The sequence below is a fragment of the Heterodontus francisci genome, chromosome 30, assembly GCF_036365525.1.
Source record: "Heterodontus francisci isolate sHetFra1 chromosome 30, sHetFra1.hap1, whole genome shotgun sequence".
Lineage (NCBI taxonomy): Eukaryota > Metazoa > Chordata > Chondrichthyes > Heterodontiformes > Heterodontidae > Heterodontus > Heterodontus francisci.
In genome coordinates this window covers 7,859,901-8,436,616 of record NC_090400.1, presented here as the reverse complement: position 1 = coordinate 8,436,616, position 576,716 = coordinate 7,859,901, and the positions used below count along the sequence as shown (strand labels likewise).

The following is a 576,716-nucleotide window of genomic DNA, read 5'->3' as shown; positions in this document are numbered from 1 at the left end:
TTTTCTGTCCCTATTTACATGTGTGTATCACGTGTGCATGCTAGCGTGGGCGTGTTGCATATCCGTAGGCATTAACCCTATTGGAGTTCAAGTTTTAATAAAATTTCATCTTTCTTCTTTAAACCTCAGAAAACCTGTGTGAATTGGTTTCTTTGTCTTATAATTGGAAAGCTGTGAACAAGGATTCACAAAGGGGGAGCTCAAAACACAGTGTGTTTAAAATTAAACCCTGTTACAACAAGACCAGGTGATGATAGTAATAGACCCCCAGACACCTTTCTCACCTGGTCGTAACACTACATTCTCTCAGTTGAAAGAAGAACATGTATTTACATAGTACCTTTCACAACATCAGGATATCCCAAATCACTTCACGGCCAATGAAATAATTTTGAAGTCTAGTCACTGCTATAGGAAACACGGCAGCTAATTTGCACACAGCAAGGTCCTACAAACAGCAATAAGATAAACAAGTGCAAAATCTGTTTCAGTGATATTGGTTGATACATAAATTGTTGACTAAGATACTGGAATAACTTCCCTGCTCTTACTGGTGCCCAGAATAGAACATCTTTCATCACCATTGTCCATAGGACGCGAAGACAATTGGAGTAAATGAGATCTTATCTCATTTTTAGCAATAAGTTAAGACTGTGTGAGCGTGAGGCACTGAATATTTGTGATTCTTCCCCAAGTACTAGAGACCTGCAACTCGTGACGCATAGCCACAAGTGAGTTACAATGGCCTTTTGATTGAGTAGATGTCACAATTATGTTGTCATTATTCCTTGCTGGTGTAAATTATCATCCTACTGGGCAGTAAAGGCATCATTTACTTCCATGCAACCATTTAACTTGGGCTGTCTTTTAACACCTTGTATGTGACAGCAGTAAGGGAGAAAAAAACTCAGGCAACAGTTTTGAGTTGCATTACTATTTACATTAAAAATGATAATACAGTGGTCATTTTGGGCCCAATTTCATGCTATGAAATTGTTAAGATTGCAAAGTTTTACTACTTTATTGTCCTCATCATGCATTCCCTTGTCAGGGGTTTAAAGGTAGTGAAATTCCTCAATAACTTCTGTGAAATTATTGGGTTTTCATCACATTTAATCATTTATAGAACTCAGAGTCTCTTCAGAGCAGGGTAGATGCAGGAAGGATGTTCCCGATGGTGGGGGAGTCCAGAACCAGGGGTCATAATCTAAGGATACGGGGTAAACCTTTCAGGACTGAGATGAGAAATTTCTTCACTCGGAGAGTGGTGAGCCTGTGGAATTCGCTACCACAGAAAGCAGTTGAGGTCAAAACATTGTATGTTTTCAAGAAGGAGTTAGATGTAGCTCTTGGGTCTAGAGGGATCAAAGGGTATGGGGGGGCAAGTGGGAACAGGTTACTGAGTTGGATGATCAGCCATGATCATAATGAATGGCGGAGCAGGCTCGAAGGATCGAATGGCCTACTCCTGCTCCTATTTTCTATGTTTCTATGTTTTTTCACATCCAATACATTGTCCATTGCTAAAACCATAAAGTCTACATTCAAAAAACTCCTCAAAAAAATCACTTCTTCTGCACTGTTTTATTTCTCACATGATCCATCGTGAATGAAGTCCCGTGTAAATGTTAAACTGTGGGTGGCTTTGCACTCTGCATGTGCGCTCACCATCAACTCAAAACTTTCATCTTGTGAGTTGGGGCCAAGTTTAAACACAAGTCTCAGAGGGAAGAATTCAATGTATATTTCTATTAGAATATTTCTGTTGAAATAGTGAGTGATGGTTGGGTAGAGTTATGTGGAAAGGTTATATCCAATATGAGTTATATGAGGATCTGAGTTATATAAATAGTAATTAACCCAGGGTGCCTCAATTCAATTGCATGCGTTGATTCAATTTCATCAGATCAACCAGCCCAGTCCAATACCTTGTTGTACAATTCCCTAAGGCTGTGTGTGCAGCCACCAAGGATCAACTAGAAGTGGAAAATCCTGGCTGTCATTTTAAAAATTCCAAGTTAAGTCTAAACATGGATTGTAATTACCCCAAGATGCTGCAACCCTGTCAAGTCCCTTCAGAATTTTGTAAATTTCAATGCGATCACCTCTCATTCTTCTAAACTCCAGAGAGTATGGACCCAACTTATACAGCCTCCTAACTGGGCATTCACTTAGGCTCCTGTATATAGAAGCAGACTGAAACTGTGGTTGTTGAGTTAGGAGATGCATGTTTATTTTAGAAATACAGCACTAAAACAGGCCCTTCAGCCCACCAAGTCTGTGCCAACCAACAACCACCCATTTATACTAATCCTACATTCATCCCATATTCCCACCCACATCCCCACCATTCTCCTATCTACACTAGGGGCAATTTACCTATCAACCTGCAAGTCTTTGGCTGTGGGAGGAAACCGGAGCACCCGTCAGAAACCCACACGGTCACAGGGAAAACTTGCAAACTCCGCACAGGCAGTACCCAGGACTGAACCCGGGTCACTGGAGCTGTGAGGCTGGGGTGCTAACCACTGCGCCACCTGTATGTTTTTGTAAATACAAATTTGTAAGTGTTAAAGACTTGGCTCCAGTTCTATCCTTCTGTCTGGAATGGAATATTGCTCTTGCTTTTGACTCAGAAGCTTGTGGATTCAAGTCGCACTCCAGAGACTTGAGCCAATAATCTACAAGGAGTGCAGCACTGTTGGAGGTGCTGTCTTCTCTTTTAAATGAACATAAAAGACCCCATGGCATTATTCGAAGAGGAGGGTAGAGGCGTTCTTCAGTGGCCTGGCCATACGTCACTGTTACACATTCTATAATAATTTAGTAAGTTATTTTCTCACCCTGAGATTCTTTGAATTCCCACCCATCATTCTTTGGCTGAGAGCAGAAAGCTTTGTTCCCAAGTTCCACCTTACCCACTCAGCTCACAGTATATATAATGTTGTTGTATAAAAGCTTGTGTTGTTGTCCTACTTTGACTAGAAACTAGACAGCAGTTGAAAAATCTTTTGCTTTGATTCCATCACAATCAGAAAGGAGGGAATTTGATCCAATTAATTAGGATTGGTTTCAAAATGAAGCCTTTGTGGCAACCTTTCCTTCTCGAGAGAAAACAATGCAAACGACCCTAGCCGCACAGTCCTTCAATGATATGGAACTGAAAATTCATCACACGCTTGTGACATCTTAGTGAAGCGCTTTATTTTCCCACCTTCTAGCCAAATTATTTCATCTTTTTAATAAAATAAAACACTTCTTCACACGTGTTATAAACAAAATATGTGCTGGAGGTCTACCTGTGATTTTTCGATTTCTGCTAGGGGTTCACAGTGACAGTCACATTTGATTGAAATTTCTCCCTCACAAGTCGAAATAAATATCATATTGCTTGGTTTAACCCACAGCCCCACCCCTATCTTCCCTATGACTTGGCCTCTTACCAGTGGTGAGGCTGGCATTCCACTGTGTCTATTCACATGCAAAGCTTATTTGTGTGGTAGAGGTTATTATGCACCTGCTGTTAGGGGAAATTATGCATCACAGAACCGGTTAAGGTCTGCGCCTTGGCAGCAGAGCCTGAATTATTTTTCAAGCTTAAAAGTGACTCAGCTCATCAGAATGTCATTGACTCCACTTTAAGTGAACACTCCAAGATCAAGTATTTTAGCATCAAAAATAAATCTGCCTTATTCATGCCTCTGGCGTACAAATCAGATTTACTGCTAAATGTGTGTTCTTACGAAAGTGTCATCCCTGTGTTGGTTAGACACTAAAACTCGTGAAATTGGGGCAGGCAGAAATAAAATATATACACTTGATAGTGTTTTTGATTTTACAAGGGAGTTTATGGCCTTGGGATGTCAAGGCCTTGGAGAGGGAGATTTACATTGACATAGAGTTTATTTTTTGCTTCACGTGCTATATTAATACAAGGGAACGGTACACTTGTCACTTCAGGGACCTTGTAGCAACATCAAGCACTCTCAGGTCTGGTAAAGCATGGTGAGTGGTAGAGTGAATCTCTCCATAGTCTTCCCCATAGATACGCCACAGTCTCAGGCTTGGTCCCAGACTCCACCAACCCTACTGCACCCCAGAGGTTGCTAACTTAATATGGTTAGTGCTGAATTAGGAACTGCTTATGCTGTGGGCACTAGATTGAGAATCCACAACCTATTTCAGATGTAGGACCCCTTATCAACAGCAAAGGGGACTGGAGGGGTTCACTGTCGTATACTAGCTGGTATAACAGTAATAAAGTGATGGTAATCATACAATAGTTGCAGCACAGAAGGAGGCCATTTGGCCCATTATGTCTGTGATGGCTCTCTGCAAGAGTAACTCACAGGCCCCACTCTTCCATCCTTCCCCATAGCCCTGCCAATTTTTTCTCTTCAGATAATTATCCAGTTCTCTTTTAAAAGCCATGATTGAATCTGCCTCCACCACACTCGCAGGCAGTGCATTCCAGATCCTAACCAGTCGTTGCTTAAAAAGTTTTTCCTCATGTTGCATTTAGTTCTTTTGCCAATCACCTTAAATTGGTGTCCTCTGGTTCTCGACCTTTCCGCCAATGGGAACAGTTTCTCCCTATCTACTCTGTCTCGACCCCTCCTGATTTTGAACACTTCTATCAAATCTCCTCTTAATCTTCTCTTCTCCAAGGAGAACAGCCCCAGCTTCTTCAATCTACCCATGTAATGGAAGTTCTTCATCCCTGGAACTATTCTTCTAAATCTTTTCTGCACCCTCTCCAATGCCTGCACATCCTTCCTAAAATGTGGTGTCCAGAATTGGACACAATACTCCAGTTGAGGCCAAACCAGTGTTTTATAAAGGCTCACCAGAACTTCCTTGCTTTTATACTCTATGCCTCTATTTATAAAGCCCAAGATCCCAAATGCCTTATCAACCACTTTCTCAACCTGCCCTGCCACCTTCAACGATTTGTGCACACATACCCCCAGGTCCCTCTGCTCCTGCACCAATTTAGAACTGTACCCTTTAGTTTATATTGCCTCTTCTTGTTCTTCCTACTTAAATGTATCACTTCACACTTGTCTGCAGTAAATTTCATCTGTCATGTGTCTGCCCATTCTACCAGCCTGTCTATGTCCTCTTGAAGTCTATCGCTATTGTCCTCACAGTTCACAATACTTCCAGGTTTTGTGTAATCTGCAAATTTTTAAATTGTGCCCTGCACACCCAAGTCTATGTCATTAATATTAATCAAGAAAATCAAGAAATGAACACAAATGCCTCATGGTGAAAAGCTAGAAACAGTTGGTGAAATTAATTAATTTCTGTTAACCAGAGGTATTAAGGGATATGGGGCAAAGGTGGGCACACGCAGTTGGGTTACAGATTAGCTGTGATCTCATTGAATGGCAGAACAGTCTCGAGAGCTGAATGGCCCACTACTGTTTCTATGTTCCTATAACAAGTACCTCATGAATTGATCCTGGAGAAATTCTCCTGAGGATAAAATGGAATGAACCTCGAGCCTCAGAAGGGTTGAATAGATACTCCAACAATCCCACTATCAGGCCCACCACCCCACCTAGTCAGGCCAGCTCGGGTTGGGCAATAAATGCTGGCCTTGCCAGCTATGCCCACATCATGAGAGTTCATCATTTTCAAAGCCGTGGGTCAGAATGTAAAAAGGAGTGAGTTTCACGCTGTCTGGCAGAAACTTACACAGGCAGAAAAACAATGTAGGGATTGATGCAGAATTGTGAGGTCCACTGCATTAGCTATCTTCTCCTGCCACATACATAGGTGACTGGTTTGTTCCAGCCATGATCTTGTAGCGTGCTAAAGGGGATAGTATGGTTGTGATTAAACTCTACCTAAGCAGCTTGTATTGTATGTTTGTGGGTCTTTGTTTATGGAAATAGTTATTTGCCTTGGCTCAGTGGTAACAGTTTTTCCCTTGAGGCAGCAGATTTGAGCTCCACTCCAGAGGCTTAAGCGTAGAATCTAGGCTGACATTTTAGTTTAGTATTGAACAATATCTGCTAAACACCTGCTACAGATATTATGTTCCATTCCATTCAACTTATATCCTACCCTTTTACTTCCTTCCTCTCTTGAGCTGTTAGACGCACCATCTTTCAAATGAGTTGTTAAATCTTCAGTCTGGATGTAAATGATTCTGTGGCACTATTAGAAGAAGAGCAAAAGAGTTCTCCTCCTGTCCTGGCCAACATTCCTCCCTCAAGCAACACCAAAACAGATTAACTATTCATTAGTCTAATACAGCATAGGCTATGGGTCCTGATAAATCCCGGCAATAGTACTGAAGACTTGTGCTCCAGAACATTGCTGCAGGAGTTCCTCAGGGTAGTGTCCTAGGTCCAACAATTGTCAGCTGCTTTTTCAATGACCTTCTCTCCATCATAAGGTCAGAAGTGGGGATGTTCGCTGATGATTGCACAATGTTCAGTACCATTCGCGACTCCTCAGATACTGAAGCAGTCCTTGTCCATATGCCACAAGACGTGGACAACATTCAGGCTTGAGCAGATAAGTGGCAAGTAACATTCGTGCCACACCAGTGCCAGGCAATGACCATCTTCAACAGGAGAGGATCTAACCATCTCCTTTTGACATTCAATGGCATCACCATCGCTGAATCCCCCACCATCAACATACTGGGGGTTACCATTGACCAGATACTTAACTGGACCAGTCATATAAGTACTATGGCTACAAGAGCAGGTCAGAGGCTGGGAACTTTGCAGTGAGTAACTCATCTCCTGACTCATAAGAACGTACGAAATAGGACCAGGAATAGATCATATGGCCCATTGAGTCTGCTCCACCATTCAATACGATCATGGCTGGCCTTTGGCTTCAATTCCACTTTCCTGGAAGCTCCCCATATCTCTTGATTCCACGAGAGTCCAAAAATCTGCCTATCCCAGCCTTAAGTATATTCAATGATGGAGCATCCACAACCCTCTGAGGTTGGGAATTCCAAAGATTCATGACCCTATGAGTGAAGAAATTTCTCCTCATGTCAGTCCTAAATGATCAGCGCCTTATCCTGAGCCTGTTCCCCCGTGTTCTAAATTCCTCAGCCAAGTGAAACAATCTTTCAGTGTCTACCCTATCCAGCCCTTTCAGAATCTTGCATGTTTCAATGAGATCATCTCTCATTCTTCTAAACTGCAGAGAATATTGACCCAATTTACTCAGCCTCTCATGGTAGGACAACTCTCATCCCAGGGATGAGAACTTTCAGTAAACTTTCACTGTACTGCCTTCAATGCAAATATATCCTTCCTATATATTTCGAGACCAAAATTGCGCATGTGTGGTCTCACCAAAGCCCTGTACAATTGTAGCAAGACATTTTTATTCTTGTACTCCAATTCCCTTGCAATAAACTCCTCCCCAAAGCCTGTCCACTATAGTATAATGTGTGTAAACTGTTGCTGAGTAGATTGTGTATATAGACTGAAGCATCATCACAGGCTGTTAGGTTGCGAGTCTGTACCTTGTGCTGCTCAGCTTTCATGTAGATACTCTAGTAAGAAGACCCCTGTAAATAAACTCCTGTTACTTTGACAAAGAGTCTACTTTCCTCATTCAATACCAATCGCACACTGACAAGATAGTATACGGTGGAAGCAGAAGAAACAGATTTTCCAGTGTAAGAAAACAGCAACTAGAGATTGAAGACTTCGAAGAAACATGGAAAAGATGATACCATAACCAGAAAGCTTCCAGCAAGCGGCGGGGTCCAATCAGGCCTAAGCGTGGCCGAGATGGATTAGAAGATTCAACAGGTACTGTTCCGCGTTGGGTTTAACAGCATGATCGGACAAAGAACAGGTCAGTGTTTTGCTTTACGCCATGGGAGACAGTACGTATGACATTCTGACTACCCTGGGGATCGATGAAAAAGAAACCCCATACGGCAAGGTGATTAAAGCATTAGAAGGTTACTTTCAGGTCAGGAAAAATATAATCCCGGAGAGAGCCAAGTTCAACAGGCGTACCCAGAAAGTTGGTGAAGGTATCGATTTGTTTATTAATGATCTTGTATAAAGTAGCAGAAGATTGCAACTACGGGAGTCTGTGAGAGGAACTGATTTGGGACGATATAGTAGTCGGGGTCATAGACGAAGCGCAGTCAGACCAGCTTCAATCAAAAGAGGATTTGACTTTGAAAAAAGCTATTTTATTGAGCAGGCAGACAGAAGTACCAAAGAATAATCGACGACTAGTTCGGGGGGGATCGGGAGAGTCCAGCCTCAAAAATTGTGGAATCAGTTGGGTCCATTGAGAAGACAAAAGAGTAATGGCGCCAGAAAGCCCGAGAGGCGGGAAAGACACCTACAGGCAGCAACACTGAATTGCAGTAGGTGTGGCCAGGAGCAGCACCGGGGAGAAAATTGCCCAGCCCAGGACGCTGAATGTTACTCATGCAAGAGAAAGGGGCACTTTCAGCAGGTCTGTCACAGCAGAAAACAAATGCTGTAGACTGGTAAAAAGATAAAGGAAATAAAGGAGGAACAAACAATTCATACTCCCTTCCTAGAAAAAATGCTGGGGAATGAAGATTGCTGGAAGCAGAAATTTTAGTGGGTGAAAATAAAACCACATTCAAATTAGATACAGGAGCAGTTCTAGGATGGTCCCAGTGAGGAAACCAGATGGGTCTATTAGGATTTGTGTAGGATCTTACCCATCTCAATAAAGCGGCAGAGAGAGAGAGACGACAGCCTTGCCAAAAGCTCCATATTCACAAAGTTGGGCACAAATAGCAGGTTCTGGAAGTTACCTTTAGATGAGGACTTTAACTTGTTAACTACTTTTATCACGCCTTTCACCAGATTCTGTTTCAACAGATTGCCATTCGGTTGCGTGTCAGCACCAGAGATATTCCAGGGGACGGTGTCAACAATCCTAGAAGGCTTCGAGGTATTATCTGCCATATGGATGATGATCTGATTCATGGACCAAACCAAGAAGAACACGATGTAAGGGTAAGAGCTGTATTGCACAGATTACACGAGGCCGGTCTCACATTAAATGAGAAGTGTGTATTCCACAGTCGACAGTGAGGTTCCTTGGCCACATAATTGATGGATCTGGCATCAAGATAGATCCACAGAAGATGAAGATGATAAGTTAAACTGAAACCCTGTCTATCCTCTCAGGTGGATATAAAATATCCCATGCTACAATCAGAAGAGAAGCAGGGGAGTTCTCCCACGTATCCTGACCAATATCTATCTCTCAACCAACAGCACCAGGTTATTTATCTCATTGCTGTTTGTGGGAACTTGCAGCGTCCAATTTGCCTGCCAGGCGTCCTACAGTACAACAGTGACTATATTTCAAAAAGTACTTCATAAGCTGTGAAGTGCTTTGGGATCCTGAGATTATGAAAGATACAAGAAATGCAAGTTAATCCTTTAAAAGAAGTCAGTGCTGCAAGAAGAGAGAAGGAAGAATTGTGAACAGATAGCTTCAAATCAGAAGAAAGAAGTCGAGAGATCTTGAGGGGCAGAAGAGAAGGGAGGGATGACATTAGAATTTCACAGTTAAGAATGAGGACAGTTGAGATCAGTGAGGGTAGTGCAGTCTATATGGATTTTAGCAAGACATTTGATAAGGTCTCACATGGCAGACTGGTCACAAAAGTAAAAGCTAATGTGATCCAAGGCAAAGTGACACGTTGGATCCAAAATTGGCTCAGAGGCAGGAAGCAAAGGGTAATGTTCCAGTGGGGATCCACAGGGCACAGTACAAGGTCCCTTGCTTTTTGTGATATATATCAATGTAGGAGGCATAAATAAGAAGTTTGCAGATGATACAAAAATTGGCCGCGTGGTTGATAATGAAGAAGAAAACTGCAGACTGCAGGCAGATATCAATGGACTGGTCAGGTGGGTTACCACAAACAGCAAATGGAATTCAATCTGGAGAAATGTGAGGTAATGCATTTGGGGAAAACTAACAAAACAAGGGAATATCCAATAAGTGGTAGGATATTGAGAAGTGTAGAGAAACAGAGGGACCTTGGAGTGCTTGTCCACAGATCCCTGAAGGTGGCTGGACAGACAGACAAGTTAGTCAAGAAGGCATATGGAATACTTGCCTTTATTAACCAAGGCACAGAACATAAGAGGTGGGATGTAATGCCGGAACTGTATAAAACACTAGTTAGGCCACAGCTGGAGTACTGCGTGCAGTTCTGGTCACAGCACTATAGGAACAATGTGATTGCACTAGAGAAGGTACCGAGGAGATTTAGGAGGATGTTGCCTGGACTGGAGAATTATAGTTATGAGGAAAGATTAGGTAGGTGAGGGTTGTTTTCTTTGGAACAGAGGAGGCTGAGGGGAGACCTAATTGAAGTGTATAAAATTATGAGGGGGTCTCTAGATAGCGTGGATATGAAGGCTCTATTCCCCTTGGCTGAGTTGTCCATAACCGGGGGGTAGGAGGTTGAGAGGGGATTCGAGGGGAAATGTTTTCACCCAGAGGGTGGTGTGGATCTGGGACTCACTGACTGAAAAGGTGGTAGAAGAAGAAACCATCATAACAATTAAAAAGTACTTGGATATGCACATGAAGTACCATAACCTACAAGGCTACGGACCAAGAGCTGGAAAGTGGGATTAGGCTGGATGACTACCTGTCGGCAGATGTGAAGACGATGGGCCGAATGGCCTCCTTCTGTGCTGTAAATTTCTAGGATTTCTAGATCGGAAGGATAATCAGATAAAATAATAAACAGTTTGACTCCACTGTGTATCTCCTGAATATATTGTGCGATAGACTCCGATTGGCGAAAATTCGGAATCAATCACAAAAATTCACTTTGACATAAATTTACTGCTGTAAGCTTTTGGGTGATCGTAGTGATTTTATACTTGACCTTCTTAAAATAAAAGTTGTAACACAAAATAATTATAAAAACTATGCAGAAAACTGTCAAAACTTACTCATTTAATCTTCCAGGACTTACAACTTTCTCCCGCCTTAATTTAATACTTGATTTAACACACCTTTTTCAAATGGGGGCAAATGGGGTAAAGCTTGCCTGACCCTACGTTTAGATCACACTTGCTCAAAATAGGCCCCAACCATTATGTTCTCCGAAAGATTGGTGGTGTAGCCCCATTCGGATCATAGGAAATAGGAGCAGGAGTAGGCCATTTGGCCCGTTGAGCCTGCTCCGCTATTCAAACAGATCATGGCTGATCATCTACCTCTATGCCATTTTCCCCACTATCCCCATAACCCTTGATGTCATTAGTGTCCAGAAATCTATCGATTTCTGAACATGCTCAATGATTGAGCTTCCACAGCCTTCTGGGATAGAGAATTCCAAAGATTCACAACCCTCTGAGTAAAGAAATTCTCTGTCCCTCTCCACCCACCCTCTCTCTGTATCTCTCCCACTCTCTCTCTCCACCCTCGTGTCTCCAGTGTTTCCCACTCCCCACTCAGCGTTCCCTGCTCTCTGTCCCCTCTGTCTCTCTGCCACCCCCCGCCGCCCCCCCCCCCCCCGTCTCACTGTCTATCCTCTCTCTCTCTCTCACTCTATCTGTTCCCCCCTCTCCCTCTGTCTCTCCCCCTCTCTCGGGCCTCTCTCTGCCACACTCTCTCACACAATTGCAGAGAGTGGAATGCTCAGCAGATGGTTGGTCAGTTCTTTTTAAAACATCATGCTGTCAGTTTCAAAGCTGACAGCTGCTGACATTGGGAACAGCCGTTTCCCAACAGACTCGGTTTTCCGGCGGGCTTTTTAAAAAAAGTCAGAACCCGCCGGAAAACCCCAAGTCTGTTGAGAAACAACTGTTCCCAATGTCAGCTTTGAAACTGACAGCATGATGTTTTTGAAAAGTTTGCTTTGTAAGAAGAAGACAATGAGAAATTTCTAATTTCCAGCCACTGTGAGGATGAGGAACGGCCCCGGGAACAGTTTACAGCCGCGGGCCAGATGGAAACATTTGGCAGGACGGATCCTGGCCCATGGGCCGTATGTTGGACAACCCTACTTTGTACAATTGCAACAAGGCATCTTTACTCCTGTACTCAAATCACTTTGCAATGAAGATCAACAGAATTGCTTGCAGCAGCTGCATACGAGCTTGTAGTGACTCATGAACAAGGACACCCAGGTCCCTTTGGACATCAACACTTCCCAACCTCTCACCATTTAAGAAATACTCAGTCTTTCTGTTTTTTCTACCAAAGTGGATCACTTCACACTTATTCACATATTCCACCTGCCATGTTCTTGCCCATTCACTTTTCCTGTCCAAATCCCCTTGAAGCCTCCTTACATCCTCCTCACAGCTTACATTCCCACTTAGTTTTGTGTCATCACCAAATTTAGAAATATTACATTTGATCCCCACATCCAAATGATTTATATAGATTGTGAACAGCTGTGGCCCCAGCACTGATCCTTGTGGTACCCCACTAGTAACAGCCTGTCATCCTGAGAATGACCAGTTTATTCCTACTCTCTGCTTTCTGTCTGTTAAGCAATTCTCAGTATATTTGGGTATACACCTGTGGAATCCCATTGGAGTTGCATTGAACCCAATGCTACAGTTCCAATTAACTTCCTTAAATAAAGTATTTCCATATCAGGAAATGATGCCAGTCCTTTGAGAGGCAAGCACTAGATGTAGGGTTGCATGGCACCAATCTCACAATTCCCACTCATTTATCTATGATAGGAACAGAACTGTAGAGCAGGAGCAATCCCACCACACAGAGGGTTGTGAGGCTGTGGAATTCACTTCCAGGATTAGTGGTTTTGGCAGGAACTTTGTCAACATTCAGGATTAGATTGGACAGGTGGATGTGGGAACAAGGTGCAGAAATGAAATCATGGGTATTTGCTCACATGCAGAATGAACACCTGCACAGACTGGTGGGGCTGAATGGCCTGTTTTCAAGTATGTATATCTATGCACCAGTATGGATTACATTACATTCTTCCACATTACGTCCCTTCAACCATTCCTTTAATCGTCTCATTAATTTATGTACATCCTTTTGCTGCTTGGGTCTGAATCCTCAGTGCGGTGACTGTGATCCCAATAGGAAGGGGTAAACTGTAGAATTTTTTTAATGCCCTTGATCCGCATATTCAGGAGACTGTGGTGAATATGATCAATTGCAGATAAGGCCACACTCTGTTTGAACTGCAGTGCGTTTGGTAGCATCAGGCCGAACTACTTCAAGCTGCAGAAGGGAACATTTAAAAAATTAATTCTTGGGATAAATGCTTCTCTGCTAAGTCCCTCATTTATTATCCATTCCCAGCTGCCCTTGAGAAGTGAGGAGGTGGTTGGCTTTCCTTATGAACCACTGCAGTCAGTCTGGTGATGGTGCTTCCACAATGAAGGGATTTTGACCCAGCGGTGATGAAGGAACAGTGAAATATATTTCCAAGTCAGAATGGTGTGTGACTTGGAGGGAAACTTGGACCTGTTGGTGTTTCCATGCACCTGCTGCCTTTGTCTTTCCAGTTAGTGAAGGCTCCAGGTTTGGGAGGTGCTGTCGAAGAAGAACTGACCAAATTTATGCAGTGGACGTTAATCAAGGCACTCTTCAATATCATGACTGAACGGGCATCCTATCACCCTGATCTGAAACACTTCTTTCTTTCTTTGGCCTCCTTGTCTCGAGAGACAATGGGTAAGCGCCTAGAGGTGGTCAGTGGTTTGTGAAGCAGCGCATCGAGTGGCTATAAAGGCCAATTCTAGAGTGACAGACTCTTCGGCAGGTGCTGCAGATAAAATTGGTTGTCGGGGCTGTTACACAGTTGGCTCTCCCCTTGTGCTTCTGTCATTTTTCCTGCCAACTGCTAAGTCTCTTCGAGTCGCCACACTTTAGCCTCGCCTTTATGGCTGCCTGCCAGCTCTGGCGATCACTGGCAACTGACTACCACGACTTGTGATCAATGTCACAGAACGTCATGTCACGTTTGCAGATGTCTTTAAAGCGGAGACATGGACAGCCGGTGGGTCTGATACCAGTGACGAGCTCGCTGTACAATGCGTCCTTGGGGATCCTGCCATCTTTCATGCGGCTCACATGGCCAAGCCACCTCAAGCGCCGCTGGCTCAGTAGGGTGTATATGCTGGGGATGTTGGCCGCCTCGAGGACTTCTGTGTTGGAGATACGGTCCTGCCACCTGATGCCAAGTATTCTCCGGAGGCAGCGAAGATGGAATGAAGTGAGAAGTCGCTCTTGGCTAACATACATTGTCCAGGCCTCGCTGCCGTAGAGCAAGGTACTGAGAACACAGGCGTGATACACTCGGACTTTTGTGTTCCTTGTCAGTGCGCCATTTTCCCACACTCTCTTGGCCAGTCTGGACATAGCAGTGGAAGCCTTTCCCATGCACTTGTTGATTTCTGCATCGAGAGACAGGTTACTGGTAATATTTGAGCCTAGGTAGGTGAACTCTTGAACCACTTCCAGAGTGTGGTCACCGATATTGATTGATGTCCTGTCCCATGATGTTGGTTTTCTTGAAGCTGATGGTTAGGCCAAATTCGTCGCAGGCAGCCGCAAACCTGTCGATGAGTCTCTGCAGACACTCTTCAGTGTGAGATGTTAAAGCAGCATCGCCAGCAAAGAGGAGTTCCCTGATGAGGACTTTCCGTACTTTGGTCTTTGCTATTAGATGGGCAAGGTTGAACAACCTGCCCCCTGATCTTGTGTGGAGGAAAATTCCTTCTGCTGAAGACTTGAACGCATGTGAAAGCAGCAGAGAGAAGAAGATCCTGAACAGTGTAGGTGCGAGAACACAGCCCTGTTTCACGCCACTCATAAGGAAAGGGGTCTGATGAGGCGCCGCTATGCTGAATTGTGCCTTTCATATTGTCATGGAATGAGGTGATGATATTCAGTAGCTTTGGTGGACATCCGATCTATTCTAGTCGTCTGAAGAGACCACGTCTGCTGACGAGGTCAAAGGCTTTGGTGAGATCTATGAAAGCAACGTAGACTGGCATCTGTTGTTCGCGGCATTTGTGCTGTAGCTGGCGAAGGGAGAACAGCATGTCAATGGTGGATCTCTCTGCTCGATAGCCACAATGTGTCTCAGGGTAGACATGCTCAGCCAGCTTCTGGAGTCTGTTTAAAATGACTCGAGCGAAGACCTTCCCCACGATGCTGAGTGGGGAGATTCCACAGTAGTTGTTGCAGTCACCACAGTCACCCTTGTTCTTATAGAGGGTGATGATATTGGCATCGTACATGTCCTATGATACGGCTCCCTCATCCCAGCACAGGCAAAGCAGTTCGTAGAGTGCTGAAAGTATAGCAGGCTTGGTACTCTTAATTATTTCAGGGGTAATGCCGTCCTTCCCTGGGGCTTTTCCACTGGCTAGAGAATCAATGGCATCATTGAGTTCCAATTTTGTTGGCTGTACGTCCAGCTCATCCATGACTGGCAGAGACTGGGCTGCATTGAGGGCGGTCTCAGTGACAACATTTTCCCTGGAGTACAGTTCTAGGTGGTGCTCTGCCCAGCGGTCCATTTGCTTGCATTGGTCAGTGATTATGTCCCCTGATTTAGATTTGAGGGGGGCGATCTTCTTGATGGTTGGCCCAAAAGCTCTTTTAACGCCATCATACATTCCTCTGATGTTTCCGATGTCAGAGGCCAGCTGAATATGACTGCATAGGTGTTGCCAGTAGTCATTTGCGCAGCGCCTGGCTGTTCTTTGTGCAGTGCTTCTGGCTGCTTTAAGTGCTACAGATGTTAACACTTGTAGTTCAACAGTGCAATGCACTTAGCGGCTATGACAGGTTCCAGCTCTGTGAGATTGAGATTGAAACCAGTCTGCATTCTGCTTCTCACGTTTGCCAGAGGTGGTCATTGCTGAGTCAAAGATGGCGTCCCTGATGTGGGCCCACTTGATCTCTGCATCCCCTGTGGGAGTGTTTTGAAGGGCTTTTTCAAGTGAATTTAGAAACATATGTAACAGCTGTGGATGAGAGATTCTGCTCGTGCTGATGCGCGGGCCCTTCTGCTTGGAGTGATGCAGCTTCTTTGGTTTGAGTTTAACCTTGCTGCACATCAGGGAGTGGTCGGTGTCGCAGTCAGCACTGTGGAAGCTGTGTGTGATTTGAACGCTGTTTAAAGAGGCTCACCTTGTGACGATGAGGTCCAGCTGGTGCCAATGACGTGATCTTGGGTGCCTCCAAGAAACCTGGTGACAGGGTTTAGTGTGAAAGAACGAGTTGGTGATGCAGAGGTTGTGATAGGTACACAACTCAAGCAGTCTCTGTCCATTCTCATTCATCCTTCCAATGCCATAGCGCCCAAGGCAGGAGGGCCATGAGTCATGGGTCAGCCCCAACCTTGGCATTAAAGTCCCCCAGCAGGAACCGATGTTCGGTATTGGGAATGCTACTAATGATATTATGGAGTTCCTCGTAGAACTGGTCTTTAGCTTCAGGTGGGGAGCAGAGTGTTGGAGCATAGATGCTGAGTAAGTGTACTGGACCAGAGACGGTGAGCAGTCGTTTGGACAGTATGCGTTCCGAGCCATTTGAAGGTGGCTCTATCATGCTGAGCAAAGAGTTTCTGATGGCGAAGCCCACTCCATGCTGTCTTGGTTCTTCAGGATCCCTACCCTGCCAGAAGAAGGTGCAGTCTTGCTCTCTTAGAGATCCGCTCGCAGGGAGGCATGTCTCCTGAAGTGCTGCAATGTCCACATTGAGTCTACTGAGCTCGTTGTTAATGATGGCGGTCTTCCGAGAATCGTTGATTTGTGTAAGGTCTTCCGACAGGCCAGGATACATAGTTCTGACGTTGCAGCTTGCAAAACGAAGGTCTGGTACTTTCTTTCCTTTTTTTGTCGAGCTGTTTGGTGCGGTGTTGCAGTCCACTTGTTGGGCAATGACCCTGAGCTCCAAGTACCCATTGAAGCAGGTGTACTGTGGCGGGACAGAACCTTACTGACCGGGGGCTGCCCGGTTTGAGGCGGGTGGTAGCTGTCCAGTGAGATGCGATGACCTCTCCCACCGACAAAGGCAACCCTTGGCGCCCAATCTCTACACCAATTGAGCTGGACGTATAACCCGTAACTGCTGCCTTCTGTGTTGTTTTGGTCACTGTGAGGCGACTATGGAGTGACCTCTCCATGGCACATGCCTGGGCGGATGTATGGAGGTTGTGAGTTGCCCAAGCGTCAAAACCCCCCTCTCAGCATAATACTATATAACACTAAAAGTTTGTCAAGAAGCAGAAATTCAAATTATTTTTTGCTTTGATGCACAAAATCTGATTTGATATAACCCTCACAAGGATTAACAGTATATTCAAAAGATGAATTGCTCAGTTCAATATTCATCATAGTGAGTCATGAAATGAGATGAATGACTGTGCAATTTTGTCCTAACATTTGTGCAATACTTCACCTTTGAGGCTACAACTATAATTTTAACACAAAAAGCTACTTGAGCCACTTAAGAGATTTAGTGGTGCGTTCAATTAAAAGGGAAATCAATGTAATTAAACAGAGGAGTTCTAGGAATGTAGCCAGCCCTGGCATTAATACATGTTCATGATAATTTAAGATGCCAGGATAGACAGTAATTGAGACAGAGGATGGTTTTCACTGTTAACTTGGTCCTGAATTCAATATGAGCCTGGTGTGAGGGGGATTAGCACTTCCATCACACTCCCCCTCTACTTCTCAATAACTCAATTTTGCATAATCAGCTGGGAAGAGCCCATTTAAATAAATTTCATCAAACATGGAGCAAATAGAGCAAAAATATTTGACCTCTCTGCAGCTCCCACACAAATCCTTCTTGAGTGCAGTGATTGCTATTCTCAATTGGATGATGGGCAATGACTTAGTCCCACAGGTTTTGAACAGCGGAATCCAATTTCAGGGGCAAATTACCAAATCAATGCAGAGAATAAAGTACAGATGTTTTTTCTGTTTGAAGTAAATATGTTGCTGCTACTTAAGATAAGTGTCCTGCCCTGCACCATGATCTTGGGTGTAATAGACGAGTGGGTGTGAGCTAAATCCTCCTGCCTTGTAAATGTGCAGAGAGTTTCTGATTTCAGGCAGGTAGTCTGATAGAGAAGCTAAACTTCTTTGGAAGGAACCAATTGGACTGATGAACTTGCACTGCTGAAAGAAAGAACCTAGGGCATCTCAAAGCACTTTACAACCAATGGAATATATTTGACGTGTTGGCTAATGTAGGAAATGCAGCAGCCAACTGTGCAGTCTCGCCCTCAACTACATGTTCAAGCTGCTGCCGCAAGATTTGAACCCACAACCTTTATTGAGTCAAAGGCAAGCATGCTACCAAATGAAACATGGCTGACTGCAAATGAGGTAGCTGAAATATTTGCTGAGGAAAGCCTGAGTGATGTATACCAGCAACAGGAAGTAAGATTATCGGGTTGAAAAGTCAGCATTAAAACTGTACATACCCTTGCTGAAAACGTGTTCACGAACTAAGGAAAATGATGAGCTGCTTTGCTAACCGCTAAAGGTCACATCAGTAGTTGCTGATATTTAAATCAATTCCTATGCAAATGTTTGTCTTCAAGTTTTGTTTACAACATTCTCAGTTCTCCTCCTATTTATTTCACTGACCTCATGCCTATGGATAGGGTAGGACTCATTCAAATTGTTTCTATGAAAGTAGTAACAAAAATTCCCAATTTTTTCAGACATTTAAAAATCCACTTGTTTTCTTATTAGTGGAAGGTGTCAGCGGTGGCTCAGTGGTAGCACGTTTGTCTCTGAGTCTAAAGCTCTTGGTTCATATCCCACTGCAGAAACTTTGAGTACAAAATCTAGGCTGTCACTCCAGTACAGTACTGAGTGAGTGTGACACTTTTACAGGTGCTGTTTCTTTTTTATTTGTTTGTGGGATGTGGGAGTCACTGGCTAGGCCAGCATTTATTGCCCATCCCTAATTGCCCTTGAACTGAGTGACTTGCCAGGCCATTTTGAGGGCATTTAAGAGTCAACCACTTTGCTGTGGATCTGGAGTCACATGTAGGCCAGGCCAGGTAAGAACAGCAGATTTCCTTCCCAAGGAAGGACATTAGTGAACCAGATGGGTTTTTTACAACAGTGGTTTCATGGTCACCATTGGACTAGATTTAATTCCAAATTCAAATGTCACCATCTGCTCTGATAGGATTCGAACCTATGTCCCCAGAGCATTAGCCTGGGCTCTGGATTACTAGTCCAGTGACATTACCACTATGCCACCCTGCATTTATTGGATATAATGTTAAACTATCTGCATTGTCTGTCCTTTCAAGTGAAAATAAAAGACCCTATGGCAATATTTGAAGAACAGAGGAGTTCTCCCTGGTGTTCTGGCCAATATATATTTCTCAACCAATGTCACTAAGAAGACAGATTATCTGATCATTGTCATGCTGCTGTTTGTGCAGCCTCGCTGTGCACAAGTTAAGTGTCATGTTTCCTGGATTACAACAGTCACTGGTTATGATTACTTTGGGACAACCTCAGTTTGTAAAAAGCGTTATCTAAATACATAAATCTTTGAAGGTGGCAGAAAAAGTTGATAAAGCTGGTAAAAAAAAAAAGCACATGGAATCCTTGGCTTTATAAATAGAGTTATGTAGAGTACAAAAGCAGGGATTTGATGGTAAACCTTTATAAATCATTGGTTAGGCCTTAGCTGGAGTATTATGTCCAATTCTGGGCACCAAACTGTAGAAAGGCTGTCCAGGCCTAGGACAAGCTGCAGAGGAGATTTACTAGAATGGTACCAGGGATGAGGGACTTCATACGAACATACAAATATACGAATTAGGAGCAGGAGTAGACCACTCGGCCCCTTGAGCCTGCTCCACCATTCAACAAGATCATGGTTGATCTGATTGTAACCTCAACTCCACATTCCCGCTATCCCCAATAACCTTTCACCCCCTTTGCTGATCAAGAATCTATCTACCTCTGCCTTAAAAATATTCAAAGACTCTGCTTCCATCGCCTTTTGAGGAAGAAAGTTCCAAAGACTCACAACCCTCTGAGAGAAAAAATTTCTCCCCATCTCTGTCTTAAATGGGCGACCCCTTATTTTTAAACAGTGATCCCTAGTTTTAGATTCTTCCTCAAGGGGAAACATCCTTTCCACATCCACCCTGTCAAGACCCCTCAGGATCTTATATGTTTCAATCAAGTCTCCTCTGACTCTTCTAAACTCCAGCGGATACAAGCCTAGCCTGTCCAACCTTTCCTCATAAGATAACCCGCCCACTCCAGGTTTTAGTCTAGTAAACCTTCTCTGAACTGCTTCCAACACACTTGCATCCTTCTTTAAATAAGGAGGTCAATACTATACTCAATACTCCAGGTGTGGTCTCACCAATGCCCTGTATAACTGAGGCATAAACTCCCTACTTTTGTATTCAATTCTCCATGCAATAAACAATAACATTCTATTAGCTTTCCTAATTACTTGCTGCACCTGCATACTAACCTTTGCGATTCATGCACTAGGACACCCAGATCCCTCTGCATCTCAGAGATCTGCAATCTCACCATTTAGATAATTTTTTAAAATTTGTTTTTTGTACTTTTTTATTCTTCCTGCCAAAATGGACAATTTCACATTTTCCCACATTATACTCCACTTGCTAGATCTTTGCCCAATCACTTAACCTATCTATATCCTTTTGTAGCTTCCTTATGTCCTCTTCACAACTTACATTCCTGTCCATCTTTGTGTCATCAGCAGAATTAGCAACCATACCTTTGGTCCCTTCATCCAAGTCATTTATATAAATTGTATAATGTTGAGGCCCCAGCACTGATCCCTGCTGCACACATTGTTACATTATGCCAACCAGAAAATGACCCATTTATGCCTACTTCCAGTTTCCTGTTAGCTAGCCAATCTTCCATCCACGCCAAAATGTTACCCCCACACACCTCCCCCCCCCCCACCCCCGACCATGAGCTTTTATTTTCCGCAATAACCTTTGATGTGGCACCTTATCAAATGCCTTCTGGAAAATCCAGATACAGTACATCCACCGGTTCCCTTCATCCATAGCACATGTTACTTCTTCAAAGAACTCCAATAAATTAGTTGACATGATTTCCCTTTCACAAAACCATGTTGACTCTGCCTGATTACCTTGAATTTTTCTAAGTGCCCTGCTATAACGTCTTTAATAATAACTTCTAACATTTTCTCTAAGACAGATGTTACATTAACTGGCCTGTAGTTTCCTACTTTCTGTCTCCCTCCCTTTTTGAATGAAGGAGTTACATTCGCTATTTTCCAATCTAATGGCGACTTCCCCAAATCTAGGGAATTTTAGAAAATTAAAACCAATGCATCAACTATCTCACAAGCCACTTCTTTTAGGACCCAAGGATAAAGTCCATCAGGACCCGGGGACTTGTCAGCCTGCAGCTCCAACAATTTGCTCAGTACTACTTCCCTGGTGATGGTAATTTTCTTGAGTTCCTCCCTCACTTCCACTTCCTGATTTACAGCTATTTCTGAGATGTTACTTGTATCCTCTATAGTGAAGACCGATGCAAAATACCTGTTCAATTCATCTGCCATCTCCTTATTTTCCCTTATTAATTCCCCAGACTCACTTTCTATCGGACCAATGCTCACTTTGTTCACTCTTTTAAAAATATCTATAGAAGCTCTTACTATCTGTTTTATTTCTAGCTAGCTTTCTCTTGTACTCAAATTTTTCCCTCCTTATTGATCTTTTAGACATTATTTGCTATTTTTTATATTCTGTCCAATCTTCTGACCTGCCTCTCATCTTTGTGCAATTATATGCTTTTTCTTTTAAGTTTGAAATGATCTTTAACTTTTTTGAGTTAACCACAGACGGTGGGTCCTCCCCTTGGATTTTTTCTTTCTCGTTGGAATATATCTATTCTGTGTATTCTGAAATATCCCCTTAAATGTCTGCCATTGCATCTGTATTGACCTATCCCTTAACCTACTTTGCCAGTTCACTTTAACTAGCTCTGCTTTCATGCCCTCATAATTGCCCTTATTTAAGTTTAGAATACTAGTCTTGGACCCACTCTTCTCTCCCTCAAACTGAATGTAAAATTCAATCATATTATGATCACTGCTACCTAGAGGTGCCTTCACTATGAGGTTATCAATTAATCCTACCTCGTTGCACGATACCAGGTCTAGTATAGCTTGATCTCTGGTTGGCTCCAGAACACGCTGTTCTCAGAAACTATCCTGAAAGCATTCTTTGAACTCCTCATCAAGGCTACCTTTGCCCATCTGATTTTTCCAGTCTATATGTAGATTAAAATCCCCCATGATTATCACTGTACCTTTCTGACAAGCTCCCATTATTTCTTCCTTTATACCCTGTCCGACCATATGGTTACTGTTGGGGGGCCTGTACACCACTCCCACAAGTGACTTCTTGTCTTTATCATTTCTCATCTCTACCCAAACCGCTTCTACATCCTGGTTTCTTGAACTTTGATCATCCCTCTCTAATGTGCTAATACCATCATTAATTAACAGAGCCTTCCCTCCACCTTTTTCTGGCTTCCTGTCCTTCCTAAATGCATTTACCCTTCAGGTCCCAATCTACGTCATCCTGCAGCCATGTCTCTGTAATGGCTATCAGATTGTACTTATTTATTTGTATTTGCGCTCTCAGTTCATCTGTTGTGTTTCGAATGCTACCTGTATTCTGATACAGCGCCTTTAGTTTTGTCCTTTTATTATTTTTGTAACGTCTAGCCTTGACTGCTGAATTACTCTTAGATTTGTAATCTGTATCCCTTCCTGTCATGGTCTGTTTATCATTTCCCATATTAATACATTTCTCTCTTGCCTTCTCTCTACTCTTTGATTTACCACATCTTCCCAAATTTGATCCCTACTATTTAGTTTAAAACCCTCTCTACTTCTGTAGTTATGCGGCTCGCTAGAACAGCAGCTGCAGCATGGTTCAGGTGTGGACCGTTCCAACGGTACAGCCCCCACGTTCCCCAGTACTGGTGCCAGTGCCCCACAAACTGGAACCCACTTCTACCACACCAGTCTTTGAGCCACACATTCATTTCTTTCATCTTATGTGCCCATTGCCAATTTGCATGCGGCTCAGGTAATAATCTAGAGATTATTACCTTTGAGGTTCTGCTTCTTAATTTTGTGCCTAGTTCCTCATACTGACTATGCAGAACCTCCTTCCTTGTCCTGCCTATGCCATTGGTACCTACATGGACCGCGACGACTGGATCCTTCCCCTCCCAATGTAAGTTCCTCTGCAGCTCTGCGCAGATGTCCCAAACCATGGCACTGGGCTGACAACACAGCCATCTGGATTCTCGCTCTTTGCTGCACAGAACAGTGTCAATCCCCCTAACGATACTGTCCCCTACTACCTCTACATTCCTTTTTGCTCCCCCCACTTGAATGGCCTCCTGTACCATGGTGCCATGGTCAGGTTGCTCATCCACCCTGCAGCCTCGACTCTCATCCAAACAAGCTGAAAGAACCTTAAACCTGTTGAACAATTGCCAATGCTGAGGCTCCTACACTCCTGTCCTCTGGGTCCCCTTACCTGCAGCCACACTGTCCTGTCCCGGACCACTGACCAATTCAGAAGACCCTTTCCTAAGGGGTGTGACCGCGTCCTGGTACAACGTGTCCAGGTAACTTTCCACTTCGCTGATGTGTCGCAGTGTCTGCAGCTCAGCCTCCAGCTCAATGACTCTGAGCTGAAGCTCCTCGAGCCACAAACACGCTTACTGCAGACATGTTTGCCCTGGATCACACCGGCATCCGGGAGCTCCCACATGCTGCAACTGTGACACATCACCTGTCCTGAAATCCTTAATGTGTTTTAATTCACTATTTAATTATTTTATTCAATTATTTATTTTCCTTTTTTTAAAATATATTTTATTAACCTTACCACCAGTTGCTGTACTATTTTAAACTTCAGGAATATCTTAACCACTTACCAAATACTTACCAGAGAGCTAGCTTCTTTTCCTGTAGTAGAGTAAGAACCAAATCCTACAGGGTGAAAAAGTTAGAAAGGCAAAGAAGCACCTCTTTCCCCTCCTCACCCAACTCCCTCAACTCACGGAACTCACAGCACTCTGTTCATGTTGCACTCAGTTATGTGGACAGACTAAAGAAGTTGGGATAAAAACAAGAAATACTGGAACCACTCAGCAGGTCTGACAGCATCTGTGGAAAGAGAAGCAGAGTTAACGTTTCGGGTCAGTGACCTTTCTTCGGTTCCGATGAAGGGTCACTGACCCGAAACGTTTACTCTGCTTCTCTTTCCACAGATGCTGCCAGACCTGCTGAGTGGTTCCAGCATTTCTTGTTTTTATTTCAGATTTCCAGCATCTGCAGTATTTTGCTTTTACTAAAGAAGTTGGGATTGTTCTCCTTAGAGCAGGAAAGGCTAAGAGGAGATTTAAATAGAGGTGTTCAAAATTATGAGGGGATTCGACAGAATAGATAGGGAGAAACTGTTACTACTAGCATGAGGTTTGGTAACTGGAGGGTACAGATTTAAAATAATTGGCAAAAAGAAATCTCAGGAGAGATGAGGAGAATGCTTTTCACACAACGAGTTGTTGTGATTTGGAACGCACTGCCTGAGAGGGTGGTGGAAGCAGATATAATTATAATTTTCAAAAGGGAAGCACATCTCCACTTAAAGAGGAAATATTCGCAGGGCTTTGGGGAAAGAGGAGGAGAAAGGGACCAATTGGATAGCTGTTCAAAGCACTGGCACAGGCATGAAGAGATGAATAGCCTCCTTCTGTGCTGCACAATTCTATGATCTATGATTCGATAAGTACTTTTCTTTAAAAAATTGTGACCTATGTGCATTGCATTGGTTATGTAAGCATGTATATTGCTTGCTGTATATGCAATGCTCCCACGCTGACAGACAGATCATCGATCAAAGGCTATCTTCGATCACACACCAAGGCATTGTTTAATAAAAGCAAGATTGTAACTAATCCCCTGTTGATAATTTCTCAGCAACTTCTATTATTCCACCATCTTAGTGGCAGTTAAGTGACCAGCTGTACAACAATAAACATACGTTCTTCAATTTTACTGTTGCTTTATAAATAACTATCAAGGGATGAAGTGAGAGCCTGAAGGTGGACTCCATTAAAATAGTGTCGCTGAACTGTGTAAATTATATGGGTTGTTATTTAGTTTAAACTGTACCTCTTGATTGTTTTCTCCACTTTTAGCAAAGCTTAAAGTAAAAACTTTTCATTTTTTTTCTTTCTCCAAATTTACCCAGACTGCCTCATTTTTCATTACGTTACGTGTCTTCCAATCGTATTGGCACGCTTTCAATTTCTGCCTTGGATTTGGAGAAGTTGATCTTCAAAGTTGCTGCTGTTTCCTCCCATATTTACAAGGTTGAACAACGGGTGTATGTATAGAAGCCTCAGTCTCATATCTTCTCATCTAGAAAACCAGCACAAGCTGACAACAACCCCAAAAAGCTGGCGACTCATGTGTGATCCTGACATGTGAAAACAAGTCATTATACAGGCTTTAGCCTAGACTCACAGCATGCTCTTCATATGATTTGATAGGGTAGCTGAGAAACTGTTTCCTCTGGTGGGAGAATCCAAAACAAGGGGACACAATCTTAAGATTAGACCTAGGACATTTAAGAGCAAAATGAGATTGCACTTTCTCACATATTGCGTAAATGGAGTTGAGGGGTACTGAACAGTCATGATCTGATTGAATGGTGGAATAGGCTCAAGGGGTTAAATGGTTTCCTCCTGTTTCTATGACACTGTGGCCAGGTACCCAAAGTCATTACAGTAGCATGAAACGTATTGTCGTCACTCCAGATGTCGAAGCATTTGCTTTTTGAATATTTATAATTATGGAGCCTGTGGGATGTATATAAAATGCTGCATAGTGCTTTGAAATTTCTCAGGCTAGCCCAGACGTTCTGACACTCTTCACATTGTGTTGTTGCTTTGGCTGTTGTTTATCTTCGACTCGGTTAAAAGCTTTAGGTTTGCCAGTCTCAGAGTTAGACTGATGATTTCCTGTCTCTCTGCTTTCAGACTTCTTAGTAAATGATAATTCCATTTGTTTTCCAGCTCTGGATCTTTACCCTGACTTCCACTGAGTGGTAGCATTCTTACCTCATAAGTTCAAGACTTCAAGTCCCACCCCAGGATTTGAGGACATAATCTAGGCTGACGTTCCAATGCAGTACTGGGGGAGTGCTGCACTGCCTTTCAGGCGAGAAGGTAAATTGAGGTTTTGTCTTCCCTCTCAGATGGACAGAAAAGATCGCTGCTGTATGTTACTGAATGAGCTGTCAATGGTTCTCCTCAATCCTAAAGTGTCTTACCATTTTCATTATTTCCCCAACTATTGACTACTTGAGGCTGCTTTGTCAGAGAGTAGAATCAGGAGACAATGTTGTAGCTGTTAGAAGGAACTTTACTGAGCACCTGATTGTGCTTCACCTGGCATCAGGGACCAAGAAAGTTCTACTTCCCAGCGCTAACATACGCCACCTTAATAAGCGCAAAAGTCAGCAAAAGAAGAGTTGGGTTGTACATTGGGTTGTTCCACCATCAGAAAACTGAACCTACTATAAAACAATTCAAATATCTACTGCTACTAGCACTTGGGGTTTGAATTTTGGAATTAGATATTATCATACACCAAATAAATAGCAGCCACTGGTTCCTTAAAGAAGGTCACATACATATTAGAGACAAATATAGGTAAAGAAAAGGAAATAATTAAGAACTGGATGGTGGTCTATCTTCACCAAGCTGCTGTTCACGTTAGAAGGTGCACTGTCTAACTGCAAGTTCTCAGAATGTATGCTCCCATTTCACAAACCAAGTGGAAGTGTTGAGATGGTTTAAGTTTCTCAGCAGTGATCTACTTGCCTATCTGATCTCAAGGGCTTGGGAGTCCTGCATCAGGTGGGAACTGAGTCAGTTTATTTTCAGTTTGTATCTTACAATCTATCCTTTTTCTAGTAGACTTTTGCGATCTACAGAGTTAGTATTTGGTACCTTTTGCAGTGATGAAGCTGTTATTGGCTCTTAACTAGAGGGCGGATCTACTTGGAAGAATGAGTGATGCTGGTTTTACTCAGTGAATGAGGAGTGAGAATAATGAGAGACGTTCCTTTTTGTTTGTGTGACACTCTTCAGAAATAGCTTTCTTGTCTCAAAATTGATTCTATGTTCAGCTTCCTTAGGTGAATTTTTGAATAAGCAGCCATTGAGAAACCTAGAGGACTTTTCCTAAATTCAATCATTTTGTTCTGTGCTGGCCTCTGCTGCGGGATAACCTTAAGAGCAGGCCACCATAAGAAGTTTTAAGTGAAGGTCACTGGAGGAAGTGATGTCGTGTTACACATGACCAGGGAGTTGTGGGCACAGCTGACAGAGTGAGATGTGTTTGGATGTAGCTAGTGCAGTAACTGTTTGTATGTATATATATGTTCTAGTTAAATTATAATAAAAACTCATGTTTTCTTTGGATATTACTTGTAGTCCTATGAGTCTTACAATAGTTCACATATCAAAGGAACAAGTAGTATTATACATGCTGACAATGTTTGGGATATATTTTTCTGAAGATCACCAAATATTACATCATGTCAATGTCAAATTATTTTCTGAAGAACAGCAGGTTGCTTACCTGGAGTCGCTGAAGATCCTGGAGAGCAGCTGGCAGGAGACCCCATAACAGTGCAGCGAGCTAGGACCACAGACAGGACCCCAGGAGGTGTTGAAACTCTATGAGTACAGTAGGTAATTTGCCAGGAGATTGGAGCTTTCAACTAATCTGTCAGTGGGTTGAAAAATTTGAAAAGCAGTAGCTGAAGCCATTACTGTTTTAACTTTCCCTTTTTTTTTGCTTTGTGAGTGGGGCCAAAGCTGAAAAGAGAGGGAAGAACTCAACAGTGCCACTGGAGGTCCAAAGCACAGTGAGAAAGCCTGGTTGTGGCAAAGTGAAACTTGCTGTAGAGAAAGAACTGCTCTCTCTGTTTAAACAAAATGTACTTTCAATCTTAAAGGGGCAGGCCTGCAGAAAACAAATCTGTCCAAACAAGAAAAAAAGAAATGTGCCTGTGAAAAAGAAAACCTATAACAAGTCCTATATTTATAAAAAAGCAAGATCATTAAGACAACAGCTTTCAGATATCCAGGTATAGATTGGAAGACATCGGGCATAGTGTTTGAGTTTAAACAGTTTCAACAGCGAATGGAACTGTGTTTCTTGGATCAAGAAGTGAGCCACCTAGAGAAAGAAACTCTCAAAATTAGGATTGCATTGGGCAATGAGGTCCTGCAAAGGATCAATGCATCAGGATTGCCAGCTGACGAACAGAAGGACCCGAGCAAGCTATGGATATTTCTAGAGCAGCAACTCAAGGTGAAGGTAAATTTCCGAGAACATAGGCTTGCGCTTATGATGTACTGGCAAAGGCAAGATGAGTCCATTGACCAGTTTGTTGCAAAGTGCTGAAACAAAGCTCAGGAATGTGACTTAACGATATCAAATTGTCAAAATGTGTTATTGAGCTGGTAATCATGTCTACTCCAATAGAGGCCTATTAAAAAGATCTGCTAGAAAAGAAGAAAGGGCACACCGTCGCCGATGATATTGCGGTGATGGAGCGGACCAAGGCAGAGCATGACTGAAACTTGCACTTGCTAATGCTGGTTGCTCATTGTGAGGGCCTTGCGTTTAATAGCAAGAAATGCCAGGTCAACATTGGGAACATCAACTTCTTTGGGTCAATATATTCCATCACATGAATATGCCCAGACCCAGATAAGTTCGAAGATGTCAGAGCCATGCCAAGTCCTCAGGACTGGGAAGACCTGCAATGGTGTCTAGGGCTGTTCAACTTTTTTGGCCCCATGCATCTTCAATTTTTCTGAGTGAACAGCATCGCTTAGGGATCTGCTGCGTAAAGATGCACCTTAATGGTGGCAGGAAGACTACCAGCAGGTGTTTGAGTCCTTAACGCTAGCTCTGTCAAGTCGAGACAGCATGCTACCATATTACAATCCGACCAAAGAGACCATGCTTGGGGTTGACACGTCCCAGAAGGGATTCGGCACCTACATCATGCAGGAAGGGAAGCCAATCGCCTTTGCGTCGAACAGTTTGTGACAGACCAAATCCAATTACTCTAAAATCAACATTGTTAGCTCTAGCTTTTGGTATCACTAGGTTTCACACCTATTTGTTCGGAAAACATTTTACAGTGGAGACTGACCACAAGCCATTTGAAACCATATGATGCAAACTGCTCACGCGTGCTCCTCCACAGTTGCAGAGATCTTTATTGAAGGTCCAGGGCTGCGATTGTAATGTCCCATATAAACTGGGCAGCAAAATGGTCGCATTGGATATCCTGAGCAGTTTGCCTAACCCGAATAAAGGTGCAGATGTCTTGCTAGATTTGCATGTCCAAGGTGTGGATACTGAGATTGAGGATGTCCTAAAGATTGACCTCATGAGTTTTGGACCCCACAAATGTGAGTAACTAAGAGATGAGATGGCATGTGACTCTATCCTATTGTTGTTGTGGAACGTGACTGTGGAAGGATGGCCTGACACCATCTAGGAAATAACCGACTGTCTACGCTGTTTCTGGCTGTATCAAGACTAGCTCGGTATATCGCAAGGGATAATTTTTAAAGGGAAACAAGTCCTGATACCTGAAGCTCTGCATTCTGATATTCTAACCCATCAAGGGCATTTTGGAATAGAATGTACCAGACATGTTGCTGGACAGATGGTCTACTGATCAGCAATCAACAGTGATGTTGAGACGGTGGTGAATTCCTGTGAGGCATGTCAAAGTTGTCAACCAAATCAACAGGAACCCTTGATCCCACATGAAACACCTTCACGTCCATGGGCGAAGATCGGCATAGCTTTTTTCATGTTCAAGGTGATGATTCCCTCCTTGTTATGGATTACTTCAAGTTTCTGATCATCAGACAACGACGAACTACATCAGGTGCAGTTGTTTCTGATACAGTCAGTGCTCTGTTCAGCCGATTTGACGTGCCGGAAGAAATTATCTCCGATAATGGGGCGCAATATGCAGGAAGACCATTCCAAGACATGTGTGCCAGGTGGGGAGTCCGTCACATGATATTATCATTGCATTATCCAAACACCATCAAATGGCTCATTTTAAAATGTAGGCAGAAGGAACAAGATCTCAAGGTTGCAATGCTGCACCTCCGAGCTACTACATCAGACATGGGCTTACCATCACCTGCAGAGTTGATGTTTGGAAGACAGGTAAGAACTACCCTGCCCAATCATCACCTCTCTAAGTTTTCCACAGTAAAGGATATACTTCTGTTTAAACAAGGGAAGATGAAGTCATCGTTTGACAGGAAAGCAGGACATTAGCTCGATTGCAAGTTGGGCAAAAGGTCAGGGTCCTCAATCATGTGTCGGGAACTTGGTATCCTGCAGAGGTTGCTAGGATATGCAAGCAGCCCAGATTGTATGAGGTCCAGACACACAGAAGTGTGATTCTTAGATGGAACTTAAGTCAACTCAGAGAGCTATACAACAATGCTATATGTGACAATCCTGTGGCATCACAGATAGTTCAAAGACAAATTCTGAGGATGAACATACAAAGGCTACAAGCACAAGGGATGAACATGCTAACCAGAGTTCTGAGTCTCAGAGGAGTTGTCTAGATGAACTCAACTCTGGGAAGAGGTTTACAATAACAAGATCAGGACAAATAAGCAAACCTCCTCTATGTTTTAGAGTGTTAAATTTACTTACTTGTAAAGAATGTTTTGGTTTAATTGTGTACAGTTGGTCGGAACCGCAACCTCATTGTTTATTGTACATATACTTTTTCCTTTGGATAAAAGGGGGCTGTTGTGGGACGGCCTTAAGAACAGACCACCTTAAGACCAGTAGATGATGGTCACGGGAGGAGGTGCTGTCGCATCACACATGACCAGGGAGTTGGGGGTGTAGCCCGACAGAGTGAAATGTGTTTAGATGTGGCTCGTGCAGTAACTATTTGCAGATATGTGTTCTAGTTAAGTTATAATAAAACATACACATTTTCTTTGGATATTATTTGCAGTTCTTTTTTTTATTCATTCATGGGATGTGGGCGTCGCTGGCTAGGCCAGCATTTATTGCCCATCTCTAATTGCCCTTGACAAGGTGGTGATGAGCTGCCTTCTTGAACCACTGCAGTCCATTTGGGGTAGATACACCCACACAGTGCTACTAGGAAGGGTGTTCCAGGATTTAGACCTAGCAACAGTGAAGGAACAGCGATATAGTTCCAAGTCAGGATGGTGTGTGGTCCAGAGGGGAAATTGCAAGTGGTTGTGTTCCCATGCATCTGCTGCCCTTGTCCGTCTATGTGGTAGAGGCCGTGGTTTGGAAGGTGCTGTTGAAGGAGACTTGGTGAGCTGCTGCAGTGCATCTTGTAGATGGTACACACTGCTGCCACTGTGCTTCGGTGCTGAAGGGAGTGAATGTTTAAGGTGGTGGATGGGTCGCCAGTCGAGTGGGCTGCTTTGTTTTGGACGATGTCGAGCTTCTTGCATGTTGGAGCTGCACCCATCCAGGCAAGTATTCCATCACATTCCTGACTTGTGCCTTGTAGATGGTGGACAGGCACTGGGGAGACAGGAGGTGAGTTACTTGCCACAGAATTCCCAGCCTGTGACCTGCTCTTGTAGCCACAGTATTTATGTGGCTGATCCCGTTACGTTTCTGGTCAATGGTAAACCCCAGGATGTTGATAGTGGGGGATTCAGTGATGGTAATGCCATTGACCATCAAGGAGAGATGGTTAGATTCTCTTTTGTTTGAGATGGTCATTGCCTGGCACTTGTGTGGTGCGAATGTTACTTGCCACTTATCAGCCCAAACCTGGATGTTGTCCAGGTCTTGCTGCATCTGGACATTGGCTGCTTCGTTATCTGAGGAGTTGCAAATGGTGCTGAGCATTGTACAATCATCAGCGAACATCTCCACTTCTGACCTTATTGTGGAGGGAAGGTCATTGAGGAAGCAGTTGAAGATGGTTGGGCCGAGGACACAACCCTGATGAACCCCTGCGGTGATGAGATGATTGACCTCCAACAACCACAATCATCTTCCTTTGTGCTAGGTATGACTCCAACTAGCAGAGTTTTCCCCCTGATTCCTATTGATTCCAGTTTTGCTAGGCTCCTTGATGCCATACTCAGTCAAATGCTGCCTTGATGTCAAGGGCAGTCACTCTCACCTCACCTCTTGAGTTCAGCTGTTTTGTCCATGTTTAAACCAAGGCTGTAATGAGGTCTGGAGCTGAGTGGCCCTGGCAGAACCCAAACTGAGCGTCAGTGAGCAGTTTATTGCTGAGCAAGTGCCGCTTGACAGCACTTTCGATGACACCTTCCATCACTTTGATGATGATCGAGAGTAGACTGATAGGGCGGTAATTGGCCGGGTTGGATTTGTCCTGCTTTTTGTGTACAGGACGTACTTGGGCAATTTTCCACATTGCCGGGTAGATGCCACTGTTGTAGCTGTACTGGAACAGCTTGGCTAGGGGCACAGCTAATTCTGGAGCACAGGTCTTCAGTACTATTGCCAGAATATTGTCAGGGCCCATGGCTTTTGCAGTATGAGGAGAGGTTGGATAAACTCGGATTGTTTACACTGGAATGACGGAGGTGGAGGGGCGACATGACAGAGGTTTACAAAGTTATGAGCGGCATGGACAGAGTGGATAGTCAGAAGCTTTTTCCCGGGGTGGAAGAGTCAATTACTAGGGGACATAGGTTTAAGGTGTGAGGGGCAAAGTTTAGAGGGGATGTACGAGGCAAGTTTTTTTACACAGAGGGTGGTGAGTGCCTGGAACTTGCTGCCTGGGGAGGTGGTGGAAGCAAGTATGATAGCGATGTTTAAGAGGCATCTTGACAAATACATGAATAGGATGGGAATAGAGGGATATGGACCCCGGAAGTGCAGAAGGTTTTAGTTTAGGCAGGAATCAAGATCAGAGCAGGCTTGGAGGGCTGAATGGCCTGTTCCTGTGCTGTACTGTTCTTTGTTCTTTTATCCAGTACTTTCAATCGTTTCTTGATGTAATGAGGAATGAATCGGATTGGCTGAAGACTGGCATCTGTGATGCTGGGACCTCAGGAGGAGGCCAAGATGGATCATCCAGTCGGCACTTCTGGCTGAAGATGGTTGCAAATGCATCAGCATTGTCTTTTGCACTGATTTGCTGGGCTCCCCCATCATTAAGGCTGGGGATGTTTGTGGAGCCGCCTCCTCCTGTCAATTGTTTATTTGTCCACCAGCATTCACGACTGGATGTAGCAGGACTGCAGAGCTGTTCCGATGGTTGTGAGATTGTTTAGCCCTGTCTATTGCATGTTGCTTCCACTGTTTGGCATGCAAGTAGTCCTGTGTTGTAGCTTCACCAGGCTGACACCTCATTTTTAGGTATGCCTGGTGCTGCTTCTGGCATGCCCTCCTGCACTCTTCACTGAACCAGGGTTGGTCTCCTGGCTTGATGATAATGGTAGATTGGGGGATATGCCGGGCCATAAGTTTACAGATTGTGGTTGAATACAATTCTGCTGCTGCTGATGGTTCACAGCGCCTCATGATGCCCAGTTTTTAGTTGCTAGATCTGTTCGAAATCTATCCCATTTAGCACGGTGGTAGTGCTACACAACACGATGGAGGATACCCTCAGTGTGAAGACGGGTCTTTGGCTCCACAACGACTGTGCAGTGTTCACTCCTACCAGTACTGTCATGGACAGATGCATCTGCGATAGGTAGATTGATGAGGACGAGGTCAAGTATGTTTTTTCCTCTTGTTGGTTCCCTCAGCACCTGCCGCAGACCGCAGTCCTGTGAGTCTTGCAGTAATTCACATATCAAAGGGACAAGTAATATTACAGCCTCCTCTGCATTGCTTGTAGTCTGGGTGAAATTTCTGTTTTTGTTGTTTCTCTGGCCCCAGCAGACTGCTCCTGAGCTCACCTGTGACCCTTCACTAACTGAGATCTTCCCTCTCCTGCAGAAGTAATGCTGGAGTCACATCAGCAGCAGCATGAGGAGGCAGTGCAGACCTCTGAAGATGTACCCTCCCACGAGTCAAGCGGACCTTCCACAAGGGCAGATATACGGACATGTGGGGCCTCAGTTGCTGATAAAATGGATGGCACAAGGTGAGGAGCAAGTCACATGTGAGAAGGAGCAGATGATGGAGGCAGTGACAGCTCCACACAGCTGCTGAGCCTTGGGGATCGTACATGAAGCGGGTGCTTGTGGAGCAGTAAAGGGAAATGTGTGGTTATCAGTCACAGAGGCTGTGCAGTCCCTTATGCTGAAGATCGAGGAGTCCATCCATGCCATGAGTTCCACCATGTCTCTGGCATATGAGTGCATGACCTCTCATGGAGAGTAATATGCAGCAAGCCAGCAAGTGGCTGCAGGAACAGGGCACAGGCCTCCACAATATGTCTTCAACCTTGAGCAGTATTGATGGCTCGGTTACAATGATGGCTCAGTTAGGCATGGAAATGCAGCAGGGAAGTGCAGGTGGATCCTGAAAGGGCAGAGGGAGGCATGGCAGATGGAAATGGGGAACCTCGTCATGCACTGCAGGCGCCCGCTTAGCTCCTCTGACACAAACGCTGCATGCTGGTACGATGACCGATGCTGCCCTTGCACAGAGGCAGGTAGCCTATTCTGTGGCAGGGCCCTCATGGGCACCGCAACCTAGAGGATGTGCACCACGGGTATCTCATTCACCGGAGCAGAGGAGTGAGCAGGCTGCCTCCCCATCTGCTCCAGCCGCAGGGGTAGCACCATGTAGAAGTATGAGGAAGAGAATGCAGAAATGCTGTTAGTTGCACAATGGGAGTCACTTGGGTGCCTTATCTAATGTGACCGCCATATTGATTTACTTTATTTTAGTGAAACTGTTGGTACTAGCTAAATGTCCCATCTAGTTCTTATTCCTCCATTGCTCCATTCCACCGTGGCTCAAGAGCAGGTCAGAGGCTAAGAATCCTGCGGCGAGTAACTCACCTCCTGACTCCCCAAAGCCTGTTCACCATTTACAAGGCACAAGTCAGGAGTGTGATGGAATACTCTCCACTTGCCTGGATGGGTGCAGCTCCAACAACACTCAAGAAGCTCAACACCATCCAGGACAAAGCAGCCCGCTTGATTAGCACCCCATCCACATTCACTCCTTCCCCCACCGATGCACAGTGGCAGCAGTGTGTACCATCTATAAGATGCACTGCAGCAACGCACCAAGGCTCCTGAGACAGCATCATCCAAACCAGCGATCTCTACCAACTAGAAGGGCAAGGGCAGCAAATGCATGGGAACACCACCACCTACAAGTTCCCCTCCAAGTCACACACCATCCTGACTTGGAACTATATCGCCGTTCCTTCACTGTCGCTGGGTCAAAATCCTGGAACTCCCTTCCCAACAGCACTGTGGGTATACCTCCTCTACATGGACTACAGCGGTTCAAGAAGGCAGCTCACCACCACCTTCTCAAGGGCAATTAGGGATGGGCAATAAATGCTGGCCTGGCCAGCGATGCCCACATCCCATGAATGAATAAAAAAAAACATTGACCAATTGGAGTGGCATCCATGAATGTGGTGGTTCAAGACTGTTGCATTGGGAAGAGTAACAGCTTAGGAATGATTTGATCAAGGGGATCTTAACATTGTCATGGTCTTGTGAATGCAGCCACAACTGCTGCCACAGGGGCCCAGGGGCCAAGAGTGCAGTGTAGGAAGCCCTGCACTCAGACAAATCTTGCTGGATGAGGGAGTCCTTGGATTCCCTGGCATATATGTCAATGGGCGCGGGCATCAGTTGGACCTCTGCATGGCCACCCTCCGCCAGCAGCTCTTTATCTTCCTCCTCCCCCTCTGAAGATGGGGAGAGCTCACCAACCTCTTCTGCACCAGTTCCACTCCTCTCTGTGATGCCAGAGTGGAGCAAACTACCAAAACGCATGAGACCCTTGTTAGCCATATTGGAGGGCTCCCCCAGACTGGTTAAGGCACTGAAACCATATTTTGAGCAAGCCAATGGCCTGCGCAGTGGTTGCTCTGGTCATCATGGGCATTTCTCGTACATCTCTGTGCAGGAATTCTGCACTGGTGTCATCAGCCATGTCTTCAGCGGATGCCCCTTGTCACCCAGGAGCCATCTGCAGAGGCTGTCCAGTGGCCTGAACAGTTGAGGTACTTGAGACTGCCTCAGTATGAAGAAGTCATTGCAGCTGCCTGGAAACATTGCATAAACGTGCAGGATCCTTTTGCAGTGATTGCCTACCAGCTGCATGTTGAAGGAGTAGAATCCCTTCCTATTTACAAATGCGCTTGGCTGGTGTGACAGAGCCTCAGTGGCCACATGGGTGCAGTCTATCACGCCCTGCACCTGAGGGGATCCAAGGAGAGGTGAAGCCGACAGCTCTCGGCCTCCATTTTGAACCAGATGTAGCCCAATGCCTCGCATACAGGGCATTGTCACCTGAGTGATGCAATTAGGAGTGGCAGATTGTGAGATCCGCAGATCCTGGAATGATCCGGACACAAAGAAATTCAGCACCAGGGTCACCTTCAACGCTATGGGCAATGGGTAGTCATCTGCTCCTTCCGGTCTCAGGTTCTCCACCAAAAGGTCGCAGAGGTGCGTGACGACGTGCCGCGACAGCTGCAGCCTTCAGCGGCACTACTGCTCCAGGAAGCTGATCTTTGGCCTGTACACCCTGTGCAGAGGGTAACGACTTCTTCTATCACTTGGGCCTTGGCCAGACCTTCTGCTCCATCCAGTTGCAGGTGGGTGCAGAGCTCGCTGCAGCTGCTGCTCCTCTTCCAGGCGCTGCCCCCCCTTCCTGAAGCTGCTGATGTAGCTCACATTCAAGCTCCTCCTCAGAGGCCCACTCGACCTCCGAATAGATGGCACCCATGTCACTGTGGAGTATCAAAGGCACGTGCGTCTTTACCTCCATTGAGTCGGAAGATTATTCTGTCGGAGGCTTCAGCAATTTCTCTGTAACAATTTTTGTAGCAGCAAACTCACCGAGCTGCTGCTTTAATGGCAAGCCTCTTCTGATGGCTGACCTCAGCCTTGCCCCTTTCCCCCTTTATAGCCCCATGTGCCTGTCAGTTATCAGGCCTCAATGATTTCCCACAGTGCACTTGCTTCCTCTGAATTGACAAGGTATAGACACTGTGTGGGTCCCGTGTGCCACTGGTAAAGAGCCAGTGCCTTGGGAAAATGGCTCTTAATGTCAACCTTAATAAGCTCAATTGCCTTCCTGCCATTGACACGCAGGTTGTCGACATCACACCCTGCCTGTCCTCAGGAAAAGTGGCCGGAGATGGGCCCACATCAACAAACAGGACGGATGCATTTTTTTGTAATTTCTCTGGGCCCCGCACCCCTACCCACTGCCTTTATACCCGCCTTTAAGAGCATGGGAAATGTTCCCCCCAAAGTTTCAGGCCAATGACAGGGCATAATAGGAGAGAACCAGCAAAGTACTGGATGACTTATGCCCCGTTAGGCCCACATCATAATAAGATTCTTTGCTATTCTGCTGTCAGTCTTGTTTCATAACCCCTTCAGTCTTTCTGATTGCCCTTTTTGACTTCCTGTTGTCTTGATTTTCTTTTGTATTATTAGCCCTTGGTTCGTTCTGTGCCTCTTTTTAAGGCCTAATGTAACTTATATTAATTTTAATTTCTCTCTTCGCCCAAGGAACTCCAGATTTTGCTGCACTGCTGTTACTCCTTGTGGGAATATGTCTGGTCTTTACCTTAATCGCCTGCTGGTTGAATCTTTCCCATTCTTTGCACACTGTCCTATTTGTCAGTTTCTTTTTCCACTTTATCTGGGCCGGTTCTCTTTTGATCTCATTGAGGTTGGCTTACTTGCAGTCAGCTACCATTATCTTTGACTGTGCCTGCTCTTTTTTTGAACCTAATTAAAAAAAATACTTGGGTTGTGTGTCTTGCTGATAAGACTAACATTTATTACCCATCCCCTAAGTGCCCATGAGAATATGGTGGTGGCAGCCTTCTTCTTGAACCTGTGTAGTCTGTGTTTTAAAGGTGCTCCCACAGTGCTGTTGGATAGGCTTAATGCAGTGATACTGGAAAAAGGGTTGGAGGAGCAAATCAATGATGATGTAACAGGCAAGTTGGATCAGACTTATGTGCTCTGGCCATAGTTCCAAAAGCATCGCTCCCCATTAGAGAGACAGTTGGTGATGTATAGCTTGAAGGTCACCACTCAAGCATGGGACAAAGTGAGGAAGCAGATCTCCATGAACTGCCACAGCTAATATGGGGATTGAACCTGTGCTGTTGATGTTTTTCCCTGTATTATTACACTGGCTGTCTAGCCAACTGAGCTAACCAACCCCTGAACAACCTTATGTGATGCTCCTGTAAAGGTAGTTGGCCCCAATGTAGGAAACCAGAACAAGTTGGGCAACAGCAAGTTGCCTAACAGGTGACAACTCGAGAATCCCCCTGACGTGTGAAAGTAAGTAGTTACATGGTGGCTGCAGCGTAGGCTGCCGGTAATCTCAATGGGAGAGTTCTCTGACACTGGGTGCATAGCTGCGGGCATCACATATCTATGGGGCAAAAATTAGTGGTTGACAATGAACATTTACCTGGTGCATCACCAATCAATTATTTAAATAATTTATCCTGAATGAAGCAAAAACGGTTCAAGTCGATTGGTGAGTAAGAATAAGGAATGAATCAGCACTAAGTTGGTTAACTTTTAAAGAAAAACTACCAATAGCAAACCAGCAAGTAGCAGGAAATGACCAATCAAATTGCTAAAAAAAAGTTGTGATGTCAGTTTGAGCAGCCATCTTGAATTGTTCACCTACTGCTGGTAAAAGTAATAGTTATAACATAACCTTTTACTCTTTAGGTTGTGTATTCTGCATTGTAACTTTTCTCAGAAATCCCTGCTCCTGTGTTGGGACCAGGCTAGATCCTGTATTATTGGATTATGTTTGTTCTCCACGGATTGTTCTGATGATTCCATGTTTCCTGCTGATTGGTTACGGTTGATTGGAGTAAGTACGTCTGTACTTTAACTGCACTCACTACCTTTGCTGATGTTATGATGACCTGGGTCACTTCCTATTGCTCCCTCAGCAATATGACCAGTGAATGAGAAGAGGGAGAAAGACTGACCAGTATCCACAACTGGAGGGATGAGAGGTTCTTTAGGGCTTGAACTCAAAGTATTTGATAGCTGCTAAATTTGATAATTTTTGGTGATATATTACTGGGCATGCTACTGCGATAGACTGGTGAACCAAGTTCGGCGTCAGTATTTTGTTCCTTTGAAATCAGGCAGGCCACCCTGGGGCCTGAAGCTCAGCTAAGGATCACTAATAATATAAAGTTGAGTAGCAAAAATATACTACCTAGCTCCCAAAGCAGAGAGACAGTATTCAAACAGTTTTGTTGAGTCAAGATGCAAGCCTAGACCTTCCTTCCATAAAGTTTCAAACATCAATGTCAAGAAAACCCCATATGCCAAATCAGAAATATTAATTTCATTGGTTGGAAACTTACATTAGACTTTTAATGGGAAAACTCCTACAATAACTTTTAAAAAACTAGCAGCCAGGATGGCCACTGCAATTTGCATCTGAAATACCAGGAGACTGAACTGGAGACAAAAGTCTAACAAGAAGCCCAGCCAGGACAATGCTTTGGCTAACTGAATAGACTATGCAGATCATCCTCATTAGCAGGACAATCAAAGCTATCTTGAGGCATTCATAAGTGGAGACATCCCTCTGGGGGAGGGGGGTAAACACTGACAACCCCACCTAAGAGAAGTTTTGGGTTTTAGACTTAGGACCTCATTAAAAACAAAGAGGATTGACAGAACCATGTGACTGTCCATCTCTGGAAAAGCTAGAAGTTTCGCAATACTTACAGAAGACAAACAGTAACTGAGACTGCAGCAGCAGAGAAAGCTATGTGCCTCCCTTTCTTTCTCTCCCCAGAAAACATCAAGTTTGAAAACTGTCTGCGACTGTGGACCATCCAAGCCTATAGACTGCTACAGCCAGAGACCAGGGGAAGAGAGCCAACTACAATTCTGCCGACAAGAAAACCCTGAGCAAACCAGGCCAACCACAAAGTGCAGTTTGACCAGCCAAGACTTCAAGAATACAACTCCAGAGAATCATCCAGCCTAAGACTATGTATTTAACTTTTATTTATTCTGGACTTTAACCACCAAATCTATTTTTCCCTCTGTAATCTATTTGGCCGTGTGTGATTCTCGTGTGAATGTGTGTGTGAATGTGCAGTGTATTTTTTATTATTTTTAAATCAGGGTTGGAGTGTTAAGCATAATAAACTTTCCTCTTGTTTAAACTCAAGAAAACCTGGCCGATTGTTTCTTTTACGATCACCATCAAGGAAAAAGGTAAATCCCTCACTGAGGTGGTGAGCACAACCACTGTTTAAGGAAGGATTAAACGCCGTTGTGGTCAAATAAGAGGAAGGGCAAGAGGGGAGCCTGAGACCCCCACCCCCCCTCCTCACCCGGCCGTAACATCAATTTCAAGGTTTATGGAAAACACAAGAAAATAAAGCAGCAAATTGCCAGGTTACAGAAAATGTGACTTGTCCCAGCTGTGTCCTCTTCAAGAGGAAGTAAAAGGAGATCTGGAATGACATGAAAGAACTAAAACTCTTTATAGGTTTCTATTGACAATTAGTTGACCTGGTGTCAGTTCCAGCTGTCCATCTCCATGGCAACAGTCTCCATTCCTGCCTAATACACCTGTTCGTTCTCCAGGCCTTTGTCACCTCTTCTTAATCTGCTGGAGAACAGGTGTGTAATCTTATTTTAAGCACTAGGAGTCCTGTTAATATTTTGCAGAGAAGTGCTATTGTCAGGGGAAACAGTGCTCACACTGAACAAGACTTCAGAAGAGCTTCGGTGATCTTGAAAAGGCTTCTTTGTTGTGGGAGTCTGTTTGTCTTTTAAAAAAATATTTACATTTCTTTTCCGCCTTAGACAAGTGGTTCTGTCTAGATAGAGTCCTGGGTAAAGAGGTTAATTAACAGCTTTTAAAAGGGCAAGAAAAATCTTGTATTTATTTAGTGCCTTATCATGTCTCAGAACTATCCTGATGAATTACTTTGAAGTTTAGAGGCTGTCATTATGTTGGAGAATGCAGCAGCCATTTTGCATACAACAAGATCTCACAAACAACCATAAGCCACAGACTAATCAATTTTTTTTTGGTGATGATGCTTGGAAGAATGTTCAATAAGATTTCAAGAGAACCCTTATCTCCTCTTCCATTAGTACCTCAAGATTTTAAAAATGTCCACCTAAGAAGGCAGATGGAGTTCTTGGCTTAACATTTTATCTGAAAGGCGGCACCTCTGACAGTGTTGCACTCCCTTGGTACAGCACTAGAATGTCTGCCTAGATTATATGCTCAAGTCCTGGACAGGGCAGGCCACCCTACAGCTTTGTAATGTATTAGTGACAGCATCCACACACGTGAGGTCACCTTTCATATTTATGCAGAGTGAATATTGACACCAGTGTGTCAACCAATGAGTTGGAAGTGGGGACGGAGCTTGTGCCTTTAACTGACAGAATCTCTGAACTCATTGATGGAAACTACAGAAAATAGAATCTCCCAAGTATTTCTCCAGCAAAATGTCAGTGAGTGGAGGATAGTTACATAATACAAATTATGCACATAAAATCAATCCTAGTTACTTATAGCAGTGGGGTCTCCAGGCCTGATTGATGAGGGAATTAACCAACCATCTCCATTCTAGGCTGGGCTTGTGGCATCACCATATGCAGCTATATTCATGTGAATCAGAAGGTTGGGGGTTTAAGTTCCACTTCAGGAACTTGAGCACAAAATCTAAGCTGATGCTTCAGCGCAGTACTGAAGGAGTGCTGCACTGTAGCAGGTGCCGTCTTTCAGATGAGGTGTGAAACTTAGGCCCTGTCTATTCTCTGGGTAGAAGTTAAAAATCCCATGACATGAAGTAATTTATGACTTTAACCCCCTATAGGGACTAGACCAAATCAGGAATACATCCCTATGAATCTCCTTTAATTAAGTTCAAACCAGACAAATTCTTATAGACACTTATCTGGGTCCAAAGAATTGAACTAGCTTTCCCTCAAAGAAAACTAACAGAGAATATTACCATCTTTTGGATAGCCTATGTTTAATAATTATGGCTAAGTCATAAATATCCCAGATATTATAAGGGTCTGGGAAACTCACTTCAATGCATATCTCTCCACCTAAAGAGACACAGAGAGGGGGGTTCTTGCAGTTGTATACAGAATGCTACATGAGACAATTTATTAACTTTTATATATTTATTAAAAAATTTAACATGCAATACACTTTTAAGTGGATAAGTATATCACAATATCAAATATTACTAAGAGATGTAACACATAATCTTATTTCTAAGATAGAGTCCAAAAGTTTAACCTTGCTAATGTTACAGCAAAATATCTGAGAATATCCATCAAAATTTTAAGTACACTTTTACCTTAAATTCCCCGAGTAAACCATGGGGTGACAAGTATTTTTTGAGGAATTCAATACTTCTAATTTTTTTGCTTCAAATAGCCTCATGTTTATGCTGTTTCTAAGATGTTATATGACCTTTTAGCATAGAGGTGTTACCTTTCTGTGTGTGTTTTTCTTTTAAGATCCATATTTGGTAGTATCATTAACTAACATCTCCACTTAATGTTTTACTGGAATTCCCCTGCTCTTGAAGTTGTGAGCATTTATCCGGTCAAAATATTTATAATTGTATTTTATGGTCGATGGAACCCTTTTTGTTGGTCAATCTTCTTACATTTTACCAACACCATCAGTTAATTAAATTTATGGCTACCTTTTACTGAAGTCACACAGGATATTTCAATATGTGTATTTATCATCCAAGTCCTTGGCAACAGAGATGCTGAAATGGATTGCCCAACTTTAAAGTCGTTTCTGTTTCATACTCCACTGCAGCAGGGACCTTGAAATTTTTCAACTCAACCTTCTTAAAGGGGAATGCCAGTAAGTCTTGAAAACTAATCATTTATTCAATCTTTAAAAGCCCCCCTCAAATCTAAATCAGGGGACATAATCACTGACCAACGCAAACAAATGGACCGCTGGGTTGAGCACTACCTAGAACTATACTTCAGGGAGAATGCTGTCACTGAGACTGCCCTCAATGCAGCCCAGCCTCTACCAGTCATGGATGCGCTGGACATACAACCAACCAAATCGGAACTCAGTGATGCCATTGATTCTCTAGTCAGCGGAAAAGCCCCTGGGAAGGACAGCATTACCCCTGAAATAATCAAGAGTGCCAAGCCTGCTATACTCTCAGCACTACATGAACTGCTTTGCCTGTGCTGGGACGAGGGAGATGCGTGATGCCAATATCATCACCCTCTATAAAAACAAAGGTGACCGCGGTGACTGCAACAACTACCGTGGAATCTCCCTGCTCAGCATAGTGGAGAAAGTCTTTGCTCAAGTCGCGCTGAACAGGCTCCAGAAGCTGGCCGAGCGCGTCTACCCTGAGGCACAGTGTGGCTTTCGTGCAGAGAGATCGACCATTGACATGCTGTTCTCCCTTCGTCAGATACAGGAGAAATGCCGTGAACAACAGGTGCCCCTCTACATTGCTTTCATTGATCTCACCAAAGCCTTTGACCTCGTCAGCAGACGTGGTCTCTTCAGACAACTAGAAAAGATCGGATGTCCACCAAAGCTACTAAGTATCATCACCTCATTCCATGACAATATGAAAGGCACAATTCAACATGGTGGCTCCTCATCAGAGCCCTTTCCTATCCTGAGTGGCGTGAAACAGGGCTGTGTTCTCGCACCCACACTTTTTGGGATTTCCTTCTCTCTGCTGCTTTCACATGCGTCCAAGTCCTCTGAAGAAGGAATTTTCCTCCACACAAGATCAGGGGGCAGGTTGTTCAACCTTGCCCGTCTAAGAGCGAAGTCCAAAGTACGGAAAGTCCTCATCAGGGAACTCCTCTTTGCTGACGATGCTGCTTTAACATCTCACACTGAAGAGTGCCTGCAGAGTCTCATCGACAGGTTTGCGGCTGCCTGCAATGAATTTGGCCTAACCATTAGCCTCAAGAAAACAAACATCATGGGGCAGGTCGTCAGAAATGCTCCATCCATCAATGTTGGCGACCACGCTCTGGAGGTGGTTCAAGAGTTCACCTACCTAGGCTCAACTATCACCAGTAACCTGTCTCTAGATGCAGAAATCAACAAGCACATGGGTAAGGCTTCCACTGCTATGTCCAGACTGGCCAAGAAAGTGTGGGAAAATGGTGCACTGACACGGAACACAAAAGTCCGAGTGTATCAGGCCTGTGTCCTCAGTACCTTGCTCTATGGCAGCGAGGCCTGGACAACGTATGCCAGCCAAGAGCGACGTCTCAATTCATTCCATCTTCGCTGCCTCCGGAGAATACTTGGCATCAGGTGGCAGGACCGTATCTCCAACACAGAAGTCCTCGAGGCGGCCAACATCCCCAGCTTGTACACACTACTGAGTCAGCGGCGCTTGTGATGGCTTGGCCATGTGAGCCGCATGGAAGATGGCAGGATCCCCAAAGACACATTGTACAGCGAGCTCGCCACTGGTATCAGACCCACCGGCCGTCCACGTCTCCGCTTTAAAGACGTCTGCAAACGTGACATCCTGTGACATTGATCACAAGTCGTGGGAGTAAGTTGCCAGCATTCGCCAGAGCTGGCGGGCAGCCATAAAGACAGGGCTAAAATGTGGCGAGTCGAAGAGACTTAGTAGTTGGCAGGAAAAAAGACAGAGGCGCAAGGGGAGAGCCAACTGTGCAACAGCTACGACAAACAAATTTCTCTGCACACCTGTGGAAGAGCCTGTCACTCTAGAATTGGCCTTTATAGCCACTCCAGGCGCTGCTTCACAAACCACTGACCACCTCCAGGCGCGTATCCATTGTCTCTCGAGATAAGGAGGCCCAAGAGAAAGAAAAATTCAAAAAGGTATAATATATTAACTATATCTAAATGCTACCTGATTAAGCCTATTATACATATATTCCATCACAGGCATGATTCGAAAAAGAGCAGAAAATTCTCTCTGTTGTCCTTGCCGATGTTTATCACAACTAACACCTAAAAACAGGTGATCTGGTCATTATCTCATTTCTAACATATCAAGCTCCACTTGACATAAGTCACCCTTTACGCCCTGTGCACCCATCACCCAATCCTTGTTCCCTGTCACTTCCTCACCCTCCCCTAGTGAATTGCTTTTGAAATTGTAGTCCTCATTTACAAGTCCTTTCAACTCCTCGCTCCAGTCTACATCCTTTTAACCCTCCACTCTGCTAGGTCCGGATTACTTTGTATCCTCCCCACACACCCTCCGCTATGGTGTTCAGCCATCATGGCTCCTCAATCTGCAACTTACTCTTTAGCTAAGGTTATCGAGGGATATGGAGCTAAAGTGAGTAAATGGAGTTGAGATGCACGTCAGGCTTGAGGGGGTGAATGGTCTACTGCTGTTCCTATATTCCTAACTTTCTCCCTAAGTGCTGTCTGCCATCCCCATCTTCAGAAGCCTTCTCAGAATCTGTCTTTGGAATCGTGTCCTTTGTTACCTCTTGTAACTTTTCTTCCAATTCTCTGGGGACTGTAGAGTGCCCTAGGTTGGTTTGTTATGTTTAAGATGCTTCCTTCATACATGGAAGCTGCAAGTGTACCATCAGTCAGACTGGGCATTAAAATTACATTGACATTGATTCCATGATCCTTTTTAATACAAACCTCTATCAATCACCACAAACATCTGGAAACTGGATCATTGTAAATTGCCGATGTTATAAAATACAGTCAGAACACCACTAAACACTGCTGAGCTCAAAGACTATGGGAATTGGCTGCACAAAGCATAACTGGTGGAGCAGTGAGGCTTTGACTGGCAAAGACTATCAAGCATGCAACACTGACTGAAGGTAAATGGTCTTTTAATTGGTTCAAGCTCCCAGGCATATTCCATAAAAATGGAAAGAAAATCCACAACCTGTCTTGCCCTCCCTCAACCAATGGCAAATAACTTGGTACCTTGTGGATGTTGCAAATCCCAGTGTTTACACTCAAACTAATGCGTGGAAAAAAACTCCATCAACCATGGCGCTGTTCCTCATGTATTTTATAGAGTTAACACTGTTCCTGCCTTTGTGATACTGAGGTACTGTTACTCTTCATTTGAATCACATCAGTTCCTAGATGGCACAGATAGGTGACCATGTAAAGTCCTGTCATTAGCTGAGTATGATTTACACATATCATATCTGGCTTTCTGTATCTGTGTGACAATTTCCCAGGTGGGTGGGGTTTAATTTTTTTGATTGAAAACAATTTATTCTTTTTTATTCATTCATGGGATGTGGGTGTCACTGGCCAGGCCAGCATTTATTGCCCATCACTAATTGTCCTTGAGAAGGTGGTGGTGAGCTGCCTTCTTGAACCACTGCAGTCCTTGGGGTGTAGGTACACCCACAGTGCTGTTAGGAAGGGAGTTCCAGGATTTTGACCCAGCGACAGTGAAGGAACAAAAGATATATTTTGTAATTTTGTTTTGTGGCAGCTGAGTGCTTATAAAACATATTTAAAGGGAAAGCAAAAGGCTTGGAAGAGCTCCTTTAACGCTTTACAAGATGAATGTAATATTAGCGCATACTGGCTAGTGAGATCCTAGATTAGATTCTTAAACTGGGGTTGGGTGGGGGGAGGGGAAATGGGTGGACCAGTGAGTGATCATGTAACAACTGGAGCAATTAAAATATTAATCAACCAGGAATCCCAGTCCCAGTACTGGCACTGAAACTCTCAGTGTTGACTACCTTGCTCTCCTCTAAGATGTTCCATTAAACTTGCCTCTTTGACCAACCTTTTGGTCATCTGTCCTACTCTCTCCTTATGTGGCTTGTCGTTAGAATTTGCTTTAGAACACTCTTGTGAAGCACCTTAGGATGTTTTTATTATGTGAATGCAAGTTGTTGTTGTTAATATGATTCTCCCCACAATGCAAAGCCTGCACACACACATTATGTGAGCCATTGGACAAGGTACTTGAAGGGATGTCAGTCGTACCCCAGGAATGTGTTTGTAACCTCAGGAAAACTGGGAAAATTGGGGAAAATGGTGGAAAAAAGTAAAACCTTTTTACTCACACAGAAACTGTTCTGGAGCAGCCACATAAAAACCGTGGCTACAAGTGCAGGTCAGAGGCTGGGAATTCTGTGGTGAATAACCCCACCTCCTGACTCCCCAAAGCCTGTCCACCATTTACAAGGCACAAGACAGGAGTGTGATGGAATACTCTCCACTTTCCTGGATAAGTGTCGCTTCAATGACACTCAGGAAGTTTGAAACCATCAAGGACTAAGCAGCCTGCTTGATTGGCACCCCATCCATCACCTTATACACTCACTCCACCACCACCAACGCACAGTGGTAGCAGTGTGTATCATCCACAAGATGCACTGCAGCATCTCACTACGACAGGACCTTCCAAACCCACGACCTCTTTCACCTAGAAGGCAAGGACAGCAGACATGTGGGAACACCCCCACCTGCAAGTTCCCCTCCAAGCCACACACCATCCTGACTTGGAACTATATCGCCGTTCCTTCACTGTCGGTGGGTCAAAATCCTGGAACTCTCTTCCTATGAGCAGGGTGGGTGTACCTGCACCAGGTGGACTGTAGCAATTCAAGAAGGCAGCTCACCACTACCTTCTCAAGGGCAATTAAGGAAGGGCAATAAATGCTGGCCTAGCCAGCGACGCCCACATCCCATGATGCAAATTTTAAAAAGCGCAATGAGAGAAATAATATTACTATGTGACTGGTTGTGGTAAGTGAGCTCTATCAGTAATGAGGGAGATATTCTGAGCTGTATCAGCTTGAGTCTATGGTAGCACCCTTGCTTCTGAGTTTGATGATCATAGGTTCAAGACCTGCTGTAGGGCTTGATCATATAATCAAGGCTCACAACTGGGTGCAGTACAGGGAGTACTACAATATTTGAGGTGCTGTCTTTTGGATGAAATGTTAAACCAAGACTGTTGGCCTCTCGCACTCTTCCCCATGGCACTATTCATAGAGGAGCAAATGAAAAAGAAAGATGTGCATTTACACAGGGCCTTTCATGAGAACAAGTGTTTTACAGTCAGTGAAGTATTTTTGAAGGTTAGTCAATCTTGTACTGTAGGAGAGATGAGTTCTCCCAGTGTCCTCGCCAACATTGATCTTTCATTCAACACTACCAAAACAGGTTAATCAGCTCTTTATTTCATTGCTGTTTGTGGGAGCTTTCTGTGCCATGTTTCACAACGTTACAACAGTGACTACCCTTCAAAATGCTTCTTTGGCTGTAAATCGCTTTGGAACATCCTGAGGCACTATATAAATGCAAGATCTTTATCCAACATCATACTATTTAAGACATCAGAAGAAAGGGTTAAGATCAAGAGAGATATTGCAACTGAGCCAAAAAACCAAAATACACTTCCAAATCAAGACATATTAAATTTTCTTCCCTTTCCACTTGCCTGAGTTCAGATCAGCCAGCCTTACACTTTACAGCACTATGTCCGATAATGACCTTCACCTACCTGAATATCTGGGTCCAGGTCATCAAACTAAACCAGACATAGCAACGGCACAGACAGACCCAGGCAACAGGACAAGAAGGTTCATTAGTGCTGCAGGCATGCAATACAAAAGCGAGGGAATTATACTAACCCTTTATAAACACTGGTTAAATCTCAGCTGGAGTATTGTATCCAATTCTGGGCACCAGACTTTAGAAAGTATATCAAGGCCAGGGAGAGGGTGTAGAAGAGATTTGCTAGGACGGTACCAGGTTTGAGAGACTTCGGTTATGTGCGGAGACTGGAGAAGTTGGAGTTGTTCTTCTTAAAGAAGAAAAGGTTAAGAGGAGATTTGATAAAAGTGTTCAAATTTTAAATGGTTTTGCTGCAGTAAATAAGGAGAAATTGTTTCTACTGACTAGTGGGTCGGTAATCAAAGGACACAAATTTAACATTATTGGCAAAATAACCAGAGGGGTGATGAGGAGAATGTTTTTTAATATAGCAAGATCTGGAATGCACTGCCTGAAAGGGTGATGGCAACAGATTTAATAGTAATTTTCAAAAGGGAATTGGATTTATACTTGAAAAGGAAGAAATTGTAAGGCTATGGGGAAAGAGCAGGGGAGTGGAACTAATTGGATAGATCTTTCAAAGAGCTGGCACAGGCACGATGGGCTGAATGGCCTCCTTCTGTGCTATAAAATGTCTATGATTCTATGTACCAGTGGGCAGAAGAGGCAGAAGTGGAGCACAGAGTGTTGGAAATGGGTCCTTCTATAAAGGGGTATGATTCTGAATTTATTCAGCTTTACCCTCGCGCCTGGTAAGCAGTACATTTTGCTGCCCTCCACATTGGGCACCCAAGATGCATCGACACTGGAAACAGTTGTGTGCATGTATTATGCAAATTACCTGACCCTGGAAACTCGAATGGGGTTAGGCTCCCAGTTCACCAGCAAATTGTAGTTCCCGCTCTGTCATAGGTAAGTCGGAAGAGCAAGGACATGGAATTTTGTCGCTTCTCGTGTAAAAGAGGAGAAAGAAAGACTTACATTTCTATAGCGACTTTCATGACATCAGGAGGTCTTAAAGGGTAGTCACTGTTGTGATGAAGGAAACGCAGCAGCCAAGCTGCGCACAGCAAACTCTCACAAACAGCAATATCATAATGACCAGATCATCTGTTGGTTGATGGATAAATATTGGCCAAAGCAGTGGGGAGAACTCCCCTGCTCTTCGAAATAGCGCCTATGGGATCTTTTACGTCCACCTGACAGGGCGAATGGGGTCTCGGTTTTAAAGTCTCATTCCAAAAGATGGCCCCTCTGACAGTGCAGCACTCCTTCAGTGTACCTGATTCTTGTTCTGCTGTTTGGGATACTTGTGTTATCAAGGGGCTTCTTGTTTACTCAACTGATTTCTCAGAATAAGAGGCATCACCTGTTTTTGAGCAGAATATAACAGTGTTTTTTCAGGAGAGTAAATATAACAGTGATGCCTCTGACAGACAGCTGTGTTTGACAGGACTAGCTTATCTGCACACATCGCACAAAGACTGTTTCGCTTGAGAAGGGGTAAAGAGGATACTCCAGCAGGGACGGATAGTGCCTCAGAATAGATTCGCAAGCACCATTTACTGAACAAAATAAAACAGTTTTTCTGGTCGTGCATCCCATTACTGTTTGTGGGATTCGCTGTCTGCAAATTGGACTTCGCATATGCGAAGAGCAAATAGTGCACCGTGCTCACCGTGACATAGGATGTCATTTGAAGAAGAGTGGGAGATTGCTTACAGTGTCTGTCCAATATTTATCCCTCAACCAACACCAGCAAATAACTGATTATCTGTTCATGTACCTCAACACTGTGGGATCTTGCTGTGTGCAAACTGGCTGATCCATTTTTCTGCATTATAACTGAGACTACTCTTCAAAGATGCTTCATTTGTAGCAAGTGCATCAGGACATTCTGAGCTTCCCGAAGGCAGTAGAGAAATGCAAGCTCTTTCTTTTAGGATGCAATCTGATTCTATGCTAGTTAGCTGCTGCCCCTTAACACTCTATTCTCTCATAAATATGAGCTGCATTTACCTAAGTCCCAATGTTGATTCGCCAGCTGTACTGAGAAGCACATATCTCTTTGGCAGTCAGTCCAGCAAGTCAGTGTCAGTATAAAATGAAGCCTTACTGCAGTCTCTAGTGGTCCCCCGAGACCAGTCTCTAGGGCTATTTGAGGACTTCTCAAATTATATGCAATACCACTGTCCAATTTCACATGTCACTAAATATCCTGAGGTTAGGTGTTGAGTAAAAACATTGTAGAGGTGTTTCAGTGACCTCACTCCGTTCCCAGTTGGAATAAACCCACATCACAAAACTACCCATAGGGTGACACTGATTAACAATCTCACTCAGAGGCCAGAACAACAACTTGCTTCTAAACAGTACCTTTAATTTTGATAAAACATCCCAACACGCTTCACATGAAGATAATCAGACATCAATTGACACTGAGCCAAAGAAGGAGAAATTAGGAGGGGAGACCAATCTTGGTCAAAAATGTTTGTTTTAAGGGTGGTCTTAAAGAAGGAGAGAGATGTGGAGAGACCTATGGAGAGGATTACAGAACGTAGTGTAGGGAAATGGAGAAACTCATGAAGCTGAAGTACATTTTTGATGCGGAGTGGAGGAAGTTTATTGTTACAGCGTCGAAACAGATAACTGTAACAGAATGGAGGTAGTTCACTGTAATAGAATAAAGGGACTTTGTGATCAAACCTGCTGACAAGGGTGGTGCTGTTGCTGTCTGGTGCACCGACCTCTACCTTACAGAGGCTAAGTGCCAACTCTCAGACACTTCTTCTACCTCCCCCTGGACTATGACCCCACCACTGAATATCAAGCCACTGTCACAGGACTGTCACTGACCTCATCTCCTCTGGAGATCTTCCCTCTGCAGCTCCCAACCTCATAGTCCCACAACCCCGAATAGCCCGCTTCTATCTCCTTCCCAAAATCCACAAACAGCACTGTCCTGGTAGACCCATTGTTTTAGTCACTTCCTCCAAATAAAATCTGTTGCTATGGATACCTGCATGGGTCTTAATTATGCCTGTCTTTTTTGAGGTATGTTGAACATTCTTTGTTCCAGTCCTACTCGGCTTCCTTCCTTGACTCTTTTTCTGGTACATTGATGAATGTATTGGTGCCGTTTCCTGCTCTTGTCATGAACTGGAAAGCTTCATCAACCTTGTTTCCAATTTCCACCCTTATCTTCTCTTCACATAGCCCATCTCTGACACTTCCCTTCCTCGACTTCTGTACTTCCATCTCTGGGGATAGGCTGTCTACTAATATTCATTATCAGCCCACTGACTCACACAGTTACCTTGACTACACTTCCTCACACCCTGTTTCCTGTAGGGACTCCATTCCATTCTCCCAGTTTCTCCGTCTCCGACGCATCTGCTCTGATGATGCAACCTTCCACAACAGCGCTTTTGATATGTCTTCCATTTTCCTCAATCGAGGATTCCTCCCACCCCCACCCCCACTGTGATTGTCAGACCCTCAGCCTTGTCCTGCACTTCTGCCCTCAACCCTTCCCCTCCCTCCCAGAACCGCAACAGGGTTCGCCTTGTCCTCACCTTTCAGTCCACCAGCCTCCAAAGGATCATCTGCTGCCATTTCTGCCACCTCCAGCATGATGTCACCAACAAACACATCTTCCCTTCCCCTCCCCTGTCGGCATTCCGAAGGGACTGTCCCCTCCGTGACAACCTGGTCCACTCCTCCAACACCCCTGACACGTCATCCTCTTCCCACGGCACCTTCCTATGCAAACACATGCCCCTTTACCTCCTCTCCCCTAGATATCAAACACACCTGCCAGGTGAAGCAACGATTTACTTGTACTTCTTTCAATTTAGTATATTGTATTCGCTGCTCACAATGTGGTCACCTCTATACTCGGGAGACCAAACGCAGATTTAGTGACCGCTTTGTGGAACACCTCCGCTCAGTCTGCAAGCATGACCCAGAGCTTCCGGTTTCTTGCCATTTTAATTCACCACCCTGCTCTCATGCCCACATCTCTGTCCTTTGCCTGATGCAATGTTCCAGTGAAGTTCAACGCAAGCTCAAGGAACAACATCTCATTTTCCGATTCGGCACTTTACAGCCTTCTAGACTCAACACTGAGTTCAACAATGTCAGACAATGACTCTCATTTTGATTGTTCTTTTTTACCATGTGCTGACCTTAAACTTGTTTTTCACGTTTTCGCTTTTGGACAGAGATATACATTATTCTGTCATGAACACTCTCTGGACAAATGTTTTGTCTTTTGTTACGACCAGGTGAAAAAGGTGTCCAGAGTTCCCTCTCAGCTTTCACCTGGTCTTACTGCAACAGAGTTTAATTTTAAACACAACATTTTTTTTTAGCTCCCCCTTGGTGAATCCTTGTTCACTGCTTTCCGATTATGAGGCAAAGAAACCAGCACAAACAGGCTTTCTTAGGTTTAAAGAAGAAAAGTTGAAATTTATTAAACTTAAACTCTAATTCGGTTAACACCTACAGATACATGACGTGCCCACACTAGCATGCATACATGATACACACATGCAAATAGAGACAGAAAAGAGCAGAAGAAAAATAAAGTGGAAAGCTTTGAGGCAATATCTGAAGAGTTGTTGTTATGGTTCTTCGAGCTAACTTGAGTCACTAGAATCCTTGATTGTAGGTAGATCTTGCTTTTCATTGGGGCCCAGTATTCTTCTTAAACCTTGATCACTGCAGGAAACTTTTCTCTCTTGGGTTCATGTGGATTCAGAGGCTTGTGAGAAAGCGATGGGAGCAAACTGAAGGGATCTTCTCAGTCCAGGAGCAAACAGACACTCTGCCCAAACTGTTTGTACAAATTCAAAAAACTCAAGTTGCCCAGCAGGTTAGTCATGTGACCAGCTGGTTTGAACATGTCTGCTGTGTATTCGGCCATCTTAGCAGTCAACCTGGAATCTGAGCTCCCCCATCTTCAACGTCTGGTGATCAAAAGTCCATTGTGGGTTGAATGTCAGGGAATGGCTGCTTTGTCCTTCCAAACACAGTCTGTTAATATGCAAATGTCTTTCCAGCCATGGCTGATCTGTTTAACAAGTTCTTTCTTCACTCCAGAGACAATTTAAAATCAATGTTCATGACAAAATTCATGTGCCTCATTCTTGGCAGGTGGGGGCCTAGCATGACATTTACTCCAATTATTACCACTCCCTTTGCCTTTTATTCCATGACAACTTTGTCATTTAATCTCTCCTGCCATATCACATAGAAACATAGAAAATAGGAGCAGGAGTAGGCCATTCGGCCCTTTGGGCCTGCTCCGCCGTTCAAAAATGATCATGGCTGATTGTCTAATTCAATACCCTGTCCTTGCTTTTTCCCCTTATCCCTTTATCCCTTTGGCATTAAGAAATATATCTATCTCCTCCTTGAATATATTTAATGATTTGGCCTCCACTGCCTTTTGCGGTAGACAATTCCATAGGTTCACCACCCTTTGAGTGAAGAGATTTCTCCTCATCTTGGTTCTAAATGGCATACCCCATATCCTGAGACTGTGACCCCAGGTTCTGGACTCCCCAGCCATCAGGAACATCCTCCCTGCATCTAGCCTGTCTAGTCCTGTTAGAATTTTATAGGTTTCTGTGAGATCCCCTCTCATTCTTCTAAACTCTAGTGAAGAGAGGCCGAGTCGACCCAATCTCTACTCATACATCAATCCTGCCATCCCAGGAATCAGCCTAGTAAATCTTCTTTGCACTCCCTCCATGGCAAGAACATCCTTCCTCAGATAAGGAGACCAAAACTGCACACAGTACTCTCGATGTGGTCTCACCAAGGCCCTGTATAACTGCAGTAAGACATCCTTGCTTCTGTACTCAAATCCTCTTGCAATGAAGGCGAACAAACCATTTGTCTTCCTAATTGCTTGCTGCACCTGAATGCTTGCTTTCAGCGACTTGTGTACAAGGGCACCCAGGTCTCATTGCACCTCCCCCTTTCCCAATCTATCACCATTCAGAAAATAATCTGCCTTTCTGTTTTTACAACCAAAATGGGTAACCTCACATTTATCCACGTTATACTGCATCCGCCATGCATTTGCCCACTCACTCAACATGTTAAAATCACATTGGAGCCTCTTTGCATTCTCCTCACAGCTCACTTTCCCCCACCCCCAGCTTTATGTCGTCTGAAAACTTGGAAATGTTACATTTAGTTCCCTCACCCAAGTCATTAATATATATTGTGAATAGCTGGGTCCCAAGCACTGATCCCTGCGGTACCCCACTAGTCACTGCCTGCCACCTGGAAAAATACCCGTTTATTCCTACTCTGTTTCCTGTCTGTCAACCAATTCTCAATCCATGCCAGTATATTACCCCCAATCCCATGTGCTTTAATTTTGCACACTAACCTCTTATGTGGGACCTTATCAAAAGGTGTCTGAAAATCCAAATACACCACATCCACTGGTTCTCCCTTATCTATTCTACGAGTTACATCCTCAAAAAACTCCAGCAGATTTGTTAAGCATGATTTCCCTTTCATAAACCCATGCTGACGTTTCCCAATCCTGTTTATGCTTTCTAGGTGTTCTGCTATCACATCCTTTATAATAGACTCTAGCATTTTCCCCACTACTTATGTAAGGCTAACTGGTCTGTAGTTCTCTGTTTTTTCTCTCCCTCCTTTTTTAAATAGTGGGGTTACATTTGCCACCCTCCAATCTGTAGGAACTGGTCCAGTGTCTATAGAATTTTGGAAGATGACCACCAATGCATTCATTATTTCCTGGGCTACTTCCTTTAGTACTCTGGGATGTAGATTATCAGGTCCTGAGGATTTATCAGCCTTTAACCCCATTAATTTCCCTAGCACTTTTATTTACTAATACTGATTTCCTTCAGTTCCTCCCTCTCATTAGACCCTTGGTTCCCTAACATTTCTGGGAGGTTATTTGTGTTCTTCTTTGTGAAGACAGAACCAAAGTATGTGTTTAATTGTTCTGCCATTTCTTTGTTCCCCATTATAATTTCCCCCGTTTCTGACTGTGAGGGACCTACATTTGTCTTCACTAATCTTTTTCTCTTCACTTATTTATTTATATATCACAGACCTTTCCTTCTGTTCTTCTTCCTCCCTCCCCGCTTTCAATTTCTCAAAGGCCATTACATTTCTAAGCTTTGCCAGTTCTGATGAAAGGTCACAGACCTGAAACGTTAGCTCTGTTTCTCTCTCCACAGATGCTGCCAGACCTGCTGTTTATTTCTAATACTTTCTGATTTTATTTCAGAAATATCTACCTTTGGTTGTGTTAAATGGCAGGTGTTCTGTTCCCCAACATTAACCACTTAGAGCAAAAAATGTACAAAAATCTGTAATAAATATATAGTTCATATATAGGAGCGAGGTCTCCAACAATCAGTTGTTCTAAAGCTTTTTCATACCTTGGCAATAATGTCAATGACATTACATGACTTAGAAACATAGAAACATAGAAAATAGGAGCAGGAGTAGGCCATTCGGCCCTTCGAGCCTGCTCCGCCATTCATTATGATCATGGCTGATCATCCAACTCCGTAACCTGTTCCCACTTTCTCCCCATATCCTTTGATCACTTTTGCCCCAAGAGCTATATCTAACTCCTTCTTGAAAACATACAATGTTTTGGCCTCAACTGCTTTCTGTGGTAGTGAATTCCACATGCTCACCACTCTCTGGGTGAAGAAATTTCTCCTCATCTCAGTCCTGAAAAGTTTACCCCATATCCTTAGACTATGACCCCTGGTTCTGGACTCCCCCACCATTGGGAACATCCTTCCTGCATCTACCCTGTCAAGTCCTGTTAGAATTTTGTATGTTTCTATGAGATCCCCCCTCACTCTTCTGAACTCCAGTGAATATAATCCTAACCGACTCAATCTCTCCTCATACGTCAGTCCCACCAGGAATCAGTCTGGTAAACCTTCGCTGCACTCCCTCTATAGCAAGAACATCCTTCCTCAGATAAGGAGACAAAAACTGCACACAATATTTCAGGTGTGGCCTCACCAAGGCCCTGTATAATTACAGCAAGACATCCCTGCTCCTGTACTCGAATCCTCTCGCTAAGAAGGCCAACATACCATTTGCCTTTTTTACCGCCTGTTGCACCTGCATACTTACCTTCAGCGACTGGTGTATGAGAACACCCGGGTCTCGTTGCATATTCCCCTCTCTCAGTTTATAGCCGTTCAGATAATCTGCCTTCCTGTTTTTGCTACCAAAGTGGATAACCTCACATTTGTCCACATTATACTGCATCTGCCATGCATTAGCCCACTCACTTAACTTGTCCAAATCACCCTGAAGCCTCTTTGCATCTTCCTCACAACTCACCCTCCCAACCAGTTTTGTGTCATCTGCAAATTTGGAGATATTACATTTCGTTCCCTCATCTAAATCATTAATGTATATTGTGAATAGCTGGGGTCCTAGCACCGATCCCTGTGGTACCCCACTAGTCAGTTCATGTCATTCAGAAAAAGACCTGTTTATTCCTAATCTTTGTTTCCTGTCTGCCAACCAATTTTCTATCCATCGCAATACACTACCCCCAATCCCATGCACTTTAGTTTTACATGCAAATCTCTTATGTGGGACTTTGTCGAAAGCCTTCTGAAAGTCCAAATAAACCACATCCACTGGCTCCCCCTCATCAACTCTACTAGTTACATCCTCAAAGAATTCTGGTAGATTTGTCAAGCATGATTTCCTTTTCGTAAATCCATGCTGACTCTGCCGATCTACCACTGTTCTCCAAGTGCTCTGCTCTAAAATCTTTGATAATGGACTCTAGAATTTTCCCCACTACCAATGTCAGGCTGACTGATCTATAATTCCCTGCTTTCTCCCTACCTCCCTTTTTAAATAGTGGGGTTACATTAGCTACCCTCCAATCTGTAGGAACTGTTCCAGAGTCTATAGAATCTTGGAAGATGACCACCAGTGCCTCCACTATTTCTTGAGCCACTTGCTTAAGTACTCTGGGATGCAGACCATCAGGCTCTGGGGATTTATCAGCCTTCAATCCCATCAATTTCCCCAACACCATTTCTCTACTAATACTGATTTCCTACAGTTCCTCTCTCTCACTAAGCCCTGTGTTCCCCAACATTTCTGGTATGATATTTGTGTCCTCCTTTGTGAAGACAGAACCAAAGTATGCATTTAGTTGGTCAGCCATTTCTTTGTTCCCCATAATAAATTCCCCTGTTTCTGACTGTAAGGGACCTACATTTGTCTTCACCAAATTTTTTCTCTTCACATACCTATAGAAACTTTTACAGTCAGTTTTTATGTTCCCTGCAAGCTTGCTCTCATACTCTATTTTCCCCTTCTTAATTAATCCCTTGGTCCTCCTTTGCTGAATTCTAGGATTGCCAGATTTTGCTAAATTAAGGAGAATTTTATGGGCTTTTCCAGTTATTTTATTATTACACTGTCCTGGTGATAAACTAAACAGGCCAAAGGTTGGTGAAACGTGCAAATATTGTAACTTGTGCTGTCAGGAACTGTGTAATCTAGTTATGATTCAGGGCATATGAGTTTTATTTTATATACCGTTACACCCTGCCAATTATTCTTTTGTGATACAGACTGTCTGTGTCTTGTCCTGCTGAATAACTGTGCAAATAAACTAGCAGTGGCTGTGTCACAGACTTTAATCCCTCAGTGTGATGTATGCCCGCTCTTACCTGCACTACAAAACATTCCTTGCAGAAGTGAAAAAGATTGTCCCTGTAAACCCCAGACTTTATGTTAATAAATGTGAAGCGTGTGAATAATTTCAGGCTGTAATCTTACCTGGTGTCTCAGATGACTATATTAAAGCACAGGAACTTTGCTTTCAACAGTTAATGGCTTCATCTGATGCCGTCAATGAGATAATAGCATGTAAGTCCTCTCAGGTATCCAATATTCACTCTACAATTAGTAAAAGACACAAAGCACTTGTAATGCATGCTCTATTTTGAATCAGGCTAATTTTGTGAGCAAAACTCTACGATTGGGTTTGCTCATCTTGTCCATGAGACTCATCTCCTGCTCCCTTGACTCTATTCCCACTAAACTGCTGACCATTCAACTTCCCTTCCTAGCTCTCATGTTAGCCAATATTGTTAACAGTTTTCTCTCTCCTCAGGCACTGTTCCCTCTCATTCAAACATGCCATCATCACGCCACTCCTCAAAAAAAACCTACAGCCCCATCTGTCCTTGCAAATTACCACACCATCTCCAACCTGCCTTTCCTTCTCCAAAGTCCTTGAATGTGATGTTGCCTCCCAAATCCATTCCTATCTTTCCTGCAACTCTATGTTTGAATTCCTCCAATTAGGTTTCTGCCCCTGCCACAGTACCAAAACGGCTCTTATGAAGTAACAAATGTGACTGTGACAAAGATAAACTTTCCCTCTTCGTCCTACTTGACCTGTCTGCAGCCTTTGACATGGTTGACCATGCCATCCTCCTCCAACACCTCTCCACTGTCGTCCAGCTGGGTGGAACTGCACTCGCCTAGTTCCATTCTTATCTATCTAACTGTAGCCAGCGGCACAGTGGGGGCACAGTGGTTAGCAGGGTGGCACAGTGGCATAGTGGTTAGCAGGGTGGCATAGTGGTTAGCAGGGTGGCACAGTGGTGCAGCGGTTAGCACCGCAGCCTCATAGCTCCAGCGACCTGGGTTCAGTTCTGGGTACTGCCTGTGCGGAGTTTGCAAGTTCTCCCTGTGTCTGTGTGGGTTTCCGCCGGATGCTCCAGTTTCCTCCCACAGCCAAAGACTTGCAGGTTGATAGGTAAATTGGCCATTGTAAATTGCCCCTAGTGTAGGTAGGTAAGTAGTAGGAGAATTGTGGGGATGTGGTAGGTAATATGGGATTAATGTAGGATTAGTATAAATGGGTGGTTGTTGGTCGGCATAGACTCGGTGGGCCGAAGGGCCTGTTTCAGTGCTATATCAAATAAAATAAATCACTTGCAATGATTCCTCTTCCCACTCTGGCATAATTACCTCTGGTGTCCCCCAAGGATCTATCCTTGGCCCACTCTGATTTCTCATCTACATGGTGCTCCTCAGTGACATCATCTGAAAAGAAAGTGTCAGTTTCCTCAGGTACACTGATGACACCCAACTCTTCCTCATCAGCACCTCTCTCAACCCCTCCACCATCTCTAAATTGTCAGACTGCTTATCCAACATCTAGTACTGGATGAACAGAAATTTCTGCAAGTAACTATTGGGAAAACTGAAGCCATTGTCTTTGGTCCCCTTACAAACTCCATCCCTCTCCCTGACAACTGTCCAAGGCTAAAACAGACTGTTTGCAAACTTGGTGTCCTATCTGGCCCCCAAGATGAGCATCGACCACATATCCACGCCATCATTAAGACTGCCTATTTTCACCTCTGTAACATCGGCTGACTCCACCCTTGCCTCTGCTCATCTGCTGCTGAAACCCTCATCCATGCCTATGTTACCTCTAGACTTTATCATTCCAAAGCACTCCTGGCTGGCCTTCCACATTCTACCCTGGGTAAACTTCAGCTCATCCAAAACTCTTCTGCTTATCTCCTAACTCGCACCAAGTTCTGTTCACCCATCAGCCCTCTGCTCGCTGACCTACATTGGCTTCCTGTTAAGCAATGCCTTGATTTTAAAATCCTCATCATTGTTTTCAAATTCTTCCATGGTCTTGCCACTCCCTACCTCTGTAATCTCCTCCAGCCCCACAACTCTCTGAGATATCTGCGTGCCTCTAATTCTGGCCTCTTACACAGACCCTATTTCAATCACTCCACCATTGGCAGTCATGCCTCCAGCTGCCGAGGTTCTAGGCTCTGGAATTCCCTCCCTAAACCTCTCTACCTCATTCCTTCTTTAAGACATTTCTTAAACCTATTTCTTTGACCAAGCTTTTTGTCATCTGCCCTAATATCCCCTTGTAGGAACATAGGAACATCAGAGCAAGAGTAGGCCATTCAGCCCATTGAGCCTGCTCCAACATTCAATATGATCATGGCTGATCATCCACTTCAATGCCTTTTTCCCCATACTCTGTCAATCTCTGTTTTAAATATACTCAATGACTGAGCTTTCACAGCCCTCTGGGGTAGAGAATTCCAAAGATTCACAACCCTCAGAGTAAAGAAATTTCTCCTCATCTTTGTCCTAAGTGGCTTCCCCCTTATTTTGAAATTGTGTCCCCTGGTTCTAGACTCCCCAACCAGGGGAAACATCTTAGCTGCATCTAGCCTGTCTATCCCTTTAAGTATTTTGTTGGTTTCAATGAGATCACCTCTCATTCTTCGAAAGTCTAGAGAATACAGGCCCAGTTTCCACCATCTTTCTTCATAGGACAGTCCCGTCATCCCGGGAACAAGTCTGGTGAACCTCGATGCACTGCCTCTATGGCAATAATATCCTTCCTAAGGTAAGTGGACCAAAACTGCACACAGTACTCCAGGTGCTGTCTAACCAAGTCTCTATACAATTGAAGCAAGACTTGCTCAGTGTCAAATTTTGTTTGATCACACTGCTGTGAAGAGCCTTGGGATTTTTTACTATGTTAAAGGTGACGTACAAATGCATGTTTTTGTTATTGTTGACTAAATTGAGGGTGGATTCTATAATCGCAAAACAAATCCTTTTGGCCAGTTTCATTGTGATCTGTTTTTCTCTCTCTGCTGCTGCAGTGGAAAATCAATTGTATACCAAGAACTCTTTCATTTAACAGTTAATTTAAATGGGACAAAGATGTTTGTGTAAAGGTTAGTCAGTCTCTTGGAACTTATCTGTTGATGTGAGATCTGTCAACATCTTCAGAACTGATCACCACATTCCTTTCAATCTGTGATATTACAGTTATTGGAACTTGAAAGTGCTCCTTGCACTTTACATACTGACTGTGTGCATGTTTATTCAGCAGAACAACTGTTTATTGAGTTCCCAGGATTAAGACAGAGACTAGAGCAGATGAATTTTCAAAGGATCTTACAAACCCTCCAGCCATTCAGGAAATTCAAAGTTCCAGCTTCCTGTGGGGAGAATCAGTACTCTGAGCAGGACTGTTAAATAATTATCCCCAACAAATAGGAGATGGCTCAAGGGTGGTAGGAGATTAGCAACACAACTGGACACGCAGTAGTAAGAGAGGGGTTCAATAGTTTAGAGTGGCTGAAACTACGTCGTGCAGTCCAGACCTACAGTCTGTAGTTTGGGGTTAAGGTAAGGGACATATCGCACAGACTGAAAGAGTTTGTGCAAGAGGTGGGAGAGCAGCCAGTTGCCAGGGTACATGTGGGTAAAGGAAGGCGTAAAGCCCCGCAGGATGAGGTTCGGGCATTTGCAAGCTAGTTTAAGAGCAGGACTTCATGGCTGGTAATCTCAGGCTCATTTCCCCAGCCATGTGCTGGAACAGGGAAGGATAGGCCGATTAGGGCAATCAATACCTGGCTAAAGGAGCAGTTTTAGGAATAGGGATTCCTCTTTGGGCATTGCCATCAATTCTGGGATAGACGATAACCATTCCACAGGGTGCAAAGGAACTGGAAAAATCATTAAGTAAAAGAGTAACAAGGTTTTTTAAACAAGGGAGTGTTGGGTGGGTGGTGGGAACAGGTGTGTGAATGGAGTCAGGGAGAGTGTGTGATGGGTAGATAGCTACATTTCAGAGAGAAGGCAGAAATAGATGAGGATAATATTCTTGCAAGAAACAACAGCAAGAGGGATGTGGAATGGAAGAATCAAATCAAATGGACCAGTTACAAACAGGGCAAAGACTGATGAAAAGATTGGAGGAGCTTAGAGAGTATAATCATGGGAAAAGGTATAATGTTAAGAAGAAAGGTGTGAAAGTGTGGGAAATAAACCAAGGAACTAGAAGTAATTATCTTGCAGGGATATCTTGCATTACCAGGAACCTGGCTGTAATCCGAATAAGAATGGAAATGAACATCAGGATTTAATATATTTAGGAAGGTTAGCAAAGATATGAATGGAGGTGGAGTGGCAAAAATGGTTAAAGACGTGTGACTTACTGCAGAGAGTGGTGATGTAGACAAGGAAGAACAGACAGAGGCAATAGGGTTGGAGCTCAATGATTAGTTACATTATTTGGGGTGTATTACACACCTCCCAATTATTGTAGGAAAATGGACGAGGAAATCTGCAGTCAGCTTAGAATGATGAGTTGGAATAGTTAAAATATTGTTCTGGGAGATTTTAATTATGCACTGATCAATTGGGACAGTGAGGAACCAAATAGAGTAAAGGGAATGAAAATCCTCAAGTGTGTACAGAACTCCTTTACAAGGCAGGTGTTAGTTGATGTACCAGGAGAGGTGATGCTGGATGAGTAATGAAGTAGATCAGGTTGATGAACTAAATGTTGGTGAGCGCCTTGGGAATAGTGACCACACTATCATAAGATTTCAGATCCAACTACGCAGGAAAAACTCAGCACAGAAACTAGAAGACCAGACTGAATTGGAAAAGATTTTAGAAAACTAAAAAGTGAGCTAGCTGCGGTGAAGTAGAGGAGAAACTGGCACACAGTTCAACACAGCAACAGTGAGATGTTTTGAAAAAGAGAATGCAAAGGTACAGAGGAAATATATTCCACTAAAACAGAAGGAAACTGCTTGTGATTTTAGGATGTCACAGATAAATAAGTAGGTTAAAAACCAATCAGAACTGAAGAGGGCCTGTGAGGATCGTTAATAATAATAATGATGATGAAAAATCTAAAGAAGAACACAAGAGAAGAAAAGAGGTTAAGAGCAGGGATAAGGAAAGAGCCCAAGAGCAGGATAAGGAAAGCTAAGAGGGAATATGCGGGGAAAAAAATCGCTAAGTATCAAAAGGAATAGTGAAGTATTTTACAAATATATCAAAAAAAAGTGAGGTGGAACGCAGAGTCGTCATGTTGTAGATGAAGAACAAACAATACCAGAGTTGGGTAATTGTGATTAGGACTATTTGCTTGCCTGGAGGGTAAATGCTGACATGGATTGGTTGGGCTGAATGGCCTGTTCCTGTGTTATAACGTTGATGTATTTAAGAAGTACTTTGCATCAGTCTTCGCCATAGCGAAGGATATCGGGAAGTAAAATTGGTTGGGGTGTAAACAGGCAGCCAATCGGATCCCATCAGTTTCCCATCTTGCGGTTGAGGTTAAAATGAACCTCTTTGGTTTTATGTCTGGAACGGTAGCACATTGACACAAGGAAGTACCACTCAACTTGTGCAACAACTTAGTTAGGCTGCACTTGGAGTGTTGCATGCAATTTAGGGAATCCCATTATAGGAAGGAGATAAAGCAAGGGAAAGGGTCAGTGTAAATGCACTGGGATGTTACCAGGGATGAGGGATTACAGTTACAAAGGGAAACTGGAGATTTTCTTTTACTGGTGCTGAGAATATTAAGGAGTGAATGTTAAGATTATGTAGGGTTATGTTACAGTAAGTAGTGATAAGTTGTTTCTGCAGTTGGGGAGATGATAACAAGAGGGTAATCAAAAAAAAATAAAGATTAGAAACCATACTTTGCGACAAAGCATTGTTGAAATAAAGTCCATAAATTCTTTTCAAAGAAAGTTCCTCAAAAAAGGGTACGAAAGGGTATAGGTAGGAGGAGCAGGAGAGTGGAATTAAACTGGGTGACATATAGAAGGGTAAGGGAAACTGAATTTTCGAGGACCCCCGAAAGCGGGACCAGAAGTGGGGGGTTTGGGGGGGGGGGGTGGGACCTGAAAATACCGGTGCTGGACAGTGTGCCAATTTCAACACACCGATCCCGGCGATGGTAATGATCACCAAGGCGGGAAGGGCAGGTCAGGAATCCTGCTCTCCTCCTAATTGAGACCAATTAAACTATTTAAAAAGATGGTTACAAACTTATTGAAGAGGGAGGGTGGAATATTTAAAGGGTGCATTGGTTTCTGAACAGCTGAGGGGAGTTGGGTACATAGTAGGGAGCCAGTCAAGACTGTCCGAGGGCATCACCCTGCCTCAAAAGAGGGTCAGTGGGGCAAAGGAGGACTTGGCACTTGGTAAGTAGGTATCATTGGCACTGCTCAGGTAGCAGGGAGAGTGGGCACTCTTGGGCATCAAATGGGGTTGTCACCCCCCCTTGGCATTATGGGGAAGAAGAGCAGGAAGCAAGGCTGCCAATCACAATAGAATGGCCACCTGTCTAAAAGGAAGGCTGCAGCTGGCACTGGGGGTATGACTGTTAGATTTTGGACCCAGTGGCAATGAGGGGCAATATTCTACACCGGAAGGGTGGAATCCCGGGCATCAGAAGTGCACGCAGGAGGAAAGGGGGCAGGAAGACAACGGAGACCATAGCCTCAACATAGGATCTACCACTGAAGACAGAGCTACTTGAAGATCAACAAGACCCAGTGCTGCAGGAGAATACAACTCGCTAGGCAGATGGTCACTGATGTCACCAAAGATGTCACACCTTACAGCACTGGTTGCCATGCCATGCCAGTAGCTATCAAAGTCACTGTGGCCTCGAACCTCTTTGCTTCTGGCTCCTTCCAAGGATCAGCTGCGGACCTTGGTGGAATCTCACAAACGGCTGCACATACTGAATCTCACTGGTCACTGATGGCTTCTTTGTCAGAGCTGGAAAACATATTCATTCGATGACAGACATGGCCTTGCAGGGACAGAGGACATTGGGTTTTGTTTCTATTGCTGGATTCCCCCAGGTGCAGAGCATCATCGATTGCACCTATGTGGTCATCGGTGTACCAAATGACTGGCCAGTGAGATCCATCACAGGAAGGTCTTTCACTCCCTCAATGTCCAGCTGGTATGTGAACACAACAAGAGCTTCCTCCATGTCTGTCCTCGCTTTCCTGGAAGATTCCATGACTCCTTCATCCTCTGCTAGTCCAGGCTGCCTCAGATCTTCACTCCAACCCCCAAGGTGCATGGATGGATCCTAGGAGACAAGGTAAATCCCTTGAAGACATGGTTACTCACCCCACTACAGGACCCCCAGTCAGAGACACAGATGCGATACAACAAATGTCACTTGCTCAGTAGGACAACCATTGAGCAGACCATCGGGCTTCTGAAGATGTGATTCTGGTGCCTGGACTGGTCGGGTGATGCCTTCCAATACCCTCCTGCAAGGGTTTTGGTCATTGTAGTGGTCTGTTGCACTCGCCATTCCATGGCCCTCCAGATAGTAATGGACCTTGAGGAGAATGAGTTCTTAGAAGGAGACAGCTCATCGTGGAAGGAGCACCAACAGGAGACGAGAAAGGAGGAGGAAGAGGCGGTGGAGGAAGATGACGCTGAACAGAGAGGTGCCCCTGCTGGATAACAAGCTGGCCTTTCCCTGCCACCCTTTGGGAAAAGGACCTTCCTCCACTATCTCACAACCTCCAGCATTAGGTCCAGGTTGACATCGATGAAGTGAGGGGTTGCCCTGCAGCAGGTGCCAGGCCTCTGGCTCCCCTGTGACATCTTGCTTCCCTCTGGTGCAGTGGAAGGTTTTGGCACAAACCGCAGATCACTCCCTCAGGACAACCAGCAGCCTCAGCAATGGCTGCCATGGAAATCTAAATGAGTTCCACACTTCATCTGACTCACCTCCATACCATAAATGAACAGGAAATCATCTTCATCTCAACTAGGGGCTCCCCATGTGAAAATCTAAACTTTAGTTTACCCTAGGAGGTGGCTTTCTGACCTGAAAACAAAACCAGCTCCTGTCTCTGTGGTGAAAATTCAACCCGGAGAGTGAGCAAGACAGTGGGATTAGACTGGGTGGGATATTAAAGGGTATGGGGAGTGAGTGGGAGAGTGGGATTAGACTGGGTGGGATATTAAAGGGTATGGGGAGTGAGTGGGAGAGTGGGATTAGACTGGGTGGGATACTGAAAGGTATGGGGCGTGAGTGGGATTAGACTGGGTGGGATACTAAAGGGTATGGGGAGTGAGTGGGAGAGTGGGATTAGACTGGGTGGGATACTAAAGGGTATGGGGAGTGAGTGGGAGAGTGGGATCAGACTGGGTGGAATATTAAATGGCATGGGGAGTGAATGGGAGAGTGGGATAAGACTGGGTGGGATACTAAAGGGTATGGGGAGTGAGTGGGAGAGTGGGATTAGACTGGGTGGGATATTAAAGGGTATGGGGAGTGAGTGGGAGAGTGGGATTAGACTGGGTGGGATACTGAAAGGTATGGGGAGTGAGTGGGATTAGACTGGGTGGGATATTAAAGGGTATGGGGAGTGAGTGGGAGAGTGGGATTAGACTGGGTGGGATATTAAAGGGTATGGGAAGTGAGTGGGAGAGTGGGATTAGACTGGATGTGGTATTGAAGGGTATGGGGAGTGAATGGGAGAGTGGGATTAGACTGGGTGGGATATTAAAGGGTATGGGGAGTGAGTGGGAGAGTGGGATTAGACTGGGTGGGATATTAAAGGGTATGGGGAGTGAGTGAGAGAGTGGGATTAGACTGGGTGGGATACTAAAGGGTATGGGGGGAGAGTGGGATTAGACTGGATGTGGTATTGAAGGGTATGGGGAGTGAATGGGAGAGTGGGATTAGACTGGGTGGGATATTAAAGGGTATGGGGAGTGAGTGAGAGAGTGGGATTAGACTGGGTGGGATACTAAAGGGTATGGGGAGTGAGTGGGAGAGTGGGATTAGACTGGGTGGGATATTAAAGGGTATGGGGAGTGAGTGGGAGAGTGGGATTAGACTGGGTGGGATACTAAAGGGTATGGGGAGTGAGTGGGAGAGTGGGATTAGACTGGGTGGGATATTAAAGGGTATGGGGAGTGAGTGGGAGAGTGGGATTAGACTGGGTGGGATATTAAAGGGTATGGGGAGTGAGTGGGACAGTGGGATCAGACTGTGTGGGATAGTAAAGGGTATGGGGAGTGAGCGGGAGAGTGGGATCAGACTGGGTGGGATATTAAAGGGTATGGGGAGTGAGCGGGAGAGTGGGATTAGACTGGGTGGGATATTAAAGGGTATGGGGAGTGAGCGAGAGAGTGGGATTAGACTGGGTGGGATATTAAAGGGTATGGGGAGTGAGCGGGAGAGTGGGATTAGACTGGGTGGGATATTAAAGGGTATGGGGAGTGAGCGGGAGAGTGGGATTAGACTGGGTGGGATATTAAAGGGTATGGGGAGTGAGCGGGAGAGTGGGATTGGACTGGGTGGGATATTAAAGGGTATGGGGAGTGAGCGGGAGAGTGGGATTAGACTGGGTGGGATATTAAATGGTATGAGGAGTGAGCGGGAGAGTGGGATTAGACTGGGTGGGATATTAAAGGGTATGGGGAGTGAGCAGGAGAGTGGCAGTAGACTGGGTGGGATACTAAAGGGTATGAGGAATGTGTGAGTGAGTGGGATTAGACTGGGTGGGATATTAAAGGGTATGGGGAGTGAGTGAGAGTGTGGGATTAGACTGTGTGGGATATTAAAGGATATGGGGAGTGAGTGGGAGAGTGGGATTAGACTGGGTGGGATATTAAAGGGTATGGGGAGTGAGTGAGAGTGTGGGATTAGACTGTGTGGGATATTAAAGGATATGGGGAGTGAGTGGGAGAGTGGGATTAGACTGGGTGGGATATTAAAGGGTATGGGGAGTGAGTGGGAGAGTGGGATTAGACTGGGCGGGATATTAAAGGGTATGGGGAGTGAGTGGGAGAGTGGGATTAGACTGGGTGGGATATTAAAGGGTATGGGGAGTGAGTGGGCGAGTGGGATTAGACTGGGTGGCTCATGTGGATGAAAAGCTGAATGGCCTTTTTCTTGGCTGTACTATTTTATAATTCCCACCACTGGATCCAATTCAAAAGAGGAACAGCTAATGGAGGAAAATTTGAAATGAGTTAAAATTAATTGTAATTCAATTTTCTTTTAATACTCTGGCAGTCGAATTCAAGACTCTGGGTCAAAGACAAATACTCTACCTAATATAATGTATCCTCAACTAATTCCTCACTATTGGATTTTTCTACTTTCTGTTTGTTCCTCCCTTGTATTCTTGTTGACTATTGACACCAGAAAGTTACTGTGGAACAACTAACACAACAGGAAATGCAATCCATCCTGGTGGTTTAATCAGACACAGATCTGTTAGAAATAATTAGTGACAGAGAAACAATTAGTGCACTTCTCAAATTTTAATTAAGATTTTAATTATCAATGGAAGCCCCCGAAATTATTTGATAGAAAACAAGTGATTATTAGCATTTTGTGGAAAACCCTTTAATAAAAATAATTTATGTAGCTACTAAAAGGGAATCCTTTCAGGTAACAATACTTTGCCAGGAATATTCATTCATAAAAGAGATGCAGATTTTAATGAATTATGAATGAACGATCCTGCTTTGTGTATGAATGTTTCAATGATGTAGTTTAAATGATTTGCTGAATTGGCAGCTGTACAAGCTGGCACAATACTGAAAGTTACAACTTAGAGAAAAAAGAAACACTTCTGTACATTTTCAGTTTGTTTTTTCACTAAAGTTGTGTAGAATGTGGAAGTTTTGTGTTACCAAGAGCATTATAGAATCATAGAAATTTACAGCACAGAAAGAGGCCAACATGTTGTCATCCAACTTTCCGACTCTTGGTTTGTAGCCTTGTAGGTTACGGCACTTCAAGTGCATATCCAAGTTTGTCCAGACTGTCCCTCACACTGTTGGGGGGATCTTTATGGGGGTCTCAGCCGCCAGCTGGATGGCCAGCAAGAGAGCAACATTGGCTCCTTAGGGGAAGGCCTGCCATATCACGAGCCAATCAGGCATTGAGAAGCCACCAGGGGCCTTTCCCAGGATCAGGACCTCGGGGACAGGAAGTCCTGCCCGTTGAGAGCTGCCAGCCAATTAGAGGCCGGCAGCTCTTTTGCTCAGCAGTGCCTCCAGGGAGGCGGTGGCTGCTGCCGGAACTGCACCCACCAGAGGCCCAGGTTTGCGGAGCAACCCAGGCCAAGGTAAGTGATGGTAGGAGGGGTTTCGCGGGGCGGGGGCTGCGGGGCAGTGTGGTGTAATGGAGTCGGCAGCACGGGCAGGGTGTGGCTCTCAGTGGCATGCCCCTTCCCGATACTGTGTCCCTCAATCAGGCACTGAGTGCCTTTGAACAAAGGACCCCACACCCACCACCCACCCCGGGAGACCACAAGCAACCCTTCAAGGATTTGCATATTCTGCTCCCTGTGTGGTGACAGGCCCGCCTGCCACTGGACTAATACCAGTGACGGCAGGAAGAGACCCTTAATTGGGCATTAATTGCCCATTCAGGGCCTCAATTGGCGGTGGGGGCGGGAAGACCATCCACATGCCTTACTGCCACGGACCTAATTGGGGTGTAGGGTCCCACCCGCCATCACCCTACCTGATTAAATGCCCTTCCTGCCTCCAAACTCACCATGGGGACAGCATAAAAAACTGCCCATGAGGTATATCTCCAGGGAACTAGGTAGGTGATCTGCAATGATGCTGAAAGATTAAAAATGTGGAAATAATCACTGTGAAGTGATGTGAGGTACAGGATGTTGTGGTACTGTGTGTTTATCAGTGGCAATTAAAAAGCTGACGCATCAACGTTTCCGAAACAGTCGTTGGCATTTAATGATGGAGGTGGATTCAGTGATTTACTTGCTTGTACCCAGTGGGAGTGTGGGGTCTGGACAAGATCACGTTTATCCCCAGCTGTTGCTTTCTTTTGTGTTGTAATGCAGAGACAGTTTAAGGTGACTAAGCAGATTGTGTATCTGACAACCATAGGTCTTTCAAATGCTTTCAATCACTGGACAAAAGGGAAAAGGAAAGGACGTGCATTTATATAGCATCTTTCACATCCCCAAGTGCTTTACAACCAATGAAGTACTTTTGAAATGTAGGAAAGAAACATGGCAACCAACTTGTTCACATCAAGCTCCCCCACAAACAGAAATGGATAATGAGCAGATGATCTGTTTGAGGTGTTTGTTGAAGGATAAATATTGGCCAGGATATCTATCCTGCTCTTCATCAAATCTGCCTGAGAAAGTTAAATGTCTCATCCAATAGATGGCATCCCTGACAGTGCAGCATTCCCTCAATATTGCACTGGAACATCAGTCTGGATTATGCACTGATATGTCTGGAATGAGGACTGATCCTACAACTTTCTATCTCAGAGAAAAGAGAGAGAGAGACCTGAGCCAGGCTGACATCCAAGCTATTTGTATGCATTATTTTCACTGGGCTACACTGTCTGACATACCCTCCCATTTCTTGGAGCCAGTTAACTCAGTCTTAGATAGGTGGATATATTTGAACTGGTCCTGTACTGTGCCAACCTGTAATGTGCCAACCTGTACCGATGCCAATTCATCTCAATATCATCTGGGGCATAGATGTCCTCTAGTTGTGCTGGATAGAGCCCATTTATTGGGTGGAATTTTATGCTCTCCCCCGTGGCAGGTTTGGAGGCAGGGAGAGCATAAAATTGGATGGGCTGGCGGTGGGGGGGACCCCATCACCATCCTGCTTCCACTGAAATTTAGTCCAGGGTGGGAAGGTCCCGCTGCCAACTGAGGCCCTTACCTGAGTAATTCACCCCTAATTAAGGACCTCTTCCTGCCACAGCTTCAATTACCCGTGTGGCGGGTGGCCCTGTTGCTGCACAGGAAGCACGGCACGAAAAACCATGCTGGTTGCTTCCCTGCTGCAGGTTCCCAGGATCGGGAAGGAAGGCGTCGGCTGATGGCCAGCACCCTGCCCTTGCTGTGACCCCCACCTTGCGAGTGCCCTCCCGCCCTTGAGCCTGATTTCAGCGCTGCTCCTCCCTGTCTGGTTGCTGCAGCTATGGCACGTTGGTGCTGCAACTGCCGGCTTCTGATTGGCTGGCAGCTCTGCAAGGCCAGGGCTTCTAGCGGTGGGGTCCTAAATTGGACAGAAGACCCGCCGTTGTCCAGTTAAGTGCCTGATTGGCACTAGATTTGGCAGGCCTTTTGTACAACAGCCGACGCGGGGATCTTGGTATCGGTTTCCCCCGACATTGAGACCCCTGCTGCCAGCACAAAATTCCACCCACTATTTCATTAGAAATAGGAATGGAGCTGTTCCTGTAACACATCTGGACCAAAGGAAGATTGAAAGTGCAAGATCTTTTCTATACATTAAGTGAAATGCATCCCTTCACCTGTCAGCTGTGGCTCAGTGGCATCACTCTCACTTCTGTGTCAGAAGGTTATGGTTCAACTCCACCTCCAGAGGCAATGGATATATAATCCAGGCTGACATTCCCAGTGCAGTACTGAGGGAGTGCTACTCTGTCAGAGGTGCTACCTTTCAGACGTGATGTTAAACTGAGGCCCAGTCTGCCCTCTTGGGTGGGTGTAAAAGATCCCATGGCACTATTTAAAGGCCTGCAAGGGAATTCTCCCAGAGTAGTTCTGATGAAAGGACATCAACCTGCCTCGAATGGCCAGAGTTTTATGCCCCCCAAAAGAGCAGGCTGGTGGTGGGGCTCGGGGGGGGGCGGGGGGTGTGGGTGGTGGAGTGTAAAATAGAGTGGGAGGCTGGCAGGGCCCTTCGTGACTCGCTCCCGCCTCCAAAGTTTTGCAGGGTGGCGGCGAGAATCGGCCCGCCTGCCCCAGGCCAATCAAAGCCATTAAATGTCCAATTAACGGCCAATTACGGGCCTCCACCAGCCGCCACGGGTACTTTATCCTTGGTTGATGGGCGGCTGAGGCCTCAGAGAGTCTGCCCGGTGAAACTAGGTGGCCTTCTTGCGGGTTGGGTGTGGTGCCCTCCTGATAGGGCACCCTGTACCCCACGGAGGACCACCCCCAATGCTGCAACTGCCCCCTATGCACAACATGCCCCCCACCCCCCTAAACAACCCCCATTGCCTCGCCGGGGCCCGACCGCTTGTCACCAGCGAGGCCCTAAATACATACCCTTTCTCCCGGGCCGTCCTTTCTCTTCCTGCTGAAGCTGGGTATAGTCCCAGCAGTGGCCACTGCTCCCGGTGGCACTGTTGGAATTAAGATCTGTAGGCCCGCTGATTGGCTGGAAGCTCCATTAGGCAGGGCTTCCTGCCTCAATGAGGTAGAAGTCCCGCCCAAGACCAATTAAGGGCCCGGGGAGGCAAGCTCGCCACCGACTTTTCAGCCCAACAGGGGCCCCCCTGCCTAACAAAAAGTTCCGGCCATTAATTGTTTCTCTCTCCACAGATGCTGCCTGACATGGTGAGTTTTTCCAGCATTTTCTGTTATTAATGCAGATTTCCAGCATTTGCAGTATTTTCTTTTGTGTTTAAGTTCTCCCAGTATCCTGGCCAGTACGCATCCCTCAAACAACATCTAAAACATATCTGGTCAGTGTTGTCGCTGTTTATGGGAGCTTACTGTGCACAAATTGGCTTCCGTGTTTCCTAAATCACAACAGTGACGACACTTCAAAAGTAATTAATTGGCTGTAAAGCATTTGGCGATGTTCTGAGGTTATGAAAGACCACTGTATAAATGCAAATTCTGTCCTTCTAGCTCCAACCTCATTCTAAAGCAGCAGAATCTACTTTTTGTCAGGCTCTGGTGGTGTAAGTGACAACGAGTTTCAGATCCTAAACACTCACCTGTAATTATTGAACCTTTAAGCACCTTGGAATTACTTTTTGCTTCTCAACCATCCAACAGGAAGGATGAAAGTGGGCGAAGTTGTGGGATTTGATCTCATGGCAATCTAAAGTGATGCCATAGCAACCTAACTGTGAATTCACTGCTGCTGTCACAGCAATGTTTGTAGAGAGAGTTTCCAAAATATCACCTATCGACAACAATCTTGTACATCATCTTTACCCTAATCATTCCTCCAGTCAGTTTCCCACCGCCATCTTGGAAAGTTCTTTCTTGCAAGAAATGAATTTCCTGATGACTCACTGCCCTTTACTTTGCCCTAATCTAGTTGAGGGGGTCTGGAAGGGGGTGAGTAAGCAGACTGAGATATATGATTATCCCTAATTGTCATTGTGTAGATATGAAATCAACTTGAAATGACAGCTGAGCTGAACAGGAAATACTGCAGCTCAATTATGTGATATCCCAACCATTTATTATTTATAGGATTTTGTCAGAGAAACAATCATTTTCTTTCTGAGATCAGTTTTCATTCATTCTGCGGTTTTGATCTTTTAACCAACTGCACTCACAGGAGTGATCTACCTTATAGTAATAACATGGTTTAATGAAAAGTAACATCTCTCTCATCATTCATCTACCACTCTCAGGTACTTTTCTTCCTTTTCCCATTCTATTTGTTTTTCTCTTTCTAATTTTAGTTTTTTTTATTCATTTCTCTGCAGTTCAGTTTTTCTCAATTGCTCAGATTCTATCCTTCATTCTTTCTTTATTGTTTGGCTTCTCTTTTTATCTATTGCTCATTCAAGTGTTCCGCATGTAACATCCTCGAAGTCCTGCGGGAAAAGGAGATGGCGGATTCTCTCAGATGGTTCCCTGAGCCGACTGTCAAACTCATTTGGCAGAATGCCTCATTGCCATAACATTCAAACAAGCACCAAGATGTAGCTTGGCTGGTGGAGAAAAGGGCCCTCCCCGTCTAATCCTTCCTGTACGCCCTGAGTCTCACTGCCTCTGCGCCTGCCCTCAAGGAGGCTGCAGCGGAGAAGAGACTGTTGTCCACCTCCTTCTGGAATGTGCATTTGCAAAGCAGGTCTGGAAAGAGATGCAGTGGTTTTTGTCCAGGTTTATCCCGAGCAGCTCTGTTACTCAGGACTCAGTGCTCTACGGGCTGTTCCCAGGGACGCACACTGAGATAAACATCAACTACTTCTGAAGGACCATCAACTTGGTGAAAGACTCTCTTTGGTCTGCCTGAAACTTGCTGGTCTTCCAGTGCAAAGAGCAGTCGACGACCGTGTTTTGCAGACTAGCACATTGCAAGGAACATAGGAGCAGGAGCAGGCCATTCAACCCATTGAACCTGCTCTGCCATTCAATATGATCATGGCTGATCATCCACTTCAATGTCTTTTTCCCACACTATCCCCATATCCCTTTATGTCACTGGTATTTATAAATTGGTCAATCTCTACTTTAAACATACTCAATGACGGAGCTTCCACAGCCCTCTGGGGTAGAGAATTCCAAAGATTCACAACCCTCTGAGTAAAGAAATTTCTCCTCACCTCTGTCCTTAATGGCATCCCCCTTATTTTGAAATTGTGTCCCCTGGTTCTAGACTCCCCAACCAGGGGAAACATCTTACCTGCATCTACCCAGTCTACCCCTTTAAGTATTTTGAGATCACCTCTCATTCTTCGAAACTCTAGAGAATACAGGCCCAGTTTCCCCAATCTCTCTTCATAGGACAGTCCTGCCACCCTGGGAACAAGTCTGGTGAACCTTTGTTGCACTCCCTCTATGGCAATAATATCCTTCCTAAGATAATGGGACCAAAACTGTACACAGTACTCCAGGTGCGGTCTAACCAAGGTTCTATACAATTGAAGCAAGTCTTCATTACTCTTGTACTCAAATCCTCTTGCAATAAAGGCTAGCATACCATTAGCCTTCTTAATTGCTTGCAAGGTCCAGGACTATGTGCTGAGAGATGCATTAAAACTTGGGGCAGCCGCCACAAAGGCTCAATGGGGAAAGGCCACTGTCTAAGGCTCTCCCGCCATAGTATACCGAGTGACTGGAAACCATGTAAAACCCCTCGGGCTGTACGCACCAGAGAATGTTAGACACAAAATATACATTATAAATATAACCTGTAATGGGAAGTGTAGTGAGGCGGCTCATGTATGGTATTGAAAGAAACTGATCTGTGTTGCACTTTATATAATGTCAAATTTGTATGATTATGTAATGTACTTTTACAAATTTTATGAATACAGTATATTTTTTGAAAAAAAAAATCTCAAACCTGAGCCTAACCTGCCTCAAACCCGCCCACTCTGTTTTTAACGGAGGCAGATTGATGGCATTGGGCAACCAACCCACTGCCAGAAGGCAGATTGTTCATTGAAATATTCTAATGAGGCTGTGTGCCTCAGATTTTATCTCTGTTCCATCTTTAACGCTGTCCGGCCTTGTTTCCTGATCCTCGGGAAACCCAGCGGCTAAAGGGAGGTGAGGACTACTGCATAGAACACGCAAGTGCTTTTCCAGCACTGCTTGTGAGCCAGGAGGGGTGGGAGTGCTTCCCCTCAGCTCAGCTTACAAACCTGTTAACCTCCTCATTGATTGAAACCCCCTTCCCCCACCAACCCCACGATCAGATGCCCTCTCGATGTCCTCCATAGCCTGCACTCACCTCCAGGTTCCCCCATATCCTCCATGGGCCCCTACAATCATGGTCTTCCCATTTCTACCCCGCCTCCCATTGATATCCCCCAACCCCCAATCTCTCCTAACCAACCTCCCCCAATCGATGATCCACTTGACCCCTGATCTCCCTCTCTCTCTCTCTCTCCTCTCCACTCCCCAGCTGTGGCCTAGTGCTGCGGGCCAACCACCGGACAGCTAGACAGCCTCTCAATCTGGCTGGCTGTGGCAGGGAAATGGAGTCCAAAAATGGTATTCTGATACTGCTGTTAAATACGGCAGGACCTGAGGGAGACCCATTTTTCTGGGTTTCCTGACTGCAAAACTGCTGCCCAGGACCTTCCCTATCTCTTTGTTAATATCGGGGCCTATGTATCGAAGTTAGAGTATAAACAATTGGTCGAGATGACACAGGATGTGAAGGCATTAGATAGGGTGCAGAAACATATTTGAGAGTGGTTCCGGGGATGAGGGGCTTCAGTTAAGTGGATAGGCTGGAGAAGCTAGGACTGTTCTCCTTAGGGAAGAGAAGGTTGAGAGAAGATTTGATAGAGGTGTTCAAAATCATGAGGGGTCTGTTGTGTATTCACTGAATGAGGCCTTACTGTAAGCAGCCATTGTTGAACTTGTTTTATTTACACCTCCCCAACAGAGAGGGCAGCAGAGAGGCAGTATATAAAATGCTCAGCCACTTCAACATATATATCACAATCCCTCCCCACTTTAAAAAAAAACTTACACATTTAAAATATAAAATAGTACATGTATGTAATTTCCCAGAATACAATAAAAATACCTGAAATTTAACAGGTTGGGTTGCATACTGGTTGTTAATGTAATCAAAACGAAAACATATATAACCAAAATTTCTAGAGTAATTTATATGTTTCAAAAATTGTTTTTCCTTAACACCAGTATGTCTTTAATAAAAATATTATCATTTGACAAGAAGTAATGAAAATAACGACTTATTTCTTCTTCCTTCCTGCATACTTTCAATTAACCTATCTGGCTTCTTTCTCTTTCCGTTTGGGTATCTTCTTCCATTTCCATTAGCTTGACTCTGCTCTCATCTCAGACTGTGTCGACCCTGAACTTTGACTTTGACTACCTACTCCACTTAATGGTTGGGACTGTGAAATTAATTGATTAGTCTTAATCAAAGACCCTGACTCACTTTGCTCGACCTGTGCATTCTGTGACACTGGAAAACTTTCAGTTTTTTTGTGACTTGCACTTTCTTCCTGACTTTCACTTGGAACTGTAGGAATTTGGACTATAGGAGGTTTCTCATGCTCTCCCTTTGTCAGGTTTCCTCTTTCAAGTAAATGATCTACATGAAACTGACCAAGTGTCTCCAATCTTCACTAGATATGTGAATGGACCTAGTCTTTTTACAACAACTCCAAACACATACTTCTTATCACCTCAGTGGTTTCTCACCATGGCCTTCTCACCAGCACTGAACTCTCTAAGTTTCATGCCTTGTGCACCATGACTTATCTTCAGTCTATCTTTTCTCTTACTTTGTTATTGATGTTAGGCTTAAGCAAACTGAACCTTGCCCTAGGAGTGTGTTTAAAGACTAACAAGTAAGGTCAGCAACTTGTTGTAGACTGTGGGGTTATTCTGTAAGAGAACAGAAAATTGTCTAGCCTGTGTCAAAGAGATTCATGGAACTTACTGCCTAGCTTGTCGTCCAGCAAATACTTTGCAAAGACCTCTTCACAATTTATATACTTCTTCCTGCAGCACCATTCGATGCTGGGTGAAATGATGGTATTCGAGTGTGTTTGACTCCATTCTTACTCAGAAATATTTCAAACTTTTCTAATGTAAACTGTGGACCATTATCTGACACCAACACTTCTGGCAACCCATAAATTGCAAACCAACTTCTCAAAACCTCAATAGTTTTGGCACGTGTGCTATTGGGCATAGACTCAATATTTATCCACTTGCTATAGCTATCGACCAAAACAAATACTCTTTCTCTTCCAAAGAACAAAGAACAGTACAGCACAGGAACAGGCCATTCGGCCCTCTAAGCCTGCGCCGATCTTGATGCCTGCCTAAACTAAAACCTTCTGCACTTCCAGGGACCATATCCCTCTATTTCTACCCTATTCATGTATTTGTCAAGATGCCTCTTAAATGTCGCTATTGTACCTGCTTCCACCACCTCCCCCAGCAGCAAGTTCCAGGCACTCACCACCCTCTGTGTAGAAAAACTTGCCTCGCACATCCCCTCTAAACTTTGCCCCTCTCACCTTAAACCTATGTCCCCTAGTAACTGACTCTTCCACCCTGGGAAAAAGCTTCTGACTATCCACTCTGTCCATGCCGCTCATAACTTTGTAAACCTCTATCATGTCGCCCCTCCACCTCCGTCGTTCCAGTGAAAACAATCCGAGTTTATCCAACCTCTCCTCATAGCTAATGCCCTCCAGACCAGGCAACATCATGGTAAATCTCTTCTGTACCCTCTCCAAAGCCTCCACGTCCTTCTGGTAGTGTGGCAACCAGAATTGCATGCAATATTCTAAGTGTGGCCTAACTAAAGTTCTGTACAGCTGCAGCATGACTTGCCAATTTTTATACTCTATGCCCCGACCGATGAAGGCAAGCATGCCGTATGCCTTCTTGACTACCTTATCCACCTGCTTTCAGTGACCTGTGGACCTGTACGCCCAGATCTCTCTGCCTGTCAATACTCCTAAGGGTTCTGCCATTTACTGTATACTTCCCACCTGCATTAGACCTTCCAAAATGCTTTACCTCACATTTGTCCGGATTAAACTCCATCTGCCATTTCTCCGCCCAAGTCTCCAACCGATCTATATCCTGCTGTATCCTCTGATAATCCTCATCACTATCCGCAACTCCACCAACCTTTGTGTCATCCGCAAACTTACTAATCAGATCAGCTACATTTTCCTCCAAATCATTTATATATATTTATATATACTACAAAGAGCAAAGGTCCCAGCACAGATCCCTGCGGAACACCACTAGTCACATCCCTCCATTCACAAAAGCACCCTTCCACTGCTACCCTGTCTTCCATGACAGAGCCAGTTCTGTATCCATCTTGCCAGCTCACCTCTGATCCCGTGTGACTTCACCTTTTGTACCAGTCTGCCATGAGGGACCTTGTCAAAGGCTTTACTGAAGTCCATATAGATAACATCCACTGCCCTTCCTTCATCAATCATCTTCGTCACTTCCTCAGAAAACTCAATCAAGTTAGTGAGACACGACCTCCCCTTCACAAAGCCATGCTGCCTCTCGCTAATAAGTTTGTTTGTTTCCAAATGGGAGAAAATCCTGTCCCGATGAATCCTCTCTAATAATTTCCCTACCACTGACGTAAGGCTCACCGGCCTATAATTTCCTGGATTATCCTTGCTACCCTTCTTAAACAAAGGAACAACATTGGCTATTCTCCAGTCCTCTGGGACCTCACCTGTAGCCAATGAGGATGCAAAGATTTCTGTCAAGGCCCCAGCAATTTCTTCCCTTGTCTCCCTCAGTATTCTGGGGTAGATCCCATGAGGCCCTGGGGACTTATCTACCTTAATGCTTTGCAAGACACCCAACACCACCTCCTTTTTGATAATGAGATGACTGAGACTATCTACACTCCCTTCCCTAGGCTCATCATCCACCAAGTCCTTCTCTTTGATGAATACTGATGCAAAGTACTCATTTAGTACCTCGCCCATTTCCTCTGGCTCCACACATAGATTCCCTTCTCTGCCCTTGAGTGGGCCAACCCTTTCCCTAGTTACCCTCTTGCTCTTTATATATGTATAAAAAGCCTTGGGATTTTCCTTAATCCTGTTTGCCAATGACTTTTCATGACCCCTTTTAGCCTTCCTGACTCCTTGCTTAAGTTCCTTCCTACTGTCTTTATATTCCTCAAGGGATTCGTCTGTTCCTAGCCTTCCAGCCCTTACGAATGCTTCCTTTTTCTTTTTGACTAGGCTCATAATATCCCGCGTTATCCAAGGTTCTCGAAACTTGCCAAACTTATCCTTCTTCCTCACAGGAACATGCTGGTCCTGGATTCTAATCAACTGACGTTTGAAAGACTCCCACATGTCAGATGTTGATTTACCCTCAAACAGCCGCCCCCAATCTAAATTCTTCAGTTCCTGCCTAATATTGTTATAATTAGCCTTCCCCCAGTTTAGCACCTTCACTCGAGGACTACTCTTATCCTCATCCACAAGTACCTTAAAACTTATGAAATTATGGTCACTGTTCCCGAAATGCTCCCCTACTGAAACTTCGACCTCCTGGCTGGGCTCATTCCCCAATACCAGGTCCAGGATGGCCCCATCCCTAGTTGGACGATCTACGTATTGTTTCAAGAAGCCCTCCTGTATGCTCCTTACAAATTCTGCCCCATCTAAGCCCCTAGCACTAAGTGAGTCCCAGTCAATATAGGGGAAGTTAAAATCACCCACCACTACAACCCTGTTACCTTTACACCTTTCCAAAATCTGTCTACATATCTGCTCCTCTACCTCCCGCTGGCTGTTGGGAGGCCTGTAGTAAACCCCCAACATCGTGACTGCACCCTTCCTATTCCTGAGCTCTACCCATATTGCCTCGCTGCACGACCCCTCCGAGGTGTCCTCCCGCAGTACAGCTGTGATATTCTCCTTAACAAGTAATGCAACTCTCCCACCCCTTTTACATCCCCCTCTATCCCGCCTAAAGCTTCTAAATCCTGGAACATTTAGCTGCCAATCCTGTCCTTCCCTCAACCAAGTCTCTGTAATAGCAACAACATCATATTTCCAAGTACTAATCCAAGCTCTAAATTAATCTGCCTTACCTGTTATACTTCTCGCATTGAAACAAATGCACTTCAGACCACCAGTCCCGCTGTGCTCAGCAACATCTCCCTGCCTGCTCTTCCTCTTCCCCTGACTGGGCTCATTTACTAATTCCCCCTCATTTATTTCCCTTGCTGTCCTACTGCTCTGGTTCCCACCCCCCTGCCACACTAGTTTAAACCCTCCCAAGTGACGCTAGCAGACCTCGCAGCCAGGATATTTGTGCCTCTCCAGTTTAGGTGCAACCCGTCCTTCTTGTACAGGTCCCATCTGTCCCTGAAGAGATCCCAATGGACCAGATATCTGAGACCCTCCCTTCTACACCAGCTGTTCAGCCACATGTTTAGCTGCACTATCTTCCTATTTCTAGCCTCACTGGCAAGTGGCACAGGGAGTAATCCAGAGATTACAACCCGAGAGGTCCTGTCTTTTAACTTTCTACCTAACTCCCTAAACACCCCCTGCAGGACCTCATCACTCTTCCTGCCTATGTCGTTGGTACTGATGTGTACCACAACCTCTGGCTGTTCACCCTCCCCCTTCAGAATGCCCCCTGTCCGTTCAGAGACATCCTTGACCCTGGCACCAGGGAGGCAACATACCATCCTGGAGTCTCTTTCACGTCCACAGAAGCGCCTATCTGTGCCCCTGACTATAGAGTCCCCTATAACTATTGCTCTTCTGCGCTTTGTCCCTCCCTGCTGAACAACAGTGCCAGCCGTGGTGCCACTGCTCTGGCTGCTGCTGTTTTCCCCGATAGGCCATCCCCCCCCAACAGTATCCAAAACAGTATACTTGTTAGAGAGGGGGATAGCCACAGGGGATTCCTGCACTGACTGCCTGCCCCTTCTAGCGGTCACCCATCTATCTGCCTGCACTATCTTCCACTTCGAAGAAATCGGCACACACTCATCCCATGGTTTTTTTGTGTTGACCATGGAATGAAAGGAACCTTGGTTGGATTATTTCTCATTCTGAGACACTTCACAACTTTTCACCAACTCTTCAATATCTTTGTCTACCTTTGGAGACCTAAAATAGCTTCTTGCTACTGCTTTCATATCCCTATGTGCTCTTGTTGAGGTTCCTCTAACAATCTCTCCCTTTCAGACAGCGTGATAGGGAAAAACTATTCCCATTGCTGGAAGGGTCGCGAACTAGAGGACACTGATTATGGATTGAGAGCTGCTTAATGGGCAGAAAACAGAGGGGAATAAATGGGTCATTTTCGGATTGGCAGGCTGTGTCTGGTGGGCTACCACAAGGATCAGTGCTTGGGTCTCAGCTATTCACAATCTATATCAATGATTTGGATGTGGGGATTAAATGCAATATTTCCAAAGTTTGCAGATGACACCAGACTAGGTGAAAGTGTGAGTTGTGCAGAGGATGCAAAGATGCTTCAAGAAGATTTGGAGAGGCTAAGCAAGTGGGCAAAAATTTGGCAGATGGAATACAATCTGGAGAAATGTGAGGTTATTCACTTTGGTAGGAAAAACTGAAATACTGAGTATTTCTTAAATGATGAGAGGCTGGGAAGTGTTGAACTTCAAAGGGACCTGGGTGTCCTTGTTCATGAGTCACTGACAGCTAACATGCAGGTACAGCAAGCAATTAAGAAGGCAAATGGTTTGTTGGCCTTTATTACAAGAGGATTTGAATATAGGAGTAAAGATGTCTTACTGCAATTATATAGAGCCTTGGTGAGTCCGCATCTGGAGTGTTGTCTGCAGTTTTGGTCTCCTTACCTAAGGAAAGATATACTTGCCATAGAGGGAGTGCCACGAAGGTTCACCAAACTAATTCCTGGGTTGGAGGGATTGCCCTATGAGGAAAGATTAAATAAACTGGGCCTTTATTCTGAGGAGTTTAGAAGAATGAGAGGTGATTTCATTCAAACATCCAAAATTCTTACAGGGCTCGACAGGGTTGATGCAGGAAGAATATTTCCCCTGGCTCGGAAGTCTAGAACCAGGGGACACAGTTTCAGAATAAGGGGCACGCCATTTGCTACTGAGATGAGGAGAAATTTTTTCACTCAGAGGGTGGTGAATCTTTGGAATTCTCTGCCCCAGAGGGCTGTGGAAGCTCAGTCGTTGAGTATGTTCAGGACTGAGATTGATAGATTTCTACATATTCAAAACATCAAGGGTTTCAGGGATAGTACAGGAAAATGGTGTTGAAGTAGAATATCTCTCAGATTGTACACACTGCCACCTACTAACCTGTGGCAGGCATATCACCCAAATACATAGCACTACACTGACACATGTCCTGCTCTTTTGCAGGACAAGGTGGCCCACAGTTGGAGGTTGCAGGACCTAACAGGTGGGGGGCAGGTATGGCACAAGCATGTTCTCACCCCCAATGGAGGAGATGGTGCTGGAAATCATTGCGGTGGCTGTCACGGAGGCAGGGTCCAGCAGCGGGGTTGAAAACATAGAGAGTGATGGTATGTTCCTGCCTAATCCATTTTTTCATACCCCACTTCACTCTCATCCCGCAATCTGTTATGATTTACAATCTGCAGATGGTGTAACCATGCACCTCTTGCTTTCCCTGGCTTCCTCACCAACCCTGTGCCATTATCCTTTCAGATACCCAAGAACTGTGGCCTGACCAGGCAATGGTGTGAGAGGCAAGTCCTAGAGGAAAAAAGAGACAGAGATGAAGAAGAAACACCATCACTCGATGGCTCGCAGCCACCAACTCAGATACTGGCACAGCAGGTACTTTAGAGGGAAGTATAGAGGCAGGATCTGCACAGGACTTCGATGGGACGGCGTGTAGGAAAAGGCTGAAGGATGTGCACACTGAACTGCTTGGTGCATTGGCAGACCTGCCAGAAAGTCTGTTGTCACTGTTAAGGAGCATGGAAGAGTCTGGCACCAACTTGGCACAGGGCTTCCTGCAGAGCTTGGAACCCTTCCTTTCCAGTGTGGAAGTGGTGGCCAACTCCATGAGAAGCCTTGCAGACCCAGTCACGATGCAGCACCTAATGGCAATGTCTCCGCTTCCATTGCAGCACAAGCACAAGCTGCCCAATGTCTGAGTGCTGCAGTGGAAGCTCAGATAGAAGTCATGCAATATCAACTAGCTGCCACACAAACTCAGACTGCTGCCATCATGACTGCAGATCTCAGTGCTCAAAGGGGTTTGCAGGCTCTCACAGCAGTCCAGCAATCTGCCCTCCAGCAGATTACTAGGATTTCTGAGATGGCGCCCAATGGGACTGGCAGTGGCATCTTGGAGCATGAACCTGCTGCCCTCTGTCAGGATGGCACCATTCATGCTTCCACCACTGCCACTCCACCAGTGCCTTTTCTGTTTTCTCACAGCCAGCCAGCCCAGACTGCTGTCGCCCATGCTGAGATGTTGCAGTCCAAAACTGAACCCACCAGGCCTACTACTGCTGGAGGGCATCCTTCAAGACCATCTGTAGTTTCCCCCATTGAAAGTTGATAGATGGCCACCAGCCTTGCTGTCACCATTGAGGTAGCACAGTGTAGACAGGCAAAAGCATTGGCAAGACAGGCACCAAGGGAACTCACAAGGGTGAATAATTCATTTCTGTTTGTATAATTGGATGTTTTGCTGGATAAAGTTGTTAATGGAAAGGTTTTTGTGGATGGCTTTTATTATTGGGTAGTGATGAAGGGGATGCTGTGTTGGGGAGTTCCAGATGGATGTAGCAGTGAGGACTGAAGCATCGTGGTGGTCAAGGGAAGTAGTTTTATTGAAACCGGAATCTGAGCAGGCACTCTCTGACAACCTATCCAGAGCAAAGGGTCCAGGGTGCATCCTCCTCCTTCTGTGGCCTCCACATTCCTGGAGGCAAGGACTACGTCCTCCTGGTGACAATGTTATGGACGGCACAGCAGACCGCAGCCAACTTGGACACCTGCTCTGGCATGCACTGGTGGGCTCCCCCCGAGCAGTACAGGTATTGGAAGTGGTGCTTGTGGATGCCGATTGTCTTCTCCAAGATGCTCCAATCGATGGTATACTTTTGTTTGATGTTTGAGATGCCGCCCACTCCCACCTGGATAAATCCGGATGCATAAAAGTTCAATGACACTGTGACCTTTATGACCACTGGCAGCTTTGTCCTTGCCTTGGTGTCAAGCTCCAGGTCAGGTTGAAGGATGTGGCACATTTTTGTGACCACCTTTTTGAACCTGGTTTGGCTCAGGCATTGCTCCTGACTGAGGTGGAGGAAGGAAAAGTGATCTCAAAACCCATAGTGGGTAGGTTCTTCTGCGGAGAGCCCTCCTCCTCCTCCCGCTGTGCAAAGCTTCACCTCGCTGCAGCCTTTGTTGTATTTGCTGGTCATGTTGCAGATCCAGATGCACTGCAGCCACAGCCCCCATACCTCCGTCACCAAATCCTGTCTCTGCCCTGATTTTATGAAGCAGCTGTCCAAAACATCTCCAAAAATGCACCATTTTACTTCCACTATCTTTGCCTAAGCAGAAGTAATTCAAAAGCACCTCAAAAGCAAGTTGGTCCTTTAAATAATGCTAGTGGGGCTGGGGGTTTGGGGTCCCTCATGCTGCTTAACGCATGTCCAGCTGTGAGAGATCAGAACAGTGTTCAGTGCACTTGCTCAGACCAAATGAGCGTCAGATCAATTGGAATGGCTGTTGACCTCATGATAGCATCTCTTCTGACACTGACAGTCCACACACGGCACAACTGCCTTAGTACCCGTCCTAGCACGGGGTGCCATGTGGGGCTGTGCTGCAAGCAGCCGGAAGTGCGGTCGGCACCATTGTCGGCCTTTGGATCATCCATTGCACCTTCCATAGCACTGGCAGCAGTGGCACTACATAGCCCAATTTCACAGCTCCATATTTCATGATCCTCCATGTCAAAGCAGTTCTTCTATCTTCCCTCCTCCTTCCAGTGATGATCCTCAGCCTGTGTCCCATTTTGATCAATTCATCAACTAATCTTTCACCCTTATATAAAAGCAAAATACTGCGAATGCTGGAAATCTGAAATAAAAACAAGAAATGCTGGAACCACTCAGCAGGTCTGGCAGCATCTGTGAAAAGAGAAGCAGAGTTAATGTTTTGGGTCAGTGACCCTTCTTCGGAACTGACAAATATTAGAAAAGTCACAGGTTATAAGCAAGTGAGGTGGGGGTGGGTCAAGAGATAACAAAAGGAGAAGGTGTAGATTGGACAAGGTCACATATCTGACCAAAAGGTCACAGAGCAAAGGCAAACAATATGTTAATGGTGTGTTGAAAGACAAAGCATTAGTACAGAATAGGTGTTAACGGACTGAATATTGAACAGCAGCAAGTGCAAACCTGAAAAAAAACAGTGGCTAAGCAAACTGAACAAACTAAGATGAAATGAAATAAATGCAAAAAAAAGATTGTAAAAAATGTAGAAAAGAATGTAAAAAAAAAAGGAAGAAAAAATAACTAAAAATGAAAGTAAAATGGGGGGCTGTCATGCTCTGAAATTATTGAACTCAATGTTCAGTCCGGCAGGTTGTAGTGTGCCTAATCGGTAGATGAGATGTTGTTCCTCGAGCTTGCGTTGAAGTTCACTGGAACACTGCAGCAATCCCAGGACAGAGATGTGAGCATGAGAGCAGGGGGGAGTGTTGAAATGGTAAGCAACCGGAAGCTCAGGGTCCTGCTTGCGGACTGAGCGGAGATGTTCCGCAAAGCGATCACCCAGTCTGCGCTTGGTCTCCCCAATGTAGAGGAGACCACACTGTGAGCAGCGAATACAGTATACTACATTGAAAGAAGTACAAGTAAATCGCTGCTTCACCTGAAAGGAGTGTTTGGGGCCTGTGATAGTGAGGAGAGAGGAGGTAAATGGGCAGGTATTACACCTGCGATTGCAGGGGAAGGTGCCATGGGACGGGGACGAGGTGGTGGGGGTAATGGAGGAGTGGACCAGGGTGTCGTGGAGGGAACGATCCCTTCGGAATGCTGACAGGGGAAGGGAGGGGAAGATGCGACTGGTAGTGGCATCACGCTGGAGGTGGCGGAAATGGCGGAGGATGATCCTTTGGATATGGAGGCTGATGGGGTGAAAAGTGAGGACAAGGGGAACCCTGTCACGGTTCTGGGAGGGAGGGGAAGGGGTAAGGGTCGAGGTGCGGGGAATGGGCCGGACACGGTTGAGGGCCCTGTCAACCACAGTGGGGGGAAAACCTCGGTTGAGGAAAAAGGATGTCATATCAGAAGCACCGTCATGGAAGGTCTCCGACGCATCTGCTCTGATGATGCTACCTTCCATGACGGTGCTTCTGATATGACCTTTTTCCTCAACCGAGGATTCCACCCCACTGTTGTTGACAGGGCCCTCAACCATGTCCGACCCATTCCCCGTACCTCTGCCCTCAACCCTTCCCCTCCCTCCCAGAACCGTGACAGGGTTCCCCTTGTCCTAACTTTCCACCCCATCAGCCTCCATATCCAAAGGATCATCCTGCGCCATTTCCGCCACCTCCAGCGTGATGCCACTACCAGTCGCATCTTCCCCTCCCTTCACCTGTCAGCATTCCGAAGGGATCGTTCCCTCCACGACACCCTGGTCCACTCCTCCATTACCCCCACCACCTCGTCCCCGTCCCATGGCACCTTCCCCTGCAATCGCAGGTGTAATACCTGCCCATTTACCTCCTCTCTCCTCACTATCCCAGGCCCCAAACACTCCTTTCAGGTGAAGCAGCGATTTACTTGTACTTCTTTCAATGTAGTATACTGTATTCGCTGCTCACAGTGTGGTCTCCTCTACATTGGGGAGACCAAGCGCAGACTGGGTGATCGCTTTGCAGAACATCTCCGCTCAGTCCGCAAGCAGGACCCTGAGCTTCCGGTTGCTTACCATTTCAACACTCCCCCCTGCTCTCATGCTCACATCTCTGTCCTGGGATTGCTGCAGTGTTCCAGTGAACATCAATGCAAGCTCGAGGAACAGCATCTCATCTACCGATTAGGCACACTACAGCCTGCCGGACTGAACATTGAGTTCAATAATTTCAGAGCATGACAGCCCCCCATTTTACTTTCATTTTTAGTTATTTTTTCTTCCTTTTTTTAAGTCTTTTTTTTGCATTTATTTCATTTCATCTTAGTTTGTTCAGTTTGCTTACCCACTGTTTTTTTTCAGGTTTGCACTTGCTGCTGTTCAATATTCAGTCCGTTAACACCTAATCTGTACTAATGCTTTGTCTTTCAACACAACATTAACATATTGTTTGCCTTTGCTCCATGACCTTTTGGTCAGCTATGTGGCCTTGTCCAATCTAGACCTCCTTTATTATCTCTTGCCCCACTCCCACCTCACTTGCTTATAACCTGTGACTTTTCTAATATTTGTCAGTTCCGATGAAGGGTCACTGACCCGAAACGTTAACTCTGCTTCTCTTTTCACAGATGCTGCCAGACCTGCTGAGTGGTTCCAGCATTTCTTGTTTTTATTTTATAATCTTTCACCCTTAATATCTTGAAACTTTTCATCATTTTGAAAACTGCTTTTAGATCCCCTCATAACTTTCTTTGTTCCAATGAAAATGCCTAATTTTCTCAACCATTATTCATTACTACATCCTCACATTCTAGTGAATCTGTGCTGTGCCTTTTCCATGCTTGTAATATCCCTCTTAAAATGAGGTGCTCAGACAGAATGCTGCACCCCGACTGTGGCCGAACCAATGTCTTTTATCTGTGCAACATCACCTCCTTACATTTGTTCCATCCCCAAGTGTATAGAACCCAGAAGTCCATTTGCCTATCTTATGACCTTTTCTATCTTCACCTAGGAAAATAGGAACAGGGGTGGGCCATTCAGCCCTTCGACCCAGTTTTGCCCTTCAGTTAGATCATGGCTGATCTGTACCTTAACTCCATTACCCTAAATTTCATAACCCTAATATCCCTGCCTAACAAAAATCTATCAATCTCAGCACCTGACTGTCCCCTGTATAGACCAAGCTAACCTTGGACTTTCTTAGTGTTCATAAATTTCACTTTGTAGAGGGGTAACTATATGAAATCACATTCATGTTCCTCATGATTTTCGGTCCAATAAAATTAAAGGATGCAAAATTATAGGAAATGCACTCTTCTAGTTCCTGCTGTGCACACCCTGCTTGGTTAGACTCCATGCAGGGAGTGTGATTTTGTAAAATTAGCCTTTAAGATTATTCAGGTATTCACTAAACACTGCTCATTTCCCTGCACTGAAGACCCAGGAGCTTAAGAAGCAAATCATCTTTAACTCAGTGAAAGACTCACAGAGAGGAACTTGATTTCACTGGAAAGATGATTGGCAGGGGTGCTGATGACATCGGTTCTTCCTACGTTTTTATGGCATGGATAGTATTACCATTGAAATCCTCTCCCAAGTTGGTTTATGTTCGGTGGCCTCGCTGAATGAATCATTGGAAAGTTCCTCGCTGGAGTGCCAACAGTGTCAAATCTCACCCGAGTAACTAGGTCAAACATTGAGCCCCGAGCGTTAATAATTTTAAATAACTGTTGCTTTGTTCCAGTCCTATACTGTCAGCATTAATAATCAGCAGATGACCTCCAGATTTGTAATTGGAACTGCTGAATTGGTCCACTTCAACTGCCCATGTGACCTTGTATCTGAGCCAGGAAGAGCTGAGAATGCCAGAAAAGTACATATTTTTTTCTTGAAGGAAAATATTAATAAACACAGCACACACACTTAAATAAGTAAAATCCGTCATGCCAAAAACGTGGAGAGCGGTTTGAAGGCGAATCATACTCGAATCTTAATGGTGCATGTCAGGTTGGTTATTCAGCAGCAGTCTGATTAGATAACACTTGGCTTGGGCTAGGAAGAACTACGGGAGTTTTGTACGACTTTCGTACAATGACTGGAAGGGTAGACACTACATTTGGACATTCAATTAAAACTAGTTGAGGTGACTTCCTATCTCAAGCTGAGAAGAATTCCTATCAAAGTGAATGGAAATTTCTGGGCAAGGAAAGGGTTACGTCAGATAAGGATTTCTCCTAACACTGGCCTGGATTTTTCAGTAGTGATGAGGGCAAAACTGTCAGCACTCATATAGAGTCATAATGGCATAGAAGGAGGCCATTCGGCCCATCGCATCTATGCCAGCTCTCCATAGAGCAATCCAGTCAGTCCTACCCCTTCGCTTGATCCCCGTAGCCCTGCAAGTTTATTTCCTTCAAGTGTCCATCTAATTTTCTTTTGAAGCCATTGAGTGTCCCTGCTTCCACCCTCATAGGCAGAGAGTTCCAGGTCATTACCACTTGCTGAATAAAAAAGTTCCTCCTCATACCCCCCCACCACCCCCGCATCTCTTGCCCAAAAACCTAAATCCGTATCCGAGTCCTTGTACCATCAGTTAATAGGAACAGTGTTCCTTGTCTACCTTTGTCTGTCATATCTTGTACACTTCTATCAAATCTCCCCTCAATCTCATTTGATCCAAGGAGAACAACCCCAGCTTCTCCAACCTAACCTTGTAGCTAAAATCCCTCATCCCTGGAACCATTCTGGTAAATCTCCTCTACATCCTCTCAAGGACCCTCACATCCTTCCTGAAGAGTGGTGACCAGAACTGGACGCAATGCTCTAGTTGTGGCTTAACCAGAGCTTTATAAAGGTTCAGCATAACTTCCCTGCTTTTGAACTCAATACCTCTATTTATGAAGCCCAAGATCCCATATGCTTTGCTAACTACTCTCTCATTATGTCCTGTCACCTTCAAAGATCGACGTACATGAACCGCCCATGTCCCTCTGTCCTTGTGCCATTAAGTCTATATTGCCTCTCTCGATTCCTTCTGCCAAAATGCATCTCTTCACACTTCTCTACTAAATTCCATCTGCCACCTGTCTGCCCATTCTGTTGCAACAGGCGGTAAAAAAGGCAAATGGTACGTTGGCCTTCATAGCGAGAGGATTCGAGTACAGGAGCAGAGATGTCTTGCTGCAATTATACATGGCCTTGGTGAGGCCACACCTGGAATATTTTTGTCTCCTTATGTGAGGAAAAATGTTCTTGCTATAGAGGGAGTGCAGTGAAGGTTTACCAGACTGATTCCTGGGATGGCAGAACTGACGTATGAGGAGAGATTGAGTCGGTTAGGATTATATTCGCTGGAGTTCAGAAGAGTGAGGGGGGATTGCATAGAAACCTATAAAATTCTAACAGGACTTGACAGGGTATATGCAGGAAGGATGTTCCCGATGGTGGGGGAGTCCAGAACCAGGGGTCATAGTCTAAGGATATGGGCTAAACCTTTCAGGACTGAGATGAGGAGAAATTTCTTCACCCAGAGAGTGGTGAGCCTGTGGAATTTGCTACCACAGAAAGCAGTTGAGGCCAAAACATAGTATGTTTTCAAGAAGGAGTTAGATATAGCTCTTGGGTCTAAAGGGATCAAAGGGTATGGGGAGAAAGCGGGAACAGGTTACTGAGTTGGATGATCAGTCATGATCATAATGAATGGCGGAGCAGGCTCGAAGGGCCAAATGGCCTACTCCTGCTCCTACTTTCTATGTTTCTATGATTGTTAGGCCTAGGATGCTACCCTGAGGACATCGCTGCAGGAGATACTCAGGATCGTGTCCTTGGTCCAACCATCTTCAGCTGCTTCCTAATTGACCTTTGCTGTATTATAAAGTCAGAACTGGGGATAGTCACTGATGATTGCACTGTGTTCAGTTTCATTCTCAGTTCCGCAGATAATGAAGCAATCCATGTTGAAACATGGAAGATAGGAAGGGCGGCACAGTGTCGCAGTGGTTAGCACCGCAGCCTCACAGCTCCAGGGACCCGGGTTCGATTCCGGGTACTGCCTTTGTGGAGTTTGCAAGTTCTCCCTGTGTCTGCGTGGGTTTTCTCCGGGTGCTCCGGTTTCCTCCCACAAGCCAAAAGACTTGCAGGTTGATAGGTAAATTGGCCATTATAAATTGTCACTAGTATAAGTAGGTGGTAGGGAAATATAGGGACAGGTGGGGATGTTTGTTGGGAATATGGGATTAGTGTAGGATTAGTATAAAATGGGTGGTTGATGTTCGGCACAGACTCGGTGGGCCGAAGGGCCTGTTTCAGTGCTGTATCTCTAATCTAATCTAAAGGTTTGAGACAGTCTAGCAACAGTTGATTGGATCAATTGCAGTACAAAGACAGGAAGTTGCTCATGTTGAAAGGAAAATCCAGGCATAAAGAAAAAATACTGAAGGGGAACCATTGTATGAGGTCATGTGGCAAAAGGGAGCCAACAGGGGAGAACAAGAGACTTGGGCAAAACTCATTAATGTATAAATAAGCTGCAATGTTTCATTTTTAGTAATACAATACCCGAAGCATTGTCTCGTGTAATAACTGAAAGGTATCCGAATTTGAAGAGCACATGACTTTGCTTGATTGCACTTTGCTTGTCTAAATTCTCTTCATGCTGAGATTAATAAAGGTGAAACAGGAAAACTCTGGCATCTAAGTCTCATGATTAATTCAACTTGGTAAGTGATGAGTAATTCAACAGTCCATGTCCATAGGCAGCATGAACTGGACAACATCCAGACTTGGGCTGCTCAGTGACAAGTAACATGGCAAAGTGTCAAGCAATGACCATCTACAGCAACAGAGAACCTAACCATCTCCCTTGACATCCAATGGCATTACCTTCACCAAATGTCTGCAAAGAGATAGGTTAAGTGAGTGGGAAAACATTTGGCAGATGGAGTATAATGACAGCAAGAATAGAAAAGCAGAATATTATTTACATGGAGAGAGAATGCAGAATGCTGCAGTACAAAGGGATCTGAGTGCCTTGTACATGAGGCATAGAAAGTTAGCATGCAGGTACAGCAAGTAATTAGGAAGGCAAATCGAATGTTGGCCTTTATTGCAAGGGAGATGGAGTATCAAAGTAGAGAAGCCTTGCTACAATTGTACAGGGCATTGGTGAGACTGCACCGAGAGTACTGTGTACAGTTTTGGTCTCCTTACTTGAGGGATATACTTGCATTGGAAACAGTTCAGAGAAGGTTCATGAGTCTGATTCCTGGGATGAAGGGATTGTCTTATGAGGAAAGGTTGAGCAGGTTGGGTTTATACTCATTGGAGTATATTGAAATATGTAAGATTCTGAGGGGGCTTGACAGGGTAGACGCTGAGAGGATATTTCCCCTCATGGGGGAATCTAGAACTCGGAAGCACAGTTTCAGAATAATGGGTCTCCCTTTTAAGATGGAGATTTCATCTTCCAGAGGGTCGTAAATCTTTGGAATTCTCTTCCACATTGAGCAGTGAAGTCTGGGTTATTGAATATATTCAAGGCTGGGTTAGACAGATTTTTAATCTACTAAGGAGTCAAGGGTTATGTCGAGCAGGCAGGAAAGTGGAGTTAAGGCCACAATCAGATCAGATCTTATTAAATGAAGGAGCAAACTCTAGGGGCCAAATCATCTAGTCTTGCTCCTATTTCTTATGTTCTTATGTTCTTAAATACCTTCCCCTCTCCATCAACATTGTGGGGGTTGGCATTGGCCAGAAACTCCACTGAAGCCAACACATAAATGCCATGGTTACTAGAATAGGTCAGAGACTGGGTATTCTCTGGTGAGTGGCTAATGGTTGCTGTTCATGTGGTGAAAGTGCTCCCACAGTGCAGTTAGCAAGAATTCCCAGAATTTTGAAGTAACAAAAGACCATAAGTAAATAGGTAAATTAGTCATATTACAGGTCCTGCTGCCCAGACCAAAAGCAGGTGGCATGGACACACAGATGGCGGGGGGGGGAGGGGCGGGGGCAGGCGGAGTTGTGATTGTGATATTCTCAGGGCCAGCTAATTAACGGCCGCCGGTGGGGGTGGCAGCCAGTTACACAGTAGAGACGAGAGGAATTTCCAGCTCCTGAAGCATTGGTGCTATCTTTAAAAGGCAGCCAGCAGGACTTGTTTGTGTAGCAGTCCCGGAGGGGACAGTCACTGAGCCCTGGTGACTGCACCAATTGTTGACATGGCGGAAAGAAGATCAAGGGTCGTTACAAGATTCGCCAATGCCTCCCTGGAGGTACTCCTTCAGCCTGTAAGGGAGCGGACGGAAGTCCTGTTCCCTCAGGATAGCAGGAAGAGACCAGCGCACCAACCAAGCAGGCCTAGGTGGAGATAGCAGAGATGGTCGGCAACCATACCTGGCCACAGTGCCAAAAGAAGGTCAATGAGGGTTTCGGCAAGGTCAGTGCAGCGCATAGTATTAAACTTGCAGCCTTAAATGACGATGAATATGAGATTGGAGAAGGGGTTGCTCACCCAGTTAGTGGGGATACGCAGTCATCAGCATTGGCTGTCAGAGGCAAGTTAGTCTCTCTGTGCAGGATCAGGGGAGGCAGAGGTTACTCCTGCACAGCCAGGGCTGATTGGCTTCATGCAAGGGGCATGCCTATAGCACCACGATGGACCGTTAAGCTGCCACCAACATAGGCATCGTGCATCTCTTTGATGGGCGAGTAACAATGGGAACTTATGTACTTGCAGGAGAAGGCAGCCCCCCAATGCAAGGGAAAGGTCAAAAGCTGGAGGCAGTGTATCCTATACAGTCATCCTCACGCCTATGGAGGAAGAGGCATTGAGCTGGGAGGAGTGGACACAGGCAAGGCAACAGTGGATGGTGAGACATGTGTGGAGCCCTCAATGAGTGAGTGGCCTAATGAATGGGCACAAGAGAACCTCTAGCAAGCACAAATTATACTGTTCATGTGGGCACCACTGGTCACATAGAGCTCAGGATGATGAGTAGTCACAAGGACATGTTGGAAAGTGCATTGCCCTGTCATCACTCTTCTCTCTCTTGCAGGTCATGGACCTGAGTGACAGCCCTCCAACTCTAAGGGGGAGGAGGAAACCTCAGAGGGTGCACCATCACATCATTTCCCCGCACCCTCCATCAGCGCAGATACTTTCACATCGGTGGGTAGTCATAATTAGTAATGGGGTCACAATCTGGTGAGCACAGCACAGATGCTACGAGCAGCTGATGGAGGCTGTGACAGTTGAGGTCACACACACTCATAGGACTGTGGAAGGGCATGGCGATGCTCAGCTGCAAGCTGATGACATGCCTTTGGAGTCATTCACAAGGGGGTAGATGTTGGAGCCACAGCGTGAAGTGTGTGAACATCCGGCAGAGCTTGCTGAGGCTAAGTGCAGATGATGGAGGAGTCCATTCAAGCTATGATTGGAGCCATGACTCTGGCGTGTGTGCACAAGGCTTCCTTCATTGAGATTGGCAACCCCCATAGTAAGCCACATCCAGCATACCGCCCAGTGGATGCACATGGATTGCGTGCCATCGCCACTCCATGAGCTCTGTGGAACAATGACTGGCAAGAGGGGGACAAAATTCCTGGAGTCATCGCCAGATCCTCGGACTCCTCAGGTTGGCACGGAGGGCCATGTATGCCTTGAAAGGGTTAGGGTTAGGAGTAGCTGTCTGCAGCATCTGGGGCGGCTCCTCTCAGGGTGCTCCTGGTTGTGGACGGCAACTCCTCAGCCCCTCTGATGGTGACCCCAGTGCCTCGAGAAGCGGGGTCTCCTGTGCTTCTGCTGGAGGCTCCCAATATGCCAGGGATCTCAAGGCCTCACTCTACCAGAATGACCGCCATGGTCATTGAGAGCCCCAGAGCAGAATTTTTTTTTTTTTTTTTTATTTTTTATTTCCAAAATATGCTTTATTCATAAAAATCTGTAAAGATTACATTCCCAAACAGTTTAAAACAGCATCAAGTCAAAAAATACAAACAGTGCAAAGGTGATCAGTTTCCTTCAATACAATCATGAGTTGCCTCACAACCCTTCCATTTCACTGTCATGCCATATACATTTTTACATTTATAGCACACAAAATTTTCCCGATACAGTTCGAGGGGTTTCCCATGGATCCAGCCCCTCAGTTCAGCTTGGTGGGGGGACCTTACACTGTGGTCTTTCCCCATTGAACCTTTGCTGCGGCTGCCCCAAGCTTTAATGCGTCCCTCAGCACGTAGTCCTGGACCTTGGAATGTGCCAGTCTGCAACATTCGGTCGTGGACAGCTCTGCGCTGGAAGACCAGCAAGTTTCGGGCAGACTAAAGGGCGTCTTTCACCGAATTGATAGTCCTCCAGCAGCAGTTGATGTTTATCTCAGTGTGTGTCCCTGGGAACAGCCCGTAGAGCACAGACTCCTGTGTTACAGAGCTGCTTGGGATGAACCTCGACAAAAACCACTGCATCTCTTTCCACACCTGCTTTGCAAAGACACATTCCAGGAGGAGGTGGGCAACCGTCTCTTCCCCACCACAGCCACCGTGGGGGCATTGCTCGGAGGGGGCGAGACTTTGGGCGTGCATGAAGGATCTGACGGGGAGGGCCCTTCTCACCACCAGCCAAGCTACGTCTTGGTGCTTGTTTGAAAGTTCTGGTGATGAGGCATTCCGCCAAATGACTTTGACGGTCTGCTCGGGGAATCATCCGACAGGATCCACCGTCTCCTTTTCCCGTAGGGCCTTGAGGACATTCCGTGCAGACCACTGCCTGATGGACCGGTGGTCAAAGGTGTTTTCCCGCAGAAACTGCTCCACGAAGGATAGGTGGTACGGCACGGCCCAACTGCATGGAGCGTTCCGTGGCAATGTGACCAGGCCCATCCTTCGCAACACCGGGGACAGATGGAACCTCAGCACGGAGTGACACTTGGAGTTTGCGTACTGGAGATCTACACACAGCTTGATGCAGCCGCACACGAAGGTTGTCATCAGGATGAGGGCCACGTTGGGTACATTTTTCCCGCCCTTGTCCAGAGATTTGAACATCGTGTCCCTCCGGACCCGGTCCATTTTAGATCCCCAGATGAAGTGGAAAATGGCTCGGGTGACTGCCACGGCGCAGGAGTGGGGTATGGGCCAGACCTGCGCCACGTAGAGCAACAACGTGAGTGCCTCGCACCTGATGACCAGGTTCTTACCCACAATGGAGAGAGATCGCTGCTCTCACATGCCCAACTTTTGTCGTACCTTGGCTACTCGCTCCTCCCATGTTTTGGTGCACGCCCCGGCCCTTCCGAACCATATCCCCAGCACCTACAGGTAATCTGACCTGACGGTGAAGGGGACAGAGGATCGGTCAGCCCAGTTTCCAAAGAACATGGCCTCGCTCTTGCCGTGGTTAACTTTGGCTCCCGAGGCCAGTTCGAACTGGTCGCAGATGCTCATCAGTCTGCGCACGGACAGCGGATCCGAGCAGAAGATGGCGACGTCATCCATGTACAGGGAGGTTTTCACCTGAGTGCCTCCGCTGCCTGGGATTGTCACCCCTCTTATGCTCGCATCCTTCCTAATAGACTCAGCAAAGGGTTCAATACAGCAAACAAACAAGACCGGGGAGAGAGGATAGCCCTGTCTGACTCCAGATTGGATCGGGAAACTTTCCGATTCCCACCCATTGATTGTGACTGCGCTACTGATGTTTGTGTAGAGCAGTTTGATCCAATTGCGGATTCCCTCCCCAAACCCCATTTTGGAAAGCACGTCCATCATGTAGGTGTGCGATAACCTGTCAAAAGCCTTCTCCTGGTCCAGGCTGATGAGCCAGGTGTCCACCCTCCTGTCCCGTACGTAGGCGATCGTATACCTGAGTAGCGCAAGACTATCAGAGATCTTCCTGCCGGGTACAGTGCAGGTCTGATCGGGGTGAATCACCAACTCCAGAGCAGACTTGACTCAACTGGCTATGACTTTGGACAGAATCTTGTAGTCAACATTAAGCAGTGAGATGGGCCGCCAATTTCTGATTTCTGCCCTCTCCCCCTTCCGCTTGTAGATGAGGGTGATGATGCCTTTCCTCATGGATTCTGACATTTTGCAGGCCAGGAGTATACTCTCGTATACTTCCAGCAGGTCCGGGCCGACCCAGTCCCACAGGGCCGAATAGAACTCGACCGGTAAGCCGTCGCTTCTGGGAGTTTTCCTCGTCTTGAAGGACTCGACTGCCTTTGTCAGCTTGTCCAGAGTTAGCGGCTTGTCCAGTCTCTCCCTCCTGCTGTCATCTAAGACCTCTGTGAAGGACTGGGAGGCTGTGCTGTCTGTGGGCTTCACATCATACAGCCCAGCATAAAAGGATTTGCTGATCCTTAGTATGTCGGACTGCGAAGACATTACCGAGCCATCTTCTTCCTTCAGGCTGCTGATAACAGAGCTCTCTCTGTGTACCTTTTTGAAGAAGTATCGCGAGCATGTCTCATCCTGCTCGATGGAGCGGACTCTGGACCGGAAGATGATCTTGGAGGCCTCCTTGACCTCGACCCCCATTGACTGCAACCGGAGCAGATTTTGCATACTTTTCTGGAGTCGGGACATTTCCCTCTGTCTCTCTCTCGCCCTCTGAACACCTTTGTGGATGAAGAACCTCTTGATGTTCTCCTTAATCGCTTCCCACCAGTGAACTGGAGACTCAAAGAGGGGTTTCATGGTCCTCCAACCTTTGTAACCCTTTTGAGTTCCTCAACGTTCTCTGGGGTCAGCAGTGTAGCATTGAGCTTCCATGTCCCTCTGCCAACCCGCTGGTCGTCCTGTAAGTGACAGTCGGCCAGTAAGAGGCAGTGGTCGGAGAAGAACACCGGCTTAACGTCGGTGGATCCGACCGTGACAGCATGGGACACAAACAGGAAGTCAATCCTGGAACGGGCAGACCCATCCGGTCTTGACCATGTGTATCTGCGCTGCACTCCGTCTGCAGGTTTGCTGAAGACGTTGCGCAGTTTGGCATCTTTACTGTTTCTATTAGGAATCTGGACGTAGCGTCCAGTTTGCTGTTGTCACTGCCGGATCGTCCAGCCGCATTGATGATGCAGTTGAAGTCACCGCCTAGCAGAAATACCAACAGTCTGCTTCCATCTCAGCTGACAAAGCAGGGGGAGCATCACATACAAGCACCTTTGAGCACATGTAAAAGTCTACCCATCTAGGTTTCACAGGTTTACATTTTGATATTAGATGCCACCTTGCTGTGTATGTGTTTTAAATGAATTCTGAGACGGTGTGTCACTAAAACAATTTGTTACTTTTGTAAACACTACTGGATCATTAACAGTTCGCCAGCTCATGCAAAGGGTGTTATGGGTAGGGTCACACTGAATGAGGTCAATGCTGTTGCCTCATGTGATGACAGGTCCAAGGAAAGGGGAAGGACATTCAAGGAAACTACAACATGTCTACAGAAGGTGGAAGATTTATTGGATTGACTGGGTGTATAAGTAAGGCTCATGTGAAATATGCCTGTATTGGTGAGTCGCGAGACTGCCTTGCATGTATCTCATCGCACCTTGCCTGCATCCCTCGAGATCTTCATCCGATTGTGCCTGGTCATCATCCCCCTCCATATCCTCGTCCTTGGAGGAGGCATCATGCTCCAGGATGTCCTCATTGTTCAAAGCTTCACCCTTCTGTAGCAGCAGGATGTGCAGAGCACAGCACACCGCCACAACAATACGCGAGATCCTTGCAGGGGTATATTGAACGGCTCCACCAGATCTATCCAGGCATCTGAACTGCATCTTCAGAAGGCCTATGGCCTACTCGATAGTTGCTCTAGTTGTGCCGTGGCAAATGCATAAGTTGCTATTTCTTTAGTGTGTAGCCCCTATTTACCCAGTATCCATCACTGAAGGCACGTGAGGGGCTTGAAAAGGTCAGGCACCCAAGATTGCCTTAGTATGTGGGCATTGTGACAGACCTGAAGGATCCGTCTGTAGTGGTTGCAGATCAGCTGTACATTGAGCAAGTGGAAGACCTTCCTGTTGATGAAGGCTACTGCCTGGTCTGTGGGAGACCTGATGGCCACATGCATGCAGTCAATGACACACTGCACCTGGGAGAATCCAGCGATGCCCATAAATCCTATGGCCTTCACAGCCTGACTGTGAGTATCAGTGCGAAAGCTCATTACTGACTGGCCTTCTTGAATATGACATTGGTGACCATCTTGGTGCAGCAATGATCTGCAGACTGGGAGATGCCACAGATATCTCCTGAAGATCCATGGAATGATCCAGCGCCATGGTGACCTTCAACGTGATAGGCATTTCATGCCCGTCCCTTCCAGTAGGGCTCAGCTCAGCCATCATCATGGCACACAGCTCAGTGATCACCTCGCTGGGGAGGCACAATCTTCAGCGACACTGCTGATCCGACATTTGCAGCAAGTTAAGCTTTTGGCAGTAGATCCTCTCTGGTGGGTACTGCCGTCTGCATGCAAGAGGCTGGTTACTTGCCCCTCTGCACCCTCCTCTTCCCTGTCCCCTTTCAGCCTCATGATCCTGTGCCCCTCTGTATGCTGCTGCCTCACTACCTATGCCTCTAGCTCTCTCCTCTCTGATGCTCCTTTTCTCTGGAGGTCTTAAAGTCTAAGTGAATAAGGGAGATCTTAAAGTCTAAGTGAATAAGGCCCATGGCTAATAGTTGCACTCAATTATCTGGACCTCCCACCACCCTTGCTCTGTACATACAAGTGCTAAGACAGACAGGACACCCCAGCAGAATGCCCCTGCTGCGTAAGGCAACTTTGTCTTTGTTCCCGATTGCTACTGTCGCTGTCCACTGGGTCTCACCCTCCCTACCAGCCATGCAACCTTTCGCAAAGGCTACTGACTGCAGCCAACACTAACTTCCCGTGAAGCCTCCACCTTGTTATAGCTGGTGAGGCTCTGAAGTTCTGTTATTCCCACGCGACCTCGTAAAATTAGAAAAAGCGGGTAAAAATGCAGCTAACTGCCTATAAACAGGCTTTATTACCTTCCCACCACATTGCAGTATGACCTCCTCCTGCCAGCCCGGCTGCCTTTGGTAATAACCGTTCGTGTCTCCAACAGGCTGGTAAAATTCCAGCTGTAGTTCTATGAATTTTATTTAATATCTCTTTATTATGCAAATTAGAAATTTTAATTAGTGACAACAAAGTTTGGTGGAGTGTTTTCTCGCAAAGCATTTTGAGTGATACACGAGCAAACCTTTACAGCAAAATGCTTGCATAAGGTTTCCCCATCGTAAATGTTGACATCAAAGGTGTTGCAAGAAGTAACAAATGTGCACAGGGAAGATACAAGATGTTTAATATTATTTAGATATTGCAAGTTGCATCAGTGCTAAGACAGCAGGCAATTTATCAGCCTCAGACTCATTATCGATACTCTCCTAACCTTCCTCCATTTACTATTCTAAGAGCATGACTATGCAGCATACAGTACACAAACAATTACTTTATATATCTTTGCAGGGTTTTAATAAAGAACACCTCCAGACCCATCCGAGTAGCAGAAGCTTTGCTTCAGTATTCCTATTGTGTTCTTCTTCTCTATCCTCATGGTAATATGTGCCTTGTTATATTTTCCTTCAGCGGAGATATGTGGGTTTCAGACTGTGGTCATGAGTCATTGTATCATGAGTGGACCATTCAGCCCCTCAAGCCTGTTCCACCATTCAATTATAGTCATCTGGATCTCAGTTCCATTTACCCATCTTTCTTCCATATCCCTTGATACCCTTACCCAATAAAAATCTATCGATCTCAGTCTAGGAATGAACATGCCGGAGGTGTACACAGCCAGTTGCAGGATGAAAAGATAATGGTGAAGTTGGAGGATACTGTAAAATCCAGAAGCAGCAGAGGTTTGTTCTTCAGCCCAGGTGGGTGATATTCTGGCCAGGAACAGTCTGAAGCTAAAAAATCAGTGTAACCAGTGACCAGTCACTAATATACAGAAATATACAATATCACCCTATGTACAGCAGTATCACCAATATTATAGTACATATCACACCAATATTACACTATATACAATGTCACACAATATAAAATATCACATCATTATCACACGAAATACAATCACACCAATATTACACTATCCACTGCAATATCACGCTACACACAATATAACTGAAGTATCACACTATACAAATATCAAATGAATATCATACTATGTACAAAATCACATGAAAATCACAGTATATAAAATATCATGTCAATACCACACTTTATACAATATTACACCAATATCACACTATATACAGCAATATCACAAGAATTTAACAGTTTATTCAGCAATATCACACCAATATCCCACTCTATACAATATCATAACATATATAGCAATATCACACCAATATTATAGTACATATCAATATCACACACTAATACCACACTATATACAATAACACACCAATATCACACTAGGTACAGTAGCATCACACCAATATCACACTCTATGCAATATCAGTTCAATAGCACATAATACAAATATCACAACAATATTACACTATATACAGCATTATCACACTTTATAGTATATATCAATATCACACCAATACTATACTATATATAATATCACACAATATCAAAATTACACCAATATTACACTATATACAGTAATATCACACCAATATCATGCTATACAAATATGAATACACAAATATGTCACTTACATCACACTAATATCACACTAGATATAGTAATATTACACCAATACCAAACTACATACAATATCACACTATAAACAATTTCACATCAAGTTCACACTATACAGCAATATCACACTAATATCACACGATATACAATATGACACCAAGTTTGCAACATTTCCAGCAATATACAATATCACACTATGTACAGCAGTATCACCAATATTATAGTACATATCAATATCACACCAATTTTACACTATATACAATATCACACAATATAAAATGTCACATCATTATCACACGATATATGATATCACACCAATATTACACTATCCACAGCAATATCATACCAATATCACACTACATAAAATATCACACCAATATCAAGCTATATATAATATCACACCAATATCCCAATATATACTGTGTTACGACTGCAGCGGGAGCAATGCACTGTCAATTCAGTCCCGTCACTCCACAGGTCGTAGCATTTTATTCAGCTTTCACACCCAATCGGTAAACAGCCAAATTAAACACTCTAGTAACCCTTGGAATAAAACAGACCAAATCTTTAGACAACAACAAATCAACTATTTATTTAAAAACTAAACCTTAAACACTATTAAGATAAACCTCTGTCTAAAGACCTTAAAACTTCTTATTTTAACCTAACCTCCGCATTCACACACATGCACTCAAAAAAAAAACTAACAGTTGACTGGATTTAAAAGTGGAGTTTTTAAAATTAGCTGTCTCTTAAGAATAAATAAAATAAGTAAGTTTTTGTAGCTTACATTCCTGAAGGATGAGGCCTTCTAATGTGAAAAATGATCAAACGCCACTCGAAGTCTTCATGTGGATTCGATGAAAATAGTCCTTCAGTAGATAGCATTCAACTCTTCAGCTGCAGCAAGCATTAAGCAGTTCTTTGAATGAGGAGCACAGCAATACAAATAGTTTCCTGAAAAAGAAGGCTTTTCTTCTTTATTTAGGGGATTAACTTGGCTTGGAGCTCCTTGTAGAACTTTTCATGAGAGGAAATAGACAGCTTTCTTTCTCTTCATTTCGCCTTGCTGGAAAGTCTTGCAGAACTCACTGGTTTCAGCCAGTTTCTGCCAGTTTTACATACAGCCAAGTGGAAACATTACCATGTGACCACTCTCTCTCCCTCCTGCTGTTGCCCAGGGTAACCAAATTGCAGCTGCTGCACACTGTGTCTCAGGAATTCCAGAACCTTCTTTCCCTTAAAGGTGCACTGTTTTTAACAAAGTCTTAAATATACAGACTGCTTTTTAATCTGAGGAAAAAATAATTACAGATCTGTGACAACAGCAATATTACACCAATATCACAGTACCTACAATATCACACCAATAGTACACTACATATCCGTGACAAGAGCAATATCACGCCAATATGTAATGGGATCCTTTCAATTTCAATGAGAGTTCTCCCCAGAGCTAATTCAGATGAGGTTAACCAGTTCCATCCTCAACAGATGGATGTGGTAATTGACAGAACAGGAGAGGTCATCTGTCCTGTACTCAATTTTGGTTGTGGTACAAATGTGCCCATTTTCTTTTGGTTCAGTTAAACAGTTAATTTTTATTTCATAATTCCTCCAGTTCATTGTTCATTTCATCACGGTTCCTTCTGAGCATGACAACACTATAAACAGCAATATCAGACTATATACAATATCACATCAATAACACACTATAGACATCAATATCACAAGACATATATCACACCAACATCATGCTATATACCACAATATCACACCAATATCACACTATGTACAGCAATATCACACAATATACAAGATCACATTATATACAGCAATTCACTCAAATATCACACTATGTGTAGCAACATCACAGTAATATCACACTTTATTCAACATCACTCCAATATTACACTATATAAAGTTCACACAGTATCACACTATGTATAGTAATATTACATTATGTACAGTAATATCACACTATATACAGCAATATCACAGCAATGTCACACTATATGCAATATGACATGCATATCACACTATTTACAATATCATACCAATATCACCCTAAATATAATATCACACTTTTCTCTTTGGCCTCCTTGTCTCAAGAGACAATGGGTAAGCGCCTGAAAGTGGTCAGTGGTTTGTGAAGCAGCGCCTGGAGTGGCTATCAAGGCCAATTCTAGAGTGGCAGACTCTTCCACAGGTGCTGCAGATAAAATTGGTTGACAGGGCTGTTACGCAGTTGGCTCTCCCCTTGCGCTTCTGACTTTTTTCCTGCCAACTGCTAAGTCTCTTCGACTCGCCACGCTTTAGCCCCGCCTTTATGGTTGCCCGCCAGCTCTGGCGATCGCTGGCAACTGACTCCCACGACTTGTGATCAATGTCACAGGACTTCATGTTGCATTTGCAGACGTCTTTAAAGCGGAGACATGGACGGCTGATGGGTCTGATACCAGTGGCAAGCTCGCTGTACAATGTGTCCTTTGGGATCCTGTCATCTTCCATGCGGCTCACATGGCCAAGCCATCTCAGGCGCCGCTGGCTCAGTAGGGTGTATATGCTGGGGATGTTGGCCGCCTCGAGGACTTCAGTGTTGGAGATACGGTCCTGCCACCTGATGCCAAGGATTCTCCGGAGGCAGCAAAGATGGAATGAATTGAGACGTCGCTCTTGGCTGACATACGTTGTCCAGGCCTCGCTGCCGTAGAGCAAGGTACTGAGGACACAGGCTTGATACACTGGGACTTGTGTTCTGTATCAGTGCGCCATTTTCCCACACTCTCTTGGCTAGTCTGGACATAGCAGTGGAAGCCTTTCTCATGCGCTTGTTGATTTCTGCATCGAGAGACAGGTTACTGGTGATATTTGAGCCAAGGTAGGTGAACTCTTGAACCACTTCCAGAGCGTGGTCGCTAATATTGATGGAAGGAGCATTTCTGACGTCCTGTCCCATGATGCTTGTTTTCTTGAGGCTGATGGTTAGGCCAAATTCGGTGCAGGCAGCCGCAAACCTGTCGCTGAGTCTCTGCAGATACTCTTCAATATGAGATGTTAATGCAGCATTGTCAGCAAAGAGGAGTTCCCTGATGAGGACTGTCCGTACTTTGGTCTTCGCTCTTAGACGGGCAAGGTTGAACAACCTGCCACCTGACCTTATGTGGAGGAAAGTTCCTTCTTCTGAAGACTTGAACGCATGTGAGAGCAGCAGGGAGAAGAAGATCCCAAACAGTGTAGGTGCGAGAACACAGCCCTGTTTCACGCCACTCAGGATAGGAAAGAGGTCTGATGAGGTGCCGCTATGCTGAATTGTGCCTTTCATATTGTCATGGAATGAGGTGATGATACTTAGTAGCTTTGGTGGGCATCCAATCTTTTCTAGTAGTCTGAAGAGACCACGTCTGCTGACGAGGTCAAAGGCTTAGGTGAGATCAATGAAAGCAATGGAGAGGGGCATCTGTTGTTCACAGCATTTCTCCTGTAGCTGTCGAAGGGAAAACAGCATGTCAATAGTGGATCTCTCTGCTCGAAAGCCACACTGTGCCTCAGGGTAGACACGCTCAGCCAGCTTCTGGAGCCTGTTTAAAACGACTCGAGCGAAGACTTTCCCCACTATGCTGAGCAGGGAGATTCCACGGTAGTTGTTGCAGTCACCGCGGTCACCCTTGTTCTTATAGAGGGTGATGATATTGGCATCGCGCATGTTCTGTGGTACTGCTCCCTCATCCCAGCACAGGCAAAGCAGTTCGTACAGTGTTGAAAGTATTGGAGGCTTGGCACTCTTGATGATTTCAGGGGTAATGCCATCCTTCCCAGAGGCTTTTCCACTGGCTAGAGAATCAATGGCATCACTGAGTTCCGATTTTGTTGGCTGTACGTCCAGCTCATCCATGACTGGCAGAGACTGGGCTGCATTGAGGGTGGTCTCAGTGACAACATTTTCCCTGGAGTACAGTTCTAGGTAGTGTTCCACCCAGCGGTCCATTTGCTTGCGTTGGTCAGTGATTGTGTCCCCTGATTTAGATTTGAGGGGGCAATCCTCATGATGGTTGGCCCAAAAGCTCTTTTAATGCCATCATACATTCCTCTGATATTTCCGGTGTCAGAGGCCAGCTGAATATGACTGCATAGGTGCTGCCAGTAGTCATCTGCGCAATGCCTGGCTGTTCTTTGTGCAGTGCGTCTGGCTGCTTTAAGTGCTACGGATGTTAACTCGCTGGGGGCTTTCTTGTAGTTCAGCAGTGCAATGCACTTAGCGGCTATGACAGGTTCCAGCTCTTCAATGTGAGATTGAAACTACAATACATACAGCAATATCAGACCTATATCATACAGTATACAATATCACACCAATATCACACGATATACAATATCACACTAATATGGTGAGGCAATGGAGGGATTTGAAAATAAGGATGAGAATTGTGGTGGTAGAGGAAAAGGGCTTGTTGCAAGATAAGACACGGGCAGAAGAGTTTTGAATGACCTCAAGTTTATGGAGGGTAGAATGTGGAAGACCAACCAGGAATGCATTGGAATAATCAAGCCTTGAGGTAACTAAGGCATGAATCAGTAGTCATTTGGTAGTACAGAACTTGAGTATTGCTGAAAATAGAGACATGTTGTCAAAGCTTTTCGTCTTGCACTCATTAGAACAATCCACAAGAATACCAATGTAAGGGAAAACAGCAACTTTATACTGTATGAGAAGAGAGTACTGATTGGTTGGCAAGTAAACTCTGATTGGTCGAGGCGTTGCCATGGAGAATGCACCAGTTTACGGTGACTGATAGTTAACTGTCAAGCTTTGTTTGAAATTTAAACCAGGCATCTTGACTCTGATTGGTCAAGGCATTGCTGTGAGGAATGAGCCAGTGAATAGCTGTCGCTTATTTTGTTTAGTTGAGACAGGTCCAATGTTTGTACATGTTCTTCCTGTCTGCAAAGAACAGGGCCCTGTTGTGGCTTCCAGTACACGCAGTGTGGTGCATTTGCAGACAATGTTATGGAGAGGAAATGGGTGGTCTTGGTGATGGTGCAAATGTGTGGTTAGAGCCTCATTTTGGTGTCAAATATGACACCAAAGTTGCAAACAGACTGGTTTAGTACCAGACTGTTGCCAGGGAGAAGGATGGAGTTGGTAGCGAGGGAGCAGAGTTTGGATGGGGCCCAAAGCAATGGCTTCAGTCTTCCAAATTGCAGGAAATTTCTGCTCATCCAGAACTATATGTCGGATAAGCAGTCTGATAATTTACCAAACAGTGGAGGAGCTGAGAGAGGTGGCAGTGAGGTAGAGCTGGGTGTCATTAGCGTAGATGTGAAAAGTAACACTGCGCTTTTGGATTATGTTGCAAATGACAGCATGTAGTTGAAAATAGGAGGGGGCCAAGGATAGATCCATGGGGCACACCAGAAGTAATGATGTGGGAGTGGTAAAAGAAGCCTTTGCAAGTGATTCTCTGGCTACTTTTAGCTAGATAAGAATGGAACCAGGTGAGAGTAGTCCCGCACAGCTGTATGACAGGGGAAAGGCATTGGAGGAGGATGGTGTGGTCAACCCTGTCAAAGGATGCAGACAGATCGAGAAGGATGAAAAGTGATACTTTACCTTTGTCACAGTCACATATGATGCCTTTTGTGACTTTGATAAGAGCCGTTTCGATACAGTGGCAGCTGGGGAAATTTGATTGGAGGGAGTCAAACATGAATATGTTATTTGTGGTCCTGTCCCCCCAGCAACGGGAGGGTCACCATGGAATGTCACCGCCGCTGGGAGGATCGGGCCAGGGCCTCACGGCATCGAGGTCAGGGTCCATGGCGGGCCTTATCCGGAGCCATTTTCATACCCCACCCCCCACCTCACCGCCATGGAACCTGCTCCCGGGGGAGAACAAAATCCAGCTCCACATTTCTGGAGCATTAGTCTGGGCCTCTGGAATACTAGTCCACTAGTACGAACACTACGCTACGCTGTGATCAACTGTCAAAGGCTGTCGAGTCGTAGAGAAGGATGACGAGTGACAGTTACTGAGTACGTTATTTGTGACTTTGATAAGGATGTTGTGACAGGAGCAGAACCCTGATTGGAGGATTTCAAACCAATAGTATTCCAATACCCAATGTATTAAATTTAAAATCCTCACCTACAGTACTTTCTCCACAGCTTATGCTCCGTCAGCCACTTCAGTCTTACTGTTTGGAATTCTGTCCCAAAACCTTTTCTCCTCTACAAACCTCCTCAAAGCCCACCTGTTTGTTCATCCCTCATAATCTTTCCCTTCTTGGTTTTGTGTCCATTTCCTTACATATATTTGTGAGGTACCTGGGAACATTTCTCTACATTGGTGACGCTTTATAAACGAAAGTTGATCTTGTTCCTTCTCTTAACCCTCCCTAATCCTCTGACATTAGTCCCTCCCCTTCATCCGAGTTTAAATCTTTCCCCACTGCTCTATTTACCCTCTCAATGAGGATGATGGTACCTGTTTGGTTCTAGAGAAGCCCACCCCATTTGTAGAGACTCTGCAGCCCCAAAACTCATTCTGATGCCTGGAAATCAGAAACCTTCCTTCGATGCCATTGTCTAGCTCCATGTTGACTTGTCTAATCTGCTTCTGACATTGGGCCTAGTGAGTCAGGAGTCCTCAGCATCCCACCAGACATGAGGGGGAGCTTTGGGGCTGAGATTTCCACTAGGGCACTTTCAGCACTGGAAGAAGCACAGGCTGGGATTGTTGCCTTGACTCTGTTGTGACCCTGACTCATTTCTTTCCTCCAGGATTCATTAATGATATCATCAAGAGGGAGCTCGCTGATGCGTCATGACCCCTACCACAGGGTTAGAAGTAAACAGAGACACGTTTAAAGGATCTGTGCACCGCCTTGATTTTTCTTCCAATTTAAAAAAAGGAAGAACTTGTTGAGCAGAGAACACTCCAGGGAATTTTAAAGGTGCCAAAGGGAGAGAGGCATCCTCATTACTAAGCCCTTCACCACTGACATTTCTGCCTCACCGTCTATCACTATTCCTCTCTGGTGTCATTCAAAGAGTGCTGCACTGTCAGAGGTGCTGTTTTTTGAATGCGACATTAAACTGAGGCCCTGTTCTTACCTCTCAAGTGGATGTAAAAGATCCCATGGCATGATTTGAGGAGGAGCAGGGGAGTTCTCCCTGGTGTCCTGCCTAATATTTATCCCTCAACCAACATTATTAAAACGGATAACCTGATCTTTTAGCACATTGCTGTTTGTGGGATCTTGCTGTGTGCAAATTGGCTGATGTATTTCCTGTATTACAACAGTGAATACACTTTAAAAGTACTGCATTGGCTGTAAAGCATTCTGGGGTGTCCTGAGATCATGAAAGGCATTATATAAACGTATGTTGTTCCTTTTTCTGTCCTGGCAGGTCTGTGGTCTGGTAGTTGACGTAGGAGGCAGCGAAAGTGCTCTGGTTCCCTTACCCCATCACCCCGCTATCTTTCACATGGTGCAAAAGGCTAAGGTAACTGACTTCCCCACCTCCCACCTGAGTCCCTAGGGACCACCAGAAGATGTACAGTGGTAGACTCCAAAGCAACAGCAATGACTGCCTAGTGGGGGATGATTCCTGGAGGTGCTGATAGAACCAGGGATCTGCCGGTTGATTTTCCCACTCCATTACCCACTGCCAGATTTTGAGTGAATTTACAGAGGAAAATCTAGCAAACTTCCACAAACAATGATGTGATAATGACCAGATAATTTGTTTCAGTGATGTTGGTTGAAGAAAAAATATTCCAATAGAGACATGAGATCCTGTATAACTACACAAGAGGGCAGATGTTTGGTTTAAACATCTCATTCAAAAGACAGTACCACACTCAGTCCCACCCTGGATTACAGGCTCAAGTCTCTGGAGTGGGACTTGAACCTAGAACTTTCTAACTCGGAGGCAAGAGTGCTACCAGACACAGTGAAGGCTGCTGGCCATCCATGCTGAATCGACCTCCTGCTTCCTCAATTTGCCCGCTATCCCTAATTGGATGGCAATCCCAGAGCCAAGTCTTTAATTGGCCGCCCTCTGGGAGATTGAACCAGTAAATGGGTCCCAACAGCCAAAAATTTTCTACGTCTGGAAAATTCTGCCTATGGATGCAGGAAAAGGAAGTTACTGGCATTGGCAATCTGGGACATGAGGTCAAATGCAATAAAGAGCCCACTTTATCCAAAGTTATCTTGCACGGAGCAACCACTACTTGCACCAATGTGACATTTTTACTTTTCACCTTAGCTGTCCCTATAACCTCTGAAAAATGGCATTGTCCAATTAACGACAAACATGCAATATTCCTGCTATGCTGTGTGGGTGCATGGCCGTGCAGCAATGTGGAAGGACCCGTACATGCCTTGTTCTGTGACAAATACTGCAGGTGCCCAGCCATGCAAAAAAATGTAAAGGGACCGCGCACTGAAAAAAACTGGCTGTGCACAACAACTAAATATTAAAGGGAACCGGCCTAATGTGAATGCGAACCCAGATCTCAACATCCTGATCCGCTGCAGCACCATTATCACTGATAACTGTCATGGTATCATCCAGTTCCATTCTCCAGAGAAGATAACACACCATTTGATAGTCCACAGTCCAAAATATCTGCAGGAGGTGACAGTCTTTTCCTTACAAACTGGTGACACAATTGGAACAAACTGCCCTTCCTTGATGCAACGCCATAGATTCCCCACTGCCTGTCCATTGCTCTCAGCCTGCCTAGGATCAACAGCTCACCATGTGGGCAGTCACTGCTGTAAATCTGCATTCAGTCCCTCCATGGTATAGCTGGTCGGAGCTCCAATATAGCACCCCATGGTGCCTTATTTGCCATGTCTTCCTTCACTTGTTCCCCTGCCTAACAGAAATGCTGTAATTTCTATGTATCTGAAGTAAATGAAAAGATAACAAAAAAGAACTTGCAATTATATTGCACTTTTCACAACCTCAGGACCTTTCAGAGCTTTATACAACCAACAACGTATTTTTGAAGTGTGGTCACTGTTGCAATGTCGGAAATGCAACAGCCAATTTATGTACAGCAAGATCCCATAAACAGCAATGTGATAAAGACCAGATAATCTGTTTTTGGCGATGTTGGTTGAGACATAAATATTGGCCAGGACACCAGGAGAACTCCCCTGCTCTTCTTCAAAATAGTCCCATGGGATCTTTTACGAACATTTGAGAGGGCAGATGAGGCCTTGGTTTAATGTCTCATCGAAAGATGGCGCCCCCAACAGTGCAGCACTCCTTCAGTGTTGCAGTGAAATGTCAGCCTAAATAATGTGCTCAAGTCTCTGGCACGGGCCCTGAACCCACAGCCTTCTGACTCAGAGGCAGAATTGCTACCCAATGAGGCATGGCTGACAGTAAATGCATTTACATTTGCTTTAAGTTTATATGATTTAAGTCACATGTAGAATTGTTATGGGAAATTTATTTTGAATATTGCATATGTCAGGATCTACATTTGGAAATACTAAATTGTAGTTACGTAATTTTTCTGCATCAGTGATATTTGTCCGGTGGAGAATCCATCCTGGGCATCATCCAGTTTAATGTATACAGTTGACTTATCTGTGGAAACATTAGCAGAACTGGAGTCACCATTAACCCGATGGTTGTACTTTCTTTCAGTTTATTCTTCTGCTGCCTGCCAGTTAATATTTTACTTCTGCAGCAGTCAGGTCCTTAAGTGCTTTTGTCTCTGACTATAACACACTACAGCCACCTGTACATGGAAAATCCATGTGTAATTACAACAGCCTCAAATAAACATTTGCAATGCAAACTTTACCTCATGCAAAAAAATTAAAGGGTGGCTTCTGTGTAGCCATGAGACCCAAAGTAACATGCATTTGCTGTTTGAAAATGCTATCGTACCGATCCTTTCATTTAAAGCTGCATGCACCTTTGGTGAACTGCTACAGCGAATAGTTGACCACTGATTCAAAGCCTATGGAAAAGAAAGGACTTGCATTTATATCATACCTTTCACAACCTCACCACATCCCAAAGTGCTTAACAGCCATTGAAATATTCTTGAAGTGTAACAATTGATGTTATGTAGAGAAACGTGGTAGTCAATTTGTACACAGCAAGCTCCCACAAAGAGCAGTGTGATAAATAACTAGATAAAAGCCGCATTTTCGGTGCTAATGGTGCCATTTAGGGTCAAAAATAATGTCTGCAGCACACACACACACTTCTGGTTCAGGCAGCATCGAATGCAATTTTGGGTAGGTCATTAGCATGGGTGCTGGGATCACGAGCTAAATTTTACATTGGGCAGATGGGAGCTGGCCACCAATGTAAAAGTCGGTGGCGAACCTGCTTCCGCCTCGCCTGGCAATCCATCCCGCATCTTACGGGTCCCCAAGCTTTAATTGTTCCGAGGCAGGACTTCCACCCGCTTGAGGGAGGAAGTCCCGCATCATTGAGCTGCCGGCCAATCAGTGGGCCGGCAGCTCTTAGTCCCAGCAGCACCACCGGGAGCGGAGGCCACTGCTGGGACTGCAGGCCAGCTGATCGCAGAGGAAGACATGGAGCCTGGATTTAAGGTGAGTTTTGGTTGCCTCGTCGGGGGTCATTGGTTGGGCCCTGCTGAGGCAAGGGTGGTCGTTTCGGGGTAAGGGGGGTGCATATTGGGTCCTGAGGGAGACCCTCCATCGGCCACACTGTGCCCGATTGTCAGGGCCCACCCCGGGATGCTGAGAAGCCACCAGCTTTTCCCAGGCAGCTTTTCCCAGCTCCAGGACGCCCACTTGCCACATGTAAAATCCACATGGAGGCGGGCGAAGGCCCTTAAGTAGCCGTTAAGTGGCAACTTAAGGGCCTTGATTGACCTGGGGTGGGCGGCCCGTTTTTCACCTCCACCTCCGCCCTATGTAAAGGGGGGGGGGTGCGGGGGAAGCGGTTCGGGAAAGTCTCCTGGATGCTCCCGCTCCATTTTACGCCACCCCACACCCCCGCCACCATCCGGCTTGTTGGGATGGCATAAAATTCCGGCCCATGTGTCAGAATGATGCAGAGTTAGCCAGGTCATGACATTAGTCAGCGTGTAACACTGATTTAACTGTGGTATCATTTTGACTTCAATGAACCTGTGTATCCAGGCCCTCGGGATTAGACTGCTGGCAGTGACCGCGACAGCTATCTGTTCCCTCTGCCCTCTCAGTGCCTATCTGGAGGCCCCTGTGGATAGAGGACCTCTCTCCTCCTTTCCACCTCCTGCATCACGTCCTCCAATGTTGTGTTGGAGAACCATAGAGGACACGGTCGGCCACATTGTGCCATTCTACTGTCTTTCCCAGGTCAAACCCACACTTTGGGTGACTTCCATCACCTGCACTTGTCAAAATGCACCTCCCCTTTAAGAAGTATTGGTTAGCTTGAACACATATTAGCCTCTCACGATTTTGCACCTCCTGTTCAGGGATGAAGTCACTCAACAGCTCGCTTAACACCGGTTGCAAGCTGCAATCATGTAACTGAGCAGGCAGCACAAAGTGTGCGTGACATCTACCTCGGAAGCAATGGGTGGAGTTAATTGCCATCACAATCCCAACTCCCGTTTCCTGGCCTTATCAAATTTCACAGCCAAATTGTTAAAGTGACATTAATTGAGGGATAAATATTGTCAGGACACCAAGAAGTAGACCTCTGCTCTTCTTTAAATAGTCTTTTAAGCCCATCTGAGAGGGTAGACTGGGCCTCAATCTAATTTCTCAACTGAAAGACTGACTGCACAGCACTCAGGCAGTACTGGACTGAAGTGTCAGCCTTGATTTTTGTGCTCAGGTCTCTGCAGTGGAACTTGAACCTGTAGAGGATTCTCTTTCTCACTCACAGACCCTCCCCCCCCCTCCCCCCCTTCCCCCCACACTCATGTTTATGACACCAGAATTACAAATTTATGACTTGAACAGAATAACCAGTGAGACAAGTTTATTCTGATAACTCACAATCGCTTTCTTGAATTATCTACAGTCCTCAGCAATCACAAAATTACAGTTGCAACTACAGTTACATGACCCAGGACCCTGTCCTGCTACAGGCTAAACATAGGTTAAACCCCCTATTCCTAACTTAATTACCTAACTTAATACTTACAATCATCCCCTCGATTGGTCTGTTTGTAGGTCCCTCAGTGGAGTTGACCAAGTTCGACTGTCTTCCTTGACTGCCTGCAGGAACAGTAACATATCCCGATCTCCGTGTACAATTATGCATTTCTTGCTGCTGGCTGGACCATCTCGTCTCCAAATTTGGCAATGCTCCAAACCTTTAGTTCTGACTGACAACCTATGTCCTCATTCTTGATATATATTTTTTTTAAAAAAGGTCTTCTGTGAAAGACACAATCATCTATATCCTGTTAATAATCAATTTCAGGAAGGCCAGTCTTTCACACCTCTTCAATCCTTAGATTTACACAGTACTTGAGCCCATCTCCTTCCATTGTCTGGTTCTTAAGTCATTCATCCCTTCTTCTATGGTGGTTGCCAGACATATATGCTTACTGCGTCTTGGTTTTTAACTGGGCTAATCTGACTGTCTGTTTCCACAGAAACCTTGTAACTTCAGAATCTCAAACATGGAGTTTAACCCTTGTGGTCCTTCAAACCCACTGACTCAGAGGAGAGGGTGCTACCACTGAGCCATGGCTGACACATAAGTAGGCTCATTGGCCCTGGTCCTGGGGCTGCCATATTTTATGTTTGTTCTCCATAATTTGATTAAATTTGACAGCTCTGAGGTTTCTGTTTGTCGCCAGGAAAGGTCCATATGTCTCACTTTGAAGGTGACTGATGGACACTGTGCTGCAGTAATAGCAACACATTGAGGGAGAAATGAAACCTGGGCTCATAGACTATTGTGGCTGGAGGAGAACGAATGACAGAGGGGGATCAAAATGTAACGAATAAGATCTTAAGGAAGATTTTAAACTTCCACAATGGCCTTGTAGGTACAATGCCTAGATCAATGTGTATACATATTGGGAAAGGATATGATTGGGTTTGGTTGCAATGCACAGCCAAATAAGTGGCCATTTTGTGTGTAGGTTTGAGGAGTGGTTACTTGGAAAAGGCACTGAAGGGCTGTCTGGGCCTGTGGAACCAGAAAGTGTCAAGAGAAAGGGAGAAGCTAGAGAAGAGGGAGGCTACTATCAGATATCTCTGTGATTCATTAATAGGCATTCTATTATGAAGGGTCAGATGGCCTACTCAAAAGGCTGAATGGCCTACTGCTGCTCCTATTTCTTATGTTCTTTCTCTGGGGAGAGTTTGGATGGTGATTCTCTGCATAGTGAATTCCGGGGCTCAGCCGTGCCTACAACAGGCTAGATGCTTCTGAGAGAAAATAAAGGTAGGTTTCTGTCATGGAGCACTAAACAGCTTTGAGAGAAATGATCACAGGAAGCTCTGTCATACTGAAGGATATGGGCAGGAAATGTGATGATAAACTAACTTCATAAATAGAAATGAAGTACAATTATGTTCATTACCATTGTATTATGCCAGGATGGTCGAAGGCGAATGGATGGATCTTGTTTTTTTTTGGTCTAAGAGTTCCTATCTTCTTACCTTCAACTCCTGATGAAGATATTTTTTCACATTTAGATGAGTCAGCCTCTGAAGTAACTGTCTAATTGTTGTTCAGGGCTGTCAGTAGGCAGGTTGCTATAACTACCTTTTAACAGAGCAGAATATTCAATTGTTGCATGTTCCGAAGGGAGATGCGATGCCTCTACATCTCAGTCATACCTTGTTACCACATTTTATGCTTCAGAACTATGGCATTGGACCAGACATTTAAGATAGAGATCACTCAGTTTCCAGAGTGTGATACTGTTGTTAAAACCCAAATGGGACTTGTAATTTGGGGTGTAAACCAAATGGATCTGGATTGCTGACATGATTAAGGCTACTTGAGGATTCCTGGGGCTTCTTATGTCCAACCCTGTTACGTCACTTGACAATTGGGCTTCTCTGGGGGCTACCTCAGGGATTCTGTGCAAGGCCCTCCAGGCCTGGTGGGACCTGCACCTCATAGGAAAAGGTGTAGATTCTGTTTCTGGCCCTGAAGTGGGGCTTAAAATAGTAAAGAATCATCGATGCTACAGCACAGAAGGAGGCCATTCAGCCCTTTGCACCCATGCCAGCTCTTTGAAAGAGCTATCCAATTAGTTCTGCTCCCCTGCGCTTTCTCATAGCCCTGCCAATTTTCCCCGTTCAAGTATATATCCAATTCCCTTTTGAAAGTTATTATTGAATCTGCCCCCACTACTTTTTCAGGCAGTGTATTCCAGATCATAACAACTTGCTGTGAAATACAATTTCTCCTCCTCTCCCTTCTAGTTCATTTGCTATTTACCTTAAGTATGTGCCCTCCTACCATTGGAAATGATTTCACCTTATTTACTCTATGATTTTGAACACCTCTATTAAATCACTTCTTAACCTTCTCTGCTCTAAGATGAACAATCCCAGTTTCTCCAGTCTCTCCACATAACTGATGTTCTCCATCCCTGACACCATTCCAATTAATCTCTTCTGCATCCTCTCCAAAGTCTTGACATCCTTCCTAAAGTCTGGTGCCCAGAATTAAACACAATACTTCAGATTCAGCATAACCAGTGTTTTATAAATGTTTCGCATAACTTCCTTGTTTTTGTATCCTAAGCCTCTATTTATAAAGCTGAAGACCCCGAATCCTTTTTAACGGCCTTTGCCACTTGTCCTGCCACCTACGTAAAATTTGTATACATACATCCCCAGGCCTCTCTGTTCCCCCTTTAAAGTTGTACCATTTAGTTTATATTGCTTCTCCCCAATCTTCTTACCAAAATGTGTTGTATGATCACTTCAAGAGTGATGGCCCTTTAAGAACTTAGTATGCTAATGAGCTAAGTACCAAGATGTAGTCATGTGACCAGAAGCCTTAGTCCTCTGCAACTGTGAAACAGACAAAGGTTCTGTATATTGTTTGCTCTGTATTGTATATACTAGTTTAGTTGTTAACAAACCTTTAGAGAGCATTAAGGAACTAGAATCCATGTATCTCATTGTGTTACTCAAGATAACACAAAGAACACATGATATGGTGGCAGCTGTGGTGAAAAGACCAACTATAACTTGAAGACCATGGGCAAAACAGCAAATCAGTGAAGAAACTTTAAAACAAGTACCTGAAAAGAGTGAAAGAAATACTGGCCCAAACAGAGGAAAGAAGAATAAAAACTTACCGCCAGCTGTGGAAGACACAGCACTGAACGATAGGCTTCAATTAAATTCCTGTGATCGGGTGAGGTAATTGTGCCAACTGTTGAGGATTCCCGGTTTGAAAAAAAGCTGTGAAGTGATCAAAAAATTGATTTTTTAAAAGGCTCATGGGAGAGAGAAAAAAATGGTAAAACTAATTCCTCTCTCAGGCTGATCGAGGTGGGTGCCATTACAGGAGGCGTCCAAAAAAAGCGTGTGAAACCCCTGAATGCTGCAGATTCACGCAGCTAAAGCTAAAAAAAACATTAAACCAGTCAACTTTGAAGAAGATAAATAAACTCTCGCAAAGAAAAGCAAAGGGGAAGGACCTTGAACTGCCTTTCAAACAACTGTGTAAACATACCAACTGACATGCTGAGAGCAAAATAAATAGAGAACACTGTCAAACACCTGCAACCCTCTATGAAAACTGCCAGCCTAAAGAAAAGAATTTCTTAAAGGGGAAACAGCGCAGAGTTAATAGAACAAGTTCTAAAACCAGTTTCCCACCACAATAGAAAAGTCATGATAAATACAGCACTGTAGGCACACACAGAGCTGAACAAAGTTAAATATAGAGCACAAAACAAAAGAGCAACAGAAAGATGGATATCAAATTTCCCAGCATGAATGGAAGGCCATTGATATCCTATCCGAATTCAAACTGTTTAAACAAAGAATGCAGTTGTGCTTCACAGACCAAGCAGTTGTAGAACCAGAGAAACAGGCTGTGAAAATACTGATAGCAGTTGGAAATGAGGGATTATACAGAATCAATACCTCTGGCTTATCTGAAGAGGACCAGAAAGATCCTGCAAATATATGGAAAGCGCGAGAAGATCAGATTCGGGTAAGATTGAATTTTAGAATTCATTGCCTGGAATTTATGTCCTACAGGCAACAGTCACAGGAATCAGTAGATCAATTCGTCAGTAGATGCCGTAGTAAGCGCAATGAATACGACTTTTCAGAAACTGAGCTGTCGGAGTGAATAATGGAGTTGGTGATTGTCACAACACCTATTGAAGCGTTTCAAAATGACCTCGGGAAAAAAGAAAGGTTACAGCATTGGTGCGCTGCTAGAAGAAGGCAGGAAACACGAAGCCATTGTAGCTGTACAGCAGCATCTGCAAGCTGTAGATGTAGCTGACAGTATCTGCACGATAACCAGATCGCAAAAAGCAAGCAAGCTGTGTGGTAAGTGTGGTTTGTACCACTCACCACACAGCTGTCCAGCATTTCAAGACTTGTGCAAGGTGTGCGGTGAAAAGGACACTGGGCCCGCCTATACAAGAAATCTGGCTCCAAAGATGCAGCCAGAAGTCACAATAGGACACAAACAAACAGAAGACAGGCACAGCAACATGGCAACAGCAGCAAGGAGAGCGCCAGAAACCCAAGTAACAGCAAGCCGAAACACGAAGTCTACAGCGAAATAGACCCGAGACAAGGCTCAGAGTGGAGCGATTCTCAGCCAGAAGACGAGCAGGCATTTCACATTGTGAACCTGATACATTGTGTTGATGAAGTCAAAAAACTGGAAGCTTTTGCGACTATCAATATCATGTGCCCAAAGAAAGTTGGCAAGCGCACACTCAGGACTAAGATTGACATGGGACCTTGTGCAAATATCCTACCAGTCCAAATCCTGAAGGATATGTACCTGGGTCGTCGGAAATTAATCTGTCAATCGACCCTCCCAAAAAGTGCAGCGTGCACATACAAGAAAAGCATAAGCACAAGTTGGATGACATGGAACACAATGGCATCATCCATCATGTGCATCATCACACAGACTGGTGCAGCTCAATTACATGCGTACTGCAAAAGCATGGAGCAATCAGGGGATGTCTAGATCCAAGGTGTCTAAACCTCTCCACAAGATCCCAACATTGGAGGAATTGAATCCCAAGTTCACAGGAGCCAAATTCTTCTCCAAGCTGGATGCTAAACATGGTCAGTACACCTAGCTAAGGAATCTCAGGAAGTCACCACCTCAGAACACCATTTGAAAGATATTGCTTCCAGAGACTACCCTTCGGCTTATCTGTCAGTCAAGATCAGTTTCAGCAGCATATGGACAGAATTATAGAAAATGTATAAACATTGCCGATGATATTGCGGTAATGGGCAAAACCAAAGAAGAGCATGATCGTAATCTTCATTCACTGATGGCAGTAGCTCATCACAAAGGGCTTGCTTTTAACAGCAAGAAGTGCCAGGTGAATGTAAGTCAGATCAATTGCATTGGCTCCATCTATTCAGGTTGCAGAATCCGTCCTGACCCAGGCAAAGTCGAAGATCTGAGGCATATGCCTATCTCACAAGACAAGAAAGATCGACAGAGATGTCTTGGATTTTTCAACTTCTTGGCAGCATACATTCAGAATTTTTCTGACAAAGCATCATCACTGAGAGAGCTCTTAAAGAAAGGTGTACAATATGTATGACAGGAGGACCATCAGCATATGGTTGAGTCTCTCAAACAAGCATTGTCAGCAGAAACCTGGACCCTGCAGTACTATGATCTGAGGAAGTAGACAATCCTGGAAGTTGAAGCCTCACAAAGTAAGTGTGCATCCTGCTGGATGGCAAACCAATTGCATCGGATCCAAGTGTATATCCTCAGCATAATCCAATTACTCAAACATAGAGTGTGAAACACTTGTTCTGGTGTTTGGGATCACAAGGTTCCAAGTTTGAACCTACCTGTTCGGTAAGCAGTTCACCGTGGAAACCAACCACAAACCACTGGAGATGATCTGGCACAAACCATTGACAAGCGCACCACCTCGACTACTGCGACTCTTTGCGAAAGTACAGGGGTACGACTTTGATATCTGCTGGATGCCGGGTACCAAAATGGTTACCTTGGATATGCTGAGCAGATTGCCAAACCCGAACAAGAATGAGGAAGCTCCACTGGATCTACAAGTAGACAGCATGGACATCGAGGTGGAAGATGTGCTCAAAATTGATTTATTGCATTTTGGTCAGCACAAATGTGACCAACTACAATCAGAAACACCCAATGACCTGTAACTGAAGTCACTGTGGAGAGTCATCATGGAAGGCTGGCCTGACATGGTTAAAGAGGTGTCAGAAACCCTCAGATGCTTCTGGCTTTACAGAGATGAACTCGGTATCTTGAGAGGCATCACCTTCAAAGGAAAACAAGCGATTGTACCCAAAGTTCTCCAAGAGGATATCCTGTCACAACTTCACCAAGGCCATATGGGTATAGAACAAACGAGACAACTGGCACGAGACACTGTTTATTGGCCAGGGATCAACAGTGACATTGAAAGTTTAATGAGGATGTGCGAGGCATGCCAGAGCCATCAGCCACAACAATGTAAAGAACATCTACACCCTCACAAGTTTCCGTCAGTCCCTTGGTCCAAAATCGCCACTGATCTATTTTCCATGAACGGAGACGACTTTATCTTAGTTACCGATTAGTTCTCAAAATTTCCAATTGTCAAACAGGTAAAAGACACTTCAAGCACGGTCATCGCAGACACATTGAGTGCTATATTCAGTCTATTGGTTGCACCTGAAGAAATCATTTCCGACAATGTGCCACAGTTCACGGGCAGACCTTTCAGGGATATGTGTGTCAAATGGGGTGTAAACCATGTGACGCCCTCACCACATTACCCTAGATCTAACGTTCTTGCCAAGTGAATGGTTCGCACAGTTAAATCACTTATCCTGAAGTATAGGACAACTAAACAAGATTTTTGTGTTGCCATGCTACACATCAGAGCTACACCTATGGACATGGGCTTACTGTCACCAGTAGAGATCATGTTTGACAGACAAGTGAGAACGATTCCGCCAAGCTATCAAGTCCAAAATTTCTGAGATGCAGGAGACACTAATCGATAAACAAGGGAGAATGAAGGTAGTGCATGACCAACATGCAGGAGTGGAACTACCTCAGCTACATGTAGGAGAAAAGGTCAGGGTCGTATACACCACAATAGGAACATGGTTACCCACAGAGGTATCCAAAGTATGCAGTGAACCTAGGTCCTGCGAGGTTACAACATCTAACGGAGCAGTGTTGAAGAAGAACCAAAGCCAATTAAGAGAAGTGTGAAATACTCCAATTGCGCACAGCAGACTCGAAAGAGCACACTCCGATGATGAGGGTGTGATGGAACAACAGGACAACAACCAACACATTGACAACATGTCTGCAAATCCAAAACAGCCAAGGGTGAAATCCACATCCCCTGAAGGTTATACCATAACCAGATCTGGAAGAGTTGTCAAACTATATCTGGACTCTTAAGCTTCTGCACTCGTACATTTCAGAATCCCTATCCTCACACTTGTAAATTTTATAATCTCTATCCCTGTAGAACTAATTTTGATGCTATCCAATTTTATGTGTTTTTACTTATAGCATATGAGACTTATCTTTGGAAAGAAAATGGATGTTGTATGATCGCATCAAGAGTTATATCACTTTAGAACTCAGGATGCTAATGAGCTAAGTACCAGGACGTAGTCATGTGACTAGAAGCCTTAAGCACTCTGCAACTGTGACACCCTAGACAAAGGTTCTGTAAATAGTTCTGTAAATGCTCTGTATTGTATATACTAGTTTAGATGTTAATAAACATTTAGAGAGCATCAAGGAACTAGAATCCACGTATCTCATTGTGTTACTCAAGATAACGCAAAGAACACATGACAAAATGTATCACTTCACACTCCGCAGCGTTAAATGTCATCTGCCTTGTGTCTGCCCATTTCACCAGTCTGTCTCTGCCCGCCTGAAGTCTGTTGCTTTCCCCCTCATTGTTTACTACATTTCTAAGTTTTGTGTTATCTGCAAACTTTGAAATTATGTCCTGTATACCCAAGTCCAAGTCATTAATGCATATCAGATCCCAGAAGGATTGATTGCTGTTGCTACAAGGACCATACATCAACCCAATAAAGAAAGGATTATATTACTGACCATTGTCTACTACACAAACTGAACCCTTGGCTTCCCTCCCCTCCACTCCCAACTCAGCACTAAGTTCCAGCTTCCTGTCAGTTATACTCACAAAGAACTCATCGGGCTCCTGAACTGTGATCTCTGATTGCTCATGGTAGTCTCATCAAAATTATTTAGCGTTCCCAAAGTGGAGCAGTATGCTGGACCTTTATATGATTAATAGCATACGGTAAACGTAATGTTAGTATGTAACTTGTTATAAGTTGTGCATTTAATGCTTAAGTACGCAGGCTTAATATGTACATGTGCTAGTAGTCACACAGATCACCTCCACACATGCTTGTTAATGACATTAACTGTTGTCCTCATTCCACACAATGAATGAACACAGTTGTCTCGCCTTATATTCATTACAGAGAGGCCAATCCTTCATTCGCACTCCCAAACAGCTGGCCAGTATTTAGCTATTCCACAATCGTCCAACACCTAACTTCGGGGTCTTGAAACCAATAAAGAATTCAGGGGAAACAATCTTAATGGTTAGAATAAAGAACTCGCTGCCACGTGGAATTGTTGAGGTGAATCTACTTAATGAATTTAAGGGGAAGCTAGATAAGTACATCATGGAGAAAGGAATAGAAAAATATGCTGATAGTGCTAGAAGAAGTAAGGTGAGAGAAGGACACCAGCATGGATCTGTTGGGCCGAATGGCCTAATTTTATGCTGTAAATTCTATGTGTGTCCAGAGCGTAATTTAATCTAATTAAATTCTTCCGCTATCATAGCTTTGTTGACATGTCTATATGGTGTTGACTGTTCTACCTGATTTACTGACCCCTTACATGCTGCCCCACTAAAGATGGTCAGCATGAGGTCAGCGGTAGGCCACGGTGGTAGGCTGAAGTCCCAGCATCCTGGCCTGTGGCAGCTCCCGAATTTTTGTGTGAGACTCTGACATAAAATCTAGGATCGGAGTCCAATGACATGACACAAACCTTTTCATTGCTGGACTGCAATTTCACGTTACACATCGGGAATCAACTCTAACAAGCCTCTATCTAATGACTTAACATCGTAGCAAGGAGCGAGAGAGTGAGGGAGAGAAAACAAGAGAGAGAGAGAGAGGGGAGAGGGAGGGGGGAGAGAGAGAGCGGCAAAGAGAATGCAAGAGCGAGAGGGAATGAGAGAGAGCGCGCGAGTGACAGAGAGATGCTAATAAATGCACAGATGTCTATTTTGCTTTATAATATTGGGGGATTGTTATAATGCACATCTCTTTTATAATAATACAAGGCCAGGACAAAGCTGGAATAGAATCTCATGCATGGTATTTTTATATAATTCCAGAGTGAGTCGTTTTGGTTTGTTAGAGATTACATAATGAATGTTTCCATTGGAAACTGAGGTTGTGTGTGGCTTCAGGATCCAACTGACATCATACAAGGCAGGACTGGGGCTGAAGACAGTGTTTATTCTGTGGGAGTGAATGATATTTTCAGTACCCAGTGGAGTGATAATTCACATCAGTGAAAATAAAGATGATGCGTGTTGTGTGAACTATAACTAAACGGATGTTTCTTTTTCCTCACTCATGTTAGTTTAAAGATTGTGCCATGGTTCCGAGAGTATTTGCTCCTTGACACCAGATTTCACCCTTACGAAGGACCCTCTACTCCTCAAATATATCAAGGCCTGAGCTGACATTCAACAGTGCTTCGGGAAGGAGTACTAATGTTCACCTCTTTGAATTTTGTCTCTGTCACAGGACAATTAAGAATTTTGGTGATAAAAACATTACCACTTACAAGAAAATAAAACTACATTTACTGATTAAAACAGATGTTTGTATTGTACATTCTCAAAATGGCAACTGGGTTGTTTTGATATTTGCCCGTAAATCTACAGGGTGGTTTTGTAATTTGAATCTCACGGTCTATCAGCTGATAGTGTGGTCACGCCATTAACCCTGAGATTGGTGGCAGCTCCAGAAAATCTTGCATTCTTCATCCAAATATTTTTGAACTTAGAGGTTCTCTAATATTACTTTACTGCATTAATGCTTACTTATGTCTGAACTGCAAGGTGAATATCTTATTTTCACAGGTGACCTAGTCAATGTTTATCCCTCAACCATCACGAAAAACTGATGATCTGGCCAATATAACATTGCTTTTTTGGGAGCTTTCTGTGCACAAATTGCAATTTGGGATGCCCTGAGGCTGTGAAAGGTGCTATAGAAAGCCAAATAACAATAAAGTCTGCAAGAATTTTTGTTCCTGCTGTTCAACTGTGGCAGGCAGAGCTTCAGGAGAACAGTGGGAGGTGAGACTGTCAAAATTTATTACAAACAGGAAAGCATTTCCCCACCAATCTTCTGCACCACCCATTCCAAGTTCTCTATTCTCTTGTTTGAGATGGAGTTGAGACTGATTAAGTCAATCTCTGGAAACCTAAAAATACAGATCTAATGGTTGGTTATTTAAACCAATTCAGAGGTGAAACAAGTGCTTTGACCTGGTTGCATGATTGGAGTGAGCAGATTAAATGATGAGCTACAAATCAGGTGGCATTTGGCGAAAGCCTGATTTTAACTCTGTGCAAGTGATTGGGCTTCGAGTGGGTTAAAATCTCACCATCCTGAGCGCTTGGCCAGGAAACCCTTTGTGGAAGCTTGGAGCTGGGCAGCAGGATTCTCTCAGTGGCACTCGAAGGGTTAATGCAATAATGTGCCCCTGGAGACAAAATTGATTTCAAGCAAAGTGATAACAAATTGGGCACCTGTTTTTCTCCTTCCCCCACGCCAACCTACTTCTCTTTTCTCAGTATAAAGCTGATTTGCTACTTCCCGTCTTGTGCTACTGCCACTGGTCAATTTCAGAAGCCCCCAAGCATTACAAACTGGTCTCCAGATCACATCCATTGGATCACATGGAGAACTGCTCAACCGATAACTCTCCACACCTCACCCATGCTTCATGTAGCAGTGTAGACAGTGAGTGTTGGCAGGCTATTGAATAGAGGATGGTGTCACACTGAAGTCATCACCCAGTTGTATCCAGCCAGTCACAAGATCCAGATGTGCTGTCTTTGGTGCCAAGGACTCAGCACAGCCAGTCATCTCACCACTGGAAGAATATTGGTGGGGCTGCTCTAATGGTGACTTGCTAGACTCGCACTCAGAGTGAAAAGGTTTGATCTATGAAATGCCAGTTGTACTTGGCTCCATTACACTGAGGAAGCTTTGTCAGATTACACTGTGCTGCAATATAGATAAAATCACAGGGAAACTGATCCAACAGACACTAAAATTGTTTGATAACTTTCTTGCCAGGGGTAAGGCAGTGTTAGAGAAGAAAGAACTTGCACTTATATGGAGTTTTTCAAGACCTTGGTATGTCTCAAAGCACTTTACAACCAATGAAGTACTTTTGAAGTCTAAGTCACTGTTGTAATGTAGGAAACATTGTAAGTAAGGCACATCGGAAATGGGGGCTGTTGGGGCTAGTAAAAATTATTCATTGTTTGTATTGATTGTCCATTTCTAGTGCCCTGAGAAGGTGAGGGTGGGCCTTCAATTGAGTGACTTGCTCAGCCACTTTAGAATGCAGCCACAAGCCAACCACGTTCATGCAGGACTGGCGTTGCACACAGGCCAGACCGGGTAAGGATGACAGATTTCCTTCGCGAAAGGATGTTATGAACTGATTGGGTTTTTAAGACAATGTAACAGCTTGATGGTCACTTTCACTGATGCCAGCTTTCTATTTACAGTTATTTTTAAAACTGCATTAAAATTTGCAAACTGCCATGGTGGGATTTAAACCCACATTCTGTAGATAACTAATCCTGGCTTCTGGATTACTAGCCCATGCAACATTACAACAGACAGATGCAAGTAGCTAGCTCACTGTCAATGGTGAGGCACCATCTGTGTAAAATCTTCATGGGCGTGCATTTGTTTTTTTTTTATCCAGCTCCATTAATTCCGCCTCATTTTGCTATCAAGACCCCTTGCTGATTCACAGCCTCCTCCAGTCTGAAGGGGTACAAATGAGCTGCCAATTTCTCCAGTACACAGTGGCATCTCTGCTAGCAGCAGAGCTGGGAGTTTTCCAGGCTCAGTACAGGTGCGACTGGTGGATATGAATGTCAAGACTGCAGTGGGACATGAGCCAACAGCCAGCTCAGTTGCCACGCTGGGTTGTGTAGGCGTGGGTTAATAACATTAGCCCAGCAACACATACAAACTGTGCAAGGAGGTGAAGGTAAAAATACAAAGAAAATGTAATTGCTCCTCATGCAGCAGATTCCTACACTATCATTGGACTTTGAAAAACAGATTCTGCCATTGTTGGAAATAGAAGAGTGGTCTTTAGCCTCATGGCAGTATTGCTGCTTCTGGGTCAGAAGATGCAGGGTTCACTTCCCTGCTTCAGTCAGTCCCAGTGAGTGGACACCGGAGCTCCGACTCTGAATTCTGGATTGGTGTCTGGTGGGTTACCTGTGTTGGGTGGGCATGGGTGGCCCCCTCTCATTGTATGGGTTGTGGGAGCCCATAAAACCTGCCACCGTATAGGACTAAACACCCTGCTATCAGCTGTTATAAAGACAGTTATGGCCTTGGAAGGAGCGTTCACGTAATGGCTCATCAGTCTGATAATCAGCTCGCAAATCCTTCCATTACTCCAAACTGGTAACCAAGGGAAAAGCACAAAGATACAAAATGATGATGATCAGCTCCACCAGCATGTTTCAAGATGGAGGATAGGCCTGATTTCCACATGCCAGGACTGCTGAGCTTCAGGGTTTTGAACATAATGGGAGTGCAGTAGAGCCAGGGGAGACCTAGTTTACCCAGAGCCCATCTCAGCTTACCTGTCACACTGGGCTACACTGTGATGGTTCACTGTGCATGATAGCTGCTGTCACAGGAACTTCCCACTATATAGAACCCAGGAATCAAACAGAAAAGGAAGAAAGACATGTATTTATATCGCACCTTTCACGTCCCCAGGGCGTCCCAAAGTGTTTTACAATTAATAACGTGCTTCTGAAGTAAAAACAGAAAATGCTGGAAATACTCAGCAGGTCTGGTATCTGTGGCGAGAGAAGCAGAGTTAACGTTTCAGGTCTGTGACCTTGCATCGGTACTGGCAAAGGTTAGAAATGTAATAGGTTTTAAGCAAGTGAAGCAGGGGTAGTGGGGGTTGGAAGAGAACAACAGGAAAGGTGTGTGATAGGCAAAGGGCAGGAGAGATTAAATGACCAAGATGTCATGGGACAAAGGCAGATGCTGCCACACCTGCTGACTATTTCCAGCAATTGCAGTATTTTGCTGTTATTTAGGTGCTTTTGAAGTATAGTCACTGTTTTAATGTAGGAAACACAGCAGCCAATTTACACACAGTAAAGTCCCACAAATAGCAATGTGGTAAATGACTAGATAATCTGTTTTACATGTCAGTTGAGGGATAAATATTGACTAGGTCACCGGGCAAAACTCCCCTGCTTTTCTTCGAATAGGAACAGTTATGTCCACCTGAGAGGGAAAATGGAGCCTCAGTTTAACATCTCATCAAAAAGGTGGCACCTCCGACAGTGCAGCACTCCCTTGGTATTGCACTGGGAGTGTCAGCCAAGGTTATGTGCCCAAGTCTCTGGAGTTGGACTTGAATTCACAAAATACAAATAAATGGAAGGTTCCTGTAAGATGTGACCAGTAGGCCTGCATTACAGGAGTGCCGAGAGAAAACAGTGGTCCCTTTTTGCTCTCTTTTAAACTGTGCAGATATTGCCACTGTACCAATATAATTTGTGCGGCATTCTAAAATTCAGTTTTTCAATTTAGAATTAATGGAACATAAAACAGTGCAAAGTTTCTCGGAGAGATAGTCAGTAGAAGGGAAATAGACAAAGCAGTTCTGGCACTGGATAAAATGGTTGATCAAGAGTGAGGTTTTGATGAGTAACCCTGCTCAGTGTTTCCTGAGCACACTGAATGGAATATTCACACAGCCATAAAACATTCATGCTACCCATATGGTTAGGCTGGGATAAATATTATCATCCATCATTAAATGGAAATTCCACAGAGGAAAGAAATATGTTATTAATTTTAAGACTATAAAGTTTTATAATTCACACCCTGCCTTGTGGAGTTGAGGCAGCAAGGAGTATGAAGCAATAGAAAGGGGGAGAAGGGAAACATGTCAAACATCCACTCCCTTCAACTCCAGCACACCATGTCTGCAGTGTGTACTATCTACAGGATGCACTGCAGCAACTTGGCAAGATTTCGACAGCATCTACTAAAGCCATGATCTCTACCATCTAGAAGGACAAGGGCAGCAGGTTCAAGGGAATATCAAGCTCCCCTCCAAGTAACTTGGAGGGGGACTTGCAGATGGCCCCATGCATCTGCTGTCCTTCTCCTTCTACGTGGTAGAGGTTGCAGGTTTGGAAGGTTCTGTCGAAGGAGCCTTGGTGAGTTGCTGCAGTGCATCTTGTAGATGGTACACACTGCTGCCACTGTGCATTGGTGGTGAAGGGACTGAATGTTGAAGAAGGTGGATGGGTTGCTTTGTCCTGGATGGTGTCGAGCTTCTTAAGTGTTTTTGGAGCTGCACCCATCCAGGCAAGTGGTGAGTATTCCATCACACTCCTGACTTGTGCCTTTTAGATGGTGGGCAGGCACTGGGGAGATAGGGGGTGAGTTACTCGCCTCAGAATTCCCAGCCTCTGACCTGCTCTTGTAGCCACAGCATTTATGTGGCTGGTCCAGTTCAGTTTCTGGTCAATGGTAACCCCCAGGATGTTGATAGGGGGGGGGGGGAATTCAGCGATGGTAATGCCATTGAACATTAAGAGGAGATGGTTAGATTCTCTTTTGTTTGAGATGGTCATTGTCTGGCACTTGTGTTGCGCGAATATTACTTGCCACTTATCAGCCCAAGCCTGGATGTTGTCCAGGTCTTGCTGCATGTGGACATGGGCTGCTTCAGTATCTGAGGAGTTACGAATGGTGCTGACCATTGTGCAATCATCAGCAAACATCCCCACTTCTGACATTATGATGGAGGGAAGGTCATTGCTGAAGCAGCTGAAGATGGTTGGGCCGAGGACACTACCCTGAGGAACTTCTGCAGTGATATCGTGGGAATGAGATGATTGACCTCCAACAACCACAACCATCTTCCTTTGCGCTAGGTGTGACTTCAACCAGTGGAGATTTTTCCCCCTGATTCCCATTGACTCCAGTTTTGCTCGGGCTCCTTGATGCCATAATCAGTCAAATGCTGCCTTGATATCAAGGGCAGTCTCTCACACCTCTTGAATTCAGCTCTTTTGTCCATGTTTGGGCCACCGCTGTAATGAGGTCAGGAGCTGAGTGGCCCAGACAGAACCCAAACTGAGCATCACTAAGCAGGTTATTGCTGAGAAAGTGCCACTTGGTAGCACTGTTGATGACACCTTCCATCACTTTACTGATGATTGAGAGTAGACTGATGGGGTGGTAATTGGCCGGGTTGGATTTGTCCTGCTTTTTGTGTACAGGACATACTTGGGCAATTTTCCACATTGCCGGGTAGATGCCGGTGTTGTAGCTGTACTGGAACAGCATGACTATGGGCGCAGCAAGTTCTGTAGCACAAGTCTTCAGTTCTATTGCCGGAATGTTGTCAGGGCCCATAGCCTTTGCAGTATCCAGTGCCTTCAGTCGTTTCTTGATATCATGTGGAGGAGGCTGAAATGGATCATCCACTTGGCACTTCTAGCTGAAGATGGTCGCAAATGCTTCAGCCTTATCTTTCGCACTGATGTGCTGGGCTCCCCCATCATTGTGGATGGGGATATTTGTGGAGCCACCTCCTCCTGTTAGTTGTTTAATTGTTCACCATCATTCGCGACTGGATGTGGCAGGACTGCAGAGCTTAGATCTGATCTGTTCATTGTGGGATCAATTAGCCCTGTCTATTGCATGTTGCCTCCGCTGTTTGGAATGCAAGTAGTCCTGTGTTGTACCTTCACCAGGCTGACACCTCATTTTTACACATGCCTGGTGCTGCTCCTGGCATGCCCTCCTGCATTCTTCATTGAACCAGGGCTGGTCCCCTGGCTTGATGGTAATGATAGAGTGGGGGATATGCCAGGCCATGTGGTTACAGATTGTGGTTGAGTACAATTCTGCTGCTGCTGATGGTCCACAGCGCCTCATGGATGCCCAGTTTTGCATTGCTAGATCTGTTCGAAATCTATCCCATTTAGCACGGTGGTAGTGTCACACAACACGATAGAGGGTATCCTCAATGTGAAGGCAGGACTTTGTCTCCACAAGGACTGTGCAGTGGTCACTCCTACCAATACTGTCATGGACAGATGCATCTGTGACAGGTAGATTGGTGAGGACGAGGTCAAGTATGTTTTTCCCTCACCACTTGCTGCAGTCCCAGTATCGCAGCTATGATTAGGACCCGGCCAGCTCGGTCAGTAGTGAGTCACTCTTGCCGATGGACATTGAAGTCCCTCACCCAGAGTACATTTTGTGCCCTTGCTACCCTCAGTGCTTCTTACAAGTGGTTTTCAACCTGGAGAACCACCGATTCATCTGCTGAGGTAGGGGGTGGTAGGTGGTAATCAGCAGGAGGTTTGACCTGATGCCATGAGACTTCATGGGGTCCGGAGTCGATGTTGAGGACTCCCAGGGAAACTCCCTCCTGACTGTATACCACTCTGCAACCACCTCTGCTGGGTCTGTCCTGCTGGTGGGGCAGGACATACCCAGGGATGGTGATGGCAGTGTCTGCGACATTGTTTGCAAGGTATGATTCAGTGAGTATGACTATGTCAGGCTGTTGCTTGACTAGTCTGTGGGACAGTTCTCCCCAATTTTGGTATAAGCCCCCAGATGTTAGTCAGGAGAACTTTGCAGGGTTGACAGGGCTGGGTTTGCCTTTCTCGTTTGCAGTGCCTAGGTCGATGCCGGTGGTCCGTCCAGTTTCATTCCTTTTTTCAGACTTTGTCGCATTGCCTTGGACTGGCACATAGTGCTTTTTCTCAGCTTTTCTCCACCCTCCATGTTCAGGAACAGCTAACTTCACTCAGCTCAGCAGTACAATGGAAAGCGTTGAGGAGGAACACAGGCCCAGGCACAATTTTACCACTTACACCATTTCCCTGCATTTTATATTCAGGTACAATTTATGATAGTTGAGGCAACAAATTCAGGAGTGAAATCAGGAAGAAGTTTTATGTACAGCGTGTGGCTGTCGTGAAATGAATGGCTCCGTGGATCACACATTTGCCTCTGAGCCCAAAGGTGTGGGTTCAAGCCCCAGGGCGGAGAGTTGAGTATATGATCTGGACTGACACTCCAGTACAGAACAGAGGGAGTGCTGAACTGTTGAAGGTGCTGTCTTTCAGATCAGTTGTTAATCTGAGGGCCTATCTGCCATCTCAGATGTATGTGAAAGATCCCATGGACTTATTTGAAGAGAAACAGAGGAGTTCTCCTGGCCAACTTTCATCACTTCACCAACACCTTAAAATAGATTATCTGGCCATTGATCTCATTGTTGTTTGTGGAATCTTGCAGTGCACAATTTGGCAGTTGCCTATATTACAACAGTGACTATGGCCCTGATATTTACTTGGGGCCAATAAGAGTGTAGGATGTTGGGAGGGGAGGCTATTTGGATGGGAATCCCGCAAGTCCTGTAAAAGTTAACTTCGTCGATTGGTTTCCTGTCAAACAGCTACCCTGATTGACAGATTAAAAGATGGGAAAGCAGCTTGTTAATCCGGCAGGTACAGCTGACATTCGCCAGAGCTGGCGGGCAGCCATAAAGACAGGGCTAAATTGTGGCGAGTCGAAGAGACTTAGTAGTTGGCAGGAAAAAAGACAGAGGCGCAAGGGGAGAGCCAACTGTGCAACAGCCCCAACAAACAAATTTCTCTGCAGCACCTGTGGAAGAGCCTGTCACTCCAGAATTGGCCTTTATAGCCACTCCAGGCGCTGCTTCACAAACCACTGACCACCTCCAGGCGCGTATCCATTGTCTCTCGAGATAAGGAGGCCCAAAAGAAAAAGAACAGCTGACATTGTGGTGTGGGGTGGGGGTGGGGGGGTGGGGTGGGTGGTGGTATCAGACATCGCGGGGCTAAGATACATCGTGGGGCATATTGGATATCATGAGGTGGCGGGTCTGACAACGCAGAAGGGTATCGGAAATCGTGGGGGGAGTTGGATATCACAAGGGGGATTCATACATCACGGTGGGTATCAGACATCATGGAGGGTATCGTAATTGTGAGGGCATCGGACGCTGCAAGGGGAGTCGGACATTGCAGGGGGCAGGTATCACGAGATTGGGGTATCGGACATTGGGGGGAGTGGGCAGGTATTGTGAGATTGGGGTGTTGGACATTGTGAGGGGTGGAGTCAAATGATCATAGGAGTTTGTTTGTTTATTTTGGTAAGCTAGTTAAACCTAGAGGAAATACTCCTGCTCTGAACCCAAAGATCTTCTACCAGCATGCAAATAGTAAATGAGTAGTAAGAGGTGGAGTGGTGCCTATTAGGGACAAAGAGGGTAATATATTGTCATGCTAGGCCCCCACCTGCTAAGAATGAGGCACATTAATTTTGTCATGAACATTGATTTTAAATTGTTACTGGAGTGAAGAAAGGACTTGTTAGACAGATCAGTCATGGCTGGAAAAGACATTTGCATATTAACAGGTGGTGATCAGAAGGACAAAGCAGCCATTTCCTGACACATTCAACCCACAATGGACCTTGATCACCAGGTATTGTGTGTAAGAGGAGCATTCCAGAGACTGCTAAGGTGATACAATCCAAGATGTGGTCAGACCAGTTAGTCACATGACTATCCTGCTTAGCAACCTGAGTTTTTCTGAATTGTACAAACAGTTTGAACTGAGAAAGACTGTTTGCTCCTGGACAGAGAAGATCTCTCCTGTCTGCTCCTATCTGTCTCTCACAAGCCTCTGTATCCACTGAAGACACATGAACCCCAAGAGAGAAAAGTCTCCTACAGTGAACAAAGTTTAAGAAGAATACTGGGCCCCAACGAAAAGCAAGATCTACCTACAATCAAGGACGCTACAGTGAGCTTGAAGAACCGTAACAAAAACTCTTCAGATATTGCCTCAAACTTTTCCACTTTATTTCTTCTGCTCTGTTCTGTCTCTATCCACATGTGCATATTGCGTATGGAAGCTAGTGTGGGCGCATCATGTATCTGTAGGTGTTAACCGGATTAGAGTTTAAGTTTAAGTTTAATCAATTTCAACTTTTCTTCTTTAAACCTAAGAAAACCTGTTTGTGCTGGTTTCTTTGCCTTATAATTGGAAAGCGGTGAACAAGGATTCACCAAGGGGGAGCTAAAACACGATGTGTTTAAAAATTAAACCCTGTTACGGTAAGACCAGGTGAAGGCTGAGGGGGACACGTAGACACCTTTCTCACCTGGTCGTTACAATAGGCTTAGAGGCGCAGGGCAATGCTAATATACTTAATGAGTATCAGTGTTTACTAAGGTAATGGAGGCTTACAAAATATCAGTAAAAGCCGAGAGAGTAGAGGCAATGGATAGGATAAAAATGGAGAGGGGGAGGTACTAAAAAGGCTGGCTATGCTTATGGGTGTTTAGTCAGCTGGTTTGGATGGCTTGCATCTCAGGTTGCTAAAGGAAGTGGGGATAGAGATAGTGGAAGGGCTTACCATAATCTTCCAATCTTCCCTGGATACAGGGGAGGTGCCAAAGGATTGGAGAGTGGCAAATGTGACACCTTTATTCAAGAAAGGGTGTAAGGACAGTCCAAGCAACTATAGGTCTGTTAGTTTAACATCGGTGGTGGGTAAGGTTTTAGAAACAATAATCAGGGAAAATATCAATGGACACTTAGAGAGGTTTGAGTTAATTAACGATAGCCAGCATGGATTTGTTAAAGGCAAATCTAATTGAATTCTTTTATGAAGTAACAGAGAAGGTTGATGAAGGGAGTGCGGTGGATGTTGTTTATATGGATTTTAAGAACACATTTAATAAGGTACCACATAAAAGATTGGTTAAGAAAATTGAGACTCGTGGAATAGGACGGTCTTAGTCCAATTGGATAAAAAATTGACTTAAGGACAGAAACGACGAGTCGTATTAAATGGTTGCTTTTCAGACTAGAGGATGGTAGACAGTGGTGTTCCCCAAGGGTCAGTGCTGGGACCACTGCTTTTTTGCTGTATGTAAATAACTTGGATCTTGGAATACAGAGTAGAATCTCAAAATTTGCTGATGACACCAAACTTGGAGGTGAGGCAAACAGTGAGGATGATATGAACTATCTGTAACAGGCGGTCAGAATGGGCAGAGAGGTGGCAGTTGGAATTTAATACTGACAAGTGTGAGGTGATGCATTTTGGCAGAGGCAATATATACTTAATGGCATAATTCTAAAGAGTGTGCAGGACCAGAGGGACCTGGGGGTGCATGTGCATAGATCTTTGAAGGTGGCAGGACATATTGAGAAAGTGGTTAGTAAAACATATGGGATCTTAGGCTTTATAAATAGAGGCATTGAGTACAAAAGCAGGGAAGTTATGGTGAACCTTTATAAAGCTCTGGTTAGGCCACAACTGGAGTATTGTGTAATGACCTAGAACTCGCTGCCCACAAGGCTGGTGGGCGCAGAGACGATCAATGACTTCAAGAGGAAGTTGGATGGCCACCTGAGAGAAATAGACTTGCAGGACCACGGGGATCGAACCGAGGAGTGGGACTGACTGCATAGCTCTGAGGTGAGCTGGCATGGACTCGATGGGCTGAATGGCCTCCTTCTGTGCCTTAAATGACTCATATGACCCTATGCTCCCACTGGCCCTCAACCAATGGACTAAGGACATTTACCTCATGCGTCCCGTCCTTCTAACCTCCTTTCACCTGCTGGGATTCTGTTCTCCAAGTGTTAAAGTTAAGAATCCTAGTAAAATGGAGGTACACTGGCATCTTGAAAGACTTCATTGACCTATCCACCTCCTGAAAATGGATTGGTTGCCTGTGACCCCTCCACCGACCCACCTCTGTTAAAACTGGCAATGGGCAGGTGGGGTCAGGATTGAGAATTTTTTAATTTTTTACCTTTCCACCCTCCCCCAACCCAGTATTTGGGGGTTAAAATACCCCTAAAATGTTAAAAAAATAACTGTGCAGTGCGTTGAGATGCCCTTGGACTGTGAAAAACTTAGTGTAACCTTGAGTTCTTTCTTTCGAAAATCCAGAAAATCATCTGCAGAGATGAAACTCAACATATTATTAAACTGCCAGAAATATTAACTTGGTAATAAACCTGAGGCTATGCCGGCTTTGAGAGGTGATTGAGAAGATATGTTAAAATGCTGCTCGTAAATGTTTCTTACGCCTGCTGTGAGCACAGCTTTAGAATACAGACATTTCACCCGCAGCTTGCCTTCTCGAACTTTGGCTGCACCACATGAAGCTATGACACTGTCACACAGGCTGCATGGGGGCCTGGGGGCCTGCTTGTCGGCTGAAACCTTGTAGGCCAGTTCATTGTGTATGTGCATTTTCTAAACATCCTGCTACTTCAGAGCAATTTCACCTAAATTAAGCAGTTCATAGTCTCTCTGCACCTGCTTCAATCGACTGAGGGTTGATTGTTAACAAGTACATCTCTGGCGTACATCTGTCAATCATTTCTAAAATATTCCATGGACAGGAACACTTGGAATTCAAAGAAGAAGTAAATCATTCAACTGTAGGGAGCCTCACAGTTGAGTCTGAACCTGAGCGTACCCATTTTGCCATGTGATTGGGAATGCAAATTGGGTTCTTGCCTTTGATATTCTCTCAGGTTCAATGATGTTGGTCGCTTCCATACGTGGTCTGGTTGTCTTCCATTCAGTGTGCCCGTACTTCCAATAATGTAACTAAACAATGATGTGAGCCTCAGTTGTAACAAAATCTCCCCCCTTCTGATCTGAACAGGATATTTGTGTTTCATACACGTGATTCTTCAATTTCTTTTAAGAAAACAATTGGAGGCCGTAAACTGCTTCATCTCACAGTGAGGGGATAGGCAGAGCAACAGTTATAACTGGATTATTCTTTCATGAGATGTGAGCATCACTGGCAAGGCCAGCGTTTGTTACCCAACCTTATTTTCCCTTGACAACTGAATGGCTGGCTAGGCCATTTCAGAGGGCAGTTAAGAGTCAACCACATTGCTGTGGGTCTGGAGTCACATGTAGGCCAGACCAGGTAAGGACGACAGATAATAAAAACAGAAAATGCGAGAAACACTCAGCAGGTCTGGCAACATCTGTGGAGAGAGAAGCAGAGTTAACATTTCAGGTCAGTGACCCTTCATCAGACTTCCTTCCCTAAAGGAGATTAATGAACCAGATGGGTTTTTACGACAATTGATGATAGTTTCATGGCACCATTACTGAGTCTAGATTTTTATTAATTAATTGAATTTAAATTCCACCAGTTGCTGTGGTGGGATTTGAACCCACAGTCTCAGGGCATTAGCCTGGGTCTCTAGGTTACTAGTCCATTGACATTACCACTACACCGCCGTCTCCCCATTGACTTGGTTCTTCTGGCCCAGTGCACCCGCTGGGGGCTAATCTTGCAAAACTCCTCCCTGTCCTAATTACCGCCCTACATCATTTTGACAATTTCCAGTTTCCTGGCCCTAACCACCTCCCCTTCACTATGGACGTCCAATCTTTCTACTCCTCCATCCCCCACCAGGATGGTTTGAGGGCTCTCCGCTTCTTCCTTGAACAGAGGCCCAACCAGTCCCCATCCACCACCACCCTCCTCCGCCTGGCTGAACTTGTTTTCACATTGAAAACTTCTCCTTCAACTCCACTCACTTCCTTCAAGTAAAAGGTGTTGCTATGGGTACCCGTATGGGTCCTAGTTATGCCTGTCTTTTTGTGGGATATCTTGAACATTCCTTGTTCCAGTCCTACTCAGGCCCCCTCTTCCAACTCTTTTCCCCGGTACATTGATGACTGTATTGGTGCCGTTTCCTGCTCCCGCCCAGAACTAGAAAACCTTATCAACTTTGCCTCTAATTTCCACTCTTCTCTCACCTTCACATGATCCATCTCCGACACTTCCCTTCCCTTCCTTGACTTCTCTGTCTCCATCTCTGGGGATAGGTTGTCTACTAATATCCATTATAAGCCCACCGACTCCCACAGCTACCTCGACTACCCTTCTTCACACCCTACCTCCTGTAAGGACTCCATTCATTTTCCCAGTTTCTCCATCTCCGACACATCTGCTCTGATGATGCTACCTTCCATGACAGCGCTTCTAATATGTCTTCCTTTTTCCTCAACCGAGGATTCTCCCCCACTGTGGTTGACAGGGCCCTCAACCATGTCCGGCCCATTTCCCGCACCTCTACCCTCACCCATTCCCCTCCCTGCCAGAACTGCAACAGGGTTGCCCTTGTCCTCACTTTCCACCCTCCCAGCCTCCATATCCAAAGGATCATCCTCTGCCACTTCTGCCACATCCAGCATGATGCCACTACCAAACGCATCTTCCCCTACCCTCCCCTGTCAGCATTCCGAAGGGATCGTTCCCTCCGCAACACCCTGATCCACTCCTCCATTACCCCCACCACCTCGTCCCCTTCCCACGGCACCTTCCCCTGCAATTGCAGGAGGTGTAATACCTGCCCATTTACCTCCTCTCTCCTCACTATCCCAGGCCCCAAACACTCCTTTCAGGTGAAGCAGCAATTTACTTGTACTTCTTTTAATGTAGTATACTGTATTCGCTGCTCACAGTGTGGTCTCCTCTACATTGGGAGACCAAGCGCAGACTGGGTGATCGCTTTGGGAACACCTCCGCTCAGTCCATAAGCATGACCCCCAGCTTCCAGTTGCTGGCATTTCATCACCACCACCCACCCACCACCGCCTCCCACCCCCTGCTCTCATGCTCACATCTCTGTCCTGGGATTGCTGCAGTGTTCCAGTGAACATCAACGCAAGCTCGAGGAACAGCATCTCACTTACTGATTAGTCACACTACAGCCTGTGGCACTGAACATTGAGTTCAATAATTTCAGAGCATGCCGGGCCCCCCTTTTTATGTTTAGTTATTTTTTCTTTTTTTCGTTTTTCTTCTTTATTTGGTTATTTTATTTTAGATTTTTTAGTTTAGTATGTTTCTACTGTGCCTGCCCACTGTTTCTGTTTTTTTTAATGTTTGTGCTAGGAGTGCTTTGTGCTTTACAGTCTATTAACACCCTCTCTGTACTAAAGCTTTGTTTTTCAGCATACCATTAACATACCATTTGCCTTTGCTCCATGATCTTCTGGTCAGTTATTCTCTGTGACCTTGTCCTATCAACACCTTCTCTTTTATTATCTCTTGCACCCCCCCCCCCCCCCCCACCCCACTTTACTTGCTTAAAACCTTTTATATTTCTAATATCTGCCAGTTCTGAAGAAGGGTCACTGACCTGAAACGTTAACTCTGCTTCTCTCTCCACAGATGCTGCCAGACCTGCTGAATATTTCCAGCATTTCTTAGTTTTTATTACCGCTTCCACTGCTGACCCTGTGGACTCTGCCAGTGGATCAGCTCTCACCAGCCTTCTACATATCTCTCTCCAGAATGAGCATTCACTTGTTAACAAGGCCCTTATCGTCCATGAACTCTTTGTGAACGATTACATCGACAACATGGCCTTGATGGAAACCTGGCTGAGGGGTGATGACACCTTCCCCCTAAATGAAGCCTCCCCGCCTGATTACATCTTCCACTACGTGCCAAGTCCAAGAACAGATATGGTGGAAAACTGGTTTAACCATTCATCACCAGATCTGGCCGGACCACATAAAATATTATCAGGTCCTGCTCTCATCTGCTAAAACTGTTCACTATTCCAGGATCATCCTAGAATGCAAATATAGCCCTCTCCCCGTCCCCTCCATCCTCACCTGCAAAAATAAGTATGAGAAGCTCATGGACTTCTTTGTCAGTAAGATTGAGACCATTTGTTCAGCTGCCTCCACCACATCCCTCCTTTCCACTATCCCACCAGGCCAAACTTACTTTAATGCTCCCACCCGCCCTAGCCTTGAACTCATATCTATCACTAGTTTCTCTCCTCTCCCACCTCACATCGTCTCTGAGCTCATCTTGTCCATGAGACCCACCTCCCGTTCCCTTGATCCTATTCCCACTAAACTGCTGACGGCTCAACTCCCCCTCCCACTCCCCATGTTAGCTAATATTGTAAATGGTTCTCTCTCTTCAGGTGTTGTCCCTCTCTCCTTTAAATCTGCTGTCATCACCCATCTCCTCAAAATATCAACCCTTGACCCCACTGTCCTTGCAAACTACCATCCCATCTGCAACCTCCCTTTCCTCTCCAAAGTCCTTGAACTTGTTGCCTTCCAAATCCATTCCCAACTTTCCCATAACTCCATGTTTGAATTCCTCCAATCAGGTTTCTGTCTGTACCACAGAACCGAAACAACTCTTGTCAAAATCACAATTGACATCCTCTGTGACTTAACAAAGGCAAACTTTTCCTTCTCATCCTTCTCAACCTGTCTGCATCCTTTGACACGGTTGACTACACCGTCCTCCTCCATTGTCACTGTTGTCCAGCTGGGTGGGACTGCTCTCACCTGGTTCCATTCTTAACTATCTAATCATAGCCAGAGAATCACTGGCAATGGCTTCTCTTCCTGTTCCCTCTCTGTTACCTCTGGTGTCGCCGAAGGATTATCTATCGCCCCCTCCTATTTCTCATCTACATGCTACCCTTTAACGGCATCATCCAAAAACACAGTGTTTAGTTTCCACATGTACGCTGACAACACTCAGCTCTACTTCTCTCGACTCCTTCATTGTTGCTAAATTATCAGACTGGTTATTCGACATTCAGTACTGGATGAGCAGAAATTTCCTCCAGTTAAATGTTGGGAAGATTGAAGCCATTGTCATCAGTCCCTGCCACAAAATCTGTTCCCTAGCTACTGACTCCATCCCTCTCCCTGGCAACAGTCTTAGATTTAACCAATCTGTCTGCATCTTTGGTGTCACATTTGATCCTGAGATGAGCTTCCGACCATACATCCAAGCCATCACTAAGAATGCCTACATTCACTTCAAAACATCACCCGACTCTGCCCCTGTCTCAGCTCATCTGCTGCTGAAACCCTCATCCATGGCTTTATTACCTCTATTACTTCTAAACTTGACTATTCTAAAGCACTTCTGGCTGGTCTCCCACATTCTACTCTCCGTAAACTTGAGGTCATTCAAAACCCTGCTGCCCATGTCTTTGCTCGCACCAAATCCCATTCATTCATCACCCCCGAGTTCTCAGTTAAGCAATGCCTTGATTTTAAAATTCCCATCTTTGTTTTCAAATCCCTCCATGGGCTCGTATCTGACTAACTCTGTAATCTCCTCCAGCCCTACAACACTGAGTTCTCTGCACTTCTCCAATTCTGGCCTCGATTTTCATCATCCTACCATGCCTTCAACTGCCTAGGCTGTAAGCCCTGGATTTCCCCCCCTAAATCCCTCTGCCTCTCTACCTCTCTTTCCTCCTTCAAGAGGATGAATGACCTCCTTCTGTGCGGTAACCGTTCTATATGATTTGTCTAGTTTTGTGATTCTTTATAATTGGTGAATGGCAGGTTTGAAAGAAGAGTGAGTGGGGTTAACAACCCCTGATTGGACGTATTACTGGAGGTTTCATCACATGACCTCCCATCTCCAGCTATCCCACCCAGTCAAACAGCCTTTTTTCCCCCATCTATAATATATTTACAACTAATAAACAAAAGTGTTCATTGAAAATGAAAAATAAAACACAAATCCTAATGATTTCTCTCCTGGGTGGCTCACAGCAGTGCCTGGTAGATTCATCTTTAATTTCTGGGCAACGCTGGGAGATTGGAAACCCTAAAATTGAGTGACTTGTGATTGATTGCTTTTGTTTGCTGCTAATCAGTTCATTTACATTTAGCCAATCAGCTTCTTGATTTTAAGGAGCCTCCTAGTACAGTGGTTAGCACCGCAGCCTCACAGCTCCAGCGACCTGTGTTCAGTTCTGGGTACTGCCTGTGCAGAGTTTGCAAGTTCTGACTGTGTGGGTTTCTGCTGGGTGCTCCAGTTTTCTCTCACAGCCAAAGACTTGCAGGTTGATAGGTAAATTGGTTATTGTAAGTTAACACTACTGTAGGTAGGTGGTAGGGAATATGGGATTAATGTAGGATTAGTATAAATGGGTGGTTGTTGGTCAGCACAGACTCAGTGGGCCAAAGGGTTGTATCTCTCTAATCTAATCTAAAAAAAACACTGTGCATGCCCAGTCTGCAATATACATCCATTTTAATATTGAGAGGCAAAATGGCAACCAGGGAGAACACAATTTCTGATATGTACATTGCTGTAACAGGGTAGCAGAGTCACTTGAGACCTCCGGGGGGGGTGGGGTGGTGGTCGTCCCTCCCCTTTTGCCAGTTGCCCCAGGCTCAAGGTCCCATACTCAGGGTTACGAACCATGGCCAACAGTGGAACCAACGAATTTTCGGTGGTAATGGCCGAAGATCTTGAACCTCAAGGGCTAACAGCTGCTTACAGGTGGAGGATCGTTTGGGAAGTGGACTTGTCTTTCCTTTAAAGCAGACATGAGGAAAGCAACGGAAAACCACATCATGCACTTTTTCCCTCATCATATTACTCATTTCCCATGGAAGTTAAAATATAAGAGGTTCTTACAAGCAACTGTAGAGGAAAGTGCAGGACTGTGGGGTGTGGCGAAATGAGCAGAGGACCTGCCCTTGGGCAGATAACCACTACTACATTGTTATGACTGCAACATACCTGAACCACAGTGGACCAGGCAAGTACAAACATCAATGTCTCTCGCTGGCGTTTGTCTCCTTGGAGTTTTTGAACTGCCCAGCAACATCAAGCTGTCTTCATCGGAAGAAAATGCCTTTTCTTTTCCTGTAGAAATGGCAATCCTAATAGCCATGGTTGGGCTGCTCAATATAAAGGGGTAAAGACCGCCAAAATATTTTTGCATGGGGATGGATCAAAAAGGATCAGTCCAGGACTAAGAGAATTGAATTATAAGGGCAGATTGCACAGACCAGACTTGTATACTCTCGAGTATGGAAGATTGCGGGTGATCTAAGTGAGCTGTTTAAAATGATTAAAGGATTTGATAGGGTAAATAGACAGAAACTGTTTCCTCTGGTGGGAGAGTCCACAACAAGACAGCATAACCTTACCATTAGAACTATGGCTGTTCATGGGTGATATCAGGAAGCACATCCTCATACAATGTGTAGAAGAAATTGGGAATTCTTTCCCCCGAGAAGCTGCAGAAGCTAGGGGTCAATTAAAAATTTAAAGCTGAGATTGATAGATTTTTGATAGATTTAGGGTATAAATGGTTTCAGAACCAAGGTGGGTAGATGGGGGTTAAGCTACAGATCAGGCATAGTCTAGTTGAATGGCAGAACAATCTGGAGGGGCTGAATGGCCTCCTTCTGTTCGTATGTTTCAGAGCTGAACACGAGTTTTGTACCAAGCAGTTGTCTGAACAAAAATTGTTTCACAGATAAAACAGCTAAGATTCACAGAGTCAGGGCGTCTATTTTTGGCACTGAAAATGTGAGCTGAAGATTGTGACAGTTTCCTGAGGGTACTTGCAGTTTGGGATTTGAATCTCATTTGCTCACTACAAAGCAATTAGTGTAATTATTACACGGTGGAATAGATATATATTATTGTAAAAGGAGAGCAGGTAGCGAATTAATTTATCACATTTTCGCAAGGTTAAAATTTTGCTTCGGGCTTCAAATGGTACAAAATTGTTTGAGATAATTAAACCACTTTGTGTTTATGAGGTCTCAATTGAATTAGGTAAGTTGAAGAATTGTCAGTTCTGTGAGCGGGTTAGTGGTACAGCTTCAACCTGCTTCACTAAACTTATTTCATAAGCTTTTTGGGAGTGAACCTGTGGCCTAGTGATTGGTTCCTCTGAGTCAGAATCCCAATTCAGACAGTCTGGTTAGCTCCAGTTCTGAGTTCTGGCTTCTCATCCAGCGGAATATTTGCAGCTGGACCCAACGGGATTTAAATGAAATTTGACATAGGTCTGGTTTACACAAGTGGGTATGGATGGCCCCTGCTTCATCGTATGGGTTGCGGGAGCTGATAAAACCTCCAGATGTAGAGGGCTAATGCCCCCTCCCACTGAAAATCCATCGCCTGGTGTAAAGATGGTCATGACCAATGATAGGTTTGTTCATGTTCCAGCCCGCCAACTCTTATCAGCCTGTAAAAGCATAGAATCATAGAAAGTTTAAGGCACAGAAAGAGGCCACTTGGCCCATTGTGTCTGTGCCGGCCAAAAAAACAATCCACCCATTCTAATCCCACCTTCCAGCATTTGGTCCGTAGCCCTGCAGCTCATGGCACTTGAGGTGCATATCCAGACTCCTTTTGAATGAGTTGAGGGTTTCTGCCTCAACTACCCTTTCAGGTAGTGAGTTGCAGATCACCACCACCCTCTGGGTGAAAAAGTTTTTCCTAAACTCCCCTCTAATTTTTCTACCAACCTCTTTAAATCCATGCCCCCTCGTCACTGACCTCTCTGCTAAGGTGAATAGACCCTTCATCTCCACTCTATCCAGGCCCCTCAACATTTTGTGCACTTCAATCAGATCTACCCTCAGCTTTCTTTGTTCCAAGGAGAACCCCAGCCTATCCAATCTTTCCTCATAGCTGCATTTTTCCAGTCCTGGCAACATCCTCATAAATCTCCTCTGTACCTTCTCTCGTGCAATTACATCCTTTCTGTAATGAGGTGACCAGAACTGCACACAGTACTCGAGTTGTGGCCTAACCACTGAGTTATACAGTTCCAGCATAACCTCCCTGCTCTTGTATTCTATACCTTGGCTAATAAAGGAAAGGATTCCATATGCCTTCTTAACCACCTTATCGGCCTGTCCTGCTACCTTCAGGGATCTGTGGACATTCACTCCAAGGTCCCTTACTTACTCTACACTTCTCAGTATTTTCCCATTAATCGTGTATTCCTTTGCCTTGTTTGACCTCCCTAAATGCATCTCCTCACACTTCTCCAAGTTGAATTCCATTTGCCACTTTTCTGCCCATCTGACCAGACCATAAATATCTTCCTGCAGCCTACAGCTATCCTCCTCGTTATCTACCACATGCCAATCTTTGTGTCATCCACAAACTTCTTGATCATGCCCCCCGCATTTATGTCCAAATCATTAATATACACCACAAAAAGCAGGGGACCCAGTAATGAGCCCTGCAGAACGCCACTGGAAACAGCCCTCCAGTCGCTAAAACAGTTGTCAATAATTATCCTTTGTTTCCTGCCACTGAGCCAATTTTGTATCCATCTTGCTGCCTTTCCCTGGATCCCATGGGATTTTTGTTTTAACCAGTCTGCCCTGTGGGACCTTTTCAAAAGCCTTGCTAAGATCCATGTAGACCACAACATCTGCATTACACTCATCTATCTTCCTTGTTTCTTCTTCAAAAAATTCAATCAATTTGGTTAAACAAGATCTTTCCTTCACAAACCCTTAACAAATGTTCTACTGCTGCACACTATTCTTCAAGGGAAGAGTGTGAAGATACTAAAATAATGGCAGCTTATTTAACTATTGTTTCCCTCCCCCAAATAAAAATTAATGTGTGAGTGATTTTACAAAGCAGTGAGTTTGAACCTTGAAATCCAATTCTATGCTGGATCCATCTACAGCTTCATAATGCTATGGGTGTGGCCATTATTTGCTTGGAGCCAATGCAGCAACTGTGCACAAAGCTCATTGCAATCAGCAACTTAATTTAGAAAAGGAGCCTTTCCATACTTTGATGGCTGGACACCTCTTCAGACCAGGCACTACCTGTACCAAAAAAGGATAAATCCAAGTATTTTTTTAAATGGTGAAAGTCTAGGAGCAGTGGAGGCCCAAAAATGTTTCAGGAATCCAAATACACAGATCACTAAAATGTAGTGGTCAGGTACGAAGAAAGATCAGAAAAGATAATGGAATTGATAACTAGAGGGAATTTATAAAGGGGAGGCAGTTTTGCTACAGCTATACAAAACCCTAGTCAGGCCACAACTGGAGTATTGTGTACTTCATCTTCGAAAGGATGTATTAGCCTAGGAAGCAATACAGCGCAGAGTCACAAGAATGTTGCCAGGGTTCCAAGAGTTATGAGGAGATATAATGTAAACTAGACTTGTATTCCCTGGAATAAAGATGGTTAAGGGGTGATTTGATTAAGGTTTTTAAGATTTTGAAAGGAATTTATAGGCTCGGTAGAAAGAAATGTTTTACGCTGGCGGGGTGTGGTGTTGGCAAAAGGACATAACCTTAAAATCAGAGGCAGGGTCATTCAGGAGAGAAGATAGGAAACACTTCTTCACACAAAGAATGGTAGAAGTTTGGAACTCTGTCCCACAAAAAGCATTAGATGCTAACTCAATTAATCATTTTAAATCTGATATCAGTAGCGTTTTGCTAATCAAGTCTCCTAAGGTTTCTGGAGCCGTGGCTGATGATTGGAGTGATGATACAGATTAGCCATGGACTCATAGAATGCTGGAACATGCTCAAGGGACTGAATGACCTACTCCTGTTCCTATGTTCCTATGCTTTGCAGACCTGTTCCTTTTAGTTGGATCCTTGTTCCTAAATGGATTTTCCAATGTTATTGCATACCTGTGAGCAACTCGACACCATTCTAGTCCTCTAGCATCAGGGAATTTCTGCACGACCTCCTGATACTTGCTTATTTGCAGAAGTGGAGCAAGATAATGCATAGGTGAGCTTGCACCTTAGACAATCCTTGCAGTATGCTCTGATGCTGACGCCCATGTCAAGAAAACCATGGTCTCTGATCGGAATCTTGTCCGATACAAGCTGGCATTCACCAAGCACCATTCCTGACTGAAACTATCAGTGAGCTCTGCACACTCCTGCAACCAAACTTGGAGATCAGTTCCTGTGCAGTGACGACGTTGGAAGTGACCGTCATGATAACTGTTCCGATGGGTGTTTACGGGAAAGGTTCATTCCAGGGGAGTGCGGGAAATCTCGGTCGCATCGCCCATGCTCAGCGCATAGTTGTATCAAGGAGGTAATTGAGACACTGCTTCCCTGCACCATATAATTCAACAATTCCTCTGTGGCCACCATATGCAACACAATGCTGTCCTGTAAAGATTATTACAGGTAACAACAGCCCCTGGCTGAGGGTGACCCCAATCAAAGGCAGAAGAAGACATTTAACAGCAACAATGCGAGATCAAAATATGAGAAGGCATATCGGTACTACAAACCAATCATTCAACAAAACCCTAATAGACAATAAATTAACTGAACCATCCAACACAATACAGCCAAATGGATGCTAATACAATGTTGCACATTGTGCTGGGTTCCACAATGCAGTTGTTCTTCTGATTATCTGAATTTGTCACATTGACACTGCCCAGTGATTCAAAATTCATCCAGCAATGGACCACTCTGACGACGGCAGAGCCAGTTTTACTTCATTTACATGTAGTGAAGGGCTAAGATCTCAGCACAGCCATGGCCATAACAAAATGGCAACCCATGGCATCCAGATTGGATACTTCAAGGAGAAACTCCCACTCCTCCCCGGCCAACATCTCCAATGCCCAAGATGGGTCTTCGAGGCACCTGGTTCATATTTCATTGCTGACACTGGTGCCAAAGCTATCCCTGCCAAAGCAGTACAACTGAGGGCAATAAAGGGAATGAGGACCTTTGAAGGGTTACACTTCTGGAGACAAACTTATGACAATAAGAGAACTGCTTGTATGGCAAAGAACCCATGACCAGAACATTCCCAAGGTTACTGCACACTCCTGGCAGAGCAGGAGCAGCTTGGAGGAATTTCCTGGCCTGTTTTCTATTTGCTGTTTCTGTAAGGATTGTAGCCAAGGGAAGGAAGAGGAAAGTCCAGCCACACGTAGGAACACAACAGGAAAAGAAAGACCCGGCTGATTTATTGAACAGGACAGTTTGGGTTCAGGCCAGGACACTGGGAAAACTCCCCTGCTCTTGTTCAAAATAATGCTGTGAAATTTTTTATGTTCACCTGAGAGGGCAGACTTTACTATCTCATCTGAAAGATGACACTAGCGCTGCCTTAGTGCTGCACTAGAATGCCAGCCTGGATTATGTGCTCAAGTTGCTGGAGTGGGATTATGAACCCAGCACCTTCTACTTCAGTGGGGAGAGTGCTACCCACTGAGCCAGAGCTGACAGTGCCCAGGATAACAATCATTCTCCCCTTTGTCTTTTGTGAGTCACCATCTATGAGTAAAGACTTTGAAAGTCGGGCTCTATTTGCAAGTTGATAAACACAAGGATTTTTTCAGTTATATTTTCAGTGTAAAAAATTGGGAGAAAATCAGTAAGGAAAAATTAGGTGCAGAGTGGGTGCTGCATATCGTCCAAATAACAATTACTCTTAAGGAACGAAATAAGCTTCCAAAACAAACCATTGCCAAGGTATTGTCGCTCCAACAATAGACCATTGAATGCCCAAGAAAATAAACTATCTTTGGTTTGAATCCTGTTATTGTGATCTTTGAATTTTGCAGCACATAACTTGTCAGTTTTATGTTGAGTGGTGGTAGGAACATTTAACAATGGCACAGCCCATGTGGGCAGGGCACAGTGAAGGGCATTGTGTCAGGATTACTCCTGCCAACCCACCTACCCACTGTTTGGCCATGAAGCAGAATTGATTGCGGAGCAGCTGGCACCCCGGACTGTCTCTCATTAGCAGGCTTGATGGAAGGAGTATTTCACATGGAGGTAGAGGTATTGAGGGGAGGAGGGGAACCAGGGAAAAGGAAACCACAGGAAACAGGAGAGCAGCTTGGACAGTGCTGCAGATGTTCAGACATGTTCTGGATTTGCAATGGAAATGAGTTCACTTTTTAAAAATCTGTTTGAAACACCTGTTGACACTGCAGCTTTAATTTTGGGTACCACTTTGCATTGTGAAGGAATTGTGTTGAGACTTGCTTAACTGCAAAGTTCAATATGGAAATGCAACAGCATCAGCTGTGAGAAAAATGGCTCTCAGTAGAGTATCCGACTGAGTGTTTTTTTATTTGTTTCACGGGATGGAGGTGTCCCTGGCAAGGCCAGCATCTGGTGCCCATCCCTAATTGCCCTTGAGAAAGTGGTGGTGTTTCATTGACACAGGTCATCAGAGGTCGGGGGTCGTGGTGGTGGAGGGGGTCTGGAAAATGCCTCTGGGAGAGGGTCGCCATGGGCCTCGTTACCGGAAAGGCTCGGCCTGATATTGCTGACGGCGGCAAGACCTCATGGAGGCACCCCCGCCACTTGGTGATGGGAACAAAATTTAAATATTTAAATGTATATAAATAATGAATTAGTTACTTACCCGCTCCCGCCATCCATTCCAGAGCGATATTGCTGCCGGTGGCTGGCACTCCTGCACCTTCAGGAGCCAATGCGAGACACTGATGGGGAGGGGGGAGCAGGTAAGTATTTCAGTGCTGGGGGGGTGGGGAGCAGGGTCAAACTCATCCGATTAGTGTAGGGGATGTTGGGAAAGGGTAAAGTGTTATGCACTTTGGGGGCGCATGATCAGGTGCACAAGGTAAGTATTTCGGTGGGGGTGGGAGAGGGAAAGGAATGAATTATATGGTTATGGGGGGGGGTTGCTGGAGAGGGGCTAGAAACATCTATTTAATTTTTTCATATCTATTTTAAATCACTATTCCTTTAAATATTTAAATTGAAATGTCGGGCTCAAAGCCCTTTAAAAGGCTTTGGCGCCTGCACAATGTTATACAACAGGAAAAACACATAGCTGCAAGATGGTTTATTAAATAATCGATAAAGAAAGAAATAAAGCATTATAACAATAACAGACAGGAAAAGAACCTTTGGTTCATCCAGCCTGTCCCACACAATTGTGATACCTTGTACACCCCATTCCGCTCAAAACCATGTGATCTCCTGAGAGTGAGGAAAAACCAGATAAAAACGCAGGCCAAACTGGTGAAAAAATTCTGGACAATTCCCCTCTGATCCCCTGGCCACCAGAGATCAAAGCAGTCCAGAAGATCACTGATAATTCCTTGCAGTCCCTCCCTTTTTCCGCCTGTTCCAGAGGTTCACTAAGCTCTGGGAAAAGAACCACCTTCTGACATCTAACCTAGACCTGGCCTTATACAACTTAAAATTGTGACCCCTGGTCTTCTCTAACCTATTTAATTGGAATAAAGTATCAACACATACACAGTCTAATCCTTTCATCATTTTCAACCCCCATCAGATCACCCCCTACATCTTTGCTTCTCTAAAGTGTAGAGTCCCAACTCTATTAGCCTATCGTGATAACGAAGATGGTTTAGACTGAGAATTAGTGGCCCACCTCAGCACCTTTTCCAAAGCCTCAATATCACTCACCATGTGAGGAGACCAAAACTGGACACAATATTCCAACTGAGGCCCAATTACGGTCTTGTACAAGGACAAAATAGTATGCTTGCTCTTACAGTTAATTGGCCTTTGAATGCACTCCAACCTTCTACTTGCTTGAGCTATCGCTACATGACATTGCTTATGTAACTTTAGAAATCTATGCACTAGAATGCCCCGGTCTCTTTCTTTCCCCATCTGCTTCAATGTTTTTCTCTGAAGGGTCCACATGCATAACACTGCAGTTTTCCAAATGAAACATCTTTTGCCAGTCTTTTGCCCAATCTTCCAAGATCATCAAGATCCGCCTGAAGCATCATCTACAGATCTACAGTCCTAATACTGTACAGATCTTGGTATCATTGGCAAACTCGGAGATCCTGCCCCCAACACATTTAGATCATTAATAAAAATGGCAAAGAGCAATGGTCTCAACACCAATCCCTACGGGACATCACTGCTGACCATTCTCCAAATAGATCCAAATCCATTAGTCACTACTTTCTGCCTAATCCTTCCAGCAAGCTCTCAATCCAGCTCAATGTATTACCACTAATACCAGAGGCTTTGATCTTGTACACAACCTGGTCCAAAGTTGTTTGGAAGTCTAAGTAAATAATGTCTATTGGGCTTCCCTCATCCTCCCAATTGGTAACTTCTTCAAAGAATACAATCAAATTTGTAAGGTATGATCTTTTTTTGGAAACATGTCGGGTGTCTCTAATATGTCCTTACTTATCCAAGCAATCATGCATTGCACCCTTAATGGTTCCCACAAGAATTTTTCCTGGAACTGATGTCAAACTAATGGGCCTATAGTTACCCAGGTTTGCTTTGTCACCTTTTTGAAGATGAGGACTATACTCATTATAGAATCATAGTAATTTACAAACATGGAAAGAGGCCATTCATCCCACTGTGTCTGAGCTAGCAGGCAAGTAGCCATCCAGCCTAATCCCACTTTCCAGCTTTTGGTCTGTAGCCTAGTAGGTTACTGCACCTCAAGTGCCTATCCAAATACTTTTTAACTGTCATGAGGGTTTCTGCCTCTACCACCCTTTCAGGCAGTGAGTTCCAGATCCAGAAAAGATTTTCCCTCAAATCCCCCCCAAACTTCCGACCTGTTACCTTAAATCTATGCCCCCTGGTTATGGACCACTCAGCCAAGGGAAATAGGACCTTCCTATCCACTCTATCTAGACCCCTCACAATTTTATACACTTCAATTAGGTCTCCCCTCAGCCTCTTCTGTTCCAAAGAAAACAACCCTAGCTTATCTAATCTTTTCTCATAACTAAAATTCTCCAGTCCAGGCAACATCCCCATACCCTTTCTGGTGCAATCACATCTTTCCTATCATGCAGTGACCAGAGCTGTATGTAATACTCCAGCTGTGGCCTAACTAGTGTTTTATACAGTTCCAGCATAACCTACCAACTCTTATATTATATGCCTTGGCTAATAAAGGCAAGTCTCCCATATGCCTTCTTGACATCTTAACTACCGGTCCAGCCACCTTCAGGGATCTGTGGACATACACTCCAAGGTCCCTCTGCTCCTCTACACTTCTCATTATCATACCATTTATTGTGTGCTCCCTTGCCTTGTTAGCCTTCCTCAAATGCATTACATTTGCCTCCTTCTATTCTGTGGAACCATTCCAGATAGCAGTATTCTGTTAAAAATATGGGCTAGGGATTTGCACAGCATGCACCTCATCTCCCTGAGGACCCATGGGTGGATATCATCTGGCCTGACTGCTTTCTGTATTTTCATGTTCTTAATTCCGGCTAAAACAATATGTTCATCATGTTAATATTAGTTTTATTATTGCCATCATTAAATTCTAACAATTGAGCATTGTCTTCAAGAGTGAAGACAGATGTAAAGTATTTCCTCTACACGCAATGGGTCCTTCATCCTGGAACATCCTAGAATGGTCCAGTACAGTTTCTGACAGTTCTCTGACTCTTCACATAATTGAAAAATCTTTTCCCGTTACTTCCGCAAGTGTCTATGGTTCTCTTTTCTATCATCCTTTTAGCTGATCAAATGGCAGCCCTTGTTTTCTTTAGCTGTCTTTGTGCTTAACTCTGTTTAGTTGAGTATTGGATTGTTTAGTTTGTCGAAACATTTTTGTTTACATCTTATTTGTCTTTGTACATGACCATTCAGCCACCTTGGCTTTTTCTTACCATACTCCCTTCATTTGACTTTGGATACATATTTGTCTTCCACACTTTTTATCTAGTTCTTAAAACCTTTCTCTTTGTATTCTATGTCAGTCTCGTCACCACCCAGTAGTGTTAGCTAATTAACCTGTTCTAAAATCATCTGCCATTTTAGCAAAATTCTGAAATCTCATGAGTAGTAGATTTTCAGTAACTTGCATTTATATAGCACCTTTCATAACCTCAGGACGTCCCAAAGGACTTTACAACCAATGTAGTACTTTTGAAGTGTAGTCATTGTTGTAATTTTGGAAACACAGCAGCCAATTTATGATAATAAGATATGTATTTAGATACAGACACATATATAGTTACAAAGAACTATGATTAACATAATACTTACAATGATTTTTGAAAAAAATATTTTTGGTTATGTGATGAATAATTGAGGGAGTTTGTTAACTAACTTGTAATGTGCTGGGTTTATAAATCTCTCTGGCATGCACTCCAATCTGAAAAACCAGTAAAGCTGAGTATCAGCTTCAATAGTAGTTTGTGAAGCCCTTCCAAAAAGGTTAGAGCTAAAAAAGAAACACAGAATGGAGGTCTCTTGGCATGTGGACACAAGCGCTGGAAAATTCTTCAGATCTACTCCTGCTCCCTCAACATAACTTTGCTGGACGTTGGGGGTGGGGGGAAATTCCATTTGTGCACATAAAGAGGTCTCCACTGTACTTCTGGTGAAGATACGGCAGTGAGATCATTTCCAGGGATATTCCCGGGCAAGGGGTTAGATTGAAAGTGCGGTGGGACACAGGTGAGTTATAACTTAAGCTGCAGGCATTCCATAAAGGGTGAACTAGAAATTTTATACTAATGATTTAGACTGTTATGGACAGATGGTAAGGGGTGAGACAATCTCATGCTTACCCTCTTCCATGATGACCTCTCAGAGTGAAATCAATAAAGGCTCACCTCAATGCATTCAGTCTGTCGCCTCCTTTCTGTTTGGGTTCCATGCCTAGTGCCCAGCTTAACCACGCGCCAGTGCCCATGGGAGACACTACGCAAATGAGGGCTGTGTCTACATTGGCATCCACTAAGGGTGAAGCCAACAGCTCACAATTAATGCATGATAGAATAATCACTTTTACACAATGCAAGTTAATTCGACAAACAAAAGAAATTTATATGAGAAAGCAAATGTCAAATTTCAAACACCTGTGAATTCCCAAGTGTCTCTTGGTGGTTTTCTTTATACATTTGTCAGTACTTCCATGAGGTGTAAGCCCTGTGCTAACAGCTTGGCCTGGAATGATTGTGGCGGTCGTCCTCTGGCTGCCTGAGGCCTGCAGGGTCACGGCTGTCTGAGCGTTTTCTGCACAGGTGCAGGACTCTCCTCAGGCGTTGCGGCTGCTGGAACTGGGCTCGCTGGCGGAGGAGCTGAAGGGTCAGTGTCTACACTTGGAGCACACTGAGGAGAGCCCCCAGCTGTGGAGGTCAGCCTCTCCTACTCCTTTACAAAGTTCAATGGAACATCTCTGCTGACCAGAGAAGGACGAGGAGCTGATGAAGACTCTGGGGCCTCGTCCATCTCTCGCCTTGTCACTACTTTGTTGAGCTCATGGCCAAGGTGATTGTGTGCAAGTCTCTGTGTATTTGTGGGATCTGGCTCTCCATGAGGGTCGCCAGCCTCTCGATGGAGGAAGCCATGCAGTCGCACGCTTGAGACATGGCAGCACTCATGGCACGGATGGACTCCTCCATTGTCCACTCAGGGCTGCGCATTGCCTCTGGCATTTCCACCAGATGTGGTCTTACCTCTCCCTGCAACTCCATCATGCTGTGTGCTGTTGACACCAGAGGCTTGTCATCATCCTGGGGCTCAGCATGGACCTAGCCACCCACAGTCCTCCAACTGTCAGAGGCTTCGGCTGCCACAGCCTTTGTCAGCTGCTTGATCATATGTATGATGCTCTCACCAGCTTGTGACTCTGATTCTAAAGTCAAGCTGAAACCCACTGAGGTGAAAGTATCTGCACTGGTGGAAGGTGCAGGAGAGTCATGTGACAGTGCATCCTCTGACCGCAGTTCCTCCTCAGAGGTGGAATTAATTCCCCCTTCTACGAGAGTCTTCTGTGGCTGCCGACCTGCTTGAGAGAATACAAACATGTGTGGGTTAGGATGTGCAGATCTCATCATGTCAAGCATTTGTGATGTGGATCTTCAGAAGTGTACTGTATGTTGTTTGAAGTCCATCCTCACTCTCTTGCGCAGAGACCCAGTCTCACCATCAGCTATTGAGCGGCCGCCCTGGGACCTGGCTAACTCCAGTGCCTCCTCTTCAGTGTTGAGAGAGGCTGGAGATCTGGTTTTCCTCTGCCAGTCTGGAATGTCTCCCTCCTGTTATGGGCCCTCTTGTCCTGCAAGTGGAAAGAGGGAGATAGTATGGAGCAATCACCTTGGCAGGACAAAGGAGGTCATTGACCGTCTTGTGGCATTGGACCATGTTTGAGGGGCTGCTGACCTCCTCTGTGATCTCCATCCAGGCTTGCTTGGTCAGATGGGAGGACCTCTTCTTGCCATCACTGGAGAATGGGACCGCCCACTTTTCCCTTGCATCTAGGAGGAGAATCTCCAGGGAAGCATCACTAAACCATGGGGCCAATCTGTGCCTTACCTCTGCCATCCTGCGGGGTCCTTCTCCAGGGTCAGGTGGCAGGTCCAGGAGTCACTCCAACAAGGGACTCAGCAGTGAATGGCTCAAAGGCAGCAATGCAAGCAGGGCTGGCAGGGCTTTAAATACAGTGCCAGCACCTGCTCTGGAGTCCAGAGTCATCTGACACCGTAGCCAGTGTCTCATTTCCCGCCCCTATCATGTGATTGGCCGGGCCATGCGCCTCCATTATTATAATTGGTCACCCACCACGTGATCGTGGTGGGCCGGCTGCATAAGCGACTAGCAGGGACAGCACCCATTTCTGGGTCCGCTGCTAGGACCTGCGACGGGCTCACTAAATTCAGCCCACTGCGTGCAGTTCTGGTCACCACACTATGGGAAAGATGTGATTGCACTAGAGAGGGTACAGAGGAGATTTACAAGAATGTTGCCTGAACTGAGAATTTTAGTTATGAGGAAAGATTGGTTCAGCTAGGGTTGTTTCGTTTGGAACAAAGGAGGCTGAGGGGTGACCTAATTGAAGTGTATAAAATTATGAAGAGTCTATATACAGTCTAGGAAAGCCCTATTCCCCTTGGTTCCCTCTGTACCAGATTTGCAAGCCTCTCTAGATCTCTTCAATTCTGCATACGAGAGGCTCGGCCTGTCCTTGAATGTTGCGAAAACAAAACTCAGTTATAGAGAGATACAGCACTGAAACAGGCCCTTCAAGTCTGTGTCAACCATCAACCACCCATTTATTTATTTATTTAGAGATACAGCACTGAAACAGGCCCTTTGGCCCACCGAGTCTGTGCTGACCAACAACCACCCATTTATACTAACCCTGCATTAATCCCATATTCCCTACCACCTACCTACACTAGGGGCAATTTACAACAGCCAATTTACCTATCAACCTGTAAGTCTTTGGCTGTGGGAAGAAACCGGAGAACCCGGCAGAAACCCATGCGGTCACAGGGAGAACTTGCAAACTCCACACAGGCAATACCCAGAACCGAACCCAGGTCGCCGGAGCTGTGAGACTGCGGTGCTAACCACTGCACCACTGTGCCACCCCCACTTTTCAATCCATTTACCTGGTCAGCCACATATTTCACCTCCCATATATGCTGAAGGAGGGACTTTGGAATATGTTAAGCACTTTCCATACCTTGGCAGCCACCTCTCTCAAAAGGCCACCGTTGATGAGGAGATCCAACACCGGATCAGCTGTGCCAGCTCAGCCTTCTACAAACTACAGCAGAGTGTTTGACAACTTTCGCAAGTCAACAAAAGTCCTAGTGTACAGAGCAGTTGTTGTCACCACATTCCTGTACTGCAGTGAGACCTGGACTGTGTATCAGCAACACATAAGAACACTAGAGAAATTTCATCAGCAAAGCCTCCACTGCATCCTTTGGATTCAATGGGAGGACCGTCAAATAAACACTAGTGCCCTCCTTTAGGCCAGCTCCTCAAGCATTCAGGTAAAACTCCTGCTAAATCAATGTTGATGGACTGGACACGGTCTCCAGATGGCCAAAAACCATCTCTCCTGCCAGGTCCTGTTTTCTCAACTCTCAAATGGCCAGCGTTCCAGAGGAGGACAAAGAAACTGCTTCAAAGACTCTCTGAATCTCTCTCTGAAGCACAGCAGCATTGACATTATGACTGGGCGGAGCTTGCTACCAACAGTTCAAAATGGCAACAACGTGTCCATCAAGCTGCATCCTGCTTTGAGTCAAACGCCTTAATGATGAGGCAGAGCGGCAGCAAAGAAGGAAAGAGAAGGAAGCAAATCCTGCACTCCAGATCCCACTACCTCATGGGATGTCCTACCCCATGTGCCCAAAGATCTGCGGGTCGCGAACCGGCTTGTTCAGTCACCTGAAGACCCATAGCAGAAACTCACGACCTTGAGTAGACGTCATCCTCGAATCGAGGGACAGCCAACGCATACAATTATGAGGGGTCTGGATACAGTGGATAGGAAGGCCCTATTCCCCTTTGTTGAGGGGTCCATAACCCGTGGGTATAGATTTAGGGTAAGAGGTAAAAAGTTTAGAGGCGATTTGAGTAGAAAGTTTTTCACTCAGAGGGTGATGGGATCTGGAACTCACTTCCTGAAAGGGTGGTAGAGGCAGAAACCCCCATAACATTTTAAAAGTACATGGATATGCACTTGAAGTCCCATAACCTACAAGGCAATGGACCAAGAACTGGAAAGTGGGATTAGGCTGGATGGCTACTTGTTGGCCGGCATGGACACAATGGGCCGAATGGACTCCTTCAATGCTGTAAATTTCTATGATTCTATGAAACAGGACAGTAGAAGGCTATTTAGCCCATTATACCTATGCTGGCTGTTCAGAGGAGCTATCAATTAGTCCCTCCCCCCCGCTCTTCCCCACAGTCTTGCAAATTTTTCCTTTCCAATTCCAAAGTTACTATTGAAATCTGCTTCTACCACTCTTTCAGGAAACGCCTTCCAGATCGCAACAGCTCGCAGCAAAAACAAATTCTCAAGTCCCTTCTGCTTCATTTGGCAATTACCTCAAATCTGTGTCCTGTGGTGACCAAGGCTCCTGCCAGTGATAAGAGTTTGTCCCATTCTACTGTATCAAAACCCCTTGATTTTGAACACCTTTATTAAATCTCGCTTTCTAAGGAGAACCATCTCAGCTTCTCCAGTCTCTTCACATGACTGAAGTTCCACATCACTAGTACCATTCTAGTAAATCTAAATTTAATTCTTATTGAAGTTAACGCTCATTTTTATTATTTGAAATGTTGGCTATTTTAAAGATTTACTGGTAGTGAGATCTTATATAATGTGTACCTGATGTTATCTGTATTCAAACTGATGGCCGTGTTTTCATTTCGGGGTCGGGAACCCGAAGCCCGGAACATTCCGGGTCCTGCCCCTGCACCATGTCAGCAACAGTGACGCAACACAATTTTCAAAGTGTCAGTCACTAATTGCCCAGAGCTGCATTCGGTGCCCAATTAGGGTCATCGGCACGGGCAGGAGGTGGCAGCAAAGCATGGCGGGAGAATTTAAAGGCAAACGGCAGCCATGACTGGGCTTGCCACTCCCTTTGGAAATGGATGAGCAGGGGGAGAACAGGGCTAGAGGTGGTTTCGGCAGCCAACCCCAGGCCACCCCACATTTTCCTGTTGCCTCCCTTGAGGCCGATTGAGGCTGTGGTGAAGAGCTGAGCTGTACTCTTCCTTCCAGTGAGCTAGACCAAGCAGGCATGGCTAGAGGTGGCCATAGATGCCAGCAGCCTCACCTTCCTCTCCAGATTCCAAACACTCTCTCCTCACAAAATCAAGCCTCCTCAGCTCCAGCAATGTCAACTCTGTGCCATTGCATGAGCAACTGTTTAAATCTCCCCCGTTATACACTTTTTTTCAGACTGCAGTCATGAGCACTAATGGCTCCCTGCTGTGTTCCCAACAGCTCTGCTTAAATGTGTCCCAGACTCTTCATGTTCCCCACGCTTGCCATTTGCAAACTGCTCACTGTTCTTCCCCATACTCTTAATGAGATCCACAATGAGCTCAACAAGCAATCAATTAGGGGTGTGAGAGTTGCTGGCTCACCAGCCCACAATCCCATTGAAAATCTAATTGTGAATGAGCAATTTTCTGGGCCTGCCTGCACTCGAACTCGCCCCTGCGGGTGATTGAAAATTCAGCTCGCTGCAGCCATTTGCGTGTGAAAGATATCGAGATCCATTGTAAATGGGAGCAAAAAGAAAGAACTTGCATTTCTAAAGCTTCTTTCACAACCTCACGACTTCCCAAAGTACTTTACAGTCAATGAAGTAATGATGAAGTATAGTCACTGCTGTCATATTGGAAATGCAGTCGCCAATTTATGCACAGCAAGCTCCCACAAGCAGCAATGACATAATGACAAGATCATCTTTAGTTATGTCGGCTCAGAGATAAAATCTGGCCACCCAAGAGGACAGATAGGTCCTCAGTTTAACGTCTCATTCAAAAGATGGAACCTCTGACAGTGCAGCACTCCGTCCTCAGAACTTCACTCGAGCGTCAGCCGAGATTATGGGCTCAAGCCTCTGGAATGGCAAATAGGAACAGGAGGGGCCCATTTAATGCCATGAGCCTGTTCGGCTATTCAATGAGATCATGGTTGACCTGTAACCTAACTCCATAAACCCACCTTTGCTCCATTTGCCTTAATACCTTTGGCTAAAATCTATTAACCTTAGTTTCAAAATTAGCAATTGAACCCACAAACTTCTGATTCAGAGGTGAGAGTGCCATCCACTGAGCCAAGACTGACACACTAGCCAGTCTGGGAAGTTTCAAAGGAATTTCATCCACCCTTGTGCAAAGAAGGTATGGCACCAGTGTAAATGTTTGCCTCGTGCACGCTTAGGAAGGTTGCACGCAGAGAACATTTACTCATGTCGTAACACTTTATACAACAGAAGGCCGAATGCAATGGTCCACAGTTAAACCTTGCACACAGGAGTGAAAAGAATCACTGGAATCACCGTGCTAAATCTCGGCACTGGCAGGGGAGTAACCTGGATGTGGGAGGACTCCATGGGGTACTGCAGTAACTACTAACAGCTTTCTACAACTCGCAACGGGGCTTGGAGGACCGGGAATGGAATTAATTCACTCAGCCAATCGATGAACAAATGAATACGCTTTTAATCTTAGCTTGGAGAACTTTAATTTTATTATTCTTTCTTGGGGTATGGGTGTAGCTGGAAAGGTTGGCACTTATTGTTGCTCTGAGAAGGTGGTGTTGGGCCTTCTCCTTGAACTACTGCATTTTTAATTTGCAGGAGTTTGAAAAACTGAGTGGTTTGCTCGGTCACTTCAGACGACAGTTAAGAGTCAACCATGTTGGTGTGGGACTGGAGTCACATATAGGACAGATTGGGTAAGTACAGCAGGTTTCCTTCCTGAAAGGACATTAGTGAACCAGCTGGGATGTTACAACAATCTGACAGCTTCATAGGGTGGAATTATACCGGGCAGTTGGAGACGGGGTAGGGGGCAGATGGGTGAGTTGGGAAAGTTGCGGAAAAAGCAGTCGTCAGTATTCCGACATCTTTCTGCCTCCCTCCAGCTTTCCCAGAGGCAGGTTCCCAGTGAGGTCGGGAACCCCCGTGGGTGAAACACGCAGCCAATTAAGGCAATTAAAGAGCCAATAAGGAGCTATTTTACGGGTCCAATGGCTCCTTCCCAATGGACACCGTGTCAGCAACCTGGCAAGTTAAGGAAGGCAAGAATGCAGCAAGACCTGAACAATATCCAGGTCTGGGATGATAAGTGGCAAGTAACATTCATGCCACACAACAGCCAGGCAATGACAATCTCAAACAGGAGAGAGTCTAACCATCTCTCCTTGACATTCAATGGCATTACGATCGCTGAATTCCCCACTATCAACATCCTATTGCATTGACCAGAAACTGAACTGGAGTAGTCATATAAATACGAACATATGAACCTATAAACATATGAATTAGGAGCAGGAATAGGCCATTCGGCCCCTCTAGCCTGCTCTGCCATTCAATAAGTTTATGGCTGATCTGTGTGTCTCGAATTCCACACTCCCACCTACCCCCGATAATCTTTGATTCCCTTGTCTAACAAGAATATGTCTACCTCCACCTTAAAAATATTCAATGACCCCGCTTCCACCTCCTTCTGAGGCAGAGAGTTCCAGAGTCGCACAACGCTCAGAGAAAAAAATTTCTCCTCATCTCTGTCCTGAAAGGGCGACCCATAATTTTAAAACAGTGTCCCCTAGTTCTGGACTCACCCACAAGAGGAAACATCCCCTCCACATCCACCTGGTCAAGACTGTTCACGATCTTATAAACTTATATCAAGTCTCCCCTCACTCTTCTAAACTCCAGTGAAAACAAGTCCAATCTGTCCAACCTTTCCTCATAAGACAACCCGCTCATTCCAGGTATCTACTTATGATCAAAGTGGGACTGGAAATAATAAAGTACACAATAACAGTTCCCAGGGAGCAACAAGACATGGCTCTTTGAAATAAAAGTTTATCATTCCTTAGTAACATTAAAAGCTGCACCCAGGTGAATCCCTTTTTGCCAATAAGGCGGTTTTGGCATTCTCTTTCTCTTATTTCTATATGGTGCTACCCCTGTGGATGCAGCAGAGCTCGAGGCAGTCTGCTCGTATGCAGACTGAGACTTTAGTTGCCCATGGTGGGCATCCTTGGGGGTGTGGAGCCAATGAGGGCCCCTCAAAAAATTGCCCCACCTGCATCTATGCAGGGGCAGCCTCTGTCATGGGGTCAGGAGTCAGCTTTTGTGCCTCTGTACCTCTACCAACTAGAAGGACAAGGGCAGCAGATGCATGGGAGCACCATCACCTGCAAGTTCCCCTCAAAGCCACACACCATCCTGACTTGGAACTGTATCGCAGTTCCTTCACTGTTGCTGGGTCAAAATCCTGGAACTCCCTTCCTAACAGCACTGTGGGTGTACCTATACCACATGGGCTGCACTGTTTAAAGAAGATGGCTCACCGCCACCTTCTCAAGGGCAATTAGGGATGGGCAATAAATGCTGGCCTAGCCAGCGACACCCACATCCCATGAATGAATAAAAAAAAGTGGGAGGAGCTGTGATTTGGGAGTTCTTTGAGTAGAGTCCCATCTCTGTCTCTCTCTCTCTCTCTGTCTCTCTCTCTCTCTGTCTCTCTCTCTCTGTCGATGTCCCTTTAAATACTCAGCCCTCATTTGGGCTTATAGAGTCATAGAGTCATTTATGGCACAGAAGGAGGCCATTCGGCCCATCAAGTCCATGCCAGCTCTCCACGGACCTATTCAGTCAGTCCCACTGCCCTGCTCGATCCCTGTAGCCTTGCAAGTCTCTTTCCTGTGATACGAAAATGTCCTTTCTGTCGAATGATGATTTTAATCCACCGCTGGACACCTGAATTGATTTTTTTTTAAAACATATTAAAGGGGACTCAATGCTTGCAGCTACCCCAATTTGCATCACTGTACTTTCCACATTCCAATGAATTGAGATGGAGGTAGCATGTCTGCACAGAGCCATCAAGGACAATGACCTGGGGAACCTGAGTGAACCACCTATCCTGTTCCCATTAGCATGATGGGAATATTCACCTGGTAGAGACGAACCACTCAAACCTAAACACTTGAACAATGGAGCCTAAGCTGTGAGAAGGGAATTCCTAGACATGGACTAATTAAGTTGCAAGAGGGAATAAACTAGTAACTACCATGCTTGAATCACTGGGCAGCAGTCATGTGACAGACCTACCCTTCATGTGCTTAAGCTGGCATTTTCTCTGCAGTAGGAAGGCAAGCAGCTAGACACTGACAAGAGGAGACCTGAGTGGGGTCACTCCTTCCTTTCTCTCTCTTGAATCCATCTTGCAAGTTTTGAACCCTGTTTGCTGACCGTGATCACCCAGGGTGCCCAGAGGCACCCTCTTAATTGGCTGACACCCGCAAAATTCACCCAGAAGACCTGCTACTTGGAGGGTCAGATTATCAACCTGGAAATAGTCCCAATCTCCGTAAGATTCTGCCCAAAGTCACTGAGTTATAGGAAAATTGAGTTGACAGAAAAATATGACAGAAAATATTTGACATAACAGCATGACAGAATATCGTACATTATGAAGTAAAAAGGTGTGGCCCACGATCATGACTCATAGGAATTAAGTGTGACAAGAGGATGTGCATGCTAGATGCAAACCTTTTAATATATTTTCGCTATTACATGGCCAAAAAACAATTATCAATTTTAATTATACTTTTTTTAAACTGCAGCAAACTGCACATTGCAAGGAGAAATCCTCAGCGGGTTAACTTTAACCGACTGGAAGTGGTTTGCTGCATTTTCATAACTGTCATTTTCATATGTGGCATCTGAGCAGCCTTATCATGTGTGATATGTTTCCCCTGAATCATTTCCTGTACCATTGGTTTCCTTCTGAAAACATTGCCTTGTGTCTGTATACTCTACCGCTGAAGGACTTGCTGTGTGACTATGTCTGTGTGTGAGACAGTGTGTGGCTGTGTGCATCTGTGTGACTGTGTCTTTATGTATGTGTGACTGTGTGTGTGGGTGTGTGTGACTGTGTGGGTGTGTGTTTGTGTCTATGTGTGTATTAGGGTGGCCATTCATCCAGTTTTATACCGGACAGTCCGCTTTTTAGCCAGTCTGTCCACTGTCTGGTACCAGATGCCTTTATGTCTGCTATATTAGGGTTAGGATGGAAGAATCATTTAAAGAGGCATGCACCTAAAGTAATTTTGCAAAATACTGGAGTTGAAAAGATAATGATCAGCCCGGAATACACTGCGATTCAGTTTGTTGTTCTCAGCAATGTTTTTCACTTGAAATTAATCCATTACACGCACAAACACAGGTGGTCGTGGTGCAGTTTTTAGCTGTGGGCTTGTGGATGGGAGGCCCATGATGGTGTCATCCCTGTGCATGATGATGTCATCTGCATGCAAGGTGACATGGTTCCACCTGCACAGCAGCATTGCTGGTCTGACCGGTCTGGTGTCCGGTAGTCTTGGCCTCCAGCAGTGGCCACCCTAACGTGTCAGTTTATGGAGGGTGAATCTGTTACCCGCCATAATCTTCATCCAAAACTGTTGCCCATATCCTAACTCACATTAAATCCAGTTAACCCATCATCCCTGTGCTCGCTGACCTCCCGGTCTGACACATCAACCTTGTTTTCAAATCCCTCCATGCCTTTGTCTTATCTCTGTAATCTCTGGCCCTACAATCTCTGAGATTTCTGTGCTCCTCCAACTTTTGCCCCTTGCACATCTATGATTTCCATCAGTCCAGTACCAATTACCATGCTTTCAGTTGCCTGAGCCCTAAGTTCTGGAATGCCTGCCCTAAACCTCTCTGCCTCTCTACCTCTCTCTCTATCCTTAAAAGCTATTGGTCATCTGTCCTAATATCTCCTTATGTAGATTGGTGTTAAATTTGGTTTGATAAAGTTCTTGTGAAGTGCCTTGCAATATTTTATTATATTAAAGGAGCTGCATAAACACAAGTTGTGTTGATATTGTTGTGTCTGTGGGTATCTTGTGATTCTTCTGTGTATTCAAGATCATAAAAATATTATGGTGAATGCTGAACCAATGTTGTAGGTGTCTGTTTACTGAGTAGTTTATTGATTTCTGATTATTGAGCTTTGCCAAAGAAAATACAAAACAATTTGTACTACAGACAGAGTGAGTTCAATGTGAATTATCTTTTATTGTGTATTAATAATTTCACTGCCCAGGAGGGTACCTCACTGCACTGAAATAATAATCCTAACCAGATGGTTACAGATGGTCAGATCCAGGGAACACTAACACGGTTGATGAGAATTACATTTGCGATCTGGCCCTTACCAATCAGGCTGTCATTAATTCCAACCCCAATAATGCAATGGAATTATCATTATTTAATTTTCAATATAGCTGGAGAATAAAGGGCTTCTTTTAAGAAGCTCCTCTGACAAAGTAGCCCACCTGATTGGCACCCCATCTACCACTTTCAACATCCATCCCTTGACCACAAGCGCACAGTGGCAGCAGTGTGTACCATCTACAAGTTGCACTGCAGCAAGGCCCCTTTGACAGCACCTTCCAAACCTGCGACCTCTCCCACCTAGAAGGACAAGGGCAACAAATGCATGGGAATGCCACCACCTGCAAGTTCCCCTCCAAGCCACACACCATCCTGACTTGGAACTATATCGCCGTTCCTTCACTGTCTCTGGGTTACAAACCTGGTACTCCCTTCCTAACAGCACTGTGGGTGTACCTACCTCACATGGACTACAGCGGTTCAAGAAGAAGGTCATCCACCACTTCCCAAGGGCAAAGAGGGATGGGCAATAAATACTGGCCTAGCCAGCAGAGCCCTCACATTTCTTGAATGATATGTTTGAAGACTGTGGCATGTGGCCAGGACTGAGGGTTGCAATCATGGGCACTGACACTCACGTACCCAATTCACAGCTGACGCATCAGGTGCCAATGAAAACATCCTGGCATTTTGGAAGCTGTTCTGGTTGTCAGCATGAGTCTTATTAAAGCTCCAAACTGCGTTTAAAGAGGAAAATAAAAACTGTGAGTTATAAAAAGACCAAGGTCCACTTGATTCACCTTCTGGTCACAAGATGTGACAATAACGGAGTTATTGACTAATCATAGCAATCAATCTCTATTAATTAGTCTACAACAGACCCAGATATGAGGCCAGCAAAACCCCTGGTGGGAATCATGCAGGTTTAATAAGGCTATGTAGTGTCCATATTTCAGGTGCTTTTCAGACTCCTAAGGTTCCAAAATGATGGGCAGAAAAGCTACTCACACTTCTGACTGGAAGTGTGCTGACATCATATTGGGTAAGGCCAAACAAGACTTTTTTTTATCCACAGCTGAAGCAGGTATTAGACCTTTACATATGCAAATATGGGACCGAATGCCGGCTTCAGACCCCTGCAACATTGGTTTACCCTGAGGCAGCCATTGCACTCAGGGAACACCAACTTGAAGCATCGCCTAAAAATAAAACTGTAATTAGTCACTACTATCACCATCCCAATTGCTGATACTCCCAGTCCTGAGATCCAAGACTCCTGATTCTCCATCTCTCCTCCAAGGCTAGATCTCAAGCTGAAGGCCCTGATCCCAAGTTTACTTATTCACCCTGGAGGCACCAGGTTGCTGCTCTCCACGATTTTAACCTGCTCTCCTGAGCAGGCTGTTATATGATCACTTTAAGAGTGATGTCCCCTTAAGAACTCAGTATGCTAATGAGCTAAGTACCAGGATGCAGTCATGTGATTCGAAGCCATAGTCACTCTGCACTGTAACACCCTGGACAAAGGTTCTGTATATAGTTTGCTCTGTATTGTATATACTAGTTTAGCTGTTAATAAACCTTCTAGAGATCTTCAAGGAACTGGAATCCACATACCTCATTATGTTGCTTAAAATAACACAAAGAAATGGTATGGTGGCAACGTTGGTGAAGAGACAAGATATAAGCTTGAAGACCACGGGTAAAATAGCAAACAACATTTCAAAGCAATACAGAAAACAGAAGAGAAATTTTGAAGCAACAAGTGAAGAAACTTTAAAACAAGTTCCTGGAAAGAGTGAAAGAAAGCTGCATACCTTAGAAGACTGAGAAAAGATCCATAGAATGGAAGCATGGCTGAAAAGCAAGCGATCGGGTGAGTCATTGTGCTGATGATTGAGAAATCCCAGTAAAATATAAAGCCTCTGAAGAGTATTAAAAGATTCATTTTCTAAAGGCTCTGTGTGTGCGAGAGAGAAATAAAGGGGAAAACCCTGAAAAGCACATGAACTGAAAAAAACCAAAGTCCGATAGTAAAAAAAGTGCGGACCCCCCCCCCCCCACCCCCCGCCAACACAGCAGAGTCTCCATTAAAGTAGTCAAGCTGAAAATATCATTAAACCAGTCAAGTGTGAAATAGACAAATAAACCACAGCAAAAAAAAGCAAAGGGGAAAGCCCTTGAACTGCCTATCGAACTGCTGTGTACATATAGAACATAGAATATAGAACAGTACAGCACAGTACAGGCCCTTCGGCCGACGATGTTGTGCCGAACCTTTAACCTACTCTAAGATCAAACTAACTACCTACCCTTCATTCTACTATCATCCATGTACCTATCCAAGAGTCGCTTAAATGTCCCTAATGTATCTGCTTCTACTACCACCGCTGGCAGCGCATTCCACGCACCCACCACTCTCTGTGTAAAGAACCTACCTCTGACATCTCCCCAAAACCTTCCTCCAATCACCTTAAAATTATGCCCCTTGGTGATAGCCCTTTCCACCCTGGGAAAAAGTCTCTGGCTATCCACTCTATCTATGCCTCTCATCATCTTGTACCCCTCTATCAAGTCACCTCTCATCCTTCTTCGCTCCAATGAGAAAAGCCCTAGCTCCCTCAATCTTTCTTCGTAAGACATGCCCTCCAGTCCAGGCAGCATCCTGGTAAATCTCCTCTGCACCCTCTCTAAAGCTTCCACAACCTCCCTATAATGAGGCGACCAGAACTGAACACAATATTCCAAGTGTGGTCGAACCAGGGCCTTATAGAGCTGCAGCATGACCTCACGGCTCTTAAACTCAATCCCCCTGTTAATGAAAGCCAACACACCATATGCCTTCTTAACAACCCTATCAACTTGGGTGGCAACTTTGAGCGATCTATGGACATGGACCTCAAGATCCCTCTGTTCCTCCACACTACCAAGAATCCTGTCTTTAAGCCTTTATTCTGCATTCAAATTCGACCTTCCAAAATGAATCACTTCACACTTTTCCAGGTTGAACTCCATCTGCCACTTCTCAGCCCAGCTCTGCATCCTGTCAATGTCCCGTTGCAACCTACAACAGCCTTCCACACTATCCACAACTCCAGCAACCTTCGTGTCATCGGCAAACTTGCTAACCCAGCCTTCCACTTCCTCATCCAAGTCATTTATAAAAATCACAAAGAGCAGAGGTCCCAGAACAGATCCCTGCGGAACACCACTGGTCACCGAGCTCCATGCTGAATACTTTCCATCTACTACCACCCTCTGTCTTCTATGGACCAGCCAATTTTGTATCCAGACAGCCAACTTTCCCTGTATCCCATGCCTCCTCACTTTCTGAATGAGCCTACCATGGGGAACCTTATCAAACGCCTTGCTAAAATCCATATACACCACATCCACTGCTCTTTCTTCCTCAATGTGTTTTGTCACATCTTCAAAGAATTCAATGAGGCTTGTGAGGCATGACCTGCCCCTCACAAAGCCATGCTGACTGTCTCTAATCAAACCATGCTGGCCAGAGTCTGTGAGCGGGTTCCAGTTCTTGGAGATTTCCGCTTGGCAATGGTCCCCACTGCCAGTTTTTGCTTCTCAATGGTTCCAACTTCAATCTGTTCTTCTGAGTCACAAGAACGCTGTTGACCAAGAACTTTCACCATCTGAATTTGGATTTTCATTCCCTTGGGGTGGCATCTCTGAGAAGGGGCCAATACTCTCCAAACCAGAACCTCTGAGATCCCGGGACTCAATCTCAGACATCAGGGGGCAGGACACGGGGAGTGAAGTACAAATACAGATGATCAAATAGTCCATGGAATACTATGGCAGCTGTCCTTTGGGATCATAAGATAGTCACTATGACATCTTTATATCAAAAAACATTGTCACGCTCCAGTGTGGAACATGGCTCAGTGCCATACCATGCATGAAAATGGTAGTTACTTTTTTATTTATTTTATTTAGAGATACAGCACTGAAACAGGCCCTTCGGCCCACCGAGTCTGTGCCGACCAACAACCACCCATTTATACTAACCCTACAGTAATCCCATATTCCCTACCACCGATCTACACTGGGGGCAATTTACAACAGCCAATTTACCTATCACCTGCAAGTCTTTGACTGTGGGAGGAAACCGGAGCACCCGGCAAAAACCCACGCAGACACAGGGAGAACTTGCAAACTGCACACAGGCAGTACCCAGAATCGAACCCGGGTCCCTGGAGCTGTGTGGCTGCAGTGCTAACCACTGTGCCACTGACTTCATTCGCTTGAGACAATGGCTACCTCTGACTTCAAGGAGCCCTAGTAAAACTGAAGTCTAAGGTGATCAGGGGGAATACTCTCCACTAGCTGGAATCATACCTAGCACCAAAGGAAGATGGTTTTGGTTGCTGGGGCTAATCATCTCAGCCCTAGGACATTACTGCATGAATAACTTTTGAATATTTAAAACTCACTTTTTAATATTTAAAACAACTAAATGTCGTGATCTAATGTTTCACTTGCTGCAAGAAGCTTGCATTAAGAAAGGGATAGTGATGATTTTCATTTACAAGTTGGCTGAGGTGGAGAGTTCTTATACTGTTGATCAATCTGCCACACCAGGACATAAAACTCAATATGGCTATAAAACTGTTGCAACTTGGAAAGAACGCACAGTCAGTCCAGAAAACTTTATATCCAGGGAAAGTCCCTGGCGCTGCTTCCAATCGACATCCCCACAACACACTGAAAATACAGACTTTTGTTCCAGTTAGGATTCCCTGGTTGTCAACAAAAAGTTATTTATAACCCTGACGGTAATGGCCATTTCCTTCCTTCTAGCTGTGTGTGAGTTCCCAGCTCATTCCACTGAACTAAGCACTTGTCAACATCAGCAGCCAGCCCCGCACAGCTACAGGGATTCCCTTGAAATAAATTTCGGAATGCCAGTAATGAGCAGACTGCACTTGTAAAAACCGTTAACCAGATCGGGGCCGAGCTAGTTGGTGAGGCCTCCCAGTCGATATGTTATAGGCCTATATAATTTATAGGCCTGCTTTGAATAAACATGCCAGAATTGCTCTGTGGCAAGTGGTATGAAATGACCTCAACTTCAAGCCCATCTGTCATGTATCAAACTTTACCAATGAATATCAAGTGATATTCCTCAGAGCAAAACCTTCCATAACACTCAACGCATGGTCTAGTCAATATATATGTAAATCTACATCCTGACATTAGTTATTTTTGCCCAGTTGTTTTTTTTTTAAACAGCTAGTCACAGAGAATTTCATTTTCCCAGACTGAGGGTGATATTTTATGCTAGGAGAGGTGCCAGCTGCTTTTAAAGAGACTGTGTGTCCTCAGGCTCTGAAGTAGCCACAGTTTTGTTCCTTCACGCAGCAGCATTTTTGAATTTGAGCCACAATAGTTTCCACTGCATTCCCACCATCTCTTTCCCAGCCAGTAACTCACAGAACCTCACCCATGGGCTTTGCAGGAAAGGGGGAATTTCTCATCCTTGCATCATTCCCTGAAAGTGGAAGAAGTGGGCAATCTGGCTGCAGCACTTCCTCACTGGTGACCTCTGCTCCTGACCCCACCAGGTTACTGACAGTAGTTGGAGGTGACCTGATAGAGGAGGTGGTGGGAAGGAACTTAGAGGCAGCAGGCCTCAAAGAAGTGGGAAGAGTTGCTTGAGGGAGTTGACTGAATGCCAGTGAGGAAGTGCCAGAAAACAGATGGACCAGCCCCCGTTATAGAGTGGCCAATCTGAAGAGGCAATTAAACTATTTCTGAGGTCTTCTAGATCTGGGCTCATGAATGGCCTCTTTATCATTATAGTCCCACCTCTCCCCACCTCTCCCCACCCCCAGTTCGCTCATCATTCTGTATGCCTACAGGATAACAGTGCCACCACTGGCATGAGTGCTCACTACCAAAGACTGCAACTCTGCCCCCACTGGAATTGGCCTTTCGACAGAAAGGGGCTGATTGTTCCACAGTCTTCACCCGGGACTGTCAGATTTGCCCACAAATGGTTGACCAGTGCCATGTTTTTCTGGCCACCCAAGCTGCACTGCTACAGTTACTGGGGGAAAAACTGGTTAACCCCCAAAACTGGACATGGGGATCACAGTACATGATTAATCTGCACCCGTTCATTATGTTGTAGGCACAATGTTAATTTCAAGCTACCTGTCACTTTAGATGATTGGTGCACACAGCCAGCACTACCCGTAATGCTCGTCGGCTGTGCGCATTAGGAGGGACCTGATATCATGAGTGGCTGGCACAACTCAAAGGCAGTCTGCGCCAATTAAAGGGAAGGTGTATCGTGACTGCAAGAAGTGGTGGAATTCATTTGAAAACTGAAACGGTGTTCTGCTACTTTGAACAATGCCTGAGCATGCGAGCGAGTGAGCACGAGGTTTCCAGACACTGTACTGGAGGCCTTGGTGGAAGAGGCGAAAAGAAGGAGCGATGCCCTATATCTGCAGGGGGCGCAAGTGGCCTTCCAGACATGCCCAGGAAGCAGTGGGAAGACACAGTGCTGGAGGTCAATGCCAGGAATGTAGCTCCAAGAAGATGGATGCAGCGCAGGAATAAATTTAACGATCTCACACGAGTTGTCAAGGTCATCTTCAATTGGAACATCCTACCAACTGCACCACCAGCCTCATCCACGGCACAGTTCACTACATCCCCATCACCCACCTACCAATAAACTCCATGGGTGGAATTTTATGCTCTCCCCCGCAGTGGGTTTTGAGGAGGGGAGAGCATAAAATCGGGTTGGTTGTGGGGGCGGGGTGGGGGAAGGGCGGGGCGTTGCTGCCACCATCCTGCCTCTGCAGAAATTTAGTCTGGGCAGGAAGACTGCCCCAGTCGCCAATTGAGGCCCTTAACTGGGTAATTAACCCCCAATTAAGGGCCTCTTCCCAGCGCAGCTGCAATTACCCATGTGGCAGGCAGCCCTGTTGCCACTTGGGAAGCGCGGTAGGAAAAACCATGTGAGCTGCTTCCCGGCCTCAGGGTGGGGGAGGGGGGAGGTGGGGCGCTCCCTCGTTCAAAGGCTCAGTGCCTGAACCCCAGCACCGGGAAGAGGGTGAGCCCGCTGAAGGCCATCCCCTGCCCTTGCTGCTGACCCCCCTCCCCTGCGAGGCCTCTCCTGCCGTGACACTGCTCCACGGTGTCTGGTCACTGCAGTTGCAGCAGCAGCCTCCACCTCCTCGGTGGCACTGCAGCTGCCAGCCAATTAGAGGCCAGCAGCTCTCCAAGGGCGGGACTTCTGACGACGCGGTCCTAAATTCAATGGAAGGCCCGCTGCTGTCCACTTAAGTGCCTGATTTGCACTAAATTCAGCAGGCCTTCTGGAAAGGAGCTGCGCAGGGATCTTGCCGTCAGTTCCTCCTGATGTCGAGACCCCCACCGTCAGCATAAAATTCCCCCCATCAACCAGTACTCAACACTTCAATTCATAAGCATTACCTCACCCTTACACATTTAGCACTGTGCAAGCCTTGCGACCACAACTCACAGCTTGCACACACTGGCAGCTATTCAACCATGACAACCACATCACTCAAACGTATTCCAGGGCACTCACTGGCACATCATAGGAGGCAGTAGCAAAGAGGTGGAGGAGGGCAGGTGCCCCCAGCCTGTTTTAGCGCCCATGGAGGAGACATTGCTGGCCATTGTGGGAAGGAGTATCACTGAGACTGTGGCCACTGGCGGGGCTGAAGCAATAGGTGTTGAGGGTATCTGCATAGCTTTTCCTCCTCCTCTCATCCCACTTCCCCCTTTTCTCACAATCTCTTCTGAGTGAGAAGCTGCAGATGGTGTAAGCATTTCTTACTTTCTCCTCTCCCGTCACCATAACCCAACCCTTGTCCCTTTCTTCTTTCAGATACCCAAGAACTGAAACCTTCTCAGTCAGTGGAGGAAGAGGAAGAAGATAGTGAAGATGATGCATCATTCAATCTTAGACTCACAGCCACCAGTTCAGATGCTGATAGTGTGTATTTTAAAGACTAGGTTAGATGAAGGATCTGCATGTGGTGGGGCACTGGACATAAGTGCGCAGGGCAAGGCGCAAGCGTATCACGGGTGCCAACTCACTGCAGGGCGATGTCACATACACGTTCTGTGGAAGAGGAAATCGATGGGAGAGGCCACTGAAGACGGCTGATGAGTGCCCACAGCCAAATGCTTGGTGCAGTGGAAAGCCATAGAGAAGGCCTGCACTCAATGTCAAGGACTCCTCAAGGACTCTGGCACCAACTTGGCTCTTGCCTTTGCACAGAGCTTGGAGCCCATCCTTTCCAAAACTGAATGGCTGCCCACCTCTATCAGCATACCTGTGGAATACACCATGATGCAGCCTAGATGGCCAATGTCACAGCTTCCACTGCAGCATAATCGGTGCCCATCAAAGGTCTGAGTGTTCCAGTAGAAGCTCAAACTGCCAAGCTACTGGCTCTGGATACTAGTCTCATCGGGGCCTCCAGGACAGCAGTCCATCAATCTGTCAGTGACAAAGGAAAGGTAGGGAGTGTGGGACTGTTGGTGAATGGGGAGCTGTAGCTAAGGTTACTGGTATTGCTAATGAATCATTTCATAATGTAGAGCCCGGAAAGAAAGGGGCTGTCTACATTATCGCCTGCCTTTGACTTGTCACGATAGGTCAAATACAGGTCACACAGAGGACTGCTGCAGAATGGATGAATTGTGACTACTGCCAGAATAATGGGCATTCACCTGCATGATGCACTACCTGTGGTCACACAGCAACTGCACATTGAGGGAGTGGAATCTTTTTCCGTTCATGAAAATGGCTGAGTTCAGACGTGGCACATGCAAGCAATATGTGTGCAGTCACTGGCACCCTGCACCATGCTGAAGTTTGCAATCCATGCAAACCCTTGTGCTTGCTCCACTTGCTTGTTTCTATGTTTATAGAAAGGCACAGTGACCTCCCTCATGCAGCAGTGTACTGCAAACTACAGTTCAGGGAGATATTGTGCTTATATCTCCAGCAGCAGCCTGGAAGGCTGCATAAACATTAAGAGCCACGGTCACCTTGACAGCCACAGGCAATGCCTTCCTTGACCTTCTTCAGTTGTAGCTGCAGCAGTTGGCAGATTTCAATCACAAACTATTTAGAGAAGCAACGACATCTCATGCATTGTTCCTTGCTAAGGTTGACATAAGAGAATTGCTTCCAAAAGACCCTCAGCAGATATGGCCTCCGAATGGGAGCCCTTCTCCCCCTCTTTCTCCTCACTCTTCAGCAGCTTGTCCTGCCCTGTGCGGCTGCTCTTCATTCTCCGGGTCAGGCTCAATTCTAAGGGGTGGCCTTGCCTCCCATGTCTGGCAGCAAATTGTTTCAGCACAAGATTTTAATCATCAAAACAAGTACTTCAGCACTGGCCAGACCACTCCTTATAGACTATTCAAACTTTAGGCAAGGATAGGAAAGCTCCAAAAATTGCATCAGTCACTGGAAGAAATAATCTAACAACTAACCTGTAAGCACTTTGCGATCCCTTTAAATAGTGTTAGTGGTTGGGGTGGGGGGAGTCCTTCATGCCATTTAATGTTGTGTTCAGATGTGTGAAGTTAAGAGAGTGTGGAAGCTGGAGTGTGACTTTGAAAATGGCAGTGGTGGTGTCAAATCAGCATTGCACACTGATTGATGTCATAATCTGCCTGCTTTGCATGTTGCTGGCAGTGGTTAGACTCGTGTGTAAACCCCTCTGCCAAGATGGTGCCAGTGCACAACACAGTGTGTTCACATCTCGGATGCCATTTTCAAGTGTTAGGAGGCCCCGTAGTGCCTAAAAAATTGTCCGCTACAGAGCTCAATCTACCCCACAATATTAGAACCACAAAACCGGTCGAAAAAACAAGTCGCCCAATTTTAATCCCACCTTCCAGCACCTGGTCCATAGCCTTGCTGGTTACAGCACTTCAGGTGTATGTCCAGGTACCTTTTAAAAGAATTGAGGGTTTCTGCCTCCATCAGGCAGTGAATTCCAGACACTCACCACCCTCTGGGTGAAAAAGTTTTTCCTCATGTCCTCTCTAATCCTTCTACCAATCACCTTAAATCTGTATCCCTGGTAATTGACCTCTCCGCTAGGGGAAATAGGTCCTTCCTGCCTACTCTATCTTGGCCCCTCATAATTTTGTACACCTCAATTCAGTCACCCCTCAGCCTCCTCTGTTCTAAGGAAAACAACCCTAGCCTATCCAATCTTTCCTCATAGCTTCAATTTTCAAGCCCTGGTGACATTCTTGTAAATCTCCTCTGCAATCTCCCCAGAGCAACTATGTCCTTCCTGTAATGTAGTGACCAGAACTGTACACAATACTCCATCTGTGGCCGGACCAGTGTTTTATACAGTTCCATCATTACATCCCTGCTTTTGTATTCTCTACTTCGGCCAATAAAGGAAAGCATTCCACATGCCTTCTTCACCACTTTATCTACCTGTCCTGCCACCTTTAGGGATCTGTGGACATGCACTCCAAGGTCTCTCACTTCTTCTACCCATCTCAATATCCTCCCATTTATTGTGTATTCCCTTGCTTTATTTGCCCTCCCCAAGTGCATTACCTCACATGTCTCTGGATTGAATTGCATTTGCCACTTTTCCATCCACTCAACCAAAACATTGATATCATTCTGGAGTCTACAGCTATCCTCTTCACTATCAACTACACGGCCAATTTTTGTGTCATCAGCAAATTTCCCAATCATGCCTCCCACATTTAAGTCCAAATCATTAATATATACCACAAACAGCAAGAGACCCAACACTGAGCCTTGTGGAACGTCACTGGAAACAGCTTTCCATTCACAAAAACATCCATCAACTACTATCTTTTGTTTCCTGTCTCTGAGCCAATTTTGGATCCAAGCTACCACATTCCCCTGTATCCCATGGGCTTTCATCTTACTGACCAATTTTCCAATGTGGGACCTTGTCAAATGCCTTCCTAAAATCCATGTAAACCACATCCACTGCACTACTGTCATCAATCCTCCCTGTTACTTCCTCAAAAAACTCAATTAAGTTAGTAAGACATGACCTTCCCCTAACAAATCCAAGCTGACTATCCCTGATTAATCCGTGTGTTTCTAAATGGCAGCTTATCCTGTCCCTCAGAATTGATTCTAATAATTTACCCACCACCAAGGTCAGACTGACCGGTCTGTAATTATTTGGCCGATCCCTCACACCCTTTTTAAACAATGGCACAATGTTCACAGGCCTCCAATCCTCTGGTACCTCACCTGTATCTTGTGAGGATTTGATATTCTTGGACAAAATTGATTATGATTTAATTTCATCGTATTTTGTGAAGTTGTTTGTGATCTATTTTTAAGAACAAAAATTTGTGGATATTCCTTCATAAATTCAGTGCTGAATTATTAGGAAACATGAAACATAAACATTATAATAAACATAGGTTGCCTTAGTTATTTGTTTTTTTAATTCATTTCATGGGATGTGGGCGTCGCTGGCTATGCCAGCATTTATTGCCAATCCCTAATTGCCCTTGAGAAGGTGCTGGTGAGCTGGCTTCTTGAACTGCTGCAGTCCTTGGGGTGTAGGTACACCAACAGTGCTGTTAGGAAGGGAGTTCCAGGATTTTGACCCAGCGACAGTGAAGTAACGGCGATATAGTTCCAAGTCAGGATTGTGTGTGGCTTGCAGGGGAACTTGCAGGTGGTGGTGTTCTCATGCATCTGCTGCCCTTGTCCTTCTAGGTGGTAGAGGTGAGGTGAGAGTGACTGCCCTTGACATCAAGGCAGCATTTGACCAAGTATGGCATCAAGAAGCCCTAGCAAAACTGGAGTCAGTGAGAATCAGGGGGAAAACTCTCCGCTGGTTGGAGTCATACCTAGCACAAAGGAAGATGGTTGTGGTTGTTGGAGGTCAATTATCTCAGTCCCAGGCCATCACTGCAGGAGTTCCTCAGGGTAGCGTCCTCAGCCCAACCATCTTCAGCTGCTTCACCAATGACCTTCCTTGATTCCCATTGACTTCAATTTGGCTTCCTGTTCGTGTAGCTGCTAACTCTGCCCCTTTTTGCTGATTCAATTTCTTTATCTATGCTACCTCTGTACCTTTTGTCCTGCTTTTTCTCTGTTCTGCTCTGCTTCTGCCTTCCTGCCTTCTCTCTCTCTGATGCTTTTTTGTGCTTCAGACTATGTTACCCTGCCTATATTGTACTACATACTGCTTTGCAAATGTCCTGCTGCTTTGTTTTATCCTGCCTTTGTGCTGCCCTGCTCTGCCCTTCCCTGACCTGCTCTACCTTGCCCTGACCTCTCCTGCCCTGCCCAATCCTACCCTTCCTCTACCCGACCTGTCCTATCCTGCCCTTCCCTGTCCTCCAATGCCTTACCCTGCCTTGTCCTTCCCTCTCCTGACCTGTTGTGCCCTGTCTCTGCGTATCCTGTTTCATTTTCTCTTTGTGCTGATATTATTTTCTGATCATTTACCCTATTTGAAAACAAATGTCTGTTTTGTCAACTTTTAGACAGTCTGTGGAGCACAATTGGAAGGAGCAGAATAGGATCTGCAGCCAGGGGCAAGTGTGACCAGAAAAAGTAGCCTGACTGGTGAAGAGAAAGAGAGGTGACTGTGTGCCTGCTGTGAGGAGTGAGTTGAAACGAGCAATCATCTTGAGAGCTGTGTTATGTATCTGGTTTGTTTGTTGCTGAAGGTGTGCAAGGAGTTCCAGCAAAGAGCCAAGGTATTGTGGCCTTGGTTTTCTGCTTCTCTTTAAAGATTGACATTATTAGACATTTAAGGCTACTGTAGAACACCAGTCAACAGTTGATGACCCAAAGTTTGGGGATGGTGGGGGAGGGGAAAGAGTTTAGGATACAGGGCAACTTTGAAACAGAGGTGTGGTGTTGACTGTGACATGGTCAGAATCATTATCATGGAGGAGATGTTAAAATGGTGGAATATATTAATTCATCAAATCCTCAATTTGCCAGGGTTTCATGGCTCTGCCATTGAGGTTACAGTTGACGGTGATGGGTGTGGGGGGAGTGTAGGGGACCTCCCCCAAATTTCACCTTGAGTATTATTCTGCTGCCAAAATGTAAATTTGTGTCATTTTAAGGTTACGAGGTGCAATTTCTCAGATACCAATTGAGGCCCTTTAAGTAACCAATTAATAGCCTCTTAAGAGCCTCTTCCTGGCACTGCTGGCATTTAATCAGTGGCGGGGAAGCTCTCGGCTACATGACGAAGCTGCCCAGTAAAACCTGTGGCCTCCTTGTGGGCTAGATGGGGAGGGGTGCCATCCTGCTTGGACAATCTGTGGCCCACAGAGGACCCCAGTGGCAAAGGCCATCCCAGTGCCAACAATGCCTCCACCCTCACTGACCAAACCCACCCCCACCCCTCCCCAACCCTTGATGGGGCCTGCCTGACTGGCCCTGGCGAGCCCATCACTCTGCGCGTCCACTGCTGCTCCTGGTCCCGGGCCTACTGCAATCCCAGCAGTGGCCACTGCTTCTCGTGGCACTGCTGAGACTGCTGAGAGGCTGGCCCTTTGATTGGCTAGCAGCTCTTGGAAGTGGGATGCCCTGCATAAAATTCAACCCTACATTTCCGAAGTACTCCATTGTCTGTGAAGCACTTTGAGATGTCCAGCGGTCTTGAAAGTGTTATATAAATGCAAGTTCTCCACATCTCCATCTCTCTCTCCTCTTTTAACATCCTCCTTAAAACCTACCTCTTTGACCAAACTTTGAGTCGACCCACCTCGTGTCTCTTTATGTGGTTCTGTGTCGAATTTTGTCTGATCACACACCTGTGAGATGTTATGGGACATTTTGCAACATCAAAGGAGCTATATAAATGCAATTTGTTGTCGCAACGACCCATGATGCATTTCATTCTGTAAGATCTGCTCTTGGAATTCACACTTTTGTGGGTTCGAAAATATTACGCTGCCCCGTTTAGCACGTTTTGTCACTTTACCTCTGACAGATTCTCCAAGATCTGAGTGATAATTAAATGTTATTGTTTAAGCACAAAGTATAATCAGAAATCAAGTTTAATGTTACCAGGAGCAGTTTATTCAAAATTGAATTTAGGGAACAAAACCATTTTGATCTACTTCTACCCTTTCTTTCTGAGGTTTGAGAATGCTTTGTCCACTTTATTGGACTATGTTCTGCCCAACGCACAGCACAATGGTCATTACATCATATGTCTTACAACAGAGGGATAGTAATGTATTTGGTTGCTGGTGCAAACATGTTGCTATGGTTATTTTGTAACTGAAATATGTAATAATGAACATTGACTAAACTCATGTTTACTGGAAAGCTAGCCTCCAAAAAACCTTTGTGCATTTATATAGCGCTTTTAATGTACAAAACTAACTTAAGATGCTTCACCAAGGTGCAATGGGACATAAAATGGATCCTCGTAATACCTCATAGGCGTAATTAAATCTTGCATCTTACTTGCATCCATTATATCAGACCTTCCAAAGATATCACATCTCAAAGTGTCACACCTCAAACGTGTCACCCAGTCAAAAACTAACATGTCTGAAATAAAAACTTAACTGTTAGATTATCGATCAGATATTCGATCGCTTAATCGAAAATGAATCAAAAGCGAGCGAGTTCAATCCGTAACTACCAATGGGGAATAAGGAAGCTACTCCAGTCGCATCAGGTCACCTGTGTTTCCAGAAGATTCCAACATGCCTTGAACAGGGCAAACCCTCCCCTTACAAGGCAAATGGCATGACTGGGTGTTCCTACCAGCCTGGCCCGGTCTGGACTTGCTGTATCTTCGAAAGAGGACCTATTTCCTCTGGTGGGGGAATCCAGAACAAGGAGGTACAGCTGTAAACTTACAGCTAGGCTATTAAGGAATGAAATCAGAAAACATCTGTTCACACAGGGTAATGAAAATCTGGAAAATGTAACTCCTTTATTCAAAAAGGGAGGGAGACAGAAAGCAGGAGACTACAGACCAGTTAGCTTAACATCTGTCACAGGAAAAATATTAGAAACTATTATTAAAGACGTTGTAGCTGGACACTTAGAAAAATTCAAGGTAATCAGGCCGAGTCAACACGGTTTTGTGAAAAGGAAATCATGTTTAACCAATTTACTGCAGTTCTTTGAAGGAGTAACATGTGCTGTGGATAAAGGGGAACCAGTGGATGTACTGTACTAAGATTTCCAGAAAGCATTTCATAAGGTGCCACATCAAAGGTTATTGTGGAAAATAAAAGCTCATGTGTAGAGGGTAACATTTTGACATGGATAGAAGATCGGTTAGCTAAATTTTAGGCCCTACACAATTGAAGGCCATGCCTGCCAATGATGGAGTGAAGGAAATCGGGGATACGCAAGAGGCCAGAATTGGATGAGTGCAGAGATCTGACAACTGCAGGAGGGTAGAGAGATAGCGAGGGGCGAGGCCATGGAGGGATTTGAAAACAAGGGCTGACAGGGAATAGAGAGTAGACATAAATGTGTCGTTTTCTGGTTGGCAAGATGTAACAAGTAGTGTGCCACAGGGATCTGTACTGGGGCCTCAACTTTTTACAATTTATATAAATAATTTTGATGAAGGGACCGAAGGTATGGTTGCTAAATTTGCTGATGGCACAAAGATAGTTTGGGAAGTAAGTTGTGAAGAGGACATAAGGAAGCTACAAAGGGATATAGGTAGGTTGAGTGAGTGGGCTGAGATCTGGCAAATGGAGTATAATGTGGGAAAATGTGAAATTGTCCCTTTTGTTTGGAGGAATAAAAAAGAAGCATATTATCTAAATGGTGAGAGATTGCAGAGCTCTGAGATGCAGAGGGATCTGGGTGTCCTCGTGCATGAATCGCAAAAGGTTAGTATGTAGATTCAGCACGTAATTAGAAAGCTGATAGAATGTTATTGTTTTTTGCGAGGGGAATTGAATACAAAAGTAGGGAGGTTATGCTTCAGCTATACAGGGCATTGGTGAGACCACATCTCGGGTACTGTGTACAGTATTGGTCTCCTTATTTAAAGGAAGGATGTAAATGCGCTGGAGGCAGTTCAGAGAAGGTTTACTAGGCTAATACCTGGAATGGGCAGGTTGTCTTATGAGGAAAGATTGGACAGGCTAGGCTTGTATCCGCTGGAGTTTAGAAGAGTAAGAGGTAACTTGATTGAAACATACAAGATCCTGAGGGGTCTTGACAGGGTGGATGTGGAAAGGATGTTTCCCCTTGTGGGAGAATCCAGAACTAGGGGTCACTGTTTAAAAATAAGGGGTCGCCCATTTAAGACAGAGATGAGGAGAAATGTTTTCTCTCAGAGGGTCGTGAGTCTTTGGAATTCTCTTCCTCAAAAGGCAGTGGAAGCAGAGTCTTTGAATATTTTTAAGGAAGAGGTAGATAGATTCTTGATAAGCAAGGGGTTTGAAAGGTTATTGGGGGTAGGCAGGAATGTGGAGTTGAGGTTACAATCAGATCAGTCATGATCTTATTGAATGGCGGAGCAGGTTTGAGGGGCCGAGTGGCCTACTCCTGCTCCTAATTTGTATGTTCGTATGTTGGAGTTCTCTTCCACCAAAAGGCTGTAAATTCTGGCGGTCAATTGTAATTTTTAACACCAAGATTGATAGATTTTAGTTGGGTGTCTCAAGGGATAAGGTACAAAGGCGGGTAAATGGAACTGAGGTTAGGATCAGCCATGATCTAATTGCATGAAGGAACAAGCTTGAGAGGCTGAATGGCCTCCTCCTGTTCCTATATTCCCTGATGTTCCAACAGAATTTGATGCCCTGGGGATAGGGTGAGGAAAATGTGCCATTGCATGGATTCTGACAGATGTGCCTGTGCCTGCCCCTGTTTCTTACACTGTCCAATCACATCTTTGCCCTGATACATGTGGACTGTGTATGGGATGTCAGTGCTGGTAACAATGATGGAGGGAATGGCGACCATGTAATAAATAAGCCTTGGATTAGCCTGCTACAGCTGGTCGGTTTGGAATGCTTCTCATGGTACTGCTAATAAAGGTATTTGAGAATTGGATAATGAATTGATGTTTGTGAAGCAACAGAATCTAAAGTTTGAATTCTTGTCTTGCGACTATAGCTTTTGTTCAGTCAGAATGTAGCACTTTGTTATCGATATAAGAGGAGGGACCCAACAAAGAGCAACAGTTTAACTGTCCCTACCCCCTAAATGCTTGATCATCCTAGTTCACCTCCTTCTATATGTGAGCACACAGTTTGAGGGTGACAAAGAAAGGTGACAGAGAGAGAAAACCCAGGAAATGATAGACCTGTTAGTCTAACTTCTATTGTGGGGAAGTGATTGGAATATATAATTAAGCACAGACTGACCTGAGCATGTAAAGAAATTTGGTCTCATTCGAGAGATTTGTAAAGTGCAGGTCATGTCGAATGAACCTAAATTAATTTTTTAAGGAAGTAACTATGAATGTCTATGGATGTAGTTTATACAGACTTCCAGACGTCATTCATTCGGGTTCCAAATAAGAAAACGTTAGCTAAAGTTAAAGCTCATGGAACTGAAGGCAAATTATTGACCTGGTTAGGAGATTGGTTAGGCGGTAGAAGACAGAGAGCAGGGATAATGCATGTGTACTTGAACTGGAAGAAAGTGACTAGTGGTGTCCCACAATGCTGGAGCCTCAACTATTCACTATATTTATTAATGACTTAGATAATGCAATAGAGAACTGTATATCCAAGTTCACCGACCACACAAAGATTGGTGGTACAGTAAGTTGTGTCGAAGGGAGCTTAAAATTACAGAGACATTGATAGATTAAGTGAGTGGGATAAACTTTGGCAGATTGATTTCAATGCAGATAAGTGTGCAGTCATTCATTTTGGACCAGAAAAGGATAAATGGTGAAAAACTAGGAAATGTGGAAGTCCAAAGAGATTTAAAGTTCCACATACACAGATCACCAAAAGGTGGCTGTCAGATACAAAAAATAATCAAAAAGGCTCATGGAATGTTAATCTTTGAATCCAGGGGGCTAGAATGTAAAGAGGAGTACGTTTTGCTGCAGCCACACAAATCAACTACATCTGAAGTATTGTATACATTTCTGGACACTTCAGCTTAGAAAGGATTCTATTGGCTTTGGCAGGAGTGCAGCATAGATTCACCAGAATGTTACCAGGCCTCTAAAGGATAAATTATCAGGAGAGATTTCATCGGTTAGGCTTGTATTCCCTGGAATATATGAGGTTAAAGGGTGGTTTTATTAATGGTTTTATTACTTGAAAGGAATTGCTAGGGTAGATACAGTGTCATGCAGACCCCCACCTTCTAAGAATGAGGCATATTAATTTCATCATATGAACATTGATTTTAAACTGTTTCTGGAGTGAAGAAATGACTTGTTTGAAGATCACCAGACACTTGGCTGGAAGAATATTTGCATACTAAGAGACAGTGCTTGGAGAGACAAAAGAATTGCTCATTGATTCAATTAACAGAGATTGGGCTGGGCAATGGTGATCCACACCTGTCAGGTGCAAGGGACAGCACTACACCCCCACCAGCGAGAGCTTTGAAATCCACAAGCACAGGAGTGATCAAACCAGTTAGTCACATGACTAACCAGTTGGCCAACTTGGAGTTTTGAATTGTGCCAACCAGAAAAGAACAGAAGGCAGTTTGCAACTGAAGCTGGAACAAGGAAGCCTCTCTCCTGGTTGTCTCTCTCTTGCTTTCTCCCACAGAAGACACATAAACCTCAAGAGAGAAAAGACTTTGACATCGAAAAAAGTTGAAGCGTGAACTGGGCCCCAATGAATAGCAGGACTTACTGGCAACCAAAGACTCCATATTGAACTCAAAGGACTGTAATTATAATCCCGACATTGCCTCAAAATTTTCCCCTTTATTCTTTTCTACTTTTTCTGTCTATCTGTGTGTTTGTTTATTGCGTATGCATGCCAGCGTGGTCGTGTTGCATATTCGTAGTCGTTAACCAGATTAGAGTTTAAGATTAATAAACTTCTACCGTTCTTCTTTAAATCGAAGGAAACCTGTTTTATTTCTTTGCCTTACAATTGGAGCAGTGAACAAGGATTCACTGAAGGGGGAGCGAAAAACACTGTTTTAAAATTAAACGCTGTTGCGGTTAAACCAGGCAAAAACTGAGAGGGAACCCCTAGACCCCTTCTCACCTGGTTGTAACAACAGAGAACCATTTTACTTTGGCGGGGAGTCTAGGACTAAGGGAGATACCCTTAAAATCAGAGTCAGCCCATTTAGGAGGGAAGTTAGAAAACACTTCTTCACACAAAGAGTGGTGTAAGTGTGGAACTCTCTCCCACAAAAAGCGATAGATTTTTGCTAGCCAAGGATATCAAGGTGAATGGAACTAAGGTACAGATCAACCATGATCTGACTGAATGGTGGAACAGGCTCGAGGGGCTGAATGGCCTCCTCCTGTTCCTATGTTCCTACGACATCTGTTCTTGAGAACATGTCAGTATTGTTGAGTTTCTTATAACTTCTTTCGAGAACAAAATAAAGAAAATGGCCAAATCCAGCAACAACAAAAAAAGTCATAAAAATAAATGATGGAAGGGCAGCTGATGACTTTGGTGATACAAATACTTGCATTGTATTTTGGTCACTTCTCTTGTTCAAGGCACTGTTCAGCTTTGCGGGCGCATTGTGAATAAACAGAGACGCTGTATGTGATATTTATAATTACATTTGCTAGTAAAGAACGAATTGAATACACATTGTTTTACTTCCTCTTTTCTAGTGAGAATTATGTTTCTGATATATTCTTAATGGGTTTCTGCCAAGGTGGGGAAGTGCTGAACTGCAGAAGGCATTGGGGTCCTGTTCAATGTTCCCTCTCATGTCCCTTCGCTGTTCCCGGCTTAGATTAGATTTTTTTTTTAGATTAGAGATACAGCACTGAAACAGGCCCTTCGGCCCACCGAGTCTGTGCCGAACATCAACCACCCATTTATACTAATCCTACACTAATCCCATATTCCTACCAAACATCCCCACCTGTCCCTATATTTCCCTACCACCTACCTATACTAGTGACAATTTATAATGGCCAATTTACCTATCAACCTGCAAGTCTTTTGGCTTGTGGGAGGAAACCGGAGCACCCGGAGAAAACCCACGCAGACACAGGGAGAACTTGCAAACTCCATTCTGGGTACTGCCTTGTTTGTTGGGCTGTAGGGTCTCTTTAAGATTACCGTGCAGCCTCGCATGCGCGCATCTTAAAGGGACAGCTGCTTGCTCGTGGCCTTTTTGTTTCCTGGGCGGCACATTCCCGAATGCTGCAAGGCCTCCCACCTGTGCAGCTCAGTGAGAATGTTGTTCCCGGTTCTGCAAACTTGGTGTCATTTCTGTTCAAATATTCCTACATACTTGGTTGTGTACAGCAACAATTTGTTTTAAAACTTTCTTCGAATAGACATGCCCGCACTGATAGGGAGATGTTGCCTGCAGGGAGCATAGACTGAGGACCGGGTGTGACAGTCTTGTTACCCTATCAAATCCTGTTCATTCATCGCGCCTGTGCTCACTGAGCTACATTGGCACCTGGTCTGGCAACACCTCAATTTTAAAATGATCACATCCTTGTGTTCCAATCCCTCCCTGGCCTTGCCCCTCCCTATCTTTATAACCTCCTCCAGCCCTATAACCTTCCAAGATTTCTACGTTCCTCCAATTCTGAACTCTTGTGCATCCCCGATTTCTTTCAACCCACCATTGTTTGCCCATGCCTTTGGCTGCTGAGGTCCTAAGTTCTTTATTCCCTCCCCGAACTTCTCGGCCTCTCTACCTCTCACTCCTCCTTTAAGTTGCACTTAAAATCCTATTCATTTGACCAAGCTTTTTGTCACCTGTTCAAATAGTCCTTTACATGGCTCAGTGTCAAATATTGTCTGATTATGCTCCTGTGAAGTGCCTTGGGACATCTTACTATGTTAAAGGCGAGTTGTTGTTATCTGAGACACAGGCGCCCTTTAAGCCAGGGTTCCCCATTGGTCGTGCAGCATGCTATGATTATCCCTGTGATTTCTCACACTTTGTGGGCTCTGAGACTGGCAGGAGCAAACTCCTAAACAGGGTCTGTCATGGAACTTCAAAGAAGGCCAAAGACAAAGGGCTAAATTTTATTTCTAGGCTGCAAACCCCAACGTTGGGACCAGAAGCAGTTGCAGCATCCATCAGGCAATCAGCGGCTGGCTAAACGCAATTGAGCGGCGAGCAGCCAATTAAGAATCGGTTGTCATGGGACCGTCCACTGAGAGGACGGAGGAGGCAGAGGAGGTGGTAAATGCAGCATCAGGCGATGGAGTGGAAGCTCTAGGTGCCAAAGTTAAACCACCGACAGACCCTGCCTGACTGCTCAGAGCCTCAAGTGAGCCCATGCATTCAGGAGTGCCAGGCAGTGGCATAGTGGTAATGTCACTAGACTAGTAATCCACAGCCTAGTCTAATGCTCTGGGGCCATGGGTTCGAATCTCACCGTGGCAGATGGTGAAATTTGAATTCAATTGATAAATCTGGAATTAAAAGCTAGTCTAATAGTGACCATGAAACCATTGTCGATTGTTGTAAAAACCCATCTGGTTCACTAATGTCCTTTAAGAAAGGAAATCTGCTGTCCTTACCTGGTCTGGCTCCACAACCTGGTGGTTGACACTTGCACAGTGGCGCAATGGTTAGCACCGCAGCCTCACAGCTCCAGGGACCTGGGTTCAATTCTGGGTACTGCCTGTGCGGAGTTTGCAAGTTCTCCCTGTGACCGCGTGGGCTTCCGCCGGGTGCTCCGGTTTCCTCCCACAGCCAAAGACTTGCAGGTGATAGGTAAATTGGCCATTGTAAATTACCCCTAGTGTAGGTAGGTGGTAGGGAATATGGGATTACTGTAGGGTTAGTATAAATGGGTGGTTCTTGGTCGGCACAGACCCGGTGGGCCGAAGGGCCTGTTTCAGTGCTGTATCTCTAAATAAAATAAAAAAATAAAAAAAAGTGCCCTCTGAAATGGCCGAGCAAGCCACTCAGTTCAAGGGCAATTAGGGATAGGCAATAAATGCTGGCCTCTTCAGCGATGCCCACAGCCCACAAATGAATTTTTAAAAAATCAGCTTGAATGCCTGCAGGCAGAATGGCAGATGGAAGCCCCATGGTTCAGTGATACCTCCCTCCAAACTCTGCTGCAAGGGAAAGGTGGGAGATCCTCTTCCCCTGGGCTGGGAGGAGGAGACCAGCTTGTCTGACCAAGCAAGCCTGGACGGAGATAGAGGAGGAGGTCAGCAGCTGTGGGGTCAACCCAAGGACCCGGATCCAGTCTGAGAATAGGGTCAATATCCTGATGCAGTCTGCCAAGGTGAGTGTTCAATTCCAACCCTTTGTGCCCAGCTTCTGTCAGAGCGAGAGAAATTGTTTGGTGGAGAGGGAGGGACCACCCAGCCATAGCAATGGGGTTCTGGAGTCAGCAATGGGGTCTGAGGCATGGCTGCACCTCAGTTAGAGGTGCCTGTCTGTCAATGCATTCCCCTGCATAGAGTGGCTGCATGCAGGAGACAGATGTGTGCCCCTTCATGGCTCGATGGATTTTCATCATCAGAAGTCTGGGACTTTTATCCTCTGGGAAACTACCTTGTCTCTCATTGTGTCTGCAGGAGAAGACGACCCACAACAGTAAGGAGCATGCCAAGAGTGGTGGCAGAGTTCCTTATCTGCCTCTCCTTACACCAATGGAGGAGGAGGCCATGGGACTGGCAGGACAACAAGGCAACCGTGCCATAGCAGATGGTGAAACAGGGGCACCCACACAAGAGAGTGAGTATCTCCTAGCCACAAGGGTATCTCTGGTGTTAAAGAGCCATGTAGCACCTGTAACCCTGATGGCAGCAATGGAGATGTACATTTGGGGTGGTATGAATGAGAAGATGGGAAGACACTAATCCTTCTATTTCAATGATTTCACATGCAGGTCAAGTTAACCGAGAGGAGAGAAGAGCTGAAGAGACTGGGGGACATCGGCCACTGCTGAGGAGGAGGAGGCAGCCTCAGAGTGTCCACAGTCACATCATTCTCCTACACCCTCCACCAGCACAGATACTCTCACATCGGTGGGTAGTCGTGCAGCTGCAGCGAGAGGTGAGGTAACGTCTGGCAGAGATGCCATAACCAAGTGCGGATGATGGAGGAGTCCATCCAGACCTTGGGTGCTGCACTGTCTCAGTTGATTGAGCATCTGGCTTCCTCCTTTGAGAGTTTGGTGACTCTCATGGAGAACCACATCCAGCAGACCAATCAGTGGCTGCTGGAGACGCCCACTGACCTGCACACTATCACCTTGTCCATGAGCTGGATGCAGCAGTGCAAAGGGGAGCGTCTCCACCAGGTCCACAACCCCAATGCCACCCTGGTGTGGGTGCCCCACAGTGCTGGCACCTCAGCCCCCACTCCTGACAGACTTTCACTATGCCCCCTCCTCAACCCTTCCTGCCAAGTGATGCTGCCTCACCCAATGACATCCCAGTGAAGCCAACACTGAGTTCCCGCCTCCTTGTTGCCTCCTTGCACCAGGTGAGGCCCTGAAGCCCCATGGTTTCCATGCATCATCAGGAGAATTCAAAACGATGAATAAAATTGAGGTCAATTGGATTCTTAAATACCTTAATTGGCTTCTCGCCTTGTGAATGTGTTAAGCTCGCCCTCCATGACAGTCGCTGACTGGAAAATCCAGAAGGGACTTCACAATGTCAGAGTTCCTTTCTGACGTCTTCTGTCCCAATTTTATGCAGTTAACCTGCTCAGTGACACCTGATCTGAAGGCAGCAGAGGCCTTTCAAGGCAAGTAAAATAATTTATGTAACGCAAGAAAAGTCTGGACCTCTGCAGTCCAGTCCCAACCCTTCCCACCTACGAGACCCTGCTGAACCACTCCCCAACTCCTACACAATTTAACTGCCTGATGACGAGCCTTCCTATAGTGTCTCAGGGCAACCCAAACTTCCACTCTTGCCTGCTGTGCAGCTGCAGCTTTCCACTCGTCGGGCATGTAGATGATCCAGGATGTCTAGATGAGGCCTGGGGGTAAAAACAAAACAGGCCTGAAATTTATACCAGGGGTGCATGTAGCACTCACCAACCACTATCTCACCACCATCACCCCACACACCTACCTGCCTGGAATTTGCCTCTTTGACAGCCACTGTGGTATTTCAGTATTGGGGAATAAATGGAAAGGTGACTGTCCCGGGTGTGCCTCTGAGTGTGGGGCTGCACATCACAGTGTCAGAAAGGACTAGCTTCAAACTGGGGTGACACTTGGGCTTCAACAACTGGGGTGACAATAGACGTTCAACAACTGAACCTTAGGACCATGGAAATAGATAGGGAAGGGATACTACCAATTGCGATTGTGATTTCAATCGCGTGCCTGTTGATGTTGGGCGAGATTAAGGCTCGGGCTGTTTGTGATGCCCCAACAATGTTAAGAAGCAACAATCAGCAAAAACTGGATGGCAAAATCCTTCAGAAAATGAGAGATGCACAGTGGCTTAAGTTCACTTGGTTATTTTGACAAACTCAAATTATTGCTGATGGTGTCATGGGGTCACAAGATGACCACTGGCAGCACTTGTAATTTGAATAATGATATCTTGCTATTGCTGTTGTCTCACACATAATATGCAGCAAAAGTTAACAGCTGGCCTGTGGAAAATAATCCAACTGTTGGCATTGGGAAGGATGACCACTATCCCTTTGGGATCATGGGTGATGTCTTCCTGATGTGAATAGTTTCCTGTATCCTATCACTGTCTATCATTAATCCCAAATGTGTTAAGAACTGAGCATTTCCATGAATTCAGAAACCTCCAGTTTAAATGTGCAATTTGCTGCAGCAGAGTTTCCTCTTTCACAGATGTTGAAACAGAAAGCTTGTCTGTGGCTAGAAATGCCCCTGAAACTGCATGTTCTTTTTCTCAGTGTTCTCATCTCCTCTTCCTAAAGCACAGGGATTGGTGCAGTTCCATGGCATTCCCATATCTCACCCAAGTACCAAACCAGATAGCAAGTGCTAGAAATGCTGGTAATTGGGAACTTCTCTCCCCCAAAGGCTGTTAATAGAAGATCGGTTTCGAGATTGAGAGTGATAGGGTGGAATTTTATGGGGATTTGGTGGTGTGCGGGGTGACTTAATTAGGCGGGAGGTGCTTTTTCAGATTCCCGACGCAGGATTTTTTACCAAAGTTGAGTCGACATGTTTGCGACATTCCGTGGTTCCCCCTGCACAGTGGCGGATTGCAGCTCTGCATTCATTTACATGCCATCAATACTCATTACTCTACACTTAGTTACAATTAAGTCCTACCTGCCAGATTAATTGAACAGCGAGCGTTATTCCTGTGCCACGCGGCTCACGTTTGTTTCAATGTAATGTGCAACAGTCGGCTTTGTGCAGTTAAGTCTGAGGTCAGTGTTTTTCTTGAACTCATTGGCAATATGAACACGAGCATTCGAATGGATGTTTGCACCAGGCTTGGCACCAGCAAGGGTTATTCTTCTCAGTGGGTGATGGTGAAGGTATGGAGGTGCATACATGGGGGGGTAAGGGAGGTTACTTGGGGAGGAAAGGTGAATGGAAGTGCTGGGGAGGGAGGAGTGGAGTGTCCAGTAGTTGTTATTGCTGCTGAAGCTGGATGTGGGCGGCTGCGGGGACCAGTGGGGCGAATTCAGGGTACTGGCTGGCAGAGGGAACGGTCACAGTCAATGGGGACAAATGGATTCTATAGCAGGGAAGGTCAAGACTTATAGTTGGGTATTCTACAACTTCATAGGGAGGGGAATGAGACTTGGCAATAATATTCTGGGGGATTTGAGAAGGATCAAGGGTCAGAGTCGGCATGTCGATGGTAATGGGAGTAGGAACTGGGGGAGGGATGGCATGAATAAATTGATTATGACACTGTGTAACAGTGTACAGTGAGGGGGGAGATTCAATGGTAATGGAGGGAAGGGTAACGGTAAGACTGGGTGGGTCAAAGGTGATGGATGCAAGCTGGAAGGTTGTAGGAGGAGGTTGGAATGTGGGGAGACTTGCCCTAAATTGTACACGTTCCTTTTTCTCCAACAATAATGCAAACCACGTGGACACTCAAGGATTGCAAGGAGGGTGGGAGGAGGCAAAGGATTGTGGGTGTAAAGGCCTGCTCAGGTGGGGAAAAAGAACCCAACACAACTACAGCAGACCCGAGCCTGACCCGGCCCGAGTCCCTCCGAATTTGCCCCGTGCCCGACCCCGGCTCGACCCGACCCGAGCCCGACCCGACCCGACCATCCCTTCACTTACCTTCGGACTCAGAACCTCCAGGAAGTGGCAGCGCATGCGTGATGACAGTGATGTCACTTGCTCACTGCGCAGACTCAGTTTTGTCCCAGACTCCCAGCTCAGGTAAGTTTTTTAAATTTCAATACTTACCAGCAGAGCACTTACCTTGTGTGTCCGGCCCGACCCGACCCGAGCCCAACCCGGACTTGGCCCGACCCGACCCGAGCCCAAAAGACAGATCCGGAAGATGGGCCGAACCCGACCCGAACCCAACACATGTCATCAGGTCCCGTCGGGTTCAGGTCGGTAACAGTCCTTAAGCCAGTGTGTTTTCCACCTGGTGCAATTCTAAGGCACAGAAAAGCGAACTGCTTATTGCTCGATGTTTCAGCTGACTGGCAACAGAGGGCTGAATTGCAATGCTCTGCTTATTTAATGTTTACTAAAACTGCAGCAATATGGGTTTCATACACCCAATTTGTCTACTACCAAGGAAAGAAGAGCAGAGGGAGTAACTAAGGAGGGATCCTTTCCCTCAGTGCATGATGCGTGAATACCAGAAACAAGCAGAACTGGAAGGTGAAGATGCTTCAAATGATAACATCCAGGATCGGTCTTATTGAAGACGGGCACTGGCACGTCATCGCATCCTCAGGACAAGGACAAATTACCTTCAAATGTCAGAGAAGCAATATCAGAGAAGCCTAAGGATGTCATATGAAATGGTCACAGAAATTTGTAGGATGCTGCAACCATTTGGGTTTGGTGGGAATCCCATGCCAGTTTCCCTCACGGTGTCTGCTGCACTCAATTCTTTTGCTAGCAGGACCTTCCTGGGATTAATGGGTAACATATGTGGCATATCATAGTCTGCATGTGTATCAAAGAGGTGACTAATGCCCTTTATCAACGTGCCAATGATTTTGTCTATTTACCTGTAGACGAGTACAGCCAGGCAGCAAGGTCAGCGGCCTTTGGCACCATCGCTGGGTTCCTTAGAGTGCAAAGGGTGATCGACTGTACTCATGTGGCCATTCGAGCTCCCTGGGACCAGCCTGCTGCATTTGTGAATCACAAAGGCTTCCACTCTTTAAACATACAACTCATTTGCAACTACAGGAGAAGAATAATGCATGTTTCCCAGGGAGCTGTCATGACTCATACATTTTGAGGAGCTCAGCTGAAGTGGATGGATGAATCCTGGGTGACAAGGGTTACCCACTTTGTACATGGCTGATGACACCAGTATGTCATCCCCAAAGCGCAGCTGAAGAGAGGTACAACGCTGCTCACGCATCCACCAAAGACATCATCGAACACACCATTGGCATGTTGAAAATACGATTCCACTGCCTTGACCATTCTGGAGCAGCTCTTCAATTCATGCCACAGAGGGTGTCATGAATAATCATTGCCTTGCTGTGCCTTGCACAATCTTGCAATAAGACGCAGCAACATTCTGCAGGCGGAGGAACAGGAGGAACATCAGTCCTACTCAGATGAGGAAGACTATGAAGAGGGTAAGGAGGGGGACAACAATGCCATCATCGATATGAGGGCAATGGAGAGACATGCAAGGGACATCATATTTGCACATTTCAGCCAACAATAAGTCAACAATAAGCCACTTCATCAAGGAACATTGGTAGGAAAAAAACATTCTCCAAATATGTTCACATACACCTAAGGTCTTACTCATTGCTGTAAACAAAGAAGAGCTCTTCTGACCACAGCACCCGAATGTGCAGTGGAGATGTGTCTGATGGCCTGTATGCTAGCAACTTCATTATTCTCTGTTGGAAAAACTTCTGCATCAAGGCATTAACCTGCACACATAGGAAGCTACAACTTTTCAGCACTTTGATGTAATCGGCAGATCAAATCTTCTCTGGGCTGAGATAGAAATAAAAGCACACCAATGCAAGGAAAGTAAGGGTGTGACTGCAGAACCACAGATGTAAGGCATGTTGGTAGTGAAAAAAGTGAAAAATCATCAAATGACAAACAGCCATCATTGAAGACTGAAGGCTCAAATACCAATGATAAATGGACACTGGACACTTTCTCAAATGCTTTGCAAGCATCAATGCATTCCTGCCACAGGCCTCCAATAAATATCTTCCTTTTCATCTGAAGCAAAACAAATGATTTACGAGAGTGCATCAAGTATTAAAGTGAATAAAGATGTATTCTCCAAAATGTGCACAATATTTACAGCACCTGCGCCACCTTCATGCTCAAAACTCTTTCTTTTTATGTTTTTCTCCCACCATGTCTATGTACTACCCTGACATTAGTAGCTGAGGTGGAGTCAGTCTGCTCAGTCCACTTCCCTAGTGCTGTAGATGACTGTGGTGGGCGTCCTCTGGAGGAATGGGGCCTTGATGGCTCCATCCTACTGGGGGTCTGCAGTAATGGTGCGTGAGTATTCCCCGTGTGCTCGCCTGCTGGAGGTAAGGGGGACAATGTCGGGGGGAGGACGATACGCCGCTTACCCTGGGGTGTCCTGAGAGGATGGCCCCGGGGCAGCTGGCACGCTCTCCTCCTCCATCTGTGTGCACAATGGCACCCGCCTGTCTCCCGGAGGGGAAGGAGCACCTGGAGGGAGGTCCAGGTTCCTTATCCCCCTCTCGCTTAGATTCTGCTGCATGGAACCTACAGCGATGGAGAGTAGGTCAGATCGCATATGGCTCGAGTGGTCAACCAGACTCGCCACATAACTCACCAGACTCTCAACTGAAGAAGCTATATGTTCATATGCCTGGGACATGGCGGAGGTCATGTCTTGCATGGACACCTCCACGGCATGTGCAAAGCCACGCATGACCTCAGGCATCTCCAACATATTTTCCACATGGCTTTGCTGCACATCCAGCAGACTTTTCATAGCAACAAACAGAGGATCATCATGAGCGTGGGGCTGAGCAGGGGCCTGGTCCCCAGCAATCCTCCGATTGTCAGGGGACCCAGCTGGCACATGCTCCCTCACCTGCTGCATGTGTCTGTATTGTGCTTACCAGCTGGTGACCCAGACTCTAATCTTAAACCCCCTGTGGACCGTGTAGATGGATCTGCACTGGCGGAGGTGGAAGAAGAGGCAGGTGATGGTGCACCCTCTGGGGCATTAGCTTCATCTTCCTCCCCAGAGGAGGATTCCTGGGCCTCGCGATGTTCAGAGACTCAAGTGCGGGCACCTGCAGTGGAGACACAAACAGAGGAAATTTAAGCATCAGCTGAGCCTGAGTTCACACACTTTACTTTGGTTTGCACATATGGCTGCCAGACTGAAGATGACACTTCAGCCTTACACCTTGAGGATCCTGCCTCACCATCTGCGATGGCTCTGCCTCCTTCCTCTCTCGCTATTTCTGCAATCTCCTCTTCAGCCGGAGTCAGGATTCTGATGTCTGGGACACCTTCACCTGTCTTTTCCCCGCTCAATATGGGTGTGTTTATCCTGCAGGAAACAGTCCAGATTTAATGACATGTCAAAAGAGGAATCACAACCATTGTAAACATGCATCAACATCGCTCATTCAGGACTGGTTTTCGCACAACACATCCAAGTACATTAACAAAGCCAACCGTCATTGCTCATAATCAGTAAGTGCATGCCTTGTCTACCCTTTATCTTAAAGAGATGGAGCCATGGGGACAAACAATGGAACAGCTTCGCCAAGACCACATACCCTCACTAACCTGAGCAAGTTGGCACTTGTGACAGTGCACCCAGGTTCACCGCGTCACCCCACGGTTCGCCACCGCCTCTGCTACCTCCATCCAGACTGCCTTGGTTAGGCAGGAGGGTCTTTTGATTCCATCTGAAGGGAAAAGGACCTCCCGCCTTTCCCTGAAGGCTTGGAGGAGAACCCACAGGGAGGCATCACTGAACCAGGGGGCAGGACCCTGCCTGCTGGCTGACATTTTATTTGTTGTTGCGACAGTGAAAAATAAATGATGTGAGGTTGGTGCTGGGTTACAAAAAATTAAGAGAGGCAAAAGCATTTTGAATTAAGTACAAGTTTTACTTTAGTTTCCTATGCAGCGACTTACATGACAGGAAGGCTGCTGCTCCTTGAGGCTGAAAGCACAGAATGCTTCATATCCATGGTAATCATGGTGCTTGGCCTAGTGACAGCGGGTTCCTGCAAAGAAAGGCCATCCGCACCGCATAATTCCACGTGTCTCTCGTGCCTGTCGCCGCATGGTTCATTTACATATCAAATCACGCGTGAAACAGAAAAGTGGCGGAAGCGGAAGTTACGCCAACTTCTGGTACCGCCGTTGGGAATGCTGTGGGACTCATAAAATTCTGGCCATAGATTTTCATTGGGTAACGGTTCCAAAAGGTGAGTAAATGGGTTTGAGGTACAGATCAGCCTTGATTTGATTGACTGGAGAAACTGACTCAAGAGCTAATTGGCCTAATCCTGTTCCTAGTGTTCCTAAAAGCCTCTTCAATTCTATTACAAAATACTTCCAGCACAGAATCAGGCCATTCAGTTTAACAGGTCTGCACCGGCGTTTATAAGAACATAAGAAATTGGAGCAAGAGTTGGCCATGTGGCTCTTGAGCCTGCTCTACCATTCACTTAAATCATGGCAGAGCTTCTATATCAACTACACTTTTCCACCCTAGCCCTATACCCCTTCATTCCTGTAGTGCCCACGAATCTATTGGTCTCAGTGTTGAATATCTGGGGTAGAGAATTCCTAAGATTTGCAACTGTCTGAGTGAAGAAATTTGTCCTCATCATAATCCTAATGGCTGACAGCTCATCCTTAGACTATGATCCGTAGTGCTTGGCTCTCCAGCCAGGGGAAACAACTGCTCAGCATCTACCCTGTCAAGCCCTCGAAGAATTTCATCTGTTTCAACAAGATCATCTCCCATTCTTCTAAGCCCCAGAGAATATAGGCCCATTCTACTCAATTTCTTCACACAGGAGAGCCCTCTCATCCCAGGAATCAATCTAGTGAACCTTTGTTCCACTATCACTAAGGCAAGTATATCCTTCCTCAGGTAACGAGACCTTACCGAATGCCTTCCAGAAATCTAAACAATCTACATCCATTGGTTCCCCCTTATCTACCCTGCTAGACCCTCATAAAACATGAATAGATTTGTCAAATGCAATTTCCCCCTCAGAAAACCATGTTTACTCTGCCCAGTAATATTATGATTGTCTAAGTGCCTGTTATCATGTCCCTAATAATAGCATTTTCCCTACTACTGATGTCGGGTTAACTAACCTTTTGTTCCCTGTTTTTTCTCTTCTTTCTTTTTTGAATAGCGGTGTTACATTTGCTACCTTCCAATCTGCTGGGACCGTTCTAGAAACTAGGGAATTCTGGAAGATCAAAATCAATGCATCCACTAACCCAGTAGCCATTTTTTTTTAAACCTTAGGTCATAGGCCATCAGGTCCGGGTGATTTGTCAGCTTTTAGTCCCATTAATTTCTCCAGTACTTTTTCTTTACTAATGCTAATTACTTTAAGTTCCTCACTTTCATTAGACCCTTGGTTCCCCACAATTTCCAGTATGTTCTTTCCTCTACTGAAGACAGATAAAGATATTTGTTTAAAGTCTCTGCCATTTCCTTCTTCCACATTATAATTTCTCTTGTAACTGCCTCTAAGGAACTCATGTTTATGCTCCACACGAGCCTCCTACCTTACTTCATCCCATCCTATCAACATATCCTTCTATATTTTTGTCCCTCATATACTTATCTAGCTTCCCTTTAAATACATCTTTGCTATTCACCTCAACCACTCCATGTGGATTCAGGTCTTCTATCATAGAAAGTATCAGAGCCAAGCACAACCATGTCCTCATTCATGTCCATGCACTCTCCAAGTGTATAAAGATTACAAGTGGAAACACGGGCTGATTTGAAGTTCTCATAATAAAATGGAAATGTGGAAATTTGTGGAGCTTCCACTTGCTGTCCTAGTTAAGTTCAGCTAACTCAGCACACAAACCTGATGGCTTCCTGGTCTTTCTAGCACTGGGCAATCCAATTTTCCATGCATTTATTGGGGGAGGTCTCACTCAGAAGCATTTTAACAAAGCAAACTAAAAGCCTATAATTATTGTAATAGAGTTTCATACAACATCATAGAAACTGCAGCACAGAAGGCCATAGAACTCACCACATCTATGCTGTTACAAGCTTCACATTGGAGGTATCTGCTCTAACAATGTGTCATATTTTTCCTTTACAAGTGTTTATCTCAGTCCCAGGATCTAATGGAAAATGAAGAAAATTCTAGTCACAAGATTTAGTTCTAATTTTCTGCTTATCCAAGATAATTTTTTCGCCCTCCATTCCCTCACTCAGTTTAGAATTATGCTTCCACCTTAAAGAATCACCATGAGATTCTCGGTGTTTTCCCAATCTACTGCCATAACGTTAGTTGAAGAGTGGCGGAAGCTCCATTTTTATCCGTTTACGTTGTTTCTTCTGGAATTCCATCAATCTGCCGCCCAGAATTACAGCAGAAGATTGGGATAACCCCATGGAATTCCCCCTCGGTATGCTTTCCCATTGATGGTGAACTATAAGTTGATTTTCTGAGATGTGTCTCATTGGTAGTGAAAAAAGCATGTTGCCCAAAGAGGCTTGAGAATTGGGATAAAGATCCTTAGGCCCTATGTGCCTAATGTGCAAAGCCTGGTGTTCTCCAGCCTGGTGACACTACTGTCAAAGGAGGCTGTTGCTACAGGCAAGCGAGGGTGTCATTAAAGGTGTAACAAATACTTACATTAAGGTAAAAATTACTGTACAGTAGAGGATTGTCCAGAAAACCTAACAATATAAGGCCCATATAGGGTCGCTAACTGTCCGGGATTGTCCTGCAGTCTCCATGAATTAAATATGAATCTCCTGGACACTGTAGCAAGCAACCCAGGAGAAAAAACACAGGGGCATTGTTAAAAAAAATGTTTTTTTTTCATTTTCATTGAACACTTTCATTTATTAGTTCTAAAAAACTGGAGGTGAATAAAAAGGACTTTTGACTGATAGTCAAGAATCATAACAAATAATGTGTTCACTTTCCAATAGTGTGGGAAGGCGGAGGGCCATGAAGATTGACATGTTGGTTGACAAATGGTAGGAGTTTGGGGGTGGGCATTTGACAGTGGCAGGTCATGTAATGAAACCTCCTAGAATACATCCAACCAGAGGCAGGCAAACCTAGGACCATATAAAATTGCAGGTTGGGGAAGTCATTTCCTGAGCTATTTGTTCAAGATGTGTAATGTTGTTTTAAACGTGAGGCTAACCTTACCACTCTAGCTCTTTAACCACTATCAGTCTACCCCAGCCACCCCATCCCCTCTTGCTTGAAGATCTCATTCCTTATAAATACATTTGGAGTTATTTTGCAGACAGAAAAAGCAGGACCTACATTCTTTCAGAGAAAACTAGTTTCTGCCAAGCACAGAAACATTGGAAGAACATGCATTTACAGAACACCTTTCATGACCTCAGGATGTCCCAAAGTGCTCAGCAGCCAATTAAATACATTTGAATGTAGTGCATTCCTACTGTTAGAATGTAGGAAATGTGGCACACAGAAAGGTTCCACAAGCAACATTGAAACAAATGACCAGATAATCTGTATTTAGTGGTGTTGATTGAGGGCCAAATATTGACCAGGATACTGGGGACAACTTCATTGCTCTTTTGCTATGGGATATTTTATATCCACCTGAAACGGCAGATAGGACCTTGGATTAATGACTCGACCAAACAATAGGTTTTTGCACTGGGGTGTCTAGACTTGAACCCATGAACTTCTGACTCATCGATGAGAGTGCCACCACTGAGCCACAGTGCCAAAAATTGGGGTGGGGAGCAGATGGGAAAGTTCAATGCTGTAATTACTCAGAAGTGTTCTATGTGCCCACCTTCCAGATTTGCTTCTGCTTTACTCCCAGCAAGGCCACTTTGGGGTGACTGGCACTTTCGGTGAGGTTACCTCTACTTACAGTTGTTGATGTTGTACATATTTCATCTTCAGATATCTGTTTTGTGAAGAAGAACTTGCATTTATATAGCACCTTTCAAGTCCACGGTATGTCCCAAAGCACTTTGCAGGCCTTGAATTACTTTTGAAGTATAGTCACTGTTGTAATGAAGAAAACGCAGCAGCTGGCTTGCACACGGCAAGGTCTCACCAACAGCAATAAGATAAATTAGTTTTAGCAATGTTGGTTAAGAGATGAAAGATCTCTGGGAGAGTAGAAGGACTCCCCTACTCTTCTTTAAAGTACCGCTATGGGATCTTTTACACCCATCTGAACGGAAAGAGTCTCAATATACTGTCTCATCTGAAGGACAGTCTCAGTACTATACCACAGCATCAGGCTAGATTATGTCACTGAAATCTGGAATTTGGACTTGCCCCCACAACCCTCTGACTTAGATATGAGAGTGTTATCAACTGAGCCAAGATGACAATGAAGCAGCTGCTGAGCAGCTGCCTATAGAGGAGTGCACAGACTCACGCTGTTGACACATCAGACAGTATTTCCTAGATATCCCCCGGCAATAAGTTGCCTCGCGGTCTGTCACACCCTTTTACAGTCCTCAATTGCAAAATGTACATGTTGCATAGCTTTACATTTAAACATACCTAACTCGTAAGGGAATCAACCTCTATAGTTAATTTAAAAATATATATTTCGACAGGGGCTGTGTTGTTTTCAAAAAATAATTTTATCTTCTTAGCTTGTGACCTCAGGGAGAGTGTTTCCCAGTCGTCAGCCAGGATATAGAAATACTCCCAACTTGTAGGATTCATTGACTGAAACCCCTTCCTGTTCATAAAAGTCACAGCCCTGGTGAAATGGGTCTGTGTAGACACATTGGTTCCATCAACCAGGCCTGTGATTTTGGTCCCTCAGTCATCCCGAAATTGTGCAAAGCTGTTGGTGGCTTCTCATTGGCATTTAATCTTGGCAGTTGGCGCATTGTTGCAGACTGGCAAATGTGAACACTTTTCTCTCGAAAGCAGATGATAGCATCAACTCGAGTAATTCTGGTTGTGTGTCTAGATACGCTTCCTGTGTATGTCAGGTAGACTTGTTCCTTTGCATCCCTGTCAACCTGTCCTCATCTTCTCGTTTCCTGCCTATGGGAGGAAATGCCATTCCAGGGTAGTATAACTCTGGAACTCTCTCCTTGAAAAGACTGTGGATGTTAGGGGTCAACTGGAGCTTTCAAAACTGAGATCAATAGATTTTAGTTGGGGAAGGATATCAAGGGTTATTGAGCAAAGGCAGGTAAATAGAGTTGAGCTTCATAGCTCTCATGCTGTAATTGAATGGTGAAACAGAATCAAAGGGATGAATAGAAGGATATACTGATAGGGTAGGATGAAGAGGGGTAGGAGGAGGCTCATGTGGAGCATAAACACTGGGATGTGTCAGTTGGGCTGAGTGGCCTGTTTCTGTGTTATAAATTCTATGTAAATATGTAATAAAACACACCTTTAAAAAAGTTATTTCTAAACTCCAGGAAATGAGATTAATAATCTCCCCATTTTATTCTGGGTTTGAATAGTGGCATAGAATTACTGAAGGGTTACAGCACAGAAGGAGTCCATTTGGCCCATTGTGTCCATGCTGGATCTGTACAAGAGTAATCACCTAGTCCCATTACCCCACCATTTCCCCATAGCATTACAATTCTTTTTTCCTCACTAGTGGCTTTCCAATGCTGGGTCTCCAATCGTACTCAGCCATGAGTGGTGGGACACGTGCCCCTGCCCTTGGTTCCGCAGGTGATGAGTCTCTGTTCTCAGACTCACCATCAGGGGAGCCAGTGAGTAACTATGAGTCGGTTTCCCAGAAGTCATAGAGTTATAGAGTCGTACAGCATAGAAACAGGCCCCTCGACCCACCACATCCATGCCGACCATAATGTCTATCTCCACTAATCCCACCTGCCTGCATTAATTCCATATCCCTCTATGCCTTGCTCATTCATGTACCTGTCCAGATGCCTCTTAAATGTTGCTACTGTTCCTGCCTCCACCACCACCTCCTCTGGCAGCTCATTCCAGATACCCACTATTCTTTGTGTGAAAAATTTACCCCTTTGATCCCCTTTAAATCTCCTCCCTCTCACCTTAAATCTATGACGTCTAGTTTTAGTCACCCCTACCATGGGAAACAGACTCTGGATATTTACCCTATCTATGCCTCTCATAATTTTATATACCTCTATCATGTCCCCCTCAGCCTCCTTCGCTCCAGGGTAAACAGATCCAGCCTATCCAATCTCTCTTTAGAACTCAAGCCCTCCAAACCAGGCAACATCCTTATGAATCTTTTCTGCACCCTCTCTAGCTTAATCATATTTTTCCTGTAGTGCGGCGACCAGAACTGCACACAGTACTCCAAATGCAGCCTAACCAACGTTATGTACAACTGTAACATGACGTCCCAACTCTTGTACTCAATGCCTCGGCCGATGAAGGCAAGCATGCCATACGCCTTCTTCACCACCCTATCTACCTGTGTTGCCATTTTCAGGGAACTATGTACTTGCAGCCAAGGTCTCTCTGCTCAAGAACATCCCCAGAGCCCTGCCTTTCACTGTATATGTCCTGCACTGGTTTAACTTCCCAAAATGCATCACTTCACACTTGTCTGCGTTAAATACCATTTGCCACTCTCTTGCCCATTTTCCCAGTTGATCTATATCCTGTTGTAACCTTAGTCTAATGGTGCCTTGATGTCAAGGCCAGTCACTCTCACCTCACCTCTTGAGTTCAGCTCTTTTGTCCATGTTTGAACCAAGGCTGTAATGAGGTCAGGAGCTGAGTGGCCCAGGCGGAACCCAAACTGAGCAGGTTATTGCTAAGCAAGTGCCGTTTGACAGCACTGTCTGCGACACCTTCCATCACTTTACTGAGGATCAAGAGTAGACTGATGGGACCATAATTGGCTGGGTTGGATTTGTCCTGCTTTTTGTGTACAGGACATACCTAGGCAATTTTCCACATCGTCGGGTAAATGCCACTGTTGTAGCTGTACTGGAACAGTTTAGCTAGGCGCACAGCTACTTCTGGAGCACAGGTCTTCAGTACTACTGCTGGAATGTTGTCAGGGCCCATAGCCTTTGCAGTATCCAGTGCCTTCAGTCATTTCTTGATATTACATGAATTGAATCGAATTGGCTGAAGACTGGCGTCTGTGAGGCTGGGGATTTGAGGAGGAGGCTGAGATGAACCAACCAAGGGCAGCACAGTGGCGCAGTGGTTAGCACCGCAGCCTCACAGCTCCAGCGACCCGGGTTCAATTCTGGGTACTGCCTGTGTGGAGTTTGCAAGTTCTCCCTGTGTCTGCGTGGGTTTCCTCCGGGTGCTCCGGTTTCCTCCCACATGCCAAAGACTTGCAGGTTGATAGGTGAATTGGCCATTATAAATTGCCCCTAGTATAGGTAGGTGGTAGGGAAATATAGGGACAGGTGGGGATGTGGTAGGAATATGTAATTAGTGTAGGATTAGTATAAATGGGTGGTTGATGGTCAGCACAGACTCGGTGGGCCGAAGGGCCTGTTTCAGTGCTGTATCTCTAAATAAAAAAAATAAATAAATAAAAAAAATAATCCACTCAGCTCTTCTGGCTTAAGATGGATGAAAATGCTTCAGCTTTATGTTTTGAACTGATGTGCTGGGTTCCCCCTTCATTGAGGTTGGAGGTAGTTGTGGAGCCACCTCCTCCAGTTAGTTGTTTAATTATCCACCACCATTCACAATTGGATGTGGCAGGACTGCAGAGTTTAGATCTGATCGTTGGTTGTGAGATTACTTAGCTCTGTCTATTGCATGCTGCTTAAACTATTTGCCGTGCAAGTAGTCCTGGGTTGTAGCTTCACCAGGTATGCCTGGTGCTGCTCCTGGCATGCCTTCTTCATTGAACCAGGGTTGAATCCCTAGCTTGATGGTAATGGTAGAGTGGGGGATATGCAGAGCCATGAGATTACAGATTGTGGTTGAGTACAATTCTGCTGCTGATGGCCCACAGATGGCTTTATGGATGCCCAGTTTTGCATTGCTAGATCTGTTCAAAATCTATCTAATTTAGCACAGTGGTAGTGCCACACAACACAATGGAGGGTAGCCTTAATGCAAAGACAGGACTTATTCTCCAGAAGGACAGTGTGATGGTCACTCCTACCAATACTGTCATGGATAGATGCATCTGCAACAGGCAGATCGGTGAGGACAAGTATATTTTTACCTCTTGTTGGTTCCCTCACCACCTGCCGCAGACCCAGTCTAGCAGCTATGTCCTTTAGGACTCTGCCAGCTCAGTCAGTAGTGAGGCTACCGAACCACTCTTGTTGATGGACATTGAAGTCCCCCACCCAGAGTCTGTGCCCTTGCTACCTTCTGCGCTTCCTCCAATTGATGTTTAACATGGAGGAGTACTGATTCATCAACTAAGGGATGGGGGGGGGGGGAGAAAAAGGTTGCAGTAGGTGGTTTCCTTGCCCATGTTTGATCTGATGCCATGAGACTTCATGGGGTATGGAGTCTATGCAATGCCCTCCCAAAATTGTATACCACTGTGCTGCCACCTCTGTCATGTCAGTGGGACAGGACATACCCAGGGATGGTGATGTCTGGGACATTGTAAGGTATGATTCCATGAGTATGACTATGTCAGGCTGTTGCTTAACTAGTCATGAGACAGCTCTCCCAATCTTGGCACAAGCCCCAGATGTTAGTAAGGAGGACTTGGCAGGGTCGACTGGGTTGGGTTTGCCATTGTCTTTTCCAGTGTCTAGGTCGATGTCAGGTGGTCCATCCAGTTTCAACCAATGACTTTGTAGCCATTAGATACAACTGAGTGGCTTGCTAGGCCATTTCAGAGTCAACCACATTGCTGTGGGTCTGGAGTCACATGTAGGCCAGCCCAGGTAAGGACAGCAAATTTCCTTTCTTCAAGGATATTAGTGAACCAGATGGGTTTTTACAACAATTGTTTCATGGTCATCATTAGACTAGCTTTTAATTCCAGATTTATTATTTGAATTTAAATTCAATTTTTTGTCTTTGGTGAGACTCAAGCTCCACAAATACCCCAACCTCAATGATGGGGGAGCCCAGCACATCAGTTCAAAACATAAGGCATTTGCATCCATCTTAAGCCAGAAGAGCTGAGTGGATGGTTCATCTCAGCCTCCTCCTCAAGTCCCCAGCCTCACAGATGCCAGTCTTCAGCCAATTCGATTCAATCCGCGTAATATCAAGAAATGACTGAAGGCACTGGATACTGCAAAGGCTATGGGCCCTGACAACATTCCAGCAGTAGCACTGAAGACCTGTGCTCCAGAAGTAGCTGTGCGCCTAGCCAAACTGTTCCAGTATAGTTACAACACTGGCATCTAACCAGCAATGTGGAAAATTGCCCAGGTATGTCCTGTACACAAAAAGCAGGACAAATCCCCAGAACAATCCCCTGGGACTTTGGGTTACTAGTCCAGTGACAATATCACTATGCTACCATCGCCCACGAATAATACCTGGAATGGATGGGTTATCTTATGGGGAAAGGTTGAACAGGCTAAGCTTGTATCCGTTGGAGTTTTGAAGAGTAAGAGGCGACTTGATTCAAATATAAGATTCTGAGGGGTCTTGACAGGGTGGATGTGGAAATTATGTTTCCTCTTGTGGGAGTATCTGGAACTAGGGGTCACTGTTTAAAAAACGGGGGCCCCCACCTCTGATTCCCCCCTCAGAGGTGCCCGTAAAGTCCTGGCCTCTGTGTGAAGGGGTTTCTCCAGCTATCTGTTTGAAATGTCCTACAGTTAATTTTGTATTTATGGCCCTTCATTCTTGACAACAATAGCAACAACTTGCATTTATATAGCACCTTTAATGTAGGAAAATGTACCAAGGCGCATTATCAGGCAAAATCTGACCCTGAGCCACATAAGGAGATACTAGGACAGCTGACCAAAAAAATGGTCAAAGAATTAGGTTTTAAGGAGCAACTTAAAGGAGGAGAGAACAGTGGAGAGGCAGCGAGGTTTGGAGAGGAAATTCCAGAGCTTAGGGCTTAGGCAGCTGAAAGCTTGGCTGCCAATGGTGAGGTGATGGAAGTGGGGAATGTGGAAAAAGGCCAGAATTGGAGAAACACAGAGTTCTTGGAGAATTGTAGCATTGTAGGAGGTTACATAGATAGGGAGGGTGAGGAAATGGAGGGATTTGAACAGAAGGATGAGAATTTTAAAATTGAGGCTTTGCTGAACCAGAAACCAATGTATGTCAGCAAGCACAGGGGTGATGGCAGATGGCAGAATGGGATTTCGTACGAGTTAGGATACAGGAATGAGAGTTTTTTAAAAATAAGGTGGGAGGCAGGCCAGGGGAGCATAGTCAGATTTGGAAGTGGCAAAGACATAGATGAGGGTTTCAGCAGCAGATGTGTTGAGATAGGAGTGGAGATGGGTGATATTACAGATGCGCAGGTAGGCAGTCTTCGTAATGAAGAGAACACTGGGTAGGACCCTCAGTTCAGGATCAAGCAGAATGCAGAGGCTGTGAACAGTCTAGTTGAACCTCAAACAGTGGCCAGAGAGGGGAATGCAATTGACAGCAAGGGAATGGAGTTTGTGTCTATGGCCAAAGACAAATGGCTTTGGTCTTCCCAATATTTAATTGGAGGAAATTTATACTCAGCCAATATTTGATGTCAGAGAAGTAGCGTGAAAAAGATTGGGAGAAGTAGACCTGGGAGTTGTCAGCGTACATGTGGAACCTGCAGTTGTGTTTTCGGATGATGTCGCTGAGGGGAAGCATGTAGATGAGAAATAGGAGGGGCCCAAGGATAGATCCTTGGGGGACCTCAGAGGTAATGGTTTGGGAGCAGCACAAGAAGTCATTGCAGGCAATAATCTGACTACGACAGGAGAGATAAAAATGGACTAAAACCAGAAAATGCGAAAAGTGCTCAGCAGGTCTGGAAGCATCTGTGGAGTGAGAAACAGACTTAGCGTTTCAGGTTTGTGACCTTTCATCAGAACTCTTTACATACATAATGGGAACAGAAATAGTGGCACTTTGGTTAATCCTACAAAGAAACCAGAGTTTCTGTTATTCCAGGCCTTCAGATCCATAATTTGAAAGATAGCTGAATCAGCTGGATTGGAGGAGTCGCTGAGCTTGACAGCATCATTTAATTGAACCAACATGATAAATAGGGCCTTACCAAATTCACGAAAGATGCGTCACGGACTGTGAAATCTCAGGTCCTCCATGAAATCGTGGGTCATCCGTGAAATCGGCCATTTTGCAAACATCGCACATTGTGTTCATTGACACAAGGTTCACCTTGCTGAATGCTGGGTATGTTGCAAACATCAGGCATTTTAGTGATTGACACAAGGCTCACCTCACTGATTGGTAGATGAGGGAAGGCTTCCGGTGCAGTTTTGAGAGAAGCAGTCTCAAGTATTAGCAGACAAGTGAGAATGCCAGAATGAGCAAATCAAAAATGGCCACGACCATTACTGCAGCACATTGAGTGAAAGAATTTGGAAGTCAAATTCTGCATGCCAATAGTGGAATACTGTTTTGGGCAAGGGTTCAGCGTCATATAGAGTCCAAAAGCCATTCCAGCAGAAAGACAGCATCTGACACCGCCCTGCTAGAAAATGAACATGCAAAAAAACAAACAACGTTTCATCTCTTTTTAAGAAGTCGTCAGAGAGCTCAGAAAATTGTCAGATGGTTAAAATGGAACTTGTGGATGCTTTTGCAAACGCCAACATACCATTGGAAAAACTGGATCACCCAAAGCAGCAGGTATTCAGTCAATGTAACATGCAAAATGGTGGTTGATTGCCAAGTGCAAATAAACTATGACAGGTCTACCTACAGAAGGTTTTGCTACACATTGTGAGGAGATGAAGTCTCAAATTAACGCATATGAGTCTCCATGCTCACATTCAACAACTGACTTCAGTGAATAAAGAATGTGTTTATAGTCAGCTTTTTACAATAGTTTTTGAGTATATAATAAATGCCATTTGAAACCACAAACCTCCTGTGTCTTTTTTGTTTTAAATAGATAATTTTCATGGTTTGTTGTGACACCATGAAATCTACAATTTAAATACGTGAAATCGTGAAGTTCATGATTCTTAAAATGCCGTGACCGTGTAATTAGTAAAATTTGACCATGAATTTGGTAGGGCCTTAATGATAAGGCACCACTATGAACCCAAGCTGCTCCAGTAATTTAAGTCAGTTCAACATTATATTGAAATCCAGCTGCCTCCCACTGTCTGGTCCTGTCGCTCCTCCTGAACCCTGATCAAACCAGCAATTCAAACTAAAGTATGAAAAATATTTAAATAGATAATAAAAGCTCTGATTCTGCATTGGGAATAACTGCTAATCTTGGCTAAGGGAGAGTACTACTCCATTCATATGGTACAAGTTGATTACAGTTTGACCTCCAAGAGATGACACCGCTGAGGGGAGATGTGATAAATTAAAAGGAAATGACAAGGTACTAGAGTAGGGTAGCGAATTGGGTAAAAGTGTGGCAGGAAGGGACAAGAGCATACAAACTTAAGAGTGCACCAGGAAATAAGGCCACAGATTGCAAAAATAATGAAAAGACAGAGTTACAGGCTCTGTATCTTAAGGCATGCAGCATTCATAACAAAATGGATGAATTATTAGCATAGATAGAAATATATATGTATGACCTGACAATGATTACAGAGACATGATTGCAAGGTGACCAAGGCTGGGACCTGAATATTGAAGGGTATTTGACATTTTGGAAAGACAGAAAGCTAGGAAAAGGTGGTGAGGTAGCTCTGTTAATTAAGGATGACATTAGTACAGTAGCGAGAGATAACGTTAGCTTGAAAGAGAAAGATGTAGAATCAGTCTGGGTAGAGATAAGATATAGGAAAGATAAGCGGTCACTTGCGAGATTAGTTTATAGGCCCTCTAATAGTATTACACTGTAGGACAGAGTATACAGGAAGAAATAAATGGGACGTGTAAGAAAGTTACTGCAATAATCATGGATTCCTTTAATATACATGTAGATTGGGTGAATCAGATTGGCAAAGGTAGCCTGGAAAATGAGCTCATAGAGTGTATTTGGGACAATTTCTTAGAGCCGTACATTCTAGCGCCAACCGGGAGCAGGCTATTCTAGACATGGTTATGTGCAGTGAGACAGGATTAATGAATAATCTCATAGTAAAGGAGCCTCTAAGCGACAGTGATCATAACATGCTAGAATTTCACATGAACCTAAATAAAGGTAATTATAAGGGTATAAAGGCTAAAGTGAACTGGGAAACTAGGTTAAAAGGTAAGAGAGTAGAGATGCAGTGGCAGGATTTTAAGGAGATATTTAATACCTCTCAGCAAAGATTTATCCCAGTGAGAAAGAAAGACTGTTTGAGAAGCATGCATCATCTGTGGCTAAATAAGAAACAAGGTTAATGGCGAGTCAGAAGTTTGGACAGATTTTAAGAACCCACAAAGAATGACTTAAAAAAATAAAGAGGAAGAAATTAGAGTATATGAGAAAGCTAGCTAGAAATATAAAAACTGATAGTAAGTGTTTCTACAAGTATTTAAAAAGGAAAAGAGTAACTAAAACAAGAGTTGGTCCTCAAGAGAGTGAATCTGGAGAATTAATAATGGAAAACAAGGAAATGATGGACGTGTTGAACAGGTATTGCGTGTCTGTCTTCACCGTAGAAGACTTAGAAAACTTCCCAAAGATACTTGAAAATCAAGATGTGAATGGAAAGGAGGAATTTAAAACAAACACCATCACCTGGGAAAACTATTAGACCTAAAAGGTTGACTAGTCCCCAGGACCTGATGACCTGCATCCTGGGGTCTTAAAAGAAATGGCGGCAGAGATAGTAGAGCCATTGGTTATAATCTTCCAAAATTCCTTAGATTCTAGAAGGGTCCCAGCAGATTAGAAAATCACAAATGTAACACCTTTATTTAAGAAAGGAGGGAGACAGAAAGCAGGAAACTATAGGTCAGTTAGCCAAACATCTTGTGGGAGGGAAATTGCTGGAATTTATTACGAAGGAGGTTATAGCAAGATACTTAGGAAATCATAATGGGGTCAGACAGAGTCAACATGGTTTTGTGAAAGGGAAATCACGTTTATCTAATTTATTTGAGTTTTTTGAGGAAGTAACAAGCAATGTGGATGAAGGGGAACCTGTAGATGTGATGTACTTGGATTCCCAAAAGACGTTTGATAAGGTGTCACATCATGGTGTTGGGGGTAACATATTAGCATGGATAGAGGATTGGTTAGCTAACAGGAAGCAGAGAGTAAGGATAAATGGGTCTTTTTCGGGTTGGCAAGCTGTAACTAGTGGAGTGCCATAGGGATCAGTGTTGGGACTCCAACTATTTACAACTTATATCAATGACTTGGTTGAAGGGACCAAATGTATAGTAGTTAAGTTTAACAATGACACCAAGATACATAGGAAAATCTGTTGTCAAGAGGAGATAAAGAGGCTACAAAGGGATTTAGATAAGTTAAGCGAGTGGGCAAAAATTTGGCAGCTGGAGAATGATGTGGGAAAATGTGAACTTGTCCACTTTGGCAAGAAGAATAGAAAAGCGGTATAGTATTTAAATAGAGCGACATTGCAGAACTCTGCGGGACAGAGGGATCTGGGTGTCCTGGTACATGAATCACAAAAGGTTGGTATACAGGTACAGCAAGTGATTAGGAAGACAAATGGAATGTTGGTGTTTATTGCAAGGGGAATTGAATATAAATGTAGGGAAATTTTACTGCAGCTGTACAGGGCCTTAGTGAGATCAGATCTGGTGTACAGTTTTTGTCTCCTTATTTGAAAAAGGATATAATTGCATTAGAGGCAGTTCAGAGAGGTTCATTCCTGGGATAAAGGACTTATCTTATGAAGAATGGTTGAACAGGTTGGGCCTTTACCCATTGGAGTTTAGAAGAATGAGAGTTGATCTTTTTGAAACATATAAGATCCTGAGGGGACTCAATCGGGTGGATGATGTTTCCTCTTGTGAGGCAGACTAGAACTAGGCGACACAGTTTAAAAATAAGAGGTCTCCCTTTTAAGATGGAGATGAGGAGAAATTATTTCTCTCAGTAGGTTGTACTCTGTGAAATTTTCTTCCCCAGAAAGCAGTGGAGACTGGGTCATTGAATTTATTCCAGGCTGAGTTAGATAGATTTTTGACAGACAAGGGAGTCAAGAGTTATGGGGGGGCAGACAGGAAAGTGGGGTTGAGACCACAATCAGATCAGCCATGATCTTATTGAATGGCAGAGCAGGCTTGAAGGGCCGAATGGCCTACTCCTATTCCTATGCTCCTTCCTATGTTCCTACATGGAAGCTTCTATTGTGAAGTAGAGGCACTGTAGACAGATGCCCAGGAAGGTCAATCTCAGCTAGTTAAGGACAGCTTCATATATGATGCGTGAGATACTTTCTGTTCTTCTTAATGAGATTTTCAGTGGCGACCACTGTAGCCTCAAAAGTGCAAGGATACCTTTGCAGCAGAATTTCACCCTGCTCGCTTAATTTCATGATTTTCACCCTCCTCCCAGTGAGGCAAAGGTAGCAGCTTGTAAAATCAGCCCTTATATCTTAGTTAGACAGAGCCTTTGCTAAATGAATTCTGAAATAGGTTAATAAGCTCAGGACCTGGACATTTTAACAAGCTTACCACATACCCATTTTAGGTTGAGTTGTACGATAAGTGACTCCAGCAAACTAATTCCTGAAAAGTCAATTGTGTCTGTGATCCAGATTATGAAATAATGACATAGATTGGATGGGGTAGAAATTCACCTTTAGTGGTGATGTATCGGCCTCTAGTTATTTGCACACTCATTATTCCGTTTTAATTGACTTTAAAGGAGATGTGTCATGCAGCTGTTGCAATACCACTTGATTTACCTTAACACACAAGGCAAATTTCAAGAAGTTCAGACTGGTTCATTAAATATATATATTGTGACTTCTGAGGATGTGAATCGGCAGGGCATGAAACATCAGTTTCAAAGTTGGTACAAATTCTGGATCATAAGACTCCTCAGACCTTAATTGAATGTAGACTTCTGAGACACATTACATATTGTGCACCTCCAATCAAAGCTAACACTGCAATGCAGTACTGAGGGAGTGCTGCATTGTCGGAGCTCCTGTCTTTTGGATGATATGTTAAACCGAGGTTCCCATCTGCCTTCATAGATGTAGTAAAAGAGCCCATGGCACTATTTCAAAGAAGAGCAGGGTAGTTATCCCTAGTGTCCTGACCAATAGTTATCTCTCAATCAACATCTCAAAAAACATTATCTGGTCATTATCATATTGCTGTTAGTGGGAGCTTGCTGTGCGCAAATTGACTGTTGCATTTCCAATATTACAACAGTGACTACAGTTCAAAAGTACTTCATCGGCTTTAAAGCACTTTGAGATGTCTGGTGGTCGTGAAATGCAAGTCTTTCGTTTCTGTTCTCCAACCAACAACTCTTCTTTAGCCTGCTCCTAAATATAGTTGAGTGCAATGAGTCCCCAGTTAATCCTGAATACAATTAACATTGAGTCCTCTTTGTTCAATAGGAATTGTTGGTGGAACATTCCCATTTCATGGTGATAAGGAAAATTGGTTGAAATCTGCAGAACTATTCAGAGGAGTTTCTATGTGGCTAATTTTAAACTGGAAAATGATACAGAAGGTGTTGCATCATTCCTTCTGTGAGGTGATATCCATGGCTTTGTAGAAGAAGCGATTCCTGTTTACTGGGTCATGAGGCATATTTGTTGTTGAACGTGCAAATGAAAATAAAAATCCCTCTGATGAAGTTTCACATTGTTAGATTCCTTTCTCATTTTTCAAAGTGCTAAGGCAATTCAATGCCACTACCCACACATCACCTATTTATCATCTTGGGATATTTTGTCTGGTTTTGGATGCAGATGGCCTGAAAGAAAGACTTATATTTACTTTTCATGACCGCAGGACATGATAAAGCCCTTTACAGCCAATAAAAATCTTTTGAAGTGAGGTCAGTGTTAAAATATAGGAAATGCAGCAGCCAATTTGCACACAGCAAGTTCCCACAAACATAGTGTGATAACGTGCAGTTAATTTGTACTTTAGTGATGTTGGTAGAGTTGGGCAGGACGCCAGAGACAACTCCCCTTTTCTTCTTCAAGCAGTGCTGTGAGGTCTTTTACATCCACTTGAGGGGACAGATGTGGTCTTGCTTCAAAATCTCATCTGAAAGATGGCATCTCTGATAGTGGAGCACTCCCTCACTGTCACACTGGAGCATCAGCCAAGGTCATGTGCTCAAGTCTCTGCAATTCGACTCGAATCTACAACTTTCTGACTCAGAATTGAATGTGCTACCAGCTGAACCACAGTTGACACTTGAAAAGAGAAAGAGGGAGTGGAAAGAATTCAGAAAAGAACTATTAGGAAGTTCCTACATTAATCGAAGATATAATTAGAAAGTAGACGAGCTCAACTAGTTTTTCCAGTTTGATTGGATGGTAAAGTAATTGGTATGTTGTACATTATCTGATGAACACACCTTCTCTTTGTTATTCTCAGAAAAGCCTTCTACTTTTTTTTTATTTCCAAAATATACTTTATTCATAAAAATCTGTAAAAAAAAATACATTACCAAACAGTTTAAAACAGCATCAAGTCAAAAAATACAAACAGTGCAAAGGTGATCAGTTTCCTTCAATACAATCATGAGTTGCCTCACAACCCTTCCATTTCACATTTGTCGTGCCAGATACATTTTAACATTTTACAGCAGACAAAATTTTCCCGATACAGTTCGAGGGGTTTCCCATGGATCCAGCCCCTCAGTTCAGCTTGGTGGGGGGATCTTACACAGTGGTCTTTCCCCATTGAGCCTTTGCTGCGGCTGCCCCAAGCTTTAGTGCGTCCCTCAGCACGTAGTCCTGGACCTTGGAATGTGCCAGTCTGCAACATTCGGTCGTGGACAACTCTTTGCGCTGGAAGACCAGCAAGTTTTGGGCAGACCAAAGGGCGTCTTTCACCGAATTGATAGTCCTCCAGCAGCAGTTGATGTTGCTGGGAACATCCTGGGAACAGCCCGTAGAGCACAGACTCCTGTGTTACAGAGCTGCTTGAGATGAACTTCGACAAAAACTATTGCATCTCTTGAAAAGCCTTCTACTATTGTTATAAACAGACTGGGTAACTCCTGGATCTGAGCATGATACTATGTAATGGATTTCTTTTACCATTGGAAGGACCCACTCATGCTCATAGCTACTTTTGCACAATTTGTTTTATTTGAGCACTAGCAAGCTTTTTTGTGGTACTTTACTGTATTTTCCTTCTTCAGGCACAGCACTAGTGAAGACAGTAATAGAGTGTAACAAAAGGCAAGCAACCACTAGTTGTAACATTAACAATAACAAAGTGCCTTTTACACAGTAAAATGTCCCAAGGCACTTCCCAAACAAAATTTGACACTGAGCCACTTAAGGAGACAAAAGGGCAGGTGATGAAAAGCTTGTCAAAGAGATAGGTTTTAAAGATCCTCTTAAAGGAGGAGAGAGGTAACGAGGCAAAGAGGTTAGGGAGGGAATTTTAGGGTTTAGGGTCCAGGTAGCTGAGCTGTTTCAGTGAAGGGAAAAGGGATGTGGCACATTCATCAAAGTAAAGCTAAAGGTAGAAAGAAATTGGGGCAACTTTCCACAGGTTCTTCCAAACTCCCTCTGTACCTTAGGCCCCCATTCTTTAGTGTTGTGGCAGATTTCTACCAAAGAACTTCCATGTTAGGTGATCGTGTCATACATGAGGAAGAGTAAAGAGGAAGTCACTGAAGAAGATTCAACTGTTATCTTCAAAGTAAAGCACCAGAAAGCACAAGTACAGAACTCACAATGCTGAGCTAGTTTAGAAACTAGAAACCATTTTCCTTCACATTGTGTGGAACAAACTCCAAAAGGAGAGAATTTTGATTCTGGTTTATAAAGGGTAGCTGGCTGAATATCTGAAGGAAGATTGGGAGTTAGAGAGGTATTAACAATGCAAGGGAAAAGCAAGGCAGAAAATGAGACAGCCATATCTCAGTGGTTAGCACTCTCGCCTCCCCAAAGGTTATGGGTTCAGACCCCATTCTAGAGACTTGACAACATAACCTTAGCTGACACTCCATGTGCATTATTGAGGGAGTGCTGCACTGTTGTAGGTGACATCTTTCAGATGAGATGTTAAACCAACCTTTCAGATGGATCCATGGTACTACTAGGGTATTATCCTCTCAATCAACATCACTAAAGCAAGTTAGCTGTCATTATTACATTGCAGTTTGTGGGAGCTTGCTGTGTGCAAACTGATTGATTGCTGCATTTCCTCTGTTATAACAGTAGTGACACTTCAAAAATACTTCATTGGCTATAAAGCACCTGTAGCGTATTGAGAATTGCATTGTGCATTTCTCCCATTTAAGGCTACCATACACACATATACCAGCACAGAAACATAGAAAGCAGGAGTAGGCCATTCATTATGATCATGGCTGATCATCCAACTCAGTAACCTGTTCCCGCTTTCCCCCCATACCCTTTGATCCCTTTAGACCCAAGAGCTATATCTAACTCCTTCTTGAAAACATACAATGTTTTGGCCTCATCTGCCTTCTGTGGTAGCGAATTCCACAGGCTCACCACTCTCTGGGTGAAGAAATTTCTCCTCATCTCGGTCCTGAAAAGTTTACCCCGTATCCTGAGATTATGACCCCTGGTTCTGGACTCTCCCACCATCGGGAACATCCTTCCTGCATCGACCCTGTCACATCTTGTTAGAATTTTATAGGTTTCTATGAGATCCCCCCCCTCACTCTTCTGAACTCCGGCGAATATAATCCTAACCGACTCAATCTCTCCTCATACGTCAGTCCTGCCATCCCAGGAATCAGTCTGGTAAACCTTCGCTGCACTCCCTCTATAGCAAGAACATCCTTCCTCAGATAAGGAGACAAAAACTGCACACAATATTCCAGATGTGGCCTCACCATGGCCCTGTATAATTGTAGCAAGACATCCCTGCTCCTGTACTCGAATCCTCTCGCTATGAAGGCCAACATACCATTTGTCTTTTTTACCGCCTGTTGCACCTGCATTTTTTCCTTCAGCGACTGGTGTACGAGAACATCCAGGTCTCGTTGCATATTCCCCTCTCTGTTTATAGCCGTTCAGATAATAATCTGCCTTACTGTTTTTGCTACCAAAGTGGATAACCTCACATTTATCCACATTATACTGCATCTGCCATGTATTTGGCCACTCACTCAACTTGTCCAAATCACCCTGAAGCCTCTCTGCATCCTCCTCACAACTCACCCTCCCACCCAGTATTGTGTCATCTGCAAATTTGGAGATATTACATTTAGTTCCCTCATCTAAACCATGAATAGATATTGTGAATAGCTGGGGTCCTAGCATCGATCCCTGCGGTACCCCACTCATCACTGCCTGCCATTCGGAAAAAGACACATTTATCCCTACTTTCGTGTCTGCCAACCAATTTTCTATCCATCGCAATACACCACCCCCAATTCCATGCTCTTTAATTTCACACACTAATCTCTTATGTGGGACTTTGTCGAAAGCCTTCTGAAAGTCCAAATAAACCACAGCAGAGGGAGTCTGGAGGAGAATAAAGGAATCCATGTTTTAATAGCACTTGCAGCAATTCTGTTTTTTACTGACTCTGGCTGAACCTTACTGTTTCTTCTCTGGAACATTACAACACCTTGGGACATTCTGAAGTCAAAAAAGGCTCTATATAAATGTAATTTCCTTTTTCTCTTGGGTACCAATGGGGGATGTATGGGAGGTTGGGGGGAATCCATGATAGGATAATCATATGTGGAGTCTGGATGGAGTGGGATTGGTGGGCTGATGCTTTTTTTCACTCTTATGATCTTATTCTTTGTCTACAGTAGTGATGTTGAATAAGGATATTTTAAGTTGTTCCCAATTAAAATTTTCCACAAACAAATTCTCTCCAATTTATAAAAAAGTAGGTCAGTTCTAGTCCATTAGCCGAGTTTGGTCCCTAAGCAAATGAGCAAGAATTCTTTGTTCTCATTGACAACCTGATATAGATTTGAGTGAGTGACAATGAACATGGTTGAATTGCTTGGTTGCCAACTAGACCTGTAATGAGTGGCCAGTCAGTGAGGTAGGAGAGCACTACCAGTGCCTCTGAAACATTACTGCAGGATGGAGAACCAGCTTCAGGAAAGGAAAGGTGAAAAGAGGGAAAAGGTGGAATTTGTCAAAGAATGTGAGCCTCGTACCAAGCCTGGATACTGTACTCCTATAATTGTTACATATCATCATGTTATGCTAAACCTCTTTGTATCTTGCTGGAGATTGAGTGGGCCTGAAATCTTGTCCCTAGTCAAAGTGCAACTGGAGCTGACCTCTAGTTGAGGGACCAGAATATGGGGCAGAACCAGCTTGTCCCTGGATTCTGGCCTGTTTTTTTTAGTTCCAGCCATTTGCTGGGGGTGTATTGGGGCAATTCCCAGATTTCCTCAGGAATTCTGTTCTTCAGGCTCTTAAAAGGCCTCAGCGTTAGCTATTTTATACTTTATGGCCTTTAGCCTTGGTGGAATCCTACATTGTGGGCTTTTGTCCTTCAATTTGATTTCTTTATTTTCAAAAACAAGTAATGAAGGTGCACAATTTAATTGGCCTTTCACTCCAGGTATTTATCATGACATTGTACAACTCTCCTGTTGAATGCAGGGAAGTTGGTAGAATTGAAGATAATAGTCTTTGAGGATGTAACAGAATGAAGGGCCTAACGGGGGACAAAAATTGTGTCCTTGTGTATTTCATGTCATCTGATAAGAGGAGCTTATTTTACTGGCAAATTCTAGGCATGATGTATTATAAATTTGTTAGGGCCAATATCTTAATCTCTCCAAATTGTTTTCAGTGAAAATGTAATTATTTGAACAAACCATTTATTTTTCCTTTGGTTTTTGCAGCTTCCTGGTATATTCAAAGTTGTATCATATCTTTGTTAAGTGTTATCAGAGAGCGTGTGCTGATAGACTTTGTGGTACATTTTACTGTTTTGCTGGAGATTTGTTGCTGAATTTTCTACTCGCAAGGGATTAGTCCTGGGGAATAAATGATTTCTCATCTTTTTCTCCAGCACTTGCTGTTCAGGTTTCTTTAAATGTCCACTCTCTATGGTGCTCATACCTGATGGAGTCTGGCTCTGTGGGTGCTGGTGGAGGCTGGCTCTGTGGGTGCTGGTGGAGTCTGCCTCTGTGGGTGCTGGTGAAAGCTGGTTCTGTGGGTGCTGGTGGAGTCTGCCCTGTGGGTGCTGGTGGAGGCTGGCTCTGTGGGTGCTGGTGGAGTCTGGCTCTATGGGTGCTGGTGAAAGCTGGTTCTGTGGGTGCTGGTGGAGTCTGCCCTGTGGGTGCTGGTGAAAGCTGGTTCTGTGGGTGCTGGTGGAGTCTGGCTCTGTGGGTGCTGGTGGAGTCTGGCTCTGTGGGTGCTGATGGAGTCTGGCTCTATGGGTGCTGGTGAAAGCTGGTTCTGTGGGTGCTGGTGGAATCTAGCTCTACGGGTGCTGGTGGAGTCTGGTTCTGTGGGTGCTGCTGGAAGCTGGCTCTGTGGATGCTGCTGGAGTCTCACTTTGTGGGTGCTGGTGGAAGCTGGCTCTGTGGGTGCTGCTGGAAGCTGGCTCTGTGGGTGCTACTGGAAGCTGGCTCTGTGGCTGCTGCTGGAATCAGGCTCTATGGGTGCTGGTGGAAGCTGGCTCTGTGGGTGCTGCTGGAAGCTGGCTCTGTGGGTGCTGATGGAGTCTGGCTCTGTGGGTGCTGCTGGAAGCTGGCTCTGTGGGTGCTGCTGGAAGCTGGCTCTGTGGGTGCTGGTGGAAGCTGGCTCTGTGGGTGCTGGTGGCACTCTAATATCTCATCCAAGTGATTATTCTTCATGTAGGTAACACTCTCACTCCAGAGACTTGAGCACACAATACAGACTGACTCTCTCTGTGCGGTTCTGAGGGAGTGCCGCACTATCACAGGTACTGTCTTTCAAATGAGATGTTAAACCAAGGCCCCTGCTGCTCTTTCAGGTGGATGTAAAAAAAATCCTATGATATTATTTTAAGGAAGAGCATAGGTAAGTTCTCCCGGTGTCCAGGCAAAGATTTATTCCTCAAGCAATGTCACTCGAATAGAGTATTTGGTCATTATCGCATTTCTGATTAGGGGATCTCGCTGTGCACAGATTGCATGCTGTTTTTCCTACGTTACAACAGTGACTACACCTAAAAGAAAAAGTGCTTCATTGGCTGTAGAGCTCTTTATGACATTGTGAGGTCATAAAATGTACAATTTAAATGCAAGTTCTTCTTCCTTGAGTTTGACTGATGAACTTTGGTGAGATATTGGACCTTGGCAGTCAATTCTCACCCTTTTGTCATCTTGTGTCTCCAGGAAGAATGTTGCATGTTGCATGGCAAAGTAAAAGAAAGCGTTTACAAACCTATGGGCAGGCAGGCTCTGAAAAGAAGCAAGTGTAAAACCTATGAAATCGTGGAAAAGAATGAAGGAGCACTTTTTCACATTAAGGGTAGTGGGAATCTCCCAAAAAGGCTTTAAACGCTGGGACAATTGAAGCTTTCAGCCTGAGTTTGCGAGATATTTTGGGTAAGTGTATAAAGGGTTTTGGAGCCAAGGCAGGCAAGTGGAGTTGAGGTACAGATCAGCCATGATCTAATGATATACCTCTTTTGGACCAGCTGGGAGGTTGTTAGTAAAGAGGAACTAAGTGCCCCTGCTGAAAGGGGCACCACTAATATGCTGTAACAAAACCCCCAAAATCTTTAAAGGAAACTTAGCTAAACAGACTAACATGACATCCCAGGGGTGATGATGCACTCCAATTCCTCGGGTGCCCACTGGTCACGGACAGCCTGTAGCATGCAAGTGGAGACTGTGTTCTCCCTCTCCAGGGACAACTGGGCGCGAATGTAGCATGATCTACTTATATAGGGGAGCAGGCTCGAGAAGCTGAATGGCCTAATCCTGTTCCTATGTTCTGCACATCCTTATAATTAGAATCGCTGGATTGCAATCGGACATGGGAATTGTGTCCAACTTTTCTCATCTGTGATTTGGAATGCTGAAGCTTAATTGTAATGCTCAGGCTGCCAGCTTAGATGGGCTAATTCCAGGTGTTTTCAAATGTTTTTTTTTCCCAGTGTGAATGCTGCCTGGCTAGTTAAAGCAACAACAGCCTTAATGTCCCAAGGTGCTTCAGAGTTGTGGATTGTCCCAGAGCAGAGGTTGGAGGGTGGGGGGTACTAAGGGGAGACAGTCAGGGTCGCTGTTGAAGAGATTAGGTTTTGAGGAGGATGGGGAGAGATGTAGCAAGGAGGATAGGGCCTCAGGGAAGGAGCTCTCGTAAACACATGAGAACATGCTCCCTGCCATATCTTGCTTTCCCTTTTTTGGAGCTTGCAAAATTCAGGTTGGATTCAGGCTCATACTGAGAATATCTGATGTGTGATTGTGGTCTCACCCTCTAAATAAGATTCATCAACCTGGTGGAACTGAATTACCAAAATGGGTTCCAGATTTCTAAGTGCATCTAGTTAGATTAAAGTTCTTGTTGCCTGAGCTACTGTGAATTTTAATCAAGGATTTCTGTTATTTAATTAACTGGTTTGTACAAACTCCTTCCTTCATCTAAACTGGTGCTCAAGTCAGATAAAACAACAATAACTTGCATTTATCTCGCCTCTTTAACATAGTAAAAAGTCTCAAAGTATTTCACAGGAGCGTTCTTAAACAAAATTTGACACCGAACCGCATAAGGAGATATTAGGACAGGGAGGAGGTAAGTTTTAAGGAGCATCTTAAAGGAGAAGAAAGGGATAGAGAGACAGAGTTTTAGTAGGGAACTCCAGAAGTTAGGGCCTGGACAGTTGAAGGCAGGGCCGTCAGTGGTGGAGCGATTAAACTTAGAGATGCGCAAGAGGCCAGAACTGAGGGAGTGCAGATATCTCGGAGGATTGCGGGGCTGGAGGAAATTAGAGAGATAGGGAGGATGAGGCTGTGGAGGGATTTGAAAACAAAGATGAGAATTTGAAAATCAAAGCTTTGCCAGACTGGGAGCCAATGTAGGTCAGCGAGCACAGGGGATGATGTGTAGATGGGACTTGGTGTGAGATAATTACACACAGTAGATTTTGGATGTGTTCGAGTTTATGTCGGGTGGAAGATGGGAGGCAGGCCAGCCGAGCATTGGAATAGTCAAGTCTGGAGCTAACACGGATCGAAAAGGTTAAGAGTGATCCAATTCAGCCTGAGGGACTGGAGGGAGGAGTGTGGAATTAGCATCAGTGGTAATAGAGAAGAACTTGTGGTAGGGCTGAAGACGATGGCTTCAATATTCCTAATATGTAGCTGGTGCAAGTTGTAACTCATCTGGCACTTGATGTAGGAAAAGTAGCCAAATGGTGAGGAGACAGTCAAGGGTTTGAGAGAAGGGGTGGAGAAGCAGAGCTAAATGGCATCAGCGTATCTGTGCAAGTGAATGATGTCTTAGGGTTCGGTGATGTGATTGCAAGACAAAATAAGCTGGCAAGAAAAGGCTTAAAAAACATGTACAAACTGACCCCTGCCTCCGCGTGCAAAATGAAATACACCAAGTTTTACTTCCAGTCAGATAAAAAGAAAAGTCTGAAATAAAAACAGAAATAGCTGGAAATACATCGGGTCAATCAGCATCTGGAGAAAGAAAGACAGACCTTGACATTACAGCTGGGCACGTTTAGTCAGATCTGAAGATTGAGAGATAGGGAAGGTTGGAAAAACAGAAAAATTAGTGGAGGAACGAACAATGTATCAAGCACGGGGGCGGGGTTAATGTGTTAAATGACCTGTAGACCACTTAACAGTTAGACATTATAAAGTACCATCAGTGATAATGCAGACATAGAGAAAGGGCAAAATGTGGGTCGTGTGAACAGCATAGGGGAGATCCGCGCAAACAAAAACTTGGTAAAGAAGGAAAATACAGGATTCAGTCCATGAGAAAGAAACATTGCTGGCGAAACACAGTGTACCCTCTGCCAGGGCTGTAACTCCCACCCCCTCTCCCAGCTTGGCACGGTGACCAATGTCACTTTGCACCGTGCCAGCCAGACTGCAGCGAGGAGATGGGGTTTGGGAGCCCAGACAGCGACTGAAGCAAGTCCGCCTGCCACAGCTCAGCAAACATCGGGAAGTACAGGCAGAGAGAGTTTGTTACACTGAGAGCCAATCACAAGCTGGGGCAGGGAGCCAAGTGTCGATGATGTCATTGCCCTGAGAGAGGGGCGGGGCTTGTTTGAAAGTTCCGTGACATCGCTAACCTCCGCAGGGCGGGAGCCAATCAGGGCGGCCCACATGCGAACAGGTCTGGAAGGGAAGTAGTGAGGGAGGGGGCGTGGCCAGGGTAGGGGGCGTGGCCAGGGCAAGGCGAAGGGGCGGGGCCGATGGAGGGGGCCGGGCCAGTCTCGACAGTTCGCTGAGCCAAACACACCTGCGGGTGAAGGCAGACAGCAGCAGCCGGAGCGGAGCAGCAGCAGCAGCAGCAGCAGTAGCTCTAGCCTGAGATCCAGCGGGAGGCGGAGGAGCCGGAGATCACAGAGCCGCCGGGAGCAGCTCGGTAGCGGGCAGCATGGAGAAGGCACACAGCAAGACGGTAGAGGAAGTGCTCGCCTACTTCGGGGTGAATGAGAACACGGGGCTCAGCCCCGAGCAAGTGAAGCAAAGCGCCGAGCGATGGGGACCCAACGGTGAGTGAGAGACGGATGGGAGCACCCATGGGTGAGGGAAAGGAGAGGGGGCGGACTTGTGGGTAAATAAGGGAGAGGAGAAAGACCCATTGGCTAGTGAAAGGTGAGAGGGAGAGGGGGCGGATCCATTGGCGAGTGAGGAGGAGGTGCTCCCAATGGGGAGTGAGGGAGGGGAGTGGAGCACCCAATGGGGAGTGAGGGAGGGGAGTGGAGCACCCATTGGGGAGTGAGAAAATGGAGTGGAGCACCCAATGGGGAGTGGAGCACCCAATGGGGAGTGGAGCACCCAATGGGGAGTGAGGGAGGGGAGTGGAGCACCCAATGGGGAGTGAGGGAATGGAGTGGAGCACCCAATGGGGAGTGAAGGAGGGGAGTGGAGCACCCAATGGGGAGTGAGAAAATGGAGTGGAGCACCCAATGGGGAGTGAGGGAGGGGAGGGGAGCCCCCAATGGGGAGTGAGGGAGGGGAGGGGAGCACCCAATGGGGAGTGAGGGAGGGGAGGGGAGCACCCAATGGGGAGTGAGGGATTGGAGTGGAGCACCCAATGAGGAGTGAGGGAGGGGAAAGGAGCACCCAATGGGGAGGGAGTTTTGAGGGAATGGGAAGGAGTCAGACGAGGAAGGGAGTGAGATACTGAGGGGGAGCGTTGGTGTCTGAGGGAGAAAAGAACGTTGGCGTGATGAGGAATTGGAGGAGTGTGTTGAGTGGGGAGGAGTGTAAGGGTTGTGAGGGAGCAGGGGGGACACTGAGTGGGGAAGAGTGAGTGTGATCCAGGGAGGGATGGAGGGTTGGGAGCCTCAGCTGTCACTGTCCCTGCTACAGGGAGCAGGTTAATGCTGGTGAAGGTGGCAGGACATGGACTGGAGATTTGCCAGAACGGCCTGGGGGTCTCTCCTAAACCCTGAGCCGTCATTCTCCTCTGTGAGTGGCACTGCTCGGGTTGTTGGGTAACAGCCTGGCACCAACTTCACTGTAGGAATTTGTTTAGAGTTGACAGGGGCTTTACAGTATTGTGTGAGAGAGAGCTCATTGTTTTACATACAATTTTTTAAAGTATATATACAGAAACATCAGGCTTTCATCAAAATTGGTAGCATTTAGGGCTGGATGCAGAGACACTGTTACAGCGTTTTTTTATACCATTTTTGTATTGATTGAAGGACGATCAAGAAAGTAATCTGGAGGAGTGTAGGGGCGTTCTGTAGAATGACTCCGGGCCACAGATGTCTGGTTAGGCTGGGAGATCCAATAGGTCAGCTGTAGGTGACGGACACAGCACAGTGGGCAATGGAAGGACACTGATGTCGAGCGAAGACAAGGGTTTTCCTTATTTGGGCCTTTGGTGACAGATTAAATAATTTGTAACCACCCAAGGAGACTGTTTCGTCTCCTTAATAATCTACCAAATTTAATATCTAATATGGTAATTGTGTTGCAATTAATTCACCAAGATAATGAGAGGCTGTGTACGATGTGACAATTTCTCTCTATTTTGTAAAATGTTTAAAATGTTCCGTCTGATTTTTGACTCAAATTTTGCTGCATCACCAGTTACTGTTAACGTGCAGAAAATATTAAACCCAGGGATAAATGTGATATTTTAAATGTTTGCACTGCTCTCTCTGACTGGCCGCCCCAGAGTGGGGCCAGTTCCTTGGAGGTGGAAATTACAAGTCACACCAAGTAAACAGACCATTCGGCCCATTGAGTCCGTATTGACCCACATTTGATGGTCGATTGTTGGTTGATCTAGCTTCCAACTCGTAGGTATGTGGTCAGTGGCCTCTCCCCTCCTCTGCTCTCTGCATGTTCAATCCCAACCCAATACACCTTTCAGAAGAGTCCCGCAAGCAGGCGAGTTGACATTGTCAGTTCAGTTTGGGTGCCTCTGTATTGAGTAAGCGGGATATGCAAGACCCAAACTAAATACTCCAGTCACACTCGCTGGCTGCTACAGAGACCAATGTGACAGCGTCTTATCTTATTCAAACCTTTTAATCAAAAAAAAACATCGTTAAAATTTAGCAACAGCTAACAATAGTTGCCTGCCTTTAGTGCAAATAATCTTTGTTACGAGTCTTGCATTCAGCTTTGTGATTGAAAAATTCTACACAGCCTTCATTGGGATTCTCTGAAATATATGTACAATTTAGCTTCAGAGTCTAATGAGATGAGGACATCTCTACGTTGTCAATTGTAGGGTCTTGGCTTTGCTAAATGCTGCACTGTCCACATAGCCCCCTCTATCTACTGTACGCGGTTGACTGCACCTCCTTCATTTTAGCTGGATACAGGAGTGCTTTTCCTTTTATAACGCTGGCGCTGTTGATGCCGTTCATTGAATTCAATGTTTACTGTGTAGACGTTGACTTGTTGGTGCTGCAGGCTGAATCCATTGAATAGTTCGGAAACAACTTTTGAAAAGAGCAGGAATTAGGATGTGTGTTGGTGCAGTGAGGTCATCAGCCCACCAGAGGTGTGTTGGCATAATGATTCCTGACCATTCCCGTGTTAATCCTGGAGCATTTACAGTACCTGAGCTAGAGAAGAGTGTGGGGCTTTAACTGTTGCTTTACCGAGAAATCATCAGAAACTAAAGAGGACTGAGACTAAAATACATCTATTATAGTTCCTGCCTGGCTAGTTGTTTTATATGACATAAAAGGCATTGAATAAGAGAAAGGGAGAAGGCAAGACTCTTGAAATGAACCAATAAACAGAAAAATGAATCAGCAGCCGAGCGACAAAACAAAACTCTCTTTGCACTTTAACCCTTGAGGAAGTGTTTACGAAAGCCGTGTATAATCTATAAAGTATGAAGTAATCATTTAGTGTTGGGACTACGAAGTAGGAGGTGCATTCTTGAAGGAACAGCAAGCAGTGGGATTGGGGGCTCTGCATCCATGTGGAGAGGAACATATCTTACAACAATTGGTTATTCTAGATATTAAAATTTGATCAGTCCACCTAAACAACCATTTTGTCTCTCCATTCCCCTCTTGTTCCGACGTTGTAAACAGTGACTGCTCTTTAAAAATACTTCATTAGCTGTGAGGTCGTGAAATATTGAACCAAACACCAGCTGGCCATCACCTCCTTTACCTTTCCTTCACTCAGTGTTGCTGTCGCACTATCCAGGTGTTAACCCATTCTAGTACAGGAGGGGGAATCTGCTGATATTACAAAGTCAGAGTGAAGCTACACTTTGAGCTGTTTCACAGAATTGTTACATCACAGAAGGAGGCCATTCAGCCCGTCATGTCTGCGCTAGCTCTTCAAAGGAGCAATTTACCTAGTGGCCCCCCACCCCACCTTCTCCCTGTAACCCTGTGCATTCTTCCTTTTCAGACAACAATCCAATTCCCTCTTGAATACCTCAATGGAACCTGCCTCCACCACAGTCAGGCAATGCATTCCAGATCCCAAACACTCGCTTGCATGAAAATGTATTTCCTCATGTCCCCATTGCTTCTTTTGCAAATTACCTTAAATCTGTGTCCTCTTGTTCTCGATCCTTCTATCAACAGGAACAGTTTCTCTCTATCTACTCTGTCGTGACCCCTCATGATTTTGAATACCTCTGTCAAATCACCTCTCAACCTTCTCTCCTCCAAAGAGAACAGTCCCAACTTCTCCAATCTATCTATACAACAGAATTTCCTCGTCCCTGTAACAACTTTCATGAATCTTTTCTGCACACTCTCTAATGCCTTCATATCCTTCCTAAAGTGCGGTGCCCAGAACTGGACACAATACTCCAGTTCAGGCCAAACCAGTGTTTTATACAAGTTTAATGTAACTTCCTTGTTTTTGTACTTTATACCCCTATTAACAAAGCCTAGGCTGCTGTATGCTTTATTATCCTTGCTCACAACCTGTCCTACCACCTTCAATGTTTTCTGCACATATACCCCCAGGTCCCTTTGCCTCTGCACCCCCTTTAGAATTGTACCCTTTATTTTATATTGCCACTCCTCATTCCTCCTACCAAAATGAATCACTTCACACTTCCCTGCATTAAATTTCATCTGCCACTTGTCTGCCCATTCCACTAACCTTTCTATGATCTTTTGAAGTTCTACATTATCCTCCTCACAGTTCACAATGCTTCCAAGTTTTGTATCATCTGCAAATTTTGAGATTGTGCCCTGTACACCAAGGTCTAGGTCATTAATCAGGAAAAGGAAGGGCCATAATACCAATTCCTGGGGAACTCCACTACAAACCTGCTTCCAGTCTGAAAAACCCCCATTAACCACTACTCTCTGTTTTCTGTCACTCAGCCAATTTCGTATCCATGTTACTACTGTCCTTTTATTCCATGAGCTATAACTTTGCTCACAAGTCTGTTGTGAGGCACTATATCAAATGCCCTTTGGAAGCCCAAACAATAGCTGAAGCATATATTCCAATTTCTGCCCCAAAAAGCTGCCGAGACTTTTGTTTACCCACGTTTGTTCTAACTATGTAATACTGTTTATGGTATTCTGTTAATTCAATCGCTTAATCTGATCATTCAAGGACTTGTTTCCTAATATTTATGCTGCTTAATTCAAATTATTGGGCAATACTAATTTTTAGTGCAAAAAAAAAACCTACCCCGAAAATATCAGGGTGGTCTATAATGTTAAACATATATAGTGAATTTTTTAGAAATGTTTTTACTGTTGTACAGGGGTGGCAGTGTATGTGGTATAGGCATAGTGAAGGAGGTGAAGTTATCACGTAATAGCACGTTGCCTCACTTCCTGCCCCGCAGCACACCGTTGGAGGTGGATTGTGCTGAATTTATACAACATAAACTTCTCTAAGGCAAACATGGGAATCTGGAGAGAGCTTCAGAGTCAGTGTTAACCTGGGATTCAGAGTGGACAGATGGAGATAGATAGAATGTAATTGAACTGGATTGATCATTGAAATAACTAATTAATTTATTGCCCTGGCTTCCACTAATTAAATGCCAGCACCTTAAATCACAGGCCGAAAAGCTCACTGAGCTGTAAGTTGGGACCTATTGAGGCATCTTACACAGCATGAGAAAAAAACACTAAGAATAGAAGCAAATTGCTCATAATTCCGCTGCTTGGCAACAATTGAGTGTACAAAAGGGAGTTTTATCAACATTATATAATCCCACGTGTTAAAAGACCTTTTCAAAAGTACATTCTTCTGGTGACCAGCTCGCCTGATGCTACTTTCCATTTTCTGTTGCCATTAAGCTGTTCATGCTGTTTCTGCATTGCCCATTCAACAATAACTACATTTATATAGCACTTTTAATGTAGTAAAACATCTCAGTGCACTTCAGAAGAAAGTTAACAAAAATTGACACCACAGCAAAGAGGGATATTACGACAGGTCATCAAAATCTTGGTCAAAGAGGTACATTTTGAGGAAGGTCGCAAAACAGGAGAGAGAGGCGGAGAGATTCCACAGCTGCAGGCACAGCCGCCAATGGTAGGGCAAAGGAAGTAGGGGATGTGCAAGAGAGCCAAGTCAGAGGAACGCAGAGCTTTTGGAGGGTTGTAGGCCTGGAGCTGGTTGTAGAGATAGGGAAGGGTGAGGCCATAGAGGGCTTGTGATGATTGGAATTTTAAAGTTGTGATGTTATTGAGCTGGGAGACAATGTAGATCAGTGAGCACATTGGGTGTTGGGTGAATGGAACATGATGCAAGTTAGGGTATAGACACCAGATGAGCTCAAGTTATTGGAGTGGGGAAGATGGGAAACTGGCCTGGAGAGGATTGGAATTGTCATGTAGTAGATTTATACAGGAGCCTTTCGACTGCAATATTTTCCTCTTCAGAGCATCTTAAAAGTGATGACATATTCATGGAATTGTCCAGAAATTCCTCTTATGCGAGTTGGATCTAGTACAGTGAGAATCCAATTTCACAAAATATGCATGTGTTCGGTAATATATGTGCTATACTGCTGGATCTCTTTTACAAAGTTGTTTCATCAGGGATGACCAGAGCTATATGAGCAATATTCTCCTTTTCATGGATTTGTTTTTATCTCTGTTTTGGAATGTCATGCCCCATGTTCTTATAGTGAATGTCGGGGATTCTCTACCCCAGAGGGTTGTGGAGGCTAGATCACTGTTAGTATTCAAAGAGGAGATAGATAGATCTTTGAAATATTGGGGAGTTGAGGGCTATGAGGAGCTGGCATGAAAGAGGAGTTGAGGTCTGGGGCAGATCAGCCATGATCTTATTGAATGGCGGGGCAGGCTTGAGGGGCCGAATAGCCTACTCCTGCTCCTATTTCCAATGTTCTTATGTAAACCCATGAGCAAGAATTAATACAGTAAAAATTCAAAAAAATAAAATGATTACCCTGCTGGGCCCTGCAGATAGCTATTGAGTAGAAACTGTCTGCTAAGGTCCAGATGTGACCTATCAGTCTGCACACAGAGTATGTCGCACTCTCTGAGAGACAGCATCATTATTTACTATATACCATAGTGGGCAGTGTACTGAGAGAGAGCACAGATTGCAGGCTCTTTTATGCTGTCATTCAGTAATGTTCATTAAACAAATGTTATAATTCTACCAAAATTAAAAGGCAGAGTTTGCAAACAAAAAAGCCATCAATAGGTTATTTATTGTCATTTCCACATAGACAAAATTCTCCAGTTATTGATCTGTATCAGCATTAGTTTTAAGAATCGGTGTGTTTACCACACATCTGAGGTGGGGAGAATGGCTCAGTACATCACTCCCTCACTCACAAGTGGCAGGAGTCATATACTTCATCACATCACTCTATCATTCACAATAACTGAAGACATTGTCGCGTCTTTCTCCCTGGGGTAGAATGCGTGCTTCCTTCTCCTGGTCCCTGGATAACTGGCAACTTATTTTTGTTCCTGTGTACCAATAAAAACATTTCCTGCATTTTAAATATTGTTCCTTTGGATAGCAGATGGAGCGGAGTCCTCAGGACTGTGAGTATTCCAGGTGATCTTGGGAAGTGGGCAGTATATACCGGCGGGGTGGGGATCACTTTTACAATGGGGATCATTTTTACAATGGGGAGGGGGGCATTGGTGGGAGTCTCGGGAGTGTCAGTATTTAAAGGGATGGGGAACCTGGAAGTGTGTCAGTATTTACAGAGGGTGGGGTTCCCAGAACAGGCTGATGTTTACAGAGTGGTGTTCCTGGGGGAAAGGGGGGTGGTTGGTAGGGTGGGGGACTAGGGCGTGTGTTGGTATGTAGTGAGGGGGCGGAAATGCAGGAGCGTATCAGTATTTACTGGGGGTGGGGTTCTCTTGAGTATATTAGGTGCTACTCCTATAGTGCAAGATGGAGCAGACCTGTAGAACGTGGGGAAGCCTGAATTTGTGGTCTCGCATTACTTGTAAATCTGGCCACATTTGTAAATTGTTTTGCAGAAGCAAGTTAGATGCACAAAGAAACAGACGTGGCTCCTGATGGTATAAGTAATAGGGAAAAGCACAAGTGTTCCCCGGACACCAATGCACAAACTAGGATGAAGAAAGATGTGCGTACAAAGACAAATGATGAGACTCTGAGATGGAGAAAGACCTGTTAGCATATAGTCTGAGAATGCAATTAATTGCCCAGCTGACTATACTTGGACCAAGTACAGTGTGGATAATTCAGCTGGCAGCACAAGCTGTACTGTAAGTGGCAGTTCAATGATAACTGGCCTTTTGGATACTTCACTGTTGACCCACAGTATTTTCAGCTAAAACTGAAGCAAATAATGTGAGATGAGCTGGTGTTGAAAAAGTTAGTCAACTGGACAAAATGGATTTGCAAAGCTTCAATAAAAATTTGCTGCTCTTTTTCTGGTTACTTGAGGTTTCCACACTTGTCAAAAGCTAATTTTATTTCTGTTCATGATTTGCCAGTGGGATGGGTGCAATATGAATGTAATGTGCATCTAGTTTATGCAGTGCACTAGTCTGTGAGACACCTCCACAATGAGACCCATTCTAGGCTCAATTCTGAAGAACTGGACCATTCCGGATAGAATCCTGTCTCTTCTGTTTTTGATTCTTGGGTCGGCCTGCAGTTGTCTTTGGGATTCTTGGGCTAGGCAGGGCCAGAATCAGCCAGAGTTCCCATTCTTGCTCACAGTCCATTGGCCCTTGTTAATATGTATGTAAGTAAATGAAGGACTGAATGTGGCTCTGCTGTGATTCCTTCCTTGACTGACTGCCCATTGTCTAGACTTGCACAAGAAGAAAGAGTCCTTTGAGCAGAATGTAGAAAGGGCACCACTGCTGTGGAACTGAACCCCAGTAAGAGTTCAAGGGAAAAAAGAAAGACTTGCATTTATATAGCGCTTTTTGCAACCGCCGGATGTCTCAAAGTGCTTTACAGCCAATGAAGTGTAGTCATTGTAATGTAGGAAAAGCAGAAACCACTTTGCACAAAGCAAACTCCCACAAACACCATGTGACTAACCAGATAATCTGCTCTTTTGTGATGTTGATTGAGAGATAGATTTTAGATAACTCCCCTGCTCTTCTTTGAAATAGTGCCATGGGATCTTTTACATCTACTTGAGCAGGCAGATAGGGCATTAGTTTTACAGCTCATCCAAAAGGTGGCATCTCCAACAGTGCAGCACTCCCTCAGTATTGCACTGGAATGTTAGCCTTTATTTTTGTGTTCAAGCTCTGGAGTGGGACTTGAACCTGGAACCTTATGACTTAGAGACAAGTGTGCTACCAACTGAGCCATAGCTGGCACAAAAACAGAGGTGGGGAATTGGGATACCTAAAAGTAGTTTATTTAGCTACAAATTTAGGTGCAAGTGGCCACATTTTACTTGGGTATAAAAGCTTTTGTGTGTGGTACAGGTACTGTTGATAGACCTCAATACCAACGAGTGCTGGAACATCTACGCAGGAATGCTCACTGTAGAATGTTAACATTAGTTTTTAACACAAAATTTTATCCCCAATCACCCTTGGTATCAGCTCTGCTACCTTTTATTTTTTATTCTACTTTAAGGTTATGAAAGGAAAACTGTTCCACTTGCTGAAATTGGTTCTTTGAACTGTTTAAGAATTGATAATCCTCCAGGGATTTTTTTCACAGAAGTTCAATCCTGTCAAATGCTGAGTGAGTTTGCCAAAATGGGCAGTGATTATACTGGGATCAGGGTTTCTATGAACCGGGAACTGGGATCAGGATCTCTATGGCTCTATCAAGGTAGAACATTCTCAAATCCTTCTGGCCCAGCTTCTTCAAACTATTCATTCACCAAATGGGTGTCAGCCGATCCCAAAAAACTGAACAGAAGCTGTAACCTGGTCCAAGAACTGTTTTCCAGTTTTGGGCGACACTGGCTTGTGTATGTGAATGGTCGCACACTGGGTATAAAGAGGAGGATAGTTGGAAGAAAAGCAAAGAGGATTGCTACTGCAGCAAGAAAAAGTGAGAGGGTGGGTGCAGGTCTGGGAGGACTGGGCCAGCTCCACACCACTAATGTCCCACCAACACCAATAGGCTTTGCAGATACAAGCATTTTTAACACAGAATTTACAACTGTGACTTGCAGTTATTCATAATATAATCTCGGGGTGAATGTGAATGAACCAAAGTATAACATTACCTTTAGTTAATATGAAAAAAGTCCTGCATTTAAATAGAATCATAGAATAGTTACAGCACAGAAGGAGGCCAGTCAGCCCATCATGTCCCTGCCAGCTTTCTGCAAGAGCAACTCACCTAGTCCCACTCCCCTGCCTTTTCCCCATAGCCCTGCAAATTTTTTCACTTCAGATAATTATCCAATTCTCTTTTGAAAGCCACCACACTCTCAGGCAGTGCATTCCAGATCCTAACCACTCACTGTGTGTAAAAAAAAAAGTTTTTCCTCATGTTGCCTTTGTTTCTTTTGCCAATCACTTTAAATCAATGTCCTCTGATTCGCTACCCTTCCGCCAATGGGATCAGTCTCTCCCCATCTACTCTGCCCAGACCTCTCATGATTTTGAACACCTCAATGAAATCTCTTCTCAACCTTCTCTTCTCCAGCCTATCCACATCAGGAAGTTCCTCATACTTGGAACCATTCTCATGAATCTTTAATATTCTCCCTAAAGTGTATTGCCCAGAATTTAAAAATATATAGATTCTTTCGTGGGATGTGGGCATCGCTGGCAGGCAAGCATTTGTTGCCCATCCCTAATTGCCCTTGAAATGAATGGCTTGCTAGGCCATTTCAGAGGGTAGTTAAGTGACAGCCACATTGTTGTGGGTCTGGAGTCACATGTAGGCCAGACCAGGTAAGGACAGCAGATTTCCTTCCCTGAAGGACATTGGTGAACCAGATGGGTTTTTATGACAATCGATGATAGTTTCATGGCACCATTACTGAGACTAGCTTTCAGTTGGACACAATACTCCAGTTGAGGCTGAAGCAGTGTTTTAGATTCAGATTCAGCATAACCTCCTTGTTTTTGTGCTCTATGTCCCTATTTATAAAGCCCAGGATACCACATGCCTTATTAACCACTTTCTCAACGTGCCCTGCAACCTTCAATGATTTATGCACATATACTTCTAGGTCCCTCTGCTCCTGCACCCTCTTGAGAATTGTACTCTTTATTTCATATTGCCTCTCCTCGTTCTTCCTACTAAAATGAATCACTTCATACTTCTCTGCACTGAATTTCACCTGCCACTTGTCTGCCCATTCCACCAGCCTAATTCCTCTCGAAATTTATTACTATCCTTCTCACAGTTCACAATACTTCCAAGTTTTGTGTCATCTGCAAATTTTAAAATTGTGCCTTGTACACCCTAGTCCAGGTCATTAATATAGATCAAGAAAAGCAGTGGTCCTAAGACCGACCCCTGGAGAACCCCAGTATATATCTTCCTCCAGTCTGAAAAACAACCATTCATCACTACTCTGTTTCCTGTCACTCAGCCAACTTCATATCCATGCTGCCACTATCACAATCTTGGGACATCCCAAAATGCTTCACAGCCAATGAAGTACTTTAGAAGGACTGTCAACTGTTATAAAGTAGAGAAATACAGCAGCCAAATAGTGCACAGCAAACTTCCACAAACAACAATGTGACACTACCCAGATCATCTGTTTTAGTGCTGTTGATTGAGGGGTAAATATTGGCCAGAACACTGGGAAGAACTTCCCTGCTCTTTTTCAAATCGTTCCTTGGGATCTTTTACATTCATGTGAGGGGCAGATGGGGCCTCGGTTTAACATCTCATCCAAAAGATGGCCCCTCTGACTGTGCAACGGTCTGTCAGCACTCTACTGAAGCACAAGTCCAGATTTTTATGCTGAATTCTCTGAACCCACAACTGTTTGACTCTGAGATGGGGATTTAACCATTGAGCCATGGGTGACACTTATCTGGTAAAGAGATATTCCTTCACTCTCTTCGGTTCTGTTTTTAATCATGACCTTGCACACTAATGATTCACTACCATGTTTGATGTGATTTCATAGAATTGTAGAGATGACACCAGAGAGTAAGGCTATCTGGCCCAACATATCAGTGCCTGTGCTCGCTATTCAGCTAGATCAGTTTAATCCCATTTCACTGAATGTTACCAGTTTTCAGGACATCAGTGCACTTTAAGTTACCAGTTATCATCCAAGATGCTCATTTGGTTGACATTCTCTTCCTTCTGTGTGTGGAAGTGGAAGAATGATGAACCAGTGGCTAGATTGCCAATAGGTTGTTGTGTTTTTGAAACAGAAGTTTTCTCTAGTCTGCTCCCAGGTGACTGATTAACATTGAGGCTTAGGGACTATAATTGGAAGCTGGAGGAGGTGCTCATGGAAAGACATATTAGAGTCATACAATACAGAAGGAGACCATTCAGCCCATTGTGCCTGTGCTGGCTCTTTGGTAGAGCTATCCAATTAGTCCCATTCCTAAAATTCCCATAGTTAAACAAATGTTTTCCTTTCAAGTATTTATCTAATTTCCTTTTGAAAGTTATCATTGAATCTACTTTCACCATCCATGCAGGTCGTGCATTCCAGGTCATCATAACTCGCTGTTTATTTTTAAAAACATTTGCCTCATCTCTCCTCTGGTTTATTTGATAATTACCTTAGATCTGGGTCCTCTGGTGACCAACTCTCCGGTCAGTGGAAACAGTTTCTCCCTATCTACTCAATCAAAATCCCCTCATAATTTTTATTTGTTCTTGTCAACTGTTGCAGTTTTTTGCTCGTGCAGTCCCAATTGCACACCATGGTCTCAATTTAACCTGGTGTTTTCTGATTTTTACAACTGCCTCCTATCAAAATAATGGTTATGTTACTGGGCTAGTTATGCAGAGAACGTGAGTTCAAACCCAATCATGACAGTTTAAGAAGTTGAATTCAGTTTTCAAAAAGCTGGTATCAGTAAAAGTGACCGTGAAGTCCTTCAATTATTGTAGTGAACCAGTCAATTTTCTTAAATCCTTTAGGGAAAGAAACCTGTTGTCCTTATCTGGTCCGCCCTGTACGTGACTCCAGATCCACAGCAAAATGTGCTTGGCTCCTAATTCCTCTTAGAAGGGGCCGAGCAAGACACTCGGTTGCATTAAACCACTACGAGCATTTCAAAAAGAAGGCCGACCAACACCTTCTCAGGGAAACTGGGGATGGGCAATAAATGCCAGCCTTGCCAGTGATGCCCACATCCTGAGAATCAATTGTATGGTAAGAAATGTTCCTAATTCACTAAGCCGCACCACTACACCTTTTTATGCCAGCTCCCGAATCTGCTCAGTCCCACCCCTCCCTTGCACTGTTCTCCCTCCCCCTCACAACCCGAGTTAATTTCCTTTTCATTTTGTGCCCTTTCTCTTGGTCCAGATTTTGGGATGTCAAATGTTGGCAAGTATGGAAGCAGTGAGATAGGTTTTATAACAAAGAGGCTGAGGTATTAAACATCATTAGATAAGAAATAGGAGCAGGAGTAGGCCGTATGGCTCCTGGAGCCTGCCCTGCCATTCAATAAAGTCATGGCTGATCTGATCCTGGCCTTAACTTCACTTTCCTGCCTTCACCCCATAACCCTTGACACTCTTGTAGATCACAAATCTGTCTATCTCAGTCTTGAATATATTCAGTGACCCAGCCTCCACTGCTCTCTGGGAAAAGAATTCCAAAGATTCACGACCCTCAGAGAAGAAATTCCTCCTCATTTCCGTGTTAAATGGGAGACCCATTATTCTGAAACTATTCTCCCGAGTTCTAGATTCCTCACGAGGGGAAACATCCTCTCAGCATCTACCCACTCAGAAACTGATATGTTTCAATTAGATCACCTCTCATTCTTCTAAACTCCCACAAGTATAGTCCCAACCTGTCCAATCTTTCCCTCTTGCAGAATAACTTGATGAACAGAGGTTCATGTCTATCGTTCCCTCTCAATCATAATTTTATCCCTTGTCCCTGTTTCATTGGAGGGGCAGTAAAAAAGAAAAGCCTGTGTTTCCACAGCGACTGGTGGTTTAAGACTATTTTGAAAAGTAATGTCATTGGTAAATGCCGTTAATTGCTGATGACATGTTTGTTCGAGTGGATTCTGGCTTGGCACAAAGTTACATTATACTCCTTGATCTGCTCTCATCTGGAATCAACTGAGCTCTTTAACCAAAGACAATCAGCATTTTTACAGCATCTTTCAGCATCTCAAAAAGCACTTCACACAAGGAAGTACTTTTTTGAAGTGTAGTCACTGTTGTAAATTCGGGGAAAGCAGCAGCCAATTTGTGCACGGCAATATGGCACAAACAGTACTAGGATAATGACCACATGATCTGTCATACTGATGGCCGAATTACCTGTTTTTCAGTGATGTTGGCTGATGACCAGAGCACTGGGGAGAACTCCCTTGTTCATCACAATATTTATAACTTCTCATCCTCTAAGCATTGGTGCATAATTATCCTGCAATCCTCAATTCAGTCTCCTTATTGACTTTCACAGATAAATGAGTCCTTTAAATGGAATGGAAACAGAACAGTTCTCAACCTCCCCCACTCCCGCCTCAATTGAAATTTATTTTCAAAAGAATATTGACACGTTGATAATTGAACGCATCCTCTTATATTGGCCTTAACTTTACAAGTGCGGAGTGTGGGATTGAGAGCACGGGGTGGTGGTGTTGGGGGTGGGGGCGTGCTTGGTTGGGGGGGGGGGTGAGATTGGAGTAGGGAGGGGGAAGGTGGCACAAAGAGAGAGAACTGCAGTTTAACAGTGTGCCCTGTATAAGGAGACAGAGGGAACTGATGTAATTGTACGCACCGACTGACCTGCTGCATCCAGGAGTGTTGTGAATTTAAATAACCTGAAGCAGCAGATTGATGGCAAGGGAGAAAGGTTTGAGGCTGTGGTCAGGGTTTGATCAAAGAGCTGGGGGTGAGATTGCTACAGTTAATTATCACTCCATAGTACCAGTGGAATCAATAGCGTCGTGTTTCACACTGACTCTGACCCCTTCTGTCGCCACTAAGCTTATTTATCCTCTGCAGACAGGTGATCATGATGAAGGATGTGACAGTAGAGCCCGAGTGAAGCTACTGTTTAATCACCAGTAAGAATCTCTTGATTCTTGATGCTCTGAAGGTCTTTTCTAGAACCTGTGATGCTGAAAATGCCGCAGGATATTAAAATGACAGTGCTTCCTCTTGTGAACCAGAGGTCGGACAGGCATATGTTGAGTTCTGATTGTTCAATATATTCAATACACTATTCAATAGAGAATTCTCATTTATTTCCAATATTGCTGTCAGATTGGCATTGGACTACAGGGAGGGACAATTGTTTCCGTATGTCTGTCTCCCTCTTAGATTTTGCAACTGTGAGAGGGATGCTTTGAAAATTGCACAATGTGTCAAGATTAGAACATTACACATAGAGACTGATCAGCATTACTTATCGAGGTGGGGACAAAAGAGGACTGGAGTATTTAAAGTAGTAACATAACCAGGACAATTAATTCCATTTGTATGTGTATATTTTCAAATTCCTATGCATTCTTGAATTGTTTCAAAGAAACGCCCTTGTCATTGAGAAATGTAGAGGAAGTAAGGGACCTTGGAGTGAATGTCCACAGATCCCTGAAGGTGGCAGGACAGGTCGATAAGGTGGTTAAGAAGGCATATAGAATCCTTTCCTTTATTAGCCGAGGTATAGAATATAAGAGCAGGGAGGTTATTCTGGAACTGTATAACTCATTGGTTAGGCCACAACTTGAGTACTGTGTGCAGTTCTGGTCACCTCATTACAGAATGGATGTACTTGCACTAGAGAGGGTACAGAGGAGATTTACGAGGATGTTGCCAGGACTGGAAAAATGCAGCTATGAGGAAAGAATGGATAGGCTGAGGTTGTTCTCCTTGGAACAGAAAAGGCTGAGGGGAGATCTGATTGAAATTTACAAAACTTTGAAGGGGCCTGGATAGAGTGGAGGTGAAGGGTCTACTCACCTTAGCAGAGAGGTCAGTGACGAGGGGGCATGGATTAAAAGTGTTTGGTAGAAAAATTAGAGGGGAGATGAGGAAAAACTTTTTCACCCAGAGGGTGGTGGGGTCTGGAACTCACTGCCTGAAAGGGTAGTTGAGGCAGAAACCCTCAACTCATTTAGAAGGAGTCTGGATATTCACCTCAAGTGCTGTAATCTGCAGGGCTACGGACCAAATGCTGGAAAGTGGGATTAGAGTAGGTGGATTGTTTTTCGGTCGGCACAGACACGATGGGCCAAGTGGCCTCTTTCTGTGCTTTAAACTTTGCATGATTCTATTACTTACCCAAGTATATCTATCAATGTAATTAAAAATCTTGCATGTAGTCTGCACCAGTTGCCTCTCACATCTGAGACATTATGCTGACAACATATAATGTATTCATCGCACAAAAGTATTGTAATTAGCTCAATTAATCATGCCTGTTAAGTTGCCAAATATCCAGTTGACTAGGTGAATGAAAGTACCAATGAAGAATGAGTATTCAGCAGAAAGTGTTTTTTCTAAACTACCATCTGTGGAGAGAGAAACAGAGTTAATGTTTCAGGTCGATGACCTTTCATCTTCACAGATGCTGCCAGACCTGCCGAGTATTTCTAGCATTTTCTGTTTTTTTTTTCAGATTTCCAGCATCCATGGTATTTTGTTTTTGTAACTCGTTTACTGATGCCCTTTCAGGCAAGGAAACCTGCCATCCATACCTGGTCTAGCTTATAACTGACTCCAGTACCCCACCAATGTGGTTGCCTATGAAGTGACCTAGAAAACCAGCCCATTGTATTAAACTGCTATTTCAGGGCAGCTAGGGATGGGCAATAAATACTGGCCTTGCCAGCAATGTGTTCACTTTCTGAAAATTAATTAGTTTACAAAAACTGACTAAATTATTTAGATGCTCTTTTTAGTATACAATGTCCCTTCTTCACTCCGGTTAATGTAAAGTGCAGGAAATATTTCCTCATCATTGGCAGTTATAGATCCCATGTTTTGGAATTCCCTTTCTAAGCCTGTCTGCCTTTCCACCTCCTTTTACCCTTCTTGAAACCCACCTCTTCAACGGAGCTTTTGCCCTCCCTCCTAATATCTCCTTTGGCTCATTATCCGTCGTTTGATTATGCCTCCGTAAAACATTTCTTTGTAAGTATGTTTGAAGGTGCTGTTTAAATGAAAGTTGTTACAACAACATGACCAATGCACAAACTTTATATAAGAATGAAATCATGAAACTAGCCTGTAAAATGGGTTAGGAATGTTTGCAAGAAGCTTCCCCACCTAGGCCTGTCCTTCTGACTGGAGTTAGGAGCTTTAGCCAGCTTGGGCCTGGGCTGAGAATTTCCGCGATGATTTCTGTGAGAGATGCGCATCACAAGAGTCCAGTAATTGAATTCAGTCAGGCTTTTCCTTCTCTGTAACCACAGGCTGAGCTCAAGCTTTCGAAATCGTATATGCGATTAGAAGAATTGTTAATTTTTGGGTTTGGAAAGATGTTCAGTGTCACGGTTTATATTTAATCAGTGTTTTGCAGCAGTTTTATTTTGATGTCTCCTCTCTCTTGAATTGTGCTGTGTTCCAGTTCCACACACACTGTCTGTGCCCCAGCATCTTGCCAAAGTGACCATGCTTCATACATGAGCATAGGCAGTAGACATTGTCAGGCTATTTGACTGTGGGGGCATTGCAGACAAGTCCCCTGCTCTTGTCACCCTTTGTACCCACATATCTAGAAACAGGAGTAGGCCATTCAGCCCCTTGAGCCTGTCCCACCATTCAACCAGATCATTACTGATCTGTCCCTCCACTCCATTTACCCACCTTTTTATATTCACCTAACAAAAATCTGTCGATTTCAGTCTCGAAAATTCAAGGAAGAATCATTGGATGGTAGTTAGGAACCTGCCGAGTATTATTTCCTCTTCTATGGTATTGAGGTGTCTCCGTTTCAATCATTAACTGCAGTAATTTCTCCTGCTGTCTCCTAAATTTCTTACATTTAATATTGTACCTATTGTGAATCATTGGAAAGAGTCTTTCTATCTCTGTCCCATCCCTTCACCAATTGAAACGCATCTATCAGATGACCATGCAATCTCCTCCTTTCTAATGAAAACAGTGGCAATTTTTCAAGTCTTTCTTTGTATTGATATTTCTTCATACCAGGCAGTATCCTTTTGATTCTGTGTTGTACCCTCTCTATTGCCTCAATATCCTTCCGATAATGTGGAGCCCAAAACTGCATACACTGCAATCTTACTAAGGTATTATTTGGATTCACCATTACATGTTGTATTTTATCTTCTATACTACTTGTATAAAAAACAGTATTCCAGCAGCTTTTTAAAGGCCTTTTCCACTCTGTGCTGCTTTTTATGCCTTGCGTTCTTTTTCATTGAAAATATAATTACTTTTTTTAGCCTGAGTGCACCACCTCACACTGACATTGAATTCTATCAGCCACTTTTTTGCCTATTCTACCATCCCCCTTGCAGCTCCCTTTGGTCCTTTTTATTATTTCCTGTGCCTCCTATTTTAGTACTTTCTGCAAATTAGGCACCGTGGCCTCTAATCCTGTATCCAAATATACACTGAGAACAGAACACTGGGACTCAATCATTCTTAAAAGCTATCTTTAATTCCTATTGTTTCTTCCCTTCTAAACAGTTCTTAATTGAATTTGCTACCTCCTTGTTAAGTCTATGCCCCTTAATCCAGTAGTCTCCTGGTACCTTGTCAAAGGCTTCTTGAAGGTTCATGTACACCACATCCACTGCAATTTTCCCAACCTCCAGATCGGTCACTTCCTCAAAGACTCCATTTGGTTCTTCATTTCTGAAATCCATGTTGGCTGCTTCTAATTTTTTTCCCCTCTAGGGTCAGATTTGTACCAGATTAATGTGCAATTCAAATGTGTCTTAATTCAAACACAATGGGCTGAATTTTCATTTTGGAGTCTGGACCCCGAAGTCGGGAGCATTTCTGTGTCCCAAACTGTGTCAGCAGCTGACATGTGGTGCAATTTTGAAGGAGATGGGCAATAAGTGGCCAGAGGGCGAACTCTCTGTCAAATTAAGATGGCGGGCAGGCTCCCAATGCTGGAGGACTAATAGGAGGCTCTCGAGCACTGAGAGACTGGCAACCCCCTGACAGGGGTGGGCGCTGCCCATCTGGGTAAGAGAGAAAGAGAGGGTGCCTCAAGATGGAGGTGCCCTATGTCCACAGCTGCATGATTGCCATTGTGGAGGGGGAGCTCCTCCACAGGACGGCCTGTGGTTGCAGCTGTGGCCATCTCAGTATGCCACCAGTTGGCCTTAGAACATTGGTCTTAATAGGCTGTTTAATTGCCTTAATAGACTACCCACCTCTAGCAAAATGGGCTGGTGATGGGAACATGCCACTCTCCAACACCAATTTTCTGTCCTTTCTGCCTCCAGTCCCATCACCAACCCGATTCGAGAATTCTGCCCAACAATTCCAGTCAACTGGATTTGATTGACCTGAATGGAGGAACAAGTAACTTGTCTGAAAATCCATTGATTTGACTGATTCACCAGGGTGATGCAGGGATGTGAAACTATAGTTATAAGGATTGATCCAGGGCTGTGGATGGAGTGGGGCAGTGAGTGCCGTTTTGGATTGTTCTAGCAGAGAGCCCTGACAGACTCAATGGTCCAATGGGTCCTGTGCTGTAAAGCTCTATTAACAGATCCACCACACCTAGTTGATTTGGAGACTGTGATCTGGGCCAGTTACTAGTGGCAGGAAACACCCAACAGAATGGGGTCTGAGTGACATCAGCCCGGAATAAACACCTTGTAAAAGAAAGTAAAGTCATGCAAATTTGTTTGCTGGTGCAGGATATAACATTTGACACTGCAAATGGCAGATCATTAAAGAGAATGAGCTAACTGTGCTGATGAGGATAAGCTGCTGTGAAGCATTGGCCATAGGTAGCATGGAGAAACTGACAACTTTTCTTCATTAACCCCCAACATTACTAATCTTTCATAAGCTAGGTTGAAAAAGAACAGTACAAAGACCTCTGTTTTGCATTATACAAATGCAGCTAAAGTGCAACAAGACTGGCTGTGCATTACACATAGTGTTGATGGAGCAGGTTTGATTTGTGATTCATTCAGCCACCCTGCAAATACTCACATCATGTTCCATGTTAATAAAGCATTCATTCTGAGTTTTCTTGCAGAAAGCTGTCTCAAGAACCACACTAGTTACAGGAGTTACACTTTGCATATTAGTTAGAGAGCTGTCTACATAACCACTGGTTACAAGAGGTACGCATATATGAACAATAAATGCACATCTTCAGGGAACCCTCACAGATTCCGATTGCACCTACTGCTGATCTGCTTCTCATGTTTATAATGTAGTGTTTCCTGTGTATAAAATAACGGCCATTTGGGCTGAGGTGCCAAGTGGTTAACAGCCAAGTAGCTCAGGTAAAACAGCTTTGAAGAGTTACCATTTTTCAGAGTGCTAACTCGCAATTAGTTCCACAGGTGCCACTGGACCTCCAGCACCTTACCTCAGTAAATGGCCATTCTTCATGTGAGTCAACAGACTATTTGTTGGGGCATCCCAAATGAGCTTGATCTTGTCCTCATTAAAAATCCATATAAGCACTTTTTCCAGCAGGAGACACTTGTCAGATGGGGGAACCATAACTAACTTGTTCCCTACTCCTCAATGTAGCGACACTGAGGCTGATTGTACTGTTCCTGGAACATTGGTTGAGAGCTTGGTCTGTATGATCAATGGAGTTATAGCAGCCTGAAATACTGAGACTGAAATTTGTTTTAGCTTACGGATAAAAATTTAGACCAAGTATTCTTTATGAAGGGTGAAGAAGGACTGAGGTCCTGCAGACTTCAAAGGTATATTCTTTTGATATGAATCTTGAGCATGATTTCACCCCTTCTCCTCACCACCCACCAGCCGTCACAACGAGTTTGTACGTTCCTTGGAGAATCCAAATGGACACAAAGTTTCCTGGCTTGTCTCGTCTACCTTGTCTTCTTTCCCTCTCCATCTTCCTGGAGAATGGATAGAAGTGGAAGGAATGGAAACAGAAAGTGCTGGAAATACTCAGCAGGTCTGGCAGCATCTGTGCAGAGAGAAACAGAGTTAACGTTTCAGGGCAGTGACCCTTCATCAGAACTGGCAAAAGTTGGAAATGCAATAGACTTTGAGCAAATGAAAGGGGGGAGGGGGAAGAAGAACAGGGCGCGAGAGATTAAATGACAAAGCTGTCGTGCAATAAAAGGCAAAAAGAGTGGTAATAGTTGTAGTAAAAGCCAAAACATTTGTCGAGAGAGAGTGTTAACGGCAGAATAATGAACTGCTCTGTCCGAAAGCAAAATCATGGAAAACAAGTTTATTGAACTCAATGTGAATCAAGAAATGAAAGCAAGTTAAATGATGTGGGCAGAAGTAGAGACTGGGAGAGGAAGGGTGCACTACCCGACCTACTGGTTTACGTGGACATGAGAGTTCGACATAAGCAGACTTGACTGTTGTTGTGTTATAGTTTCCATACTGGGTGCAGCTTGTGAGTGACTAATTTGAGTAGACTTGGCATGGGCAGGTGGAGAGGAAGGGCCAAGCATATCCTAAAGAAAGAGAATCTCAACAGATCTGCCCACCTGGTTGAATTGTTTACACTTTTCAGGTTGTTTCTTGATCCTCCCTTCCCCAGGAGCTGATCCCTCGTAACTGTGCCGTCATTGCTGAGTTATGCTGACAGCTGTGGCTGTGTGGGTAGCACTCTCACAACTGAGTCAGAAGGCTGTAGATTCAAGTCCCATTCGAGAGATTTCAGCATGCAATCCAGGCTGCTATTTCAGTGCAGTACTGAGGGAGTGTGGCACTGTCAGAGGTGTTCTCTTTCAGATGAAAGACTCCTTGGTGAACATAAAAGATCCAATAGTGCTATTTGTAGAAGAGCAGGGGAGTTATTCCCAGTCTTTTGGCTAATATTTATCCTTCAACCAACACCTAAACGCAATATTATTTGGTTATTATTGCACTGGTGTTTGTAGCAGCTTGCTGTGTACAATTTGGCTGCCACGTTTCCTATAGTGCCTACACTGAAAAGTACTTAATTTGCTGGAAACGGCTTTGGGATGTTCTGAGTTTGTGAAATGCACCAGTCTGTCTTTTGTTCTTTATTGCATTTAACTTTTTTGATTTTTTTTTTTGTTGAGTACTTTTCTATGACAAGAAGTTCTTGATTTGCCCTTGAACGTAGTCCAAAAGACCAATCAGAGCTGGCAGACCAAAAGGCCAAGCTGATTCCTGCCTCAAGAGAGATGGGAATGGGTGGAAGGAACGATTGATATGGAGCTTGTGTACTGTGTAAGGATGGAAACAAATTCCTGAGCAAGGCAAGAGCCAAGTGCATGTTAAAGTCCTGAGTAGCACTGATACTCAAACCCTTAGGGCTGATGGTAACAGGAAAAAACAAGTAATTGGCAGATGAAATGGGATTCCCTGGCCCGGGCTTGTACAGAATCCCTATCATTGGAGTTAAAGTCAGTTAACAACTGCAGGCCCCAACATGTCCTGGGGTTCAACTCTCTTATCCATTCAATTACATTAACAAAAGGCAGCTTATTTGTACAAGTGAACACCTAGCTTGTTTTCCGTCTGACTGCATGTCCATTGTACACAATGTCCCTTCACTGCCCTGACTTGCAGAAACAGAAAAGCACAAACTTGATCCTCTTGGCTTTTAACACCATGTTAATGTTTAACATCGTACATGTGACAGGAGCTTGTAATTGAACAAAATCTTGACTCCGACCTCTGGCTGCATTTATTCTTCTTGAGCCATGAGCCCTTCTGACTTTCTGGTTGTGTCTTCCTTCATTTTCCTACTTCTCTCCCCACCTCCCTTTCTCCTCACTAATTTTCTCTGCTCCACTTCTCAGCTTCCTGAGGTATCGTTCCATAGGTGCTGGCCATTCTTCAGTACCTTTTGTGAGTAACCAATTCCTGTAAATGTTGATAGACTGTTTTTGTGTAGAGCCCAATCCCGCTCTCACCTGTTTTCCAGTGTACCAGCTCCAAAGTTCTGGTCCTAGTTTACAAATTCCTCTATGGCCTCATCCCACCCTATCTCTGTGACCCCCAGGCCTGCATCCCACCTCGTGCCCTGTGCATTTTGGGTACTGGCCTATTGTGCCTGCCATCAGCTGTACTCTTACATTCCAGAATGCACCCTTAAACATGTCTGTGTTGCTCCATCTTAGCCCCATCTCCAATATCCTCCTCACAACCTGTTCCTTTGACTTCACCCCTTAATCCTTCTTGTTAACTCATGCTTGCTGCCTTGTTTTCCTTTCTCCCTTGAAGTGATTGGGATGTTCTTCTGCTGGAGGAAAAGATTTGTGGCCATGTTCCCATCATCAGTATCTCGTGCAACATAATCCTCCACTGTAATGCATCTACCTTATCAATGGTCTTCATCAGCTTATACAATTTGTTATGTGACTGTGCAACTGTAATGGCCTCCTGCTTCTTGTTTAATGACCAACAGTTTGGAGAAATCCTTTAGAAGCATTCAGAAAACTGTGATTATGTAATCTGATTCTAAGTAGGTAAATATTGAGTAGATAGGAGGGTTAGTTACAGCACAATGTGTAAGACAGCAATCAAATGGATTCACCATGCCAGTTACATATGCTAAGCATGGAAGGAATCAGGTGTGCCAGTGCCTTTTAATATATTTAACATTGAAAGGAGTGTTAATTCACAATAATTTGCTACACATATACATCACAAATTTAGTCTTTCAGTACAGATGTTAATGTGCATCACTAACCAAATTGACTGTCCTAAGCACCAACATAAACAGCCTTCCACAGACACAAGCACACGGGCTCCTGCTTAATTTCTCCCAGGTGCGTGTGTGGGCTAGAGAGGGTATGTAAACTTGTGCTCAACAATGAAAGGGGAGCTGGTGCTGGGGAAAGCAGTGTGTTGTGTTTTGGGCATGGTGGATGAGATTTTCCAGGGGGTTCCACCCGGCTTTTGGGGCAGCAACTGAACGGCAGCAGTGGAAAATTTAAATGGAGCTCTGATCCGCAAGATCTCCGGCCCTTTAGCACTGGAATCGTTTTCCGCTACCAAATTGAAGCAGCCAGGGTAGTAACTATCTCAAACAGGAGGGAATGAAATTTAAATATTCATTGAGGAGTGCTGGTGGGAATATTATTTAAATGTCAGGGACTGTACCAGCTCCCACCGTCTCATGGATGTAATTTAAGTTCTGTACTAGTGAAGTGGGTCTTCAACATTGCTGACAGCAGTAGGTTTATGGGCATTCAATTAAAGGTTACAGTAATATTCTTCAGCTATTTCTTAAACATTTTCTTTCTTACTGACATTTAGTTTTTCATGAGCCTTTCTGCCAACAGTTGTAAATGATGAAGAATATCTTTTGCCCCTAGTACTGGCATCAGTGGGTTTCCCAAAGGGGAATCTGCTCTTGAATTTTCATGGAGAGGAGGAGGGACAATAAAAGGATTCCAGGCAGATCAGGCTCCACAATAGTTGCTCAGTGTATGCTTATGTTAGGTACCGAAATTTACTGTGGCTCATATACTCGGCTTTGACAGGCGATTAAAGTCGCTTCCGAACCGTATCAATAACGGTTGTTAACTCAGTTGGACGAATTCTAGGAGGTCTCATCACATGACCTCTCCCCTGCAATCTGCATTGCCCACATGCTCCTGCAGTTTGGAGAAATCCTTTAGAAGCATTCAGGAACTTGTGATTATGCAATCTGATTCTAAGTAGGTAAATATTGAGTAGATAGGAGGGGGCTAGTTACCTCTGACACATTAATCCTTGTGGCAATTGATCAATAATGATAGGTACAATCCCCACAATCCTTTGTGCCCTAGAAACTGCTCTATCCATCATGTGGTTTTACTAGTTGTGCCTGGGCCCTGTTGCATCCTGGGAGAATTGTGGCCCTGCAGTTTGGTGGGAGTCCAGGAGCCTCCAGGGAAATCCACGATTGTGGGTAGCCCTAATCAAGAGCAATGTCTGCAACTACAACCTTGGTCAACCAGGGAGGAATTTGGGAGATTTTCCAAGTGCTCTTTTGGATGATTCCACAGTATCGGCAGCACCCCACCCCCCGCTCCAGCCTTTTCCGAGTTCTGAACAATCCCATTCCCTTTTAGGAGAGTCAGTCCGGTCCTGACTACAACCTGAAATTTAATGGAAACTGGAACCATATGTCTGGTGCTTCCTGCTGCTGCCAATGTGTGTCTGCTGACCTAGCATTCTGAGTCGCTACCTCTGGCTGGAGAGTGTGAGGGGGGAGAAATCTGCTCTGTGACTATTGGAGCCTTCTGGGCTTTGGGTGGCTCTTGACTCTCAGTGGCCGAGTCCTGAGGTGGACCAAAATGCAGGCTGTACCTCTTGTGTCACTGCATTTGGTAGCTTGACTCTGAGTCCTTTCAGCCACCTACAGGCATCAGAGGGGTTGATGTGAGGGTCTGCATGTGCTGTCATCCTTTGGGATGGTATCACTGAGCTGGACAATGGAGGACATAAAGGAACATGGGACTGGCAAGACAAAGATTTCCGTTGCCACTCTTTTTTTTGCTTGACATGTGTTTCTATGTTCTGTAAATCCATCTAAGGGTTAAAGTTTTGCCACGCGCTATTTGTGGCATACTGATTAATGCATTTTATGTCACGTGCCTGTGTGTTATTTTAAAGTGGCTTAACGTATTTCAAATCGAGTAGCAAATCTGTGGTGTTACTCACAGTGAGTCAGGGCATATGTTGTTTGATAAAAATGGGGTGTTAATCTCAACAGTGCGATGGGGAAAGTGTTGCAGGAAGTAAATGTGACATGTGCAAGCATTGAATGCTATATGCAAGACGTTTAACAGATTAACTAGTTGGTCTCACGCAATTGCACAGGTTAGCCAAATCCATGTGCAGTCTTCAGATGAATTTAGGATAATTAGGCCATGGCATGGAGAAATAATTCTGTCCTCATTTTTGAATTTACATTGTGTCCTCAGTTTTGTATCTCTATCTTCTCCTGTTGCCATGTCCAGTGCTGCACAAGGCAACCCATTCCTTCCACTCTTTTTATACTCAGATTGCGCTCTCGATTGGATGGCCTGACCAGGATGGAAATGGCAGGGAAAACAACAAGTAAAAAGTCAACAACACAACAAAAACAAGAAATGCCGGATTCACTCAGCAGGTCTGGCAGCATCTGTGGAAAGAGAAGCAGAGTTAACGTTTCGGGTCAGTGACCCTTCTTCGGAACTGACAAATATTAGAAAAGTCACAGATTATAAACAAGTGAGGTGGGGGTTGGGCAAGAGATAACAAAGGAGAAGGTGCAGATTGGACCAGGCCACATAGCTGACCAAAAGGTCACGGAGCAAAGGCAAACAATATGTTAATGGTGTGTTGAAAGACAAAGCATTAGCACAGATTAGGTGTGAATACACTGAATATTGAACATCAGCAAGTGCAAACCTGAAGAAGAACAACCTGAAAAAAACAGTGGGTAAGCAAACTGAACAAACTAAGATGAAATGAAATAAATGCAAAAAAAGATTGTAAAAAATGTAAAAAGGAATGCAAAAAAAAAAGGAAGAAAAAATAACTAAAAATGACTAAAAATGAAAGTAAAGTGGGGGGCTGTCATGCTCTGAAATTATTGAACTCAATGTTCAGTCCGGCAGGCTGTAGTGTGCCTAATCGGTAGATGAGATGCTGTTCCTCGAGCTTGCGTTGATGTTCACTGGAACACTGCAGCAATCCCAGGACAGAGATGTGAGCATGAGAGCAGGGGGGAGTGTTGAAATGGCAAGCAACCGGAAGCTCAGGGTCCTGCTTGCGGACTGAGCGGAGATGTTCCGCAAAGCGATCACCCAGTCTGCGCTTGGTCTCCCCAATGTAGAGGAGACCACACTGTGAGCAGCGAATACAGTATACTACATTGAAAGAAGTACAAGTAAATCGCTGCTTCACCTGAAAGGAGTGTTTGGGGCCTGGGATAGTGAGGAGAGAGGAGGTAAATGGGCAGGTATTACACCTCCTGCGATTGCAGGGGAAGGTGCCCTGGGACGGGGACGAGGTGGTGGGGGTAATGGAGGAGTGGACCAGGGTGTCGCGGAGGGAACGATCCCTTCGGAATGCTGACAGGGGAAGGGAGGGGAAGATGCGACTGGTAGTGGCATCACGCTGGAGGTGGCGAAAATGGCGGAGGATGATCCTTTGGATATGGAGGCTGGTGGGATGAAAAGTGAGGACAAGGGGAACCCTGTCACGGTTCTGGGAGGGAGGGGAAGGGGTGAGGGTAGAGGTGCGGGGAATGGGTCGGACACGGTTGAGGGCCCTGTCAACCACAGTGGGGGGAAATCCTCGGTTGAGGAAAAAGGAGGTCATATCAGAAGCACCGTCATGGAAGGTAGCATCATCAGAGCAGATGCGTCGGAGACGGAGAAACTGGGAGAATGGAATGGAGTCCTTACAGGAGGTAGGGTGTGAAGAAGTGTAGTCGAGGTAGCTGTGGGAGTCAGTGGGCTTATAATAGATATTGGTAGACAACCTATCCCCAGAGATGGAGACAGAGAAGTCGAGGAAGGGAAGGGAAGTGTCAGAGATGGACCATGTAAAGGTGAGAGAAGGGTGGAAATTGGAAGCAAAGTTGATAAAGTTTTCTAGTTCGGGGCGGGAGCAGGAAACGGCACCGATACAGTCATCAATGTACCGGAAAAAAAGTAAAAAGTCCAACTGGCTAGATCAGAGAAAGAGGGAGGGACATCAGGTTGAGTTGGGCAGTTTTAATTAAGTCAATATTTGGAGGGGACTGTCTGGTAATTTCTAAAATGTGAAGTGAAAACCAAATTGCTGTCCTTCTTTAAAGTCCCCTTTTTCTACCCATAAACCCGTGGCTGTGACTATGGAGGCACTGCTTATACCAGTTTGTTTTATTCTCAATAAACCCAAACTGGTGCCTGAAACCTCCCCCCACTTCTCCAATCATGTTAGGTTTTGAATTTGTTACAAATAGCATTTTGCCAAGGTCATATCTAAAATGTTTTCTCATCCTTGCTTTTTTAGCATGGTCTAAAGTTTTAGTTAGTGGGGAGTGTTCCATTAATATTAACACAATTGAGATTGGAATTTTTTTTATTCATTCATGGGATGTGGGCGTCGTTGGCCAGGCCAGCATTTATTGCCCATATCTAATTGCCCTTGAGAAGGTGGTGGTGAGCTGCCTTCTCGAACTGCTGCAGTCCATGTGGGGTAGGTACACCCACAGTGCATTAGGAAGAGAGTTCCAGGATTTTGACCCAGCAACAGTGAAGGAACAGTGATATAATTCCAAGTCAGGATGGTATGTGGCTTGGAGGGGAACTTGAAGGTGGTGGTGCTTCCATACTTCTGCTGCCCTTGTCCTTCTAGGTGGTAGAGGTTGCAAGTTTGGAAGGTGCTGTCTAAGGAGCCTTGGTGGTTTGCTGCAATGTATCTTGTAGATGGTACACACTGTAGCCACTGTGCGTTGGTGGTGAAGGGAGTGAATGTTTGTAGATGGGGTGCTGATCAAGCGGGCTGCTTTGTCCTGGATGGTATCGAGCTTCTTGAGTGTTGTTGGAGCTGCACCCATCCAGGCAAGTGAAGAGTATTCCATCACACTCCTGACTTGTGCCTTGTAGATGGTGGACAGGCTTTGGGGAGTCAGGAGATGAGTTACTCGTAGCAGGATTCCTAGCCTCTGACCTGCTCTTGTAGCCACGGGATTTATATGGCTGTAATATGCATGTACTGAAGTGATTTGAAATTAAAACTTGCATTTCTACAGCATCTTATCAGGTGTCTTGATCATCTCTAAGCATTTCTCATACAAATAATTACTTGGACATAATTGAGACAAACATGGCAGCCATTTTGTGTGCAGCTAGATGCCTTAAACAACAGTGATGTTGAACGATCACTCACTTTATTTCTGGTGATGTTGGTTGAGGTCGAGTGTGAGCCAAGGAACCTGGAGAACAGGCTCTTGAACCTTTAACCTGAGCCACTGGAAAAGGAGGGTAGGATCTCCATCCAATGTCTCATCAAGGATGGCACTGCCAACAATGCAGGACTGCAATGAAGTGTCAGCGTAAAATGAGTCCAAACTATGAATATGGGCTTAGTCTGATATGTACGAGATCTGCATGTGTTTGTCAGTCTTTTGGAGCAATATTATAGCATGGAGTTTAACAAGAGGTGACGTTTTCTATATTTTCACATTTGACCTAGGTGATGTACATTACATGGAAAACTGATACTGTGTAATAATCTGATACTCTCTCCGCATAGCCCTGTATCAATCCCAAACTAATCTCGCTGGCCCGCTCTCTCCGCATAGCCCTGTATCAATCCCAAACTAATCCCGCTGTCCTGCTCTCTCCCCATAGCTCAGTATCAATCCCAAACTAATCCCACAGTCCCGCATTCTCCCCATAGCCCTGTATCAATCCCAAACTAATCCCACTGTCCCACTCTCTCCTCATAACCATATTGTGCTTAAATGTTTTGGTTTCATTTGCCTATGTGCAAATCTGACTGCCAAAGAAGCTACAAAAATAAATAAAGGAGATCAAAAGACAGAGGAAAGAGGAGAGAGGAATAATTCTTGATTTCCATTGGCCTTCTTTCTGGTCCATACAACTGATATAGATTGCCGATTATAGCTGTGCATAGAGCTTGTTACAGACGATCTTATGCCTGGGATTTCTTGAGTTGATAATTGTGATAAAGTGTGTCTGTGTGAGTGTCTTCTTGTCTCTTGTTTCTTTCCCACCCACCCCCTCTGTCTTGTCTCTCCCTCCATCATTTCAGTCAAGGATTTTTGACCTCGAGTGATCAAACACTTCCACCCAGGAGGAGGAAGGTTAGAAGCTGGCCTCCCTACTGGGGAATGGGATGTGGGGTGGTGAGAAGGGAGGCATTTTAATATTTGGGGAGGGGGGAGGGGACAGAGGAGGAGGATGCACTTCATTTCAATCATTTTTTGAAAACCTGTCCCATCTGCTCTCACAAAGCTTTGGCCTTGATTTGAGTCATTTCCAGACCTTAGTGTGTAAAGTAGACTTGTTTCTTTTAGAAAGCAACTTTCAGTGAGTTTGCTGCCTGTCTGTTGTTGAGCAGTATTCTCGACCCACAGCAACAAGTGCCTCTCAGGAGACACTTTAACTATAACTAACAGGAGTCAATCTCTTAATTTGTATCAGAGGATATAATCACACTGTATATCCTGCTAATTAAAGTAACAAACTGCTCACAATATATCAATGTGAACCATTGGGAGAGAGGAGAAGCCACACTATGGCCTTTTCCCTGGAAGGAAAAAAATTTGTTTTTATATGTAACATAATTGCAGGATTTAAGGGGATTGGGGATGAGGGGCTCATCAGGAATTTCTCACTGGGTAGCCAGAAATTTTATGACTAATTGCTTGCTTGTAAACTGTGAGGTCAGTGTTTGTGATGGTGTAAGGAGAAATGTATGGATCTGCGATGCTAGGTACCCATAGAGTCGTCATCGATCAAATCTGGTTAAAAACAGCCAGGCTCTTTGCACCACAGGCCCAAGGGCTACAGTGTTCCACTGGTAAATGGGCTGGTACCTCTGAAAATGCAGCATCAGCCTCTATGGGTACTAACAGTGTGTAAATAAATTGGCTCAAAAGATAACCGTTAAACCCTGAAACCACCAGTTTATCAGAATAGGTCATGATTGAGTTGAGTAGGCTGTTCTTATAAAATAATAGTCTAGCAGGGTCTCTGAATGGTGATTGGGGCTCCGTGTGCCTCCTGCTGTTGGCGATGGGGGCTCCGTGTGCCTCCTGCTGTTGGCGATGGGGGCTCCGTGTGCCTCCTGCCGTTGGAGATGGGGGCTCCGTGTGCCTCCTGCCGTTGGAGATGGGGGCTCTGTGTGCCTCCTGCCGTTGGAGATGGGGGCTCCGTGTGCCTCCTGCCGTTGGAGATGGGGGCTCCGTGTGCCTCCTGCTGTTGGAGATGGGGGCTCCGTGTGCCTCCTGCTGTTGGCAATGGGGGCTCCGTGTGCCTCCTGCTGTTGGAGATGGGGGCTCTGTGTGCCTCCTGCCGTTGGAGATGGGGGCTCTGTGTGCCTCCTGCCGTTGGAGATGGGGGCTGCGTGTGCCTCCTGCCGTTGGAGATGGGGGCTGCGTGTGCCTCCTGCCGTTGGACATGGGGGCTGCGTGTGCCTCCTGCTGTTGGACATGGGGGCTGCGTGTGCCTCCTGCTGTTGGACATGGGGGCTGCGTGTGCCTCCTGCTGTTGGCGATGGGGGCTGCGTGTGCCTCCTGCTGTTGGCGATGGGGGCTGCGTGTGCCTCCTGCTGTTGGCGATGGGGGCTCCGTGTGCCTCCTGCTGTTGGCAATGGGGGCTCCGTGTGCCTCCTGCTGTTGGCGATGGGGGCTCCGTGTGCCTCCTGCTGTTGGCGATGGGGGCTCCGTGTGCCTCCTGCTGTTGGACATGGGGGCTCCGTGTGCCTCCTGCTGTTGGCGATGAGCAATATCTGTTGCCTGAGCGACTGTGAGCTGCCAACTCTCCCAATCAGCTGATGCTGGATATTCCTGTTTGAGGAAAGTTTAAATATACTGGCGAGTTTCTGGTTGTTTCCACTGTCTGCGAGGGTTGGGTAAAGAGAGAAGGACCTGGTGAATTAGTTATTTGTATAAAGTACCTAGGGACTCTTGTCGGCTTGTGGATTCCCAGTCTCTTGTGCTGGACCATTGCCTGGTTGGTGCAAAACAAATGAACTTGGTATTCCAAATTGTGCCTACCTGCCTCTCTGAGAACATGCCATTGCAGCCAGAGTGCTGAGCTGAAACATGTTCAGGAGTGCTTCTACAAGGACTGATATGTCATTTTTGACCTGTATTTGCCTGTAAATATTTGTAAATTGTTGTTTCTGTGCCCTATCTGGCAGTGTGCTCAAGTGCTTTATTTGATTTGTCTATTAGTGAAGGAGCCACGAACAATAATGTTAACAAGAAAGGTTTGTTAAAGAATGAATATTATCTTAGTATGCGCCACAAATCATTTGTGTTTTATCTTGAAAGTCATAACAGATTAGAGTGTTGTATAAAGTGTAAAGTAGCCAAAATTTGGTCATCGGAAAATGAGGGTGGAACTTTCCTGCTATCTTCACTCCTTCACTGCCTGTTGCTGATAGAGTTCAAAGTTCCGACCTCCCCACACAACCCCCACCCTGCACCATACCCATATTTGGCTCCAGTTGTACAAGCAATGGGTACGTTTTTCACAACACTGCCAATGAATTTTGAGAAAATTGTGGTCATTCCTTTTGTCCCTATTCTTCACAAACTACGCAAGTGGGGCGGGGTGGGGAGGCTTTGCATCTGGTTGTAAATCATGTATGTTCCAGCAAAAGTCAGCTCTGCAGATTTCAAACAGGCATCAGCCAGTACAAGAGAGGAGGTTTGCAATGGAGCTGTTGCACAGCTCAGAATTCAGCCAGATGAGATCATGGTAAAATCCTTTTCAAGACGTCAGTTCTGCGCTGACACTGAAAGATGCTGGCAAAATGCGAAATTGTCTGTCCCAAGAAATCAGGGCTGTTTTATTCAATCAAAGATGCTCCGGGGTGACTTGAGAGCTATTTAAAGCATATGAAGGGACGGGACGGACCAGATGGCAATGAACTGTGTCCAGTGATTGAGGGCATGTAGAACCAGGGGATGTGGATGGCAGATTAAATGTAGGAAATTAGGGACAGGGAGAAACTTTGATGTAACATTGAGGGCTGTGAGGTTGTGGAATTCACCAGCAATGCAAGTGATTGAAGCAGTGTTTATTTAAGAATAGGTGGTTGAGGAAAGAGGGATAAAGGGATATGGGAACAGGCTAGTCACAAGAATTAGGATACTGTATGTGGAACAGTACCTGATGGGCTGAATTGCCTGTTTCCGTATTGTAATTTTTACATCAGTGAAGCTTCTTTTTTTTAAAGAAATGACTGGTCAATATGCTGCAAATTAACCATTTGTGACTGGGAATCTTAAACTTATCCCAAGCCTAGTTCCCCAAAAGTGGATAATGGAGTGCTGATCAAGTTGTTTTATAAAAATAAAAAAAAATGTGCATTTATATAGTGCCTTTCACGACCTCCAGATATCCCATCATGCTTTGCAGGCAATGAAAAATAAACATTTCTTCAAATACAGTTTGCCCTTTGTTCCAACCTGGCAGTGTGAGAGCAAGAGTGAGTTTCAGAAAATTAGCTAACTCCTTGCATTTGTTTCCCTAAATTGCACCCTGTTCCTCTGGCCTGCACTATCATCATTAAAACAGAGGATCTGGTTATTTATTATCTCACTGATGTTTGTGGAAGCTTGCTGTGCACAAATTACCTGCTGTGTTTCCGACAACAATGATTACTTTTCAAAAGTAATTTATTGGTCATAAAGCGGTTTGCAATGTCCTGGGGTCATGAAAGGCGCTATAGAAATGCAAGTTCTTTCTTTATCTTAAAGGCATAAGCCAGCAACAATGCATGCTCAGTTTTTCAGTGCTCAAAGAGTTGGGGTTCAGGCAGCATTTGTGAAGAGAACAGTTAACGGCTGGAATTTTCCCAGCCCTGTGGAGAAGGAGGGGTGCAGGTGTGGAAATTTAGAATACAGTGCATCGGGTCGGGTCCCCGACATGTTCCCGCTTCCATGTGTTTTTCCTGGAGGCGGTCTCCTAGCTGCAACAGCTACCCACCTGGCAGCAGCAGGTAGCCAGTTAAGGTATTTACAAGGGCACTTAGCCTCTATTTTTGCACTTCAGTGACATTTTACGGATGGTGTACAGGCCCCTTGCTGTTTCAGGAGACTGGCAATACATCGGAAATGGCTTCACGGCAGGATGTCACATTGCCATCATATGATTTTGCACATTCATGTGTAAAGGAGCATCCACAGCCAAATGCTTTATTCTGGAGGCGTTTTCCCTGCAGACTGATGTCCCTGACAGTTCTGGTCCTTAGTTTGGACAATTATCTGAGCGTCTCCATCTTGTGGCGCCCTCTCATTCCCTGTCTGCCTCAGCAGCACTCAGCCCTTCCAGTGGGACTGTTGGCTGGCCCTCCCTTCGGCACGTCTGATTGTGCCACCTGCCATCTCTAATTGGATGGTGAATGAGGAGGAGACCTGCTAGTTGGCAACTTCCCATAAAATTAAGCCAGTGGGCAACCAAAACGCTCAGGCTGAGGACCCGGAAATGGTCCCGATATCGGGCTCCCATTCCCTGTGGGAAAATTCAGCCCAACATTTCAGATTGATAACCTTTCTCAGAAATGGAACGGGTACAGATCAGCCATGATGGCATTGAATTGTGGAGCAGACTCGATGGGCTGAATGGCCTACTTCTGTGCCTGTGTTAGAACAGTTAACAGTTTTTAACCAAATACAGAGCCAGGAAAAGGTTGCGGGAGGGAAAAACAAAACGGGAAGGTCGGTGATGGACGGAAGGCAGGAGGCAGTGATTAAATGACATATAGGACGAAGGTGCAAGGCAAAAGGGGGCTGTAATGGGACAAGAAAGAAAGAAAAGCTGGAAGAGGTGTGAATGGTTGGTTACAGCAGAATAGTCGACAAGGCAGGAAGCATAGAAAATCTGGCAAAGAGGAGATGGCTCCCATAGCCTGGGAATGTGGTGGAGAAAGGTGGGTGGATCCTGGGGTTCAGGCTTCAGGATAGTCTGGTACTAATTTCTCTGATCAGTAAGATTCCCCATATCCTGTTGGTAGTTGGATTAGAATATCCCGTTCCACCCAATGTTTTTTCTTTGACATTGGTGCAGGATGTTGCTGCTTCATTCAGGAGCCTGCCAACCCTTTGGGAGCTGTCACCTTCTCCAATCGTAATCCTTATGCAAACAATAGCCTACAAATGACCCGGGATTCATGGGTGAACACTTTTTGATGACAACCTTCTACCTGCTGTTAAACTGGTTTAAGATGGACATCTAAATAGTGGACAGAGGTGTGCCATGCGGTGCCTTGATTATTTCACCCTGGTATCACAAGCGGTCATTCCTTACCTCCTGTCACCTCATGGCACCCATCAGGTTCGGAAGGAAGTTCTCCTTGCAGTCTGCCAGCCATGTGCCTCAATCAGAGGGTTGTCAACTCTGGGGTGGAAGTTTCATCACATGACCTCAACCATCCCACCCCCTTTGCTCCCATCATTGGCCACCCAAGATGTCAATCCGCATGGTACCACAGCCAATCAGAAACCAACAGACTTCTTTATCTAATTGGATGATTCTTAACCAGCAGTCAAACAGCTCTTTTCCCATCTGATATTTTAGTGACTGAGAAACAAAAGTGTGCAAAGAAGATGAATGAAAACACACACTTTTTTAATGCCCTAATCTCCCGTGTTGCCTGCATCAGTGTCCGGGAAATTCATCTTTAATTATTGGAAAAATCATGGCAATCCTGGAGGGTTGGCAACCCTGTTTGATCACTCATTTGGAAGTGTCCCTCCTACTGCATTACCACCTACTGCATCAGTGTGACATATCCATTACTAACACAAGCCTGAGCAAAAGTGACAAGGGCAGCTGTGCAATAGGGAGAAATGTTTACTGAGAATTGGATGAGACAGACAGAAAGAGAGGAGACTTTAATCCTTTAGTCAGCCGGACCTATCCTCCAGCTATCTGGAGTACTAACACCCCTACAGCAACACTCAACCCAGCATTGTAGTGAATCACCACTCTCCATTTGTGTGGCTGACTGATCTAACTTTGCAGTGTTTTGCAGCAAGGCAGTATGTGAGGCCTTGTACAGAGCTTTTACAGATGTATTGGCACTGTTGTATGGTGGTGCTGTGTTACGTGAACCAAAAGGCCCCAGTTTCGATGGCTGGTGTGTGCTGAGTTAGTTGATCTGTCAGGTGCTGTGCTTGGTCACAACATTACTGGGAGAAATGGGGAAAATGTTTCCCTCTGCTGATGACTACCCAGTGACCTGTTTGTGGGGGGGGGGGGGGGGGGGGAAAGAACGTCATCTGGACTGTGAATTGTAACTGTGGATGTGATGCCCCCAATGGTTGGATAGTCCATCCCAAGGCATTTCATAGCAGTGTAATCAGCAAAAATTGACATTGAAGCAAAGATGGAGACATTAGGACAGGTCAAGCTTGGTCAAAGAGGTAAAGTTTTAAGGAACATCTAAACACTGAGCGAGAGAAGCAGAGAGGTTTAGGGAGGGAATTCCAGAGGATAGGGAAACCGGAGGTATGGTTGCCATTGGTGGTGTGAAGAAAGGACAGGGGATGCACAAGAGGCCAGGTATGTGTATATCCAAACCTCTTCTGCAAAGAATCAACAGTAAATGTTCCTTCAATCAATAGAAGTAAAGGAAAATAAACGCTCAGTGCAACAAGCCAAAGTTAAGTTTTTGAAATAAAAATGGCTGAGGTTGGCATTTATCGGAATGTTTGAGCTTGTATACAGCACTGCACAAACACTAAACCAAAGTGCGTAGTGAAACAGGAGATGGGTTCGGTGATAACGGTGGAGTGAGTTCCTGTCAGCAGCTTGCTGCTTTGTGTCGGGTTTTGTTTAGACCACTCCATTGCTGTTCAGCTCGAAACTAAATAATCCTGTGTGCCTGTGATAGAAACTTTCTTGCCTCCATTGGCTTAATTTTCATTTTAAAAAATTAATGTTGCTCACTTGATTTTTAATTAGTATATGAGGAGCCACATATATACCTGGGTCTATTAACGTGTTCTCATACCAGCTTATCAGCTCAATGGCAAGTGCTGGGAACTAGCCATGTCCATGCAGGATATTCAGTCTCTCTGACTCACGTTGTATGCCTGTCATTGTGCTTGACTAGCAATATAGCAGGCAGCCATTTGTACGTACACCTCTGCCCATAGGTTATGGAACGACGTAGCATTTACAACATAGAAACAGGCCATTCAACCTAATTGGATTGTCGGTGTTTATGCTCCACATGACTCCACCTGCCTTATTTGATCTCATCAACATATCCTTCTTATTCCCTTCTCCTTCATACTCTTTTAACTTCCCCTTAAATGCATGTAGGCTATTCGCCTCAATACTCCTTGTGGTAGTGAGTTCCATATTCTCCCCACTCTCTGGGTACAGATATTTCTCCCGAATTCTGGGATCTTGGATTTACACCTCTGTGCCTTGGGTTGGTGCTCAACACTTGTGTCCAGGATTGCTAATTGGTCAGGGGTTTTATACGTCCCTTTTATTCAGGTAGCATTGCAAGGTAGTTCACAGTAAAGCCTGGCTCAGGTATAAAATTAAAACACGACCCAAGCCCAAGTCCTTGAATTTTTTTAAATACCCAACCAGACTCGAACCCGACACATGTATTTGGGTTTGGTCGGGTAGCCAGGCTTTAGATCAGTGATCGAGTACATGTGCCAGTTGTTGATGTACCCGTGTTCAATTAACATCATAAAGTTTAAACAAAACAACAAACACTAATTTCAAACAGGCGAAGGCATCGCGACCCTGAGCACTCGCGGAAAATAAAGTATCCACTTCAGGAAATCACGCAATGTAACAAACAAGCTTCTGGACTGTATCAAGTTCCGATGTCATCAACAACAAAAAATCTCCATGGAGAACTCAGGTTGGGAAGTTTAATCTCCCTATTTCCAGATAATTTTAAATCCTTGGGCCAAGTATAGAATAAAGCAAGAGCTCAGTTGATGCTTCTGTACTTACCGCAGTTACTGGTATCTTCTCCTGGACTTGATAGATTTCAGAGTGTAAGGGGTTGGGTTAATTTCACTCGGGTGCTTTATGTCAGAACCTGTAGCTGTTTCTTTCCCCTCCTTTCCCCCGCGCACCCCCGCCACCCCCCCCCCCCCCCCCCCCCCCACCACTCTTCTCACTTCTGATTTCTGTTTGTCCTGATCTCTGTCCACGTCCAGCCCGACCCGACCCGAGCCCGAATTTTGGACCCGGAAGAGAGACCCGACCCGACCCGAACCCGACACATGGTGTCGGGTCTGGTCTGATTTGGGTTGGGTAGCCACGCTTTAATTCACAGTGCTGTTGAGGTAGATGTTTGGTGCCTTGCTTTTTTTATTTGTTCGTGGGATAAAGTCATCGCTTCAAGCTAACATTTATTGCCCATCTCCAATTGCCCTTGAGAAGGTGGTGGTGAGCCGCCGCCTTGAACTACTACAGTCCATATGGTGTAGGTACACCCACAATGCTGTTAGGAAGGGAGTTCCTGGATTTTGACCCAGCGACAGTGAAGGAACGACGATACAGTTCCAAGTTAGGATGGTGTGTGGCTTGGAGGGGAACTTGCAGGTGGTGATGTTCCCATGCATCTGCTGCTCTTGTTCTTCTAGATGGTAGAGGTCACGGGTTTGGAAGGTACTTTCAAAAAAGTCTTGTCAGGTTGCTGCAGTGCATCTTGTAGATGGTACACACTGCTGCCACTGTGTGCCGATGGTGGAGGGAGTGAATGTTCAGTGTGGTGGATGGGGTGCCAATCAAGTGGGCTGCTTTGTTCTGAATGGTGTTGAGCTTCTTGAGTGTTGCTGGAATTGCACTCCTCCAGGAAAGTGGAGAGTATTCCATCACACTCTTAACTTATGACTTGTAAATGGTGGACAGGCTTTGGGAAGTCAGGAGCTGAGCTACTCACTGCAAAATTCCCAGCCTCCGACCTGCTCTTGTGGCCACAGTATCACAGTATTTAGTGCTGGTTCAGTTCAGTTTCTGGTCAATGGTAACCCCCAGGATGTTGATGGGTGGGGGATTCAGCGATGTAATACCATTGAATGTCAAGGTTGGCGAGTGGTTAGATTCTCTCTTGTTGGAGATGGACTTTGCTGGCGCTCTTAGTCATAGAGTCATAGAGCACATAGAGCATATACAGCACAGAAACAGGCCCTTCAGCCTACCGTGTCTATGCTATGGCGTTTCAAGTGCTCATCTAAATACTTCTTAAATGTTGTTCCTGCCTCTACCACCCCTTCAGGCAGTGCGTTCCAGATTCCAACCACCCTCTGGGTGAAAATTGTTTTCCTCAGATCCCCTCGAAACCTCCTGCCCCTTACCTTAAATCTATGCCCCCTGGTTATTGACCTCTCCACTAAGGGAAAAAGTTTCTTCCTATCTACCCTATCTATGCTCCTCATAATTTTATATACCTCAATCAGGTCCCCCCTCAGCTTTCTCTGCTCTAAGGAAAACAACCCTAGCCTATCCAGTCTCTCTTCATAGCTGAAATGCTCCAGCCCAGGCAACATCCTGGTGTATCTCCTCTGCACTCTCTCTAGTTCAATCACATCCTTCCAATAGTGCGGTAACCAGAACTGTACACAGTACTCCAGCTGTGGCCTAACTAGAGTTTTATACAGCATGTGTGATGTGAATGTTACTTGCTATTTATCAACCCAAGCCTGAATGTTGTCCGGGTCTTGCTGCATGCAGGCATGGGCTGCTTCATTATCTACAGAGTTGCGAATGGTACTGAACACTGCAATCATCAGTGAACATCCTCAATTCTGACTTTATGGAGGGAAGGTTATTGCTGAAGCAGCTGAAGATGGTTGGGCCGAGGACATATGTCTAAGCATCACTGCTTTGTGAGTGGAATGTAGTATGTGCTGAATAGGAATTACTTTAGAGGTTTTGTCGATGTTTTTCCATTGTTTTTAAATGGTGAGTCGGTTTTGTAAACAGTCATCACCACAGACAGGTAAATTAGAGCCTAATGAGGTGGATTTGGTCCTAACATCGAGGTAGGTGCTCAGCAAACCCTTTACAAGATAACAAGAGTTTGCTTGTCACTCTTCCATACAGAAAAACTGTCTCTTTTATTCACATTCTTACTCCTGTACATAGCCAGGACACGCAGGATTGATCAAACTATACAATTCTTTTTAAGTTATTACATTTTCTAAATACACCCATGTGTGCAGATGTTTACTTGCAATAAATGCTCCTGAGGGGAAGGCCTGTGGGGTTGGATGCTCCCGAGGGGAGACACTAGCCTTTGATGTTCAGTTGATGTATTGCGTAGGCTTCTTGCATTTCTTATAAAGCAGTCCAAGTATTCATTCGTTGAATTGCAACTCCCAACTGTTTATCCGTCATGTGTTGCACAATTTTCAGCACACTAAAGCAGAGCCCACGTAAGTCTTACTGCACCGGACCTGAGAGATAGTCCTGTCAGTCGTTCGGTCTAAACTTTCTCACTTGTTTATCCAATTACATCAATCAGTTTGAAGCATGTTTACATTGTCCTTGAATGTTTAGTGAAATAGGAAGCATTTAAATTAATGAATATTGAAACAAATTCCCATCTTCAGTGACTGTTATTCTCATCCTGGACATATTCCTCAATTAGCCTTTGAGGAGCTGCATTGCAGAACCAAACACTGTCTTTAACTGAGAAAGACCTGTCCCATTCCACACTCAACCAAGTAGACTTCCAGAGGTCTGCGCAATTTTGTTCTTTCAAAATAAACTCAAATATGTGCGGAATGAGTCGGAAATCAGCCAGGCAGCTGAATTGTGCTTGCACAGTGACTTTGTATTCACGAGCATATGAAAGAGACGGGTAGGAAAAGACCATCAGGTCCCTTGAACCTGCCCCACACGGTCGTAATGTCTGCAGTATCGTGAGAGACAGACAAAACAGATGAAAACCCCAGGGCAAAAACAAATTTGGGAAATTCCTCCACAGTTCATTTAAGTGATAGAAAACTAGTCCAGGGAACCTCATTGTCCAGGCTTGCAGTACCTGGTATTTCATACAAATTGTATAAGACCTAACCTCTGGCCCAGCCAGGAAGTGGTCCAGCTCTTTTCAAGATGTTCAGAGAGTCAGCACTCACTACAAGCTGGCAACTTTTTCGAGAGGTTTACCGTCCTCTGGGGAAAGAACCTTTTGGTATCTAACCCTGCCCTTGTGTAACTTGTTCACATGACTCCTGATTCTGTTGCTTCACTGTGCATTAAAATGGCACTTTCTTCAAAAAAAATGTTGTTTTAAGATCGAGTGTCGTAAGGTGCCTAAATCTTAAGTGTCCACTGTGGTTCAGTTGGTAGCAGTTTCACCTCTGTGGCAGAAGTTTGTGGGTTTACTTCCCACTCCAGATACTGAAGCACAAAATCTTGGCTGACAATTCCAGTGGTGTATTGAGGGCGTGCTGCACTGTTGGAGGTTCCATTTTTGGATGACAGGTTAAACTGAGGCCCCCTGTCTGCTCTCTCAGGTGGATGTAAAAGACCCCATAGCACTATATTGAAGGGCAAAATTTCCCCTGTGGTGTCCTGCCCAATATTTATCCTTCAATCAATATCACTAACACAGATTATCTGGTCGCTATCAGATTCCTGTTTGTGGGAGCTTACTGTATGCAAATTGGCTGAAACTGAACGGAGATCCTAGTGCCGTTTTACAGTAGCCTGGTTTAGATTCTGTTTAAAATAGAGGGTGCTGGGGAAATGTATTTAAAAGACTAGCTTTGGTTCACACAATTATATAAATTTTCAATAGGAGCAGTGGGTACTGATCAAGTGAAGGTGCCTCAACCACCTTTAGACTTTAACATAATTCGGTCACTAACTTGTTTAACTTATACCAAATATGGAGGTTGCCTGTCTATTATTGGTCACAGTTCTCCACTTTCAGGAGTGAACATCAGAGAACTAGATGGTTTGGAAAGCCCTGAGAGGCTCTGAGATTCACCATTGTAAACTTGAGCTCTTTCCTCAGTTACCAGCTGTTTACTGATTCACTAATTTATTCTTTTTCTCCTTCTTTTCCATGATCCATCTGAACCAGAATTGCCAGCGGAAGAAGGTAAATATTGACTTTCCCATTTGTATTTTGAATTACTCAAATCAAATTGCTTGTAAAGACCGTTGGTTTGTATCGGGCAGTTAATCCGCTTTGGAGTGCTGCTCATGAATCATGCTCTCAGGAATAGATGAATATTAACAAATTATTTTGGACAGACAGTGTAGGATTTCACAAGTATGAGCATTGTTAAAGAGGAGACAGAATTGATAATTAACATTTCCCTTCCCAGGGCCATCTATAGTACAGATTCCATGCTCAGCTTCAGCTTTATATCCCACATCTGATCCATTATCAAAGCATTTTTCAAGTTTGAACCTTCCGTCGCCCTCACTCCTGATCTTTACCAAGCCCTGAATCGAGCCCCCGTCACCATTGATGCTCGGATCAGGGCCCCCTCCCCCTCCTCATTACCAAACCCAGAATTCACCTCTTTATAACTTGGATTTCTTTAAGGTTTTTTTTATTAGTCTGCCTGCTTTCATCCTCCACAAACTACATCTGATCCAGGACACCGCTGCTTGTATTCTGACCCCACAAGTGCCTTTGTCCCCAACCTCCTTCAGATTCTTTGGCTCCTTGTGCCCCCAATGAGTTGACTTCCAAGCTTCTTGTCTTCCTCTTCATGTCTCCGTGATTTTATCTCATGCTACCCCTGTGATGCATGACCCTACATGACTCTCCCTTCCTCTGACACAGACTTAATCCTCCCTCCAACATTGGGAGTCACTCCTTCAGCGATTATGCTCCAGCCTTTTTGGACCTCCTGTTTAAAACCCTCACCTGGCTGCTCCCTCAACTGCTTTCAAAACCTCTTGAGGCGCCTTTCCTGTTGACCATTTTTTTTGTCCTCATCACCCTCTTTCTGTCTTGCACTTGGTGACCATCACCCTGCAAAGCACTATGGGATACCTCATTGTCCGAGCAGAGAGTAATAGAAAACTCTCTCGTCATTGGGACCAAACTGTTTGAACTGTGTTCTATCTCGTCACATTTTGCTGAAGATTAGTCCTGACTGTCTCATTGTAGCTTGTAGGAAGGTCTTTGAGGTAGGTGGGTCAAGGAGTGATATCAGCAGAATGGACTTCTCTTAACAAGGTAATCGCCTCTGTTCTATTAATTTAAAAGATAGCACTGAGGTGAAATGGCTAACAAGGCATTTTTTGCAGTTCCCGAGTTGAGTTAGTTTGGGGACCTCTACCTCTCTAAATCTTTGGAAAATGTACAATAAAATGAGTCTCCTATTCCAATTGTAAGTTGATTGTTGCTGGAGTAATCTCCCTGTGGAGGTTGCCCTAGGAGGGTTGGAAATGACTGAATCCTGTGGTAAGATGATGAAGAATTCCTGTCATGGGTGTGTTTAGGGGAGTCATGGGTGAAGGTTCGATGGGCCAGCATGGTTTTAGAATGTAGCACAGCCATATCTGAGTGAGTAACACATTGCCTACACAGCCTGAATAGTTCAATAGGCTGCACACAACCATGATTTAACTGGGTTGGGTTTCTGCTCTTCAGGAACTGTGAACCTGCAGATGATTAAACTGCGGATGGAGCCAAGTTCTGACATGTACCGACTAGTTCTTTCTAATGTGTTTGTACTGCGATCTACAGCTGTAACCAGCATAATCGCAAACAGAAGAAAATTCAAATTTTATTTGATTTTTTTCTTGGGATGTGGATGTCACTGGCAAGGCCAGCATTGGTTGCCCATCCGTTGTTCCCCATGAGAAGACGGTGGTGGGCCACTTACTGAACCGCTGTAGTCTGTGTAATGGTGGTGTTCCAACATTGCTGTTGGGAATTCCAGGAATTTGAAAAGGAGAAGTGACTCAACTACTCCTAATTCTCTGTCAGGACTGCCATTTGGACCAAGGCCAGTGTGAGAGAGCTGCATGCTTCCAGACCCTGCCACTTGTTTCCACGGCAACATGGGATGGAGAGAGAGATGCAATAGGCGCCTGCTCGCTCCCCTCACTGTACCTGAAGCTAGCTGGTTGGCACTTGCTGCCAGGACCTGCCAGACTTAGAAGGAACAGTGGTGGTGGTGGGTTGGCAGAGGGGGAGGTGAGGGAGAGGAGGAGGCAGAACCTTTTTAAAAGTGTCCTTTGGTGAGATAAAAACAACCAACTCCAAATGGGGCTACACTGAATAATTTAAACTTAAAAGGGAGGAACATCGATTGTCAACCTGAGCTTTTTACTTCTTTGTGCATATTTAGCCTCTAGCCTTATGTCGGTGATGAGGTTGTTAATAATTTAAGAACCAGGTAAAAATGTAGATGGAGCTTTACTGTAGGTAGTGCATTCAGAACAAGCACAGCATAACAAACCCTGAACGTGAATCAATCTATCCATTCCTCTATTTGTTCAGTATTTGACCTCAGTGCCCAGGAGAGGAGATGAGAAAACTCGAGTCATGTAGACATTGCAAAATCTGCTACAGTTATCAGATTGACAAACTCTGACACCTATTTTGTCCAAAACACTTTTATTTTAAACCAATCTGCTTTTCCTGATTTACCACCCCCCACCCCCCCCAACCCGCCAACTTCTCTCCGAATGGCACTGAACCTTTGCTGGCCTTACTGCATCTCACTCAAGCGGCCATGGTTATTCTTGTGTGAATTGTGACCGTGAATGTTTGCAGACTGTTGAACGATGTGAGGCACCACTTGCTCCTTTCGTGACCTGCACTTCACCCACAAGCCCTTCCAGCAGAGGTTGCTGGATGGCCATTTAAGAGGAGAGAGGCCTTGCCAATAGAAGTAATGTATTTATTTCCCCAAATGAATATTGACTGACTCGGTACATTCTAATGATCTTCCCGACGACCATTTCCTTCAGGGTTGCTGGGTTTGATTTTTTTAATCTGCCTTTTTACCCATTGGATAATAGGACCTGTTTTTTTGGATGCCTGTTAGTTTTCATTATTTGAAGCAAACCATATTTTTATTTTAAACATTCCAACAGTGAGTCTGTCTGTCTGTGTCTGCCACTATAAATTATGATGCCTGTGTATTTTCTAGGGAAGTCCCTGTGGGAACTTGTGCTTGAGCAGTTTGAAGAGCTCCTGGTGCGGATCCTCCTGCTGGCTGCCTGCGTCTCATTTGTAAGTAATCCTCTCATCTGTTGTGCTAAGCTGTTGAGTTTGTGGCCTGTTGAGATTCCCTTCGAATGCAGTCACTACATGTCCACAGATACTTCTGTTCCCCACAGTCAGTTTTGGTGTGATTCCGGGCTCTTTTCTCACTTGCCACCTATTTCTGTTTTATAGGCCACTTGGTTGTTGATCCAACTGTAAGCATGAGGTTGGGTTCCACCCAACCCCACTCCTCAATTGTCACTTCTGGCACATAAGGCTGTTGCTCCATTTTGCAACAAGCTGCCTGACATCTTGTCATGATTCAGTTGAAATTTCTTTTGACTCCGTGTTGAAAAAGCCACTCAGGTTCTCTGCTTGCACAGGCCCCAACACTCCTGAGTCTTTGAACTGATTTCGATTCTGAACTCAATCCTAGAATGTACTGCCTGAAAGGGAGATTGAAGCAACTTCAATAGTAACTTTCAAGAAGGAATTGGATAGATACTTGAATGGGGGAAAAGAATTACAGGGCCATTGGCACAGAGCAGGGGAATGGGACTTATTGGAAATCCCTTTCAAAGAGTTAGTATAGGCACGATAGACCAAATGGCCTCCTAGTACTGTATATTTCTATGATCCTTCCTAGCTGGCTTCCCAGACTGTTTTTATTTTGAAATCCTGTGCCTCTTGCTGGCCTGTTTGTTCTGAGATGAGCTTCTTAATCCCACACTTGGTCAAGTTATCAAGAACCCCCAGAACACTGCCGGGCTGGTACTGGTGAAACGATTGATTTATTTTATATGAAGCTTGCTAATCTGCTTAAGGATTGAATGCCCTCTTTGTGGTCCTTCCTGACTTGGTCTTTTTCAACTTTCAGCTCAATCTCCATAGTCCATTCCCTCTGTCCCTTTCATCTATTGCCGAAGTCTCTGCCAAACTCTACTGCCTCCCTGTTCTCCAGTGGCTGGAATTCAGGATATTTTCCCTAAACAAGAGGTGGGGGTGGTGAGGGATCAAGCTTGGGTAGATATATCAAATCAAGGGGTAGAGTCAAGGCAGGAGAGCAGAATAGTAATATGGGGAATGAAGGTCAGAGAATGGCAGAAAAGGACAGAGAGAAAAAACCTAAGAACATACCAACAGTCAAGACTAGATCTTACAAAGATAACAAAAAGACAAAACTAAAGGCTCTGTATCTGAATGCACGTAGCATTCATAACAAAGTTGACGAGCTGATACCACACATTGAAGTAAATAAATATGATCTGCTAGCCATTACAGAGACGAGGCTGCAGGATGTTCATATGTTCATATGACAAGGATTGGGTCCTGAATATTGAGGGATATATGACATTCAAGAAGAATAGGAAGCTGGGTAAAGGTGGAGGGGTAGCAAAAAGCTACCAGGGTCCGGAGTGTCACTGAACGGCTGCAGGGCATCCTGAAGGGGGAGGGTGATCAGGCAGAGGTCATGGTACATGTTGGTACCAATGACATAGGTAGAAAGAGGGATGAGGTCTTGCATCAAGAATTCAGGGAGTTAGGCTGTAGACTAAAAAGCAGGACCTCTCGGGTTGCAATCTCTGGATTACTCCCAGTGCCACATGCTAGCGAGTATAGAAATAGGAGAACAGCACAGATGAATGCGTGGCTTAAGAGTTGGTGTAGGAGGGAGGGTTTTTAGATTCCTGGACCACTAGGACCGTTTCTGGGGAAGGTGGGACCTGTACAAGTGGGACAGTCTACATCTGAACCAGAGGGGGACTAACATCCTTGCTGGCGGGTTTGCTACTGCTGTTGGGAGGAGTTTAAACTAATTTGGCGGGGGGGGGGGGTGTGGTGGGGGGTGGTCGCAGACTCCTAGCAGAATAGGGACACAGCTAAACACAGGAAAGCAAACAAGTCAGAGGGAATACAGTGGAAGTAAGTTTCAAGGGAGTAAGACCAGGATGGATGGCCTCTACTTTAATGCCAGGAGTATTACAGGTAAAACGGATGAGTTAAGGGCAATGATTGACACGTGGAATTGTGATATAGTAGCCATCACGGAGACATGGTTGAGGGAGGGGCAGGATTGGCAGCTCAATATCCCGGGATATAGAATCTTCAGGCGAGACAGAGGAGAGGGTAAAAGAGGAGGGGGCATTGCAATATTAGTTAAGGAGTCAGTTACTGCAGTAAGGAGAGATGATATCTTGGAGGGGGCATCAAATGAAGCTTTATGGGTAGAGTTTAGGAATAAAAAAGGGACAGCCACATTGCTAGGTGTTTATTATAGACCCCCAGATAGTCAGCGGGAAATTGAGGAGCAAATATGTGCGCAATTTGCAGAGGTGTGTAAAAATAATAATCGGGTAATTATATTAGGTGATTTCAACTTTCCCAACATTAATTGGGATAGTCATCGTGTTAAGGGCTTAAATGGAGTGGAGTTCTTAAAATGTATACAGGAGAACTTTTTAGCTCAATATGTAGAGGATCCAACAAGGGAGGGTGCAGTGCTGGACCTAATTCTGGGGAATGAAGCCGGACAGGTGGTTGATGTGTTGGTGGGAAGCATTTTGGTGACAGCGACCACAACATGGTAACATTTAAGCTTTTTATGGAGAAAGAAAGAGACAAGTTGCAAAAAAAGGTTTTGGATCTGGCCAAGGTAGACTGGAAAGAGTTACTTGTCGGGAAATCTACAGAAGAGCAGTGGGGGGCATTCAAAAAGGAAATGGGGAGGGTACAGGCCCAACATGTTCCCTCTAGGGTAATAGGTAGGAGCAACAAGCCCAGAGAACCATGAATGACCAGAAACATTCAGGGTACGATGAGAAGGAAAAGAGAGGCTTTTAGCAAACACAAGGATAGCAAATTAACGGAAGCATTAGTGGAGTACAGAAAGTGTAGGATGGAGCTTAAGAAAGCAATTAGGAGAGCAAAGAGGGGATATGAGAAAGCTCTGGCTGGTAAAAGTAGGGAAAATCCCAAGATATTCTATAAGTATATCAATGGGAAGAGGATAACCATGGAAAGAGTAGGACCCATTTGGGACCAAGGGGGAAATCTGTGGGTGGAGCCAGAGGACATTGGTAGGGTGTTGAACGAATACTTCACATCTGTCTTCACCCAAGAGAATGAGGATGTAGATATGGAACTCAGAGAGAGGGACTGTGAGGTTCTTGAGCAAATTGTCATAGGGAGTGACAAGGTATTGGAGGTTTTGGCAGGCTTAAAAGTGGACATATCTCCAGGTCTGGACGATTTGTGTCCCAGGATGCTGTGGGAGGCGAGGGTGGAGATTGCAGGGGTTCTGACCCAAATTTTTAATTCCTCTCTGGCCACAGGGGAGATGCCAGAGGACTGGAGAACAGCTAATGTGGTCCCACTATTTAAGAAAGGTTGTAGAGATAAGCCAGGGAACTACAGACCAGTGAGTCTCACGTCAGTGGTAGGGAAACTATTGAAGAAAATTCTGAAGGACAGAATCTGTCTCTACTTGGAGAGGCAAAATTTGATTCGGAATAGTCAGCATGGCTTTGTCAGAGGGAGGTCATGCTGAACAAATTTGATTGAATTTTTTGAGCATGTGACCAGGTGTGTAGATGAAGGTAGTGCAGTTGATGTAGTTTACACAGATTTCAGCAAAGCCTTTGATAAGGTCCCACATGGGAGACTTATCAAGCAAGCAAATGCATATGGGATACAGGGTAACTTGATAAGTTGGATTCAAAATTGGCTTAGCTGTAGGAGACAGAGAGTGATGACAGACAGCTGTTTTAGTGACTGGAAGCCAGTGTCCGGTGGTGTACCACAGGGATCTGTGCTGGGTCCCCTATTGTTTATCACTGAGATAAACGACATAGATGACTATGTGGGGGGATAGGATCAGTAAGTTCGCCGATGACACAAAGATTGGCTGAGTGGTTAACAGTGAGGTTGGGTGTCTTGGGTTACAGGAAGATATAGACGGGATGGTCAAATGGGCAGAAAAGTGGCAGATGGAATTTAACCCTGAAAAGTGTGAGGTGATACACTTTGGAAGGAGTAATGTGACAGGGAAGTATTCAATGAATGGCCTGACACTGGGAAGTTCCGAGGAACAAAGGGACCTTGATGTGTTTGTCCATAGATCTCTGAAGGCAGAAGGGCAGGTTAATAGGGTGGTGAAAAAGGCATATGGGACACTTGCCTTTATCAATCGAGGCATAGATTACAACAGCAAGGAGATCATGTTGGAGTTGTACAGAACTTTGGTAAGGCCTCAGCTGGAGTACTGTGTGCAATTCTGGTCGCCACATTATAGGAAAGATGTGATTGCACTGGAGGGGGTGCAGAGGCGATTCACCAGGATGTTGCCTGGGATGGAATATTTAAGCTGTGAAGAGAGGTTGGATAGGCTTGGGTTGTTTTCGTTGGAGCAGAGAAGACTGAGGGGTGACCTGATCGAGGTGTACAAGATTATGAGGGGCATGGACAGGGTGGATAGGGAACAGCTGTTCCCCTTAGTTGAAGGGTCAGTTACGAGAGGACACAAGTTTAAGGTGAGGGGCAGGAGGTTTAAGGGGGATTTGAGGAAGAACTTTTTTACCCAGAGGTTGGTGACGGCCTAGAATGCACTGCCTGGGAGGGTGGTAGAGGCGGGTTGCCTCACATCCTTTAAAAAGTACCTGGATGAGCACTTGGCACGTCATAACATTCAAGGCTATGGGCCAGGTGCTGGCAAATGGGATTAGGTAGACAGGTCAGGTGTCTTTAATGCATCGGTGCAGACTCGATGGGCCGAAGGGCCTTGTCTGCACTGGATTATTCTGTGATTCAATGTTAATCAAGGATGGCATTGGTGCAATAGTTAGAGATAACCTTGGTTCAGGAGATCAGGATGTAGGATCGGTTTGGGTGGAGATGAGGAATAGTAAGGGAAAGAAGTCACTAATGGGAGTCGTCTACACGCCCCCTAACTGTAATCACAAAGTAGGCTGAAGTATACAAGAAGAAATATTGGGTAAAATAAAAGCAAAATACTGCAGATGCTGGAAATCTGAAATAAAAACAGAAACTGGAAATACTCAGCAGGTGAGGCAGCATCTGTGGAGAGAGAAGCAGAGTTAATGTTTCAAGTCTGTGACCTTTCATCAGAACTGGCAAAGTTGAAAAGGTGAAGGGGGTGGAGGGGGGGATGGTGGAGAAGAGAACAAAAAGGGAGGTGTGTGTTAGGGCAGAGCACAGGGGCGGTTAAATAACAAAGCCAACCTGGGACAAAAGCAAAGAGTGTGTTAATGTTTGTGGTGAAAGACAAAGCATTAGTCCAGAGAGAGTGTTAATAGTGGAATAATGAGAAATATTGGTGCTGCTGATAAAGGGACAGCAATAATCATGGGTGATTTTAATCTACATATATACTGGAAAAATCAGATTGGCAATAGTAGCCTGGGTGAGGAGTTCATAGAATGCTATCGAGATAGATTCTTAGAGTAGCATGTTCTGGAACCAACCAGAGAGCAGGTTATATTAGACTTGGTATTGTGTGAATGTGATGGGATTAATTAATGAACTCAGAGTAAAGGCACCTCCAGGTAGCAGCGACCACAATATGATTGAATTTTACATCCAGTTTAAAAGAGAGAAGAGTGGGTCTAAGTCTCGTATTTTAAACTTTAATAAGGGCAACTATGTGGGCATGAAAGCTGAGCTAGCTGAAGTGAACTGGGTTACTAGGCTAGGAGATAGATCAATAGAGAAGCAGTGGCAGACATTTAAAGGCATATTTCAGAATACTCACAATAAGTATATTCCTACAATAAAGAAAAATTCTAGGGGGAGGACCCACCAACCGTGGTTAACTAATGAATTTAAAGAAAGCATCAAACTTAAGGAAAAAGCACAGAATTGTGCAAAGATGAGTGGCAGATCAGATGATTGGTCAGAATATAAAGAAGGGCAGAGAATGACTAAAAGGTTAATCAGGAGAAAGAAATTAGAGTATGAGAGGAAGCTAGCTAGAAATGTAAAAACAGAAGAATAGCAAGAGTTTCTACAGGTATTTAAAAAGGAAAAGAGTAAGTCGAGTGAATGTTGGTCCTCCTACGGAGTGTGAATGGGGAGTTACTAGTAGATAATAAGGAAATGGCGGATGAAATGAACAAATATTTTGCTTCTTTCTTCACTATAGGGGATACAAAAAACATTCCAGTAATAGCTGTAAATCAGGAGGTGGAAGGAAGAGCGGAACTTGGTGAAATTACAATCACCAGGGAAGTGTACTGAGCAAACTGATGGAGCTGCGGCCTGACAAGTCCCCAGGTCCTGATGGGCTTCATCCTAGGGTCTTAAAAGAGGTGGCTAATGAGGTAGTAGATGCGTTGGTGTTAATTTTTCAAAATTCGCTAGATTCTGGAAAGGTTCCATCAGACTGGAAAGTGGCAAATATAACCCCTCTATTGAAGAAATGGGGGGGTGGTGGGAGGCAGAAAATGGGTAACTATAGGCCAGTTAGCTTGACATCTTTTGTTGGGAAGGTGTTAGAATCGATTATTAAGAAGGCTATAGCTGGGCACTTAGAAAAACTCAAGGTAATCATTTTATTTTACTTTATTTTATTGTAGTTTGTTGCATCATTCATTTTTTTTTACCATGCGCCTACCCACTGGTTTTTTCATGTTTGTGCTTTGGGCCAGGGCTGTTCATTTTTCTGTCAATTAACACCCTCTCTGCACTAACGCTTTGTTGTTCAGCACACCATTAACATACCATTTGCCTTTGCTCCATGACCTTCTGGTCAGTTATTCTCTGTGATCCTCTGTCCTATCAACACCTTGCCTTTTGTTATCTCTTGCCCCACCCCCGCTTTATTTGCTTAAAACCTATTACATTTCGAACATTTGCCAGTTCTGCTGAAAGGTCACTGACCTGAAACATTAACTCTGCTTCTCTCTCCACAGATACTGCCAGACCTGCTGAGTATTTCCAGAATTTTTGTTTTTATTTCAGATTTCCAGCATTTGCAGTATTTTGCTTTTATTATATCAAGGTAATCGGGAATAGTTAGCATGGCTTTGTGAAAAGGAAATCATGTTTAACCAATTTATTGGAGTTCTTTGAAGGAGTAACATACGCTGTGGCTAAAGGGGAGCTCGTTGACGTACTGTACTTGGATTTCCAGAAGGCATTTGACAAGGTGCCACATAAAAGGTGCAAAATAGGAGCTCATGGTGTAGGGGGTAACATAATAGCATAGATAGAAGATTGGTTGGCTGGCAGAAAACAGAGAGTATGCATAAATGGGTCATTTTCTGATTGGCAGGATGTGATGAGTGGAGTCCTGCAGGGGTCTGTGCTGGGGCCTCAACTTTTTTACAATTTATATCAATGACTTAGATGAGGGGAGCGATGGAATGGTTGCTAAATTTACAGATAACACAAAGATAGGTAGGAAAGTATGTTGTGAAGAGGACATATAGAGGTTGCAGACAGATATAGAAAAGTTGAACAAGTGGGCAAAAATCTGGCAGATGGAGTATAATGTGGGAAAATGTGAAGTTGTTCATGTTGGCAGGAAAAATAAAAAAGCACAGAATTACTAAAATGGCGAACAACTGTAGAATTCTGACGTGCAGAGGGATCTAGGTGTTCTAGTGCATAAGTCACAAAAAGTTAGTATGCAGTTACAGCAAGTAATAAGGAAGGCTAATGGAATACTATCCTTTATTACGAGAGGAATAGAAAATAAAAGTAAGGATGTTGCGCTTCAGTTATACAGGGCATTGGTGAGACCACATCTCGAATACTGTGCGCAGTTTATTGAGGGAAGGATGTAAATGCGTTGGAGGAGGTTCAGCGGAGGTTGCCCAGATTGATACCTGGAATGAACAGGTTCTCTTATGAGGAAAGGTTGGACAGACTGGGCTTGTTTTCACTGGAGTTTAGAAGAGTGAGGGGAGACTTGATTGAAGTATATAAGATCCTGAACAGTCTTGACAGGGTGAATGTGGAGAGGATGTTTCCTCTTGTGGGTGAATCCAGAACTAGGTGATACTGTTTTAAAATTAGGGGTCACCCTTTAAGACAGAGATGAGGAGAATTTTTTTTTCTCAGAGGGTTGTGCGACTTTGGAATTCTCTGCCTCAGAAAGTGGTGGGGACATAGAATATTTTTAAGGTGGAGGTAGATAGATTCTTGTTAGGCAAGGAAATCAAAGGTTATCGGGGTCGATGGTAGTGTGGAATTCGAGACACAAACAGATCAGCCATGATCTTGTGGAATGGCGGAGCAGGCTAGAGGGGCCGAATGGCCTAATTCTGCTCCTAGTTCATATGTTCGAATGACTTCAGGTTCGTCAAAGTACCCCCTCCGCCCGATCTAAGTGATACTTCTCTCCGGGCCATATGTAGAAATACATTGAAGTTACAGCATGGAAACAGTCCATTTGGCCCAGTCAGTCCCTGTTGTTTACCCATGACAGGAGCAACCAATTGTCATCAATTTACCCACCATGTTCCTGTATCCCATAAGGAGAAACCTGTAATTAATGTGCGATATTGGTGCTATAGTGAGCTGTAGGTGGTGGATGGTGTTTTATATATTAAGGATGCATCAGCCTAACAGCTGTATTGTTGCAGTGACTGCTGCATTGTCAGAGGTTGTGTGTTTCAGATGAGATGTAAACAAAACAGTGGGATGGTCCGTCACTTACTTTCGGCACATCACAGAATGAGCTGAGGCCCCATCTGCTTACTAAGGTGGATAAAAAAAACCATGGCATTGTTTGAAGAGTTTTCCCGGTTTTTTGGCCAAAATTCCTCTCTTATCTGAAAGAACAATGATCTGATCAATTGTTTGGGAGCTTGCTGTGGATAAATGGAGGGCCTATAAACTACACTAATGGTATTACAAAAACTGATCCTTTGGGTATTTTGAGAGATCCTGAGGATCCAGGCGCTATATAAATGAATCTCTTGCATCTCAGTGTATCCACGGGAAACCGAAGTAGTGGGATGTGACTATCAACCATTTTGATTGATCGCTGATTTGACTTTGTATGCTGAATCCTTGCAAGGTCTCTTTTCACAAAAGGGTTAATGCAGCAAGTCAACTTTAAGTTAAACACAAAGGACATGATCCTAGAAAGGGCTCCTCTGGGGTTATGAGAAATTTTTCCAGAGATTCATGAGAAAGAAGGAACCCTTGTGTGACACACTTGTAGCTGGATGTGAGTTTAATTGTCTGGGTTTTTGTGTTCTCCCTCCTCCCTCATTTCCATTTGTCTTTTGAATGACAGGACTGTAGTCGGAAGCTGCATTTGATGTCATTGTGAAAGTATTAGCCTGGGTAGAGCAGCAGTGCGAAGCAGAGCTCGAACTTCCGAGCAGAGTCAATCTGTGTGTTAGGGTGTCAGAGGAATGAGCAGAACAGAGCATATCCTACAGATGGTTTCAGCTGGTTCTAAAGAGTCTCAAACCTGTAGCTGCCAGGGTGTTCGTACAATAGGAGTGTCCTCCCTTATAGTAGTTGACCCCAGCTCAATGACTTTGATGTCTGAGCAGAGGCTCATTTTGCTGGCTGTGCAATTGAAAACTCGTTTTTGCTTCAATCACTTTTCAATTTGGGTTTCTTGAAGTGGGGAATCTGCCAGTTATTTTTTATTTATTCATGGGATGTGGGCATCGCTGGCTAGGCCAGCATTTATTGCCCATCCCTAATTGCCCTTGAGAAGGTGGTGGTGAGCTGCCTTCTTGACCTGCTGCAGTCCATGTGGGGTAGGTACACCCACAGTGCTGTTAGGAAGAGAGTTCCAGGATTTTGACCCAGCGACAGTGAAGGAACGGCGATATAGTTCCAAGTCAGGATGGTGTGTGACTTGGAGGGGAACTTGCAGGTGGTGGTGTTCCCATGCATTTGCTGCCCTTGTCCTTCTGGTTGGTAGAGGTCACGGGTTTGGAAGGTGTTGTCTAAGGAGCCTTGGTGCGTTGCTGCAGCGCATCGTGTAGATGGTACACACTGCTGCCACTGTGCGTCGGTGGTGGAGGGAGTGAATGTTTGTGGATGGGGTGCCAATCAAGCGGGCTGCTTTGTCCTGGATGGTATCGAGCTTCTTGAGTGTTGTTGGAGCTGCACCCATCCAGGCAAGTGGAGAGTATTCCATCACACTCCTGACTTGTGCCTTGTAGATGATGGACAGGCTTTGGGGAGTCAGGAGGTGAGTTACTCACCGCAGGATTCCTAGCCTCTGACCTGCTCTTGTAGCCATGGTATTTATATGGCTACTCCAGTTCAGTTTCTGGTCAATGGTAGGCCCTAGGATGTTGATTGTGGGGGATTCAGTGATGGTAATGCCATTGAATGTCAAGGGGAGATGGTTAGATTCTCTCTTGTTGGAGATGATCATTGCCTGGCACTTGTGTGGCGCGAATGTTACTTGCCACTTATCAGCCCAAGCCTGGATATTGTCCAAATCTTGCTGCATTTCTACACAGTATCTGAAGAGTTGTGACTGGTGCTGAACATTGCACAATCAGCGAACGTCCCCACTTCTGACCTTATGATTGAAGGAAGGTCATTGATGAAGCAGCTGAAGATGGTTGGGCCTAAGACATTATCCTGAGGAACTCCTGCAGTGATGTCCTGGAGCTGAGATGATTGACCTCCAACAACCACAACCATCTTCCTTTGCACTAGGTATCACTCCAACCAGTGGAGAGTTTTCCCCCGATTCCCATTGACCTCAGTTTTGCTAGGGCTCCTTGATGCCATACTCGGTCAAATGCTGCCTTGATGTCAAGGGCAGTCACTCTCACCTCACTTCTTGAGTTCAGCTCTTTTGTCCATGTTTGAACCAAGGCTGTAATGAGGTCAGGAGCTGAGTGGCCCTGGCGGAACCCAAACTGAGCGTCACTGAGCAGGTTATTGCTAAGCAAGTGCCGCTTGATGGCACTGTTGATGACACAGTTGATGACCCCTTCCATCACTTTACTGATGATTGAGAGTAGGCTGATGGGGAAGTAATTGGCCGGGTTGGACTTGTCCTGCTCTTTGTGTGCAGGACATACCTGGGCAATTTTCCACATTATAGGGTAGATGCCAGTGTTGTAGCTGTGCCGGAACAGTTTGGCTAGGGCCAAGGGCTAACAGGACTGTAAACAGAACCAACTTAAACCTTCTTGGAATTCTGAGAGGGCATGGGAAGATGTGTTCATCGACCACAAAGTGTAGGCCAGAGATAGCTCACTGCTCCCTCCTCCTTGGCATCCTGAGCCAGCACACTCTCTCCCTTCTTTCCCTTGCGCCCTGCCTCCCCGCCTTCTCATGTCATTGAACGCAAATGCTGTAAAACTGGAAACTTCTATGCCAATTCTTTGCTTCACACCCAAAATTCAGTAATAAAAACAAAGTGCTGGAAATACTCAGCAGATCTGACAGCATCTGTGCAGAGAGAAACAGAGTTTTGAGTCGGGTATGACTCAAAAGAAAGGTGGAAATGTGATGGGTTTTATGCCATTGAAAGTGGGAGGGGGAGGAAGAACAAAAGGGAAGGTGTGTGATAGGATATAGGGTGGGAGAGATTAAATGCCAAAGATGTCATGGAATAAAAGGCAAAGGGAGTGGTCATAATTGTAGTAAAAGACAAAGCATTTGTCCAGAGGGAGTGTTATTGGCAGAAATGATGAATAGGTTTGTCCAAAAGCAAAAACATGAAAAACCAGTTTAAGACTGGCATATGCTTTTAAAAAAAAACAATTGAAATGGGGCCATGGTCTGAAATTGTTGAACTCAAATGTTGAGTCCAGAAGGCTGTAAAGTGCCTAATCAGAAAATGAGGTGCTGTTCCTCGAGTAAAAACAGCAAGTGCTGGAAATACTCAGCAGGTCTGGCATCATCTGTGGAGAGAGAAGCAGAGTTAACGTTCAGGTCAGTGACCCTTCATCAGAACTGGCAGAAATGAGAAAGGTAAAAGATTTTAAGCAAGTAAAGCGGGGGTGGGGCAAGAGATAACAAAAGAGAAGGTGTTGATAGGACAAGGTCACAGAATAGCTGATCAGAAGGTCATGGAGCAAAGCCAAACAATATATTAATGATGTGCTGATAGACAATGCATTAGTACAGATAGGGTGTTATTAGACTGAAAACTGAACAGCCACAAGCACAAACATGAAAAAAAACATTGGGTCGGCACAGTAGAAATGAGCTTGCGTTGAGATTCACTGGAATACAGCAGCAGGCTGAGGACTGAAATGTGGGCATGGGATCAAGGTGGTGAATTGAAATGGCAAGCAACCAGAAGTTCGGGGTCATGTTTCTGGACTGAGTGGAGGTGTTCCGCAAAGCGGTCACCCAATCTATGTTTGGTCTCCCAATCTACGTTTGGTCTCCCCAGTGTAGAGGTGTCTGCGTTGTGAGCAGCGAATACAGTATACTAAATTGAAAGAAGTACAAGTAAATCGCTGCTTCACCTGGAAGGAGTGTTTCAGGCCTTGGATAGTGAGGAGAGAGAAGGTAAAAGGGCAGGTATTGCACCTCCTGCGATTGCATGGGAAGGTGCCATGGGAAGGGGACGGTGGAGTGGACCAGGGTGTCACAGAGGGAATGGTCCCTTCAGAATGCTGCCTGGGGAGAGGAAGATGTGTTTGATGATGACATCATGCTGGAGGTGGCGGAAACGGCGGAGGACGATACTTTGGATGTAGAGGCTGGTGGGGTGGAAAGTGAGGACAAAGGGAGGGAGGGAAGGGATGAGAGCAGAAGTGTGGGAAATTGGTCAGACACAGTCAAGGGCTCTGTACTTCTTTCTATTTAGTATATAATTTATAGTACATAATTTATATGTGGTTTATTTTATTTTTATTTTACCCCAAAATCAATTACCAGCTAATTAAGCAATTAATGAATTGGCTGTACTGCACAATAAAAGCTGATGGATTGTACATTGACCATTTATCACCTGTCAACAGCTCAAGCGAACATACGAACATACAAATTAGGAGCAGGAGTAGGCCACTCGGCCCCTTGAGTCTGCTGCACCATTCAACAAGATCATGGCTGAACTGATTACCTCACATTTCCACCTACCCCCGATCACCTTTCACCCACCTGCTTATCAAGAATCTATCTACCTCTTCCTTAAAAATATTCAAAGACTCTGCTTCCACTGCCTTTTGAGGAAGAGAGTTTCAAAGACTCACGACCCTCTGAGAGAGAAAATTTCTCCTCATCTCTGTCTTAAATGGGCGACCCCTTATTTTTAAACAGTGACCCCTGGTTCTAGATTCTCCCACAAGGGGAAACATCCTGTCCACATCCACCCTGTCAAGACCCCTCAGGATCTTATATGTTTCAATCAAGTTGTCTCTTACTCTTCTAAATTCTAGCGGATACAAGCCTAGCCTTTCCTCATAAGATAGCCCACCCACTCTAGGTATCAGTCTAGTAAACCTTCTTTGAACTGCTTCCAACGCATTTACATCCTTCCTTTGTCATCAGCAAATTTAGCAACCATACCTTCGGTCCCTTCATCTAAGTCATTTATATAAATTGTAAAAAGTTGAGACCCCAGCACAGATCCCTGTGGCACACCACTTGTTACATCTTGCCAACCAGAATATGACCCATTTATGCCTACTCTCTATTCCCTGTCAGCCCTTGTTTTCAAATCCCTCCATGGCCTCGCCCCTCGCTATCTCTCTACCCTCCTGCAGTTGTCAGATCTCTGCACTCATCCAATTCTGGCCTCTTGCGTATCCCCGATTTCCTTCACTCTATCATTGGCAGGCATGGCCTTCAATTGTGTAGGGCCTAAACTTTAGAATCCCCCCCCCCGCCCCACCCCCACCCCCACCCCAAGCCTCTCTACATCTCTTGTAAGACATTCCTTCAAACCTATTTCTTTGACCAATCTCTTGGTCACCTGTCTTAATGTCTCTATGGCTGGAATTTTATGGCCCCCAAACGAGTGGGCTGGTGGCAGGGTGGGGGCCATTCCCAACCCCCTTCTGCCCCAGCTGCAATTTTATGCAAGGTGGCAGTGATGAGAAATGGCCCCCCCATCCCAGACCAATCATGGCCCTTAAGTGGACAATTAACTGGCACTTAAGGGCCTCCTCCCAATGCTGCGGGTATTTTACCCTCGGTGGCCGAATGCAGAAGCCTCAAGAACCTTCTTGCAAGGCTGGGAGGGGCCCTCTTGATCGGGCATCCTGTGCCCCATGGAGGGTCGTCCCCGAAGCCCCAACTGCTCCAACGCACAACACTTGCCCTGCCCCACTAAGCAATGCCCTTGCTTCACCGGGGCCTGGCTGATTGTCCTCGGCAAGGCCCTAAAAACTTACCTGTCTTCCGGGGTTGTCCTTCACCTTGCTTCCGATGGCTGGGTGTAGTCCCAGAAGTGGCCACCGCTCCCGTTGGTGCTGCTGGGACTAAGAGCTGCTGGCCCGCTGATTGGCCGGGAGCTCCATTAGACGGGACTTCCTGCCTCAAGGAGGTGGAAGTCCCACCCAAGACCAATTAAGGGACTGGGGAGCAATAAGTCTCAGCCTGGCTCTCCAGGCCTGGCGGAGGCAGGCTCGCCACCGACTTTTCGGCCGGTGAGCAGGGCCTCCCACCCAACGTAAAATTCTGGCTAATGTAGCTCAGTGCCAAATTTTGTTTGATAACATTCCTGTAAAGCGCCTTGGGATGTTTTCATTATATTAAAGGCACTTGATATAAATACAAGTGGTTATATTTAGTGAGAAGAAAATGGATTGGAAAAATGCAGTAGATCACTCAGTAATTTACTGAGAATAATGCCTGGTGTTACTGAAAACGTAACCTGAGTGGAAGACACAACCTCGGCTACACCGCAGTACTCTGTTATGTTGCAATCAATTTGTTGCCACTTTAACCATTGGTAGCAACAGGTTGACCCTCAGTTATTCTGAGAGTCTGGTGAATCATTCAATTTGCCAATGACCAGGGACTGAATGAATATCCTAAGACTGTATTGGGTGCTGTGGAATCCTAGAATGGTTACTGTACAGAAAGAGGCCATTTGGCCTTTCATGTTCACGCTGGCTCTCTGCAAGAGCAAGTCAGTTAGTCCTACTGCCCTGCCCTTTGCCCATAGCCCTGGCCTGGCCTCTTTGTGTTAGTTCACCATTACTTTGCCCTTGAGAAGTGAGAGATTGCCAAGGCCTTGGTTGTTGCCCATTCCTATTGTCCGAATGGCATTAACAGTCACCCATGCTGTATGGAGGTGAAAGATGGATATGTAGGGATGACAGGTTCCCTTTCTTGAAATGAACCAATTGGCAGCTTTCAAGTCCATTTTCCTTCTGGTGCCAGCTCACAAATTAACGGATTTATTGAATTCAGTTTTCGAACTTGCCAGGATAGAAATTGACCCAACGCCTTTGAGGTTTAGTTGAGTGTGGTAACCAGAGCAGCACTGTACCCAACTCACTTAACATCAGTAAATCCATTTGTTTAGTTTTCAAGTTTGAGAATTCTGTATAGCTACCCTTTAACAGAATTTACAACCCTGGGCAGTTTAAACATTCTGGGAACTTGGGATTGGGCTTGTGATGTGGTGGAAGCGAAAACAGTGCTTCTGACTTTTTTTACACATGCAAATCATCTCGCCCAGAGATGGTATCGAGCACAAAACAGGGCATAGCCTGTGTGAGGGGAGTGGGTATGGCTGAGTCCAGTCAGGCTTGGCAGTCTGCTCTGCAAGTGCATCCGTTTATTCTCACCAGTTTTTCTTTCCATAAAAGTTACAAGATGAGTTAGAAACAAGTTTAAGACAGTTGATCAAGTGGGATTAAATAATACTAAAACTACCCTATTGCTGACTTGTAATTCCATTTACACCCCGAGAATTGTCTAAATGCCTAGATTTACAAGTTGTCATCAGTGACATATCACCAGTTATACATTGTTGATGCTGTCCTGTTCCATGATTGATTGATTGTGAAGGGTGTTGGACATGAATGCCTTTTAATGACATTGATTTTTAATGAACACTTGAGACAGACAAGCCTTGGTATTTTTCAAAGGCTCGACTGTTATTACTGGTCAAACACAGTTGTCTTGTTCCTGACACAAAAACAAGAAATGCTGGAATCACTCAGCAGGTCTGGCAGCATCTGTGGAAAGAGAAGCAGAGTTAACGTTTCAGGTCAGTGACCCTTCTTCGGAACTGACAAATATTAGAAAAGTCACAGATTATAAGCAAGTGAGGTGGGGGTGGGGCAAGAGATAACAAAGGAGAAGGTGCAGATTGGACCAGGCCACATAGCTGACCAAAAGGTCACGGAGCAAAGGCAAACAATATGTTAATGGTGTGTTGAAAGACAAAGCATTAGTACAGATTAGGTCCTGACCTTGTGCCCAACTAAAACAAAGCTTGAAACACGATATTCACTGGTTCCCATGGAAACTGATGTGCGAGCTCATGACAGACCTCCTCCTTCCTTGTTATCTTTACTTTTTTTCCTCCAAATATATTTTCCTTTGTTTCGGATTCTAGAATCTCATCTTCAAGGGTCTGAAAATTAATTTTGCAATGAAGACATTTGAAAATGTTCTATTTTTCAATTAAAATTGCAACATGCAGAATTAGTAATTATCTTTTACCCTGTTCCAGAGACTCATTCTTCAGCAACACAATAGTCAGTCCTCATTCACTCTAATAATGTTTTAACTTGAAAGTCAGACTGTGCAATATTCTGAAGGCTGTTTTATTCTGCGTGGAGTGCTCCTATCTTGCAGTGCAAGGTGTCCAGTGACTTTGTGCTGGGTGAGTGAAAGCCAGAGTGCTGGTCTGCTCATTTAAATCCCTCAATCTCAGGGCTACTGAGGCAAACTGGTAGGACTCTGAAACTTGGAGGTCTGTATTGGTCAGCATCACATCAGGCAGTACATTTATCAACTTAGCTGCAGGGGAGCTTACCAAATATAGCAATGGCACTGACAATCTGCATTGATACAGTCTGCCTTGAAGTATTGTTCAAATGCATTCTAATGATTTTTAGAGCTGATGTTATCTGAGTGAACCTGGAGCTATGCAGAGGAGACAACATTTTCCTTCAGTGGGCCACTGTTGACTTTAGGGAGCTCTATTATTTTTACTTGGACAATGCAGAGTGAGGCCTGTATGAAGATGGCATTTACATTATTTGTCAAATGATCTAAAAAATAACAAATTATCTCTAAGTTGGCAGAAGATTCACTGCAAAGGTTCCTGTCCTACCTCAACTCGTCCTTTCCCACCCCACCTTGCCTCATCTCACTTCACCCCACCTCACCCCTCCTTGCGTCACCTCACTTCATCTTGCCTTGCCTCGTCGTACTCCACCTCGCCTCGCCTCACCTCATCTTGTCTCGCCTAGCCCTACCCCTGCTTGCCTCATCTCGCTTCACCTCACCTTGCCTTGCCCTACTCTGCCTCACCTCGCTCTACTCCACCCTGCCCCACCTTGCCTCACCTCACCTCCCCTTATCTCACTTCACTCCAGCTTCCCCAGTGCTCTGGCTATGTCATAATTAACAACTTTGGTAGAAAGTGAGGGTCAACAGTGCAAAGCTTTTACATGGAATTATACAGTTTCTACAACACAGAAATAGGCCATTTGGCCCAACTGTCAATGCTGGTGTTTATACCGCACATGAACCTCCTCCCACTCTTCCCATCCTGCCCTCATGTCCCTCTCTTCCTGTCTCCCTCAAGCCTCCCTTTAAATTTACCATTGCTATCTGCTTCAGTCACTCTACCTGACACTGAGTTCCACATTTTAACAATCCCTGTGTAATGAAATTCCTCCTGAACCTTTTTAAAATCGGTTAGCGGCTATCTTGCATTTACACCTCCTTGTTCTGGATTTGCCAGCCCATAAGTGAAAACAGTTTCCCCACATCCCCCGAAACTCTCGCCTCTCTTGTCAGATGGCAACCAGTTCTACGTTATCTCTCTGTCCCTCATCTGGACCAAGTTGCTGCTAATCTTCTTGTTTTGTGCTGCTGGACCCTGTCCTGGATTGGAAATAGTGGCAGGAGGAAGATCTGGGGGAAGGATATCATTTAGTAAATGAGTGATTGGGCAAAACTATGGCACTTGAATTTCAATGTGGGAGAAGTGTGCTTTGGGTCCAACAAAAGACAAACAGGAGTGTCTTCTAAATGATGAGAGACTAGGAGCTGCGGAGAATCAAGAGGATTCAGGTGTCCAACTATACACATCACTAAAAGCTAGTGCACAGGCACAGAAAGGTGAATGGAATGTTGGCTGTTATCCCAAGGTGATTGGAATGCAAACTAGAGGAAATGCTGCTTCAGTTGTATAGAGCCTTGCAGATCCCATCTCGAGCACTGGGCACCACACCTGAGGAAGGATATATTGGTGTTGGAGGGATGCAGTGCAGATTCAGCAGTGATACCAGTGCTTACAGGGTTAAGTTGTAAGGACAGGTTGCATAGATTTCAAGCCAAAAGTTGAGCACTATTACTGCTTCCCCACTGCATAGAGTTTGAGTCATTTGTGATTTGATTTTAAGACCGTTTCAGAGGAGGAGTGAATATCACACTGTGCTTTCAGCTCTGGTGCCTGATCCTGTTCAGCCAAGCTTACCGAGGCTCGGCTGTACTAGTCCTGAGGGTTGAGTGTGAAATGAGCTTGGCCAGTTCCTAATGGGCAGAGTAAATAATCCATGTTATCACGATCTCATTCGTTTGCGTGTCAGGCTCAGTTGGTAGTACTCCCACCTCTGAGTCACAGGTTGTGGGTTCATGTCGCACTCTAGAGACTTGAGCACAAAATCCAGTCCAATGCAGCAATGAGGGAGTGCTGTACCGTCGGAGGTACTGTCTTTCGCATGATGTTAAATTGAGGTCCTGTCTGCCCTCTCAAGTGGACATAAGAGATTCCACGGCACTATTTGAAGAAGAGCAGGGGAGTTCTCCCTGGTGTCCTGGATAATATTTAACCCTCAACCAACATTATCACATTGCTGTTCGTAGGATCTTGTGTGCAAATTGCTTGCTGGCAGTGACTACACTTTAAAAGGTCTTAATTGGCTGTAAAGCTCCATGGAGCGTCTTGAGGTTATGCAAGGTTCTATATAAATGCAAGTCTTTCTTTAATGTGGATCGCTAACATTATAGTTGGGGGTTTGTGGTATAGGAAAACTCACTGGTGTGGCAGGTATGCTGATCTGAGGATAGGGGCTAAGGGATATTGCGGGGAAGAGTTGTGGGGGCCTACCTGTTTAGCTGGCTGGGCAGCCCTTGTCCTAGCAATATTTGGTGACACAGCCTGACACAAAGGGAAAGCATAGTACTGCATTCCTCTGCAGTGTCATTGCTCATCTTGACGAACACAAACATCCAGCCAAAAAGACAAGTTGAACTATTTTGCATCACAAAACTCAAAGCCTTTTAGATGAGGCCCCTTTGCACAGTAAGTGCGATCATTATCTTACACATCTTCTGTTCTTAATTACTTGGACCAACTATTAGCTTCTTGAGTGTGAAGTGGATTATCACACCTTGCTTACTCTGCTCACATCCTGGCCTCACAGCTTCAGCCAAGCTATTTCTTTGAGTACAGCAAACTTGCAATCTGTTAGTTTAGTTTAGAGATACAGCACTGAAACAGGCCCTTCGGCCCACCGAGTCTGTGCCGACCATCAACCACCCATTTATACTAATGCCACACTAATCCCATATTGCTACCACATCCCCACCTGTCCCTATATTTCCCTACCACCTACCTACACTAGGGGCAATTGCTAATGGCCAATTTACCTATCAACCTGCAAGTCTTTGGCATGTGGGAGGAAACCAGAGCACCCGGAGGAAACCCACGCAAACATAGGGAGAAGTTTAGTTTAGTTTAGAGATACAGCACTGAAACAGGCCCTTCGGCCCACCGAGTCTGTGCCGACCATCAACCACCCATTTATACTAATCCTACACTAATCCCATATTCCTACCACATCCCCACCTGTCCCTATATTTCCCTACCAGCTACCTATACTAGGGGCAATTTATAATGGCCAATTTACCTACCAACCTGCAAGTCTTTTGGCTGTGGGAGGAAACCGGAGCACCCGGAGAAAACCCACGCAGACGTAGGGAGAACTTGCAAACTCCACACAGGCAGTACCCAGAATTGAACCCAGGTCGCTGGAGCTGTGAGGCTGCGGTGCTAACCACTGCGCCACTGTGCCGTGCTTGCTGTAGGATCATATGTGCATATAAATGGGTAATGGTTCCCTGTTCAAACTTTCCTGCTCAGCATTGCACTGCAGGATGACGGATGTCACTGCTCTGTTTGTCGCCTGTCTATAATTCTACTTAGTGTCTTGTAGCAACATCACCTCTTCAACAGCGTTGAACTTGCAAACTCCACACAGGCAGTACCCAGAATTGAACCCGGGTCACTGGAGCTGTGAGGCTGCAGTGCTAACCACTGCGCCACTGTGCCGTAGGTGTAGTCTTTGCTATTGGCTGCCCTCCCCCATCACCTTCCTCATTGAAGGACTGGCTGGTGCTTGCTGTAGGATCATATGTGCATATAAATGGGTAATGGTTCCCTGTTCAAACTTTCCTGCTCAGCATTGCACTGCAGGATGACGGATGTCACTGCTCTGTTTGTCGCCTGTCTATAATTCTACTTAGTGTCTTGTAGCAACATCACCTCTTCAACAGCGTTTGCACTGGAATGTTTTTTGGATAAGGAAGAGCCTCAGCAATCTGTACATCACAGGGCAAGGACCAAACACCAGCAGCCAATAGATGGTTGGTGCTTTGTCAGTATCTTTCTTTTCCTCGGATGTTCACTTGCACAATTGTGCTTTGCATGCTGTTTTTCTCTTCTTTCCCATCCAGTCTCCTCATTAAGCTCCTGACAATGTTTGCTTATATTGAGGTATGGCTACATGGGCACTGACTCATTGGCGTACAGAGAGGGAGCCACAATGTCCTCTCTCTAGCCCACAGGCGCTGCAGACATTTGTCCTGCTCTATTTCTCACCCTGCCTGAGATAGGCTAACCACACAATCTGAGATCAAACTTGGAGTTCCCTTATTCTGTCACTCTGCGGTTACTTCTGTGTCTCAGTATTTGTTGCTCTGGCTGCCATTTTCATACAGTTAGTTCCATTCACAGTCTACTGTACCACAGGGTTCATTATCAAACCTGGAATCCGATCCTCAGCTCCCCATTGAGTCTGACTTATTCAATCTAGCTGGAGGTCTTTCCATGGCTTTCATTTAACTTGTGTTTCTATGGTGTTGGGCCAAATGCAATTGGAATGGACCCAGACAAACTGGACAGTATTTTAATACAAGGCTGTTGAAGTCGGTGAACTTGATTGGATTCCACATCTCCAAGCTTTAGTGTTTAATGTCATTTGGGAGATGTTGTTCAGGCCTAGCATTCTGTTACAAAGTACTGCCTCACAGGGTGAACGATTGCTAACCCTGCTCCTATCCAGATGGTATTGGCAATCATTTGTTTAATTGATGAACACTGTGTTCATTGTCCTGTTTAAAAGATCAGTGCCTAAGTCTTTCCTTCGTGTACATAACTAATTCTTTGCAGTACATTTCTGCCCCTCTGTTTCAGCGATCTTAGATAATTTCTCCAGTTGGAGGAAGTTGCAAATTCCAAATCCATCCCGATTATTTTTTTCTCTCACGAAGTGGGTGTCACTGGCAATTATTGCCCATCCCTAGTTGCCCTTGGGAAGGTGATGGTACAGTTTTGCCTTGAACCGTTACGGTCCATGTGGTTAAGGTGCTCCCGCAATGGTGTTTGGGAGTGTTCCAGGATATTGACTGTTCACGATCTGCGTCCAAGCCAAAATGCTGTGCAACTTGGAGGGGTAGTACACGCCATTGTGTTTCTGGGATGATGCTGTTTTTGTTCTTCTTGGGATTTATATTTGAACTGACTACGTAATCTGGACTCTGCCATATCTTTGGAGAAGATTTAGTTCCACAGTTCCAGGATTTCAAGGAGGGAGGGAGTGTCTGTGGTGGGGGTGGGGTGGGGGGTGGTGGTGTTGATTCGGATTGAGATTGATATTTACCCATCTGGTGGAAACAAGGAGCTAAATTCCCACATGTCACTTACCAGGTCTGGAGCCATTGAGAGCTGATGAGCCAAGCTTTTTCCCTGCTCCTTTTAGCAGGCAGCAAAGACACCGCCCAAGGAGCTGGCTGGGTCCTTATTTGGTATGTGTGCCTGGCCCTGAAGCCATGACTGTGACCCAACTGAAATATTCGCAAGGAGGCATGAGCTGGAAACTTGCTGAAGCAGTGCGGTGGCTGGCTCAGGGCCCAGATGTGACCCAAAAGCACAAGTTTCAATGTTGAAAAAGATATACCCAGTGGGAACAGGAGAAGCAGGAGAGCTGCCACAATCTTGACCTCCATTTCCCTCTCCCAATCGTGGGACTGACCTCCCTTCTTCAGCCTCCCCTCCCCAAATTCCCTGATTGTGGCAGCCCCCTCCCTCTGCCCTGACTGGATGGCCAGCAGCTGATCCTGCAAACCTGCTGGCTTTATCAGGCAGCCTCTGGGCCAAGTGAATTAGCGCTGAGGCAGGGGTGGGATTTTGGCAGGTGATATTTAAATGAGGCTCAGATGTTACAGTCGGTGAGCGTTGAACTGAGCTGAAAACGGGCCCACAGGTGAAATTGGGGACCTTGTATGACGCTTGTTGTAAAATACTTTCCTGCCATTGGTGGTTCTGTTCAGTATTTTGCCATAATACCTTTGACTAATCTATGTGGGGCCATTTTGATATGGAAACTGTGTGTGACCAGACACTGCAGATAGAAGGAGGAATGTCAGTTTACTTGTAGAGAGAATCTGATGTTTTCTGCTGGAACTTTCACAGCTTGGAACAGTAACTTGGGCAGCAGATGACTCGTAAGCTACTGAAATAAAACCTTTTGAACTGGGATAAGATCTGTTCAGAATAGGATTTGTCAAACAAATTGATTAGCAAATTGATGAAAAGTAAGGCAGATTTCAGAGTGCTTGTCTTTGATCAGAAGTGTGTGGATTTTTTTGTTCAAGCCATGACATTTGTTTGCTTGTTAACTCAGAGCAGTTGTCGGGAGTGGGGTGGTGGGGGTTGCTGTGTTGTGAAGTGGGGGAGAAGTGGTGGAAATGGAAAACGTTTGACTAATTTTAATATGGTGTCACCCTGTGCAGTCCGTCACAGTGAAACTGGGCTTTACACAGAGGGGAAAGTCAGGGTTGGTCAGTTTTTCTTTCAGTATAGATAATGGAGAAGCCTTTGATCTCTGACAATGCAGATGGCTTGCCAGCTGTGTGACTTTGCCTATATGCAAATTGAGGCTTGAAATGAAGCAACATTCAAATCTGAGCCAAGCAGCGTCTGGAGCATCTGTGGAAAATGAGGCGGAGCAAGTTGCACAAGATCTCTCTCTCTAAATGATGCACTACTAGCTTGAGTTAACCCTCTGTTAGCCACGCTGAAATATCTAACCCTGTAACCAAGGAGTCCTCAGCCATCACCGAGATCACAAAACTTCAGACAAAGCTGTCTGTGAGTACAGAGTCACTGGTTATTATTTATTCTCAAGGGCAATTAGGGATGGGCAACAAATGCTGGCTTTGCCAGTGAGGCTCTCATCCTATGAAAGAATAGTAGAGGAAATCCTGCTTACTAAGATCCTGTAGCAGGTTGTTTTCCCCCTCTTGGCAAATTATTGAACAAAAAGCTTTTATATTCTACCTGGCTCATGCTCCACCAATGGGGAAGGGCTGAGGTTAACCTGTAGCCAGGCTTTGCCCAGTGAACTCGCAGGAGGGTCTGTGCAGTCTGGGAGTGTTGGGCACCTCTTCCTTTTTTTGTTTTCCTCCTCTCCCTGTCTGTGGGGAGCTATGGAGCCACGACTTGGTTTACCTTCTCGAGCTCATCAACAAAGGAGTATAGTAGGTGGGAGGAATTGAACCTGCAACTCTGACTATAAAGGTGGCTGTTCTGCATAATGGATCTGTGCAAAACATTGCTCACAGGTGGGTCTCCGTGCCTGGTGGGCCCAGGAGGAGACCAGCATTGAGAGTGGGGAGCTGGGTGGGAGTTTAGGGTGAGTACTGAGGTGGAGTTGGGTGCGAGGGAGGTATTTGCAAAAGGAACATTAAATTTTTTTAAGTTAGCAGGGAGTAGAGAGGGGTCACGTGTGTAACACGTCTTTAAGTCGAGTCTAAGCTTGTGGTTGCAGCTGCATCCATCCAGGCACGTGGAGAGTATTCCACAAGTCAAGAGTGTGATGGAATACCCAGGAAGATGGACACCATCCAGGACAAAGCAGCTTCCTTGATTGGCATCCCATCCATCACCTTAAACATTCACTCCCTCCACCACTGGTGCACAGTGGTAGCAGTGTGTACCATCTATAGGATGCACTGCAGCAATTCACCAAGGCTCCTTCAAGCCCGTGACCTCTGCCACCTATCTTGGCCCATGCATGCTCCTCTCTTTCTAAGAAACTGTATTTTTACATAATTAATGTTAGTGTACATGTAACTGCTAATCCAGAATACTTCAGCAACTTGGCCACTTTAGATGTTTTAATCTTTCTTCCGTATACTTTTGAAATGTAACATAAAGTCTAATCCTATTGTTACAACTCGCTGACTGGGAAATTCCACCCCATATCTGGCTCAATGGGAGTGTCAGGGTAACACTGGCCAGGTGGGTGCCAGACCAAGCGATTTGCAATCCTTTGGGTGGAATCTTACCACTTCAGTCCCTGCGCGCAAGGGCAGGACCACATTTGGGTCACGAACTGGACCTCCTGATTTAGGGGTCTTTTGGTTGCTCTTTACCAGAGTTAACCAATTAAGACAAGTGGACCAATTAGGGAGGGTGGGCAGGATGAAGCAGCTGTTTTGTCACAGGAAGGATCTCTGTTGATAGGGGGAACGTTTCAGAGAAGCTGACCAGCAGTTGGATTGCTGAAGCTGCAGTAACTGCGGGAATGGAGAGGAGACCTGGGAAGGCTGCTCCCAGGGTCTCTCACTCTTACCTGGAGGTCCTGCTGTGGGATTTGAGGGGCTGCAATGAGGTGAACTCACTCAAGGACAGGAGGAAGACGACACCCTCTCCAACCAAGCAGGTGTGGATGGAAGTGGCTGAGGAAGTCAGCAGCAGGAGTGTGGACAGTGTGCCAAGAGGATCCAGTACCTCAGGAGGGCGGGAAAGGTGAGTGGTAAAACACTCTCAGGTGCCAAGCCCCACACTCTGACTTGCCCAGTGTTCTCCTGCACAGCACTCCTCAGGACAACACACCTTGCAGCTCCACTCATTCCTCTCCCTGCAGGCACCTCACATCCCCATCCAAACAGCCAACACTCACCCTCACCCTCAGCCTATTGCACTTCCACACCCATGCCTCACAGTTATTTAGTTTTAGTTTTTAGAAATACAGCACTGAAACAGGCCCTTCGGCCCACCGAGTCTGTGCCGACCATCAACCACCCATTTATACTAATCCTACACTAATCCCATATCCCTACCACATCCCCACCTGTCCCTATATTTCCCTACCACCTACCTATACTAGGGGCAATTTATAATGGCCAATTAACCTATCAACCTGCAAGTCTTTGGCATGTGGGAGGAAACCGGAGCACCCGGAGGAAACCCACGCAGACACAGGGAGAACTTGCAAACTCCACACAGGCAGTACCCAGAATTGAACCCGGGTCGCTGGAGCTGTGAGGCTGCGGTGCTAACCACTGCGCCACTGTTATCCTCCATTACAAGCACTCGCACCTCTCTACTTTCCTTGCAGAAGCTGGCACACAATTTGGCAAGGAGAGACCGATGAGGGGTGGGCAGTGGTGGGGTAGGGAGGGGATGAAAATCCTGGGGAAAATTGATGTACAGAGAGATTTGGGTGTTCAGGTCCATTGTTCCCTGAAGGTGGCAACGCAGGTCAATAGAGTGGTCAAGAAGGCATACGGCATGCTTTCCTTCATCGGACGGGGTATTGAGTACAAGAGTTGGCAGGTCATGTTACAGTTGTATAAGACTTTGGTTCGGCCACATTTGGAATACTGTGTGCAGTTCTGGTCGCCACATTACCAAAAGGATGTAGATGCTTTGGAGAGGGTGCAGAGGAGGTTCACCAGGATGTTGCCTGGTATGGAGGGCGCTAGCTATGAAGAGAGGTTGAGCAGATTAGGATTATTTTCATTAGAAAGACGGAGGTTGAGGGGGGACCTGATTGAGGTGTACAAAATCATGAGAGGTATAGACAGGGTGGATAGCAAGAAGCTTTTTCCCAGAGTGGGGGATTCAATTACTAGGGGTCACGAGTTCAAAGTGAGAGAGGAAAAGTTTAGGGGGGATATGCGTGGAAAGTTCTTCACGCAGAGGGTGGTGGGTGCCTGGAACGCGTTGCCAGCGGAGGTGGTAGACGCGGGCACGATAGCGTCTTTTAAGATGTATCTAGACAGATACATGAATGGGCAGGAAGCAAAGAGATACAGACCCTTAGAAAATAGGCGACAGGTTTAGGATCTGGATCGGCGCAGACTTGTAGGGCCGAAGGGCCTGTTCCTGTGCTGTAATTTTCTTTGTTCTTTGTTCTTTGAACCTCCAGTGACAGTCACCTTGCTGGCCACTGGCAATGCCCGCCTGCTCCACTGGGACGGAGATCTTGTTCCAGGAGGCTGCAGATTTCAGCAGTGATCTGCCATGAGAACCTGAGCCTCCTGAGGCACTGGTGCTCAGACATGTCGAGAGAGCTGATCCTCTGCCTGTAGACTCTGTGTTGGGAGTCTTGCCTCCTCCCAGCTGGATCTCGGTGTCCATCCCCTCTGCCCGGTGGAGGGGCATGCGGTTGAGTAGAAGGCGGCTGGTCCTGCTGCAGCCTTGGGCCATGGTGTGGCTTCTGCTCTTGACCCTCAGCAGAGGTGGACGGTGGAGGTGCATAAGCTGCTCCCATGCCATGGTGAAGACTGGCAGCAGAGAAGTGCTGCTGAACATTAGTGAAGTGCTGGACAGGTGAAGCGTGTTCAAAGCAGTTGCCATCACCTGTCAAACAGTGAAAGTACTCTCTGAGAGAAGGAGTGCTTTGAACAGCAGACTCTCAATGGCCATGGCTGGAGCTCTTCAGCGTAACTGATCATAGTCTTTGCAGCCTGTCAGTTTCACTGAAGAAGATATTCCCGCTGTGCACTCACCTTTTCCAATCTGCTGGGTTCAGATACAATGTGGAATTCCTGTGCTGTTGGGAAAGAGGGAATCCATGTGCAAAATCGCTTCCAATTGACTTCTTAAGGACTTTAATTGGCTTCCTGCCTCGGCCATGGGGGTTCCATGATGCACTCCCAACCCACCCCGGGAAAGCTGGAAGGGGGTGGGATCACATCGAGATCTCGATCCGATGTCATTTTCTGCAATTTTCCTGCCCCCGAACTTGCCTTCAACGGCCTGGGAATTTTCCTGCTGGCGGGGGTCTCAACGTCGGGAGAAACAGATGCCGAGATCCTACGCACCTCTTTTCCGGAAGACCCGCCAAATCTAGTGAAAATCAAGCACTTAAGTGGACAGCGACAGGCCTTCCATAGGATCTAAGACCCCGTCGCTGGAAGTCCTGCCCTTCGAGAGCTGCTGGCCAATCAGAGACTGGCAGCTGCAGCACCACCACAGAAACGGTGGCTGCTGCTGGAGGTGACCGATCTGGAGGCCGAGGAGCATTGCTGGAGCCAGGCCTCAGGTAGATCGGGGCGGGAGGAGTCTCCTGGGGTCGGGCTCACGGGGGAGGGGGTACGGCAGCAAGCCCCGCCCCCCCTCACTTCCTGAGGCCGGGTCTCTCATTCAGCCTCTAAGTGCCTTTTAATGAAGACCCACACCCCCATCCCCTCCCCCAGAGCCAGGAAGCAGCCCACATGGTTTTTCATGCCATGCTTCCCTTTGGCGACAGGACTGCCCGCTGCACAGGTAAATGCGGCTGACGCGGGAAGAGGCCTATTATTGGCTGTTAATTACCCAGTTAAGGGCCTCAATTGGCAGCAGGGCGGGAAGGCTGTTCACAGGCCTTCCTATCTCAAACTAAGTTTCGATGAAGGTGAGATGGTGGCGGGAACCCCCCCTTTCCCACCACCACCATCGCACCTGATTTTATGCTCTCTCCGGCTCCATGGGGGATAGCATTAATTTCCACTCATTATGTCCAGTTCCCTCCTGGTACCCTCCCCCTAGCCACACCCACTCCCACCACTCCTGAAATCATCTCATCATGCCTCCCAGTTTATGAACCTTTGGAAGATTATCCACTCATCTCAGAATTCACAACATAACCAAGTAGGAAAAGGACAATTAGTGATCATGACCCGGATGGCAAAGGGGAGGAAAATAGCAATAATATACTTGCATTAGTTAGTTGTCTCTCTTTTTGAAGTATTGCTATTTTGGTAAATGTAGAGGTCATTCTGAGCAGCAAGATCCCACAAATGATGGTACACGAATGACCAGTTAATCTATTTCTGGTTGTGTTGGTTGAGAGAGGAATGTTGGCTGGGACACTAGGAGAACACCCTGCTCTTCTTTTGAATAGTGCCATGCAATCTTCTACATCCACCTTTAGGAGTCAGACAGTTTCATGTCTCTGACCGTACAGACAAACTGCCAAAAAGAGTTAATGCTGCACATAAAAAGGGTTTTGGTAACTGTACCATGGATATTAGTGTGTAAGGGTAATTGTGCACCTCTGTCTGACCTCTATGTTGGTTCTATTCTGTATATTGGTGTTAATTCCATAACTGGAAGTCTTTTTTTTTTAAACTTTCGATATTCAACAAGTGGGAGATTTGAGAGCCATGCTTGCAGCTTAGTGACTCGTGGATGAAGTGAAACTCATTGAAAGATGGATGCACATTAATACGTGTAAAACAATGACATGCTCAGTGAGTTTAGTTACAATGAGCAGTATAAGTTTTTAATTGTATTTTAAATGAGTGAGTTATGCACCCAGTTCCTTTTAATTGTACAATGTTTCTGACCTCTCTCATTAAAATTAATTGAATACACCTCCACCCCAACTAGTCTCACCGTGTCACACTTAGGCTGAGTGACGGCCTTGTGATCTCTCAGCTACTGGACTGTCAAAAATGGCAGGGTGGCACATCCCCCCTTCTCCCACCCCTCATACACACCATCAAACCAAGCTTGGTTACAAATAAATCAGTGCTGATAGAGATATTGTATGTTATCAGCATCAACAATTTGCTTGAATCTGTAGTGAAATGCTCTTTTGAACACTTCTCATTTTTAGCCAATGAGCATGCATCTGAGCTCTGTGGGATTTGGGAGAATAGAGGGCTCGATGGGGGGGTGGTTGGGGAGAATAACCTGCTTTGGCTCCTTGCTCCTTCATCCCACCCATCCCCAGAAAGAAGTTGTTACAAGCCTGGACCTGCCTTGCAGGAGGCTAGAAGATCAGGTGTAAAGTTTCTGTTCACTTCATGGAAGAGTCCTAACCCTGCCCGAATTCCTGGGGTTAGATATAGTAACATATTTTGGGTAGGCATCCATTGCTATTTTGGTTTCAACTGAGGCACACTTCCATAGAAGGAGGGGGAGAGATTGCTGAGTGATCCCTTGCTTTGGCGGGGGGAGGATATTGGCGTGGCACCTTCCTGTGGGGGGGGGGGGGGTGGGGGAGGAGTATCGGCATGGCACCTTCCCACTGTGCAAGGTCTTTGCATCATTGTCCTGTAACTTACTTACAATAGAGTGGGAATTCTGATGTCTCTGAGGTGCATATTGCAAATTTTCAACAAGTATGAATGCCGGTTTTGCTTGTGTCTTGTCTTTTGTAAATTCCTCTTCCTAATTTTACACAGAGCAGAAACAGCAGTTTAGCAGAATCAGCAGGTCATGAATGACTGTGGTATTTGAACTGACATTAGAATCTGTCCTTATCCAATAGCATCATTATTGTGACATTTTCTAGTAAAATACAATACTCAGAACTCAGTGTAACTGTTAACTTCCACCTCTTCTGTCAGGGTTCAGTTTACTCCTACTAAGGATGAAGCTGATTTTTTCATTGTATAAATTCAAGATGATGACCACCAGATGCACATTCTTAAAAGGGAACGACAGTAATGGGTAAATAAAGGGGACGGTGGACACCAACTCTAACACTAGTCCAGTAATGTTGAGAAAAACACAATACAAGGAATGATGTGCATTCTCATTTGTTTTTTTTAAATAACCTCTTATTCTGCGTCAAAAGCACAATACTGCAGGTGCTGGAAATCTGAAATAAAACAGAAAATGCTGGAAAATGTTCAACAGGTGAGACTGCATCTGTGGAGAGAGGAATGGTTAATGTTCCTGGTCGATGGCCCGTTATTGGAAACAGTTGTGATGAAGGGTCATCGACCTGAAACGTTAACTCTCTGTTTCTCTCTCCACAGATGCTGCCTGATCTGCTGAGTATTTCCAGCATTTTCTGTCTGTCTTATTTCCGTGGATTGGATGTTGTAGGATGGTGGGGATAAGGAGATCGCCTCGGGCTCTCTTTGTGAATGTGGAGCTTTTGTTTAGAATCTGCTGTTCTTTCAAATTGATTCTGGCGAGACAGGCATAATTGTCAAAGCAGTGGGTATAATACCAAAGAAATGGGTAGCGAGGGCACTCCATGAGATGTGGAGATTGCTGATTATAGTATGTTAATCCGTAGCTAACCACCAGAATTAGGGACCAGACTACACCTATAAATTGTAAAACTGGGAGAGTTGAATGTTAACTGGAGTAGTTGCAGGAATGGGGATTTGGGATTGAGTATAAAATGAACCCAGCCAGAGACTGGAAGTCTCAGCAGCCTCTCCATTCTGAGGGGGTGAAAGTGGTCTTTACCAGTAGCATGAAACAGAGTTGTAGTGAGTGGTTATAGGCTGCTAGGGAGTGGGAACAGGATGGCGGTGAGTGGGAATGGGTTGTGAGTGGGAACTGGAGCAGGCTGCTGGGGTGTGGGAATGGGGTTGTGGTGAGTAGGAACAGGAGAGGGCTGCTGGGGAGTGGGAATGGGCTGCTGGTGAAACTACAGCTTGATTTACACAGCGACTGATCTTGTTTTCTGTTGGCGAGCAACAGTTTCACCTCGAGGATTTTCAGCGCCTGGTCAGAGAAACCCTGCAGCATGAATCTGTTTTTGTATTGGTTTTGTGCCAGACCCGTGACTCCAGTTGCTAACTGCATGGCTGATGCTGATCCTGAAGTTGAACCTGCTTTATTTGGTAAGGCCCCTCAGTGCTCACAGCCCTTATTTTTGTGTTTCAGGTCCTAGCTTGGTTTGAGGATGAAGAAACCCTCACTGCTTTTGTGGAACCCTTTGTGATCCTTCTAATCCTGATTGTCAATGCTCTGGTTGGTGTGTGGCAGGTAAGAGCTGAATACTATGATAGTCAAACCCCCTTGTCTCTGGTTCCCCCCACCCGCCTTCAGTTTTGACCCCTTCTCACTAAGCAGTCGGCCCATGCTGCAGTACAGTAGTGTACCATCCAGTCAACTGCGACATCACTAGATTCTCACACACATATGCACTGTTCAGCAACAATCAGCAGCAGGAATCCTCCTGCTTCCACCCACCCCACATTGTCCCTACAATCTAGCCTGGGACCACTGAGGCCAAATGTAGCACAGTCATTGCAACCTGAGATCATCTCAGCACAGCACAATCATTATCACATCACACAGTGTGTTTACCCACAGGACAGATGATTTTGATCAAATAAACCATTTCCAAGCTGATTCGAGCAGGACAGCCAACCCCAATATCTGCAAAATGCCTCATTAATAACTCCTCTAATTTCCCACCTTTTGAAATCAGTAGTAAATGTTGAAACTAGCTGTGTTTTTAAAAAATGTATGCCTTCATGTGCTTGCATCTGCTGTTCATAGAATATTTTTTGCTGGCTTAAATCTTCTGAGTTTTAAGAAAGGCTGTGTATAAAAAGCTGAAACTTCAAATAACTTGCTCCTATTTACACATTTGGCAAAATGGTTTTCTTAATTAAATTAAATCATTTGACTTTGCTGGGAAATTTTGAAAGGATATGTGTCCCTCCCTCTCTGTCCCTGGGCTAGATCTGTCTGGCCTAGACAGATGCCTCAAATTTCCCTTCTAGGTCACTCCTGTTTGCTGAACTTCTCTTTGTGAAACGACATCACCCTGTGACGTTTCCTTCAAGGATTTAATAATGGTAAATGTAGTCTAATTGATGGCTTTTTGATTAAGGGAATCTGGTTACTGTAATACTTTCTGTTAGCAGAATCTATGTGTTTTAATTAAAATTGAGGCCTCTGAAATTGGAGATAATGCAACATAGATCTGGAGATAAGAGAATGAAAGAGAGACAGAGTTGGGATAAAAGAGATATTCTTGACTTGGCAGACAGTGACGAGTGATATTCCCAAGGGATTAATGGTGGATCCCCAACATTTCACCGTGCCAATAAATGCTTTGGATTTGGGTATCGAAGGAAGCTTATCCAAGTTTTCAATTGACTTTATACTAGGAGCTGTCGCAATTTGTAAAAAAAAAATTAAAACAGTTCAGGAAGAAATAAATATAAAGTGAATGAGCAGAATAACAGCACGTGCAGCTGAGCATAAAATGTGAGGCTGTATATTTTGGCTGAAAGAATAATGTGAATACAGTCTAAAAGGAGAGTACAGAGGGGGTGAAATTTGGGGGTTCAAGTACTTAATTCATAAAGTTACCTCACGGGTACAACAAGTCGAATTAGATGTAGAAGCAAAATACTGCGAATGCTGGAAATCTGAAATAAAAACAGAAAGGGTTGGAAACACCCAGCAGGTCTGACAGCCATTTATGGAGCGAGAAACTGAGTTATATTTCAGGTTGAATGACCTTTCATCTGAACTGGGAAAAGTTAGGGATGTAATAGGTTTAAAGCAAGTAAAAGGGGGAAGGATGGGGAAAAAGAATAAAAGGGAAGGTCTGGTATAGAGTGGAAGACAGGAATGTTAATGGGACAACTGAAGAAACAAGAGATGTATCTAGAGGACGTGTGAATGGCAGAATGATGCCGTCCAAAAGCAAAAAAAAACAAGAGTAAAACCAAAACCAGCAAATAAAAAGAAAACAAAATGGGGGCAGAGGTTATAGTCTGAAATTGTTGACCACCATGTTGAGTCCAGAAGATTTTAAAGTTCCTAAGATCAGATGTTACATAAGAGCATAAGAAATAGGAGCAGGAGTAGACCATTCAGCCCCTCGAGCCTGCTCCACCATTCAATATGATCAGGGCTGATCTTCTGCCTCAACTTCATTTTCCCACCCGCTCCCCATATCCTTTGATTCCTTAAAAGACCAAATATCTTGTCGATCGAAGCTTTAATTCTACTCAACAATGTAACAGCCACAACCCTCTGAGTTCCAAAGATTCACAACCCTTTGAGTGAAGAAATTTTTCCTCAACTCAGTCCTAAGTGATCGACCCCTTTATTACCTTGTTCTAGATTCCCATCCAGGGGAAACAACCTCTGTGCTAACCTTGTTAAGCCCTCTCCGAATCTTATATGTTTCAATGAGATCACCTCATTCTTCTAAGTTTCAGAGAGTATAGGCCCAATTTATTCAGCCTCTTACCATAGGACCATCCTCTCATCCCAGGAACCAATCTAGTGAATCTTTGCTGTACTGCCTCCAAGGCAGGTATATCCTTCTTTAGATATGGAGACCAAAACTGCACATAGTACTCCAGGTGTGTTCTTACCAAAACCCTGTACAATTGAAGCAAGACTTCCTTATTCTTGTACTCCAATCCCCTTGCAATAAAGGCCAACATGCCATTTGCTTTCTTAATTACCTGCATTTTAACTTTCTGTGTTTGTTATATACGTACACGCAAATCTCTCTGAGCATTGACATTTAGAAGATTCATACCATTTAAAAAAATATTCTGCTTTTCTACTTTTACTACCAAAGTGAATAACCTCACACTTCCCCACATTATATTCCAACTGCACCTTGTTGCCCACTCACTATCCTGTCTATATCTCTTTGCAGTCATTTTATGTTTCCACCTAGCTTGGTATCATCAGCAAACTTAGATACATTACTCTCTCTCTTTGCCTAAATCATTGGGTATAGATTGTAAATAGCTGAGGCCCCAGCGCTGATCCTTGCGGCACTCCAATAGTTAGAACTTGCCAACTTCAACTGTCCCATTTATCCCTACTCTCTGTTTCCTGTCTGTAACTAATCCTCCATCCATGCTAATATATTACCCCAACTCCACAAATCCTTATCTTGCCTATTAACCTTTTGTATGGCACCTTATCGAATGCCTTTTGGAAATCCAAGTATACTACATCTACTGGCTCCCCTTTATTTACCCTACTAGGTACATTCTCAAAAAACTCTAATCAATTTGTCAAACACGATTTCCCTTTCATAAAACCACGTTGACTCCGTCTGATCATACTGTGATTTTCTAAGTCCATTTTTAATACTTACTTTATAATAGATTCCAGGATTTTCCCAATGACTGACATCAGGCTAACTGGCCTATAGTACTGTTTGCTCTTTCCCTCCTTTCTTGAGTAATGGTGTTACATTTGTTTACTTCCAATTCACTGGAACCATCCTAGAATCTAAGTAATTATGGAAAATCATAGCTAGTGCATCCACTTTCTCTGCAGTTAACTCTTTTAGAACCCTAGGATGTAGGCCATCAGGCTGTGAGGATTTGTCAGCATTTAGTCCTGTAAGTTTTTCTCTGCTGATACTAATTACATTAAGTTCCTCGCTCTTATTAGCCCCTTGGTTACCCTCTATTTCTGGTATATAATTTGTCTCTTCTACTGTGAAGACAGACACAAAATATTTGCTCAATGTCTCTGCCATTTCCTTATTCCCCATGACAGTTTCTACTGCTCTGCTTCTAAGGGACCAATGTTTGCATTAGCTACACTCCTTTTTATATACTTATAAAAGCTCTTGCAATCTGTTTTTATGTTCCTGGCTAGTTCACTCTCATATCCTACTTTTTCCCATTTTATCAACTTTTTAGCTCTTACTTTGCTGGTTTCTAAAACTCTCCCAATCCTCAGGCTTATCACTATTCTTTGCAACATTATAAGTCTCTTCTTTTAATCTAATACTATCCTTAACTTCCCTTGTAAGCCACAGATGGATCTATCTCACTGAGTTTTTGTTTTTTAATGGAATGTATTTTTGACGAACATTTTGAATTCATTCTTTAAATGTTTCCCACTGTTTATTTACCACCATACCTTTTTATTTATTTACTGAATCAACCTTAGCAAACTCTCCCCTTATATGTATGTAGTTAGTTTAAGATTAAGGTTCTTGTTTGGGAGTGGAGTATGTCACTTTCAAACTTAATATGGAATTCAATTGTATTATGATCACTTTTACCCACAGGTTCTTTTACTATGACATATCTAATTAAGTATGCCACATTGTACAATACTAGATCTAAAGTTCGTTTTATCCCTAGTTAGTTTCGCAATGTATTATTTCAGGAAAGTGCTGGGAAAGCATTCTACAAACTCATCTTCCAGAATAACTTTGCCAATTTGATTTTTTCAGTCTAGACAAAGATTAAAATCCCCCATGATTATTTGTGACAAGCCCCAATTATTTCTTGCTTAATGCTCTGTCCAGTGGTATAACTACTGTTAGGGGGCCTATAAACTACTCCCACCAGCGTTTTCTGACCCTTGTTATACCTAATCTTCACCCACACTGATTCTACTTCCTGATCTTTTGAGCCAAGATGTTTTCTCACTACTGTCCTTCTGTCACCTTTGACTATCTGGGCTACTCCTCCTCGATTTCCATTCTGCCTATCTTTTTGAAATGCTGTATACCCTGGAATGTTATATTTATTGTATTATTCATTACAAGAAGCTTACAGTTTAGGACTAAGAATGTGTTACTGCAGTTTTACAGAGTGTGCAGCAGAAAGAAAATCTGTTTTTGGTTTGCACTACTGTAAAATCCATGATGATAGCTGGAATATTGTGATGGGAGACTGGGTACATTTGGGTTGTATGAGTCTGAGGGGACTCTCACTGACATGTTACATGTCAGTATTGGGAATGAATGGCGTAAATAGGCGCAATAGGCTAAATATACTCAACTGAGCAGTAGAAGTGCGTTAAACGCAATTAGCACTGGAGATAATTAAATACTATATAAACAATAAATAAATATATGACAGGTAATGGCAGCACAGGAAGTGTGTCGGGCCTGCAGTATGTGAGAATTGTCTGCACAGTCCCAGATCAAACGTAACTTAGTAAATGTCTCTTTCTTGAATTACTCCAGCTCAGAGTCATTGAACTGGAGAGTGAGTTAGGATAAAAAAGATTTACAAGGATGATACCAGAACTGAGAGGTTATAACTATCAGCAAAAACTGATAGAAGGAGTTCTTTTCTCCAGAAAAGAGAAGGCTGAGTGGTGACCTGAGAGAGGTCCTTCAAGTTATGAAGGGGTTCACTGGGGTAGATGTAGAGAAGATGTTCCCAGTGTCAGACAGTTCAGCGGTAGGGGCCATAAATATAAGCTCGTCACTCATAAATCCAGTAAGGAATTCAGGAGAAACTTCTTTATCCAGAGTGGTTAGAATGTGGAACTCGCGACTGTGAAGAGTTTTTGAGGAAAATAGCACTGGTGCATTTAAGAATAAGTTAGATAAGCACATGAGGGAGAAAGGAATAGAATGATATTCTGATAGGGTGAGATGAAGTAATATTGGGGGAGGCTTGTGCAGGGCATGAATTCCACCATAGACCTGTTGGGCTGAATGGCCAGTTTCTGTGTTGTAAATTCCACGTAAAAACAAATGAATTAGAAGCACAGATTCAGCTTAAAGGGCAAAGATGTCGGAGTCATTACAGAGACCTGGCTACTACCCTGGCATGACTGGGAGCTAAATATTCCAGACTATTACAACTTTAGAAAGGACAGGGAAATTGGAAAAGGAAGAGTGACAATGTTAATAAAAGACACAATTACAGCAGATAAAGGAAGGGATTGCAATAAAAGTGAGTTAGTAGTGGAAATACTGGGTAGAATTAAGCAACAGCAAATGATGCATGACTATGGGAGTTGTATCCAGACCTCCTGATAGTAGGGATATAGTGTTGTGTGTAGGGGGGGAGGGGGGGGCGGGGTTTGTATAAATATGGTGATCAGAGAAACATGTAACAAAAATAATGGGTGATTTTAATTTTCACATAGACAGTGAATTTTTACAGTGTATTTAGGCCAATTTTCTGGAACAATATGTTTTCAAACTGACAAACAGGCTGTACTAGATTTAGTGATGAGTGACAGGCAGAGTTAATTAGGGCACGCACAAGTCAGCCCCTTTAAGTCACCGCATGTGCATGCCCGCGCACCCCCCAAAAAAAGAGGGTATGTTGCCACAGACCCGTCAGTTTGACATTAATTGTAGTAAGTCACTGGAATCTAGCATCAGGAACAGACTGAGTGAGCACATGGACAAGTATGAACTGGTCTGACAGTGTGCATGAATTGGTGGAAGGTAGGCCATGTCTAACTAATCTAGTTGAACATTTTGAGGAGGTGACTAACATGATGGATTAAGGGAGTGTTTTCTTTATACACTTACCGGAAGATTGTTAGCAAAAATAAAAGGGAATGGAATTGGAGGCAATCTTGTGACATGGGTTGGTAATTGTTTGGGAGGTAGGTGACAGACAGTAGGGATGAAGGACGCATGCTCTAATTGGTTGGTTATGTCCAGCAGTGTTCTCCAGGGATCTGAACTGGGGCCTCAGTTTTTCACTATATATATATTAAGGACTTGGAAGAAGGAGTGTTGTATATCCAAATTTGCAGATGATACTAAGTTGGGAGGTTCAGTCAATTGCGCAGATGGGAGCAGAAAGCTCCAAAGAAAGACAGATGGAATAAGTGAGTGGGAAAAACTGTGGCAATCAAAGTTCAGAGCATTTTCTTAATGCTGAGAATATAGGAACTGTGGCGGAGCAAAGAGATTTAGGCATTCATGTTTCATGATCTGGGTGTTACATAAAGCAAGTAGATAGGGAGAAAAGAAATGGAATGTTGGTTTTTATTACCAGGAAGGAAATTATTCTTCAGTTGTACAGTGCCTGATTTGACCCCATTAGGAGTGCTGCATTCAGCCCTGGCCACCCATCTCTGGAAGGATATATTGGCCTTGGGGGGGGGGATAGAGTGCAGATTCACCAGAATGATACTGGGGCTTAAAGGATTAAATTATGAGCACAGGTTGCATAAACTTGGCTTGCATTCATTATCTTTTCCAGACCTCTTTAATGCAACTTGTTGTTGTATTCCCTTGAGTTTAGAAAGTTGAGGTGTTTAAAATAAAGAATTCGATAAAAAATGCTAGAAATATTTAGCAGGTCAGGCAGCAACTGTGAAAAGAGGAACAGAGTTAATGTTTCAGGTTGATGACCTTTCAGTTTAGAAGTGAAATCGGGAAGCACTTGTTCATGCAAAGGGTAACGGAAATCTGGAAGTCTTCCTCACTTCAGAAAGGCTGTGGATTCTGGTCAATTGAAATTTTCAAGCTTGAGATCAATGGATTCTTGTATGGTCAGGGTATTAAAGGATATGGTGCTAAGGTCGGTACATGGAATTGAAGTACAGATTTGCCATGACTTAAACGGATGATGCAGCAGCTTCGAGGGGCTAAATGGTCCACCACTTCTCCGAGGGCAGCAGGGTAAATACACAGCCTTGCAGAAGATGGTGTTCCACAAGGATCGGTGCTAGGAAACTGTTCACATTTCCATTAACGATTTAGACTCAGGAATTAGAAGTACAATATCTAACTTTGCAGATGACACCAGATTGGGTAGTATAGTTAATACTGAGGAGGACAAAATACAAGAAGACAGTAATAAGCCTGCAGAATGAGTGTGTAATTAGCAAATGAATTTCAACATGGATCGGTGTGAGTGGTACATTGTGGTAGGAAGAATAAGGAAGCCACATAGTCCTTGGATAATAAGAGTCTAAATGGGTTAGGGGAGCAGAGGGATCTGAGGTACAGATACACAGATTACTTAAAATAGTAACACAGGTTATTAAGGTTTTAAAAAAAGCAAACAAAGCACTGATGTTCATTTATACAGGGATAGAATTGAAAACCAGGGAGTTTATGCTAAATCTTTCTTGAATCTTGGTTAGACTGCATTTTAGAGTACTGTGTACAGCTCTAATCTCCATATTACAAAGAGGATATAGAGGCACTGGAAAAAGTGCAAAAGAAGTCTTGCAAGGATAGTAGCAGACTAAGTGGTTATATATATCAGCAAGGACTGAACAGGTTGGAGTTCCTTTCTCTAGAAAAGTGAAGGCTGAGGAGTGATCAGATAAAGCTGTTTAAAATTATGGAAATGTTTGATAGAGAAGATGTAAATATAAGATAGTTGCTAATAAAACCTGTAGAAACTTGTTTACCCAGAGAGTGGTGAGAATGTGGAACTCGTTACTACAAGGAGTAGTTGAGGTAAATAACATAGATACATTTAGGGAGAAGCTAGATAACAATATGAGGGATAGAAGGCTATGCTGACAGGGTTAAATGACGAGGGGTGGCAAGAGGCTGGTATGAAGCATAAAGACTGGCATGGACCAGTTGGGCCAACCGGCCTGTTCCTGTGCTGTAACTTCTATATAATTCAATGTAGTAGGGAATCCAGCACTAGGAGACAGAATCTTAGAATGTGAGTTATGATGGTTAGAAGTGCATCCAGGAAGGGGTTTATGAGAATATGGAACGCACTGTCCCAGTATGACATAGACGCTAAGTCAAGTGAGAAGATTAAAAGGCTGATAAATATTTACTAGGAAACAGAGAAATGGCTGCCAATTAGGATCAAAAAGGCAAAGCTACCATGGTTAACAAAAAAGTGGATCAGCCTCATACATTCAATGGCCTACTTTTACTCTTAATAAGATGGAATCTTTGAGCAAGACTGACAAAGCTCAGCATTGTTACTCATCCACCATAACATAGTTCCAAATGCATGAAGGTGCTTTTCTTTAATCCTATTGTCCCTTGCCATAAATGGTTACCTTTGCTGTGGAACTGGTTCCTTCTGTCAGTTTTCGCTTCCTCCTATGTTCTACACATTTTAAATTCCAAGTTTGGTGTCATTTAAATACGACTTGATGTTATTCTGTCTTCCATCCTGTTGTTTTCAGCTGGGATGGTCGTGAACTACAGGCCTTCGCTCTTCATCTTGGTTTTTCAATTTAAAACTATGCAAAGGTTTATGTTTAGACTTATAAATAGCACAAGTCCCTACTAAAAGCAGTGACAAGCTTCCCCCAGTCTTTACAATGCTTCTGTTGAAGTGTTCACCAATATTCTCTCTATGGTTACATTAGTATAGTGGTTATCTTATTGCACTAGCAATTCAGAGATTTGGACAGAGAACATAAGTTCAGATCCCACAATTGCAGTTTGAACATTTATATTTAGTCTTTTTTTTTATAAGCTGGGAATAAAATAAAAAAGTTGGTATTAATAAAAATGACCATCAAGCTATTGGATTGTTGTAAAAATCCACTAATGTCCTTTAGGGAAGGGAACTTGCCATTTTTGTCCAGTATATGTGTCTCCAGTCCCACACAAATATGTTTAATTCTTAACTGCCCTCTAAAATGACCTAGCAAGTCATTCAGTTTAAAGGGATCTTAGCCTTACTGGTAATGCCTACATTCTGTGAGTCAGTAATGCAAGATAGATGAGATGCTTAAATTACTCAATTAAAAAAAATAAGTTTGAAAATAGTGGTAACAAATGCCTTGCTACCATGTTGGATATTGTGGAACAGATGGTTTGTTGATCGGTGGCTTCGTTCTTGCAAGCCACATTTTTGTGAATGGGATCTGAGCAATGACCTATGGTATTTCATCCTGCTAAGTGGACAAAATCCCAGCAAGACAGGTACAGCTGCTCAGTGTGTAACGCTGCGAAGGATCGTTATACTGTGACATTACCTATCATTGAAGTCATTGTCCGTATTGAATCCGATTTACAGGAAAGGAATGCAGAGAATGCGATCGAGGCACTGAAAGAGTATGAACCCGAGATGGGCAAAGTGCACCGGATGGACAGGAAGACTGTGCAGAGAATCAAAGCCCGAGACATCGTGCCTGGAGACATTGTGGAGATTGCAGGTAAGTGAGGCCTCATTGATTGACCACCCAACCTGTGTTTTAGTGCTAGTGACCGATATGGAGCATGAGTAGTCTGTTGTAGCCATTTGACGATCCAGTCCTTTCTGGTCTAAACTGGATGATTATGTGCACATGAAGCTAAATATTTTTAATGCAACTACAATGTAGTTTGAAAGTTTAAAGGATGTTCTTTCCAAAAATTTAAAACAGCATTTTACGTGAAGAAATATCAAATTATACTTGTAGACGTGTCACTCAATACCACTGCGTGGTTCTCTCAGGGCTGTTATCTTGTCCTGTGACATATGCATCTCTTGTAGGGGATCTCCACAACCAGCGAGGATCTTTGTGGGGGTGGGGGGTTAACAGTGGTGTGGTGGCAGTGTGATGTCATGGCACTCAAACCTGTTTGTTATTTTTGTATTGGTGACAACACCCTGCACATTCACCTTGACCTGGATGTCACAACCAGTCTATCCACACAGTGCCCATATCAGCAGCCAATTTCCACATAGAAAAGCCCCACAAACAGCAATTAGACCAATGCCCAGATAATCTGCTTTAAGTGTTGGTTTAGGGATATATATTTTCCAGGACATGAGAAAATTCCCCAGTACTTCTTCCAATAGTGCTGTGGGATCTTTTAAATCCATCTGAAAGAGCAGATGGTTTAATGCCGAATTCAAAAGATGGCACCTCCCACAAGTGCAGCACTCCCTCTAGAATGTTTGTCTCTGCAGTGGGACTTGAACGCACACCTTCTGACTCAGAGGCAAGACAGCTGACACAGTTGGTCAGGATTCTCCCCACAGCCCCCTCGCCCCACAGCATCCATCAATATATCCCCTCTGAATGGAACAGTGGCTCTTCAGAATCGCCAGCAGCAGAAGACATTCACACTGGTTTTCCTGTCTATTTGTGCCATTGATGTCTGAGTTTGAAAGAGTGCCTTTCCAGATTGAGATACCGTCAAGATGCTGTTTTTTTTTCAAATCAGCGATTTGTAAAGGTTATAAAGCTTCCGCCTGTCTGAACCAAGGTTCTGCTGAAGCTGCCAAGCTTGCCTGTGAAGTGTGGACTCCACTTTAGATTTCTCATGTCAATGTATTATTACAGTGATGAAGAAAATTGGCCTCTTGTATCCAAAAGCTAGGACCTATCCTGAGCCAGGAGAGGCCTTGGATAACAAATCTTACTCATGAATTAGTGAATCAATATAACAAGAAAATGAAACAAATATATGAACAGCTATTAGCAATAGCTGGAAGCTGTCCACTTTATTGGAAGATTGTTATTCTGTTGAGGCCTAAGTTTCGTGAGTTTGAGTTATTGGAACTGGCGTATCTTGTAACTATAGTTACTTACTTTGCTTTATTTTGGTCTGTGATTATGATGATTGATTAGACAGGTCTACATTGTTTCATTATAACTGAGTGATCACTACAGCCCTTGCACATGGATTCCAATTAGTCCACCCACAATTCAAGGCTTAAAGGTCCTCCGAGCTCATTACAAAATAAAAGTACACCACTTTACCTTTACAACTGTAACCTTCTTGAACCATCCATCGACCATACTTTCAGGGTAATTAAAACAGAAAATGCTGGAATACTCAGCAGGTCAGGCAGCATCAGTGGAGAGAGAAACGGAGCTAACATTTCAGGTTGATAATCTTTCATCAAAACTGAGAAAAAGTTACCTTCAGGGTAATTCAGTCAAAAGCTGGAAAGTAGAAAGTAGATAAATCTAACTGGTACAGCTGAGTTTATCCTAGACTAACTGGTACAGCTGAGTTTATCCTAGACTAACTGGTATAGTTGGGCTTGTCATAAGAACATAAGAACTAGGAGCAGGAGTAGGCCGTCCGGCCCCTCGAGCCTGCTCTGCCATTCAATAAGATCATGGCTGATTTTTTCGTGGACTCAGATCCACTTAGCCGCTCTCTCACCGTATCCCTTAATTCCTTTATTGTTCAAAAAGATATCTACCTTAGCTTTATAAACGTTTACTGAAGAAGCGTCAACTACTTCACTGGGCAAGGAATTCCATAGATTAACAATCCTCTGGGTGAAGAAGTTTCTTCTCAGTTCAGTCCTAAATCTGCTCCCTCTAATCTTGAGGCTATGCCCTCTTGTCCTAGCTTCACCTGCCAGTGGAAACATCCTCTCTACTTGTATCTTATCTATTCCCTTCATAATTTTATATTTTTCTATAAGATCCCCCCCTCATTCTTCTGAATTCCAATGAATATAATCCCAATCTACTCAGTCTCTCCTCATAAGCCAACCCCCTCAACTCCGGAATCAACCTAGTGAACCTCCTCTGCACCCTCTCCAGTGCCAGTATATCCTTTCTCAAGTAAGGAGATCAAAACTGCACACAGTACTCCAGGTGCGGCCTCACCAGTACCTTATACAGCTGCAACATAACCTCTCTGCTTTTAAACTCAATCCCTTTAGCAATGAAGGACAAAATTCAATTTCCCTTCCTAATTACTTGCTGTACCTGCAGACCAACCTTCTGCGATTCATGCACAAGGACACCTAGGTCCCTCTGCATAGCAGCATGCTGCAACTTTTTACCATTCAAGTAATAATCCTTTTTACTGTTACTCCTACCGAAATGAATGACTTCACATTTATCAACATTGTATTCCATCTCCCGGACCTTTGCCCACTCACTCAATGTATCTATGTTCCTCTGCAAAGTTTCACAGTCATATGCACACTTTGCTCTGCCACTCATCTTAGTGTCATCTGCAAACTTTGACAACCTACACGTGGTCCCCAACTCCAAATCATCTATATAAATTGTAAATAATTGCGGTCCCAACACCGATCCCTGAGGCACACCACTAGTGACTGATTGCCAACCAGAATAGCACTCATTTATCCCCACTCTCTGCTTCCTGTTAGTCAGCCAATCCTCTATCCATGCTAATACTTTACCCCTAACGCCATGCATCCTTATCTTATGCAGCAGCCTCTTGTGCGGCACTTTGTCGAAGGCCTTTTGGAAATCCAGGTACACCACATCCACTGGGTCCCCATTGTCCACCTTGCTCGTAATGTCATCATAGAATTCCAAAAGATTTGTCAAGCATGACCTGCCCTTCATGAACCCATGCTGCGTCTGCCCAACGGGACAATTTCTATCGAGATGCCCTGCTATTTCTTCCTTGATAATAGACTCAAGCATCTTCCCCACTACAGAGGTTAAGCTAACCGGTCTATAATTCCCCATCTTTTGTCTACCTCCCTTTTTAAACAGTGGCGTCACATCTGCTGTTTTCCAATCTGCTGGGACTACCCCAGAGTCCAGTGAATTTTGGAAAATTACCGCCAGTGCACCTGCTATTTCTCCCGCCATCTCTTTTAGTACCCTGGGATGCATTCTATCAGGGCCAGGAGACTTATCAATCCTTAGCTCCATTAGCTTGCCCAACACTACCTCTTCCGTAATAATGATTGTTTCCAGGTCCTCACCTACGTTCGTCTCTTTGTCAATTACTGGCATGTTATTAATGTCCTCCACTGTGAAGACCGATACAAAATACCTGTTCAATGCCTCGGCCATTTCATCATATCCCATAACTAAATTCCCCTTCTCCTAGACTAATTGGTATAGTTTGGGTCATCCTAGTATAACTGGTACAAATTGGGGTTATCTTAGTTTTGTTGATACATTTGGGATTATCCTTGTCTAACTGGTACAGTTGGGCTATCCTGTCCTATTGTTGATGTGGTAAAGCTCAGTGGTGCAGCTGATATTGTAATTAGTACGGCTCAGGCAATGCAGTTTGCGGTTTAATTGGGGGGTGATTCAGTCTGTAGGATAACTGGTAGAATTGGGGTTATAGATGTAGTCTGTTTGTAACTATTATATTTTAGCCTATGATTTGACTTGTATAGTTGGGGTTTTTGGCCTTTATCCTTCTGTTTTGTTATTTTCTTGCTCACTGTAATTGTGTTATAGTGTGGGAAAATTGACTGCACATTAGATACAATCAATCCCATAATTATATTGCTACAGAGCACTAATTATAGAGAATGCTAAACTGTTGATTCACAAAGTAGGTATTAAAGTTAATTGGAAATTTCACTAAAGGCTTATAAAATAACAGATAATGGTTTAGAAGTATTGTAATGTCTTTGCAATCCCAATATTATGATTATACAAGTATTTTTATTCTGTCTATATGCATTCTCCTTTGATCAGTCATCATTTACAGGAATCAGCACTGCTCTAGGCTCAGTTGGCTTTTTGCAAAATTGTCCTCCCAGTCGGTGGCAAAGGGTGAGAAATGATAACTGTTCTGACAATCAAAAACTCCAAAATGCAGTGCTTTTGTTTTCATTGCTTAAGTGGATGAATCTTTGGTGAATTATTTTGGCCACATGAAGGTAATAGAGCAGTTACAGAATGGGGTGCTTATTCTTTTGGCCTGATCTGTATCAAACCCTCTTAGTTCAGATATAGTTGAGCCACGTTCAGAGAGAACCTTGGCCCAATACTGTTCTTTAAGCACAATCTTAGTCCTGCACCAGTCTGAATATTTACACCTCATATTTTATAGCTGAGCGTTGCCATGATGACAGCGTTGTAACATTTGTCCCCCTCTTTCTCTTTCTTTTGATTAGGAGCAGGAGCCCTGGAGGTAATCCCTACCCCACCCCCCCTCACCCCCTCCCATTGCACAGAGACACTGACCGAGGCCACCTGTAGTGTCCAATCCTGCTCTGCTGCTGAACTAACTGAGCATTGATTGACCTCCTGCCCAACAGGAAACCTTCTGGTCCATTCGAGGTTCTGCTACATCAGTCCGTGCTCACTGAAGTACAACAAACACATTTAGAAAACAAGACTGATCATAAAGTCATTGTTGAATGAGATGGAGTCTCAGTCCCTTGGGGAGGACGGAAAGACTTCTTCATGTTTAATCCTTTTATCCTTCTGGCCTACTGCTGGAGACAAAATATATTTTGTGAGCAATGTGCTATTTTTAGATCAGTATGATTGTCTAGATTTTAGAGGTCTGAAATGAGTGGGAGTGATGTGCTGAAATTCTGGCCTTGAGGACTTCATTACAAATGCATTAAAAAGTCAGTGGATTTAAAAAAAATTAAATCCATGGAGTAAACAGCTCAGGAACTTGGCAGGGGACGAGGAAGTAGGAAGAAAAGGGATATTTACTGGACTGGCAGCGTCTCACTTCAACCACGCCTATTTATCAAGGATTTTTGTTTAACTGCTGTGGGAAATATTGGCAGTCTACAGCATCATTGTGTTAGCTGTGTAAATTCCAAGTCTTCATTCATGTACTCTGGTCTGTTTATAGGTTTATTGGTATGCATTGTTTTGAAATGTGTGTGGCTGCTCCCAGTGGTCCTTGGAAGGGTAGCTGCAGGGGGGAAGGGTGTTTTTCTGTTTGTGGTTCTGGCAGGGAATCTCCTGCCCAAAACTGGCATAGGAAACGCAAGCTGCGTTGTGTATGTTTAACTGACCATTCGCCTAAATGGGTGAAAAGTCGTTGCCAAATGTTCATGTGAGGTTCAGGTGGACGGGCTCCCAACTGGAAATCCAGTGTTGGAAACTAACCTCTGAGCTGCCAGCGTAAGGAGTAATGCACAGAGCAACTGCTGCCTTCGCCACTGTCACTATGTTCACAGGCGCCCCTGGGCTCCTGTCCCTGTGTTCTCTTCCGTGGCAGGAAAATCCTATCTTCAATTCACCTTCCCTTGTCTGTCTTTAGTATCAGGAATGCTCTTGCTGCTGTTATCCATTCCTCGGCTGCTCACTGTTGCAGATGGCTGCTGTCTGAATGGAGATGGCAGTTTCACAATCGGCCAAGGCACAGCGATGTGACATTAGGCTAATGAGCTTACCAGAATCCTCTGACTGTTGACTGAGTGTGGAACAGGTATGTGCTGGGAGCTGCTTGCTAAACAAAGAAGGAAGAAAGTCTTGCATTTAGATAGTGCCTTTCATAACAACCGGACATCCCAAAGCACTTGACAGCCAATTAAGTACTTTAGAAGTGTAGTCATTGTTGTGATGTAGGAAATGCGGTAGCGAATTTGTGCACAGCAAGCTCCCACAAACAGCAATGTGATAATCTGTTTGTGTGATGTTGATTGAGGGATAAATATGGGCGAGTGCCATGGGATCATTCACATCCACCTGAGAGGGCAAATGGAGCCTTGGTTTACTGTCTCATTTGATAACGAGCACCTCTGACAGTGCAGCACTGGCTCCGTACTGCACTGGAGTATCAGCCTTGATTTTTGTGCTCAAGTTCTGGAGTGGGACTTAGCCCATAGCCTGTGTGAGAGGTGAGAGTGCTACCCACTGAGCCACAGCTGACACCAATTCCCATTGTTAGCCTTCAGATTGTAGCAATTGTGCAGTCTACAACTTGAAAGCCAGTCATGCCCATAGTGTTTATTTTAAAGCTTTAAAAATAATTTTATAAAGTACACAAGGATATTCAGTAGACACTCAGAAATCAGAACAATGCGAGATCTAGATGTAACATATATACATAAAAATCTTGTGGATGGTGTGCACTTCCTGTCCACAAACCTCATTTCCTGTTGTCACACTTCTCTTGTTACATTTAACATTGTAAATAACTTTGTCATGTCCTGAGGGTGTGAAAGGCACGATGGAAATGCAAGTCTTTCAGTCCAAGATGTGTAAAACAGGTAAAGTTTATCATGCATCTTGTACAATAGCTGCAGGTTGCATACAGTGTCTATGCAATCACAAGCGTAGACATAACCACATGGTACACAGACACAGCAGAATAGTACTGTGTTTGGTTAGCACAACACTCTGGGGACTCAGAGAAACATAGAAAATAGGAGCAGGAGTAGGCCATTTGGCCCTTCAAGACTGCTCCGCAATTTATTATGATCATGGCTGATTCTCCAACTCAATAACCTGTTCCCGCTTTCTCCCCATACCCTTTGATCCCTTTAGATCCAAGAGCTATATCTATCTCCTTATAGAAACATACCTTTGAGTGGTTACCTCAGGGGTGTACACAGGAGACACCCAGTGTTAAAACACAGGGAGGCTGGTACATTCCTCTCCACCTAATCACCAAGAGTGAGTCATTTTCCAGGAGTGCCTTCTTCATGTAAAACAATTGCTGCTTAGACTATAGTTATATGTACCACATGACTGACCAGTTTACAATTTTATACAGTCGGCAGCATGGCTCAGTCGGTAGCACTCTTGCCTCTGAATCAGAGGGATGTGGTTCAAACCCTGCTCCATAGACTTGAGGGAAAAAAAAAATCTAGGCTGACACTCCAGTGCAATACTGGGGGAGTGCCGCACTGTTGGAGGAGCTGTCTTTCAGATGAGCTGTTAAATTGAGGCCCCATCGACCCCCTCAAGTGGATTTTAAGATCCCATGTCCCTATTTCAAAAAGTGCAAGGAAGTTTTCTCTTGTGTCCTGGCCAATATTTATCTCTTAATCAAAATCACAAAAGCAGATTACCTAGTCGTTAACATATTGCTGTTTGTGGGAACTTTCTCTGCAAATTGGCTGCTGCATTTCCAAAATTAGACAGCTGTTATCCAGCGACACTCTTCAAAGCAAAATACAATTGAGAATTCTACAAAATGCAGCTCAGTGCATTCCACTGGGATGTTCTATAATAATTAAGACACTCCCAAAACAGGCAGCCTAATAGTTTCAGAGCTATGGCCTTGCACCTCTCCCTTGAACAAGTAACATTTAAGAGTATAGTAAGAAGAAGGGTCACTGACTTGAAACGTTAACTCTGCTTCTCTCGCCACAGATGCTGAGTATTTCCAGCGTTTCTTGTTTTTATTTTACATTTAAGAGTATACCCAGTTACATCGTCTCACTGGAACCAGGACGACAATGGAGGTTTCTGTTTGCTAACACTTTTTTTTTCTGATTGTGCTGATGAAATACACAAAACTTTGATCCCACCAGATCTGCTATCCTCAACCATTACATAAAAAGACCAAACTTGCATTGATGTAGTGTCTTACATTACCCCCAGGACATGCTGAAGCACTTCAAGTCCAAAGAAGTACTTTTTGAAGTGTGTTCACCATGGCAGCCAATTTGTTCACAGCAAGGCCCCCCAAACAGAAGTAAATTACTGTTTTTGTGATGTTGGTTGAGAGGTAACACAGGAGAACTCCTGTGTTGTCCTTTGAATAGTGGCATGAGATCTTCTACAGCCTCCTGAGAGTGTAGACGGGACCTTGGCTTAATGTCGCATCCAAAAACACCACTTTTAGCAGTGCAGCACTCACTCAGTACGGCACTGGGAGTGTCAATCTAGAGCATTGCTCAAGTGGGACCTTTCTAACTCTGAGGCAAAAGTGCTACCACTGAGTCACGCTGATACCACCAGTGACTGCCAGTTTGACTGGCTGGGTAGTGTAAGACTCTGGGTCTGCTCCGGTTTTGATATGAACATTGTGTTGATGCCACAGAACAGAAACTTGGAGGCTTGGGTAATGGAGCAGTACGGGATATTTGTAGCTTGAATGGGCATTTAAAAATTGAGCTAGCATTGGAAGTGAAGTATCTGCATCTCTGAACCACAGTGCTGATAGGTTACTGCAGGCAGCAGAACATAAAGCAGTGTGTTCCCCTGTAACGTGGAGGCTTGGAGCAGGTTCGGTAAATGTAACACTCAGCAAGCGAGCTTGGGAGGGGAAATTAGCCAGGCTTCCTGCACCTGATGGTTATCCAATGACCCAGTTATACTTTCTGATCACTGTGCACCTGTGAGCTAACTTTTAATATTTAAATATCAGGCCTTTAAACCTCTGTTCATTTACTTCCTCCTCAGCCCTTCTCAATTTGGATTGCACTTCTATCTGCCATTCTTTACCCTTTGTTAAACTGCATTGTTATGGCCACCTAGCTAATTGGTGTTGTTTTCTCACAATTCACCGTGCCGTCTGATTGTCATTCCGTTGGTAACCCATTCATGTCAACGAGATACTGTTGTGAAAACAAGCCCAATTGTAACCTAATACATCTGTACATACCTTTGAGTGGTTACCTCAGGGGTGTACACAGGAGACACCCAGTGTTAAAACACAGGGAGGCTGGTACATTCCTCTCCACCTAATCACCAAGAGTGAGTCATTTTCCAGGAGTGCCTTCTTCATGTAACATAATTGCTGCTTAGACTATAGTTATATGTACCACATGACTGACCAGCTTACAATTTTATACAGTCGGCAGCATGGCTCAGTCGGTAGCACTCTTGCCTCTGAATCAGAGGGATGTGGTTCAAACCCTGCTCCATAGACTTGAGGGAAAAAAAAATCTAGGCTGACACTCCAGTGCAATATTTTTATTTATTTAGAGATACAGCACTGAAACAGGCCCTTCAGCCCACCGAGTCTGTGCCGACCATCAACCACCCATTTATACTAATCCTATATTCCTACCACTGACCACCTCCAGGCGCTTACCCATTGTCTTTCGAGATAAGGAGGCCAAAGAAGAAGAAGAATATTCCTACCACATCCCCACCTGTCCCTATATTCCCCTCCCACCTACCTATACTAGGGGCAATTTACAATGGCCAATTTACCTATCAACCTGCAAGTCTTTGGCTGTGGGAGGAAACTGGAGCACCCGATGAAAACCCACGCAGTTCACAGGGAGAACTTGCAAACTCTGCACAGGCAGTACCCAGAATTGAACCCGGGTCGCTGGAGCTAACCACTGCGCCACTTTGCCGCCGATACTGGGGGAGTGCTGCACTGTTGGAGGAGCTGTCTTTCAGATGAACTGTTAAATTGAAGCCCCATCGACCCTCTCAAGTGGATTTTAAGATCCCATGTCCCTATTTCAAAAAGTGCAAGGAAGTTTTCTTTGTGTCTTGGCCAATATTTATCTCTTAATCAAAATCACAAAAGCAGATTACCTAGTCGTTAACATATTGCTGTTTGTGGGAGCTTTCTGTGTGCAAATTGGCTGCTGCATTTCCAAAATTACAACAGTGGCTACACTTCAGAAGTACTTCATTGGCTGTAGATGTGCTTTGGGACGTCATGAAAGACGCTATATTAATGCAAGCCTTCAGGTGCATTGACTCAGACTGCTGCCTGGGCTGGTGCTGACTTGGAAAACATTGTGTTGAGGTCTATTAGGCAGTGATGCTACTGCTGGAGGTGCAGAAACCCGAATAGGCCCTGTCTCTGGTTTCTCTAGAAGCTGCCGTGGTATGGATTGAAGTCTGGAAGCTAGTTGGTGATATTAGTGACCAAACAATTAACATCCGCCGTTCCTCATCTGCTATTTTAAAGGGGCAAAATTGACACCTCTGGTATATTCCAGCAATCTAGTTTACTTTTTGCAGGCTTGCACAAACCTTCCCCAGTTACCACAGGAATGTTTGTGGTCTGGAAACTGGTCTGGAATGTGACTTTCAAACCACAGTGGCTGTGAGATGGCTTGTCCCTCTGGGTGGAATCCTCCCTGCAATGTAAATAGGTGGAATCCTCTGGCATTAAAACTAAGGGTGGGACTAGCCATTGATATCTGTGTCCGAACCAGCTAATCAACTCCCTCCTGCCTGGTGTCCCTGGGATGAGAGCACACACAATACCCTGATATACATCAGGCTCCCAGGCCGTGTCCTATCCTTCAGCTATGGACAAACGCGAGGTTGAGTGACGCTTTGAATCTCCACGACTGGTTTTCATATCGCTGCCAAGGCAACAGTGAAGTAAATTCTCCCCGCAGTTGTGTACATTGCACACACGTTCCTATTGCTGTGCCAGGATGCTGGGGTGTTCCACCACAGTTCGTTGTTGATCACACCATTAAAAAGCACTTGTATTTTTGTGGCCAAGAATCAGGAGGATTGGGCCTGTAGCCTGCCTTGGGATTCGTTGTGCACTGTTCCACAAAACAAATGGCATTCTCACACAGCGACCGTTTGTTCTCTGCTTATGGAAATTCCAACGAGGAGCAATTAAAGAACAAGCAAATAGGATGTTGGCACCGGTCAGGTTCTGATCATTAATGAGTAACAAGTTATTATGCTGACCTGTTTTAAGAGAACAATGAATGATTTAGCGTTTGCAAAGTGAATTCAAACCATTAAAGCTACAATGGTGGACTTGCATAGAAAGTGCTTGTTATATTAGAACAAATTTCCACAGAGGTAGAGAGGGAAAATGTATGTTTATGCACTTGGCATAGAGACTGGGCATTATGGGTGGCATAAAGTCGAGCAAGTTGGCATACTGTTCTTTCACCCCTGGGACCAGTGTTCTACTTGAGCCCAGACAGCTGGAATGAAAGCCTTCTCTCTCTCCTGTTTCTAACTTCACAAGGGCTCTGCTTAAAACTAGTTTGGATTATGTTAACCCACTTGCTAGACAGCTCAGCACCACAGCCCAAATAGTCCATAAATCAGCACTAATTGTACTCACTCAAAGAGGCTGCAGGGTAGCTGCTGTGTGAAATATGAATGTGACATTACAGCAATAGGGAGGTTGCATTTAAGAGACAAATGAGAAGCATGACCTTACATTGCATCATGTTGAAGGTGACTGATGCGAGGCACTGCCTTATGTTGAGTGACACTGGAGGGTCTGGGGGCAGCTCTTCTGATCAGCTTGTTTGAATGGCCTGCATTGTCTTTGATGCACAACAACTTGCATTTGTATAGAGCCTTAAATATAATAAAACATGCCCATGTTGTTGAAAACTAGTTAATTTGGCTGCTGAGGGCAATGTCTGAGGAGGTGGATGTGTGTGTGTGTGTGTGTGCGAATATATATTTATATATATTATATTGGTACATGGGTATGCCTTTCCCATTGAGCAAATGGAACGGCACTGACAGTTATTGTGGAGAGACTTGGGTTGTATTCCCAACTCGGGACAGAAACACCATGAACCTCTGAGCCTAAAGGAGCAATATGGGAGTTGGGGATATAATGTTGATGGGGGGGTGGGGGGGGGGATGGGGGGGGCTAGTGGTGGGATGGTGGGGGAATGTTCAATTGAATAGATTTTTTCAGGGACTGCAAATTCTTATTCACCAAAAGCAGCAAATGCAAAGATAAAAATCCCGCTGTTGTCTATCTTTTGTTGTCTTATGAAGTTTTTTTCCCATAATTGTGTTTTAGTGTTGGCACTAAGATGGTGGTATAGTGGTAGTGTCACTGGACTAGTAATCCAGAGATTCAGGGTAATGCCCTGGGGACACGGCAGCTGGTGGAATTTAAATTCAATTAATGAATAAAAATCTGGAATTGAAAGTTAATCTCAGTAATGAAGCCATGAAGCTATTATCAATTGTCATCAAAACCCATCTGGTTCACTAATGTCCATGAAGGGTTTGCTTCCAGTGCCTAGGATGATGCTGGGTGGTCTGTCCAGTTTCATTCCTTTTCTTAGACCTCGCAGTGGTTTGATACAACTGAGAGGCTTGCTAGGCCATTTCAGAGGGCATTTAAAAGTCAACCACATTGCTGGGGGCCAGCCCAGGTAAGGACGGCAGTGAACTAGATTTTCTTTTTACAACCATCAACCATGGTTTCATGGTCATCAGTAGACTAGCTTTTAATTCCAGATTTATTAATTGAATTTTTCACCATCTTCCCTGCTGGGATTTGAACCCATGTCCCCAGACCATTATCTTGGCCCTCTGGATTACTAGTCCAGTGACATTACCACTATGCCACCTCCTCCCCTTAGGGAAGGAAATCTGCCGTCCTTACCTGGTCTGGCCTACATGTGAATGCAGACCCACAACAATGTTGTTGACTCTTAACTGACCTCTGAAATGACCTAGCAAGCCATTCAGTTTTACCAAAAACACTACAGAAAGGTCAAAAAGGAATAAAACTGGATGGCCCACCTGGTATCGACTTAGGCACCGGAAATGACAACAGCATACGCAACCCTACATAGTCCTCCTTGGGGACAGCTGTCCCACAGACTAGTCAAGCAACAGCCTGACACAGTCATACTCACAGAATCATACCTCACAGCCAATGTCCTGGACACTACCATCACCAACCTGGTCAATGGCACAGTGGTACACAGTTGGGAGGGAGTTGCTCTGGAGTTCTCAACATTGACTCTAGACTCCATGAAGTCTCATGGCATCAGGTCAAACATGGACAAGAAAACCTCCTACTGATTACCACCTACCGCCCTCCCTCAGCTGATGAATCAGTACTCCTCCATGTTGAACAACACTTAAAAGAAGCGCTCAGGCACTGAATGTACTCTGGGTGGAGGACCTCAATGTCCATCTCCAAGAGTGGCTCGATAGCACCACTACTGACTAAGCTAGTCGAGTCCTGAATGACATAGCTGCTAGACTGCTTCTGCGGCAGGTAGTGAGACAACCAACAAGAAGGAAAAGCCTACTCGACCTTGTCCTCACAACCTACCTGTTGTAGATGCATCTGTCCATGACATCATTGGTAGGAGTGACCACTGCACTGGCTTTGCGGAGATGAAGTCCCATCTTCACAGTGAGGATACCCTGCATCATGTTGTGTGGCACTACCATCATGCTAAATGGAATAGATTTCACCCCCAGTCAAGCTGATCCAGTATAGCTACAACACTGGCAATGTCCTTTACACAAAGCAGGACAAATCCAACCCGGCCAATTACCGTCCCATCAGTCTACCCAACACAAAATTGGGCATCCATGAGACGCTGTGGGCCATCAGCAGCAAAGAACAAAGAACAAAGAAAATTACAGCACAGGAACAGGCCCTTCGGCCCTCCAAGCCTGCGCCGATCCAGATCCTCTATCTAAACCTGTCGCCTATTTTCTAAGGGTCTGTATCTCTTTGCTTCCTGCCCATTCATGTATCTGTCTAGATACATCTTAAAATACGCTATCGTGCCCGCGTCTATCACCTCCGCTGGCAACGCGTTCCAGGCACCCACCACCCTCTGTGTAAAGAACTTTCCACGCATATCCCCCCTAAACTTTTCCCCTCTCACTTTGAACTCGTGACCCCTAGTAATTGAATCCCCCACTCTGGGAAAAAGCTTGTTGCTATCCACCCTGTCTATACCTCTCATGATTTTGTACACCTCAATCAGGTCCCCCCTCAACCTCCATCTTTCTAATGAAAATAATCCTAAATAATCCTGAAAATAATCTCAACCTCTCTTAATAGCTAGCGCCCTCCATGCCAGGCAACATCCTGGTGAACCTCCTCTGCACCCTCTCCAAAGCATCTACATCCTTTTGGTAATGTGGCGACCAGAACTGCATGCAGTATTCCAAATGTGGCCGAACCAAAGTCTTATACAACTGTAACATGACCTGCCAACTCTTGTACTCAATACCCCGTCCGATGAAGGAAAGCATGCCGTATGCCTTCTTGACCACTCTATTGACCTGCGTTGCCACCTTCAGGGAACAATGGACCTTAACACCCAAATCTCTCTGTACATCAATTTTAGATTTAGTTTTAGAGATACAGCACTGAAACAGGCCCACCGAGTCTGTGCCGACCATCAACCACCCATTTATACTAATCCTACACTAATCCCATATTCCTACCACATCCTCACCTGTCCCAAGATTCCCCTACCACCTACCTATACTAGGTGCAATTTATAATGGCCAATTTACCTACCAACCTGCTAGTCTTTTGGCTTGTGGGAGGAAACCGGAGCACCCGGAGGAAACCCACGCAGTCACAGGGAGAACCTGCAAACTCCACACAGGCAGTACCCAGAATTGAACCCGGGTGGCTGGAGCTGTGAGGCTGCGGTGCTAACCACTGTGCCACTGTGCCGCCCCAGGACTTTTCCATTTATTGTATAGTTCACTCTTGAATTGGATCTTCCAAAATGCATCACCTCGCATTTGCCCGGATTGAACTCCATCTGCCATTTCTCTGCCCAACTCTCCAATCTATCTATATTCTGCTGTATTCTCTGACAGTCCCCTTCACTATCTGCTACTCCACCAATCTTAGTGTCGTCTGCAAACTTGCTAATCAGACCACCTATACTTTCCTCCAAATCATTTATGTATATCACAAACAACAATGGTCCCAGTACGGATCCCTGTGGAACACCACTGGTCACACGTCTCCATTTTGAGAAACTCCCTTCCACAGCTACTCTCTGTCTCCTGTTGCCCAGCCAGTTCTTTATCCATCTAGCGAGTACACCCTGGACCCCATGCGACTTCACTTTCTCCATCAACCTACCATGGGGAACCTTATCAAACGCCTTACTGAAGTCCATGTATATGACATCTACAGCCCTTCCCTCAGCAATCAACTTTGTCACTTCCTCAAAGAATTCTATTAAGTTGGTAAGACATGACCTTCCCTGCACAAAACCATGTTTTGTATTCAACCACAATCTGTAATGTCATGGCCCAGCATATCCCCCACTCTACCATTACTATCAAGGCAGGGGACTAACCCTGGTTCAATGAAGGGTGCAGAAGAGCATGCTAGGAGCAGCACCAGGCATACCTACAAATGAGGTATCAACCTGGTGAAGCTACAACACAGGACTACTTGCGTGCCAAACAGCGGAAGAAGCATGCAATAAACAGAACTAAGTGATCCCATAACCAACAGCTTAGTCAAAGTTCTGTAGTCCTGCCATATCCAGTCATGAATGGTGGTGGACAAATAAACAACTGGCAGGAAGAGAAGGCTCCACAAGTATCCCATCCTCAATGATGAGGAAACCCAGCACATCAGTGCTAAAGAGAAGGCTGAAGCATTTGCATGCATCATCAGCCAGATGTGCCAAGTGGATGATCCATCTCGGCCTCCTCTTGAGGTTCCTAGCATCACAGAAGCAAGTCTTCAGTCAATTTGATTCACTTCATGTGATATCAAGAAATGGCTGAAGGCACTGGATACTGCAAAGGCTATGGGCCCTAACAACATCCTGGCAATAGTACTGAAGATTTGTGCTCCAGAACTAGCCTTCTCCCCAGTCAAGCTGTTCCAGTATAGCTACAGCACTGGCATCTTCCTGACAATGTGGAAAATTGCCCAGGTATGTCCTTTACATAAAGCAGGACAAATCCAACCCGGCCAATTACCGCCCCATCAGTCTACTCTCGATCATAAGAAAAGTGATGGAAGGGGTCATTGACAGTGCTATCAAGCGCCACTTAAACAGCAACAACCTGCTCACTATTGCTCATTTTGGGATCTGCCAAGGCAACATGGCTCCAGACTGCATTACAGCCTTGGTCCAAACATGGACAAAAGAGCTGAACTCAAAAGGGAGGTGAGAGTGACTGCCCTTGTCATCAACACAGCATTTGACAATGGGAATTGGGGGGGGGGGATAGGGGGGTAGCGGGGGGGGAAGTCTCCACTGGTTGGAGTCATACCCAGTACAAAGGAAAATGGTTGTGGTTGTTGCAGGCCAAACATCTCGGTCCCAGGACATTGCTGCAGGAGTTCCTCAGGGTAATGTCCTAGGCCCAACCATCTTCAGCTGCTTTATCACTGACCTTCCATCCATCATGAGGTCAGAAGTGGGGATGTTTGCTGATGATAGCACAATGTTCAGCACCATTCATAACTCCTCAGATACTGAAGCAGCCCATGTCCATATGCAGCAAGACCTGGACAATATTCAGGCTCAGGCTCATGTGTGGCACGAATGTTACTTGCTACTTAAGTGCCAGGCAATAACCATTTCCAACAAGAGACAATTCAACCATCTCCCTTTGACATTCAATGGCGTTGCCACCACAACAGACCCCATTTTCAACATCCTTGTAGCTTACCATTGATCAGAAACTGAACTGGACCAGCCATATAAATACTGTGGTTACAAGAGCAGCTCAGAGACTGGGAATTCTGCGGGGAGTAACTCACCTCCTGACTCCCCAAAGCCTGTCCACCATCTACAAGGCTCAAATTTGTCCACTTGCCTGGATGACTCCAACAACATTCAAAAGGTTTGACACCATCCAGAACAAAGCAGCCGCTTGATTGGCACCCCATCCAACAACTTAAGCATTCACTTCCTCTGCCACCGACACTAGTGGCAGCAGTATGTACCATCTACAAGATGCACTACAGCAACTCACCAAAGCTCCTTCGACAGCACCTTCCGAACCCGCAACCTCTACCACCTAGAAGGACAAGGGCAACATGGGAACACCACCACTTGCAAGTTCCCTTATGAGCCACACACCATCCTAACTTGGAACTATATCGCTGTTCCTTTACGGTCGCTGGGTCAAAATCCTGTAACTCCCTTCCTAACAGCACTGTGGGAGTATCTGCACCAGATGGACTGCAGGGGTCAAGAAGGCAGCTCACCACCACCTTCTCAAGGGCATTTAGAGATGGGCACTAAATGCTGGCCTTGCCAGCGACGCCCACATCCCATGAAAGAATTTTTAAAAAAAGGTTGGTTATAGTTAAATTCAAGGCAGACAAAAGTGAAACACCTTCCTCACTTTACTGGGAATAAACTCCTTCCACAATTCTCTGAGATGCGTTTGCTGCACACTGTCACGAGAGCACCCTGATTGCACTTCAATCCCACACTGTGACCTAACCTGCAGAATATAAAGCAACTGATGTACATTTTATTTCATAAATGAAGATATTTTTCCACACTAGTGAAATTGTTGCAAGAATGGACATAAGTAGCATCTTTGCAGTGTAAAAATAGAAACATAGAAAAATAGGAGCAGGAGTAGGCCATTCGGCCCTTCGAGCCTGCTCCACCATTCAATACGATCATGGCTGATCATCCAAACTCAGTACCCTGTTCCCGCTTTCTCCCCGTATCCCTTTATCCCTTCAGCCCTAAGAACTATATCTAACTCTTTCTTGAAATAAAGACTGTTCACACCATCACCCAGACATTTTTTTCAGGAACCCAAGGCTCTGGAACTTCTCTTCTTCCTCCCGAATTTTTTTTTTGCCATTTGTTTGGAGATGAAGCTCACTAAATAGTAACTTTTGAAAGGGGATTGTGTATATACATGGAAACAAAAAATTTGCAGGGCTACGATGAAAGGGCAGAGGAGTATGACTAATTGGATAGCTCTTTCAAAGATCTGGCACAGGATCAATGGACCGAATAGCCTCCTGTGCTTTAAGATTCTATGATTCCATTCCTCTTTCCCTCTCTCGTCTCATTTGTAAAATGACACCCACCTGAGAAACCAGTTATTAATCCTTGGACTAGTGGTTGCCATCAAATACAGCAACACTGCAAGTCAGTCTCTCCAGTTTCCACTTCTGTCAGTGGGCTCAAGTGTTTTTTTTTCAACTTGTCTCTTTTGAAGGGAGCGCTCCAAGACATTGCTTTTTATATAGGTCCAAACAATTCTTTAGATTAAAGCGTTTTCTCTTGTATTTTCCCCAGAAATCCTTGTCTATTTTCTTCATATTTTGTAAGAACAATAATAAACTAGGAAAAGATGTTTGAAATAATAAAGTAATACAGGCCATTCCATATGCTCTAAATACTCTACCAGCCCACGAGATAATTTTATTGGCACATGCAATCAATTGACCACGATTATTCAGATTTCTCTTTGAAGAGCAATAAGATAGATTGCAATCCCATGGAGACTTAAAGTTTGTTTCCAAGTGAGATGTGACTAGAGATTAAATTTTTTTAAAAACAATTGTAATTTGTTGAAATAAAAACAAAAAGTGCTGGAGATACTCAGTGGGTTTGGCAGCATCTGTGGAGAGAGAAGCAAAGTTAACATTTCAGGTCACTGACTTTTCTTCTCTCTCCACAAATCTGCTGTGTATATCCAGCACTTTTTGTTTTTATTTCAGATTTTCAGCATCTGTAGTATTTTGCTTTTAGTAATTTGTTGAAACTAAGTTCACCTTGCCACGGGGCTCGTGCAACTCAAGATTCCCTATGAGCATGAAAACATGCAGCAGTCATTTTGGAATCAGGTTAAATTAGGCAGAAAACGCTCTTTTAATTTGCGATTCTTCTTTGGTCTCTTAGACAAACTTATTGCCCTCCATATGATCTCTGTTTATCAGAGCATTTGTGCAAGGAGTAAAAGTTACTGGAAAATCATTTTTCTACACTTTAAAGTGGGGAAAAGAGGTTGGATTAGACCCTCAAACTAGAACTGTGTACCATGATGGTCTTTTGTTAGCATTCATTGATAACAGAAAAATCTACCCGTATGCTAAGTTGTCTGTCACAGCTGACTGAGCTAACGAAAATATAAAAATGGCACGTGGGTTCATGACCAATGGTTTAAAGTTTGTGGAAGGAGATTCCGTCTGGCATCGTACTGTTTTAAGTGGGGAATAAAATCAGAACAGGTTCCATACCTGTCCCAATTTCACTCAAGTGCGTACAAGAAAATAATAATGTGAGTTTCTGGAAAAGACTGTACATGGAACAGCTGCTGGTCAGGAGAATCGTGAGTACTTTGTACTAGGTAACACTTCAATTATGGGTAGTTTACTGCTGTCTTGGTTTAATTGGATTTTTTTTTCTTCTCTCAGTTGGTGATAAAGTCCCTGCTGACATCAGGATTATCAGCATCAAATCAACAACCCTCCGAGTGGACCAGTCCATTCTTACAGGTGAGGATCTTCACTGGACGTGGATGGTCGAGTTCAGGCCGGAGTCCATTCTGTACATCAGAGGTGTGGACAGCTGGCCAGTTCCACCTCATATTTAAAAAAAAAGCAAAGTATGTCAACTATATCGATTCAGGCTTCATCGCTGTGGCCTGGGCACTGGACCAGCTCAATTTAATTGTATTGACCTAATGAATTCATGTAGAGTTATAGATGTCCTTGGTCTGGCCCTTTGATATTTCAATATTGAATTCTGTTGCTACATCTGGAGTAACCTGCTCTGTGTTTGGTGCCGAGTGAATTCTATTATTGTCAAAGATAAGGAAGTAGAAAGGAAATGCCTCTCTATACAAGAAGTTTTCTTGCTAATTTCAAAATACCCTGTGTGTCTGCTCTGAAGGCATCATTGTGCAACACTCATTAGTAGGCTAATCAGGACTCTTAATGGCTCCAAGATGGACAGCAGGAGCTACAGTTTGAGGCAATGTTACATGGAGCATTCACAGCGTTCAAGGTGATGATTAACTTTTATATCAATCGGATGATCTTGCATGAACCAGAAGCTTCCTCCAGGGCCAGAATCCTAGTCCAGATTCAGAGTAGTCCTTGGGTCAGATCCCGACTGTGGCTCAGTGCAGCTGCCCTTTTACCTCCTCCCTTCCCACCATCCAGACCCCAAACACTCCTTCCAGGTGAAACAGCCATTTACTTGTACTTCTTTCAATTTGGTATAATGTATTTGCTGCTCACAATGTGGTCTTCTTTACATTGGGGCGATTCAATGCAGACTGGGTGACCGCTTTGTGGAACACCTCTGTTCAGTCTGCAAGTTGTCACCTGTCATTTTAAATCTCCACCTTGTTCCCATTCTGGCCTGCTACACTGTTCGAATGAAGCACGATGGAAGCTCGAGGAACAGCACCTCATCTTTTGACTGGGCACTTGACAGCTTTCTGTACTCACCATAAAGTTCAATAATTTCAGATCATAATCTCTTGCCACCATTTTTTCCTTCATGCATTTTTTTCTTTGCTGGTTCACCCCCCCACCTTGTTTCTTATTGTGTTTGGACTGTTGCTATTTAGCCATTTACACCTCATCCAGACACATCTTCTGTTTCTTCACTTGGCTTTGTACCATGAAACGTTTTATCATTTAATCTCTTCTGCCCTCCACCCTATCACAGACCTTCCCCTTTGACGTTCTTTTCCACCCCCTCCCACACCCCTTTTACTTGTTTAAAACCTATTACATGTCTAACTTTTGCCAGTTCTGACGAAAGGTCACACAGTCCTGCCACATGAACTCTGTTTCTCTCTCCACTGATGCTACCTGACCTGCTGAGTATTTCCAGTATTTTCTGATGTTGTCCCTTCAAACATGACCTGCTCAGCGTAACACAAATGTTGTATGATTGAAGCTGTTTCTGGACAGAATACTAGGTGTTAATTGGAGCTGGCACCATGAATTGCTGGCAAGATGTAATGCCATTTGTGCCTGGAGAAAGTGAGAGCAGTGCTATGCTGGACTGTTCAAGGAATGTTTAGCAGTGTGTGAGGGTGGAACTCCACTATTTAATATTGGTCCGGCAACCCTGGTACTTAATGAGCTGGATACATATCATAAAAGTTCCAGGATATTTAATTAAAATAGACGTTTCTTGGAGTAACCTCACTATATGTCTGACTGGAGACATTTTTCATTTCTTATACATCATTGTTGTATTAACAAAGAAGCCTGTATTCTCTCTGAGACCTTGAGACAAATTTAAGCCAATGCCTACACTGTTGCAGTGTCTGTGTTACTGCTCAGAGCAACCCATTTCTAAGACACTTTGCCAGATAACTTAAACCACGTTAATCAAAATGAAGCTGTTAGAAACCATTATCTGAAATCCTAGCCAATGTTGTCAGAGTAAGGGAAGGCAGTTCCCAGGTATAAAAAGCTGATCTGAGTTTAGATGCAGCTTTACAAGCAAACTGTTCCAACTTGACCCCAGATTTCAAAACCTTGTATAATTTTCCCTCTCCGTCCTTCACCTACACCTCACCCCACCCCCTCCTCTAACCCGGCCCCATGCCCCCTAGTATTCTTTGGATGGTGTGATCCCAGGAATAGCAGTACCTTTTTTCCAATAGGAAGTGGATCCAAGTAATGCCACCTGCATAATGAGCTCACTGTTTGGCATGTACCGAATCTGGCACGGCAAAGTCATCAATCTGAAATCTGGGAGCTGCTTGTTTTCTTGCTGACAAGCAGAAAATAAATGACGGCAAGTTTTATGGTTCAAAATAAATCACTGAGTGCTGAGTTGCATTATCTTTGCTTCAGCAAACTTAAATCCTAATTCTTTGTTGTATTTCTAAAAATACTATGAAGGAAAAGGAAAATCAAAAGACTCATACCTTTTAAAGAATGTTGTAACCTAACAGAGGAAACTTTGAAATAAAGAGACATGTAAATGATTTCAAAAATCCATTTCATTGTTCAATGTGAACTGCAAGAATAAATGAGATTGGATTGCAAAGGAAGGTCATGCCATTTGGGCCTCCTTTCCAGCTCTCCTCCTCATCTTGGAGGCCCCCAGAATCCAAAACTTATTTCCTGAATACTTATCATCCTCGGGTTGAGAAAGCTGATCCAGATGAGAAGGGCAAGCTGGCCAGCATTAGCTCCTGAGTCAAAACCAGGCTCTGAATATTGTCTAATTCAGTGGGTTCATCAACCAACATAGGACAGATGAATGACCTACCTGAAGTAACACCTCACCATGTCTTCAGGATGTCCACAAGCAGTTTGCAACCAATCAATTACTTCTGAAGTGTTGGCACTGTTATGAGGGTAAAGAAGCCATCGATTTGCACACAGCAAAGCCAAGCAAGCAGCAAATGAATAAATAACCAACTTGTTTGTTTTTGTTGGTGTTGGCTGATTTAGGAATTTGTTCCTTCCACTGAGCAGGCAAATGAATCCCTATTTAACATCTCATCTGAAAGACGGCTCCTCCAACAGTACAGCACTCACTCAGTACTATATTGAAGTGTCAGACTAGATTATGTTTTCAAGTGGAATTTGAACCCATGACCTTCTGATGCTAAGGTGAGCTTGTTACCAACTAAGCCAAGCTGACACAATGTAGGCAGGGCCCATGGTTGCTCCATCTCCATAAAGCCCCCAACTGAACTCTGTGAACTATAGCTTCAACCACTGCGTGCAACATACATTACCATAACCATTGATTTAAACATCATCTTTCATAAGTCTTTGAACTCCACAGAATAACTACAGTTCTTACTATCCTGAATACAATAAACTTTTAAATAAAAGGTGGGGAAAAGGGAAAATGGCCAAAAGTTAATCCTCAAAGAAGATTATTTTGTAGTGGGTGAGAGGGTTAGACAAGACCCCAGTTTTTAAAAGTCATAAGATAGAGATAGACGTTTAAGGTATGGAATAAAAAGCATAATTGAGATGTCAACAGAAACCCTACTCTAAATCTGTTTAGTAATGGAACTGAGTAATTCTCTAGATCTGAGTACCGTTAACTTGAGCAACATTGCCACCTGTTCAGTGAAGGTGGACTCGGATGAAACATTTAAAATAAGTGTTGGAGAGATTCCTGCTTCAATAGCAGTCTGGTTATAAAGGTTTAGGATTGGGAAAGGGAAAAGACTGAAGGATTTACAATGGTCCCAATGACTGACTGAGTTTGATGGAATGATTGGCCTTTTACATGCTCTAAACACAATCCGGTCTGTTCTGTCTTAATTTCTGACATTGTCCAATGGACCATTAACAGGTAATCCGACCCATAATCTCCTGACAGGTAAAATCTGCTGATGACTTGAGGAGCGTAAATGTGAAGGCAGATAGCCTGGAGTTCTCTGCTCGCCCAGGTACCCTCCCTGATCTCTGAGCAAGCAGTACTTAGCATTTCAGATGTTACTATAGGGCAATACTGCAAATATCTTTTAAATAGTGAACTTCTTTCTGGCTGGACAACAGCTGGGTTGGTAATTAATAATGTGCGAAGCGCATGCTGACTAAAACCTCATCTCAGGCTTTAATAAAAGATCCACTACATACCTGAATTGTCATCTTTCCCCCTGACCATTTAGGTCAGGGATTGACTTGGAAGTGGTAAGGTATGTAGTGGATCTTTTATTAAAGCCTGAGATGAGGTTTTAGTCAGCATGCGCTTCGCACATTATTAATTACCAACCCAGCTGTTGTCCAGCCAGAAAGAAGTTCACTATTTAAAAGATATTTGCAGTATTGCCCTATAGTTATATCTGAAATGCTAAGTACTGCTTGCTCAGAGATCAGGAAGTGGTAAAGTTCAGTTGTTAACGAACAGGGATGTGGGAGCAAGAGGCAGGTTTAGCTGCAGTACATGCCTTTTGTGAGTAATCTGGCGACTGGGCCTCCTCAATGAAGAATCTGTCATTGTGAGCTTTTAAATGTATTTACTGACAGTCAAATTGCATTAAAATTAATCTTTTATTCAGTTCAGTAAGAGAACTGAATCTAACAAAGGGAAATTAAACCATTCAATTGAATTCTGTTCTTGTGCCCAGTTATAGTTTGAAATGAGTGTAGATGTTCACAAAGTTCACCAGTCACAAATTAAATGGGTCCCACAAATAATATGGCCAACCTTGCTCTTTTAGGTGGGAGAGTGGGTATTGTAGCTTAAATATTTTAAGAATGCTGATGGTGTTTATCATCAAAATTTTGACAAGTGAGAAGCTCTTTATCTAATTTTTCAAGCTGCAAGGTTAAAGGTGAGCATGTTAATTAGGCAGAATTGGCTTTATGCAACATTTCTGATTGGGAAATGATGGCAGATCAATGTATAGTTCTGAATGTACTCGGAATCATCATGATTATATCATGCTGGGGATTATCATTCTGAGATTATCACCAAGAAATTACCTTCCTAGTATTCAGAAATTATTCAGTTAAAGTAGGGATTTATCCATAAATGCTTCTGCCCTTTAAAAATGCACCCTTTCAGAAGTACCAAGGTGAGGTGAGTGATTGCTCTGGATATCAAGGCAGCATTTGACCAAGTGTGGCATCAGGAACCCTAGCCAAACTGAAGTCAATGGGAATTGTAGGAAAACTATGCACTGGTAGGAGTCATACCTAGCACAAAGAAAGATGGTTGTGGTTGTTGGGTGCCTACCATCTTAGCCCCAGGACATTGCTGCAGGAGTTCCTCAGGCTCGTGTCCTAGGCCCAACCATGTTCGGCTCCTTTATCAAAGACCTTTCCGCCATCATAAAGTCAGAAGTGGGGATGTTTGCTGATTGTACAATGTTCAGTACCATTTGCAACTCCTCAGACACTGAAGCAGTCCATGTCTATATGCAGCAAGATCTGGAAAACGTTCAAGCTTAGGCTCATAACTGACAAGTAACATTCACGCCACATAAGTGCCAGGCAATAACGATCTTGAATAAGAATGAATCTAACCATCTCCCCTTCACATTCAATGGCATTACCATCGCTGAATCCCCCACTATCAACATCCTAGGGGCTACCATTGACCAGAAACTGAACTGGAGTAGCCATATAAATACCGTGGCTACAAGAGCAGGTCAGAGGCTAGGAATCCTGTGGTGAGGAACTCAGCTCCTGACTCCCCAAAGCCTGTCCACCATCTACAGGGCACAAGTCAGGAGTCTGATGGAATACTCTCCACTTGCCTGGATGGGTGCAGCTCCAACAACACTCAGGAAGCTTGACACCATCCAGGACAAAGCAGCCTGCTTGATTGGCACCCCATCCACAAACATTCACTCCCTCCACCACCGACGCACAGTGGCAGCAATGTGTACCAACTACAAGATGCATTGCAGCAACCTTCTGCAGCACCTTCCAAACCCATGACCTCTTCCATTTGGAAGGACAAGGGCAGCAGATGCATGGGAACACCACATAGAAACTTAGAAAATAGGAACAGGAGAAGGCCATTCGGCCCTTCGAGCCTGCTCTGCCATTCATTATGATCATGGCTGATCATCTAACTCAGTAACCTGTTCTCGCTTTCGCCCCATATCCTTTGATCCCTTTTTCCCCAAGAGCTATATCTAACTCCGTCTTGAAAACATACTATGTTTTGGCCTCAACTGCTTTCTGTGGTAGCGAATTCCACAGGCTCACCACTCTCTAGGTGAAGAAATTTCTCCTCATCTCAGTCCTGAAAGGTTTACCCCGTATCCTTAGACTATGACCCCTGGTTCTGGACTCCCCCACCATTGGGAACATCCTTCCTGCATCTACCCTGTCAAGTCCTGTTAGAATTTTATAGGTTTCTATGAGATCCCCCCTCACTCTTCTGAACCCCAGGGAATATAATCCTAACCGACTCAATCTCTCCTCATACGTCAGTCTTGCCATCCCAGGAATCAGTCTGGTAAACCTTCGCTGCACTCCCTCTATAGCAAGAACATCCTTCCTCAGATAAGGAGACCAAAACTACACACAATATTCCAGGTGTGGCCTCACCAAGGCCCTATATAATTGCAGCAAGACATCCCTGCTCCTGTACTCGAATTCTCGCTATGAAGGGCAACATACCATTTTCCCTTTTTACCGCCTGTTGGACCTGCATGCTTACCTTCAGCGACTGGTGTACAAGAACACCCAGGTCTCGCTGCATATTCCCCTCTCTCAATTTATAGCCGTTCAGATAATAATCTGCCTTCCTGTTTTTGCTACCAAAGTGGATAACCTCATGTTTATCCACATTATACTGCATCTGCCATGCAATTGCCCACTCACTCAACTTGTCCAAATCACCGTGAAGCCTCTCTGCATCCTCCTCACAACTCACCCTCCTACCCAGTTTTGTGTCATCTGCAAATCTGGAGATATTACATTTAGTTCCCTCATCTAAATCATTAATATATATTGTGAATAGCTGGGGTCCTAGCACCGATCCCTGCGGTACCCCACTAGTCACTGCCTGAAATTTGGAAAAAGACCCGTTTATTCCTACTCTTTGTTTCCTGTCTGCCAACCAATTTTCTATCCATCGCAATACACTACCCCCAATCCCATGTGCTTTAATTTTGCATGCTAATCTCTTATGTGGGTCTTTGTTGAAAGCCTTCTGAAAGTCCAAATAAACCACATCCCCCTTATCAACACTACTAGTTACACCCTCGAAAAATTCTAACAGATTTGTCAAGCATGATTTCCCTTTCATAAATCCATGCTGACTCTGTCCGATTCTACCACTGTTCTCCAAGTGCTCTGCTATAAAATCTTTTGTAATGGACTGTAGAATTTTCCCCACTACTGACGTCAGGCTGACTGGTCTATAATTCCCTGTTTTCTCTCTACCTCCCTTTTTAAATAGTGGGGTTACATTAGCTACCCTCCAATCTGTAGGAACTGTTCCAGAGTCCATAGAATCTTGGAAGATGACCACCAATGCCTCCACTATTTCTCTGGCCACTTCCTTAAGTACTCTGGGATGCATACCATCAGGTCCTGGAGATGTATCAGCCTTCAATCCCATCAATTTCCCCAACACCATTTCTCTACTAATACTGATTTCCTTCAGTTCCTTCCTCTCACTAAACCCTGTGTTCCCCAACATTTCAGGTATGATATTTGTGTCCTCCTTTGTGAAGACAGAACCAAAGTATGCATTTAATTGGTCTGCCATTTCTTTGTTCCCCATAATAAATTCCCCTGTTTCTGACTGTAAAGGAAGACATTTGTCTTCACCAATCTTTTTCTCTTCACATACCGATTGAAACTTTTACAGTCAGTTTTTATGTTCCCTGCAAGCTTACTCTTGTACTCTATTTTCCCCTTGTTAATCGATCCCTTGCTCCTCCTTTGCTGAATACTAAACTGTTCTCAATCCTCAGGTCTGTTTTTTCTGGCGAATTTGTATGCCTCTTCCTTGGATCTAATGCTGTCTCTAACTTCCCTTGTAAGCCATGGTTTGGCTACCTTTCCCATTTTACTTTTGCGCCAGACAGGAATAAACAATTGTTGCAGTTCATCCATACGCTCTTTGAATGTTTGCCATTGCCTATCCACCTTCATCCCTTTAAGTAACGTTTCCCAATTCGTCATAGACAATTCGTGCCTCATACCTTCATAGTTTCCTTTATTAAGATTCAGGACCCTAGTCTCAGAATCAACTACGTCACTCTCCATCTTGATGAAGAATTCTATCATATTATGGTCGCTCATCCCCAAGGGGTCTTGCACAACTAGATTGTCAATTATTCCTCTCTCATTACACAATATCTAGTCTAGGATGGCCTGTTCTCCAGTTGGTTCCTCAATGTATTGGTCCAGAAAACCATCCCGTATACACTCCATGAATTCTTCCTCTACAGTATTGTGACTAATTTGATTTGCCCAATCTATATGCAGATGAAAGTCACCCATAATTACAGATGTTCCTTTATTGCATGCGTCTCTAATTTCCTGTTTAATGCCATTCCCAACATCACCACTACAGTTTAGTGTCTCTATACAACCCCCACTAATGTTTTTTGCCCCTTAGTGTTTCTCAGCTCTCCCCATACAGAGTCCACATCGTCAGAGGTAATATCCTTCCTCACTATTGCGTTAATTTTCTCTTTAACCAGCAATGCAACTCCACCGCCTTTAACTTTTTGTCTGTCCTTCCTAAATACTGAATACTCCTCGATGTTAATTTCCCATCCCTGGTCACCCTGTAGCCATGTCTCGATAATGCCGACTATATCGTACCCGTTTCCATCTTTTTATGCGATTAATTCATCCACTTTATTGCGAATGCTCCGCGCGTTATGGCACAAAGCCTTAAGGTTTGTCTTTTTAACACTACTTGTCCCCTTCCCACTGTTTTTCCCTGTGGCTCTGTTTGATTCTGGCCTTTGATTTCTCTGCCTATCGCTTTTCTTATTCCCCTTACTGTCTTTTGTTCTTGTCTTTGATCCCCCCTCCTCTGACTCGTTGCAAAGGTTCCCATTCCCCTGCCATTTTAGTTTAAACCCTCCCCAGCCACTCTAGCAAATCCTCCCGCTAGGACATCAGTCCCACCACATTTAAGTTCCCCTCCAAGGTACACACCATCCTGAGTTGGAACTATTTTCCTTCACTGTCGCTGGGTCAAAATCCTGGAACTCCCTAACAGCACTATGGGTAAAACAGCACCAGATGGACTGCAGCAGTTCAAGAAGGCAGCTCACCACCACCTTCTCATGGGCAAGTAAGGATGGGCAATAAGTGCTGGCCTTGCCAGTGATGTCCACACCCCATGAAAGAATAAAAAAAGTGTAATGTAAGCATTTATCTCCCTCTGCTCCTCTGTTAGCTGATATTGCTAGTAGTACTCAGGTCTCCATTTGCGATGGTTCTGATCCCATGTTTTAAGAACAAAGAACAGTACAGCACAGGAACAGGCCATTCGGCCCTCCAAGCCTGCGCCAATACTATTCACATAGTATGCAGTGCATAACCACTGGGTACACTGGGGTCCCCTGACAGCCCCCTAAGTATTGCCATTCTTTCCCTGCTTTGTATGTTTCACATTTCCTTACTGTAACTCTTTGCTTTCTGTGTCTAGGGGAATCAGTCTCTGTCATCAAGCACAGTGACCCCGTACCAGACCCTCGGGCAGTGAACCAGGATAAGAAGAACATGCTGTTTTCGGTATGTATGAGAGCAACTATGTTGAAATCATTTTGTTTGGTTGCAGGAACTGGTCCCATGTTCGTCTTTTCCCTATCTTGTTTTCCAAGATATAAAGTATACAGTTGGTTTTATGAATGGTCAAGGCCCTGAGCCAGCGAGATGGAGGACATTCAGAACCTACTACGAGGAAATGAGTAAACAGATACCTGACTAATGTGCAGAACTGGGCAGTGGAGCTTAATGTAATGAAACCAATTCACCAGTTCAACAAAATATTGGGGGCTACACTGGATAGCCCCTGACAACGGGCGCAGGGAACTCAAGACGCGATTAACCTGAGCCCATTGATTGCCTGGCAGGCAGCATGCCAACTTCTTGCTGCCTGCTGAGTTGAAGAATGTCTGCGTTCAGCCAGCACTAACCAGTTCATTGGCTGGACACATAAGCAGGGAGCCAATATTGTGTGTGACTAGCACCATTTAAAGCTGGCTAGCTTGCTGATGTAGCTGCCATGGTTAAATAGTTGGCAGTGTGTGCAACCTGTGAAGTTGCAGCAGTGCTAAGTGTGTGAGGGTGCAGTGAAGCACGTGAATATCCTAAATGATGGAGAAAGAAAATGAGGAACTACAGACCTGTTAGTTTGACGTCAATAGTAGGGAAAATGTTAGAATCTATGATAAAGGATGTGGTAACTAGACATTTAGAAAATAATAATATGATTGGACAAAGTCAACATGGATTTCTGAAAGGGAAATCTGCAGCCGAGTCTTCTAGGCTTAGAGTTGCTGAAGGTCATTCTCCAAGGCCATCTACAGTCTCCTCAACCGAACGTCACAGAATCATAGAATTGTTACAGCGCGGAAGGAGGCCATTCAGCCCATTGTATGTGCACCTGCTCTCCAAATGAGCAATTCACTTAGTGCCATTCCCCTACCTTCTCCCTGTAACTCTGCACATTCTTCCTTTTCATATAACCATCTAATTCCCTTTTGAATGCCTCAATTGAACCGGCCTCCACCAAATTCCCAGGCAGCGCATTCCAGACCTTAACCACTCGCTGCGGGAAACATTTTGCTCATGTTGCTTTTGCTTCTTCTTCTAGATCCTTTCACGAGTGGGAACAGTTTATTTTTTATTCTTTTATGGGCATGTGGGCATCGCTGGCCAGACCAACATTTATTGCCCATCCCCAATTGCCTTGAGAAAGAGGTAGTGAGTTGTTTTCTTGAACTGCTGCAGTCCATTTGGGTTATGTTAACCCACAGTGCTGTTAGGAAGGGAGTTAAATACAACTGAGTGGCTTGCTGGGCCATTTCAGAGGGCATTTAAGAGTCAACCACATTATTGTGGGTCTAGAGTCACATGTAGGCCAGACTGGGTAAGGGCAGCAGACTTAGAGTCTCCTTCCCTAAAGGACATTAGTGAACCAGATGGGATTTTACAACAATGGTTTCATGGCTATCATTATATTATATTAATTTAATTCAAATTCCACCTTCTGCCATGGTGGGATTTGAACCCATGTCCCTAAAGTAATACCCTGGGTCTCTGAGTTACAATGCCACTATGCCACCGCCTCCCTGTCTACTTTGCCCCTCATGATTTTGAATTCCTCTATCAAATCACCTCTCAGTCTTCTTTTCTCCTAGGAAAATAGTTCTAGCTTCGCCAATCTAGTTTCATACTGAAGTTCCTCATCCCTGGAACCATTCTCATGAATCTTTTCTGTACTCTCTCCAATGCTGTCACATTCTTCTAAAGTGCAGTCCCCAGAACTGGATCCAAAACTCCAGCTGAGGCCGAACTAGTGTCTTGTACAAGTTCAACATAATCTCATTGCTCTTGTACTCTATGCCCCCATTAATAAAGCCCATGATACTGTATGCTTTATTAACCGTTCTCTCAACCTGTTCTGCCACCTTCAATGACTTATGCACATATACACCCAGATCCCTCTGCTCCTGCAACCCCTTTAGAATTGTACCCTTCATTTTATCTAGTCTTTCCATGTTCTTCCTACCGAAATGAATCGCTTCACGTTTCTCTGTATTGAACTTCATCTGCCACCTGTCTGCCCATTCTACCAACTTGTCTACATTTTGAAGTTCTACACGATCCTCCTGACAGTTCACAATGCTTCCAAGTTTCATATCATCTGCAAACTTTGAAATTGTGCCCTGTACACCAAGGTCTAGGTCATTGATATATATCAGGAAAAGCAAGGGTTCCAACACTGACCCCTGGGGAACGCCACTACAAAACTTTCTCTAGCCCGAAAAACATCCATTAACCACTACTGTTTGTTTCCGGTCACTCAGCCAATTCCACCAGCCATGTTTTAGCCACTGGGTAGCACTGTGTAGGAGCATTAGGACAAGCAAAGACGCTCAGAAGATGGGCACTAAAGGAGTGCACAGGGTGATTAGTTGCCATTTATATGCAATAAGGCATGGTTTCATTAATAAATCTGGTTTGGAATGTTTATTTTGTGATGGGTTTTGTTTTTGCATTGTGGCCAAGTGGATGCTGTGATGGTCAGTGACAGAGGGAAGGTGTGGGACTGTTGGTGAATGGGGAATTGGGGTTATGGTTAATGGTATCATACTCAGATGAGTTCTTCATGGACAGCCAGGCAGAAAGGGCTGTCTGGGTTGCCTGCTTCCTTCCTGCTCCTGTTCCTCAGCTGCTTGCCATGTGGCGGGTGGCAAGGGCTGTGCCCTCATGGTGGTGAGGTTAAACAGCATGCACCAGACCATGATCATTCCACTGCAGGACCTCTCCAGAGCCATCCAGGCAGTGGAAGCATTTTTTCAGCACGCCAATAATCTGCTCTATTACATGTGTTAGCGTGGTTTTTGCGTGTGTGTGTGTCTGTGTGTGCGTGTGTGCGCGCGCTCAGTGCACCAGTGTTAGCAGCCATGTCAGCAGTGGATAGCCTCAGTTGTCCAGTAGCCACCTTTTGGTTTGCTGTGGGCATTCAAATGTGGCTGACACAGTGGACTGCCACAGAATAAAGGCATCTTAACTGCTGCCAGGATACCGGGCATTGATCGTAATCCCTTTCAGTTCCGGTATAGGGTGGTGCCCGCAAAGCGATGTGTACGCAGTCTATGGTACCCTGCACCATGGGGGAAGCATTCAATCCTCGTGCAGCCATATGCTTGCTCCCCTTGCTGCTTTCTGGCAAGAGAGAATGAAATGTAGTCAGCTCTCGTTGAATAGAGAGTGTCGGTTTTGACCTCCATGATGCAACAGTGAATGGCAAACTGTGAGATGTTTCAATTATCTTCAGGTTCAGCCTGGAAGGAGCTAAACCCACAAAAGTTCATAACCACAGTCACCTTCACAGCCACTGGTAATGCGGTCCTTGCCCTGCTGTGAGGTTGTAATTGTGGCTGCAGCATGTGGCAGATTTAAATGAGGATGTCCTTACTGAAGTGCAGACTTCTCACACATTTTGTGTTGAGGTTCAGGTTGGAGAATTGCTGTCTGAACACCCTGGGTGGATATAGCCTCCTGTTGAGAGTCCTTCTTCCCCTCCTCCCTCTTTCAGCAGCTTTCCTGCTCCGTGTGGCCTCCATTCATTCTCCAAGTCATGCTGTTTTCCAAGGGGAATGCATACTAGTGCACCCTTGGGCGGATGCAAATGGTTTGTGCAGAAGCCTTGAAGTCAGAAAAAAGCCCTTCAGCACCTGCCACACCATTCCCTGTAGACTTTTGCAACTTGAAACTACTTCAGAAAACCCCAAATGCTTGTAGAGTTGAAGCAACAGCCAGAAGCAGTCAACCAGCAACTACCTGTAAGTAGTCGATGATCCCTTTAAATAGCAGATGGGGGGGTTCTTCCTGCTGCTGAACGGGTGCTCAGTTATGTGAGGATAAGACTGGACGTTGACAGGAGTGTTTAGCTCCAAAATGCTACTACTGGCGTCAAACCAGTATTGCAACATCTGTCTGTCTTTCGTGATCTGTTTGCTCTGCAGGCTTCCGGCGGACGTTCACTGCGCATGGATTAATGCCTGTACAAATATGACGTCAGGTACAACTTACTCGACAAGTGTGTGCATGTGCTGTGGACACCACTTTGGAGCTGTAAAGGCACTCGTAGCACACCAGAAAAAGTGCACTAACGAGCCCTATTTCTGGCCCATTGTATATTGTGAACCTTTGGGAGTGGGTCTGGATACTATGGTAGAAATGCTGAACTCACCACCATGTGGAGTGGTTGAGGCAAATAACATTGGTGCATTCAGCGGGAAGAGAAATAAATATGAGGGAAAAAGAACAGTGTTATGTTGATAGGGTTAGATGAGTAAGTTGGGAGGAAGCTGGTTTTTTTTTTAGTTTTAGAGATACAGCACTGAAACAGGTCCTTCGGCCCACCAAGTCTGTGCCGACCATCAACCACCCATTTATACTAATCCTACACTAATTCCATATTCCTACCACATACCTGTCCCTATATTTCCCTACCACCTACCTATACTAGGGGCAATTGCTAATGGCCAATTTACCTATCAACCTGCAAGTCTTTGGCATGTGGGAGGAAACCGGAGCACCCGGAGGAAACCCACGCAGACACAGGGAGAACTTGCAAGCTCCACACAGGCCGTACCCAGAACTGAACCCGGGTCGCTGGAGCTGTGAGGCTGCGGTGCTGACCACTGCGCCACTGTGCCGCCCAGTGGAGCTTAAACAAGGTGTGGACCTGTTCGGTTGAATAACCTGTTTCTGTGCTGTAAATTCCATTTTGTAGGCATGAGTGGTACCAACTGTGCCAAGGCTGATAGACAGCGTAAAGGGTAAAGAAAATGAAATCAAAAGCAAAGGTGCTGAGTGGAAAAAAAGCAAAAATAGATGGGTGAAAGGACACCTCGCCCAGATTAATTGGGCAGATAAAACGCCTGCCCAGCAGTGGGAAGTATTTTATCGGTGAGACAAACAAAAGAATATTCTGAACAGGAGTAAAAGTACTGCAACAAAGGACAGATTTCCGTAGATTAAGTAAATTAGGTCAAAATAAAAAGAGGAGTTGAAAATTAAGGCTCTTAATAGAGCAGGAGAAATATCAAAAGTGCAGGAAGGAACTAAAAAAGGAGATTAGCAGAGTTGAGAGAAGGCTGGCCGTCAACATGAAGAGTAATAGCCTGAAAATGAAGAGCGCTGTGTCACTAGGGACTAAGGCAATCTGTTAAGAGAATGAAAGAGATGCAGAAATCATTAAGTCTTTTGTTCCTGTTATTAGAGTTCATTGAAGGAAGGGTTGCAGGAGTACTAGAAAAGAATGTGGAGATGAATAATAATGTTACAATCACAGAGTGACAAGTTTACATAGGCAGCTGCCATTATAAATGTGAATATAGGAATTTATAAAGTTGGCAACCTTTTAATCTATATCTATGCCATCTATAGATAAATGTAATAATAACATCACTAAAGTTCAGACTGTGATGGCAGGGAAACCCAGACAGTCTGAGTGAGACGTCAGCCTGCCGACTATCTAATAGATTGCAGGCTATCTCGCTTATTGTGTTGTGCATGAAAGGTTTTTTTCAATTCTTGGTTCAAATAGGATAAATAGATGGGAACAGTCTTTGTAAGAGTGACCTCTGGCATTATACACAAGCAAGTTATTTTTCTGGGCAAATTGAAATTGCTTTTCTGAAAGGAATCCATTGAGCATCTTTGTAATTGGGACATACTAGAAACGGCAGTTGGTTTAAAGGAAAAGGACTGTCTGGAGGGATTGGTTTGCATTGTACAAAACATGCTTCATGTTTCACTGGAGTTCGCATCTGTTAAAATGAATTGGAGCTACTGGAGGATGCAGCTGGTTCCCCTGAGTCAGGCATGTACAAAAATGACCTTGTCGGAAGGTAACTGCCATAATGGGGTTCATTGGGAACATTAAGGCATTTAATTTTAAATCTATATAAAAATCTATATTTTCTCTAGGCAATGATATAATATATTGAGTGAGAAGTGCTCTCCAGACTCTTGTTTCCTCTTTAACTTTTGCAGTTGTCAATCTCTCAAATCTTCACTGAGCTCGCCTCATGTTTGGTGTTTTCAGGGAACCAACATCGCAGCTGGGAAAGCGACGGGTATCGTTGTGGCTACAGGAGTCAACACCGAGATTGGCAAGATTCGAAACCAAATGGTGTCCACAGAGAATGAGAAGACGCCTCTCCAGCAGAAACTCGACGAGTTTGGACAGCAGCTGTCAAAGGTCATATCCCTCATCTGTGTTGCCGTATGGGTCATCAACATCGGGCACTTCAATGACCCGGTCCATGGTGGCTCCTGGGTCCGTGGTGCCATCTACTACTTCAAAATCGCGGTGGCGCTGGCTGTGGCTGCCATTCCTGAGGGGCTGCCAGCTGTCATCACCACATGCCTGGCGCTGGGGACCCGGCGCATGGCGAAGAAGAATGCCATTGTGAGGAGTCTTCCTTCGGTGGAAACGCTGGGCTGCACGTCAATCATCTGCTCTGACAAGACTGGAACACTCACCACCAATCAGATGTCTGTTTGTAAGGTAAGTAGGCCAACTATAAAAGATACTTCTGGTATTTCCACCAGACTGTTGGATTATTGAATGGTTATTAGTGACCAAGGAACAACTGTTGATCTTTGGCTGAATAGCTACAAAGAAATATCTTGCCACAAACTCAATGGTTCTGATGTGGGGTAACAAGAACAAATGTATCCTTAGTTTAAGCTGTATTCCCAGTGAACATATTCTATCACTCAGACTACAGTGTTCTTGACTTTGATTTCAGATGTCAGCCATGGCTTAGTCAGCAGCACTTTCACCTCTGAGTAGGAATATTGAGTTCAAGTCCCACCCTAGAGGCTTGAGCACATTATCTCGGTTGACACTTCAGTGCAGTGCTGAGGAAGTGTCAGAGGTTCTATCCTTCAGATAAGACTTTAAACCAAGGCCCCGTCTGCTTTCTTGAGTGGATGTAAAAAAAGATCCCCAGGGCACTATTCGGAGTAGGGGAGCTCTCCCAATGTCCTGGCCAATATTTGTCCAGCAATCAGCACCACCTGAAACAGACGGATTAGTCATTGAATTCATTGCTGTTTGTGGGAGCTTGCAGTCCTCAAGTGGGCTGTTGTGTTCCCTGTGAAAAGACAGTGATTACACTGCAAAAGTACTTCATAGGCTGCAAAGTGATTTGGGACATCTTGAAATTGTGAAAGACTATATTAATGTAAGTTTGTTCTTTCTGAGGCAGTTATCCTATAATGAGCTTCTAATATATTTTGTATTAGAGTAATGCAAGGTCCATAGTACAGCAAACTAGCAAGGCTGAGGAAAGTAGGAGAGATGATGAGGTAAATTGGGAAGTGGTGGGCAAGTTTGGGCTGTAAAACTGTTGATTATTGGAGGACATGGGTAAGAAGTTCCAAAGTTTTGAGTCGTGAGTTTGAGTGTAAGATCGTGCAATGCGCCTTGAACTCAAACAGTGAGAATGTAGAGAAATGGGAATACTTGTGGGAGCTCGCTATGTGCAAACTGGCCACCGTGATATATATTTGGAGCTAAAGAGGAACAAAAAGGAATTTTCTGAAGGTTGATCAGTGGATACATGTATAGAACCTTCTTTTTGTTCGAGTCTTGTGTGAGCCGTGTGCTGGAATACATTTAGAGTTTCCAGGCTGTAAAAACATTCATTACTGTTGTCATTCTGTAAACAATTCCACCAAAGGTTAAATCAGATAGAGCAACATTGATCTAATTAATTCATTAGCTGTGACAGAGCAAATATTTAATTTGTGGGAGTTCCTTATCACTGGAACAAGCCTCATTCACAACAAGGAGCTTCTATAGAACAAATATTAACCATCATGGTTATGTTGTTGGCCAGTAATTCAGAGATCAAGACTAATAATCTAGGAAGTGGTGTTTCACAAGGATCGGTGCTAGGACTGCCATTTGATAAAGGATTTGGACTTGGGAATTGGAAGTATAATTTTTAAAATTGGCTGATGATACCAAATTGGGAGGCATGGATAACACTGAGACCAAGATACATGAAGACATTAATAAACTTACAGAATAGGCATGAAAATGGTAAATTAATTTCAATATTGATAAGTGTGAGATCATGCATTTTGGTAGGAGGAATACGAAAGCCACATGGTCCTTGGAAAATAAAAGTCTAAATGGGGTAGATGAGAAAAGGGATCTAGGGGTAAACATTCGCAAATCATTAAAGTAGCAACACAAGCTAACAAGACCATAAAAATGTTTCCTTTCTAGAGGAATAGAATTGTAAACCAGAGGAGTCATGTTAAACTTGTATAGAACCTTGGTTAGACCACATTGGGAGTACTATATACAGCTTTGATCGCCATCTTACTAAAAGGATGTAGAAACAGTGGAGAAAGTTCAAAAAAAGATTCACAAGGATGATAAGGTGAGGTTAGAAGAACTGAGAGGCGAGAACCAACAGGAAAGACTGAACAATCTCAGACTCTAGAAAAGAGAAAGCTGAGGGGTGACTTAATTGAGGTCTTAAAAAAATTATGAAGTGATTTGATGAGCTAGATGTAGAGAAGATGTTTCCACCGATGGGTAGTCCAAAACTCGGGACCATAAAATATAAGATAGTCACTAATAAATCTAACAAGGAATTCAGGAGAAACTTCTTTACTCAGCTAGTGGTTAGAATGTGGAACTTGCTACCGATGGAATAGTTAAGGCAAATATCATAGATTCCTCTGGGGAAGCTAGATAAGTACATGAGGGAGAAAGGTATAGACGGATATGCAGATAAGGTTAGATGAAGTAGGGTGGGAGGAGGCTCATGTGGAGTATAAACACCAGTATAGACCTGTTGGGCTAAGTGGCATGTTTCTGTGCTGTCAGGTCTGTGTAACATCAAATCCTGACATAGCAGCCTGAGAATTTGAATTCAGTTTTAAAAAATCTGCCTATAAAATACTGGCATCAGTAAAAGTGACCATGAAGCAGTTGGATTGTCATAAAAACCCAACGGCTTCACCAACATCCTGCAGGGAAGGACACCTGCCATCCTCACTGAGTTTGAGCCTAATGTGTCTTGAGCCCCAGACAATGTGGTTGACTTTTAACTGCCTTTGCAGTGGCCTAGAAAACCACTCAATTGTATCAAGCTGCAGTAAGGAAGAAGGCAATTAGGAATGGGCAATAAATATGGTTGTGCTATCTGGGAATGAATAAAATTAAATTTAAATGCTTAAAAAAACCCTTGCTCTTCTTAGTTTTTAAAGTGTAGCATCTTCTACCCCTTTATACAGAGCAAAAGAAGATCAGTTCCATCAATTTGGAATTGTTAGTCATCTTTATTTTAGTGTTGCTTTAACCTAACAAGTAACACCCTCACCTGAGTGAGAAGTTTGTAGTTTCAAGTCCCACTGTCGGACTTGAGCACACACACCAGGCTGACAATCCAGTGAAGTGGTAAGACAGGGCTACATTATCAGAGGTGCCGCCCTTCAGATGAGGTGTTAAACAGAGGACCTGCCGGCCTGTGCTGATGATTGATGTGGATGTTAAAGATTCCATGGCCCTATTCAAAGGGAAGGGTTCCCCTGGTTGCCATGACGACATATTTCCTTCAATCAACACAACCTGAAGAAAATCAACTGGGAATTAATCTTGTGGGTGCTTCTAAAAAGAAAAACTTGCATTTATATAGCGTTTTTTTATGACCACAGAACATCCCAAAGTGCTTTGCAGCCAATGAAGTGCAGTCACTGTTGTAATGTAGAAACCATGGCAAAAAATTTGCGTACAGCAATTTGATAATGACCAGATAATTTTTTTTGTGGTTTTGGTTGAGGGTTAAACATTGAGGACTCCCCCGTTCTTCTTTGAAATAACTGGATTAATGGGACTGAATTGACAGTGCGTTGCTCCTGCGTCGGTATAAGACTGCGTAAAAAAGTTCTTCCTCACACCCCCCTGCATCTCTTGCCCAAAACCTTCAATCTGTGACCCTGGTCCTTGTACCATCAGTTAATGGGAACAGTTTTTCCTTGTCTACCTTACTTAAGCCCAACATAATCTTGTACACCTCTATCAAATCTCCCCTCAATCTTCTTTGCTCCAAGGAGAACAACCCCAGCTTTTCCAACCTAATCTTGTAACAAAATGTATACAAAATTATGAGGGGCATTGACAGGTTAGATAGGAAGAAACTTTTTGCCTTAGCGGAGGGGTCGATGACCAGGGGGCATAGATTTAAGGTAAGGGGCAGGAGGTTTAGAGGGCATTTGAGGAAAAAAATTTTCACCCAGAGGGTGGTTGGAATCTGGAACACACTGCCTGAAGAGGTGGTAGAGGCAGGAACCATCACAACATGTAAGAAGTATTTAGATGAGCACTTGAAACGCCATAGCATACAAGGCTACGGGCCAAGTGCTGGAAAATGGGATTAGAATAGTTAGGTACTTGATGGCCAGCAGGGACATGATGGGCTGAAGGGCCTGTTTCTGTGCTGTATAACTCTATGACAGCATGGAACTTTTTAACATCCACCTGAGAGGGCAGATGGGCCTTCAGTTTAATATCTCATTAAAATATGGCATCTCTGACTGTGCAGCACTCCCTCAGTACTGCACTGGAGTGTCAGCCTAGGCTATATGCTCATTTCATTTAGCTTATTTTGTTTGAACCACAAATTAGTTTTAGATGGATAAGGGTTTATTACATCCATGACTGGATCAGTAATGTTGTTTGGTTGAAAGGTTTCATCAAATGAACAAAGGAACAGCAGCAGGCCATTTAGCCCTTCAAGCCTGTTCTGTCATTCGATGAGATCATGGTTGACGTGTGACCTAAATCCATATACATGCCATTGCCCCATATCCCTTAATAACTTTTGTGAACAAAAAATATCAATTTCAGATTAAAAATTGATAATTGATGTAGCATCCACTGCCAATGCGGAAGAGAGTTTCAAACTTCGACCACTCATTGCATGGGGAAGTGTTTCCTAACTTTTTTTTTATTTTTTTAGAGATACAGCACTGAAACAGGCCCTTCGGCCCACTGAGTCTGTGCCGACCATCAACCACCCATTTATACTAATCCTACATTAATCCCATATTCCTACCACATCCCCACATTTCCCTACCACCTACCTATCCTAGGGATAATTTATAATGGCCAATTTACCTATCAACCTGCAAGTCTTTTGGCATGTGGGAGGAAACCGGAGCACCCGGAGGAAACCCACGCAAACACAGGGAGAACTTGCAAACTCCACACAGGCAGTACCCGGAATTGAACCCAGGTCGCTGGAGCTGTGAGGCTGCGGTGCTAACCACTGCGCCACTGTGCCGCCCCAACTTCTCTCACGAAAGGTCTGGCTCTAATTTGTAGACTGTTCCCTAGTCCTAGATTCTCCAATCAGATGAAATTGTTTCTCTCTATCTACCCTATCTGTTTCCCTTAATATCTTGAAAACTTTGATCAATTCACCCCATAAACTGTTAAATTTCAGGGAATACAACCCTAGTTTGTTTAATCTCGCCTGGTAATTTAACCCTTGGAGTCCAGGTATCATTCTTGTAAATCTACACTGCCCTCCCTCCAAGGCCAGTATGTCCTTCCTAAGATATGATGCCCAGAATTGCTCACAGTACTTCAAGGTGTGGGTTAACCAGGGCCTTGTACAGCTGTAACTTGTCTTCTACCCCTTTGTTGAAGACATACGACAGCTATACAAAGATAAAGGCCAGCATTCCATTAGCGTTTTTGATTATTTTCTGGACCTGTTCATGACATTTTCATGATCTGTGTACATGGACCCCTAAATCTCTCTTTAGAACTCCACTATCTCTAGCTTTACACCATTTAGGAAGCACTCTTATCCATCCTTTTCAGGTCCAAAGCTCATACTTGCCTATATTAAACTCCATTTGCCACATTTTGCCCATTCACTTTATCAATATCCCTTTGTAATTTTATGCTTACAATCCCACCTACCTTTGTGTCATCAGCAAATTTGGATATGCGGCTCTCCTATCCTGTCATCTAAGTCATTAATGAATACAGTGAATAGTTAAGGCTCCAGCATCAATGTGGGACACCCCCAGTGACATTCTGTCAATTAAAAGACCTGTCCATTATCTCTACTCTATCTGCTGCTGCACAGCCAATCTCCTAACCAGGTCAGAAATTTGCCTTCAATTTCATAATCTTGAACTTTAGTTAATTGTCTCTTATGAGGGACCTTTTGAATGCCTTTTGGAAATCCATATAAATAATAGCTATAGACATTCCCCTGTCCACTACTTTAGTCACCTCTCCAGAAAAATTTCATCAGGTTTGTCAGGCATGACCTACCCTTTACAATCAGTCATAATTATAGACTCTAGTAATTTCCTAACAAAAGATGTTAGGCTAATTGGCCGATAGTTCTCTGGTTTCCCACTCTCACCTTTCTTAAATAGCAGAATGATGTGTATGATTTTCCAATCTAAAAGAACAGTTTCTGAATTGAGAGAACTTTGGATGGTCATAGTTAGGAGATCTGCAATGTTCTGGCATTCTTCCTGTAAAACCTTGGGATAAAAATAATCTGGCCCTGGCGATTTGTTACTCCTTATTGTCATAATTTTCTTCATTGCTGTTAATTTGCTTATATTAATTATAGTGTGTTTTTTTTCATTCGTTTCATGGGAAGTGGGTGTCGCTGGCTAGGCCAGCATTTATTGCCCATCCCTAAATGACCATGAGAAGGTGGTGGTGAGCTGCCTTCTTGAACCGCTGCAGTCTGCGTGGGGTAGGTACACCCACAGTGCTGTTAGGAAAGGAGTTCCAGGATTTTGACCCAGCGACAGTGAAGGAACGGCGATATAGTTCCAAGTCAGGTTGGTGTGTGACTTGGAGGGGAACTTGCAGGTGGTGGTGTTCCCATGCATCTGGTGGTGTTCCCATGCATCTGCTGCCCTTGTCCTTTTAGGTGGTAGAGATCATGAGTTTGGAAGGTGCTGTTAAAGAGGCCTTGGTGAGAGGCTGCAGTGTATCTTGTAGATGGTACACACTGCTGCCACTGTGCGTTGGTGGTGGAGCGAGTGAATGTTTGTGGATGGGGTACCAATCAAGCGGGTTGCTTTGTCCTGGATGGTGTTGAGCTTCTAGAGTGTTGTTGAAGCTGCACTCATCCAGGCAATTGGAGAGTATTCCATCACGCTCCTGACTTGTGCCTTGGAGATGGGGAAAGGCTTTGGGGAGTCAGGAGGTGAGTTACTTGCTGCAGGATTCCTAACCTCTGACCTGCTCTTGTAGCCACAGTATTTATATGGCCACTCCAGTTCAGTTTCTTGTCAATGGTAACTCCCAGGATTTGATAGTGGGGGATTCAGCGATCTTAATGCTGTTGAATGTCAAGGGGAGATGATTAGATTCTCTCTTGTTGGAGATGGTCATTGCCTGGCACTTGTTTGGCCATGTTACTTGCCACTTATCAGCCCAAGCCTGGATATTGTCCAGGTCTTGCTGCATTTCTACACGGACTGCTCCAGTATCTGAGGAGTTGCGAATGGTGCTGAACGTTGTGCAATCATCAGCGAACAACCCCACTTCTGACCTTATGATTGAAGGAAGGTCATTGATGAAGCAGCTGAAGATGGTTGGGCCTAGGACACTACCCTGAGGAACTCCTGCAGTGATGTCCTGGAACTGAGATGATTGATCTCCAACAGCCATCTTCCTTTGAGCTACGTATGATTCCAACCCTGATTCCCATTGAATTCAGTCATGTTCAGGCTCCTTGATGCCATACTCGCTCAGATGCTGCCTTGATGTCAAGGGCAGTCACTCTCACCTCATCTCTTGTCCCTGTCTCTGATTCAGTATTAGTTTCCTTGCAGTGTCCAGCATACTATCCTCTTCTTCCACTGTAAATACTGACACAAGGGCCAGAATTTTACATTGTGGAGGTGGCCCCATTCACTGGCTAAAAAGTCGAGAGAGATTCCGCCTCTGTGGGCCTGGAAGCCACACTGCTATTTTGCCTGGCCCAGGCCCTTAATGGACCTCGGTCGGAGCTTCCACCCCTCTGAGGCAATAAGTCCCTCCTCCAAGAGCTGCCAGCCAATCAGAGGGTCAGCAGCTCCTCAGTCCCAGCAGCACTACTGGGAGTGTGGCCACTGCTGGGACTGCACCCACCAAGAAGAGGATGATGGACATCTCCCTTCAGGAAGTTAATTGGGGTTTGGGCCTTGCCTGTGACAGTCGGCTGGGTCTCAGTGAGATGGGTGGGAGTCAGAGAGCCGGGCAGGGCAGGGGTGGCAGTTTTAGCAGGGACAGTTTTGCTGCTGGGGGCTCTTTGTGGGGCACAGGATGCCCAATCAGGAGCACTCCCCCCTCCCCACAGCCTGCAAGGAAGCCGCCAGGTTTTACTGGGCGGCCTCCTCAGTTGGTGAAGTGTCCGTCTGCCACTGGTAAAATACCAGTGGCGGCTGGAGGAGATCCTTAAGTGACATTTAATTGGCCACTTAAGGGCCTCAATTGGCCTGGGGCAGGTAGGCCGTTTGCCACCTCCGCTGCTGCTGGTAAAATGGCAGCGGGGGTGGGTAGGTGATGGCACGGTGCCCAACCCCCTCCACCTCCCGCTCAATTTTACAACCAACCCCCCCCCCCCCACCCCTCCCTGCCCGCTACCGGGGTTGAGGCATAAAATTCTGGCCAAAGTAATTATCAACATGTCCACCATTCCCCTTTTACAATTATAATAATCACCATTATCAGTCCTTACGGGGCCCGCTGTGTTCCTGACCACCTTGTTTTTCCTAATATAATTGTTAATATAATATAATATACGTTGATCACAAGTCGTGGGAGTCAGTTGCCAGCGTTTGCCAGAGCTGGCAGGCAGCCATAAAGACAGGGCTAAAATGTGGCGAGTCGTAGAGACTTAGTAGTTGGCAGGAAAAAAGACAGAGGCGCAAGGGGAGAGCCAACTGTGCAACAGCCCCGACAAACAAATTTCTCTGCAGCACCTGTGGACGAGCCTGTCACTCTAGTATTGGCCTTTATAGCCACTCCAGGCGCTGTTCCACAAACCACTGACCACCTCCAGGCGCTTACCCATTGTCTCTCGAGATAAGGAGGCCCAAAGAAATTGTAAAAGTATTTCATGTTGATTTTGCACATTTCTTTTCATACTCCCTTTTTGTATCTCTTACCATCTGTTTTGTCACCCTTTGCTATTCTTTGTATCTCTCCTATTCACCACGATCTGTGCCAGTGTTTGCCCCTTAGGGGTATAAACCGGTCCCGTATCACATTACACTCTTCTTTGAACACCGCCCATTGATCTCCTGTTAACAGATTTGGTCAGTTCACTGTGGACCATCTCTGACTCATCCCATTGTATTCAGCCTTACCTAAAACTAGAATGACTGCATTTGTTGACAACACTATCGGTAGGTGGCGCTGTTTTGGCACATGCGCAAATACAGCATGTGCCACTAAAACGTCACAGCCTGCGACTGTAGCAGCTGCCAGGACTAAAGATGGCGCTGGTCAAAGAATCACACAGAGGCAACCTAACAAACACGTGGCAGCATACAATGGCCGGAGTGAGAGAGTGGAGCGGGCCGGGGAGAGCAGCGCGGGGGGCGGAGAGACCAGCGTGGGGAGAGCAGCGGCGGCGACGAGGGGCGGGTGGATGGGGGAGAGCTGAGGGAGGGAGGGGGGTAGAGCTGAGGGAGGGAGGGGAGGCGAGATGAGGGAGGGAGGGGGGGAGAGCTGAGGGGCGGAGAGCTGAGGGAGGGAGGGGGGGAGAGCTGAGGGAGAGAGAGAGAGGGAGGGAAGGGGGGAGGGGGAGGGAGAGGCAGAGGGAGGGGGGAGAGGGAAGGAGGGGGAGAGAGAGGGAGGGAGGGGGAGGAGAGCTGAGGGGTGGGGGAGCTCTGAGGGGTGGGGGAGAGTTGAGGGAAGGAGGGGGGAGGGAGAGAGAGAGAGGGAGAGAGAGAGGGAGGGAGGGAGAGAAAGGGAGGGAGGGGGGGAGGGAGAGAGAGAGGGATGGAGGGGGAGAGAGAGCTGAGGGAGGGAGGGGGGAGAGCTGAGGGGGGGAGAGCTGAGGGAGGGAGGGGGGGAGAGGGAGAGGGAGGGAGGGAGAGAGAGGGAGAGAGAGGAAGGGGGAGAGAGGGGGAGGGAGGGGAGAGAGAGGGGGAGAGAGTGGGGGGGGGAGGGTGGCGGCGGTGGGGGAGAGTGTGGGGAGGAGCAGAGGAGCGGAAGAGGAGTGCCTTTTTCTGTGCATGCGCCATAAACACAACAGCAAAAGACTTACTTGCCAGTCCCTGGACCCGGCGACACCAAGGTCTTCGCATACTCGCTCCCGCGGCTCTCTACGGCCTCTCGCTTTCGGCCCTCTTCATTCAGCCTTTCCCTCCAGCTGCGGATGCCCAATCCAGTTGCTTTCTCCCCTCCCCAGTTGCTTTCTCCCCTACTTCTCAACAGTACTTCAGGCATTGCAACTGTCTGGTCCCTGCCTTTTGCATGCTCCCTCTCCCCACCCCTCCACGCTCTCCCCACCCCTCCCCCCTCCCCTCTCCCTCTCCACCTCTCCCTCTTCACCTCCCCCTCTTCACCCACCCCTCCCTCCCCCTCTTCACCCACCCCTCCCTCAACCCCCCCTACCTCCACCCCTCCCTCTACCCCCCGACCTCCACCCTTCCACCATAGTTGAATATCTGAAGTGCAGTTGCAAAATCGGGGAAATAGCATCCAAAACAAAATCTCAACAATTCTGGGTTTAATTATTGAGAAGTTTTATTAAGTTCATTAAGTATCCGAGGAACTGCTGTGCATGGATACATGAGTGCTGTGTCCAGCATTCCCGTTAGACAGACAGGCCGAGTCTCTGCGATGCACAGCTAAAGAGATTGTTCCTGGAGAGCCTTGTGGTGAATGAACGCTTGGCTCTCTATTCCACTACTGTATTGTCCATGTGAAGAAGGCAAAGTCATAAGAGTCTGAGCTCAGTCTATTCTTGGTGAATGTTCCCCAAGCGCATCCCAATGTGCATTCCCAATTCATCCATAAATGCAATGTTCCTTTCCACATTGTGACCAGCTCCGCAGCATGATCCAGTTGCCTTCGTTGCTTGAATGCTGACCTTAAGTCTCAAGGATTGTTTTCTCGACGGCATGTTTTACATGAAAAGAAATAAAGCAAATCAGAGTCAGAGTTTGCCTCCCTCCATCCACTGAAATTACTGTTGTGCACACCTTTTTAAGTTCTGCAGTGAAGGCACCAATTGATAACGTCGCCAATGAAGCACTTATTACCCACCTCAGATACAGGAATCATCACATCCTTGCGTCCTCTCCTGCACTGCCTCCTTTGCTTGAATGCCGTCCTTAAGTGTCAAGGATTGTTTTCTCAAGGGCACGTTTTACATGACAAGAAATAAGGAAAGAACATCAGTGTCAGAGCTTCCCTCCCTCCAATGAAATTACTGTTGAGCATGCTTTATGTTCTGCAGTAAAGGCATGTATTGATAACACCGCCAATGAATCACTTAGTACCCACCTCAGCTGTAGGAGTCAGGATGATGTAACTGCCCCAATCTCGTGATGGTTCAATGCTGCTCTCAGGGAAAACATGAATGATGTGAGGGTGCTGGAAAAAGAAGCACATTTCTTTTGGACTATGAACATAAAGCAGGCCATTTAGCTCAGCTGTTCCCTGCTAGTGGTTATGCTACTCCTGCACCTTTCCATCCATTCCCATTTAATCCTGCCTACTACTATCAGCATCACCTTCCATTTCTTTCACTCTTACCTACCTTTGCCTTAAAGCAACATTGGGGATAGAGAACGGTGTGGCTGCACTCCCACCTCACCAGTTGTGTACGCAGCAAGAGCATTCACATTTGTGCTGCCACTGGACACGGCATGAGGTGACTGTGTGTCCATGTGCACTGCTCGGATGGGTGCAGGAACTGGCGGCTGTGTGTCCATGTGCACTGCTCTGATGGGTGCAGGAATTGGCGGCTGTGTGTCCATGTGCACTGCTCTGATGGGTGCAGGAACAGGTGACTGTGTGTCCACGTGCACTGCTCTGATGGGTGCAGGAATTGGCGGCTGTGTGTCCATGTGCACTGCTCTGATGGGTGCAGGAACAGGTGACTGTGTGTCCACGTGCACTGCTCTGATGGGTGCAGGAACAGGCGGCTGTGTGTCCATGTGCACTGCTCTGATGGGTGCAGGAACAGGTGACTGTGTGTCCACGTGCACTGCTCTGATGGGTGCAGGAACAGGTGGCTGTGTGTCCATGTGCACTGCTCTGATGGGTGCAGGAACAGGTGACTGTGTAACTGAACAGCAAGGAGAGGGTACCGCAGGTGGGGGAAGTGGAGCTTTGAACAGGCAGGCGTATGTTTAGGAAGTTCAGGAAGGCTATTAAGGGACCACACGGGATACACGAGATGAGATAAGAAATACAGAATGCACTCCATTGAAATGTTACAAAAACGAAAGTGACCGTTTAGATGGAAGGTTGTTCGCTGGACTGCAGCACATGTACTGTCTGCACACAGCAACTTACAACAGGAACTGGAGCACATGTACTGCCCCAGACAATGGAAATGTTTTCAGAGCAACTTACCTTGGCACAATCTCCTCTGTCTAATAAAAATGAAGCAAATCTCCAAAACGACTAAATAATTGAGATAAAATGCGAGAAAATGCCCGATGAAACCTCTCCTCCTTCCACTTTCAAAAACCCGCGCCGAAGCTTTGACGCATGCGTGAATATCGGAAGATTGACGCATGCGTGAATATCTGGTGGTGTTGCATGAAGCGCATGCGCAGAGGCCAACCTGGCGCGTTGCCCGAGGAAGACGACGTAACGCGATGACGTCACCAGCGCATGCGCAAACGGGTCCTGGCAAGCCGGAAGGCAGCGCATGCGCAGAGAGCAGGAGACCGTCTGCGCATGTGCGCACCGCGGCGCAGCCTGATGACGTGGGCGCTGGCCAGCGTTGTCAGGAATCACTTTGAACTAGAATCTTAGTAGCTATTTTGCTTTCCTCCCTTTCAAACACGCAATTAGATAAATGTTCATGCACCGCGAGGCTGTGAACTAAATCTGGCTCCCTACTCATTACTAAATATAGCAGGACATGCCTCCTTGTTGGTTCTAGGTCATATTGTTGCAGAAAACTACCTTGGACATACTCAAGAAAGTTGCTATCTTTCTGACATGTGTAAGCTGCTTATTCCAGTCTACATAGAAGTTAAAATCCTCCACTAAAACCACTTTGCTTTCACTACATGCTCATCTAATTTCTATATTCATACATTCTCCTGCTTTATACCAGCAACTTCCACTACCATCTTAAATCATTTTCTATTTTTTAATTCTCCCCATAAAGTCTCTGCTGTTTGTTTACTTCTCATTCCTTCTCTCATGAGAGAGGATTTAATTTTGTCCTTAATCATATGTCTACGCCACCCCCTCTATTAGATTCCCTATCTTTTCTGTAGACCTTATAACCTGGTATATTCAGTTCCCAGTAGTAGAGTCATTATGGCACAGAAGGAGGCCATTTGGCCCATTGAGTCCATGCCAGCTCTCCCTCGAGCAATTCACTCAGTCCCATTCGCCCGCTCTTAACCCATCGCCCTGCAACTTTATTTCCTTCTAGTGCCCATCTTATTTCTTTTGAAATCATTAATCATCTCAGCTTCCACCACCCTCGTAGGCGGCGAGTTCCAGATCATTACCACTCGCTGCGTAAAAAAAGTTCTTCCTCACATCCCCCCCTGCATCTTTTGTCCAAAACCTTAAATCTGTGTCTACTAGTCCTTGTACCATCAGCTAATGTCTACCTTATCTAAACCTGTCTGAATCTTGTACACCTCTATCAAATCTACCCTCAAATTCCTTTGCTCCAAGGAGAAAAACACCAGCTTCTCCAACCTAACCTTGTCGCTAAAATCCCTCATCCCCGGAACCATTCTCGTAAATTTTCTCTGCACCCTCTCAACATAGGAACATACGAATTAGGAGTAGGAGTAGACTCGGTCCCTCGAGCCTACTCCACCATTCAACAAGATCATGGCTGAAAGGCAGTAAGAGTTTTGAATCCTTTTGTAGAAGTTTTATATATCAAGGACCTTCACGTTCTTTCTAAAGTCTAGTGACCAGTAATGGACTCAATACTCTAGTTGTGACCAACCAGAGCTTTATAAAGGTTCAGCATAACTTCCCTGCTTTTGTACTCTGTACCTTTTTGAAGCCCAGATCTTGTATGCTTTGCCAATTACTCTCTCAACATGTTCTTCCACCTTCAACGATCTATGCACTTGGACCCAAAAGTGTCTCTGTCCCTGCACACTCTTTAGTACTTAACTGTCTTATAGCCACATTTCAATAATGGCTACCATTAAGTAATGTAAGTTGAAGTTACACCTGCAATTCATTCGGCTTCATTTCTCGACCTTCATTTGTTCGATTCCTTAGCTAGCCATGGTTATAGATTCATTCCCCAAGTCCCCCTCCCATATATAGAAATACTCTCCAAAGACTCCCCATCCCCCATCCACTACTGAGATACAACCAGGACCGTTTCCACTTCAGCAAGTATGTGCTGGAAGTAGAACTGAGTTTGCCAATAAAGCAAAAGCAAAATACTGCGGATGCTGGAAATCTGAAACAAAAACAAGAAATGCTGGATTCACTCAGCAGGTCTGGCAGCATCTGTGGAAAGAGAAGCAGAGTTAAAGCAGTCTCCTTCCCAATTAAATAATTAAACTGGGAATTAACAATGTCTGTCACTCCAGTGCAGTACTGAGGGAGTGCTGTACTGTCTGAGGTGCCAGCTTTCAGATTATATATTGTAATCAAAGTGACGTAAGCCCTCTAAAGTAGAGGTACAAATGGCACTATCCTATGGCACTAATCCAAAGAAGAGCAGGGGAATTATTCCCGTTGTCCTGGCCAATATTTATCCCTGAATCAATATCATTAAAACAGATTATCTGATCATGATCGCATTGCTTATTGTGGGAGAAAATTAGCTGCTGCATTTCCGATATTACAAAAGTTCAGGAGTATGTAATTGCCTGTAATGTGCTAAGGGATACCCTGACGTTGTGAAAGGCGCTATATAAACACAAGTCTGTCTTTTCAAATTGTTGCTTCATAACACCAGTGCCCCAGCTATAAAGCATGTTAATGCAACACTGCACCGATCTGAGCTTCTGTATTCTTTCCTATTGTCAGTTTATTCAACACTGGTTTCAATAGTTAACTGATACAAAGCTTTTTAATGCTAATGTTTTATGTGTTAAAGGAGTGATGGGCTGTGAGAGTTTGTAATTTACATTGAACGTACTTTGGGTGCCCATGGGCTGTGCAGGTTGAGCTCTGCTTCCTGTTGGTCAGGGTTAAATAACTGATATAAAAACATATTTCAGATTTCCAGCATCCGCAGTATTTTGCTTTTATTTAAATAACTGATAGGCTATTGAAATGCCACTTTTATTCGCCATAATCAGTGAAGAGCTTGATCTAAAAATTTGAGTACTTTTAAAAATCACTTATCCTTCTGAAAGACTTCCACCTTCCCCAGCTTCTACTCACAGCAATACTCGAGCAAAATATGAGTAACAAAAAACCACAGGCCTCAAAATGATATCGAAAAAGTCTGGTGTCTGGTTCAGATCTGAAAGTTCAACCGTCATAGCCATTTCTGATGCATGCTTATTGAAGTTCATTTGATCCATCTCCAACCAGCCATTGACTTCAGTCCCTTCCTCTTTCTCCGCCACCCAGTGACTAAATGGAGGAAGGAGATAAGACGGCACAATGGTCAACATGACTTGAAATTAAGCTAGCATGTTAGACATGATCGACAGACGCAGCTAGAAAAATGTTAAAAAGGAATAAATCTGTCTTGTGATATGTGGCTGATAGTGAATCAGAGTCTTCAGTGTTTTGTGTTTAGTTGTAGGACTCTTGAGTATTGCTGATCATTCCCAGAACCATCTTTTAAAGGCTGCAGAGTCTGGATTTAAAAAGCCTTGTGTTTAACCACTAGGTGTTCCCTTACCCAGGTCAACTATATCAACAGTGGGTGATTCCCATCATTCAGTCATTACCAGGTGCACTTGGTTGTTAATATTTGATGTGTGCTAATAGTCAGAGTTTATCGAACAGTTTGTCAATGTTTAGTAAATGATATGACAAATTGATGTCTGTGTTGACACTGTGTAAATGGAATTTAAACTGGTACTAACTTGGGTTTAATTCTAAATATTAAAGGTCCGTCTTATGTGCTGGATTGATTTGAAGTTTTAATTGAACATTTTTGGGGATTTTGGGAAAACTGTTCATTAGCAATCACTGTAACCTGGGCACTTGGGTTAAAATAATGAGCATTGGTTGGATACTTGAAGCACTACTACCCTCATTTCCTTTACTATTTAGTTACAAGCCACATAACATGGCAAAAGGGCCAGGGTAATGGAGTGACCAAATGGCTGTTACCATGACAACTGTTGGATTTGGAGCAAGTGTGGCTGGCAAGGCTGGCAGTTATTGCCCATCCTTAGTTGCCCTGGAAGGGTGGTGATGGGCCTAGTGAACCAGATAGGTTTTACGACACCTGAATTCAAATTTTCAAACTGCCATGATGAGCTATGTACACAGTCACATGGAAGTAATCCAGGAATTTAACCATAACACAATTGTAGCCTGTCACTATTTGTTGCAGTTTATATGAATGTGTGGTAGTGAAATCTCCAAATACACCTAATTAGCGCATGACTGAAATCAAACATAGGGAAAACTTACTATAAATGTGGTCACAGAAATTTATAACAGTGGGGGGTGGGGATGGGATTGTCACAAAAGGTGTCAAAACCAGGGCAACAGAAAGTCGTGAGGCTGACATTTTCACTATGGATTCAGAGATTGGGAGAGGGGATGAGATGAGGTATTCACTCCATTTTGAATAGTTTGAGGATTGTGTTTATTTTTGTACTTCCAGCTGGTTGGCTCATCACATGATTTTTGTTTAGGAGTGTTTCCACTTTGAAGGAATGTTCATCTTCTCAAAGTGTCTTGCCAGGGAATGAAGTAGGATTTACAAAGTTAGTCTTGCTTTACTGATGCCAGTGATATGCTGCTCTTTGTCATTGGTAGGGCCCTGTACAGCAAGTACTTTGGAGACATTGATTGATACTCAGATCAATACTGTTCTTAGCTGCAGTGCAGTGATTGTACAGTGTGCTGGTTTAATACTGTTTATTGCTTTTTTATCCTTTCTGATGATTGACTTTTCAGCTCACTAAAAGCAGGATGATGGTAAATGAACTTTCTGATCCCAACTGCTCACTTCTGCATCTTTCGTTAGCATGATAGTCTGCACTGCAGGTTTTCACAGTTCGCCTGCAGATAACAAGCTTGCTTTGGAGCTGGGTGGCTAGAGTTCATTTTCCATGCTCCAGTCAAGCAAGATAGTAAAGTTGAAGGATGAATAACCTCAGCTTGTCTTTAGCTGCAAGATTTGAGGAACAGATTGTGATATGTTGTTAAGTGAGCTTCTCTCCATTACTGCTCTGCAACTAACTACACTCCATAATTTCCCCTGTTCCTTTTTCCCATCCTGTTACATTTGAGTGAGTAGATTGGTGCAGGATACAGCTTTCTGCAGAATTGCCATCCACCATCACTGGGAATGAAAGCTGCTGGTTTTTTACACACCACACCTTGTTACTTGGAATCCAGTTAAATCAGGAGGTCCCATTGTTCCCATCGTAGGAAATTCGGCAGCCAATTTGCACACAGCAAGGTCCCACAAACAGCAATGAGATAAATGACCAGATTATTTGTTTTAGTGATGTTAGTTGAGGGATAAATATTGGCCAGGACACTGGCCAAAACTCTCCTGTTCTTCTTTGAAATAGTACCTTGGCATCCGAGGGAACTAGATGGTCCAGCATTCCTTCAGTACTGCACTGGGAGTGTCACCCTGGATTACGTGCTTACGTCTCTGGGACTTGAACCCACAACCTTCTGACTCAGAGGCAGAAGTAACCTGGTGAGTGCTCTCTTCACAAATGGGAGAGTGTTATTCTAAACAGGACAACAGTAACGATCAGAGTGTCTGCAGGCATTTTGTGGTGAGCTTCCTCTTCTAATTATAGCAAAATGTGGAATATGTACACACCCTGTTACTCTCACTGCCTGCATAACAATCTCCATTACTGAATATTGAGTATTGAACTCGATTTTGAAATCTTCATTACCGTGTCAGTTCCTTTTCTCACTTGTGGCATCTGGACAATTCCATGCAGGGACTTGTTGCTTCCGAATAGGGAGAGAGAGAGAACAGTAGCTGCAGAGGCATTTATGAGGGTCTTGCACACATCCTGGTTATACAGCAACACATACAATACTCTGAGACCAGGCTTTGTCCCCTTTCTCTCCCTCCTCCCATCTTGTTTGCATGGGGTTGGTTGTGGGGTGGGGGGGGGGGTGGGGGTGCAATGGGGAGATGGGCTTTTAAAAAAAAAATTGTCAACAATTGTAAGCATGATGCTGATGTGACAGAGATTGGTTTGCATGAGTTCCATTATAAAGATGCTGAGTGCAGGAAATGGAAATGCCATTCTGTAACATATACAAAGTCTTACAAGGTTGAAGTGGAGTCAGGCTGCCAAGTAACTTAATGGGAATTCTACATTGTAAACAAACTAGCACCTGACCTGATAGAATGATACCAGAGCTTAGAGGGTTAAATTATGAGGACAGGTTGTGTAAACCTGTCTTGTATTCCCTTCAGTTTAGAAGATTGAGGAGTGATTTAATCAAGGTGTTCAAAATGATAGAGATTCTAGGGTAAATACAGAGAAACTGTTTCCTCTGGTGGGAGAATCCAGAGCAATGGGACACAGTTTTAAAATTCGAGCCTGGGTGCTCAGGAGTGAAATCAGGAAATACTTTTTCACACAAAGCATGGTGGAAGTCTAGAACTCTCTTCCCCCAAAAGACTGTGGATGATTTCAAGACAGAAAACAATAGTTTTATCTTGGGGGGTGGGGGGGTGGAAATTATCAATGAATAATCAGTGGCGGCGAGAGGATAAAGAGCGGACCTGTGAGGGAGCTAATCAGTCTGTGGATAAAGAGCGGACCTGTGAGGGAGCTAATCAGTCTGTGGACAAAGAGCGGACCTGTGAGGGAGCTAATCAGTCTGTGGATAAAGAGTGGACCTGTGAGGGAGCTAATCAGTCTGTGGATAAAGAGCTAACCAACAGAGTTCTAAAGAAGATCAAGTGTGTCGTCAATGGGAAGCAGGTAAGGGATTGGTTGTCACTGCAGCACATCTGTGATGTTGAGAGCTTCATGGAGAGTACATTTATAGATGTGGTCACCCCACAACTTAAGACTATGCGGGGAGAGAGGGAATGGGTGACCACCCAGTACTCAAGAAGAAACAGGCAGGTAGTGCAGGAGACCCCTGAGTGCATCTCACTCTCCAACAAGTTTTCAGTTCTGAATACTGATGAAAGTGATGGTTCACCTGGGAAGTGCAGCCAGAGCCAAGGCCATGGCACCACAGGTGCCTCGCAGAGGGGCAGAAGGTAGACTTGAAGAGCGATAGTGATAGGAGATTCGATAGGCAGGGGAACAGACAGGCATTTCTGTGGTCGCAGACGTGAATCCAGGATTGTGTGCTGCCTCCCTGGTGCCAGGGTCAAGGATGTCACTGAATGGCTGCAGAGCACTCTGAGGGGGGAGGGTGAACAGCCAGCAGTCGTGGTCCACATTGGTACCAATGACAGAGGTAGGAAGAGGGATGTGGTCCTGCAGAAAGAGTTTCATGAGCTAGGTAAGAAATTAGCAAGCAGGACCTCAAAAGTAGTAATCTCCAGATTGCTCATAGTACCACGCGCAAGTGAGCATAGAAATAGAAGGATAAAGCAAATGAATGCGTGGCTGGAAAGATGGTGCAGGAGGAGGGCTTTAGATTCTTGGGACATTGGGACCGGCTGTCAGGGACCTGTACAGGCTGGACGGGATTGCACCTAAATAGAGCTAGGATTGAGTTCCCTGCAGGATGATTTGCTAGTGCTCTTGGGAGAGTTTAAACTAACTTGGCAGGGGTGTGGAAACCAAGAGGAAATATCAGAGAGGAATACCAAGATGCATAGAATACTGGGAAAGATAGATAGCACTAGAGTAGAGAATAGTAAGTTGTTAGGTGGGGTCAGAGTAAGGGAGAAAGTAATAAAGTCTAAAGCAGGGTTAATGTGTATGTATGTAAATACACGGAGTGTGGTTAATAAGACTGGTGAGGTACAGGTGTAGATTGTCATGTGGAAATATGACGTTGTGGCTATAACAGAGACCTGGCTCAAAGAAGGGTAGTACTGGGTGTTAAATATTCATGGATGCAAGGTGTTTAGGAAAGATAGGAAAGGAATAAAAAAGGTGGGAGGGGTAGCGGTATGGATTAAGGAGAGCATTGCAGTGTTGGAGAAAAAGAGGCCACGGACAGAATCAATTTGGCTAGAGGTAAAGAACAAAAATGTTGCAGTAAAATTGCTCGGTGTTGGCGATAGGGCACCAACTAGTGGCAAGGATGGAAAGGAACAAACTTGCAAGGAAATATCAGAGAGGTGCAAAAATTATAGAGTAGTTATAAGGGGGACCTTAATTATCCAAACATAGACTGGGATAGTAAAGTGTAAAGGGCAGTGAGGGGCAAGAATTCCTGGAGTGTATTCAGGAAATGTTTTCACAGCAGTATGTTTCTGATGAGAAAGTCCAATGAGAAAGCAGACACTGCTAGACCTGATTTATGAGAATGAGCTGAGCCAAGTGGATCAAGTATCAGTCGAATATTTAGGGGACGGTGATCATTGTATCATAAGGTTTTGGCTGACTATGAAAAAGAGCAAAGAACAATCCAGAGTAAGAATAATTAACTGGGGGAAAGCCAACTTCAATGGGATAAGAAGGGATCTGGGATGAATAAATTGGAGTCAAAGGTTGACAGGAAAACCAGTAGCTGAACAATGGGCTACCTACAAAGAAGAGATAGTTCGGGCACAGTCAAGGTGGCCTGGATTTTATTTGGCCGCCGCCGTAATCGGCGTTGGCTCTAAAAGATGGCGGGCCGCACGTGCGGGTTTTACTCCGCGGAGCTGCCATGATATTATGCACGGCGGCTCATTTACATGGCGGGGGCGGATCCCCCCCCCCCCCCCCCAATGACATGGATGGGGCTCACGATCCGTCAATCTGAATTTTTAAAGCTACAGGCAGTATAAAGTTAATGTAAAAAATTTAATAAAAGATTCAAGCCCCTCTCCTGTTCCCCCCCTGCTCCACAACGACTGAGCAATTTATAACTTGCTCTCTCCCCATCAAAGAAACCTACCTTGTGATCCTGACCTTCCCCACCCCCCAGACCCCACCACCAAAGTTTATAAACAATGAACTTCCCATCATTCCCGGCAACATACCTGAATATCACAGCAGGACGGCCGGCGAGAGCAGGTAAGTCATTAATTCAGTAATTTTAATTATTCAACATATTTAAATCCTGCTGTCGAGTGGCGAGGTGCCGCCACAAGGCCTTGCTGTCGCCGGCAATATGGAGCTGGGCCTTCCTGGCGTTGAAGCCTGTGGTGGACCTCTCCCGGAGGCATTTTCCGGACCCCCCCACCACGACCCCCAACATCAGGAACCCAGTAAAATTCACCCTGGTATGTTTGCTCAAAGGGGAAAGGCAGGGTAAACAAATCCAGAGCTCCCTGGATGAGAAAAGAAATAGAGATTAAGAGAAAGAAGAAAAAGGGTGTTTATGACAGATGCCAAGTAGAAAATGCTATTGAAAACCAGACTGAATATAGACATTTCAGAGGGGAAGTGAAAAAGCAAATAAGAGAAGCGAAGAGAGAGCATGAAAAAAGACTGGCAGCAAACATAAAAGGGAATCCCGAAGTTTTCTATGGACATATAAATAGCAAAAGGGTGGTAAAGGGAGGAGTGGGGCCTATTAGGGACCATAAAGGGGATTTTCGCATGGAGGCATAGCTCAGGCATTAAATGAATACTTTGCATCTGTCTTTATCAAGGAAGAAGATACAACCCAGGCAATGGTGAAAGAGGAGGTAATTCAGACATTAGAAAGGTTTAAAATTGATAAGGAGGATGTATTGGATAGGCTGTCAGAACTTAAAGTAGATAAGGCACCAGGATGGATTGAGATGCATCCAAGGATACTGAGGGAAGTAAGAGTGGAAATTGTGGAGGCACTGACCATATTTTTTCGGTCTTTCTTCGACTCAGGAGTGATGCCAGAGGACTGGAGAATTGCAAATGATACAGCCTTGTTCAAAAAGGGTGTAAAGATAATCCCAGCATCTACAGCCCAGTCAGTTTAACATCGGTAGTGGGGAAACTTCTAGAAAGAATAATTTGGGATAAAATTAGTAGTCACATGGACAAATGTGGGTTTATTAAGGAAAGCCAGCATGGATTTCTTAAGGGAAAATGATGTTTAACTAACTTTCTGGAGTGTTTTGAGGAGGTAAGAGAGAGGGTTGATGAGGGCAATGCAATCGATGTGGTGTACATGGACTTTCAAAAGGCATTTGATACAGTGCCACACAGCAGACGTATTGCTCATGGAATAAAAGGGACAGTAGCAACATGAGTATGGGATTGGCTCAGTGACAGGAAACAAACAGTACTGGTGATTTGGATATCTTTTGTGCTCGAGGAAGGTTTGTAGTGGAGCTCCCCAGGGGTCAGTATTGGGACCCTTGCTTTTCCTGATATATATTATTGACCTAGACCATGGTGTACAGGGCACAATTTCAAAGTTTGCAGATAAATCGAAACTTGGAAGCATTGTGAACTATGAGGAGGAAAGTCTAGAACTTGAAAATGACATTGACAAGTTGGTGGAATGGGCGGACAGATGGCGGATGAAGTTCAATGCAGAGAAATGTGAAATGATTCATTTTGGTAGGAAGAACATGGAGAGACAATATAAAATGAAGGGTACAATTCTAAAGGGGGTGCAGGAGCAGAGGGACCTAGGTGTATATGTGCATAAGTCATTGAAGGTGGCAGGACAGGTTGAGAGAACGGTTAATAAAACACACAGTATTCTGGGCTTCATTAAGAGGGGCAGAGAGTACAAGAGCAAGGAAGTTATGTTGAACTTGTATAAGACACTAGTTCGGCCTCAGCTGGAGTATTGCATCCAATTCTGGGCGCTGCACTTTAGGAAAGGTGTGAGGGCATTGGAGAAAGCACAGAAAAAATTCACGAGAATGGTTCCAGTAAAGAGGAACTTCAATTATGAAGCTAGATGGGAGAAGTTAGGACTGTTTTCCTTGGGGAAGAGAAGGCTGAGGGGTGATTTGATAGAGGTATTCAAAATCATGAGGGGTCTGGACAGAGTAGATAGAGAGAAACTGTTCCTACTTGAGAAAGGATCGAGAATGAGAGGGCACAGATTTAAAGTAATTGGAAAAAGAAGCAAAAGTGACATGAGGAAAAACCTTTTCATGCAGCGAATGGTTAATGTCTGGAATGCACTGCCTGAGAGTGTGGTGGAGGCAGGTTCAAGGAGCTTTCAAAAAGGGAATGAGACTGTTATCTGAAAATGAAGAATGTGCAAGATTACGGGGAGAAGGCAGGGGAATGGCACGAAGTGAGTTGCTCATCCGGAGAGCTGGTGCAGACACGATGGGCCGAATGGACTCCTTCTGTGCTGCATCAATTCTGTGATTCTGTGATGTGGAGCAAAGGCGAGTGAAATGAGATGCAGATCAGCCATGATCTAATTGAATAGCGGAGCAAGCTCGAATGGCTGAAAGGCCTGCTCCTGTTCCTGTGTCATGGTTACGTCAGAAGTCTTATGGAAATCCTTTTTAAACTTCAAATTGTGGCATCATAAAGGATGGACATCGATTTTTAGAAGTGAAGGATGTGCTGGGTAAAAGAGGAGTGTTTGAGAGATGTGTATTGTAAGTATTACGATAACCAGTGTGCCAAGTATTCAGGACTCCCTCACAGAATTAAAACTTAATTTTAGACTGTTCTGCATTTTTTACCCAGATAGACACAGGTGGAACACAATGTCTTCAAATACAACAGCAGCAGATGGGTGGGAGAGCCTGGTTTAGTATCTGAATTTTCCATGTAGTGACTTCCTGCTCAGGGAGTGAGGTAAGTTGTTCCTACCCACATTGAGTGGTGGCAGCAAGAGCAACATGGGCAGAGGCCTGGGCACAGCTTCCTGAGTGTCCTGTTTAGTTTAGAGATACAGCACTGAAACAGGCCCTTCGGCCCACCGAGTCTGTGCCGACCATCAACCACCCATCCATACTAATCCTACACTAATTCCATATTCCTACCACATCCCCACCTGTCCCTATATTTCCCTACCACCTACCTATACTAGGGGCAATTTATAATGGCCAATTTACCTATCAACCTGCAAGTCTTTGGCATGTGGGAGGAAACCGGAGCACCCGGAGGAAACCCACGCAGACACAGAGAGAACTTGCAAACTCCACACAGGCAGTACCCGGAATTGAACCCGGGTCGCTGGAGCTGTGAGGCTGCGGTGCTAACCACTGCGCCACTGTGCTGTTGGTTTGAGAATATTAAGGGAATCTGGGTGAGACTCAGCACTGGTGGCAAAGTTTCGCAAAGTACGGCACTAGGAGAGAGAAGCTGGAGGATTTGCTGAGGTGATTTGGAGGCCCATTAAGCCCCTATAACACATTGTGCACAGCAGGATCCCACAAGCAACAATGTGGCTGCTGCGTTATCCACATTAGCATAGTGACTACAATTCAAAAGTATTTCATTGGCTGTGAAGCACTTTGTGATCTGGGGTTATGAAAGGTGCTATAGAAATGAAAGTTTGTTTGTCTTTATTTTCTGTACGAGGGTGGCCACATTACCACACACTCCCCCCTCCTCCAGGAGTGGTTTATGATGTTTTCACTATTCTTCATCTTTATGCAGTCAATGAATTTAACAAAACAAAACAGCCTCCAGGGATTAGGCTTTAGTAGAAACAAAAGAAAGCACCATGTTAAATAAACATACCAATTTTAAACCTAAATGAACACGAGGCAGGCAGCAAAGGACTGCGTATGAATTCAATGCAACACTCAGAAGGTTAAAGATATTTATTTGCTTTTCGCCTCTTCCCCCACCCCTCCCCCACTCAAACTATCCTCTCTCTGTTCATGACATTTAAGAACATAAGAAATAGGAGCAGGACTAGGCCATTCGGCCCCTCGAGCCTGTTCCGCCATTCGGTAAGATCACGGCTGATCTTGTATCACAACGCCACTTTCCCACCCTATCCCTATATCCCTGAGTTCCCTCAGAGTCCAAAAATCTATCAGTCTCGGTCTTTGATGTACTCAATGACTAAGCGTCCACAACGCTCTGGAGTAGAGAATTCCAAAGATTCTCACCCTTCTGAGTGAAGAAATTTCTCCTCATCTCAGTCCTGAATGGCCATCCCTCATCCTGAGAACATGCCCCCTAGTTCTAGACTGCCCAACCAGGAGAAACACCCTCTCAGCATCTACGAGGTTAAACCTGCTAAAAATGTTATATGTTTCAATAAGATCATCTCTCACTCTTTTAAACTCTGGAGAATCTAGACCCATCGAAATCAATCTGTCCTCATAGGACAACCCTCTCATCCCAGCAATTGATCTAATGAGTTTTCCTGGCACCCACTTTAGGGCAGTTATATCCTTCCTTGGTCAAAGCCCGATATAATTGCAGCAAGACTTCCTTACTCTTATGCTCCTATCCCCTTACAATAAAGGCGAGCCTACCATTTGCCTTCCTAAGTGTTTGCTGTACCTGCATGTTAACTTTCTGTGTATAAGAACACCTAAATCACTCTGCCCAACATGTACTAGTTGCTGATAATTTTTTTTTTAAATTGCTTTTCTATTCTTCTTACTAAAGTGGATAATTTCACATTTCCTTACATTACTCCATCTGCTATCTTCTTGCTCAATCACTTGCCTATCTATGTCCTTTCTCAGCCTCTGCGTCGCCTCACAGCTTACTTTCCCATCTAGGTTTGTATCATCAGCAAACTTGGATCTATTAGTTTTGGTCCCCTCACCTAAGTCATTGATATAAATTCTATATATATTCCTATGATCGTGTGATCCGAAATAGCTGAGATCCAAACACAGATCCTTGCAGCATCCAACTTGTTGCAGCTTGCCAACTCGGAAATTATCCATTTATTTTTATTATCTTAACTTATCCATGATTCATTCTAATATATTAACCCCAGCCCCATGAGCCCTAATCTTATATAACAACCTCTTATTTAATATCCTTTAAAAATACAAATATACCACATCCAAGTTCCTCCTTAAAAATAAGAGTTCCCCTTATCTACCTTGCTAGTTATACCCGCAAAAAACTAATTGATTTGTCAAACGCAAGTTCCCCTTCAGAAAATGGTGTTCACTTTGCCTAATCATAGAATAATTTTCTAAATGCTGTGTAACCACATCCCTAACAATAGATTCTATCATTTCCCCTACTACTGATGTCAGGCTAACTGACCTGTAATTTCCTCATTTTCTCTCTCCTTATTAAATAGCAGGGTTATATTTGCTACCTTCCAATCCATGGGGACCATTCTAGAATCTAGGGCATTCTGGAAGATCAGAACCAACGCATCCACTATCTCTATAGCCATGTAGCCACCTCTTTTAAAACCCTAGGATGTAGGCCATCAGGTCCAGGGGATTTTGTTGACTTTTAGTCCCATTAATTTCTCTAGATCTATTTATATACTCCCTCAGTTCCCCATTATTTCTGGTATGTTTTTGGTGTCTTCTAATGTGAGGACAGACACAAAAGGCAGAATTTTCACTTTGGGGGCAGGAAACAGGAACTGGGACTGTTTCCGGGTCCCGAACCTGCCCCGGAGGTGGGGCGGTGGCGGGTTTGGGGGGAAAACAGTCACTCGTTGGAATTTTGATCGCGGCACCTCCTTAATTTGCATGGAGACAGGTTCCCTGTGCAATTAAGGGCGGCAGGCGGATTCTCGATGTTGGGAATGGGGTCGGGAAACCGGCATGCCAGCCAGCCTTGTAACATTTAGGCCCCATCGGCCTCCGTTCCCAACCTTGGAGGGGCCGTCAAATTCAGCCCAAAATATTACTGTCTACCGTTTCCTTATTACCCATTATAATTTCTCCTGTCTTAGCCTCTAAGAGAGTGACGTTTACTTTCCAAACTCCTGAAGAGTTTATAAAATGTGTCTCAAGTAAATATGGTGCATACCTTTGATGTCCTTTGCCAGACCCATCCAGAGCAATACATAGTTTGCATATTTTGCCAAGGTGCTGATATCTGGCAGGGAACGACCTTGATTGTAACCATGCGGGATAAGATCGATTTATTATATTCTGGCTTGTGCAAATTGCCAGCACACTTGTGCACAGCAGACTCCCTGAGCAATACAGTACTTGTACCTTCGAACTGTTACTGTGCAACACTCGGCCTCCGAATGGGACACAGCTCAATGACATAAATTCAACAATATGAGGTTTTCTGTTTTTAAATTATAAAAGGGCACCCTTCTGACCAGCTAAATAAGATAGATAACCTCCCTGTGATTAGGGTAACCAATTCTAGCAGCACATACTGCATCGCAAGACCTCCAATTGCCTCACCCAGTCAAACAGCCCCTTCTCTCCTCCGCCCAACTCCAATATTTAAAATCTGTTCAAAGAAAATGAAGAAAGCACACAATTTGTTGAATACCCCAGTGGTTTTTCTTCCTGGATTTCTTGCGGCACTGTCCTGCAGATTAAGCTTTATCACCCGGAGGGCTGGCAATACCACGGATGATCAAGGTCACACATCACATGTTCAGCCCGTGAGCAACAGCCCGGAGTTAAGCAGCAGCATTGGAAGGGCTGGTGGCCCAAGGGGCACGCCACTTCCCCACCCTGGTTTAAAGCATTTATTTCACCAGCATCATGTCTCGACTGTTATAAAATAAACTCTGGCGCAGGTTTATGCAGGAGGTTTCCTTCATGGAATTTTCTGCGCCGTGCAAGGAAAAATACACCAAAAGACGAAAGCAAACAGTTGATTTTGTGAAGTATGTAGATAACCTACTTATGTTCCAATTTAAGTGGTTGTGTCGCTTGGTCTTTGTTTTCAGGACACTGCAGGTTGCAAAGGATAAAATAGCTATTTACAATAGAAGTTTGCATTTAAAGGGGCAAAATTTTCCTGAAAATTGTGTCCTCAAGCCTCTGGATGTGGAAAGGGAGAGAATGCCTGGGAATGATTTATACCACTCACATGAGGTAGCTGATTCATTTTAACACAACTTGATGTCTACGCACACCCAACATGAGGGAAATAAATATATATCTGAATGGCGCTTTGCGATGGACCGTGCGCCATTAAAGTGTCCAATATAAAGAGTGAGACATGGCTAGGCACCAAAGAGTTAAGTGAAAGGCAAGAATGATCTTCCAGTCACAGTGTTTACTGGGGATAGAAATGACTCATTTAAAATATATACCACACTCCAGACACGAAGGTAATTGCAAGATTTCCCATTTTTGTGCTCAGGATTGGAGCACTTTTCCACTTTTGGCACCTAGGACAAGGACCAGGTTTTTAAAAATTCATTCATGGGATGTGGGCATCGCTGGCTAGGCCAGCATTTATTGCCCATCCCTAATTGCCCTTGAGAAGGTGGTGGTGAGCTGATTTCTTGATCCGCTGCAGTTCTTGGGATATAGGTACAGCCACAGTGCTGTTAAGAAGGGAGTTCCAGGATTTTGACCCAGCGACAGTAAAGGAACGTTGATACAGTTCCAAGTCAGGATGGTGTGTGGCTTGGAAGGGAACTTGCAGGTGGTGGTGTTCCCATGCATTTGCTGCCCTTGTCCTTCTAGTTGGTAGAGGTCGTGGGTTTGGAAGGTGCTGTCAAAGGGGCCTTGCTGCAGTGCATCTTGTAGATGGTGCACACTGCTGCCACTGTGCATCGGTGGTGGAGGGAGTGAATGTTGAAGGTGGTGGGAGGGGTGCCAATCAAGCAGCCTGCTTTATCCCAGATGTTGAGCTTCTTGAGTGTTGTTGGAGCTGCACCCATCCAGGCAAGTGGAGAGTATTCCATCGCACTCTTGACTTGTGCCTTGTAGGTGGTGGACAGGCATTGGGGAGACATGAGGTGAGTTACTTGCTGCAGAATTCCCAGCCTCTGACCTGCTCTTGTAGCCATACCATTTATGTAGCTGGTCCAGTTCAGTTTCTGGTCAATGGTACTCCCCAGGATGTTGATAGTGGGGGATTCAGTGATGGAAATTCCATTGAACGTCAAGGGGAGATGCTTAGATTCTTTCTCGTTTGAAATGGTCATTGCCCGCCACTTGTGTGGCGCAAATGTTACTTGCCACCTATCAGCCTAAGCCTGGATGCTGTCCAGGTCTTTCTGCACATGGGCATGGCCTGCTTCAATATCTGAGGAGTTGCGAATGATGCTGAACATCGTGCAATCATCAGCGAATATCCCCATTTTTGACCTTATGATGAAGCAACTGAAGATAGTTGGGCCTAGGACACGATCCTGAGAACTCCTGCAGTGATGTCCTGGAGCCGAGATGATTGACCTCCAACAACCACAGCCATCTTCCTTTGCACTAGGTATGACTCCAACCCATGGTGAGTTTTCCCCCTGATTCCCATTGATTTCAGTTTTGCTAGGTCTCATTGATGCCATACTCAGTCAAATGCTGTCTTGATGTCAAGGGCAGTCACTCTCACCTTACCTCTGGAGTTCAGTTCTTTTGTCCATGTTTGGACCAAGATTGTAATGAGGTCAGAAGCTGAGTGGCTGTGGCGGGACCCAAACTGAGTGTCACTGAGCAGGTTATTACTGAGCAAGTGCCGGTTGATAGCACTGTGAATGACCCCTTCCATCACTTTTCTGATGATCAAGAGTAGACTGATAGGGCGGTAATTGGCCAGGTTGGATTTGTCCTGCTTTTTGTGAACAGGACATATCTGGGCAATTTTCCACATTGCTGGATAGATGCCAGTGTTATAGCTGTACTGGATCAGCTTGGCTAGGGGCGCGGCTAACTCTGGAATCTTGTCAGGGCCCATAGCCTCCAGTGCCTTCAGCCATTTCTTGATATCAAGTGGAGTGAATCGGATTGGCTGAAGACTGTGATGCTGGGGACCTCAGGAGGAGGCCGAGATGGATCATCCACTCAGCACTTCTGGCTGAAGAAGCAAATGCTTCAGCCTTGTCTTTCGCACTGATGTGCTGGGCTCCTCCATCATTGAGGATGGGGATATTTTTGGAGCCACCTCTTCCTGTTAGTTGTTTAATTGTCCACCAGCATTCACAGCTGGATGTGGCAGGACTGCAGAGCTTAGATCTGGTTATGGGATCGCTTAGCTCTGTCTATTGCATGCTGCTTCCACTGTTTGGCATGCAGGTAATCCTGTGTTGTAACTTCACCAGGTTGACTCCTCAATTTTAGCTATGCCTGGTGCTGTTCCTGGCATACCCTCCTGTACTCTTCATTAACACAAAAATTGGTGGTGTCGTAAATAGTGAGGAGGAAAGCCTTAGATTACAGGACGATATAGATGGGCTGGTAAGATGGGCGGAGCTGTGGCAAATGGAATTTAATTCTGAGAAGTGTGAGGTGATGCATTTTGGGAGGACTAACAAGGCAAGGGAATATGCAATGGATGGTAGGACCCTAGGAATTACAGAGGGCCAGAGGGACCATGGTGTACTTGTCCATAGATCACTGAAGGCAGCAGCACAGGTAGGTAAAGTGATTAGGAAGGCATATGGGATTTATTAACCGAGGCATAGAATATAAGAGCAGGGAGGTTAAGATGCAGCTGTATACAACGTTAGTTAGGCCACAGCTGGAGTACTGTGTACAATTCTGGTCGCCACACTATAGGAAGGATGTGATTGCACTGGAGAAGGTGCAGAGGAGATTCACCAGGATGTTGCCTGGGCTGGAGCATTTCAGCTATGAAGAGAGACTGGATAGGCTCGGGTTATTTTCCTCAGAGCATAGAAGGCTGAGGGGGGACCTGATTGAGGTATACAAAATTATGAGGGGCATAGATAGGGTAGATAGGAAGAAATTTTTCCCTTAGCGGAGGGGTCAATAACCAGGGAGCATAGATCTAAGGTAAGGGGAAGGAAGTTTAAAGTGGATTTGAGGAAAATCTTTTCACCCAGAGGGTGGTTGGAATCTGGAACACACTGCCTGAAGAGGTGGTAGAGGCAGGAACCCTCACAACATTTAAGAAGTATTTAGATGAGCACTTGAAATGCCATAACATACAGGACTATGGGCCAAGTGCTGGAAAATGGGATTAGAATAGATAGGTGCGTGATGGCCAGCTCAGACACGATGGGCTAAAGGGCCTGTTTCAGTGCTGTATAACTCTATGACTCTATGAACCAGGGTTGATCCCCCGGCTTGATGGTAATGGCAGAGTGGGGGATATGTTGGGCCATGAGGTTACAGATTGTGGTTGAGTACAATTCTGTTGCTGATGACCTACAGCGCCTCTTGGATGTTCAGTTTTGCATTGCTATACCTGTTCGAAATCCATCCCATTTAGCACGGTTGTCATGCCACATAACATGATGGTGGGTACCCTCAATATGAAGACTGGACTTCGCCTCCACAAGGACTGTGCGGTGGTCACTCCTACCAATACTGTCATGGACTGGTGCATCTCTGACAGGTGGTTTGGTGAGGACAAGGTGAAGTATGTTATTCCCTCTTGTTGGTTCCCTCATCACCTGCCGCAAACTGAGTCTAGCAGCTATGTCCTTTAGGACTTGGCCAGCTCGATCAGTAATGGTGCGACTGAGCAACTCTTGGTGATGGACATTGAAGTCCCCCTCATGGAGTACATTTTGTGCCCGAACTGCCCTCAATGCTTCACCCATTTGTGTTCAACATGGAGAAGCACTGATTCATCGGTCGAGGGACGGTGGGGTGCACAGTAGGTGGTAAGCAGCAGGAGGTTTCCTTGCCCATGTTTGACCTGATGCCATGAGACATCATGGGATCTGGAATCAATGTTGAGGACTCCCAGGGCAATTCGCTCCCGACTGTATACCACTGTACTGCCACGTCTGTTGTGTCTGTCCTGCCGATGGGACAGTACATACCCGGGGATGGTGATGGTGGTATCCGGGATATTGTAAGGTATGATTCCGTGAGTATGACTATGTCAGGCTGTGGCTTGATTAGTCTGTGGGACAGCTCTCCCAACTTTGGCACAAGTCCCCAGATGTTAGGAAGGAGGACTTTGCAGGGTCGACAGGGCTGGGTTTGACGTTTTCAGTGCTCACATCGATGCTGGGTGGTCCATCCGGTTTCATTCATTCTCTTAGACCTTGTAGTGGTTAGTTGCAACTGAGAGGCTGACTAGGCCATTTCAGGGGGCATTAAGAGTCAACCACATTGCTATGGGTCTGGAGTCAGATGTAGGCCAGACCAGGCAAGGATGGCAGATTTCCTTCCCTAAAGGGTTTTTACGGCAATCAACAATGGCTTCATGGTCACCATTAAACAACTTTTAATTCAGATTTATTAATTGAATTCAAATTCCACCATCTGCTATGGTGGGATTTGAACTCATGTCCCCAGAGCATTAGCCTAGGTCTCTGGGTTACTCGTCTAGTGACATTACCACTGCTCCACCGCCTCCCCGATTTCCCAGATTTGTTGTAAGATAGATTTGACATTGAATTACATAGAATTACAGCACTGAAACTGACCATTCTGCCCAACTGGCAGATGCTGGTTTTTATGCTCCACATCAGCCTCCTCTCACCACTTTTCACATCACCCTATCAACATGTCTTATATACCTTTCTCTCTTATGTGCTTCTCCATAGATGCACCTGTGCTATTTGCCTCCACTGCTCCTAGTGGTAGAGAGTTCCATTTTTAACTGCCCTCCGGGTAAAGAAGTTTCTCCCGAATTCCTTATTGGATCTGATTCTGCCTGGGGCGATGTGCAGAAGGAACCTCCTACCACAAAGGGTAGTGGAAATTTGGAACTCTTCCCCCAAAAAGCTGTTGAGGCTGGGGGTCAATTGAAAATTTCAAAACTGAGATTGATAGACTTTTCTTAGGCAAGAGTATTCAGGATTTTGGAACCAAGGCAATTAGATGGATTAAAGCACAGATCAACCATGAACTAAATGAATAGCAGAACAGGCTTGAGGGGCTGAATGGCCTCCTCCTGTTACTATGTTCTTACTACACCAGAGTGGGATCTTGTGCAGTGGCTATATTTATAGCCTCACTGAGAATGACCGTTCTGAATTCTGGGCAGCCTTGCACTGTGGATTCACCACTAGCAACAATGTCACAACTCTACGGGCAGAGAGGAAACTTTCATTTGAAAGAGGTAAAAGGACAGAATGTGTAGCATGATTACTGAGGTGTGCGGAGCCAATCAGATTCTGGATCTCTCTCTGGTTGAGGCAGAGATCACGTCCTACGAAAGGTGTGTACCACCATGGTGTGTACAAGCACGTAGAAAGTCCTACAAGAGAAGGGGCAGTACTGGATCTAATCCTAGGGAATGAAGCCGGACAAATGGTAGAGGTGTCAGTGGGGGAGAATTTCGGGGAGAGTGACCATAACTCTGCAAGATTTAAGGTAGTTATAGAAAAGGACAAAGAGGGACCGGAAATAAAGGTACTGAATTGGGGGAAGACAGATTTCAATATGATAAATGGGTGGCACAGTGGCGCAGTGGTTAGCACCGCAGCCTCACAGCTCCAGCGACCCGGGTTCAATTCTGGGTACTGCCTGTGTGGAGTTTGCAAGTTCTCCCTGTGTCTGTGTGGGTTTTCTCCGGGTGCTCCGGTTTCCTCCCACAAGCCAAAAAGACTTGCAGGTTGGTAGGTGAATTGGCCATTGTAAATTGCCCCTAGTATAGGTGGGTGGTAGGGAAATATAGGGACGGGTGGGGATGTGGTGGGAGTGTGGGATTAGTATAGATGGATGGTTGATGGTCGGCACAGACTCGGTGGGCCTAAGGGCCTGTTTCAGTGCTGTATCTCTACACTAAAACAAAATCTGGCCAAAGTGGACTGGGAACAGCTACTTGGAGGAAAGTCTACATCAGACCAGAGGGAGTCATTCAAAAAGGAAATAGTGAAAGTTCAGGGCCAACATGTTCCCGTAAAGTTGAAGGGTAGGACCAACAAGTCCAGGGAACCCTGGATGTCAAGGGATATAGAGGATGGGATAAGGGTAAAAAAAGGAGGCTTATGGTAGATTCAAAGCGCTGAAAACAGCGGAGGCCCTAGAGGAGTACAGAGAGCGTGGGGGGGGGGGGGGTAATTAAAAAAGTAATTAGAAGAGTGAAGAGGGGACATGAAAAAACACTGGCGGGCAAGATAAAGGAAAATCCCAAGGTGTTTTATAAGTATATTAAGGGCAAGAGAATAACCAGACAAAGAGTAGGGCCCACTAGGGACCAAAGTGGCAATCTGTGTGTGGAGCCGGAAGACATAGGTGAGGTTTTAAATGATTACTTTTCATCTGTGTTCACTATGGAGAAGGACGATGTAGGTGTCGAGATCAGAGAGGGGGATTGTGATATACTTGAATAAATTAGCATTGAAAGGGAGGAAGTATAAGCTGTTTTAGCAGGCTTAAAAGTGGATAAATCCCCAGGCCCAGATGAGATGTATCCCAGGCTGTTCTGTCAGGCAAGGGAGGAGGAGGCTCTGACACAAATTTTCAAATCCTCTCTGACCACATCAGAGGTACCAGAGGATTGGAGGACAGCGAATGTGGTACCATTATTCAAAAAGGGTAGCAGGGACAAACCAGGTAATTACAGGCCAATGGTAGGGAAACTATTGGAAGAACTTCTGAGGGACAGGATTAATCTCCACTTGGAGAGGCAGGGATTAATCAGCATGGGTTTTCAGGGCGAGATCGTGTCTAACAAACTTGATTGAATTTTTCGAGGAGGTGACTTGCTGTGTAGATGAGGGTAAAGTCGAGGGTTATTTTTGCGATTGGAATCGTGTGACTAGTGGTGTACCACAGGGATCGGTGCTGGGACCTTTGCTGTTTGTAGTGTACATTCATGATTTAGAAGTGAATATAGGAGGTATAAGTTCGCACATGGCACGAAAATTGGTGGTGTCGTAAATAGTGAGGAGGAAAGCCTTAGATTACAGGATGATATAGATGGGCTGGTAAGATGGGTGGAGCAGTGGCAAATAGAATTTAATCCTGAGAAATGTGAGATGATGCATTTTGGGAGGACTAACAAGGCAAGGGAATATACAATGGATGGTAGGACCCTAGGAATTACAGAGGTTCAGAGGGACCTTGGTGTACTTGTCCATAGATCACTGAAGGCAGCAGCACAGGTAGATAAGGTGGTTAGGAAGGCATATCGGATACTTGCCTTTATTAACCGAGGCATAGAATATAAGAGCAGGGAGGTTATGATAGAACTGTATAAAATGCTAGTTAGGCCACAGCTGGAGTACTGTGTACAGTTCTGGCCGCCACACTATAGGAAGGATGTGATTGCATTGGAGAGGGTGCGGAGGAGATTCACCAGGATGTTGCCTGGGCTGGAGCATTTCAGCTATGAAGAGAAACTGGATAGGCTGGGGTTGTTTTCCTTAGAGCAGAGAAGGCTGAGGGGGGACATGATTGAGGTATAAAAAATTATGAGGGGCATTGATAGGATAGATAGGAAGAAACTTTTTCCTTTAGCAAAGGGATCAATAACCAGGGGGCATAGATTTAAGGTAAGGGGCAGGAGGTTTAGAGTGGATTTGAGGAAAAATGTTTTCACACAGAGGGTGGTTGGAATCTGGAACACACTACCTGAAGGGGTACTGGAGGCAGGAACCCTCACAACATTTAAGAAGTATTTAGATGAGCACTTGAAACACCACAGCATACAAGGCTATGGGCCAAGTGCTGGAAAATGGGAGTAGAATAGATAGGTGCTTGATGGCTGGCACGGACATGAAGGGCCTAAGGGCCTGTTTCTGTGCTGTATAACTTTATGACTATAATCTGGGTCAGATTGATGTCCCGATCTAGTTCTGCTGGTCTAGGTGGGTCAGAGAGGGATTTCCCAGATTTTTTTCCCCAATTTGGCCTGGGATTTTATCTGGTCTGTTGCCTCTCCCAGGATGTCACCTGGTTTTGATTGGGGTGGGGAGCTAACTTCAGTGGGTTAAGAATGGAGCTGGGGCGAATAAATTGGAGTCAAAAGTTGGCAGGAAAAGCAGTAGCTGGACAATGGGCTGCCTTCAAACAAGGGATAGTTCGAGCACAGTCAAGGTATGTTCCCTCGAAGGGGAAAGGTAGGAGAAACAAATTTGAGCTCCCTGAATGACAAAAGAGGTAGAGATTAAGATAAAGAAGAAATAGTGTGCTTATGACAGATGCCAGGTAGAAAGTACTATTGAGAACCTGACTGAATTTAGAAGGTCCAGAGGGGAAGTGAAAAAGCAAATAAGAGAAGCAAAGAGAGAGCGTGAAAAGAGACTGGCAGCTCGCATTAAAGGGAATCCCGAAGTTTTATATGGACATATAAAGAGTAAAAGAGTGATAAAAGGAAGAGTGGGGCTGATTAGGGACCAGAAAGGGGATTTACACAGAGGCAGAGGGCATAGCTGAGGTATTAAATGAATACTTTGCATCTGTCTTTACCAAGGAAGAAGATGCAACCCACGCAATGTTGAAAGAGTAGGTAAGTCAGACACTAGAAGGGTTTAAAATTGATAAAGAGGAAGTATTAGATAGGCTGTCTGTACTTAAAGTGGCTAAAGCACCAGGATGGAATGAGATGCATCCAAGGATACTGAGGGATGTGGGAGTGGAAATCGTGGAGATACTGGCCATAATTTTTCGGTCTTCCTTAGACTCAAGGATGATGCCAGAGGACTAGAGAATTGCAAATGTTACACCCTTGTTCAAAAAGGGTGTAAAGATAAGCCCAGCAACTACAGGCCAGTCAGTTTAACTTCGATGGTAGGGAAATGTCTGGAAAAAAATAATTCGGGACAAAATCAATAGTCACATGGACAAATGTGGGTTAATTAAGGAAAGCCAGCACGGATTTCTTAAGGGAAAATGATGTCTAACTAACTTGCTGGAGTTTTTTGAGGAGGTAGCAGAGAGGATTGATGAGGGCAATGCTGTTGGTGTGGTGTACATGGACTTTCAAAAGGCGTTTGATACAGTGCCACACAACAGACTAGTGAACAAAGTTATAATTCATGCAATAAAAGGCACAGTAGCAACATGGATACGAAATTGGCTGAGTGACAGGAAACAAAGAGTAGTGGTTAATGCATATTTTTCAGGCTGGAGGAAGGTTTGTAGTGGAGTTCCCCAAGGGTCAGTGTTAGGACCTTTGCTTTTCCTGTTATATATTAAAAACCTAGACCTTGGTGTACAGGGCACAATTTCAATGTTTGCAGGTGATACGAAGCATTGTGAACTGTGAGGAGGATAGTGTAGAACTGCAAAAGGACATAGACAAGTTGGTAGAATGGGCAGAAAGGTGGCAGATGAAGTTCAATGCAGAGAAATGGGAAGTGATTCATTTTGGTATGAAGAACATGGACAGACAGTATAAAATAAAGGGAACAATTCTAAAGGGGGTGCAGGAGCAGAGGGACCTGGGTGTATATTTGCATTAGTCATTGAAGGTGGCAGGACAGGTTGAGAGCGCGGTTAATAAAGCATACAGTATCCTGGACTTTATTAATAGGGGCATAGAGTACAAGAGCAAGGAGGTTATGTTGAATTTATATAAGGCACTAGTTCGGCCTCAGCTGGAGTATTGCGTCCAGTTCTGGGCGCTTTACTTTAGGAAAGATGTGAGGGCATTGGAGAGAGCACAGAAAAAATTCACGAGAATGGTTCCAGGGATGAGGAATTTCAGTTATGAAGACAGATTGGAGAAGTTAGGACTGTTTTCCTTGGAGAAGTGAAGGCTGAGAGGTGATTTGATAGAGGTATTCAAAATCATGAGGGATCTGCACAGAATAGATAGTGAGAAACTGTTCCCACTCGTGAAAAGATCAACACAAGAGGGCACAGATTTAAAGTAATTGGTAACAGAAACAAAAGTGACATGAGGAAAAACTTTTTCATGCAGTGAGTGGTTAATGTCTGGAATGCACTGCCAGAGAGTGTGATTCAGGTGAGGCAGGTTAAATTGAGGCATTCAAAAGGGAATTAGACTTTATATGAAAAGGAGAAATGTGCAGGGTTACGGGGAGAAGAGAAGGGAATGGAACTGAGTGAATTGCTCTTTCAGAGAGCCGGTCCAGACACAATGGGCCAAATGGCCTCCTTCTGCACTGTAACAATTCTGTGATTTTGTGGGAGTCTATTGTGTCTCCATTGTGTGGGACAGGCTGGATGGACCACAGGGTCTTTTCCTGTCAGTCAATGTTCATATATTTTCTCTTTATTTAGGTGCATATGCATCAAATATTGTTTAACAACACCCCTATTAAGTGCCTTGGGACATTTTTATTATATTAAAGGCACTATATAAATTCAGGTTGCTGTTGTTGCAGCTGATGAGTGTTCATTAGGGGCAACTGAGTAACATAACTTCAAGCCCCACTGATAAAGAAGATGGGCATGTGTTACCACGAAGTGTCCAGTGACTGTCTCGCTCTCATCTCCCTCTTGTCTCTCTCTCTCTAACCAGAATTCTTTAGACCCTTGGAAGTTCCACTGTGTGTGACACAGTGTTTGTACATTTCCAAAAGCCCCACAAACTTGCAATGCTCCAACCCTACAAGATCTGCACCAAACCTTGGTGGGATACTGGAAAATCGACCAAGCCCTCGGGACCATCACTGAATTATCGGGTACATTGTCTCCAACAAGTCCACCATCCCACAGTATCAATTCACTCTCCTATCACAGCTATACTGCCGATAATGTACAATTATATTATCAAATATATGTTTGCACCACTGTTTCTGAAAATTAATTAAAACAGTTGACACATCTGAACCTCAGCTGTGCAGATTAAAATATAATTTCAAAATTTGCCTCCCAATTTTACTGCACACTAGGGCATTTTCCCAGTGCCCACTTGTGACATTTCATCCCTACCTCATGACTATCTGGTCAAAATTGGCAGGTGAGTTCAAGGAAATTAATAGGGTTTAACATTGAATAGATGGCCTTTACTTTCACTTGTCTCAAAACTTAGTTAAAAGTGTAAGATTAAAAGAAGAGGCTTATAATGTTGTGAAGAATAATAGTAAGCCTGAGGATTGTGTTACAACCTCAGTGTGATTGTTAAAACATGAGATATGAACTCCCCAGACCAATTTAAAGAATTACACAACAAGATTTCACGTTTAAAGACTTATTATAACAACTAAATTAAAAATCATCATTAACTAAACAGTACTTTGTCAGTAGCTAATACTCCAAATTATAGAGAAAGGTATTTTCTTCACTTATTAAAATATTTGAAAACCTCACACCACATTTATACATTACATAATATTCCTTGAAGTGAAATCTTTGGAGCCAAAAGTCCCAAACTCCTCCCAGTTGGAATGCGTTGGATGTCCCAGACCTTCTCCAAGTCAATGTCCTCTTTGCTCACTTCTTTTGAGCACTTTCAACCTGGATTTTCGTGAATAAGGCGATTCCTAGTGATCCTGTTGGTCTTTTCCTTCTCCACAAACCTCAGCTTTCAAATCAGGTTCAAGTCTTCACAGCCATTCGCTGTATCAGTGTTCCGAGAGCAGGTGTGCCCTCTTTCTCTCTCCCTCCTGAGGCTGCTACCACTGGTCATTGTCTTCAGATCTTCCTTACAGCCTGCAAATTTCTCAACGTCTGTAGAATTTATCCAGAAACAGAAGGTCAATGGACATTTGTTTTTTCCAGTATGCGGAGCCCACAAGTCTGGCCACAGCTGAACCACCTGGACCTTCCTTTGTTTCCAAGTGTTAGCAATTGCAATTTGTATTTGCATTTTCAGAGCCATTGGCTCCTTGTTTATGATCTGAGGAAAGTGAAACCCGTTGTCTGTCAGACGTTATAACCTTGCATTCTCTGCTTTTCAAAAGGGTCTTTGATCTGGACTCCTTGTTGTCCTGGTAACCAATATTCCTGTCTTGTCTTTAAGCAGAGGTGATTTGAGGTCACATGACTTCTCTGATTACACTATATTAAAAATCAATTTTAAAACATAATCATGCTACAAAGTCAAAACAATTGGGAGAGTTTTAGAAACCAGCAAAGGGCAACCGAAAAGTTGATTAGAAGGAAAAAAGTCGAATATGGGAGTAAACTAAGCAAGAATACAAAACAGATTGTAAGAGCTTTTACAATTATATAAAAAGGAGAGTAGCTAAAGTAAACATTGGTTACTTAGAGGCAGAGACAGTAGAAATTATCATGTGGAATGAGGAAATGGCAGAGACATTGAACAAATATTTTGAATCTTGTCTTTACAGTAGAAGACACAAATTACATACCATAAGTAAAGGGTAACCAGGGGACTAATAAGAGGGAGAAACTTAAAGTAATTAATGTCAGCAGAGAAAAAGTATTAGAGAAACTTAAGGGACTAAAAACTGACAAATCCCCAGGACCTGATAGCCTTCATCCTAGGGTTCTAAAAGAGGTAGTTGGCAGTGATAGTAGATGCACTGGTTATGATTTTCCACAATTCCCTAGATTCTGGAACAGTCCCTGTGGATTGGAAGTTAGCAAGTGTAACACCGCCATTCAAGAAAGTAGGGAGAGAAGATGGGGAACTGCAGGCGAGTTAGCCTAACATCAGTCATTGGGAAAATGCTGGAGTCCATGATTAAGGAAGTCTTAACAATACTCTTAGAAAATCACAATACGATCAGACAGAGCCAATATGGTTTTAAGAAAGGGAAATCGTGTTTGACAAATTTATTCGAGCTTTTTGGGAATGTAACTAGTAGGGTAGATAAAAGGAAGCCAGTAGATGTAGTATTCTTGGATTTCCAAAAGGCATTCGATAAGATGCCACATAAAGGTTAACAGGCAAGATATGTTAGGGGTAATATATTGGCATGGATGGAGGATTGTTTAATGGACAGGAAGCAGAGAGTAGAGATAAATGGGACATTTTCAAGGTGGCAGGCTGTAACTAGTGGAGTGCCGCACGGATCAATGCTGGAGCCTCAGCTGTTTACAATCTATATTAATGATTTAGACCAGGAGACCAAGAATAATGTATCCAAGTTTGCTGATAATAAAAAGCTAAATGAGAATGTAAGCTGTGAGGAGGACACAAAGAGGCTGCAAAGAGATATAAACAGGTTAAGTGAGTGGGCAACAAGGTGGCAGGTGGACTAGAATGTGGCTAAGTGTGAGGTTATTCACTTTGGTAGAAGGAATAGAAAAACAGAATTTTTTTTCAAAAGGTGCGTAACTTTTAAATGTTGATGTTCAAAGGGACCTGGGTATACTTGTATAAGGAACACAGAAAGTTAGCATGTAGGTATAATCAGCAATTAGGAAGGCAAATGGCATGTTGGTTTTTATTGCAAGGAGATTGGAGTACAAGAGTATGGAAGTCTTGCTACAAATTTAGATCTTTGGTAAGACCACACCAGGAGTACTGTATGCAACTGTACATCTAAGGAAGGATATATGCCTTGGTGCTGGTACAGCGAAGGTTCACTAGATTGATTCCTGGGATGAGAGGGGTGTCTTATGATGAGAGGCTGAGTAAATTGGACTATACTCTCTGGAGTTGAGAAGAATGAGGTGATCTCATTGAAACATACAGGATTATAAAGGGGCTTGACAGGGTAGACAGAGAGAGGTTGTTTCCTGTGGCTGGGGAATCTAGAACATGGGGGCACAGTCTCAGGGTAAGGGGTCAATCATTTAAGACTGAGATGAGGTGAAATTTCTTCACTTAGAGGCTTGCAAATCTTTGGAATTCTCTGGCCCAGAGAGGTGTGGATGCTCCATCATTGAGTATTTTCAAGGTTGGGAGAGAGAGATTCTTGGTCTTTCAGGGAATGAAAGGATATGGGGATTGGGCAGGAAAGTCGAGTTGAGGCAGAAGATCAGCCACAATTGTATTGAGTGACGGAGCAGGCCCACGGGAACATATGGTCTACTCCTGCTCCTGTTTCTTATGTACTTAACTTCTCGTTGAAAAGATGGCAGTTCCAACAGTGCAGCACTCCCTCAGCACTGCATGAGAGTGTCAGCATAGATTATGGGCTCAACTATCTGGAGAGGGACTTGAGCCCTCAACCTTCTGACTGAGAGGTGACAATTCTACAATTGAGCCACGGTTAACACCTCAACATAATGGTGCTTGCAGTTCCTGGCATGCTGTGTTCCTAGACGCCTGCACACTGTCATGGGATGAGTATTATGCAGGTCTCCTCGGCTTCTCTCTCTCTCTCTCTCTCGCATTGGCAGAGACTGGAGAGCAGATCTCAAGCCTGTCCTCCTTGGCTGAGGATGGTACGAGGAAATTGAAGGGAAAGAGACTCAGGTGTTTTTTTCTTCCTGCAGCTGTTCCTCGACAACCCCCACAGAAAGGATTTTATTATTTAGCTTTCTCTTGTAGGAGCATTAATATGAATAAGACAAGTAATGATGCAGTTTTATTCCAGTCCATCATATATTCAGGAAGTCTGACTTTGGTTGTTCACATGCTCATTGCTGGTATTAGAATTTAAGTATCACCCCCTTCCCTCTCATGGAAAAGAAACTTGGACATGATGGTGAAAATCTGTTACTAATTCAAATTCTGGGGTCAGGGTGTGGAAAGGGAATTAGCTACAGGCTGCTTTAATTCATTCATCATCTCAGGTATATTGCCAGGTGAGGGAGGTCTGAGCGGTTGGGTAGAGGTCCATCGCTGTTCAGTCATCTTCCTCTTCGTAAATGGCACTGAGAACTTTCTGTGGCAGATTCATGAGTGACCCCAGCTTGACATTTAATGAACTGTCTAGTCAGAGATTCCATCTGATATAAGCGCCTCCCCCCCCTCCCAAGAGACAATCGAGCATGTCGACTTCATACCAGGGTGCACTTACATTGGGGTTGTGTTGTCCTTCAGTCATAAAGGGGACTGATCAGAGGTTCTGAGGAAGGATTCACACCCAAACCACCTCACCTGTTCTCTCCAGGGATGCTACCTGACCTTTGAGTGTTTCCAGCATTTACTGTTTGAAATTTCCAGCATCTACGCACTCGCTTTTTATTTGTTTTGTCTGTTTGCCCATCTGTGCCCCTCTCACTTGATCTGAGTCTCAGGACTCCCTGTGGCGCACCTACATGTTTACACCTTGTTTCCATCACTCTGTGGTTGTTGCCATTGCTTCCCTTGTTGTCCAGCCTGTCTCCTGGTCAGTCTTGTGGATCTCCCAGTTGTTTGTGTGTGTGTCACACAGCATCAGACTCCGTACTCATCCTTACAAATGCAAGTACCTTGTGCAGCGTCGATGGGTGACATTGACATAACACTGAGCACTTCATGGTGGGATTAGTGAGAATGAGTAATGGTCCTCCTTTGACTTTTACTCAGATCCAGGGGATATCTGAAGCACTGAAAGCTTTATTCCCGCCCACTGGCTTGCAAAGTGAATATGTGGCTCAGTGCCAAATGCCCATTTTCCCATTAGAAATTTGAAGCTGTCTATTAAGTGGGCAGAGGAACGCCTACAGGACACTGAGTAAAAGCTTTACAGCTCACTCATGCCTGGCACTGATGACTGAGTCACTACATGTCAGCGTGAAGCAGTTGTAAATGTAGACACTAAATCCGGTAAGTGTCGTGGCCCTGAGAGGTGGTGCTGGTGAGGCAGCGAAATCGAATGGCATTGAAGAAACTTGATGCTGCAATCCAGGCTCAGAATCTAGACTGGACATGACCAGATCATTTCCCTTTCTCCCCCCCACCCCCCAAATATACTACATGGAGCAAAGAGATGTTGTTTCAGCTTTTGTATTTCTGCTAAATGTAAGACAAAGTATCAAGCAGAAGCTCAGAGCTGGTTTCAGTGCTGCACTGAAGGTAACTGCAGCAGGGGAGCCCACAGCTGGGAACTGGAGCCAGCCATGTTGGTGCAGCTCTCCGCTGTGGTCTCCATTGCTACGGCAGCGTTCAGTGTATTACCGAGGGAGTGCTGCACAGTCAGAAGTGTCGCGTTTTAAATGAGATGCTAAACTGAGACCCTGGAGACTCAGGTGGGCACTAAAGATCCTGTGGCACCAAAGAGAAGCAGGTGAGTTTGTCCCTGTGTCCTGGCCAATATTTATCCCTCAATCAACCTCATTAAAAGGAATTTAAGTGACCATTTATCTCATGGCAGTTTGTGGGAGCTTGCTGTATGCAAATTGGCAGCTGTTGTTCCCTACATTACAATGGTAACTACATTAAAGGCCTGCTCGGGTCTGGGAAAAAAACCTCAACCTGAACCCGACAGAACCACATTGGACCGAGCCCGACCCAGCCCGAGTCCGACCATTTTTTCCTGCGCCCGACCCCAACCCAACCCGAGCCCAACCCGACCATATTGCACTCACTGTACTTACCACTTTTGGATGGATGGAACGGAAGGAAGTTGCACTGCTGCAGCATGAGCGCGATGACGTCATAATGATGCTCACTCGCTCACTGCACAGACTCAGAGTCTGTGGAGTACTGTGTGTGTCCCACTTGGACCCGGCCCAACCTGATCTGAGCCCGAAAGCCGGATCCGGATGAGCGACCCGACCTGCCCCAAACCTGACACATGTCGTTGGGTCCCATTGGGTTCGGGTCGGGTAGCAGGCCTTTAACCTACATGTCAGAAGTAATTAATTGGCTGTGAAATGCTTTGGGATGACCTCAAGTTATGTAAGGTCCTATATAAATGCAAGTTCCTTTGGATTCATAAATGTCTTTAATGGAAGAATATTTGAATGAGGGCTTGGGGATAAGGAAGCATGAAGAATCAGCTCTGTAGCTGAACCGACAATCTGATCCAATAAATCAGTAAGACAAAAGATATTTCTGATTAAACATGGGCCTATTAAAATGCCATTAGGCGAGGAAAATGTAGCTGGTCTGATTAGCAAGTTTGCGGACGACACAAAGGTTGGTGGAGTTGCGGATAATGATGAGGATTGTCAGAGGATACAGCAGGATGTAGATCGGTTGGAAACTTGGGTGGAGAAATGGCAGATGGAGTTTAATCTGGACAAATGTGAGGTAATGCATTTTGGAAGGTCTAATGCAGGTGGGAAGTATACAGTAAATGGCAGAACCCTTAGGAGTATTGACAGACAGAGAGACCTGGGCGTACAGGTCCACAGGTCACTGAAAGTGGCAACGCAGGTGGATAAGGTAGTCAAGAAGGCATACGGCATGCTTGCCTTCATCGGTCGGGCATAGAGTATAAAAATTGATAAGTCATGCTGCAGTTGTACAGAACTTTAGTTAGGCCACTCTTAGAATATTGCGTGCAATTCTGGTCGCCACACTATCAGAAGGACGTGGAGGCTTTGGAGAGGGTACAGAAGAGGTTTACCATGATGTTGCCTGGTCTGGAGGGCATTAGCTATGAGGAGAGGTTGGATAAACTCGGAGTGTTTTCACTGGAACGATGGAGGTGGAGGAGCAACATAATAGAGGTTTACAAAGTTATGAGTGGTATGGACAGAGTGGATAGTCAGAAGCTTTTTCCCAGGGTGGAAGAGTCAGTTACTAGGGGACATAGGTTTAAGGTGCGAGGGGCAAAGTTTAGAGGGGATGTGCGAGACAAGTTCTTTACACAGAGGGTGGTGAGTGCCTGGAACTTGCTGCCGGTGGAAGTGGTGGAAGCAGGTACAATAGAGACGTTTAAGAGGCATCTTGACAAATACATGAATAGGATGGGAATAGAGGGATATGGACCCCGGAAGTGCAGAAGGTTTTAGTTTCGGCAGGCATCAAGATCGGCGCAGGCTTGGAGGGCCGAATGGCCTGTTCCTGTGCTGTACTGTTCTTTGTTCTTTGTGAGACACACTCCAGATGCAGTGCTCCTGTTGAGTTTGGATCATGGGAGTCAGGAATCCGTGCACTGGCGCCTCCCTACTTACCCTGCTGACCCTGACTCACTTATCCTCACAGCAAGTGTATGGAAAATGGCTGTCATTCTACCACTTTGAGAGAGGCAGCTTTGGTGGTGTGAATGCAAGGACACATTAACAACGGTCTCCTGCAGGATCAACAAACAGGTGCCAGAGTTGAGGCATTGGGAGCAAAACGTTTGGAAAACCTGTGGTTTAACTGGTCAAATGTCATAACCAGCCCATGTTGTGTCCAGATCATTGTCCAACATGCAATAGATTTCTGTTTTTACCTCATAGCCAGCTACATGGAGTAATTTATATGCTAAGTCATTACTGTCTTGATCTACAGTTCAGGACAACAAGCATATAAGAACTGCTGTAGTTTGAAATATAAAGAATTGCTGGAAATACTCAGCAGGTCTGGCAGCATCTGTGGAGAGAGAAGCAGAGTTAACGTTTCAGGTCATTGACCTTTCATCAGAACTGACGAAGTACTGATGAAACGTTAACTTTGCTTCTCTCTCCACAGATGCTGCCAGACCTGCTGAGTATTTCCAGCATTTCTTGTTTTTATTTCAGATTTCCAGCATCTGCAGTATTTTGCTTTTATTTTAACTGCTGTAGTTTGACATGGCCTCACCATTAAGTCATGGGGCGGGAGACCTCGGCAGCACAGTTGTTGTCTGATGAGGAGGTGAGGGATGACACTTCAATGTCCTCGTACTCCATGGTGAGTTCTGGCTCCCTCCCGTGCGAAGACACCTCTGAGGACATGGTCCTGGTCGGCTGCGAGCAAGCAGCGGTGGCAGTAGTTCAAGGGCGACCCAGCACCATTGACATGGATTGGTCCATATCCTTCGAGCAGATTCTGGCCTCCGTGCTGACCAAGCCAGCCTTGGTCAGATTTTTTGAAAGTGGCATCTCTCTTTTCTGTGTTACCTTATAATAGTCATCCATTTGTGTACGGACGTTAGTTGAATACTGGATTTCTTGCTCAATTCTTTACAAGTTCAGCCTCCGCATGCAAAGTTCCCTCTTTTCCTGTCCCTTGTTTGCTTGTTACAGCTTGGATCATTCTATTTAAGTTTGATCCTTTCTGCTTCTTAAAGTGATCTCTTTCAAAAGAATGCCCGGAGTAAGGCCTCTACATGCAACAACTTCTGGTACCAGGCGGCACAGTAGCGCAGTGGTTAGCACCGCAGCCTCACAGCTCCAGGGACCCGGGTTCGATTCTGGGTACTGCCTGTGTGGAGTTTGCAAGTTCTCCCTGTGACCGCGTGGGTTTTGGCCGGGTGCTCCGGTTTCCTCCCACAGCCAAAGACTTGCAGGTTGATAGGTAAATTGGCCATTGTAAATTGCCCCTAGTGTAATTAGGTGGTAGGGAATATGGGATTACTGTAGGGTTAGTATAAATGGGTGGTTGTTGGTCAGCACAGACTCGGTGGGCCGAAGGGCCTGTTTCAGTGTTGTATCTCTAAGTAAATAAATTAATTAATTAACAGAGTGAAAATGGGATGGGATAGGAGCCAACGGAGGTCAGTGAGGCCAGAGAGATGAGGGGAACAGGATTTAGTGCAGGATGTGGGCACAACGTCACTGGGGTGGAAGGGCTGGACCACATATTAATCATCAAACAGCAATATCGCAATGGTTCCCTCCTTTACTCCCAGCTTTGGATGATGCCCAGTGGCATCTGTCTGTGAAACATGACCTGAAGTTAAAGAGCATGGTAACCCACCACAGAGGGTGCTTCAGAGAAATGATTTTTCTTTACATTGCAGTACATAACCATTCGTCTGGCTCTACTTTCAGCTCCCATTGGTACAAAAAGAGTAATCCAGAATGAAAGAGGTATGGTAGCTTAGTGGTTATGTTACTGGACTAGTAATCCAGAGGCTTAGACTAATGATCCAGAGACAAGAGTTCAAATCCCACCTCAGCAGCTGGGGAATTTAAATTAAATTCAATAAAAATAAAATCTGGAAGAAAAAGCTTGTCTCAGTAATGGTGACCATGAAACTACTAGATTGTAGTTAAAAACCCATTTGGTTCACTGATGTCCTTTCAGGAAGGAAATCTGCTGGTCTGGCCTATATATGACTCCAGACTTGCAGCAACGTGGTTGACTCCTAACTGCCTCAGAAATGGCCTAGCAAGCCAGTCCGTCGTATTTAAGAAGTATGTATGGTTTAACTATTTGGTGTAGATGAAGCGGAGGTGAGGAGGAATCTGCTTCTTGATTCAAAGGCAAAAGCCTACATAATAACATGAACCAGCTTTTTAACGGGACTGCTCTCACCTGAAGGATTCAAACTTAAGTTGCTTTCTTTGTACAACAGTGAAGACATATGTCATTGCGTCAATAAAATAAATCCCATAAATCTCGCTGCCAATTATGCCCCGGAAATACTGCTTCCTACCTCAGATTTCTCACTACCCCACCCCCCCCACCCCCCCGCCCGCCGACTCCCATCCATACCATATACCACAGTGCAGATATCTGACTGACTGGAGAGAATGAACCATCACAAAAGTATCCTTCAAACACAGAAAGACAATGTTACCACTTATTTTATTGCTAAAGGTAGGTGAAAAGACGAAGCCATCAGTGCAAGGCAATACTCCAGTCGAAATGAGTAGGAGGGAAGGCAGTGGGAATTGAGCAGTAATGGTTAGCTGTTCCCAAGCAAGAATGTTAAAAGCTCGTAGCTTGTAGGATGGAGGGAAGTCTGAGGGAGGTGAGGAATTCCAGTTTGGAAGAAGTCAAAAGTCCCTCAGACCCAATCACAATCAGTTATCTGGCCATTTATCCCATAGCTTTCAGTGGCATCTTCTTGTGAGCAAATTCAATGCTGCATTTCCTACAATATAACAGTGACGACACTTCAAAAGTACATATGAACATACGAACATACGAATTAGGAGCAGGAGTAGGCCATTCAGCCCCTTGAGCCTGCTCCTCCATTTGATAAGATCATGGCCAATCTGATTGCGGCCTCAACTCTACTTTCCTGTCTATCTGCTATATAACCTTTGACTCCTTTGTCAATTAAGAATCTGTCTAACTCAGCCTTAAAAATGTTCAATGACCCAGCCTCCACTGCCCTCTGGGGAAGAGAATTCCACAGACTAATGACACTCAAGAGAAAAAAATTTCTCCTCATCTCTGTCTTAAATGGGAGATGCCTAATTTTTAAACTGTGTCCCAGGGTTCCAGTCTCTCCCACAAGGGGAAATATCCTCTCAGCATCCACCCTGTCAAGTCCCCTCAGGATCTTATATGTTTCAATAAGACCTTCTCTCATCCTTCTAAACTCCTATGGATACAGACCCAACCTGTCCAACCTTTCATCATAAGATAACCCCTTCATCCCAGGACTCAGTCAAGTGAACATTCTCTGAACTGCTTCTAATGCAATTATAAAGGAACCTTAAGTGAGGAAACCAAAACTGTACAGTACCCCGGATGTGGTCTCACCAATGCCCTGTACAAAACTTCCCTACTTTTATATTCCATTCCACTTGCAATAAATGACAACATTCCATTTGCCAGTACTTAATTGGCTGTTGAGCACTTTAGGATGTTTAACAGTCATGAAAGGGGCTATATAAATGCGTGTAAACATATAGTCTGTGGCCAGTAACCACAGACACTGGGCACAAATGAGAAAGGCATTGAACAAAGGGGTTTGAAACGCGACTATCCCATGTTGATTCGTATCTTACTGTGAAGCCATGTGTTGTGCCCTTGGACTGGAAACTATTGTAAATGACCTTTTCTAGCCAAGCTTGGTCATCCTGTGTAAACATCTTTTATCGTAAATAGATGGAAAGGAAATGTGAGCTACTGTAAACCGAGCTGTCGCCAGCCAATCCCAGAGCAGTAGCTGCAGAGAAACTCTTGGCCTGTAGCTCCCCCGCTGGCTCGTTGAAGGAGGTCGGCATTGTCGGTATGTGGAAGCAAACACTGTGCAATCCCAACCAAAGAAGCAGTTTCTATTACTGCTGCTGTCTCCCTTGCTTTTGAAGTGGATGCATTGGCACGGCACTACTTGGTAGCAGAGTCTGTAGGACCTGGCTACACACTCCCAATTCACCTTACTGCTTGTCTTGAACATGGTTATCTGAGGCAAAAAGAACCCCCAGAATTATCCCCCAGGAAAATCAGCACACAAAACCCGAGGCCGGCTCGCTCTTTCAAATGAGACATTAAACTAAGGCCTTCTCGGGTGAATGGAAACATCTCATGACACGATTTCAAAGAAGAGTAGGAGAGTTCTCCCCAGTGTTCTGGCCAATAAGACTCCTTAGACAGCACCTTCCAAATCTGCGACCTCTACCAACTAGAAGGACAAGGGCAGCAGATACATGGGAACATCACCACCTGCAAGTTCCCCTCCAAGCCTACACCATCCTGACTTGGAACTATATCGTCGTTCCTTCACTGTCGCTGGGTCAAAATCCTGGAACTCCCATCCTAACAGCACGGTGGGTGTACCTACCCCACATGGACTGCAGCGGTTCAAGAATATACAAACTGGTTGTTTTATTTTAATAAAAAAAATGTCAACAGATGAAACTCACCACCACCTTCTCAAGAGCAATTAGGGATGGGTAATAAATGCTGGCCTGGCCAGCGATGCCCACATCCCATGAACGAATGAAAAAAAAAATTATCCCTCAATCAACATCACTAAAACAGATATAAAAACAAGAAATGCTGGAATCACTCAGCAGGTCTGGCAGCATCTGTGGAAAGAGAAGCAGAGTTAACGTTTCGGGTCAGTGACCCTTCATCGGAACCTGCTGCCAGACCTGCTGAGTGATTCCAGCATTTCTTGTTTTTATTTCAGATTTCCAGCATCCGCAGTATTTTGCTTTTATTTCACTAAAACAGATTATCTGGTCATTATCACATGACTGTGGGAGCTTGCTGCGCACAAATAGGTTGCTGCGTTTGTTACGACAGTGACTACACTTCAAAAATACTTTGTTGGCTGCAAAGTGATTTGGGACATCCTGAGGTCATGAATGATGCTATGTCTTTCTTTTGACTTTCATTTGCACGGCAGCAGCTGGTTCTGGAGCAGATGCCTGAAAACTCTTGACTTGTCTCCTCCTCTCAGAGTTAAAAATGACACGCTGTGCACTGTGGAAGAGCCGCACACGAGAGAGGGGGTGGGGGCAATACAACCTGTATGGAGCAGGTCTGGTTCGAGTTTGTTTTGAGTTCTACTGAAGCTGTAATGGGTAGAATGACTTGGAAAGCAGAAGCGTGAGCTTCCCGGAGTAACGAGAATCATTTGGCAAATTGTTAACTGTGATTGGTTGACTTTAACTCTTAAAGTGCCAATCACTCCATTAGGGTTGCCAACCTTTGACGTACTCCTGGAGGTTTTGTCACATGGCATCCCGTTTCTCGCAATCCCGCTCGGTCTAACAGCCATTTTCCCCATCTCCAATATTTTTTTAAATCATGTGCGAAAAGAGTTCAAAGAAAATTTTTTAAAAAACACACAATTGTTTTAATATCATACAATATCTCCCTGGGTTTGCTTGGAGCAGTGCCCTGGAGATTAATCTTAAATTCCTGGAGCCTCCTGGATAACCCTAGAGGATCGCTAACCCTATATTCCATGCACCCTGTTAATGTAATGGGATGGCTATTACACAGGAAATACAGTACAGTCTATGCTTGGTCTGCAGTCCCTGTTTAAAAGCTGTACTCAAACAAGACTGCTTCATTTCACAGAAATTAAACCTTGCAAAGGGTGCAAAGGAAGTGTTTACTTCCTTCATTAAGAACACACACCTCTTTATTCTTGTGGGACTGTATAATTAGCCTCTGCTAATGTTTGAGACCACACCTTGAAGGATTGATCAATGATATTTACAATGACAGGTCACACTTATTGATCACGCATATACCCTGTTACTCATTCTTGTAATTATGTTAATAATCACATCATTTCAGATGACGGGTTAGCAATTTAAACTGCTGTTTCCAAGGCTACAGAACCTGCTCCACCCCCAGATTGATTCCAGAGTGCCTTCAGAATGATCTGAAAAGTCATCTGATTTCCCCATGCAGCTCGGAGGGAGGGGATTGCAGGAGGCGGCGGGGTGGGTGGGGGGGGGGGCGTGGGAGGTGAGCTAGCAGGTGGGTGACACTGAACTGAAAATCTTGGTGCTGGAAGCAGCTCCTGGAAAATTTGAAACACATCTGATCCTTTTTGGGACTAATGTCTAGTTTCAGATTTACACTGGTAACCATGGTGACTGATGCATCTCACTGCAGGGATAAGGCCCAAGGTCTGCTGAGTTCATCCCAGCACAGGGTGTGAAGCAGAAGAATTTGCCCCGTGGATAAGTTAGGAAACCCAAGACTGAGGCGGTGTAAGTGGCACAAGTGTTTTTAAAGAAAGTGTTTGAATCATTATTGGCTAAAGAATGACCATTCCATCAGACCCACCATATTGGATTTTTGTCTTTTAGAGTTTTATTTTCCTTAGATTCTTTTGCAAGATGACACCACCCCTTTAATTGAACCCAGATTGGCAGGCAAGGAAACTACTACCTCCCTCTTCCCATGTACAGGAGACATATTGCCGGCCAATTCTACTCCTGGGAGTTTTACATTTAAAAGAAAGAATGAATTTGCATTTATTTAGCAGGATGTCCCAAACCGCATTACAGCCAATGAAGTATTTAAAATGTATGCCATTGTTAATTTATAGGGAAACACCACAATCAGTTTTTCCACAGCAATGAGATAATGCCCGGATAATCTGTTTTAGTGATGTTGGTTGAGAGATGAATATTTGCCAGGACACTGGGAGGACTCTCCTGCTCTTCCTAAAATAATGCTGTGGGACCTTTTATATTCACCTGATTAGGGAGATGGGGCCTTGGTTTAACATCTCCTCTGACTGACAGCACTCTCCCAGTACTGCACTGAGGTGTCAGCCTAGATTCTGTGCTCAAGTCTCTGGAGCGGAGATTGGATTTCTGACTCAGATGAGAGTGCCTTGAGCCAAGGCTGACATCATGGGAGACCCACTAACAATATAAAAAATATCCTTCAAATTAGGTTTTCAAAAAGAAAATCTTTTTGCCGTCCTTAATTGAGGAATTCTTTGGAACAATTGAACAAGGAAGGATTTGAAAGCATTAGACAGTGCAGAAAAGATTTCTGAGAATGGTTCCAGGGATGGAGGGACTTCACTAACATAGATAGATTGGAGAAGCTGGGGTTGTTCTCCTTAGAGAAGAGAAGGTTGAGAGGAGATTTAATGGAGAGGTCTGGACAGAGTAGATAGAACCCTTGGCGGAAAAGTCGAGAACAGGAAAACACTGATATAAGATGAAAGGCAAAAGAACCAAAGGTGACATGAGGATTTTTTTTTTCTGCTTTACACAGGAGTGGTTAGGATCTGGAATGCAATGCCTGAGAGTGTGGTGGAGGTAGATTCAATCATGGCTTTTAAAAGGGAATCGGATAAGCACCTGAAGAAAGAAAATTTGCAGGGCCACGGGGAAAGGGTGGAGGAGTGGAACTAGCTGATTTGCTCTTGTAGAGAGCTGCTGGAGACACTATGGGCCAAATGGCCTCCTTTTGTGCTGTAACCATTCTATGATTCTAGGTGCAGCGCACACGGAATACAAACCGAGACAAATCTGTAAGTCATGGCAGCTGTGTCCCACTTGTATGACAACTGTATGCCATATACACCGCCCTTTTATCTCTCTAAAATAAGAGCATAAGAAGAGCAGGAATAGGCCATTCGGTCCTTCAAGCCTGTTCTGCCATTCAATAAGATCATGGCTGATCTGATCTTGGCCTCAACTCCACTTTCCTGCCTGTTCCCCTATAATTCAAGTGTCTGTCTATTTCAGCCTTGAATATATTCGATGACAGCCTCCATAGTTCTCTGGGGTAGAGAATTTCAAAGATTCACGACCCTCTGAGAGAAGAAATTCCTCCTCATCTCTGACTTACGTGGGCGACCCTTTATTCTGAAACTATGCCCCCTAGTTCTAGACTCCCCCATGAAGAATTTCCCGTCGGTGTCTGGTTTCCCACACTGTTGGGAGCCAGTTTAAGTGCCTGGAGGTGGGCACCTGGCAGAAGACTAGGTGTGGGGTAGGGAGGAGGGGGTGGAATGCCATTACTCTAGGTGCGGTTGCAGCCACAGACCATGCTGTAGAAGGATTTCCTCCTGCACAATGGTAGCCTGGCTGCTGATACTGTTTTTTAATTGAGGTTTAAAAATGTTGGAGAGAGGCTGTCTCCATGTTGAAGCGCCCTCTCAGTTACTTACCATCTATTGCAGGCTGCTGTTCCTCTCAAGCTGGAAGGCCTCTGTGTCCTCCTCACAACTTGACTTCCCACCTACCTTTGTATCTGGCTTGATCCAGCTCTTGTATACACTTGATCCCTTCATCTAGATTATTAATATAGATTGTAAGTAGTTGAGGCCCCAGCACTGATCCCTGTGGCACCCCACTAGTTACAGTTTGCCAATCTGAAAATGACCCATTTATCCCCTGCTCTCTGTTTCCTGTTAGCTAACCAGTCTTTTAGCCATGCTAATATGTTACTCCTTACACTATGCGCTCTTATCTTGTACAGTAACCTTTTGTGTGGCACCTTATCGAATGCCTTTTGGAAATCCAAATACGCTACATCTACTGGTTCCCCTTTATCCACCCTGCTTGTTACATCCTCAAAGAACTCTCATAAATTTATCAAACACGATTTCCCTTTTATAAAACCATGTTGACTCTGTCTGATTGTATTATGATTTTCTAAATGTCCTGCTGCTCCTGCCTTAATAATGGACTCTAGCATTTTCCCAATGACAGATGTTAAGCTAACTGGCCTATAGTTTCCTGCTTTCTGTCTCCCTCCTTTCTTGAATAGAGGCGTCACATTTGCTGTTTTTCAATCTGCTGGGACCTGTCCAGAATCTCGGGAATTTTGGAAGATGTTAGACCACAGAGTGGAGTTTACTGCTATTTCTAGCTGGCAGTCTGGCTTCCAGACTACTGCACCCCATCCCCCCCTCCGGGGATCAGCTTTAGCCTCACATTAGTAACTGGAATGGCAAGCTCGATAGTTCAGTCTGTGAAGTGGTGGCAGCACCAGAAATGCATGCAGTTTGTGCTAAATGACATTTTTCTATTGGAAAGAGAGAGACTGACTGGACTGGAAATACTTTCCTCCATTTTATACCTGGAGCTGGAGCATTGCTTGGCTGGGTACAAAGTGGCTCACAGATGGGATAAAGTTCCTTCTGTTACAACACTGGACCTTAAATCTGCCTTAGAAAGGCTTCCAAATGCATGAGGGTGTCATCTTATTTGTTAGACAAGCCAAAAAGTCCCAAATCTACCTTAAATAATTCTTTTATGCCAGTGAGGTTTGGAATTAGAGGTACTCGTTTTGGGTTAGTTACTTTAGTTTTGGGCTATCTCCAGTATTGCTGTAATACTGTGTCTTTCTTTTAACGGGAGTAATTAATTTAACATGAGTGTGATGTCAGAATATTCATGGTTATAGTCCTACCCTGACTTAGAAGGCTTCTTGCTGACAGATTCTGGTATGATTTCTACTTTGAAGTGAGTTCTGTAGTAAACTATAACCCTCTGGATTATCTCAGACCCATTCCGAAACTTGTTCCCTCTGTGCATATTGATTTGCATGCATCTAGTGATCTTATCACGCAAAAATGACCTTATTAATTACCTTTGACCTGTGTAGCTTGTACCTGGGTAACAGAACTACGTCCCACCCTGCTGGACCAGACGGGACTCTCTGTCCGAATTCTCCAACAAACTCTAATCCATATCTCAATACATTGCAGTTACTGCTGTAAACAAATGTGTGTATTGTCCCTTCCTCACTTAACGGAGTCTTTTTAAGAGGAGCCTCTGTGTTGAATGTCAGTAAAAGTTAATTGATTCTAAAAATAAAATATTGATCAGGTGCCCCTTGTGTAAATGTGACAAGCAGAGTATAAGGCGGGTTGCCCAGAGCAGTGATGAATGGAGTGGAATAAAAGACTCCTTCAGTTTACCATTGTCCGCTTCTTCCTGAGTCAGCAGTCTCCTATAGTAAATCAGGCCAGTTTTTCCCAATTGGTGTATTAATGGCAGCAAGTATTTCAGGAGCAATAGGTTTAAAACAATTTGAAAATCAATTTTGTCTAATCCCAGCCAATAATAATCAACAAGCGGAGGATTTCATCAGTTTTCTCTGCAAGTGCCAGGGTGAGATAGTGAGTGTTGACGAGTATGGAAGTGTTGTAGTCATCACCAAAACTAACTGTGTCCAATCGCACTGTACTCAAATAGAGGCCTACACCATCATCATTGATAGTGAAAGGGAACTAGCCTATAATAGCGTGGAGTTAACTCACGTAATGTTAAGTCGCATGGCAGCATTCTGTTGCCACCCAACCGCTACCAGCTAGAAGGACAAGGATAGCAGGTGCATGGGAAGACCAACACCTCCAAGTTTCCTTCCATGTCACACACTATTCTGACAATATTAGTGTTTCTTCATCGTCGCTGTGTCAAAATCCTGGAATTCCCTATCTAAGAGCACTGTGAGAGTACCTTCATCCTCATGCACTGTAGCACTTTAAGAAGGCAGCTCCCCACGACCTTCTCAAAGGCACCTAGGGGTGGGCAATAAATGTCGTCCTTACCCACAATACCCACAATACTGAGAATGAATTTTAAAAAAAACATGGAATAACCAAATAGTTGGTTTCACAGGTTCTGTTTTATATTATCAAAGAAAAGTGGAGCACCTTGGCCATTTTTGTTTTCAAGACACTTTTTTTGAGAGCAATTGTGGGCTGAATTTGCCTTCATTATATTGTCTGAAATTGGGCAGAATTGCAGCAGAAATGGTGAGAAAATTGGGTGGTGAGGACCAGTACTGCTTCCTATTCCCTGACCTTGATTTCCCTTCCCTTGCCTCTGCTGGGACTTCCACTAGTGATTCCTTCCCTGCCCCACTGCATCCAAATGCTTGTGCATGGGGTAGCAGTGGAGGTGGGGTAGCCAAAGCCCATTTCCCTCATGCCTGCACTTGGCATTGCTAACTCGGGCAGGTCATCATATGACCACCTGCCTTCAACCATCCTGCCTAAACAAATGGCCTTGCCCCCCCACCTCAGCACCCCACCCCACCCCGCCCCATGTCTAATATAGTGGTTCAAAGTGAACCATGTGTTCAAAGAAAATGGAAACACTTTGTTTCAATAACCCCATGATGTTTCTACTGGGTTGCTCGCAGCTGCCTCCAGGAGATTAATCACTCATGCTTGGAGATTCCAGGACAATTATGGAGGGTTTGCGATTCTATTCCTACCTGTTACTGTCAATTCCCAGGACCACCTGGCAGTAAATCTGGGGTAATGGCCCCAAAGTGCTTAAGTGGAGGGTGAGTGCTTAGTATCGGGCTCCTCTCCCTCCATACAAGCCCAGAAAATACCTCTTTTGGACCCTTTCTTGGCCAAGGCCTAAAAACAAGTTTCTACCTTTCCTCTTTGAGGCTCACCTGCCCCTTTAACCCACTTCTGCTTCTCCAGGTGTTGCAGCAGCATTGCAAGAATTTCTTGCAGCCACTCCAGTGGGACCAACTCCACACCAACCCCCTCCCCTTTGTTGTGGGAGTCCATTTAGCCATCTATAATTACCATGACACAAGAAAATGAGTCAGAATTGGAGGGGTGAGCTGAGGTCCTGTGCTGCCACTACCAGGACATTGAGCCCTGTATATTTTTGTTGAGCCTTGGTGTCATGCACCATTTACAGGGGGGAGGTTGGATGTGTAGTTATGGTGCACTACAAGGCTGCAACAGTCCAATGACCTGGTAATGTTTTTGCTGTGCATTAGTTGTCCACTATCCTGGAATGTTAAATGATTGTTGAAGAGTGCAAGTGTTACTTCACAGCACAGAATGGGATTGCTGTGTTTGTTTGCTCAGATAATCATTTGCCTTTTTCCATTTAAGAAATTCTACTCTTTCACTTATCCTGTTTCTGGCTTCCCTAAAGTCAAATTCACAGTCAAAAGAAAAAGAGCTGCATTCATATAGCACCTTTCACAATCTCAGGGCGTCCCAGAAAGCACTTCACAGTCAATGAAGTACTTTTGAAGTGCAGTCACTGTAGTGATGTAAGTAACATGGCAGCCAATTTATGCACAGCAAGCTCCCATAAGCACCAGTGAGATAACTTGCTAGATAATCTATTTTAGGTCACAAAAACAAAAATTGCTGGAAATACTCAGCAGGTCAGGCTGCATCTGTGGAGAGAGAAGCAAAGTTAATGTTTCAGCTCAGTGACCTTTCAGCAGAACTGGCAAAGGTTAGAAAAGAATTAGGTTTAAAACAAGTGAAGGGGAGGGGAGGAGTGGTGGGAGAGAGAACAAAGGGCAAGGTGTTTGATAGGGCAGAGGGAGATTAAATAACAAAGCTGTCCTGGGACAAAGGCAAAGTGTGTGTTAATGCTTGTGGTGAAAGACAAAGTCCAGAGGGACTGTTAATAGCGGAATAATGAGCAGCTCTGTCGACATGAAAAGCAGGCACATGGTTAAAAAATAAAATATTTTAAAAAGGCCAGCAAGGCTGTAGAGTGCCTAATTGAAAGATCAGGTGCCTTGAGCTTGTGTTAATGTTCACTGGAACACTGGAGCAGGCCAAAGACAGAAATTTTGCTATGAGAGCAGGGGGGAGTGTTGAAATGGCAAATAACTGGAATCCACCAAATGGATCTTCCCCTCCCCTCCTTCCCAGCATTCCAAAGGGATTATTCCCTCCGCGACACCCTGGTCCACTCCTCCATTAACCCCGACACCTTGTCCCCTTCCCACGGCACCTTCTCACGCAATCGTAGGAGGTGTAATACCTGCCCTTTTACCTCCTCTCTCCTCACTATCCAAGGCCCCAAACACTCCTTTCAGGTGAAGCAGCCATTTACTTGTAGTCCTTTCAATGTAGTATACTGTATTGGCTGCTCACAATGTGGTCTCCTCTACATTGAGGAGACCAAACGCAGATTGGGTGAACGCTTTGCAGAACACCTCTGCTCAGTCCGAAAGCATGACCCCGAGATTCTAGTTGCTTGCCATTTCAACACTCCCCCCTGCTCTCACACCAACATTTCTAACTTTGGCCTGCCCAGTGTTCCAGTGAACATTAACACAAGCTCGAGGAGCAGCACCTGATCTTTCCATTCGGCACTCTACAGCCTTGCTGGCCTTTTTTCAATAGTTTATTTTTTAACCATATGCCTGTTTTTCATGTAGTCAGAGCTGCTCATTATTCCACTATTAACAGTCTCTCTGGACTAATGCTTTGTCTTTCACCACAAGCATTACATACTCTTTGCCTTTGTCCCAGGACAGCTTTGTGATTTAATTTCCCTCTGCCCCTTTGTTCTAACCCCCACCACCCCCCACCTTCACTTGCTTAAAACTTAATTCTTTTCTAACCTTTGCTAGTTCTGCTGAAAGGTCACAGACCTGAAACGTTAACTTTGCTTCTTGCTCCACAGATGCTGCCAGACCTGCTGAGTATATCCAGCACTTTTTGTTTTTGTTTCAGATTTCCAGCATCTGCAGTATTTTGCTTGTATTAATCTGTTTTAGGTGTTGGTTGAGGGATAAATACTGACCAGGACACTGGGGAGAACTCCCCTACTCCTCTTCAAATAGTGTTATGGGATCTTTCACAACTGCCTGAGAGAGTAGGCAGGGTGTCAGTTTAAGGTCTCCTCAGGAGGTTGGCATTTCCAACAGTGCAGCACTCCTTCAGTACTGCACTGAAATGTCAGCCTGGATTATGTGCTCAAATCTATGGAGCGGGATTGGAACCCCCTTCTGCCTCCAAGGTGGGAGTGCTATCACTGAGCCACAGCTGGCACTTGACACATCATTAATGGGATGAGCAACCCCAAAGTGAAAAAAATGCAAAGGATTCTTTCCTTCAACAATTTCACTTTTTCGTATGAGTAAAAAGAAAGAGACTTTATTTAGAGTTTTGAATATTGGGTGAAAGACAGTTCACTCACTGAGCTTCAAGTTACTCGTGGGATACAAAACAGTTGCATGTATTTTCCTTCTATTCTGCCTTTTTGTTTACAAATATATTCAGATGCTGGCAGTACAGAGATTGCTTTCTTATTGCCAGAATTCTGCAACCCATGAATTACAACATTTTATTACTCACTCTGGCTCCCATACTTTACAGCTGAATCACTGAAACTACCAGGATGATAGCAGCGAACATCCTCAAAAGAGCCTCCCATAAAATATTTCCCCTACAAACTTAATTTACCCCACACTGAGACTTTTACCCCTACAGACTACATCTTCTCACATTGAGGAGGCTTTTACCCTTACAGACTGCATCTACCCACACTGAGGGGCTTTTACCCTTTACCCTAGTAACTGTACCCATTGTTGCTTATCCTAATCTATGCAGATCGCCATGGGATACAGCCCATCCGTCCTTTTTCCAGAGGCATTAGAATCGACAAAGTTCCCAACCAGTTCTATAAATTTTTTTTTAAATCTTTCGTGGGATGTGGGCATCGCTGGCTAGGACAGCATTTATTGCCCATCCCTTGAGAAGCTGGTGGTGAGCTGCCTTCATGAACCACTGCAGTCCTTGTGGTGTAGATACACCCACAGTGCTGTAAGGAAGAGAGTTCCAGGATTTTGACCCAGCAACAGTGAAGGAACGGCGATATACTTACAAGTCAGGATGGTGTGTGTGGCTTGGAGGGGAACTTGCAGGTCGCAGTTCCATGCATTTGCTGTCCTTGTCCTTCTAGGTGGTAGAGATAGTGGGTTTGGAAGGTGCTGCCTGAGTAGCCTTGGTGATTTGCTGCAGTGCATCTTGTAGATGGTACACACTGCTGTCATTGTGCACCAGTGGTGGAGGGAGTAAATGTTGAAGGTGGTGGATGGGGTGTCAATCAAGCGGGCTGCTTAGTCCTGGATGGTCTCGAGCTTCTTGAGTGTTGCTGGAACTGCACCCATCCAGGCAAGTGGAGAGTATTCCATCACACTCCTGACTTGTGCCTTGTAGATAATGAACAGGCATTGGGGAGACAATAGATGAGTTACTCACCGCAGAATTCCCTGTCTCTGACCTGCTCTTGTAGCCACACCATTTATGTGGCTGACCCAGTTCGGTTTCTGGTCAATGGTAACCCCAGGATGTTGATAGTGGGGGATTCAGTGATGGTAATGTCATTGAACATCAAGGGGAGATGGTTAGATTCTCTCTTGTTTGAGATGGTCTTTGCCTGGCACTTGTGTGGCATGAATGTAACTTAGTGTTTTATACCAAGAATCGTCATCAAAGTCACTGACCTACAGAGCACAATAAAGATTAAAATAATCAAAACATTTCAGATTTTTATAAACCCTGGACAAAACTCCTTCCCAGTAAATGTAATCAAACCTTCTGTCCAAGGATCTTGTCTGATTGCCAGAATGATCCTACATTTTAAGACTGGCTTGGTGAAGTTACTATAACGTACGCTACATGTTGAAGTGACAGGTGATAGCAACCTTTGGCATGTTATAGCAGGAGATGTAATACCTGCCCATTTACCTCCTCTCTCCTCACTATCCAAGGCCCCAAACACTCCTTTCAGGTGAAGCAGCGATTTACTTGTACTTCTTTCAAAGTAGTATACTGTATTCGCTGCTGACAATGTGGTCTGCTCTACAGTGGGGAGACCAAGCGCAGACTGGGTGACCACTTTGTGGAACACCTCCACTCAGTCCGAAAGCATGATCCCGAGCTTTCGGTTGCTTGCCATTTCAACACCACCCCCCCTGCACTCATGCTCACATCTCTGTCCTGGGATTGCTGCAGTGTTCTAGCGAACATCAACGCAAGCTCGAGTGACAGGATCTCATTTACCGATTAGGCACGCTACAACCTGCCAGACTGAACCTTGAGTTCAATAATTTCAGAGCATGACGGCCCCCCCCCCCCTTTTATTTTTAGTCATTTTTTATTTGTTTATTTTATGTTATTTTGTTTAGTTTGTTTCTACTGTGCCTACCCACTTTTTTTTTAAATGTTTGTGCTTGGAGCCAGGGCTGTTCATTTTACAGTCAATTCACACTCTCTCTGTACTAATGCTTTGTCTTTCAGCACACCATTAACATACCGTTTGTCTTTGTTCCATGACCTTCTGGTCAGTTATTCTCTGTGACCTTGTCCTATCAACACCTCTTTTGTTATTTCTTGCCCCAGCCCCGGTTTACTTGCTTAAAACCTTTTCCATTCCTAACCTTTGCCAGTTCTGATGAAGGGTCACTGACCTGAAACGTTAACTCTGCTTCTCTCTCCACAGATGCTGCCAGTTCTGCTGAGTATTTCCAGCATTTCTTGTTTTTATTTCAGATTTCCAGTATCTACAGTATTTTGCTTTTATATTCGATTATATAATAGTCCCAGTTTTGTTATGACCTAATAAGGCAAATAAGTATAGCTCTTTATGCATTAGTAGCAAGGAATGAGCATCAAAAGTGCTTAAAATGTCTACATTATTACGCAAAGCAATATGTGAGTACCAGGATTACCAGTTATCAAAGGAGAACAGATAACCAACTACCCAGATACCAGAAGTAGGTTCATCTCCAGCAGGGTGCTACCAAGCAGAAATAAATAGTTGGGACACTCAGTTTCTCATCACTAAACTCCAGTGGGAATCAAGTGAATAGAAAAGCCAGCACTATTGGGATCTGAGAACAGCACCTTCTGAATTATAAATATTCCACTGACGTTTTCCTATTGTAGATTTTATGGGGTTAAACTGAACACTTTTGTCGATTAAAATGATAGATTCTGATTTGCTCTTTAGTAATTACTAAAGCCCAGTTGTTTAGTTTTACTATGGTAGTATAATGGGTGCTAATAATTCAGTACAGCAGGCCATTTACTGTGTTATTTTTAAATGAGTCTCAATTGATGGCCAATTAATCAAGTGTGAATAAGTAACACTCACCTGAAATGGCCTGATAGATCATTGGCAATGGTGTAGTGCTGTTAATTCTAGACATTAGACTCTGAGTAAAGTCTAAATGCTCTTCTTAATAACATGTAATCAGCTGAAACCAAAGGACAGTCTTAAGCCTCGCTCTTGGAATCATGGAATGGTTACAGCACAGAAGGAGGCCATTCAGCCTGTCGTGTCCGTGTCAGCTCTCGACAAGAGCAACTCACCTAGTCTCACTCCCCCACCTTTTCCCCGTAGCCCTGAAAATTTTTCTCTTCAGATAATTATCCAACTCTCTTTTGAAAGCCTCCATTGAATCTGCCTCCACCACACTCTCAGACAGTGCATTCCAACTTCTAACTTGCTGTGTAAAAAAGTTTTTGTTCATGCTACCATTGGCTCTTTTGCCAGTCACCTTAATTGGTGTCCTCTGGTTCTGGATCCTTTCACCAATGGAAACAATTTCTCCCTATCTGCTCTGTCCAGACCCCTCAAGATTTTGAACACCAGTCCTAGATCTCCTCTTAATCTCTTCTCCAAGGAGAACAGCCCAGCTTCTCTAACCTATCCACATAACGGAAGTTTCTCATCCCTGGAATCATTCTCCTGAATCTTTTCTGCACCCTCACTAATGCCTTAACATCCTTCCTAAAGTGTGGTGTCCAGAACGGGATGCAAAACTTTAGTTGAGACTGAACCAGTTTTTTTGTACAGGTTTATCATAACTTCCTTGCTCTTGTACTCCGTGCCCCTATTTATAAAGCCTAGGATCCTTTATGCTTTATTTGAGTAATGTGAGGTGTTCTGGAGTTTTCTGGTGACAATCTCTTCCTCCTTACTTCCTATCTATCCGCCTCCCTCCCTCTGTGCACTGCCTCACCCAGTGGTCTCATTGTGAACAGGTTGATGTGCAGCCAACAAAGAGTTTTAGCATTCCATTTATACAACACAACCACATCCCTTTCCAAGCCTGTCCCCCCTGCCGCCCCCTGGATATAGTGCCAGGCAGATTCAGGACCCACAACTATACTAATAACAATTTTGTATGCACAATGTTTATCCTTAGTTGTGCTTGTGACATTACGATTCTGCCCTCAGACTATCCCCTTTGTCCGCACAAACCAACAATGTGAAGCCTACACTGCTGGGCTGTACCGGCAGGTTCATGGAAGAAACAAAATAGTGACAGCAGCAGCTTAATAGCTGAACATCAGGGAAGGATGGTGAAGAAGGGCTCAGGCCCTTCATTATTCACTCTATCCATCAGGTTGTGCAACCTCGTGCTCCGCCCTCCCCAACCATTCACACAACAAAACAGCTGCAGCGAAATGCAGGAACATCTTGGGGCTATTCTTCCCTGACTCCGTCAGGCAATTAAACAAACCTCTGAGTCCATCGTTACCTGGGACGCATTGTATACTTAAATTCCCCCTGCTCCACATTTGCCCTGTTACTTTAGGATGATAGGACTATACAAGGACTGGAAAAGCCCATCTGCAACCATTGGGACAGTCCTAAATATCACTGACTATCAATCTCACTTTACCTCTGATACCCTCCCTGGGGCAGTTACTGCACACATTTACCATGTGTGAAGCAGTTACACATTACTGGCTCCACTGTGTTCCCACTGCGGAGATGTTGTTAACTGGTTCTGAAGTCCTGATGCAATGCCTGATTTGTATTTTAGGTCAGTGCTGTAATATAACTGGGGTGTAGCACTCATTCTTGCGTTTGCAACCCCGTGAGAGTTCAGTGCTGCACTTATAGATGTACCAGACCATAAATATATTCTCATATAACCAGGCCAGTGAGATGGTAAAATGCAGCTGCTGTTACCCTGCCCTACAAGGAATACCAGTCTGCTGGAATATTCCAATGGAATTAGACAGCAACTGTCTGAGGGTTTGGAATATCTTGCATAGAATTTACAGCATGGAAACAGACATTCGGCCAACTGGTCCATGCTGGTGTTTCTGCTACACATGAGCGTCTTCCCACACTACTTCATCTCACCTTATCAACATGTCCTATTTATTTCTCCATCGTGTGCTTATCTAGCTTCCCTTTAAATGCATCTGTGCTGTTTGCCTCACTCACTGCATATGGGTAGCACTCTGCACATTCTAAGTAGTCTTTGAAGAATTTGAAGAATAAAGAAGTTTCTCCTGAATTCCTTATTAGATTTATTAGTGACCATCTTCTATTTATGCCCCCTGGTTTTGGTCTCCCCACAAGAGAAAACAACATCTCTACATCTACTCTATCGAATCCGTTCATAATGTGAAAGGTTCAGCCTTTCCTGAGAGTTATAACCTCTTGTTTCTGGTAGCATCTTTGTAAGTCATTTTTGCACCTTCGCCGCCTGTGTTGTATTTTGCCAGGATTTGATTTTTCAGTATTTTGAACTGTTAAGACAGCTGAAGATGCTGTAAATTTGGAATGTGTGGTGGTAGCGCCAGTGCTGTGACTCAGTAGCTGCTGTTGGGCTGGGATTTGTTTTGATGGAACTCAGAGCGAAAGGTCTGCCAACTCAATTAGACTGTTGGCCAGTTCTATCCTCTGTTATTGATTAAACTGAGGCAAATGAATTACCTGGCTGTACAATTAATTAAACCTACATATCGAACAATGTGACATATTATTGCACAGTGATAGGTAGCATCGTAACAGAAAGGGACTGCGTTCCACAGGCAAGGTCAATGGATTCATTAAATAAAGGAGGTGATCAACTCTCTATTTAATTACTGCTGCATCTGGGCAGTGTTTGCATATAGGGGTATTATGGACAGCATAAGGGTACTGGATGGAATAGTACATATGGGCACTGTTGATGCCCTGTTGCACCTGGGTCGATAGCATCCTGCGCCGACACAATGGGATCTCTTTCTCTCTGTTTCCATCTCTGTCTCTCTTTTTCTTTGTCTCTCTTTCTCTCTCGGTGTTTCTGCCTCCCTCCTCACTCACTCTTTTGCCCCTCTTTTTCTTTCTTTCCTTTACTCTTCTTTTTTTCCCTCATTTTTCTTTCTTTCTTTCTTTCATTCTCACTCTCTCTGCTGGCTGGATGAGTCCTCCAAGAGGTGAGTGTGATAGCATCAACCATATTAATTGTGGCCAGAGGAAGGTCCATCGCTGAATACTTGTTGGTTCCAATTGACATTCTTTCAGTGTGGATTGCTCTGTCCCTGACCTGTGAGTCGTTGGTGTTAGAGGTTAAAAGTGAAAGCTGTTCCATTCCTCAGCATGGAAATTTCTCACTGAGCCCAAAATTCACTTCTTAGATCAGCAGATCAGGAGAAGGAGTTGTGCCTGAGAAAGGGTAGTTGGAGTGTGAGTGGCTGCTGGTGTTTCAGTCATAGTTCTGTTGCTGAAACTGCAGATGAGACTAAAGTTTATTTAACACTGGTGTTGTGTTAATGCAGTGGAATGAACCATCAGGGCCTCGAGCTTTGTGAGCTCCTCACAGCTGCCTCTCCAGCTTATGATGTGATAAGTGGTGTGGTTCAGCTGACTGCGACTTAGCACTTTGAACATTTCAAATTGTGGCTTCACTGTCAGGAGTCTGTATTTATTTTTCTGTGTGTGAATGTGTGTTAGAAGTCATGAGCCTGGGATCTCCTTCAGCTCATGATATCCGGTGAAAGTCTAAAAGTCTGGCTATGTGTGACTGTTGGTGATATTAGTGAGCAAACAGTTAGCGTGTTCACATATCTCTGGCATGAATCCAAAATAGGTTAAAAAAGAAGATATGATAAATGTCATAAGCAACACACCAAGTCTTCATTGACTGTAAAGCAACATCTTGAGGTCACAAAAAGGTTATATGAATTCAGGTATTTTCCTTCTTTAGGTCTTTGCCTTGATGTAACTTGACAGTAGTTTCTAAGCTATAATCACCTGAATGATTGAGGTCTTCTTTAGACATTTTGACAGTCAGGCAACTAGATTATCCAATGTTTTGTGTGAACGCTGTGCAAACAGAATCTGGTGGTTGTGATAAAAGGGTCTGAAATGACGTTGAAACCTTCAGCAGAGATTTTGGATACTGAAGTCTTAACTTTTCTCCAAAGTCGGGAATGAGGAAGAATGCTGTTGTAAAAGATTTGTAATACAGGAACTCCATGAGGTAATTATGGAGTAAGAGGGCATCCAACATAAAGAATAAAATCAGATGGACCTCGGCACCAGAAACAACCTGACCAGTCGACCCTGTAAAGTCCTCCTGACCAACACACAACTTGTGCCAAAATTGGGAGAGCTGTCCCACGAGTAGTGTATCAACAGCCTGACATAGTCATACTCACAGAATCATACCTTGCAGACAATGTCCCAGATACCACCATCACCATCGCTGGGTATGTCCTGTCCCACCGGCAGGACAGACCCACCAGAGGTGGCGACACAAGGTATACAGTCGGGAGGAAGTTGCCCTGGGCGTGCTCAACATTAACTCTGGACCCCATGAAGTCTCATGGCATCAGGTCAAACATGGGTAAGGAAACCTCCTGCTGATTACCACCTACTGCACCCCCCTCAACTGATTAATCAGTGTTACTCCATGTTGAACAACCTTTGGAAGAAGCACTGAGGGTAGCAAGGGCACAAAATGTAGTCTGGGTGGGGGACTTCAATGCCCATCACCAAGAGTGGATCGGTAGCACCACTACTGACTGAGCTGGCCGAGTCCTGAAGGGCATATCTGCCAGACTGGACCTGTGGCAGGTGATGAGAGAACCAACAAGAGGTGTCATTGTCAGTGCTGTCAAGAGGCATTTACATAGCAATAATCTGCTCACCGATGCTCAGTTTGGGTTGTGCCAGGGACACTTGACTCCAGACCTCATTACAACCTTGGTCCAAACATTGACAAAAGAGCTGAATTTCAGAGACAAGATGAGAGTGACTGCCCTTAAAGCAGCTTTTCACCAAGTGTGACATCAAGGAGCCCTAGCAAAATTGAAGTCAATGGGAATCGGGGAGGGGGGGGGTGGGGGAGTGGGGTGGGGGGGGAGCTCTCCACTGTTTGAAGTCATACCGAGCACAAAGGAAGATGGTTGTGGTTGTTGGAGGCCAAACATTTCAGCCCCAGGACAAAGGCTAGGAATCCTGCGGGGAGTAACTCACTTCCTGACTCCCTGTCCACCATCTATTAGATCAGCAACGCCCACATCCCATGAACAAATAAAATAAAATTGCTGCAGGAGTTCCTCAAGGCAGTTCCCTAGGCCATTACCATCCCCCACTATGAACATTCTGGGGGCGTTACCATTGACCAGAAACTCAACTGGACCAGCCATATAAATACTCTGGCCACTAGATCAGGTCAGAGGCTGGGAATTCTGTAGCAGGCGACTTACCTGACTCTCCAAAGCCTGCCCACCATCTACAAGACAGGAGTGTGAGGGAATATTCTCCACTTGCCTGGATGGGTGCAGCTCCAATAACACTGAAGAAGTTCAACATCATCCAGGACAAAGCAGCCCGCTTGATCAGCACCCCATCCACAATCTTAAACATTCACTCATTCCACCACCGAGGTACATTGGCAGCAATGTGTACCTTTTTTTAATTCTTGACTTGGAACTATATCATCGCTCCTTCACTGTCTCTGGGTTAAAATCTTGGAACTCCCTCCCTAACAGCACTGTGTGTGTACCTGCCCACATGGACGGCAGCGGTTCAAGAAGGCAGCTCACCACAACTTTCACTTTAACAAATGCTGGCCTTGCCCACATCCCATGAATGAATTAAAAAAGAATGGTCAGATACTTCCACAATAAACAACTCCAAATGACATAACCCTGGTGTGTTTTTTTGGAGACGGTGGTTCTCTCAATGCACAACACAATGGCTGCTGACACGCACATATGGTCGGTAATCCAGTAATGTTGGAACAGGTCATTAGGGTATACTTGGTGTCATTAGAAATAGTACTTCATCATTACTTAGGTTGACTTCTCGCGGCTGGTCATCTTTCACTTGGCTCTTGTGACTGCATTCAGTACTTTGGAACATGGGCTGGGATTTTGTGTGGCCCCCTGAGGTGGGGTCAGAGGTGGGTGGGGGGGGGGGATGTCAAAGGGCCCATCGCTTACCCGCCCCCAAGCGATTTTCCTGGGGGCAGGATAGGCCTTCCTGCCCAAAGGCCAATTGAGGCCCTTAGGTGGCTTATTAATGGCCAATTAAGGGCCTCTTCCTGCCGCCGCTAGGATCTTACCAGTGGCGGGGTGTGCCTCCGCTGTGCGGGTAGGGTGCCTTCTAACACAAAGTCCTCTCCTTGTAGTCTTGTGGGGGCTGGGGGGGTGGTCCTTCCTCCATGAACAAAATGTGACCCACTGGGTTCCACCGCCAGGAACCAGTTTACCACCCCTGAACCCCCTCCCCTGACAGCACAACCACACCCCCCTCGCCGGGGCCTTCCGGACTGGCCCTGGCGACCCCACCTCACTCACCTTGGGTCCAGGGTTCCAGTACTGTGCCTGGGTCAGAGGCCTCTGCAGTACCAGCAGTGGCCACTGCTCCCAGTGGCACTGCCAATACTGCTGAGCTGCTGGCCCTAAGATTGGCTTTAAAGGAATAGGGATCCTGGCTCCTGAAACTATGATTTAAAAAGACAGGAGGATCACTCCACGGGGTAGGCATGAAAAGGCAGAAGCAGGCTTTCCCCCGCCTTTTAGGCCCAGTGCTGGGAGCCCTGCCTACAGCACAAAATCCAGCCCATCTTGAGTGTTGCTGGAGCTGCACTCATCCAGACAAGTGGAGAGTATTCCATCATGCTTCTGAGATATGTCTTGTAGATGATGGGCAGGCTTTAGGGAGTCAGGAGGTGAGTTAATCACCACAGAATTCCCAGCCTCTGACCTGCTTTTGTAGCCACAGTATTTATTTGGCTTGTCCAGTTAAATTTCTGATCAATGGTGACCAGGATGTTGATAGTGGGAGATTCAGCGATGGTAATGCCATTGAATGTCAAGGGGAGATGGTTAGATTCTCTCTTGTTGGAGATGGTCATTGCCTGGCACTTGTGTAGCACATATATTACTTACCACTTATCAGCCCAACCTGAATGTTGTCCAGGTCTTCATTTCCTGAGGAGTTGTGAATGAAACTGAACACTGTTCCATCAACAATGAACATCCCCACTTCTGACCTTATAATGGAGGGAAGGTCATTGATGTGGTTGGGCCTAGGGCATTACCCTGAGGAACTCCTGCAGCAGTATCCTGGAGCTGTGTTGATTGGCTTTCAACAATCACAACTATGCTCCTTTGTGCTTGGTACCAGCAACCAGCAGAGACATTCCCCCCAATTCCCATTACTTTATTTTTACAAGGGGTCCTTGATGTTACACTTGGTCAAATGCTGCCTTGATGTCAATAGTAGTCATTCTCACCTCACCTCTGGAATTTGTTTGATTTTGAACCAAGGCTGTAATGAGTTCAGGAGCCAAGTGGCCCTGGCGGAACCCAAACTGAGCATCGGTGAGCAGGTTGTTGTTGAGTATGTGTTGCTTGACAGCACTGTCGACGATACCTTCCTTCCCTTTGCTGTTGATTGAGAGTAGACTGATGGGGCAGTAATTGGCCAGATTGGATTTGTCCTGTTTTTTGTGGACCGGACATACCTGGGCAATTTTCCACATTGTTGGGTAAACGCCAGTGTTGCAGCTGTACTGGAACAGCTTGGCTAGGGGCATGGCTAGTTCTGGAACAGAAATCTTCAGCACCACAGCTGAGATGTTGTCAGCGCCAATAGCCTTTACTGTATCCACTGAGTCTAGGGAGGAAAGAATATAGGACCTTTAATGTAAGAAGTTCTTGGTCTGAAATTGGCCTTTCAGTGATGTGAAGATGGAGTGTTCCATCCTTCAGCACGTTCACAGCTATCCATTTGCCTCCATCACAGCACTCACTGTATTCCAAAAAACTAATTTGTCAGCCTTGGCTCAATGGTAGTACTTTCACTTTTGAGTTAAAAGGTGATAGGTTCAAGCCCAACTCCAGAGTCTTGAGCACATCATCAAGGCTGACACTCCAGTGCCGTACTAAGGGAGTGCTGCACTGTCTGAGGTTCTGTCTTTTGGATGAGACAATAAACTGAAGCCTCTGTCTGCCTTTGGAGGTAAAAGACCCTATGGCACTATTGGAAGAAGAGCAGGGAAGATTTCACTGGTGATCTGACCAACATTTATCCCTCAACCAGCATTACTTTAAAAAAAAACAGATCATCTGGTCATTTATCTCATTGTTGTTTGTGGGACTTTGCTGTGTGTGAATTGGCTGCCAGGTTTCTTCCATTACAGCAGTCCAGTATGTGAAGCTCTTTGGCCATTTTGACCCGATTGGGAAGCACTCTGTGTTATCTCATACAAGAATTAATGAGTGAAATCCATTTGGAAATGAAAGTAAGTTCCCACACCAATGAAGCCAAAATCTCTGCAATCAAAGTCCAGATCTGAGCAGTAAATCACAGTGAGTGATTCCATACGCAGTTGACAGGCAGCTTATTTATCCCTGGTTTTTGTGCTGAGGAATGAGGCTCTTTCTCATGCATGCGTTCTAACCCTGATCGAATCAGAAAACATTGCTTTTTTGCTTTGTATATTTATACAAGGTGCTTTTTAGAATAGTGGGGAGAAAATAGGATGTCTGTAATTGCCACATCAAGTGAGCTAATGTCACAGTTGATGTTTGGTCTTGCTCAGTTGCAGCATCTTGTGTATTACTAAGTGTGCAGATGTTAGCAGAAAGGAGTAATCCACAAGACATTCACCTGGTGCCTGTTTACAACAGCACACTCTTAAGAAAAGGCTTCATTTTCCATTGTTGAGCCCTGGCTTTCCTCCTGAAGTAACGCCCAAAACTCTTACATTCATAACCTTGTTGTTACCTCTCACTCCTTATCAGCAACAGTCTGCTTGTACTTGGCTTTTAGTGGAGCACTCTTTTAGGCATTGTTTACAGCATTCCTGAAGGGGCTGGTGGAAATGTTGAGTAACGCTGTTGTTCCTGGGTTTGTTAGTACGTGGTTTTCCCCATAGAGCGTTCCTGATTTCTGACATGCTGCTGAGGCACTGAGAGAAGAGAAACCCAAACACTCTTCGGGATATAAAGATCCTGGGCGGGGTTGGTCTGTGGCTGGAGCAGTGGCAGCAGTGCTGAACATGAGAGTATTAATAAATCAATTTTGCATCATTTATCATTGGGAATCGGGGATAATTTACAAGGAGATTAAATGGGTGGAGTAGATGTCTGTACTAGGGTAGAGTCTGCAGAAGGGCCAAGCTGATGGGCTGGATGGCCATTTCTGGTTTTATGCTTTCTATAGTGCACTTCGCGGGGAATCTGGAGGGTGATGGGACAAAGGAGAAGGGTGAGGAAATAATGCATGACACAAGAAGAATACGGTTCAAAATACTGATTAGTGTTAATGGGGATCTCTTTAAGAAATTAATTCTCTGGTAAAGGGGAGGAACTCACCACGTATGTTTTAACCTGAATCTAATCTCCCTCTTCCTCTCCCACAGATGTTTGTTGTTGATACGGTGGTGGGGGATAACTGCAAACTGCATGAGTTCAACATCAGTGGATCCACCTACGCTCCAGAGGGAGAAGTGTGAGTACTCCCAAAGATCCATGACTGCATTGCTCTTAACATTAGCTGCTCTAAACTCAGTATGGAAGAGAATTTCTAGAAGGCATCATAGGCATCCAGTGGCAATTGGCAAATAATATACCAGCTTTAATTAATGCACCATGTTGATGCCGATGGGTGGGTATCTGATCATGGAGACTGCAATTAATCTCATGATGGTATGACTTACTGGTTGACCTTGAAAACAATTTTCACCCAACTGTGAGCTGTGAGGGGTGCGGCATAGACTGTGGGTGAGGGGCCAGTGTGTGGGATATGGGCTGTGGGTGAGGGGCCAGTGTGTGGGATATGGGCTGTGGGTGAGGGGCCAGTCTGTGGGATATGGGCTGTGGGTAAGAGGACAGTCTGTGGGATATGGGCTGTGGGTGAGAGGACAGTCTGTGGGATATGGTCTGTGGGTGAGAGGACAGTCTGTGGGATATGGGCTGTGGGTGAGAGGACAGTCTGTGGGATATGGGCTGTGGGTGAGAGGACAGTCTGTGGGATATATGGGCTGTGAGTGAGAGGACAGTCTGTGGGATATGGGCTGTGGGTGAGAGGACAGTCTGTGGAATATATGGGCTGTGAGTGAGAGGATAGTCTGTGAGATATGGACTTTGGGTGAGAGGACAGTCTGTGGGTGAGAGGACAGTCTGTGGGATATGGGCTGTGGGTGAGAAGACAGTCTGTGGGATATGGGCTGTGGGTGAGAGGACAGTCTGTGGGATATGGACTGTGGGTGAGAGGACAGTCTGTGGGATATGGGCTGTGGGTGAGAGGACAGTCTGTGGAATATGGGGCTGTGGGTGAGAGGACAGTCTGTGGGATATGGGCTGTGGGTGAGAGGACAGTCTGTGGAATATATGGGCTGTGAGTGAGAGGATAGTCTGTGAGATATGGACTTTGGGTGAGAGGACAGTCTGTGGGTGAGAGGACAGTCTGTGGGATATGGGCTGTGGGTGAGAAGACAGTCTGTGGGATATGGACTGTGGGTGAGAGGACAGTCTGTGGGATATGGGCTGTGGGTGAGAAGACAGTCTGTGGGATATGGACTGTGGGTGAGAGGACAGTCTGTGGGATATGGGCTGTGGGTGAGAGGACAGTCTGTGGAATATGGGGCTGTGGGTGAGAGGACAATCTGTGGGTGAGAGGACAGTCTGTGGGATATGGGCTGTCGGTGAGAGGGCAGTCTGTGGGATATGGACTGTGGGTGAGAGGACAGTCTGTGGGATATGGGCTGTGGTGAGAGGACAGTCTGTGGGATATGGGCTGTGGGTGAGAGGATAGTCTGTGAGATATGGGCTGTGGGTGAGAGGACAGTCTGTGGGATATGGTCTGTGGGTGAGAGGACAGTCTGTGGAATATATGGGCTGTGAGTGAGAGGACAGTCTGTGGGATATGGACTGTGGGTGAGAGGACAGTCTGTGGGATATGGGCTGTGGGTGAGAGGATAGTCTGTGAGATATAGACTGTGGGTGAGAGGACAGTCTGTGGGATATGGGCTGTGGGTGAGAGGACAGTCTGTGGGATATGGTCTGTGGGTGAGAGGACAGTCTGTGGGATATGGTCTGTGGGTGAGAGGACAGTCTGTGGAATATATGGGCTGTGAGTGAGAGGACAGTCTGTGGGATATGGGCTGTGGGTGAGAGGACAGTCTGTGGGATATGGGCTGTGGGTGAGAGGACAGTCTGTGGGATATATGGGCTGTGAGTGAGAGGACAGTCTGTGGAATATGGGGCTGTGGGTGAGAGGACAGTCTGTGGGATATGGGGCTGTGGGTGAGAGGACAGTCTGTGGGATATGGGCTGTCGGTGAGAGGACAGTCTGTGGGATATGGACTGTGGGTGAGAGGACAGTCTGTGGGATATGGACTGTGGGTGAGAGGACAGTCTGTGGGATATGGACTGTGGGTGAGAGGACAGTCTGTGGGATATATGGGCTGTGAGTGAGAGGACAGTCTGTGGAATATGGGGCTGTGGGTGAGAGGACAGTCTGTGGGATATGGGCTGTGGTGAGAGGACAGTCTGTGGGATATGGGCTGTGGGTGAGAGGACAGTCTGTGGGATATGGACTGTGGGTGAGAGGACAGTCTGTGGGATATGGGCTGTGGGTGAGAGGACAGTCTGTGGAATATGGGGCTGTGGGTGAGAGGACAGTCTGTGGGATATGGGCTGTCGGTGAGAGGACAGTCTGTGGGATATGGACTGTGGGTGAGAGGACAGTCTGTGGGATATGGGCTGTGGTGAGAGGACAGTCTGTGGGATATGGGCTGTGGGTGAGAGGACAGTCTGTGGGATATGGACTGTGGGTGAGAGGACAGTCTGTGGGATATGGGCTGTGGTGAGAGGATAGTCTGTGGGATATGGGCTGTGAGTGAGAGGACAGTCTGTGGGATATGGGCTGTGGGTGAGAGGACAGTCTGTGGGATATGGGCTGTGGGTGAGAGGATAGTCTGTGAGATATGGACTATGGGTGAGAGGACAGTCTGTGGGATATGGGCTGTGGGTGAGAGGACAGTCTGTGGGATATGGGCTGTGGGTGAGAGGATAGTCTGTGAGATATGGGCTGTGGGTGAGAGGACAGTCCGTGGGATGTGGGCTGTGGGTGAGAGGATAGTCTGTGAGATATGGACTATGGGTGAGAGGACAGTCTGTGGGATATGGGCTGTGGGTGAGAGGACAGTCTGTGGGATATGGGCTGTGGGTGAGAGGATAGTCTGTGAGATATGGGCTGTGGGTGAGAGGACAGTCTGTGGGATATATGGGCTGTGAGTGAGAGGACAGTCTGTGGGATATGGTCTGTGGGTGAGAGAACAGTCTGTGGAATATATGGGCTGTGAGTGAGAGGACAGTCTGTGGGATATGGGCTGTGGGTGAGAGAACAGTCTGTGGGATATGGGCTGTGGTGAAAGGACAGTCTGTGGGATATGGGCTGTGGGTGAGAGGACAGTCTGTGGAATATGGACTGTGGGTGAGAGGACAGTCTGTGGGATATGGGCTGTGGGTGAGAGGATAGTCTGTGAGATATGGGCTGTGGGTGAGAGGACAGTCTGTGGGATATGGGCTGTGGGTGAGAGGACAGTCTGTGGGATATGGGCTGTGAGTGAGAGGACAGTCTGTGGGATATGGGCTGTGGGTGAGAGGACAGTCTGTGGGATATGGGCTGTGGGTCAGGGAGATATTGGCTGGGATGTAGACTGTGGGTGGGGTAGTTTCATGATGGTTTATTTGATAACACTTTAATGATGTCCGCTCAAAACTGCCGCACCCAGCAATGTGATATGCTGCAATGGTGTGTTGAAGTGGGCTGAGATCTTTGACAGCATATCTGATGCAAAGTAGATTTGTGCTAATTGTTTTGGTTTATGAAAAGTAGAAACCTGTTGGCGATTTGTTATCAGGAATTAGAGTGCTGGCATTGAAACCTCCAGTGAGGAACTCAGAAAAACCTGAGACCAACTGCGAGGAAATGTTAAAGTTAGAAAGAAAATCCCATAAATAAATCCCGTAAATAAATTAAATATATGACGTCTCTGATTTCAGCAGTATCGTTCTGACAGCTCCGAGCTCTGAGCACTCCACTTTTTATTTTTAGTACAATTTGTATTTTCTCCTCCTTCCCCTTCAAGTGAATTGATCCAAACAAAGAAGTAATTTAAACTTTGAAGTTAGTTCATTAAGCTTTGCATTGATGGGATTTGTTTATCTGTTGAGTGGGTGCTGCTTTCCTGAATTCTAATCACCTGGCACTGGGTGCTGGGCTAAGGTTCTCTTGCAACAGGCTGTTACTCTCAGTCGCATTGGTTTTACAAATGTTGTACAGTCTTAGTGAGGTGATTCATTAATTTTGGTAGAAAGAATGAGGAGAGACAATATAAATTAAAGGATACAATTCTAAAGTTGCTGCAGGAAGAGAGGGACCTGGGGGTACATGTGCACAAATCATTGAAGGTTGTAGGGCAGGTTGAGAATGTGGTTAATAAAGCATGTGGAATCCTAGGCTTTATAAATAGGGGCGTAGAGTTCAAAAACAAGTAAGTTATGTTGAAACTGTATAAAACACTGCTTCTGCCTCAACTGGAGGATTTTGCCCAATTCTGGGCACCACACTTTAGGAAGGATGTTAAGGCATTAATGAAGGATGTTAAGGCATTAGATTCATGAGAATGGTTCCAGGGTTGAGGAACTTTCGTTACATTGATAGGCTGGAGAAGCTGGGGTTATTCTCCTTGGAGAAGAGAAAATTAAGAGGCGATTTGATGGAGGAGTTCAAAATCATGAGGTGTCTGCACAGAGTAGAAAGGGAGAAACTATTCTCATTGGCCGAAAGATTCAGAATCAGAGGACACCGATTTGAGGTGATTGTCCAAAGAACCAAAGGCAACATGAACAAAAACGTTTTTACACGGGAGTGGTTAGGATCTGATTGCATTGCCTGAGAGTGTGGTGGAGGCAGATTCAATCGAGGCTTTCAAAAGAGAACTGGATAATTATCTGAAGAGAGAAAACTTGCAGGGCTACAGGAAAAAGGCAAGGGAGTGGAACGAGGTGAGTTGCTCTTGCAGAGAGCTGGCACGGGCACGACGGACCGAATGGCCTCCTTCTGTGCTGTAACCATTCCATGATTCTATGAAATTGAATGGACCAATCTTGGAACATAAAATGTTACAACCCTCTTTATGCAGGCACTGCACACTCTGTGAATCCTCAGCGGGTGTTCAGAGGCTATCTGACAGTATAGCTGTCACCAACTGCACTCCTTTGAAGTTGAAGCTTTTACCCATTGTCTGAGTTGTCAGACATTAAACCTATGAGAGAAGATAGATTAGTCCAGCCTTACTTATTCCTCTACCTCATGTCCTTTCACATTCTTAATTCTTTCTCTCTCCTTTCTTTCTCTGCCTTGCCCTGCTCTCATTTTCATTCTTCTTCTTGCTTTCTCTCTCATTCTCACACTCATTCTTTCTCACTCATTCCTTGTTTTACACTCATTCTCTTTCTCTAGTTCTCTCCCCTTGCTCATTCTTGCCCTTTTAACCTCCCTCCCTCTCTTCTTACTCTCTCTCCATTTCTATCTCTCCTCTTTTCAGTCAATTTCCTTCTCCTTTTCTCTTTCACTTTTTCTGTGATTTTCTCTCATTCTCGTTCCTATTGTCTCATCCTCCCTTTGTGTCCATGTGACTAGATTAAAAAAGACACTGTGATCAATTTTCCAGCACACTTGTTCTCTTGGTGTTGCTGTTTTGACATCTCATGACTCACCGTTACTCCTACTGCTGCTATTTATTTAAAATTCTTGTCTTGTATCTTTTGACAGTTAGGGTGAAAAAATAAGCAAAGTCCTGCAGAAGCTGGAAATCTGAAATACAAACAGAAAATGTTGGCAGCGCTTGGCAGATTAGTCACCATCTATGGAGAGAGCAGAGGAATTAATATTTGATGGGCTGAAATTTGTGCCTGTGTTGAGAGCCCAGCGCCAGGCTGGGGGTGGCCCCACCTCGGTCGCTCGGGGGACACCCCCCACCCCCCCCCAATGCCTTTGTTGGCTCAGGCAGTTAACTGCCTGGCGCTGGAGCTCCCGTCCCTTTAAAAAATGGAACCCAATCTCAAAAGCTGTCGGCTTTTCAGTCTCTGCAGCGGTACTGAAAGAGTGGCCACTGCAGGGGCTGCAGCAGGCCTTGACCAGCCAGTACGGAGGAGGCCCTGGAATGAAGGTATGCATTCAGGCAGGCCCCAGCAGTAGGAGGGTCGGTCGTGAGGGCAGGTGTTCTTTCTGAGGGGTGGCCCTTGCTGCCGGTGGGGGGCCCCCCATGGGACAAGGGGCGCCCGATCAAGAGGGCCTCCCCCACCGAACCCACAGGGAGGCTGCCAGCGTTTACTGGGTGGCCTCCCCATGTGACCTCAACTGGCCTCTGGCTGGAAGGCCATCATTGACCTTCCCCATTCCTGGTAAAATTCAATGGCATTGGGAAGATGACGGGCACACCACCCCCTTACTACCTCGCCATTTTACGGCCCCAACCCCACCGCCTCCCCGACCCCGCATCTGCCTCCCCGTCCCCTGCTCTTGCCTCCCAGCCCGTCCCTAGAGGGCTGGTAAAATCCAGTCCAATGTATGGACCCTTCATCAGAACTCGGCAAAGTCTGGTCTACACCTAAAACATTAGATTTTCAGCCCTTTCTGCAGGTGCTGATTGACCTGCTGAGTGTTGCCAACTTCTCTGTTACTGTTTGAAAGCAAATGTTGTGTTGTGATAATCCATATGCCATAGCACAGTTACGGTAATATGTGGCAGCTCCTCATCATTAACTTTTTTTTTTAGCGCTAATGCTGATATAACACTACCTGTTTATTCCTTGCTGTCTAATAATAAGCCTGTATTAAAGCTGCTATCTGTAACATTGACTCTTTGCAATGCCTTCCATCAATGCTGGCCAACCCATAGGAAGCGCTTGTGCTGATTGAGTGGGCAGCATAGAAATCTACAGCACAGAAATAGGCCACTCAGCCACATGTGTCTGTACCAGCCTAATCCCACTCTCCTGCTTTTGGTCCTTCGCTCTGTAGCTTATCCGTCGCTCTGTAGCTTATGACACTTCAAATGCATATCCATGTACTCTTTATATACGATGAGAGTTTCTGCCTCTACAACCCTTTCAGGCAGTAAGTTTCAGACCCCCACCATCACCTGGGTGAAAAGATTTCTCCTCAACTTCCCTCTAATCCTTCTACCAATTACTTTAAATCTATGCCCCTGGTCACTGACTTCTTTGCTAAAGGAAATAGATCCTTTCTATCCATTCTGTTGAGGCCTCATAATTGTATAGACCTCAAATAATCTCCCCTTAGCAGTTTTTCTGTTCCAAAGAAAACAATCCCAATCTATCCAATTTTACCACATAGCTAAAATTCTTCAGTTCTGGCAACATCCTTGTAAATCTCCTCTGTACCCTCTCTAGGCCAATCACATCCTTCCTGTAATGTGGTGACCTGAACTGTATGCAGTACTCTAGCTGTGGCCCAATTAGTGTTTTATACATTTCTAGTATAATCTCCCTGCTCCTATATTCTGTGCCTTGGCTAATAAAAGAAAGTATCTCATGCCTTTTTACCACGATATTGACCTGTCCTACTACCTTCAGAGATCTGTAGACATGCACTCCAAGGTCCCTCTGTTCCTCTACATTTTTCAGAATCCTTTTTATTATGTATTCCTTTGCCTTGTTTGACCTCCCCAAATGCATTACCTCACAATTCTACGGATTAAATTCCATTTGCCACTTTTCTGTCCACCTGACCAGTCCATTGACATGTTCCTGCAGCCTACAGCTGTCCTCCTCGCTATCAACCACATGGCCAATTTTCAAATCACCTGCAACTTCTTAATCTTGCCTCCTACAAGTCTAAATCATTGATATTCGTACCACGAACAGCAAGGGACCTAGTACTGAACTCTGTGGGACCCCACTGTAAACAACCTTGAGGACACAAAAACACCTGTTGACCACTACCCTTTGCTTTCCTGCCACTGCGGCAGTTTTAGGTCCAAATTGCCACTTTCCTTTGGATCGATGGGCTTTTACTTTTCAGACGAGTCTGCTCCCTGGGACCTTGTCAAAAGCCTTGCTAAAATCCAAGTAGATTATATCAAATGTGTGCTACTCTCTTCAATGCTCCTTGTTATCTCCTCAAATAATTCAGTCAAGTTAGTCAGATGCGATCTTTCCTTAGCAGATCCATGCTGACTGTCCTTGATTAATCTGTGCCTTTCTAAATGACAATTTATACTGTCTGTCAGAATATTTTCCTATAATTTGTCCACTACTGAGGCTGACTGGCCTCTAATTACTCGAGCTATCCCTTCCTTCATTCTTAGACAAAGGTACAATGTTAGCAGTCTTCCAGTCCTCTGGCACCCACGCCTGTCGCCAGAGGATTGGAAAATGATGGTTAGAGCTTCCGCTATTCCTTCCTTGCTTCCCTTAGCAGCCTGTGATACATTTTGTTTGGGCCTGGGGATTTATCCACTTCCTATGATGCTAAAGCACCTTAACATTTCCTTCCTCACTATGTTTATCCTAGCCATTATTTCACACTCCTCCTTAATTACAATGTCTGCTTTGTCCTCTTTGGTGAAAACAGATACAAATGTCAAGGCCTGCCAGTTCTTCTTAGAAGTTCTTTTTCAAGGATACAACTGCTCACATGGTGTAAAACCATAAAATTTTCTTACTCAATGTTAAGATGCAAGATATTCATTAAGAACCATGTCCACATCTTCCGCCTCCACACACAAATTACCTTTTTAGTCTCTAATTAGCCCTACTTTTTCCTTAGTTATTCTCTTGCTTTTTATGTATTTATAATACATCTTTGGGTTATCCTTGATTTTACTTGCCAATATTTTCCTGTGCCCTCTCTTTGCTTTCCTAATTTCCTTTTTAATCTCACCTCTGTACTTTTTATACTCCTCTAAGCTTTCTGCAGTATTGAACTCTTGGCATCTGCAATAAGCTTCTGCTCTTTGCCTTATCCTACCCTGAATACTTTTTGACATCCACGGGGCTCTGGATTTGCTAGTCCCACCCTTTTTCTTTGCGGGAATTTATTTGTTCTGAACCCTCTCGATTTCCTCCTTTGAATGCCTCCCACTGCTCGGACACTGATTTATCTTCAAGTAACTTTATCCATTCCACTTTTGCCAAATCACAGCTCCGTTTAGTAAAAATGGTCTTTCCCCAGTAGAGAACTTTTAGTCCTGATCTGTCTTTGTCCTTTTCCGTCACTACTCTAAATCAAACTGAATTATGATCAGTACTACCAAAATCCTCTCCCACTGATCCCCCTTCCACCTGCGCAGCTTCATTCATTAAAACTAAGTCCGGAGCTCTTGTTGGGCTTGCTTCATACTGGCTAAAGATGTTTTTCTGACTGCATTTTAAAAATTCTGCACCCTCTATATCTTTTACAGTGATTCTATCCCAGTTAAGGTGCCTGCTATTGCTGCCCTTTTGTTTCTGTACTTCTCAGCAATTTGCCTACTTTTATCTCCCTCTGACTGTTTAGGGGTCTATAGAATACTCCCAGCAATGTGATTGACCCTTTTTTGTCCCTCAGTTCAACTCATATGGCCTCATTTGATTATCCTTATTGCATATCATCCCTCCTCACAGCTATAATTGTTTCTTTGACGAATATTGCGACTCCCATCTTTTTTTCTTGCACTGTCTATCTCGTCTGAAACCCTGTAACCAGGAATGTTTAGTTGCCACTCCTGCCCTTCTTTAAGTCACATTCCATGCTACTTTTATTGGCAGTGTTTATTGATACAAATTACACGTCTGAAAACAATTCATTGTAGAAGCGTTTTGAAATGGTGATGAGCTAAATGCAAGTATTTTGTTCTTTACAGCCTAATAGGAGACAAGCTCATTCAGCCCAGTTACTACAGTGGGCTTGTGGAGCTGGCTACTATCTGTGCACTGTGCAATGACTCCTCCCTGGATTACAATGAGGTGAGTAAAGGCTTATTTGTTTGAAGGACAACTCTCACATTCAGCTATAAAAAGCGCCTGCTGCGGGCTTCATCTCCATTGTACCCAGGCATGTTATACTGTCCTGAAAATTATGTGACAGCAACATTCAGTTCTCAGTCACCGTATTCTTTAAATTACACCTCTAAATGTCTGTGGTGTTTTCATTGTATTGAATCCATTCTGGGTGGGTGTGATGGTGTGTGTGTGTGACTTTGTGTGTGTGTAGTGTGTGTATATGTATGTTTGTGTTTGGTGTATGTGTGTGGTGTACGTGTACCAGTGTGCGTAACTGTGTGTGTATGTGTGATTCTGTGTGTGTGTGACTTGATAGGGGGAATTTTATGCTCTCCCCTGCGTCGGGTTTGGAGGCAGGGAGGTGGGGAGAGCATAGAATTGGGTGGGGGGTGGGGTAAGAACCCACTATCATGTCACCGCCACCCAACTTAAGTCTGGGGCAGGAAAGCCTGTGAACCGCCTTCCCACCCACAGCCCCCACCAATTGAGGCCCTTCAGTGGGCAATTAATGCCCACTTAAGGGCCTCATCCCATTGCTGTTAGAATTAGCCCAGCAGCGAGCGGGCCTGTTGCCGGACAGGGAGCATGACGAGCAAACCCGTGCGGGTTGCTTCCCAGCACCGGGGGCGGGGGGGTCCCTCGTGAAAAGGCACTTGGTGCCTGAACAAGGGACCCGGCATGGGGAAGAGGGGCCTGCTGGGAGCCACCCCCTGCCCTTGCTGCCGACCCCCTTACACCCTGTGACCCCACCACCCCCCCCCACCACCCCGCGAAACCTCTCTCGCTGTGACTTACCTGTAGCCTGGTTCCAGCGCTTCTAATGAATCCAGTACTGACAGCAGCTACTGCCTTCACTGTGGCGCTGCTCAGTTAAAGAGCTGCTGATTGGCTTCCATCGCTGGGTCCTTGATCCCGGGGAAGGCCCACTGATGTCCACGTAAGTACCTAATTGGCACTTGATCTGGTGGGCCTTCCCCAGAGGAAGCGACGCAGGGCTCTCGCCGGCACTTTTGCCGCTGGTCGAGACTCCTGTCGCCAAGACAAAATCGCGGTTGGTCTGTGTATGTGTGTGTGACTCTGTGTCTGTTTGACTGTATGTGTGAGAGAGCGAGAGAGAGACACTGTCGGGCTGTGTGTGTATCACTGTGAGGGGTGGTGTGTGTGTGCAGTAGTATGTGATGAGTCAGAAGAAAGTTTCTCAATTAATCTTGTTCTCTATAGCATCAAATGGCGTCCATCATTCCATAAAGAACATAGCCTGAATCTTAACTCCTTAGAACTCTATTACAGATGTGACGAATATTCTTCTCATTCTCCAGTAAATCATGTTTTGATAAATTAAAAAGCTCTTTCAGGCTATTAACCCACTAACTGTCTCTTTGTGAATGTAGTTAACACATTGGATATCTTGACTTCCAGTCTCCATAACAAAATGTCTTAGTGTTACTCATATTGTTTCACTTCCGTTTTTAACTGTCAATTGCATTATATTCACTTTATTGAGAACCAATTATATACTAAAAATCTCACATGCTCACACTTATTGCTCACAAAACCTCACTTCCTGTTTTCACGTTTTTGCCACTCTTTGAGCTTTTTCCCATTAGGAAGTTTCTATTCTAAATGGAAATTATTATGTAAACTTGTCATATAGTAATTACATCCTCCTGCCAATGATGGCGCTGTGGTTGGCATCCTTCCATCTACGAAAGATGATGGACACGCAGCAAACAATCTATTTAGGTGGAGTGTCTTCTCTTGCTGCACCTTTGCTGATGTCTGTGAAGGTCAATCCTTGAGAGGCAGGTTCTGCCACAAATGTTGTATGTGAAGCTGCCAAGTGATGCTGAGTTGTTTTGGTATTGGCACCTGTTGCCAAGCTGCTGTAGCCACTGGTCCTTGTGGTAGTGCACACTAGTCAACAGGATGTGGTGTAGCACCACAGGTTTGTATCTCTCTGCAACTCAGCCTGCATTGTAAAGAAGCTCATATTCTTCTCTCTTTCCCAAATTACACTCATTTTGCTATTTAAATATAAATAATTCACTTACAACTGTACTTTCAAAATCCCAGATGTCTAACTTTGGCTCTCCGTTCACTACAGCATTTCTGCAGCTACTGATTTGCTCAACCACACCCTCACCTCCACCTTTGAGATTGTAATCCCCAATAAAACCATTACTCTATCTCACCCTGGCCATTCCCCCGGTACAGCCCTCATCTCCACTCCCTTAAATTCAAAGGGGCACAGACTTGAAACAATATGGCAGACAACTGGTTTAGCCATCCACTGCCGGATCTGGCTGTACATAAAGCACTATCAGATTCTGCTCTTGTTTATTAAAACTGCTTACTATTCCAGGATCATCCTGGAAGGCAAAAATAACCCCCAGCTTCTTTACTGCAAACAGTCTTCTTAAACCCCCTCTCCCCTGTTCCCTCCACCTCACCCCCAACAATAAGTGTGAGGAGCTCATGGACTTCTTTGTCACGAAGATGGAAACCATCTGATCTGCTGCCTCTGCCGTGTCCCTCCTTTTCACTCGCCCACCTGGCCAAACTTCCCCTGCCGTAGCCCTGACCTCACATCTTTCTCTAGTTTTTCTCCTATCTCCCCTCATACCCTCTCTGAGCTCATCTTGTCCATGAGACCCACCTCCTGTTCCCTCAATCCTACTGCCACTAAACTGTTGTTCACCCAACTTTCCCTCCTGGTCCATGTTTGAATCCCTCCAATCAGGTTTCCATCCCTGGCTCAGTACCGAAACAGCTCTTATCAAAGTCACAAATGACATCCGATGTGACTGTGATAAAGGTAAACATTCCCTCCTCATCCCTCTCGACCCATCTGCAGCCATTGACATGGTTGACCACACCATCCTCCTCCAACACCTCTCCACTCTTGTCCAGCTGAGTGGGACTGTTCTCACCTGGTTCCATTCTTATCTATTTAATCTTATCCAGAGATTCACTTGCAATAGCTTCTCTTCTTGCTCCCGCACCGTTACTTCTGGTGTCCCTCAAGGATCTATCCCTCCTATTTCTTATCGACATGCTACCCGTCAGCGACATCATCCGCAAGCACAACATTAGTTTTCACATTGTACGACATCCAGCTCTACCTCCCCACCACCTTTCTCAACTCCTCCACTGTTGCTAAATTATTAAATATTAGGAAGATTGAAGCCATTGTTTTTGGTCCCCCCTCCAAACTCTGTTCCCTAGCTATCGATTCCAACCCTGCAACTGGCAACTGTCTGAGACTGAACCAGACTGTTCACAACCTTGGTGTCATATTTGACGTCAAGATGAGCTTCTGACCATATATTCACACCATCTCTAAGACCGTCTATTTCCACCTCTGTAATATTGCCCGACTTTACCCCTGTCTCAGCCCATCTGCTACTGAAACCCTCATTCATGCCTTTGTTACCTCTGGACTCAACTATTTCAATGCACTCTTGGCTGGTCTCCCACATTCTATCCTCCATAAACTTGAGGTCATCCAAAACTCTGCTGCCCATATCTTAACTTGCACCAAGTCCCGTTCCCCTATCACCCCTGTGCTCACTGACCTACATTGGTTCCCAGTCAAGCAAAGTCTTGATGTTAAAGTTCTCATAATTGTTTTCAAATCCCTCCATGGCCTTGTGACCCCCCCCCCCCCCCCCCCCCTCCTACCCCATCCCCATCTCTGTAATGTCCTGCAGCCCCACAACTCTCAGATATCTGCGCGGATCTAATTCTGGCCTCTTGTGTGTGCTTGATTTTCATCGCTCCACCACTGTTGGCCATGCCCTCAGTTGCCGAGGCCCTAAGTCCTGGAATTCCTTCCCTACACCTCTCTACCTCTCTGCCTCTCCAACTTGCTTTCCTCCTTCAAGACACACCTTAAAACCTACCTTTTTGACCAATCTTTTGGTCAACTGATTTGATATCTCCTTTTGTGACTTGGTGTCATATTTTATTTGATAAGCTCTTGTGAAGCACCTTGGGATGTTTATTATGTTAAAGCTGCTATAGAATATAAGTTGTTGTTGAAATCAAAGCATGAGGCAAAAATAAGAACATAATAGGTGGAATTTTGTGCTGGTGGCTGGGATCTTGACATCGGGGGAAGTGACAACTCTTGTACAGAAGGCCCACTGGATTTAATGCCAATCAGGAACGTAACTGGACCCCAGTAGGCCTTCCATATGAGTTAGGACCCCATCTCCAGAAGTCCCTGCCTTACAGAGCTGCTGGCCAATCAGAGGCCGTGGCTGCTGCTGGAGCTGCAGCAACCAGACACTGAGGAGCGGCACTGGAACCAGGCTAATGGTAGGACAGGGTGGGAAGCGTCTCACAGGGTTTGGGTGGGGGTGTGGGGAGGGTGGTTGGCAGCAAGGGCAGGGGGTGGTCCTCAGCGGGCTCCCCCCATCCCGATGCCAAGCCCCTCGTTCAGGCACTAAATGCCTTTGAACAAGGGCACCCCTCCCCCCAACCTCTGCAGCTGGGAAGCAGCCCGCATGGTTTTGCGTGCCATGCTTCCCATCGGGCGACAGTGCCTCCCACTGTATGGCTAATTGAGGCTGCGGCGGGGATGAGACGCTTAATTAAGGGTTAATTACCCAGTCATTGGCCTCAATTGACGGCGGGGCACGAAGACCGTTCACAGGCCTTCCCGCCCCGGACTAAATTTCAGCAAAGGCAGGATGGTGACCGGATCAGTGATCCCACCTGCCACCTCCCCTGCCTGCCCCCTCCACCCTGGCCACCATCCCACCTGATTTTATGCTCTCCCTGCCTCTAAACCTGCCATGGGGGAGAACATAAAATTCCACACAATGTGTGACTTCAAAAGGTGACTGAATTAGATCTGTGTAAATCTCCTGCCCTCTAACGGTGCATCACCTGAAGACTACACATGGTCTTGACTCTCGTGAGAGATTAACTAGTACAGTACCTTTGTGAAATGGATCGGAAGGTTTTGCTAGACCTCTGAGCTTTGAATGACCACCAATCTCTTGAGTTTGCCTCATGCAAATATGATCTAAATCATAACAGCATTCCTTGGTATACTTTCTAGAAATGTACAGTGCTTATCCTTTCCCTTTTCCTCTTTTTCTAGGCAAAGGGAGTTTATGAGAAGGTCGGTGAAGCTACAGAAACTGCTCTCACCTGTTTGGTAGAAAAGATGAACGTTTTCGACGCGGATCTCAAAGGCGTCACCAAAGTAGAAAGAGCCACTTATTGCAACAATGTGAGCACATTTTATTGCACCTCCATGATTTCTTCTATGTGGTTATAATATGGAGAAACAATGCTGTTGAGATTGTATCATTTTTACTTGCAGCAGCTCACGTAATAACTTTCAGTAAGTCACAGTAATTCAGGGAACACTCACATGCGCCCATGACTCATTATAATGGGACAAGCTATTGATCGCTTAAACACCACTGGGGTGAGTTTCCACAGATGCCCTCCCATTTGTCTGCTCTAGCATCAGAGGAAGAGCTACTAAAACCCTGGATGAACGGCAGACACATGGGGGGTGGGTGGGGGTCCCCTTCCACCCACTCCCCTCATGGTGTGGAATGAACTTGCATTTCTATAGCACCTGTCACTTCCACAGAAAGTCCCAGAGTGCTTTACAGCCAATGATTTGCTTTTCAACTGTTGCCATTTGTTTTGTTTTTCTAGACAAATGTGGCAGTTTGTGCAAAGAAAGATCCAATAAACAGCAATGAGATAAATTACCAGTTAACTGGTTTTGGTGATGCCTTCTGAGGGGGAACTGTTGGCCTGGACCGTGTAGGGAACGTCCTTCTCTCAAATAGTGCTGTGGGATTTTTTACATCCACCTTGTTTAGCATCTCATCCAAAAGACAGTGCAAGCTGCCTGCAGAACTGCACTGAAGTGATGACCTAGATTTTGTGCTCAATTCCTTGGGTGATTCTTGGACCCTGACCTTCTGACACAGAGGCCAGAGTGCTACCACTGAACCCAGTTGAAGATTTAATGGTTAAATGAAGCAGGCTTGTGCACTTCAACAGTATACTTATTATCCTCAAAATATTTATCAGATTTTGCTGAATCTTTTGCCCATTTAAATAAATGTTTCTGTTCATCATTTTGTTGTAACCTGTCAGCCATGGTTCAATGCCAACACTCTCCCCTCCAAATCAGTGCCAATACTCTCCCCTCCAAATCAGAGGTTTGTGGGTTCAAGTTCCACTCCAGACACTTGATCTTAAAAACTAGGCTGACACTGACACTTCGTCACCTTACCTATGCTTTTTTAAAATTAATTGAAATTCTCAGACTGCCACAAATGGATTTGAGGTCTTGTTCTCTGGAATACTAGTTCAGTAACATAACCACTGCTACTGTACTTGGCTACTCTATGTGATGTGTAGGTCAGATATTCAGTCATAAACACATTCACGGGAGCAGTTCATGGTTTTATTTTGTTGAGCCCTCGCTCATTTATGAAAAGCATGGATAATTCTGAAAGGGTTTGCTTACGCCTGGATTCCTGAAATTCTGCTCGATGGTGTTTACTTGCTTCTTCAAAAGCAAACCTTGTGGTGTTTTGTTTTGAATATTTAGTTGACTCGCGTCACTCTTAGTTGACTCTTGCAGTGTGGCACTTATGAGAGGTTCTTCAGTGGGTCCCATCTGTGGCTGACATCCCTCTCGCCCTTTCGTAGACCATCAAGCAGCTGATGAAGAAGGAAGTGACCCTTGAATTTTCCCGTGATCGCAAGTCCATGTCCGTCTTTTGCTCTCCCACCAAACCCACACTGGGATCAGGAAGCAAGATGTTTGTGAAGGTAAGAGGGCAGCACACTATTACAGAGAGAGTGTCAGTCAGCACTGTTTAATTAGAATATAACTCCTGCCAGTGAGGGTATAAGGAAAGGAGAAAATCAGGTCAATTTGCAGGAGGGGAAAAAACATCAAGCAAATTTGAAGGACACTTTGATGGTGGCAATAACAGAGCCACACTGCAATGAAAAGGTTTGTTCCCATTAGAAAAGACCATTCTGTACAATCTTCAGTCCACTGCTGGCAAATGACTTGCTTCCAGCAATGCTTTATTCACTCTTCAGCTGTTCTTCAGCTGTATTTATCTGCTGCACACATGCTTGCTTTCCAATTATAACACAAGGCTGATGTAGAGGACTAGTGTGGGCAAAGAGGTTTAGATTGGGCAGAGAGGTCCAGAATTTCCATTCAGAGTTATTTTAAGGATGAGCGAAGATGAGTGATTCTCTGCTTAAGTAAGACATTGATTGTGTGTGTGTTTTTTAAAAAACTTTAACCTTGTGAATTTGTGCTGCCATTGGAGGATATCCACAGGAATGGGAACTCGGGTAGGAGATCTGGAAGTCCTGGAGGATTTTTCACCAGTTCATTTTGAAGGTGGGAAAATCCTGCTGGGAGCACTGAATTCCCGATATTCGCACCCAGCAGGCAGGCAGATTCATTGTATGTACTGTGTTTATTAAAGAAGAATTGGCACAGGTCTCGAATCAAAAAGGTTGTGCCCGTGGAGATATTTGCCTAATCGGTATTTAAACTGGATCCATTTTCTCAGCATTCTTCTCATGGTTTCTACCTTGTAAAATGAGGTGGTCTTTGGGAATTGGCCAAATATGGTATATTGCAGTGTAGTCTGTGTTTTGCTGTCAGGTGTTCAGTGGGAGCTGTGCTGGGATTTCATCACAGCCAGATACTGGCAGGAGATGAGACCAGGAATATCATCTGCTATTTTTACAGGAGTAACTGCACATTACAGGAGGTTTAAGACCTTGTTTTAGCAGAGAATAAATCTGCCTCCCACTGGGACATTTATCAAAGCTAATGTTGCTGAACTGAAAGTTGTTTGCTTTCTTTTCCTTTAATCCTCCAGCCCTGGCAGTAGGTGTCCTTGATTTTCTCTTCTGAGTATCTGGATCCCACTTGCATTAAGCTGGCTAATTCCAGGTTCCCCTCTGGTGTTTGAACTGCCCAGTGAAATCCACTATACTCTGAATGACTCCGATCCAGTGAGATTTGGGTTGCATTGTTGGATGCATCAGTCTTGAACCCCCTGCTCCCCGGCACCAGGCCATAGGGAGAGAACAAGGAAAGTGGAGATCCTGCTCTGAGCTGACCCTGTGAAAGATTTTATCTCAAATGCACACACATTAAAACACACAATGTCGCACCTGTTGGCTGCCAGCTGCCAGGCCTGTTGATGAATGGTTTGCAGTCGGGAAAGTCATCTCTCATTGAAGACTTGCAATGAAGAGAAGAACGAGCCTTCATTTCTTCAGCATCTTTCATGACATCAGGGCATCCCAAAGCACCTCACAGCCAACGAAGCACTTTTGAAGTGTAGTCACTGTTGAAATGTATGAAAACAAGGCAGCCAGTTTGCACACAGCATGATATCACAAACAGCATTGATACTGATGATCAAATAATCTGTTATTGGTGATATTGGTTGAGGGATAACAATTGGCCAGGACACTGGCAGAATTCCTCTGCTGTTCTTTAACATAGTACCATGGGATCTTTTACATCCATCTGAACAGGGGGAAAGGAGGTGGGATCATCCACGAGTGTCAGCCTAGATTGTGTGCTCAAGTCTAGGACTAGGGTCCTGAATCTTAGTAAAGGAAACTACGAAGGTATGAGGCACGAGTTGGCTATGATGGATTGGGAAACGTTACTTAAAGGGATGACGTTGGATAGGCAATGGCAAACATTCAAAGAGCAGATGATGAACTGCAACAATTGTTTGTTCCTGTCTGGCACAAAAATAAAATGGGAAAGGTAGCCAAACCATGGCTTACAAGGGAAATTAGAGATAGCATTAGATCCAAGGAAGAGGCGTACAAATTCACCAGAAAAAACAACAGACCTGAGGATTGAGAGCAGTTTAGAATTCAGCAAAGGAGGACCAAGGGATTGATTAACGAGGAGAAAATAGAGTACGAGAGCAAGCTTGCAGTGAACATAAAAACTGACTGTAAAAATTTCTATAGGTATGTGAAGAGAAAAAGATTGGTGAAGAGAAATGTAGGTCCCTTACAGTCAGAAACAGGGGAATTTATTATGGGGAACAAAAAAATGGCAGACCAACTAAATGCATACTTTGGTTCTGTCTTCACAAAGGAGGACACAAATATCATACCAGAAATGTTGGGGAACACAGGGCTTAGTGAGAGAGAGGAATTGTAGGAAATCAGTATTAGTAGAGAAATGGTATTGGGGAAATTGATGGGATTGAAGGCTGATAAATCCCCAGAGCCTGATGGTCTGCATCCCAGAGTACTTAATGAAGTGGCCCTAGAAATAGTGGATGCATTGGTGGTCATCTTCCAAGATTCTATTGACTCTGGAACAGTTCCTACAGATTGGAGGGTAGCTAATGTAACCCCACTATTTAAAAAGGGAGGTAGAGAGAAAACAGGGAATTATAGACCAGTCAGCCTGACGTTGGTAGTGGGAAAAATTTTAGAGTCCATTATCAAAGATTTTATAGCAGAGCACTTGGAAAACAGTGGTAGAATCGGACAGAGTCAGCATGGATTTACGAAAGGGAAATCATGCTTGACAAATCTACTAGAATTCTTTGAGGATGTAACTAGTAGAGTTGATGAGGGGGAGCCAGTGGATGTGGTTTATTTGGACTTTCAGAAGGCTTTCGACAAAGACCCACATAAGAGGTTAGCGTGTAAAATTAAAGCGCATGGGATTGGGGGTAGTGTATTGCGATGGACAGAAAATTGGTTGGCAGACAGGAAACAAAGAGTAGGGATAAATGGGTCTTTTTCCGAATGGCAGGCAGTGACTAGTGGGGTACTGCAGGGATCGGTGCTAGGACCCCAGCTATTCACAATATATATTAATAATTTAGATGAGGGAACTAAATGTAATATCTCCAAATTTGCAGATGACACAAAACTGGGTGGGAAGGTGAGTTGTGAGGAGGATGCAGAGAGGCTTCAGGGTGATTTGGACAAGTTGAGTGAGTGAGCAAATGCATGGCAGATGCAGTATAATGTGGATAAATGTGAGGTTATCCACTTTGGTAGCAAAAACAGGAAGGCAGATTATCTGAGAGGGGAATATGCAACGAGACCGGGGTGTTCTCGTACACCAGTCACTGAAGGTAAACATGCAAGTGCAGCAGGTGGTAAAAAAGGCAAATGGTATGTTGGCCTTCATAGTGAGTGGATTCGAGTACAGGAGCAGGGATGTCTTGCTGCAATTATACAGGGCCTTGGTGAGGCCACACTTGGAATATTGTGTGCAGTTTTGGTCTCCTTATCTGAGGAAGGATGTTCTTGCTATAGAGGGAGTGCAGCAAAGGTTTACCAGACTGATTCCTGGGATGGTGGGACTGACGTATGAGGAGAGACTGAGCCGGTTAGGATTATATTCGCTGGAGTTCAGAAGAGTGAGGGGGGATCTCCTCGAAACCTATAAAATTCTAACAGGACTTGACAGGGTAGATGCAGGAAGGATGTTCCCAATGGTGGGGGAGTCCAGAACCAGGGGTCATAGTCTAAGGATACCATTAAGGACTGAGATGAGGAGTAATTTCTTCACCCTGAGAGTGGTGAGCCTTTGGAATTCGTTACCACAGAAAGCAGTTGAGGCCGAAACATGTATGTTTTCAAGAAGGAGTTAGATATAGCTCTTGGGTTTAAAGGGATCAAAGGGTATGGGGGGAAAGCGGGAACAGGTTACTGAGTTGGATGATCAGCCATGATCATAATGAATGGCGGAGCAGGCTTGAAGGGCTGAATGTTTCTGGAACAGGACCTGAACCAACAACAGCAACTGGAATTTATAGAGGGCCTTTCATTCAATTCAATGTTCTGAGATACTTTACTGGGGCATTTTGGAACAAAATTTGACATCGAGCCACAGAAGGAGATTTTAGGGCAGATGACCAAATGCTTGGTCAAAAAGGTATGTTTTCAATGTGTATCTTAAAGGAGAAAAGAGAAGATGAGAAACTAGAGATATAGGATGGGAATTCCAGAGTGTAGGGCTGGATTTTATGGAGAAGGTGGGGCTCCCGGTGCAAGGCCCAAAAGTGTGGGGGGACGGGGGTGGAAATCCCTGCCTCGGCCTTTTTGTGCCCCACCCCCCCGAGCCGAAGTGTCCCATGCCAGGATCCCCATCCTTTAAAGAGGGGGATCCCTCCTCGAAGAGCTGCCAATCAATCACAGGGCTGGCAACTCGGCAGTATTGGCAGTGCCACTGGGAGTGGTAGCCATTGCCAGTATTGCAAGAGGCCTTAGACCCAGGCCCAGTGCTATAAACCCGGACCTCAGGAAAGTGAGGCGGGGTCGGCGGGGCCAGTCTGGAAGGCCCTGGCGAAGGGGGGGTGGCATGGGAGGGTGGGCGAGAGGTCCGGGGAAGTGGGGGGGTCCATGGAGTTGCAGGTTTTGTCAGCGGCATCCTCTGTGGGCCACGGATTGCCCACGGACGAGGAAACTCAGCCTGCAGGGAGTGTGCCTCATTTTACAAGGTGCCCTCCCTGTGTGGCAAAGGCACACCCCTCCCCTCCCACCCCCACCGCTGATTAGGTCCCAGAGGAGGCTGGAAGAGGACCTTAATTAAGTGGCTCTTAATTGACAAGTTATAGGCCTCAATTGGCCTCTGGGTGGGAAGGCCGTCATCGGCCGATCACGCCTCCGGCAAAATCGTTTGCTGATGGGCCCTACGCTCCCCACCACCCATGGCGATTCTATGGACCCCCACCTCTTACCTCACCTTAGGGGCGTCCATAAAATCCAGCCCACAGCCTCTAAGAGTAAAAGGTAATGATAAACTTGGAGAAGATGGTGGCTCTACCACAGTTAAGAGTATTGGGCAGACTATTGTAGAAAGGACTTCAAACAATAGAAAGTGTGCAGTGTATATTCACCAGGTATGAGAGAAGAATTGAGATATTGCGATTCAGTGAACCTGAAGTAGCTAAGAGTTAATTTACTGGAGCCCTTTTAAATTGAGTGATTTTGACACAGTGAATGGAGAAAGACCATTTCCTTTCCTTCGGAAAGTGATGAGAGGTCATCAGTTTAAGACTACCATGTACAGAGAGGTTCGGAGATATTTCTTTACACATAATGCTTTGCCACAGGGAGTGGTTGAGGCCAAGATCATTGCATTTTTCAGGAAAGGTTGAATGAATATTTAAAGCAGAGGAAGATACAGGGCTACGGGGAGAGAGAGTAAGGCAGTGCGGTAAACTTCTTTTGTAAGCGGAACAACAGCACACAGTTGTGAATAATACAGTTTTGTCACCCATGTAAGCCTCTGTGGTTCATATTTTGGGAGATGAAATGGACTTTGGTTCGAACTGAGCTGTCTAGTTAACCCTGAGCTGCCTTACCCATTTCTACCAGTCATGGTGTGTGCTTAGTGGAGCATTTATATTTTAACAAACTGGAAGCCTGAGAGGAATGTAGACAGAGTGAGTCCAGTTCACCTGGTGATATTAGAATACAATGTGAGGAATTGCAGTAGGTGTAGGCCTTGCAGCCCATCTGCCATTCAATAATCTGAACTTCTACTTCATCTCCACTTTCCTGCTCTATCCCCATATCCCTTCATTCCATTTAGTTCCCAAGAATCTACCTATCTCAAGACTTGAATCTACTCAATAACTGAGCATCCACAGCTCTCTGGGGTAAATAATTCCAAGAATATTTCCTCTGAAAGACAGCAATTAGTTTGTCTGAGTTCTATATTAGATTAAGAACAGCAGTAGGCATACAGTTTTATGCTTCCAGAACCATTACAACCTCTAGTTATCTTGTACCTTGCAGGTAAATAAGTCAGTTTATTCAGCAACAAGCCAATTAATACATGACTCATGTAAGTACTTGTTTCTTAGGGGGCTCCAGAAGGAATCATTGAGCGCTGCAACTATGTCCGTTTCGGTACCTCCAAGGTGCGCCTGACACCTCGTTTGAAGGAAAGTATCCTGAGTGTGATCAAGGAATGGGGAACAGGACGGGACACCCTCCGCTGCCTTGCACTTGCAACCCGTGACAACCCACCCAGGAAGGAGGACATGGATTTGGAGGAGGCGACAAAATTTGTGGAGTATGAGGTGAGAGCTACTTCAATCTGTAGTAAAATGTGGCTATGGAGGAGGCAGCAGTCTGTGAGGGATGGGAGTAAAGCTCCCTTTATTCTGCCTTAACAATGTCCTGTCACCGCCAGCCTCACAAGAGCACTCTGTCCCTGTATCACTGTGTGTTCCCAATCCCACACCAGCTAGGTCTGTTGTGTGGAAGCAAAGAGTTTGGGTCAAATGGGCTTTGGCTCAATTTGGCTGTGGTGTAGCCCAGTGATCAGTTCTGGGTCTGCTGTTGTTCTCATCAAGACCCTAGCATTGAGACGGCCCTGCTCTGATACATACAGAATCCTTACAATCAAGTGAGAAAGAGGAGTTTCACATCATCGTTCCCGACTGGGCTAAACCGCTGCTTCCTGAGTTCAAAGACAACCCCAAATCCGCTATGCAATGTGGTCCCTTGTCACAGAAATGCAATTCATAGATCCTTTTTAAATAGATCCAAAAGGTGACTAAGTGACAAAATGGCAGAGAGATTCAACCTGCAAGAAAACAAATAGCTGATGAAATAATTCCTTTAATAGCTGGGAGCTGGTCTTTAGGTAAAGCCTGATAGACAAGCCTGTTCAATCTGATTACTGAGCCAATAGAAAGATCCATGTGTGGGACAGAGTCTGGGGAGAATGTATACGAAACAAATGACAATTTCTAGCCATTGGCACCTTACTTAGAAGGTATAGAAATTGTAACACTGTGCTTATTTCAAACAAACTGGTTATGACATATAAGAAGCCCCAAGGTATAAAAGTGCACCTCTGGATTCCTATCTTCAGTCCTGGCGTAGACAACAGATTCCATGGTAGAACCAGACTTGCGTCACAATATACAACATCTCATTGTGAAGGTCTATAAAAGGATCTGTTGCATGTCAGATATTGTAACAAAATATTTATTAAAAACATATGTATTAAAAATATATATTAACCCCTCATGGGCTGATTTCATTCTATTTTTTAAGTCGTGCTGCATTAGTACCTTGCTGTGTCCTTTTGTTTCTGTATATTATTTCACATGTTAAGAAACTGAGTAAATAGCTTAGCCTTTATGAATTACTCTGGCAACTTCAAAAGACAGAAGATGAGAGAATGTGGCAGTCATCTCACATATTCTCCAGTAACCAACCTTACAGTGATTGTTAGTCTCTCACTGTGACCTGCAGTCTGTCCCCTGCTCCGCACCCTACCCTGCGCTTCACTCCCGCACCAATCTCCTTGTCATGTACTGCAACCAGCCAGAAAAATTCCCATCACACAGCCCCAATCTCCAATTCCTTTCTGCCAACTAACCAGTTCTCTCACCAGTCACGCCCGCTGCCTTTTGCAATAAACCCAAATACCTATCCCAGAGTCACCTGCTGCATCTATGTGCTCAGCACTTAGTTTGTTGTTATTGAGGCTGAGTCAAATAATTTTGAACTGTAGACACTGTTGTAATATAGGAAACATGGCAGCCAATTTAGCACACATCAGTGTGATTAATAACCAGATAATCTGTCTAAGTGGTGCTGATTGAAGGAGAAATATTGTCCAGGACACCAAGAAAGTTCTTCAAATCACACTCCCTCAGTACTGCACTGGGAGTGTCAGCCAGGATCATGTGCTCAAATCTCTGGATTTGAACCCACAACTTTCTGACTCAGAGGTGAGAGTGCTACTTTTGAGCCAAGTCTAACACCTGAAGCTGAAGGGACTTATTTATTTCCTGAAAAAAAGCAAGTTTTCCACTACAGATTGCTTTTAAATTAATATCTTCCACACAATAAAAATATATCCTTTTCCATCTGCTTCAGTTAAGTGTTGTAACCTGGTAAGTGCCTCTGCACAGAAGCCAGAATTTCCTGCCTTTCATTTGGCTGGATGTCTTCTGTTAAGTATATAATAACACAGTCAATTGCAGTTAAAGACGTACCCAACCCAAGCAGCGAAATTCCAAACCATCAAACCACTTCCCATTCACCCCTACTGTGTGGGATTCCCGCTCCAAGCATAACATTTAAATGCAAAGTCCACTTCCAGGCGTAAAATGTTCCGTGATTTATCTTATTCTTAATTACTTGGCTCACTAAATATAGCCCAGTGATTTACAGATGTAGGAAACAAAATTACGTGGCAGCTTTTATCCGGAGCGAGATAAATTCACATGCAAACTCAAAGTGCCTTAAATAAACTGGTCCTCTGACTCTCGGAGTTCAGGCACACGATTCAAATCCGTGTCTCCTTACAGCAAGGAAATGCAAGCAAGCTGTGGATCAATGGGTTGCACTCTCACCTCTGAGCACAAATAATGTGGGTTTAAGCCCCACACCAGAGACCTGAGCACAAATTCTAGGCTGACATTCCAGTGCAGTACTCAGGGAGTGCTGCACTGTTGGAGGCGTCGTCTTTCAGATGAGATGCTAAACCAGGACCCCATCTGCCTTCTCGGGTGGACATAAAAGATCCCAAGGCACTATTAGAAGAAGAGCAGAGGCATCACTTAGTCCTGGCCAGTATTTATTGCTTGCCCAAAAACACCTTATCTAGTCATTTAAGCCATTGCTGTGCACAAATGGGCTGCCACATTCCCTACGTTACAACAGTGCCTACACTTCAAAGTACAAAGTTGGCTGTAAAGTGCTTTGAGATGTTTTGAAAGGTGTGAATGCAAGTCTGACTTTGCCTCAGCCAGAAAAATTCTTAAACAATGCCGATAGCAGCTTTGTGCCATTTTTGGATGTGATTGTTGCTGGACAGAGGAGGTGTCACACTTTTTAGCGTGGCGACCATTCTTTAAAGCAAGGCTGAGGGATGGTCTGATGATGCTGAAGGACAGTATTTTGTTGCTCTAAATTGTATTAGCCCAGTTGACTCCCGCTCCCTGCAGATCAGTGGGAGTGACAGACACTATAAGGAGTCTATCATGGTCCCAACCATCCACTGGTCAGGTTGAAGATGGGATAGTTCTGTTTCGTAGTGACAGTAAGATCTCAGGTGGGGAATCACTAATGCTTTTCTGCAGTTCAAAAATAAAAAAATTCAAAAAATATAGGTGCAATATCAATAATGAATGAAAGAATTTGCATTTATATAGCACCTTTCATGTCATCAGGACATCCCAGAGCTCTTAACAGCCAATTAATTACTTCTGAAGTACAGTCCCTGTTGGTAGGCAGGCAATTTGTGCATGGCAAGGTCCCATAAACAGCAATGAGATAGATGTTGATGTAGGGGTAAATATTGACCAGGACACCAGGGAGAACTCCCATGCTTCACTTTAAACGAGTGACCTGGGATCTTTTACATCCACCGAGAGAACAGACAGGCCTCAGTTTAACATCTCATCCAAAAGTTGGCATCTCTGACACACTGCAGCACTCCCTCAGTACTGCACTGGAGTATCGGTTAAATTATGTGCTCAAGTCTCTGATAATGCAGATAAATTGATAATGTACTGATGAGATAACTGTTGACCCTGAAAGTTCAGATTAATATAGTGTCATTTTATTGTGCTGCTTTCTGAAATCCACTGTTGAAACACTAATTTATTTTCTTTCTTCCCTTAGACTGACCTTACCTTTGTTGGCTGTGTAGGGATGTTGGACCCACCAAGAAAGGAAGTGGTTGATTCTATTCAGATGTGCGAGAAGGCCGGTATCCGTGTCATCATGATCACCGGCGATAACAAAGGCACAGCCATTGCCATTTGCCGGCGGATTGGAATCTTCCGTGAAAACGAAGATGTGACTGAGAAAGCTTACACCGGTCGGGAGTTCGATGACCTTTCACTGGCGGAGCAGAAAGAGGCCTGCCGATCCACACGCTGCTTCGCTCGCGTTGAGCCTTCACACAAGTCCAAAATCATAGAGTACCTTCAGTCCTTTGACGAGATCACAGCTATGGTGAGTTCAGGTATTCTTGTTCACCTCTCTACCTCACCTTATAACCGACCTCTTTGACCAAGCTTTTAGTCACCTGCCCTAATATCTCCTCAAGCAGCTTGCTGTCGATGGTTATTTGATTATGCTCCTGTGAAACACCTTGAGACATTTTTCTATGTTAATGGCGCGATATAAATAATTTATTTTTATTCTGTTCCTCAAACTAAGACTGAATTTTGCTTTAACGGAAGGTTTAAATTAGTGCAGTAGGTACACAGTTTGATGAACCAGCGTGTTTGCTGTACCATTGATTGGTAATATATGATTTGTGTTTCCTTATGCACCGGCTAGCATTTCGCTGAGTGGAACCATTGACCCCAAAAATGTCTTCTTACCCCACGCTTCGATTCAAAGGTTCTTGCCATAGAATGCTATCTGTGTGTCGTTTCTTGTTACAAATGACCTTTTTGTTGTGAGGTTTTTAAAACCCACAGCCATTTCGGATGGAAATCCAGTGAAAATACTTGACTTCCTGAAATGATTGCTGTTTGAAGGAGATCCTGATAGAGTGGGCAATGCTGTGTGATCCAAGTTCCTATGACTTTCCGTATAAAAGGTTTTCTGTCATATATAGAGTCAGCTCAATTTATTTAGTCAATTTAAGTCCTTCATCTCAGTATATTCAACTTCAATAACTTGGATTTATAAAACACCTTTAACGTAGCAAAATGTGCCAAGTAACTCCACAAGAGCATTATCAAATGTAAATTGACACTGAGTGAAAGAAGGAGATATTAGGAGAGCTAACTAAAAGTCAAAGATCAAAGTTTTAAGGAGGAGAGAGGTGGGGAGATTTAAGGAGGGGATACTAAAACTGAATGCCGATGCAGCTAAAGGCACAGCTGCCAATGGTGGGACTAAGGGAGTAGGGGAGATATAGGCTGTGGTCAATTAGATAAGTTCAGAGGTCAAGCACACAGGGACTTCTCTAGTTGTAAATGCAAATGTCAATCAATTTGCTAGATAGGAAACCATACAGGCATGTGCTGGGTGAAGGAAAGGGCTTGCGTTTTCATAGCATCTTTCACATGCCAGGGACATTTCGAGCTGCTCCAAGTACTTTTGAAATATAGTTACTGTTGATTAGGAAACACAGCAACTAATTTGTATCCAGCAATGAGATAAGTGATCAGCTAATCTGTATTAATGATGATGTGAAGGATAAACATTGGGCAGGACACGGGGAGAACTCCCCAGCTCTTCCTCAAATAACATCTTGAGGTCTTTCATGTCCACCTAAACCGACAGGCTTGGTTTGACCAGTACCTCTGACTTCCTCAGTGTCAACCTGGATTATATGTTTGAGTCCTGGAGCGGGGCTTGAACCCACTACCTTCTGGCCTCAGAGAAATGAGTGCAACTAACAAGCCAAGCTGGCATTTGGTATTAGGAAACTGATGGTTGTGGAAATGGTGAGTTTTAGATGGTTTCACTACTCTGAGCTCGAGGAGATTGATTGACGGTGAGTATCCTTCTGGGAGAAGTATAACAGCAATGAGGGAGAAAGTAGTTACAAGTTCTAATAGCTTTCCTTTCTGTAGACAGGAGATGGTGTGAATGATGCTCCTGCTCTAAAAAAAGCGGAAATTGGGATTGCCATGGGCTCAGGCACTGCTGTGGCTAAGACAGCGGCAGAAATGGTGTTGTCCGATGACAATTTTTCTACCATAGTCTCAGCGGTTGAGGAGGGCCGAGCTATCTACAACAATATGAAGCAGTTTATCCGCTACCTCATCTCCTCCAATGTGGGCGAAGTTGTCTGGTAAGGGACCTTTGTGTCAAGCCAAGGATCGATGAGCACATATCCTAGACTCTTTAGCTGCTACTACTGTATATCTCCTCCTTTGTAGCAACTGCGTTTCTGCTCATCCTTCTCTCAGGGTGATGCTGATGGCAAGGGTGGGTGTGTCTCTGGCCTGGATAAAGTAGATAACTTCAGTTGAAAGAGCTGAATAAATGTAGGGGTAGAAATTGGTATGCATCACGACCATTTTATGTCTGAAAAGGGGGAGCAGAGTATAGAATTTAGCAGTGAGACAGTCTGCACCTAACCTGCGCAGGCATTGGTTCTCCTCATAAATTCCCAGCTGGGTGCCTAAAACAGGCATTAGGCCCCTTGAATACGTTAACGGGCAACCTAAAGCCTGTGGAAGGACCTTTTCCCAAAATTAGTTACGGATGAGTGAGGCTGATGTTTGGCCGTGCTGCTCGGTCAGTCCCAAGTCTGGAGCTGAAAACAGAGCCAAATTAGTCTCTATCCCATAAACCTCCATCTTCAACCCCATGAATAGTCTCTAAAGAGAGAAGATTTCACCACTAATGATTCTGATTTGTTACAATATGAGAGAATTCTGGCCCCTCCCTCCCCCGCTGTAGCCTTCCAAGATGTCGGTACTGCTAGCTGATGTACCCCCCAAAAAAAACAGACTCCAAAAAGGACTTCTGTCAATGTAAACAGTTAGGAAAAAAGCTTGATGGTTATGGGTAAGCAATTGTGATTGGTACTTACCCAGGGTTACCCTCCACCAATGCCTGTGAAATGATCATAAGTGGGAACCAAGAGGTACTGCACAAACTTTACCCTTCACACAAGGGGAGATCCTGAACTGAGATGAAGAGTTGACTCACAGGGAGGGCACTGCAGCACAAGATACTCGTGTGCAGCCTCTCATGATGGGCTCAAGACCAGCATTGGGAGGGGCCTGGGAGCAAGTGTCTCTGCGAGATAGCACGGGAGTTAATTCAGTATCTTAACAGTAAATGTTGCCTCCAGATTAAATTTTAATCACTTCTGTTCCCTCTGGTTTTCCATATAGCATTTTTCTCACAGCTATCTTGGGCTTGCCTGAGGCTTTGATTCCTGTCCAGCTGCTCTGGGTAAACCTGGTAACAGACGGTCTGCCTGCCACAGCACTGGGCTTCAATCCTCCTGACCTGGACATCATGAACAAACCACCTCGCAATCCCAAAGAGTCCCTTATTAGTGGCTGGCTCTTCTTCCGTTACATCGCCATCGGAGGTGAGGATGTTAAAATGTTGCAACTGAAACACTAATTCAGGGCCCATTGGTATTGACTTTGAGATCAAATTAACTAAAGTACTTGAGACTTTTTTCAGTTATACTTGTAATCTCCCCCATTATTTCTTGACAAGGTTCTCTTCCAATGTTTCCATAGCTACCAGGACTCAAAATTAAGTCAAGGTAACCCTAAGGGCAGGAAGATGGACAACCTTTATGTCTGCTGGCAGGAAGTTGATGTCTACCCAGTAACCCTTTTAAAAAAAAAGCTCAATCTCTCAATTACTGGGGAGAAAACATTTGGAGAGTACTCAAAACATCTCGGGCACCCATTTAAAAGATGGACCTACTGCAGGGCTCAGAAAAGGTGGATAGAAAAGCCTCTGTGCTTGGACGGAGCACAGAAATGGTTTCCAGCTGTCTACATTTGTGAAGAGGGAAGGAGGTTTGAAACTGGGCAGCCAAGCAGGGTTGGAACCTTTTGGCTAGTGTCATTGTCCACCACATCTAGCAGGAGATCTTGCCCTGAGTAATCCTCAACCTCAGGTGTCCAAGCCTTTTGTCTTCATTGGGCTGCATAGCTGCTCACTGAGGCTCCTTGGAAGATCTACATACACAGTTGGAATCCATATCCCATTTATTTGCATGTGTCTCAAGCTGCTTGTACTAACAGATCCCATGTTCTGACTGTAAGTTTATCTGCCAATGAGGTAACAAAGCTAGGAATAGCTCTTTGCCATTCACAGGCCTGTGAATGGCAATGTATTTTAGTAGGAAGAATGAGAAGAGGCAATATAAACTAAATGGTACAATTTTAAAGAGAATGCAGAAGGAAGTATGTATACAAATCTTTGAAGGTCGCAAAACAAGTTGAGAAGACTGTTTACAAAAAGCATACAGGGTCCTTGGCTTTATTTTAAAAAGTTATAGAGTACAAAAGCAAGGAAGTTATTTTAAACCTTTATCAATCACTGGCTAGGCCTCAGCTCGAATATTGTGTGCAATTCTGGGCACAATACCTCAGGCTTTGGAGAGAGTACAGATTTACTAAAATGATAACAGGTATAAGAGGCGTCAGTTACATGGAATGAAATTGAGAAGCTGGAATTCTTTTCGTTGCAGTGGAGAAGCTTAAGGGAGACTTAAATGAGCTGTTCAAAATTATGAGCGGTTTCGATAAGAGTAAATAAGAAGAGACTGTTTCCACTGGCAGGAGGGTTGGTAACCAAAGGGGAAAGATATAAAATAATTGTCAAAAGAACTGGGAGGGAAGAGAGAGGAGAATTTTTTTAATGTGAATTGTGTGATCTGGCATGCATTGCCTAACAAGGTGGTAGAAGCAGATTCAATAGTGACTTTCAAAAGAAAATTGTTCATATTCACAAAAATGAAAAATATACTGGACTATGGGGAAAGAGTGGGACTAATTTCGAAGAGCCACACAGACACGATGGGCTGAATAGCCTCCTACTGTGCTGTATAATACTAATTTGAAGTTCCAACAGGGCCAGCCAGAGAGTAGGAAACATAATCGGCAACAGCTGCCTGGGCTGCATGTGGCCCACAGGTTATGGGTTGGATACTAACAGAACATTAACAGAAGAGGTGAAAAATCCAGTGTACATTCACCCGATTAGACTGCTTCCTCACTCAGCGGTTTTGCTTACCCACCCCCACCCTTGCTGATCTCTTTCAGTTTACGTCGGTCTGGCAACGGTTGGGGCAGCCACCTGGTGGTTCATGTACGATGAAGATGGTCCGCAGGTCACCTTCAACCAACTGGTAACGAAGCTTCAATAAAACCCTTTTTCAAAGGAAGGAGAATGTTGTTACAGTTCTAGTAATAGACCATTTGAAAATATACCTTTGGGACTTCTGACAGCTGCTTTTCTATAGAAGTTAAAGTCTCAATCATTAGGATATTATTGGCTATCTATTAGAAGATGTTAATGATTGATTTTACAACAATCTCTGTCCTGATCCAGCAACTGTGTCTAACTGAATCCAAACTAGAAAGAAAACAAATCGTTATAAGTTTACTTAGATGCATTATAGTACTCCAGGTCTGGGCTCTGGCTGTTTGTACATAACAGTCGCTGTGCTTTATTAAAGTACATCATTGTGCAGAGCTCTTTGAGATGGTTTCATGGTGTGATATAGTGCTGTGTAGACACAAGTATTTATGTTTGTAATGGGAGTCTGAGCTCATTGTCAACCTGATCCCAGAGCCAATAAAGGTCAGAATTGACAAGCCTGTAAACAAATGGTAGCAAAATGGGAGGGGCACGGATGAGGGAACTATTAGCTTTTGCACCAAATGAAAACGAGACTACTCAATGCCCCAATTGCACACGCTCACACACCACAAACGCACACACCACTATGAGGCACACATGCACCAACCACATGCCAACATGCATGCACACGCCAGTCTCCCACACACTCATTAAACAAGTGCATACATTGGTACTGTGCACACAGGTCAAGTACACATACGTGTCCCCTCACAGAAACACATGCTACATGCACTGCACCATGTATGCATATCAAATGTAAACCCACACTCTGCTACGCCAATCATACCTTCCATCAGATTTAAATCAGGATCAATCCTAGTCTAGTTTTGATCATCTCTCAGGTTAAAGAAGCATTTCGGAGATTTTTTTCCTAATTGGTCTGGGTTTTCCAGCTCTCCCAGGGCATTACATGGCACTGGGTGTGTGGGGGTATCTGTATCATGGTGCATAAGGCATCGCAACTGTGTGGAACAGGCTAGATGGACTAACTGGTGTTTTTCTGTCTGACTGTTTTGTATGTTCATACTTAAAGATCAGATTTTATTTGAGGGACGACCAGGAGAGGGGCAACCGTACAACGTGAGGTGATGGTGGGAATCCCATTCATGCCATTGTTACATTAGAACAGGAGTAGGCCATTCAGCCCCTCATTCAGTTAGATCATGCCTGATCTGTACCTCACCTCCAAGTACCTGTCACTGTTCCATATCCGTTGATAGCCTTACTTAAATCTATCGATCTCAGTCTTGAAAGCTCCAATTGTTAACATTTCGGGTCGATAACCTTTCATCAGAACTGCTTGGGCATCACCTTGAGCTGGTTCCAACATTTAATTAGATCACGGCTGAATTGCACTTTAACCCCATTTACCATCCATAATCCTTAGGCTTTTACCAAACAAAAGTCTATCTATCCCAGTCTTGAAAATATCAATTAACCCACAGCCTTTAGGGGGAGAATTCCAGATTTCCTGTTTTCATCCCCCTAAACGGCCTAGTTGTAATTTTAAAGCTATGCCGCCTTGTTCTGGGTCCTCCCCAAGAGGAAATAGTTTCCCTCTATCTGCCTGACAACTCCTTTAATCATCTTAAACACCTCAATTATATATTCAAGGAAATACAAACAAAGTTTATGAAACCTGTCCACATAATTTGGCTCAGTATCAATCTGAGCTGCACCCCCTCCAATGCCAATATATCCTTCCTTTCCAAAACTGAACTTAGTACTTCAGATGGTATCTTACCAAAGCTTTGTCTAACTGAAGCATAACTTCCTCCCCTTTGTACTCCGATCCTTTTGAGCAAAAGGCAAACATTCCTTTAGCCTTTAGAACTACCTTTGTTGCCTGGTACTTGACACCTCTTCCTCTCTTCACTGTAGCAAAAGGACCCGTGGCTCAGAGAGGCCCCCCCACGCCACCCCCCCCCCCCCCCCCACCCCACTTCATCAACAAATAGATATAAATTGTTGGTGCGTCGCTGGCTGGTTTTAACCGTGGCTGCTTCTCCTCGAGCTGCAGTCAGCCCACCCAGTCTTGCTGTGCGACAGTGCTGAGCTCTGTCTCTGTGGGTCCGCCCACCAGATCAGGAGATAGGATCATGGGTTTCAGGGGTGAAGGTAAAGGGGGAGGCGGTAAGAGCAAGAAATTAACTGATGGCTTCAGTCCACAACAAATGGAGAATTGGGAATAATGGAAATACAGAGTGAAGGAGATATAACCGAAAGAGAAATACAGACACAAGGAGGAGAAATCAGGAAGAAAAGGGAGAGCTAAACCAGCACGAGGGATGAGTATCAGCTGTGGTGCAATGGGTAGCACTCTCACTTCAGTGTCAGAAGGTTGTGGGTTCAAGTTCCACTCCAGAGACTGGAGCACTGAATTCAGGCTTGCCGTACTGAGGGAGTGCTGCACTGTCGGAGGTGCTGTTTTTCAGATGGGACGTTAAACTGTGATTCTGTCTGTCATCTCAGGTGGATGTAAAAGATCCCATGATACTATTCAAAGAAGAGCACGGGAGTTCTCCCCAGTGTCCTGGCCAATAGTTATCCCTCAATCAACGTCACTAAAACAGATTACCTGGTCTTACTGCTGTTTATGGGAGCTTGCTGTGTGCAAATTGGCTGCCATGTTTCCTACATTACAATAGTGACTACACTTCAAAAGTACTTCATTGGCTGCAAAATGCTTTGGGACATCCTGAATCCATGAAAGGTGCGACATGAATGCAAGTCTTTTTCTTGCTTTTCTTTGTGGCTGCATCTTTTTCTGTTCCACCTCCTTCACTCTATCTCCATTATTCTTAATTCCTCTAATTGCTGTGGATTGAAGCAGTTATTTAATTTCTTGCTCCCTTTACCTTCACCCCAGTAGAGCTGTGGGATCGTTTGCATCCACCTGAAAGGGCAGGCAGGGCCTCGATTTAACTTCTCATTGGATGGCATCTCTGACAGTGCAGCACTCCCTCAGTACTGTATTGAGGAGTGGCAGCCTATGTTTTACACTAAAGTCTTTGGTGTGAGACCTGGCCCTGCTGTGACATTCTGACTCAGGTGAGAGTGTTCCCACGGAGCCAAGACTAACCACACCATAAATAATCGGCATGGACAGCTGAGCGATGATGGGGGCATGTGTGATTATAATCAACTTGCTATTAATAAATCAGTTCATATCTCTCTCTCTCTCTGCTTTCCCAGCGGCATTTCATGCAATGTACACCAGACCACCCACTCTACGAAGGCATTGAGTGTAACATCTTTGAGTCTCGCTTCCCTACAACCATGGCCCTGTCTGTCCTGGTGACCATTGAAATGTGCAATGCATTAAACAGGTGAGTAGGACCTGGAGCTATCCTGAAGACAGCAGCCCAGATAAACTTTCAGCATCAAATTTGTTACTTAAGGGGTGGTGGGGGGGGGGGGCATCCCCAGCCCTGGCAAGCACACAGCTTGTACAAGTAGGTGCCATCCCGTGTGACAAACTCCAGTAGCGGAAGCCTGCATCAACTCTCACTGACACACCACTTCCTTTGCAAAATTAGTTGCTAGCTCAGTTTGTGGTGGAGAGGGAAACACACAATCAAGGGCAGTCCTGGTTTGGAACACCCTCTGTTGTAAAATATTATACTTGAATTCAGGTTCCTTCTTGATCGGGTTCTGGGTATGCAACTTATATCATGTGGCACAGTGGTGCAGTGGTTAGCACCGCAGCCTCACAGCTCCAGCGACATGGGTTCCATTCTGGGTATTGCCTGTGCGGAGTTTGCAAGTTCTCCCTGTGACCGCGTGGGTTTTCGCCGGGTGCTCCGGTTTCCTCCCACTGCCAAAGACTTGCAGGTTGATAGGTAAATTGGCCATTGTAAATTGCCCTTATTATAGGTAGGTGGTAGGGGAATTGTGGGGATGTGGTAGGAATATGGGATTAATGTAGGATTAGTATAAATGGGTGGTTGATGGTCGGCACAGACTTGGTGGACCGAAGGGCCTGTTTCAGTGCTGTATCTCTAAATATAAAAATAAAATAAACTTTTTGATTTACTTTCAAAGTGAATATTTTTACAGAACCCTCCATTAATACCACAGAATGTATTATTCACAGTGTACTTTTCCGTCTATTTTGACATCTTATAAATATATTGCATCAGGCAATCGTAACAGCCAATCACTGTGCGAAGGCTTGTAAATACAGTGAAAGGCGTCTATTCATGGACTGCTATTACATCACCCACATCTGTGGTGAGTACAGAGAGCTGGTCTCTCTGCTTGGGGTACAGTACACTGTATATCTGCATGTGGCTGAGTAAGGGGACTAACACAATGGGCTCAATGTTTGACAGTAAGAGATGTGTTTCTCATGGGTATTACTGTAAGCCCTCCCCCGAACACACACAGTAACCCCACCCCCACACAGTAACCCCTCCCCTGTACACACACAGTAACCCCACCCACACACAATACACCCTCCCCTGAACGCACAGTAACCCCTCCCCTGAACACACACAGTAACCCCACCCCTGAAAACACACAGTAACCCCGCCCCCACACAGTAACCCCTCCCCTGAACACATAGTCACCCCACCCCTGAAAACACACAGTAACCCTGCCCCCATACAGTAACCTCTCCCCCGAACACACACCCCTCCCCTGAACACACACAGTAACCCCTCCCTGCCACACAGTAACCCCCTTCCCCACACAGTAACCCCTCCCTGCCAGACAGTACCCCCTCCCCCCCACAAAGTAACCCCTCCCCCTCACACACAGCTGGATTTTATGGTGCCGGAGGGGCTCCCGGCGCCAGGCAGAAAAGGCGGGTGTAACCCCGCCTTGGCCTTTCCGAGTTCCCCGGCGTAATTTTGCATTCTTCCTGCACTTAAATGTCCAGTGCTGGAATTCCCGTCCCTTTCAAGATGGGGTTCCCGCCTCCAAGAGCTGCTGGCCAATCAGGGCTGGCAGCTCAGTAGTATTGGCAGCGACCCGGGAGTGGTGGCCGCCGGCGGTACAACATAGGCCTTGGACCCAGGCCTAGCGATGGAGACCCGGACCTCAGGTAAGTGAGGCAGGGTTGCTGGGGCCAGTCTGGAAGGGCCTGGGGAGCGGGGTGGGTGGGGGTGGGAGTGTAGTTAAATCCCAGCGGCAAGGAGAAGCTACCCTTAAGCGGCTGTTAATAGGCCACTTACGGGCCTCAGTTGGCCTCTGGGCAGAAAGATCGTCGTCGGCCTATCCTCCCCTGACATAATTGCTTGGCGACGGGGAGGTGACAGGCCCTCCGCCTCCCATCGCAATTCTATGGGCTCCCCCACCTCCGACTCTGCATCAGGGTGTCCCATAAATTCCAGCCCACAGTAAGCCCCTCCCTCACAGAGTAACCCCTGCCCTCATACACACACAGAGTAAGCCCTCCCTACAACACGCTGTAGCCCCTCCCCGCTGCACCTCACACAATGGTTTTAGGCTGCGACAGGAAGAGTTGATTTTTTTTGTGGGTGTGGCAATAGAACTGCTGGTTTGTGTTGTTCCCCTCCCCCAGTCGCTTCCTTTAAATGGTGCTGTTCTCCAGCACCGAGCTAGGCTTTTGAAATTCAAATTGGCCATTTGGGGTCTGGAGATAACGGGCTGTAGTTTATAAATGATTGGAACATGGTGCAGGGCGAGCTGACCTGTGTTTCCCGATTTCATGAGCTTTGCTTTTGCTGTGTGATGCCCAGGGACAGGACCCCAAATTCATTCAAATCTGCTGCAGCACAGCAGTTGACATGTGAAGCAGAAAAGCGAGGTTTACGTTCTCGCATCCGGTTCCACATGTTTGCTGACGATACCCAGCTCTACCTCACCACCTCCTCTCTGAACCCCTCCACCGTCTCTATAGTCAGACTGCCTGTTCAACAAGCAAATTTCCTTCAGCTGAATCTTGCGATGATTGAAGCCTTGGTTCTCAGCCTGTCACATACAGTGTTCCGTAGCCGCTACCTCCATCCCTCTCCCTGGAAACTGTCTGAGATTAAGTTCACCACCTTGGTGTCATATTTGACCCCGAGGTGAGCTTTGGACCACATATCCATGCCATCACTAAGACCGCCTATTTCCACCCGATTCTGCCCCTGCATCAGCTCATCTGCTGCGGAAACCCTGATCCATGCATTTGTTACCTCCATTTGTTACATTACTCCTACATTACAACAGTGACTATGCTTCAAAAGTACTTGGCTGTAAAGTGCTTTGAGATGTCCGGTGGTCATGAAAGGCGCTATATAAGTACAAGTCTGTCTTTCTTGTAGACATGACCATTCCGATGCTGTCCTGCCCGGCCTCCCATCTTCCACCCTCCATAAACTTGAGCTCATCCAAAACTCTGTTGCCCGTATCCTAACTTGCACCAAGTCCCGTTCACTCATCACCTCTGTGCTTGCTGACCTACATTGGCTCCCGGTCAAATAGTACCTCAGTTTTAAAATCCTCATCCTTGTTTTGAGATCCCTCCGTGGCCTCTCTCCTCCCTATCCCTGTAATCTCCTCCAGCCAAACAACCCACCAAAATACCTGCATTGCCTCAATTCTGGCCTCTTGAGCATCCCTGATTTTAATCGCTCCACCATTAGTATGCGTGCCTTTAGTTGCCAAGGCCCTAAGGTCTGGAATTCCCTCCCTAAACCTCTCCACCTCTCTACCCCTCTTTCCTCCTTTAAGATCTTTAATATCTAATGCTTCTGGCACCTGCCCTAATATCTCATTATGTGGGTTGGTGTCATATTTTGTTTGATAACACGCCTGTGAAGCTCCTTGGGACAATTTACTACATTAAAAGTTATGTAAATGCAAATTGTTGTTGTTGTTGTACTCCTTCACCAGTTTCCGATCTACGTTCTGCAAATGCCCCTGAATCCACAGGCCCTGGGTTGCCAACAAACAGCTGAATTAAGAACTCCTGGGACCCCTCTGCAATCTCCCAATCCATTAAAACATAAATATATTGTAAAACACATGAAGAAATGGGCCCATGGATTCAGGCACTGCCTTAATAATAAAGTAAATTGTAACACAATATAGTATCCCTAAATGAATCCATCCAGCAGTTGTATACAGTTTTTCTGCACAATGGTGAGTTTATGACAGGGCCCCAAATTTAGCTGGGACCCCTGGCACAGGCTCCATGGGCCTGTGTGTTAATCCAGCCCCTGAGCACAGGCTCCATGGGCCTGTGTGTTAATCCAGCCCCTGGGCACAGGCTCCGTGGGCCTATGTTAATCCAGCCCCTGGGCACAGGCTTCCTGGGCCTGTGTGTTAATCCAGCCCCTGGGCACAGGCTCCTTGGGCCTGTGTGTTAATCCAGCCCCTGGGCACAGGCTCCGTGGGCCTGTGTTAATCCAGCCCCTGAGCACAGGCATCCTGGGCCTGTGTGTTAATCCTGCCCCTGAGCACAGGCTCCGTGGGCCTGTGTGTTAATCCTGCCCCTGAGCACAGGCTTCCTGGGCCCGGGTGTTAATCCAGCCCCTGGGCACAGGCTCTGTGGGCCTGTGTGTTAATCCTGCCCCTGAGCACAGGCTTCCCGGGCCCGGGTGTTAATCCAGCCCCTGGGCACAGGGTTCCTGGGCCTGTGTGTTAATCCAGTCCCTGGGCACAGGCTTCCTGGACCTGTGTGTTAATCCTGCCCCTGGTCACAGGCTTCCTGGGCCTGCGTGTTAATCCAGCCCCTGGGCACAGGCTTCCTGGGCCTGTGTGTTAATCCTGCCCCTGAGCACAGGCTTCCTGGGCCTGTGTTAATCCAGCCCCTGGGCACAGGCTTCCTGGGCCTGTGTGTTAATCCAGCCCTAGACATCAAATGGTGAACTTTAAACAAATGGAATGAAGCTGAAGCTGCTGCCATTCCACTCACTCAAGTGAGTTTAACTTTTTCCAGTGAGCAATAGTTGGGATTGTCAAACTGTACTCCCACCTAACAGGGCCTGTAAGGTAGCAAATGTGTCCTGGGTTGGTAGATTGGTAGACATCATGGTCACACAAAAGTTTCTCCTTGCTTCATTAACAACTTCATAATAGCACAGTTAACATAAAGAAAATGACCCAAAGGAGTTCTGTAAAAAGTAAAACTGTGGCCAAATCTTTTGTTTGTCCAATGAATATGGTAGCCCAGCATTTAAGTATAAATTATCAAAGCAGCATGAGGCCTTATTGAATTTACACTATGGTATTGATTCGTCCATAGCCATTTTCAAAATTAAACCTGCTCATTTTTTTCTCTTTTGCCCTTTAAACTCCTTGATCTTTTTGCTTCTGCAGCCTGTCTGAAAACCAATCTCTGTTGAGAATGCCCCCATGGATGAATATCTGGCTGCTGGGGACCATCTGCCTGTCCATGTCACTGCATTTCCTGATTCTCTATGTGGAGCCACTGCCTGTGAGTATGAATATGGAATCAGCTATAAGGAGCTAACAAAGGGAACGGAGAGGGTCAGAATATTCCATTCGACTGTGCTCTCAGACCAGTGCCATAGTAGTGTTCCTCTATTTCTGCCATCTTGTAAACAGTATCCATATTTTAACTTGAAGCCCCATCTATTGCTAGATATGTGTCTCTGTGGATGTGACTGTGTGTCAGAGAACGGTGGTGCCCAAATAAGGGGTGCACCACATCTATAGCAAATTGCTATATTGTCCATCTCCTATGGTGCTGCATGTGGGGAACCAAGAGCCAACATAGGCTTTGGATGAACCGGGCTTAGCGATTGGGGATTTTTGCTGTAGTGTACACAAACATAATTTAGTTCCATTTTAAAGTTGCGCATTCCATCTTTATTTTTATATTTCCATTGTAAATTCCTATGCCGGCAGTTATAATGGAAACTACCTGTGTAAACTTGTCACACTGTAATTACACCCTCCTGCCAGTGAGGGCGCTGTAGCAGCGCTACTAGGGAGAGGGTTTAATTACAATGTGTTGCATTTACACAGGCAGTTTCCATTATAAATGGAAATGGACATTGGAATTTACAATGGAAATAGATCATAGAGTTATACAGCACAGAAACAGGCCCTTTGGCCCATCATGTCTGTGCCGGTCATCAAGCACCCAACTATTCTAATCCGATTTTCCAGCACTTGGCCCGTAGCCTTGTATGCTATGGCGTTTCAAGTGCTCATCTAAATACTTCTTAAATGTTGTGAGGGTTCCTGCTTCTACCACCTCTTCAGGCAGTGTGTTCCAGATTCCAACCACCCTCTGAGTGAAAATTTTTTTCCTCAAATCCCCTCTAAACCTCCTGCCCCTTAACTTAAATCTATGCCCCCTGGTTATTGACCCCTCCACTAAGGGAAAAAGTTTCTTCCCATCTACCCTATCAATGCCCCTCATAATTTTGTATACCTCAATCATGTCCCCCCTCAGCCTTCTCTGCTCTAAGGAAAACAACCCTAGCCTTTTCAGTCTCTCTTCATAGCTGAAATGCTCCAGCCCAGGCAACATCCTGGTGAATCTCCTCTGCACCCTCTCCAGGACAATCACATCCTTCCTATAGTGTGGTGCCCTTAACTGTACACAGTACTCCAGCTGTGGCCTAACTAGCATTTTATACAGCTCCATCATAACCTTCCTGCTCTTATATTCTATGCCTCGGCTAATAAAGGCAAGTATCCCATATGCCTTCCTAACCACCTTATCTAGCTGTGCTGCTGCCTTCAGTGATCTATGGACAAGCACACCAAGGTCCCTCTGACCCTCTGTAATTCCTAGGGTCCTACCATCCATTGCATATTCCATTGCCTTGTTAGTCCTCCCAAAATGCATCATCTCACACTTCTCAGGATTAAATTCCATTTGCCACAGCTCCGCCCATCTTACCAGCCCATCTGTATCGTTCTGTAATCTAAGGCTTTCCTCCTCACTATTTACGACACCACCAATTTTCGTGTCATCTGCGAACTTACTGATCATACCTCCTATATTCACGTCTAAGTCATTTAATGTACACTGCAAACAGCAGGGTCCCAGCACCGATCCCTGTGGTACACCACTGGTCACAGGCTTCCACTCACAAAAACAACCCTCGACCATCACCCTCTGCCTCCTGCCACTAAGCCAATTTTGGATCCAATTTGGCAAATTTCCCAGGATCCCATGGGCTCTTACCTTCTTAATCAATCTCCCATGCAGTACCTTATCAAAAGCCTTACTGAAGTCCATATAGACTACATCAACTGCTTTACCCTCATCTACACATCTAGTCACCTCCTTGAAAAATTCAATCAAGTTAGTTAGACACGATCTCCCCCTGACAAAGCTATGCTAACTATCTCTGATTAATCCCTTCCTCTCTAAATGGAGATTAATCCTGTCCCTCAGAATCTTTTCCAATAGTTTTCCTACCACTGATGTTAGACTCACCGGCCTGTTAGTACCTGGTTTGTCCCTGCTACCCTTCTTGAATAAAGGTACCACGTTCACTGTCCTCCAATCCTCTGGTACCTCTCCTGTGGCCAGAGAGGAATTGAAAATTTGTGTCAGAGCCCCTGCTATTTCCTCTCTTGCTTCACATAACAGCTTGAGATACATCTCAGTTGGGCCTGGGGATTTATCCACTTTTAAGCCCGCTAAAACAGCTAATACTTCATCCCTTTCAATGCTAATTTGTTCAAGTATATCACAATCCCCTCCACCCTGATCTCTACACCTACATCGTCCTTATCCATAGTGAACACAGATGAAAAGTAATCATTTAAAACCTCACCTATGTCCTCTGAAACGACACTGATTGCCACTTTGGTCCCTAATGGGTCCTACTCTTTCCTTGGTTTCCTCTTGCCCTTAATATAGTTATAAAACGCCTTGGGATTTTCCTTTATCTTGCCCGCCAGTGTTTTTTCATGTCCGCTCTTTGCTCTCCTAATTATATTTTTAAGTACCCCCCTAAACTTTCTCTACTCCTCTAGTGCCTCCGCTGTTTTCAGCACTCTGAATCTGCCATAAGCCTCCTTTTTCTTCATGATCCAATCCTCTATATCCCTTGACGTTGATAGTTGATGGGAGTGCATGCAGATACAAGACCTTTAATGTATTACGGGTCAGTGTCATCCAATTGAAATTGCTGAACACCACAGGTGTCTCTACAGTGACACTGTTTCAGCTGCATGCACTAATTTAAATGGAAAACATCTTGCATACAATACAGGTAAATGTACTTTACTCTTGTATATTTACTGACCAAACAGCCCCATCAGTAACCAAGGAAGCAAAGCACTCACATCATTCAAAACTATTCACACTCTACTTTCTAGCTTACCAATAAAAATACCAATAACAAAAGTTATCATTCACATGTATGCGACATGCAAATGAGTTCTGAGATTGCATGACTAATGACAATGATTATTACTAATTTTAATTTACTAATCAGAAATGTAATTAGTGATTCATGGGCTGTGGACATCACTGGCAAGGTTGGTATTTATTACCCATCCTTAGTTGTTCTTAACTGAGTGGTTTGCTTGGCCACTTCATAGAGCAGTTAAGAATCAACCATGTTAGTTTGACACAGTTAAGAGGCAACACATGTGGCTGGTGGCTAACCTATTGCACAGCATTGTTGTAGGTAAATGACAAAGCTTTAAGCCAGAATGCATAGAAAATGTTTGCTGAACAGTGATTGTATTTCGGTGATGAGTTTGTAACGTTGTCCTCTTTCTTGTTCAACAGCTGATTTTCCAGGTGACTGCTCTCAACTGGCCTCAGTGGGTCGTGGTCCTGAAGATTTCCCTGCCTGTCATCTTGCTGGACGAAACGCTCAAATTCATGTCCCGTAACTACGTAGAGGGTAAAGACCCTGTTGTAGTTTGTCAGAGCAATAGTGGGCTTCCAGCATGCTTTGGGGACATTTCCTGGCTCTTCGTCTTAGTCTCCGCCCCTCTCATTTGCTGGCTTTACTGTCTGCTTTAACCTCCAAGGACTGCTGCAGCGCTGACCAGAAGGAACTGGTTTCTTGATGCCAGCTTGCTTTTTTTCTCGTGGGACTTGGTTATACTCTATGTCTGTCCTAAAAGGATGCCTTGGGTCCTATTGAATGCGCTTATGTTTGTGGGACTGTGTTGCCAGGAGGAGAGGGCATTCATGGTGATTTCCAGGCCCAGGATTAGCTGCAGGGCTTAGTCAAATGCTATTCCACTGTTGTGTTTATTCATTCATAGAGATACTGAATAGCTCATTGCGAGTAGTCAAGGCAATCCTTTCTCCTTCCAAAATCATACTCAAAGTGTCCAGTAATTAGCCAATTGGAGAGAATGACCCAGTCGCTGCTTCTAGAAGCAAAACCAAATGCTGGAATCCCCAAGAGGTTTGGAATAATATGGTTAACCAGTTGACCCATCACTGGTGTTTAAACATCTAACCCAGCAATCCAATAACTCCTGAATAGTCATGAAACTTGGCTCCTGAAGGAATGGAATGTGTCTGACTCATTCTTTACTGATATCATGGCAATCTTCATTGCTCCGAGTCAATCAGTTCAAATTAAGGCATTTATTTTTTGTGGAATAACATCACAATCCTTTTTTTAAACTGTGCGGGAACAGTTCATTCCAAAAGAAAATCAATGGAACCAGCAATAAAAATCCAACTCACTTCAAATAATCACAATACACATCAATCTTATGGGTTAATAAATCCTTGAGGAACAATGGGTTAAAATGTCATGATCTAAGAATGTTAATTGGTAAGATGTCACTGCTGAATAGCTTAATCACAGCCAAAGCCCTTATCTTATGCTTGAGCCACTGATAGGACAACGCTGTCTACATAGTACATGAAGCCCCAGTGTGTTGGCCTGTTCAGTCCAATCTGGAGAACGAGCTGTTGCACCTGAGGTACTGTATTGTATCAGAGTGGAGGTTATTCCTCTTCACAATGGGGTGAAAGCACTGCTGTTTGACTCAGTATACAACAGTCATGTGAATCCTTTATTTGAGTTGTGGATTGCACCGTACATGCGACACAAAATCAGACACTGGTAAACAGATCATCTGAATATAGATTGCAAATTCTGTGGCACCCATGCAATGTTAGAATGGGTGGGGGGAGGTGGGAATCCTACACGTATCATCACTTCACCTGTCCTGAAATGAATACCAGCTCCTCTGCCACCAACACAGCCTGTCCTGCTCTCAGCTGCCACCTCATCTGCCATAGCGCGTGTATAACTCGCCCAGCACCGGAGATGGCAGAGACAGAGATGTGAGTGAATTTCCAGGACTGGCCTGCTGTGAGGTGCAGAGTGGATCTGCCTTCCCAGGACCGCTCGGTACAATCGAGGTGTTCCTGTAAGGGAACCGATACAATCAATGTGCGACACTGACATTTTGTATTTATGACAGCTCTACTTTCCGGCTTATTTTTGCATGGTAACTATCAGGTTGCTGTCAGGTGAAACACAGTCTATTGAATTTGAGTGCACCTGATGTAATGAAAAAGAGATATTCCCTTCAAGGAAAACCTGCTGTAAGCAACTTGTCAACCCGCCTTACGGTTTGCTTAGTTTTGAATTCTCCCCTCAGCTCTCAGACCTTGCCACTTCGGAGAAGCATTGTGTTTGTCAGCTGACATCCATGGTGATGCACTTTCCAGCAGCAGTCCGAGAATGTGAATACCAATGGTAGTGAGACCCATGCCTGGTCATTCCCCCATCCCTATTTTCTTTATTGAAAACCAATTGTAGGCACCTCCCCCCCCAACCACTATGCCATCTGACGCCAGCCATCCTGGCACAATTTTGCCACATTCGGTGATTAGAGGCAAAATTCTGGTTTGTTGACTATAGCATACCAAGATCATGTCCGTCAGTGGACAAAGATCTGGATAGCAGCTTTACTGTGACTTAAAGTCATCTTTTATTGACACCACAACCACCTGTTAAAAACATAGTGCACTGACCCATGTAAGTGTACCAATTAAGGCCATAAATTACTAGAGAACAATCAGTGCCTCTTAAAGTCACATTCTCACCAGTATCATCCCAGGGAGGGTCACAGTGACTGGCCCGAGAGAGCTCAGTGCTAAGGGAGGGTCACTTTCACTGTCCCGAGGCAGCTTGGTACTGGTGGAGGATTCCTGTCCTGAGAAAGCTCAGTAAGCCATAAAGGAATAGCAAATATCCACAATGACATTTTCCCAGTGCCCACAACACAGGCCATGGAGACCTGAGGATGCAGTGTCGGAATGAACACATTTTGTTGGCTTTAAAACAAGTATTAGAGGTGGACCTGTCTGATGTGGGAATCAGCAGGAGAAATCGAGGGTTTCCTGAGTGCTAAATGCCTTGTGATGACTGAATGAAAGAGTGAATTATGAAGGTCATGCTGAGGATGTCCGATTGGTCCTTGACCCTTTCCTCTTTATACAAAAGGTGAGAGGATGCGTGTGTTTAGAGTGAAACCACAGTTACTTTTATGTGGAAGTTGCGGTTAGTTTTGAATCTGCTTTGGTGTCAGTGGCATGTTGTTGATGTGATAATGCCAGTCTTGGAGAAGTACTCATTTTAATTTTCTTACTGATTAACAAATAATTAGCTAATCCTGAAGGGAATTGATGATGAATTGTGAAACTGTATTAACTGATTGGGCAGCTGTTTTTTAAAGCAGAATCTTATTTTAAAAATTGTAAAATGAGAAGTGGAGGAAAAAAAATTCAGTTGATGGATTGAAGAACATGGAGCTGCAGAAATTGTGAGCGATGTTTTAAAGATTTAAGTTCACATATGGACATGCTCCCTGGGTTTGCGAGAAGAGGTCATTTTTATGTTTTCTCTCCTCAAGTATAGAATTTGTATTAAATACAGGTACTGTACTTCCTGCACTTTGCTGTTTTCTGTGGTGTTCCAGACCCCCTCTCAGATGTTTCCAGAAACCAGCAGCCAGTCGTGCAGTTATGGTGGCTTTGTGTCCAGGAAGCAAGGGTTAAAAGGAAATTTTGTTTGGATTATCAATTGCCTCCCTGAATATTTGAAAACACAGTTCTACCCTAATTCGCCCCTTTCATACCTAAATAGCAGCTCGTGGGCAGTATGCTGCTGTGCATGCGGATAGCACCTAACAGGGCACAACATCGAATTCTTACCAAGGATGAGACTGTCTATGTGAAGGGCATGGTACAGCGCAGCATATTCCCATTCAGCATTAGGGATTTATTCTGTAATTGGGAATTTCTGCCTTGGAAGCCATTAATTTCTATGTATGAGTGTGGACTTTCAAAAAAGCCAAGTGTTGTAGGTCAATGTAGCAGTGCAAAGTGTTGTGCAGTGCAGTGGACGGTTGGGATGTGGGTTTGTGCCCAGATGTTCTTGATGATGGCTTGAGTGTTAGGACAAGGGGAAAGCCAAGGGCTTCTCTACAGGGAGTGAGAGACAAAAAGCAAGGGCTAGCGTGCTTTTGGCCAGTTACAAAGGAGCATCAGCAGAGACCAGTGAACAGTGTGCTCCTTGGAGAGAGCAAATGTACACATAGCCCCAGTAAAATTTATGCATGAAGATGTTGATTTCTGTAGATCACAGTTACTTTATTTGCAGTGTCTCCTTAACATCCCAGCAAGACAACACATAACAGCACAGCACTCTGACTAGAAGCAACGTAAAGCAGGAGATGTATCAGGTGCAGTAGATGGGGAAGCTGACTGCACTGTGGAATATGGCTGCAGTGAAAGATTTCTAGTCATTATGTGTGATGTTTCTGTTGTCTTATATGCAGCATTAGGGCAGCCCAGGTTCCAATCCTGGTTTTGACCAATGCCCATGCTTGGATATCCCTCGTCAAATTAAGTTCTAGCACCTTCTGACCAATCAATAATGCAGACTCACAAATGCTTAAGGGGATTCTGAGGCGCAGGAACCGCTTAATCTACATTGTGATTGGGACTATTAAGTTTCTGGTCGCCAGCGTGGCCCGATTACATGACCTCATGTGTAGAGGAAGACCAGCCCCTGTCTTGAGAAAGGGCGGCTTGTGGCCTGCACTCTGTCTTTAGAAGAATCCTGGAGATCCACATCCTGAGTTGGTCCTTGGTTTCTGTGGTAATGATACGACAAAGTGACTGCAGAGGTTCAGGCTGCTTTTGGGAGCAGCACTGAATATTGGGGAGAGTGGAGAGTTTGTGTTGGGCTGAGGGAATTGGCTTGGTCCTGTGTGGGAGGAAAGGACAACTGCCCTGGGGGAGAGGAGTTGCTCCATTTCTGCTCAAACACACTCCTGATGAGATCAACAAAACAGCACTTGCAGGGTTCTTGGAAACATCTGTGGTCTAGACCATCCTATCTTACTCAACTAGAAGAAATGCTCTGAGTTACTTTTGGAGAATGTAAGACATACTGTGCCATGGTTTTAGCACAGTGGAACTGTTCACTTGCTCCTCTGTGAATGTCTAACTAGATTTAAGATGAGGCTGCACCTGGAAGCACATAACTTGATACAAATACTGTATCTTCTGATTGTTTTTAAGTCCAATTATATTTGGCCTCTGCTAGAAAAGAGAGGTTGTCTCCCTGCTCTGTCTCTGCCCTTTATCTTACCCTGTCCCCCTCTTGTCTCTTTCCTTCTCTCTTCCCTGTCCGTCTCCCTTCTTCCCCTTTTCCTCTGTTTCCCTCTTGCCCCTCACTCTTGCTTCCCTTCCCCGACTCTCCTCAGTATTGTGTGTGGGTTTTTAGCTATGCTGCTGATGTGCATGTGAAACATTACAAAGTGATGCCAACGATGTCTTCTCATAGCAGTGCTATTTTTCTAACAAAAATTAAATTAAACAAAAAGTTTTTTTTTAAAAGAAAGATATTTATTGAAGCCTCGATGCTGTAACCTTTGTTATCACTTTGCATGTGTTGCTTACCTAAAATAAAAGTATTTCCCCCCAAATGTACTCAAGCTTGGTTTAAAATTCTGTCTAATGTGAATTTCTACTTCAATCATTCAGATTCAAGGCAATAATATCTCTTTAACCATAGGCCCCTCACATTTGGACTCTGGGATGGTAAATTTCTGAGACTGCCACCAGACTATTGGCTAGAATAAGACTTTGATTTCCTACTGACCTTCCCTAAAGACAGGAATAGGAGGAGGCAATTCAGCCCCTTGAGCTTGCTTTGCCATTAAATTAGACGATGGCTGACCTGTACCTCAACTCTGCTCCATAACCCTTGACACTCTTACCCAACCAAAATCTACCAATCTTAGTCTTGAAAATTTCAATTGTCCTCCAGTACCCAAAGTCTTTTGGGGCAGAGAGTTCCAGATTTCCACTACCCTTTGTGTCAAAACAAAAGTGCTTCCTGATTTCAATTCTAAATAGCTTGGCTGTAATTTTGGTGGCAACTCACGTGTGTGGCATTTGTGGACATCTTGCTCAAATGGCCATCCTTGATGGCCCAGACAGTGAAGGCATACTACCGCTGAACCTGACCTTGCCCCCATATTGGAATGCACTTACCATCCTTCCGGACTGATTTCTGCCCAATGCTCAATTAGCTGATCTCAAAGCGAGGAGCCTGCTGCTCGTTATGGCCCATTGAGGTTTCAATTATTTTTCAAAGAATTGTCCAGAGGACCTCACGGTCTCAAAATTTACTCCTGCCAAAAATTGGAACTTGGCTAATGGTTGAACCCTTTCAAAAAACAATATCAAAACTATCCATGCGGTGTCAAAAAACAGGTCTTTTTTAAACGTTTCAACAACATTACATACGTTCTCTGATTCTGTGCATTTCATTGGCTAAAAAAATCAACACTGAAACATTCCATTTTAAAACTATTATGGGATATAAAAAAGACTGGCAGATGTTAATTGCCTGAATACAGCCTGCTGTACCCTCTGGGGGTTGCAGATTAGTCATCACCTTTTTTTCACAATGAATTAATGAAGAGAGATACTGTGAGCTTTGTAAATCTGACTATTTCTGAGTTGCTTTCTTCCTTTCACTTGTGGTACTTGGGTATCTGCAACACTGTCCTAATTTGAGTATATCACTGTCAACAGCTGATCAATGGTTTCATTAAATCTGGCTCTTTGTGGATCTTACACACCATACTATTGTTTAGATCGCTATTAGTTTGCCATTTGCTGATGTGCATGTTACAAATTATTAGACACAGCTACACTACTCATTCTATGAGAACTGAAGGCAGTCATTTGGCCTGTTGAACTTCTTTCAAACAGCTGTTCAGTTAGTCCCACTCCCTGGCTCTTTCCCCATCGTCCTGCAAATCTTTCCTTTTGAAGTATTTATCCAATGCCCTTTTGAAAGTTACTGTTGAATATGCTTCAAGACAACGCATTTTGGATCATCATAAAATGCCGCATAAAAAATTTCTCAGCTAATGGGACAATACCAAGAGGTGTAGAGGAAGTGATGGACCTTGGAGTGAATGTCCACAGATCCCTGAAGGTCACAGGACAGGTCGATAAGGTGGTTAAGAGGCATATGGAATCCTTCCCTTTATTAACTGAGGTATAGAATATAAGAGCAGGGAGGTTATTCTGGAACTGTATAACTTATTGGTTAGGCCACAACTTGAGTACTGTGTGCAGTTCTGGTCACCTTATTACAGAAAGGATGTAATTGCACTAGAGAGAGTACAGAGGAGATTTATGAGGATGTTACTAGGACTGGAAAAATGCAGCTATGAGGAAAGATTGGATAGGCTGGGGTTGTTCTCCTTGGAACAGAGAAGGCTGAGGGGAGATCTGATTGAAATGTACAAAAATTTGAGGGGCCTGGATAGAGTGGAGGTGAAGGGTCTATTCACCTTAGCAGAGAGGTCAGTGACAAGGGAGCACAGATTTAAAGTGATTGGTAGAAAAATTAGAGAGGAGATGAGGAAAAACTTTTCACCCAGAGGGTGGTGGGGGTCTGGAACTCACTGCCTGAAAGGGTAGTTGAGGCAGAAACCCTCAACTCATTCAAAAAGAGTCTGGATATTCACCTCAAGTACCGTAATCAACAGGATTACAGACCAAATGCTGGAAGGTGGGATTAGAAGGGGTGGATCATTTTTCGGCTGGCACAGTCATGATGGGCCACATGGCCTCTTTCTGTGCCTTAAACTTTCTATGATTCTATTCCCTCTGGTTCTATTGCCAGTTATCTTACACATGGCACAATTTATTAATTGAACTTTCACCCCTTACTTTCTCTCGGATGTACTGTCCTGTTTAGGCTGTGAGTGTTTAGAGGCTAATTAAAGCTTGCGGTGCATCCTTAGACCTTGACTTCACCTGATGTCTATGGTCACTTTCCAGCAGTAATCAGGGTTGTGACGGCAGATTGCTTTATTTTAATCTCTATAACTTGGGTGCTCATTTTGTTGTGTCAGCTGATATGGGCTAAACCAAGACAGCCTTCAGCATACATCGTTTAGGCAATGCTAACTACAGAAGACAGTGGTGTAGAGGTAGTGCCATTGGTGTAGTAATCTAGAGGCCCAGATGTGAGTTCAAATCCCACCACAGTAGCTGGTGGAATTTAAATTTAATTAATTAAGGAAAACAATCTGGAATTGAAAGCTAGGTTTGGTAATGGTGCCATGAAGCTATCATGGATTGTCATTAAAAGATCTTTTGGTTTGCTAATGTCCTTTAGGGAAGGAAATCTGCTGTCCTTACCTGGTCTGGCCACAGCAATGTGGTTGACTCTTAACTGCCCTCTGAAATGGCCTAACAAGCCGCTCAATTGTCAAGGACAATTAGGGATCGGCAACAAATGCTGGCCTTGCCAGCGACGCCCACATCCCTAATGAAAGAATGAAAAAAAGAATTACTCACAGCACTGCTAAAAACTCAGCACATTTCTGTGAATCGCAGATGGTATTGTTGCACAGGTTCGAAATGTCATTAACTTTCTCTTAACACCCAGATTCACCTACGGTTGCAACTATAAATAACTTACCTCCTTTAAAAAAAAATGAGTGATAAACCTGGAAATATCATTCTGTGTGTTGATCGGGGTTTAACTACCGGTTACTGAAAGTTTCTGAGAGAATTTGTGCCTGCTGGTTTACTCACAGATTTGCTGTTTTCAGTCTGCAGCCTAAGGTGTAGGAAGTGACTCCTGTACATTGGGCCAACCAGTGAGAAGGATTCTAGAACAGCTGTGCTTTGCGATGAAGATAGTTGAAAATTCTGACATAGCACTGGGAAGGTCAAAATGAACTGATAACTCCTGAAATTCCTCTAGCTTTGAGCATTGCCGACAGTGCAATGATTGGTTAGAAGCTGCAAACCCTTCAGTAAGAACTTTCAGAGAGGAGCCACATACTTAAAAGAAGGATTGGCCACACTCCCTTTCCTGTTCCCCTTTCCAAAGTGCTTACTATAGCCAACCAACACACTTAGACCTTTTGGAAGGGAATCATAGGAGTGGTAAGTTAGGTATCACACATTTGAAACAGGCGCTGAGGGACAAAGTCAGGCCAACTCTAGCTGCCAGCGTCATAGACAAAATAAATGACCTGAATTTGATTTGTGCATCATGCTGGTTAATTAATACTTGTCCCAAAAGTTGTCAGGAGCCCAGTGTGAGATGGCAGCAGGTGTAATTGGAGAACTCTATTAAAATGCAGACAGTGATGATTTGGTAATGGTTACTTGGGAGATGAGGTTTGGCCTGTTGAAGAGATGATGGAGCTGTGGACCAGTTTTGAAGGAGGCTCGCATTAGTACCAGTTTTTTTTTTTAGCTCATTCTTGTGACACAGACATTGCTGGAAAGGACAGAATTCATTGCTCGTCCATAGTTGCCCTGAGAAGTAATGGTGGGCCTTCTTGAACTGCTGTAGTCTATGCAGTTTGATTCTGTGTGGTTTGCTAGTTCTCTTTAGAGGGCAGTTAAGAGTTAACCATGTGTAGTGTGGGAGTGAGAACGAGGCCTCTCTTGTGGAGCATGCAACAGACGACAGTTATTCTGGGTGGGAGGGAGGGTTTGTGGGTGTAAGTTGGAACTGTCAACAATTAGTCCAGACATGTGAATTGGTGCTTCAAGATGTGAAAGGAAGCTTGATGACTTTGCATGCAGTGTGAGCTTTGTCGCAGTTGTACTGTGCTCCTGTCTGTGGCTGGTGCCACAGGTATCATGAGCAAGCTGGACCTCCTTGTTACCATTCTTGCACCCTTCATTCTTCTTCATATTAAGATAAGGAAACAGGCATTCAATTAGATGGTGCTGATGGTCACACACAATGCCCCCATTGTGATACAGATGTCCTTCTCAGGTTAAGGTTATATAGGGTACAACATTGTGCAGATATGTCTGAAGGAAATACCTTCGGCCCTATCAGTCTGTCTTGGTATTTTCTGTCCATGTGTGCATATGAAATTGATCATATTTGCATATCACTTTTACCCCCTTTTCCTTCATCAACCTATTCAATACAGTCTTCAGTTTTGACATAGACTGGAATTGTACGTCTTCACCCCCCCGCCCCCCCCCACCCCATCCCAGGAGTGAGCTGGGAGGCAGGGGGTTGCTGTGCACATCGTCTACTTGCCCCCGCTGCTATTTTACCAGTGGTGGGGGAGGTGGCAAACATCCCGCCCACCCCAGGCCAACTGAGACTTAAGGGCCTCCTCCCGCCGCCACTAGTATTATACCATTATGGACGGGCACTTCAGCACCTGTGGAGGCCGCCCAGTAATACCTGGTGGCTTCGTTGTGGGCTGGGGGTAGGGAGCTCTCCTGATCATGCACCCTGTGCCACATGGAGGGTCTCCACAGCAGCACGGGCCACCCCTGCTAAAACTACCCCCCCACCCCCCACTCATCCTACTCCCCCATTCAACCAACCCCCTTCCCACGTCGCCAGGGCACAGCTGATTGTCCCTGGTGAGGTCCAATCCCCAATTACCTGCTCCGAGGCTGGTGTCCATTGTGGCTGCTCTCATTGGGTGCAGTCCCAACAGTAGCCACTGCTCCCTCTGATTGGCTGACAGTTCTTGGAGGTGGGACTTCCTGCCTCAGAGGAGCTGAAGTCCCGACCAAGGCTTATTAAGGGCCTGGGTCACACAAAATAGGAGCTTGGCTTTCAGGCCTGATGGAGGCAGGCTCACCCTTGACTTTTCAGCTGGTGGGCGGGGCCACCACCTTAACGTTAAACTCTGGCCATAGTTTCCACCTCAACCACTAACATGGGAAGTGAATTCCACAGCCTCACAATCCATGTGTGAAGAAAATTCTCCTGCCCTCTGTTCCAACTCTTGCAATTAATATTGTATCAATTGCCCCTCATTCTGGACCCCTCAACCACAGGAAAAGGTCTGCTTCTATCTAGCCTGTGCAATCCTTTATACTGCACACAGTATAAATTTCTATCATATCACCCTCTAATCTATGTTCCAATACCTAACTTTCAAGGTCTTTCTTTGTGTTTGTATTTCCTCATACCAGGCATAATCCTAGTGAATGTGCATTGTACCCTCTCTAATTTCTCAATATCCTTCCTATAATGGAAAGCCCAACACAACACATAGCTCCAATAGCACCATGGATGCAAGCAATGACTCTCCGGACTCTGGGATGTCCAACAGTTGTGCAGAGTCTTGTTGTCTTCTTGTTGTTGCTGTTGGTCAGTGGCAAAAGTGGTGAAGTTGTTGATCCAGTTAAATAATGCTTATGCCCCTCACCCCTACCCCTTCATAAATCTGTGGGCAGCTGCACTGACATTGCGGATGTCCCCTACATCGCCAGGGAGGACTCAACAGCAGACAAATTGAGAGCCAGCATCACTTTGATCCCTGGTCACTGCTCCACATTCTTGATGATTGTCTGCCAATCACCTTCAAACAGATGGCATGGTTCCCTGCTAAACTTGAGCCTCCACAGGCTCTGCTCCCCAGTCACTGCCAGGCAGTTTCATCTGGGCTGTGGATGTGATAGGTGGGATTTTGATGTCATTTGACATCTTTATTGGAGATTGATGTGTATGAGATTAGGGGCAGGAGAGCAAACTGGATTCCAAACTAGATTTGAAGGGAGGAAACAGAGCAGGGGTTAAGGGCAGTTTCTGGGGGTGGTTGGAAATGGGTAGTGGTGTCCCACAGGGATCTGTTCTAGGACCACTTTTGTTCACCGTGGACATCAATGATTTGGATGTAGGGATAGAGAGTGTGGTGTTCAAATGATAGGAGAGTAGGAGGCACAGTAAATAATTCTGAGGACCAAAGGAATCTGCAAGAGGATACTGATAAGATGGTAGAATAGGCAAAAAGTGGCCAGTATTATTAAATGTCAGTAAACGATGGTGGTACATTTAGATGAAAAAATAATTATATTTTGAATGGGGGAAGGCTGGGTGATGTGGAAGAGCAGAGAGAGCTGGGGGCTGAAGTTTATAAGACATTAAAAGCAACAACTCGAGTGGAAAAGGCAATAAAAAAGCTGATGGATTTATAGCAGGAAGTATAGAATATAATAATTGAAATGTAATGCTGAATATATATAAAACTTTAGTAAGATCACAGTACTGTGTGCAGTGTTGGGCTCCATACTATAAGAGAGTAGATTGACCAGGAAATGTAAATACAAAGAAAGACTGGGATGGAAAATTGGGGCTGTTTTCATTAGAACAGTGGAGATTGTAGGATGATGTGAATAGAAGTGTTTAAAATTATCAAGAGTTGGGACACGGACAGTGACTGCATAGTTTAGAACAGGGCACACAGATATAAGATTAAATGTAAGAGATTTAGGATTGAGAACAGGAGAAATGGCTGAGTTATAAATGGAACTATAAATTAATCATTCCGCATCATTTTATTTTAATCCTTATGCGAACAGCTAGAGGTGACAATGATATTTGAAGTCTCTCAGCCATGAGAACTGGTCACAGTAATTACAGTAGAATAATTTGTACGAGGGGCATTGATAGGAGATATAGGAAGGAACTTTTTCCTTTAGCGGAGGGGTCAATAACCAGGGGGCATAGATTTAAGGTAAGGGGCAGGAGATTTAGAGGGGATTTGAGGAAAAAGTTTTTCACCCAAAGGGTGGTTGGAATCTGGAGCATGCTGCCTGAGGCGGTGGTAGAGACAGGAACCCTCATAACATTTCAGAAGTATTTAGATGAGCACTTAAAACACCATAGCATACAAGGCTACGGGCCAAGTGCAGGAAAATGAGATTAGATTGGACGGGTGCTTGATGGCTGGCGCAGGCGCGTCGGGCCGAAGGACCTGCTTCTGTGTTGTATAACTCTATGACTAAGTTGACTTTATGCAGGAACAGTTTTTGCTCATATTGTATTTGTATTAATTTTATTCATTCCTGGGACCTGGGCATCACTGGTGAGGCCAGCATTTATTGCCCGTCCCTAGTTTGCTTTGAGAAGGTGGTGGTGAGCTTCCTTCTAGAACTGTTGCAGTCCATATCGTGTAGGTACGCCACAGTGCCGTTAGGGAGGGAATTCCAGGATTTTGATCCGGTGATGACGAAAGAACGGCAATATAGTTCCAAGTTAGGATGGTGTGTGACTTGGAGGGAAACTTGCAGCTGATGGTGTTCTCATGTACCTGCTGCCCTTGTTCTTCTAGATGGTAGAGATCACGAGTTTGGAAGGTGCTGTCGAAGGAGCCTTGGCGAGTTGCTACAGTGCATTTATAGATGGTACTCATTGCTGCCACTATGCTCCAGTGGTGCAGGGAATGAATGTTTAAGATGGTGGATGGGGTGCCAACCAAGAGGGCTGCTTTACCCGGGATGGTGTCGAGTTTTTTGTGTGCTGTTGGAGCATCACTCATCCAACATTAGTAAAATTATATCTTACTAACACTTTAAAAAAATCACTTATTCTCAGCCAAGTGGAGAATGCTAGCTTGGTAAAGAATGAAAGTAAGGAGGGACAAAGTAAAACTTCTGAATGCTAAAAATCAAGGAGTGTCCATGATGGGCCCATAGATGCTTACATTCAAGACCATATCACCCTTCCAGCTGTGAAGGGGAAGTAGGATCTAAAATTGATAAGGAACTGTATTAAAAAGCCAATTGGGATTCACTTTTAATGACAAAACAATCCAGGTACTTTTGTTTTTGTACATTTCTGCTTAATGAGAAGGGCATAGTTCATCAAATGAAGGAGTTCTAGTGTACATCACGTAATGTATAAAACAGAATCAATACATTAGGCAGCCACATTCCCTTCAAGACTGATAGTCGGGAGCAAGGCTTAGTTTCAGATTTTAATAAACTCTCAGATTTATCTGAAACAAAATTTCGACTCTTGAGATATTGTTTGGAATTCTAAATATTGGAAAAGTCTTTTCAAAATTCAAGAAACTGGCCTTTTCTCCTCTATACCTTGTAATCTGAGAATTATTTCAAATGAATATGTTGTCAAGTACTAACCCCCTAAAAAGAGGGTTCTGGTAAAACCCTTGTTTGCAGTGTGTTCCCTTTTTCTTTGTTCAGTTATTGTTCACAAATTGGCTGAAAATGATCTTTTTGCACAGTTTACGTGGGTGGGAACGGCTGCTTTCTCAGTTGCTCTGCAGTAAATGGGGTTGCCATTGGTTACTGTGCACTTCCTGGAGTTAAAGAATTTCTGGTGAATAGTGAACCCTGTCAGTTGTAACCACACTGTCACAGGTAGAATCACGGACCCCAAAACTTTCTCCATTGTGAAATCGATATGGGGCTGGAAATGCAAACTGTAAAATGGAGAAATAAACTCACAGAAATAGACAAGGTGGCCATTTTAATCCAGCATTCCAACACTACTAGATACATCCACAAAGAAGCCAGAAAATCCAATTTCCCTGCTTTCCCCCCCCCCCCCCCCCCCATGCTGTTTCATTTCTACCTCACATGTTTAATTCCCTCCTTTTAAACAAGAGAAAGGCAAATTTAGGATTGATATCAGGGAGTTATTCACACAGAAAGTGACCAATGTAGGAATTGGGACTCCCAAATAGAATAGTGGAGACAAAAACTCTGCATTCATGCAAGAACCAATTAACTACTACAATGGGGGTTGGGTGGTGGGGGGAGGGAGACAAAGAGACATTAGATTTTCCAGTTGGATGAATGAAGCTGGGCTGAATGGCCTTTCTCATCCGTCACTGGATTTTGAGTTTATGTCTATATTTCCTGGTTGTTATGGAAACAATTTTCATTCTTGACTTTTGAAAATTGCATACAGCAGTTCTGTGTTTTTAGAGACTTTAGAAACGGTTCCTCAAATTCAACATTGCTCTTAAAATAGCCTTCCTCTGAAATATTGTTAACAGGGTTCTTTATTTCTGGTAAGCAGATGTGCTTTCTGCCTCACAGTACTTTTAAATATGTGTTTTTTTTTTATCTTCAGCAGCATAACTTCCTGTTGATTTCCTCCTCAGCCCCTTATCTGTGTACACTATTTCATTAACTATCCGTCTTCAAACAGCACATGGTCGTCGATTGGCCCCAGGCCTCCACGTCAGATCATCTGCCACTTCCTGATCTACTCTGAATCTCTTGCCCAACACCGCCTCCCCCGGTCTTCCCTAAAGGAATTTCCATATTTTGCTGTAAAACTCATTCACTTTACACCAACAGTGTTCTATGTTGCAAACAAAAGCCTGTGGTTTCCCTCAGTTTTGACTAAACATTTGTTTTGATTAAGGAACTAAGGAAAATAGGTGACTAAGAATTGAAGCAAAAAAAGTGATAGATTGCTACCTTTTGCGTTCATGAATGAGCGAACACATAGTACAAGCACTTTGCAACACGATTTCCTGCTGTTCTACAAAACTGCACACAGGCATGTTATGCTTGCTGTGATCATAGAATCATGCAACACTGTAGGAGGCCATTCAGCCCATCATTCCTGTGCTGGCTCTTTGAAAGAGCTATCCAATTAGTCCAACTGCCCTGCTCTTTCCTCATAGCACTTCAGTTTTTTTCCCTTCAAGTATTTATCCACTGACATTTTGAAAGTTAGTACTGATCCAGTTCCCACCACCATTTCAAGCAATGCAATCCAGATCACAACATGAATGAATATTGAAGATCCAATTAACTTTTGAATGTTGATATATGTTTCAAATGCTATGTAACCTAACCCTAGCCTTGCGTTTTGCTGTTAACTGCTTTCTCCCTGCAATCATTTCTCTCTTGAAGTCTGTTGGGACATTGAGATCAGGTAAGAGTGATCTGGTTGTGTACCTTTAAACTGCAACGACCTGTATTACAGGTGATGGTCTGTAAAGTCATCAAACCCGCTTGTGAAGAGATTGTTCTTCAAATGTTTTTATATGCTGGTAGCCCTCTGTGTCCTAGGAGGTGGGAGTGTTGCATTTTATCTTGTGATATCAACATATGTGCAATGATGGACAGGAAAAATACCTCTTGTCCCTCCAGCCTGTCCCACACAACTGTGATGGCTTCATAATTCATACATTCTGCACCCCACCTGAAAGGCCGTATCTTTTGTCCTGAAAGAGGCAAAAAAACGGAATATAAACCCAGGCCGATTTGGAGGAAAAATCTGACCAACCTTAGCAATTAAAACTAGCCCAGGAGATAGTTGTGCCTCTGATCATACTATGCAGTCCCTTCCTTTCATACAAAGTGATCACCACCACAGCCAGAAACTGATCTGGTCCTCACTGGAAGGAATTCAGTGGATCAGCGTTTACCGCTGTTCAACAGGCCCACTCTTCTCTGGGAAAAGAATCACCTCCTGATATCTAACCTAGTTCTGGCCTTACACAATTTGCGATTGTGACCCAGGTCCTCCCTAACCTATTGAGTTACTGTTTACACACTCACAATCTTATCTCTTCTTCATCCTATAAGCCTACATCAGATCACCACTAAGTCTATGCTTCTCTAAAGTGTGGAGTCTAGCTCTTTGAGGCTAACTTGGTTACTACAATACTTTAAATCATGTTTTTTTTAAGTTGACCTCCATCCAACTGCACTCCAGGTCTTCTCCTTGCTAAATGAGTGATGACTTGCTTTAAAGGTCAAATAGCATGACCTTTCACCTCTGATCTGATAAAACATTTAAAAGATAAATAAAGATACATTCCTTTTAAAGAGCTTGCTTTATAGATATCTCTGCTTTCCCCTTAATCTTGGAAAATTTCCTTAATTATCCTTTTGCACTATTAATATAGAAGAGAATTTTCACTCCCTCTATCTGTGTAATATTATTGTGGGTTTTACATATTTCCTAAAATGTTGAACTTTTTGGCTAAAGAAATTCATTGTTGCATACAAATCTGACTAATTCCAATGAAATTAGCTGCACCAGTACAGGCAGGGTGTTACTGACAAATGCTGTCACTTGTTATGGTAGGGTTCAATAGTGTAGATGCAGTGAAGACATTTCCACTTATGGGGCTGACCAAAACCAAAGGCTTTAAACATAAGATAGTCACTCATAAATCCAATAGGAAATTCAGGAGAAACTTCATTACCCAGAGAGTGGTGAGAAAGTGGAACTCACTACCACAGGGAGTGGTTGAGGTGATTAACATAGATGCATTTAAGGGGAAGCTAGATAAACACATGAGGGCAAAAGGAATAGAAGGAAATGCTGATGGAGTGACATGAAGTAAAGTGGGAGGAGGCTTGTCCAGAGCAGAAACACCAGCATGGACTAGGTAGGCCGAATGGCCTGTTTTTGTGCTGTAACCTCTTGTAATTCTGTTTTGTATAGAACAGAAATGCAACTTCAAAATGAGATGTTTCACAATGTGGGAACAAAGGTCCACCACCTTTTCACCACTAAACATGCCAGCAGATTCCCGTTTATTCAGGAACATTTTGAAATACTTCCTTGTTTTAAATACCTTGTTAAACTTTGGATGTGCTCATTAATGCTTTTAAACATTATCATAAAGTTTTTATCACAGAAACGTTCTTCCTTTTCCCCAACTGCGGTCCAATGGCATTCTCTTGTGTTTCTATAGTAACAGGGGGATTAACAGGAGATGGTGCTGCAGATTAGCCGGCCAAGTGTTTGATATTTGCAAGTTATATTTGAATATTGTAGAGATAACAGGTGGTTTTTGCAAGATTTTTTTCTTTACTGTAACTTCATTTAAATTACTAGGCAATGCCTAGACATATAGTAAATTATGTGCTCTAGGTTTGTTCCCCACACCTCTGGGACCTGGGATTAAATGTAGTCCAGTATAATGGGATGAAAGTCTGCTGGCTGTAAAGGTATTCATGAAATAAGTTGCTGAGTGTCAATCGGGTTTCCAGTGGGAATATAGTCACAATACAAAATTGCCCACAAATGTAACATCAAATTGGTAATCTCAATCAGAGAAGCCACAACATGACCAGCATGGGAAATGGGAAATTCTACATTGGAGCAGCAAAGGACACTGTTCTGGGCTTGAAGTTGCGAGCTGACCTGGAAGCGTTTGATGCTAACCCAATGTGCCATAAATAGAAAGTCTTTCATTCTCCAACATATCCCTCACCTTGATGAGCACAGAGTTAACAAACAAAAAGTTTTGTGAGGGTTTCAATAGATGGCACAGTAGGGCTTGCTCAGCCATAGAATCCAGTCTCTTTGAACCAACAGAAAACATTGAAAGAAAGTGCATTTAAAAGACAGTGAAGGTTGTGAGTGCAGGTATATGCCAGGACTTCACTGCAGTGAGATTACCTGTCCATAGCATTTGCACAAAGTGGAGCATTCCTGGTTAAAAGGCCCAGATCAGGAAGTGAGAAATTGCATCTAATCATGTTTTCCTCAGCCATTAGTATAACTTCAGATAGTTGGGCCCTGGGAGCAGAGTGGGGTAGGGAGTGGAAAACTGCCTTTAAATTAAATTTAAGGAGACGGGGCTAATCAAAGGAGATTATCACAACAGGATAACAAAAATTCTCAAGGCCTTTGGAAAAGCTCAAAATATATCTCAAACTGTTATTGATGTCTCCTAACACTAAAGGGACAGGAGACTAAGTAAAAGCCCGAAAGATGAAGGGAAAGGATGTGCAGGGTACAAGCTTCAATGTGCAGGGGAAAAAAGAAAATGGTTAAGAAATGCCTAAAATTGACTTATTTTAAAATTACTATGCCTTTACCTTGACCTTTACTTAACCATCATCATCTATCAATCCATGAGAGTATTACAAGTGAGGGACAATCAGAGGAATAGTACTGAGGGTGGACTGTGAGGAGTATATTACTAAGGAATAATAGTGAGGAATATGATTGATCAGGAAAGAAATACTACTGAGTTACAATGCCAAAAGGAATATTACACAGGGATAATCATGCATGATAATATGAATATATTAGAAAAGTGTCTGTAAACTAAATTGATAACCTAGGACTTGAAGAGGCCTTTTAAAACTGTCTTGTCTCTTAAACACTGAAGAAACCAGACTGAACGGTAAAATATTGGCCTCACAAGTTACTTTAGTATCACCAAAATAAAACTACTTAAATGTAGAGAGATTTACATAAAGTCTGATTCAAACAAGATGTTGTCTGTCTGCTTATAGATTCACTAAACCAAAAATGTGCTGAACAGGATTAATGACATTGTGTGGGGTCTTTCTAATACTGGATCTGCTCTTTTGCTCCTCAGATGAAGAAGAGAACAAGTACATGAAGCGAAGACAGCTGAAGTTCTAGGATCACGCCTGGGAATCTCGCTCCTGGAGTGTCATACATATACATACATATGACTGTCACATGAGCTGACACATCGGGAGTGTATGGGTGAACAGCTTGCATTTTCCAGTTTTGTAGCTTTCCCTGTATATTAGTGTGCAATAACTGGACACCTGGTTTATGATGGAAATGTGAGTGTCTGTGTGACAGTAAAACAAATAACTGGAATAAACTCAGAAAACAGAATGATGGTGACCTTGAGCATTCAGCAGAATGATGTGGTAATTGGTTTAATACTGCCTGCTAGCTTTGCACCATTCCTCCTGACTATGCTTGTCATGTAATGTAGAACATGCAGATATTGTCTTGTAATGCAGAACATGCAGATATCGTCTTGTAATGTAGAATATGCAGATATTATCTTGTAATGTAGAACATGCAGATATTGTCTTGTAATGCAGAACATGCAGATATCGTCTTGTTATGTAGAATATGCAGATATTATCTTGTAATGTAGAACATGCAGATATTGTCTTTTACCGAAGAAGCACTTGAATATGTTCCTTCTGTAAAAGACAATATCTGCATGTTTGAGAAAAGGCACAAATGGTCACTCATCATTAGTTTACTTTTGGTTAGTCTCCCATGGAACCAGGGTGACATCCTTCTCTGTAATGGAAAGGGAATCACTTTACATCACTTCCTATTACATGTCTGCACTCAGTTGAATCCAGGCAAAAGCAAATTCTAACAGTTTTGTGACTTCAGTCTGTCCAAAACTCTTGACTAGTGGAATTGTCCATTTAAGGGCTAATAGGCCATAAATACTAAAGACGAAAAAAGTCAGCAAAGTCAGGTTTTTCTCATTCCAAGTCTTACTGAATACACCAGAGGCTAGAATGTCACAGCATGCACTATGTTCCAACATAATTGCAAACCTGTTGAATAGGAATAGGGAAGGAGTTTCACAATCTCACTCTTGTCTCTGTGCTTGCTGACTTTTATTTGTATACATGTGTGAGTCTGAAGCACAAAGACAGTAATAGCAAGTTCAAAAACATCATAACAAATGATGTAATATTTGAAGGCAGCCAATGATCAAAATTCAAAGCCAAGATCTTTTCAATTCACTGGTCATTTATTAGCTGACTTTGTGTCATCATCTTACAAGATATAAGAGGTGTTTTCCTCTGTGACAATTAGGCTGCTGCACACCCATTTATTACACATTTAGGATTGGGTCCCAATGCAAGGAAGAGCTGCCAAGCCAACCAGAAGGATGTTGCCAAGAAATTTGAGTTATTGACGTGAGCTCAGACAGAATGTATTCGGCTGGATGATTTTTAAGGCCTAACATTTCATTTCCCATTTACAGTAGAAGTTACAGTAGATCTTGAATTTACCCATTGGTTCCACTAAAAGCCCAGTCTTTATGTTCAGCATGCTAACATGGAGTTTCCACAGCTCATTCTGCAGAATTCTCACCTATTAATTTGTACGAGATACCGATTTTTGCATCAAATTTTAAATCATAGCTTGCCGATAGTTAATTATCTAAATACAGTCCAGTATATATTTCCCCATCATTCCTGTCACACACATACCTTTTGTTTTCTACTTTGCCAGGTGAAAATTTCCAGTGGTTTGTTTACTATTAGAATTGCTGGTCTGAGAGGACTCTCCTTCCACAGGATGTGTAAAAACACAGCCCAAAGGACCTCTTGTATCACCAGACCAGTAACAATGCAGAGTTTGTGACTGTATTGAGTTACAGGAGAGAAGAATCGCATGGATTGTTTTTAATGTAATGAACATGTCTCGTATTTAAAGGGTTTTTAATATTTTCTCTGAAATTTTACAAATTACAATGTTTTGGAAAGGTTGACCAAATATGGTCCTGGGAGGATGTTTTTGTTTTTGTTCTACCTACCATGTAGTCCATAGCTCTTTGAATGTAGAGTAGGTGTTTGGGTGGTTGTGGGAGATTGGAGCTTGCTTTGCAGTAATCTTTGCTGAACGAAGCAGGGAAAAAGGTACATTTTCAGGTTTCTTATTTTCATTGTGTGTGACCGGGAACTTCAAACAGCATTGTAGGAACTGGCTGCAAATCCAATACTTAACAACACATTTTGGTCATTCTTACTGCCCTCAGGAATGGTGCACAATTCAATCTGTGTTCTTTTTAACTGAACCAAACAGCAGTGACTTCATTGCAAGGCCTTATATGGGCAGGATAGAAGCCAGCAATCCTGAGAGAAAATTTCCTCTTTTTGCTACATACAGCAACGCTGTTAGCACATCCCTTGTAAATTGGTTTAGGATTGCCTTGTGCACCAAGACAATACCCCAGCCTCCAGTGTCTACGCAGAAAAGGAAATACTTTTCTCACTGCTGCCTAAAGTTGCACTTGCCTCATAAACATACGACATTTTAGTGCGTTTAACCGTTTTACACTCAAATCCTTGTGCAGATTTTCAATATCAGCAAATGTTTCACTCATTTTTCTTCCTGCCCTGGAGTTAGAATCATTGTTTTGCCTGTTGTGGCTGATTGTGTAAAATATGTGTGCAGATCTTTCTTGCCCTTTGATGTTGGCTCTCTGGGTGAGTCGACCTTGGCAGAATCCATATCCAATGGTCAAAGCTTTGGTGAAAATATTTCTGATTGGGGTGTGTTTGTAAATTGTGTTGACGCCACCTAAACATCGACGGAGAGGCACTACAAAACTAATTATACCTGGACACTATTTCTCCCCCTCCCTGCCTCCGCCTTATATCATTTTCTGCAATTTTTATTTTTAATATTTCATTCCTGACAAACGTATATTGTATTAGTTTTGAAGTTTAGTTCATTTTTCATATCCTTTCTCTTTCCTATGCCCTTAGACATGGGTTAGGCACATGCATTTTGCACAAGGCCTGATACTGACTATGAACTATTGATGCCCTCCAGCCAGTGTGAGGGGCCGATCGTTCACATTCACCTCAGTCCCAAGCGAGTCATAGCCTGGTGAGGCACTTTGCTTATCCATATGAGTGCAAGTCTCAGACATAGGACAACATCAAACGAGCTGTAAGTTCGAGGGGATTAGTGCTGCTGAAACAGAATACATTTTCAACATATTTTGTATGCTGTTTATACTGCATTTGTTAAAAAACACATTCCATCACAATGCATCCTAAACACTATGTCAACTTAGAGTATCCTTGGTTTCAAAGACCTTATGGTCTTGTCCTTCCCAATCTCTGTAACATTCTCCAGCCCTACAACTCTCCAAGATCCTTGTGTTCTTCCAATTCTGCCATTGTGTGCATTCCCACTTCCTTCACCTCACCATTGTTGGTCGTGACTTCATTGCCTAGACTCTAAGTGTGGGAATTCCCTCCCGATACCTTCCCTCCTCTCTACCTCTCTCTCCACCTCTCTACCTGTCTTTCCTCCTTTAAAACAATGCTTACACCTACCTCTTTGGCCAAGCTTTCAGTCATCTACCCTAATATCTCCTTCTGTGTTCAGTGTCAACTTTTATTTGATAACACGTTTCACTCTGTTAAAGGCGCTCTATAAATGCAAGTTGTTGTTGTTAAGACTGCAATTGTGAATATTCGGATGAAGGAGTTCTTATATTGGGCTCTGTGGTTCCAGCACAGCCAACAAGAGGAGCTCATTGTTTGACGTGCATCGCTATCCGGAGCATGCCCAGTTGCACTCCTGTGTTGTGGGATCTAGTTTGCCATTTACCTGCATAGAAGCCCAACTTCTCAGGGGCCATTTTAAGTGTTGGGCCAAACCAACAGAGATCATTTGACTGAGACGCAGAGCCTACAGTTAAAGCTTTGGTGGAGATATTTCTGATGGGGGTACATCTGTGCACTGTGTATATCATATAGAACAGTCAATGGAAATCAAAAGGTCACTTTCAATGGAGATGGTTTGCTGGATAGAAACAGGCAGTATCTGCAGTACCAACTACAGTATAAAAAGAAACACCATGTCCATCCATGCTGCTTTGATATTTGCATTGTGCTGTTATGCTCATTTTTATCTATGTTTTTCTAATTTTCCTCCAACTCGGGCAACAGTATAGCCTGTTCTCAGTGCTTCCCCTAGGTAGTTCAGTTGGAACAGGCCGCCTTCAACGTGGTGAAGGCCCAGTGCGATCCCACTATACATTGCACTGACTCCACCAGGACATCCTCCTCTGCTCATTCGGAACTTAAATCTCTGTTTCTGGATAAACATAAGGGGCACAAAGCCAGAGCCAGTTTCTCATTCTCGAGAACTAGTCTGGCCAGGTACCAGGTCCAGAGCAGGACATTCTGTAATGAATCAGAGTATTGTAGTACAAAAGAAAATTTGAAATAAAAACAGAAAATGCTGGAAACACTCTGCAGGTCAGGCTGCACTGTGGAGAGAGAAACAAAGTTAACATTTCAGGTCTGTGATCTCTCATCAGGACAGGAATACAGTAGTGTAGTGGTTACATTATTGGGCTAGAAATCCAGAGAACATGAGTTCAAATCTCACCATGGCAGTTTGCAAATTTGAACTCATGATTAAAAACATGCTATCCTTACCCTGTCTGGCCTTTCTGTGACTCCAGTCCCACACCAACATAGTTGACTCTTTACTCCATGAAGTGGCCTAGGAAGCCACTCAGTTGTATCAAACTGCTACAAAGCATTAACTGCAGTGGTTGGTGAAGGAAACCCATCACTACCTTCTCAGGGCAGTTAGGGATAGCCAGCAAATACCACACTGGCGTAGACCAATTTCACTGCAATGAATCAGAGTTTTAGCCTGGAAAGGAGTTCATTCCTGCAGTGGCCTGACTATAATTCACCAACAGGCATTGTTGCATTAAGTCATAACCAGAGCAGATAATCATTGTCACACTAAAGATCTCCAGATGAGGGCCAACTTTAAAAATGCTAGTACTCCAAACCATAATTTGGCAGTTGACTGTAGTATGTTCCTAATAATATTCAATGTGAATTTATACATTGACGTGCTAATCTTGCCAGCACTCGAACCCCAGAGACACAGAGAAAGGTTATGGAGTTTCTGCCTGAACACAAGTTCAGTGCATAGTGTACATTTTCATTGAACCCATGTTCATTTGTGATCTCTCTAAAGCCCGTACTAAACCCAGAAAAACTCTTTAAAGGCATGCACAGATGGACATTTTGAAGAATGACACACCACTGACAATGTAGTGATGTTTGAGGTTCCCCTATCCTGTTTTTGAATGAAGTAAGCCAAACTTGTTAGAACAGGACATTTACAATGTCAGGCATTTGTCTGAGCAAGGGTTGACTGTAAGATGTCAGCCATGCATGTGCTTTATGTTGGCTCAGTCTGGCTCAACTTACATTCACCCCAGTATACTAGTGCTTTACTGTCCACACATCCTTCAGATTGGAATTCATTATTGTAGGGGGGTGCAAGGTGGGGGTGGGGCAGTTATAATGCACTTCCATCAACAGAAACTCCTTATGGCACAACCCCTTTAAATAGTTGCATGTCCTGTATGTGTCTTGATTTTTGGTACTGATCTCCTTTAAGTACAACCAACAAGACAGTTAGATTGGTGTGCATGTTTCTTCATGGGTGAGCATGCCCTGGTTTGTTTTAAGTGACCATTACTTCAAAAGGCCTTTCCCCAGCACAATCAGTGGCAGTCTAGTTGAGACTTGGTCAGGGCTCTGGACCACTGGGTCAGCAGTAGTAGCCACTGGTTCTTTTCTCTGGGCCTGTTCTGAGCAGCTCATTTTCTCTTTGTTTGATAATGACCATGACTGAAAGACACTACTAGAGTTTTAGATTTTTGCCCCAGAACTAAAATGGAAGACCATGTAAAATAAACTGGTGCTAATCGTTGGCAGTCTTGTTCATTCAAAAGCCACTTCTGTCAAATTTAATGGACATTTATGTTTCGATTTGCATTTGGAAAGCCCATGTTGACCCCTGAGGCAGCCTGGAGTCATCTTGCTTCAACAGGATGTTTCATTGGTGATGGTGGACGTGGGTGAGCAAGAAGTGGGAATCCCAAGAACAAGAGCCAAATAGTGCCTGCACTTTGGAGGAGAAGAAGTGGCTGAGAATCTTTATCTCTACTTCACTAGTGCATTGCCTAGAATCCTGGCAAAGCTTCAAGTTATCTGTCAGACACATGGGGCTGGATTTTGCCGTGGAGGTGGAGGCAGGTTTGGAGGTGGGCGTGGTGGCAATTTCTCACTACTGCTGGCGTGCCAGTCTGCCACCATGTTCCCGCCTCTGGCCTATCTTCAGTGAGGTGGTTTCTGGGGAGTGATGGCTACCCGCCTACCAGGACCAATTAAAGTGTCAATTGAGGGCAGTCTTCACATGCTGTCTGGATCTTTCCAGATGGCGGACAGGTCCCCCAATGAGGCTGCAGCCCATAGCTGGAAGGCTGGCAGCCTCTCGGCGGCAGGCCCCGGAATTACCAGAAGCACGTCATGCAAAGTAGCCCAGCTTGGATCTGCTAGGCTGCGTAGGCCACAGCTGGTGCCGTAGGCCATCCTGTAGAGGAGCTCCCCCTCTGCAATGATAGCCTGGCAGCTGTGACCACAGTTTTTTATTTAGTTGGATGTTCAGTTCTTCAGAGAATGCCTCTGCATTGATGCGCCCTCACGATCACCGACCTCCCTCAGCAGTGCCCACCTCTCCCAGTGGGGTCACCGAGGCTCCAGAGCTGCCGGCCCTCTGATTGGGCTTGCAGCAATGAGATCCTGCCCACTTACCGAAATTGGACGGCAAGCTTGGAGATGGCCATTTCGGAGGCTGCCTTCTGGAAGATCACTGAACCAGTCCCACTGCTGGCAAGTGTGGGCTCGGGACCCCCATTTGGTCCCGAAATCGGGGTCCCGAAGCCTGCGAGAAAATCCAGCCCATGGTGTTAAAGGGCAGGTGTTCAGATCAAGGATAAATGGAGGTGTTAATTCTTGACAGGGGAAATACAGAATCAAAATAGGTTTAAGTGATGTCTTTAAGTTGAGGAATGATGATTTATGACCAACTTATTTAGTATGGGCCTAATGTGGAAACACGAGGCTGCATCTATGTAATCAAGGGAACAATTCAACATTAATATCAGTGACTTTTTTTTATCATTTCTGCTACAGGGTATTCTGTGCTTAAACTACTGTAAATAGCTTGAGGAGTGTGGGGACAATAATGAATTTGTTATATTTATTGTACTGTTCCACTTTGCTAGCTGAATTTTGAAGTGAGATTTTCTACACATAACTATGGCAATAAAGTAACATACTGGACTTCTCCAGCACTCCGTGTCTCTTTTTGAAATTTTGGTTTCCTTCTCCTTTACTTGCCACACCAGGAAACATCTAAAGCAGAAATAAGGAGTAAGGTAAAGGTGGAATTGGGATCTATTCATTGGAACTAATGCTCCTGGGCTGGGACATATAGAGTACTACATTAAAAGAAACGGACTCACCCAGAATTTCTTGAAATGACATAACCAGCAAGTTCCACAGATCTTCACATCTGCAAGTTAAACCAAAATTTCCTGGGAATCTCGTTAGTATATGGCAAAATGTTAAAAACCTGCCGAAAACAAGTGGGAATCGATGTACATATTTGGGGAGGGGGATGTGAGAGAAAATCGGGGAGCGAAGTTATATTAATGAGCAGCACGGGGTTTCCAAGGAGGTTTTGCAGAATCGGTGTAAAAGATCATGGAGATTCAGGCATCATTCTCACCCAAACTTCTCCCTCTTTTGTGCTGAAAATCAACATCACACTGCACTTACACTGTTGTTTCGGAAAGTTCCAGGCCCGCCACCTTTTAGAAATTCCCAGCCATCCTGCTCCAATATGGACTGAAGGCAGATAGGGAACAACCCTAAGTGAAGCAGGTTGATGAGCTGATCTCCTCTCAGACCTCTCTCTAAAACAGTCCGCTCTGGACTGCATGATTGATGTCTTCTTGTAGATCCTGTCTCCTTCCCCATGTGGGGAGGCCTCTGCATAGCGACAGCTTAGTACACAGCTGGCATGAAGACTGAGACGTGTTTGGCAATAAAAGCCTCACTCTCCACCCCTATAACACATTGTCCGTTCTTGGGCTATGATACTGTTCTATGATACTGTACTGAATTCCAAAGTTTTTTTAGTTTCTGTTTTAATTTGATTTGTTTGAGGCACATCAGAATGTAGCAGCCTTCAGTAACTAAGACACAGGGGCTTACTGCACCATCAGCCACCTGGGAGGGGAATTGATGCATCAGCCAATGGCTTAAGCATCAGCACTTCAAGAAGTTGTGCCTTGGTGACTGTAGTCCGCATCCATAGTTTGCCATGTGATCTCATCGCATTGCGGGAAGGTCACATGCCCCCCTCCAGTGTAGGAATGAGCCTTTGGCCTAGTGGTAGTATTCTGCCTCTGAATGTGAAGGTGCTGGGTTTAATCCCTGCTCCACTTGGTCCTGGTGAGTAGATCCCAGAGCTCTGGCCTTGAATTCTGGGTTGAGATCCAGTGGGATACTCACATCAATGGGTGTTGGTTCCCCCAACAACCTCATTTTACAAAATCCTGGTGCCATATAGGCCTAATCACCCTATTGGCTGGTATAAAGATGGTCACTGAATGAGTGTTCAGATTGTGTCCGTCGGTCAGACAGTTAACCAGCCTGTGAATCCTTCCACTACTTCACACTGTTCTCCAAGGTCCAAGGGAAGAGTGTGACAAGATGAAAACAATAATAATAACACCAACCATCATCAGCCGCAAGTACCGAGTGGATGAGCCATCTCAGCCTCCTCCTGAGATCTCCACCATCACAGATGCCAGTCATCAGCCAATTTGATTCACACCATGTGAAATTGAGAAATGGCTGACTGCACTGGATACAACAAAGGCTACGGACCCAAACAACCGAAGAAGGGTCACTGACCCGAAACGTTAACTCTGCTTCTCTTTCCACAGATGCTGCCAGACCTGCTGAGTGGTTCCAGCATTTCCTGTGTTTATATTTTATGACCCAAACAACAGTCTGGCTGTAGTCCTGAAGACATGGACTGCAATGATTCAAGAAGGCAGCTCATCACCACCTTCTCATGGGCAATTAGGGATGGATAATAAATGCTGACCTTGCTAGCAACGCCCACATCCCATGAACAAATAAAAAAAACCCTTACAGTGTATGGGTTAGAGGAACAAAGAAACACTTGCTCATCTCCTGCTCATTGGTTTGAGAGCAACATTGATCTTGAAGCCTGGGGGTGAGATGCTCACTTGGTCAGTTGGTAGAGAAATGTAATATTGAGCATGGAAATTGGAATAACTCAAAATAACAGGTAACAGCACAAACTAGATATAGGGAACAATGCCTGCTCCGAAGCAACTGGGCCTCAGGTGCAACTGATATTGGGCCTCTGGCCTCATGTACACAAGTCTAGAGAGCGGCACGGACCTAATAGGTGTCCACAGCAGCTCAGCGGTGAAGTGGATTTCAAAATCTGGTTGCTGCGTCACAGAAGGAGGCCCTCAGATAGGTCCTGCGACAGGGAAGGAGGGAGGAGGTGATCAGGAGCGACATGTTGAGTGGTGGCTAGCAATTATCTTTGGCACTGTGGTGAAGCTGGGAGGAGCAGGAGTATTCAGGTTAAGTCTTCGATAAAAACCTACCTTTCTTGTAGCGGTCTTCAGTGATCCTGGTATCAGTTGTATTCAGGGCAGTCCAATTTTGCAAACAGTCCTCAGGGTGTTCGAACATCACCACTGCAACCGCCCCACCCCCCAACCCACAACTATTTCCATCTGAAATGTGCCTCGTGCCTGTTTCAAGAGTGGGCCCTGCAGCCTCTTTTTCTGCCTTTACTAATGCCGTGGGTGGAGCACTTCCTGCAGCCTGATAACAGCGATCTCCTCCTCTTATATTGGATGCTTAGGCACAATTTTCCCCGGGAAACAGCCATGCTGCCATCAGATTTCAAGGTCCTACTATCAGCTTGACTCAGTGGCTTCACCCTTGAGAGGGTTGTGGGTTCAAGCCTTAGCCCAAGCTTTGATCACCTAGGATGCCACTTCAGTGTAGTACTGAGGGAGTGCAGCAGTGTCAGAGATGAGACATTAAACCAAGTCTCTGTCTGCCTAAGAACATAAGAATATAAGAAATAAGAGCAGGAGTAGGCCATACAATCCCTTGAGCCTCCTCCACCATTTAATACGATCATGGCTGATTTTTCACCTCATTTCCACTTTCTCACCCAATCTCCATATCCCTTGATTCCCTTTGAGTGCAAAAATCTCTCAATCTCAGCCTTGAATATACTCAATGACTGAGCATCCATAACCCTCTGGGGCAGAAAATTACAAAGATTCACAAACTCAGGGTGAAGAAACTTCTCCTCATCTCAGTCTTAAATAGCCAACCCCCTTACCTTGAGACTATGACACCTAGCTCTAGAGTCTCCAGCAGGGGGAAACAGCCTTTCAACATCTACCCTGTCGACTGCATATAAAGAGTAAAAGGGTCTGTCATGCAGGCCCCCACCTGCCAAGAATGAGGCATATTAATTTTGTCATATGAACATTGATTTTCAACTGTTGCTGGGAAGAAGAGCAGGCCTACTACAAGGGTTGCCAGACACTTAGCTGAACAACATTTGCATACTAACAGACAGTGCTTGTGGAGCACATTCAACCCACAATGGATTTTGATCACCAGACATTGAAGGTGTGAGGGAGAGCATTCCAGAGACTGCTAAGGTGATTCAATCCACAAAAGCCAGGACTGGTTTAATCAGCTGGTCACATGACTAACTGGCTGGTCCAGGGTTTTTTGAACTAGCCACAGAGTTTTTGAACTCAGAAAGACTGTTTGCTCCTGGAGTGAGAAGCCCTCTCCTGTCTGCTCCCTTCTCTTTCTCACAAGCCTCTGAATCCACTGAAGACACATGAACCCCAAGAGAGAAAAGTCTCCTACATTGAACAAGGTTTAAGAAGAATACTGGGACCTAATGAAAAGCAAGAGCTACCTGCAATCAAGGACTTTACAGCAAGCTTGAAGAACACAGAGTGGCACAGTGGTTAGCACCGCAGCCTCACAGCTCCAGCGACCTGGGTTCGATTCTGGGTATTGTCTGTGTGGAGTTTGCAAGTTCTCCCTGTGACCACATGGGTCTCTGTTGGGTGCTGTGGTTTCCTCCCACAGCCAAAGACTTGCAGGTTGATAGGTAATTTGGCCATTGTAAATTGCCCCTAGTATACGTAGGTGGTAGGGAAATTGAGGGACAGTGGGGATGTGGTAAGAATATGGGATTAATGTAGGATTAGCATAAATGGGTGGTTGATTTTCAGCACAGACTCAAAGGGCCTGTTTCAGTGCTGTATCTCTAAATAAACAGTAACCAAAACCATCTTAAGATATTGCCTCAAACTTTTCCACTTTATTTCTTCTGTTCTTTTCTATCTCTATCTGTATGTATGTATCATGTATGCATGCTAGTGTGGGCGCATCCATAAACGTTAACCGAATTAGAGTTTAAGTTTAATAAAGTTCAACCTTTTTTCTTTAAACCTAAGAAAATCTGTTTGGCAAGTTTCTTTGCCTTATAATTGGAAGATAGTGAACAAGGATTCACTAACAGGGAGCTAAAACAAAAGTTTGTTCAAAATTAAACCCTGTTACGGTAAGACCTGATGAAGGCTGAGAGGGAGCCCTGGACCCCTTTCTCACCTGGTTGTAACAGGTGGTAAAAGGAGTGGTGGGGTTAATTAGGCACCAAAAAGAGATTTACGTATGGAGGTATTAAATGAGTACTTTGCATCTGTCTTTACCAAGGAAGAAGATACTGCTAAAGTAGTAGGAAAGAGGAGGTAGTTGAGACAGTGGATGGGCTAAAAAGTGATAAAGAGGAAGTTTTTTCAAAATTCATTCATGGGATGTAGGCGACGCTGGTCAGGCCAGCATTTATTGCCCATCCCTAGTTGCCCTTGAGAAGGTGGTGATGAGCTGCCTTCTTGAACCGCTGCAGTCCATGTGGGGTAGGTACACCCACAGTGCTGTTAGGAAGGGAGTTCCAGGATTTTGACCCAGTGACAGTGAAGGAACAGCGATATAGTTCCAAGTCAGGATGGTGTGTGACTTGGAGGGGAACTTGCAGGTGGCGGTGTTTACATGTATTTGCTGCCCTTGTCCTTCTAGTTGGGAGAGGTCGCGGGTTTGGAAGGTGCTGTCGAAAGAGCCTTGGTGCATTGCTGCAGTGCATCTTGTAGATGGTACACACTGCTGCCACTGTGCATCGGTGGTGGAGGGAGTGAATGTTTGTAGATGGGGTGCCAATCAAGCGGGCTGCTTTGTCCTGGATGGTGTCGAGCTTCTTGAGTGTTGTTGGAGCTGCACCCATCCAGGCAAGTGGTGAGTATTCCATCACACTCCTGACTTGTGCCTTGTAGATGGTGGACAGGCTTTGGGGAGTCAGGAGGTGAGTTACTCGCCTCAGAATTCCTAGCCTCTGACCTGCTCTTGTAGCCACGGTATTTATATGGCTACTTCAGTTCAGTTTCTCGTCAATGGTAGCCCCTAGGATGTTGATAGTGGGGGATTCAGCGATGGTAATGCTGTTGAATGTCAAGGGGAGATGGTTAGATTCTCTCTTGTTGGAGGTGGTCATTGCCTGGCACTTGTGTGGCGTGAATATTATTTGCCACTTATCTGCCCAAACCTGGATATTGTCCAGGTCTTGCTGCATTTCTACACGGACTGCTTCAGTATCTGAGGAGTCGCGAATGGTGCTGAACATTGTGCAATCATCAGCGAACATCCCCACTTCTGACCTTAGGATTGAAGGAAGGTCATTGATGAAGCAGCTGAAGATGGTTGGGCCTAGGACACTACCCTGAGGAACTCCTGCAGTGATGTCCTGGAGCTCAGATGATAGACCTCCAACAAATACAACCATCTTCCTTTGCGCTCGGTATGACTCCAGCCAGTGGAGGGTTTTCCCCCTGATTCCCATTGACTCCAGTTTTGCTAGGGCTCCTTGATGCCATACTCGGTCAAATGCTGCCTTGATGTCAAGGGCAGTCACTCTCACCTCACCTCTTGAGTTCAGCTCTTTTGTCCATGTTTGAACGAAGGCTGTAATGAGGTCAGGAGCTGAGTGGCGCTGGCGGAACCCAAACTGAGCATCACTGAGCAGGTTATTGCTAAGCAAGTGCCGCTTGATGGCGCTGTTGATGACACCTTCCATCACTTTACTGATGATTGAGAGTAGGCTGATGGGGCGGTAATTGGCCGGGTTGGACCTGTCCTACCTTTTGTGTACAGGACATACCTGGGCAATTTTTCACATTGCGGGGTAGATGCCAATGTTGTAGCTGTACTGGAACAGCTTGGCTCAGGGTGCGGCAAGTTCTGGAGAACAGGTCTTCAGTACTATTGCCGGAATATTGTCAGGGCCCATAGCCTTCACCAAGGCTCCATACAATTGCAGCAAGACTTCTTTACTCCTGTACTCAAATCTCCTTGCAATGAAGGCCAACATACCATTTGCTTTCTTAATTGCTTGCTGCACCTGCATACTAGTTTTAGTGACTCATGAACAAGGATGCCCAGGTCCCTTTGGACATCAAAACTTCCCAAACTCTCACCATTTAGGAAATACTCTATCAAAGTAGATCACTTCACACTTATTCACATTATATTACATCTGCCATGTTCTTGCCCATTCACTTAGCCTGTCTAAATCCCCTTGAAGCCTCCTTGCATCCTCCTCACAACTCACATTCCCACTTAGTTTTGTGTCATCAGCAAATTTGGAAATATTACATTTGATCCCCACATCCAAATGATTTATATAGATTGTGAACAGCTCTGGCCCCAGCACTGCTCCTTGTGGTATCCCACTAGCAACAGCCTGTCATCCTGAGAATGACCCGTTTATTCCTACTCTCTGTTTTCTGTCTGTTAACCAATTCTCAGTCCATAGCAGTATATTACCCCCAATCCCATGTGCTCTAATTTTGTTTACTAACCTGCATGGGACCTTATCAAAAGCCTTCTGAAAATCCAAATAGACCACATCCACTGGTTTTCCTTTATGTATGCTCCAATGCATGTTTTTCTCTTTAAATGATTTTCGTTTTCTAAGACTATATTTTACAATGAACTTTGCTGCTTCCCTTTTAATTAAATTTTGCATCGCTCTATTGGACATTTAAGTCATGTGCACATTTGTGCTCCGTGCTTGAGCCTTGTTGAAGATAGATTAGAATTTGAAGGGGTCAGGAAGTGAGCCACTTGCCACAGGATTCTCAGTCTCTGCCTGCTGTTGTAGCCATGATGTTGATAAGGCTGGTCCAGTTATTATGCTGCTGGGAAAAAAAAAAGTTAATCCACTGCTGGTGACCTCAAAGTGTTGATGGTGAGACACTCGGTGGTGTTATTGAATGTTGGGGGAGATGGCTGGGCTTCTTCTTGTCCTACCTGGTTATTATTTGGCATTTACATACGGACATACGAACACATGAATTAGATCTCTTGACAGAGCAGCCATGGGTGGGTGGGGTGGCTGTGCTCCCAGCTACATAAGAATGTGCAAGAACCAACACCGACAAAATGTTAGGATTAATACTAGTATGGAGAAAGATCTACAGTAACAATTCTCAACACTAGATTAGAATGGAGTCCTGAAGGGTTTCTCTTAAAGAGCAGGGACAAACTGGATTGCTCTTTGAAAGAGCCAGCACGGACCTAGTGGCCCGAATGGCTCCCTTCTGTGCTGTACTATTGTATAATTATATGATTCCATGACTTTTTCCTGCATTACAACAGTGATTAGTCTTTAAAAAAGTGCATCATTGGTTGTAAAGCACTTTGAGAAGCCAATGGTCATGAAAGGTGCTATATAAATGCAACTCTTTCTTTTTATATGGAGTGTGTCGAGAACCAGATTAATGCAATATTAAGTTATAGGTTGGATGATTGAGACTGTGCCCCATATTTGCAGGGTGAGTTATTCATGGGCTATTGATGTTGCATTGCAAGCTAGACTAACACAATGCTTCGAAAGCTCCTAAAGACGGTGATGCTTAAATGGTTGCAACAGGTCAATTCGCCCCATTCGATAATCATCGAGTAAACTTAAGGGTGTCTTCACCTCCCTGAAATTTCAGAGTGATTAATCCTCATTCTTTTTATTCTTGTCACCAGAAAAATTCAATCCACCACCAACTGAAGGGTCAGCTAATGAAAGAACATTAATACTGAGTGTTTTGGAGGTAGTTGCAATTATTTTAACTTTATGATTACAAATCCCATGTTGGATCATCTTATACAATGAACACTGTCTGAAGATGGATCGTTGCAGTAAACAAATACCCTGATCAGGTATTATTCCTGACTCTGCTATTTCCTTGATGACATGACTTCGAAGCCTCACTTGCCCTCACTAACTATTACACTGATTAGTACTATACTAGCATGAGGAATGTAGATGGAGTTATTCCAATTGTACTTTGTCCATGTTATATTTTAAAGTGAGTGGAAATTCTGCATGAGGTCAGATTGTGAGACTGATGTCTTTAATAAGCATTTCTTCGTTACAAAAAACAGCACAAGTGCTGTTAAGTTTCAAACCAAGTTCCCAAGTGTTCGCAAGGAACTATCTGTGACGAGAATCACCTGCAGAACAACAAAAAATTAATGCTAGCCCTGTGGGACAAAACACAGTTCCAGCTCAACCCTTCGACGCACCCGAAGATGTTGGTGGACACCATCTTGCAAGAGGTTTGAAGCCATTATTTTTCCCTGTTGGCCAGATACACTTTGTCCTCAACAACAGTTACAAACGCACACATTTTCCAACAGGGGGATAGCAATCAGCAGAGGCAACCATGACTGATTTTTCTGACCTTTATCCTGGGTGACTGGAGACCGATTGTTCATTAGCCACTAACTCAGAAAGACATGGAGCTGGTTTCTATGTGCTGATCACGCTATTTGTTAGGAAATTATTATTGACACCACTGTGTCAGCCAATGAGTGTGAACAGGGGTGGATGTTGTGGGGCAACGTTTCAATGCAACTGACCAGCATGCAGCAGGGAAGGGAGGCTGCTAGTGGGTTTGGAATCCGCTTGTCAAAGAAGCAGGCACATTAACTGAGCCACCCCATTAGAATCCTGCTTCTGGCTTTCCTGACCCACCAGGGAGGGTGGGTGGGATGACGTGCTGAATCTGTCAAAGTAACGATTTTTAACTAAAGGGACCCCGACATGGTTCAGAAAGATTGAACAGGTCATGGATACCTGAGGCTAGAGCAATCATAGCAATGGAGAGGAGCACTGGGAAGGCTACTCTCCAGGTCTCTCACTCTTACCTGGAGGTTCTGCTGTGGGATCTGAGTTTTTTTTTTGATTCGTTCATGGGATGTGGGCATCGCTGTTGAGGCCAGTAGTTATTGCCCATCCCTAATTGTCCTTGAGAAGGTGGTGGTGAGCTGCCTTCTTGAACTGCGGGAATCCTTGGGGTGTAAGCATTAGGAAGGGAGTTCCAGTGACAGTGAAGGAACGGCGATTTTGTTCCAAGTCAGGATGGTATGTGGTTTGGAGGGGAACTAGCAAGTGGTGGTGTTCCCGTGCACCTGCTACTCTTGTCCTTCTACGTGGTAGAGGGTGTGGGTTTGGAAGGTGCTGTCTAAGGAGCCTTGGTGCGTTGCTGCAGTTCATCTTGTAGATGGCACACACTGCTGCCACTGTGCATCGGTGGTGAAGGGAGTGAATGTTGAAAGCGGTAGATGGGGTGCCAATCAAGTGAGCTGCTTTGTCCTGGATGGTGTTGAGCTTCTTGAGTGTTTTTGGAGCTGTACCTATCCAGGCAAATGTAGAGTATTCCATCACACTCCTGACATGTGCTTTGTAGATGGAGGACAGGCTTTGGGGAGTCAGGAGATGAGTTACTCACTGTAGAATTCCCAGCCTCTGACCTGCTCTTGTAGCTGCACTATTTATGTGGCCTGTCCAGTTCAGATTCTGATCAATGGTAGCCCCCAAATGTTGATAGTGTGGGATTCAGCGATGGTAATGCCATTGAACATAAACGGGAGATGGTTAGATTCTTTCTTGTTTGAAATGGTCATTGCCTGCCACTTGTGTGGTGTGAATGTTATTTGCCACTTATCAGCCCAAGCCTGGAAGTTGTCCAGGTCTTGCTGCACATGAGCCTTCAGTATCTGAGGAGTCGCAAATGGTGCTGAACATTGTGCAATCATCAGCGAACATCCCCACTTCTAACCTTATGATGGAGGGAAGGTCATTGATAAAGCAGCTGAAGATCGTTGGGCTCAGGACACTACCCTGAGGAACTCCTGCAGCAATGTCCTGGGACTAAGACGATTGACCTCCAACAACCAAAACCATCTTGCCTTGTGCTGGGCACGACTCCCAACCAGTGGAGAGCTTTCCCCCGATTCCCATTGACTCCAGTTTTGCTCGGGCTCCTTGATGCCATACTTGGTCAAATGCTGCCTTGATGTCGAGGGCAGTCACTCTCGCCTCACCTTTTGAGTTCAGCTCTTTTGTCCATGTTTGGACATGACTGTAATGAGGTCAGGAGCTGAGTGGCCCTGGCGGAACCCAAACTGAGCATCACTGAGCAGGTTATTGCTAAGCAAGTGCTGCTTGATAGCACTGTTGATGACACCTTCCATCACTTTACTGATGATTGAGAGTAGTCTGATAGGGCGATAACTGGCAGGTTCGATTTCTCCTCCTTTTTGTGTACAGGACATACTTGGGCAATTTTCCACATTGCTGGGTAAATGCCAGTATTGTAGCTGTACTGGAACAGCTTGGCTAGGGGCGCAGCTAGTTCTGGAGCACAAGTCTTCAGTACTATTGCCGGAATGTTGTCAGGGCCTTTGCAGTGTCCAGTGCCTGCAAGCCGTTTCTGATAGCACATGGAGTGAATCAGATTGGCTGAAGACTGGCAATTGAAATACTGGGCAGGAGGCCAAGATGGATCATCCACTCAGCACTTGGCTGAAGATGGATGCAAATGCTTCAGCCTTGTCTTTTGCACTGATGTGCTGGGCTCCCCCATCATTGAGGATGGGGATATTTGTGGAGCCTCCTCTTCCTGTTAGATGTTTAGTTGTTCACCAGTATTCACGACTGGATGTGGCAGGGCTGCAGAGCTTAGATCTGATTTGTTGGTTGTGGGATCACGTAGCCCTGTCCATTGCATGCTGATTCCGCTGTTTGGCATGCAAATAATCCTGTGTTGTAGCTTCACCAGGCGTTTTTAGGTATGACTAGTGTTGTTCCTGGCATGCCCGCCTGCACTCTTCATTGAACCAGGGTTGGTCCCCTGGCTTGATGGTAATGGTAGAGTGGGGGATATGCCAGGCCGTGTGGTTACAGATTGTGGTTGAATACAATTCTGCTACTGCTGATGGCCCACAGTGCCTCGTGGATGCCCAGTTTTGCGTTCCTAGATCTGTTCAAAATCTATCTCATTTAGCACGGTGGTAGTGCCACTCAACACGATGGGGGGCATCCTCAATGCGAAGACAGGACTTCATCTCCATAAGAACTGTACGGTGGTCACTCCTACCAATACTGTCACGGACAGATGCATCTGTGACAGGTAAATGGGTGAGGATGAGGTCAAGTCGGTTTTTCCCCACTTTTTGGTTCCCTCACCACCTGCCACAGACCCAGTCTAGCAGCTATGTCCTTTAGGACTCGGCCAGCTTGGTCAGTAATGGTGCTACCGAGCCACTCTTGTTGATGGTCATCGAAGTCCCCCACCCAGAGTACATTCTCCACCCTTGCTACCCTTAACGCTTCTTCCAAAAGTTGTTCAACATGGAGAAGCACTGATTAATCAGCTGAGGGAGGGCGGTAGGTGGTAATCAGTAGGAGGTTACCTTGCCCATGTTTGACCTGATGTCATGAGACGTCATGGGGTCTGGAATTGATGTTGAGGACTCCCAGGGCAACTCCCCACTGACTGTATACCACTGTGTCACCACTTCTGCTGGGTCTGTCCTGCCGGTGGGTCAGGACATACCCGGGGATGTTGATGGTGGTGTCACGGACATTGTCTGTAAGGTATGGTTCTATGAGTATGACTATGTCAGGCTGTTGCTTGACTAGTCTGTGGGACAGTTCTGCCAGTTTTGACAGACGTCCCCAGATGTAAGGAAGAATTTGCAGGGTTAGAGGGCAGGGTTTGCTGTTGCCGTTTCCGTTGCCGAGGTTGATGCCGGGTGGTCCGTCCGGTTTCATTCCGGCAAGTCCATTTCAGTAGGCACGTAAGAGTCAGCCACATTGCTGTGGGTCTGGAGTCACATGTAGACCAGATTGGGTAAGGACAGCAAATTTCCTTCTCCAAAGGACATGAGTGAACCAGATGGGTTTTTACAACAATCGACAATGATTTTCATGGTCACCATTAGACCAACTTTTAATTCATATTTATTAATTAAATTCAAGTTTCTCCATCTGCTGTGGTGGGATTCGAACCCATGTCCCCAGAGCATTAGCCTGGGCCTATGGATTACTAGACTAGTGACAGTTGCAGTGAGGTGAGCTCTCTCAAGGACAGGAGGAAGAGGACAACCTCTCCAGCCAAGCAGCCATGAATGGAAGTGGCCGAGGAAGACAGCATTAGGAGTGTGCTCGCTCTAACCTGGAGATAGTGCACCAAGAGAGTCCATTACCTCAGGAGGGAGGGAAAGTTGAGTGGAAAAACACTTTTTTTTTATTCCTTCATGGGATGTGGGCATCACTGGCTAGCCCAGCATTTATTGCCCATCCCTAATTGCCCTTGAGAAGGTGGTGGTGAGCTGCCTTCTTGAACCGCTGCAGTCCAATGTGGGGTAGGTACACCCACAGTGCTGTTAGGAAGGGAGTTCCAGGATTTTGACCCAGCGGCAGTGAAGGAACGGCGATATAGTTCCAAGTCAGGATGGTGTGTGACTTGGAGGGGAACTTGCAGGTGGTGGTGTTCCCATGCATTTGCTGCCTTTGTCCTTCTAGTTGATAGATGTCGCAGGTTTGGAAGGTGCTGTCTAAGGAGCCTTGGTGCATTGCTGCAGTGCATCTTGTAGATGGTACACACTGCTGCCACTGTGTGTCGGTGGTGGCGGGAGTGAATGTTTGTAGATAGGGTGCCAATCAAGTGGGCTGCTTTGTCCTGGATGGTGTTGAGCTTCTTGAGTGTTGTTGGAGCTGCACCTATCCAGGCAAGTGGAGAGTATTCCATCACACTCCTGACTTGTGCCTTGTAGATGGTGGACAGGCTTTGGGGAGTCAGGAGGTGAGTTACTCGCTGCAGGTTTCCTAGCCTCTGACCTGCTCTTGTAGCCACGGTATTTATATGGCTACTCCAGTTCAGTTTCTGGTCAATGGTAGCCCCGAGGATGTTGATACTGGGGGATTCAGCGATGATAATGCCGTTGAATGTCAAGGGGAGATGGTTGTTGGAGATGGTCATTGCCTGGCACTTGTGTGCCGTGAATGTTACTTGCCACTTATCAGCCCAAACCTGGATATTGTCCAGGTCTTGCTGCATTTCTGCACGGACTGCTTCAGTATCTGAGGAGTCGCAAATGGTGCTGAACATTGTGCAATCATCAGCGAACATCCCCACTTCTGACCTTATGATTGAGGGAAGGTCATTGATGAAGCAGCTGAAGATGGTTGGGCCTAGGACACTACCCTGAGGAACTCCTGCAGTGATGTCCTGGAGCTCAGTTGATTGACCTCCAACAACCACAACCATCTGCCTTCGCGCTCGGTATGACTCCAGCCAGTGGAGGGTTTTCCCCCTGATTCCCATTGACCTCAGTTTTGCTAGGGCTCCTTGATGCCATACTTTGAGATGTCAACCCTCTCACTCTGACTTGCCCAGCATTCCCCTGCACATCACTCCTCAGATCAACAATCCTGGCAGCTCTACTCATTCCTCTCTCTCCTGGCACCTCGTCACATCTTCATCTGAGCAACCAAAACTCACAATCACCTATTGCCTTCATGCACCCAAACCTTACAGTCTCCCTTCACAGATGTTATCCTTCCCTTCTTAGCAGCTATTATTAAAGACGTTATCGCAGGGCTCCGAGAAAAATTCAAGGTAATCAGGCCGAGTCAACATGGTTATGTGAAGGGGAAATCACATTTAAACATTTATTCGAGTTCTTTGAAGAAATAAGTGCTGTGGAGAAAGGGGAACCAGTGGATGTACTGTACTTAGATTTCCAGAAAGCATTTCATAAAGTGTCACATCAAAGGTTATTTGTGGAAAATAAAAGCTCATGTGTAGAGGGTAACATTTTGACATGGATAGAAGATTGGTTAGCTAACAGGAAACAGAGAGTAGGCATAAATGGGTAATTTTCTGGTTGGCAAGATGTAACAAGTGGTGTGCCACAGGGGTCAGTGCTGGGGCCTCAACATTTTACAATTTATTTAAATGACTTGGATGAAGAGACCGAAGGTATAGTTACTAAAATTTGCTGATAACACAAAGGTAGGTAGGAAAGTAAGTTGTGAAGAGGACTTAAGGAGGCTACAAAGGGATATAGATAAATTAAGTGAGTGGGCAAAGATCTGGCAAATGGAGTATAATGTAGGAAAATGTGAAATTGTCCATTTTTAGCAGGAAGAATAAAAAAGCATATCATCTAAATGATGAGAGATTGCAGAGCTCTGAGATGTAGAGGGATCTGGGTGTCCTAGTGCATGAATCACAAAAGGTTAGTATGCAATTACTGCACGTAATTAGGAAAGCTAATAAAATGTTATTGTTTATTGCGAGGGGAATTGAATACAAAATTAGAGAGGTTATGCTTCAGTTATACAGGGCATTGGTGAGATCATATCTGGAGTACTGTGTACAGTATTAGTCCTATTTAAGGAAGGATGTAAATGCATTGGAAGCTGTTTAGAGAAGGTTTACTGGATTAATACCTGGAATGGGCGGGTTGTCTTATGAGGAAAGGTTGGACAGGCTCGGTTTGTATCCGTTGGTGTTTTGGAGAGTAAGAGGAGACTTGACTGAAACATATAAGATCCTGAGGGATCTTGACAGGGTGGATGTGGAAAGGACATTTTCACTTGTGGGTGAATCTAGAATTAGGAGTCACTGTTTAAAAATAAGGGGTTGCCCATTCAGGACAAAGATGAGGAGAAACGTTTTCTCTCAGAGGATCGTGAGTCTTTAGAATTCTCTTCCTCAAAAGGCAGTGGAAGCAGAGTCTTTAAATATTTAAATAAAGGCAGAGGTAGATAGATTCTTGATAAGCAAGGGGGGGGGGGGCGGGGTTGAAAGGTTATTGGGGGTAGGTGGGAATGGGGAGTCGAGGTTACAATCAGATTAGCCATGATTTTATTGAATGGCGATGCAGGCTTGAGAGGCTGAGTGGCCTACACCTGCTCCTAATTTGTATGTTCATATGTCCTCTGAACACAAACCGTTTCAAATGCACAACACTCTCTGCTTTCTCTCCTTGTAGGACAAGAGAGAGCACAACTTTGGGGAAAGGCAGTGAACTCGCAGGTGGGGGGAGGGTGGTGGGCAGAGGGGTGGCCCTCCAATGACAGGCACCTTGACGGCCGCTGGTAACGTGTGCCCACCTGGTCCACTGGGAAGGAGGTCTTATTTCAGAAGGCTGCACATGTCACCAACAATCTACCTTGAAAGCCTGAACCTCCTGAGGCACTGCGATTCAAACATGTTGAGGGACATAATCCTGTGCCTGTAGACCTTGTGTTTGGTGGGGGTGGGGGGGTGGGGGTGTCTCACCTCCTAGGAGCTGAATCTCTGTGTCCATCCCCTCTGCCCTGTAGATTGGGATGTGGCTGAAGAGAAGGCAGCTGGTGCTGCTGCTGCTAGTGTTGCTTCTGGCACTGTTGGTGTTGTTGGTGCTGCTTCTCATGTTGCTTAGCAGAGGTGCTATGGTGGAGTTGCATAAGCTGCTCCCCATGCTGACAGCAGGGCAATGCAGCTGAAGGGGAGTGAAGTGCAAGACAGGTGAACTCACTTCCAAGAAATTGGCAATCATCTGTCAAACAGTGAAAGCACTGTCTGAGAAGGAGTGCTGTGAGCTGCAGTCTCTCACCTGGCCATGGCTGCAGCTCTTCAGTTTCACTGATCAAAGGCTTCCCAGCCTGTCAGTGTCACTGATGAAGCACTCCCCGCTGTGCACTCATTTGGTTGATACTGACAAATTGCTGACAACTCAGGAAATAGGTGCGCTGGTTGTTAAAGCCAGAATGGTTGGTTAAAACAGCAGTTAATGACCTATTTGAATATTTTAATTGCTTCCCTGACTGCTCCAAGAGGGCTCCCTGCTCGGCTGCAAACCCACCTGGGTGAAACCCAGAAGTGGGCAGCATGGCATCAGGATCCTGACCCAACATCACTTTTATGGCATTTAACTCTCTGCCAGTGCCCAAACCTGCCTCCCATTGGCAGTTAAAATTCCCCCATTGTTTCCAAGGATTAGTTTTTAATTTACTCCCCTTCAAGTATGTCCTCTGGTTCCACTGTTCTAGAGAAGATGAAATAGCTTGTCATGGTCTACATTATCTAGTCCCTATAGAATTCTTAAAACAGCAATTGCCTCTCAACCTTCTTTATTCCAGTGAGAATATGCACAATTTACATAATCACTCCTTATAATCCAATCTCTCTATCCCCTCAATCATTCTGGTTGCTTTTTTCTGTATCCTCTCAATAGCTGCAGTAAACTTTTTGTAATGTGCTGATTAGAACTGTACGCAGTATTCGAAGGGTAGACGCAATAATGATTTTTAAAATGACGGGGGTTACTTCACTATTTAGGCTCAATATTGACCTTTGAGCACATCCCGACAACTGATTTGCTTTACTCACACTGAGCAGCATTGCAATAGCTTCAATTTATTGTCAATCAGGACCCCCAGATTGCTTTCATTTTCCATGCACGATATCTGCTCCAGTAAATTATTAGTCCCTTCCTGGATCTTTTGTCCCAATGTGCATTTCATCTCTAAGCTGTCTGCCCAATTCCCGTGTATATACTAATCCTCCTGTAGCTTAACCTGTCCAGCTTTGCAATCTGTCAACTTCATTAAGCTAGCAGTTGTATGATTTTCTCATTTTTAGCTCAGGGCATGGGAAGACCTTCCCAGCAGAGATCTGCTAACTCAGCCTTGTCGATCTGTTCTACAACTGAAGCATCAGGAGAAAGTAACCCTTTACATAGCATCAGATGCCACTGTGACGAACCTCACCAGTAGGTATTGAGAACATCTGACGCATCTTCAAGGATATCCACTGCCAGTTTTTAGAGATGGTCAAGATGTATGGCTTACACATAATTTAACACAACCAGAACAAAACATCCCACACGGTTTCCAATGATTCTCTTCTAAAGTAGGAACTAATCATTTTTTTAAAAATGTGAATAACCCAGTTTTTGATTATGTAGAGAATTGTCTTATCTACAGTTTGGAAACATGCCAAATCTAAAGCAATTTGTATAAAGTCTAAAACTGTGCAGTGTTACAGCAACCTCTCTGAGCTGGAATTGTAGGGTAGGCTACAAAAGTCCTGGTCCCTCTAATTCATTTCTTGCAAATCTATTTAAATAACACATCATGAAATTAATACTATGCCCTAAAGCAAGAAATATATAAATCTTCTAATGAACCTCATTAAAATGTTAATTTGTCTAAAGCTGATGACTCAGCTGGCTAGATTTCCTGTTAAACATAATGTGAGTGTGATGGGAATTAGGTAATGCTGAACAGTAGAGATAAACCATCTTTAGTCTTCACACCGGCTTAGATGGAGGTGTATAGTCCAAACCTCAGAACCACTGCCTGTGGGGTTTTGTGGTACCTTCCAATATATGGAGCATCTGCCTCTCCAATGGGTCATTTAGTTGCATTTAATGTCCAGTCAAGGCAGAGAGACTGGAATGTTAACAGGCCTAACTCCAGGTATAAGCTGGGTGCTAATATTAGCCTCCCCTCCTTAGGCTGGGATGGGCAAGCATTGGCAAAGGTTCCTGACTCAAGATTTACAGCCAATAATGGATGTTGGTGAGAACAGGATCTGACTCTGTTGTGATTCTCACCATAGTGGACTGAAGTTTGAAGATGTGTGTTGGGGGAAGGGAGTCTGCCAGAACCAGAGCAACTGTACCCTTTGTCAATAAGAGCATAGGAACTTAGGAAATAGGAGCAGGAGTTGGCCATTCAGCCCATCGAGCCTCCTCTACCATTCAGCAGATCATGGCTGATCATCTACCTCTATGCCATTTATCCCCACTAGCCCCATATTTCTTGATGTCATTAGCATCCAGAAATCTAAATTTCTGTCTTGAACATGCTCAATGATCGAGCTTCCACAGCCCTCTGGGGTAGAGAATGCCAAAGATTCTTCAGCCTCCGAGGAAAGAAATTCCTCCTCATCTCAGTCTTAAATGACCTGCCCCTTATTCTGAGACTGTGTCCCCTGGTTCTTGACTCCCAGCCGGAGGAAACATCTTATCCACATCTACCCTGTCACACCCTGTAAGAATTTTGTCAGGGTGATACTAGGGAAGTGGGGACTTACCCCTTTGACCAGTAGGGGTGATACTAGGACAGTAGGGACTTACCCCTTTGACCAGTAGGGGTGATACTAGGGAAGTGGGGACTTACCCCTTTGACCAGTAGGGGTGATACTAGGGAAGTGGGGACTTACCCCTTTGACCAGTAGGGGTGATACTAGGGAAGTGGGGACTTACCCCTTTGACCAGTAGGGGTGATACTAGGGAAGTGGGGACTTACCCCTTTGACCAGTAGGGGTGATACTAGGGAAGTGGGGACTTACCCCTCTGACCAGTAGGGGTGATACTGGGACAGTGGGGACTTACCCCTTTGACCAGTAGGGGTGATACTAGGGAAGTGGTGACTTACCCCTTTGACCAGTAGGGGTGATACTAGGGAAGTGGGGACTTACCCCTTTGACCAGTAGGGGTGATACTAGGACAGTGGGTTTGTGCCCCTTTAAGAATTGAGATAAGTGAATCTATTTTTATATAACTGATTGCAAACAGGACTTTTCAGAATGGTACATGCATAGATTGGACTCCTGACTAAGTCGGTTATGTTGTTGCCTGGCAAAATGTACAGGCTCAAAATTGAGCTTTTGTACAGGGAAACCCTGCCCCAAATAGCAGCATCTGCTCTTTTGGGGAAAAACTGGGGCTGAGACAGGAATTCACTGCCCTTTTAAATATTGCACATAATAGGTGTCAGCTGAAGCTTAGTTGGTAGCATTCTCGCTTCTGGGTCAGAAGGTCATAGGTACAAGTTTCATTCCAGAGACTTGAGCACACAGTCCAAGCTCAACTCGATGCAGTACTGAGGGAATGCTGCACTATCGAAGGTGCTGTCTTTTGGATGAAACGTTAAATTGAGGCCCCGTTTACCATCTCAGGTGGATGTAAAAGATCGTATGGCGCTATTTGAAGAAGAGTAGGGGTGTTCTCCTGATGTCCTGGCCAATATTTATCCCTCAACCAACATCACTAAAACAGATTATTTGACCATTATCGTATTGCTCTTTCTGGGAGTTTGCAGATTGGCTGTCATGTTTCCTACATACACAATAACTACACTTCAAAAGCACTTCATTGTCTGTGAAGCGATGTCCTGAGATTGTGAATGATGTTGTAGAAATGCATGTCTTATTTTTTAAAACTAGTAACTGTAAACTAATTGCAATCAGCAATCAAATCTCAAGCGTCTCCCAATGGCTGATTCCCGATTAGACCAGGGTCTCAATTGTTACAACACTCTGTACCTCACTGACTGCTGTCCCCAATCATCAATTTATCAGCAATGCAATTTCTGCAGACTCACTGCATTGGTTATCAGGGAGCAGGGAAAGCTGTTTAATTTGTCGTGAGACTGCCCTTCATTTCGTCATACTCTGGCTATTCTTTGCTGTTTTGCAGACCATGGGAAAACTTTCTTTTGCTAAAAGTCTTGCAAATTCAGGAAAGTAGAATCCAAGGAAATCATTGCCAATTCAGGAAAGATTTTTTATGATGACCATGTGTGAGCAACTGCTGCCAATAATGTGATAGGTATTTCTTAAACCAATCAGTGATAATTTTCTCTAAAGCCGTCTGGATTTCTTTGAAAAAACAGCAGATTTATTGATGACATAGCTGCGATGGAAAGGACTGTGGATTCTAGTAACAATGCTTTGAGTTTTCACAACATCCAATCCCTGAGATTTAGTTTTAACTGCCCATCACAGAGGATCTGAGTCACTCTGTGGCATTGAGAATACCTACTGATCTAACTCATAGTTTACACAGTGGTGTCAGTGGCCACTGAAAAGCAGGATACTTCTCTCTGCTATATTTACACAGGCTGTTATGTTCCAATTAACTGTCAGGAGGATCAGTAACCAGATGACACAGATCTAAGATAATATACAAATCAACCGCGGTGAGAGGAGGAGGATTTCTTATATCACACAGCATCATAAGAAAAATAATGGAATCCCTTCTAAAGGAAAGAATAGTAAAAACATCTAGAAACCTAAAATATAATAATAAATAGTCAGCATGGATTTCAAAGGGAAAGTTTCGCTTGATCAACCTTGTTGAATTCTTTGAAGAGGTAACAGAGAGAGTGGACAAGCATACTACAGTAGGTATAATTTATCTAGCATTCTGAAAGGCCTTTGATAAAGTGGCACGTAATAGACTAATAAATAAGGTCAGAGAAAGTGGAGTCAGGTGACAAGTAGCAGTATGTATAGGTAGCTGGGTACGAGGCAGAAAGCAGAGAGTAGAGGTGAAAGGTGTCTATTTAGGGTGGTAGAAGGTGAAAAGTGGGGTCCTACAAGGACCAGCGCTGGGACCACTGTTGTTCACAATTTATATTAATGATCTAGACTTTGGAATCAAAAACATAATTTTTAAATTTGCAGGCGACACCAAATGGGTTGGGAGAGCAATAGTCAATACCAAGGAGAGCTGCAACAAATTACAAGAAGGCATTTTGAACTTTACAGAATGGGCATATAATTGCCCAATTTCAACAGATAAGTGTGAGGTATTACATTTTGGAAAGAAAACTGAGGTCAGATATTACTTGTAAATAAGGACATCAATAGGGTAGAGGAGAAAAGGAATCGCGAGTACAAATACAATGATGCAGGTTAATAAGGCCATTAAAAAAAACCCTAGGCTTTATTTCTAGAGGGATTGAATTGAAAAGTAGAGAAATTATGCTAAACCTGTATCGAAGCTTGTTGAGATCGTCCTTGCCTGGCACTTATATGGCACGAATGTTATTTGCCACTTATCAGCCCAAACCTGGATGTTGTCCAGGTCTTGCTGCATAAGGACATGGCCTGCTTCAGTATCTGAGGAGTTGTGAATGGTGCTGAACATTGCGCAATCATCAGCGAACATCTCCATTTCTGACCTTATGATGGAGTGAAAGTCATTGATGAAGCAGCTGAAGGTAGTTGAGCCTAGGACACTATCCTGAGGAACTCCTGCATCAATGTCTGGGGGCTGAGTTCATTGACCTCCAACAACCAAAACCATCTTCCTTTGTGCTAGGGATGACTCCAACCAGCAGAGAGTTTCCCCCCTGATTCCCATTGACTCCAGTTTTGCTGGGGCTTCTTGATGCCATACTCAGTCAAATGCTGAATTGATGTCAAGGGCAGTCACTCTTGCCTCACCTCTGCAGTTCAGCTCTTTTGTCCATGTTTGGACCAAGGCTGTAATGAGGTCAGGAGCTGAGTGGCTCTGGTGGAACCCAAACTGAGCATCAATGAGCAGGTTATTGCTAAGCAAGTGCTGCCTGATAGCACTGTTGACAACCCCTTCCATCACATTGCTGACTGATAGGGTGGTAATTCCTGGGTTGGATTTTTCGTGCTTTTTGTGTACAGGACATACCTGGGCATTTTCCACATTACTGGGTAGATGCCAGTGTTGTAGTTGTACTGGAACAGCTTGGCTAGGGATGCGGCAAGTTCTGGAGCACATGTCTTCAGTTATATTGTCAAAATGTTGTCAGGGCCCGCTACTGCAAAGGCTGAGACTGTGTACAGTTCTGCTCGCCATTTCATAAGAAGGATAAAGAGGTGCTGGAGAGGGTGCAAAAAGGATAAACTAAGATAACACCAGAAATGTGAAGTTATATTTATCAGAAAAGGTTGAACAGGTTGGGTTTCTTTTTTCTTGAAAAGAGAAGGCTGAGGGGTGAACTCATAGAGGTCTTTAAAATTATGAAAGATTTTGATAGAGTAGACACAGAGAGAGTGTTTTCACCTGTGGAGAAGATCAAACTTAGAGGCCTGCCATATAAGGAAGTCACCAAGAAATCAACCAGGGAATTCAGAAGAAACTTCTTTACTCAGAAACTGGTGCGAATGTGGAACTCACTGCCACACAGTGTGGTTCAAGTGAATAGTACAGATTCATTTAAGGTATACGAAAGAGAACAGCATAGAGGATTATTCTGATAAAGTTAGATGAGGAAGGATGGGAGGTGGCTTGAGTGGAGCATAGACTGGTTGGGCCAAATGGCTTGTTTCTGGGCTGCATATTCTATGAAATTCTATGAGTTGCAGCATCTAGAATGCCCTGCTTGAAAGTACAGTGACAGAAGATTAAACAACAACTTTCAAATGGGAATTGAGTAAATACTTGAAGGGGAGAAATTTGTAGGGCTGTGGTGAAAGATCTGGAAAGTGGGACTAATTGGATAAAAGCTTCAAAGATCCGGCACGGTCGCATTTAGCCTAATTGCCTCCTGCTGTGCTGTATATTTCTTTGACATTTACAGGGGTGGGTTTCCAAGCCGGTAGATGTTAGGGGAAAGTCGGTGATTTCTGGGGGAGGTTCGGTGATTGCAGGAATGTCGGGGCGATTGGGGGTCAGTCATGATGGGTTGGAGGGACATCATGGCGGTGAAGGAGGCATTTACAGGGTAAGCTTGTTGGGCCAGGAGGATATGCTGCTGCTCCTCTTGCCTACAAGCAGTGCCTCCCTTACCTTATGGATCCAACCCTTTTCACCTCTTTTTAACATAGGTTAAAAATAGAGAGATTGTTCGAGGTGTACAGCCTGCTTAAAAGGTTTGAATGAATGAGCCACATCCTGAGAGCATATTGATCCCCTTCCCCTCATCCTGCCTCCATTAAACAGGAAGTGGGCGGGTTTGAAGCAGGTTGGGTTCCTGTTACTGATTTTCAACATTTTAACTTCCCAGCTGACCCAGACATGCCTGTATTTGGGGATTAAAATTGCGGTCTATAATTCTAAGGCTCCTTTCAGTGGAGCGCTCAGCCTCATTGAAAGAGATGTGTAAAAATGGGCCACTGTCTGGTCTCTGCTCATCACTCAGCCACTGTCAAGCAGCTGAGAAATACTCCTGGTGCAATGGACGACCAATCTAAGTATTTCTGTTGCTCTCACTGCTCCAGAGTGCTTCAGGGGACAACATTGGGAATTTGTGTTCATTTATTAAGTTGTAAAACTGAGTAATGTGAAGAATCAAACGAGACTGTGCCAGTGGTGAATTCCAAGCCGAGGCGTATTACTGTAGCTGCCCTGGCATTTAAATCTCCGCAGTGTTTGACCCCGCCATTCTTTATTGGCAAACTACATGAGTGCGCAGACCGTGAGTGGCCACATTTCAAACTCATTAACCAAGGTATGCTCCCCTAAAATGCTACATAGAGGTAATAAAGATATTAGTCCACTTATAACCTCCTTGAATTTTTGTTCCAGACCTACTGGGTGGCCTGGGAGCAGAGATTTTGGGCTGCTGACAATAATCACCAGGGCGGGTGAAGGCGGGACAGGAATCCCACTCTCATCCCAATTGAAGCCATTAAAAAATGTTTAAAAGCTCATTAAGATCTTGTCAAGGATTTAGCTTTACATTTTTAAAGAGACATTAGTCGCACCTTCAGAAACTGACCAGCTGAAGGGAGGTGGATAAAAAGTGTTGTACCAGCCCTGGATGCTCCAGGGCATCATCCCAGCCCCATAAGAGGGGTGTGGGGCAAAGGGAGACTGGGCACTTGGTGCCTTTGATGCTGTGCAGGTGGAAGGGAGGGTGGGCACCCAAACACCGGGCTTTGAATGGGCTCGGCAACCCATGGTATCACCAGGGCCAAAGAGCAGGGGGAAAAGCTGCCAATGACAATAGGATGGCCACCTGCCCAGAAGGAAGGCACTAGCTGGCAATGGGGAATGACTATCAGATTTTGGACCCAATGATGATGAGGGGCAACACACTCTACAGGATGGGCAGAACCCCGGGAATCAGGAGGACATGGGAGAGGAAAGAGGTGCAGGAGGGCAACGGAGGCCAAATCCTCAGCAAAGGATTGATTACCAAAGACAAAGCCTCCTGGAGATGACCGAGACCTAATGCTGCAGGAGACTGTGACTCTCCAGGTAGCTGGCCACAGACATCTGTGCCCTTGTCGCTGAAGACCTCGAACCTCGCAGCTCTGGTCGCCATGCCCTGCCAATGGCCATCAAAGTCACTGTGGCCTTGAACTTCTTTGCTTCTGGCTCCTTCCAAGGATCAGTTGCAGACTTAGTGGCATCTTGAGAATGGCTGCACAACATTGCATCTCACAGGCCAGAGCTGGATAGCACATTCATTTATTGACAGACACGGCTTCACAGGTTATTACTGTATTCCCCCAGTTGCAGGCCATCAAGACATTCAGCAACCACCCAGTCAGATTCATCAACAGAAAGGGCTTTCATTCTCTCAACATACAACTGGTCTGCAATCACAAGAAGAGCTTCCCCATGTCTGTGTTTGCTTTCCTGGAAGCTGCCATGACTCTTTCATCCTCTGTCACTCCAGGCTGCCTCAGTTCTTCACTCTGACCCCAAAATCTGTGGATAGATCCTAGGGGACAAGAGATAGCCCTTGAAGAGGTGGCTGCTGACCCCTCTACGGGAGCCCCAGACAGAGGCACAGAGGTGTTACAACCAATGCCACCTGCTCACTAGGACAACCATTGAACAGGCCATCGGGCTTCTAAGATGCAATTCTGGTGCCTGGACTGGTTGGATGGTGTCCTCCAATACCCTCCTGCAAGGGTCTCAGTCATTGTGGTGGTCTGCTGCACTCTCTGTTACATGGCCCTGTGGTGAGGTGTAAACCTTGAGGATGGTGAAGGCCTTGAAGGAGACAGCGTATTGGGGGGAGGAGCAGGAGCAGGAGGTGAGAGAGGAGGAGGAAGAAGAGGCAGACGGAGATGACGCTGAACAGAGAGGTGCCCCTGCTGCACAACAAGGTGGCCTCCTCCTGACATCCCCTGTGAAGTGGACCTCGCTCTTCTCCCTCACAGCCTCCAGCATTAGATCCAGGTCGGCATTGATGAAGTGAGGGTCTGCTCTGCCTTGTGACATCTCGCTTCCCTCTGGTGCTGTTGCAGGCTTTGGCACACACCGCAGATCTCTCCCTAAGGACAGACAGCAGCCTCAGTGATGGTTGCCATGGGAGTCTAAATGAGTCCAACACTTCATCTGACCCACCCCCGTTCCCACCCCCAACGACTCAGTGGACAGGAAACCCATGTCCATACCAATTGACAATCTTAACTTTAATCAGTTTCTCACTGGAGGCAACTTTCTGCCCAGAAAACGAACCTACCTCTGTGGCGGAAATTCAGCTATTTGTGTCTCCCCCTGCCAGGTCGAGACAATATCACAAAAGAGGACAATGGAATACGGGTAGGTTATGAATTGATGGGCTGAATTTTATGGGCCCCCTAGAGATGGGAACAGAGGCAGTGGAGCCCATAAAATTGCATGGGAAGTGGGAGGGTGTGAAGTGCTCTTTGCCTTCTCGATGCCTTCCAATTTAGTAAGGCCTTCCCGCCCTAGGCCAATTGGGGCCCTTACGTGACCAGTTAATGGCCACTTAAAGGTCTTCTTCCCACCTCTACCTCAATTTAATGGAAGGCTGAAGGGCCCAACCCCGTGGGGAGACACCGGGCAGCCTCCTAGTGGGGTCGGGGGGTGGGAGGGCTCTCTCCTTCAAGGGAAATCCAGGTCTCCTGGAGGGCTGCCCAGTGGAAATTGCCACCCCCCCTGGGAAGACACTCCCACCACCCTCAACAAGTCACCCCCCAATCCTGTTGCCAGGATCTGCCTGAATGGCCCCAATGACCCCAACCCCACTACCTGTCTTGGGGTCTTCTCCTCTCTTCGGTACTTCCTGCAGTACTAGCAGTGGCCTCTGCTCCCAGTGGTGCTAGATGTGGGAGCTCGTCCTTTAACAGGACTATATCCCCAATGGCGGGAAGTTAATTGACTGTCTGCCGTGGAATTGCAGCAGGGGTCCGATGGAGTGCTGAGGCGAGGTCTCCCCATAACTTCCAGCCAGCCACTGAGACCCTCAGCGCCAGAATGAAATTCAGCCTGATGTTGTCAGTGGGTGGAAATTCATGATGTCTACTATCAGATTGAGCCATGTCCACTTCCAGGTAGTTCTGAAGCATAAAATGAGCAAGTAGGATTGGGGGAGTGAGGGGTGGGGTGTGGCAGTTGATGGGGGTTTGGAAATCAATTAACATGAAAGATTTCCCCTTTAAAAGATTGCTTTGTTCTAGACTTAGGCATTAAGTGTTTGTTGTGGATCAGGCAAAATCCATGAGGTAAAGTAGAATGTCACCTGTGAGAATTTTCTTTTCTCGAGTTAACTAAATAATTAATGGAACCATAATGACAGTGACTTGGGAGTCACATTCAGCAAGTCGTGAGGCCACTTGGAGGAGTGGTCACTCTTGGATTGAGTTAGTCAGCGTCTTCCATATTTTAAAACAAAACAGGATCCAATTAATGTTTTTTAATCATTCCTGGCTTCAGAAGAATTGAGAAAGCCCTTTGAGAAGCCTGGCACAAAAACCTTCCCAATATACTGAAGGATCTCTGCCAAAGATTGCAAATATGTTTTTTTTTAAAGAAATCAAAGGCCCAGACAATAAGAGCCAAATATGACTGAAAACACTTGGAAATGGAAAGTTGGACAAGCATCACATGGACCTTTTATTATTTTTGTTACTGTAGCATTTTCCCTCAGTTCCAGATTCTACTGCTTTCCACCCTCTGCGGTGTCCAACTGGAGTCGATGGGACAGTTTCCCAAGAACAGCTCCTTGGCAACTCAACAACATATCAAACAGCAGGAGGCTTTATCACATCCTCTCAATCTCTCTACTGATGGCTGACTTCACCTTAACTGGGGTTAAGTTGAGCTCGCACGACTGTCAAGTTAACTGAACAGCCTGAGGCTAAACGCAACTTACTACAGAAGATAAAAGGCATAACTTGCATCCTATCAGTTCTTGGAGAGCAGATGGTTTATTTTTCTGTCAGTGTTGCTTTCATTGTCTGCCATGGACAATCCTCTTTATTAACACAATAGCTTTCATCAGTTGCCAAAGCACTCATGGTTCTTCGAAGGGTTCCAGCCCTGACCTGTTCATCTTTGCAGCCCTCCAAATCGTCGGCTTAGATCACTCTGTCCATTTTATCTATACCCCTTCACCCAATTCACTTTCTCTTCACCCTCATCTTTACTTCGGATCTTTTTCTCTTTTCCCCATTTTATTGCTCCACCCTTCCCCACCTATCTACACTCCCTCTTTTCAGGATCTGTCTCTTACACCCTCACCCTACCTCACATTTAAACACCAGAACTGATCTTTAATTCCTGGCCTCTAACTGGCCCATTCCATAAATGAGCTATGTCAGAATTGTTTCCTTCTCACCTAATTTGCTGACAGGCTTCAATGTTAAAATCTTAACTTTAGCAGACAGTTCAATGAAGACAAGAAACAGACTTTTGCCTGTCAGTGAGGAATAATCACACGGATTGGAAATCGAAGTGCTAAGTCTCAAACCCAAAGGCTGAAGCAGTAAAAGACTTGCATTTATATCGTGCCTTTCACGACCTCAGAACATCCCAAAGCGCTTTACAGCAAATTAAGTACTTTTGAAATGTCGTCACTGAGGTATTGTGGGAAACGTGGCAGCTAATTTCCACACACCAAGATCCCATAAACAGCAATGTGATAAGCTCGTTGAGGGATAAATATTGGCCATGTGATCTTTTACATCCACCTTACAGGACTGATGGAGCCTTGGTTTAACACTGCATCTGAAAGAAGACCTGTCTGACAGTGTAACATTCTCTCAGTCTAGGTTTTGTGCTCAAGTCTCTGGAATGAAGCTGAGAGGCAAGAATGTGACCAGTGAGCCATGACTGACTGCGTGTAATAAAATAGTGATGAGTCACCGGGAAACAGATTTCCAGGAGTTTAATGAGCGTAAGTGTGTGTGAGAGCTGAACTAACAGCTGGCAATAGTCACTAACTCAGGCTGCTTCATTAATTGTATCATTCTATTCTGCGTGCTGAATCATCTTTTTCAGAGCTGATCAGCAATATTCACTGCTTAAAAATATTTGCACTTGGAGGGAAAATGAAAATGAGAAACAATAAACATTAGTCATAATCCTTTGCTGCCGCTGAATTCTTTTCAAAGTGATGGTAAATCTAGAACGTTTCTGCACGAAATAGCTGGGAGCAAGTCCCCTATCGGTCCAATGGGAGGGATTGTGTAGACGGTGGTGATGTGGATTGGTGTTGGGTGGGTGACAGTTGTGGTGAAGGGGCCTCCTCAGCATGAATGTTGGTATTTCTATTCTTGCATTTTATTTTCACCCAACTGAGTTACTGTTCCTTGGCCATTCCTCAGCTCTGACATGTCCGCAGTGGTTTGTTTGCCAACATTGGTATAGCAATCAAATTGAAATAGAAACTGAGACCTTGATGATCTGAATTGATTTGTGTTCAATTGTTATTTTTTGAATACATCTTACTTTCACCATCCTGGTCCATCTACCCTCTCACTCCCCTTTTCATCTTTTCACTCTCCTCTTTTGCTTTGCACTCACTTGCTCCTCTCTTTCAACTCCTGCCCTCTCACCATCCTCATTTACTTTTACTACCCTCATCTTCTGTTTTTCAGAGACGGACATGAGGAGAAATTTCTTTACTCAGAGGGTTGCGAGTCTTTGGAATTCTCTACCCCAAAGGGCTGTGGAAGCTCAGTCATTGAGTATGTTTAAAGCAGAGATTGACAGATTTCTAAATACCAAAGACATAAGGGAATATGAGGATAGTGTGGGGAAAAGGCATTGAAGTGGATGATCAGCCATGATCATATTGAGTGGCGGGGCAGGCTCGATGGGCTGAGTGGCCTACTCCTGCTCCTATGTTCCTATTTTTCTCTTCCATTTTTAAAAAAAAACATAAACCCAGCAACAACAGTTTGTGGATTAGCTTTCCATGTCTAATGCTCTTCAATGCCTGGATTTTGCTCAATTAACAGCAAATTAACTGGCTTATAGGACAACTTTATGATTATCAATTTTTCTGGAAATTATTTAAGTTTTTTCAAGCTTTTTGCAAAACTTATCTTATAAATTCTTAAATAAAAACAAGAAATGCTGGAAATACTCAGCAGGTCTGGCAGCATCTGTGTGGAGAGAAGCAGAGTTAACGTTTCAGGTCAGTGACCTTTCATCAGATCTGGCAAAGGTTAGCGATGTAAAAGGTTTTAAGCAAATAAAGAAGGGGTGGAGCAAGAGAGAACAAAAGGGAAGGTGTTGATAGGACAAGGTCACAGAGAATAACTGACCAGAAGGTCATGGAGCAAAGGCAAACAATATGTTAATGGTGTGCTGAAAGACAAAGCATTATTGCAGAGAGGGTATTAATTGACAGAAAAATGAATAGCCCTGGCCCAAAGCACAAACATGAAAAAAAACCAATGGGCAAAAATAAATGAATGATGAAAAGAAATAAAATAAAAATAAAAAAATAAAAATAACTGAAAATAAAAAGGTGGGCTGGTCATGCTCTGAAACGACTGAACTCAATGTTCAGTCCGACAGGCTGTAGTGTGCCTAATCGGTAAATGAGATGCTGTTCCTCGAGCTTGCATTGATGTTCACTGGAACACTGCAGCAAGCCCAGGACAGATAAGTGGGCATGAGAGCAGGGGAAAGTGTTGAAGTGGCAAGCAACCGGAAGCTCGGGGTCATGCTTTCGGTCTGAGCGGAGGTGTTCTGCAAAGCGGTCACCTGATCTGCGTTTGGTCTCCCCAGTGTAGAGGAGACCACATTGTGAGCAGCGAATACAGTATACTAAATTGAAAGAAGTACAAGTAAATCACTGCTTCACCTGAAAGGAGTGTTTGGGGCCTTGGATAGCGAGGAGAGAGGAGGTAAAAGTGCTGAGGCTTAATTACGGCACTCTTACACCTGTCAGAATGTTGTGGTTTCAAGTCTCACTTAAGTGACACTCACTGCAGGCTGACACTCCAGTACAGTACTGAGGAAGTGCTACACTGTTGGAGGGGTTGCCTTTCAGATGAAACCTTAAACCGAGGCTCTGTTTTCCCTCTCAGGTGTCCATGAAAGATCTTATGGCACTACTTCAAAGAAGAGCAGGGGAGTTATCCCAGGTGTCCAGGCCAATATTTATCCCTCAACCAACACCTAAAACAGATTATCTGGCCATTATCACATTGCTGTTTGTGGGATCTTGCTGTGTGCAAATTGACTGTCATATTTCCGACATTATATCACTTCAAAAGTATTTCATTGGCTGTAAAACATATTGGAACATCCTCAGATTGTGAAAGGTGCTATAGAAATAGAGTCATAGAGTTATACAGCACAGAAACAGGTCTTGGGCCCAATGCGTCTGCACCAACCATCAAGCACCCATCCAATCTAATCCCATTTTCTCGCACTTGGCCCGTAGCCTTGTATGTTATGGCGTTTCAAGTGCTCATCTAAATACTTCTTAAATGTTGTGAGGGTTCCTGCCTGTATCACCCCTTCAGGCAGTTTGTTCCAGGTTCCAACCACCCTCCAGATGAAAGAATTTTTCCTCAACTCCCCTCTAAACTTCCTGCCCATTACCTTAAATCTATGCCCCCCTGGTTATTGACCCCTCCGCTAAGGGAACAAGTCTCTTCCTATTTATCCTATCAATGCCCCTCATAATTTTGTATACCTCAATCAGGTCACCCCTCAGCCTTCTCTGCTCTAAGGAAAACAACCCCAGCCTATCCTGTCTCTCTTCATAGCTGAAATGTTCCAGCCCAGGCAACATCCTGGTGAATCTCCTCTGCAGCCTCTCCAGGGCAATCACATCCTTCCTATATGGTGGTGACCAGAACTGTACACAGTACTCCAGCTGTGGCCTAACTAGCATTTTATACAGCTCTAACATAACCTCCCTGCTTTTATAGTCTATGCCTCGGCTAATAAAGGCAAGTATCCCGTATGCCTTCCTAACCACCTTATCTACCTGTGCTGCTGCCTTCAGTGATCTATGGACAAGCACCCCAAGGTCCCTCTGACCCTCTGTACTTCCTGGGTTCCTACCATTCATTGTATATTCCCTTGCCTTGTTAGTCCTCCCAAAGAGCATCACCTCAAACTTCTCAGGATTAAATTCCATCTGCCACTGCTCCGTCCATCTTACCAGCCCATCTATATCATCCTGTAATCTAAGGCTTTCCTCCTCACTGTTTACGACACCACCAATTTTCGTGTCATCTGCGAACTTACTGATCATACCTCCTATATTCAAGTCTAAATCATTAATGTACTCTACAAACAACAAGGGTCTCAGCACCGATCCCTGTGGTACACCACTGGCTACAGGCCTCCATTTGCAAAAACAACCCTCGACCATCACCCTCTGCCTCCTTCTACGAAGACAATTTTGGATCCAATTTGCCAAATTACCCTGGATCCCATGGGCTCTTACCTTCTTGACCAATCTCCCATGCGGACCTTATCAAAAGCCTTATTGAAGTCCATGTAGACTACATCAACTGCTTTACCCTCATCTACACACCTAGTCACCTCCTGGAAAAATTCAATCAAGTTAGTTAGACACGACCTCCCCCTGACAAAGCCATGCTGACTATCCCTGATTAATCCCTGCCTCTCCAAGTGGAGATTAATCTTGTCCCTCAGAATTTTTTCCAATAATTTCCCTACCACAGACGTTAGACTCACAGGCCTATAATTTCCTGGTTTATCCCTGCTCCCCTTCTTGAATAATGGTACTACATTCGCTGTCCTCCAATCCTCTGGTACCTCTCCTGTGGCAAGAGAGGATTTGAAAATTTGTGTCAGAGCCCCTGCTATTTCCTCCCTTGCCTCACATCACAGCCTGGGATACATCTCATCTGGGCCTGCGGATTTATCCACCTTTAAGCCCGCTGAAACAGCTTCCTCCTTTTCAATGCTAATATGTTCAAGTATATCACAAGACCCCTCCTTGATCACTACACCTACGTCGTCCTTCTCCATACTGAACACAAATGAAAGGTAATCATTCAAAACCTCACCTGTGTCCTCCGGCTCCACACACAGATTGCCTCTTTGGTCCCTAATGGGCCCTACTCTTTCCCTGGTTATCCTCTTGCCCTTAATATACTTATAAAATGCCTTGGGATTTTCCTTTATCTTTTCTGGCAGTGTTTTTTCATGCCCTTTCTTCGCTCTCCTAATTACTTTTTTAAGTACCCCTCTACATTTTCTATGCTCCTCTAGGGCCTCTGCTGTTTTCAGCACTCTGAATCTGCCATAAGCTTCTTTTTTTTCCTGATCCAATCCTCTATATCACTTGACATCCAGAGTTCCCTTGACTTGTTGGTCCTACCCTTTACCTTTATGGGAGCATGTTGGACCTGAACCCTCACTATTTCCCTTCTAAATAATTCCCACTGGTCTGATGTAGACTTTCCTACAAGTAGATGCTCCCAGTCCACTTTTGCCAGATCCTGTTTTATCATATTGAAATCGGCCTTCCCCCAATTCAGTACTCTTATTTCCGGTCCCTCTATGTCCTTTTCCATAACTACCTTAAATCTTACAGAGTTACGGTCACTACCCCCTGAAATGCTCCCCCACTGATACTTCTACCTCTTGTCCGGCTTCATTCCCTAGAATTAAGTCCAGTACCATCCCTCCTCTTGTACGACTCTCTACGTGCTGGCTCAAAAAGCTCTCCTGAATGCACTTGAAGAATTCCGTCCCTTTTAAGCCTTTTGCACCAATACTATCCCCTCTAATATAGGGGAAGTTAAAATCCCCTACTATTATTACCCTATTATTATTGCACCTCTCTGAGATTTGCCTACATATCTGCTCCTCTATCTCTCCCTGACTGTTTGGAGGCCTGTAGTACACTCCCAGCCAAGTGACTGCCCCCTTTTTATTTTTAAATTCTACCCATATGACCTCATTAGAGGAACTTTCGAAGATATCATCCCTCCTTACTGCAGTAATTGACTCCTTAATCAACAGTGCAATGCCACCTGCTCTTTTACCCCCTCCCCTATCACGTCTGAAGACTCTATACCCTGGGATATTGAGCTGCCAGTCCTGCCCTTCCCTCAACCATGTCTCAGTGATAGCAATAATATCATATTCCCATGTTTTAATCAATGCCCTCAATTCATCTGCCTTACTAGTAAGACTCCTTGCATTAAAATAGATGCAATCCAGCCTTGCGTTATTTGTTTGAGCCTTAACAGGTCTATATTTACTCTGCCCTCCAGACTCACTTAGCTTCTCTTCTATATTTGATTGTACATCACCCCTGACTGTGCTTCCACTCTCTATCCCATCCCCCTGCCAAATTACTTTAAAGTAAATGTTTTTTTTTTCTTTACCCCAACATTACCAAGTGGGATCACAGCCAAGAATTACAGCAAGATGGATATTTGAATGTATGTTATTGACATGGGACTTTTGAATGGAATGTGTAATGCACTTATCAGATTTAATATAACATAGAGAAATATTCCTTTACCTATGGATTTAATTTCTGTCCCTTATCATTTTAAAGCAGAGGACACAACAAGAGTGCATGCAGCAAGTATCATTTAGATGTTTGCTCTTACTTTAGAGGATCTTTTACTGAGCAATACTGCGGAGGGTTGTAGTGTTTAGCAGCCCTAGGCTGGCAATGGTTTTGTAGAATTGAGGACTGGCCCTGTGGTTTGTCAGCACTGGACTTTGGGTGCTTCATCTGCTACCATTGTGGAGGAGGGGAATTGGAACTGGCATAATTGTGTAGGGTGAACTTTAGATTTTGATGAACTGCGGCAGGGAATGTGGAGTTTGGTTGAGTGGGGTCTGTTAGCAGAGTCGGTGGGGGGGGGTGAGGGGGGGGCGGGGGGTTGCTCGGAGGGTCCTGCTCTGATCACTGAGTGGAGTGAAGGTGACATCAGGTCTGGCAGATCACTGTAAACATTTACTTTCATGTTTTGAGACTGATTCTTCAGAGTCCGTCTCTCTAGAGTTCTCTATCTGTCTATCAATCTTTTGCTCAGCTTGATATGCTTTCTAAAGTAAGAATGAAGAGCCTCCTTTTAAAAGTAGTTGAAAACCTATACAAATTCATTGTCTAGCTTGTGTTCAAACCAGTCCAAAAATTTTGTGCTGAATTTTCAGGTCCCTCTGAAGTCAGGAACGGAGGTGGTGGTGGGAAGGGGTTGGGGGCAGGAAGGCGTGAGGTGTGGGGTGCAGAAAATATCAGCATTGTCCAACCTGTCAGTTTCATGACGCCATTCCCGGCACCGGCAATGTTCACCAGGGTGGGGGAGGGGTGGGAGAAGAATCCTACTCTCCTCCCAATTGAGGACAATTAAATCTGTTAAGAAGCTCGTTAAAATGGATTGGATGTTGAAATTTTTAAAGGGGAGCAGGGGTAACCAGCACCTTCAGAAACAGATGAGCTGAAGAGGGGCAGGTGAAGAGTGGGGTGTCAGCCATAGCTGCTCCAGGGCATCATCCCAGCCCCATAGAACCATAGAAAAATAATGGCACAGAAGGCGGCCATTCCGCCCATCGTGACCGTGCCAGCCGAACAAACTAGCCACCCAATCTAATCCCAACTTCCAGCACCTGGTCCGTAGCCTTGCAGGTTACAGCACTTCAGGTGCATGTCCAGGTGCCTTTTAAAAGAATTGAGGGTTTCTGCCTCCACCACCATCCCTCGCAGTGAATTCCAGACACCCACCACCCTCTGGATAAAAAAGTTTTTCCTCACGTCCCCTCTAATCCTTCTACCAATCACCTCAAATCTGTGCCGCTTGGTAATTGACCTCTATTCCAGGGGAAACAGGTCCTTTCTGTCTATCTAGGCCCCACATAATTTTGTACACCTCAATTAAGTCTCCCCTCAGCCTCCTCTGTTCTAAGGAAAACAACCCTAGCTTATCCAATCTCTCCTCATAGCTGAAACTTTTAAGCCCTAGCAACATTCTTGTAAATCTCCTCTGTACTCTCTCTAGAGTAATTATGCCCTTTCTATAATGTTATGACCAGAACTGTACGCAATTCGTCAGCTGTAGCCTAACCAGTGTTTTATACAGTTCCAGCATTACATCCCTGCTTTTGTATTCTATACCTAGGCCAATAAAGGAAAGCATTCCATATGCCTACTTCACCACTTTGTCTACCTGTCCTGCCACCTTCAGGGACCTGGGGACATGCACTCCAAGGCCTCTCTCTTCTTCTACCCCTCTCAAAATTCCGTTTGTTGTGTATTCCCTTGCTTTATTTGCCCTCCCCAAATGCAATACCTCATACTTCTCTGGATTCAATTCCATTTGCCACTTTTCCGCCCACACAACCAAACCATTGATATCATTCTGGAGTCTACAGCTATCCTCTTCACTATCAACTACACGGCCAATTTTTCTGTCATCAGCAAATTTCCCAATCATTCCTCCCACATTTAAGTCCAAATCATTAATATGTAACACAAACAGCAAGGGACTCAACACTGAGCCCTGTGGAAACCACTGGAAACAGCTTTCCATTCACAAAAACATCTGTCGACTTCTACCCTTTGTTTCCTGTCCCTGAGCTAATTCTGGATCTAACCTGCCACATTCCCCTGTATCCCATGGGCTTTCGTTTTACTGACCAGTCTGCCATGTGGAACCTTGTCATAAGAGGGTCAGCAGGGAAAAGGGGAACTGGGCATTTGGTAATTGGGTGCCCTTGATGCTGTGCAGGTGGCAGGGAGAGGGGACACTCAGCGCTCAGGCATTGAACGGAGTTGGCATCCTCCTCACATCATGGGGCAGCAAAGCAGGGGGCAAGGCTGTGAAGGACAATTGGGTAGTCACCTGTCCAGATGGAAGGATCCAGGGAGCACGATGGTCAGATTTTGTGCCCAGTTGCAATGAGGGGCAACACCCTCTGCAGGAAGGGCAGAACCCCAGGTATTAGGAGGGCACAGGAGAGGAAAGAGGGGCAGGAATGCAATGGAGGCTAAACCCTCAGCACAGGATTTAGCTCCGAAGATGGTGCTACCTGTAGAGGTTCGAGACCCAGTGATGCAGGAGACTGCGACTCTTCTGGTAGATGGTCACAGAGATCTGTACCCTCGTCACCAAAGACCTCGAACCTCACAGCACTGGTTGTCATGCCTGCCAGTAGCTGTCAAAGTCACTGTGGCCTTGAACTTCTTTGCTTCTGGCTCCTTCCAAGGATCAGCTGCAGACTTTGGTGGCATCTCGAAAACAACTGCACACTGCTGCATCTCACTGGTCACTGATGCCCTGTTTGCCAGAACTGGACAGCACATTCATTTCATGATAGACATGGCCTCGCAGTGACAAAGGGCATTGGGTTTCACCTCCATCACTGGATTTCCCCAGGTGCAGGGCATCATAGATAACACTCATGTGGCCATCAGGGCACCCAGCGAACTGCCAGTGAGATCCATCAACAGGAAGAATTTCCACTCCCTTAATGTTTAACTGGTCGGTGACCACCAAAAAACCTTCTTCCATGTGTACAGTCACTTTCCTGACAGCTGCCATGACTCCTACATCCTCCTACAGTCCAGACTGCATCAGATCTTCACTCCAACCCCCAAAGTGCATGGATGGATCTTAGAGGACAAGGGATATCCCTTGAAGACATGGCTACTCACCCCTCTACGGGAGCCCCAGGCAGTGGAGACATAGAGGTGATACAACCAATGCCACCTGCTCAGTAGGAAAACCATTGAGTGGGCTATCGGGCTCTGAAGATGTGATTCCGATGCCTGGACTGGTCGGGTGCCCTCCAATACCCTCCTGCTAGTGTTCCGGTCATTGTGGTGGTCTGCTGCGCTGGATAATGAGGCCCTGGAAGGAGACAGCTCATCGAGGGAGGAAAAGGAGGTGAGAGAGGAAATGGAAGAGGATCTGGAGAGAGATATGGCTGAATGGTGAGATGCCAATGCTGCATGATGAGGTGGCCTCCTCCTGTCACCCTCCAGCAAGTGGATCTCCCTCCTCTCCCTCATGGCCTCCAGCATTAGATCCAGGCTGGCATAGATGAAGCGAGGGCTGCCTTTCCCCAGCTGTCCCCAAGCCTCCAGTACCCCTGTGACATCTCACTTCCCTCTGGTGCAGTGGAAGGCTTTGGCGCAAACTGCAGATCTCTCCTTCAGGACAACCAGCAACCTCAGTGATGCCTGCCATGGGAATTTAAATGAGTCCCACACTTCATTTTACCTGAAAACAAACCCAGCTCCTGTTCCCATCTTCACGGTGGAAATTTAGGTCTTTACCTGGATAAAATTTCCCTCTAGCTGTACAACAAGCTTTCTAGCCAGCCAGCTTGCTTTTCATTGATATATTGCCTACTTCTACAGGTCTGATTGGTTACTTTTAGGCAATTAACAAAGTGTAATGGCAAAATGCTAACAGTATTATAAAATGTAACAAAAATGTTGGCATAGGATGTTTCCATGATAAATGTTGACCTACAAAACATTGCTGCAAAATCAAGAGCTGGGAGGTAAGATTAATGTCTACAGGAAATGCAGGGAACCAATAGCTAGACATTTGTGTAGCCGCAGTGTTTGAAGCCTGCTGCAGCAAACAACTACCCTCCCCAGTCTGATGTGGGCACCAGTTCACCAGATTTTCGTCCAGTGCATTTACAATAAGCATTATGGAGAAACTGGTCGGCTTCAACCGAGGTCAGGTCTGGACACTTGTGAAGTCCCACAGTTGAGCCAACTAAATGTCAGTGGGGCAACTAGAGAAATAAAGCAAGCAAGACCATCTGCCTAAGAGTCCAGGCTCAACTCTATTTACTGCCCTTTGATCTGTATCGCTTAATATTCTTAACTCATAAATATTCATCAATCTCAGTCTGGAAAATTCCAATTGTCTCAGTATCCACATCCTTTAGTGGATACAGTTCCAGATTTCTACTTTTTTGGGAGCAGCTGAGGTCTCTTATTCAAGTAATTAAAGTAAAAACTTTAATTAACTGATTAAAAAGCAACTCAAAGGTCTAGGGGAGAGGGAGGGAGGTAAATCTGAGTCATGAATGATCGTTGGTAAAATTCCTCAATGATTAAATTGGAAGATCTACACTCCTACTAAGAAGACAGCCTGATTTATAATCTTGAAGTAAGCTGAACACTTTAATTTTGCTCTGTTAAATATGCTGGCACAGTAACTTGACTGCACTGCTCAAAGAATAAACAGTCTACTTGAAATTATGGAAGTATATGCTTATCTCTGGGCTGCATCTTTGCCTATTCAGGTATAAAGGGTGCAGTGCATTAAATCTTGTTTGTGCTGATTTTTAAGTGGCACAAAAATGGTCTGAGAGATGATCCTGCATCAAACTAGTTTGAACATTATAGGGTCAACCAAGAATACTTCATTCCCCTTGCTCAGTTACATATATTTATAGCAACTAAAGTTAGCTTTCTAATTGTTTAATCTACGGAAAATCTCGCCAGTGTATTACCTTGGAGATAGATCACATTTACAGTCACCTACTTTAGAAAGGTGGCTCCATCTAACATCAAATTGTAATTTAATTCAGTGGATTAACCTTTGACATTCATGGAGTTGTCAGAAGGTGGTTTTGGTCTGCCCTTTAAGGTGCAAACATCCCCCTTTAGATGAGTCTGAAGGACTGATCTAACTCTCCCTAAAGGAAAGGAACCAGCTGAGAATATTATCGTCTTCCAGACAGCCTTTTTAACAAGTTGCAGCCAGATTATAATAACCTGCATATTATGAGGGCCTCAGTAATGTACCTCCCCATGAAAGAGTGTATGGAGATGGGTTTACAAGTTAGTGATACAGAAGACTAGGTGAGACAATATAATTTCTAAATTATATAAAAGTTTATCAAAGAATCGAACATGCAATTCACAGTTGTTGAGACAGTTAATTGCAACATTCATAGTTCCATGAAGAGAAAGAAAATAAAATCCTATTTCTAATTGAGAATCCAGTTTTTAAATCCAAAACTGTTACAGTGAAATATCCATCAATTATTAAACTAACTGTTATGCCAATGTGTTTTGTTGAATGATAATTTTCTTTATCCACTGACTGGAGATCTGAATTTATATATTTTTTTAAAAGACATTTTTAAAAGACAAGTTGCCAGCAAAGTCATCCTTTCAGCTTAAAATGATCACATAGCTTGCTACAATGTATCCTACACTGCAATGCTTGTGAGGAGAGAGCTGAAATGTCTGCTGATACCCCAGAAAGAATCAAGACCCAGGAAATTTAAAGGAACTACCTGTTCTCTCAGCAAGCAGAGAAATACTGCTAACTGCTATGTTTGAATGACTGAGGGACTGTCATGTGACAAGGCCCTTCCCATCTGTGGTTTTGATCTGGCGTTTTCTCTGCAGCAGAGGAGAAGCAACTGGATTCTGACATGAGCAGACCCTAAGTAGGGGGGGGGGGGGGGGGGGGAGAGGGGGGTCCCGCCCTCTCTCTCTCTGTCTCTTCCCATTCCAGCTTGAAAGCTCCTGCTTGCTGACTGATCTCCCCGCTTTGTAACCTATTTGTTTTTGTGTAAACCTTTAGTGTGTGTGTGTGAGAGTAAAAGTTGGCATGCTGTTTATTATTTTATTAGATCTGTTTAAGTACAATAAACTGAACCTCTTTCTTTGTTAACTCAAGAAAACCTGTCGGATTGGTTTTTGTTATGATCATATCAAGTAAGTAATCAAACACTGAATTAGCCAGTACATCCACTTTAAGAAAGAATTAAACCTGTTGTGGTCAAAGAAGGAGAAAGAAAAGAGGGAAGCCCTTCAACCCCTCCTCACTTGACCATAACAGTAACATTTACCTTAAATCCCCGAGTTGAAGACTACAGAGTTAGTAACATACCTCTTACCCAGTTAAGGGGAGAACTGTCATCGCCTTACTCCAATAGTTATCCCTTTACCATGAGAGATGTTGGAGCGAGTCCAATGAATCTAAAAATCCAATGTGTGCTTCCAATCGTTACACTGTTTTTAAAATTGTATTGATTTCTTACATATGGGGATGTTACCTCAACTGTAAGTAAATCTGCCCCCCTTTATTTCGCAAATAAGCCTGTATAACTGTTAATTTATAGGTGTCATGAGTTTCTTTGTGTTTTCTTAAGCAACACAATGAGGTACATGGATTCCATTTCCTTGAATATCTCTAGAAGGTTTATGAACAGCTAAATGAGTACGTACAATACAGAGCAAACTATATACAGAACCTTTGTTGTCATGCAGAGTGACTATGGCTTCTAGTCACATGACTACATCCTGATATTTAGCTCATTAGCATACTGAATTCTTAAAGGGACATCACTCTTAAAGCAGCCAGACAACATCCCCTTACTTTCCATAGATAAGTCTCGTATGCTACATGTAAAAACACATCAAATTGGACAATATCAAAGTTAGTTATACAGGGGTAGAGATTATAAAATTTACAAGTATAAAGATAGGGATTGTGAAATTTACAAGTGCAGAAGCTTTAGAGTCCAGATATAGTTTTGGTGGTTTTGACAACTCTTCCAGATCTTGTTACAGTATAACCTTCTGGGGATGTGGATTTCACCCTTGGCTGTTCTTGGCCTGCAGGCATGTTGTCAATGTGTTGATTGTTGTCCTGTTGTTCCGTCACTGCATGTTGGTCATGCACCATCTTCATTCTTCCTTGTGTTTCAAGCAGTGTCTCCTGCATCTCGGAGAATTTGTGTCTAAGCTGTTGCTGTTTTTTCTGAAGTTTCTCCCTCTCTGCATTCATTTCTGTTGCTCTGCCTTCACCCTGCTAACATACTCTGTTGCTTTTCACAGGATGACTATTTCTGAGGCTTTGTCATTCTTGGAGAGCTCCGGTACCTCATCTCAAAGAGCCAACAGACAATGTTTCAATTCATTCCTCCTCTGCCTCTCCAGGACATTGTATGTCCTTTGCCTCACCTCATCCTCTGCGTCTGAAGGTCTGGAGCTCAAGGTTGAGGACTTGTTGGGGAACGGGTGCTTGGCCTCATGGAGGTACCTGTTCATTCTGGCTCGTTTTGGTGCTGGCAGTTCTCTGGAGAGCAGATGTGAGGGCGCAGCATAGTTGTGCTGGATTTTCAGACTCCACCATTTGATGCTAGTCCGGTCCTTGCAGATTTCCCCTTGGTAACGCTCCCCACTGGCAGCATTTGCTTCTCAATGGTTACAACGTCAATCTCTTTTTCTGAGTCGCTGGAGCATGAAGAAACACTGCTTGTTGACAAGGAACTTTCATCATCTGAATTTAGATCTTCATTCTCTTGGTGTGGCGTCTTTGAGAAGGGGCTGATACTCTCCAAACCAGAACTACTGAGATCATGGGACAACTGTGATTCAATTTCAGACTTCAGGGGGCTGGATCCAGGGAGTGCATCCTCTCTGAGGTTCAGTATGGCATTGCCTTTGAAATCTCCTTCTGCGCTGAACATGTCCGGGTACATTTGTTGTAAGTCCTGGACTAACTCAATGCGGGTACCCTTGGTCTCTTCTGCTGTAATGGGTACCTTGGTGATCTCATGGATAGTCACAATGTTGAGGTCCTTACACGCTGGTAGTCCTACCAATCTGACCCACTCGTGTCTACCAGGTAAAATATTTGTGGTTTCCGTGCTGACATGCCATAGTTGCATTGTATTGTTAGTGCGGCCACTGCAAGAGATGGGTGACCCAATGTATGAAGTTAATTTTGCAGCTGTTGGTTGTATCATTAATTTCAAATGACCCCGGTACATACCCTTCAAGATTCGGACTGGTAGGATATTTGCACTAGCTCCCATGTCAATCTTAGTCCTGAATGTGTGTTTGCCATCTTTCTTTGGGCACATGATATTAATCATAGCAAAAGCTTCCAGTTGTTTGACTTCATCAGCACAATGTGTCAGGTTCACAATGTGAAATGCCTTCTCATCTTCTGACTGAGAATCGCTCCACTCTCAGACTTGTCTCAGGTCTATTTTGCTGTGGACTTCATGTATCTTCTTGTGTTTATGCAGGTTTCTGGTGCACTCCTTACTGCTGTTGCCATGCTGCTGTGCCTGTCTTCTGTTTATTTGTGTCATATTGTGACTTCTGGCTGCATCTTTGGAGTCAGATTTCTTGCATAGGTGGGCCCAGTGTCCTTTTGCACTACATGCCTTGCAAAGATATTGAAATGAAGGACAACTTTGCGGTCAGTGGGACAAACCTCTCTTACTACACAGCTTGCTTGCTTTTTGTGACCTGGTTATCATGCCGATACTATTAGCTGCACCTAGTGCTGGCAGATACTGTTGCCCGGCTAAAATGACTTCATATTTCCTGCCATCTTCTAGCAGTACATCAATGCTGTGACCTTTCTTTTTCCCCAAATGGTCTCTTTGAAATGCTTCAATAGGTGTCGAGACAATCACCAGCTCCATTATTTGCTCTGATAGCTCACTTTCTGGAAAATTGCCCTTACTATGGCATCTACTGACAAATTGATCTATTGATTCCTGTGGCTGTTGCCTGGAGGACATCAATTTCAGGTGATAAATTCTAAAATTCTTACCTGAAGCTGATCTTCTAGCACTTTCCATATCTTTGTGGGATCTTTCTGTTCCTCTTCAGATAAGACAGAACTACTGATTCTGTATAACCTCTCATTTCCAACTACTATCAGTATTTTCACAGCTTGCTTCTCTGGTTCTGCAACCGCTTGATCTATGAAACATAACTTCATTATTTGTTTAAAAAGTTTGAATTTGGATAGGATATCAATGGCCTTCCAGTTCATGCTGGGAAATTTGATATCCATCCTTATGCTGTTCTTTTGCTTTCTGCTCTATATTTAACTTTGATCAGCTCTGTGTGTGCCTTCAGCACTGTGTTTTCTATTTGTGGCTTCAAACCTATTTTAAAACCTGTTCTATTAACTCTATGCTGTTCCCCCTTTACGAAATTCTTTTTTCCAGGCTAGTTGCTTTGGCAGAGTGTAACAGGTGCTTGACAAGTTCTCTGTTTTTTCACTTTCTGCACTTTGCTTGTACGGTTAGACAGATGTTCGATAGGCAGTTCAAGGGTTTCCCCCCTTTTTTGAACTAACATTTATTTATCGTCTTCAAGCTTGACTGTTTAATGATTTTTTTCAGCTTGACTGCTTTAACGGAGACTCTGCTGTGTTCGGGGTTTCTGTGCTTTTTTTCACTATCGGACTTTTTTTTAGTTTGTGTGCTTTTCTGGGTTTTCCCCTTTTCTTTCTCTGCTCACATGGAGACTTAAGAACATCATTTTTTTTTTAAACTCTTCAAAGGCTTTTTTTTAACTGGGATTTCTCGATCGTCAGCACAATGACTCATCCACTCGCTTGCTTTTCAGCCACGCTTCCGTCTATGGAACTGTTCTCAGTCTTCAAATATGTGTAGCTTTCTTTCAGTCTTTCCAGGTACTTGTTTTAAAGTTTCTTCACTTGTTGCTTCAAATTTTCTCTTCTGTTTTCTGTATAGCTTTTCAATTTTGTTTGTTGTTTTCCCTGTGGTCTTCAAGCTTATATCTTGTCTCTTCACCACCGCTGCCACCATATCATGAGTTTCTTTGTGTTATCGTATGCAACACAATGATGTATGTGCATTCCAGTTCCTTGAAAATCTCTAGAAGGTTTATTAACAGCTAAACAGCTAAATACAATACTGAACAAACTATATACAAAACCTTTTTCCAGGGTGTTGCTGTGCAGAGTGACTGCCTTTTAGTCACATGTCTATATCCTGGTACTTAGTTCATTAACATACTAAGTTCTTAAAGGGACATCACTCTTAAAGGATTCATGCAACACTATGTAAGGTCCATCCTCTTTGATTCCTAAGCAAGGTAAGCTGTGAGCTGTGTGATGGTCAATTTTCCATTCGTCGTCTAACTGTGTTTCAAGATTATAAGTCAGTTTGTGGGTTTGGTTAGCTTTGTCAAAAAGCTCAGTTGACTGTGCTTTAGGGTTATTAGCATAAAACAGTCTTATCAACTATTACATTGTGGTAGCTTTTGTGATGGTTTGTAAAACTATGTTATCAATATTTTATCGTGTGGTGAGTTTTGTGACATTAAGGATTGAATCCTCCTTATCAGAAATTGCCTTTATGGTTCTAAGATGAGTCTAAGAAGATGTAAGCTTTTTCACTGAGGCTTTTAGTATTATGGAGATAGAAACATAGAAAAATAGGAGCAGGAGTAGGCCATTCGGCCCTTCGAGCTTGCACCACCATTCAATATGATCATGGCTGATCATCCAAATTCAGTACCCTGTTCCTGCTTTCTCCCCGTATCCCTTGATCCCTTTAGCCCTAAGAACTATATCTAACTCTTTCTTGAATATATTTAATGACTTGGCCTCAAGTGCTTTCTGTGGTAGAGAATTCCACAGGTTCACCACTCTCTGGGTGAAGAAATCCCTCCTCATCTCAGTCCTAAATGGCTTACCCCTTATCCTTAGATTGTGACCCCTGGTCCTGGACTCCCCCGCCATCGGGAACATCCTTCCTGCATCTAGTCTGTCCAGCCCTGTTAGAATTTTGAAATTTTCTATGAGATCCCCTCTCATTCTTCTAAACTCTAGCAAATACAAGCCTAATCGACCCAATCTCTCTTCATACGTCAGCCCTGCCATCCCAGAAATCAATCTGGTGAACCTTCGCTGCACTCCCTCCATAGCAAGAACATCCTTCCTCAGATAAGGAGACCAAAATTGCACACAATACTCCAGATGTGGTCTCACCAAGGCCTTCTATATTTGCAGCAAGACATCCTTGCTCCTGTACTCGAATCGTCTCGCTATGAAGGCCAACATACCATTCACCTTCTTAACTCCCTGCTGCTGCTGCTTGCTTATTTTCAGTGACTGGTGCACAAAGACACCTAGGTCTCGCTGCACCTCCCCCTTTCCCAATCTATCGCCGTTCAGGTAATAACTTTTTAACCTTTTAAAATTTTTTAATCCCTCATTCATAGGAAAATAATTCTTTTAACCTTATAACCCCTCATTATGGTTGTATTTTCTTCACAGTGGCACCTTCTCTGAAGAATATTACTGAATCAGTTGGATTTTTACAACAATAATGGTCCTCATGCTTAAAATCAACTAGGGTTTTGTCTGTTTCAACATTCTACATTGATTTGGCTTGAAAACTTAACGCAGAGGCAGGGCACCGAAAAAAGTGCTGGGGTGTAAACATCCTTCGTGGGGTAGTATTTGAGCAGAAATGTGGGCTGGATTTTCATCTTGCCAAGCAGGGCTGTAGCTGGTGTCAAGATAAATCTAGTCGGGATGGTGTTCTGGAACAGCTGCTGTTATAAAAACAGCCTATTTTCATTTTCATCGACACAAATGAAAATAACTTCTATAACAGACCACCAATCTGCAAGGTTAGTTTCATGCCCAGCCAGCAAGTTGAAAATTTACCCCACTGTTTCTTGGGCACAAAATATACTTTGTGTATCATTATTGCCATATTGCAATCTCTTCCTTCAGTTAATCACCAATGTCAAACATTACTGCTCAAGTACACAAATGGCAATTAAACCATTAATTGAAGGCAATCGTATCCTACTTCCAGTTCAGAAATGATTTAAAATCGCTTTTCCAAATGCTAAGCACATGTTATAGTAAGGACAGTTTATGTTATTGGTAATGTTACTGGACTAATAATCCACCGACGATGAAGGAATGGTGTTACACGCACAAGTCAGGCTGGTGTGTGACTTGGAGGGGAACTTGCAGGGGTTGGTGTTCCCATGTGCCTGCTGCCCTTGACCTTCAAGGTGGTAGAGGCCATTGAAGAAGCTTTGGCGAATTGCCACTGTACATCTTGTAGATGGTGCACTCTGGTGGAAGGGGTGAATGTTGAAGTGGTGGATGGGGTGCTGATCAAGCGGGCTGCTTTGTCCTGGATGGTGTTGATCTTCCTGAGTGTTGTTGGAGCCACAATCATCCAGGCATGTGGAGAGTATTCCATCACACTCCTGACTTGTGCCTACTAGATGGTGGACAGGCTTTGGGGAGTCAAGAGGTGAGTTACTTGCGACAGAATTCCCAGCCTCTGACCTGCATTTGTAGCCACAACATTTATGTCATAGTCATTTACAGCACAACAGGACGCCATTCGGCCCACCAAGTCCATGTAGCTGGATTAGTTAAGTAACTGGTGATGCTCAGGATGTTGATAGTAGAGGATTCAATAATGGTAATGCCATTGAACGTCAAGGGGAGCTGGTTAGTTTCTCTCTTGTTGCAGACGGTCATTGCCTGCCATTTCTGTCGCACAAATGTTCCTTTCCATTTATCAGCCCAAACCTGAATGTTGTCCAGGTCTTACAGCATGCAGCCTAAAAAAACTGTCTTGAGGAACTCCTGCAGCAATGCCCTGGGGCTGAGATGATTGGCCTCCAACAACTACAACCATCTTCCTTTGTGGTAGCTATGGTAGAGTGGGGGATATACGAACATAGGAACAGGAGTAGGCCATTCTGCCCATCGAGCCTGCTCTGCCATTCAATACGATCGTGGCTGATCATCCACTTCAATGTCTTTTTCCCACACTATCCTCATATCCCCTTATGTCATTTATATTTAGAAATCTGTCAATCTCTGCTTTAAACTGAGCTTCCACTGCCCTCTGGGTAGAGAATTCCAAAGATTCACTGAGTAAAGAAATTTCTCCTATCTCTGTCCTAAGTGGCTTCCCCCTTATTTTGAAATTGTGTCCCCTGGTTCTAGACTCCCTAACCAGGGGAAGCATCTTACCTGCATCTACCCTGTCTATCTCTTTATGTATTTTGTAGGTTTAAATGAGATCTCCTCTCATTCTTCGAAACTCTAGAGAAACAAGCCCAGTTTCCCCAATCTCTCTTCATAGGACAGTCCCGCCATCCCGGAAACAAGTCTGGTGAACTTTCGTTGCAATAACATCCTTCCTAAGGTAAGGGGACCAAAACTGCACACAGTACTCCAGGGTTGGTCTAACCATGGTTCTGTACAATTGAAGCAAGACTTCATTACTCCTGTACTCAAATACTCTTGCGATAAAGGCTAACATACCATTAGCCTTCTTAATTGCTTACTGCATCTGCATGTTAGCTTTCAGTGACTTATTGACAAGGACACCCAGGTCCCTTTGTACACCTACACTTTCTAATCTCTTACCATTTATGAAATACTCTGCACATCTATTCCTCCTACCAAAGTGGATAATCTCATATTTTTACACATTATATTCCATGTGCCACATTCTTGCCCACTCACTATGTCTTTCCAAATCCCCTTGAAGTGCTTTGCATCTTCCTCACAACACACATTCCCACCAAGTTTTGTGTCATCTGCGAACTTGGAAATACTACATTTGGTCCCTACATCCAAATCATTGATATATATTGTGAATAGCTGGGGCCCAAGCACTGATCCCTGCGGTACCCCACTAGTTACAGCCTGCCAATGCAAGAATGACCCTTTTATTCCTACTCTCTGTTTTCTGCCTGTTAATCAAACCTTAATCCATGCCTGGATATTACCTCCTATCCCATGTGCTTTAATTTTGCCAACCAACCTCCTGTGGGGGACTTTATCAAAGGCCATTTGAAAATACAAGTATACCACATCTGCCAACTCCCCGTTATCAATTCTGTTAGTAACATCCTCAAAAAACTCCGAATCAGATTCGGCAAACATGATTTCCCATTCATAAATCCATGTTGACTATGCCCAATCGGATCATTATTATCCAAGTGTCCATTGGTCACATCCTATAGAATAGATTCTAGCATTTTCCCAATGACTGATGTAAGGCTTTGCAATTCCCTGTTTTCTCTCTCCCTCCCTTCTTAAATAGTGGGGTGGCATTTGCGACTTTCCAATCTGCAGGAACTGCTCCAGAATCTACAGAATTTTGGAAGATGCTTATCAATGCATCCACTATCTCCATAGCTACCTCTTTCAACACTCTGGGATGTAGAATATCAGGTCCTGGGGACTTATCAACCTTCAGCCCCATTAATTTCTCCAATACAACCTTCTTACTTCTTAATTTCCTTCAATTCCTCATTCCCCCTAATCCCTTGGATCTCCAAATCTGGGAGATTGCTTGTATCTTCCTCAGTGAAGACAGACACAAAGTAATCATTTAGTTTCTCTGCCATTTCCCTGTTCCCCATCATAAATTTTCCTGACTCTGCCTGTAATGGGCCCACATTTGTCTTGGCCAAACGAATCCTTTTTACGTGCCTGTAGAAGCTTTTACAGTCCGTTTTTATATTTTTTGCTGGCTTACATTCATATTCTATTCTCCTTTTCTTTATCAGTTTGTTCGTCCTCCTTTGCTGTATTCTAAAATCCTCCCAATCCTCAGGTTTACTACTATTTCTGGCAACTTTATAGGCCTTTTCTTTTAATTTTATATAATACTTAACTTCCTTTGTTATCCACAGTTGACTGCCTTTACTTTTGGGGTTTTTGTACCTTGAAGGAATGTATAGTTGCTGTAAACTATGTAATATTTCTTTAAAGACTATCCATTGCCTATGTACAATGTATTTTTAATACCTTTTAATGTATTTTCCCAATCCACCTCAGCCAATTTGTCCCTCATACCTTCATAATTTCCTTTGTTCTAATTTAACACCCTGGCTTCAGATTGAAATACCACACTTTCAAACATAATGCAAAATTCTATCATATTATGGTCACTCATCCCTGAAGGTTCTTTTACAGCAAGATTATTAATTAGCCCTTTCTCATTACATAACATTAGATCTAAAGTAGCCTGCTCTCTAGTCAGTTCTAGAAAACCATCCCTAACACACTCCAGAAACTCACCCTCCACAGTATTAGTGCTCATTAGGTTTACCCAGTCTTTGTGCACATTGAATTCACCCATAATTACTGTTTTACCCATGCTACATGCTTCTGTAATCTCCTGATTAATATCATGTCCCACACTACCATTTCTGTTTGGTGGCCGAGAAGCAACCCTTACCAATGTTTGCTGCCCCTTGCTGTTTCATAGCTCCACCCAAACAGATTCCACATTTTGTTCTTCCGATCTGAGATCCTCCCTTACTCATGTACTGATCCCATCCCTTATTATCAGTGCAACACCGCCTCCTTTTCCTCTTTGCCTGTTCTTCCTAAATATTGAATATCCTTGAATATTCAGTTCCTAGTCTTGGTCACCCTATGGGCACGTTTCCATTATGGCAATTAGATCATACCCATTTACCTCTATTTGGGCCTTTAAGTCATCTACCTTGTTGTGAATGCTGGGACCATTCAGATAGAGTGCCCTTAACCATATCTTCTTGACATTCTGCATTCTAAGCCTCGTTGATGCTTGCCTTTGTTTCATCTGCCTTCTAATGTCATTTGCTACTTTTCTACCTCCTGTTACCAGCTTTACTTCCTTCCAATTTGAGCTACCCCTCAGGTTTCCACCCCCCTGACAAGCTCGTTTAAACCCTCCCCAACAGCACTAGCAAATATCCCTGCATGGATGTTAGTTCTGGTCCTTATGTCGGGCATTGAGGTTACATAATGTGGCAGAATACAATTCTGCTGCTGCTGAAGGCCCACAGCGCCTCATGGATGCCCAGTTTTGAGTTGCTCGATCTGTTTTGAATCTGTCCCATTTAGCACGATGGTAGTGTCCTCAATATGAAGATGGGACTTTGTCTCCACAAGGACTGTGCGGTGGTCACTCCTATCAATATTATCATCGACTGATGCCTCTGTGACAGGTAGATTGGTGAGGACAAGGCCAAGTAGATGTTGATTCTCCCACCATCTGTCGCAAGCCCAGTCTGGCAGATATGTCCTTCAGGACTCGGCTAGCTCAGTCAGTAGTGGTTACTGAGCCACTCTTGGTGGACATTGAAGTCCCTCATTCAGAGTACGTTCTTCGCCCTTGCTACCCTCGGTGCTTCTTCCAACTGGTGGTCAACATGGAGGAGCACTGATTCATCAGCCGAAGGTGGGGGCGGTAGGTTGTAATCTGCAGGAGGTTTCCTTGCCCATGTTTGACCTGATGCCATGGGACCTCGTGGGATCCGAAGTCAATGTTGAGGACTCCCATGGCAGCTCCATCTCGACTGTATACCGCTGTGCCTCTGGTGGGTCTGTCCTGCTGGTGGAACAGGGATGGTGATGAAGGAGTCGGGGACATTGTCTGTAAGATATGATTTGGTGAGTATGACTATGTCAGGCTGTTGCTTGACTCGTCTGTGGGACAGCTCTCTGAATTTTGGTGTAAGTCCCCAGATGTCAGTGAGATTAGATACAGGCTGTCCTGAATTTCATTGTCATTGTAGTCAATAGGTGAGATGCATCATGGGCTGCTGAATTGCTATCACCCATTGTACACTATAGTCCAAAATTAAAATCACCCCCATGTAGTCCATCGTGGTTTGACTGGAAATGATATGCTGGCTTAACCTTTTCGTTTCAATTAATACATTACATAAGGTCCCCTGTGACTTAGCTAATTCCCTTATAAATCCTTCATCTAACACTGGAGATTGGCTTGGTGACCCATCTCTGCACTGCCTCAGGACTTGGATTTTCCTGTAACTCAGTGACCAGAAACGAAGAAGAGATCTAATTTCACTGGATACTGTGAGGAATTCACTGAGTGTATAGAAAAAGGGCAATTAGAGATGGGCAATAAATGCTGGCCTAGCCAGCGATGCCCACATCTCATGTACGAATGAAAAAAAAGGGAATGTAGGGCACATTGTGTATATGGAATTTCAGAAGTTGTTTAATAAGGTGCAACACGGATGTGCGACTAAAGAGAATGTAGCTTCATAGATACGGAGCAAGTTAGGGGGCAGAAAGCAAAGTGTGGGGGTTAATGGATGTTTTCAGATTTTTGGAATGGGGGTCTTGGTGTGAAATAGCGACAACAGAAAATGTTAATTAGATCTGAGGGGCCTGGAAATTTCATGGAGCTGAAACCTCTCCTGTCCTTGCCCAAGGCCAGAGATCCTGTCCCATATTATATGGAGGGGGAAAAGGGGACATCGGAGGAGCATCTGGATTGCCTGGAGCCTTTAGAAGGCCTCAGAGGGACTTATGCCAGGACTCCAATGGCCTGAGGCCTTTCAAGGATGCGAAGGGTGAAATTCCCTTGGAAGCAATTCCAACGAACCCCACCCCCCCACCCCACCCCACCCCACCCCACCCCACCCCACGCCGGACCAGAATTTCAAGATCCAGTCAAAATTGTGCGGAGCTGGGATTCACCACTTTTCCAGCCACCCTCTACCACGCCACCCCCGCACTCCAGGTATAACTACACACTATAAAGCCCCTGGATGGTGCCTTTATGGTGATGGTGATGGTGGTAGTGAAGAGGACTGGCTGAACGTACAGAGACCAATGTAGGGGCATGGAATTGCATTGAGAAATCAGCACGCAGAACGCATCTGTGAGACAGTAAGCAGAATCTCTCTAGTACCTGTACTACTGTAGCTGACTTTACTTGTTTGTTCTTTGGCTCTCTACGATTTCAAACAGATTCAGAAGCATACTGTCCTGGACAATCCTGACTGTAGGGTGAGATTCCACTCTCCAATCAGTTCTCGTGTTCTAAGTAACACCAGACCAATTAACATTTAGAAAATGCAGAAGTAACTAAAATGGCTACTTTGAGCTACATCGAAACACATTAGACTTTACTCAGTGTCTAATGGCTAAGGATCCTGAATGGAGCTGACAAAGTAGGATATTGTCTGGTGGAGACTGAAGCTGGGAGGAGTTTGTGATTAGTCAGGGTGTGACTAGGGAATAATCAGTTTTACTGGAAATCTTCCTAAAGGGAACTGCTCTCATTCCTCAGAATTATCTCCTGAACACAATGTCTTCTCAAAATAGGAAGCACAGATTTAACTTTTAACCCATTCCTACAATTCGTTAAAGGGCATAAACTGTCTCAGCCGAGTTAACACATTCTTCACTGAAATCAAACTTGATTCAACTATAATCAGCACAAATTAACAACTGTTCCTTATAAATTCCAACCTCTGATCAATTAGTCACCCAGTGAATTCCTGATCTTGGATGTCATTCTCCCCAAGGAGGAAGAGAGGGTAAACGGAAGGCATCACTCTCATTGATCCCTGATGGTCAGATGTGCCACAAGTGGAAACACCTTTTCTGCATCTAACCCACCAAACCCCTTCAGAATTTTACAGACCTCCATTAGATCGCCCCTCAGCCTTCTCTTTTCCAGTGAAAAGAGCCCCAGTCTGTTCAGACTTTCGGTGCTCCACCAGAACCACGATTGGCAAATGAGGACAAACAAGAACAGGAAAGGGCTGTCCATCATGTCTAGGTCCCACCAGTATGCAACAGATGGACCATACCAAGCATAATTACCTAGAAATGTGCCTGAGGAAGTTGACACTTTGCAACAAGGTTATGATGCAACTGCACATCATGACTCCAAGACTACCCATCCTTTGACAGCCTCTGGCTGTCAAGGTCACCGATGCCCTCAGTTTTTATGTGTTCCATCCTTCCAGTCTGCCTCTGGGATGCCTGCACTGTAAACTCATTTGATGTCCAAAGATGTATTGAAGAACTACCAGGCATACAGACAACAGCTTCAGCACAGCAATTAGCTTTCTAAGTGTTTTGGGGTAACCAATTATGTTAATATTGTCAGCTGGGCTAGTGGGTACAATGCTGTACCCTATATAAATCATAAAGGGACCTTCTTCTCTTAACCTCCAGTAAGAATTTGTCTGACAACACAAATAATGGAGGGGAATGGCCAGGAGCTCATTTTAAGGTAATCATTAACAATACCCTTGTTCGAAGGTGAAAGCAGATTGGAAGGTAGTTCTTGGGACTCCAAGGCTGTAATCTGGAGCCATGGTTCGTGACAGCCTTGTGCAAACTATAGAGAGAAGCAGAGTGAGGTTGCAACAAAGATCAATCAAGCGGGTATTGAGACATGTTGCTGCATTCTTCACATCATGACTAATCAAAGGGTGCCTTACTAGACTGTCACCTCCCATGACTCATTGTGATCTGCTGCATATATCTTCACCCTATAAAAAATGCTTCAATGTGAAGATCAAATAGGAAGTCCAAATCATGGACGATCAACAGGGTGTGAGTGAGAAACAGGAAATGGCTTCCAAAGCAGAAATACAACAAGGAAGGCTGCTGTACCAGGTATTGATCCAAGTACCTTCCTATAAATGTCAAAGCAAGTCCATCTGTAAGCAGGAATCCACATCTGCAATCCAACTTCTACATTTTTCTGCACAGTTTCTCAAGTGCCATCTATTTCCATCTTTTGCTGAGCTCCTGCTTTATTCAAAGCTAATACATAAATACTCAGTATGGTGTTGAAATCTATTTCAGCACATTCACTGCATGATGTGTGGTGAGGTCCCTTTGTTGTGATAGATGTTGTCTGTTGGGTTTTGAGAGGATGTTATGATATATCCTTACTGTCCTTATATGGAGGTATTATAGGATATTGTTATGAACACTGGACTTTGTAGCATGATTATGTTTTAAAAACTGTGATTCTTAATGTGTAAAAATCGAGTCGGAGAAGTCAGGTGACCTCACATCAACTCTGCTTAAAGACAAGACAGGAATCTTCGTTACCAGGACAACAAGGAATCCAGATCAAAGACACTTTTGAAAAGCAGAGAATGCAAGGTTATAATACCTGACGGACAATGGGTTTCACTTTCCCAGACTCACAGATTGCAAACAAGGAGCCAGTGGCTCTGAAAATGCAAATGCGAATTGCAATTGCTGACACCTGGAAACAAAGGAAGGCCTGGATTGTTCGGTTGTGGCCAGACTTGTAGACTCTGCATTTTGGAAAAAAAACAATTGTCTGTTGACCTTCTGATTCTGGATAAATTCTACAGACTTTGAGAAATCTGCAGGCTGTAAGGAAGACCGGAAGTTAATGACCAGCGGTGGCAGCCTCAGGTGGGAGGGAAGTGGAAACACCTGCTCTTGGAACACTGATAACAGCAAAAAGCTGCCAAGATTTGAACCTGACTTGGAGATTGTGGTTTACTAAGAAGGAAAAGACCAACAGCATCACCAGAAATCACCTTATTCTCGGAAGTCCAGGTTGAAAGTGCTCGGAAGAAGTGAGCAAAGAGGACATTGACTTTGAGAAGGTCTGGGAGATTCGCAGTGGCTCAAATGTAGCTGGCACAGTGAAATGCTGCAAGGTGAAGGCGTCATGACTGCTGCCAGGATACCAGGCATTGACCGGCATCATTCACTGTCTATGGTCACACACCAGCTGGAAGCTGAGGGAGTGGAATCCCTATTGATTCTGGTATAAGGCAGAGTTCACACATAGCACCCCAAAAGTAGTGTTCATGCAGTCAATGGGAAACCTGCAATCCTAGCAAAGCTGTATACCCTCTCCGCCCGCTTGTCTCTGGCAAGAGAGAATGAAATGTTTCAGAGTGAATACAGAGCCTCAGAGACCGCCTTACGCAATACTGGACAGCAAACTATGAGATGATGCTGTCCTTTAACAGCTGCCACACTACTGCCCGTACCATTTGCAACTTGAAACAATTATAGAATGCAACAAACACTTGTAGAATTGAAGCAACATCCAGAAGCAATCAATGTACAACTAATCTGTACATAGTCGATAATCCCATTAAATAGCACTTGTGGGGGGTATGCTTCCTGCTGTTGAATGCCTGCTGAGCTGTGCAAGATTAAGACAGTGTATTGGCTGGAGCATTGAGCTATAAAATGGCACCGCTACACTCAAATGAGCATTGCACACTGATTGGCATCATGATATGCCAACTCTGCATACGTCCAGCGGACGTTCTCTGAGTGCATGCTAGCGGTATCACTAATATTATATTGTCCAGTGCAATTCACTCCACAATGCCATAAATGGTACTTTAGAACTCTAAGGACAATCGTAGCACCCAAAAAATGCACTAATGAGCCCAATTTCCCATCCATATTCTCTTATCTAGACTGGCACAGGGAATTACTTCTTCACACTGCAGTGCTAAAAGCCTCCCTGGCACAGTTGTGCGTCTTTCTGGTGTTTCAACCTATTAACTCTAGCTCAATATTATATACTTTGATACCTAGATATCCTTATAGTGTGGGACATCTAACCTCCAATCTAGACTCTTCTTCAGTGATTCCCTTGTGGAGACAATAAGCTGGCTGCAGGAATCGATTTTTAAAAAATTCTTTCGGGGGATGTGGGCATCGCTGGCCAGGCCAGCATTTATTGCCCTTGAGAAGGTGGTGGTGAGCTGCCTTCTTGAACCGCTGCAGTCCATGGGGTGTAGGTACACAGACAGCGCTGTTAGGAAGGGAGTTCCAGGATTTTGACCCAGCAACAGTGAAGGAATGTCCATATAGTTCCAAGTCAGAAAAGTGTGTGGCTTTGAGGATAATTGGAGGAGGTGGTGTTCCCATGCATTTGCTTCCCTTGTCCTTTGAGGTGGTAGAGGTCGCAGGTTTGGAAGGTGCTGTCGAAGGTGCCTTGGTGAGTTGCTGCAGTGTATCTTGTAGATGGTACACACTGCTGCCGCTGTGTGTCGGTGGTGGAGGGAGTGAATGTTGAAGGTGGTAGATGGGGTGCCAATCAAGTGGGCTGCTTTGTCCTGAATGGTGTCGAGCTTCTTGAGTGTTGTTGCACCCATCCAGGCAAGTGGAGAGTATTCCGTCACACTCCTAACTTGTGCCTTGTAGATGGTGGACAGGCTTTGGGGCGACAGGAGGTGAGTTACTCACCGCAGAATTCCCAGCCTCAGGCCTGCTCTTGTAGCCACCACATTCACCTGGCTGGTCCAGTTCAGTTTCTGGTCAATGGTAACCCCCAGGATGTTGATAGTAGGGGTTTAAGCAATGGTAATGCCATTGAACGTCAAGGAGAGATGGTTGGATTCTCTCTTGTTGGAGATAGTCATTGCCTGGCACTTGTGTGGCGCAAATGTCACTTGCCACTTATCAGCCCAAGCCTGGATGTTTTCCAGGTCTTGCTGCATCTGGACATGGGCTGCTTCAGTATTTGAGGAGTCGCGAATGGAGCTGAACATTGTGCAATCATCAGCGAACATCCCCACTTCTGACCTTACGATGGAGGGAAGGTCATTGATGAAGCAGCTAAAGATGGTTGGGCCGAGGACACTACCCTGAGGAACTCCTGCAATGATGTCTTGGAGCTGAGATGATTGACCTCCAACAACCACAACCATCTTCCTATGCGCTAGGTATGACTCTAACCAGCAGAGAGTTTCCCCCCGATTCCCATTGACTCCAATTTTGCTAGGGCTCTCGGTCAAATACTGCCTTGATGTCAAGGGCAGTCACTCTCAACTTACTTCTAGAGTTCAGCTCTTTTGTCCATGTTTGAACCAAGGCTGTAATGAGGTCAGGAGCAGAATGACCTGGCAGAACCCAAACTGAGCGTCAGAAAGCAGGTTATTGCTGAGCAAGTGCCGCTTGATGGCACTGTTGATGACACCTTCCATCACTTTGCTGATGATCGGGAGTGGTCTGATAGGGTGGTAATAAGCTGGGTTGGATTTGTCCTGCTTTTTGTGCACAGGATATTCCTTAGACTTTGCAGCAGTCTAGCTTTTAATTCCAGATTTATTCATTGAATTCACATGCCACCATTTGTCATGGTGGGATTTGAAACCCATGTCCCAGTGCATTAGCCTGGGGCTCTGGGTTACTAGTCCAGTGACATTGCCACTTATGCCACTGCCTCCATTGACCACCTACTGTAATTCTGGGGCCCTTAATCTCCCTGTTCTGTACCTGTGCCAGCATGTCTGAATTAAAGCACAATGTGCAGCTAGTTTCTGAGCAGAACCTTTACTGGAGATGATGATAAATATTTATTTGCAAATCAGAACAGCACACTCTCAATTTGCTGGACACCAATGTACTGATGAGAACAGTATATCTTCATTGTTGACTAAATCAAGACACTTGATTCTCCGTAGCATCAAAATAAAAAAAAAAATGGTTTTGGGACATGGCTGATGCTGACAAGGTCATTGGCCATCCACAGTTTTCCTGAAAAATGATGGTGAGCCTTTTCCCTGAACCACTGCAGTAGTGAAGTTACCCCATTGTGCTGAGAGGAGCTTGCAGGCAATGTTGTTCCATTTGTCTGTTGCACTTATCCTTATATGTGGTGGAGGTCCTGGGTTTGGAAGTTGCTGTCAAAGGAGCCTTGGTGAGTTGCTGCAGTGCATCTTGTAGACGGTACACCCACTGCACCAATGGTGAAGGTAGTGAATGTTTGAAGTTTTTGACCCGTAATGATGAAGGAATGGTGATAAATAGATCCAAATCTGGATGGTGCCTGACTTGGAGGGAACCTGAAGATGTTGGTATTCCCATGATCTTGTTCCTCTAGACTTTCTTGGTGCTACTGATTGCAAGGTTGGGACATACTGTTGAAATAATCTAGATGAGTTGCTGCCCTGCATCCTGTGGATAGTACACATAATGTGGCCATGCGGATGGATAGTGGCTGTTGAGTCCAGTGGCAGGGATGTCAATCAAGCAAACTTGATCTTGATGAGCTTCTTGAGTGTTAGTGCAGCCACACGTGTGCAGTGTATTCCATCATAGTCTGGGCTTGAGCTTTGTAAATGGTGGAAAAGAGGTTAAGAGATGAGTCACTCGTCGTAGAATACCCAAACTCTTCTTTGCTTTTGTAACCAGAATGTTGATATGACTGATCCAGTTAAGCTTCTGGTCAGTGGTAACCCCCAAGATGATGCAGGTATCTGAGCAACTATTTAAGGTTACAGTGAGTCTTTTCTTGTTGGAGTTGGTGTTACCTTGCATTTAGGTGGCATGAATGTAACTTACCATCTGCCAGCCCAAGTCTGGATGCTATGCAATTCCTACTGTAGGCTGGCATGGACTTCTTCATTATCAGAGGAGAATATTATTGATTAATCCAGTTACCAATCTATTGTTTCTGGTTTCAAATTTCAAGTAAAGTTGCATCATGGACATACCCAGTTAGTGTCGCTTGATTCAAAGACACCTCTACCAGTTCTCCAGAAATTGCTTTTTCATGTCAAGTCTGGCAAGCAAGAAATCTCTGTTGCTGTCTTTGTCAAGAAGGAAAATCCTTGCCTACATACACTACCATTGATAGTCTACCTTCAGCAATATACAGCTTCAATATATTGTCATGCCAACGTGCTTTGTTGAATGACAATTTTCTTTATTCCACTGACTGGAGATCTGAATTTATATTTTTAAAATAAATTTTAAAAAGGAACAGATAAAAGATGACTTTGCTCACAGCTTAAGATGGCCAGCTAATTTGCAACACAGTATCCTACATTGAAAGTCCTGTGAGGTGGAGACAAAATGCCTGCTCATCTCAGCAAGAATCAAGACCAAGGAAGTTTAAGGGAACTGCCTGTTCTTTTTAGCAAGAAGAAATACACTGCTAACTAGCATGCTCGAATCACTAGGTGACTGTCACATGACAAGCCCCTCCCCATCTGTGGTTTTAAACTGGTGTTTCCCTGCAGTAGCAAGGAGAAGCATCTGGACTTTGACACGTGGCAGACCCAAGTGGGGATCCCTCTCTCTCTCTCTCTCTCTTTCTCCATTCCAGCTTACAAGCTTCGAACTCTGCCTGCTGACTGACCACCTTTGCCTACTTTGGCTACAATCAGAAACCCCATTGGAGGAAATCATCCACATCACTGTCTCCAAGAGACCCACCGAATCAGTCATCTACGTCTTCAAACTAAAAGCCTCAGGATCACCGAATTCAGCTTGAAGCCAGCTGAATCACCAAACACCACAGACTGTATCCATCTATTTTCTAAGGACTCTGTAATCTATTTGTGTGTGTGTGAACCTCTGGTGTGTGTGTGCATGTGGAAGTTTGCGCAGTTTATTATTTTAATTAGTTTGGTTTAAGTACAATAAAGTTAACCTCTTTCTTTGTCAAACTCAAGAAAACCTGTCCGATTGGTTCTTGTTATGATCGTAGCAAATAAGTAATCAAACGCCTACTGAATTGGCCAGTACATCCATAGAGTCATAGTGTCGTATAGCATAGAAAAAAGGCTCTTCGGCCCATCGCATCCATGCCAACCATAATCACAGAATCACAGAATAATACAGTGTAGAAGAGGCCCTTTGGCCCATCGAGTCTGCACCGATGCATTAAAGACACCTGACCTGTCTACCTAATCCCACTTGCCAGCACTTGGCCCATAGCCTTGAATGTTATGACGTGCCAAGTGCTCATCCAGGTACTTTTTAAAGGATGTGAGGCAACCCGCCCTCCCAGGCAGGGCATTCCAGACCATCACCACCCTCTCGGTAAAAAAGTTCTTCCTCAGATCCCCCTTAAACCTCCTGCCCCTCACCTTAAACTTATGTCCCCTCGTAACTGACCCTTCAACTAAGGGGAACAGCTGCTCCCTATCCACCCTGTCCATGCCCCTCATAATCTTGTACACCTCGATCAGGTCACCCCTCAGTCTTCTCTGCTCCAGCGTAAACAACCCAAGCCTATCCAACCTCTCTTCATAGCTTAAATGTTCCATCCTAGGCAACATCCTGGTGAATCGCATCTGCACCCGCTCCAGTGCAATCACATCCTTCCTATAATGTGACGACCAGAATTGCCTGCAGTACTCCAGCTGTGGCCTTACCAAAGTTCTATACAACTCCAACAAGACCTCCGAAGAAGGGTCACTGACCCGAAACGTTAACTCTGCTTCTCTTTCCACAGATGCTGCCAGACCTGCTGAGTGATTCCAGCATTTCTTGTTTTGGTCCAACATGACCTCCCTGCTTTTGTAATCGATGCCTCGATTGATAAAGGCAAGTGTCCTATATGCCTTTTTCATCACCCTATTAACCTGCCCTTCTGCCTTCAGAGATCTATGGACAAACACGCCAAGGTCCCTTTGTTCCTCGGAACTTCCCAATGTCAGGCCATTCATTGAATACTTCCGTGTCACATTACTCCTTCCAAAGTGTATCACCTCACACTTTTCAGGGTCAAATTCCATCTGCCACTTTTCTGCCCATTTGACTATCCCGTCTATATCTTCCTGTAACCCAAGACACTCAACCTCACTGTTAACCACTCGGCCAATCTTTGTGTCATCTGCGAACTTACTGATCCTACCCCGCCACATGGTCATCTATGTCGTTTCTTTAAAGGACAAACAATAGGGGACCCAGCACAGATCCCTGTGGTATGCCACTGGACACTGGCTTCCAGTCACTAAAACAGCCGTCTGTCATCACTCTCTGTCTCCTACAGCTAAGCCAATTTTGAATCCACCTTATCAAGTTATCCTGTATCCCATGTGCATTTGCTTTCTTGATAAGTCTCCCATGTGGGACCTTGTCAAAGGCTTTGCTGAAATCCATGTAAACTACATCAACTGCACTACCCTCATCTACACACCTGGTCACATGCTCAAAAAATTCAATCACATTTGTTAGGCATGACCTCCCTCTGACAAAGCCATGCTGACTATTCCCAATCAAATTTTGCCCTCCAAGTGGAGATAGATTCTCTCCTTCAGAATTTTCTCCAATAGTTTCCCGACCACTGACGTGAGACTCACTGGTCTGTAGTTTCCTGGCTTATCTCTACAACTTTTCTTAAATAGTGGGACCACATTAGCTGTTCTTCAGTCCTCTGGCACCTCCCCCGTGGCCAGAGAGGAATTAAAAATTTGGGTCAGAGCCCCTGCAATCTCCACCCTCGCCTCCCACAGCATCCTGGGACACAAATCGTCCGGACCTGGAGATTTGTCCACTTTTAAGCCTGCCAAAACCCCCAATACCTTGTCACTCCCTATGACAATTTTCTCAAGAACCTCACAGTCTCTCTCTCTGAGTTCTATATCTACATCCTCATTCTCTTGGGTGAAGACAGATGTGAAGTATTCGTTCAACACCCTACCAATGTCCTGTGGCTCCACCCACAGATTTCCCCCTTGGTTCCTAATTAGTCCTACTCTTTCCATGGTTATCCTCTTCCCATTGATATACTTATAGAATATCTTGGGATTTTCCCTACTTTTACCAGCCAGAGCTTTCTCATATCCCCTCTTTGCTCTCCTAATTGCTTTCTTAAGCTCCATCCTACACTTTCTGTACTCCACTAATGCTTCCATTGATTTGCTCTTGTATTTGCTAAAAGCCTCTCTTTTCCTTCTCATCGTACCCTGAATGTTTTTGGTCAACCATGGTTCTCTGGGCTTGTTGCTCCTACCTGTTACCCTAGAGGGAACATGTTGGGCCTGTATCCTCCCATTTCCTTTTTGAATACCCCCCACTGCTCTTCTGTAGATTTCCCGACAAGTAACTCTTTCTAGATCTACCTTGGCCAGATCCTCCTTATTTTACTAAAATTCGCTCTCCCCCAATCCAAAACCTTTTTTTGCAACTTGTCTATTTCTTTCTCTGTAACAAGCTTAACTTGTACCATGTTGTGGTCGCTATCACCAAAATGCTCCCCCACCAACACATCAACCACCTGTCCGGCTTCATTCCCCAGAATTAGGTCCAGCACTGCACCCTCCCTTGTTGGATCCTCTACATATTGAGCTAAAAAGTTCTCCTGTATAAATTTTAAGAACTCCACTCCATCTAAGCTCTTAACACGATGACTATCCCAATTTATGTTGGGAAAGTTGAAATCACCTAATATAATTACCCTATTATTATTTTTACACACCTCTGCGAATTGCACACATATTTGCTCCTCAATTTCCCGCTGACTATCTGGGGGTCTATAATAAACACCTAGCAATGTGGCTGTCCCTTTTTTATTCCTAAACGTTACCCATAAAGCTTCATTTGGTGCCCCCTCCAAGATATCATCTCTCCTTACTGCAGTAACTGACTCCTTAACTAATATTGCAATGCCCCCTCCTCTTTTAACCCCTCCTCTGTCTCGTCTGAAGATTCTATATCCCGGGATATTGAGCTGCCAATCCTGCCCCTCCCTCAACCATGTCTCTGTGATGGCTACTATATCGCAATTCCACGTGTCAATCCTTGCCCTTAACCCATCTGTTTTACCTGTAATACCCCTGACATTAATGTTGAGGTCTTCCATCCTGGTCTTACTCCCTTGAAACCTACTTCCGCTGTATTCCCTCTGACTTGTTTGCTTTCCTGTGTTTAGCTGTGTCCCTATTCTGCTAGGAGTCTGCGTCCCCTCCCCCTGCCAAATTAGTTTAAACTCCTCCCAACAGCACTAGCAAACCCGCCAGCAAGGATGTTAGTCCCCCTCTGGTTCAGATGTGGACCGTCCCGCTTGTACAGGTTCCACCTTTCCCCAGAAACGGTCCAGGAATCTAAAACCCTCCCTCCTGCATCAACTCTTAAGCCACGCATTCATCTGTGCTATTCTCCTATTTCTATACTCGCTAGCACGTGGCACTGGGAGTAATCCAGAGATTACAACCCAATAATGCATAATGCTTATCAATAATCCCATCTGCCTGCATTAATTCCATATCCCTCTATGCCTTGCTCATTCAAGTATCTGTCCAGATGCCTCTTAAATGTTGCTATTGTTCCTGCCTCCACCACTTCCTCTGGCAGCTCATTCCAGATACCCACTATTCGTTGTGTGAAAAATTTACCCCTTTGAACCACTTTAAACCTCCTCCCTCTCACCTTAAATCTATGCCCTCTCGTTTTAGTCACCCCTACCATGGGGAACAGACTCTGGCTATCTACCCTCTCAATGCCACTCATAATTTTATATTCCTCTATCATGTCCCCTCTCAGCCTCCTTCGCTCCAGGGAAAACAGACCCAGCCTATCCAATCTCTCTTTATATCCACTTTAAGAAAGAATTAAACTAGTTGTGGTCAAACAAGGAGACGGAAAAAAGAGAACTCCTTCGACCCCTCCGCTCCTGACTGTGACGTTATCAACATCTAATGCTACCGGCCATGAATCCTCTCAAGTATATGACGGTACAGGCAAGTTGAATGGAAGAAAGCTCCAACTACATATCAACAAGTCAATCATATAAAGGTTTAGGGGAGATGTCAGAGGTAGGTTCTTTACACAGAGAGTGGTGGGCGCGTGGAATGCACTGCCAGCGGTGGTAGTAGAAGCAGATACATTAGGGACATTTAAGCGACTCTTGGATAGATACATGGATGATAGTAGAATGAAGGGTATGTAGGTAGTTTGATCTTAGAGTGGGTTAAAGGGTCGGCACAACATCGTGGTCCGAAGGGCCTGTACTGTGCTGTACTGTTCTATGTTCTATGTTCTATTCCTGTTGCTCAACGTAATCATAAGATATTATTTGTTCCATGGAAGTAAACTGCAAAAAAGTCAAAAGAATCAGAAGGTAGTGCTATAATTGAAAACACAGATGGTCCAAAACCTTCGGCTCACTATTTATTGTCTCCAAACTCATTACTATTCAATTAGATGTTGAATGAGGCAAGAATCCAATTAAAATCTCATGACACTGGAGATATTTTAGTGTCCGATTTTCCCATGAGGAATACTCAAATTGGTATTTTTCTTGATTCAAGGCTGTCAGTGGAATTGAAAGGTTTTGAAGTCCCCTCCATGCTATTGTTATACAATGCTACAGGCCAGCCATCAGCTCCTGCACTGTTTGGGTGCTTAAACTGAATCTTGGAGTTTATTGGAATAGCGTAAAAGCACATTAACCTTCAAATGAAACTACTGATTCTGTCCTTGACTGTTTAACACAGGCGTGGTTTTCAGAATAAAAGAAGAATTCCTTGTATTTTTGTGAAAGTTTTGGTAAAATATTAATTTTGTGCTGTTTACTTTCCAGCATTTGCTCAGGGAGGAGCTGATATCTGCACATGCCTTAAAAATAGATTGTAACTGGAAATGAGCCCTCTTACAAAAAGGACCATTCTTCAAAGAATTTGACATCTTCAGCCATTATTCTCGGAAGGTGGGCATCCCTGGCAAGGCAAACATTTATTGCCTATACCTCGATGTCCCTTGAGAGGGTGGTAATAGGCCTTCTATTTGAATCGTTGCAGTCTGTGTGGTGAAGATGCTCCCATAGTGCTGTTAAATGGAGAATTCCATAATATTGGCCTCTCAAAAATGCACCACTCTGTCCCAAAACGTGCCCACACTGGAGAAAATGGGGTCGAAATTTCTTGACCTTGTTTCATCACTGTAACAATCCAAACCTTGACCTGGGATAATTTCCGCAGTACAGCAGGATCATGGAATTTTCCTTTCAACCTTGCCCATTAACTGGAGATCCGTTAATTGCACTATCTTGCCTTCACAGATTTGAGCAAGTACCCCTAAGATGGACATTATCAAATGTCCACACCAGTTTTTCACTCTTGTTTTCTATCTTTGCCGTGGTTAAAGTAAGGGATGGATTTTCCTCAGGAATGCCACCTGTGTTAAGTCCCAGATAGCGAATGTCGGAAAGTGGGAGGAATGGAGACCATCAGCCCAATCGCACATGTAATGGCTGCAGATATTTTCCTCCAGCCCTCTTTGGATTGCATTGCCTGCTGCAAACCTGCACATACATGTTAATGATGGCAAGTCGGGTGGGCTCGATTGTTCTTCCGTCCCATTATACCTCTGTTTTCCCCTTCTCTCCCCCCAAAGTAGATAATGCTTTGGCAGAAGAGGTAATCAGTCTAGTGGTAGGAGGAAAGCGTCCATACTTTGGGCCATTAGTTGCTTCCTGGAAATTGGACAACACAGTGAGCCTGGAAATTAGATCATGTCTGAATGGTGCCAATCTCCTGGTGCAGGCGCATAATGAGTGCTTGAGGAAGGTGATTACAGCTCCCCTGGAACACTGCACAATGGCTGGCAGCACACTTCAGGTGCAGCATGACTGTATGTATGGCACCCGCCATATTGCACATTTAGGCAACCATTTTATGCCTGTAAAAGGGAAGCAGCTCGATCCAATTTCTGGGCCATAATTCTGATTGATTCAATTTCCCCAGGTCCCCTAATGTTATTGAATCTGGTGTTGTTAAATATTTTTATACAAGGTGTGCACCAAGGCCTTGCTTCCCGCCCCTTTTTGACTGGAAACTTTCTGAAAGATCCTTCTCATGTATGAACCTCTCCCAGTAACAGTCATTGTTGGCTGGCTCAATCAAGCTGCTGTCCCAGTCACAGCGCAGTAAGTTCCTCCCACACCAAGGTAGAGTCCTCTGTACTGGGTGAGGTAGACAGTGGGGGATATGATATAGTGTATGCTCGAAAGACTTACATTTATATAGTGGGCTGGAATTTAAAAGCTCGCTGCCGTTCAAAAATGGTCTGCCCGCTTGGACTGCACGTTGCGGAGCCGCGGCGATATTCATTTTAATAGCCGGCACGGACTGCCCCCTCCGATGACATGGGAGGGGGGCCGGCGGTTCGCCCCGGCAACGGTGTCAGGCACCATTGCGCAGGCGCCAATGCCATTTTTCAAGGGCTTCAAGCCCTTCCATTTCATTTAAATATTTAAATATATAGTTAATTAACCATACAATAACCATACAATTCATCCCTTGCCCTCTCCCCCCACCAAAATAATTAGCTTGTGTACCTGACCTTCCCTCCCACAGGTTGTAAACTATGCACTTTACCCCTCCCCACCATCCCGACACCAATTGGATGAGTTTGACCTCACTCACCCTCAACCCCCCATCCCGCACTGAGATACTTACCTGCTCCCCCACCCCCCTGCAACAGTGTCCTGCATCGGATCCCCAGAAGGGTATCCGAAGGCATGGGAATGCTGGCCACAGGCGCCAATATGGCACTGGAACGAACGGCTGCAAATTTGGCACCTGTTGCCGAGCAGTGGGGCGAGGGGGGGGTTGCCACAAGGCCTCGCTGCCGCCGGCAACATAGGGCCGGGCCTTCCCAGCGTCAAGGCCCATGGCGGGCCTCTCCCAGAGGCTTTTGCCGGCCCCCCTCACCGCCACAAGCCCCGATGTCGGTGTGGGGGGTGGGGAGGGTGGTGGGTGGGGTCTGTAAAATTTAGCCTAGCGTCTTTCATGACCACTGGACCTTCTGAAATGCTTTACAGCTGATGAAGTATTTTTGAAGTGTAGTCAGTGTTTGTAATGTAGGAAACATGCATCCAATTTGCACACAGCAAGCTCCCACAAGCAGCAATGTGATAATGACCAGATAATCTTTTCGGTGTGATGTCGATTGACGGATATTTATTGGCCAGGATACTGGGGAGAACTCCACTGCTCTTTGAAATTGTGTCATGGGATCTTTTACTTTCACCTGAGGATCAGTTTAATGGCTCATCTGAGACACAGAACCTTCCACAGTGCAGCAGTCCCTCAGTACTGCATTGGGGTGTCAGCCTTGTTTTCTGTGGGACTTAAACCCACGACCTCTGACTCAGAGGCAAGAGTGCTACCAAGTGAACCAGATCTGGCACATGCTGCTGTGTGTTATAATTGTTGTGATATAAGATTGGGCGCTATGAGATAACTCCACCTTTTACATCTCCAATGATATTCAGTGCAATTCATCTTTCCTTTTGCCAATATTTTGCATTCACTGAACTGTTGTTCACATTGCTCACCATTTCTCTCTTCAGTAAATTCTGGAGAACTCCCCTTGCCCAATTTCACCTCAGCTACCTTGAAACCGGTAAATGTCCAGACAAAATCTGAAAGGTATACAAATCCAGGCTGTAACTGTGCTTCACCAACCAATCTTTGCAAAACAATCCTCTCTCGCCATCCTGTGACAGTCTGAGCTATTACACTCTCAGAGACACCACAGCACAGGATTCAGGGCTGGAGTCTGAACTGAATTGGGAACGATTTTGTGAATATAACGAGGTGTCCTCGTTACTGACAATTATGCCGTGTCCATGACATTATTCTGAAAACTGTTCTCTTGGCTTTTGTTACACAAAATATAATTTCCTCCTTTTGTCAGAATTAATAAGGAGTAGCGGACACATGATCAAAATTAATTCAATATATTAAAAATAACATTTCACGTGTGCAAACTGAACAATTTCCTTACTTTGTGGATACAGATCAGCATTATCCAAGACTATTCCCAGAATGAAGATGAAATTAGAAAGTGGTCTCAATGTTGCGATGCTTAATTCCATCAAAACTCATCAGGACTGCATTATTCTGCATTTCAGCTGAGTGACACAAAGTTACTGCTATGCATTTTGGCTGCTAAATGGCTAAAAATTCCTAGATGTGGTAGATTTATTACAAAAACAGTACAGATCACATTAGCTTTAATGTGTGATTAGAAACTGCTAGTCTCATTGAGAAAAGGGTTACCTCATGATAAAATGCAGGACTGCACTGATGATTGGTTACAGAGGTAACCAGGTATGAATGCGTTGCCAGCAGTAAATGGGCAACAGAAGACAATAGTAAGTTATCCCATTAAAAAGGTTCTGCTGAACCTATACACAAATGGAAATAGAATGCATCCTGCAGTTTACAGTGGGAACCAGATGGTTCTCAGTTCAACAACTCCAATAGCAATGTTACAACTCTATGACTACAATATGATTGTCTGTGTTATTTGTTTGCACTATTGTAGTCTGTCTGTATTGGTGTCATCTGTCTGTATTGGTGCAGTCCGTTTGTCTGTGTTGGTGCAGTCTGTCTATTTCAGGTGGTCCAGTTTGTATTTGTGCAGTCTGTTTGCCTGTATATGTGCAGTCTGTCTGTATGAGAGGTGTGGTCCGCCTGTTGTATTGGTGCAGTCTGTCTGCCTGTATTGATGCAATCTGTCTATCTGCATTGGTGCCATCTGTCTGTCTGTATTATCGCAGTCTGTCTGCCTGTATTGATGCAATCTGTCTATCTGTATTGGTGCAATCTGTCTATCTGTATTGGCGCAGTCTGTCTGCATGTATTGATGCAATTTGTCTATCTGTATTGGTGCCATCTGTCTGCTTGTATTGGTGCAATCTAACTGTCTGTACCGGCCCAGTCTGACTGTATTCATACTGTTTGTCTCTCTGTATTGGTGCAGTGTGCCTGGCTGTATTGATGTAGTTAGACTGTCAGTAATGGTCGAGTGTGTATTAGTGCGGTCTGTCTGTTAGTATTGGTCCTGTCTGCCTGTCTAGATTGGTGTGGTCTGTCTGTATTGCTGCAGTCTGTCTGAATGGGTGCAGTCTGTATTGGTGCAGTATGTCTGTCTGTATTTGTGCAGTCTGTCTGTATTGGTGCAGCTTAAAGTCTGTCTGGGTGCAATGTGTCTGTTATTCTGTATTGGTGCAGTCTGAACATCTGTATGGGTGCAGTCTGACTGTATTGGTGTAGTCTGTTTGTCTGTATGGGTGCAGTCTAACTGTCTGTTCTGGTGCAGTCTGACTGCTTGTATTGATGCAGGTCTGTCTGTCTGTGCTTCTGCAGTCTGACTGTCTGCATTGGTTGAGTCTGCTTGTCTGGATTGGTGCAGTCTGTTTGTATTGGTACAGTCTGTCTGTCTGTATAGGTTCAGTCTGACTGTTTTTAAAAATTCTTTCATGGGATGTGGGCGTCGCAGGCCAGGCCAGCATTTATTGCCCATGAACTGAGTGGCTTACTAGGCCATTTCGAGGGTATGTAAGAGTCAACCACATTGCTGTGGATCTGGAGTCACATGTAGGCCAGACCAGGTAAGGACAGCAGATTTTCTTCCCTAAAGGACATTATTGAACCAGATGGGTTTTTACAACAATCGACAATAGTTTCATGGCCATCATTAGATTAGCTTTAAATTCCAGATTTATTAATTGAATTCAAATTCCACCTTCTACTGTGGTAGGATTCGAACCCATGTCCCCAGAGCAATACCTGGGTCTCTGGGTTACTAGTCCAGTGACAATACCAGTATGCCACCGCTTCCCCTGTTTGTATTCATGCAGTCCGTCTGTCTATATTGATATAGTCTATCTGTATTCAGTTCTGAATACTGAGGAATGTGCTGGTTCATCTGGGGAGTGCAGCCAGAGCCAAGGCCAAGGCAGAAAGCAGTTGAGGCCAATTCATTAAATATATTCAAGAAAGAGTTAGATATAGTTCTTAGGGATAATGGGATCAAGGGATACGGGGAGAAAGCGGGAACAGGGTACTGAGTTTGGATGATCAGCCATGACCGTATTGAATGGCGCTGAAAGCTCAAAAGGCCGAATGGGTGGCTCAGCTGTGCATGGGGCTACAAGGAAGACTTGAAGAGCGATAGTGATAGAAGATGTGATAGTCAGGGGAACAGGCAGGTGCTATGTGCTCGCAGATGTGAATCCAGGTTGGTATGTTGCCTCCCTGGTGCCAGGGCCAAGGCTGTCACTGAATGGCTGCAGAGCACCCTGAGGGGGGAGGGTGAACAGCCAGCCGTCATGGTCCACATTGGCATCAATGACATAGATAGGAAGAGGGATGTGGACCTGCAGAAAGAGTTTAGTGAGCTAGGTAAGAAATTAGCAAGCAGGACCTCAAAAGTGTACAATACTGGTCTGTGTTCTGTTGATGTTAGATGAAGATAGCAGACGTTGGGTCAAAGTAACAGGAGTTTATTTGCAGGGGTCATATCTATAAGGTATCTATATTAACACTGAGCAACAAGAGGTTCAGACTCGTGATATTACATCTTCTGCTGATGCTTAAGGTCCATGTACATAATCTACCCAGCAACAGCTTATACACATTATACTACCTCTCCCCCCAAGTCTCTGACTTCATTCATCAGGTCCGTAACACTGGGGCGTTCTCACAACTCTCCCATAGTGTGTTCTTCCTTTATTTGTTTGGAGTATTGGGGCTTTCGATTCTTCTCCCTCACTTTCCTGTGGGTGAGTGCAACTACTGGATGACTCAGGTTCTCTACTTTCAGTGTTGTCTGGGTGATCTGTTATTGGTTGTATCACCGGTTCATCAGGTCGCTCTGGTAGCTGATTCTCTTGATTTTTTTTCCCATTTGATTTTTCTGTGATAGAAACATAGAAACATAGAAATATAGGAGCAGGAGTAGGCCATTCGGCCCTTCGAGCTTGCAGCGCCATTCAAAACGATCATGGCTGATCATCCAAACTCAGTACCCTGCTCCTGCTTTCTCCCCGTATCCCTTGATCCCATTTCCCTAAGAACTATATCTAACTCTTTCTTGAATATATTTAATGATTTGGCCTCAACTGCTTTCTGTGGTGGAGAATTCCACAGGTTCACCACTCTCTGGGTGAAGAAATCCCTCCTCATCTCAGTCCTAAATGGCTTTACCCTTATCCTTAGAGTGTGATCCCTGTCCTGGACTCCCCCGCCATCGGGAACATCTTTCCTGCATCTAGTCTGTCCAGTCCTGCTAGAATTTTGTAGGTTTCTATGAGATCCCCTCTCATTCTTCTAAACTCTAGTGAATACAAGCCTAATCGACCCAATCTCTCTTTATACGTCAGTAATGATAATAATAATAATAGTGATATCAGTGCCAATGATCTTCTATCCCTCCTTATCCATCCTTGGTCTGTCTGGACTATGTAGGATTGAGGATATAGAGATTTCTCCATCACTTCCCAAATCGAGCCTGATCTTTAATCCAAACAAATAGTAGGTCTGTTTGATTTTTTGCTCTGCAGCATCTATCATGGTTCTCCATTTACTTCTCTTTTTCCTCTCTCATCCTCACCCTTTCCTGATCTTCTGCACTGATTTATGGTTCAAGGGTGCTTGGGAGTGTGGGTAGTTGTGTTCTCAATCTCCTACCCATCAGCAACTCACATGGGGCCAACGCTTTCTGGAGTGACTTTGATGGATAGTTTAATAGTGCCAGCTGAAAATCCTCATTCTTTTTCAGTCGCATTTTCATGGTTTGATCACCTCTGTCCGCTTCTCCATTGCCATGCGGTACCTCGGTGAACTTGTAACATGAGCAAACTCATAAGTTTCTGCAAAATCTTTGAAGGCTTCATTCGCGAATTATGGTCTGTTATTGGAGATAACTCGGTCCAGAATGCCAAGTGCGGCGAAAATTTCTTTTAGTGACTTGATTACGGCTTTAGAACTCTGGCCATGGCCTGGACTTCAGCCCATCTGGAGTAATAGTCAACGACAATAAGGAAATTCTTCCCTTTATGTTCAACCTGGCCCATTCCCAGGTGTTCCCATGGCCTGGACAGAAACAAACACAACATCAGTGGATCTCTAGCGTCTTGTCTGGGACTGGCACATGTGATATACCTGGAAATCATGTCTTTGATCTCCTTGGAAACACCCGGCCACCTTACCAAGTTTCTTGCTCTCATTCTACACTTGGTGATTCCGAAATGCCCTTGGTGTAGTTTCCCTATGATATCTAACCTTAAAGCCCTTGGATTAACCAGTCTTCTGTCGTAGACTAGTAAGTTGTCCACAATAGACAACAGATGGCTTCTTTGCTCATGATATTTCCTTAAAACCAGGTTATTAGGCATATATTCTGGCCAACCTTCTTGGCAAAACTGTCTTACTTTTCCACAGACTTCATCCTTTTTCTGTAGTTTTTTAATTTGAGGCAACCTTTGAGCAGTTGCCGACAAGTCCTTGGTTATGACTAAAGCAAAGACTTCCACTTCCTCCAGGAATGAGACACCACCCACTTTAGGTATAGCAATTGATGCTCTTGATAACGCGTCAGCTGTCACCTGATATTTTCCTGGGATATATTCAGTTATTGTGTCATATCTCATTAGTCGTAGTCGAAATCTCTGAACCCTTTGGGGTAATTTAGCTAACTCCTTTGCATTCAGCAACATCACTAGTGGCTTGTGGTCAGTTTCAATCTTGACCTTGAGGCCCAATACACAGTCCGGAAATGTTTTGCACACCTGTGTTGCTGCTATTGCTTCCTTTACAATCACTGTGAACCGTCGTTCTGTCTCTGACAATGATTGAGAGGCAAACTACACAGGCCTGCTTCGTCCATCTGTTTGAATCTGGAACAGGACTGCACCTAATCCTGTTGACGATGCGTCTGCTGTAATAATAATTACTAGTTCTGGATCATAATGTGCAAATACCTCTGATGAAGTTAACATTTCCTTGATCTTCTCAAAAGAATTTTTCTGGCTGTCTCCCCATAACCAGGCATTGCTGCTCTTTAGCAAGTGACATAAAGCCTTGTTAACAGTAGCTATATTTAGTAGGAATTTCCCTACCTGGTTAACCATACCCATGAATCACTGTAAATCTGTTATGTTCTTTGGCTCTGGGAAATCCTTTATTGCCTTCCTCTTCTGTGGATCTATCTTGATGCCAGATCCATCAATTATGTGGCCAAGGAACCTCACTGTCGACTGTGGAATACACACTTTTCATTTAATGTGAGACCGGCCTCTTGTAATCTGTGTAATACAGCTCTTACCCTTACATCGTGTTCTTCTTGGTTCGGTCCATGACTCAGAACATCAACCATATGGCAGATAATACCTCGAAGTCTTCTAGGATTGTTGACACCGTCCCCTGGAATATCTCTAGTGCCGACGTTATACCGAATGGCCATTTGTTGAAACAGAGGACAGAATTTTACATACCGCAAAAGAGCGGGCTGGTGGCAGTGGGGGGTGCGTAAAATGAAATGGGAGGTGGGGGGGTAGGGGGGGAGGGTTGGGGGGTGGCTGTTCCCAAACCCCTCCCACCCACGCTGCCAATTTATGTGGAGCGGCAATGGCAAGAAATGACCCACCGATCCCAGGCCAATCAAGGCCCTAAGTGGCCAATTAATTCCCACTTAAGAGCCTTTGCCTGCCGCCATGGGGCTTTTATGTTTGGCTGACGGGCAGCTGGGGCCTCAGAAAATCCACATGATAAAACTAGGCAGCCATCTGGTGGGCTGGGGGGGCCCTCCTGATTGAGCACCCTGTTCCCTATGGAGGGTCACCCTCAAAGCCCCAACCGCCCCCAGCGCTCAACACACCCCCTCGTCTCCCCAACCAATGCCCTTGCCTCTCTGGGGCCTGACCATTTGTCTCTGGCGAGGCCCCAAAAACTTACCACTTTTCTGGGGCCAGCCTCCATCTTCATCCTGAGACTGGGTGTAGTAGGCCGATTGGCTGGCAGCTCCATTAGGCGAGATTTCCTGCCTCAATGAGGTGGAAGTCCCGCCCAAGATCAATTAAGGGTCTGGGGACTGTAAAATCCGGTTTGGATCCCAGGCCCCGTGGAGGCAGGATCACCACCGACTTCACAGCCGGATGATTGATCTCCCCGCCCACCGTAAAATCCAGCCCAGAATCTACTGAAGGGTGTGATAAAGCGAGTTAACAATTTAGACTCGGGCAACTGCCAGAATCTGCTATTTGTGTACAATTTGGTGAATTATGGAACTTATTCCCAATTTGGCAAGGTTGTCATCGACTGATGTCATAGGGTGAATCTCTCTCTCTCTACATCTTTATTGAGGTGAGTAAGGTCCACACACATCCTCAAAGACCCATTTGATTTCCTTACTGGAACCATCCCAGAGCACCACCTGGTGGGTTTAGTCACTGCGGAAATGACTCCTTGGTTTAGTATGGCATCGATTTCCTTCTTCACCTTTTCCAGGAGTGGGTGTGGGACCTTTCTCAGTGTGAACAAACATACCGGTTCTGCCTCTTTCAGAGTAATGTGATACTCTGTTTTTCATTTCCCTAAACCTTGAAATAATTTGGGGAATTCAGCTCTAAAATCGCTGAGCTGTTTTTCTTGTCCCTTAATCTTTTCCACACTGAATAACAGCTGTAAGGCTAAGTGAGCTTTTTTACCAAGTAGCAAACAGGTTTGTTCTTTATAATATACAGAGTTTCCAGAATGGTGTTTTTTTGTGTGTGTTAAGGTTGTTTGTATTTCTCCAACAACCTTAAATTGAATCCCTCCTGGCCCGTATAATCTCCTCTTTGTCTTCCTAATCCTTTCCTTCCTCAGCCATAGTGTTTTATCACATAGGACAGAAACTGCTTCTCCTGTATCTATCTTGAAGTTGCTTTTATTTTTCCCCACTAAGATTTCTGCTTCGTTTTTCTCTTGAACTTCACCAAGGACAGGAGTATTGATTGCTTGTTTATCTTTTATTTCATCTTTTTTTTTTGCTGTTCTGCAGTGTTTGTTTCCTGCTGTGACAGACCTGCTGAAAATGTCCCCTTTTCTTGCGGGAACATCCAGCTTCCTGGGCTGAGCAGATTTCCCGCCAGTCCCGCTCCCGGCCACACATTACTACAATTCAATGTTGCTGCCTGAAGATGACTTTCCCGTCTCTTGGGTTTTCTGGTGCCATTGCTCTCTGTCTTCTCTACAGACTCAACTGATTCCAGAATTTGAGAGGTTGGACTCCCCCGATTCCCCCGAACTAATAGTCAATTAAATTTTCGGACCTCTGCCTGCCTGCTCAACAGAATGGCATTTTGCAAAATCAAATCCTCTTTCGACTGAAGCTGATCTGACAACCCTTTGTCTATTACCCCGACTACTATTCTGTCCCGAATCAGTTCATCTCACAAGCTCCAGCAGTCGCAGTCCTCAGCTATTTTATTTAGATCATTTATGAACAAATCGATACCTTTGTTAACCTGTTAATTGTGTACAATTGTTTGATTATATCACTGAGAGTGGTGGAGGGTTTTTGAGTGAGGAGTTACATACTTGATAAATGTGTAATTAAGTAAAGATAGGCTCCAGCATTATCCTCCAATGACAAGCTTTCTGGAGTTCAACATGGTAGCAGAGGATGATTACCTAAAGCTGAAGGTCAGAAACTAGGAATTTCTTTTCCATAGAAAACTAAAATCTCACAGGCTATTGTGGAAAATGGCAGAAAGCAAGTGTAAATTGTTAGGATATGATTACCCTCTGATGCTCTCTAAGTCTGAATCATATGACCAATAGATGAATGAAGTGGATATGAGGACACGGGTTACATCTCTACCAAAGAGGAAACAAGGAATGGCCTTGACATTGTCACTTCCTACCAAAAGTAAAATCAGATGGAAAGTGTTTTGTGAACTGGATGCTTATCAGTCGGATACAATTGGATCTTCTGTTAGAATTGTTGGATGAAATTTACAAGAAAGCTTGTGGGGCCTTTAAACGTATTGTTTTAGTTAGTAAACAGATTAAGTCTGGAATAACTTTAAATCGACAATTCTATTTAGAGAATGTTACTTCCATCTCGGTTAATCGTGTTAGATCATAAGAACATAAGAAATAGAAGCAGGAGGCGGCCATTCGGCCCCTCAAGCTTGCCCCGTCATTCAATAAGATCACGGCTGATCTGCCCCAGACCTCAACTCCTCTTTCATGCCAACTCCTCATAGCCCTCAACTCCCCAATATTTCAAAGATCTGTCTACCTCCTCTTTAAATACTTTCAGTGATCTAGCCTCCACAAATCTCTGGGGTAGAGAATTCCAGACATTCACTACCCTCTGAGAGAAGAAATTCCTTTGCAAGTCAGTTTTAAATGAGTGTCCTCTTATTCTGTAACTAAGTCCCCAAGTTCGAGATTCCCCCACTAGTGGGGACATCTTCTCAACATCTATCCTGTCAAGCCCCCTCAGAATCTTGTACGTTTCAATAAGATCACCTCTCATTCTTCTAAACTCAAATGAATAAAGGCCTAACCTGTTTAGCCATTCTTGATAAGTCAATCCCTTCATCCCAGGAATCAGCCTTGTGAATGTCTTTTGAACTGCCTCCAATGCCAGTATATCCTTTCTTAAATATGAGGACCAAAACTGGCAAGATGGATACAGAACTGGCTCGGTCATAGAAGACAGAAGGTAGTAGTGGATGGGTGCTTTTCTGAATGGAGGGATGTGACTAGTGGTGTTCCGCAGGGATCAGAGCTGGGAACTTTGCTGTTTGTAGTATATATAAATGATTTGGAGGAAAATGTAGCTGATCTCATTAGTAAGTTTGCGGACGACACAAAGGTTGGTGGAGTTGCGGACAGTGATGAGGATTGTCAGAGGATACAGCAGGATATAGATCGGTTGGAGACTTGGGCGGAGAAATGGCAGATGGAGTTTAATTCGGACAAATGTGAGGTAATGCATTTTGGAAGGTCTAATACAGGTGGGAAGTATACAGTAAATGGCAGAACCCTTAGGAGTATTGACAGGCAGAAAGATCTGGGCGTACAGGTCACTGAAAGTGGCAACGCAGGTGGATAAGGTAGTCAAGAAGGTATACGGCATGCTTGCCTTCATCGGTCGGGGCATAGAGTATAAAAATAGACAAGTCATGCTGCAGCTGTACAGAACTTTAGTTAGGCCACACTTAGAATATTGCGTGCAATTCTGGTCGCCACACTACCAGAAGGACGTGGAGGCTTTGGAGAGGGTACAGGTTTACCAGGATGTTGCCTGGTCTGGAGGGCATTAGCTATGAGGAGAGGTTGGATAAACTCGGATTGTTTTCACTGGAACGACGGAGGTGGAGGGGCGACATGATAGAGGTTTATAAAGTTGTAAGTGGCATGGACAGAGTGGATAGTCAGAAGCTTTTTCCCAGGGTAGAAGAGTCAGTTACTAGGGGACATAGGTTTAAGGTGTGAGGGGCAAAGTTTAGAGGGGATGTGCGAGGCAAATTCTTTACACAGAGGGTGGTGAGTGCCTGGAACTTGTTGCTGGGGGAGGTGGTGGAAGCAGGTACCATAGAGACGTTTAAGAGGCATCTTGACAAATACATGAATAGGATGGGAATAGAGGGATACGGACCCCGGAAGTGCAGAAGGTTTTAGTTTAGGCAGGCATCAAGATCGGCGCAGGTTTGGAGGGTCGAATGGCCTGTTCCTGTGCTGTACTGTTCTTTGTTCTTTGTACGCCGTACTCCAGGTGCGGCCTTACCAACACTCTGTGCAGTTGTAATAAGACTTCCCTATTTTAAAATCCAACCCCCAGCAATAAAGGCCAAAATTCCATTTGCCTTCTTAATTACTTGCTGCACCTGCATGCTAACCTTTTGTGTTTCATGCACAAGAACACCCAGATCCCTCTGTGCTGCACTTTTTTGGAGTCTCTCTCCATTTAAGTAATAGTCTGCCTTTTGATACTTCCTACCAAAGTGCATGACCTCACACTTTCCTACATTAAACTCCATCTTCCATGTTTTTGCCCACTCGCTCAATCTATCTATACCTCCTTGCAGATTCATTATGTCCTCATCACAATATGCCCTCCCACCTATTTTTGTATCATCAGCAAATTTGGATATATTACACTCTGCCCCCTCCTCCAAGTCATTAATATAGATAGTAAATAATTGAGGCCCTAGGACTGATCCTTGTGGCACTCCACTAGTTACATCTTTCCAACCTGAAAATGACTCATTAATAATGCCTCTCTGTCTTCTGTGAGTTAACCAAACCTCAATCCATGCTGATGATATATCTAAAGATATATCCAAGATGATGATATATCTAAAACAGAGATTGAGCAATAGCAAAGCTTGATTGGTCAATTAAACTGGTTGTGCTGTCAGACAAGACCTGATGCTAGTTCCCTGTCTGGCCGTGCTGCTGGACCTGACGCAAAACAATTCCTGTTGAATTTTCAAATCCAACAGTTTAGTCTGTCTGTATTGGTGCAGTCTGTCTGTCTGTATTGGTGCAGTCTGTCTGTCTGTATTGGTTCTGTCTGTCTGTATTAGTGCAGTCTATGTGTCTGTCTGGTGCAGTCTGTCTGTCTGTATTGGTGCAGTCTGTCTGTCTGTATTGGTTCTGTCTGTCTGTATTAGTGCAGTCTATGTGTCTGTCTGGTGCAGTCTGTCTGTCTGTATTAGTGCAGTCTATGTGTCTGTCTGGTGCAGTCTGTCTGTATTGGTGCAGTCTGTCTGTCTGTATTAGTGCAGTCTATGTGTCTGTATGGTGCAGTCTGTCTGTATTGGTACAGCCCGTCAGCATTGGTGCAGTCTGTCTATATTGGTACAGTCTCTCTGTATTGGTGCAGTCTGTCTGTATTGGTGCAGTCTGTCTATATTCGTATTGTCTGTCTGTATTGGTGCAGTCTGTATTGATACAGCTGTCTGTCTGTATTGGTGCAGTGTGTCTGTCTGTATTGGTGCAGTCTGTCTGTCTGTATTGGTGCAGTCTGTCTATATTCGTATTGTCTGTCTATATTGGTGCAGTCTGTATTGATACAGCTGTCTGTCTGTATTGGTGCAGTGTGTCTGTCTGTATTGGTGCAGTCTGTCTGTCTGTATTAGTGCAGTCTATGTGTTTGTCTGATGCAGTCTGTCTGTATTGGTACAGCCCGTCAGCATTGGTGCAGTTTGTCTATATTGGTACAGTCTCTCTATATTGGTGCAGTCTGTCTGTATTGGTGCAGTCTGTCTATATTGGTATAGTCTGTCTGTATTGGTGCAGTCTGTATTGGTACAGCTGTCTGTCTGTATTGGTGCAGTGTGTCTGTCTGTATTGATGCAGTCTGTCTGTCTGTATTGGTTGCAGTCTGTCTGTAAGGTGCAGCATCTCTATATTGGTACAGTCCATCAGCATTGGTACAGTCTTTCTGTATTGGTACAGTCTGTCTGTATTGGTGCAGTCTATCTATCTGTATTGGTGCAGTCTGTCTATATTGGTGCAGTCTCTCTGTATTGGTGCAGTCTGTCTGTATTGGTGCAGTCTGTCTGTCTGTATTAGTGCAGTCTATGTGTCTGTCTGGTGCAGTTTGTCTATATTGGTACTGTCTGTCTGTATAGGTGCAGTGTGTTTATATTGGTACAGTCTGTCTGTCTGTATTGGTGCAGTCTGTCGATATTGCTGCAGTCTGTCTGTTTGGTGCAGTCTATCTGTCTGTATTGGTGCAGTCTGTCTGTATTGGTGCAGTTTGTCTATATTGGGACAGTCTGTCTGTATTGGTGCAGTCTGTCTATATTAGTACGGTCTGTCTGACTGTATTGGTGCAGTCTGTCTGTCTGTATTGGTGAAGTCTGTCTGACTGTATTGGTGCAGTCTGTCTGTCTGTATTGGTGCAGTCTGTCTATATCGGTGCAGTCTGTCTGTCTGTATTGGTGCAGTCTGTCTGTCTGTATTGGTGTAGTCTGTCTGTATTGGTGCAGTCTGTCTGTATTGGTGCAGTCTGTCTGTCTGTATTTGTGCAGTCTGTCTGTATTGGTGCAGTTTGTCTATATTGGTACTGTCTGTCTGTCTGTATAGGTGCAGTGTGTTTATATTGGTACAGTCTGTCTGTTTGGTGCAGTCTATCTGTCTGTATTGGTGCAGTCTGTCTATATTGCTGCAGTCTGTCTGTTTGGTGCAGTCTATCTGTCTGTATTGGGGCAGTTTGTCTATATTGGGACAGTCTGTCTGTATTGGTGCAGTCTGTCTATATTAGTACGGTCTGTCTGACTGTATTGGTGCAGTCTGTCTGTCTGTATTGGTGCAGTCTGTCTGACTGTATTGGTGCAGTCTGTCTGACTGTATTGGTGCAGTCTGTCTATATTGGTACAGTCTGTCTGTCTGAATTGGTGCTGTCTGTCTATATCGGTGCAGTCTGTCTGTATTGGTGCAGTCTGTCTGACTGTATTGGTGCAGTCTGTCTATATTGGTTCAGACTGTCTGTCTGAATTGGTGCAGTCTGTCTGTATTGGTGCAGTTTGTCTGACTGTATTGGTGCAGTCTGTCTGTCTGTATTGGTGCAGTCTATCTGTCTGTATTGGTGCAGTCTGTCTGACTGTATTGGTGCAGTCTGTCTGACTGTATTGGTGCAGTCTGTCTGTCTGTATTGATACAGTCTGTCTGTATCAGTGCAGTCCATCTGTCTGTATTGGTGCAGTCTGTCTGTATCGGTGCAGTCTGCCTGTCTGTACTGGTGTAGTCTGTCTGTATTGGTACAGTCTGTCTGTCTATATTGGTGCAGTCTCTCTGTATTGGTGCAGTCTCTCTGTATTGGTGCAGTCTGTCTGTATTGGTGCAGTCTGTCTATATTGGTGCAGCAGTCTGTCTGTATTGGTGCAGTCTGTCTGTGTATCGGTGCAGTCTGTCCATATCGGTGCCGTCTGTCTGTATTGGTGCAGTCTGTCTGTCTGTTTGGTGCAGTCTGTCTATATTGGTACAGTCTGTATGTCCGTTTTGGTGCAGTCACAGAATCACAGAACAATACAGTGCAGAAGAGGCCCTTCGGACCATCGAGTCTGCACCGATGTATTAAAACACCTGACCTGTCTACCTAATCCCATTTGCCAGCACTTGGTCCATAGCCTTGAATGTTATGATGTGCCAAGTGCTCATCCAGGTACTTTTTAAAGGATGTGAGGCAACCCGCCTCTACCACCCTCCCAGGCAGGGCATTCCAGACCGTCACCAACCTCTGGGTAAAAAAGTTCTTCCTCAAATCCCCCTTAAACCTCCCGCCACTCACCTTAAACTTGTGACCCCTTGTAACTGTTCCTTCAACTAAGGGGAATAGCTGCTTCCTATCCACCCTGTCCATGCCCCTCATAATCTTGTACACTTCGATCAGGTCACCCCTCAGTCTTCCCTGCTCCAGCGAAAACAACCCAAGCCTATCGAACCTCTCTTCATAGCTTAAATGTTCCATCCCAGGCAACATCCTGGTGAATCTCCTCTGCACCCCCTCCAGTGCAATCACATCCTTCCTATAATGTGGCGACCTGAGTTGCACACAGTACTTCAGAAGTGGCCTAACCAAAATTCAGTACAACTCCAACATGACCTCCCTGCTTTTGTAATCTATGCCTCGATTGACAAAGGCAAGTGTCCCATATGCCTTTTTCACCACCCTGCCCTTCTGCCTTCAGAGATCTATGGACAAACACACCAAGGTCCCTTTGTTCCTCGGAACTTCCCAATTTCAGGCCATTCATTGAATACTTCCCTGTCACATTATTCCTTCCAAAGTGTATCACCTCACACTTTTCAGGGTTAAATTCCATCTGCCACTTTTCTGCCCATTTGACCATCCCATCTATATCTTCCTGTAACCTAAGACACTCCACCTCACTGATAACCACTCGGCCAATCTTTGTGTCATCCGCGAACTTACTGATCCTACCCCCCACATCGTCATCAATGTCGTTTATATAAGTGACAAACAATAGGGGATCCAGCACAGATCCCTGTGGTACACCACTGGACACTGGCTTCCAGTCACTAAAACAGCCGTCTGTCATCACTCTCTGTCTCCTACAGCTAAGCCAATTTTGAATCCACCTTATCAAGTTACCCTGTATCCCATGTGCATTTGCTTGAAATCCATGTAAACTACATCAACTGCACTACCCTCATCTACACACCTGGTCACATACTCAAAAAATTCAATCACATTTGTTAGGCATGACCTCCGTCTGACAAAGCCATGCTGACTATTCCGAATCAAATTTTGCCTCTCCAAGTGGTGATAGATTCTCTCCTTCAGAATTTTCTCCAATAGTTTCCCTCCCACTGACGTGAGACTCACTGGTCTGTAGTTCCCTGGCTTATCTCCGCAACTTTTCTTAAATAGTGGGACCACATTAGCTGTTCTCCGGCCTCTGGCATCTCCCCCGTGGCCAGAGAGGAATTAAAAATTTGGGTCAGTGCCCCTGCAATCTCCACCCTCACCTCCCACAGCATCCTGGGACACAAATCGTCCAGACCTGGAGATTTGTCCACTTTTAAGCCTTCCAAAACCTCCAATACCCTGTCACTCCCTTTGACAATTTTCTCAAGAACCTCACAGTCTCTCTCTCTGAGTTCCATATCTACATCCTCTTTCTCTTGGGTGAAGACAGATGTGAAATATTCGTTCAACACCCTACCAATGTCCTCTGGCTCCACCCACAAATTTCCCCCTTGGTCCCTAAAGAGTCCTACTCTTTCCCTGGTTATCCTCTTCCCATTGATATACTTATAGAATATCTTGGGATTTTCCCTACTTTTACCAGCCAGAGCTTTCTCATATCCCCTCTTTGCTCTCCTAATTGCTTTCTTAAGCTCCATCCTACACTTTCTGTACTCCACTAATGCTTCCGTTGATTTGCTCTCCTTGTATTTGCTAAAAGCCTCTCTTTTCTTTCTCATCGTACCCTGAATGTTTCTGGTCATCCATGGTTCTCTGGGCTTGTTGCTCCTACCTATTACCCTAGAGGGAACATGTTGGGCCTGTATCCTCCCCACTTCCTTTTTGAATGCCCCCCACTGCTCTTCTGTCGATTTCCCAACAAGTAACTCTTTCCAGTCTACCTTGGCCAGATCCTGCCTTATTTTACTAAAATTCGCTCTCCTCCAATCCAAAACCTTTTTTTGCAACTTGTCTATTTCTTTCTCCATAACAAGCTTAAATTGTACCATGTTGTGGTCGCTATCACCAAAATGCTCCCCCACCAACACATCAACCACCTGTCCAGCTTCGTTCCCCAGAATTAGGTCCAGCACTGCACCCTCCCTTGTTGGATCCTCTACATATTGAGCTAAAAAGTTCTCCTGTATACATTTTAAGAACTCTGCTCCATCTAAGCCCTTAACACGATGACTATCCCAATTACTGTTGGGAAAGTTGAAATCACCTAATATAATTACCCTATTATTTTTACACACCTCTGCAAATTGCGCACATATTTGCTCCTCAATTTCCCGCTGACTATCTGGGGGTCTATAATAAACACCTAGCAATGTGGCTGTCCCTTTTTTATTCCTAAACTCTACCCATAAAGCTTCATTTGATGCCCCCTCCAAGATATCATCTCTCCTTACTGCAGTAACTGACTCCTTAACTAATATTGCAATGCCCCCTCCTCTTTTACCCCCTCCTCTGTCTCGCCTGAAGATTCTATATCCCGGGATATTGAGCTGCCAATCCTGCCCCTCCCTCAACCATGTCTCCGTCATGGCTACTATATCACAATTCCACGTGTCAATCATTGCCCTTAACTCATCCGTTTTACCTGTAATACTCCTGGCATTAAAGTAGAGGTCATCCATCCTGGTCGTACTCCCTTGAAACTTACATAGTCTGTCTATATTACTGCAGTCTGTCTGTATTGGTGCACTCTGTCTGTATTGGTGCACTCTGTCTGTATCAGTGCACTCTGTCTGTATCAGTGTACTCTGTCTGTATCGGTGCACTCTGTCTGTATCGGTGCAGTCTGCCTGTATTGGTGCAGTCTGTCCCTGTCCGTATTGGTGCAGTCTGTCTGTATCGGTGCAGTCTGTCTGTCTGTATTGGTGCAGTCTGTCTGTCTGTATTGGTGTAGTCTGTCTGTATTGGTGCAGTCTGTCTGTCTGTATTGGTGCAGTCTGTCTGTCTGTATTGGTGCAGTCTGTCTCATAAGGCCATAAGGTCATAAGAACTAGGAGCAGGAGTAGGCAATTCAGCCCCTCGAGCCTGCTCCGCCATTCAATACAATCATGGCTGATCTCATCTTGGCCTCAGCTCCACTTTCCTGCCCGTTCTCCATAACCCTTCAACCCATTACTAATTAAAAATCTGTCTATCTCCTCCTTAAATTTACTCAATGTCCCGGCATCCACCGCACTCTGGGGTAGTGAATTCCACAGACTCACGACCCTTTGAAAGAAGTAATTTCTCCTCATCTCTGTTTTAAATCTGCTACCCCTTATCCTAAAAATATGACCTCTCGTTCTAGATTGCCCCACAGGAAACATCCTCTCTACTTCTACTTTGTCAATCTCCTTAATCATCTTTTATACCTCAATTAGATCTCCTCTCATTCTTCTGAACTCTAGAGAGTAAAGGCCTAAACTGCTCAATCTCACTTCATAAGACAAATCCCTCATCCCTAGAATCAATCTATTGAGAACCTTCTCTGAACTGTCTCCAATGTAACTACATCCCTCCTCAAGTAAGGGGACCAAAACTGTAAGCAATACTCCAGGTGCGGTTTCACTAATGCCTTGTACAGTTGCAGCAACACTTCCCTACTTTTATACTCTATTCCTTTAGCAATAAATGCCAAAATTCCATTTGCCTTCCTTATCATTAGGTCGGCGCAACATCGAGGGCCGAAGGGCCTGTACTGCGCTGTAATGTTCTATGTTCTATGTTCTATCACCTGCTGTACCTGCATACTAGCTTTCTGCGATTCATGCATGAGGACACCCAGATCCCTCTGCACTGAAGCACTCTGAAGTTTCTCTCCATTTAGATAATAATTTGCCTTTCTATTCTTCTGACCAAAATGAATAACCTCACACTTATCCACGTTAAACTCCATCTGCCAAATTTTGGCCCATTCACCTTACCATATCCATTTGTAAATTGCTTATTTCTTTATTGCAATATACTATCCCTGCATCCAAGTCATAAATATATATTGTAAATAGTTGGGGCCCAAGGACCGAACCCTGTGGCCCCCCACTAGTTACATCTTGCCAACCAGAAAAAGACCCATTTATCCTGACTCTCTGTTTTCTGTTGGTTAGCCAATCCTCTATCCAAGCTAATAAATTGCCCCAATCCCATGTGATCATACCTTGTGTATTAACCCTTTGTGTGGCACATTATCAAATGCCTTCTGGAAGTCCAGATATACTACATCTACAGGATCCCCATTATCCACTTTGCTTGTCACAGCTTCGAAGAACTCTCGCAAATTAGTTAAACACAATTTACTCTTCATAGAACCATGCTGACTCTGATGGATTGCGTTTTGACTTTCTAAACGTCTGTTATTACTTCCTTAATAATGGATTCTAACAATTTCTGTATTGGTGCAGTCTGCCTGTCTATATTGGTGCAGTCTGTCTGTCTTGGTGCAGTCTGTCTGTCTTGGTGCAGTCTGTCTGTATTGGTGCAGTCTGTCTGTCTTGGTGCAGTCTGTCTATATTGGTGCAGTCTGTCTGTCTTGGTGCAGTCTGTCTGTCTTGGTGCAGTCTGTCTATATTGGTACAGTCTGTCTGTCTTGGTGCAATCTGTCTATATTGGTGCAGTCTGTCTGTCTTGGTGCAGTCTATCTGTCTGTATTGCTGCAATCTGTCTTGGTGCAGTCTGTCTTTATTGGTGCAGTCTGTCAATATTGGTGCACTCTCGCTGTATTGGTGCAGTCTGTCTCTCTGTATTGGTGCAGTCTGTCTGTCTTGGTGCAGTCTGTCTATATTGGTACAGTCTATCTGTATTGGCGCAGTCTGTCCGTCTGCATTGGTGCAGTCTATCTCTCTGTATTGGTGCAGTCTGTCTGTATTGGTGCAATCTGTCTGTATTGGCGCAGTCTGTCCGTCTGCATTGGTGCAGTCTATCTCTCTGTATTGGTGCAGTCTGTCTGTATTGGTGCAGTCTGTCTGTCTGCATTGGTGCAGTCTGTATGAACATTGAGAAATTGAACTGTATCAACACATAAAACATCTCCACTCTGGGTAGTTGAACACTCTACTATGCTCTGGGTATTGATACAGTATTCCGTGCCCCAGTGTGGATTACACAGGCAATGTTCAATGTTCCAGTGTGGATTTACTCTGGGTGTTCACTGTTTTTGTGCAGCCCTATCTCCATGCAACCTTACAGGTTCCCTATAATCTCACTAAATAGACCACTGCCAAAGTAGCTGCAACTTTATATCAGCAGCCATCAATTTTACTGCATTTCTCCTGGATTATCTTTTTCTACTCTGTCCCAAATGAAGTCTCACAGTAAAAGTTGAGGCAAATGCTCAGACTGCATCTGGTGCAGGTATCTACGTGCTTTTGCCATTTTTTCCTTTTAGTTATAGTTACAATGTACTGCATCTCTCATCACCTTCATTGCTCGATGCGAGGAGGAAGTGAGGAGAATAGCTGCTGGATGATATGAAGCTGCCTTGAAGGATGGAGGTAGTGAGTACTTCCTTGTGTGGGGTCAGTAGATGGTCCTACAAGTACAGACATCATGGGTGTTCATTCAGTGGGCTCTATATTATCTGTCATATCTGTTGTCACTTGAGTAGTTGTATTTGGACTTGGTATAATCTGAAGAGACATATCCATACGCAGTCAATTATAATGAATTAGACAAGGGGAACCCTGTCACGGTTCTGGGAGGGAGAGGAAGGGTTGAGGGCAGAGGTACGGGAAATGGGCCGGACACGGTCTCTTGCCCCACCCCCACCTCACTTGCTTATAACCTGTGACATTTTTAATATTTGTCAGTTCCGAAGAAGGGTCACTGACCCGAAACGTTAACTCTGCTTCTCTTTCCACAGATGCTGCCAGACCTGCTGAGTGGTTCCAGCATTTCTTGTTTTTATTATCCATACGCAGCTCTGATTCCCACCATTCCCATGCTGTTTGACATTACCTCAGCCAGGCCAAAGATTGGTAGAGGTGGAGTTCCTGAGCAGCTGTGAGGTTGTTGAAGGTACACATTAGGCTGTTTTAATTTGATTCCCTACGAGGATGAGGATAGACAGGATGGCCTGCTCCAACCTGCAGCACTAGGTCTCCAGAGTCCATGTCAGATGGAAACCATACCTGAGCTTTGGCTTGGGGAGTGTACTGCTGCAGAATGGCCATGTTCTTCATGGTGGCCTGCAGGTTGATCAGGTTTTTTTTAGTTCTTTCATGGTATGTGGGCATCATGGAAGGGCAACATTTGTTGCCCATCCCTAATTGTCCTTGACAACTTGGCTTGCTAGGTCACTTCAGAATCAACCACATTGCTGTGGGTCTGGAGTCATATGTAGGCCAGACCAGGAAAGGATGGCAGACTTCCTTCCCTAAAGGGCATTAGTGAACCAAATAGGTTTTTATGACAATTGATTATAGTTTCATGGCACCATTACGAAGACTAGCTTTCAGTTATGGTGGGATTTGAACCTGTGCCCCCAGGGCATTAGCCTGGGCTACTGGGTTACCAGTTCAGTGACAATACCACACACCACCCTCTCTACCACTCTCCCAATTATAATAAAAATGTTCTCATGGAGATATCTTCACTGATTTCCTCCCTGAGCCAAACCACATCTCATCCTCGGTGGTTTCAATCTCCAGCTCAGCTCATCATGTTCTCCTTCCTCTTTGTTTACTGCCCTCTTACCCTCTTGAAATCTCTCCCTCCATGTAAACTCCCCAGCCCATATTCACGGCCACCCCCTCGGCCTTGCCAACACATGTGGCCCTGCCAGACCCACCATCTCTATCACAGATAAGGCCATCTCTGATCACTTCCTTGAAACATTTTACACCCACACACCCCTTCCATGCCTGAATCTTACCTCCTTCTGTACTGCCCCTGGAAAAAAACTAGACCCTCTGTTGCTTACAGCTGCACTTTCAAAATCCCAACTGTCTAACCTTTGGCCCTCCGCTCACCACAATATTTCTGCAGGTGCTGATTTGCTCACCCACACCCTCACCTCCACTTTTGATGCCCTAGTCCCCAATAAAATCATAATTCCTTCTCACCCTGGCCATTCCCCCAGTATGGCCCTCATCTCCACTCCCTGAAGTTCAAGGAGCGCAGACTTGAAAGGATATGGCAGACAACTGGTTTAGACACTCACCGCCAGATCTTTTTTTAATTGTTTGTTCTTAGGATGTAAGTGTCACTGGCAAGGCCAGCATTTATTGCCCATCCCTAATTGACCTTGAGAAGGTGGTGGTGAGCCATCTCTTGAACTGCTGCAGTCCGTGTGGATCTGGCTGGACCAATTAGAACACTATTGGGTCCTGCTCTCAATTGCTCAAACTGCTCACTATTCCAGGATGATCTTGGAATGCAAAGATAGCCCCAGCTTCTTTTCTCTACTGCCAACCATCTTCTTAAACCCCTCTCCAATGTCTCCTCCACCCTCACCTCCAATAATAAGTGTGATGAGCTCATGAACGTGTTTGCCGCTAAGATCAAGACCATCCGATCAGCTGCCTCTGCCGGGTCCCTCCCTTACACTACCCTACCTGGCTAAACTTCCTTTAAAGCTCCCACACTCCCTAGCCCTGAACTCGCATCTTTTTCTAATTTCTCTCCTATCTCCCCTCATGCCCTCTCTGAACCTCCTGTTCCCTTGATTCTTTTCCCACTAAACTGCTGATCACACAACTTCCCCTCCCACTCCCCATGTTAGCTGATATTGTAAATGGTTCTCTATCTTCAGGTGTTGTCCCTCTCTCCTTTAAATCTGCCGTCATCACCCCTCTCCTCAAAAAAGCCAAGTGTTAACACCTCCCTCCTTTCAAACTACCGTCCCATCTCCAAACTCCCTTTCCTCTCCAACGTTCTTGAATGTGTTGTCATCTCCTTAATCTGTGCACATCTTTTCCAGAACTCTATGTTCGAATCCCTCCAATCAGGTTACCACCGCCCCCCAACTGGCACAGTACCGGAATGGCTCTTACCAGTGTCACAAATGATATCCTATGAGACTGTGATAAAGGTAAACTTTCCCTCCTCGTCCTTCTTGACCTGTCTGCAGCCTTTGACACAGTTGCCCACACCATCCTCCTCCAACACCTCTCCACTGTTAGCCAGCTGGGTGGGACTGCACTCACCTGGTTCCATTCTTATCTATTTAATCGTAGCCAGAGAATCACTTGCAATGGCTTCTCTTCCTGCTCTCGCACCGTTACCTCTGGTGTCCCCCAAGGATCTATCCTTGGCCTCCTCCTATTTCTCATCTACATGTTGCCCCTCAGTGGCATCATCTGAAAGCGCAGCATTGGTTTTCACATGTATGCTGTAGACACCCAGCTCTACACCTCAGACTGCTTATCCAACATCCAATGCTGGATGAGCAGAAATTTCCTCCAATTAAATAGTGGGAAGACTGAAGCCATTGTCTTCGGTTCCCGCTCAAAACTTTGTTCCCTAGCTACCGACCCCATCCCTCTCCCTGGCAATAGTCTGAGATTAAATCAGACTGTTCGCAACATTGGTGTCATATTCGACCCCAAGATGACCTTCCAACCACATATTCGCATCATCACTAAGACCACTAACTTACACCTCCGTAACATCACCTGACTTCACCTCTGCCTCAGCTCATCTGCTGCTGAAACCCTCATTCATACTTTCGTTACCTCGAGACTTGACTAATCCAAAGCAGTCCTGTTTGGTGTCCCAGGGCTGGATTTTATAATCTTGCTGCCGATAAGGCGGCCTGCCCAAATGGGCTGCACGCCATAAAGCTGCCGCATTCTTCCATGCGGCGGCTCATTTGCATCCCCAGGGTGGGAGGCCCCAACCCCCCAATCACGTGGAGTGGGTGGGGTGTCCGTCACCGGCAATGGCATCAGCTGCCTGTACGCAGGTAGTGACGCCATATTTAAAGGGCTGTCAGCCCAACCGGCTTATTCAAATATTTAAAGGTAAATTGAATTAAAATACATCTCTTTTGCTTCTCTCCCACCCCATAACAATTAAATTAATTATTTGCCCTCCCCGCCCCCACAACACTGACCTTTACCATCTGACATTCCCCCTGCAAACTGTACAAACTTTCAACTACAATCCTTCCCATTATCCCCTACACCCATGACGCTAATGATCCCATTCCCCCACCCCACACTGATAAAGTTACCTCCCCCCGCCACCCCCCCCACACATCAGAGTGGTGCCTCTTTTCCTCGGATGGGGATCTGGAAGGCGGGGGAGTGCCAGCTGCCTTGCCGAATATCGCAGCGGGACATCAGGTGGCGATGTGAGCTTAATTAAATCATTCATTTTAATTTATTTAAATATTCAAATTGGGGTCCCATCACCGAGCGGCGGGGGGCCACCACCTGGCCTCACCATCGCCTGTAATATCGAGCCGGACCCTCCCGGCGTTGGGGTGTGTGGTAGCCCTCTCCCGGAGACATTTTCCAGCCCCCGCCACCGTCACAAAACCCGACGTCGGGGAGTCGGTAAAATCCAGCCCCCACATTCTACCCTCCGTAAACTTGAAGTCATCCAAAACTCTGCTGCCTGTGTCCCAACTTGCACGAAGCCCTGTGCACCCAACACCCCTGTGCCCGCTGACCTACTTTGGCTCTGGGTCAATCAATGTCTTGATTTTAAAATTCTCGCCCTTGTTTTCGAAACCCTCCAAGGCGTTGGTCATCTCTATCTTAACAAAAAGAGACATTATAACAGCTTGAGTTCCAGTCAAACCAGAAAGCACGTGCCCTGCTGAAAAAAAATCCAACATCTACATTAAACAGCAGTGAGAGCAACAAGTAAGTCACCGTCTTCAATTGAACCTTCAATCAGGAGAGAAATTGACAATCATCTCAGGCCTACATCCTTCGAGAACTTGATTTCCAAGAGAATTCAACAGGTTTATCATAACCTTTCCCCCCCACTGAGAAACAACTTCCTTTTTCCCTTCTCTAGCCGTCTCTTCGTGTGTGTGTGTGCGTGTGTGTTGTGTGTTTGTGCTTCCAGTTGCGGCAATTTCGGGATAAGGCATATTGATCAATAAATTGATTTTAAGTTTTTAAAACCTACAAGAAAACCTGTCGCTGTCTGTTTACTTGACATTACACTTGAGCAAAGATTCAACTGAAAGATAACAAAGGGATATTATTGTTACACCCCTGGGCTATGTTATTATATAGCTAGATATTGGCTGTCTGACTATATGATACTATAACCCAGAGGTGTAATAAGTAGGGGCATACTCCTGAACGTAAGATGCTCAAATGGCTTTTGGGAGTGACCAATACTACTGTACCCAACAATATCTAAGGTAGACCCAAAGCTTGTAACATGCCGTCCCTCATACAGAAACGTACAGTAGTCTTTGGTGTTTGGCCTTTGGTGCACTGCTTACACAGTTTTAAAATGTGAGACAATAATGTTAATTTACTGAGCTCCTAATATAGTGAAACTCCTGAGTATGAGAGTAAAGAAGTCTTACTGCAATTGTAAAGGTCAGTCCGCATCTGGAGTATTGTGTACAGTAGAATATACTTGTCTTGGAAGGAGTGCAACCAACATTCACCAGACTGATTCATGGAATGAGGGATTGTCCTATGAGGAGAGATTGAGTAGACTAGGCCTATATTTGTTGTGCTTAATTATTAACACATCTCTATTTATACTCTCCTCAAGGCTCTCTAGCTAGTATCCTTCATGCTGCTACTCTACTTCTTCCAAAACCCATTACCACGTGACTATTAGATCATCACCACTACAGTGGGAGGGGTTGCTCTCACTGTCTCTAGCATTAGCCCTTACATGTCCTTATACTACAATATTCCCTAGAGTTTAGAGGAATGAGAGGCGATCTCATTGAAACATATAAAATTCTTAAAGGGTTTGATAGGGCAGATGCTGGGAAGATGTATGCCCTGGCTGGGGAGTCTAGAACTAGGACTCACAATTTCAGGGTAAGGGGGTGGCCATTTAGGACTGAGATGAGGGGGACTTTCTTCACTCAAAGGGTTGTGAATCTTTGGAATTCACTACCCAAAGGGCCACAGATGTTGTGTCATTAAGTATATTCAATTCAGTGATCTTTTGATTTTTGGATGCTAAGGGGATAAAGTGATATGGGGATAGTGCATGAAGGTGGGGGTTGAGGTAGAAGATTAGTGAGGTAGAAGATTAGTGAGGTAGAAGATTAGCCATGATCGTATTGAAGGCAGGGCAGGCTCGAGGGGCCATATGCCTACTCCTGCTCCTATTCTAATGTTCTTAAGTTCTTGCTCGCTGAAACTCCAGATACAGAGAAATACCAACACTACCAGTACTGATGAAAATCATATCTGCCAGACTGGGTCTGCGGCAGGTCAT

At 44.7% G+C, this 576,716-nt stretch overlaps 1 protein-coding gene across 2 annotated transcripts; it reads left to right on the top strand.

The window, feature by feature from the left end:
* Nucleotides 1–221,596: 221,596 nt before the first annotated feature.
* Nucleotides 221,597–484,927, top strand: atp2a3 (ATPase sarcoplasmic/endoplasmic reticulum Ca2+ transporting 3). 2 transcript variants are annotated; one of them, XM_068010067.1, is made up of 21 exons: nucleotides 221,597–221,878; nucleotides 263,259–263,276; nucleotides 266,299–266,381; nucleotides 297,649–297,750; nucleotides 307,437–307,575; nucleotides 327,080–327,160; nucleotides 336,744–336,829; nucleotides 342,885–343,349; nucleotides 415,544–415,632; nucleotides 425,063–425,165; nucleotides 430,312–430,443; nucleotides 431,895–432,017; nucleotides 438,092–438,310; nucleotides 441,879–442,214; nucleotides 443,795–444,015; nucleotides 445,070–445,272; nucleotides 446,969–447,054; nucleotides 450,264–450,397; nucleotides 455,343–455,460; nucleotides 458,752–458,869; nucleotides 477,603–484,927. In XM_068010067.1, exons 1-21 carry the CDS (start codon nucleotides 221,761–221,763, stop codon nucleotides 477,647–477,649), a joined length of 3,021 nt encoding a protein of 1,006 aa, XP_067866168.1. In that variant the 5' UTR covers nucleotides 221,597–221,760; the 3' UTR covers nucleotides 477,650–484,927. The 2 variants fall into 2 exon arrangements, with proteins under 2 accessions (XP_067866168.1, XP_067866167.1); XM_068010066.1 differs by lacking the exon at nucleotides 477,603–484,927 and having other exon boundaries at nucleotides 458,752–463,944.
* The last annotated feature ends 91,789 nt before the right edge of the window (nucleotides 484,928–576,716 follow it).

Excerpts from the sequence above, each read along its gene's own strand:
- atp2a3 (XM_068010066.1), top strand. The coding sequence starts at position 221,761 with ATGGAGAAGGCACACAGCAAGACGGTAGAGGAAGTGCTCGCCTACTTC. Across the intron at positions 425,166-430,311 it reads CCTCCCTGGATTACAATGAG|GCAAAGGGAGTTTATGAGAA; the intron begins GTGAGTAAAGGC and ends CTCTTTTTCTAG. Across the intron at positions 450,398-455,342 it reads ATGTGCAATGCATTAAACAG|CCTGTCTGAAAACCAATCTC; the intron begins GTGAGTAGGACC and ends TTGCTTCTGCAG.